This window comes from Mustelus asterias, chromosome 1 (assembly GCF_964213995.1).
Source record: "Mustelus asterias chromosome 1, sMusAst1.hap1.1, whole genome shotgun sequence".
Classification (NCBI taxonomy): Eukaryota; Metazoa; Chordata; class Chondrichthyes; order Carcharhiniformes; family Triakidae; genus Mustelus; species Mustelus asterias.
The window spans coordinates 110,691,482-111,101,128 of NC_135801.1; the positions used below are offsets into that span (position 1 = coordinate 110,691,482).

The 409,647-nt window shown below is 43.4% G+C and overlaps 1 protein-coding gene across 1 annotated transcript; it reads right to left on the minus strand.

Moving 5' to 3' along the window:
* Nucleotides 1-6,224: 6,224 nt before the first annotated feature.
* Nucleotides 6,225-280,618, minus strand: LOC144496025 (gamma-aminobutyric acid receptor subunit alpha-2-like). Its single transcript, XM_078216981.1, has 10 exons — nucleotides 280,527-280,618; nucleotides 279,877-279,964; nucleotides 179,953-180,068; nucleotides 137,691-137,758; nucleotides 79,321-79,541; nucleotides 75,441-75,523; nucleotides 59,058-59,201; nucleotides 53,041-53,193; nucleotides 11,005-11,207; nucleotides 6,225-6,703 (listed from the first exon to the last, which is right to left on the minus strand). The coding sequence occupies exons 2-10, from the start codon at nucleotides 279,954-279,956 to the stop codon at nucleotides 6,392-6,394; spliced, it is 1,380 nt and encodes a 459-aa protein (XP_078073107.1). The 5' UTR covers nucleotides 279,957-279,964; nucleotides 280,527-280,618; the 3' UTR covers nucleotides 6,225-6,391.
* Between the last annotated feature and the right edge of the window lie 129,029 nt (nucleotides 280,619-409,647).

The window sequence follows — 409,647 nt, forward strand, 5'->3', positions numbered from 1 at the left end:
GGGTAAACACAGTAAGAAGTCTCACAACACCAGGTTGTTGATGTATAAATGTGTATCAAACTGTCAACTGAGTGCTTCAAATTTCATATTTATAATAAACCTGCAATGACAATTTGACGGATAGGTATACCAATTATCAAAAGCAAAGCAGAATGAAAAGCCTGCAATCATGGCATTCAAAACATAATGAATTGAAAATGGGCAGCAGTCACAAACAAAATAGATGAACTAATCAAATCACTTTAGATCAATGTTTCAAAATCTTCTTGAGTAAAGTTTGTTTTTGCTTTAGCCAATCAACTCTCTCTTTTGAGAGAGTTGACAACCATGGACTTTTGTGTTGGCCCATGGCTCTGCTTGGCAAGATACCACAGTGATTTGCCACCTTCTGCAGATAGTTGATCAGGAAGCTCCCCCACTATTACCACGGGCATATCTGAAGATTTACGGGTTGATAATCAACTTGTTTAGCCACATTATGAACACATCTTCCATCACTTTCAAGTCCTGGGGTTGGACTTGAACCCACAGCTGGGAAGCTACCATTGCACCACAAGACAACCTAGCCAGTCAATTGCAAATTATTAAAGATAAAGGGGCCAAAGATCATTGCCCTTCTGGGAATCTCTTGTTATAACTTTGTCCAGAATATGCAATAACAGCCATATCGTATACTGGGACCCTGATTTACAGAATCCTTGCTGGAAGTTGGAATTTCCAATGATCATTGCATCAATCTGTTCTAAACAAGTCCATTGTTGCAGGTAGTACCTATATCCCAGACCTCACTTCCAGAATCCCTGCACAACTTTGGTAACCTATGTCGGGCTTTCAAATCTTGGCACCCGTGGGCCTTGTTTGAGAACCTTGGTGAGGACTCCCAGAGATTCAGGTGGAGTTTAGTTACTTATAGCAGCACTATTACAAAAGGGCTGAGGAGGCACAATCTTATTCTTATTGGGTGGAAGATTGTGGGTGGGGGGGAAATGGGGTGGTGGAGGTGGTGAGAAGGTGGTTTCTACAACAATGACAGCAGCCTCTGGGAACAGATGGCTGCCCACAATGTGTCCGAAAAGGCATGATCACCTGCCATTAGTGTAACTTGGGACTTAAGCCAGATTCTACAAACTTTAACAAAGTCAATGACATATAAATAGGCAATTGTTAGCCCTACGGTTTGTAATATTACAAGCACATTTCTGAATAACACTTACCTATGAACTTACCTTTTGAAGCATCAGTCTACTTACTATCCACACAGATTCTCCTACTCACCTGTCATTTTCCAGTATTTCCACATCTTCTGACAAAGTTACGGTTGGTGGAAATTCATCCTCTCCCATCTGCCAACCCCCCACTCATGGTTTACCTGAGTGCTGGCGGGCATCTGTCTGATCTTTGCCTGCCAGCAACTAACCAATTCCCACTTTGTACCCATTCCAACTGGGCAGCTGGGCCACTAAATGTTAATCAGAATTGGCTGTTAAAATCAAACAGTATCCCACAGCAGACAGCAAGTCTACAGCCATTCCCCAACTTTCTACTCAGAATTATAATCGCATTAAAGTTGCACTGGCTAAACTAAGTGACACCTCACCTAATTTTGAGTCTGAGCTACTGTATCCAGTGTTATAGTTTCTAAAAATGCTGTTAGTTACTCATATCAACATCTTAGTACCGGAATTACTGTGGTCAGGTTGAATTTTTAGAAATAATTTGCTGTTAAGTATAATTTATAAACAAAATCTGAAATACCAGGTAAAAAATTGGGGTAACTTTTCAACGGCTGAATTCCTGACCTTTCATCATAACCTCAGCGGAAACCCTGAAAAATGAGGGAAACAATATTCTTGCTGTTTGTCTGGGGTTTCCATCGATCACTTCTGTGACAACAGAAAATCAAAGAACTCTGCCACAGAAATTCTAACCGTGGATGACCTTGAAAACCCCAAGGCAAATTCACTCCCAAGTTTGGAAATTTTCAGACATCACCAGGATGGTTCGGCCGCATTTGGAATACTGCGTCCAGTTCTGGTCGCCACACTACCAGAAGGACGTGGAGGCTTTGGAGAGAGTACAGAGGAGGTTTACCAGGATGTTGCCTGGTATGGAGGGGCTTGGTTATGAGGAGAGATTGGGGAAGTGGGGTTGTTCTCCTTGGAAAGACGGAGGATGAGGGGAGACTTAATAGAGGTGTATAAAATTATGAAAGGCATAGATAGGGTGAACGGTGGGAAGCTTTTCCCCGGGTCGGTGGTGACGTTCACGAGGGGTCATAGGTTCAAGGTGAAGGGGGGGAGGTTTAACACAGATATCAGAAGGACATATTTCACACAAAGGGTCGTGGGGGCCTGGAATGTGTTGCCGGGCAAGGTGGTGGAGGCGGACACACTGGGAACGTTTAAGACTTATCTAGACAGCTATATGAACGGAGTGGGAATGGAGGTATACAAAAGAGTGGTCTAGTTTGGACCAGGGAGCGGCGCGGGCTAATTGTTCCTTGTTTCTCGTTTCAAGGCTTCATTCTATGATCATCTTGCTGGTGCCAGTACAGAGCGAGACTGCGGATAGTTGGGAACCTGTCTCAGGGGCAGGGAATTCATATGGTGTTCGTGGAAGTGGAAATGACTAGGGTTGGGAAGCATTTTCCGATCAGGGCCATTGTGATCTCCTGGACTCGTTTCGATCGCCTCAGGGGGTCAGAGAGGAATTTCCCAGATTTCTTTTCCCCATATTGGCCCTGGGGTTTTTCACTCTGGGTTTTCGCCTCTCCCTGGAGATCACATGGTCTGGAATGGGGGGGTGGGGGTGAGTTAATAGGTTGTGATGAACAAAGCATCGTAGCTGTGAGGGACAGCTCGGTGGATAGGATATTGGTATGTAGATAGGCTGGAAAATTGGGCGGGGATCCTGGATTCAGGATTCAATCCTGGACCGGGGAGCGGCGCGGGCTTGGAGGGCCGAAGGGCCTGTTCCTGTGCTGTATTGTTCTTTGTCCTTTTGTTCTTTGATTCCTGCCATTTTAATTTCATGTTGCACTAATCATTTTCACAAACTGAGGGACAAATGGTGTTTACTATATCAGTGTAAAAACATAATTAATCCCACTTGCTTACTTTTTAAAATACTGTAAGTTCATTTGAGCTATATAAAAGTATCAGCTTCACTGATCCTGAAAAGTGTTCAATTTATTTAACATTATGCATTTCTGGATCAGTCAGACTATTGAATTTCTATCAATTAGTCTTTACCAATTATAATTACTGAATAACATTATACTTCTCATTCATTACTGTTTAGCGAGTCAGCATACGATCTATATCGTTGTCAATTGGAGCAATGCACTCAATTCACATTCATTATTGGATAAGTGTGATTAAAGGTTCTTGTGGCATTGATAGTTCATGTAGGTAAAATCCGTGCTGTCTGAAAGGATTGGAATGAGGGTTTTCCAAAGCTGTAAACGAAGGAATTTGATTATATCAAGCCATATTGCCTGAATGAGAATTCATGTCTCACTATTGTGCAGTCCAACATTTGAAAAGAAGAACAAGATTGATGATAGGACACCACCATGTTAATATTTGAGATATGTTGATGATCTAGTTCCCATTGTGTATAGACATTGTTGCTTCTGAGCTTAATTAAAGATCATTTTATCAGTAACTGCATGCAGCTTAATTGAATGAATATTAGAAAAAAACATCATTTTCTCTTTCTTCTATTGATTTCTGTCCAAAATTTTAATTTGCATCACTTAATATAACAACATCATAGCATAAGAACACAGGAATATGATAAGGTCAATCAAACCAACCAGCTCCTCTACATTTTATGTGCTCTTTCACCACAGTGTTGCTTTGATAATAGGAGAATTCAACTCAATACCACACTGGTGTAAAATGGGTGTTAAATCTCCGAATCTCACTTTGCGATTTGCTGTGCCAGTCCTGCACCAAATGTGTACCCGATTAAATACTGGCCTGGGTGATTTTCAGTCTTTCTGGCTGCCTGTCTGAAAGATAAATACTTATAAACTCATATCGTCATCCTGTTGTCAGGCCCCAAGTGCAAAATTCTTGTATAAAAAAGTGTTCTTCTGTTGCTAATGCTCCACCCAGTTGAATCAGGCAGTGAGCAGCTTAACCAATGATTCTTAAACAGAATGCCTTGGTTGCTCAATAAAAAAGCCTCAGGAAATTTGCTAATTGATCCCCCTCCTCAAATGGCAAGCAGGAGTTTGGCACTTACTTTCAAATGAGACTCGATGTTGAATATGGGGCCTTTTGGGCACCAGCCTGAATTCATTGCATTTGATGAAATTTCCCACTTTAACCAAACGAAGGGAGAAGAAATTAAATTTTAACCTGCCTGTCTCTGAAGAGGTGGTGGGGTGGGTCTCGTGAAACAGTCCTGATGTGTTCCCACATCTCACAATATTTACGTGCCTGAATTCAGGCATCAGAAGACCTCTTGGTCCTTTACAAGTGTGGGATTGGTCCATTACAATTACATCACTGGGATGCACATATAGTTTATACCATGAAAAACTAAGGTCTGTACATTATCCAACTTGTCAGCTAACTCTGGCAGCAGTGAGTATTCTGCTCATAGGAGAACTAGGTCAGAAATTACGTCGTTGATTTTTAAAGATTCCTTGTGGGCCAAGAAGCTCTGATAATGATAATTTGGGCTTCTCCTGCCCTGCCCAATTGTCCATTTTGTAACCTACTTTGCTGGGAAAGGACTGCCTAGGTCCTTGGCAGAGTCTTACCCTCCAGCTGTTTTGACTTCTGTTTGCCTGAATCACTGCATTAAGATGGAAGTCAATCATGAAATGCAAATGAGATTAGGAAGTTAATATCTCCCAGACTTCTTTGGGAGGAAGGGGGTGGTGGGGTGGGGGGAGTAATGGTGCAGATGGTTTGAAACCTGCTTCTGCCCACTCATGCAAGATTTTAAGCTCGAGTTAAGATCGGCCCTTTATCATCTTAAATAAACACATCTTCAAGAAGAAATCCTGTGGAAGCCAAGAGCTACTTGCTGTTCTTGGCATTAATCCATTTGGTCAGTTACAGAAAAACACATTAAAATATTCACATTTCCAATTAAGAAGGTTATTATCTTTTAAAAGTTGCAGTCACCCGAGCGCATCTCAAATATCTCTAGAAGAAAATGACTTCATTCATTAAATTGCAATCTCGTTATTTTTATGGATTTGCTTTTCTACAAAGCTGTCAAAATATTGACTTTACAGAAGAAAATCTATCAAACACAGCTTTGAGTTCATTTTTCTTTATTGTATCCCTCAAGGTTCTGCATTGTTAAAGTTGGTTCAGAAGATAAAATGGATTTCAGAGATGTTAATGTGGTTACTGAGGCAGATTTTCTGTGCATTGTATGATGCCATTGTTGGATAAGTCACACAATGTGCTCTGTGACCTCAGCACCAGTATCACCATGCAAATCTCCAAATCACATGCGTCATATTTAACATTAAAACCAAAATGGCAGCACAAAACAAATGTGGAAGAAATACAATAAAGTTAACATTAAAGTTGTGTTATGAGATTTTTTTTGAGAAACCTAGTTCTTGTGTTTATTTAAACATTAACTATCTCTCGCAAGTATATAAGAAACAATTTTTTTTTACAAGTAAAAGTTTTGCACTGGAACCGATGTAAATTGTGTACTAGACTCAGGAAATTAAAAATCACTAAGTACTACTGTTAACCATCAACACTTTCATATAACATGTGGTCTTACAATAAAAAAATGACAGGATTGTAACCTAATTGTTTAATTCAACCAATAAGTGCTAACATATGAACTCTTTTGATATTAAAGTATCGGCAATGCAAAACCTTGTAAACAGTTGCTTGGCACAAACCATTTGAATGTATGAACCCAAGTTTTCATCATCACACTGTGAAATAAATTTCAATTTAGCCAGCTGGGTGGTAACCTGGCAGAGTGATTGCACAACAATTGCCAATCCTAATTGATTTGTATTCCATTCTTTTCCATGGAACTGAAGTCTAGCAAATTCTACGATAGATGAGCGCTCTGCTTCGCCAAGTTAATCCCAGAGGTGGCCAAATTGAAAATTACCCACCCAACACCACCACTCCACTCAGTGTCTCTTGTCGATACTAATCCTTCTAGTGTCCAATATCTTGTTCCAACTGTTCTTTCATTGATTCCGTAGCATGAATCATTTTATAAATCAACTTGCGGATGGTGTGGACTTTGCAATTCTTCTGTGTGTGAATCATGACAAAATAAAGGCTTATTTCTATAAACATACCAAAGTACATAGATTAGCAATTACAGGTTGTATTTGGCATCATCACCCTTTAGAAATTCCACATGCCTTAAAATGCATCAATGATTATTTTGAGGCATCATTGCTCATCCCTTTAACAACAAGTTCTCTGTTTAAATATGTAGCCCAGTACACTAAATTGAAAGTTCCAAATAAAACAGGGAACATTATCCTGGACATTCTGTCGATTTTGCTTACGCTGTTAAATGTTTTCTTGGCCTCCTGTGGCTTGGTCTCTGGTTTGGCTTCTTTTGGTTCTGCAGTTGCACTCTTTGCAATTGTTGGTAGTGCTGAGTCCTTGGTGATATTGGGTGCATAATTGGCAACTGCAACTGCATAAGCGTTATTTTTCTTCATGATAGAAGCCTTCTCTTTCTTCTGTGGGATGTAAATGAAAGCTATTCATTGATTTATTCATTATTTTTATTGCAGAATTAGTGAATGACACTGCACAAAAGGCTGCCATTCAATATGTTGCACCTATGCTGGCTCTTTGGAATGATTATCCAATTAGCCCCATTCCCCTGCTTTTTTCTTCAGAGCTGCAAACTGTCCCCCTCCAAGTATTTATCCAATTTTCTTTTCAAGGTTTTTTTTAAAAATCTGCTTCACCATCCTTTCCGATTGCAGATTATAACAACTTGCTGCATTAAAAACATATTCCTCATGTTGTCTATGATTCTTTTGCCAATTACCTTGTTTGATAAAATAAGCTTGATAAAGTAAAGGAAATGATGGGATTTCCGGCTACTTTACTGACAGAAAAACAAACTTTGAGTTAAATAAAAATACTAACAATATAAAAATGCATTTTCATCCAGAGATTTATTCACCTCACTAGGAGAAGAAAACACTGCTCAGGCAGGGGGAAACCTAGAGAGTGCTGCATGATGGGTGTGCTCATGAATGGATGCAGACAGCATGTTTAAAAAGAAGGCCCTGAACTATCAGGGTCATCAATGTGGAGGGGGAATGGAGGTATCATTTTCAGCCTTTGGGATCGTTGATACTGGCAATGTGCATCAGCCAAAGATTGCCCTCTCATTTCACAACCCCACCCCTGTAAAACTTGTGTCCCTCTACAAAAGTGACCTTTAATTGAGGTCTTAAAAGTTTTGTTTATATGCCCACCTAAGGCAAGTGGGTGCTTTCAGGAAACCTGGTCCCTCAGAAACTCACAAAAGGGCAGGACCATGATGGTGAGCTGCCACAAACGAGTTTCCTGCCAATTGCCAGCCCTTCCCCACGTACCTGTAAGAGGCCTGGAAAATTTCACCCTTGAGTTAATAATTTAAAGAAATTAAATTAAGAGGTAGCTGAGAAATCAATGTGAAAATAATTGTTACATTGTGCAAGATAGACATATAAATCACTATCTTTTCTATAAATATGATCTCAATAGTTATTTAAGCATTTCCATTTCACCTCTACTATGTTTCAAGAAATTATCATTGAAAGTACATAAGATATCAGATAAAATCACTGCCAGGGTGCGAGGGGTCAGTGCCTAGCTATGTCCCTGGCCACCCATTGGCTCCAATGGCCTCCAAGCCCCCCCGACATGGTCATCTCATCTGGCCTCCGTTTGTGGAGAGCAATGGTGATTCCCCCAGATTCACGTTGCACCAGTGGATGGGTGGATTCTAGGAGCTGGGTGAATCCAACTTAAAACAGATCCAGCGTATTTAAATTTTTATTTAAATATGCTAATCTGGTTCTCACCCAGCAAGGGCGTGAAGCAAATTACTTCACCGACCAGGGGTGGGGAGAATCACAAAATGAGTTCTACCCATTGCAAATCATGTTATAGCCCCTCTCACGAGCATAGCTGGCAATAACAGGAGTTATGCCTGCATGAGAGGGGCTGGAGAATCGTCCCCGCTGTCTGTCGTACCAAACATTTACTGAGGGTTCATTTCATTCTTTTGAAGGTGGGAGGATACAGTTTTGAGCAGAAGGTGGAGGCAAAATCTCAGTGTAACTGACATTCAGCTGTACCTCCTCCAAATATCCAATACTTTGTGTGCCTGATTAATGCCTTCTGCATGATAAGAGTAAAAACCCTGCAGTCCTACAGGAGTTTTTAATTGAGTGGAGCAACTGATAGAGGCATTTGGCCTCATCACGCCATGAATTTACTAGTTTTTAATGATAATTCCCAGTATTTTTATCCATCTATTGTTGTTTAAAATAGATTAAAAATAAGGAAGTTGAAATTGGTAATGGACAGTAGACAAAACAAGAAATAACAAATCAGCAGCCTGTTTTACAATCCACTCAACTTTCTTAATGGAAAGGAAGGACCGGGTGTAAAACTAGTGACCGATTTGCTACTGTGCATTTACTGCCCGAGACCTACATCTGCCTAAAGTTTCTGATAGTCCACTTTTGACTTGCCCAGGCTCAATTTACTCCTAAAACTGGAATGTCATTGTACTTGTACTTGTCATTGTAGGGGTGCAGATCCTTGGGCACCAGCAGTTCTCTGACACTTTAGTCAGTTAATGTTCTTGCATGTGAATCTGGACAATAAATGATACAGTAAGAAGTTTAATAACACCAGGTTAAAGTCCAACAGGTTTATTTGGTAGCAAAAGCCACACAAGCTTTCGGAGCTCCAAGCCCCTTCTTCAGGTGAGTGGGAATTCTGTTCACAAACAGGGCATATAAAGACACAGACTCAATTTACATGAATAATGGTTGGAATGTGAATACTTACAGCTAATCAAGTCTTTAAGAAACAAACAATGTGAGTGGAGAGAGCATCAAGACAGGCTAAAAATATGTGTATTGTCTCCAGACAAGACAGCCAGTGAAACTCTGCAGGTCCAGGCAAACTGTGGGGGTTACAAATAGTGTGACATGAACCCAATATCCCGATTGAGGCCGTCCTCGTGTGTGCGGAACTTGGCTATCAGTTTCTGCTCAGCGACTCTGCGCCATCATGTGTCGCGAACGCCGCCTTGGAGAACGCTTACCGGAATTTCAGAGGCCGAATGCCCGTGACCGCTGAAGTGCTCCCCAACAGGAAGAGAACAGTCTTGCCTGGTGATTGTCGAGCGGTGTTCATTCATCCATTGTCGCAGCGTCTGCATAGTTTCCCCAATGTACCATGCTCGGGACATCCTTTCCTGCAGCGTATCAGGTAGACAACGTTGGCCGAGTTGTAAGAGTATGTACTGTGTACCTGGTGGATGGTGTTCTCACGTGAGATGATGGCATCTGTGTCGATGATCCGGCACGTCTTGCAGAGGTTGCTGTGGCAGGGTTGTGTGGTGTCGTGGTCACTGTTCTCCTGAAGGCTGGGTAGTTTGCCGCGGACAATGGCCTGTTTGAGGTTGTGCGGTTGTTTGAAGGCAAGAAGTGGGGGTGTGGGGATGGCCTTGGCGAGATGTTCATCTTCAGCAATGACATGTTGAAGGCTCCGGAGGAGATGCCGTAGCTTCTCCGCTCCGGGGAAGTACTGGACGACGAAGGGTACTCTGTCCACTGTGTCCCGTGTTTGTCTTCTGAGGAGGTCGGTGCGGTTTTTCGCTTTGGCGCGTTGGAACTGTTGATCAATGAGTCAAGCGCCATATCCTCTTCTTATGAGGGGATCTTTCAGCGTCTGGAGGTGTCTGTTGCGATCCTCCTCATCCGAGCAGATCCTGTGTATACGGAGGGCTTGTCCGTAGGGGATGGCTTCTTTAACGTGTTTAGGGTGGAAGCTGGAGAAGTGGAGCATCGTGAGGTTATCTGTGGGCTTGCGGTACAGTGAGGTGCTGAGGTGACCGTCCTTAATGGAGATGCGTGTGTCCAAGAATGCAACCGATTCCGGAGAGTAGTCTATGGTGAGTCTGGTGGTGGGATGGAACTTGTTGATGTCATCATAGAGTTGTTTCAGTGATTGTTCACCATGAGTCCAAAGGAAGAAAATGTCATCGATGTATCTCGTGTATAGCATCGGTTGAAGGTCCCGTGCGGTGAAGAAGCCTTATTCGAACCTGTGCATGAAGATGTTGGCATATTGAGGTGCGAATCTGGTCCCCATGGCTGTTCCGTGTGTCTGGATGAAGAACTGGTTGTTGAAGGTGAAGACATTGTGGTCCAGGATGAAGAGGATGAGATGTAAAATTGCATCTGGAAACTGGCAGTTGTTGGCGCTGAGCACTGAGGCAGTTGCAGCAATGCCATCATCATGGGGGATGCCCTGTTTATGCCCTGTTTGTGAACAGAATTCCCACTCACCTGAAGAAGGGGCTTGGAGCTCCGAAAGCTTGTGTGGCTTTTGCTACCAAATAAACCTGTTGGACTTTAACCTGGTGTTGTTAAACTTCTTACTGTGTTTACCCCAGTCCAACGCCGGCATCTCCACACAATAAATGATAGTCAGTGTATGAGCCTCATTACTGAATCTGAACTGATGACCTCAATTATTCACTTCCCAATGCAATTCCAATGGAAAGTGATCCGGAATGGAAATCAGGCTATGTTTTTCCTCCCTAGCACTGGTATGTGTATGCTACTTATTACAGTTGTGTTCCACACTGGCTGAGGAAACTGAGAACACTGAAACAGGCATCTTCCTAACCTATATTCCTCTGAACAACTCTGTATGTTGCACCATGGAGGATGAGCATATTATGTCATCAGGGTTTACACATTAAGGTTGGATTCGAGCAGCTGAAGGAACCCCTTACCTTATCATTCACAACACTTTTGCCATCCCAAGCCCAGCCTCGTTTTGTAAAATAATTTACTGTGGCAAATTCTATTAGTGCAGAGAAGACAAAAGCGTAGCAGACAGCAATAAACCAGTCCATGGCAGTGGCATATGCAACTTTAGGAAGAGAGTTTCGGGCACTGATACTCAGAGTCGTCATTGTAAGCACTGTTGTAACTCCTAGAAAAAGATAAAAATCAGGAAAAGAAAACTCCATCACTTTATGCCGAAAAGCAACAAGGTCTGTAGAGTCTATAATATCTCTTGAAAACATCTAATATATGTGTTTTTTGGATGAAGCATGAACAATACCCAATTACTGCAAAAGAAAACATGAACATGGTTATTTCTTTGTGACACTGTAGAAGTGCTTCTCTACTGCATTTTGTTACCAAACACACTTTATTGTGATGCACATTTCAGATGACATTTTTTCCCAGTCCAGTGCACTGTTGACAAGAAGCCGGAGGTCGCATCCATCAGGTGCCCGAGGTGCTGAACCTGCCTTTTAAATAAATTTGAATTGCTATGACCTTTACAATGCCAAATACATTTTTCTGTCCAAGTGGGGTACCAATCACGTATTAGCACAAGATTATTTTTCTCTTACAAAAGAACTTTATTTACATATGTGTGTCCTGATCAGTCCCAAAGCACCTTAATGCTTTCATCATTACCATTAAAAATTAAACAACTCCTTTTCTATCTGTGAGGGAAAATGTTTGTATATTTTTTATCTCCTGTTCTTTGTTTCTGATTTCCATCTTGACGACTTATTGAAATTTCCGTGGATCAAGGCAAATGCTCACAAAAATATATTAAAATAATCTCATTAATATTTATTCAGGATCGAAAAAGGTTAATCCAACGATTGGCTGGATAACAATCCTGATATTAATCTGAAGGTGGCTTCCAAGTCAGGGAGAGGAGGCGAGGTAGCACTGTGAGGGTACAATCGAGAAATCAAGTCACTGGGCCAAATTTCTGTCTCTTCATGGAGAATCGGCTGACAAAATGTAGAATTTTGTGTTTTTATTGCTGGACAGAGTTTTTTTGCAGGAAAATTAATTTTAATGTGCTTTCCTGACCTTGTGCCATTTTAATTTCCCATTTTTGCAGGTTGGGAAGGCCTTGGGTACCACCTCTTTTTGCGAGCACGGCAATGTTATGACTTGGAAGCCACCTGCAGATTAATATCAGGGTTGTTATCCAGCCAATTGTTGGATTAACCTTTTTCCATCCTGAATAAATATGAATGAGATTACTTTAATATATGTTTGTGAGCATTTGCCTTGGTCCATGGGAATTTCAATAAGTCGTCAAGATGGAAATGGCCATCATCAATAGATCTCCCCATGAGCTTCGTGGAGTACGAGCTGCCTTATTGAGTGAGTGGAGGTTCACCCAATGGGAAGCAGCCAGCGGGGTTTTTTTTTAAGCCTGTAACTTTTATCTGGACCGGAGATGCAGGTCCCGAGCTGAAGACTACTTGACTGTAAGCTGCGGGAGCACAATAAAGGGTGTTGGTGTTGAGAAACTGGCATTTGGCTGAATTACTCCAGGCAGGCTGTTTAATTATTTGAAGATTTGTGAGTGGAACTGAACACTGAATCAGTGAACGTCCATATTGCTGAGCTTATGATTCAGGGAAAGTAATTGGCGAAGCATCGGCCGGCCATTATGGAAAAGCCATCGATTTAAATGGAAATGTATTAGGCAATTTCTTGGGGCAACAAATCCACAGCTTGAATGAGAATTTTTGTACTGGCTGCCCTAAGACAGTACAAGACCAAGCTAAAGTCCCAGGCTAGCCACACAGACTCCCGCTGACTATGGCAAGGTCTACAAGACATAACAGACTACAGGATGAAGGCATGAAAAATCGCCAGCACCAATGCACCCCTCCCTGATGAGCTCAATGCATTCTATGCCCTTTTTGAGCAAGAGGCCAGCAAGAACACGCCTTCCACCCCGGAAGCCTCGGCCAAACCCGTATCCGAGGTCACCATTGCAGACGTCAGATCAACCTTCTCAAAAGTCAATCCACGGAAAGCGACTGGCCCAGATGAGCACTCAAGTCCTGTGAAGAACAGCTGGTGGGGGTATTCGCTGATATCTTTAATCTCTCTTTACACCAGTCTGAGGTCCCTATCTGCTTCAAGAAGACGACTAGCATCCCAATACCAAAGAAAAGCCAAGCAGCGTGCCTTAATGACCATTGTCCGGTGGCTCTGACATCCATCATTATGAAGTGCCTCGAAAGGATAGTCCTGGCACGAATCAATTCCGGCTTCCCAGATTGCCTGGATCCACTATAATTCACCTACCACTGCAACACGTCCACAGCAGACGCCATCCCCCTGGCCCTACACTCAACCCTGGAACACATAGATACCAAAGACACCTGCGTCAGACTCCTACTTATTGACTACAGCTCAGCCTTAAACACCATTATTCCTATGAAACTCATCTCCAAACTCCATGGCCTGGGGCTCGGCTCCTCCCTATATGACTGGATCCTGAACTTTGTAACCCACAGACCGCAATCAGTAAGAATAGGCAACGACATCTCCTCCACGATCATCCTCAACACAGGTGCCCCACAAGGCCCTGTTGCACTAGATGACAGTGGAGTAGCGCTAGAGGAGGATAGTGTGGTCAACTGCATCAAAGGTCATAGTTAGGTTGAGAAGGGTGATGAGAGCAGATCTGAATTAGGAGGAACAATACCGGAGGTCAGGAATAAGTGTAATACTGATTCAGTTAGTTTACAGCGATATGTAATAAACATTCGAAAGCACATCCCAGGTCCCAGTCTCTCCATGAGCAATGCGATCATAGGACTATTCATCTGAATTGAAATACTGCAACACTTCCAAAATTCAAATATGTAGGATATGGAAATTTGGAGATCATCAAGAGTGAGGATTTCACATTTCCATCCATGGCAACAAGGTATCTTGCATCAATGCAGAATAAATCTTAATAACTTGATAGGGACTACTTAAGTGAGATTCTTAATTTTCTCTTATTATTCTGTATAGTCCTGGTTACTTACCGCCTCAGCAGTCACAACACTCCACCCCGCCCCACCCTCCCGCTCACTTCCTCCGACACACTTTTCTGCTTCTTCTGCTCCTAATGCAACACATTGCACTTGCTTGTTTTCTCACTATGACCTCCTCACACTCTTTATCATTAGCACACAAGCAACACTATTTGTTTCCGACATCCTTAAAATATCTCATCTGGGTAACTTTAGCGCAAATCCATCTTTTTTGCAGAAGAATCTGGCACCGAATATGTGGGAACAGGCAGCCATAGGAGGAGACCGAGCCTCAAAACACGCCCTCCCCTTCCAGAAGAGATAGTCATAGATTTTGGGGTGTGTGTGGATTCTGGAGAGGCTGTTGTTGGACATTCACCCTCTTTGCCTTCTCACTGAAATCACAACCTCACGCAGTGTGGTTGCTTTCAGCAGTGACTTATCTGACTGTGCTTACCCTTGAAACTCTTATAAGGTGCAGCGCATGTGAGTAGGAGGAAACAGCCCTCCAGAAAATGCAATGCCACGCAACCATACTCAACAAGTAGCGGTTGAGAGGCTGAGTAATTTAAAGGCTAGTGAAGTCTAGGAGAATCATCAAGTGGAAGAGCCCAGGAGCAAGGGCAAGTAGATAAGATGGCTCAGGGAACCTGTCATTGGAAGGCAATGTTATATTCTTGCCCTGCAACAGAAAAAAGCTGAGGGCCTCAAGGACCGAGCCTAAAGAAGAGAACTGTTCAATGTACCAGAAAATGTCTAATTGCAGAAGGCAGCCTGCCAGCTAATTTCTGTCCAGTGGCAGAGTGTTTCTTAAAATGATATTCATGGGATGTGAGCATCAATGGCAAGGGCAGCATTTGTTACCCATCCCTAATTGCCATTCAGAACGTGGTGGTGAGCTGCCTTCTTGAACTGCTACAATCCCTGAAGTGTAGGTACACCCATAGTGCTGTTAGGGAGTTCTAGGATTTTGACCCAGTGACAGTGAAGGAATGGTAACATAGTTCCAAGTCAGGATGGTGAGTGGTTTGGAGGGGAACATCTAGATAGTGGTCCCATGTATCTGTTGCTATTGTCCTTCTAGATGGTAGTGGTTGTGGGTTTGGAAAGTGCTGCCTAAGGAACCTTGATGAGTTCCTGCAGTGCAATTTGTACATGGTATACACAGCAACAACTGTTTGGCAGTGGAGGAGGGAGTGAATATTAGTAGAAGGAGTAGGAATCAAGTGGGCTGCTTTGTCCTGGATGGTGTCAAGCTTCTTAAGTATTGTTGGAGCTGCAATCATCCAGGCAAGTAGAGAGTATTCCATTACACTCCTGACTTGTGCCTTACAGATTGTGAAGCGGCGTTGGGGAGTCAAGAAGTGAATTACTCACCACAGAATTCCTAGCCTTTGACCTGCTCTGGTAGCCAAAGCATTTATGTGACTAGTCCTGTACAGTTTCTGGTCGATAGTAACCCACAGGATGTTGACTGTGGGGGAATCAGCAATGGTAATGCCATTAAATGTCAAGGGGTGATGGTTAGATCCTCTGTTGTTGGAGATGGTCATTGCCTTGCACTTGTGTCGTGTGAATGTTACTTGCCACTTGTCAGCCCAAGCCAGGATATTGTCCAGGTCTTGCTGCACTTGAACATGGACTGCTTCAGTATCTGAGGAGTTGTGAATGATACTGAATATTGTGCAGTCATCAGTGGACATCACTACTCCTGACCTGAAGATGGAAGAAAGGTCATGGATGAAACAAATGAAGATGGTTGGGGCCTAGGACACTACCCTGAGGAACTCCTGCAGTGATATCCTGCAGCTGAGATGATTGACCTCCAATTATCACAACCACTTTCCTTCATGCCAGGTATCCAACCAGTGGAGAGTTTTCCCCGATTCCCATTGACTCCAGTTTTGCTAGGGCTCCTTGATGCCACATTTGGTCAAATGCTGCCTTGATGTCAAGGGTACTCACTTTCACCTCATCTCTAGAGTTCAGTTCTTTTGTCCATGTTTGAACCAAAGCTGTAATGAAGTCAGGAGATGAGTTAAGGGCATTTAAATGGCCATTGGATAAACATATGGATGATATTGGAATAGTATAGGCTAGATGGGCTTTAGATTGGTTTCACAGGTCGGCGCAACATTGAGGGCCGAAGGGCCTGTACTGTGCTGCAGTGTTCTAATGCTGAGTGACCCTGGCAAAACCCAAATTGACCACCCGTGAGCAGATTATTGCTAAATGCCACTTGATAGCTCTGTTTCTTTTAATTTTTACTCCATTCTTAAAGTTACAAAGCCAACGCTCAGAGTAGACCAGGTAGACCCAAGTGTATTCCTTGCTCCAAAAACCAAATTTAAATTCCAATTGATAACCCCTTCCATCACTTTATTGATGATCAAGAGTAGACTGATGGGGCAGTAATTGGCCGGGTTGGATTTGTCCTATTTCTGGTGTACAGGATATACCTGGGCAATTTTCCACATTGTCAGGTGGATGCCAGTGTTGTAGCTTTCCTGGAACAGCTTGGCTGGGCACCCAACAAGTTCTGGAGCACCAGTCTTCAGCAATATTGTTGGAATATTGTCAGGGCCCAGTAATTGTCACTTTTGGTCCCCTTATTTAAGGAAAGATATTATTCATCAGAGTCAGTTCAGAGAAGGTTCACTAGGATGATCCCTGGTATGGAATTTAGAAGAATGACAGGTGATCTCATTGAAACATTTAGGATTCTTCAGGGGCTTGATAAGGTAAATGCTGAGAAAATGTTTCCCCTCATGGGAGAGTCTAGGACCAGAAGGTATAGTCTCAGAATAAAGGGGCAATGATGAGGAGGAATTTCTTCTCTCAGAGGTTGAGAGTCTTTGGAACTCCTTGCCATAGAGAGCGGTGGGGGCAGAGTCCTTCCTGGAACCACAGGAATTGGGTGAAATCCTTAATGAGTACTTTGTATCGGTATTCACCAAGGAGAAGGGCATGATGGATGTTGAGGTCAGGGATAGATGTGTGAATGCTCTTGAGAACGTCAATATATCAAAGGAGGAAGTGTTGAGTATCTGTAATAACTCCACGGAGACGAAAGTCCTGTCACCAAGTTACTTTATTTACACTATACATCAATACACAGCCAGCTCTCCAGTAACTCCCTGCTGAACGCCACCTGAGAGTCTGACTCATCTGCTTTAAAAAGGGAGCATGAGGCTCCCTGATTTAACCATCAATTAAGACTCATCAGGTACTTCTTTTCGGGTAAGACTCATCAGGTATTTCTTTTCAAATACCAACCAAATAAACTAACTCAAATTAACTTAGGGCTTGTTCATACTCTAGCCAGCCAACCTCATTAGCCTGGCTGAAGTCATCACAGTATCCTAAATTGCATTGAGGTAGACAGGTTCCCAGGGCCGGATGGGATCTATCCCAGGTTGCTGCAGGAGGCAAGGGGAGAAATAGCTAGGGCTTTAAGACATATCTTCACATCCTTTTTGACCACTGGAAAGGTTCCAGAGGACTGAAGAATAGCCAATGTTGTTCCCTTGTTTAAGAAAGGAAGCAGGGATAATCTAGCAACTTATAGCCTGGTAAGCCTGGTATCAGTGATGGGAAGCTTTTGGAGAAGATACTGAGGCACAGAATATATGCACATCTGTAGGAAAATGGACTAGTTAGTGACAGGCAGCATGGTTTTGTACGGAGGTCATGTCTCACCAACTTGATTGAGTTTTTTGAAGAGGTGACAAAGAAAATTGATGAGGGAAGCACCTTGGATGTAGTTTATATGGATATCAGCAAGGCGTTTGACAAGATCCCACGTGGCAGACTGGTCCAAAATCTAAAATCACATGGGATTCAGGGTGGGCTGGCTAGATGGATACAGAACTGGCTTGGTTATCGAAGATGGAGAGTAGTGATGGAGGGGTGTTTTTCAAAATGGAGAGCTGTGGCTAGTGGTGTTCTGCAGGGATCAGTGCTGGAACCTCTTGTTAAATGATCTGGATGAAAATGTGGGTGGTCCGATTAGCAAGTTTGCGGATGACACGAAGATTGGCAGAGTTGCTGATAGTGCCGAGGATTGTCAGAGGATACAACAGATATAGATAGATTGAAGACTTAGGCACAGAAATGGCAGATGGAGTTTAATCCAGACAAATGCGAGGTGATACATTTGGGAGGATCAAATTTAGATATGAATTATAGTGTGAATGGCAGAACCCTTAGGGACATTAACATAGAGGATTCTGGGCATGCAGGTCCACAGTTCCCTAAAAGTGGCAACACAGATGGCCAAGATGATTAAGAAAGCATATGGCATGCTTGCCTTCATCAGCCAGGGCATTGAGTACAGGAGTTGGGAAATCATGTTGCAGCTATATAAAACCTTGGTTATGGTGCATTTGGAGTATTGCGTGAAGTTCGGGACACCACATTATCAGAAGGACGTGGAAGCTTTGGACAGAGTGCAAAGAAGGTTCACCAAGATGTTGCCTGGTCTTGAGGGTATTGGCTATGAGGAGAGGTTGAATAAACTAGGATTATTTTCACTGGAAAGATGGAGACTGAGGGGAAACCTGATAGACGTCTACAAAATTATGAGAGGCATAGACAGGGTGGATAGTCAGCGGCTTTTTCCAAGAGTGAAGGTGTCAATTACAAGGGGGCACAGGTTCAAGGTGAGAGGGCTAAAGTTTAAGGGAGGTGTGTGGGTGAAGTATTTCATGCAAAGAGTGGTGGGTGCCTGGAATGCGCTGCCAGAGGATGTGGTGGAAGCAGGCACATTAGCAACATTTAAGAGGCATCTGGATGTGTACGAGTAGGGAGGAAATAGAGAGATACAGACCGAGTAAGGGCAGGAATTTTTTTAGTTATGGCATCATGATCAGCACATGCTTGGAGGGCCGAAGGGCCTGTTCCCATGCTGTACTTTTCTTTGTCTTTTTAGATTTAAGGCTGAGATAGACAGATTTTTGTTCAGTAAGGGAATCAAGATTTACAGGGAAAGGGCAGGAAAGTGGATGTGAGGAATGTCGGATCAGCCATGATCCTATTGAATTGCGGAGCAGGCTCCAGGGCCAGCAAGGGGAACAAACTGATCAGCTGCTCCGAAGAGTGGGAGAATCTCGCATTCCTTGCAATAAGAACAGAAGGCGAAGACCACATAGCACATCCAGCTGACCTTTCTATTGTAGAACACAATCCACCTTCGGGTTCTTAAATGCCTTGAGAATAATTCCACATTTTCTCACCACCACTATTGCACCCAGATGGTCATTAATCATTCTTTCCATGGAGAAGTGCTTCCTGACATCAATCCTGAACTTGTTCTGAGCTAACGCATTGCTGTCACATTCAATTTCATTTCAAGCTTCTTATTGAGTCATCTTCAAGCTGAAAAAGGAGGCACTCCGCTACACTTCATGTGGGAAAATAACATTTTGTCCAAGTGTGCTAAAATAATCCCTTTTAGATGTTCTTATTTGAAAGTAACATATTCCTTACAATCTGTCACTTTTTCCCTGGCTTTATTTCCATTCTTAAGGTATATTATTATATATTAACATACATGTCAAACCAACATGTAAGCATGTGAATAGCATTTCACAATTGTTATTAGAGCATAATAATTACTTGGAGCAGCTGTTCGTTTTGGTATGCACTTACAAAATCTTTAAGCTTAATCTCATTTGATTCAAACAAAATACAAATAATGAAAACTCCATGTGTTCCACAGTAATAGCCTTAAGAAGTATGTAAATGATGTTTTTAAACAGATGTGATTTTACCATTGAACTAAAACAAGAAATGCCTATTTTAATCTCAGAATATTAAAACCAATGCTGTGTGTTCCAAAAAGCAGCATTCCTGCACATCCCTGGCTGTTTCGGTGTATACTCAGAATCTAGGAATGCTTCAGATTGGACCAAAATATGTTGAAGAAACTAAATTCATATTTCTGATCACTTACTTAGATAACAAAACATACTTAATGGCAAAATCTAGCAAATGCAATCAGAAAACTTTGGAGACGTGTTAACTACCCTTTGCACAAAGAAGCTTCATGTATGAACAAGAGAGGGTAAACGACCAATGGGGCTGTGATTCATCAGAGCAGAGTACGCCTGATTTTCAATAGAAAATAAATCAGGTAAGGTTTGTACAATGGGTAGGTACAAAGAACAAAGAACAGTACAGCACAGGAAACAGGCCCTTCGGCTCTCCAAGCCTGTGCCGCTCATTGGTCCAACTAGACCATTCGTTTGTATCCCTCCATTCCCAGACTGCTCATGTGACTATCCAGGTAAGATGATCTTCAAGATTACCATCCATGTAGCAAAGACAGAGATTCCAAATCACTTTTCTATCCTCATCAGTCCTGTTCACAAAGTGACAGTCTATACAGTCATAAAGTGCAGGAAAGGCCCTTCGCCCCATTGAGCCTACATCGACAATGTGGAACAGTGATTGAATGTTATGGTATTTCAGATGCTCATCCAAATACTTTTTAAAGGTTGTAAGGTTTCTGGCCTCCACTACTTTCCCAGGTAGTGCACTGGAGATCCCCATAACCCTCTAAGTGAAAATAATTTTTCTCAAATCCCCTCTGAATCTCCTGCCCCTTACCCTAAAACTATGTCCCCTGTTATTGACCCCTCAAACAAGGCAACAGCTACTTCCTACTCACCCTGTTCATAACCCTCAATCATGTCCCCCCCTTCGGCCTACTCTGCTCTAAAGAAAACAATCCAAACTTATCCAGTCTCTCCTTATAGTTCAAATGCTCCATCGCAGGCAGCATCCTGGTGAATCGCCTCTGTACCCCCTCTAGTGCAATCACATCATTCCCATAATGAGGTGACCAGAACTATGTCCCACATTAAGCCCACAACTTTTGCGCAGTGAAAATAGCACAGAGGCATGACTCCAGAAGTCCCGCATCCAAACTCAGCCCCACCATTTGTGTGTGGGCAGGGAGAGGGAATGGATTGAAGCAGGTGAAATTTTGTACATGTTTGGGGTACCTGAAAGTTAACACTTTGATTGACAGCTCCAGCTGCTTATAACAGCTTTGAAGTGAGTTTATGAACACAATCGTTTGTTTTCCATAGAACCCAGAAGACAGAGGGTGGTAGCGGAGGGGTCTTTTTCCGGCTGGATGCCTGTGACTAGTGGTGTTTCGCAGGGCTCTGTATTGGGACCTCTGCTGTTTGTGATTTATATAAACGATCTGGAAGAAGGTGTAACTGGGGTGATCAGTAAGCTTGCAGATGACACGAAAATGGCTGGACTTGCAGATAGTGAGGAACATTGTCAGAGGCTACAGAAGGATATAGATAGGCTGGAAATTTGGGCAAAGAAATGGCAGATGGAGTTCAATCCTGAAGTGATGCATTTTGGTAGAACTAACGTAGGGGGGAGTTATACGGTAAATGGCAGAACCATAAAGGGTGTAGATACGCAGAGGGACCTGGGTGTGCAAGTCCACAGATCCTTGAAGGTGACGTCACAGGTGGAGAAGGTAGTGAATAAGGCATGTGGCATGCTTGCCTTTATAGGATGGGGCATAGAGTATAAAAGTTGGGGTCTGATGTTGCAGTTATATAGAACGTTGGTTTGGCCGCATCTGGAATACTGCACCCAGTTCTGGTCGCCACACTACCAGAAGGACGTGGAGGCTTTAGAGAGAGTGCAGAGGAGGTTTACCAGGATGCTGCCTGGTATGGAGGGGCTTAGTTACGAGGAGAGATTGGGTAAACTGGGTTATTCTCACTGGAAAAACGGAGGATGAGGGGTGACCTAATAGAGGTGTATAAAATTATGAAAGGCATAGATAGGGTGAACGGTGGGAAGCTTTTTCCCAGGTCGGTGGTTACGTTCACGAGGGGCCATAGGTTCAAGGTGAGGGGGGGAGGATTAACACGGATATCAGAAGGACGTATTTTACACAGAGGGTGGTGGGGGCCTGGAATGCGCTGCCGGGCAAGGTGGTGGAGGCGGACACACTGGGAACGTTTAAGACTTATCTAGATAGCCACAGGAACGGAGTGGGAATGGAGGGATACAAAAGAATGGTCGAGCTTGGACCAGGGAGCGGCGAGGGCTTGGAGGGCTGAAGGGCCTGTTCCTGTGCTGTATTGATCTTTGTTCTTTGTAACCCTAGAATCCCTTCAATTCAGAAGGAGGCCATTCAGCCCATCAAGTCTGCACAGCCTGTCAGATGCAAGCCTGCAACCCTCCTCCCCTTCTCCCTCACCCTATCCTCATAACTCCAGGCATTTACCATGGCCAATCCATCTAACCTGCACATCTTTGGACTGTGGGAGAAAACCAGAGCACCCGGAGGAGATCCACACAGACACAAGGAAAATGTACAAACTCCACACAGTCACCCAAGGTCAGAATCAAACCTGGGTCCTTGATAATGTGAGACGGCGTGCTAACCACTGTGCCACCTACCGCTGTGCCACCAATTAAAGGAAGTTAAATGTAGGGTTCTTGATCAACAAGAGTATATTTTTTTCTGAAATAGTGAATTAAACTGTAGCTGCCTCATTAGTTGGATGTCTAACCTGTGCATGTTAGACTTAGTAGGAAAACGTCTAAATTTATCAGAGTTCTTTGGAAAGATAGACTTCCCTTTTGGAGAGGTAACATGCCCTTTTGGACATGGTCCCTGGTCATCTTTGGGAGAGACCAGGTGGCCCTTGAGAATTTTAGAAGTAAATATGAATGCGCATAAAAATGGATAAACTCAGCTGGACTGTCCAGCCATTGGAACCATTAAGAGGGCTGTTAAGAGAACGGTCAAACTTTCAATGTATCTAAGTCTCCTGGCCTTTAAATAATTGAAAAATGTCTGCAGCGCTCAAAAATTCAGTGCTTGCTTTTTCACTTTGTTTTTGACACAAGCCTTGGAGTTTTCTTTATAGCATTAGTACTGCAAGACTGATTTCACAACATATCTTTATCACGGTGGGAGGATACCTGCCAACTCACAGTTCGATTGACAGCTCCAAATGCTTACAAAGTCTTTGAAGTGAGTCTATGAATACAAATACTTGTTTTTAAAGACGGAATTGAAGACAGTTAAATATAGTAAATAGTTTATAACAATGAGAGTATATCATTTTCTGAAATAGTGAATTCATCAATATACACTTAAGAAATGTATTTAATCTCAACATGGATCCTGAGGTTTGCCCATGGTGGTTATTGGGCGAGTTGGCATGGAGGATGTAAAGGAAAAGGTCGATGGGTAGTGGAAGCCACAGGTTGGCATGAGTTGGCACAGATGCTATACAGGGCCATGGGAGTGGGTAGAAGTACATTAGGTAGGTTTGGAAGGTATGGGGGATTTGTTTTAAAAATTCATTTGTGAGACCTGGCTGGCCAGCATTTATTGCCCATCCCTAGTTGCCCTTGGAGGGCAGTTGAGAGTCAACCACATTGCTGTGGCTCTGGAGTCACATGTAGGCCAGACCAAGTAAGGACGGCAGATTTCCTTCCCTAAAGGATATTAGTGAATCAGATGGGTTTTTCCGACAATCGACAATGGCTTCATGGTCATCAGTAGATTCTTAATTCCAGATATTTTTTTATTGAATTCAAATTCCACCACCTGCCGTGGCGGGACTTGAACCCGGGTCCCCAGAACATTAGCTGAGCTTCTGGATTAATAGTCTCACGATAATACCACTAGGCCATCGCTGGGGCATGAGAGGAGTATGAGGGGTGAGAGCTTTTTTTGTTTCATTCTTTTTTTCCATAATTTTGACAGGCCTTTTGCCTAGCTGACTTCTGCACCTAGCCAACAGACACCAAACTCTTTGAGGGCGGTGATCATGATTCTCATCTTGAACTGCACCCCTGCACACCACCATCCTCTCCCCCCGTCCCCTCATCCCCAACAAATTGAAAGTCTGAACTTGGGAGAGAAAATACAAACCTAAGACTCAATCTTTATCATCATTAATTATGCTGCAGCAAAATGTGACAATAAGCGACAACAGTTTTTGCAGACTATGCATTTATTTCTTCAGTGTTGGAAACAACATGCATTAATTAAGCATCTCCTCAATTCTCAGGACACCTTAAAGCAAGGCAAACCAATGGATTACTTTTGCAATGTGGTAACTGTTGGTTCTGGAGGCAGGCAATTCGCATACATCAATTTACACACAGCAATTCATACGCAGAAATTTACACGTGACAATTCGCATGCAACAATTTACAAACTACAATTTTTATGCAGCAATAAACACTCCATAATTTTCACAACAATTCATATACAGCAGTTTGCACACAATAATTCATGTGCAGAAATTTGCACGCAACAATTTATATGTAAATTTACATGCACCAATTCTTATGCAGCAATTGACACACAATTCATGTGTAGCAATTTTCACACAACAATTTGTACGCAGAAGTTTACATGGAACAATCTGTATGCAGCAATTTGTATGCAATTTACATGCGACGATTCTTGTGCAACAATAGATATGCAATTTACACATCATAATTCAGACATAGCAGCTTACATGTAACAGATCATATGCAGAAATTTAAACTCCGCAATCTAAGTAGAAATCTATACAAAACATGTGTACGTAGCAATCTGCACACAATATGTGAAGATATTTACTCGCAAGTTTGTACACAGCAACTTACACGCAACAGTTCATACACAGCAACTTACACGCAACAGTTCATACACAGCAACTTACACGCAACAGTTCATACACAGCAACTTACACGCGGCAATGTTCCATAAACAACAAATGGAAATTAATAGTACTGGTTGAGGGAAGAATCTTGACTAGAACAGCCAGCTCTCCTTCGAATAGTTCTATGAAGATCATTTTTATCAAATAGAGCAGACCGGTTTCGGATTTAAAATCTCACGTGAAAGAGAGCCCCATATAATAAAGTAGGATTTCTTCAGTCCAATATTGAAATGTTAGCTTACACTCTATGCTCAGGTTTGTAGTGAAATCTGAATCCACAGTTTTCTTGCTCAGGCAAATGCTACCAACTAAGCCAAATTCAAATTTGGTTTAGATGGAGGAACTGAAATAATATCCATGACATTGTATTACTAGCTTTCGTGTTTGTGGATTGTGAAAAAGGGCAATATGGTTGTTCAACACGTTGTTCCAACTGTGGCACAGATTAGTAGGCTGTGGGTTGATCCCAAAATAACCCAGAGTGTAAAGTGACAGTCTCCCATGCATTATTACCACATGGTGAGTCGCTGAGCGAAGTCTTTACATTATTCCACTTAGAGAGGAGTGTCATTTCAAGCCAATTTTTCCAATTCTTAGTTTCATGTGAAATTCTTTTTTTAAATGCCATTGATTTTAGTTTTTAAAATTGTGTGGGCCTCCTCATTAAGTATTTATGAACTGAGAGGAGGCCCTTTAAGCTTGAATAGGTGTATAATTTAAAGGTGTAATTAATTTGGAGTTAAGAAGCATTTTGCATACATTTGCGCTGGTTCTTTACTTGACGTTTAATGGAGCGAAGCGTTGGAAAAGGCATTTGTTGGCCCACTCCAATTTTCCGATTAGTGCACCATGTGTGTGTTCTATATCAAAGGCTGAATTTTCCCCTGCACAGATGGAGGTGGAGCAGTCATTAGTTTTGCTCTCATGGGGTCCAGAACCCAGGGGACAATTGTCTAGAAAATGTCACCAGAGCAGGAGTACAAAACCACATGTGTAGAATAAACTAAGTTGCATCTATATTGTGTCTTTCATGACCGTCATGATGTGGAGATGCCGGCGTTGGACGGGGGTAAACACAGAAGGAGTTTTAACAACACCAGGTTAAAGTCCAACAGGTTTATTTGGTAGCTAATTCCATTAGCTTTCGGAGCACTGCTCCTTCGTCAGATGGAGTGGATATCTGCTCTCAAACAGGGCACAGAGACACAAAATCAAGTTACAGAATACTGATTAGAATGCGAATCTCTACAGCCAACCAGGTCTTAAAGATATAGACAATGTGAGTGGAGGGAGCATTAAGCACAGGTTAAAGAGATGTGTATTGTCTCCAGACAGGACAGCCAGTGAGATTCTGCAAGTCCAGGAGGCAAGCTGTGGGGGTTACTGATAGTGTGACATAAACCCAAGATCCCGGTTTTGGCCGTCCTCATGTATGCAGAACTTGGCTATCAGTTTCTGCTCAGTGACTCTGCGCTGTCGTGCGTCATGAAGGCCGCCTTGGAGAACGCTTACCCAAAGATCAGAGGCCGAATGCCCATGATCGCTGAAGTGCTCCCCCACAGGAAGAGAACAGTCTTGCCTGGTGATTGTCGAGCGGTGTTCATTCATCCGTTGTCGTAGCGTCTGCATGGTTTCCCCAATGTACCATGCCTCGGGACATCTTTTCCTGCAGCGTATCAGGTAGACAACGTTGGCAGAGTTGCAACAGTAGGTACCGTGTACCTGGTAGATGGTGTTCTCACGTGAGATGATGACATCCGTGTCGATGATCCTGCACGTCTTGCAGAGGTTGCTGTGGCAGGGTTGTGTGGTGTCGTGGTCACTGTTCTCCCGAAGGCTGGGTAGTTTGCTGCGGACAATGGTCTGTTTGAGGTTGTGCAGTTGTTTGAAGGCAAGAAGTGGGGGTGTGGGGATGGCCTTGGCGAGATGTTTGTCTTCATCAATGACATGTTGAAGGCTCCGGAGGAGATGCCGTAGTTTCTCCGCTCCGGGGAAGTACTGGACGACGAAGGGTACTCTCTCCACCATGTCCCGTGTTGTCTTCTGAGGAGGTTGGTGCGGTTTTTTGCTGTGGCACGTCGGAACTGTCGATCGATGAGTCAAACGCCATATCCTGTTCTTATGAGGGAATCTTTCAGCGTCTGGAGGTGTCTGTTGCGATCCTCCTCATCCAAGCAGATCCTGTGTATATGGAGGGCTTGTCCGTAGGGGATGGCTTCCTTAACGTGTTTAGGGTGGAAGCTGGAGAAGTGGAGCATCGTGAGGTTATCCATCCGCTTGCGGTACAGTGCAGTGCTGAGGTGACCGTCCTTAATGGAGATGCGTGTGTCCAAGAATGCAACCGAATCTGATCTTCGGGTTAGCGTTCTCCAAGACGGCTTTCACGACACATGACAGCGCAGAGTCGCAGGGCAGAAACTGATAGCCAAGTTCCACACACATGAGGACGGCCTAAACCGGGATCTTGGGTTTATGTCATACTATCAGTAACCCCCACAGCTTGCTTCCTGGACTTGCAGAATCTCACTGGCTGTCCTGTCTGGAGACAATACACATCTCTTTAACCTGAGCTTAATGCTCCCTCCACTCACATTGTCTGTATCTTTAAGACCTGATTGGCTGTAGAGATTCGCATTCTAATCAGCATTCTGTAACTTGATTTTGTGTCTCTGTGCCCTTTTGAGAGCAGATATCCACTCCATCTGATGAAGGAGCAGCGTTCCGAAAGCTAATGGAATTTGCTACCAAATAAACCTGTTGGACTTTAACCTGGTGTTGTTAAAACTCTTACTGCCTTTCATGACCACCAGACATTCTAATATTCTTTATAGTCAATAAAGTATAGTCACACTTGTAATGTAGGAAATGCAGCTGATAATTTGCACACATCAAACTACATTGTGTGTGTTATAAAGGCACCAATCACTCGTCAGGGATTGTGCAAACATGTTTAGGGTTCACTTGAAGGTATGAAGCTATATTATTGGGTATGCAGCTTTTACAGGCAATGTGTAATTCAACCGCCATTGACACATTAGCCAATGCAGGCAGACCAAGAAAGCAATGCCACCAGTGCATCTTTACACATATACCCAGAAATTGCCCACCTTTTAAAATTCTATACAAGGCACCAGAGGACACTAGAAGCACCAAGCAGAAAGCAAAAGCTGGGCCAGGTGGTTCAACACCATTAGAAGGTGCAACCAAAGGTCAGACATGTACAGAATGACATGAACATCACCAAATCAAAATGCACAAAATGACTAGCCAAGTAGATCCATTGTCATCCCCAACTCTCAGCTAAACAGTTAAACTCCCTCCTCCACTGGGGTTAAAGTCCAGTCCCCTGGCCTGAAAACACACACGCACGCACAAAAAAAACGCGCGCGCGCGCACAAAAATGCGCGCACAAGCATTATAGTTAAACTGGTTAAATACAGCATACATCAACGTGTTATTAGAGTAATGTAGCTTTTAATTAGAAAAGTAACAGTTCAATTAAATGCAAGCAGGTAAATAAAAATTATGAGCATTTTAATAGTAATATGCATTTTATTCTTGATACCAATACATAATAAAATGTCACTTGATCACAAATCACAGCAGGAGTACAAGTCTGACTGAAGTGTAAAATGAGTTTTCAGACTAGTTTATTGCTGTGTTGACCTTCTTTAAGGGTTACATTTTATATTTTATTAAAAATGTGAGATGTACTTATACCAAATCTAAGGGCTGGGTCATTGGCATATGTGGTTCAGAAAATGTTATCAGCTCAACAACCAATTTTAACTTTCAGTATTGAGATGTGAATCATTTCTGATCTATTCAATTATTACTGCCCCTTCCCACACCTAGAATGACTTAATACGACAAGAACAAAGGACCCATCTCTCCCTCACTATTTTGGTAAATTGAGCATTTAAAAAATAATTCCCCTTCTAATTTTCAGCTTTCAGTTACCCAGGAACATACCGCCTGCACAGGCATAGCATCCTCAGGAAGAAGGGAAAGAGCAACATCAGCTCCCTGGTGAAGATGCATCGTCACTTAATCTAGCACTTGCAGCCACTAGCCCAGATAGTAGCACTATGTTACCTTCAGTGAACAATATAGAGTTGGGATCTGCACTTGTGAGACACCATTCATGTGTTAGCTGCAGCCAGGCCAGGGAGAAAGGACTTGACCACGATGCAGTGTCTGGTGGCTACTATCTCGACTTCAACTGCAGCACAGGCACAGGCCACTCATCATCTCAGTGCTGCAGTCAGGGTCATATGATTTACGTTTGTTATAATCTTGGCTGTGGTGTACAGTGTACAAGGGATGTGTGGACTCCCCCAGCAGTCTGTCTTCTCTACCAGCATTGTGGGTGTACAATGGACATGGATCACATGGACAGCAGCAGTTCAAGAAGGCAGTTTACCATCACCTTCTCAAGGACAATTAAGGATGGGTAATAAGAATTCTGATCTAGCCAGTGGCCTGCACCGCCCGAGTGATTAAAAAAAAAGATTTGCTATGGTGATAAAGGGACACAGTCACAAGGGAGCCAGAGTCTGAGTAGGTACTCCTGGATATCCCATCCGGTGCTAAGGAAACCTGGATACTTTTTCCCTGCCTCCTCCTCCTCTTCCCTGTGTGTAGGACTTCCCCTCCCTTTGGCCTCTGTTCCATGTCTCTGTCTTGTTGTATCGCTCTCATTAAGCAAAGCCAAACTGATGCTGCCATAATGTGATTTTAACTTCTGGCGACAGAGCAAACATGGGCGATATTCAATTGGCCACCCAGTTATGCACCTCTCTCAATGTTTGCTTCCATTGAAGTCAAATATTACAATTCCCCCCATAAGGCTGAATTATAGGGGTGTGAGATTTGCCGCGAGCCTGGCTAAAATGTTATGGAGGAACCCACGAGGAGTTAACAGTGGCAGCTAATTTGCCATTAATAGACTGAAGGAGGGTCTGCTGCCCATCTGGATTAGAAAGTCCTGCCTCAGAATTCTGCTGGCTAATCAGAGGCTGGCAGCTCTCTGGTATCGGCAGCATCATGGGGAGTGGTGGCCACCGCCAGTGCTTGAGGAAGCAAACTGCATTGGATTCAGCCCAGCAATTGAGTCAGGCCTCTCCTCACAAGTCATGCTGGCAGGGGGATGAGGGTCAAGGATTTGAGGGGTCCTGGGTGGAGCAGGAACATAGAACAGTACAGCACAGTACAGGCCCTTCGGCCCTCGATGTTGTGCCGAGCTTTGTCCGAAACCAAGATCAAGCTGTCCCACTCCCTATCATTCTGGTGTGCTCCATGTTACTATCCAATAACCGCGTGAAAGTTCCTAAAAAGTGTCCGACTCCACTATCACAGCAGGCAGACCATTCCACACCCCAACCACTCTCCGAGTAAAGAACCTACCTCGGACATCCCTCCGATATCTCCCTCCATGAACCTTACAGTTATGCCCCTTAGTAACAGCTATGTCCACCCGAGGAAATAGTCTCTGAACGTCCACTCTACCTATCCCCCTCATCATCTTATAAACCTCTATTAAGTCGCCTCTCATCCTCCTCCGCCCTAAAGAGAAAAGCCCTCGCTCCCTCAACCTTTCCTCATAAGACCTACCCTCCAAACCAGGCAGCATCCTGGTAAATCTCCTTTGCACTCTCTCCAATGCTTCCACATCCTTCTTATAGTGAAGTGACCAGAACTGCACACAATATTCCAAATGTGGTCTCACCAACCTCCTGTACAGTTGCAGCATAACCCCATGGCTCTTAAACTCAAACCCCCTGTTAATAAATGCTAACACACTATAGGCCTTCTTCACGGCTCTATCCACTTGAGTGGCAACCTTCAGAGATCTGTGGATATGAACCCCAAGATCTCTCTGGTCCTCCACATTCCTCAGAACCCTGCCGTTGACCCTGTAATCCACATTCAAATTTGTCCTACCAAAATGCATCACCTCACACTTATCAGGGTTAAACTCCATCTGCCATTTTTCGGCCCAGCTCTGCATCCTATCAATGTCTCTTTACAGCCTACAACAGCCCTCCACCTCATCCACTACTCCACCAATCTTGGTGTCATCAGCAAATTTACTGATCCACCCTTCAGCCCCCTCCTCTAAGTCACTGATAAAAATCACAAATAGCAGAGGACCCAGCACCGATCCCTGTGGTACACCGCTGGTAACTGGTCTCCAGTCTGAAAATTTTCCATCCACCACCACCCTCTGTCTTCTATGAGATAGTAAGAAGTCTCACAACACCAGGTTAAAGTCCAACAGGTTTATTTGGTAGCAAATACCATAAGCTTTCGGAGCACAGCTCCTTCGTCAGATGGAGTGGATATCTGTTCTCCAACAGTGCACAGACACAGAAAAAGAGCTGTGCTCCGAAAGCTTATGGTATTTGCTACCAAATAAACCTGTTAGACTTTAACCTGGTGTTGTGAGACTTCTTACTGTGCTTACCCCAGTCCAACGCCGGCATCTCCACATCATGACTTCTATGAGATAGCCAGTTACTTATTCAATCGGCCAAATTTCCCTCTATCCCACACCTCCTTACTTTCTTCATGAGCCGACCATGGGGAACCTTATCAAACGCCTTACTAAAATCCATGTATACGACATCAACTGCTCTACCTTCATCTACACACTTAGTTACCTCTTCAAAGAATTCAATCAAATTTGTGAGACAAGACTTACCCTTCACGAATCCATGTTGACTATCCCGGATTAAGCTGCATCTTTCTAAATGGTCATAAATCCTATCCCTCAGGACATTTTCCATTAACTTACCGACCAACAAAGTAAGACTAACCGGCCTATAATCACCAGGGTCATTCCTATTTCCTTTCTTGAACAAAGGACAACATTCGCCACTCTAGAGTCCTCTGGCACTATCCCCGTGGACAGTGAGGACCCAAAGATCAAAGCCAAAGGCTCTGCAATCTCATCCCTTGCCTCCCAAAGAATACTAGGATATATCTCATCTGGCCCAGGGGACTTATCGACCCTCAGATTTTTCAAAATTGCTAGAACATCTACCTCTTCGAGCCTATCAGCCTGTATCACACTCTCATCCTCAAAAACATGGCCCCTCTCCTTGGTGAACACTGAAGAAAAGTATTCATTCATCGCCTCTCCTATCTCTTTTGACTCCATGCACAAGTTCCCACTACTGTCCTTGACCGGCCCTAACCTCATCCTGGTCATTCTTTTATTTCTCACATAAGAGTAAAAAGCCTTGGGTTTTCCTTGATCCGACCCACCAAGGATATCTCATGCCCCCTCCTAGCTCTCCTAAGCCCTTTTTTTTTAGCTCATTCCTTGCTACCTTGTAACCCTCAAGCGACCCAACTGAACCTGGTTTTCTCATCCTTACATACGTTTCCTTTTTCCTCTTGACAAGACATTCAACCTCTTTTGTGAACCATGGTTCCCTTACTCGGCCATTTCCTCCCTGCCTGACAGGGTCATACCTATCAAGGACACGCAGTATTTGTTCCTTAAACAACCTCCACTTTTCATTTGTGCCTTTCCCTGACAGTTTCTGTTCCCATCGTATGCTCCCTAATTCTTGCCTAATTGCATCATAATTACCCCTCCCCCAATTATAAACCTTGCCCTGCCGTATGGCCCTATCCCTCTCTATTGCAATAATTAAAGACACCGAATTGTGGTCACTATCTCCGACGTGCTCTCCCACAAACAAATCTAACACTTGGCCCGGTTCATTACCCAGTACCAAGTCCAATGTGGCCCCACCTCTTGTCGGCCTATCCACATATTGTGTCAGGAAACCCTCCTGCACACACTGTACAAAAACTGCCCCATCCGAACTATTCGACCTATAAAAGGTTCCAATCAATATTTGGAAAGTTAAAGTCACCCATGACAACTACCCTGTGACCTCCACACCTATCCATAATCTGCTTTGCAATTTCTTCCTCCACATCTCTATTACTATTTGGGGGCCTACAGAAAACCCCCAACAACGTGACCGCTCCTTTCCTATTTCTAACTTCAGCCCATGTTACCTCAGGAGGCAGATTCCCCTCGAACTGCCTTTCTGCAACCGTTAAATTATCCTCGATTAACAATGCTACTCCTCCACCTCTTTTACCACCCTCCCTACTCCTACTGAAACATCTATACCCCGGGACTTGCAACAACCATTCCTGTCCCTGTTCTAACCATGTCTCCGTAATGGCCACAACATTGTAGTCCCAAGTACCAATCCACGCTCCAAGTTCACCTACCTTATTCCGGATGCTCCTTACATTGAAGTAGACACACTTCAACCCACCTTCCTGTCTACTGGTACACTCCTGCGACCTTGATACCCTCCTCAGTACCTCACTACACTCAACACTGGCTTCTGGACTACAGCTCATTTTCCCATCCCCGACAAGTTAGTTTAAACCCCCCCGAAGAGCCGTTGCAAATTTCCCTCCCAGGATATTGGTGCCCCTCTGGTTCTGGTGCAAACCATCCTGTTTGTACAGGTCCCACCTTCCCCAGAATGTGTTCCAATTATCCATGTAACTGAAACCCTCCCTCCTACACCATCCCTGCAGCCACGTGTTTATCTGCACTCTCTCCTTGTTCCTCAACTCGCTAGCACGTGACACCGGCAACAAACAAGAGATGACAACATGGTTGTCCTGGCTCTCAGCTTCCACCCTAGCTCCCTAAATTCCTGTTTTAAATCCCTGTCCCTTCTCTTACCTATGTCGTTGGTACCGATGTGTACCACGACTTGTGACTGTTCCCCCTCCCCCTGAAAGGATCTTGAAAACACAGTCCGAGACGTCACGGACCCTGGCACCCGGGAGGCAACATACCAAGCATGAGTCTCTTTCGCTGCCACAGAACCTCCTATCTGTCCCTCTAACTATCAAGTCCCCAATAACTATTGCTCTCCTGCTCTTCCCCCTTCCCTTCTGAGCCACAGGGATGGACTCAGTGCTGGAGATCCAGTCACCACAGCTTACCACTGGTAGGTCATCCCCCTCAACAGTATCCAAAGCGGTATTCTTGTTGCCGAGGGGAACGACCACAGGGGATCCCAGCACCGACTGCCTCCTCCCAGCCCCTCTCACCGTCACCCATCTATCTTCATTTTTCGGAGTACCTACATCCTGAAGCTTCTATCTATGACCACCTCTGCCTCCCGAATGATCCGAAGTTCATCCAGCTCCAGCTCCCTAAGGCGGTTTTTGAGGAGCTGGAGAAGGGTGCACTTCCCACAGGTGAAATCAGTAGGGACACTGAAGGCGTCCCTCACCTTGAACATTCTGCAGGAGGAACATTGCACTGCCTTCCCTTCCATCCCCTCTGGATAACTTGCGGATAAAACAAGAAAAAGAAAGAGCTTACCTGATATTCACTCACCCCCTTTAAGAAACGAAAGAGAAAATAGAAGCTTACCTGCTCTCACTCCGGGTCTTTTTTTTTAGGTTAGAGGAGGGGGGAGGGTGGGGGACATTACACATGTAGTAGAACCTGGAAGAGGCACCACCTTCCGAGAGTACACTTCGATGGACCATGGGGGCCTTTTAAGGAGGGACACTCCCCCATTCATCCACCAGCAACAGGAAACCTGGCTAGGCTGAGCCCTTTGCATAGTCATCTTAATTAATTTCCCATTTCAGGGCTCCCATTGGCCCACTGACCAACATAAGAACATAATAGCCAACTAACATCTGGCCCCTCAAGCCTGTTCCGCCATTCAATAAAATCATGGCTGATCTTTTCGTGGACTCAGCTCCACTTACCTGTCCGCTCACCATAACCCTTAATTCCTTTACTGTTCAAAATCTATCTATCCTTGCCTTAAAAACATTCAATGAGGCAGCCTCAAATGCTTCACTGGGCAGGGAATTCCACAGATTCACAACTGTGTGTGAAGAAGTTCCTCCTCAACTCAATCCTAAATCTGCTCCCCCTTATTTTGAGGCCATGCCCCCTAGTTCGAGTTTCACCTGCCAGTGGAAACAACTTCCCTGCTTCTATCTTGTCTATTCATCCATGGATATTTAAGGAAATAAGATCTCCCCTAATTCTTCTGAATTCTAATGAGTATAGCCCCAGTCTACTCAGTCTCTCCTCATAAGCCAACATGCTCAACTCCGGAATCAACCTAGTGAATCTCCTCTGCACTCCCTCCAGTGCCAGTATATCCTTTCTGAAGTAAGGAGACCAAAACTGTACACAGTACTCCAGGTGTGGCCTCACCAGCACCTTATACAGCTGCAACATAACCTCGCTGTTTTTAAACTCCATCCCTCCAGCAATGAAGGACAACCTTCTTAATTATCTGCTGCACCTGCAAACCAACTCCTTGTGATTTTTGCACAAGGACACCCAGGTCCCTCTGCACAGCAGCATGCTGCAATTTTTTTACCATTTAAATAATAGTCCATTTTGCTGCTTTTCCTACCAAAATGGATGATCTCACATTTACCAACATTGTACTCCATCTGCCACACCCTCGCTCAATCACTTAGACTATCTATATCCCTTTGTAGACTTTCAGCGTCCTCTGCACACTTTCTCTGCCACCCATCTTAGTGTCATCTGCTAATTTTGACACACTACACTTGGTCCCCAATTCCAAATCATCGATGTAAATCGTAAACAATTGCAATCCCAACACTGATCTCTGAGGCACACCACTAGTCACTGATTGCCAATCAGAAAAACACCCATTTACCCCCACTCTTTGCTTTCTGTTAGTTAACCAATCTCCATCCTCTATCCATGCTAATACATTACCCGTAACACCTTGCACCTTTATCTTATGTAGCAGTCTTTGATGTGGCACCTTGTCAAATGCCTTCTGGAAATCCAGATACACCACATCCTCAGGTTCTCCATTGTCCACTGTGCATATAATGTTCTCAAAGAATTCCACCAAATTAGTCAAACATGACCTGCTCTTTATGAACCCATGATGCGTCTTATCAATGGGACAATTTATATCCAGATGTCTCGCTATTTCTTCCTTGATGATAGATTCAAGCATTTTCCCCACTACAGAAGTTAAGCTAACCAGCCTATAGTTACCCATCTTTTGTCTACCTCCATTTTTAAACAGTGGTGTCACATTTGCTGTTTTCCAATCTGCGGAAACCACCCCAGAGTCCAGCGAATTTTGGTAAATTACCACTAGTGCATTTGCTATTTCCCCCGCCATCTCTTTTAGTACCCTGGGATACATTCCATCAGGACCAGGAGACTTGTCTACCTAGGGTGGCACGGTAGCACAGTGGTTAGCACTGCTGCTTCACAGCTCCAGGGTCCCGGGTTCGATTCCCGGCTCGGGTCACTGTCTGTGTGGAGTTTGCACATTCTCCTTGTGTCTGCGTGGGTTTCCTCCGGGTGCTCCGGTTTCCTCCCACAGTCTAAAGATGTGCGGGTTAGGTTGATTGGCCAGGTTAAAAATTGCCCCTGAGATGCGTAGGTTAGAGGGATTAGCGGGTAAATATGTGGGGGTAGGGCCTGGGTGGGATTGTGGTCGGTGCAGACTCGATGGGCCGAATGGCCTCCTTCTGCACTGTAGGGTTTCTATGAGAGAATTCTATGATTTAGCCCCATTAACTTGCCCAACACTACCTCTTTCGTGATAATGATAGTTTTTAGGTCCTCACCTCCCATAGCCTTCCTGTCATCAATTTTTGGCATGTTATTTGTGTCTTCCACTGTGAAGACCGACACAAAATACCTGTCCAATGCCTCAGCCATTTTCTCATTTCCAGTTATTACATCCCCTTTCTCATCCTCTAAAGGACCAATGTTTACTTTAGCCACTCTTTTTCATTTTATATATTTGTACAAACCTTTGCGATCTGTTTTTATATTCTGAGCTAGTTTACTCTCATAATCCATCTTACTTTTCTTTATAGCTTTTCTCGTGGCTTTCTGTTGACCTTTAAAAATTTCCCAATCCTCTAGTTTCCCACTAACCTTTGCCACTTTGTATGCATTTTCTTTCAATTTGATACCCTCCTTTATTTCCTTAAATATCCATGGCTGATTATCTCTTTTTCTACAATCCTTCCTTATCACGTATATACTTTTGCTGAGCACTGTGAAAGATTGCTTTGAAAGTCTTCCACTGTTCCTCAATTGTCCCACCATAAAGTTTTTGTTCCCAGTCTACCTTAGCCAACACCTCCCTCATCCCTTTGTAGTCTCCTTTGTTTAAGCACAAGACACTGGTATTGAATTTTACCTTCTCACACTCCATCTGTATTTTAAATTCAACCATACTGTGATCGCTTCTTCCGAGAGGATCCCTAACTGTAAGATCATTAATTATTCCTGTCTCATTACACAGGACTAGATCTGGGACAGCTTGCTCCCTCATAGATTCCATTACATACTGTTTGAGGAAGCTATCGCGGATACATTCTATGAACTCCTCCTCAAGGCTGCCTTGACCGATTTGGTTTGACCAATTGATATGTAGATTAAAATCCCCCATGATAATTGCTGTTCCATTTTTACATGCATCAGTTATTTCTTTGTTTATTTCTTGCCCCATCATGATGTTATTATTTGGTGGCCTATAGACTTCGCCTATCAGTGACTTTTTCTCCTTACTATTTCTAATTTCCACCCAAATAGATTCAACCTTTTTTCCATAGAACCGATATCATCTCTCACTACCGCCCTGATGTCATCCTTAAATATCAGAGCTACACCACCTCCCTTACCTTCCTGTCAATCCCTCCGAACAGTCTGATACCCCTGGATATTTAACTCCCAGTCGTGACCATCCTGCAACCATGTCTCTGTAATGGCCACCAAATCATACTCGTTCGCAATGATTTGTGCTGTCAACTCATTTACCTTGTTTCAAATGCTACGAGCATTCAGATAAAGTGCCCTTATGCTAGTTTTGTACCTTCTTTTTGAATTCTATCACTTCCATTAATAACATCTCCGGAGTTCTCCTTCCTTTTAACTATTTTCCTGATTTTTGATGTAGTTGGAACTTTCTCCCCACATTTTGTCCTTGCTCCCTCCTTCTCAGACTCCTTACATAGGTTCCCATCCTCCTGGCATATTAGTTTAAGCCCTCCCCAACTGCTCGAGCAAACACTCCCCCCTAGGACATCAGTCCCAGTCCTGCCCAGCTGTAACCCGTCCATTTTGTACAGGTCCCACCTCCCCCAGAACCGGTCACAATGCCCCAGGAATCTGAAACCCTCCCCCTGACACCAACTCTTCAGCCACATATTTATCCGATCTGTCCTGTCATTTCTACTCTGACTAGCACGTGGCACCGGTAATAATCCTGAGATCATTACCTTTGAGGTCTGATTTCTTAACTTTCTTCCTAGCTCCCTGTATTCTGCTTTTAGGACTTCATCTCTTTTATTACCAATGTTGTTTGTACCAACGTGTTGTACAATCACTGGCTGTTAGACCTGCCCCTTCAGAATGTCCTGCAGCCGCTCCGAGACATCCTTGACCCGAGCATCAGGGAGGCAATATACCATCCTGGAGTCTCATTTGCGACCACAGAAACACCTGTCTATTCCCCTTACAATTGAATCCCCTATGACTATTGCAATGGCACACCTTTTACCCCTCCCCTCTGCAGCAGAATCAACCATAGTGCAACAAGTAGGGAAAATGCTGGAATCCATTATTAAAGAGGAGATAGCAGGGCATCTGGATAGAAATGGTTCGATCAATCAGACGCAGCATGGATTCATGAGGGGAAAGTCGTGCTTGACGAACATGTTGGATTTTTATGAAGATGTGACTAGGGCGGTTGATGGAGGAGAACCGGTGGATGCGGTGTTTTTGGATTTCCAAAAGGCGTTTGATAAGGTGCCCCATAAAAGGCTGCTGAAGAAGATTAGGGCACATGGAGTTGGGGGTAGTGTGTTAAAGTGGATTGGGGACTGGCTATCTGACAGGAAGCAAAGAGTCGGAATAAATGGGTGTTTTTCCGGTTGGAGGAAGGTAACTAGTGGCGTGCCGCAGGGATCGGTACTCGGGCCGCAACTATTTACCATTTATATAGATGATCTGGAGGAGGGGACGGAGTGTAGGGTAACGAAGTTTGCAGACGACACAAAGATAAGTGGAAAAGTGAATCGTGTGGAGGACGGAGAAGATCTGCAGAGAGATTTGGACAGGCTGAGTGAGTGGGCGAGGATATGGCAAATGGAGTATAACGTTGATAAATGCGAGGTTATACATTTTGGAGGAAATAATAACAAATGGGATTACTATCTCAATGGAAACAAATTAAAACATGCTACCGTGCAAAGGGACCTGGGGGTCCTTGTGCATGAGACGCAAAAGCCCAGTCTGCAGGTACAACAGGTGATCAAGAAGGCAAATGGGATGTTGGCCTATATTGCGAGGGGGATAGAATATAAAAGCAGGGATGTCTTGATGCACCTGTACAGGGCATTGGTGAGGCCGCAGCTGGAATACTGTGTGCAGTATTGGTCCACTTATATGAGGAAGGAGATATTGGCATTGGAGGGAGTGCAGAGAAGGTTCACCAGGTTGATACCGAAGATGAGGGGTTTGGATTATGAGGAGAGGCTGAGGAGATTGGGTTTGTACTCGTTGGAGTTTAGAAGGATGAGGGGGGATCTTATGGAGACTTATAAGATAATTGGTAGGGTACGGGAACCGTGGTGCACGAAGGTTGTGATGAACCTGGTAAATAAGAAAAGAGAGGCGTACAGAAGGTTCAGAGAGCTAGGAGGTGTTAAGGATTTAGAGGAGTATACGCGATGTAGGAAGGAGCTTAAGAAGGAAATTAGGAGAGCGAGAAGGGGTCATGAGAAGACCTTGGCGGGTAAGATTAAGGAGAATCCCAAGGCTTTCTACAAATATGTCAAGAGTAAAAGGATGAGATGTGAAGGCATAGGACCCTTAAAAGGTGAAGGGGGAAAAGTTTGTGCGGAACCGTTAGAAATGGCGGAGGTGCTTAATGAATACTTTACCTCGGTATTCACGGTGGAAAGGGATCTGGGTGGTTGTACTGCTGGATTGCGGAGGACAGAAAGGATCGAGCATGTGGACATAAAGAAAGAGGATGTGTTGGAACTATTGAATGGCATCAAGGTTGGTAAGTCGCCGGGACCGGATGGGATGTACCCCAGGTTACTGTGGGAGGCGAGGGAGGAGATTGCGGAGCCTTTGGCGATGATCTTTGCATCGTCGATGGAGACGGGAGAGGTTCCGGAGGATTGGAGGATTGCGGATGTGGTCCCTATATTCAAGAAAGGGAACAGGGACAGCCCGGGAAATTACCGACCGGTGAGTCTAACCTCAGTGGTTGGTAAGTTGATGGAGAGGATCCTGAGAGACAGGATTTATGATCATCTAGAGAAGTTTAGTATGATCAAAAGTAGTCAGCACGGCTTTGTCAGGGGCAGGTCGTGCCTTACGAGCCTGGTTGAGTTCTTTGAAAATGTGACCAAGCACATTGACGAAGGAAGAGCGGTGGATGTGGTCTATATGGACTTCAGCAAAGCGTTCGATAAGGTCCCCCATGCAAGACTTCTTGAGAAAGTGAGAGGGCATGGGATCCAAGGGGCTGTTGCCTTGTGGATCCAGAACTGGCTTGCCTGCAGAAGGCAGAGAGTGGCTGTGGAGGGGTCTTTCTCTGCATGGAGGTCAGTGACCAGTGGAGTGCCCCAGGGATCTGTTCTGGGACCCTTGCTGTTTGTCATTTTCATAAATGACCTGGATGAGGAAGTGGAGGGATGGGTTGGTAAGTTTGCTGACGACACCAAGGTAGGTGGTGTTGTGGATAGTTTGGAGGGATGTCAGAAGTTGCAGCGAGACATAGATAGAATGCAAGACTGGGCGGAGAAGTGGCAGATGGACTTCAACCCGGATAAGTGTGTAGTGATCCATTTTGGCAGATCCAATGGGATGGAGCAGCAGTATAAAATGAAGGGTACCATTCTTAGCAGTGTAGAGGATCAGAAGGACCTTGGGGTCCGGGTCCATAGGACTCTTAAATCGGCCTCGCAGGTGGAGGATGCGGTCAAGAAGGCGTATGGCGTACTAGCCTTCATTAATCGAGGGATTGAGTTTAGGAGTCGGGAGATAATGCTGCAGCTTTATAGGACCCTGGTTAGACCCCACTTGGAGTACTGCGCGCAGTTCTGGTCACCTCATTACAGGAAAGATGTTGAAGCCATTGAAAGGGTGCAGAGGAGATTTACAAGGATGTTGCCTGGATTGGGGGGCATGCCTTATGAGGATAGGTTGAGGGAGCTTGGTCTCTTCTCCCTGGAGAGACGAAGGATGAGAGGTGACCTGATAGAGGTTTACAAGATGTTGAGGGGTCTGGATAGGGTGGACTCTCAGAGGCTATTTCCAAGGGCTGAAATGGTTGCTACGAGAGGACACAGGTTTAAGGTGCTGGGGGGTAGGTACAGGGGGGATGTCAGGGGTAAGTTTTTCACTCAGAGGGTGGTGGGTGAGTGGAATCGGCTGACGTCGGTGGTGGTGGAGGCAAACTCGTTGGGGTCTTTTAAGAGACTTCTGGATGAGTACATGGGATTTAATGGGATTGAGGGCTATAGATAGGCCTAGAGGTGGGGATGTGATCGGCGCAACTTGTGGGCCGAAGGGCCTGTTTGTGCTGTGACTTTCTATGTTCTATGTTCTATGTTCTATAATGCGGGGGCTGGATAGGGTGGAGGCGGAGAGATTCTTTCCACTTAGTAAGGAAGTTAAAACTAGAGGACACAGCCTCAAAATAAAGGGGGGTCGGTTTAAGACAGAGTTGAGGAGGAACTTCTTCTCCCAGAGGGTGGTGAATCTCTGGAATTCTCTGCCCACTGAGGTGGTGGAGGCTACCTCGCTGAATATGTTTAAAGCGCGGATGGATGGATTCCTGATCGGTAAGGGAATTAAGGGTTATGGGGATCAGGCGGGTAAGTGGTACTGATCCACGTCAGATCAGCCATGATCTTATTGAATGGCGGGGCAGGCTCGAGGGGCTAGATGGCCTACTCCTGCTCCTATTTCTTATGTTCTTAAGTTTGGCTGCTGCTGCTTTCCCTAGAGAGGTCACTCCCTTCAACAGTATCTCAAGTCGTATATCTGTTTTGCAGGGGAATGGCCACAGGAGATTCCTGCACTACCTGCCTACCTCTTTTGCTCTGTCTGGTGGTCACTCATTCCCTTCCTGCTTGCGGAGTCTGAGCCTACGGTGTGACCTCCTCTCTATATGTGCTATCCATGATACTCTGACTCGCTGATGCTCCAGTGTCTCCAGCCACCGCTCCAGCTCTGAAACTCGAGCTTCCAGGAGCTGTAGCTGGAGACACTTCCTGCACACACGCTGACCCAGGGGACTGGAACGGTCCCCCGCCTGCCACGTGGAGCAAGAGGCGCAAACCAAGACTTGGAGCTCTCCTGTCATGTCTTACCCCTTTAAATTAAACTTTTGAAAGATGTCTTGTTTCAGATTATATTCAATTTTCTAGGCCCTTCTTTCCTACCGAATATAACCTTTCCAAACTATAAACCACAGAAATTAACAGAAACACTATTGTAGTGTACAACAACAACAACAATGCCAAGAACAAAAAGAAAAAATAACACATACTTACCAATCAGCATTCTCCCTTGTAGCCTCTGCTGCCTGTTTCACCTAAGTCCCTGTTTTTTCCAACTCCAAAAAGCACTCCTCACAGTCTGGCAGCACTCACCGTGCAGTCAGAACAGCACTCTGAGGCCTCTGCTTTTATAGGCACGACTTACAAAGCCCTGGAACTGGTTTTAACTAGTTGTACAAACAACCAGCCAAGTTCAGTTGAGAGCTGACTCAGCCGATTCCTGTTGCAGGAATGCACTAAAGTGCAGCTTTTAACTTCCCAAACTAAGAACTAATTTAGCTCACCCTGAAAGCAAGTTTAATGACTACTTACCTCCTTATATCTTACCACTCCCTGTTTTCACCCAACTCCAAAAGCACTCCTCTCAGTCAGGCAGCACTCACCATGCAGTCAGAACAGCACCCCCATTGCTGGTAAAATTGCAGTGTGGACAGGGGCGGGTGGGTAGGCCCACTGGGGAGTGTTTAATTCAGCCCATAGAAGCACACCTTTTAGCTCAAGCAGCTCACAGCAGTGTTATTCTCCACACCAGCAATACTTCTAAACTATTTGTCTGCCTTGCTCCCATGATCCTTCATTCCCTTTTATTAAGTCACCAAACTAGTCTATTTTTAAATGTTGTTCTCTCCTTCAGTTATTAACTCTTGTAATGCAATCCACAGCCTCAACCTTCTGTGCCAGGTTTCTTCTGCTCTGTGTTCTACATCTCCTACTTTTAATCATATCTATTTCCCCTTGTTCCGAAGCTCTGAACCACTGCGAATAATCTGCTGTCCATGACCCTGTTATATATTTAACTGACTGCATGATTGCCTTAAGAGCCAGTCACATGATTTGATAGTGATGTCATTGAGGTGTTTTACAGGCTCCTGCCTGAGTTTAATTTTCTATTCTGTACAGTCAACAGTTCCTACAATAAATTTTAAATTTACTGTTGTTATTTTGAATCCATGTGTGTAAACCACATCTTTTTCTTTCAGTTTAAAACCCATAACACCTAACATAGAAACATAGAAAAACTACAGCACAAAACAGGCCCTTCGGCCCCACAAGTTGTGCCGAACACATCCCTACCTTTTAGGCCTACCTATAACCCTCTATCCTATTAAGTCCCATGTACTCATCCAGGAGTCTCTTAAAAGACCCTATTGAGTTTGTCTCCACCACCACTGATGGCAGCCGATTCCACTCGCCCACCACCCTCTGTGTGAAAAACTTCCCCCTAACATTTCCCCTGTACCTACCCCCCAGCACCTTAAACCTGTGTCCTCTCGTAGCAGACATTTCCACCCTGGGAAAAAGCCTCTGAGAGTCCACCCGATCTATGCCTCTCAACATCTTATATACCTCTATTAGGTCTCCTCTCATCCTTCGTCTCTCCAAGGAGAAAAGACTGAGCTCCCTCAGCCTATCCTCATAAGGCATGCCACTCAATCCAGGCAACATTCTTGTAAATCTCCTCTGCACCCTTTCAATCTTTTCCACATCCTTCCTGTAATGAGGCGACCAGAACTGAGCACAGAACTTCAAGTGGGGTCTGATGAGGGTCTTATATAGCTGCACCATTATCCCCGGACTCCTAAACTCAATCCCTCGATTGAGAAAGTCCAGCACACCATACGCCTTTTTAACCACCTCCTCCAACTGCGGGGCCGATTTTAGAGTCCTATGGACCCGGACCCCAAGGTCCTTCTGATCCTTCACAGTACTAAGAGTCTTTCCCTTAATATTGTACTCCTTCATCCCATTTGACCTGCCAAAATGGACCACTACGGATTTATCTGGTTTGAAGTCCATCTGCCACTTCTCCGCCCAGTCTTGCATCCTATCTATGTCCCTCTGTAACTTCTGACATCCCTCCAGACTATCCACAACCCCACCAATCTTCGTGTCGTCGGCAAACTTACCAACCCATCCCTCCACTTCCTCATCCAGGTCATTTATGAAAATGACAAACAGCAAGGGTCCCAGAACAGATCCCTGGGGCACACCACTGGTGACCGACCTCCATTTAGAAAAAGACCCATCGATACCCACTCTCTGCCTCCTTTGGGCAAGCCAGTTCTGGATCCACAGGGCAGCAGCCCCTTGGATCCCATGCCCTCTCACTTTTTCTAGAAGCCTTGCATGGGGGACCTTATCGAACGCCTTGCTAAAATCCATATAAACCACATCTACCCTTCGTCAATGTGTTTAGTCACATTTTTGAAGAACTCCACCAGGCTCGTAAGGCACGATCTGCCTTTGACAAAGCCATGCTGAGTATTCTTGAGCATACTAAACCTCTCTAAATGCTCATAAATCCAGTCCCTCAGGATCTTCTCCATCAGCTTACAAACCACTGAGGTTAGACTCACCGGTCGGTAATTTCCTGGGCTATCCCTATTCCCCTTCTTGAAAATAGGAACCACATCCGCAATCCTCCAATCCTCCGGCACCTCCCCCGGCTCCATCGACGACGCAAAGATCATCACCAGAGGCTCTGCAATCTCTTCCCTCGCCTCCCACAGTAACCTGGGGTACATCCCATCCGGACCCGGCGACTTATCTATCTTGATGCCATTCAAGGATTCCAGCACAACCTCTTTGTTAAATTCCACATACTCAATCTTTTCAGTCCACCGCAGGCCCGCAGTACATCCACCCAGGTCCTTTTCCTCTGTGAAAACCGAGGCAAAATACTCACCTCTGCCATTTCTACTGGTTTCGTACAGATTTTCCCATCTTCACCTTTTATGGGCCCTATTCCTTCACGTCTCATCCTTTTACTCTTCACATATTTATAGAACGCCTTAGGGTTTTCCTTAATCCTACCTGCCAAGGCCTTCTCGTGACCCCTCCTGGCTCTCCTAATTTCCTTCTTTGTCCCTTCCTACAAGCTGTATACTCATCTAGATCCCTATCTTTGCCAAGCTCTCTGAACCTTTTGTATGCTTTCCTTTTCTTCTCGGCTAGGTCCTGCACAGCTTTCGTGCACCATGGTTCCTTTAACCGACCAACTCCTCCCTGTCTGCTCGGAACGTTATCCTGTAGAACTCTGGACAGACATTCCTTGAAAAACTGCCACCTCTCTTCAGTACATTTCCCCAAGAATACCTCCTTCCAATTCACTCCTCTAATTTGCTGCCTTATGTCTTCATATTTCCCCTTACTCCATATAAACGCTTTCCTCGCTTGCCTGATCCTCTCTTTTTCCAATGCAAGCATAAAGGAGATAGAGTTATGATCGCTATCCCCAAGATGCTTTCCCACTGAGAGATCTGACACCTGTCCAGGTTCATTGGTCAGTATCAGATCAAGTACAGCCTCTCCTCTTGTAGGCTTGTCCCATGCTGTGTCAGGAAACCCTCCTGAACACACCTAACGAACTCCTCCCCATCCAATCCCCTTACCCTAGGGATATTCCAATCTATGTTTGGGAAATTAAAGTCTCCCATCACAACAACTCTGCTATTACTGCATCTCTCCAGGATCTGTTTCCCTATCTGCTCCTCCACCTCCCTGTTACTATTGGGCGGCCTGTAGAAAACTCCCAACAAAGTGATCGACCCCTTCCCACTCCGAACTTCCACCCACAGAGACTCTGTAGACAATCCCTCCACAGCATAAGAACATAAGAACATAAGAAATAGGAGGAGTAGTAGGCCATCTGGCCCTTCGAGCCTGTCCCGCCATTCAACAAGATCATGGCTGATCTGAAGCGAATCAGTTCCACTTACCCGCCTGCTCCCCATAACCCCTAATTCCCTTATTGATCAGAAAACTATCTACCCGTGATTTAAACATATTCAACGAGGAAGCCTCCACCACTTCAATGGGCAGAGAATTCCAGAGATTCACTACCCTCTGAGAGAAGAAGTTCCCCCTCAACTCTGTTCTGAACCGGCCCCCCCTTATTTTGAGGCTGTGCCCTCTAGTTCTGGTTTCCCTTCTAAGTGGAAAGAATCTCTCCACCTCTACCCTATCCAGCCCCTTCATTATCTTATATGTCTCTATAAGATCACCCCTCATCCTTCTAAACTCCAACGAGTACAGACCCAATCTGTTTAATCTCTCCTCATAAGCCACACCCCTCATCTCCGGTATCAACCTGGTGAACCTTTTCTGTACTCCCTCCAAGGCCAATATATCCTTTCGCAAATAAGGGAACCAAAACTGCACACCGTACTCCAGTTGCGGCCTCACCAGTGCCTTGTACAGTTGCAGCAAGACCTCCCTGCTCCATACACCTTCTCTACAGCTGTGACACTATCCCTGATCAGCAGTGCCACTCCACCTCCTCTCTTGCCTCCCTCCCTGTCCTTCCTGAAACATCTGAATCTCGGCACCTGGAGTATCCAGTCCTGTCCCTGAGACATTCAAGTCTCCGTAATGGCCACCACATCACACTTCCAGGCATCGATCCACGCTCTGAGCTCATCCCTTTTATTCATTATACTCCTGGCATTAAAGTAAACACATCTCAATCCTTTGGTCTGAGCTCTCCCCTTCTCTATCACCCGTCCATCCTCCCTCTTGCACTGTCTATAACCCTTCTCTGTTTCCTCGCTCCCAGTCACCTCGTCTCGATCCCCTCCCCCCAACCTATAGTTGGAACATTACAAAACGAAAATTGGCAACAAGTCGGGATTTTGTTTCATCGAAAACATCAAGGAAAGATCCTAAGTTAAAAAAAAAACATTGTGGGCCTTCCTCTTCGAATATAACAGGATTAAAGATCGAAGTGCAAGCGAAGGAAGACCAAATAAAAGGAAAAAGGAAAAACTAATCGCGCATCTTGCTGAGGGAAAAAAAAATCGGGTAGAATCCTCTAAGCTGCCGGTCCAGGCGTGTGTTGCAGTGTTTGGCAGCAGAGCGGGAGATTCAACAGACAGTTAAAAAAAGGTGGAAACTCTGTGTAGTCTTAAAAGAGGGAGGGGGAGTTTATGATCAATGAACGGTGAGGTTCCAGGCAGTATTTGGAATATTTTAAAAGGGATGCTTTGCTGTACGGTTGGGGGCCATTTGAAAAAAAATAATACATCAAGTCAACAGTCTCCAGGTCAAAAGGGGAGTACCGGGACGACAGTAAAAAAATATATACTGAGCAGTCCTGAGTCGCTAGCGCCTGCAAGTGAAATGGTGGGTCAATTCGGCACCATGGATCCCTTTCAATTAAGAAAATGAATCATAGATTTCCTATGCATAGCATTTTCAACAGCAAATAAAATTGAAAATGAGTTGCTCGTATCAGCTTTTCTCGGTACATTAGGAAGTAAAACCTTTGATTTGCTTCAAAGTTTGATTCATCAAACAAAGCAAGAAAGCAAAATTTACGATGACTTAAAGATCCTTGAAGATCATTACTCTCCAATGACATTGATCATCATGGAATGGTTCAGGTTTCACAGAAGAAATCAAGTGGAAGGCGAAAGCATTGCTCAGTTTATGGCAATGTTAAAAAGGCTGGCACAACATTGTGAGTTTGCCAAGTCATCAGAAGATTCTCTTTGAGATCACCTAGTTTGTGGTCTTCCAAATGAGTCTATCCAAAGAAGATTGCTTATTGAACATGCTTTGACTTTAAAGACAGCAGTCGAAATCACAGTATTGATGGAACTGACTGCTAAAGAGGCTTCACAATTTGGTGCAGGAATGAAGACCCACAAGTTGGGAACTGACTATAAGTCGTCAAAACAGCAACAAGCATGTCACACATGTGCCAAAATGGTCCATTCAGCGAGTGAATGCTGGAGCAAGGATATTCAATGCAAGAAGTGTAGCAAAATGGCTATCAAAGCTTGTTGAGCTAGACCAGCTTCACTGAGAAGCATATTCATAAGAAGAATATGGGTATCTTCAAATGAAGAACAAATTGCATTTGACAAAAATAATTTACAACATAGAAATCATAGAAACCCTACCGTGCAGAAGGAGGCCATTCGGCCCATCGAGGCTGCACTGACCACAATCCCACCCAGGCCCTATCCCCACATATTTACCTGCTAATCCCTCTGACCTACGCATCTCAGGATACTAAGGGGCAATTTTAGCATGGCCAATCAACCTAACCCGCACATCTTTGGACATGGAAAAAAAGAATTATGACTATGAAGAAGAGAACATCCAGAAATATGATGAAGAGCTACAAGTGAGTGTCTTATCCATACAGAATGAATCATATAGATTCTGGGTGATTCCGAAGATAAGTGGACAACCTATTAGGATGAAGGTTGATACTGATACTGCTGTATCTTGAGATGTTATTCCTTAGACTACATACCAACAAAAACTGAAGCATTTTAGGATATACACGGAAGTGATCATGCTGTTAAAACTGTTACATCATGGCCAGCGTAAAGCTGAGTGGACAAGCTCAATGACAATCTGAGTGATCATTCCTCCTATGATGTCTACGTGGAAGATTTCTTGAACAACTATGTGAAGGACATCCTGGGATAGTCTGGATGAAGGAATTAGCATGTAGTTATTTTTGGTGGCCAGGTTTGGATACTCAGATTGAAGAGAAAGTGGGACAGTATCAATCCTGTGCATGAAGAAGAAATACACCACAACTGCCTCCTGCACATCCTTGGCCTAAATGCTATGGCAACAATTTCTTGTAGATTTTGCTGGTCTGTTTGAGGGTTACATATTCTTAGTCATAATTGATGCACACTCAAAATGGCCAGAAGTTACCATGAGACCTACTGCATCTGAACAAACCATTGAAAAACTTAATGAAATTTTTGCAAGATCTGGTAAACCATAACAAGATTATTAGCAATAAATGTTCACAGTTTACTTCACAAGACTTTGAGGATTATCTCAAAGTAAATGGTATTCAACATATAAAATTTGCACCTTATCATCGATCAACCAATGGATTAGCTGAAAGGTTCATACAATCTTTAAAAGCTTCAAAAGAGCAATGTTCATTATCACGTGATGTGAATAGCTTTCTGACATCTTATAGAAACTCTCCTCATATGACTACACAAAGTACACCTGCATTACTAATCTTTAAGAGAAAGTTGAGAACTGTGTTGGATTTGTTATCATCATCGTGAAATTATTTCTCAGCATCATCTCCAGAAGTATCAACTTCTTTAGTCCCTAGTGTTGTGAATATTATTACGGAAGACTTCATTGAATCCGAATTGCCTGATGATTGTGTCTATGCTACTATATCTCGTGAGAATGATGCTAAATTAGTTCCAAGAGAAAAAGTACCGACTGAAGTTCCAAGTCATACTTAGTGTCAACGACAGCCAAATTCCAGAACATCTTGTACAACCAAAGAGGAATAGATGTCCTCCTTGTCAACTTTCTTATTGACTGATAATATAATGATTAATGGTGCAAAGTACGGTGTCTAGAGTATTATTGATCCTATGTATAACATTGGAGTAATCTGTTGTCATGACTACAGAAATAAAGAGGAAGGGATGTTATATATTTAAGTGGTTTCTTGATTGCTTTAAGAGCCAATCACATGATTTGATGGTGATGTCATTGGGATGTTTTACAGGCTCCTGCCCGAGTTTCATTTTCGACTCTGTACAATCAGTAGATCCTCCAATAAATTTGTTGTTACTTTTCAACTCCTAACATAGTTTGGACATTATGCTTTTCCATCTCTTCATAATTTTAAATCTTTTTATAAAAACCAGTAACAACCTCAATTTTTCAAGTACTTGCAGCCCCCACAAGCAATTTATTGTGTTGCAGTTAAACATTCAAGTTGGCCAGTATATTTATTCTTATATGGAACATTGGCAGCGGCAGCATTTATTGCCCATCCCCAATTACCCTTGAGGGGGAAGTTAAGAGTTAACCACATTGCTGTGGATCTGGAGTCACATGTAGGCCAGACCAGGTAAGGATGGCAGATTTCCTTTCCTAAAGGACATTCATGAATCAGATGATTTTTGTCTCACAAAAATCAACAATGATTTCATGGTCATCATTACACTTTTAATTCCAGATTTTTACTGAACTCAAATTTCACTAGCTGTAGGGTGGAATTTGAGCCATTCCCCTGGGTCTCTGGATTACTACTCTAGTGAAATAACACTAGGCCACTGCTTCCCCTAGTTGAATCTGGCTTTATGACGAGCTGAAACTTTGAATGATTTTAACATCCCACCCTAAACAAAACCGAGGTCTTCTTCCTGGTTAACATTTTCCTCTGTGCCCTTCCAGCTCTCATGGCCTCTCTTGCCTCCTATGCCAAGCTATAGCCCTCATTCTTCCATGCCCATTGGCTGAGAGCCCAGTCATCCCAATTAAAAAGCTGTGCCCCAGGGAAAACATTGCTTGCGTGACAGCTCTGGCTCTCTATTGTCTGCGGTAAATTTCACAATGTTTATTTACACAAAGTTGAGAGATTTCAATGGTTTGTGGTTTCTGTTATTGATACTTCAAAGGGTCTGGATGATTGGCACTTTTATTGTCTTGCAAAGAAATAACTTTTTGAAAAATGATATTGAAGAGCAATGAATTAATGACTTTTATGAAAAACACAACTTACTGTCCTTATTGGGCTTATTGGTCCTATACAGTGCAGTACATAGTAGGTGAATGGGCATGGAAATGCCATTGCTTGGTATAAAAAACTTTTGATTTCACCTTTTGAAAGGCCCTCCCATGCAGGCCAAGTTTCATGACTGCTCTGAGGGGTCATGAATCACGACTCTTTAAAACCCTGGCCTGACTTCAAGAATATTGTGATGGAGTAGGACATGCCAATCACTGCAATGGAGCCAGCCAACTTGGCAGTGCCAGATACAGGCTTTTGTCAGGAACTGGATTGCACTCTTTAAAGACATTCTCAAAAATTAGACAGCCCGGAAAAGAGGTAATGAATCATAGAATCAGGACCCACTTGCCATTTCTAAAGGATTCCTGGGTCATCCTGACCCGGTGGAAATTCAGCCCACTTTGTTTAAGGTATTTAAGAGGAGTCTGAAGATGCTAAACTTTGCCAGCATTTAACGGATACCATAGGTTGTGCAAATGGTCACTAAAGTGTCGGCCTTGGCTCACTCTCACTTCTGAGTCCGAAGGCTGAGGATTCAAAGCGCCGTCCAGAGATATTAGTATGTATCTAGGTTGAGTACAGAACTGTCAAAGTTGCCCTCTTTCAGTTATGACATTAATTTGAAGCCCCATCTATCCTCTCCACTGGATGTAGATGATTACATGGCATTCCAAGATGAGAAAAGGACTTCTTCTGGTGAGCTGTCCAATATTTATCCCTTAATCGACATCACAATAGCAGACAACCTGATCGCTGTACAACTGTATGACTTTGTAGAGTTAGCACTTTTCTCTGCTAGCTAAACACATTTCAATATGGAATACTGATATAGTCTCCATAACATTATTTGTGAAAAATTACTGGACTTAAAAAGAAAAAATCCATTAGTTCCTTGCTCAGTAATCTGTTTTATTTCAGGTTTGCATTAACTGTCTTCAAATAACCACAGCAGTTATCCATCTTGTGTTGCTACTTGAATTCTTATAACACGGAAGAATTGGGGCTTTCTCCATGCTCATGAAAACCATGATGCACAACAATCTTATACTCCACAGCTATATCACTAAACCTTCCATCTTTTATATCAGATAAGAAGCGCAAGACAGGAGATTCGGAAATGAGAGATTTGAGCCACATACTGTTTTAGACAGGATACCGATGATGGTGACCAGGTTTGTGCTCTTTTAGCTGCTTCAGAAGTATTAATAGTGTCGCGATGAGCAGATTTCATTCATTCTGTCTTACAAATTTGAATTAAATAGCATTGGGCTTAATAGTACTCATCTGCATTTCTATTGAGAGGGGTAACTAAAATCTACATGTAATAAGATCTAACACCTTCGCAAAAAAAAAGCCGCTTATAAAACTTAGTTCAAAGCTGAACTAACTCAATATATTTGGAACCTTTATGTCACCCAATTCTACTCAGGTAATGCATTTATCGGTTTGAAAAATGTGAAAAACTAACATTTTAAACTGACTCATAACAAGATCATATCAACTACTAAGACGTGGGATAAATGAAAATTCAGTTTTGGAATGAACAAACTTGCAGAATTCCTGCAGCTTGATGTTGTCCCATATTTTCCAATAAGTTTGGATAGTGTATATTCATCTACAGCACATTTATACCGAACTTATTTACGGTTGGTAATCTCCCAGATCAATACCTTGTATTTATCATCTTCAGTAATCCCTTACAATCGATTAAAAATCTGCCATTTGCAAAGACTAGCTTGTAATAATTTAACAATGTGGTTTGCCCGTTCACATGATCACAACGAGCAAGCATTACATTTCCTGATGGCTGTAAGTTGAATGTTATATTTTAGTGGTTATTTACTCATTTTCCTGTATCGTATATCTAAAAATTATAAATGTAATATAGAAAACAACCTTCATCAAGCACATACTAACATGAGCTTAATGGTGCAAAACCAATTTACCCGTTTGACCTTTCTACCTCAAGGCTTAAAAATAAAAGGTCATTAGTAACTATATTCTATTGAAAATATTAAGACATATTTATTTTAGTTCAATATTGTCACGGGAGTTGTCAAAGACATCTATATGTTAGCTTCTAAATATTCCACTGGCTGTGTTAAATTTACTTACCAAAGACGGTCCTTGCAGGGACTGACTCTCTGTTCAACCAAAATGACACTTGTGAAAGAATGACAGTCATGATACATGGCAGATACGTCTGGATCACAAAATATCCAATTTTCCTCTTCAAATGGAAATATGTTGTCATAACTTTGTATTCACCTGAAATTAAACACCAATAAAGAATGTTTCTGCAGTGAAAAAATAAACTAATTCTGTAAGATAAGGCATTAATTAAAGTTCTCAATAAACTTTATACACAAATTATAAACTTAATCTACTTACTTTAGTTAACTTAAACCAACTAAAGGGAGAAGATTAGCGTCAATGCTAATCCCTGTAGTTATTTGTTGTTCTGGTTTGATATGCTATAGAAATGTTAGAGATTCAAACTGCAAAAATGTATTAGATTCTGATAATAGATATCAAGCAGCACACAAGTGCTGTAAACACAAAATTATTTTAAGTGGACTTTGTTCACAGAAGTGAAATCAAAACGTTTTCAAAGTAATTCACTGAGCCAAATTGCAAAACTGTGAAATTGATTTTTTATTTTTGGGGCGGCACGATGACACAGTGGTTAGCACTGCTGCCTCACAGCACCAGGGTCGCGGGTTCAATTCCGGTCTCGGTTCACTGTCTATGTGGAGTTTGTACATTCTCCCCGTGTCTGCCTGGGTTTCCTCCGGGTGCTCCGGTTTTCTCCCACAGTCCAAAGATATACAGGTTAGGGGATTAGCCATGCTAACTTGCCCCTTAGTGTCAGGGGGACTAGCTAGGATAAATGCATGGGGTTATGGGGATAGGTCCTGGGTGAGATTGTGGTCGATGCAGACTCGATGGACCAAACGGCCTCCTATTATACGACTTCAAAGATCTTTCCAAATAATCTAAGAAAGGACACATGAAGTTTAGGCTTCAGCAGCAATTCTGATCATCTGTATGCATCTCACTATCTCTTAAATGAAAGCCGTATCTACACAACAGGTGTGACTCTTATTCACTAACATTTGGTAAATTGCAGTTACATAATAGGTACAACAGTGTTGATTATATAGAATATCATACGGCCTAGGGTGCAGTTTAAATGAAAACAATTTGTAGAGTAGTTTGGGAGCAACCAAATACTTATGAGCATTGTTTATAATAAGTTGGTTAAAGAATGGAATACACACAACGTGTGACTTTTTCAATTAATTATGCTCATTAGTTATGCATCCACAAGAAAACATTTCAAATCTCATGATGGGACAGGCAGGATGTTGCCCACCTTGCCGTCACCTCATAGGCTCCAAAGATCAAGCACCAAATTTAAATGACACCCAGACAGTCACCCACCATAGGCCAGGAACTTTGGATTCCACAAAAGAAAATGCTGAGGAGAAGGCAGCAATTTTTTGGCCTCATGGTTTAACAATGCCTCCCTGGATATTCTCATCCAGGTGGCTGAGGATAAGTTGGAATTTCTCTTTACAAGAGATGAGACCAGGCGGCCCTCCCGTTTGACTGGCCTGGGAGGAGGTCACCAGGGTAGGGAGTGCTCATGTGGTACAAAGAGGACTGTCCTGCAGTGTAGAAAAGGGATGAATAATCTATTGGCTTCACTAGGGTAAGTCAAACTTCTACTCACTGCAAACTCACACTGACATAAGGGCATCAGGCTGTCTAAGGATCAGAGTTAACAGTGATGTCACACACTGTCAGTGGATAAGACAACAGCACTGTTATTTCTATTGTTTACACAGTAAGAGTTTTAACAACTCCAGGTTAAAGTCCAACAGGTTTATTTGGTAGCAAATGCCAAATGCTACCAAATAAACCTGTTGGACTTTAACCTGGTGTTGTTAAAACTCTTACTGTGTTTACCCCAGCCCAACGCCAGCATCTCCACACCATTTCTATTGTTTCACAGGATGTGAATATCGATAGCTAGGCCAGCACTTCTGTTGTCGATTACTAGTTACCCTGGGGAAGCTGCCTTCTTGAACCGCTGTAGTCCATGTGGTGTAGGTACATTCACAGTGTTAGGAGGGAGTTCCAGAATTTTGACCCAAAAACAGTGAAAGAACAGTGATGCAGTTCACAGTGTGTGGCTTGGAGGGGAACTGCAGATGGTGGTGTTCCCAGGTATCTGCTCCCCTTGTCCTTCTAGATGGGTGGAGGTCCTAAGTTTAGAAAATGCTGTCGGAGGAGCCTTACTGAGTTGCCACAGTGTAAATTGTAAATGATACACAGTGCTGCTGTCACTGTGCATCAGTGTTCCCTGTGTGTCCACAATGGCACCTTAAGCAACATCGACAGCTGGCCAGGCTCCCGGGGTCGAGGACATGGGATTGGAGGAGGTTACATTGCATGGGAGGTGCAAAGCGAAAGAGGAGAGAAGCACCAGAGCTTATTGGAACTACGCTCAGAGGTTGGATCCCTCCAGATATGGAACCCATCATTGTCCCCTTGCCTTTGCAGGGAAATAAGATCCAGAACATGCATAAGGGCTGGTGGGAAGGTGCTGATTCTCGGCGTCGTGTTAAAGTTGGAGCAAGGCTTCTGGTTCTGGCCATTCGAGACGTGGTAGATCAGCTGAATGAGAAGATGCAGTTAGTTCTGGGAGGGTGGTAAGGATCTGAGGAACCACGTTTTGGCCCTGTGGGGGTGCAAGGGAGTACGTCTGGGACAAGGGATGGAATGGGCATGTGTATGTGGCACTGGCTGGAGATGACCACCTCTGTGACAAGTGCAAGTCATAGAACTCAGGTCATAAATGCTGCAATCACCTCCTCATCTCCATGCACGGTGCCCTCCATGCAGAGATTGGTAGCTATTGGGGAGCCAAAGCCAGCAGCACATTCTGGGGATTCTGAGTATTTGTGCAGACCTGCAAGCCATCGGTAAACAGGGAGGGCGAATTGGACATCACACTGGTGATGAATAACAGCTGACTGTATCGGAGAGCCCCTCACACGGCACTCTTGATTGTGATGTGGCTCCTGTGTTGCTCTGCCACTGACACTGGCACCTCATGCTGCCAGGGCAACAGAAGGGGCTCCTACCATGGAGGAAGACTCTCTCAAAATGCTGGGCATCCCCATGATTTGATGATGGCCTCCTGCTCACTCTCCTCCAGGCTGTAACTGAATGGCAGAACGTTCAGGAAGGAGAGTACATGCAGAAACAAAGACACACACACGTGTGCTCATTCAATACAGAATCCCTACAGTGCAGAAGGAGGCCATTTCGCCATTGAGTCTGTACCGATAACAATCCCACCCAGGCTCTATCTCTGTAACCCCGCGTATTTACCCTGATAATCCCCCTGACACCAAGAGGCAATTGAGCATGGCCAATCAACCTAACCCGCACATCTTTGGAATGTGGGAAGAGACCGGAACACCCAGAGGAAACTCATGCAGACTCCACACTGACAGTGACCAGAGGCCTAGATCCCTGGCACTATGAGGCAGCAATGCTAACCACTGTGCCACCGTACCGCCCATTGTTAGATTGAATGTTATATGATGATCCACTTCATTAAATGAATGTTTCCTGTGATAATGGTGGCATATTTCATAGAAATTATAGAAACCCTACAGTGCAGAAGGAGGCCATTCGGCCCATCGAGTCTGCACCGACCACAATCCCACCCAGGCCCCACCCCCACATATTTACCCGCTAATCCCTCTAACCTACGCATCTCAGGACTCTAAGGGGCAATTTTTAACCTGGCCAATCAACCTAACCCGCACATCTTTGGACAGTGGGAGGAAACCGGAGCACCCGGAGGAAACCCACGCAGACACGAGGAGAATGTGCAAACTCCACACAGACAGTGACCCGAGCCGGGAATCGAACCCGGGACCCTGGAGCTGTGAAGCAGCAGTGCTAACCACTGTGCTACCGTGCTGCCCCAATAGCTTTCGCACCTACATGACAGGGATGAGTGCAACAAGCCCATGGCTGCTTCCATTGGACCACCAGGACTCTCTCAATGAGAAACTTGGTGATACAGAGGGGTCACAAAGTGAAGGGTCATCAAGTGGGGCGACATGAAGAGGGTCACAAAGGAGAATCCAGATGCGGCAATCTTTGTTAGAGGATGGATAATTCCTTCAATGAGTGATATGGGGGGGGGGGGGGGGGGGAGAGGGAGTGCTCTCCAATTTTACCTTGATATTGGGGCGCCCTGATCTCTGTGAATCTGGGGTTACTGGCTGGCCCCACGCCTCTCAGAATTGGTGCGAAGCTCACCACTTTCCTAAAAAATGACTAAGTGTGGGAAAATTGTGATCTGATTCACATCAAACATGCCAGCGTGAATCACACCGGTTTTCTCAGCCAAAATGGTACTTAGTCATTTTTTTGGAGAATGGTGAACTTCTTTCTTTGAACCCTGAAGCTGGTCAGACGGTCGAATGCTGGGGTGGATCAGAGCAGGGAGCTGCCCATTTTCAGCCTGCAACCACCTGTCTTAATACTAATAAATGTAAAACCCTCAAAATAGAACCAGGCCTCCGGCTGAGATTATTAAACCATAAACTGGCACGCTCTGCTTGCTAGCTAATGTCCACTTGGGCAATCTATATTAATACCTGCATTTTTAAAATTTGTTTTCTTTTCCTGAGAAAACCCAAGCTTTCTTGAAACTGGCAGGGGAACTTGCGATCACAGTATTGAATACTTCCATTTGGAAGTATCCTTAAGATGCTTCATCAGAATATGAAAGAGCAAACATGCAAAGAAATTAGTATGTTTAAACACCAATTTATTTTCCCACTATAGTTACTGGTATAAACTGAGAACAAAATTTATTTAATTTCCCCATGAAAAATCCACTAAGATTCTACAATGGTCCTCTGCTTTCACACGGATTTGAAAGTACTCTATATTTGTAATTAATATATATAATTTCTGTTAAAATTAACCATCCCAGGCAGCTGGCCTTACAACCAGGATCAAAACAGCAATAAAATATCTTGGACTGGGCAGCTAGTTCGTAAGAATTAAAGATTACAAACAGCAGCCTGATTATTGCAGACAGCCTGCTCACTCACGAGAAGTGCAGCGAGTCACAATTTCTAGCTTCCCAATTCTGCTAGTTCTCACCCCATAAGTGTTGGAGGTAGTTTAAAGTTAAAGAAGTTTATTTATTAGTCACAAGTAAGGCTTACGTTAACATTGCAATGACGTTACTGTGAAATTCCCCTAGTCGCCACACTCCGGCACTTGTTTGGGTCAATGCACCTAACCAGCACATCTTTCAGACTGGGGGAGGAAACCAGAGCACCCGGAGGAAACCCACGCAGACACGGGGAGAACGTGCAAACTCCACACAGACAGTGACCCAAGTCGGAAATTAAACCCGGGTCCATGGTGCTGTAAGGCAGCAGTGCTAACCACTGTGCCTCCGTGTCTCCCTACCGTGCCATTCATTTGCTCAATAGTGGTAGAAGCTGAAGCCATTAATGGCACCATAGGAATAGCACCCGAATTTCAGAGCCATATCATCCCACTCTATTGCGAGAGCATGGCAAGTTCACCTAATATGACCTATGTGACCAGAGGTTTACATTTCAACTGAAATAATAACCTTCCCAACAGTATGTGGCATGATGGGGCCATCTTCAGGGTGGTTACAGCAAAGCTGGCCATTTTATTTTGGGAGGGGTGGAAAATGGGAGGGACTTTCCAGTATAATGTGATTCCTGTCTCTAAATGGGAAGGCGGGAGAGATCAAGGAAGTATACAGTAGAATTTATAGGAATATCCACAAAGGACCAAAAACCTTGCAGAAACCGTTTCTGTCTCAAATTCCTACAATTCCCCACCCCAACCCCTCCACTAACCACGTCGTACCCCCGCCCACTACCACCACTGCTCCCATGGTCAGAACGTAGTAATTCTGCAGCCAAAACAAATATAGGGCAAGGGTATTTTTTCCCAGGATGAGATCATTTTTGAGCAATCATTTTCGTGACATACTGAGCACCTAAATATTTTTTTAGTGTCAGCTTTATTTATTCTTCTTTACAAACCTGTACTGGACTGGACAAGTTCCTCCCCCACGGTTTGTCCGAGTAAATCATATTGATTCAGGCGAGAGCCATCTTCTGCGACTTCCACAGAGCGTTCTGGTCCGTTGGTCCAGTTGTAATTCACCTCTGCGCTTGTATATGCATCTGCAAGCACAATAAAGGAGAGCTTGATCATGCAGAACAAAGATCAGTGCCACTGGCTAAAATGCCAATCTGAGTCTCTGTGTCTTGTCCCTGGAGACCAATATTTAAATTCAACCAGAGATGAAGGCAGGAGGTAGATATTTCTGTTTCTTCAAAAAAAAAAATTGCTGGCAGTCCCCACCTGATTATCATTAGATGTGAGTCAACATCTCAAAGCCTTTATAACTAAATGGGACTTACTTTAGCAGGCTCAGGTTCTGAAAAGAGCAGGACAGAATCCAGCTGATAAAACAGCAACAGAGAGAAGCACCAACAGTCTTCGAGGTTTATAACTAAAATGCTTTCTTGCAGACTCAAATATAAGAAGAGAGATTGGTCTAGATTTTGCTGTACTAATAATGTCAAGGTTGTCACGCTCACCATTATTACAAGGTAAAACTGACAGCTTCTGGTGTCCATACATGGGCAGTAAAATGTAGAAATGCAGAAGTTTCTGTCAGAATCATCCTGCTCCTCAACAGGCTGCATTGTTTAGTGTTTGCCAGTGAAATTGCCAAGAACGCAATGATTATGGTGTGAATTTAAGTGATTTACTCACCACTCTCGAGACTGATGAAAAATTCAAATAATTGTTCAATCAAAATTAAAGACATAATTGATAGTATACACCGATGCATAATCTCTCTAGCTCTAAAAGTTTATAAAACTTTGTAACTGTGGAGTCTAATCTCTAGGCAGAAAATTTTAATAAAGAGTTATGTTTTTCTGTTTATTGTTTGCATTTTTCCTTAATCCCACAAATGTGTAACAAACTTTATTTTGTTTTCTATAAAATTATTTAATTCTAATTTAGCTTTCCTGTTTCATTTTCGGTTTGATGTGTGTGTGTATCTCAAATGAGGATTCTTCAATCTGCTGCGTTTGGTAACCCCCTGTGCTGTTCACAGACTCCACAGAGGCTCTTGCAGAGAACATCGAATTCAAACTAATGCTGGATGAGTGAAAGTCTCCACCGACAAGCCCACTAAAAATTTACGGACATTCCTCACATTCAAAGTGGGGAACATTGCGTTCTGCGGCAATACCAGTTCTCATTATAATTATGCTAATAGACAGTGGGTGGAATCTTATCATTTTTTGTTTTGTTGTCAACTCAGACAGGAAAAGCAGTGTGTAGGTGACTGGTTCTACTGCCAGCTTTTCCTGTCATCATTTTTAACACTGAGGGCCCCATTTTACCATTTTGATTCTAAGTGCTGGGCAGACTTGAAACTGGGAGTGTTTCAGATCCGACTTTTAGACCCATTCTGAGGCACCCCCCCCCCCCCCATATGCCCTCTGCCTGCACAAATATCAACAATTCCAATCACGCTGCACAAGCACGTGGGTGGGGCTTAATGTGCCCGAAACCCTGCAGCTCCGATTGGCACCACCAACTGCGCATGCGCAGATAAAAAAAATGGATAGAATGCGGCTCCCCTGCCACATCCCTCCCGGGCCGGATAGTACCTCCTCCTGGCCCCACAGATATTGCCCCACCCCCACAACTTTACTGACCCCCTTATCCCCCCACTCCCCCCCCCCCCCCCCCGCCATCCAGACCGATCGCGGGCCCCTCCTCCCCCACTGATCTCAGGCAGAGTGATCCACCCTCCCCCTTCCCCCCCCCAACCAATCTCAGGCAGAGTGGCAGCGGACCCCCCTTCTCCCCCCACTGATCTCAGGCAGAGTGGCAGCAGGTCGATCTCCACACCCCCCCCCTCTCCCCCACCAATCTCAAGCAGAGAGCCGGGGGATTCACGGCACTTACCACCTCACTAATTGGAGTGCCCAAATCGGAATTATATGGAGCATGTCTTTTTCACGTCAATTCTGGATGGGCAAACACGGGGTAAAGGGGGAAATGCCGTTAAAGTTGGGCATGCAGCCCATTAAGTCAAGTTAAATGCATACAAATGTATTTAAATGGCTGTCGCACCCGTTTCAAACACGCTTCCGATCGCGGCCATTTTTGGGCCTTGGTAAAGGGGGAACCAGTGCGGAGGTGGGTGCGGATCATGCTATTTGCCTCATGCCAGAGTTTACCAAGTTTTCACACCCGAAAACGGGCGCAACGCGATGGTAAAATCAGGCCCTTCGTCAAACAAAATCTTGGAGGTAGGTCCCACAACGTCATACTGGCAGGGTGGGCTCAATAGCAGCCCGATGTAAAAGAATATCTAACAAAGCATTGGCCCCAATGACACAGTCCCCCTCCCCCCCCGGGCCAAACATGCACAAGAACACTCCTCAGCCTCCATGAATCTCCCCAATGGAAGCATCCTCCCACCCCCTCTTCGGCACTGCCAGGATTAAGCGCACGCATGACCCTCTCCCCACCCTGGGGGCTGTACTTACCTGTGCGTTCCACGTGGGGACTGTTTTTCAGGTCCTTGTTTGTCAGATCTCTGCAGAGATAATGTCACATCAATTGAGTGGGGGGACTCCAACTTCATGTTGGGGGGGGGGAGGTCTGCAGGGCAGCCCGCTAATGATATTTAAATGTATGGTAATGGGGTTCCCAAACTTTCTTGGTGGGAACCCAATTACAGCATTGGCAGGGACAGCAGGAACAGGAAAGTCCCACCATGTACAAGCTGTTTGTGACTTCTTCCTGTTGGATTCTCCACCCCCACTGGCTTTCCCAATCCACCAAAACAGGAGCGAAGGAGAATCCTGGTCGGTAGATTGGCCAAGATGGTAGATTCCTATTATCGTGTCACATTTAGCTTACCAACCAAAATAACTGACACAACATTTCATTGCAGACTGCTTTCACAAATTATTTGTACTGCAACTTTATAACATTTTTCTGGAGCTGCCCATTTAGAAATAATGAATGCTGTGATGACATGTGGATGCAAAAGCATTTGGACAAAATAAGCCAACAGACAAGTGCTGGCAAATAAAAAGTGATTAGCCCCAAAATCCCATACGGTTTCCTTCTGGTCTCCTGTTATAGCTGCTGCACTTAAACCCCGTCAGCCATTTACCTGGAAGTTCCGCTGATCTCCTGTCAAGAGTTATGATAGGAGACTGGGAGAATGGAATTTTAAATCCAGTCATCTTTTCACTTTTGTTCTGTTGATAACATTTGCACATCATCAAGATAAGGACCATGGCGCTGCGGTGAAACTTCTATTTGCTTTTTGCCACTATTGTCAGCATTAAAATATAGTGCAGCACAGTTAAAAGCAAAATTCCTTTTGTATCTTCCAAATTTATATCTTAACAAAGTTCAGTTTTTTAAAGCTCTTACACCTCCCATTTTATGCACTCTAAATAAGTCAATTTATGTTAAACTGTCAGCAATTTTGTGGTGTGGGCATTATTCATCAAAGAACAATGGGTGAAATCTCAGATGGAAGTGTAGAACGGGCAACAAGAACAGAGGTAACCCATTTTATGCTCCATCTAATTTTCTTTTCCACAGTGCAAAATAGATTGTCCATTTTGCACTATTGTTCAAGATTTAGTTACCCTGTACCAATACTGTTCAAATATAAAATGTGTTTCAGTTGGGATAATAATCAGCTGTCTGAAACCAATATCTAACCTGAAGTTCTTTTTAAAAAAAAATTTCTCCATCCTTGCGAACATTTTGTCTTCTTCAAGAACTTGGTGCTTATTTTCCTTCCTGTTTCCACGTTGTCACAGTATCAGTGGGCATTGATTTCTCATCACCAAAAAAACTGTGCTCGCCCCCATCCAAACACAAACCCCAGGTAAATTCCTGGAGTTAGTTCTGTGAACTAGATCAGCTTAGGGAAGCCTGCTTCAAGGGAGGGACAGAAATGCATTCTATTAGCATTGGAAGCTTCCAGCAGCATTATATGGCTTGTGGTCTCTGGGATGTCCTACATTTAAAAAAAATTAAAACGTTTGAGACATTACTTTTAATGGAGGGAAGACAAGGGTCTGCACTCCCTGCATGCTCTAAGCTCTTACTTAATCAGCTTGTATCCACTGGAGTTCAGAAGAGCAAGAAGCGACTTGATTGAAACATAAGATCCTGAGGGGTCTTGATAGGGTGGATGTAGAGAGGATGTTTCCTCTTGTGGGAAAATCTAGAACTAGGGGTCACTGATTAAAAATAAAGAGTCACCCACTTAAAACAGATGAGGTGAATATTTTTCTCTGCGAGGATTGAGAGTCTTTAGAACTCTCTTCCTGACAAGGTGTGGGTAGATTTTTGGTAAGAAAGGGGGTGATAGGTTATTGGGGGCAGGTGAGATGCAGATTTGAAGTTACTATTAGATCCGCCATGATCTTTATTAACTGGAGGAGCAGGCTCGATGGGCTGAATTGTCTACTTCTTTCTGCTCCTTGTTCGGATAACAGCTAATGAATTTTCAAAATAGCAGTGACTGGCAGTGGCAACAAGTAATTGACAAAAAAAATAGACGCAATAATTTTAAAAATTCTCCATTTACAAAATGGTTCTGAGATATCCCTTTGAAAACCAGATGTGTATATTCCAGAAGGTGGAAAATAAATTATACTGTCAGAATTTTGTAAAGAAGGAGCTTGACGAAACGTGGAATGGTCCAGTAAAGTGGAAATATGTTAACACAACTTCTTTGAGAAGGTGACCAAAGAGGTGGATGAGGGTAAAGCGGTTGATGTGGTGTATATGGATTTCAGCAAAGCGTTTGATAAGGTTCCCCATGGTAAGCTTTTGCAGAAAATTCGGACACATGGGATTGAGGGTGATTTAGTGGTTTGGATCAGGAATTGGCTAGCTGGAAGAAAACAGAGGGTGGTGGTTGATGGGAAATATTCATCCTGGAGTTCAGTTACTAGTGGTGTACCGCAAGGATCTGTTTTAGGGCCACTGCTGTTTGTCATTTTTATTAATGACCTGGATGAGGGCATAGAAGGATGGGTTAGTAAATTTGCGGATGACACTAAAGTTGGTGGAGTTGTAGACAGTGCGGAGGGAAGTGGCAGGTTACAGAGGGACATAGATAAGCTGCAGAGCTGGGCTGAGAGGTGGCAAATGGAGTTTAATGCGGAAAAGTGCGAAGTGATTCACTTTGGAAGGAGTAACAGGAATACAGAGTACTGGGCTAATGGCAAGATACTTGGTAGTGTGGATGAACAGAGGGATCTGGGTGTCCATGTGCATAGATCCCTGAAAGTTGGCACCCAGGTTGATAGGGTTGTTAAGAAGGCGTACGGTGTGTTAGCTTTTATTGGTAGAGGGATTGAGTTTCGGAGCCAGGAGGTCATGTTGCAACTGTACAAAACTCTGGTGCGGCTGCACTTGGAGTATTGCGTACAGTTCTGGTCGCCGCATTATAGGAAAGATGTGGAAGCATTGGAAAGGGTGCAGAGGAGATTTACCAGGATGTTGCCTGGTGTGGTGGGAAGGTCTTATGGGGAAAGGCTGATGGACTTGAGGTTGTTTTCGTTAGAGAGGAGAAGGTTAAGAGGTGACTTAATAGAGGCATACAAGATGATCAGAGGATTAGATAGGGTGGATAGTGAGAGCCTTTTTCCTTGGATGGTGATGGCTAAAACGAGGGGACATAGCTTTAAATTGAGGGGTGATTGATATAGGACAAATGTTAGAGGTAGGTTCTTTACTCAGAGAGTAGTAAGGGCGTGGAATGCCCTGCCTGCAGCAGTGGTGGACTCGTCAACATTAAGAGCATTCAAATGGTTATTGGATAAACATATGGATGATATTGGAATAGTGTAGGTTAGATGGGCTCTAGATTGGTTTCACTGGTCGGCGCAACATCGAGGGCTGAAGGGCCTGTACTGCGCTGTAATGTTCCATCAAAAAGTAAAGCTAAATGACTACCTTTAGTGTTCTATTGAGCCAGAGAGTGATTTATTCCACATATGTTTCTTGTTGCTTCTTTCGTACATGAAACATGCCTCATAAATAACAAGCATTTTTGTGAACTGTAGTTTTATAATCAGATGGCTGCACACCACTTCAAGGAGCTGTATCGTTTAGAGTATTTATGAGTTTGTGAGTAATAGATCATCAGTAGCAACAGGAATTATAAAACTGCAAAATTCAAAAATCACTGCCATCACAAATCAACAAGCAACAGCCCTGGAGAAGACTTGGTTGGGGCGGGGGGCTAAAATTAAAAAACTCACTCAAAATGACAGCAACGGCATAAATTATATTACAGTGGTATGGTTTTGTGATTTTCAATACAGGTACAAGACATTATTCCCTATGAACATAGTAATGGAGATCAATCTTTATCTTTATTTCTACTTCAGATAACACTATTATATAGACAAAAAACTGTGTTACTAGTCTGTCTTTGTCGTGATTTGGAGGGAAGAATAAATTTTAAATATTGGATGTTTGATTCACCAAATGCCCTCAGATGTTTTCAAAATGCTTTCTCATACGGTGGATCAAAAAGCCTTGGGTGTTGGATAGGGTGCCTATCCCCTACACTGCTAATTTCTATGCTTGGCCTGATAGGAGTTTCCAAAGTCACAGTGGGATCACCAATTTAAATACTGCGAGCTGTGTAAGTATGGCCACCAATTTGGTGCTGTGAATGAACTGGGAGTAGACAACACAACATGGAAGGCTGCTTAGGGATGCAATCAGGCAGATAAGTGCTCAAAAGTTTCCGTCATTGTCCTACTTAAGAGAGTTAATGTAAAAAAGATAAATTTCCAAATCAAACGTTCATGGTATAAGCCAAGAGAGTCTAACGTTCTCTACTTCTGCCCATAAAGTTAGCAGGGGAGAGCAGTGGCGGGCAGTAACCATTTATCTCTTGGCAGATGGTTTTTGGAACATGGAATTGTTTTGTTATATGAAATGGCCAAGCAAAGACAATTGCATCTTTTAAAGGAAAATAGGATAAATATTTGATGCGGAGGAAATTACAGGGTTGTAAGAATACAGGGTATGGCATTCATTTAATTTTCTTCTGGCAAATTGCTGACACAGATTTAATAGGCTGAGTGACTACCTCCTGTGCTGTAAACCTCTATAGTTCTATGAGACTTTTGCCAATGACTGAAATCCAGGTATCATGGCCCCCAATCAGGCCCCATCCCTTCAGGACTGCCGCAGGCACACTGCAGTACCCAAATGGTCCAACCGGGCTGTCCGGTGGCCACTGCTGGGCACTGCCTGGCCATGCTCCTGACCACCCAGGGCTTCAGTGGCCTCAGAGTCCCCTGGCATGACTGTCGCGCCAGTGGTGATTCTCGCCGTTACCACACTGTGCCTGAAGGCTGGTGAATTCCGTACGCTGGGATTCAAATGGACCATGCATATTTAAATGCTACTTTAAATATGTTAAATCGGGCTTGCATCCTTTCTGGGCGCAAACCCAACTTTCATCATTAGAAAGAGGCTGGGAACTCACAACTTGTTTGGTGCTGGGTGTGAAACCTAGTTTTGGGCCCATGCGCTATTCTCAGGGATCGGTGCGATCTACTAATGGTGCAGCGAGGTTGGAGAAACATCCCCATTGTTTGCTCTTGGATGGAAAAACATTTGACACCGAGGAGATAGTAAGAGAAATCTCTCTGCGACACTAAGGGGAGATGATTGGACTGTCACTGCTCTTTAAGATTCTGACTGGAGTGCTAACAAGCATTTAAAGTATGTGAGTCATGTCTATCTGGAAACATGAGCTGCTACAGCTACATTTTAACATTCTTTTGTTCAGAAAATCTGAACAATGTGTCCTTATTCCTATTTCTGTTACTTTTGGAGCTCTCCCAGATTCATTACCACCGGGAATTTTGCTCTTTGCAATTTGCATTTAAAAGAAAATTAAGTACAGTTCTTGGGGAAATTGATCTAGGTATTTAAGCAATGTTGGCGAGACCATATTTATTGTTTATCATTTTATCTGTAATTTACTTAAGAAATTGTTATGTTTCTTTGCCTTGAAATACTGTAATCTTTCCCACAACATTGCTGCTCTTGTCCTTATTGGTGGTAGAAAGGTGCTATTGAAGTAACTTTGGTCAGTTACTGGAGTGCATCTTTGCATCAATCATTCTACAAGTACGGTGTCAGTGTTGAAGGAGGTCAATTCCACGTGGACATTGAGTCAAGCAGCAGGAGCCCTGATCAAGGGAACTGCTTTATCCTGGATAATCTCAAGCCTCTTGAGTATTGTTGCAAATATACTCATCCAGGTAAACTGTGAGTATTCCATCACACTCTGGACTTGATCCTTGGTGATGTTGATGGTGGTGCCATTGAAGGTCAAGAAGAAATGTTAGGCTGTCTTTTTTTTAAAAATGGTCATTACCTGGTGATTATGTGGTGCAAATGCTACCTGCTGCTCGTCAATTCAAGCCTGGATGTCATCCAGGTCTGCAGTATATTGACATGGGCTGTTTCATTATTGAAGATCTATGAACAGAGAACACTGTGCAATAGTCAGCGAGATGCCCACACCTGGGCTTACGGTGAAGTAAGGACACAGTGGAGCAGCTGATGATGCTCGAGTCAAGGATGCTTCCACGAACTTGTGATAACTGACTTCCTAAAATCACAATCACTGTCTTCTATGGAAAGGTTGACTATAGCCACCTGAGGGGTTTCCACTGCATCACCATTTGTTTTGATGGGGCTTCTTGCTGTCATATTCAGTTAAAGACTGCCTTGATGTTATTTACATTCTTCATACAACATCAGGTCTTTAACCAGCAGGTTTAGTTTGTGACAGTCATCGCTAGGTACACTCTCTGATATTAAAAAGCATGCTGATCTCAAGGATGTCTGACTACGATATTAATTGGAGACACCTGCAGTGCAAGGGTGGTCTGTCATCACATGGCCAAATTTTCACTCAGCCACTTTATTATGTCTTTACTCCTGGGTTTGGCATTGAATGTGTGGCAGCAGGCATGATGCAGCCCCACATGATACAATCTGAACTTCAGTAGTTAAAGACCTAATCCATTGCAGAGGGACTGCAGAACAGATTATCTTCAAAGCATGAAGTTCTAACATCCTTATACTGTCAGCACAAATTCATATTTTTTCTCTCCAAGTCCTTTATGAATTTAGCAACGCTTGCTAAAGTGGATGACAAATCCTCGAAGTCGCTCATTACTTCTATGTCTGCACCATCACTGGACTCATGCTTATCATGCACTGGCAAGGATACTTACTTGATTATTACTCTATGACTCTCAACTCTCAAACCATCAAGAGCAGACAGTGGTGGCAGGGATAGTTGCAGAGAGTCTGTGGAACAGGATAGATGCCTTCTCTAAGCTCTGCTCAGATGAACACAGATTGTATCCTGATGGCTGACAATGCAAAGCATAATCACTGAGGGACAACAGAAAATTTGTAATGTACTGTTGGGAATTCCACACACACAGAATGAAAGAGTTCACCTTAAGCATGACTGGCTTGATTGAGGGTGACAGCACGGTGAGAATATATTTCTCTATGAATATACAGGGCAATTCTGTGCAACATCAAAACAGCAATCAAATACATCCATGTAGGTAAATACAAAATACTGCTGGAATCTGAAACAAAGAAAATGCTGGAAAATCTCAGCAGGTTTGACAGCGTCTACATCCATGTAGACTTTGACCACCATGACACCTTAGCTTTGGCCTTACAGCAGAACCTCAGCACAGTGGTAAGGGTGAAGTATGATTGGTCCACGAGAGGGATGATAGAGAAAAAGAACATTGAAGTGGGGACTCCACCCAAAGGGCCCTCACTTTTCACTCATTGCTTCCCCCTTAGATAGTGCCCGATATGCTGTCTCCAAGTGCAGCTCCAGTCAGTGCAGTCTTTGAGGGAGCCCTCATAGTTTCCAAACCCAGAGATTATCAACAAAAAACCTCTTAGCATTCAGTGCAGGGATCTGAGTAGTCAGGTTCTACCTCTGCTGGGGTTGCATCAATACAGGAGCAATAGGAAAAAGATGATTTTGATTTGATTTATTATTGTCACATGTATTAATATACAGTGAAAAGTATTGTTTCTTGCGTGCTATACAGACAAAACATACCGTTCATAGAGAAGGAAACGAGAGAGTGCAGAATGTAGTGTTACAGTCATAGCTAGGGTGGAGAAAGATCAACTTAATGCAAGGTAAGCCCATTCAAAGTCTGACAGGAGCAGGGAAGAAGCTGTTCTCGAGTTGGTTGGTACGTGACCTCAGACTTTTGTATCTTTTTCCCCCGAAGGAAGAAGGTGGAAGAGAGAATCTCCAGGGTGCGTGGGGTCCTTAATTATGCTGGCTGCTTTGCCGAGACAGCAGGAAGTGTAGACAGAGTCAATGGATGGGAGGCTGGTTTGCGTGATGGATTGGGCTACATTTGCGACCTTTTGTAGTTCCTTGCAGTCTTGGGCAGAGCAGGAGCCATACCAAGCTGTGATACAACCAGAAAGAATACTTTCTATTGTGCATCTGTAAAAATTGGTGAGAGTCGTAGCTGACATGCCAAATTTCCTTAGTCTTCTGAGAAAGTAAAGGCATTGGTGGCTTTCTTAACTATAGTGTCGACATGGGGGGACCAGGACAGGTTGTTGGTGATCTGGACACCTAAAAACTTGAAGCTCTCGACACTTTATATTTCGTCCCCATTGATGTAGACAGGGGCATGTTCTCCTTTACGTTTCCTGAAGTCGATGACAATCTCCTTCATTTTGTTGACATTGAGGGAGAGATTATTGTTGCCGCACCAATTCACCAGATTCTCCATCTCATTCCTGTACTCTGTCGCGTCATTGTTTGAGATCCGACTCACTACGGTGGTGTTGTCAGCAAACTTGAAAATCGAATTGGAGGGGAATTTGGCCGCACAGTCATAGGTGTATAAGGAGTATCGTAGGGGGCTGAGAACACAGCCTTATGGGGCACCACAATTGTAGATGCATATGGATGTTTGACAAAATTGCTTGTTCATTGCCACATCTGGTAGTCGTATGGGCTATCATTATTATTTCACCTTTGGGCTTCATTAGTTGGGTTACTTATGGTTGTCACCAGCCTAGTTTGAAGGGGGTATCACTGGCCTCCTACGAGCCATCTTGAAGTCTGCTTGTCGGTCCAAAGACATCAGAAAGCTTGGAGAATTGCAGGATGAAATGGCAGCTTCCCCGGAGTCTGGCGCACACCTGCCCAAATCTTTCCTTGTGGTTTCACACCAGCTGCACATTGCTGTCCTTTACAAATAATCCTGGTTGTTTCAGAGCTGTGTGGATTAGCATGAATGTGAAGTCGATGATGCCCTGCACCTGTGGGAAGCCAGCCAGAGATGCAAACTTGTGCACCCGCTCATTTTAACCAACATCATTGCAATGAGGTTGATATATATGCCGACCTTAGTAAACAACCCATCAGAGACCTATTTTATACATCTGTATGTAGCCGACTCAGACATCTTGCATATATCTCTGGAAACACTTGGGGCGATTCTCCCATCACGACCTGCAACGTTTCTGATGGGTCGGGCTGGGAGATGCGCGGCATCAGCCTTGTTCCAGGATTTTCATGCATGTCTCCCAGAACCGGAGAACAGTCAGAGACCAGACACGCTGGAAACCTGCGGGAAGACAGGTAAGTGATTTGAATTTTTTTAAATGTAGCTCAAATATATTTTCAATGTCATTATCAGGAACTTTCAGGTCTCGGTCGAATCTCCCACACCGCCAGCAGTACTTCATTCCGGCGGGGTTTAGAGTAGCTCCCCATGTTCGGGGAACTAGCAGGAGACCCTGCTGGAATGAAGGGGGGGCAATTGGGACCCCCTGGGGGTCAATTGGGACCCCCTGGGGGGGTGTTGACCCCTGGGCATGGGCACTCTGGCAGTGCCAGCCTGTGCTCCCTGGCATTGCCCAAGGGGTAAACTGCCCATGCCAGGGGGTAACTTGGCACTGTCCATCAGGCATCGGGCAATGCCAAGGGGGCGGGGCCTAGGGACAACTGGTGGGGGTGGGGGGTCCCGCTGCCACTCTGCATGGGGATCGGTCTGGGATGGAGGGAGGCCAGCGATTGGGGCGGGCCTGCTGGGGTGAGGGGTATGGGGAGATCACCACTGTTGGGTGCAGGGGGCTGGACATCGGGGCACTCCGGGAATTGTTGTGTGGGCCGCGATCGGACCGTGGGGTGGGGAGGGGGGCTGGAGGGGCAGCACTGTGGGGGTCCTGGGTTGGCCAGCAAACGGGGAGACTGACAGATCAGAGCCGCTGCGCATGCGCAGAGTTCCAAACTCAGGCGCGAATAGGCCCCGCCCACCCTGGGTTTTTAATGAGATTCACGATTGGGACCTCTGCAGTGCACAGAGTGCGGAGATTCGAGTGTGAAGTTGAACTGAGAAAACAGTCGTGATCTAGCACAGCTTTTCCACCAATTCAGCACTTTTGGGAGAATCGTCCCCACTGTTCTTCAGGGAGGATAAGGAAGCTGGGCTGCAGCTTGTACATTATGTGGTGCAGACAGTGTTGCAATCTCTCTGCAGGGCTCACCAGAGCAGGCTCTTATTGCTCCTGATGTTTATCTTACTCCTCATCCAAGGTCCCATCTAAACTAGTGAGGCTGTCAGTCGTCTTTCTCTGAATCTCAATAACTCCAAGCGCAGAAAGCAATTTCTCACCACAAGTACTGTGAACAAGTCTGTGCCCAGTGATAGGTGTCTCCAATTCTGGCCTCGTGAACACCATCAAAAGCAATCTATGTTTATGCAGCACCTTTAATAGAATGAAACATCCCAAGTTAAGCCTCATCTGGAATATTGTGTCCAGTTCTGGACACCATACTTGAGGAAGGATGTGAAAACATTGGAGAGAGCAGAGAGGAGATTCACAAGAATAATTCTGGGGATAAAGAACTGTAGCTACGAGGACAGATTGGAGATAGCCAGAGACAGTTGGAGAAAAGAAGACCGAGAGGAGATGTGATAGAAGCATTCAAGATCCTGAAGAGTATGGATAGGGTAAGTAGTGGGAAACTGTTCCCATTCAAGAGTACATCAAGAACTAAAGGGCACAGATTTAAAATAATTGACAAAAGGAGTAAAAGTGCTATGAGGAAACGTTTTTCTTGGAATCGGGAATGAAATGGAGGCAGATTTAACTGAGGTATTCAAAAGGGAATTGAATTGCTCTCTGAAGAGAATGTACAAATTTACAGAGATAAGGCTGGGGAGTGGGACTAGGTAGAATGTTCTTTCAGAGAACCAGTGCAGACTCAAATGGGCCAAATGGCCTCCTTGTGCACTGTTCTGTGAAATATTCTGTGGTTTTATAAAGATGCTGTGAAGCACCTTCACAGAATAAGGAATGGCAACAAACCGCAGAGGCATCACTAATTTAATCACTCCACCACTGAAGACACTGCCTTCAACTGTCAAAAACTTAAATTCTGGAATATCCTCCCTAAAACACTCCACTTCTATTCCTTCAAGACACCCCTTAAAATCTACCTCTGACCAAGCTTTTAGAAATCTGCTCAAGTATCTCCTTAGGTGACTCACTGTCAAATTTTGTTTGATAATGCACCTATGGAAGCGCTGTATCAGCTGTGAGCAATGAATATTTATTACTGTTTTTGCCTAACCTTCAATGAGCCCTAGGAATTGCCATAAAACCTTACATTCAATAGAGGTTTTAGGAAACCCATGATTTAAATTAGATTGAAATAGCACTAGAATTCAGTGGTTGACATATTTAGTTTGATACCTCTTGAGAGATTTATGCAACAAATCAAACACACTCATATTAAATCTGGAAGTCAGCAAGTTTGAGCTGAGTTCTGGACATTAACACAATTTTGCCCATTTTTAAATCTGACCCAGTATATTCTGGGGTTTATAACAGTTTAACTGCTCAAATGCAAATTTGCAAAAACATAAAGAGGCTGTGAAATAAATTTTAGGTGCAATTTCAAACTCAATCTATTGTTCCACTAAATGGCAAAGAGAATGTCATATGAATCTACAAGTTTATCAACTGAAAGGTATTTATATCAAATATAAAAGACTCGATTTTTAAGTCATGTGTAAACAGGCAGACCTGGCAGGGTTGAGGCAAATTCCACACAGATGCCACTGACCTCAACAGGGTGAGGCCCCTGCAAACTCCCAGGCCTCATCTATGTGCTTTTGGTCATCGCCTGCCAAAGGTGACCCGGAAGAGACAGCTGACTGGCAGATAGGAGCAGAATGTTCAGTGTCAAAAGGCCACTGGCAAGGACTGAAGGAGCAGTCCTCAGCACAGGTTAGAAACACAAGAAGGTCCCAGGAAAATCTCAGGACTTGGAAAAGGTGGGGCCCAGGGGAACAATCATAATCCAGTTGTACTTACAAGGAATGTGAAACAAATCATTTACAAAAAGTAATTTTGTCTCTTCTGTTTGCAACACTTCTTTCCACGAGCTTCACCTGGTGTGAAAGCCACAAGCAGTTGTAATATCTTGTAAGTTCTGGTGACCAGCAAATGGATTAAGGAATAAATGGTTTATTATGGTAACTATTCACAGAGAGTGAGATAAAGGTTATCCATGCTCCACACTCCAGGCTCCTAACTGGCAGGACAAACCCATGTTCAGCCCCAGGATTCATGCACACTAGCCAGATTGGCTGAACAGTCAAATGACCCTCCAAGAGCTCGCCACAGCAGTCAAATCTCAATGTCGCCATCAAGACTAGGTGTCTTTCCTCCGAACTCAGGAGAGCAAACTTGGTAGTAAATCTAGTCAAATTTAATTGCTTGCCTTACTGGCTCAAAATAGGAAGACAATCACAGACAATCACTGATAATCGGCAAAGCTCATATGAAATTTGAAAGGGAGTGGAAATATTTTGCAGATCTGCAATAATTCCATATTATAAGATTTTCAACCTTTACGCTATGGCATGTAGAGACTAGATTTCATAGGAGTAAATGAAACCGGAACAGCTGTCTCATTGGGCTTCTTTTGGTGCCAGTAAAATTGGTGGAAGTCCAGAAACAAGTCAGAGACCTACAGGACTAAATTTTAACCCTTAAAAATTGGGTGGTTTGGTATCACAGGCAATTCAAAAAAATTTCAATCCCAACCCAATTCTGCCCACCTCCACATCTAATGAATGCAGGACAAGGGAGCAAGGCAAATTGACCATTTAAATATTTTAGTGAGGCTGGTGACCTCTTGTTTTAACCTGCTTTTTGGATTTATCTCTGGTCTTCCCAGGATTTAGGAAACCTAACAGCTTAAGGTACGTGGGGGCAAATTCTCTCGACACGCTAATCTCCCCACGCCATATACTGTTGGCCGTCAAAGTCCTCCACAAAATTCCCATCAGCAACAGTGGGTGACTTACCTGTGGCTACAGTGTGCTTCCTGCCTGACTGAAAATCAAAATGGTCAACCAGACTGTCCTCTGCGGTCAAAGCAGTACTTCACAGCAGGTAGTGAAACTAGAGTTCCTGGGTCTTCTGGCAGAAACTCCACATCCCACCTGCCTACACATCCCCATCCTGTCTATGTTCAATCAGACTCCCAGCCATAGAAGAATGATAGAGAGATAGAGATATGAAGATAGAGGGGGAAAGAGAAAGAGAGAGAGAGAAAGGGTGTGAAGCAAGGGACACAGTTCTCTGAAGTAGCAGCTTAATTCACTGTTAGGTCTATCAAACACCAACAAAATTTTCTGTAATCATTAATTTCACAACAACCTGTCCCATTACGTTTCTGAGAACTGAAATATATTTGGTTTGCAAGTTTGAGTAATTTTCAGCTGGCATCTGTTGCTGTAGAAACCAAATAGGTTGCAAGTGTCTAGCATCAGGAGCCCAGTAAGTATTCTGAGAATTAGTGCTGACAATTATAGAGGTGGAAGAGATAATCCTAAATGGAGAACACACAACAGGGTAGATGTTGAGTTTGTGTATAAAATGGATGATGAGCAAGCTGGCAGCTCATTTTATATCTCTCTCAATTCTTATTTCCATTGAATTTGAGAAAATTGTGATTTAATCATAAATTTTGCAGCATACAATAGGTTTGAAATGACATTTGATGAATATTAAGGTACAGCACTTACAGTATTCATGAGAAATATTGTATACTATTTTAACAGAGGTGTTAACTTAGTTTAAGTGGATTAACATCTCTGTTAATATCACACATTTAGCTCAAGGTCAATGAGCACAAATAGTAAATCATGTGGTTCAAAATCATGGAAGAAAATAGTATCAAACAAACCAGATCATGTACAAATTTAAATACTTACAGCTTCCAAATTTCAAGGGGCAAGCATGTGCATCCATTGGAAAATCCTCCAAGTGCATTGGGCACTCTGCCTGGACAGTAAGCCTGTGAGAACACACATTCAGTGACTAGCTAAAATAAACTGCTGCTGTTATACAGCATGACATGTCATGAGCATTTTTATTGCATGAGGGATGGACTATACAAGTGGGGAAGTCTTGCACCAACTGTAAAGAGCATTGGGGAGATTGCATTTAGAGTATTGCATATAGTTTTGGTCTCCTTGCTTAAGGAGTGATGTACTTGGATTGGAGGCAGTTCAGAGGAGATTCGCTAGGTTTACGCTGGGGATGCATGAGTTATGAGGAAAGGTTGAGCAAGTTGGGCCTATACTCATTGGAGTTTAGAAGAATGAGATGTGATATTGAGATAGAAGATTCTGAAGGGGCTTAACATGGTAGATGCTGAGAGGACGTCCCCCCTTGTAAGGGGATCGAAAACCAGGGGACACATTTTAAAAATAAGAGGTGGGGATGAAGAGGAATTTCTTCTCTCAGAGTTGTTAATCTTTGGAATTCTCTACTTCAGAAAACAGTGGAGGCTGAGTTTTTAAATATATTCAAGGCTAAGATAACAGATTGTTTGGACTGACAAGGGAGTCAAGTGTTATGAGTGGGCAGGCAGGACAGTGGAGTTGAGGAAACAATCAGCCATGATCTGACTGAATGGTGGAATAGGTTCAAGGGATCAAATAGCCTACTTCTGCTGCTATTTCTAATGTTCTCATTTTCAAATGCATTTTACGAAAATTACATTGTGCCATTTATACATCTTTTAGCCTGCAAAACCTATTGCAATTGACACCGTCAAAAGGAAAGTAAGGTTAATTAAACTAGCAGTTTTTTGCTGGTTTTAATATTAATAGATGTACTGGACAGTTGTCTTCTTCAAGGTCATATAACTTCAGTTGTACATAGTGATCTTACTATACTATATGAGAATGACGATTATTCCATTAGTCACAGCAACGTGACATCAATGAAATATAAAAATGCACACTGATTGTTTCAGATAATGCATACATCTGCAAATGCTGATTATTTGCTGTTTGTGTTTCTCATACAGTCATCTTCAAATAATTATTTTAAATTAATCTTCCAACTTTGATACAAAAGCATTTTGATGCTTATCCTGCAAATTAATCGTTTCACATAACTCAACTTCAAAATAAAATAATCACTTATTTTTCAGGTAGCCCAAAATTCAGAAATGCAGAAAGTAGTGAGAAGAATAGTAACAGGCTTCTGGAGGACATGGACAATTTGGGGAAATGGGAAGATGTATGACAGGTGAAATTTAACACAGAGTAGCATATTTGTTAAGCTATGGGGAAAGAACTAAGTGCATAGCTCTTTCAAAAAGCCAATCATGATGCGCCAAATGACTCCTTCTATGCTGTAGGATTCAAGGTTTACGCATTCTTTATAATTTATTCTACTGATGTTCTCAGAAATATCTCCAAGACTCATATTAAGGACAAAATAACAAACTGAGAACAAAGCCACAGAACTAGAAATTTGGCCATGCCATATTCCAAAGTGCAGAGTGGGTAAACTTCATTTCCTGCCATTGACCTTGACTGTCTTACAATGGAGTATAGCCTTTATAATGAGTCCAAACTGGAACGAGTACAAACTTCATGGCCGCCCTGAAATAAGTGGATCCATGGGTCGTATTTGGAATAAGGGTCAGGAATCTGGTGGATCAGGAGGAGATCAGAGTGTAGACCAATGGCAATGGCAAGGGGAGCAGTGATGATTGATTTCGTTAAGTACTCCTCGTGACACCATGTTTAGGTAAATTACTTCTTGGCTTGGCGTTAGAGAGGACCCTGATATAACTCCATGTGAAAAAGGGTTGCTGACTGTTTCAAGCATCGATAAACAATGCATTTTTTTCTTTACACAAAAAAGGTGGGTGGTACATTACTAACTGGAATTATGCACATGCTTCTTATCCACCATAGTGGGACCTTTGCAGTTAGAGTTTTCGAGTCAATTTCTAGGCTACAAATTTTAAAAGATGAATTAAAAAAATGAAAGGCCAAAGTGTGAAAGGTATTAGGTCAACTAGCACATCTTGGTACAGCAGAAATGCGAATTTTCCTTGCTGTAATATGGGTTAGGTCATGGGGGGTGGGGGGTTATGGGGCCGGAAAGAATGTGTTATGTGGCGGGGAGGGGTGATTTAATTGGGCGGGAGTTGAAATTTTGCTTTCCTGACAGTGATGGATCGGGTCTCTACTTGTAATACATTTGCACTCAATGAATATTCAAATTATATTAAAATATTCTGCAATTGCATGCTACCTTAATGATGTCAGCAACACCCAAGAATCGTGTGACACCCAGTCCATGTTCATTTAAAGGTGACATGTAACAGTCGGCTTTGTGAAGTTGTATTTTGGGGCTGTGGTTTCCATTGTTCCACTCTGTGCGCACAAGGGGAGCGAGAGAATGGCAGCTTGCATGGATGTTCAGGACCAGCAAGGTGAGAGGTGAGTCATTGGCTGGTGGTGGTGGGAGGCGTGTGGAGTCAGGGCATGGAGATGCAAAAGAGGGATACAAGGGAACGGAGGGTGGGTTCAGGAATTTGGAAAAGTGAAGTGGGAAGGTCCCCGGTGTGGCGGGGGGCACTGGGAACAGACAAGGTAAGAAAATAAGGGGCCTAAAGGGCAGTGTTGTCCATGTGTGTCCATCACAAGCTGGTGGCTGGTAGAGTCCTAAAAGGGCTTGGAGTTCATCTAAACATTTCATGGGAGTTTATTATCAGTCTCTCTATTTCTCACCATTCACAGCGAGAAGGCTGGCCGCCATCTATGTCACAAAATGCAACGTCCTGCACAGCACCTACATCTACCTGTTCGTTCATACTATAATGTCTTCCTGCAAGTGGCTCTCCCTGAAACTGATAGTGCTCTCAAACATTGTCCTTTACAATGCATAGACTGGAGGACCAGCTAGCTGAGCCTGCAAGTTCAGCCATGTCCTGCACATTGGTGAGTGCAACACTGGACACTAACATAAATATTCAATAAAGAATGAACGTATAAACATAGCATTGTTTTGTTCACAATTTTAAAAATGACCCTAACACCCCTGCAAGCATCAATGCTCTGATTAGTCTCAACAAATACCACTGATGCACACATGAATGAAGTGAAACCAGTGTAGTGTGAAATATTTACAGATAAAATTTGAAAAACATGCTTTTTCTTTTGTGCTACTTTTGAGTTCTCAATAAGCTATATGTTAGTGGCAATGACTAGGCAGGAAATTAGTGGCCGTGGTGAAGTACCTCGTTGCTTGTCCAGCAGGCTCCTACCCATACCTGCCACATTACCAGCAGCTTTCACCAGTGTATAACCTTGCCTTGCTGTGTGACTGCACATGTCTCTCATCAACATCCCGGGCATTCTAAATTTTAACTAATTGCATGGAACCAATGAAACGCAACAGATCAGAATGTCCTGATCCACCACTGGGAACAGTGCACCATGGTTGGAATTCTATACACACGCGTGCACACACACACGCTATTACAATGGTGAGCTTCAAACACAATTCCTACCATTTTCAGGACTGGGACAATGAACTTTGCTGCAGTTAAGCGAATTAAGAAACAATATAAAATTAGGATTTGTAATCTTTATCTACCATGTGACCACTACAAAAAGAGACAGCAAAATATTATACACGCTTTGTTTATTTGAAATCTGTTTCTCTACCTCGTGCATTTCTCTGCATTCACACTAGCTTCCTGGTAGGGATACATGACACCAGACTTCCAAATGGAAGAGTTGCAAAAATAGTTATTGGAGCTTTTAATGTTGAGCTTTTTACCTCATTGTATAAAGAAGCTTCCCATCATCTTGGATTCGTAGCAGCTTGTTAGGCATGGTCATGTTATGTGCGACTGACTTCTTGCCATTATAAAAGAATGTGTCTGGTGTCCATATCTTACTGGCCATCAGGTTGTTCAATCGAAGAATGTTCATTGGACCCTTAAACTTAAGCCTTTCATCACTCCAACTTTGCCGAAAGAACACATCAATTGTGTATTCCTGTTAACATCAATCAGTTTATATTCAGAACAGTAGATACATCTTAGTGGCAAAAAATGCATGAAGTTATCGTCGCAGCACATGATGGGAAACCAAGATCAATTCCATTGTTTTTCCCTTTATTTTCTCATAACACCTTAAGAGACCATTCTTCATACAGCATCAAGACAATTTGATTTAGATGGTAAGGAGCTGGGAGTGCAGCTCTCAGCTAAAAACCTAAGACTCAAAAACATCATACATCACTACTGTATAATTTAAAGACATTACTTACTTCATTTTTGAAGCTATAACATTGTTGAACAGTTCTGATAATCCTGCCAATAGCATAATGTCATTGTTAGAGTTATGGTGAGCTGGAAACTAACAGTTTTCCCGCAGTTTATTTATTCAGTAGTTGAATTGTTCTAGCAACTAGAAGCAAGCGTTGTAATACTTTGACCACACAAAACATTTCTGCTTCTTAATGTGCATATAATTTTAGTTCAGTTAGTGAGTAGATAATTATTATTTAAATGGTAAAAAATTGCAGCATGCTGCTGTGCAGAGATACCTGGGTGTCCTTGTGCATGAATCGCAAAAAGTTGGTTTGCAGATGCAGCAGGTAATTAAGAAGGCAAATGGAATTTTGTCCTTCATTGCCAGAGGGATGGAGTTTAAAAACAGGGAGGTTATGTTGCAGCTGTATCAGGTGCTGGTGAGGCCACACCTGGAGTACTATGTATAGCTTTGGTCTCCTTACTTGAGAAAGGATGTACTGGCACTGGAAGGGTTGCAGAGGAGATTCATTCCGAAATTGAAAGGGTTGGCTTATGAGGACAGACTGAGTAGCCTGGGATTATACGCATTGAAATTTAGAAGAATGAGGGGGGATCTTATAGAAACATGTACAATTCTGAAGGGAATAGACAAGATAGAAGCAGAGAGATTGTTTCCACTGGCGGGTGAAACTAGAATTGGGGGCATAGCCTCAAAATAAGGGGGATCAGATTTAGAACGGAGTTAAGGAGGAACTTCTTCACTCAAAGGGTTGAGAATCTGTGGAATTCCCTGCCCAGTGAAACAGTTTAGGCTAATCGCTGAATGTTTTTAAGGCAAGAATAGATAAATGTTTGAACAGTAAAGGAGTTAAGGGTTATGGTGAGCGGGCGGGTAAGTGGAGTGGAGTTCACAAAAAGATCAGCCATGATCTTATTAAATGGCGGAACAGGCTTGAGGGGCCAAATGGCCTACTCCTGCTCCTTACAAACATATGGGAGCTTGTTCCAAAATTGGGAAAGCTGTCCCATAGACTAGTCAAAGTAAGGGCCTGACATACACACGCTCACAGAATCATACCTTACAGCCAATGTTCCAAACAGCATCATTACCATGCCGGCGTGTGTCTTATTGGATAGGTCCATCAGAGTTATACAGTGGTATATGGTTAGAAGGAGTGGCCTAGTAGTCCTCAACATTGACTCTGGATCCCATGAAGCCTCATGGGGTCGGGTCAAACATGGGCAAGGAAACTCCTGCTGATTAGCACTGCCCTTCTTGGTGAACTTGCGCACACCAGTGGGAGAGACCGCTGCCGGAGTGAGATTCAGCCAGAGTGAGGGAATTGGAAATTTGGAGCGGAGTGGGAATTCAGTGCTGAGGGGAAAGAGGTGCTCATTTCTGGGAGTAGAGGAGAAGCGAACCTACGAAGGAGACTCGAGGGCAAGTGAGAGGTAGAAAGAAATTGAACCATGACATCACAGCCAGCAGGTAAGTGATTGGCTGGTGACTGTTAAGTAGTTTTTCTTTTCTTATTTCTCTTGGCAACGTCATTGTCGCTGCAAGTTAACTTAAGGGTCAAATCACGGCAGGAGATCCCAGGCCCGTGTCATGCTCCTCTTGTGCGGTGGGAATTCTAGTGTCCCTGGCTCCTTCACTTGCAAGAAGTGTGTTCAACTGCAGCTCCTGTTAGACCGCTTGACGGCTCTGAAGCTGCAGATGGATTCACTTTGGAGCATCCATGATGCTGACGAAGTCGTGGATAGCACGTTCAGTGAGTTGGTCACACCGCAGATAAAAATTACTGAGAGAGATAGGGGATGGGTGACCACCAGACAGAGGAAGAGTAGGAAGGCAGTGCAGGAGTCCCCTGTGATCATCTCCCTCCAAAACAGATATACCGTTTTGGATACAGTTGGGGGAGATGGCTTACTTTGAGAAGGTGGCAGCAGCCAGGTTTGTTGCACCGTGGCTGGCTCTGCTGCACAAGAGGGCAGAAAAAAAATGTGGCAGAGCTATAGTGGTAGGGGACTCAACTGTAAGGGGAATAGACAGGCCTTTCTGCGGACACAAATGAGACTCCAGGATAGTATGTTGCCTCCCTGGTGCAAGTATCAAGGATGTCTTGGAGCAGTTGCAGGGCATTCTGGAGGGGAAGGGTGAACAGTCAGCTGTCATGGTGCATATAGGCACTAACGATGTAGATTAAAAAAAAAGGATAAGGCACTATAGGCTGAAATGAGGAAGTTAGGAGTTTTGATTAAAAAGGACCTCAAAGGTAGTAATCTCAAGATTGCTACCAGTGCCATGCGCTAGTCAGAGCTGGAATATCAGGATAGCTAAGAGGAATATGTGGCTTCAGAGATGGTGCAAGGAGGAGGGATTCAAATTCCTGGGACATTGGAACCGGTTCTGGAGGAGGTGGGACCAATACAAATCTGACGGTCTGCACCTGGGCAGGACTGGAACCAATGTCCAAGGTGGAGTGCTGGCTACTGCAGCTGGGGAGGGTTCAAACTAACGTGGCAGGGGGATGGGAACCAATGCCGGAGGTCAGAGGGAAGTAAAGTGGAGACAGAAACAAAAGGCAGTAAGGGGAAAAGTGGAAGGCAGAGAAACCAAAGACAAAAATTAAAAAGGGCCACACTACAGAGTACAGAGACTGCGGAGAACTCAGTGAATGGGTCCAATAAGCCTAAGAGAAATAAAACACAGGGAGAGAGTACAAAACATGACAGGACAAATGGTCTGAGGATGTTTGCTTTAACGCAAGGAGCATGACAGGTAAGGCGGATGAACAAAGAAGTAAAGTACAGCACAGAAACAGGCCCTTCGGCCCTCTAAGCCTGCACTGATCATGATGCCTGCCTAAACTAAAACATTATGCACTTATGGAGTCCATATTCTTCTATTCCAATCCTATTCATATATTCATCTAGTTGCCCCTTAAATGCCGCTATCGTACCTGCTCCCACCACCTCCCCGGGCAGTGCGTTCCAGACATTCACCACCCTCGGTGTAAAAAACATGCCTCGCGCATCTCCTTTAAACTTTTCCCAATGCACCTTAAACCTATGTTCCCTCATTCTTGACTTTTCTACCCTAGGGAAGATAGGAAGGAGCATCTAACCATCCACTCTGTCCATGCCACTTGTAAAACTCGATCAGGTCACTCACCCCTCAGCCTCCGCCATTCCAGTGAAAACAAACTGAGTTCATCCAACCTCTCCTCATAGCTAATAGCCTCCAGACCAGACAACATCCTGGTAAACCTCTTCTGTACCCTCTCCAAAGCATCCACATCCTTCTGGTAATGTGGCAACCAGAATTATACACAATAATCTAAATGAGGCCTAACTAAGGTTCTGTACAGCTGCAGCATGGCTTGCGAATTTTTATACTCAATGCCCTGATCGATGAAGGCAAGCATGCCGTATGCCTTCTTGGCTACCTTATCCACCTGCGTTGCCACTTTCAGTGATCGGTGACATGTATGCCCAGATCACTCTGCTTGTCACCACTCCTGGGGGTTCTAACATTTACTGTACAATTCCTACATGCATTGGACCTTCCAAAATGCATTATCTCACACTTGTCTGGATTAAACTCCATCTGCCATTTCTCTGCCCAAGTCTCCAGCTGACCTATATAGAACAAAGAACAGTACAGCACAGGAAACAGGCCCTTCAGCCCTCCAAGCCTGTGCCGCTCCTTGGTCCAACTAGACCATTCGTTTGTACCTCTCCATTCCCAGACTGCTCATGTGACTATCCAGGTAAGTCTTAAACGATGCCAGTGTGTCTGCCTCCACCACCCTACTTGGCAACGCATTCCAGGCCCCCACCACTCTGTGTAAAAAACGTCCCTCTGATATCTGAGTTATACCTCGCCCCTCTCACCTTGAGCCCGTGACCCCTCATGATCGTCACCTCCGACCTGGGAAAAAGCTTCCCACTGTTCACCCTATCTATACCCTTCATAATTTTATACACCTCTATTAGGTCTCCCCTCATTCTCCGTCTTCCCGGGGAGAACAAGCCCAGTTTACCCAATCTCTCCTCATAGCTAAGACCCTCCATAACAGGCAACATCCTGGTAAACCTCCTCTGCACTCTCTCTAAAGCCTCCACGTCCTTCTGGTAGTGTGGCGACCAGAACTGGACGCAGTACTCCAAATGTGGCCTAACCAGCGTTCTATACAGCTGCAACATCAGACTCCAGCTTTTATACTCTATATCCCGTCCTATAAAGGCAAGCATACCATATGCCTTCTTCACCACCTTCTCCACCTGTGCTGCCACCTTCAAGGATTTGTGGACTTGCACAGCTAGGTCCCTCTGTGTTTCTATACTCTTGATGGCTCTGCCATTTATTGTATAACTCCCCCCTACATTAGTTCTTCCAAAGTGCATCACTTCGCATTTATCTGGATTAAATTCCATCTGCCATTTCTCCGCCCAATTTTCCAGCCTATCTATATCCTGCTGTATTGTCCGACAATGTTCATCGCTATCCGCAAGTCCAGCCATCTTCGTGTCATCCACAAACTTGCTGATAACACCAGTTACACCTTCTTCCAAATCATTTATATATATCACAAATAGCAGAGGTCCCAGTACAAAGCCCTGTGGAACACCACTGGTCACAGACCTCCAGCCGGAAAAAGACCCTTCGACTGTTACCTTCTGTCTCCTGTGGCCAAGCCAGTTTTCTACCCATCTAGCCACCTCTCCTTGTATCCCATGAGCCTTAACCTTCTTAACCAACCTGCCATGAGGGACTTTGTCAAATGCCTTACTGAAATCCATATGGACGACATCCACGGCCCTTCCTTCGTCAACCGTTTTTGTCACTTCCTCAAAAAACTCCACCAAATTTGTAAGGTATGACCTCCCTCTTACAAAACCATGCTGTCTGTCACTAATGAGATTGTTCCGTTCTAAATGCGCATACATCGTGTCTCTAAGAATCCTCTCCAACAACTTTCCTACCACGGACGTCAAGCTCACTGGCCTATAATTACCCGGGTTATCCCTGCTACCCTTCTTAATTGACCAGGGCAGAGCACTGGATGTTGTATACATGGATGTTAGTAAAGCCTTCGAAAGGTTCCTCATGGCAGGCTGATACAGAAGGTAAAGTCGTATGGGATCCAAGGTGATCTGGTAAGATGGATACAAAACTGGCTTGGGCATAGAAAGCACAGAGTAGCAATGGAAGGGTACTTTTCTAATTGGAGGTCTGTGACAAGCGGTGGTCCACAAGGATCAGTATTAGGGCTTCTGTTGTTTGTAATATAAATGATTTGGAGGAAAACGTAGGTAGTCTGATTAGTAAATTTGCAGATGACACAAAAATTGGGGGAGTAGTAGTAGTAGGATAGTGAGGATTGTCGGAGGATACAAAAGGGTATAAATTGGCTGGAGACCTAGGCCAAAATATGGCAGAAGGAATTTAACTCAGACAAATGTGAGGTGATGCGACTTGGAATGTCTACTGCAGAAGGAAAGTATACAGTAAATGGTAGGGCCCTTAGAAATATTAGCATACAGAGGGATCTAGGTGTGCAGATCCACAGTTCCCGGAGGGTGGCAATTCAGGTGGACAAGGTGGTCAAGGCAGTATGGCATGCTGGCCTTCATCAGTTGGGGTGTTGAGTATGAGACTTTGGTTAGGCTGCATTTGGAGCATTGTGCACAATTCTGGTTGCCACACTACCAGAAAGATGTTGATGCATTGGAAAGGGTGCAGAAGAGATTTACCAGGATGTTGCCTGGTTTGGAGGATACGGGCTATGAAGAAAGGTTGAATAAACTTGGATTGTTTTCATTGGAGCGTTGGAGGATGGGGGCGGGGTGGGGGTGCTGATAGAGGTTTACAAGACTATGACAGGCTTGCATAGAGTGGATAGTCAGACCCTTTTTCCCAGGGTCGAAGGGTCAATTACTCGGAGGCATAGGTTGAGAGTGAGTGAGGGGGGAAGTTTAAAAGAGATGCAAGGGGCAAGTTTTTCACAGAGGGCAGTGAATGCCTGGAATGCGCTGTTGGAGAAGGTAGTGGAAGCAGATTCTATAACGACGTTCAAGAGGCATCTGGATAGATACATGAATAGGCAGGGAATAGAGGGATATGGACCACATATAGGCAAGAAAATCTTAGATTAGAGAGGCATCTGTGTCGGCACCGACTTGGTGGGCCGAAGGGCCTGTTCCTGTGCTGTACTGTTCTTAGTTCTTCAGCTGATGAATCAGTACTTTTCATGTTGAACATAACTTGGAGGAAACACTAAGGATGGCAAGGGCACAGAGTATACTCTAGCTGGTAGATCTTAATATTCATCACCAAAAGTGGCTTGGTAGCACCACAACTGACTGAGGTCACAGAGTCCTGAAGGACCTGGCTGCTAGGCTGGGTCTGCGGCAGGTGATGAAGGAACCAACGAGGGGGAAAAACCTACTAGACCTTGTCCTCATTAGTTTACCTGTCGTGGCATCTGTCCATGACAGTATTGGTGGGAGTGACCATTGCACAGTCCTTGGGAAGATAGATCATTTAATGTGACACTTCCACCATGCTAATTGGGATAGATTCAGAACAGATCAAGCAACTCAAAACTGGGCCTCCATAGGGTGCTGTGGACTATCAGCAGCAGAATTGAATGTAACCATAACCCTGGCATATTCCTCACTTTACCGTTGCCGTTAAGCCAAGGGATCAATACTGGTTCATTGCAGAATGTCAGAACTCGGCATACTTAAAAATGAAATGTCAATCTGGTGAAGCTGTGACAGTCTCATTCCCCGAACCCTGTTTACCATCTACAGGACCTGGTTGCTTACTCTCCACTTGCCTCGATAAGTGTAGCTTCAGCAACACTCAAGAAGCTCAACACCATCCAGGACAAAACAGTCCACTTGATCGGCACCCCATCCACCAACTTAAACATTCACCCCCTCCACCACTGATGACCAGTGGCAGCATTGCATTTGATATACAAGATGCACTTCAGCAATTCATCAAGACTCCTTCGACAGAACCTTTCAAATCCATGACCTCCACCACTTAGAAGGCCAAGGGCAACAAGTGTATGGGATAACACAAACTGCAAGATTCTCTTCCTCCACCCCCCCCCCCGCCCCATCCAACTATATCACCATTCCTTCACTGTCACTGAATCAAAAGCCTGGTACTCGCTCTCTAACAGCACTGCGGGAGCAACTGCACCAGATTGACTGTGGTGGTTCAAGAAGGCAACTGACCATCACCTTCTCAAAGGTGGTTAGGAATGGGCAGTGATGCTCATGTCCCACGGAGGCATAAAATATAGTGAAAATAGCATGTGGGCAACAACAGTACGTTGTCAGTAACAAACATTACAAACATGCCCATCATTACTGTGCCATAATTCTTTTAAATTATATTTCTTAACATTAGTTATGTATTTTATGAGTTATTTGCTACAGTTACTGCAGCAAGATGCCAGTTTGATTTGCCATAATGAGTATCAATGACATTTGTTGACACATACATAGTAAAGAAAATTTCAGCTATCCTTGATGAGCAAAATTAGACTTTTGATCTTTTCTAATTAGATTCCAGAAAGAAAGACTATCTATATGTTAGATGCTTTTAGTGCTAAAAATAAATAAAGCAACCCAAATGGTAAATCACTTAAATCAAATGAAGTAATTAAGTAATCAAATATTTGTGTGTAATGCAGATATAAATCTTATTTAGAATATGAAAACCTCTGAGAACAACAGGCAGATTTAAATATTTAAAAATAAAATAGGATCATCCCCAAAAAACAGAAAAATAAAATGACATGCTCAAAATTTGAATAAAAATGGAAAATGCTAGTAACATACAATGCTAGTAACATAGTAACATACAAGTCTGACAGCATCTATGGAGAACAAAAGAGTTAAAGTTTCATGTTTTAGGGATTCTATGATATTGGCCATGCTAAATTGCCCTTAGTTGGATTAGCCATGGGTTACGGGGATAGGGCGGAGGGGAGAGCCTGGGTGGGATGCTCTTTTAACGAGTCGGTGCAGACTCGATGGCCGGTATTTTACGACCTCGCATGGGCGAGGCTCGTAAAATTCCACCCAAGGCCAACGGGGAATTCCGTTCAACGAGTCGCACCCGCCCCGATTCTGGCACACCAAGGCCCCCTTTTAAACTTAGAAGTTGTCGTTTGGTCAGTTTTAAGCTCGTTTTCTCTTTGTAGTATAAAAAGGAGCTGAACTCCTACTGATTTCCTTCAGGACCTTAGCAAACATCTGCAGAGAGCAAAGCAATGTTGGTAATACATTCATCTTAATCAGTCCTATCCTTGCCCAGCCACGATATAGCCAAAGAGGTCCAATGATGTGGATCACACTTTATAGATTGGAATAATGGGGTAAAGTTTGCCTTAGAGGGTAATAAAAGTACCTAAATAAGCAAAAGGAAAAATATTTCCTATATAAAATGCCAGTATTTTAGATAGTAATTTCAGATCTATGTTTAAAAGTGAGACTGGTCTACAGGAGGCACAATCTTCTGGACTTTTGTCTGTCTTCAAAATTAAAGAGCTATTTTATTTTCTAAGAGACTGAGGTAGCTGTCCTATTTCAAATGAATGGTTATACATACCAATCAAAGGTTCTATTTGCACATCTTTGAATTCCTTATAAAATTCACTTCCAAAGCCATCAGGTCCCAGAGCTTTACCAGATTGAAGATTTTTTGATGCAGATAATACTTTCTCTTTAGAAATGGGGGCATTTAAGGTCAACCTTTGATCTTCAGAAATTGCTGGGAATTCAAACAAAAAGGGAAATCGCTTCATATGATCTAGAGGGATTTTCCTCACTGAATGTGAGGCCTTGCTTGACTAAACAAACATACATTCCATATTAAGAAGCCTCTCTCTTCAAGAAAGAAAAAGAGAACAAGCTGCCATCTCTGTGATCTCACCTCGCCATATACATATACAGCCCTAGTATCATACAACTTGCAAAGTGCATTTCGTAGCCAGAAAAGAAATTCTGAAGAATATTATTCATTAAAGTTATGTACGAAGCTCAGCATTTCTAACATACAATAGTGCTCAGTTACTAGACCACACCTGTCAGAATGATAAGTACAAGTGCAAAATAAAATAATATAAATAAAAGGGATAAAGTCCAAACTTTGAAGTCAACTGCAACCTATTAATGTCATTCAGCTGAGGGACCTGAATTATTGCCTTCCACAGAGTTCATGAAAGCCATGGCTTTAGACAGGTTTTGAATGTTTTTGTAGAGTTGTTGAATGTCACCCTCAGTATAGCTGGATACATAGGGCATACAGTGCTCTGATGGCCTTCAGTCATCTTCTAGATTTGTCGAAACCCTTGCGTCTGTTGCGTCACCACTGAAAAACTTTAATAGAAAGAGACCTTTGATCCATCATAGAGTAAGGCTCCACTACATCTAGCTGCCTCAATCACTTTTTGGCGATCTTCGAAGTTGTGAAAATGTATGAGCTGGGTCATTGGTTATCCTTGTGCCTCAGTGCAAATAAGTGGTATGCCCTTTCCAGTTTATGCACCCGGCTTTTGTTTCCACGTTGAGAAAGCGTGGTAGCTAGATCTTGAAGAAATTAACTGAGAGTTTACTCTCAGCTCCTTCTGGTAAGCCGATAATCCAAACATGTTTCCTCCAGCCTTGGTTCTCAAAATTGTCTACGTCTTCCAGCATTGTGAGTGACTGTAAACAGGCCTCCACTGAGGAAGTTGCGTAAAAATTCTCTCAACAGCCAGATCAAGAGCTGACTCAGTCGCCAAGTTAAAGAACCGATTCCTCTCAAGTTGCCTCCAGCTGATCTTTCTTGTTGATGGTTTTCTTAGCATTTCTCGGCATTTGGTCAGTATCAAAAATCCTCTAGGGACATGATATACAGTTTTCATTCCTGAATTAATTGACTGTGAGCTGTATGAGCGCAATGAATGAAAGGATTTCTAGATGTTGAATTTTTATGTTTGCTTAATACAAACTTACCAATCTCTCCCAGGGCCGGTAAACTAAACATAGGTTTGGTTTATTTGAAGGTCTGGTACAGGATTGCTCAGCAAACAGATTTACCAAAAGATTCAACAGCTATAAGTATAGCAGCAGCTCCACACCCCATGCTGCAAGCTAAACTGAAAGCTCCTCAGCTTTCAACAACATCTGCTGGTCACATGGTCTACATCTTGGCTACTTAGTCATTACTTAAAGATGGGAGCATTGTGGTTAGCATTGCTGCTTCACAACGCCAGGGACCCGGGTTAGATTCCCGGCTTGGGTCACTGTCTGCGTGGAGTTTGCATGTTCTCCTCGTGTCTGCGTAGGCTTCCTCCCTCATTCTGAAAGACATTCTAGTTAGGTGCATTGACCTGAACAGGCGCCGGACTGTGGCAACTAGGGGAATTTCACAGTAACTTAATTGCAGTGTTAATGTAAGCCTTACTTGTGACTAATAAATAAACTTTTCCAACTTTTTTATTACAACGCCTACCCGTTCACTCATACATCCACTCACCTATTCACTTCAAAGATGTGTGGATTAGGTTGATTGGCCATGCTAAATTGCTTTAGTATCAGGGGGATTTGCAGGGTAAATCCATGGGGTTACAGAGATAGAGCCTGGGTGGGATTGCTGTTGGTGCTGGTTCGATGGGCTGAATGGCCTCCTTCAGCACTATATGGGTTCTATGAACTTACCATATGCAGCTAGTGCTGCAAAATAAAAGGGGGAGGGGGTGTCTTGTCTTCGCTGGATCCTACTCCACTTCAACAGAGTTCTCCAAGGGATGTGGTTTTCCGCAGTTCTGTTAAAGCTGGGCTCAGCAGACCCAGCAAGATATGCAGAGCAGCATCTCCAAGAGCTGTATTAGCCTTAGAGTTTCTTCCCCTTAATATAGAAAATGAAGGGTGATCTAGTTAAGGTGTTTAAGATGATGGATTAAGGGGAAATCCAGGCCACAGTTCTTCCATCGCGACCCGCAACTTTTCTGGCGGGTTGGGCTGGGAGATGTGCGTCGCCGGCCTTGCACCGGGAGTTGTGCATGTGCCAGGAACACATGCGTATCTCCCAGAGCCGGTGAACAGTCGCCGGTGAGACTGTGCTGGACAGCAATGGGAAGGCAGGTAAGGAGCTTGAATCTGTTTTAAATGTATTTTAAATATGTTTAGCAGTTCATTATTGGGAACTTTCAGGTCCCGATTGAATCTCCCACCCCGCCAGGAGTACTTCATTCCAGCGGGGTTTACACTAGCTCCACACATTCGGGGAACTAGTGGAAGACCCCACCGGAAAGAAGGGAGGGCAATCGAGGCCCCCCCAAGGGGGTCGGGCAATGGGGGGTGGTGCCCCCTGGGCATGGGCACCCTGGCAGTACCAGCCTGTGCCCCTTGGCACTGCACAAGGGGCAAAGTGCACATGCCCAGGGCCACCTTGGCACTGCCCACCGGGCATCAGGCAGCGCCAAAGGGTCAGGGCCTAGGGGTGATCAGTGGGGGTGGGGGGTCCCGCTGCCACTTTGCAGACAGGATCAGTCTGGGATGGAGGGAGGACAGTGATTGGGGTGAGTTGGGGTGGGCTGTACATCGGGGCGCTCCGGGAAGGGGTGAGAGAGGGTCAGGGCTGACCCGGGAATTGTTGTGGAGGCCGTGATCGGGCCTTGGGGCGGGGGGAGGGGGGGGGTCTGGAGGGGCAGCATTGCAGTGGTCCCGGGCTGGCCAGCGATCAAGCTGACCAGCAAACGGGGAGTCTGACAGGTCGGGGCCACTGCGCAGAGTTCCAGAACTGTCAGACTCCAGCAAGAATAGGCCCCGCCCTCCTGGGATTTTAATGATATTCATGATTGGGACCTCTGCAGTGCACAGAGTGGGGAGATTCGGGTGAGAAGCAGAACTGACAAAAGATTTAGAACAGTTTTCCCGCCAATTCAGCACTTTTGGGAGAATCACGGCCCTAATTCGGGTATTTTAAATAATGGATTAAGTTGATAGAGGAGATAGAGAGAAACTGGCCTGAATTCTCCAACCTCGCCCGTGGCTGGGATTCCCCAGTCCTGCTGCAGTAAATGGAGATTTGGCTGTGCATCAAATTCTCCTTTCTCGCTGGCAGCTTGGGGGTTGGGGTTGTGGGTAGAACAATTGAGAATTCCGGCCATTATTTCCTCTGGTGTGGAAGTCCAAACAAGGGGCATAACCTTAAAATTAGAGCTAGGCATTCAAGGATGATGTCAGTGAGCATATCCCAATACAAAAGATTGTGTAAGTTGTAAAACCAAAGATTCTTGAGACTGTATCAATTGAAAATTAGAGGGTTGGATGGAGAGAAATTTGTTGCATGTATTCAGGAGAAATTTCTCATTCAGTATGTGGATGGCTCGACTAGAGAGGCAGCAAAACTTGACCTCCTCTTGGGAAAAAGGAAGGGCAGGTGACAGATGTGCTAGTGAAGGATCACTTTGGGAACAGTGACCATAATTCTATTAGTTTTAAGATAGCTATGGAGAATGATAGGTCTGGCCTAAAAATTAAAATTCTAAATTGGGGCAAGGCCAATTTTGATGGTATCAGGCAGGAACTTTCAAAAATTAATTGGGGGAGTCTGTGGGAAGACAAAGGGATGTCTGGTAAGTGGCAGGCTTTCAAAAGTGTGTTAACCAGGGTTCAGAGTAAACACATTCCTCTTAGAGTGAAGGGCAAGGCTGGCAGAAGTAGGGAACTCTGGATGACTCGGGATATTGAGGCCCTGGTCAAGAAGAAGGAGACACATGACATGCATAGGCAGCTGGGATCAAGTGAATCCCTTGAAGAGTATAAGGGGTGTAGGAGTAGAGTTGAGAGAGAAATCAGGAGGGCAAAAAGGGGACATGAGATTGTTTTGGCAGATAAGGCAAAGGAGAATCCAAAGAGATTCTACAACTACATAAAGGGCAAAAGAGTAACAAGGGAGAGAGTAGGGCCTCTTAAGGATCAACAAGGTCATCTTGCCCACACAAGAGATGGGTAAGATCCTAAATGAACATTTCTCATCAGTATTTACTATTGAGAAAAGCATGGATGTTAGGGAACTTGGGGAAATAAATAGTGATGTCTTGAGGAGTGTACATATTACAGAGAAGGAGGTGCTGGAAGTCTTAAAGCGCATCAACGTAGATAAATCCCCGGGACCTGATGAAGTGTATCCCAGGACATTGTGGGAGGCTAGGGAGGAAATTGCGGGTCCCCTAGCTGAGATATTAGAATCATCGATAGTCACGGGTGAGGTGCCTGAAGATTGGAGAGTGGCAAATGTTGTGCCTTTGTTTAAAAAGGGCTGCAGGGAAAAGCCTGGGGACTACAGGCCAGTGAGCCTCATGCCTGTGGTGGGTAAGTTGTTGGAAGTTATTTTCAGAGATAGGATCTACAGGCATTTAGAGACGCAAGGACTGATTAGGGACAGTCAGCATGACTTTGTGGGTTGGAAAAACACGTCTCACAAATTTGATTTGAGTTTTTTGAAGGGGTAACCAAGAAGGTAGATGAGGGCAGTGCAGTTGATGTTGTCTACATGGACTTTAGCAAGGCCTTTGACAAGGTACCGCATGGTAGATTGTTGCAGTAGATTAAATCTCACGGGATCCAGGGTGAGGTATCTAAATGGATACAAAATTGGCTTCTTGACAGAAGCCGGAGGGTGGTTGTTTTTCAAACTGGAGGCCTGTGACCAGCGGTATGCCTCAGGGATCAGTGCTGGGTCCACTGTTATTTGTCATTTATATTAATGATTTGGATGAGAATATAGAAGGCATGGTTAGTAAGTTTGCAGATGACACCAAGATTGGTGGCATAGTGGACAGTGAAGAAAGTTATCTCCGATTGCAACGGGATCTTGATCAATTGGGCCAGTGGGCTGACGAATGACAGATGGAGTTTAATTTAGGCGAATGCGAGGTGAAACATTTTGGTAGATTGAACCAGGGCAGGACTTACTCAGTTAATGCTAGGCCGATGGGGAGAGTTACAGAACAAAAAGATCTAGGGGTACATGTTCATAGCTCCTTGAAAGTGGATTCACAGGTGGACAGAGTGATGAAGGAGGCAATCAGCATGCTTGGTTTCATTGGTCAGAACATTGAATACAGGAGTTGGGACGTCTTGTTGAAGTTGAACAAGACATTGGTAAGGCCACACTTGGAATGCTATGTGCAGTTCTGGTCACCCTATTATAGAAAGGATATCATTAAACTAGAAAGAGTGCAGAAAAGATTTACTAGGATGCTACCAGGACTTGATGGTTTGGGTTATAAGGAGAGGCTGGATAGACTGGGACTTTTTTTCTCTGGAGCGTAGGAGGCTGAGGGGTGATCTTATAGAGGTCTATAAAATAATGAGGGGCACAGATCAGCTGGATGGTCAATATCTTTTCCCAAAGGTAGGGGAGTCTAAAATAGAGAGCATAGTTTAAGGTGAGAGGGGAGAGATGCAAAAGTGTCCAGAGGGGCAATTTTTCACAGAGGGTGGTGAGTGTCTGGAACAAGCTGCCAGAAGGATATGGGCCAAACGTGGGCAATTGGGATTAGCTTAGGGGTTTAAAAAAAAGGGCAGCATGGACAAGTTGGGCCGAAGGGCCTGTATCCATGCTGTAAGCCTCTATGACTATGAAAATGTCAGAAAAGAGATCAAGTGAATTTTATTAAGCAAGGTTACAAAAGGTTATGGAACCAAAGCAGGTAGTTGAAATTAAACTACAGATCAGACATGATCTAACAAAACAGACTCGAGACGATTAATGGTCTACCCTTGTTCCTATATTTGTGTGTCCCTAAATATTGTAATTTTTTGAAAGTGTAAATGTGGGTTGATAAAACCATAACATCGGCCAATAACATCCTGGGTATTGTAACTTGGGCCATTTAAGTGTAAAAAGTATTGATAAATTGATACAAATCACTGGTTAGCTTACTGTGTACAATCTTGAGAAAATACATAGCCCTCCAGCCAGGCAATTTTCAGCACCTTCTGGCTGCTTTATAAGAACTCAAGAAATTGGACATGAAGTACGCCAATCGGTCCTTTGACACTGTTCTGCAATGCAATTCAATCATGGTTGATTTTCAACAGTAACTCCACCTTCCCATTATGATGGTTCTTGTATTTTGGGAAAAAGCCTGTATTTTTTTGTGAAGGTCATTTTAATTCCAAAGTGAAACTAAGAGAGAATTTTGGAAAAAGGGATAATTGAATCAGTGTTGAGAAGTTAAACTTTGATCTAACAGAACAAACTCGAGGCGATTAATGGTCTACCCTTCTTCCTATATTTGTGTCCCTAAATATTGTAATTTTTCAAAAGTGTAAATGTGGGTAGATAAAACCATAACATCGGCCAATAACATCCTGAGCATTGTAAGTTGGGCCATTTAAGTGTAAAAAGTAATGATAAATTGATACAAATCACTGGTTAGCTTACTGTGTGCGATTTTGAGGAAATACGTAGCCCCTCCAACCACGGAATGCTATGGAATGGAAGCAAAAGTAAACAAACATCTACTTTGTGTTTCGACTTACAGTTGATCTAAGCAGGACACAAAAACACTCACGCAGACACAAATCCCTTGATGAAGAAGAAAAGGAAACTTCTCCGAGAGTAGAACTGTGAGTGTAAGGCAGCTGAGATGGGAAGTCATGGCAACTAGCGGAGGAGATCAAAAGGATTAATTCTGGGAGCCAGGCAGTGAGTCTGGGAAGGATGTGCCATTGGGGGCCTGTAGAAATCAGGCAGGGCGAGACTGCCGTCTGAAGGGATTTCAGGCTTTCCTCATGTGTGTGTAAGGGAACTGTTTACCTACCTGGGAAATGCAGAGGGCCATGGGACCTGGTGGCTTAGTTTAAAGCTATATATGCTGTAGGGGGAAGAGATTGTGTCTTTGTTTGATGCATCTTTGTTGCATCAACTATTTAAGGTGAAATGTACTTCTCTGTATGAATGTTAATCAGTGTTTTAATTATGTTGATTTTGGTTTGTTACTATAAATGTTTTTTAAAAAATGAAATTTTATCTATTGTCTTTTTCCATTGACATCATGGGAATTATTTTCTTTTTAAAAGGTATTGGTCTCCACCTTAACATCGTACTATCCCCATATCCATTAATTTGCTTAATATCTAAAAATCTAATAAACTTTGTCTTATGCATCTGGAGCCTTTGGGGTAGAACATTCCAAAGATTCACAACCTTTTGGGAAGGACATTTCCCCTCATTTCATTCAATAATAAATCAAATCAAAGACAAGTCCTTCATCCCTGGAATCGATCTATTCAACCTTCTCTGAACCACCTCTAAAGTATTTACATCCTTCCTTGTGTGTGTGCAGTACTCCAAATGCAGTCTACCAATGCCCTATACAGTTGCAAAAGCATGTCCCTACCTTTATAGTCTATGTCATAAGCAATGAATGCCAAAATTCAATTCGTCTTCCTTATTACCAGCTGCACCTACATACTAACTTTCTGCAATTCATGCACGAGGACATCGAATCGTAGAATCCCATTCGGCCCATCGAGTCCGCACCAACCACAACCCCACCCAGGCCCTATTCCCATAACCCCACAGATTTACCCTGCTAATCCCTGACACTAGGGCCAATTTACCAAGGCCAATTGACCTATCCTGCACATCTTTGGACTGTGGGAGGAAACTGGAGCTCCTGGAGGAAGCACAAGCAGATGCAGGGAAATGTGCAAACTCAACACAGACAGTGACCCGAGACCGGAATTGAACCTGGGTCTGGCGCTGTGAGGTAGCAGTGCTAACCATTGTGCCACCCAACAGTGGCAGATATTTAAGGAGATACTCAATTCCTTCCAACTAAAATACATTCCAGAGAGGAAGAAAGATTACAAGAGGGGGAAAATGCATCCGTGGCTAAGGAAGGAGGTTAAAGGTAACATAAAGGCAAAATCTATGGCATATCACATTGCAGGGTTCAGTGGCAGGCTAGAGGATTGGGAAACCTTTCATGAACAACAGAGGGCTATTAAAAAAGTAAAAGTGAAAATGTAAATTAAAGAAATCTAGCGCAAAATATAAAATTAGATAGCAAAAGATTCTACAAACATATAAAAAGGAAGAGGGTAGCTAAAGTCAATGTTGGTCTCTTCGAGGACAAGATTGGGGGATTAATGATGGGGAACGCAGAAATGCCAGAGACACTAAATCAATATTTTGCCTTGGTTTTCATGGTGGACAGCACTAGAACTATACTGAAGGTAATAGGTAATGTAGAGTTGTTGAAAAGGAGGAACAATCGCCATCATAGAGAAAAAGTACCGAGCAAGCTATTGGGATTAAAGGTGGACAAGTCCCCAGGACCTAAAGCCTGATGACTTACATCCCAGGATCTGAAGTGGCAGCAGAGATAGTGTAGGCATTGATTATAATATTCCAAAATTCCCCTGATTTTGGAAATGTTCCAGTGGATTGGAAAAAGGCCAAAATAACACCCCTGTTCAAAAACGGAGAAAGGCATAAAAATAGGAAACTACAGACCAGATAGTTTAATGTCAGTGGTTGGGAAACTTTTAGAATCCATTATTAAAGAAGTGCTAATGGGATATTTGGAAAGTCAAAACACAATCCATCAGAGTCAGCATGGTTTTATGAAGGGTAAATTGTGTTTGACTATTTTGCTGGAGTTCTTTGAAGATGTAACAAGCAAATGGATAATGGGGGTTCTGTAGATGTTGTGTATCTGGACTTCCAAGTGGCATTTTATAAGGTGCCACACAAAAGATTAATGCACAAGATAAGATGCCACAGGGTGGGGGTAATATATTTGCCTGGATAGAGGATTGGTCAACCAACAAAAAGTGGAGAGTGACGATAAATGGGTCTTTTTGTGGTTGGCAAGCTATAACTAGTGGTGTGCCACAGTGGTCGTTCCTCGGGACCCAAATATTTACAATCTATATTAATGAATTGGATGCAGGGATGGAATGCACTATAGCCAAATTTGCAGACAACATTAAAATAGTTGGGAAAGCAAGTTGCAATGAGGAAATAAGCAATTTTCAAATAGATGTGGATAGAACATAGAACATAGAACATTACAGCGCAGAACAGGCCCTTCGGCCCACGATGTTGCACCGACCAGTTAAAAAAAAAAACTGTGACCCTCCAACCTAAACCAATTTCTTTTCGTCCATGAACCTATCTACGGATCTCTTAAACGCCCCCAAACTAGGCGCATTTACTACTGATGCTGGCAGGGCATTCCAATCCCTCACCACCCTCTGGGTAAAGAACCTACCCCTGACATCGGTTCTATAACTACCCCCCCTCAATTTAAAGCCATGCCCCCTCGTGCTGGATTTCTCCATCAGAGGAAAAAGGCTATCACTATCCACCCTATCTAAACCTCTAATCATCTTATATGTTTCAATAAGATCCCCTCTTAGCCGCCGCCTTTCCAGCGAAAACAATCCCAAATCCCTCAGCCTCTCCTCATAGGATCTCCCCTCCATACCAGGCAACATCCTGGTAAACCTCCTCTGCACCCTCTCCAAAGCCTCCACATCCTTCCTGTAATGTGGGGACCAGAACTGCACACAGTACTCCAAGTGCGGCCGCACCAGAGTTGTGTACAGTTGCAACATAACGCTACGACTCCTAAATTCAATCCCCCTACCAATAAACGCCAAGACACCATATGCCTTCTTAACAACCTTATCTACTTGATTCCCAACTTTCAGGGATCTATGCACACATACACCTAGATCCCTCTGCTCCTCCACACTATTCAAAGTCCTCCCGTTAGCCCTATACTCAACACATCTGTTATTCCTACCAAAGTGAATTACCTCACACTTCTCCGCATTAAACTCCATCCGCCACCTCTCGGCCCAACTTTGCAACCTGTCTAAGTCTTCCTGCAAACTACGACACCCTTCCTCACTGTCTACCACACCACCGACTTTGGTGTCATCAGCAAATTTGCTAATCCACCCAACTATACCCTCATCCAGATCATTAATAAATATTACAAACAGCAGTGGCCCCAAAACAGATCCCTGAGGTACACCACTTGTAACCGCACTCCATGATGAATATTTACTATCAACCACCACCCTCTGTTTCCTATCCGCTAGCCAATTCCTGATCCAATTTCCTAGATCACCCCCAATCCCATACATCTGCATTTTCTGCAGAAGCCTACCATGGTGAACCTTATCAAACGCCTTACTAAAATCCATATATACCACGTCCACTGCCTTGCCCCCATCCACCTCCTTGGTCACTTTCTCAAAAAACTCAATAAGGTTAGTAAGGCACGACCTACCTGCCACAAAACCATGCTGACTATCACCTATCAATTCATTACTCTCCAAATAACTATAAATCCTATCCCTTATAATTTTTTCCAACATCTTGCCGACAACAGAAGTGAGACTCACCGGTCTATAATTCCCGGGGAAGTCTCTGTTCCCCTTCTTAAACAATGGGACAACATTCGCTAACCTCCAATCTTCTGGTACTATACCAGAGGCCAACGACGACCTGAAGATCAGAGCCAGAGGCTCTGCAATCACTTCTCTTGCCTCCCAGAGAATCCTTGGATAAATCCCATCCGGACCAGGGGATTTATCTATTTTCAGACCCTCCAGAATATCCTGCACATCCTCCTTATCAACTGTAATACTGTCTATTCTACTCCCTTGCAACCCAGTGTCCTCCTCAGCTATATTCATGTCCCCTTGCGTGAACACCGAAGAGAAATATTGGTTCAATGCTTCACCAATCTCCTCCGGTTCCACACATAACTTCCCTCTGCCATCTATAACTGGCCCTAAACTTGCCCTAACCAACCTTCTGTTCTTGACATACCTATAGAACGCCTTAGGATTCTCTTTAACCCTATCCGCCAAAGTCTTCTCATGTCCCCTTTTAGCCCTTCTAAGCTCGCTCTTCAACTCCCTCTTAGCCAATCTAAAGCTTTCTAGTGCACTACCCGAGTGCTCACGTCTCATCCGAACATAAGCCTCCTTTTTCTTTTTAACCAACAAAGAAACTTTTTTGGTGCACCACGGTTCCCTAGCCCTACCAATTCCTCCTTGCCTGACAGGGACATACCTATCACAGACTCGCAGTAGCTGCTCCTTGAAAAAACTCCACATGTCGGACGTTCCCAGTCCCTGTAATCTCCTAGTCCAACCTATGTTTCCTAATTCTCTCCTAATAGCCTCATAATTACCCTTCCCCCAGCTAAAACCACTGGCCCGAGGTTCATGCCTATCCCTTTCCATCACTAAGGTGAACGTAACCGAATTGTGGTCACTATCACCAAAATGCACACCAACTTCCAAGTCTAGCACCTGGTCTGGCTCATTTCCCAGCACCAGATCCAATATAGCCTCACCTCTAGTTGGCCTGTCTACATACTGAGTCAAAAAACCTTCCTGCACGCTTTGAACAAAAACTGACCCCTCTAACGAGCTAGAGCTATAACAATTCCAGTCAATATTAGTCAAGTTAAAATCCCCCATAACAATTGCCCTATTACTTTCACTCCTAAGCAGGATTGACTCCGCAATCCTTTCCTCAACCTCTCTAGAACTTTTAGGAGGTCTATAAAAGACTCCCAACAGGGTGACCTCTCCTCTCCTATTTCTAATCTCCGCCCATACTACCTCAACAGATAAGTCCTCATCAAACCTCCTCTCTGACACTGTGATACAATCTCTGACCAATAATGCTACCCCTCCCCCTCTTCTACCTCCTTCCCTACTTCGACTAAAACATTTGAACCCCGGGACCTGCAGCATCCATTCCTGCCCCTGCTCTATCCATGTCTCTGAAATAGCCACAACATCGAAGTCCCAGGTACTGATCCACGCTGCAAGTTCACCCACTTTATTGCGAATACTCCTGGCATTGAAGTATACACATTTCAAACCCTGCTCCACCCCACCTCTGCAATGCCGTGCATTGCAGTCCCCATCCATGCATCCCTCACTTTCAGCCCCACTACTCAGGATCCCTCCCCCCCCCCGAATCAGTTTAAACCTCCCTGCATGGCCTTAGCAAATTTACCCCCCAGGATATTGGTCCCCTTCTGATTAAGGTGTAGACCATCCTTCTCATAGAGGTCACACCTTCCCCAGTACGAGCCCCAATTGCTTAAGTACCTGAACCCCTCCCTCCTGCACCATCCCCTCAGCCATGAATTCAAACCTTCCCTCTCCCTATTCCTCTCTAAACTATCCCGTGGTACAGGCAAGAGTCCAGAGATAACCACTCTGTCAGTCTTGGCCTTTAGTTTCCACCCCAACTCCATAAATCCCTGCCTAATATCCCCTTCCCCTATCCTCCCTATGTCGTGTGTCCCCACATGTACAATAACTTGTGGTTTATCTCCCTCCCCCCTAAGAGTCCTGAATACCCTGTCAGACACATCCCGGACCCCAGCCCCTGGTAGGCAACACACCAACCCTGAGTCCCTACCTTTAGTTCCGACCCTCCTATCTGTCCCCTTAATTGTGGAGTCCCCAATCACAAGGCCCAGTCTTTTACAGCCCCTAACCACCTGAGCTTTCTCACTCGGCTCACCCCCAGAGATCTGCTCTCTATGCTCAGTTGATTCCTCCTCAACTGTAGCCTCCAGCACCGAAAACCTATTATGGAGGGGAACCGCCCCAGGGGATTGTCTTCCCGATTGCTTCTTACCCCTCCTCCTGGCATTGACCCAAGCCTCATTTCTAGGAGTTACTATTTCTCTATAACTCCTATCAACTTCCACCTCCGCCTCCCGAATTATGCGGAGTTCCTCTACCTCCCCCTCCAGCTCCTTTACACGCTCCTCCAGAAGCTGCAATCTAATGCACTTCTTACAACTAAAATCTCCTGAAACACTACTGGATTTCCTCACCACATACATCCCACAGGAGATGCAGCATACTGCCTGAACTGCCATCCCTGAAGCCATTACCAGCAAGAAAAAAAGAAAACAAAAAACTTCCCCACACTTATAATTAGGTTAGAGGAGGATGGAAGGGTGGGATCCTCTACCAGTGTAGAGGATCGGGTATCTCCTCTGCACCAATTTATAGGGCTAGGGGCCCTAGGTTAGGTAAGTGGGCCAAAATCTGATAGATGGGATTTAAGATGGCTAAGATGAAATAAAAAGGCAATTTATTATCTGAATAGAGAGAAACTTCAAAATGCTCTGGGTGTTTTTAGGACTGAGTCGAGGAGCAACTTTTTCACCCAAGGGGTTGTGAATCTGAGGAATTCCGTGCCCAGTGAAGCAGTTGAGGCTACCTCATTGAACGTTTTTAAGGCAAGGACAAATACATTTTTGAACAGGAAAGGAATTAAAGGTTATGGTGAGCATGTGGGTAAGTGGAGCCGAGTCCATGAAAAGATCAGTCATGGTCTTATTGAATGGCAGAGCAGGTTTGAGGGACCAGATGGCCTACTCCTGCTCCTAGTTCTTATATGTTCTATTATGTTCATCAATTGTCTTACCTTTTAGTCTTTCTGCCTGATCCACTAGGGCCAAATATGTCCTCCTGCCTATATAGTACAGTAGTTCATCAGTTCACTAGTGTGGGACTCAAGTTTGTTGCCCTCGAACTGAATTTGAAATTCAAGCATGCAATGGTTACTCTTCCCGAGAGGATTCTTTACTAGGAGATCATTAATTAATCCCACCTCATTACTTAATACTAAATCCAAAATAGCCTGCTCCCTAGTTGGTTCGACAACATACTGTTCCAAAAAACAATCTCTAATAATACTCTATGAGTGCTCCCTCAAGGCTACCCTTGCCAATTTAATTAATCAATTCTATATTCATATTAAAATTACCTGTGATTATTGTCATACCTTGCTTATTTCCTAGCTTATGCTGTATCCTACGGTGGAACTGCTTTTAAGGGACCTATACATTGCTCCCTCAAGGGACTTCTTTCCCTTGCAATTTCCTGTTTCTACCCAGACTGATTCTACATCTTGAACTCCAGTGCCAATATAATTTCTCACTACAGCACTGATGCCTTCCTTTACTAACAAAGTTACACCGACTTCTTTTCCTTTCAGTTTATCTTTCCTAATCACTGAGTACCCTTGGTCTCCTTGTAACCATGTCTCGGTAATCACCACCAAATCCTATCCCATTGTCACTATTTGGGTGGTTCACTTATTAGTTTTATTCTGAATCCTATGTGCATTCAGATACAAAGCCTTTAAGTTTCTTCTATTATTGGTGTTCCCTAATCTTGTATGATCCCCTCGTGTAATATGGCATTCACATGCTCTGTTCATTTCATTATCCGGTAACAAATAGCCTCATCATTAACCTGTACTCCTACCTTCTCCTTACATTTTGATTTTTAAAATCTCCATGAAATTGAACTACTGCCCAACTAGTTTAAAGCCCCATCTACAGCTCTAGTTATTTGATTTGTTAAGATACTGGTTCCAGCATGATTCAGGTGAAGCCCATCCCAACGGAAAAGCTCCCTCTTTCACCAATACTGGTGCAAATGTTCTATGAACTCAAACCCATTTCCTCACACCAATCTGTGAGCCACGCATTTACCTGTTTAATCTTATTGACCCTATGCCAATTAGCTTGTAATCCAGAGATTATCACTTTTGTGGTTCCGCTTCTTAATTTAGCACTCAGCTGCTCATATTCCCTCTGCAAAACCTCTTTCCTCTATGCTACCTATGATCTTATTGAATGGAGTCGAAGGCTTGAGGAGCCAAATGGCCTACTTCTACTTTGTATGTCCGTACAAGAAAATTGGATTGCTATCTGAAAATAAGTAATGTACAAGGTTATGGGGATAAAACAAGGGGGTGGGACTCCGTAAAATGCTTTATCAGAGGGACAGTGCAGACGCGGTGGGCTGAATGGCCTCCTTCTACACTCTGAATATTCTGTGATTCGGTGCGGGCTGCTGGCCCTCATTTTACACTGATGCCCATGTTGAGGCGCATCGCTTCAAATTTTTAATCTCATAAATTTAAAAGTGCCTTCAGCAGCTGGACTACCAATGTGAAGGATGAATCCCATTCTGCTGCCGAGAGACTGCCATCAGACAGGTCCCCAGTGCTTTGGGAGCCCAGAGGCCTTTTGGAAAATTCCTATCAGGCTCTGACAATAGGTCTTAATTTGATAACTCTTGCTGGGGGTGGGAGGGTGATTCCCCCCACCCACCAGCAATACGTAGTTAATTAAGGGTGGGCTGGAATGTGTCCCCCCCCCCCCCCCCCCCCGCCGACCGCAACAACTTTTCCACCCCTTCCTCCTCTTGCACCTCCCACATTTGGGCAAATATATAATCACTAATACAAAATAATAAATTTACTATTTTGATGACAAGTTGCATTCTTGCAGATAGAAGATTTATAAATAGGCATAGGTGATTTTTGCTCATTGCGCAAATTCCAGCCATTCACAGAAAATGATACAAAGCTTCCATCATCTCTGAAACAGTACACCAATGGTGAGTCTAACCTTAATTGTATTATTTTGTCATTTATAACTCAAGTGTTTTAGAATGATTCGTCGTACATATGCTGACATTTGTTCACAATCGGGCTGTGGGCCACAATTTAATCCCCTAATAAGAACATAAGAACATAAGAAATAGGAGCAGGAGTAGGCCATCTAGCCCTTCGAGCCTGCCCCGCCATTCAATAAGATCATGGCTGATCTGACGTGGATCAGTACCACTTACCCGCCTGATCCCCATAACCCTTAATTCCCTTACCGATCAGGAATCCATCCATCCGCGCTTTAAACATATTCAGCGAGGTAGCCTCCACCACCTCAGTGGTGATTAATGATTAATGATTAATGATTAATCAAAATAAATTAATTGTCCTTTAAATTTAACAAAAGCATTCGGCTGTCATAAAATGTTTTAGTTTGTTATTAATTATTGAACTAAGATTCAGCAGGCAAAATTTTTCAGTGGGCCTTTTTTGCACATATATTACTGTCTTTACTCAATCGATTTGGCACATTTGAAAGACTGACAAAATGGTTTGAAACCATTAGGAAAGAAAAAAATGAATGGCAGAAACATTTCGAATGGATATCTTTGTTTCAAAACATCTAACTGCTATAACAGTTGAATCTGATTTGCCATGAAAGAAATATTTTATATATAACGCCCATGTCAGATAACAACAAAAATGTAAACAGGTTCTCCTGGTACAACCTGAAGAGATAACACTATTTCAACAAAAACATTATGAAGATTAGGTCTGAAGAATTGTTTCCTAAAAATACAAAGGTACCAACATCAAACAGCACAGAGTTACAAATTTCTGGTCAATGAAAGAGATATATAACATTCTATATAATATGCATGTTATAACTTTAATCAGTGGTCCACAAGTGCCTCATTTATCATTTGAAATTAAATAATTCACATCAGAAAAGTACTTCCAAATTAAAATTATCAGCTGAAAATTAAAAAGGTAGTTTAAAAAGTTAAAGATCGCCAATGCATCCGATGCCATCTTCACCGGTTGGCTGTAAAATTTAATTATTGGTTTTAATGTATAATGTATTTAATGGCCGGCTGTGATCCAAAGAAAGTTCCGAACATTTTCTGCATACATGTTCGTCAAATGTAAAACATTTTAAGGTTGGAATGGAACGGTTCTGAAAGGCCCAGCATGAGCTTCTACGAGTTGGTGGAGATTCAAGCATTCTGCACAGTTCTGAAAACCACCTATAATGTATCTGCTCTCGATTTGCAAAGCTGCTTCAGTGGCTCTCATTGTAGCTTCTGAGTGTAGACCAAGAACTCCTGATTGCATCCTCCTCATAACCTTGTTATGACAGCCCCGAGAGGGCAACAACCACCCCCACCAACAACCCCCCCCCCTCCCTCCCCCCCCCCCCCCCCCCCCCCTTCCATAGCTTGTTTGGGGACCAATCCATACATATTAAAATTCAGTTGTTTAATTCTCAAATGCTAATTATTTCCATTTTCCCACTTATTTCTATAAAGTTATTTTTTTAAACTAATTTTAACAGGTCTGGCACAGGAAACTGTAACTCAAAACATAAATATAGGTGGCACAAGGTTTGTCGTCCTGTGGTGTCACCAAGACTGACCAGTAACGGCAAAACTGAATCGGTAAAACAAACGTCAGGCACAAAAAGTAAAACATCTATTTAGAAACTCTGATCCAGGGAAAGTTATGTAATCAGAAAATATGTCAGTTTCCACAGCTTTGAATGAGGAATTAAATGCTCTCTTCTCTAGCCTATGTTAAATATCTATAGATAATGCTTTCCCAACAAAATGGAAAAAATAAATTATATTTATCCACAAGTTGGGAACAAAATGAGATTCATGCTAATTGTGCATACCAAAGCTAATGGAAATCAAATGAGACATTTAAGTCAGCTAGAATGTCACAAAGTCAATGACCTGCTGTTTAGCCATCAACTTGGCATCGGACCAGGTGAGTTGAATCTGAAACTTATTATCTTGAAGTGGATTGATTCTTTTGACAACCAGCACAAAGTTAGAGTAGCGGTTCTGATATTTCTTGAGCCTTTAATTAGAACATAGAACAGTACAGCACAGCACAGTACAGGCCCTTCGACCCTTGATGTTGTGCCGAGCTTTGTCCGAAACCAAGATCAAGCTATCCCACTCCCTATCATTCTGGTGTGCTCCATGTGCCTATCCAATAACCGCTTGAAAGTTCCTAAAGTGTCCCACTCCACTATCAAAGCAGGCAGTCCATTCCACTCTCTGAGTAAAGAACCTTCCTCGGACATCCTTCCTGTATCTCCCACCATGAACCTTATAGTTATGCCCCCTAGTAATAGCTACATCCACCCGAGGAAATAGTCTCTGAACGTCCACTCTATCTATCCCCCTCATCAACTTATAAACCTCTATTAAGTCACCTCTCATCCTCCTCCGCTCTAAAGAGAAAAACCCGAGCTCCCTCAACCTTTCCTCATAAGACCTACCCTCCAAACCAGGCAGCATCCTGGTAAATCTCCTTTGCACGCTTTCCAATGCTTCCACATCCTTCTTATAGTGAGGTGACCAGAACTGCACACAATATTTCAAATGTGGTCTCACCAAGGTCCTGTACAGTTGCAGCATAGCCCCACGGCTCTTAAACTCAACCCCCCTGTTAATAAATGCTAACACACTATAGGCCTTCTTCACGGCTCTATCCACTTGAGTGGCAACCTTCAGATATCTGTGGATATGAATCCCTAGATCTCTCTGTTCCTCCACATTCCTCAGAACCCTGCTGTTGACCCTGTAATCCGCATTCAAATTTGTCCTACCAAAATGCATCACCTCGCACTTATCAGGGTTAAACGCCATCTGCCATTTTTCGGCCCAGCTCTGCATCCTATCAATGTCTCTTTGCAGCCTACAACAGTCCTCCACCTCATCCACTACTCCACCAATCTTGGTGTCATCAGCAAATTTACTGACCCACCCTTCAGCCCCCTCCTCCAAGTCATTGATAAAGATCACAAATAGCAGAGGACCCAACACTGATCCCTGTGGTACATCACTGGTAACTGGTCTCCAGTTTGAAAATTTTCCATCACCACCACCACCCTCTGTCTTCTATGAGATATGATGTGGAGATGCCGGCGTTGGACTGGGGTGAACACAGTAAGAAGTCTCACAACACCAGGTTAAAGTCCAGCAGGTTTATTTGGTACCAAATACCATTTGATTATTTGCTACCAAATAAACCTGTTGGACTTTAACCTGGTGTTGTGAGACTTCTTTCTATGAGATAGCCAGTTACTTATCCAATCGGCCAAATTTCCCTCTTTCCCACATCTCCTTACTTTCTTCATGAGCCGACCATGGGGAACCTTATCAAACGCCTTACTAAAATCCATGTATACGACATCAACTGCTCTATCTTAATCTACACACCTAGTTACCTCCTCAAGAGAATTCAATCAAATTTGTGAGGCAAGACTTACCCTTCATGAATCCGTGTTGACTATCCCGGATTAAGCTGCATCTGTCCAAATGGTCATAAATCCTATCCCTCAGGATTTTTTCCATTAATTTACCCACCACCGAAGAAAGACTAACTGGCCTATAATTACCAGGGTCATTCCTATTTCCATTCTTGAACAGAGGAACAACATTCGCCACTCTCCAGTCCTCTGGCACTATCCCCGTGGACAGTGAGGACCCAAAGATCAAAGCCAAAGGCTCTGCAATCTCATCCCTTGCCCTCCCAAAGAATCCTAGGTTATATCCCATCTGGCCCAGGGGACCTATCAACCCTCAGATTTTTCAAAATTGCTAATACATCTTCCCTCAGAACATCTACCTCCTCCAGCCTATCAGCCTGTATCACACTCTCATCCTCAAAAACATGGCCCCTCTCCTTGGTGAACACTGAAGAAAAGTATTCATTCATCACCTCTCCTATCTCTTCTGACTCCATGCACAAGTTCCCACTACTGTCCTTGACCGGCCCTAACCTCACCCTGGTCATTCTTTTACTTCTCACATAAGAGTAAAAAACCTTGGGGTTTTCCTTGATCCGACCCGCCGAGGACTTCTCAGGCCCCCTCCTAGCTCTCCTAATCCCTTTTTTTAAAAGCTCAAAATGGTTGCCATAGGATAAGCCGTATTGTTTGTGTGGAGAATTTCTAACCTGTATATTTAATTTTCTCAAACAGAAATGTCAGGTCATGATAAATGGGGCATTAATCTTCTCATTGCAACAGCTATGCAGGAGCCCCTCAGGAGCGAAGTATGCTTGATGTTACTCGGTATCTTGTCTTGATAGAACCATAGAAAATTACAGCTCAGAAACAGGTCTTTTGGCCCTTCTTGTCTGTGCCGAACCATTTTTTGCCTAGTCACACTGACCTGCACTTGGACCATATCCCTCCACACCCCCCTCATCCATGAACCTGTCCAAGTTTTTCTTAAATGTTAAAAGTGACCCCGCATTTACCACTTTATCCGGCAGCTCATTCCACACTCCCACCACTCTCTGCGTGAAGAAGCCCCCCCTAATATTCCCTTTAAACTTTTCTCCTTTCACCCTTAACCCATGCCCTCTGGTTTTTTTCTCCCCTAGCCTCAGCGGAAAAAGCCTGCTTGCATTCACTCTATCTATACCCATCAAAATCTTATACACCTCTATCAAATCTCCCCTCAATCTTCTACGCTCCAGGGAATAAAGTCCCAACCTATTCAATCTCTCTGTAACTCAGCTTCTCAAGTCCCGGCAACATCCTTGTGAACCTTCTCTGCACTCTTTCAACCTTATTTACATCCGTCCTGTAACTAGGTGACCAAAACTGTACACAATACTCCAAATTCGGCCTCACCAATGCCTTATATAACCTTACCATAACATTCCAACTTTTATACTCGATACTCCGATTTATAAAGGCCAATATACCAAAGGCACTCTTTACGATCCTATCCACCTGTGACGTCACTTTTAGGGAATTCTGTACCTGTATTCCCAGATCCCTCTGTTCAACTGCACTCTGTTCAACTGCAGTCCAAAGATGTGCGGGTTAGGTTGATTGGCCAGGTTAAAAAATTGCCCCTTAGAGTCCTGAGATGCGTAGGTTAGAGGGATTAGCGGGTAAATATGTGGGGGTAGGGCCTGGGTGGGATTGTGGTCGGTGCAGACTCGATGGGCCGAATGGCCTCCTTCTGCGCTGTAGGATTCTATGATTCTTCAGAGTCCTACCATTTACCCTGTACGTTCTACTTTGCTTTGTCCTTCCAAAGTGCAATATCTCACACTTGTCTGCGTTAAATTCCATTTGCCATTTTTCAGCCCATTTTTCTAGTTGGTCCAAATCCCTCTGCAAGCTTTGAAAACCTTCCTCACTGTCCACTACACCTCCAATCTTTGTATCATCAGCAAACCTGCTGACCCAATTTACCACATTATCATCCAGATCATTGATATAGATGACAAACAACAATGGACCCAACACCGATCCCTGCGGCACACCACTAGTCACAGGCCTCCACTCAGAGAAGCAATCCTCCACAACCACTCTCTGGCTTCTTCCATTGAGCCAGTGTCTAATCCAATTTACTACCTCCCCATGTATACCTAGCGACTGAACCTTCCTAACTAACCTCCCATGAGGGACCTTGTCAAAGGCCTTGCTGAAATCCAGGTAGACAACATCCACCGCCTTCCCTTCATCCACTTTCCTGGTAACCTCCTCGAAAAACTCTAATAGATTGGTCAAACATGACCTACCACGCACAAAGCCATGTTGACTCTCCCTAATAAGTCCCTGTCTATCCAAATATTTGTAGATCCTATCCCTTATCACACCTTCCAATAACTTGTATTGAAATAACTTGCCCACCACCGACGTCAAACTTACTGGCCTATAATTTCACAGAAATAGACACACCTCAAAAGATTATTTCCACCACACTCAACTCTTCCATTTGTGATTTTGCTTGAACTAACCTGTCTTTTTACCCTTGCTCCACTATCTGCTCTGGCACTCTGGTTCCCATCCCCCCGCAAATCTAGTTTAATCGCTCCCCAATAACACTAGCAAATCTCCCTGCAAGTATATTGGTCCCCTTGTAGTTTAGGTGTAACCCGTCTCTCTTGTACAGGTCCCACCTGCCCCAGAAGAGGTCCCAATGATCCAAGAATTGGAAACCCTGCCCCCTGCACCAGTTCCTCAGCCACGTGCTTCACCCAAGCATCCTACTCCTGCCCTCACTGGCATGTGGCTCAGGTAGCAATCCTGAGATTACTACCCTCGGGGTCCTGCTTTTTAACTTCCTTCCAAGCTCTTTGTACTCACTCTTTAGGACCTCCTCACTCTTCCTTCCTACGTCATTTGTACCGATGTGTACCACGACATCTGGCTGATCACCTTCCCACTTTAGAATGCTGTGCACGCGACCTTAGCACCTGGGAGGCAACAAACCATGCGGGAGTCTCTGTCCCGACCACAGAACCTCCTGTCCGTACCTCTGACCATTGAGTCCCCTATCACTACTGCTCTCCTCTTCTTCATCCCACCCTTTTGCGCTGTAGATCCAGACTCAGTATCAGAGTTCCGGCTGTCGCAGCTTGTCCCAGGTAAAGCATCTCCCATAACAGTATCCAATTCAGTATACCTGTTGTGGAGGGGTATGGCCACAGGGGAACCCTGCTCTGCCTGTCCTTTCACTTTGCCATTTCCTCTCCTTACAGTAACTCAATTTCCTGTGCTCTGCTGCTTAGGTGTAACTATCTCCCTAAAGCTACTGTCTATATGCTTCTCATTCTCCCGAATCAAAGATCTGGTAGATGTCATCAAAAGTAATGCTCTCTTTGCTGATGACACCACCATCAAAGGTGGTTAATTTCCCAGCTGAAAGACAAGTGGCAACCAAATCACTGCAAGCAGATAGTGATACAATTTGGCAGTGGTGGAGTGAACAAATAATGTGTTATCTTGAATGCTGGGAAAAGCAGATTAAAAATTCTTTTGAGAAGAATGAGGCTTAGGCTATCCACTCCTGTTCTTTTAAGGTCTGCAAACTCCTTTCAATTAGAAATATTCATTTGTTTGATTTGGTTAATTATAAATGGCTAGGCACTGAGGCTAACAAGTATATCTGTAAATTCTGGGAGAAAAAAGTGGGAATCCTCAAGGAAGTTTCACCCAATGAAAATCTCCATCCATGCTCACAGCTGGAATTCTCCAGTGCAACGGAAACTGAATGGAATTTTGGTTGGAACGCCAAATTCTCCGTACTCACTTGCAGTGGGCTGATATGAACGAAATTGGATAATCTTGCCCACCATATCTGTTCTATAATTGTTCTATAAAGCTTCTATACAAATATGTACTGAAATACTGTAGCTCTGCTGTTCTGCAGAGAAATTAATTCCTTGCTCCTTGATTCTGTATACGTCAAATGAATATATACCAGAGAACATGTTAAGAATGCCAGAGTGTGGCATCTACAATAGTTAAAATATGGCATGGACAATGAGTCGAAGGCTGCAGTAAGGCAAAGCTCACAGATGGCATTGGTCAGGAAATCATTGACCAAAGTCTCTGATTTTTCATCTGGTCATTTAAACGGATAGAAAAATAGGCACGTGGACCTATAATTTACTGATCAGTAATCCATGCAAGGGGTGATCTTTGCAGGCAGTAGCTTATTTGGGAAATGAGTCCAAATATTTGCTTGCACTTAAGACAGGAATAAAAATGTTATGGCTCCATAACTTTATTCATTCAAAGTCTGTTTGGATATCACTGGAGGCAGTTAACACGTTACATTAACAGCCTGTGGAACCCTTTACCAGATGGTGCCATCTCCTGGAACTGTGACTTAGCTGAAGCTGAAATACTCAATTAAGATTGACAACTGCGTCACGTGCACAAGGCGTGAAAGAGGTCATAAACTGTTTAAATCAAGTTTTACTTTTATTTAAAAGTTGACTTTGCTGGGCCAAAACATGGCTGCTACAGGTCACATGAGTTGCAAGTTGGCTACAGCTCCAGAAACATCAAATGGTAATTACAGGATAGAGGTTAACTCTTATCCTTGTGGAATCTCACACCTATCATTAGATGGATCCATTAATATCAATGAAACAAGGGAACAGCAGATTGTTATAAATCCAGGGTGGGGAGACAAAAAAGAGAGAGAGCTATTGAAACTTGTCGCACCATGGATGTGTTAACAGCCATAAGAGAAAACGCTGGAAAATCTCAGCGGATCTGGCAACATCTGTAAGGAGAGAAAGGAGCTGACGTTTCGAGTCTAGATGACCCTTTGTCAAAGCTAAAAGGCATAGAATGTGGGAGATATTTATACTGCAGGGTGAGGGAATGAAAGAGGAGTCATAGCCACAGAAACCAGGTTTCAGATTGCAGCATCTGCAGTAATTTGCTTTTATCCTACGTTAATAGCCATCATCCATCACGTAACGTGAACAATGGATTTTGACCAGAAATGTAGAGCAGGCTTTTCCGGTCCCACTAGTAGCAGGTAAAATCATAGACGGGAAGGGAAAATTTGGGGACCGACTAATAGTCAATTGCCACTCTCCAAATTTTCCTATTCTGCCTGTGAAGAAGCCCCCTGCAACACCACATGGCCCAAGTTCCTCTGGTCTTTGGAAAGTTTTCATGTTACATTCCTGGACTCCTCGGACAGTCTGCTGTTAACATTCAGCCCATCAACACCAGAAGCAGGACTTCAGGCTGACAACCAAGCCTGCCTCAATCTAAACCTCCTCGAAGTCTGGCCCTCTGGAAGATTCCTGCCATTACCTGTAGGGCGGACCATGGCCAGAATTTTCTGGCCGTTCATGCTGGCAGGATTCTCTGGTCTCACTGCATTGAATGGAGATTTGATTGAGTGTCAAATTCTTCGTCCTCGCTTGCAGCGGCAGTGGGGCATAAAATGGCCGGAAAACTCCAGCCGAAGTCTCTGTATACCAACCTCATTTTGCTGCATTGTCACCAACTGGAAAGGAATTCTACAACTCCTGCTTTAATCCACCTGAATTTTAACTCCTATGTGAAGGAACCCTCACTGAACTCTGACATTCACTTGAATTCATAACCATACCTTTGGGTTTTTTTTGTTTCAAGTTGTTCCTAATTATAAAACTCTTTTCCCTATTTCTTTTATGTAGTGTGATGACCATTTCCCAAGTTTAAATGTATAAATAAATAATATTTTTGGTTTAATCCTAAGACAGTTTTCTCCAAGTCACTTTAAAATTGACTTCACAGAGAGTTTGGGGAAACACACCACAGTCTATTTCAAAAACTAAAACACCTCTGCTTACAGATGGACAACAGGAAAAATAAAGGCATTTGGTTGGCTTCTCTTCCCAGTCTACAACAGTTGGAATAATGGTTAAAATATAGAGAATCTATTCGCTATTGACACCCCATTGCACTGTAAACTCAGCATTCAACAGAGTTACTTTTGTGAGATAACTATGCTCTCTGCAACTTCCTGCATCCTACTGCGCTATCTACCGTAATATATATAAAGTTATAATTAACTTCAAACTCAAAATACAGACCAAATATATTGGAGATTTTTGTACATAACTCCAATTTGCACCTAGCCCTCATAATGTAGTCCCATTGTAGTTCAGATGCAAAGTCAGATGATAAAATTATTGTAAAGGATATTATATTAAGAGAAGTGATATTATGTTAAGAGAAGAAGAGAGGGCTCCCCCTACTAATTTTAAGCAGTGAGAGGAACACAGGAAGAGCAGCAGGCTATTCAGCCCCTTGAGCCTGTCCTATCATTCAACAAAGAATTTTGATTTGATTTATCACATAAAAGTTAAAGTTTACTTATTAGTCACAAGTAGGCTTACATTCACACTGAAATGAAGTTACTCTGAAAATCTCCTAATCGCCACACTCCAGCACCTGTTCGGGTACACTGAATTTAGCATGACCAATTCACCTAACCTGCATATCTTTGGACTGTGGGAGGAAATTTGAGCACCCGGAGGAAACCCACACAGACAAGCGGAGAATGTGCAAACTCCACACAGACAGTGACTCAAACTGGGAATTGAACCCAAGTCCCTGATGCTATGAGGCAGCAGTGCTAACCACTGTGCCACCATGCTACCCATGTACATGTATTAGTATACAGTGAAAAGTATTGTTTCTTGCCGCTATACAGACAAAGCAAACCGTACATAGGGAAGGAGAGAGTGCAGAATGTAGTGTTACAGTCATAGCTAGGGTGTAGAGAAAGATCAACTTAATGTGAGGTAGGTCCATTCAAAAGTTTGATGGCTGCAGGGAAGAAGCTGTTCTTGAGTCGGTTGGTACGTATCCTCAGACTTTTGTACCTTTTTCCCCCCCTCAAGGGAAGAGACTATGTCTGGGATGCGTGGGGTCCTTGATTATGCTGACTGCTTTTCTGAGGCAGCGGGAAGTGTAGACGGTGTCAATGGCTGGTTTGAGTGATGGACTGGGCTTCACTCACGACCCCTAGTAGTTTCTTGCGGTCTTGGACAGAGCAGGAGCCATACTAAGCTGTAATACAACCAGAAAGAATGCTTTCTATGGTGCATCTGCAAAAGTTGGTGAGAGTCGTAGCGGACATGCCAAATTTCCTTAGTGTTCTGAGAAAGTAGAGGTATTGGTGGGCTTTATTTAACTATAGTGTCGGCATGGGAGGACCAGGGCAAGTTGTTGGTGACCTGGACACCTAAAAACTTGAAGCTTTCGATCATTTCTACTTCGTCCCCATTGATGTAGGCACCCCACCACGCTTCCTGAAGTTGATGACTATCTCCTTTGTTTTGTTGACATTGAGGGAGAGATTATTATCGTCACACCAGTTCACCAGATTCTCTACCTCTTTCCGCATGCATTGACAGCTAGGGCCAAACATTCCCTGGGCTCAAGAGAACCTGACTATGCACCTCTGTGGCTTGCAATCTGCACGCCCAACCCATGTGTGACTTCACATGCCGTTTCTGCTTTTTCATATTAGGTCCAAGTTTGCAGAATAGTTTGAGAGTCGTGTTGGAGAGTAAGAGAAGTGTGGATGCAGGATGCAGGACGCATCTCCATTAAGGACGGTCACCTCAGCACCTCACTGTACCGCAAGCCCACGGATAACCTCATGATGCTCCACTTCTCCAGCTTCCACCCTAAACACGTTAAAGAAGCCATCCCCTACGGACAAGCCCTCCGTATACACAGGATCTGCTCGGATGAGGAGGATCGCAACAGACACCTCCAGACGCTGAAAGATGCCCTCATAAGAACAGGATATGGCGCTCGACTCATTGATCAACAGTTCCAACGCGCCACATCGAAAAACCGCACCGACCTCCTCAGAAGACAAACACGGGACACAGTGGACAGAGTACCCTTCGTTGTCCAGTACTTCCCCAGAGCGGAGAAGCTACGGCATCTCCTCCGGAGCCTTCAACATGTCATTGATGAAGACGAACATCTCGCCAAGGCCATCCTCAGACCCCCACTTCTTGCCTTCAAACAACCGCACAACCTCAAACAGACCATTGTCCGCAGCAAACTACCCAGCCTTCAGGAGAACAGTGACCATGACACCACACAACCCTGCCACAGCAACCTCTGCAAGACGTGCCGGATCATCGACACAGATGCCATCATCTCACGTGAGAACACCATCCACCAGGTACACGGTACATACTTTTGCAATTCGGCCAATGTTGTCTACCTGATACGCTGCAAGAAAGGATGTCCCGAGGCATGGTACATTGGGGAAACTATGCAGACGCTGCGACAACGGATGAATGAACACCGCTCGACAATCACCAGGCAAGACTGTTCTCTTCCTGTTGGGGAGCACTTCAGCGGTCATGGGCATTCGGCCTCTGATATTCGGGTAAGCGTTCTCCAAGGCGGCCTTCGCGACACACGACAGCGCAGAGTCGCTGAGCAGAAACTGATAGCCAAGTTCCGCACACACGAGGACGGCCTCAACCGGGATATTGGGTTCATGTCACACTACTTGTAACCCCCACAGTTGCCTAGACCTGCAGAGTTTCACTGGCTGTCTTGTCTGGAGACAATACACATCTTTTTAGCCTGTCTTGATGCTCTCTCCACTCACATTGTTTTGTTTCTTAAAGACTTGATTAGCTGTAAGTATTCGCATTCCAACCATTATTCATTTAAATTGAGTCTTTATATGCCCTGTTTGTGAACAGAATTCCCACTCACCTGAAGAAGGGGCTTGGAGCTCCAAAAGCTTGTGTGGTTTTTGCTACCAAATAAACCTGTTGGACTTTAACCTGGTGTTGTTAAACTTCTTACTGTGTTTACCCCAGTCCAGCGCCAGCATCTCCACATCATGCAGGAGTGGGCCAGTTAGAAGAACTGCCTCAGTTTTCCAACAGAGTATTTCAGCTCCCAACTGTGTTTAAACCTTACTCTTCACCTCTATCTAACCCCAACCAGGCCTCATGTCAGCCAATATCCCCTCAGATTGTCCATGCCACCCCGATGGCCACACTGCATTCTCCATACCTCCTTGGATCATCCATGACACCCCATGCTATCTCGATGCCATCCCATGTATCCTACATAACCACTCATCCAGTATGAACTATGTACAGTCCTCAGATTCCATGTGTAGGAAAGTTTAATTTTGATAATTTACAATTAATTTGTAGTTTAGCTATGGGCATTAGTGAAATAATCAAAGTATGTCAACCCAATATAGTTTAATGTTGAATTCTGGGACACTAGCTCATTACAGGGTGCCTGGAACTCGCTGCCGGAGGTGGTAGTGGAAGCAGATACGATAGTGACATTTAAGAGGCGTCTTGACAAATACATGAATAGGATGGGAATAGAGGGATACGGTCCTCGGAAGGGTAGGGGGTTATAGTTCAGTCGGGCAGCATGGTCGGTGCAGGCTTGGAAGGCCGAAGGGTCTGTTCCTGTGCTGTAATTTTTTTTATTCTTTGTACATGATTTGGTCTCAGCATCGCACTAAAAATTGAGAAGGGAAAAAAAAATGGCCCTTGAGTGAGTATTGCAAGGCACCGAGATTAAACAATTACTGATGTGAAATCTTGATGTGGAGATGCCGGCATTGGACTGGGGTGGGCACAGTAAGAAGTATCACAACACCAGGTTAAAGTCCAACAGGTTTATTTGGTATCACAAGCTTTCGGAGCGCTGCTCTAAATTCAAAGACCTATTGTGCAAGAAAAATGTTAAAACATTCTGCCTTGTGCATTAAATTGGTACAGTTTAACTTATGATGTTTAGGAAAAGTCACTTGTTTTGACAGTATGTAATCATCTTTGATTTTGTAAGTTTAAAATTAAGTTCCATAATTAGTTTCTGTAACCTTATAGTTCTTTAAAATTTTAACATGTTTTAGTTGGATGTGTTGTGTTATTTAGCACATCAATCAACTTTCAAGCATTGATTTGATATGTATTTAATACAGACTGTGTAATTGCTCCAAGTTGATTGGTAAGTTTTGCAAAGCTATTCAGTATTTTTAATTGACTTATACCAAGCACAGGCAGATACAACTAAAACGTACTATGGCAAAGCCATTCTCTCAACAAAAACACATTGATAAGTGCCTATTTTAATGAAGTTCTGCAGTACATACTGATATCTATAGATCAGTTAGACATTGGACTGATGAAACCATATTCCCAGACATCGCATGTTGTCCAATCTCAAACAAAAGCTAACATCAAAACCATTCTCACTTATATGTAGTCTACAGAACCAACTTTGTAATCTTCTTTATTAGTTTTAAGGTTATAAGCAACTTTGCCACTCTCTCCTTTAATTTGAAAATAAAGTAGTAACTCATTCAAAGTAACCACAGAGAGAAGTAACACCAACTTTCAAATGACCTGTAGAAAACAGTCACACTTGATAGGGGTCTAATTTAATACCAATTGAAAGTCTGAGGCAATGAGCTTATGATATTAATTATGAGGGCATGGCAGCATATTTCCTCTATCCTGAACAAATAGACAGGAAAGGTATCTTAAAACATAATTTTATCATTGCAAGAAGTACAGTAACAAACAAACTTTAATAAGTGAGATGGTCCCACAAGGAGTTGACACCTCAAGACAACCTGTTAGGGCACAATGTGAAATGACATCAATAGATGACTATCACCCTCAAGAAACTAATCAGAAGCTGATCACGCACCACGCAGACCAATCACAGATTGATCATGCACCCCTTAAGCCAATTAAGAAATAGCCTTGCCTCATTTAGGACGATCAGTATGTAATAACATAATTGATCGAACGGTGGGCTGTGGCTTGGAGAAACAACAAAAAAAGTTGCAGTGTAGGTTAAAAGCAAAATAGCGATCACAAAGAAAAGGACCGGCAGTTTTACAATTTAACAAGTACCGTCCTTGAGAATGGCAGCCATGTGACAGCAAATTTCAAACTGTTTATTTTGAATAAGTTGGGATTTCAGAAAAAAAAGTTAACAAGCAGCAGCTTTCACTGAACAAGTTGCGCAGCAAGAGCCTGCTGTCCACAGGGAAGTAGAAGATACGGGGAGAGAAAAGAGACCGAATGTCAATCTGCGCCTGAGGCTGAACCAGAAACCCAGAGAGTATGATGTTAGTGCAATTCCCACCTTGTCTTCGATAAGTATTGATCTACAACTTAAGATGTCCTGAGTTACTTCTCCAAACTGTTCCCTGTTGTTTAAAGTGTCAAATGAACAGTTAGAATTTAACTTCAAATAATACCTAGAACTTACACATACAATATTAATGGGAAATATTTTACATTCCTCAGGGAAAAAGGAACCTCTAGCTTTCTAATGAAAGCCTTCCATTATTCTGGGAAAAATAATTACATTCTGCCATGTGAAAATAATCTGCATCAACAAACCAGAAACCATATCAAAGGCACAATCTGTTATTACAACTTATTTGAGGGGATTTTCCGTCCCTATTTTTGGGTGATAGGAACAGTAGAGATGGTGGAGAATCAAGCGGGAGACCCAAACCTCCAGTGACATTTTCTCATTCAATTGTCTTCGCCTCCCAATGACATAATGGGAATCCCGACTTTAAAAGTCAGGACCCCATTTACATATACATATCTGGCATTTACACCAAATTGTTTTGATTTGTCACGTGTACTAGTATGGAATGAAAAGGATTGTTTCTTGTGTGCTATACAGACAAAGCATAACGTTCATAGAGAATGAAAGGAGAGAGTGCAGAATGTAGTGTTGCAGTCATAGCTGGTGTTGAGTAAGATCAACTTAATACGAGGTAAGTCCATTCAAAAGTCTGATGGCAGCAGGGAAGAAGCTGTTCTTGAGTCAGTTGGTATGTGACCTCAGACTTTTGTATCTTTTTCCTGACAGAAGGTGGTGGAACAGAGTACATCTGGGGTGCGTGGGGTCCGTAATTATGCTGGCTGCTTTTCCAAGGCAGCAGGAAGTGTAGACAGAGTCAATTGATGGGAGGCTGGTTTGAGTGATGGATTGGGCTACATTCACGACCTTTTGTAGTTTATTGCGGTCTTAGACAGAGCAGAAGCCATACCAAGCAGGAAGAATGCTTTTTATGGTCCATCTGTAAAAGTTAGTGAGTCATAGCAGACATGCCAAATTTCCTTTGATTGATTGTCCCAGGGTTGGACTGTCCATTCACATTGGCTTGATCATGACAGGTCCCTTATGATGTACACCTAGCGAACAGAACCCATCAGAGTCGCCCATGTGAGTACAGTCCCAGGGTGAGGGGGTCAGGCCCAGGCGGTATCCTAGTACTGCCTCTGTCACTGCCTGGGGGCAGTACCAGAGTGGGTGAGGGGAAAGAGTTCCTTGTGGGATATGCTGGAGTCCTGGGGGGGGGGGCTGGGTTTTGCGTGTCTGTGGGAGATTTCGCTAATCACCCAGAGCCATTTAAATCGCAACAGAAAAGATGAACACATAGGCCATTTTGTAACATTTTTTTACTGCATCACGGTGCTCTCATCATTAGAAAGCACTATAATACACTATGTAAGATTCAACTTACCTTTAAAGGCCAGATCCTGACAATGAATCACATCTAAATTCAACTAATAGTGGCATTTGAAGGTATGAAAATACATTAACTAACCTTCCACAATGTTCCAGACTCACGAGCAGGCTTTTAATTTTCTTTGCAAACTCTCAAGCCTAGTGTGTTGTTAATGGGCTTCCAAAATTTCTCACCACCAGATGAAAATGGTGGAAACACCACAACTTTCCCACTTTCAGCCCAATTATGCCCAGGTTGAGAATGCCCTCAAATGTCCATTTGAGGCCCATAAGTGGGCAATTAATGCATTGAGAAAGGGGGGGGGGGGCATTGAGAGGGATGTCCCTTTCCCCCACCTCCTCCACAAATCCAATGCAGCAAAAGCTCTGCCACTATCACTTAACTCTGGCCTGGGTTTCTCCACAGTCCCAGGCCTTTGGTGTCGATATTTTCTGTAGCAGCCACTGCCTGGTGTTGCTGAGCAAGAGCTGCTGGTATCTGATTGGTCAGCAGCTGTAGGTGGGCAGGACTTCCCTGGGTCCTGATCCAGTGGATGGCCCACTGATGGCCTGTTAATTACCTACATCGATTTGTAATTTGCCAGACCTGCCTCAATGGAAGGTCTCTTCCCAGCTCTCAAGCTAGTGACAGAGACTCCTGTTGTCTCCATAAGGTTCCCTTCTCAGCATTTCTGACCTGCAAACAGGCCAGAGGACAATATTGTGGGATCAAAAATAGAGGAAAATTGGATTTCTTCCAAATGAAACTAAGTGTGACCTGAATCTTGCCTCCGCATCCAGATGATAGCTCAGCCACAAGAGTGGTCTTGAGTTTTTCTGTTCTGGCATCCTCTATTCATGTAATGCTGAGTCGGAGCCCAAAGGCGAGGCCAGATTAATTTCCACCCCATAAATAAGTCTCCATGTGATGAAAAAGGATTGTCCACAGTACTATTAATAATTGATACTTGCTTGATGTTTTTTTAGGTAAGCTGCCAGGCCTCTATTGATTTTATACTCTTTGTATTGGTAAGAACCTACTAGTTGACATCATAAATTACTTTATTTCTATTTGCCTGAGGGAACAAAAGCAAATCAAACATTCAGCTTCTTCCAATTACTTATAACCTTACAGCTTTTTACAGGTTGATGCACTGATCGTGGTCAAATGACACAAACGTTAGGAATTTAATTGTTGCAGCAGTGGGCCATTCATTGGCTGGAGAGCTGGCGGCAATTTCACTATGACCATTTTTGGGAGACCCATCGGAATTAAATCTCCATCAGGCAGTGGAGTGGACCTGCTGCTGACAGAGTTGACTGCTCCTGAAGGGAGCTCCTGAAGGGGATTTCTCCTGCAGGGTATACGTCCTGCCTCCGAGATCTGCAGGCTAGTCAGAGGTGGAAACTCTCCAATATCAGCAGCACCACTTGGAACAGTGGCCACTGCCAATACTTGCAGCAGGCCCAAGAATGAGGGTCATTGCTGGACCTCTGGAACACATACAGGTGGGGAGAAATCATCGGGGCTAATATGGAAGGCCCTGGTGATGGTGGAGGCATGATGTAAAGGAGAGAGATAGAGGTGTTGTCAATGGTTACCTTCCTTGTCATCGGTGGGCTCCTCCAAGAATGAGTGACTCCTGCAGGTATAGCCACCGGGTTTACCTGGCAGTTTGTTCACTTGTCAAGCCTCCTCTGCCACCCACCCTCCCCACCACCGCTGGTTGAATACTAACATTGGCAGGATGCAGCTCTTATGTGGCAACTCGAGGGCCTCAATCAATTGGCCTCTGGGCGGGAAGGCTGTTCTTGACCTTTCCCACCCCAGCTTCAATTGGGGCAAGTTGGAAAGCAAATGGGCTTTCCAGCAATGAACATCAAGGTAGACCCAAGTATGGGTGCTGTCAGTCCTGGGCAGTAGCTGGACTATGAATTACCACCAGCTCTCGGGGTTTGATTGCCTGGGATGCCCCACACTGTCAGGTAAGCACCCAATTGTATGGTAATTGTGTCAGGCCTCCAAGGGCAAAACTGGTTGGTGACAGGCCGGTCACACACATTAAATTCCACACATAAGATCTATTATATCTCGCATGTAAAATCCATTCATTTTTTCTGTTTTTGAGACAACATGATGACTGGGACTATTTCTGTTCCACTTGCTGTAGCAGAATGTCATAATGCAATCTCAATTACGCAGCTCTAAAATGTCCAGTAGGAGTATTCGAAAGGAAGTTTGCAGGATCATCTGGAATATGGACTACTGCTGGCTCTCAGAACTATGAAGGTCACACATCTGTGACACAATATTGAGAGACAAAAGAAAAAATAAAGGGAGGTGTTTCCACCCCCATTTTCAGCAGGTAGGAATGGAGGAGAGGTGGAGAATCAAGTGGCAGGCCTAAAATGACTTTTAGGCTGGTGGGATTTCCCCTCTTGATTGTTCCCCGCGTCGCTATTGATGAAACAGGATTCCCATCATGCAATGACGGGTACCTCATTATAATATATTTAAATATAATTAGCGGGCCTCCCTATAGTGTCCCCTCCACCCCACATAGAAAAGTCTCATCGGTGATGTAACATCACGTCGGCATGGTTTACAACAGGTTTTAAAAATGGGGAATTGGCAAACAGAACCCACTGGTGCACACAGGCAAGTACAGCCCCTGGGGGTAGTAGGTTATGCCCAAACAGTACCCTGGCACTGCCCAGTCACTGCCTCCAAAGCTGCCCCAGCACCGACCAGGAATTGCCCCCTGAAGAATCACACCATTCAAAGCATTAACTCTATTTCTCTACCTCCTGAAACTGCCAGACCTGTTGAGCATTTCCAGCATTCTCTGTTTTTATTTCAGATTTCCATTTACAGTATTTTGCTTTTATTCCCGTATATTTAATATATCTGATACAGAAACAATTTAAAATGAGTCTAAAAGCCCAAGAGGTATTTTTATTTTATAAGGAGAAAGTTAATTACCATTCTACTGCCAAACATAATAATCACTCTTCAACTTAGTAGAGGATATGATCTTGTTGTGGCTGATGTAGTGAAAAGCATATTTGCTGTTGAAAATAGTGACTGATAAATATACAGCTATAATAATACTCCTTTCACATTTGCCATCAGGGCCATGTTCCAGAATAATGTTCTGACTACGTCATTCTCTTCATTATAAGTCTATAGACAGAGATGCACAAAAGCTATTGCTTTGTTGAAAATTTGAGACTACATACTCCTCCGAGAACTGGCAGATCTTCCTGAACTCGTTGAAGATCACCAAAGCCAGAGTCTTGATTCCCTCCACTGTAGTTTGCAGGAGAGATTAAAGCTCCAATTTAGACTTGAGACAAGAATAGAGCATGAAGCTAGTGGAGTGAGTGGCAGCCTCAGCCCGATTTGCCAGCATGGAGCCTGGATCACTATAATGCCCGTGTCCCATTACTATATCCCTGTTCGGAAAAGGCAAGGAAATCATGCAGCAGCCGATGAATGCTGGGGACCCAAGAAAACCATTCTCGGTGTTCAGTTAAATGAATCAGGATGTGATCCACTAGGGATCAGTCCTCCTGGCTGACAAAGAACTTAAAAACCAATTCAAATAACTTAATTATCAGCCCACTCTCGCATAGTCCCATTATTCCGCAATGAGGCCAGAGCATTTAAATCTGGTTGGGCTGCAATTTATGGCACCAACTTTGAATATTTATGAAACCTTCAACTCTCAGCAACAAGGGCCTCACATGCCTCCGAGACCAGGAAGCTCAAAGTACAGCCTTGATTTGATTTATTGTCACATGTATTGGGATACAGTGAAAAGTATTGTTTCTTACGTGCAATATAGACAAAGCATACTGTTAAGGAAAGGAGAGAGCGCAGAATGTAGTGTTACAGTCATAAGGTGTAGAGAAAGATCAACTTAATATAATGCAAGTCCATTCAAAAGTCTGATGGCAGCAGGGAAGAAGCTGTTTTTGAGTCGTTTGGTACGTGATCTCAGACTTTTGTATCTTTTTCCCAAAGGATGATGATGGGAGAGAGTACGTCTGGGGTGCATGGGATCCTTGATTATGCAGGCTGCTTTTCTGTGGCAGTGGGAAGTGTAGGCGGAGTCAACGGCTGGGAGGCTGGTTTGCATGATGGACTGGGCTACGTTCACAACCCCTTTGCAGTTTCTTGCAGTCTTGATCGGAGCAGGAGCCATACCAAGTTGTGATACATCCGGGTGGATTGCAACACCAAGCCAGTTGGCACAGCCTCGGTTTTAAGCTCTACTTGCTCCATTCTCACCAGGTATGGAGAAGGAATTAGCCTTTAAGAGAATGGGCAATAGTGCTTTGGTAGAAGATCCCGACAGCAAAGGAAGGTCACTTAATCATAGAAATCATGTTCTCATCCCATACAGAAACCTCTCAATTTTATTCACAACATCCATATTTAACATCAAAAGTTGGATTCTCATTTTGAATTCAGGTAGCATCCCTCAGGATACGGTCAAAAACCAGATGGAAAAGAAAGTCTAACATGGATATGTGCTGTATGAGTGTGTTCAAAGCTGTTACGGCTGTGACTCACTCAATCCCTCAAGAAACCCTGCAGCATTTTTCCAGATGTTTAATTTACTTGATTAAAATAATTAAAGATAATCTAAGTTCACGAATAATGCAAAAGTTCAGGTGCAAATCTTTCCAATATGTTTGGTATTGTTAAAAATACATTGTATGGTTTAAAATGTTTATAAATTCTGTCACATTTAGTACAATGACTCTTAGTGAATCATGACATTATTTTATCAATAATGTGACATGCCAATGCCATTAAATAATTTATATATTTTATTTCAAGTGTACAAAGTATTGAGCACAATAAACCTAAATTGTATGCTTAATAAATTGTTCTGTTAATTATAGTATTTGAAATTGAATCTTTAAATGTTGTGAGCTAAAGATTTGTCAAGCGCCCCCACTCTCTTCCCACCCAAGATGTAGGCCCCTTCTTTGTCCGGCCTCCCGACGTCTGGTAAATCCTCCCACAAGCCTAAAAATTGAGGCTGTGCAGAAACAGTCCTTAATACCCTACTGAAGGGCCTCAATTGGAGTGAGAGTAAGCTTCTCATCCGAGTCTTTGCCTGTCCCAGCGTAAAATTGTTGCATGGTCTTGGTGGGTGGGAACTCAGGAGGGAATCCTGTTCCCCCAATTCCTCTATCCTGCCTAAAAACCCACTGGCGGTGTGTGAAATTCTGGTCCATGTGCATAAACTTGGCCCAATCAGGGTCTGTGCACTGATATCACATGGTGTAGCCAGCCTACTCCTTTTAAAGTCTGTCTGTTTGTCGTTCAGAGGAGCTGCACTCAGTAGAACGTATATGTTGCTGGCTGCCTGTAGATCATAGGGCCATAAGATACAGGAACAGAATTAGGCCATTTGGCCCATCGAGTCTGCTCTGCCATTCAATGATGGCTGATAAATTTCTCAACCCCATTCTCCCGCCTTTTCCCTGTAAACTTTGATCCCCATTACCAATCAAGAACCTTTCTATTTCTGTCTTAAATATACTCAATGACCTGGTCGCCACAGCCTACTGTGGCAATAAAGTCCATAGATTCACCACTCTCTGGCTGAAGAAATTCCTCCTCATCTCGGTTCTAAAAGATCGTCCCTTTATTCTGATGCTGTGCCCTTGGATTCTAGTCTCACCTACTAATGAAAACATCTTCCCCATGTTCTTCTATCCAGGCCTTTCAGTCCTCTCTAAGTTTCCATAAGACCATAAAACATAGGAGCAGAATTAGGCCACTCGGCCCATCAAGTCTGCTCTGCCATTCAATCATGGCTGATATATTTCTCATCCCCATTCTCCTGCCTTTTCCCCATAACCCCTGACCCCCCCTTATTAATCAAGAACCTATCTATCTCTGTCGTAAAGACACTCAATGACCTGGCCTCCACAGCCTTCTGCGACAAAGAGTTCCACAGATTCACCATTCTCTAGCTGAAGAAATTCTTCCTCATGTCTGTTCTAAAGGATCGTCCCTTTAACTTGAGGTTGTGCCCTCTGGTTCTAGTTTTTCCTACTAGTGGAAACATCCTCTCCATGTCCACTCTATCCAGGCCTCGCAGTATCCTGTATGTTTCAATAAAATCCCCCCCCCCATCCTACTAAACACCAACGAATACAGACCCAGAGTCCTCAACCGTTCCTCATACGACAAGCTCTTCATTCCAGGGATCATTCTTGTAAACCTCCTCTGGACCCTTTCCAAGGTCAGTACATTCTTCCTTAGATACGGGGCCCAAAACTGCACACAATACTCCAAATGGGATCTGACCAGAGCCTTATACAGCCTCAGAAGTACATCCCTGCTCTTGTATTCTAGCCCTCTCGACATGAATGCTAACATTGCATTTGCCTTCCTAACTGCATGTTAACCTTGAGAGAATCTTGAACAAGGACTCCCAAGTCCCTTTGTGCTGCTGATTTCCTAAACATTTCCCCATTTAGAAAATAGTCTCTGCCTCCATTCCTCCTTCTAAAATGCATAACCTCACACTTTTCCACATTGTATTCCATCTGCCACTTCTTTGCCCACTCTCCTAACCTGTCCAAGTCCTTCTGCAGCCCCCCTGCTTCCTCAATACTACCTGTCCCTCTACATATCTTTGTATCATCTGCAAACTTAGCAACAGTGTCTTCAGTTCCTTCCTCCAAATCGTTAATGTAAATTGTGAAAAGTTGTGGTCCCAGCACTGACCCGAGGCAGACCACTAGTCACCGGCTGCCATTCTGAAAAAGATCCCTTTATCCCCACTCTCTGCCTTCTGCCAGTCAACCAATCCTCTATCCATGCCAGGATCCTACCCTTAACACCATGGGCACTTAACTTATTTAACAGTTTCCTATGCAGCACCTTGTCAAAGGCCTTCTGGAAATCTAAATAAATCATGTCCTGAAGCAAAGTAACTATTCAGTTCCTCTGCCATTTCTGTGTTTCCTATTACTACTTCTCCAACCTCAGTTTACAGTGCTCCAATGTCTATTTTTGCCTCTCTCTTACCTTTTGTATATTGAAAAAACCTCTTTCTACCTTATTTTATATTACTAGCTAGCTTACACTCATATTTCATCTTCTCCCCCCTTATTGCTTTTTCAGTTGTCCTCTGCTTGCTTTTAAAGGCTTCCCAATCCTCTGGCTTCCCACTAATCCTCACCACTTTGTATGCTTTTTCTTTTGCTTTTATGTTGTCCTTGACTTCCCTCGTCAGCCATGGATGCCTCATCCTCCCCTTAGCACGTTTCCTCCTCCTTGGGATGAATTTCTGTTGTGCCTCAATAACCCCCAAAAACTCCTGCCATTGCTGTTCCACTGTCTTCCCTGCTCGGCTCCCTATCCAATCAACTCTGGCCAGCTCCTCCCTCATGTCTTTGAAGTTACCTTTATTTAATTGTAATACCATTACACCTGATTCCAGTTTCTCCCTCTCAAACTGCAGGGTAAATTCTATCATATTGTGGTCCCTGCTCCCTAAGGGTTCCTTGACCTTAAGTTCCCTAATCAAGTCTGCCTCATTACACATTACCAAATCGAGAGTTGCCTGTTCCCTAGTAGGCTCTATCATAAGCTGCTCCAAAGAAAATCTCCAAGATGTTCCACAAATTCCTTTTCTTGGGATCCACTACCTATTTGATTTTCTCAGTCCACCTGCATTTTGAAGTCCCCCATGATTATTGTAGTATTGCCTTTTTTATATGCATTTTTTATCTCCTGATTTATTTTCTGCCCCACATCCTGACTACTGCTAGGAGGCCTGTACATAACTCCCATCAGGGTCTTTTTGCCTTTGCAAATTCTCAACTCTACCCACAGAGATTCTATGCCTTCTGATCCTATATCGTTTCTATTGATTTAACTTCATTCCTCACTAACAATGTAACTCTGCCCCCTTTGCCCATCTACCTGTCCTTTCGATAGGACACATATCCTTGGATATTTAGATCCCACACAGCCAGGCGGCACTTACAACTAGCCACTCATCGTGCAGACAGAACAGCACTTACTGGCCTCTGTTTTTATAATGTGGAGATGCCGGTGTTGGACTGGGGTAGGCACAGTAAGTAGACTCACAACACCAGGTTAAAGTCCACCAGGTTTATTTGGTCGCACGAGCTTTCAGAGCACTGCCCCTTCAACAGCTGAGTGCAGGATTTGTTTCAAACAGGGCATATGTCGACACAAACTCAATTACAAGATAATGGTTGGAAGACTCGCATTCCAACCATTATCTTGTAATTGAGTTTGTGTCTATATATGCCCTGTTTGTGAAACAAATCCTGTACTCACCTGATGAAGGGGCAGTGCTCCGAAAGCTTGTGCTACCATATAAACCGTCTGTTTTTATAGGTTTCTACCGACAATGCCCTGGAACTGGTTTGAACCAGTTGTACAATTAGGCAGACAGAGTTTCAGCTGAGAACTGACTCCTGTTTCAGGAATGCACTGACTAAAGTGCAGCTTTTAACTTCCCAATTAAAGAACTAATTTAGCTAACCCTGAAAGCAAGTTTAATGACTACTTACCTCCTTATAACTTACCACTTGAGCTCCTTGTTTCCACCCAACTCCAAAAGCACTCACACAGCCAGGCAGCACATTTTAATGATATCCCCCCCTCTTCCTTCTAAACTCCATCGAGTACAGACATAGAGTCCTCAAACACTGCTCATATGTCAAGATTTTCATTCCTGGGATCATTCTCGCAAACTTCCTCTGGACCCTCTCCAGGGCCAGCACATCCTTCCTTAGATATGGGAGACTTATAAATCTTAAATAGAAGTACATCCCTTATTTTGTATTCTAGTCCTCACGAAATGAACACTAATATTGCATTTGCCTTCCTAACTACCAACTCAACCTGAAAGTTAACCTTAAGAGAATCCTGAACTAGGACTCCCAAGTCCCTTTGCGCTTCCAATTTATGAATTCTCTGCCCATTAATGTACTGGCACTGGCTGTAAGTAGGAGCAATACCAGGGGTGAGAAATGGCTCCCAAGCTTACAGATGCACATTATAGGTCTTAAAAGTGGAAGTTGACAGGAGGAGAGTGATCATGTTTTTTTGAGGGCTAGGAATCCCTCAAGGTGAGCTCTCTGAGGAAACACAGAAACATAATGAAATAGGCCGTCTTGCCCTTCGAGCCTGCTCCATCATTCAGTATGATCATGGCTGATCATCCAACTCAATAGCCTGATCCGACCGACTTTCTTCGCCCCCCCGCCCCCTTCATATCCTTTGATCCCCTTTACCCCAAGAGGTATATTATCTCCTTCTTGAAAGCATACAATGTTTTGGCCTCAACTGCTTTCTGAGGCAGCGAATTCCACAAACTCACTCACTGTTTGTGTGAAGAGTGGTGGTTCAACTAACTCAAGGGAGGCAGCCATTTGAATGCTGAAAATGGGAATTTGAAGCTGAGGCTATGGCAAGTATGGCATCATATTTAAAACGGCTGCCTGCTCTGTTTTCACTGCTGCCTGACCACAGACTCAATCCACCCAAGCAGCTGGCCTGAAGCTACATTAAGAATGGCAGATGGAAAGCCCAGGTGGCCAGTAGGTTCAGTGATGCCTCCCTTGCAAGTTCTCCTCCAGGGTGCCAGGGCAAGTTAGGAGGTCCTTTTCCCCAGGAGGGAAGAGAAGAGGAGTGCACCTTAGTAAGCAATCCTGCATGGTGATTGCAGAGGAGGTCAGCAGCCATAGGGGCACCCAGAAAACGTGGATCAGTGCTACATTTCAATAATCTTATTTGGTCCACCATGGTGAGTACTGTAGAGTGAAGGGTTAACATTCGCAGCATTCAATACTTATGTAATTACTGATGTGACTATGGACTTGATTCAATTAAACAAATCAATAAAGCGTGAGATCCGCCCAACGGCAGTGAATTAATGTCTCGCCAAATTAGTAAAAAGCACTGCCATCACAAAACTTGATGCTAACAGCAGCTTTTGGCAGTTGCCTCTGGACTAAGAATCCAGATTGCGAACTACTTTTGTCACCCAATTTGGTCATTATTGTTTTAACAGATTACCATTCAGAATTGCTTCTGCACCTGAGACATTCCAAAGAAAAATGCCTCGGACCCTGGATGGGCATGGGATGAGTGTCATGCCAATGGCCCATTGTGGGAAGAACATGACCATCGGTACTCGAAGTTCTACTGAAGCAGGTTTTACATTAAATAGCAAATGTGAATTTGCAAAACATATGATAAAATTCTTAGGGCACATTATGCAAGCTTCAGGGATTACTGCTGATCCTCAGACAGAGAGCCATTACGACAGCTGCTGTGACAAAGTCAACAATGGTGCTGGAACGTGAACGAGCAAAAAGCTTTTGAAAAGATCAAAAATCTCCAATGTCACCAGAAATTTGAGCGGACTATGATTCAGAGTTGCCAATAATTCTTTGGCTTGAGCACAGCGCTGTTTCAAGTTCAACAAGATGGACAAAGAAAACTAGTTTATTATACCTCCAGATCACTAACAGATACAAAGAGGAGGAATGTAATCATTCAGAAAGAAGCATTAGCAGCCACATGGGTCTCTGGGATTAGGGTCTAAACCGACCACAAATCTTTGGTTACACCTCTTCGTCGAAAGGAAATTACAAAACCGCTGCCTAGAATTCAATGTTTTAGACCAAGACTCACGAAATATGATTCATTTACTCAGTACATACAAGGGAAGTGCCAGACCACAGCAGATGTATTGTCAAGAATACCAGTGGAAGAAGTCAAACTGGAAGATTTAAATTTAATTGAGGAAATGAAACCATATATCTCACTCATTATCAAATACTTATCAGCCACCAAGAAGAGATTAGAAAAAATTAAGCAAGCACAGCAGCAAGATGATAAGTGCATCAAAATAAAAGCCTGGTAGTTGAGGTGGCCTCTCTCTTATTCCAACGCCTTCTATCCAGAAAGCCTCCCCATTCCCCTAAAACATTCAGTCTCTTGTTTCTTTGGAGTAAGTGCCACTGCTCCTATATGAACCTGATAGCATGTCCTTTCAATGCTGGCAATTTCTCCCCCTTTTGCCATTGTGTGGCAAGGCCCACTGTGCATCCCACTACCAACCACTGCACGCTTGATCTATCAAAGCCTGCCTAAGAGAGCCAGCATTTAGCCTTTGCTTCTTTGCCATCTCATTTAACCAGGCAAGATTATGAAGCATTTTACTCTGTGTGCTTCATTGTTAAAATGTGAAATGTGCCTTATTATTGCAGTTAATTAGACTTTCAAATACATAACTGGTCTCTCGCTATGTTTGCATTGGTAAAATCCGGAAGCAATATAAAGAAGTCGAACTTCTAGTTAAACATGGTCCATTCCTATTTTATGGCCTCCCCACCTCCCAACTCTTGTAAGTGGTCCGTTAAAATTCTGGCCCTTTTCTCTTTGCTGATGCTACCTGACCTGCTGAATGTTTGTAGCAGGAGAAGATTATAGAAATAGGAGGAAATGAGAACTTGAAAATTACAATCTTAAAATCAAAGTCTTCCAGATCTGGGGAAGGTATGGCGCATTGTGCAGAACCAATCTCCATCCATTGTCAGCCTCTGTGAATGTGCTTGTTTTCATTGTGAGAAACTTCTATTTTAACTTCGTTAACTGCTCCATATAAAAGATGTCACCATGGAAACTATGACGTTCTCAGTTATGCCTGTCTTTCTGTAAGATATGTTAAAAACTCTATATACCAAACCTACTCAGGATCCTTCTTTGACTTCTTTCTCTATTATGTCGATAATCGTGTTTTGTGTTCTTTACTGCTCTTACTATAATCTACCATTAATATTATGAGAAAAATGTTCAATTTCATCCATCAGAGCAGATTATCGAAACCACCTGATTTTCCATTTGCTTCAAAGAGTGAGCGATTCACTCTGCTGGTTTACACTATCTAGGAGGCAAAGTTGAAGTTTACCACCCATCCCTTGCTTTTCCATGGTTCACCTCTGATTCCTTCCCAGGCTTGTATCTCTCTTTACCTTTGGTTTTCCACAGAAATCAATGGCAGGTCAAATCTTCAGCATCTACAGTATTTGTTTCTATAACAGGCCTACCTAGATTATACTATTTCTCACCTCCCATCTTGCAAAGGCTCCAGCCCTTTCTCCTGGTTTTGCCAGTTGTTTTTATGACTCCACTTTTCACACCAGAGCTTCTGCAGGTCCTTTTCCTTAAATCCCAAGTTGATGATTCCATATAGATTGACGGTGTCTGTTCCACTTTCAGGATCACACATCACTTTCCCCCTCTTCCAGTCTCATCAACAGGGTCCGTTAACATCACTTCCAGCTAATCAACATCTATGCTCATTAGGTCATCTTCTGCTTTTTCCACCACCTAAAATTCAACACCAACTATCTTCCTTGCTTCACTGTTTTCCAGAGGAATCCTTTTTAGTTCCAAGATAGCTTTCTACAGTCTTCCACAAATTCTACTTCCAGCTGTCTTTTCTCTCATAACTTTCCAGGCAACAACAGATGCTGCAACATCAACCAAGCTACTTTCTTCCACACTACTATACGAGTGCCAAATTTTCTTTCAATTTACACATACTTTCACCATTTACTGCTCATGCTGCACTCTTCCATACAGTGGGCAAATCAAACACAGATTAAATTGATACTCTATCAGCAATTGTGAAGCTGGCCTCCCTGAGGCTAGCCACTTTTCAATTCCTCTGCCTATTCTCTCACTGAGTTCTGCATCTTTGCATTCTTGCACTAATCAACAAGGTTCAGCACAAACTTTATCACTGATATAGAAAATCAGTTCGTAGTTTATAGTTTCAGCACACATTTTTTTTAAAAACTGACCATTGACATTTAGTCCACTCACAAATTATTGGACTTCAGCATGCTTTTTTCCATAAAAAAAAGAACATTTATATAGCACCCTTCACATCTTCATTACATCCATCATTGTTATTTTGGCAAACACAGTAGCTAGTTTTGGTACAGCAAGGTCCCACAATTAAATGAAAAATGAGATTATCTATTTTAGTTGTTGGCCAAGGAATTCCTCAGAAATTGCAACAAATCTTCTACATTCACCTGAACATCCATTTCATTAGTGCCTAAAGATTGAACAGTATTATGATGATACTTTGATTTCTTATGAATAACTATACTGCACAAAAACCTTAAATCTACAAATTAATTTGTAAAGGATATAGGTATCCTATAATATTTTCTTTGCTTGGCAATGACTTATTTCATCTATCTCTATTATATTAGCCAAGATTTTGCAGCAGTAATGACGACAAAACAGTCGATGTTGGCTGTCATTATTCCACTGAAACATTCAGCAACTTCAGGTGTCCACGAACACGGAACAATGTAGAAATCAGAAGTTTCTATCAGGATAACACAATAGTTATAATGGGGGGCTTTAAATGTCCTAATATAGACTGGGATGATAATAGTGAGAGGGGAAGAGAAGGGCAAGAGTTTCAACAGTGTGTTCAGGAGATTTTTCTCCATCAGTATGTTTCCAGTCCATCAAGGAAAGAGGCATTGCTGGAAATAGTTCTGGGGAATGAGGGACACAAGTGTCAGTAATATAACATTTAGAAACAGTGATCACAGTATCATAGCTTGCTTATGGAAAAGGTCAAGGAGCAATGCAGAGTAAAATTAATTAATTCAGGGCAGGCCAACTTGAAAGTGAATAGATCTGGTCCAGGTAAACTGGAACAGCATAATAAAAGCAAAATACTGTGGATGCTGGAAGTTTAAAATAAGAACAGAAAATGCTGAATAAACTCAGCAGGTCTGGCAGCATCTGTGGAGAGAAACAGAGTTAACGTTTTGAGTCCATATGACCCCCTCTAAAGAACTGCGGGATAGAAATACTATCCCTCTTCAGTTCTTTAGCAGGGACAAAACATTGTTTCTCTCTCCACTGACGCTGTCAGACCTGCTGAGTTTATCTCAATCTTCTGTTTAAATTAGAACAGCAGACTGGCAGGTAAAATTGCCCCAGAACAATGGGCTGCCTTTAAAGAGTAGATGAGTAGTTCAGGAAGAGTCAAGGGACATTGCAAGAGGGGAAAAAAGGCATGGCAAAAAAATTCAGAGCCCCCTGCATAATGAAAGAAAGGAAGTCTGGCAGAGCGAGGATACATGCGACAAATGTCTGATGGAAAACACAATTGAGAACTAGAGTGAAAATCGAAGGTTTGGGGGAAATTGATAAAACAAGTAAGAGAAGCTAAGCGAGGGTGTGAAAATGAGCTGGCAGCTAACATCAAAGAGGATTCAGAAGTCCTCTATAGGCAAATAAATTGTAAAAGGGTGGTAAAATGAGGAATGGGACCGATTATGGACCAAAAAGAGAGTAATTTTGCATGGAAGCATAGTGCATGGTTGAGGCATTAAATGAATAATTTGCACCAGCCTTTACCAAGGAAGTGGATGTTTCCCGAGTCTTAGTGAAAAAAAACAGGTAGTTGAGACACTGGAGTTTTAAATCTTTGGGATATACTTAGAATCATCACAACGTAGGAGACGACAATTTGGTTCATCCTTTCTGCAAGTTCAAATCACCTAGTCCCCTTCACCTCCCTTACCCCTTGGTCTTGCAAATCTCTTTTGAAAGCCACAATTGAATCTGTTTCCACACACTCTAAGGCAGTGCATTCCGGACCGAACACTCAATGTAAAAAGGATTTTCTTCATGTGCTGTTGCTTCTTATGCCAATTACCAACTTCAGGTCACCAATTTAAGGTAAGTTATCAGGACTGGTTGAGATACATCCAAGGATATCGAGGAAAGTGAGGGTGGAAACCTGCAGACCCCAATTTGTTTTCCTTTAGATACAAAGATGGTGCCTGAGAACAGGAGAACTGCAAATGTTCAGAAAGAATTAAGACAAGCTCAGCAACAGCAGGTCAGTCAGTTTAACCTCAGCAGTGGAGAAGCTTTTGGAAACAATGGCTGGAATTTTATGCACCCGAGGATGGAACGGCAGATGGGGAGAGGGTCCATGAACTTAAGCGCTATACCAGTGGAGCTATGTCTAGAAGCTATGTGACTTCACCAGGCCCCTCTTCAATTTTAGCAGCAATGGGGTGGGGGTTGCCTATGGCCAATTGAGGCTATTTAAGAGCCTCCTCCTGCCGCTACTGGGATTGTACCTGGTGGGGAAGACTGCCACCAAATGTCCAGCTCGTCAGATGAAATCTGGCAGACCAGTGGCTGGGCAAAGGGGGCTCTTTTTCAAGACAACTATGTCTATCAGAAGTATTCCCCCTGCTCGTATTTTCCTCCCTTCTACCCTAACCACTCCGGCCCTCACCCAAAGGTTGGCTGACCTCGGCAAGACTTAACTTTGTCCAGGCTCCGTCGCAGTTTGCTTTTGTCAGGGACTCTCAGCAGTTCTAGCAGTGGCTGCCTTGCCCATGAATTCTGAAGAGGATAGTGTTCAACTTCAAAAGAACATAGATAGCTGGTGAAATGGGTGGGCAAATAGCACCTTAAATTAATGCAGTGTGAAATGCTTCATCTTCAGAGGAAGAATGATGCGAGGTAATATAAAATAAAGGGTACAATTCTAAAGGGGTTCACAAACAGAGACACCCAAGTTAAAAGTGCACAGATCATTGATGGTGGAAGGACAGATATTATCAAGCATACAAGGTCCTGAGCTTTATAAATAGAGGCATTGGATACAAAAGCAAGGAAGTTTTGATAGACCTGTCTAAAACATTGGTTCAGCCTCAACTGGAGCATGGTGACAAGCTCTAGTTTTTGCACTTCAGGAAAGACTTGAAAGTATTAGAGATATGTGGATAGGTTGCAGAAGCTGGGGTTATTCTCCTTGGGAAAAGAGAAGATTAAGAAGACTCTGTACAGAGCAGACAGGGAGAAAATTATCCTTTTGGTAGCTGAATCCAGAACCAGAGGGCATGGATTTGAGGTGCAAAAGAAGCAATGGTGACGCAAAGGAAAACCTTTGAATGCTGCAAGTGGTTAGAAGCTGGAAAGCATTACCCGAGAGTAAGCTGGAGTCAGATTAAATTGAGAGCTTCAAGAGAGCATTGTGTAAGTATTCGAAGAGAAAAGATCTGTCAGGCTATGGAGAAAATGTTTGGGAAGTGAACGAGGTAAATTCTGCTTGCAGAGAGGCAGCACAGACATATTGGGCGGAATATTCCTGTCCTGCCCACCATGGGAATTGTAGTGGAAGGGAGACAGACCATGCAAAGGTCTGTTGACCTCAGGCGGGATTTTCCGATCTTGGAGCGAGCACGGCCAGATAATCCTACCCAACAGGTTGAATGGCAACTTTCTCTGCTGCAACCACTCAGTGCTTTGATAATTCAGTAATGCTACACTCCTAAAGAGGGTACCGCGTTGATGTTGCCAGCAAACCTAAGCTGGTCAGTGAATTGATGAAAACTTGTGCTTTTGTTCAGTTAGTCTCACTCTTGAGAAACTTAGACCTTGCTGAATGAGGTGTGATTGTGTTTTTAACAGTTGATAAGTCATAATTACTGTTAATGATCAACATTAGCTTTGAAAAGCTCACTTTATATTTGTAGAATGTTACATTTCTCCATTATTTAAAAAAAACAGATTTAGCAATTTATCTTGTGTGTCAATCTAAGTATAATCACTTACTTAGCTATATGAAAATTTGAAGTGAAGAATAATCAGTACTGGTTTTCTTCTATGAGAATACTTCAGTGGGATTGGCTGCTTTTCTTGCTTCTTGTCATCACTGTTTATTGGATGCATTGCAATCCCCTTGTCTTAGCACCAGACGTAAACTGCCATCAGGAAAGGGGAAATCCAAGTCGCGGAGATCATTAGATCTTTGTGGGCAGCTTTCAAGATCAATAGTGAGTTCATTGCTTTGCCGCTGAATTCAAAATCCCACCAATAATTACATCCTGCTGGCACAGTGCTCACAGCACCAGGGACCCGGGTTCGATTCCCGGCTTGGGTGACTGTGTGGAGTCTGCACGTTCTCCCAGTGTCTGCGTAGGTTTCATCCGGGTGCTCCGGTTTCCTCCCACAGTGCATGCTGGTTAGGTGCATTAGCCATGCTAAATTCTCCCTCAGTGTACCTGAACAGGCGCCGGAGTGTGGCGATTCAGGGATTTTCACAGTAACTTCATTGCAGTGCCAATGTAAGCCTACTTATGACAATAATAAACTAAACTTTTTATCCATTATTATTATTTCTGTTGTATGCATTGGAAAAAACGGAATGGTTCACATGCTTGTATTTTAAAAACATATTGGTACTTACCATGTCAGTGTCTGAAACAGGTCCAAAGCTTGTAACATAGATGTCTGTCTTGACTTCAGTTATTCTTTCTGGTAAAATAAGAAAATATAAAAGACTGGTAGTGAGTATAATCTTTTCAGTTTATGACGCTATTCCTATCACAAGTAACAGGCTCCATATTTTATAACACTATTCTAAATTTGCCATATAACATGCTAAATGCTTAGCTTGAAAGAATTATGATTTGATTAAAATTCTATATTATGAATGAAATATGCCATAAATATTGATCTTTAGAAAATATGGAGCAGGTTCTTTGCACAGACATTAGAAATACTTATATTTGACATTTTATGGAGCATACTGAATTGAGAGGAGCTACTCATTTTTCCAAGGAATGGCAGTGAATGCAACGAGACGATGACAACAACATCTGAATATCTAGTCATGGGTTTCAGTCCATATCTGTAGCAATGATTGAATACAAATGCCCAGAAAGATTGAAATCAAAATTCATAGATACGTTTCTGACCACCTATCTACCCCATCAAGATTGTCCCATACTTCTATCTCAGTAAGGAAGATGGTTGTGGTTATTGGAAGTCAATCATCATAGGTGCAGGACACTTCTTCAGGAGTTCTCCAGTGTAGTGACATGGCCCAACCATCTTCAGCTCTTTAGTCAATGATCTTTAATCCATTATAAAGGCCAGAAAGGGGGGTGTCTGTTGATGATTGAACAATGTTCAGCACCACTCGTGACTCCTCAGATACTGAACCAGTTGGTGTCCATACGCAGCAAGACCTGAACAACATTCAGGCTTGGACTGATAAGTGGCTGTTAGTATTCATGTCACACAAGGACTAGGCAATGACCCTCTCTAACAACAGATTATCAAGGGTGTGATGGAATACTCTGCACTTGACTGGATGAGTGCAGCTCCAACAACACAAGAAGCTCAATACCAGCCAGGCCAAAGCAGCCCACTTGATTGGCAAACCCTGCAGCATCTTAAACATTTACTCTCTCCTCTGACAGCACCTTCCAAACCTGTGACTTGTACCACCTAGAAGGACCAGAGCAATAGATGCATGAGTACATCACCATCTGTAGATTCTCCTCAACGTCACCCACCATACTAACTTGGAACAATATCTTTGTTCCTTCACTGCCGTGAGTTCATAATCCTAGAAAGCCCATCCTAAAAGCACTGCAGGTAAAACTGCTCCACATGAATTGCAGCTTTTAAGACGACAGCTCACCACCACATTCAAGGGAAAATAGGGATGGGAAACAAACGCTGGCCTAGCCATCCAATGATTTTTTTTTAAACTGACCATCTATGCTCCTGCCTCAGCTCAGTTGCTGCTAAAATACTCATTCATGCCTTGTTCCCTTCCAAGCTTTTCTATTAAAATGATGGCTAGACTTCCATCTTCCACAGACTTGAGCTTATTCAAACCTCTACTTTCCATATTCTAATTTGTACCAAGTCCATTAGTTTTGACTTACATTGGCTCCCAGTCTGGAAACAACAATTTGAACATCCTCATCCTGGTTTTCAAATCTCTTTTTGCCCTCTAGTTCCGTGATTTTGATTTGATTTGATTTATTATTGTCACATGTATTAACAGACAGTGAAAAGTATTGTTTCTTGCGCGCTATACAGACAAAACATACCGTTCATAGAGAAGGAAACGAGAGTGCGCAGAACGTAGCTAGGTTACAGTCATAGCTAGGGTGCAGAGAAAGATCAACTTAATGCAAAGCAAGTCCATTCAAAAGTCTGACAGCAGCAGGGAAGAAGCTGTTCTTGAGTCGGTTGGTACGTGACCTCAGACTTTTGTATCTTTTTCCCGAAGGAAGAAAGTGGAAGAGAGAATGTCCAGGATGCGTGGGGTCCTTAATTATGATCTCCCCCACCCCCAGCCCTCACCCACTAACTTCTGAGATCTCAGTGTTTAGCCAATTGCAGCCTTACCAATTTCAATTACTGCACCAATGGCAGCAGTGTTTTTAAACTGCCTGTGTCCTATACTCCACAATTCCCTCCCTAAATCTCTTCACTTCTTTTGTTTCACTCCTCTTTGAAGGTGCTCTTTAAAACCTACTTCCTTGACCAAGCTTTTAGTCACCTGTCGACTGAGTTCTTAAGTGGATCAGCCAATTTTCTTTTAATAATGTTCCTCTGAAGCACTTGGTAATATCTTGCCATTGTAAATGTACAATATAAATGCAAGTTAATGCATTTGTTGTTGATAGAGAATAGAATAGAGCTCATCCCCCGAGTTGTTACTGGAAAAAAAATAATCTAAAAAGAAATGAGATACAGACAACATAGCTGATGGGGAGGCCACACAACAGGAATTTGTTCAGAAGTTCAGGGTATTGGATACTATCTATTGCACTGGGACATCTGAGGCAGTGACAGATGAATCAGTTTTCAAGAGCTGATTCCCAGAAGTACATAACTGGTAATCACTTCTAACTGGAACATTGTACATTCTGTCACATGGAAGCAATGTACGGATATATTTCATAAATATTCCCATTCTATGTTCCATGGTTAATATCTATGGAGGATTCACAACGTAGCTAGGATACAGATTGTAATTTCTTTGGTAATATTTTATTTAGTCAAAATAAAGAAACTATTTTCTGTAAATAGAACATGGCAGGTAGGTGAAAGAGTTGATACCAATAATCTAGCCTAGGATGTTGTTACAATAGTTGTATGAATAACAGACATCTTCACAATGTACATGACATATAAAAAAAAGATATATATCTACCATTTGAAGTGTGATTCCAAATCTCTCCATAGCCTCGCCATTCCCTATCTTTGTAACTTCTTCCAGCCCTACATGCCTCCAAAATCTGTGTGCTCCTTCAATTCTAGCCACTTTGCCTCTCTCTCCTCTGCTTTAGGACACTCCTAATAAGCTATCTCTTCAATCAAACCTTTGGTCACTTGTACTAATCGCTCCTTATAGAGTCATAAAATCATTATAGTTCAGGTGGCCACCATTTGGCCCATCGACTCCATGTCAGTTCTCTGTACAGCTATCCAATTAGTTCCATTTCATTTGTATCTCATTACCAACTTGTGTTTTGTACATTCCTATGAAACATTTTGGGACCTTTCACTTTGTTGAATACGTTATATAACGCAAGTTGTTGCTGTCTGACATATTCACAATTAAAAAGTAACTACTGGTTTTGCATGTAAACCTTATAATTTGGGGCTTGGCAGAATCAGGGAACACATAATTTATGAAAACCATCTAATTTCCAATTTTCCCATCATGTTTATTTAGAGTAATCAATCACTTTTACTCGGCTCAGGGCTATCCAAACTGGTCTTGTATTCATTTCAAGTAGGATTATTGAAAATGAGGTAAATTTAGAAAAAATTAAGAGTGAAAGATCATGCATTCCATAATCGCATCCCCCTATATTTGTTCTTCCATCATGGCATTTAATTATGTTTTAAATGCTACAAACATTTTCGTCATTATTACTTCATTTGGCAGAGTTCCAAATGTGTGTCACTCTCAGAAAAAGATGATTTTTCTTAGTTTCGCTCTTCACTAGATTTCCAATTTGAAATAACAACCTGGTATGATTTGATTCGATTTATTATTGTCACATGTATTATCATACAGTGAAAAGTATTGTTTCCTGCGCGCTATACAGACAAAACATACCGTTCGTAGAGAAGGAAGCGAGAGAGTGTAGAATGTAGTGTTAGAGTCATAGCTAGGGTGTAGAGAAAGATCAACTTAAATGCAAGGTAAATCCATTCAAAAGTCTGACAGCAGCAGGGAAGAAGCTGTTCTTGAGTCAGTTGGTATGTGACCTCAGATTTTTGTATCTTTTTCCCGAAGGAAGAAGGTGGAAGAGAGAATGTCCAGGGTGCGTGGGGTCCTTAATTATGCTGGCTGGTTTGCCGAGGCAGTGGGAAGTGTAGACAGAGACAATGGATGGGAGGCTGGTTCAAGTGATGGATTGGGCTACATTCATGATGTTTTGTAGTTCCTTGCAGTTTTGGGCAGAGCAGGAGCCATACCCAGCTGTGATACAACCAGAAAGAATGCTTTCTATGGTGCATCTGTAAAAATTGGTGAGAGTCATAACTGACATGCCAAATTTTCTTAGTCTTCTGAGAAAGTAGAGGCGTTGTTGGATTTTCTTAACCATAGTGTTGGCATGGGGGGGGATCCAGGACAGGTTTGTGTGTGATCTGCACACCTAAAAAAGTTGAAGCTCTCAACCCTTTCTACTTCGTCCCCATTGATGTAGACAGGGGCATGTGCTCCTTTACGCTTCCTGAAGTCGATGACAATCTCCTTCTTTTTGTTGACATTGAGGGAGAGATTATTGTTGCTGCACCAGTTCACCAGATTCTCTATCTCATTCCTGTACTCTGTCTCGTCATTGTTTGAGATCCGACCCACTACGGTGGTGTCGTCAGCAAACTTGAAAATTGTATTGGAGGGGAATTTGGCCACACAGTCATAGGAGGATAAGGAGTATCGTAGGGGGCTGAGAACACAGCCTTGTGGGGCACCAGTGTTGAGATTGATCGTGAGGAGGTGTTGTTGTCTATCCTTACTGATTACGGTCTGCGAGTTAGGAAGTTCAGGATCCAGTCGCAGAGGGAGGTGCCGAGGCCCAGGCCATGGAGTTGGAGATCTATGTCATTTAATATTTTATATACTCTCATGAGGTTACCCTCAAGTTCCTTTTTGCTGGGCCACAATACCTTCATAAGCTTTTGCACTTGGCAACAGTCACACCCTTCGTGGCACAGTGGTTAGCACTGCTGCCTCACAGCGCCAGGACCCAGGTTCGAATCCCAACTTGGGTCACTGTCGGTGCGGAGTATGCATGTTCTCCCCATGTCTGCATGGGTTTCCTCTGGGTCCTCAGGGTTCCTCCCACAGTCCGAAAGACATGCTGGTCAGGTGCATTGGCTATGCTAAATTCTCCCTCAGTGTACCCGAATAGGCGCCAGAGTGTGGTAACTAGGGGATTTTCACAGCAACTTCATTGCAGTGTCAAAGTAAGTCTACTTTGATACTAATAAATAAACTTTAAACCTTCTTAACTTGAGCAAATCATTTTTGAACCAAGTATTAGTCTATGTATGATCTGATCAGTGCAATGTGAAATCGGTGGTCTCATTGGCTATTGTAAAAACCTCCGTGGATTTATGTTGCAGGGCAGCACAGTGGTTAGCACTGCTGCCTCACAGCGCCATGGACCTAGGTTCGATTCCCAGCTCGGGTTACTGTCTGTGTGGAGTTTGCACGTTCTCCCCGTGTCTGCGTGGGTTTCCTCCGGGTGCTCCTGTTTCCTCCCACATTCTGAAAGACGTGCTGGTTAAGTGCATTGACCCGAACAGGCGCTGGACTGTGGCGACTGGGGGAATTTCACAGTAACTTCATTGCAGTGTTAATGTAAGCCTTACTTGTGACTAATAAATAAAACTTTACTTTTCCATGTTTCTGACTGTAGGAATCCTTTTAATTAACTTTTATAATTGCATTGTCACATTTTTGTTTTTTTCCTAAAATTTCAAAGTCGATTTTGATCAACTATTACCGCAGAATACCCTTCCAAGTCTCCCTCTGCTAATCTAATTCCATTTGTTGTATACTTTATTGCACTATTTTTCACAATCCAGAGCAATACTTCACATTTATCAGTATTAAGTGTGTATGATCAGTTAGCCTGACAGCCAGACTGAAGAGCTTTTGTCCAAGAAGTGTGATCAGTGAAGCTGGATGTGTCTTGATGTGACACACCAGACGGGTTTGTATACTCTATGCTTAGGGACCCATTTTGAACTCTATGCTTTATTCAACCTTTCCACAAAGTTAAATGAAATCAATATAGGATTATAATTCAGTTCACTTAGAATTTTCCTTTTGTTTCAACGTTGCCTAGTGAATAGTAAAAACAACAGGTCTTTTGAATCAAATAATGATTTATTGTCCTATTTAGTCACAGTGTCTTTATCATGAAGCCCGTTGATAATGTGACAGTTTGTAGATTTGCAATGCAGATAGTCATTTTTACATTGGGCAGAAATGGTCGGTTGTTATTTTGTAAATTAAAGCCTAGTGGTATTTTAGCTACAGGTGTTTTGGGTTTCTTTGAAATTCCTGAAGATATAATTTGGCACTGCATGTCACTAACAGTGGTCAATACTGGATTTCTGTTCATGAAGCAGGTTTCTTTCTCACAAGACCCCACTGATCGATTATGAATAAAACTGCAGAGATCAATTCCCTTGTTTTTGTGCCTTCCAGGGACATATAATTACCAAATAACCTATTTTAAGCATTTGCAATACAAAGTAACTGATATTCATGGAATTAAAATAATTCTATTTTGTTATTTAATTACTGTAGCATTGTCTTTCATGCTGTTTTATTTAAATGTATAATCTTTACAATGTGGGATCAGTGGAGGCCCAGAACCATGTTTGCAAGGATTGTATGGAACCAAAGACTTATTTAGAATTCTTGTCATCCTGGTTGAGGTTATTTACCAACACAGCAACTTGAGAAGATGGATGATAAGGAAGAAAATATGTTAATCCATCGCAGAAACTTTTATGAGGCTGGGAGGAGGAAAGATTTGGTGCCAGAACTTGGCATGTCACCTGAGAGAAGTTCCAAGAGTCAAAAGGCACGCAAATCATAAGCACACATAAACCAAAGCTATGATGCACCAACTATACCTAAAGATTATCTTCCCATTTCCTTGCTCACAGCAATGCCTGTGAGATCAAGAGATCCCACATTTGACAGGTATCCCTGGGCACAGACCCAGGTGTGCAAGAAACTCTTGTTCAGAGCCAAAAACCACAGTTCCTTCGCTACAGAACGGTCACAAATTAGACTTGTAGCAAGATCGATCAGGACCAGATTCATATTGGAATTACACATAAATGCTACCATAAATCCCAAAGTGACCAATAGCATAGGAAGAAACAGAAACTCCTAATATCAAGCATTTCAGTAGCTAGATCAGAGGCCAGTTGAAAGTGCTTTGCAACTGAAGGGCTACTTGTAATTATGGTCACTCTTGTATTGTAGGAAAAGCAGCTGTCAGTTTGCACACAGTCGGATCGAACACATAGCAAAATGATAACATCCAATTAAACTGTTTTTGTGATATTAGCAGAGGGAGAATGTTTGACCAGGAAACTGTGGAGGATTCGCCTGATCTTTTTTGAATGGTGCTGCGAATTTTTACATCCATCTGAGCAGGGCAGGCAAACAGGGTTTGATGCATCATCCATAAGACCTCCTCAGTGTTGAACTGGAGTCTCAGCCTTGAGCTTAGCTTTCAGTGCATTGGGTGGATCTGAAAAGTGGAATTGGAGTGTGGAATGTCAAAGGAATCAAACGCTTTCAGAAAATATTAACTTTTTTAAAAAAGCCTCCTTTAGCAGACGAGTGGCCCAGATGTGCCAGAGTGCAGATGTGGGAATCTCCTCCTGATCCCAGAAGGTCCTTCAGGTTCAGCGACAAAGGTTCCGAAAGCTTTTCAGCACCAAAGGTTGTACACAAAGAATAACAATAATAGTTAGAGGGGTTCCTAATATGACAAACATTCCAGAATGCTGCTTCTCTTTTTACAAGGCAAACTTTGTTGAATCACAGTTCATTCAGGGACAGACCTAACAAGTTAATTGTAAGATAGATCCATTAAAAATGAATACTGCAGATATGGGTATGCTTTTACTGATGTTTCTTCCATTTACAATTTTCAATTCTTGATGGGCATTTGTCTCAAAATAATAATACATTCAAACCTGAGGCATTGCTGAGTAACTCAAGCAAATCATACTTTTATGGGACTAACCCAACAGCAACATTCTTTGACCAGCAAAAGAGCAGCGTTCTAAATTAATAGGAGGCAACAAGAAAAGCCTTTGAAAGAAATACAGTATGTGCTGTGAAAAGAAGGCTTATTTCATGGAGGTTGCAGAATACAAGACACCCTGAATAACTGTATTCAGAGCAGAAATACTCTACCATTGTACAAATGCATTTAGTGTGCTCAGCTGCACTTTTACAGGAAGGTAACCGGGTGGTCCAAATACAACATATTTATTCATATCATGAAAAACAAGACCACCAAAACATGACTGCAGTCCTCAGAGGATAGGGTTGTAAGGAATTAGTTGCTTCATTTGTCTGGAAAGCATAATAGCAGCTGATGTCACAATCCAAAAAGCTGCTAGTGCTTTTCAGCTGCTAAGGAGACTTAATAGGATCACAGGAGATCCAGAGGAACTCATTCCTATCTGCCTTCTCTATGGCACTCAAAGCCAATTAAACAAGATACAATGTAGACATTGCTTAGAAAGAATGAAGGATACAAGATGGCAATGCCAGGTACGGATATCATTGTACAGCACTAGTTGAAGAACAAGCTGAGCAGCGACATTAACATGGACACATCATGAAGAAACTCACTGAATAGCATAAGAACATCAGAAACAGGAGCATGAGTAGACCATACAGCACATTGAGCCTTCTTTGCCATTCAATATGATCACGTCCGAAATTCAGCTTCAACTTCACTTTGCCAATTGCTCCCCATATTCCTTGATTTTCGGAGAGGCCAAAAATCCATCTATCACAACCTGCACTGCTGGAGCATCCATAACCCACCAGGGTAGAGAACTGTAAAGATTCTCAACTCAGAGAAGAAATATATTCTCTAATAAGTCCTAAATGATCAGCCCTTATTGGGAGACTGTGTCCATTCACCAGCATTTTAACTTTCTTGCGGCCCCGCTGCCTCTTGCTCCTCAGGCCCTTGTTCCTTCTGGCTCTGTCCACCTGCGATGGATCCTGCTTCTTGTCATCTGGATAAAAGCCATTTCCAATGCAGGGTTTCATGCAGCATGCTTCATAGAGGCCTCAGTGGATGTGTGAATGAATTGAATTGGGTTTCCTTGGGTGCTCCAGTTACCTCCCACGGTCCAAAGGTGTGCAGATTAGGCTGATTGGCCATGCTAAGTTTCCCCTTAGTGTCGGCAATATTAGTAGGGTAAATACATGGTGTTACAGGTTAGGGCCCGGATGGGATTGTTGTCAGAGTAGCCTCGATGGACCGAGTGGCCTCCTTCTGCACTGTAGGGATTCTATGGCACATTAAGAGAGAATATTCTTCACGGGTTTCTCTCCATCTCAAAACCAGCATGCAAGTGCTAAGCCTTTTACCTGGCCTCCTTGTAGACATGGCTTCACAGTCACACCCTTTCCAGGTAAAGACACCATGGAGAACCAGAGATGGGTGTTTCTCCTGTTCATACATGACTGCACATGGAGAGCTTGCCCTTTGATCAAAGCTCTGTGAACCATGTGAAAGAAGCCTCCCCGACACTATTTCACTTGCCTCCACAATCCTCAAATTTTGAGAGAGAGAAACCATGGTCTTTCTATGCTGCCAAGGCCAAATTGTGCGCCCTTGTCAGCCGTGACCATTCACCTGGCAGAATGGAGGTGTGAAGTTGCAAGTTCACAACCATCTACCACCATATCCCTTGGAGGCATCCATCTCTCATCATCCCTGCCTCTGACTTCAGCAGATGACAAATGGCAGAGAATGAACGGTAGCTCCACACCTTGCTGGGATCTCAATGTTATGATCCATGAGTCAGGAACAAACCTAGAACATAACAGCGCAGTACAGGCCCTTCGGCCCTCGATGTTGCGCCGACCAGTGAAACCAATCTAAAGCCCATCTAACCTACACTATTCCAATATCATCCATATGTTTATCCAATGAACATTTAAATGCCCTTAATGTTGGCGAGTCCACTACTACTGCAGGCAGGGCATTCCACGCCCTTACTACTCTCTGAGTGAAGAATCTACCTCTGACATCTGTCCTATATCTATCACCCCTCAATTTAAAGCTAAGTTCCCTCGTGCTAGCTATCACCATCCGAGGAAAAAGGCTCTCACTATCCACCCTATCTAATCCTCTGATCATCTTGTATGCCTCTATTAAGTCACCTCTTAACCTTCTTCTCTCTAACGAAAACAACCTCAAGTCCCTCAGCCTTTCCTCATAAGACCTTCCCACCATACCAGGCAATATCCTAGTAAATCTCCTCTGCACCCTTTCCAATGCTTCCACATCCTTCCTATAATGCAGTGACCAGAACTGTACACAATACTCCAGGTGCGGCCGCACCAGAGTTTTGTACAGCTGCAACATGACCTCCTGGCTCCGAAACTCAATCCCTCTACCAATAAAAGCTAACACTCTGTACGCCTTCTTAACAACCCTATCAACCTGGGTGCCAACTTTCAGGGATCTATGCACATGGACACCGAGATCTCTCTGTTCATCCACACTACCAAGTATCTTACCATTAGCCCAGTACTCTGTAATCCTGTTACTCCTTCCAAAAGTGAATCACCTCACACTTTTCCACATTGAACTCCATTTGCCACCTCTCAGCCCAGCACTGCAGCTTATCGATGTCCCTCTGTAACCTGCAACAACCTTCCACACTGTCCTCAACTCCACCGACTTTAGTGTCATCCGCAAATTTACTAACCCATCCTTCTATGCCCTCATCCAGGTCATTTATAAAAATGACAAACAGCAGTGGCCCCAAAACAGATCCTTGCGGTACACCACTAGTAACTGAACTCCAGGATGAACATTTCCCATCAACCACCACCCTCTGTCTTCTTACAGCTAGCCAATTCCTGATCCAAACCGCGAAATCACCCTCAATCCCATGCCTCCATATCTTCTGCAATAGCTTACCATGGGGAACCTTATCAAATGCTTTACTGAAATCCATATACACCACATCAACTGCTTTAACCTCATCCACCTCTTTGGTCACCTTCTCAAAGAACTCAATAAGGTTTCTGAGTGGTCATGCAATGAGTGGCTGCAATGTGATCTTCATCATAGAGAGAGAGAAGAACACAACTGAGCATCTTTGACACTCAGTTGTCTCGTAATTATTAGAGTGTCCTTTTAGTCGGCTGGTTATGCTGACCGTGAACTCCACCCACACAAAAATACCCTCCTCCCACCTCGAGGAATCTCACTGACTGACCAACAGTGTGGTCAAGGTCACATTTGAAAAATGGTGTGCGTACCATTTCTGATTCACTCCACCATCTTCTGTCCTCCCCGTCACCCACCAACTTCCCCCTACCATTGTGGAACATCCAATATCACCATTCATCTCCCCTCTGTCTCCCCTCTTGAACCTCCTCGAGTTACTCTCGACCCAATCACCTTCAAATGGATTTCCTCCTCTCAGAGTCAACACTTGTACGTCCCCATGTTGACCCTGCCCCCTCCTGTTATCCAAGTCATCTGTCTAGTTACCTTCTGTGATATACCAAATGGGACCTACCCGACTCTCACTCTGGACTTGCCACCCTGCTGCATCTCCCTCCACCACCGTCCTCTCACTTCCACTTCCTCGGGCACTCTCTTGCCCTCCCAGTTAATCGAAACCTAATCTTAGCACATCACACGTACATCCATGCATTTATTTCTCCAGCTTGCTTAATCCTATGCCAATTGGTGCATGATTTAGGTATTAATCCAGAGATTACCACCTTTGATGTTGTGGGTTTGGACCCTAACTACTCAAACTCAAATATTCTCAGCAGGACATCATTCCTCATTCTACTGATGCCATTCATCCCTACATGGACAAAACCATGGATCCTTCTACTACCACTCCAAAGTTGGCTCTTGGTAGGAGGGGATGTCCTTAACCCTAGCACTAGGCAGGCAATACAAATTTTATGGCTGATGATCCTGCTCCCCCACATCACTACCAGATTGCTTTATGCTACTCCTCCCTTCCATTGAATGGAATCTTTCCCCCATCGTGCGTACAGGACTGGGATGTGGGCAACAGTAGATGGAGGGAAGGGAACTTCCTACATTGGAGAAGTGAGACTGATAGAGATGTGGAGCTAATAATCACAGGCTGGAATGAGGTTTTGAAGATAAAGAAGGTGAATGCATGTCTGGAAAGATGGGCTCCAAGCTCTGCAATAAACTTAGTGCTGGTTTGGCGACAGACTCCCCCATCCTCCATAACAATGACAACAAGCAATTTGGCAAGTCTGCCAATGCAGCAAGCATTTTGGTCTGCATGTCCATCGGCCTTTGTTTGTACCTCGCCTCATCAAAGTCCCCACTGAGTTATGATGTGACAGGATTAATTAATGACCTCAGAGTGAAGGCACCCTAGGTAGCAGCGACCACAATATGATTGAATTTTACATCCAGTTTGAAAGGGTGAAGAGTGAATCTAGGACTGGTGTTTTAAATTTAAATAAGAGGAACTATGTGGGCATGAAAGCTGAGCCAACTAAAGTGAACTGGGATACTAGGCTAGAGGATTGGTAATAGAGAAGCAGTGACAGACATTGAAGGGGATATTTCACAATATTCAGTACAAGTATATTCCCACTATGAAGTAACAATTTAAGGAGAGGACCTATCATCATGGTCAACTAAAGAAGTTAAAGAAAACATCAAATGCAAGGGAAAAGCATATCACTGTGCAAAGATGAGTGGCAGGACAGATGATTCATCAGAATATAAAAGGACATCAGAGAACGATTAAAAGGTAAAATAAATTAGGGTAGGAGTGGAAGTTAGCTGGAAACCAGATAGCAAGAGTTTCGACAGGTAATTAAAAAGGAAAGCAGTAAAGCGAGTGTTGGCCATCTAGAGTGTGACAATGGAGAGCTAATAGTAGATAATAAGGAAATGGCGGATGAAATGAACAAATATTTTGCTCCTGTCTTCACCAAAAAGGATACAAAACACATTCCAGTAAAAGCTACAAATCAGGAAGTGGAGGGGAAAGCAGAACTTGGTGAAATTGCAATCACCAGGGAAGCTGTACTGAAGAAACTGGTGGAGTTGCAGGCTGACAGGTTTCTGGGTCCTGATGGACTCCATCTTTCGGGTGTAAAAAGGTGGCGAATGTGGTAGTAGATGTGATGTTAATTTTCCAAAATTTGTTAGATTCTAGAAAGGTTCCATTGAACTGGAAAGTAGCAAATATAATCCTTCTATTCAGGAAGAGAGGGAAGCAGAAAACAGGAAAGTACAGGCCAGTTAGCTTGATGTCTATCAAGGGGCATGTCTCTGGGGCGGTCATCAAGAAGGTTATAGCTGGACTCTTAGAAAAACTCAAGGTACTTGTGAAGAGTCAGTATGGTTTTGTGAATTTTACATTCAGTTTGAGGGAGAGAAGAGTGTGTATCCAAGACTTGTATTTCAAACTACAAAAGGTCGTGAATGTAGCCCAATCCATCACTCAAACCAGCTTCCCATCCATTGTCTTTGCTTACACTTCCCCCTGCCTTGGCAAAGCAGCCAGCATAATTAAGGATCCCATGCACCCAGACATTCTCCCTTCCACCTTCTTCCATCAGGAAAAAGATACAAAAGTCTGAGGTCACATACCAACCGACTCAAGAACAGCTTCTTCCCTGCTGCCATCAGACTTTTGAATGGACCAACCTTGCATTATGTTGATCTTTCTCTACCCTAGCTATGACTGTAACACTACATTCTGCACTCTCTCGTTTCCTTCTCTATGAACGGTATGCTTTGTCTATATAGCGTGCAAGAAACAATACTTTTCACTGTATGCTAATAAATGTGACAATAATAAATGAAACCAAACCAAAAAATTCCAAGGGAAGGGCCCATCATTCATGGTTAACTAAAAAAGTTAAAGACACTACTAAGCATAACAAAAAAGCATTTATTTGCTCAAAGACTGCTGGCAGATCAGAAGATTGGAAAGAACATGAGGAATATCAAAGACTGACAAAAAGATTGTTTAGGAGGGAAAACCTGCGTATGAGAGAAAGTAACAAACATAAATTGTAAGAGTTTCTATAGATATTTTAAAAAGAAAAAATTAAAGTGAACATTGGTCCTTTAGAAAGTGCATCTGAGGAATTACTAATGGAAAGTTGGACTATAGCAGATGAATTGAACAGGTATTTTGCATCTGTTTTTATTATAGAGGACACAAGTAACACCTCAGAATAGCAATCAGGAAAATTAAAATCACGAGGGAAGTAAATGGTATTGAGTAAATGGTTGGGTCTGTGCTGACAAGTCTCTGAGGCCAGACAGACTTCACTCTTAGATCTTGAAAGAAATGGCTAATGAGATAGTTGATGCATTGGTTTTATTTTTCCAAAATTCCCTAGATTCAGAGATGGGTTATTAGATTGGAAGATAGCAAATGCAACTCATTTCTTCAAAAAGGGAGACAGAAGCCAGGAAACTACAGGCCAGTTAGCATAGGAAAAACGTTAGAAGCCATTATTAAAGATTCAAACACTTGCAAATATTCAAGGCAATCAAGCAGAATCAACATGGTTTTGTGAAAAGGAAATCATCTTTAATTTATTAGAGTTCTTTGAAGAAGTCAAAGGCACATGCTGTGGATAAAGGGGAACCAGTGGATGTACTGTACTTAGATGACCAATTATCATCACAACGACAGGCAGAGGGACAAGCTGGTGGGCTAAACAAAATGGAGAATGGAAGGCAATGGCAAGACCAAGGGGTGGAAGGTGGACCCCAACAAATTTGCATGAAAATCTCCCACACAAGAGGTGGAGGGGGGGGGGGGGGTCAAAGGGGATAAAACATCACATACAGTTGCTGTGCATAATTAATGAGGTTTCAAGCGCAGAATCTGACACACGATCCCACTATTCCAGCCAATGGGAATGGTGCCACCAGAGCCACCCGCCACAGCACTTAGTCTCAGAAACTGAGAATTCTACCTTTAAAGTATCAAAAACAGAAACCACAAGAATTTGACACCTCTTCATCACAAAACAGATCCAGGAAAAAAAGCTGTCAATCAAGCATCATTTTGCCTTGTGAGCAGCTGTTTCAACAAACTACTGGAAGTCTGAATTCTCAACAAATTAGATGAGGTCAGTGATAGTCATGAAGAAAATGGATTGATGTATGGTGGTGATGTCACGGTCCATGGGAAGGTAGGAGGAAGTGTCGGAGAATTGGCATTCAGCATCTGCAAAGTGGAGGTCAGATAACAAAAGCACAACCTTGTAAGCATGTTTCATAACAATATTAGTGTTGAGTCTGAAAGCACAGAGTTTAGAGAGAGGTGGGTTTAAGAGAAAGGTGTGAGGAGACCAAGAGCTCACAACATATAGAAGGCATCTGATAAATTGCCACATCAAAGGTTATCATGGAAAATAAAAGCTCATGTTATAGGGCTAACATAGAACATAGAACATAGAACAGTACAGCACAGAACAGGCCCTTCGGCCCACGATGTTGTGCCGAGCTTTATCTGAAACCAAGATCAAGCTATCCCACTCCCTATCATCCTGGTGTGCTCCATGTGCCTATCCAATAACCGCTTAAATGTTTCTAAAGTGTCCGACTCCACTATCACTGCAGGCAGTCCATTCCACACCCCAACCACTCTCTGCGTAAAGAACCTACCTCTGATATCCGTCCTGTATCTCCCACCACGAACCCTATAGTTATGCCCCCTTGTAATAGCTCCATCCACCCGAGGAAATAGTCTTTGAACGTCCACTCTATCTATCCCCTTCATCATTTTATACACCTCTATTAAGTCTCCCCTCAGCCTCCTCCGCTCCAGAGAGAACAGCCCGAGCTCCCTCAACCTTTCCTCATATGACCTACCCTCCAAACCAGGCAGCATCCTGGTAAATCTCCTCTGCACTCTTTCCAGCGCTTCCACATCCTTCTTATAGTGAGGTGACCAGAACTGCACACAATATTCCAAATGTGGTCTCACCAAGGTCCTGTACAGTTGCAGCATAACCCCACGGCTCTTAAACTCCAACCCCTTGTTAATAAAAGCTAACACACTTCTTCACAGCTCTATCCACTTGAGTGGCAACCTTTAGAGATCTGTGGATATGGACCCCAAGATCTCTCTGTTCCTCCACAGTCTTCAGAACCCTACCTTTGACCCTGTAATCCACATTTAAATTTGTCCTACCAAAATGAATCACCTCACATTTATCAGGGTTAAACTCCATTTGCCATTTTTCAGCCCAGCTTTGCATCCTATCTATGTCTCTTTGCAGCCTACAACACCCCTCCACCTCATCCACTACTCCACCAATCTTGGTGTCATCAGCAAATTTACTGATCCACCCTTCAGCCCCCTCCTCTAAGTCATTAATAAAAATCACAAAGAGCAGAGGACCAAGCACTGATCCCTGCGGCACACCGCTAGCAACCTGCCTCCAATCCGAAAATTTTCCATCGACCACCACCCTCTGTCTTCGGTCAGACAGCCAGTTACCTATCCAATCGGCCAACTTTCCCTCTATCCCACACCTCCTCACTTTCATCATAAGCCGACCATGGGGGACCTTATCAAACGCCTTACTAAAATCCATGTATATGACATCAACTGCCCTACCTTCATCAACACACTTAGTTACCTCCTCAAAAAATTCTATCAAATTTGTGAGGCACGACTTGCCCTTCACGAATCCGTGCTGACTATCTCGGATTAATCCGCATCTTTCTAAATGGTCGTAAATCCCATCCCTAAGGACCCTTTCCATCAATTTACCAACCACCGAAGTAAGACTAACCGGTCTATAATTACCATATTGGCGTAGATCGAAGATTGGCTGGCTAACAGACAACCAAGCATACATAAATGGATGTTTTTCAGGTTGACAAGATGCAATGAGTGGTGTGTCACAGGGATAAGTGCTGGGACCTCAAATGTTCACAATTTATTTTAATCACTTGAACAAACAGATTGAAGGGATGTTTGCCAAGTTTGCTGATGACACAGATCGGTAGAAACACAAGTTCTGAAGAGGACATAAGGAGGCTACAAAAAGATATGGCTAAGTGAGTGGACAAAGATTGACAAATGGGCCAGAATTTTACTGCCTCGCTCACCCTGGAATCAGGGCAAGTGAGGCTCACAGAATGGAATTCTTCATTGGCCTCAGGCGGGATTTTACAATCCTCATCCGAACGAGATCCCGCCTATGGAGTCTAATGTGGGAAATGTGAAGTTGTCCATTTTGGCTGGAAAATTAAAAAGCATATTATCTAAATGGTAAGAGATTGCAGTTCTGAGGTGCAGAGGGATCAGGGTGTCCTAGTGCATAAAATCACAAAAGGCTAGTATACAGGTACAGCAAATAATTGGGAAAGCTCATAGAATATTATCCTTTATTGCAAGGAGAATGGAATACAAAAATATTCAGGTTATGTTTCAGTTGTATAGGGCACTAGTGAGGGCACATTTGGAGCACTTGTACAGTATTGGTCTCCTTTTTATGTGTAAATGCATTGGAAACAGTTCAGAGAAAGTTTACCAAACTAATACTTGGAATGGGTGTGTTCTACTTATGAGGAAAGATTGGACTCCAAAGGCTACACTTGCATCCGCTCAAGATTTAAAAAGAGGCAACTTGATTGAAACATAAAAGATCCTGGACATGGTGGATGTGGAGAGGATGCTTTTCCTTCTGGGAGAATCTAGAATTAAGGGGGTCATTGTTTAAAAATAAGTGGTCACCCATTTAAAATGGAGATGAGATGAACTCTTTTCACAAAAGGTTGAGTGTCTTTGGAACTCTCTTCCTGAAAAGGTGTTGGGAGCAGGTTTTGAATATTTTAAAGGCGGAGATGGGTAGAGTTTTGATAAGCAGTTATCGGGGGTAGGTGGGATCAAGATTCGAGATAACTAGCACATCAGCAATTATGTCATTAAATGGCAGAGTAGGCTCGAGGGGCTGAATGGCCTACTCCTGCTTTGTTTGTATGCTCGTTCATATGTTTAAAAATACATATAGATATCCTCACGTCTATTTCTAAAATTTTAAAAACTATACAAAGACATTTTCAAGGGTCCAAAATCTAACAGATGGAGTATAATGTGGGAAAATGTGAACTTCACTACTTTGACAGGAAGAATTAAAAAACAGAATATTATTTAAATAGAGAGAGCCTGTATAACTCTATGGTACAGCAGAATCTGGGAACCACAAGTTCATAAGCAGGTACAACAAGGCGGCAAATGTTTATTGCTAGGGGAACCGAGTATAAAAGCAGGGAACTGTTCCTACAACTGTACAGGGCCTTAGTGATATTGGTCCTGGAGTACAGTTGTGGCCTCCTTACTTAAGAAAGAATGTAACTGTATTAGAAGCAGTTCACAGAAGCTTCACTTCATGGATTCTTGAGATTATCTTATTAGGAATGGGTGAACAGGTTGGGCCAATACCCATTGTAATTTTGAAGAATGAGAGGTGCTCTTATTGAAACTCATGAAACCCTGAGGGGACTTGACAGGGTGGATGCTGAGTGGTTCTTCCCCCTGTGGGGGAGTCTAGAACTAGGGAAACAGTTTAAACATCAGGGGTTCCCATTTATTACTGAGATAAGGAAAGATTATTTGTCTCAGAAGGTAGTTAGTCTGTGGAATTCTCTTCCCTAGACAGCAGTGGAGGCTGGATCACTGAATATATTCAAGGCTGAGTTTGATTTTTGATCGACAAGGGAATCAAGCAGGGGCAGACAAGAAAGTGGAATTCAGGGCGCAATCAGATCAGCCATTTTATTGAATGGTGAAACAGGCTCATGGGGCTAAATGACCTACTCCTGCTCATAATTGGCACTCTGGCACAATGGTTAGCACAGCTGTCTCACAGCTCCAGGGACCTGGGTTCGATTCCTGGCTTGGGTCAGTGTGTGGAATCTGCACATTCTCCTGTGTCTGCGTGGGTTTCCTCCAGATGCTCCGGTTTCCTCCCACAGTCTGAAAGATATGCTGGTTAGGTGCATTGGCCATGCTAAATTCTCCCTCAGTGTACCGGAACGGGCACTGGAGTGTGGCGACTAGAGGATTTTCATGGTAACTTCATTGCAGTGTTAATGCAAGTCTACTTGTGATACTAATAAATAAACTTTGTGTTCTCATGTCATGCACAGTAAATTTCCTGAACAATTTTCAAAATAGTCAAAAGCCACACAATGAGGTACAATGGATAATTTTTCCATAAGAAAGCAGATCTCAGGACTCAAAAAAAAAACATGACAATATTCTTCAAAAATTGTATAGATTAGTCTCCAATTGTGAATCACACAAAACAACTTGTCTTATTTGAGGTTATGTTTTATGGTAATACAGAAATCAAAAGTATTGAAGATATGATATTGTTCCCAATTATGGTACATGTGCTTCTTCCATTTAAAGAGGATGAGCTTGTATGGTAAAATCAGGAACATAACACACAGAATGCAGTTACAATATATCCTGTCAAAGTAACAGAAAAACAATGCACAATTAAAAAGTAAAACTATTATTGGAACAGTAACGTGAATAATTGCAGTACAATTGATAAACGGTATTGTAGATATGTTAGAAATTAAAGGACTGTTAAAGACTCAATAAGGCCATTGAAAATTCTCTGAGATAGATACGAATATACTCCAAGGGTATGACAGAGACATTAATCATTACTCATGAAGACAATGATCAATAGTAAGCTGCACCATTAGCAAAAGAAAAACAGATTAGGACACCAACAGAGTAAAGAATCTTGAGCTTGTTCAGGCTTCCAGCCCTGATCACATTCCTCCAAGGGTACTCAAGACAGCATCCTATTTCGAAAGTGTTTTTGAATTTTCAAGTAGTGTTTGATAAGATGCTGCACAGAAGGCTACTTAATAAATAAAAGCCCATGGTGTGGATGTATGCGCATTTAGAAAGGAATAAACTCATTAACGATAGTCAGCATGGTTTTGTGAGAGGGAGGTCATGCCTCACTAACCTGGTGGAGTTTTTTGAAGAAGTGACCAAAATGGTTGACGAGGAAGGGCCGTGGATGTCGTCTATATGGACTTTAGTAAAGCGTTTGACAAAGTCCCTCATGGTAGGCTGGTGAAAAAGGTTGGATCTCATGGGATAAAGGGGGAGGTGGCTAGATGGGTGGAGAACTGGCTTGGTCACAGAAGACAGAGGGTGGTAGTGGAAGGGTCTTTTTCCGGCTGGAGGCCTGTGACTAGTGGTGTTCCGCAGGGCTCTGTATTGGGACCTCTGCTGTTTGTGATTTATATAAATGATCTGGAAGAAGGTGTAACTGGGGTGATCAGTAAGTTTGCGGACGACACAAAATTGGCAGGACTTGCAGATAGTGAGGAGCATTGTCAGAAGCTACAGAAGGATATAGATAGGCTGGAAATTTGGGCAAAGAAATGGCAGATGGAGTTCAATCCTGATAAATGCAAAGTGATGCATTTTGGTAGAAATAATGTAGGAGGAGCTGTATGATAAATGGCAGAACCATAAAGGGTGTAGATACGCAGAGGGACCTGGGTGTGCAAGTCCACAGATCCTTGAAAGTGACGTCACAGGTGGAGAAGGTGGTGAAGAAGGCATATGGCATGCTTGCCTTTATAGGACGGGGCATAGAATATAAAAGTTGGGGTCTGATGTTGCAGATGTATAGAACGTTGGTTCGACCGCATCTGGAATACTGCGTCCAGTTCTGGTCGCCACACTACCAGAAGGACGTGGAGGCTTTGGAGAGAGTACAGAGGAGGTTTACCAGGATGTTACCTGGTACGGAGGGGCTTAGTTATGAGGTGAGATTTGGTAAACTGGGGTTGTTCTCCCTGGAAAGACGGAGGATGAGGGGAGACTTAATAGAGGTGTATAAAATTATGAAAGGCATAGATAGGGTGAACGGTGGGAAGCTTTTCCCCAGGTCGGTGGTGACGTTCACGAGGAGTCATAGGTTCAAGGTGAAGGGGGGGAGGTTTAACACAGATATCAGACGGACATATTTTACACAGAGGGTGGTGGGGGCCTGGAATGCGCTGCCAGGCAAGGTGGTGGAGGCGGACACACTGGGAACGTTTAAGACTTATCTAGACAGCCATATGAACGGAGTGGGAATGGAGGGATACAAAAGAATGGTCTAGTTTAGACCAGGGAGCGGCACGGGCTTGGAGGGCCGAAGGGCCTGTTCCTGTGCTGTATTGTTCTTTGTTCTTTGTATATTAGCATAGATAGAAGATTGGCTAAGTGATAGATAGAGTTGGGATAAGAGATGTATTTTCAGGATGGCAACCTGTAATTAGTGGAGTGCCACAGGGATCAGTGCTGGGACCACAATTACAATATATATTAAATGACATAAAATCTTACAGTGCAGAAGGCGACCATTCGGCTCATCGAGTCTGCACCAACCACAATCCCACAGAGGCCCTATCCCCATAACCCCATGCATTTACCCTAGCTAGTCCTCCTGACACTTAGGGGCAATTTAGCATGGCCAATCCACCTAACCAGCACATCTTTGGACTGTGGGAGGAAACCGGAGCACCCGGAGGAAACCCACGCAGACACAAGGAGAATGTGCAAACTCTACACAGACAGTGACTCAAGCTGGGAATCGAACCTGCGTCCCTGGCACTGTGACGCAGCAGTGCTGCCCAACTTGGACGAGGGAACCGAATGTACTATTGCCAAATTTGCAGATGACACAAAAATAGGTGGGATACAGACAGGTTAGGTGAGTGGCCAAAAATTTGGCAGATGCAATGTGTCAGAAAATGTGAAGTTATGCACTTTGGTAGGAAGAATAAAAGAACTGAATATTACTTAAATGGAGAAAGATTGCAGAAAATTGCAGCACAGAGTGATTTGGGGGTCCTCGTACACAGTTCACAGAAAACTAGCATGCAAATTCAGGAGGAAATTGGGAAGGCAAATAGAATGTTGTCCTTTATTTCAAAAGAAATGGGCAGAGCGAATTGGTAAAATCGTGCAAGAACCAAGAAACCAGGATCATCCCGATTTCTTGGCTCTTGCGATTTTACACGGGCTGAAGTTGGGCGAGAGGTTGAATAATTTATTCAAATTTATTTAAATGCTGATTTACAGGTGTGTAGGGAGCCTGGCGCTGAATCGTCCTGGCTCATTTGCCTTTATAGCCTCGCCGGGAGAGGTTCTGCCAGCTTGCACCTGGGCAATGTCCACTGGGCACCTTCGCACTGCCTGGTGGGCCCGCTGCCAATCTGCAATGCTATTTGATTGGATGGGGTAGGAGGCACGATCTAGGGCCAAGGCTGCATCTCGGGTAGTGTGGGCTTGCGATTGGCCACGGCCCCCACAACTGTGGGGAGGGGGGGGGGGCAGGGGTGGCGAGAGTTTGTAAGGCAGCAGCAGGGGCCTGACAGCTCTCCCTCTGTCAGACCCCTGCTGTTGAAATTGTGCATGTGCGGCATCAGAGGTCTGCACATGCACAATGTCTCCCTCTGCAGGCTGGCTGGCGAATTAAGCCCAGCCCACTGCCTGTGGCAGCTAGAAATGGCCTAGCCCATATTGGCAATGAATTGGTGCATAAGATTGGGCGTGAAAACTCACCCGAAAATGGATGAGGAACTCTCCCATTTTCATGCTGGCGAGACACTTAGAATCAATCTTGTAAAATTCCACCCAACATGACAGTGAACAATTTTGGACCCATTATCTAAGCAAAGATACTAGCATTGGAAGCAGTCCAGAAAAGGTTTACTAGATTGATCCCGGGTATGGAGGGATTTTCTTACGAGGAGAGATTGAGTAGGTTGGGCCAGTATTCATTGGAGTTTAAAAGAATGAGAGATGATCTTATTGAGATGTATGGGATTCTCAGGGGGTTTGACAGGATAGATGCTGAGAGGATGTTCTTCTTGTTGGAGAGTCTAGGGCCAGAGGGCATAATTTCAGAGCAAGAGGTTGCCCATTTAATACAGAGATGAGGAAGAATTTCTTCTCTCAGAGATTAATCTCTGGCATTCTTTACTGCAGAGATCTGTGGTGGCTGGGTCCTGAAGTAATTTCAAGGCTGAGATGGACAGATTTTTAAAATCAGTAAGGCAATCAAGGATTATGGGGATAAGGCAGGAAAGTGGAACTGAGGATATCGGATTAGCCATTATCTCGTTGAATGTTGGAGTAGACTTGATGGGCCGAGTGGCCTACTTCAGCTATCACATCTTTTGGAAAGCTCCTTGTTTGTACTTTGGTTTTCAGTGAGCTGCACATTCTGTTGGATTAGAAAAATCTTAATGTAAATCTAAACTTTAAAAAGGACAACCAGGTAGAACCAGGGGACTATTACCTTTAACTCTATCAGAGCCAAGATAGTTAAAGAAATAATGAAATGCTACCTATGGTCACCTAAACAGAGATGGAGTCATTAGGAACACTCAATATGACTTCAGCAAAGGAATATTTTATTAAAGGAAGTAACTAAGCCTAATTGATGAGGATTGCACAGTCTACATTGTCTATCTGGACTTTCAGAAAGCTTTTGATAAGATGAGAAGGCAAGAGTACCAAAAAGATTCAAGCATATGGTTCCAGGGATGAGGAACTTAAGTTGCGCAGACAGATTGGACAGGTTGAAACAGTTTCCCTTGATGAAGGGAAGGTTGAAAGATATCGGATAGAGGTATTCAAAATCAAGACGGGCTTGGACAGAGTAGATGGGGAAAAAGTTCCCATTGGTTGAAGGAACAACAAGAAGAGGGAACAGATTTAATATAATTGGCAAAATTGGAGAAATTAGGTAAACATTTTTATGCAGAATGTGATTGGGATCTGGAATGCACAACCTGAGAGTGTGGTGGAGACAGGTTCAACTGAGACATTTAAGAGGGAATTGTATAGTTATTGGAAAAATAATGTGCAGGACTATCGGAGGCCAGGGAGTGGCACCAAGTAAATTGCTCCTTCAGAAAGCCAATGCAGACGCAACAGGCTGAATGGCCTTCTGTGCTGTAACCATTTTGTTATTCATTGACATTCGATTGAGTTCTTTGAAGCAATAGCGAGAGTTCATAAGTAGGGCTGCTGTTTTGTATATGGCATTTTATAAAGTACCATGTAATAGTACTTTTTGTTCGTTCAATTGTTAGCAAAATTGAAGTCCATAAGATTAAAAGGAGTAGTGGCAGTTTAGATACAAAAATAGCAAAAGAATAAAAAGAAAAGCATTGTGGTGAACCATTGTGTACTTCCCTCGTGTGAAAAGCAATGTTGTTCTACAGAGGTCAGTATTAGGACCACTATACTTTTTTGATACATGACTAATGACCAGGAATTGGATAGAAGGGTTTGCAGAGACACAATGGATGGAGTTTTCAACCAGTGGGATCTTCCAATCCCACCAACAACGAATCCCCGCTGCAGGTTTCCCGGCGGTGGTGGGTATACAACCAGGAAATCCCATTGACAGCGACAGGACCAGAAGGTCCCACCACCAGCCAATGGCAGACTGCCTCTGCCACCACAAAACACACCATGGGGGGGGGGGGTGCAGAAAATCTCGCTCAACATTTGGAAATATGGAAAATTGGAAGCGGGATGGTAAAGGATTTCCTAAGGCTGACAATTGAAATGGGCAAAATTTGGCACAAAAAAGATAAGTTAGAGGACCATAAAATGATACACGTCATAGGAAGAATGAAGCAAGGTAACATAAAATATAAATGGCACAATTTAAATGGGGTGCAGGAACAGAGAAACCAGGAGATTCACATAGGTCAAGTGTAGAAGGCAGGACTAGTTGACAAGATTGTTAAAAATCACATGATCCTTTTGTTAAACTTTTATTGCACATTGGTTCAATCTTTGCTGGAGTAGTGTGTTTAATTCTGATCACCACACTTTAGGAAGGATGTCAATGTATTAGAGAGGATGCAGCAGAAGTTTAGTAAAATGATACCAAGGCTGAGGGGCTTCAGTTATCTGCAGAGACTTGAGAAACTGGATTTAAAAGAGCTTTTCAAAATGAGTGCAGGAGATTATGCCAGGAGCAACAAAACAGCATACCTAAAAATGAGACACCACCCGGTTTAGCTACAACACAGGACTGAATGCATGCTGGACGGCAGGAACAAATTACTCCAACAGAGTAAAGCAACATCACAACCAGCAGACCGAAACCAATCACCGTGGTCCTGTCATATCCAGTCCTGAATGGCGATGGGCAAGTGAACAACAAACTACAGGTCGAAGCTCCACAAACCCCCTCAACCTTAACGATGGTAGTGCCCAGCACTTCAGTGTAAAAGACAAGGCTGAAGCATTTGCAATCAGATTCAGCCGGAAGTATCAAATAGCTGATCCATCTCAGCCTCCTCCTGAGGTCTCCAACGTCACAGTTAACAGTATTCAGCCAAATCAATTCATTCCATGTAAACAGCTGAAGCCACTGGATATTGCAAAGGCTATGGGCCCTAACAACGTCCTGCCTGTAGTACTGAAGATTTGTGTTCCAGAACTAGTTGCTCCCCTAGCCAAGCTGTCCTAGCACAACTAGAACACTTGTTAGGATCCTGGATCAGACCCCTAGGTTCTTGATATGATTTGGTTAGGGACCAGTAACTTTTTGTTTAAAGTAGACAAAGTTTGAGTTTCAAGACACATGCTAAGGGAATAAAGTCACTGAACACTGAGCTGACACAGGCCCTGGATTTCTCTGAACTCCAGTCTCCCAACTATATCCGGCTCTTAGGGCTTCTACTCAGCCCCAACCCCTTTCAGCACAGTGCCAGTCATCTTTTCAGCTCTTTCACACTTTGTAGATCTCAACTACCTGGAGTCTTTACCAGCAGCACCTTTTCTGCCTGGAGACGACTTCTTCTGTTTTCCTTCCTCCTTAACTGGAACCTATCCTTGTCCCCTAGCCTTTTGGAACATCTCTCTGCCCCTTTCTTGGGACACTTCTCTGAAATGGCGCTCTGCCCCCAGGTCACATGCTCAGAGTTTTTGTGCCTTTTTCTGTGCAGGTGCACTGAGCCGGTCCTCAGCTCGAAGAATGACAAAAACGCCAGGTTGCACATGGGCCGCCAGTGCCCAGTTCATGCATACATTGAAATTCCTGAGGCAGGCTGGGAGTTGTAGTTTCCAGACCCTGCTCCACGTAAAAGGAAAATATGGATCTCGCAACACACTGTTCTGTCCATAAAAGCAGGACCAATTATCGTCCTGACGGTCTACTCTTAATCATCAACAAGGTGATGGAAGGTATCATTGACTGTGCCGTGAAGTTGCACTTACTCAGCAATAATCTGCTCATTGACATGGGTGACAGAGTTGAATTCCAGGTGTAATGAGAGTGACTGACCTTGACATCAAGAAAGCATTTGACCAAGAGTGGTGTAAGGAGCTTTAGTAAAATTGAAGTCAATGGAAGATGGGGAAAAGCTCTCCACGGTTGAAGTCATATCCAGCAATAAGGAAGGTGGCTCTGGTTGTTGGAGAGCAATCATCACCATTCCAGGACATCACTGTAGGTGTTCCTAAGGCTAATGTCCAGACCCAGCCATCTTCAGCTGCTTCATTGATGACTTTCCCTCCAATATAAGCACCCAAATTTTTTTTCCTGAGTCAGGTACCAGCAGTTGGGAAATTTCCCAGCTTTCCACACTTCCCTTGGAAAAAAGTGCAACAAATGGTGACATATTCTTTCCGAGAAGTGGGTGCAAATTTTGGGATAGAGTCAGACCAGCCTTCCAGAATACAGAGCGAAGGTGGTCACAAACATGGTCAAATGCTGAGACGGGCTGTTTAAGAGACTTGCCTAGGTTCCATGTGTTCCTGTTGTTTTCTTAAACATTAGGATCTCTACTCCTAACCCCTCACACTCCCTTCGGTCCACCCACTCCCCATGTCTATGCATGCCAACTTTACAAGCTTACAAGCAAAAACTGAAGCGGGAGAATCCATCAAAGAGAGTCGTGCAATGTTCGTCTGAGGAATTGGATGATCTCCAACGGGGCTGCTTGGAGTAAGTGGACAGGTCAGTATTTAAAAACTGTGTGACCAGCCCGAATGAGTATGCCATTACAGTAACTGACTTCGTTAGTAAGTGTGTAAAGACTGTGTGCCAAAGAAACAAATTCTTGTGTTTCCCAACCAGAAACCATGGATGAACAGGGATATCCACTGCTTGCTGAAGTCCAGGTCTGAGGCGTTCAAGTCAAGTGACACAGACTTATACAAGAAAGCCAGATACGATCTAAGGAGATCCATCAAATATGCCAAAAGACAATACCGGACCAAGCTAGAATCCCAGGCTAGCCACACTGACCCCCGACGACTATGGCAAGGTCTGCAAGACATAACAGGCTACAAGATGAAGGCATTGTAAAATCGCCGGCTCCAACTCACCCCTGCCTGATGAGCTCAATGTATTCTACGTCTATTTTGAGTGAGAGGTCAGCGAAAGCATGCCAGGAAGCCCTGGATGAACCTGTATAGGGGGTCACCATTGTAGATGTCAGAGCAGCTTTCTTGAAGGTCAACCCACGGAAAGTGACTGGCCCGGATGGGGTATCCGGACGAGTACTCAGATCCTGCGTGGATAAGCTGGTGGGGGTATTCACAGACATCTTCAACCTCTGTTTGCAACAATCTGAAGTCCCTATCTGCTTCAAGAAGATGACTATCATCCTGATACCAAACAAAATCAAGCAGCGTGCTTTAATGACTATCGGCTGGTGGCTCTGACATCCAACATTATGAAGTGCTTCGAAAGACTAGTCATGGCACAAATCAATTCCAGCCTCCCAGACTACCTGGATCCACTACAGTTTGCCTACCGCCGCAACAGGTCCACAGCAGACACCATCTCCCTGGCCCTGCACTTAACCCTGGAACACCTTGATAACAAAGACACCTATGTCAGACTCCTATTTATTCACTACAGCTCAGCTTTCAACACTATTATTCCCACGAAACTCATCTCCAAACTCCGTGGCCTGGGCCTTGGCACCTCCCTCTGCGACTGGATCCTGAACTTCCTAACTCACAGACCACAATCAGTAAGGATAGGCAACAACACCTCCTCCACGATCATCCTCAACACTGGTGCCCCACAAGGCTGTGTTCTCAGACCCCTACTATACTCCTTATGCACCTATGACTGTGTGGCCAAATTCCCCTCCAATTCGATTTTCAAGTTTGCTGACGACTCCACCGTAGTGGGTCGGATCTCAAACAAACACGAGACAGAGTACAGGAATGAGATACAGAATCTGGTGAACTGGATGCGGCAACAATAATCTCTCCCTCAATGTCAACAAAAAGGATATTGTCATCGACTTCAGGAAGCGTAAAGGAGAACATGCCCCTGTCTACATCAATGGGGACGAAGTAGAAAGAGAGCTTCAACTTTTTAGGTGTTGATGCGCGATTAAATCACTCGGGAGGCTGGATCGTACCCGGGAAATAAAGGCTTTTATTAGTAACAAGAATGGAGCATACTGCATAACAATACAATCCCAGACTAAAGGGTCACCAGGCAGTGCAGTGACCTTTATACTCCTACAAGTAGGCGGAGCCAACCGGAGTGTACCACAGAACAATACCAGCAGGTAGAACACCCCAACCCTAACCCCAACAGTGACAACAGTAACATATGTACAAGTACCCACAGTGCTAACCATCTATGGTTCAGTACCCATAGTGGTAACCATCTATGGTTCACATTCACCCCTCCTTTAAAACAAAGGCCGGTGGGGCAAAAAGAACAGTACGAACTGTCCATATATTCACAAGTTCAGTTGTATAGGAGGGCCGCACCGTCTCTGCGACCTCCTCAACACTGGCGGTAGCGCCGGTTCTGGTGACCGTGATGACCCTCTCTCCAAGGCGGTGTCCAGTGACTCCTCCAGTTCCTCACGGACGGGTGGACCACGAGGTGGCGACAAGCTCCTGGACTCAGGAACGCCCCGAGGTGGCGACAATCTCCTGGACTCAGGCAAGCTGTACACGGGAGTAAGAGGATTAAGTGGTGGTCCCGATACTGCCCGCGCCGTGTCAGGAGGGGAGATAAAGGGCAAGGGGTCCCTAACCAGGGGTGCGGGAGCGACAGGGGTTTCCAGGTCCCCTGCAGGCACCAGATCTCGAATAGAGACCGTGTCCTCTCGCCCGTCAGGGTATGCTACATAGGCATATTGAGGGTTGGCGTGGAGGAGATGGACCTGTTCAACCAAAGGGTCAGACTTGCGGGTCCTAACATGCCGCCGCAGGAGGACAGGTCCTGAGTACGTCAACCAAGACGGCAGTGAGGTCCCAGAGGAAGACTTCCAAGGGAAGGTAAACATCCGCTCATGTGGGGTAGCGTTGGTTGCCGTACACAGGAGGGACCGGATTGAATGGAGTGCATCAGAAAGTACCTCTTGCCAACGGGAGACTGGAAGACCCTTAGACCTCAACACCAGTAAGACAGCCTTCCAGACTGTAGCGTTTTCTCTTTCGACCTGCCCGTTACCCCTGGGGTTGTAACTCGTAGTTCTACTGGAGGCAATCCCTTTTGAGAGCAGGTATTGCCTCAAGTCGTCACTCATAAACGACGAACCCCCATCACTGTGGATATAACTGGGGTAACCAAACAGGGTGAAAAGATCCCGCAATGCTTTGATAACCGTGGCAGCGGTCATGTCTGAACAGGGAATGGCAAAAGGGAATCGGGAGTACTCGTCAACCACGTTGAGGAAGTACACATTCCGATCTGTCGAAGGAATCAACACTTGAAATCAACACTCAATCTTTCAAAAGGGCGAGTGGCTTTAATGAGGTGTGCCCTGTCAGGTCGGTAGAAGTGCGGCTTGCATTCAGCACATACCTGGCAGCTTCGAGTTATCGACCTGACATCCTCTACGGAGTAGGGTAGATTCCAGGCCTTTACAAAATGGATGAGCCGAGTGATCCCCGGATGGCAGAGATCATTGTGGAGGGCCTGTAGCCGGTCCTCCTGCACACTGGCACATGTTCCACGCAACAGGGCATCTGAGGGCTCATTGAACTTCCCCGGACGGTACATGATATCATAGTTGTAGGTGGATAGTTCGATTCTCCACCTCAAGATTTTATCACTTTTGATCTTACCCCTTAACGTGTTGTTGAACATGAACGCCACGGACCGCTGGTCCATGAGCAGGGTGAATCGTTTTCCAGCCAAGTAATGGCGCCAATGCCGGACGGCCTCCACAATGGCCTGAGCCTCTTTTTCCACAGCGGAGTGCCAAATTTCAGGGCCTTGGAGGGTGCGAGAGAAAAAGGCAACGGGCCTGCCCGCCTGGTTAAGTGTGGCGGCCAGGGCAAAATCAGATGCATCACTCTCCACCTGGAAGGGGATGGACTCATCGACAGCGTGCATCGTGGCTTTCATGATGTCAGCTTTTATCCCTTCAAAGGCTAAGCGAGCCTCTGCTGCCAGGGGAAAAGAGGTAGACTTTATGAGCGGACGGGCTTTGTCCGCATAATTGGGAACCCACTGTGCGTAATACGAAAAGAAGCCAAAGCATCTTCTCAGTGCTTTGATGCTAGTGAGTAGGGGAAGTTCAAGGAGAGGACGCATACGGTCTGGATCGGGGCCGATGACCCCGTTTTCCACCACGTATCCGAGAATTGCTAGGCGGCGCTTGCTGAATACACACTTCTCCCTGTTGTAGGTCAGATTCAGGCGAGACGCAGTGCGTAAAAACTTTAGGAGGTTGGCATCGTGGTCCTGCTGGTCATGGCCGCAGATAGTGATGTTGTCCAGGTACGGGAAGGTAGCCCGTAGCCCGTTTTGGTCCACCATTCGGTCCATTGCACGCTGGAAGACCGAGACCCCATTCGTGACGCCAAAGGGGACCCTTAAGAAGTGGTAGAGACGACCATCCGCCTCAAAGGCCGTATATTTTCGGTCTTCTGGGCGAATGGGGAGCTGGTGATAGGCTGACTTCAAGTCGATGGTGGAGAACACCCGGTACTGCGCAATCTGGTTGACCATGTCAGATATGCGCGGGAGAGGGTACGCGTCCAGCTGCGTGTACCTATTAATGGTCTGACTATAGTCTATGACCATCCGGGGCTTGTCTCCAGTTTTAACCACCACGACTTGTGCTCTCCATGGGCTAGTGCTAGGTTGAATGATCCCTTCCCTGAGGAGCCGCTGAACCTCAGATCGAATAAAGATCCGATCCTCAGCGCTGTAACGCCTGCTCTTAGTTGCGATGGGCTTGCAGCCTGGCACGAGATTCTCAAATAAAGATGGCGGGGTGATTCCGAGTGTCGAGAGACTGCACGTGGAGCGCGCTGGGCAATTTGGAGGCTGCTGTTCTCCCACAAAGTGGAGGGAATGGCCCATCGTACTGCAGGGTCACACTCCTCAGGTGGACCATAAAGTCTAGTCCCAGGAGTATCGGAGCGCAAAGGTGCGGTAACACGAGGAGCCTGAAGTTCTCATAAACCGTGCCTCGCACCGTTAGGTTTACCACGCAGCTCCCAAGAACGGTAACAGATCGGGACCTCGACGCTATAGAAATTGTCTGTCTGACAGTCTGTACTCACGGTGTCAGGATGAATGAAACTCTCCGTGCTCCCGCTGTCAAACAGACAATGTATCAGGCGTCCGTTTACCTCTATGTCCATCATGGACTTGTCGAGTCTGTGAGGCTTGGCCTGATCCAGGATGATTGACGCCACCGTTGAATGTTGAGTGCAACTGCAGGCAGCTGAGATGGTTGATGATGATGACCCCTGCTGGTCGTCTGCGGTCGGTGTCGACCAAAATGGCTGCGCCCATGGATCGCACGTGGTCGATGGCGTTGAAAGTGGCGGCACTCGCAGGTCGCACGTGTCTTGCGTCGTCGTCCTCAGGAATGGCGGCGCTCGTGAATCGCACGTGGTGGAAGACCTCGACGAAGCCAGAGACGAGGAGACAGATCCTGGAGAGTCACACGCCACACTGCTGGGCTTCGAAGGTGGTTTAGCTCGGCACACTTTAGCATAGTGCCCTTTCTTCCCACACGTGGAGCAAAATACCGTTCTGGCCGGACATCGCTGACGAGGGTGCTTTGCCAATCCACAGAAATAGCACCGCGGGCCTCCTGGAGCCGCCGCCGCCGTCAGGTCCGAGGTTGAAAGCACGATCGCGCAGTTCCTAGGAGCCGCTGGGTAGAGTTGAGTCGGTGGCTGTACTTGCCACGCTGTTACCACGTGGTCGGTGGGATAAGTTTCAAGACTTCTGGAGGCCGTTTCCATCGCATCAGCCAATTCCACCGTCTTAGCTAGGTCTAAGTTACCTTGCTCTGGCAGCCGCAGGCGAATATACGATGAGCCGATTCCAGCCACGAACGCATCTCGGATCAAATCGTTAGTATACTGGGTCGCCGACACTGGCTTGCAATTGCAGGCTCTGGCTCGCTGCTGAAGTTCGCGCAGGTACTGTCCCGTCGTTTCACCGGGCTGCCGCCGTCGAGTGGCTAGTAGGTGTCGAGCATGAATCTCGTTTGGCGGTTTGTTGTACAGTTTCTTAAGTAGTTCGATGGCCCCTTTGTAGTCTTGGGCATCGCGGATTGATGAGTATACGGTGTGTCGCTTACCCTTGCGTGGAGGACTCGCAGTCTATCGGCATCGTTTTGAATGGCTGTTGAGGCGTCGACATAATCTTGGAAACACTTCAACCAATGGTCGAAAGTGTTCGACGCTCCAGCTGCACGTGGATCTAAGGTAAGCCGATCGGGTTTTAACATTTGCTCCATGGTTTTTTTTTTCAACCAAAAATTGTTACTAATAAAATTGATGCGCGGTTAAATCACTCGGGAGGCTGGACCGTATCCGGGAAATAAAGGCTTTTATTAGTAACAAGAATGGAGCATACTGCATAACAATACAATCCCAGGCTAAAGGATCACCAGGCAGTGCAGTGACCTTTATACTCCTACAAGTAGGCGGAGCCAACCGGAGTGTACCACAGAACAATACCAACAGGTAGAACACCCCAACCCCAACAGTGACAACAGTAACCTATGTACAAGTACCCATAGTGCTAATCATCTATGGTTCAGTACCCATAGTGGTAACCATCTACGGTTCACCACAGGTGTGCAGATCACAAATAACCTGTCCTGGTCCCCCCATGCCGACACTATAGTTAAGAAAGCCCACCAACGGCTCTACTTTCTCAGAAGACTAAGGAAATTTGGCATGTCAGCTACGACTCTCACCAACTTTTACAGATGCACCACAGAAAACATTCTTTCTGATTGTATCACAGCTTGGTATGGCTCCTGCTTTGCCCAAGATTGCAAGGAACTACAAAAGGTCGTGAATATTGCCCAATCCATCACGCAAACCAACCTCCCATCCATTGACTCTGTCTACACTTCCCACTGCCTCGGCAAAGCAGCCAGCATAATTAAGGACCCCACGCACCACCTTCTTCGGTCGGGAAAAAGATACAAAAGTCTGAGGTCATGTACCCAATCGACTCAAGTACAGCTTCTTCCCCGCTGCTGTCAGACTTTTGAATGGACTTACCTTGCATTGAGTTGATCTTTCTCGACACCCTAGCTGTGACTGTAACACTACATTCTGCACTCTCTCGTTTCCTTCTCTATGAATGGTATGCTTTGTCTGTATAGCGCACAAGAAACAATACTTTTCACTGTATGTTAATACATGTGACAATAATAAATCAAATCAACTTACTACCAACACACACCCCCAGCCATCCACTATGGCCCCTCATCCTTTTATGCCAACCCATGCCCTCCACCTATTCCCTTGGCTCCATATATAGCCCTAATGTCAACTTAGTGCAACCTCATGCCAATACCTGATCTCTCACCCATTGCCCTTACATCATCCATGCCAACTCACTCACTATTTACCATGGGCAGATCTCAGAGGCCATCCTTAGATTAAACAAAATAAAGCATTAACACAGATCAGTGTATATTATTTTTAAAATCCTGCTGGTATTTTATTTTTCTTTAAAAGTTTTTCGAATTGAGTCAAAGGAAAGACCATTTCTTATGGTTGGGAAGTGAGTAATTTTAAAACTGCCAGTGGAGAGAGAACAGGGGAATTTTCTAACATGGAGAACTGTCAGAGCATGGAACATTTTATCACAAGGTATATTTGAAGCAGAGATAATTAATTCTATGAAGAAATAGAATTAAATATTGCCTTAAATAAGACAAATATTAGAGGGTATCTGGAGAGCAAGCAGGAGAATGGGACTGGACTATACGAGTCTGTGGAGTAAAACATAATCTACAAATGTATAAACCTAATTAAATATCAGTCCTAAATTTTCTGAAGCTCTAATCCTAATTGTTGGGGAATAAGGAGGGGATACTTATTTGACATGAGACCACCTTCTCTGGTATCTCTGTCATGCCAAAGCACAAAATTTGCTGAGGGTTCACAAATAGAACCATAGAGCAATTCACATTCGGCACAACTCTCTCCATAAACTGACAACTGTTTATGTATGCAATAAAACTCTTCAAAGGCTTTACTGAGAAAGAACTGAAGCAGTAGTTTTAACAACTACTGCTCTATTAAAAATCTTTATCTTAATTAATAAATGCCTTAGTTAACGCTTTGTGCATTTTTAATATAGAGATGCAACTTATTAAACAGATGAATGCTTGGATCTTAACCAAGTTCAACTTTTGTTGCCTGTCATTTAGAATTGTTTACCTTATTTGGGTGAGTCTTAAATAAATTAATTGTATTTTATTCTCTACTTTAGGTCCCTACCTACTATGCACCATATCCTGACTGCAAAATCAGATGGTTAAAATACTATTTTTCCACTGCCAATGTTAAAAATAAAGCATTAAAATTCCTTATGTTTAGTAGAGCATATCTCATGCAACATACCCAGGAACAGAAGTTATGCTTGGGGCCCAGTTCAATGTCACCTGTGCACCTTTCTTTGCTTAATCCAGTTTTTCACTGGAAGGGATGGGATTTGCATGATGATGTCCACAATCCAAAGTCTTGGAAGCGCCAGGTAGAAAACAGGTGACAGTGAATTGGCTGTTCTGTTTACATCTCACTGAATTTTGTTTCATCAGGAAGTTATATAAAATGAGCTATAATCCATTGTTGCATGGTTTCTGACTTTTACAAGTGGAAATTCACTCCTGTATATCTGCTCGGGCACATAATGTGCTAGAATTAGATCACGAGATCAGAAATAAGAAACAGGAATAGAAGACTACCATATGGCCAACTAATCCTGATTCGCCATTCAATATGATCATGGCTGATCTTGGCCTTCAACTCCACTTTTACACCCATTCCCCATATTCCTTGCTAAATTTGCTAACCTCCAATCAGGACCATTCCAGAATCTAGGAAATTTTGGAAGATCAAGAACATAAGAATTAGGAGCAGGAGTGGGACATCTGGCCCCTTGAGTTGGGCCAGCAATTGCTGAGATTGTTGCTTAGTTGATTAATAATCTAACCCTACCTTAAATATATTCAATGATTCACTCTCTACTGCTCTTTGATAAAGAAAATTACACAGACTACCAGCCCTCTCGGAGAAACAAAATTGTCCTAATTTCCGTCTTAAATGGAAGACCCCTTATTTTTAAATTATGTCCCCTAGATTTACACTCTCCCACAAAGGGAAAATATCCCCTCAACATTTATTGTCCACTTGGGATTTTATATGTTTCAATAAGATCACCTCTCATTCTTCTGAACTCCAGTGGGAACAGGCTCCACCTACTTAGCCCTTCCTTGTAAAATAACCCCTTCATCCCAGGAATCAGTCAAGTGAACTTTCTCTCAACTGCTTCTAATGCAATTATATCCTTTCTTAAGTAAGGAGACCACAACTGTAAATATTCTAACATTGCCCTGCATAACTGTAGCGATGCTTTTAAATTTTCACTGGAAGGGGTGGGACTTGCATGATGATATCAGCCATCCTGCTTTTATACCCAATTCACCTTTCAATAAATGCCAACTTTCCATTTGCCTCCTATGGCGCCTGGTCCCATAAAGAGGGTGATCTTCTGAAAGGGTCACATGAGTCAGGTTGACCAATCGGGAACTAAGTTGGGGCTTCACTACAACATGTCTGGGCTTGTCCCAGCAGTTAGATCCTAGAGTCATGTCTGGAAGCATTGAATCTGCATCACCTTATAATTTTTTTTTCATGGGATATGGGTGTCACTGGCTGGCCAGCATTTATTGCCCATCCCTAGTTGCCTGAGGGCAGTTGAGAGTCAACCACATTGCTGTGGCTCTGGAGTCACATGTAGGCCAGACCAGGTAAGGACGGCAGATTTCCTTCCCTCAAGGACATTAGTAAACCAGATGGGTTTTTACGACAATAAACAATGGTTTCATGGTCATCAATAGATTCTCAATTCCAGATATTTTTTATTGAATTCAAATTCCACTATCTGGTGTGGTGGGTTTCTGGATTAATTGTCTAGCGATAATACCACTAGCCCATCACTTCCCCATATTTGTTGTTTGTTAATAAACATCTATTGGAGCCAAGTTACTACACCTTCCTAATAACTTTCTGTACCTGCATACTAACCTTTGTGCTTCATGTACCAGGAAACCCAGATTCCTCCATACCATAGAGTTCTGCAGTCTCTTTCCAATCAGATAATATACTGCTTTTCTATTCTTCCTGATAATGTGGACAAGTTCATAGTTTCTCATGATAATTACCTATGCAGTTGCCATGATTGTGAAGGACGGTTCCCCACTGACTCTTTGGGTGAAATGGGATGAGAAACCCCACCATCTGAAACATCTTGTCCCATGTTTCTGTAATGGTGATTTAAACCATTTATCTCTGTTTGTGCCACAAGCTCATCCATCCTAGTCTGGATGCTCCATGCATTTCAAATAAAGTGACTTTAATTTTATTTTTCTTTAGTACTATTCTATGCATTGACCTTACTCTCTGATGCACTATTGCCATTAAACTCTCTCTCTCTCCCAACCTGTCCCACTTAGCTTTTCTTTACCCACATAGATACATGTTTCTACTAGTCTATCTTGGTCTTGAATTTCTGAATCTCACTTCACCTGAACCCTCCTCCCACTCTGTTAGTTTACAGCAGTTAGTTTTCCTTACTGACCATATTTGCTGATGCACTCTTATGTTTGTTCTGTCTATTGCCGCCACACTCTCTTTACCACTACCTGTATCACTCTCTTTACCACTACCTGTATCACTGGTTGTTTCACTATATCACTATATCACTTTCTCTTCAAATTTCCAAATATCCTAAGGATATCTCACCCCACCCTCCCTCCCTCTGCCCATTTTGTTTTAAAGTCCTTTAGAACCAATAACCTGGTCATATGACTCACTGGGATGTTTGTCCCAGTGCAGTTCAGGTGAAGACCATCCCACTAGTACAGCTACCTCTTTCCCCAGTACTGATGCCAGTGTCTCATGTATTGAAACCCATTTCTCCTACATCAATCTTTGAGCCATGCATTCAACTATCTGGTCCTAGTTACCCTTTGCCAATTTGCTTGTGGTTCAGGTAGTAATCCAGAGATGATCAACTTTGTGGTTCCACTTTTTAATTTAGCCCAGAGTTGCTCATGCTCCCTCAGCAGAATCACTTTCTTAATCCAATTTATGTCATTGATGTCCACATGAACCACAACCTTCTCCTTCTCCTCTCCCACCTGAGGAAACATCTTTAAGCTTGTCAACGGCCAGGCAACACCCCTTTTGGGACTATCAGTGCCTATCCCCCTAACTACATTCTTTTTTTAACACTTCGATTTTAATGGATCCCTGCACCTCAGTGCAGAGATCAGTTTGCTCATTTGTTTTGAAGTCTCTGCTCTCAGTCACACCAGCTGCAAGATCACCAGATGTGTTGAACAATTGCAGGGGCTGAGGCTCATCCATTGACATCTTCTCAGTTGCCATACCTGCCTCACTCACAGTCACACAGTCCTGTTCCTGACAGCAGACAGTCCTAATGCAAGAGTGTTGACTAGCTTAACTGTCCCTAGATCAAAACAGCAAAGGGTTACAGCAAAATCTCTCTTCCCCTTGTTGGAACAAGCATGCTGAAATTGTGCAGACATCTGTTCAAGTTGGAGAGATTAATCATATAGGGAATTTCTTATGGAGTCAGCAACATGATCAATTAGTGGGCAAAAGTCCTGCCTGGCTTTCGGTCCAGCTTCACAATGACCCATCAGAAATTTTAGCACTCATCTTTCCAGACTGCATTCTTTTCCAATTCTTTCCCCAAATGTCAAAGCAATGGAACTCCTTACTTCCTTCAGACTTTTCTTCCACTTATTTTTCAGGATGCACTCAGCAATTCAGACAAGGTCTAGTTTAATCCCTGATTTGAACCATTGCAATTTAAACTGAGAAGGAGTTGAAGTGGGCCACAACAGACCAAGACACCTGTGGACTCAGGGGAAGAAATTTGATCCCTGTTGTGTCAATTATTCAGCCGTGAAGCAAGGGCAATGAAATGTAACTTCAGGTGGCACCCAAAAATAGGCACTTTCACATAGGTGAAGGTGGCCTCTTGGGTGTCTGTAGCACATGCCTAAAACAAGTGTCCAGAAGTTTGCATATGTAAATACTACAGTGCAGAAGCAGCTGAAAGGGATCCTTAGAGGCCATTACCAAAAGGTAAGTTTTAAGCTATACTTAGCTTTGTGTGGACTGGAGATGAGCAAAAGAACAGTTCAAAGAATTTTAACCCCATGAAGTTTATGCAGAATCTTTACCATTTCAATCCAGTGATAACTATTAAATAATACATGTTATTGTTTGATGAGGACAGGATGGCACTTGGCTATGATGCTTCCCATAGTTCAATAGCTTGCCAACTTCACTGTTTTGGTGCCGACATTTAAACGGCTACCGAGACAACTGGTGCTCATGCCATCCCAGATCTTTCAGGAAAGGGGAGAATACCACTCGCATGTTTGAAATTGAAGTTAAATTCTTTAGTTCAGTATACTTAACATATTCTACTTTGTTAATCGAACTGTAGAACTAAGTGGGAAATAAATTTTAAAGGTATATATAAGGACAAACTTGATGCCAAATATCTCCTAGATCATATTTATATAGAAATTAGACCAAAGTTTACCGTAAATTCCCACCCAAAATCAACAATTCCCATCATGGACGGAACTGAAAAATCCCAGCCACAGTCTCTATACCATATTTGCCGACGGAAATTTAGGCCAAATTTTCTGAAAATTGTATTAAGCCAAAATGTAAATATCAGCACATAACATGTGGAAATTAGCAAACACAATTGGTGCCTGATGGAATCCCACATCATCTTTCTTCTTTAAGTCCTCCTTTATCTTATTGATATGATGACAGGCCATTTTGTTTTGTCATCAAGCCATCATCTCTTATATTAATCACATCATGTAAATGGAAGTTTTCTCAATTCTGATGCCATAAAGAGTTCAAAGATATAGAAAATACAATGCAGGTCTTAAAAAAACAATTAAAAACTACGAGAAATGTGCCTTCGGCTTCTGTTACACCAGCAGAGACTCACATTTTCTGGTCTTTTGCATGGGGTAAAACTATATTAATGATCCAAATGGAGATGTGTCAGAAATAGTGGTACAAGTTATTAAGGAAGTTTGCATGTAGCAATGCTTGAGTGTAAAACTGACATATATCAGTTATACATGAGTTTTCACCTCAGGAAGAAAAAAAAAGGAGCAACTCCACTCTTAGCTATGTCAAAATCTTCCAGTAAATTCCAGGTCAATGTATTCTCAAAGCTGAGAAGAAATATTTTCGTTCTGAGTATTTGAAATCTACCTTCTTTAATTCAGGTAAAATCATTGTCACAAAATATGCTATTTTAACCAATGTGAGTAAGACTATCAAATTCCGATTCCTCCATAATTCTGCGTGTCTGTACGTTGCTGTGTGTGGTACAATTTTGGTATCCTCCTTATAAACCAGAACACAAAATGCATGTGCAACATTTAAATAAGCATTTATTTACTGAAAGTTAGTTTACAAATACTAATGATTAAACATTTTGATACTATTTTTGTTTTGCAAAGTTGTTCAGAATTACTGTTATCTCTTGTGTCTGTGTAATTTGTAAATTATTTCTCATTTTAGATGGGTCTACAACTTGGTTTCAACCCAGTTTCATTGCAGTGGTAAATACTAATTGTGCAAGATTATGCAAATATTCTCGGAAAGTGAGCAGGGCAATTAGTGGGATTTGTAGATGCCAATTTGTCATCAACTTTTCAGTTTTTGATTCTATTTACTGGCCACCTGCTGCTTTAGGAGACATTCACCATATGCAGTTTCTCTCCTGAAATGTTTGCCTGTACAATAATTGCAAATATTCACAGTTGACTAGAGTCTTGTGTTGATAAAACAAAAGGGCTTCCTTCAGTTCTTCTGCTCATGGCTTCTGGTCCAATGTTGCTTTGGCATTGTTGGCACTGTTCAGACATTTTGAACGCCCTAGGACAATATCCAAGCTCATTGGCTTGCCAATCTTTATTTCAGATGTCTTTTGTACAACAGCAGACAGAACTGCCAATGTCGCTGAAGAAATGTCCTCTTTCACACAATTAATTTTTTGCCTTCCTACTCTCCTGCCACAATTATGGGTCTTCCTTGAATAAACTCAGCTATCCTTTGCAACTCTCTTGCCATTCTCCAAAGGGCTCGTTGAAGGACTTACTGCCACCTCCTTCGAAGCAATCAGGTTTACTGTTTCATCTAGGTTTTCACCAAATTAAATACTCAGCACACTCACGAGCAGCTAACCTCTGAACCTCCTAGCTGTCCTGCTCACTTCAACCAGCATTGCCACCCGAATTCTTCAAGCAGATCTAAAATCAATGTTCCTCCTCTTTTCATTTCCTCCCAAAATGTTTGCTCACTCACAAAAACGTTGCTGACACCTGCAACCTTATTGTAAATGACTGCATTAATATTCTGGCTTTGACTGGAAATTGGCTCTCGGGTAATAATACCTGGCCCCTTAGTCGCCCTATCCAGCTTTCTAATACTTGCGCCACCCAAAGTGCTGGAGGTGATGTTGCCCCAATCACATCATGGTGTCCTTTCTTGCCGACTGCTCGCCAGCTCTCGCCAATATATCACTGAGGTAATCCCTGTCCTTTCAGCCCTCAACCTTTGCACTGAGCGATTCTTTTTCCTTGATGATTTCAAACTTCATTCAGCTCCATTTGTCCTTTTTTTAAAAACCGATTTTCTTTCTTCGCACATAGCATATCCAAAGTTATTCACGAGAGCCATATCCTGCTATGCTTAATACCAATAAAATTCTCACCATTTATCCTCCCTTCCTGGTCTCCGAGATTGTCAACAGTTCCATCTCATCTCTTTCAAAACTGCCATCATCAACCCTTTTTCCAAAGGTCCACACAGAATTTCTCCATCCTTGAAAATTTTCATCCCACCTCTAAGCTTCCCTTTCTCTCGATAGTCCTTAAACAAGTTGTTGCCTCCCAAACTGGCGCTCACCCTTGCCACAACTCCATCTTCAAATCTTTGCCAACAGGCAAACCAAATATCCGGCAACCATGTCACTAAAACAGCCCTGGTCAATGTTACAAATGAAAACAGTCACAATGCAAAATTGATTCAAACTGTATCCAAATTCTCCGTTGTTTTTGACTTTTTGTCAATCACATCATTCCCCTCAAACAGTTCTTTTCCATTGTCCAGTTCGGTGGACTGCCTCCACTTTTACCTGTCCAATTGTAGCCCCCACTCCCCTGACCTCTACTCCACAATCTGGAATTCTTTCCCTAAACCCCTCAATCTTTCCCTCTCCAGCTCTTTTTCTAACTTCATTTGAAAAACTTTTCTTCATCCTTCCTAATGCTTCCTTCTTACCCAGTGTGTTCAAATTATCCCTCTGCTTTGGTACTTGTTTCCAGATTAAGGGTGCTATATAAATGCAAGTAGTTATTGTTGATTTCTTTCTTCAGTCCTGATGTAGCCTCTATATGAATTGTTCCACTTCAGATATCTTGAATTTTGGTGTGATTTATCAGTTTATAAAGTAAATCAGCACTTACCAAAACTGGTCTATCCCAGACCGGAGTGCTGGAATCAGTGTATGAGGTTTCCAGGTAACCGAGTGGCTAATGTACTGCTCTGACCTGTTCCCTAATCCATGAGGATTACGGATAAGAAAATTCCGGATTAAACTAGGTAGGCTGTAGTGCTTCATTATTTTACTGCAACACCATACCGTGATTATTGGAGCTTTAAATTTGTATTTTTCTTTTTCAGGAAGGCACAATTATTTAGAAAAGTTATCTTACACTGAATAAAAAAGAGAAGAAAAGTGAAATTCCAAATACTTTTCAATTGCTGACCTCCTAATCCTGGTCTCAAACGATTGTCGTAGCCATCCAGTAGTCGGTCAAGAATTCTGGTAAAGATGGTGATGTTGTCCCTTGCTTCGTCTTCCACTGAGCCAGGCTCCCCTCTTCTGAATACAAGATTGTACACATTAACATTTGTGATATGGCCAGTAATCCCGGCAATCATATTACAGCAATCAGGCAGAAAAAGCTGTTACATGTTTAACTAATGACATGTATGCAAAATATATTCCCGATGTAATATAAAGCTCAGCCTGTGACAAAATAAATATCTCTATACTCAAAATATTCACCAAGGAGAGGGATGTGTTGACTGGGAGTGTCTCGGAGGGGAGTGTTGAACCGTTGGAGAAAATCTCCATTACAAGGGAGGAAGTGTTAGGTTTGTTAGAGAATATAAAGACTGACAAATCCCCAGGGCCTGATGGAATCTATCCAAGGCTGCTCAGGGAGACGAGAGATGAAATCGCTGGGCCTCTGACGCAAATCTTTGTCTCGTCACTGGACGCAGGTGAGGTCCCAGAGGATTGGACGATAGCTAATGTGGTCCCGTTATTTAAGAAGGGTAGGAAGGATAACCCGGGTAATTATAGGCCAGTGAGCTTGACGTCCGTGGTGGGGAAGTTGTTGGAGAAGATCCTTAGAGATAGGATGTATGCGCATTTAGAAAGGAATAAACTCATTAGCGATAGTCAGCATGGTTTTGTGAGAGGGAAGTCATGCCTCACTAACCTGGTGGAGTTTTTTGAAGAAGTGACCAGAATGGTTGATGAGGGAAGGGCCGTGGATGTCATCTATATGGACTTTAGTAAAGCGTTTGACAAAGTCCCTCATGGTAGGCTGGTGAAAAAGGTTGGATCTCATGGGATAAAGGGGGAGGTGGCTAGATGGGTGGAGAACTGGCTTGGTCACAGAAGACAGAGGGTGGTAGTGGAAGGGTCTTTTTCCGGCTGGAGGCCTGTGACTAGTGGTGTTCCGCAGGGCTCTGTATTGGGACCTCTGCTGTTTGTGATTTATATAAATGATCTGGAAGAAGGTGTAACTGGGGTGATCAGTAAGTTTGCGGACGACACAAAATTGGCAGGACTTGCAGATAGTGAGGAGCATTGTCAGAAGCTACAGAAGGATATAGATAGGCTGGAAATTTGGGCAAAGAAATGGCAGATGAAGTTCAATCCTGATAAATGCAAAGTGATGCATTTTGGTAGAAATAATGTAGGGAGGAGCTATACGATAAATGGCAGAACCATAAACGGTGTAGATACGCAGAGGGACCTGGGTGTGCAAGTCCACAGATCCTTGAAGGTGACGTCACAGGTGGAGAAGGTGGTGAAGAAGGCACATGGCATGCTTGCCTTTATAAGACGGGGCATAGAGTACAAAAGTTGGGGTCTGATGTTGCAGATGTATAGAACGTTGGTTCGGCCGCATGTGGAATACTGCGTCCAGTTCTGGTCGCCACACTACCGGAAGGACGTGGAGGCTTTGGAGAGAGTACAGAGGAGGTTTACCAGGATGTTGCCTGGTATGGAGGGGCTTAGTTATGAGGAAAGATTGTGTAAACTGGGGTTGTTCTCACTGGAAAGACGGAGGATGAGGGGAGACTTAATAGAGGTGTATAAAATTATGAAAGGCATAGATAGGGTGAACAGTGGGAAGCTTTTCCCCAGGTCGGTGGTGACGTTCACGAGGGGTCATAGGTTCAAGGTGAAGGGGGGGAGGTTTAACACAGATATCAGAAGGACATATTTTACACAGAGGGTGGTGGGGGCCTGGAATGCGCTGCCAGGCAAGGTGGTGGAGGCGGACACACTGGGAACGTTTAAGACTTATCTAGATAGCCATATGAACGGAGTGGGAATGGAGGGATACAAAAGAATGGTCTAGTTTGGACCAGGGAGCGGCACGGGCTTGGAGGGCCGAAGGGTCTGTTCCTGTGCTGTATTGTTCAAAACAAGTATATTATGTAATAAAAATTAAAATATGAGAACATTTCTTCTGTTCACTGTTTATAATGAAATCATAGACATGCACATTTGCAAATTTGCTTCTGAATTTTCGGCAAATACTACAGAGAGAAAATATTTCCCCATGAATATTCCTCTTGGCCGCACCACCACAAAACAAATCAATGAGATAAAGTCACAGCTTCAGAACATGAGTAAAACAAACCAAAAGAGAAAATGCTGGAAAATCTCAGCAGGTCTGGCACCATCTGTAAGGACAGAAAAGAGCTGACATCGAGTCCAGATGACCCTTTCTCAAAGCTTTGACAAAGGGTCATCTGGACTCAAAACGTCAGCTCTTTTCTCTCCTTACAGATGCTGCCAGACCTGCTGAGATTTTCCAGCATTTTCTCTTTTGGTTTTGGATTCCACAATCTGCAGTAATTTGCTTTTATGAGTAAAACAAGTTGTGCCAAGTGCTTTAATCAACTTCAGAGACTTTGGGCTGGGTTTTGACGTGCCCCTGCCGGTGTGTTTTCAGCGAGGGAGGCAGGAAGTGGTATGGCATTCAAAATAAATGCTCAGTCCACCATGTGTCCACTCATCCCCCAGCTCACCACTATAACACAGTAGAGGGCTGGCACCAAAATGAGCAGCTTGCTGCCATATGTAAATAAATAACTAAAGGTCAATTGAGCATGCTAACAAACTAGTTGAACCTAATAAGGGCTGTCAATGACCTCATCTCCTCCAGAGATCTTCCCTTCACAGCCTCCAACCTCAGTCTCCCAACCCCAGACAGCTCACTTCTACCTTCTTCCTAAAATCTACAAACAGGACTGCCCCGATAGGTCCATCGTGTCAGCCTGTTCCTGTCCTACTGAACTCATTTCTTCCCATCTTGACTCCATTCTCTCTCCTCTCGTCCAGTCCCTTCCCACCTACATCCGCAATTCCACCGAAGCCCTACGCCATATCAACAATTTCCAGCCCAAACCACCTCCTCCTCACCACAGATGTCCAATCCCTCCACACCTCCATTCCCCACCAGGATGTCCTCAAAGCTCTTTGCTTCTTCCTCGAACAGAGGTCTGAACAATCCCCATCCATCATCCTGAAATGGTTCTCTCACTCAACAATTTCTCCTTTAACTCGTCTCACTTCCTCCAAATAAAAGGTGTGGCCATGGCCACCCGCATGGGTCCTCTTTATGGGTTACGTGGAGCATTTCCTGTTCCAGTGCTACCCTGACCCCTCCCACAACTCCTTTAATTGGTACATCGATGACTATTTTGGTGCCGCTTCATGCTGTCATCTGAACCTGGAAAAATTTATAAATTTTGCTTCTAATTTCCACCCCTCTATCACTTTCACGTGGTCCATCTCTGACACGTTTCTTCCCTTTCTTGATCTCTCTGTCTCCATTTCTGGTGATAAACTGTCTGCTAGTATCCATTACAAGTCCACATACTCCCACAACTATCTTGACTACAGTTCTTCACACCCCACATCCTGCAGGGACTCCATCCCATTTTCTCAGTTCCTTTGCCTCCGCCGCATCTGTTCTGACAATGCCACTTTCCAAAATAGTACTGCCGATATGTCTTCCTTCTTCCTCAATCATGGTTTTCCACCCACTGTGGTTGACAGGGCTCTCCAATCTTCGCAGTCGCTGGGTCAAAATCCTGGAATTCCCTCCCTAACATCATTGTGGGTTAACCCACAGCACATGGACTGCAGCAATTCAAGAAGGTAGTTCACCACCATCTTCTCAAGGGGAACTAGGGATGGGCAATAAATGCTGGCCAGCCAACGACGTCCATGTCCCACTAATGAATTTTTAAAAACCCATCCCCCGGGCCACCACTCTCACCCCCTCCCTCATAGAACCAGGATAGGATCCCCCTTGTTCTCACTTTTCACCTCACCGGTCTCCGCAATCAAAGGATCATCCTCTGCCATTTTCGCCAACTCCAGCATGATGCCACTTCTGAACACATCTTCCTCTCACTCACCCGTCAGCATTCTGCAGGGACTGATCTCTCCGGGACACCCTGGTCCACTCCTCCATCACACCCAACACCTCACTCCCTGCCCACAGCACCTTCCCATGCAATCGTAGAAAGAGCAACACCTGCCCCTTTACCTACTCCCTGCTCACCGACCCAGGTCCTAAAACACCCCTTTCAGGTGAAGCAGTGCTTCAAATGCACCTCCTTCAATTAGTCTATTGCATTCACTGCTCCCAATGCGGTCTACTCTACATCGGTGAGACCAAATGTAGACTGGGTGATCACTTCGCTGAACACCTCCAGTCCGTCCGCAAGCAGGATCCAGGCCTTCCTGTCGCTTGCCACTTCAACACACCACCTTGCTCTCCTGTCACATGTCTGTCCTTGGCCTTTTGCAATGTTCTAGCAAACCCCAGTGCAAGCTGGAGGAACAGCACCTCATCTTTCATTTGGGCAGTTTACAGCCTTCTGGACTGAACATCGAGTTCAACAACTTCAGAGCATGAACTCTCATTTCCATTTCCATTTATTTTATTTCATTTCATTCATTTTTTTCATCCTTCTTTCTCACTTTCATTTTTCTACTTCTCCATTCCAGCTCTCCTTCTTGCCCCCACACTCCCCCCACACCCCATTTTCAGGGCAACTGCCATAATCCCCAGGCAGTCCCTTAACCAACCGTACCTCTGTTCTGACATTCACATGTTCTGATCACTTAATGGACACTTTTACCACCTTTTGTATCCTCATTTACATTCCCTTTGTCCCATTCCTGCTCCCCCCATCCCCCATAGTATAAATCTCTGCTGATTCTCTTTGCTTTTAGCTCTGACGAAGGGTCATATAGACTTGAAATGTTGGCTCTATTCTCTCCCCAGAGATGCTATAAGACTTGCTGAGGTTTTTCAGCATTTTCTGTTTTTGTTGACCCTAATATTATGCTGTCCATGCTATAATATGGGTGGCATGGGCGAGCAGGCCATTTTTTTAAAAAAGTGTTAAAAGAGAAGAGGGGAATTATCTTTTGGAAGTGCCATTTGCTCATCGGTTGCAGCCTCCAAGCTAATGCTTCCCGTTCCTTCCGACCCTCCTGCTCTCCAAAACTATGCCTTCCCGTCCCCTGCTTAAGCTGGTCCAACCCTCCTCCCACCCGAAACGATGGCCAGGATCCATTAGGCCTTCTTCCTGGGACTGGTTGCAGTCCCAGCAGTACCCACTACCTTTTTTTAAAATTCATTCATTCATGGGATGTGGCTGTTGCTGGCTGGGCCAGCATTTGTTACCCACCCCCAATTGCCTTTGAAGTGAGTGCCTTCCTAGGCCAGTTGAGAGTCAACCACATTGCTGTGAATCTGGAGTTACATGTAGGCCTGACCAATGTTATGACAATGAAGAAAAAACCCTGGAATTATACAACGAAACATTGGACTTTAGAAGAACACCTGAGGTGTAAATTTTAAAAATGTACATAGTGGTTGACAATGTACAACTAGCCACTGATAGGAATGGCTGCAGAGGGTTTCTCTGAAGAACAATGGAATCCCTCCTGTGCTTCCAGACAAGGTACTTGTAAAACCATCCAAAGACTGATTACCATCTCCAGGAAGGGCAAAGAGACATAATGGCCCTCTTATCTCCAAGACCCTGGGTTTAATGGGCTCGGCAGGATAGTACATTCGGTCTTCTTGGAATACACATATCTGGGATTAAAAGCCTTGCTACCAGCCAGTACACTAGACTGGAATGTCCCTCAGCATAATGCATCTCCTAGACTGCTCTAACTGACATATCACAAGCTCTGCATTTCTGCACATATCTATCACTTCTCCGAGTGTAGGTTTCTCCTCTTTCAGTATACTTTATCTCACTGCGGGGTCTGGTATGCCTAAGACTATTTGATTTTTAATCAGATTTTTTTTTAAGCTGTCTTAATTCTCTTGATTCTGAAAGCTGTGTCACAACAGTCACATACAGGTCAATGCATCCTTTTCATCTTGAGCTCCAGTGTTGAATATATAGAGTTAATAAGTTATGTTAACTCAGGATTCAAAACATTCGTTCAAGACTTTCAAAATATCTGCCATCTGTTTTTTTTGTTCATTGGTTATATTTAGAGTGCTATGCACTATGTAGCAGCCCCGACCCAACACTGTTAGAAGTATGGCTACTCTCATCAGTTCTGGCTTATTACGTGACTCAGTTGCTAGCTCTAAGTTTTGCAATTGCAAGTGGGAAAACTGACAATTCTGCCACATATCGTCTTTCATTTCTACTGGAGCTAAGACTAGAAAGTTTACAGAGTCTGTTATGTTTTGCTCACCCAGTATTTACTTGCAGCCTTCGGTATTTTTTTGTATTTATGGCATTTTTTGTGATGCCTTCCCAGCAGCTCATGCAGCTGAACAGGGACATTTTAAGAGAATACGTGCATGATACCATTGGGTGACATCATCAGTCGCTTGTGTGGGGAACTGTGCAGTGTAGGAGCATAGCATGTAGTGTTGAAATCTCCCGAATAAAGCTTTTAGTTTTGTTGAACCTCCATGGCCTCCTAAAGTCAATTCTGTGAATACCACACAAAAACTGATTATGAGGGAGTCGAACAATGCTTGTAGCCAGCCAGGGGAAAAAAAGCATCGAAAATTTCATAGAAAATAACTTTGTCTGCCTGAAACAAACTCGGTACCCATAAGAAGCAAGTACTGTGCAACAAATTTAGAGCTGAGGTGTTTTAAAACAAAAAGAAATAGGCTAATGTTTGGGTTGTGTTTTGGGAGAAATGAAGCAAGGTAGTGCTGAAAATCCATGGCACATCATGCTCATGATGTGGAGATGCCGGCGTTGGACTGGGGTGAACACAGTAAGAGTTTTAACAACACCAGGTTAAAGTTTAACAGGTTTATTTGATAGCAAACACCATTAGCTTTCGGAGCGCTGCTCCTTCGTCAGATGGAGTGGAAATGAGTGGAAATTCCACTCCATCTGACAAAGGAGCAGCGCTCCGAAAGCTAATGGTATCTGCTACCAAATAAACCTGTTGGACTTTAACCTGGTGTTGTTAAAACTCTTACATTGTGCTCACGCAGGTCCTTCCATGGAGAGAAAATGGCAGAGTTTTTGGCACCTTGGGGCTGTTTGATGGGAATACAGTGCGCTGGACTTTGTACATAGCACAGTTTGACTATTTTGTACGGACTAACAAAATAGCAGAAGGCACAAGGGTTCCCATGTTCCTGAGCATGATGGAGGTGAACACTATGGCAGCAGTCTCGCTGGCGCCAGAGACTGTTTATAAAAAGACTCCGACATATCCAGTGCAAGTTTTTAACAATATCTTCAAGCATTTCAGAAAGATAAGTGGTTCCGTTGAGGGGCCATAGTGCTGTAACAGTATGGTTGAATAGGTAGATGGCGGATTTGTCCTTGCACATAGTCAAAGAAAATTATCTGGCACTAATGGGAATAATTTGGCTGGAAAAGTTCAAATTAAATTTGGCCGAAGTAAATCTATCGACAGATTCCAAATCAGACCTCACCAAAATCCTGAAGAAACACACCACAGTTTTCAATGGTGAAATGGGAAGTATAAAGGATATCTCAGTAAAGTTGAAGATCAAAGAAGAGAGTCAGATGAAATGCTTAAAAGGCTAGGTCAGTGCCCAACGCATTCAGACCTGAAGTAGATGTGGAATTAGAATGACTGGTTAAGACGGGAGTCCTACAACCTGTTAATGAGAGTGAATGGGCTACACTAATCGTACTAGTAATGAAAAAAGACGGAACCGTACAGATTTGTGGTGATTTCAAAGTAACTATTAACCCAGTACTTTGTGCGGAACAATGCCCTCTACACCTGATTGATGACCTGTTCACAGGGTTAGCTGGAGGCTAACACTTCAGTGAGATGGACCTCAATCAAATGAACATGGCTCAGGATTCACAACAGCTCCTGACAATTGTGACACACAAAATGTTATTTTGATACAAAAGATTACCATTTGACATCACTTCAGCTCTGGCATTATTCCAATGAGCAATGGACCAAATCTTAAGCAAATTAAACAGAGTCCAGTGTTACCTGGATGAAATCCTGGTTACTGGGAAGAAAGAAAGAACAACTCCACAACCTAGATGCCACACTTCAAAGATTATGGATTAAGAGTCTGAAGGACAAATGCAAATTTTTCCAATTTTCAATCGAATATCTGGGACATGTTAATCGGTGCCAATAAGTTGACTGCAAAGGTCAAAGCTATTACCAAGGCACCTGTACCTCAGAATGTTAACCAACTTCAAACTTCAATTAAGAAAGCCCACCAACGCCTCTACTTTCTCAGAAGACTAAGGAAATTTGGCATGTCAGCTACGACTCTCACCAGCTTTTACAGATGCACTATAGAAAGCATTCTTTCTGGTTGTATCACAGCTTAGTATGGCTCCTGCCCTGCCCAAAACCACAAGGAACTATAAAAGGTCGTGAATGTAGCCCAATCCATCATGCAAACCAGCCTCCCATCCATTGACTCTGTCTACACTTCCCAATGCCTCGGCAAAGCAGCCAGCATAATTAAGGGTCCCACGCACCCCGACATTCTCTCTTCCACCTTCTTCCTTCGGGAAAAAGATACAAAAGTCTGAGGTCACGTACCAACCGACTCAAGAACAGCTTCTTCCCTGCTGCTGTCAGACTTTTGAGTGGACTTACCTTGCATTAAGTTGATCTTTCTCTACACCCTAGCTATAACTGTAACACTACATTCTGCACTCTCTCATTTCCTTCTCTATGAACAGTATGCTTTGTCTGTATAGCATGCAAGAAACAATACTGCTCACTGTATGTTAATACATGTGACAATAATAAATCAAATCATCTTTCTTAGGCTTACTAAATTGCTAAGGAAGGTTTGTCCACTATTTAGTGACTATCCTAAGGCCCTTGCATAATCTACTGTGTGGATGGAATGATGTGAGAAAGCGTTTGTGCAAGCCAAGGAGGCGCTGATTAAGTCAGAAGTCCGGACACATTTTGATCCAAACCTACCCCTGCAGTTGACATGTGATGCATCACCCTATGATATTGGGGTGGTGGTTTCCCACATTATGCCTACAGGTGAAGAGAAACCCATTACCATTGCATCCAGAACATTGAGTAAAGCTGATAGTATTTATACACAGAGAAAGAAGCCTTAGGAATTATCATTGGGATAAATCAGTTCCATCAATTCCTGTATGGGAGAAAATTCACCTAATTGAAGGACCATCATCCATTAAGGACAATTTTTGGACCACATACCAGGATTCCATCACTGACAGCAAGCAGAATGAAGAGATATGCATTGCTGTTGTCAACACACACATATACCATCAAATACTATCAGTCAAGCCTTCATGGTAATGCAGATGGACTTTCCCGACTACCCTTATCAAATAGTTTGTCGATAAGTTTTGCGAGTGGAAACATTTTCTACTTCAAGCAAGTTGATAATACTCCTATCACTGCAGGACTAGTGAAAAAACATACCTGAAATGATCCAATATTTTCTGAGGTAATGGACATGGTGCTTTGAGGCAAGACCTCAGGAGCAAACCCTAATTTGAAGCTGTATTCCACCTGAAGATTGAGTTATCTGTACAGGCAGGGTGTCTCCTCTGGGGAATGAGAGTCATCATTCCACCACCATTAAGAAAGCATGTGTACATGAGGCCATTGTCATATTGTGAAAATGAAGGATGTAGTGAAGAGCTTTTTCTGGCAGCCTAGATTAGATGTCAAAATAGAGGAGAAGGCGGGAATGTGTTTATCTTATACGAAAGATAACCTGCCGCAATTAGCACCGCTGTATCCGTGGGAATGGCCAGACCAGGCCTTTCACTGGGTGCAGATTGATTATGGAGGACAGTTTGAAGGGTACACATTTCTCATTCTAGTCAATGTTCATTCAAGGTGACCAAAAGTTGCCATCATGAATTCAACGTCATCGGAGAAGACAATTCAGAGATTGGGAGAAATCTTCAGCAGATTTGGTTTCCCTGAACAACTGGTGAGTGATAATGGACCACAATACAACATAGGTCTGCACCATACCATCCTGCTGCAAATGGACTGGCAAAATATTTTGTGCAAATAATGAAGCACACGTTAAAGGCAACCAAGGCACAAATTGACCAAGTACTTGAATCAATCCCTGCTCATGTACAGGAATACTGCTCACTCAACAATCAATGTTTCTCTGGCATTGCTAATGATTAAATGACAACTACGTACAGCCTTCAACCTATTATAACCACCAAAGACAAAAGAAATCTTTCAGAAAAAGCAATAGGATCAGGTCATACGATGGAAAAACAAGGCAAAACATCATGTTTTCTGCCAGGGACAAGAAGTTCTAGCAAGAACCTGTACTACTGATGAAAAATGGATTCCTGCCACGATAATAGCACAGAGCAGACTGGTCTCCTACACCACCCAAACTCGAGATATCATCTGGAAGAGACATGCGGATCAACTGTTGGCAACAAGAACCAATCCGCCAAAAACAGAACCTGCAGAGTTCAAATCCAACTGAGCCAAGACAGGACCTGGGTCTTCCTGAAAACTTGACATTAACAGAACCAACTTGGGAAAATAGCACTTCAATTGCAAATCAAGCAACAAGTCAACCTCAGATCATAACATCGACTCCTGTTAAAGCAACCACTGATGATGTTCACATCAACGCAAAGACACCAAGAGGTTACAGCAAAGACTAAGAAGCAGACACCTGAGATTCACTGATAACCAGAGATCTCAGACCTCCAAATCGTCTGACAAATTGACTGTTGCTGCTAATAGATTGTTTATGTTATACTGTTTAATGTGTTGGGGATGTTTGATTTCAAGGGGGAGGAATTGTTTTGTATTTATAGCATTTTTAGCGATTCTTTACCAGCAGCATTACAGCTCTACCTCAGAGATGACATCAGAGACCGTTTGCCTAGGCACCTGTGCAGTGCAAGATCGTAGCCTGTAGAGACAGCATCTCCTGAGTAAAGCTCTTAGTTGTGTGAACCTCCTCGGTCTCCTAAAATCAATCCTGCGAACACTACCTGTACGTGTTTGCTTTTCTTAGTTCTTCTTCAATAGTATTTTTGCAGGTTTAAACATTGTGTGTGCCTTTCAGCTGTATTTTCTCTTCAATATTTCCAGCATTCAATACATTTTATCTCCACTTCCTGGTACCTTGTTTCATGTTTAAAAACTGCACAGCTTCAGTGTCTTCTCAGCGAGAGATCTTGATTGAACTGCGTGGCACTGTGGCACAGTGATTAGCACTGTTGCCTCACAGCGCCAGAGACCCAAGTTCGATTCCCAGTTTGGGTGTCTGTGTGCAGTTTGCATGTTCTCCCCATGTCTGCATGGGTTTCCTGCCATCATCCGAAAGACGTGCTGGTTAAATGCATTGACCATGTTGAATTCTCCCTCAGTGTACCCGAATAGGTGCCTGAATGTGGCGACGAGGGGATTTTCACAGTAACTTCATTGCAATGTTAATGGAAGTCTACTTGTGGCAATAAGAAATAAACTTTAAAACTTTAGAAAATTTTAGAACCAATCTCAAGAGGGCAGCCTTCAGATAGACGGCCTAATGGCATAGAAACATGATTACGGAAAACCAGATTTTACATGTAGAAATGATTGCAGTTCAAACCCAAACACAGGCAGCTGGAGCTGTGGGCAATCGGATTGGCTGGGAGCACCCAGAGAGGGGCAGAAGTCCCAGTATTACACAATTTAACCCACCCACAGATGTTATACCTGTGGAGTAGGCTTGCACAGAGCGAGTTGACTTCCAGCCACATTCGTTCCGGGGACTAGGAAAGATGCAACCAACAAAATCCATACATCCATACCATCACACCCCACCACCACACCAACCACCCCTCACCCTTGCTGTAAAATGCAGCTGATTAATCTTTGAAAAGCAGCACATTTTTCTAGAATATTCAATTGAGACATGCAGGTCAATAATGTCTTCAGAGTTGATCCCATTCCATCTGAAGAACAGTTGAAATCCCAGGTAGTTGCTCTGGAAAATTGGGAGCTACTTCCAAACACTGTTTAAGAAGATTAATGGGAGGTTATGCAGTAGGTAACCCAAAAGGGATTTTGCCTTTTGGGTCAGGTCCCCGGTGGCAGTGTCATATCACCACACTGGGAGTGATCCCCCTGGTATTGATCAATCCAAACCAAAGATGTGCAGGTTAGGTTGATTGGCCATGCTAAAATTGCCCCAAGTGTCAGGGGGATTAGCAGGGTAAATGTATGGGGTTACGGGAATAGGGCCTGGGTGGAATTGTGGTCAGTACAGACTCAATGGACCAATTGGCCTCCTTCTGTACTGTAGAGATTCTATGATCAATTAGTGCATATAGGGCATGAGTAATTAAGGATGCAAACAGGCTTTCAAAGCTGGAGGGACAGTTAAAAGACATGGAACTATCAGCAGCCTGCAGTTTAGGCAGGGGAAAGTGAGGGTAGCCCATTTTAAGATGCTTTCCTTGATAAATTTTAAAGGAAGTTTCCTGTACATGGTAGTCTACTGTAGCAGCTATCGTTAGGCAGGAGAACTTCCTCAAAACCTGCTGAGGGTGCTGCCCCTGCACCACACCAACTCCCTCATATCTGCTGGTCGGAGGCCACCTAATCTCCAATGCTTCAGTCCATCTCGGAGAATAGGCCATTATCTTTACTTAATTGGCTATCCATCACATGCGATCGTGTAGCCTTTCAACAGTTAAAATGCAAGGGAGTGGGACAGTATTAGCAAACAGGCCCTTAGCCAGATTTTTGCAACTGACCACTTTTGTACTGTCCCCATTTGTGGGTGAAAATCCTGTCCCCATATTTAGAACCTAATAAAGATAATCTTAATTTTGGAGGTAGTTTAAGTTAGTAAGAATTAAAATTCCCTTCCCATGCATCCCCAGCAATATGAAGTCAAAAAATATTCCCAATTCAAATCTTTCCAGTAGCAAAAAATGCTTCATGTTCTTTGCTTTACATATTTGCAAATTATTAGCTAATAATGTTTTAAAATCTTCTGAGAAGGTTCTACACCCAATTACTCTACCACAATTGAGCCATTGAAGCATTTGGTGCTTCTTTGGTATCTGCAGAAGTAATTTTGCATTGGCAGTACCCATTTAGACCAAGTTAACATCAGGAGAGTTGGACTAGCCTTTGGCCAGAGAACTCAAGTTGATGATGTAATGCCTGGGCCTGGGTGCAATGGGTGCAATGGAGTCAGCCAGTTCAGGGAGCAGGCTGCACCCTTATCCTGCACCAGTGAAAATTTTTGGCATCGGGAACTGGGGTGGGAGTCTCGGGATCGGGACCGTAAAGAGTTTCAAATGGGTCTGGAGTCAGTCTGACTCCATGAAAATTCAGTCCACTTTAAACCCACTACCTTTACAGGCATCTTTCATATAGTGTTACTCTATACACTTAACTTAAAAAAAAAACACATTGCATACCGGTAAATATATTGATTTGACAATATGAGTGGATAGCTTGTTGATGCTAGTAAATCTGTCCCATTAAATAAAGTGGAGATGCTGGCGTTGGACTGGGGTAAACACAGTAAGAATTTTAACAGCACCAGGTTAAAGTCCAACAGGTTAACCTGTTGGACTTTAACCTGGTGTTGTTAAAACTCTTAGCATTAAATAAAGGGCATAGTTTTCTTATTTCTCTTTCCATTATAGTTTTCAGTCCATTTCATTGTTTTGAAGGCTTGCTTCTCACTTCTCTGAATAGAATTACAGTCATAGAGGTTTACAGCATGGAAACAGGCCCTTTGGCCCAACTTGTCCATGCCATCCCTTTTTTTTTTAAACCCCTAAGCTAGTCCCAATTGCCCACATTTGGCCCACATCCCTCTATACCGATCTTATCCATGTAACTATCTAAATGCTTTTTAAAAACAAAATTGTACTACCTCTGGTAGCTTGTTCCAGACACTCACCACCTTTTGGGTGAAACAATTGCCCCTCTGGACCCTTTTGTATCTCTCCCCTCTCACCTTAAACCTATGCCCTCTAGTTTTAGACTCCCCTACCTTTGGGAAAATATATTGACTATCTAGCTGATCTATGCCCCTCATTATTTTATGGACTTCTATAAGATCACCCCTCAGCCTCCTACGCTCCAGAGAAAAAAAGTCCCAGTCTATCCAGCCTTTCCTTATAACTCAAGCCATCAAGTCCCGGTAGCATCCTAGTAAATCTTCTCTGCACTCTTTCTAGTTTACCAATATCCTTTCTATAATCGGGTGACCAGAATTGCACACAGTATTCCAAGTGTGGCCTTACCAATGTCTTGTACAACTTCAACAAGACATTCCAACTCTTGTATTCAGTGTTCTGACCAATGAAACCAAGCATGCCGAATGCTTTCTTCACCACTCTGTCCACCTGTGACTACACTTTCAAGGAGTTATAAACTTGTACCCCTAGATCTTTTTGTTCTGTAACTCTGCCCAACACCCTACCATTAACTGAGTAAGTCCAGCCCTGGTTCGATCTACCCAAATGCATCACCTCATATTTATCTAAATTAAACTCCATCTGCCATTCGTCAGCCCACTGGCCCAATTGATCAGCTACAACTGAAATTTCCTTGTGAAAATAAAATCTGTTCGGAGCACTAAGGAGGTTACAGCCAGGATTCTCCAATCCATTTTGCCCCGCCAACACTGCCAGTGAGAACAGAGAATTTGGTGCTCAGCCAAAACTGCATTCACTGCAATGGTACTGGAGAATCCCAGCCAAGGGCGAGGCGAGAGAATTCCAGACTACACCTTTTTAAAATTCAGAATGTGCAATACAAGTAAAGTGGACCTCTAACCTCTACCCCAATATTTGGCTAAAGGGCACTTTTGGAGCACCAGCTTATAAGAAATTTACCTCTTATATCAGAATACCAAACTGATGACACAGCCCCAAGTTTCTTTTATACCTGAACTCTCAATAGCCAATTGATAAATCGATGTTTAAAAACTACTTTGTTAACTTTAGCACAGAATTCTTGTTCCCTCAGCAAAGAGAATCCATTGATATATTTAGTAATTATTTGCAACATGATCAAGTTTAACATGGTCAACTTTTTTTTAAATTAACTATGGATGATGGGCCCTCCCCTTGGAATTTTTATTTCAAGCCAGAATGTGTCTGTTCTGTGTATTGTGAGATACCCCTTTAAATGTCTGTCACTGAGCCACGAGTGATCTATCCCTTAAGCACATTTGCCAGCTCATTTTAGTTAGCTCTGCTTTTGAGCCTTCATAATTGCTCTCAACTTTAAAATACTAGTCTTGTGCGCACTCTTTTCTCCCTTAAACTGAATGTAAAATGCAATCATACCATGATCACTGCTTATTCAAGCTGCCTATTCAAGTGAATGAGTGAAACTTGGATCAGATATGAATTTGGACTGAACCAGAATGTTTTACTAAAGGTAAGCTGCAGCAGGTGCTAAGTAAAATTGGTGCATTTTCAATTTACATCAGAATACATGAACCAGCGCCATTACCACTCAAAAAAGTGACCACTAGCTCTGCATACCCTACCCCTCTATTATTTCCAAAGTCTCCTGCTGAGAATAACAGAAAACATCATATTGAATATGGGTGGAAATATTCAAAAAGTTACACGCATGCTAAATGATGTGCATCAGGCCACGATATGGCTCTGCACCAGGACTTTTTTTTAAATCATATTAAATGCTGCACGAAGCTTGGGGAAAGGATTTAAATGTTAACGAGCTGTCTTGCCTGGTGCAATTCCCAAAATAGCTAACTGCGTTGGTGAAGATGGAATTTACTTGCAGCCAGCAAATATCCGAAGCACGTCAGAGCCAGTATCTTCACACCCACCCTCCAAAATGGCAGGCTTCCCAGTTGAGGTGAATGTTTTAACAGCTCCAGAGCTGCAGCCATCGTGCAGACACAAAAGCACTCCTCTACATTGATGTTGGGATTCCAGTAACAATATTAAAACAAGAAGGTTTGGTGAGCACAACTACTACTGTTCACATGCTTGGAAAAGAAGAAAAGTAAGAATTCCTTTGGTTTATAATGTTTAAAGTAATTATAAAATGCACCCATCATGATGGAATGGTCAGTTCATTTGCTAATTGTGGACAAAAGTCACATTACATTTTTTCCTTAAAAATGTAGTATAATTTGTATTTATTATAATTTGCATTATGGGCAGGCGATGGCCTAGTGGTATTATTGCTAGTCTCTTAATTTAGAAACTTAGCTAGTGTTCTGAGGACCTGGGTTCGAATCCCGCTATGGCAGATGGTGGAATTTGATTTCAATAAAAACAAAATACAGAATTAAGAATCTACAGATGACCATGAAACCATTGTTGATTCTTGGAAAATACCATCTGATTCACTAATGATCTTTAGGGAAGGAAATCTGCCGTCCTTACTTGGTCTGGCCTACATATGACTCCAGAACCACAGCAATGTGGCTGACTTTCAACTGCCCTCTGAAATGGCCCAGCAAGCCACTCAGTTCAAGGAAAACTTGGGTTGCACAATAAATGCTGGCCAGCCAGTGACACCCATGTTCCACGAATGAATAAAAAGGAAAATTCAATTCAATATTTTGTACCTTCAGCTCTACGGTATTGTAGAAAATTTAATATCTATGATGTTCCAGTTCTCAAGAAAAATAATATTTTCCAACAGTGAAGCTAAACATTCATATCAAGGGAGTGGGATAGCTCGATCTTGGTTTCGGACAAAGCTCAGCACAACATCGAGGGCCGAAGGGCCTGTACTGTGCTGTACTGTTCTATGTTCTATCAAGACATCGCATCAATTGTTCCCACCTGGAATTTGCCAAATTTGTTTTTCTTACAGAGAGCACAGGCCATAGATGCGGCATACCATAAATTCAAATGCACACTGCATGGTTTTCAGCTATTCATTTAAATACACTAGTTGAAAAATCACTCAGTAAAACGGCTAGATTTCCAATATATGCTATTGCTGGGCCAGGCTCTTTGATGACAGTTAGCAATATTATGCTTCAAGTTCCTTCCCGGATTAAAATTTTTAACGGTCAAAATGGCTTCCATCATATTGATCCAGTTGTTGTACAAGGCGCCTAATCAACTACCTTCCCGATTGTCTGTTTCATGTTTGTTGAGGAAAAATATCTTAATTTCATAGAATCATAGAATCTGTACCGTTCAGGTGAGGCCATTCAGCTCATCGAGTCTGCACCGACTCTCTGACAGAATATCTTACACAGGCCCTCTACCCTGCCCTATCCCACAAGTCCACACATTTACCATGGCTAATCCTTAGAACCTGCACATCTTTGGACTGAGAGGGGAAACTGGAGCACACGGAAGAAACACCTGCAGATACGGAAAGAACGTACAAACTCCACACAGTCACCCAAGGCCAGAATTGAACCAGGGTCCCTGGCGGTGTGAGGCAGCAGTGCAAACCACTCTGCCATCGTGCCGCCCTTAAATTTGTTTTCAAGTTGTGCCCAAGACACAAACAATTTATTCCCCCTCCCAAGAAGATGGTGGCTGGCCTGTTTTTTGAACCACTGCAATCTTTGTGGTGAGGTTGCTCATATGATGGTATCAAGTAGGGATTTTCAGGATACTGACTCAGTAACATGTGAAGGGATGACAATATCTGCCCAAGTCAAGCTGTGATGTGATTTGGAGAGAAATGTGGTGCTGATAATGTTTCCATGATATGGCTGCTTCTAGTCTATTTATTGGTAAAAATCATGAGGTTGGGTGGTGCTGTCAAAAAGTGAGCTTGACAATTTACTGATTGATATTTACTGCCTACATCATGCACAGAGAGTCATACAGTACTGATTAAGGGGTGAAACAATGGAGCACAAATAAGCAGACTGCTCTGTCCTGGAAGGTGTCCATCTTGTTAAATGCAATTGAAACTATACCCATGCAGTTGGAAAGCTAATGAATATTCAATCACAGTCCTGGGATGAATCTTGCGTTCCCATTTTACGATGGGATAGTGAGGTTTCAGTCGACAGGCCCATCCTTTCCCCAACTGAGGCCTTTATGTGGCCAATTAATAACTACTTGAGACATTTCTCACCCAGACTCAGGCTGGTGGGAGAAGCCTGGAAAATAATCTTGCCCAAGACTCTGGTGGAAGAGGAGGGCTAGAAGTACCTCCACGAACAGCCACTTTTTAACAATCGACTGCCCCTCCCCAAAGGTCTGGGCCCCAAAAGGTAATTCCACCCACCCTAGCCTCTCCACTAAGACTCCCATCCATTGCCTTTGACTATTCTCCCAGTCCTCACCTCTGTACCCTCTGACCTGCACAGTTACATGCTCCTGGACTTTGACTCTCAAGACTATTTGTAGTCCCAATCCTACTCCCTACAGCTTCTGGTATTGCTGGACTAGGCAGCTCTCTGCGCCAAAAATCCCATCTCTGGTGAATTAACACTTATGGGGCATTAACTAGCTGAGGGAAAGCCAGTATGGGCAGGGATAGGTTTTCTGCCAACTCTTCAGAAGGTGGGATGGGAATCCCTGCAATCCTAAATATGCTGGTTCACTGAGTTTTTTGTCTTGTTGGTGGTATTGAGACTCTGAAGAGTCAGTCGCTAAGTCAATTATCATAGAGAACCCAGCCATGTCTAGCTTTTGTAGATACTTGTCTGGCTGGTCTAGTAAAATTTCAGGTCAATGGTAACCTTTAAGATTTTTAATAGAGGAAAATTCATTGAAGATTAAGAAGTGGTAATTAGGCCTTTTTTGGCAGAGACAGGTTATTACCTGGAACATATGTGGCACTAATGTTAACCCCACTTTGCAGCCCAATCCTGGGTATTGTTCAATTCCCTTTATTGGCTGGCATGGACTTCATTCATTACCAGTGGCATTGTTAATGGAGCTCAATACTATTGAATCATCAACATATAACTAAGGAAAGATGGAAAATGGAAACATAGGAATAGACCATTTAATCCCTTGAGCTTGTTCCACTATTCAAAGAGAATGCATGTATCCCAACTCCGTATCTTTGTCCTGTATCTTTCAATAGCTCTGGTTAACAAAAATCTATCAAATTTAACAGTTGATCTAACATCAATTTTGATTATCTGACTGTGTAGGAGTATACAGTAGAATCCCCATGCACTGGATCATTGCTTTGTTAATTATATATAAATTACTTGGACTTGGTATTTGGAGTACAACTTGTAAGTTTTTTGATGATACAAATGTACACAATGTAGTAAATAGCAAGCAAATTCATAGAAGATATCAAGAGGGCATAAACATACCAGCAAAAAGGCAAGTGTGAACAGATACACTTTGGGGTAAAGAGCATAGAGAAGCAGCAGAATCTAAATGGTACATGTTTAGGGTGTGCAATAGCAGAGGGCCCTGGAACACACATTCACGATTCTTTGAAGATTGCAAGGCAAGTTGCAAAGGTCGTGAAGAAAGTATACGGGACACTTGGCTTCATAAATGAGGGTACCGGACACAAAAACAGGAGAGTCATGCTAAATCTTTTCAAATTACTGGTTGGGCCTCAGCTAAAACATTGCATACAACTCCAGGCACCAAACTTTAGTTGTGATGTCAATGCCTTGGAAAGGGTGTGGTGAACCACTGTAGTTGTCTGTTTATGTGATAGTGATGTGATAGTGATGTGATATGCCTGGACACGCCCCTGCAGCCTCAATCCAGGACTCCGCCCTCCTCGGGGTATAAAGGTGGCTGCTCTCTGCCCCTTTTGCCTCAGTTCAGATTAGCTATCGGTTTGGGAGTGCTTCAGTTCTTTGTTAATAAAAGCCTGTTGTTTCGCAACATCTAGTCTTTGCGTAATCAATGGTGCATCAAAGGGTATGCTGGAGGTTTACCAGGATGGTACAAGGGATGACAGACTTCCGTTATGTGGGGAATCTGGGATTGTTCTCCTTAAAAGTATTAGAAATTATATGGAGTTTTGGAACAGCAAATAGGAAGAGACTGTTAAGTAGTTTGATAAGCAGATATCACACATTAAACTATTTGGCAAAAGAAATCTAGAAGGAAATATGGAGGATGTTTCTCGCAAAGTGTTGCTAAGATTTGGAACAAAGCTATCTGAAAGGACGATGGAAGCAGATTCAGTAGGGATTATTAAAGTTCAGCACAAGTGCAAAAATCAAGGCTCAAGTGGATGACCTATCTTGACCTCTTCCTGAGATTGAGCAGATGCCAGTCTTGAACCAAATCAATTCACCATGTTATGGCAAAAAAAAAACAGCAAAATCTTCGCCGTATACAACATGCTATGAGCCTCAACAAATTCCTGTCCACAAAATGTAGTAAGAGTTTTAACAACACCAGGTGAAAGTCCAACAGGTTTATTTGGTAGCATTCGGAGCCCTGCTCCTTTGTCAGATGGAGTGGATATCTGCTCTCAAACAGGGCATACAGAGACACAAAATCAAGTTACAGAATACTGATTAGAATGCCAATCTTTACAGCTAATCAAGTCTTAAAGATACAGACAATGTGAGTGGAGGGAGCAACAGGCACAGGTTAAAGAAATGTGTATTGTCTCCAGACAGGACAGCCAGTGAGATTCTGCAAGTCCAGGAGGCAAGCTGTGGGGGTTACTGATAGTGTGACATAAACCCAAGATCCCAATTTAGGCCATCCTCATGTGTGCGGAACTTGGCTATCAGTTTCTGCTCAGCGACTCTGCGCTGTCGTGTGTCGTGAAGGCCGCCTTGGAGAATGCTTACCCGAAGATCAGAGGCCTAAACCGGGATCTTGGGTTCATGTCACACTATCAGTAACCCCCACAGCTTGCCTCCTGGACTTGCAGAATCTCACTGGCTGTCCTGTCTGGAGACAATACACATGTAGAAATCATAGATCATAGAAACCCTACAGTGCAGAAGGAGGCCATTCGGCCCATCGAGTCTGCACCGACCACAATCCCACTTTAACCTGTGCCTAATGCTCCCTCCACTCACATTGTCAGTATCTTTAAGACTTGATAAGCTGTAAAGATTTGCATTCTAATCAGTATTCTGTAACTTGATTTTGTGTCTCTGTGTGCCTTGTTTGGGAGCAGATATCCACTCCATCTGACAAAGGAGCAGCGCTCCGAAAGCTAATGGCATTTGCTACCAAATAAACCTGTTGGACTTTAACCTGGTGTTGTTAAAACTCTTACTGTGTTTACCCCAGTCCAACGCCGGCATCTCCACATCACAAAATGTAGGGCATATCAAATTTGACAAATTTCTATTCTATCAGTCTATTCTCAAACATCAGCAAAGTGATGAAAGGTTTTGTCCACAGTGCTATTAAGTAGTACTTCTACACCAATAACCTGCTCACTGTCGCTCACTTTGCTTCTGCCAGGACCACGCAGCTCCAGACCTCATTACAGCTCTATTCCAAATATGAAAAAAGGAGGTGAATGTCAGAGGAAAGATGAGGGTGGCTGCCCATAACATCAAGGCAGCTTTTGACCAAATATGCCAACAAGGAGCCCTAGTAAAATTGAAGCCAATGAGAAACAAAGGGAAAACTTTCCATTGGTTGGAGTCATACCGAGCAAAATGGGAACCGATTATGATTGTTGGAGACCAATCATCTCAGGACGTCATCACTGCACTTCCAGCAATCTTCAGCTCTTCATCAATGACCTTCCTTTCATCATAGGATCAAAAGTCAGAATATTTGCTAATGATTGCCTAGTGTTCAGTTCCATCCACAATTCCATCAATAGTGAAACAGTCAAAATATGCATGCAGCACAACCCAGACAACATTCAGACTCGGACTGAAAAATGGCAAGAAAGACAAATGACATGTAATGACTAACTCCATCATGAGAGAATCTAAAATTGTCCCCCACTCTTAATAGCTGCTGGAGATAGCCAGCACCAAGTTCCCACTTGTTTGCCACATCCTTTACCAAATGAGACTCTGACGCTCTGTTTTTCCTGTGCACCATTCGTAAAACTGAAAAACACCACATTTTTTCCAGTTGGCTATTTAAGTGCCTTAATTAACATACTACCATGGCAAAGAACAAAGCCTGCCCTCCATGTTGGCTGCTGTCAGTAAAATACAGAAACCAAGCAAAAGATGTCAGATTTCCCATTCCGATGTCTTCATTTATACACCCCCACACCCGTCTCAAATCCTGTTCCAAAAAGCCCCATAAAATCTCAGTCCACATTCATCTTGGACATTAAGCAGAATATCAACTTATTTAAGTTCAGTTGATCTGAATAACCATAGTACACTTAATCTGCCTTTGTAACCCCATATATTAATTCCATCAGTTTCTAATGTCTATCTATATTATTCAATGAATCAAGGCACAGGACACAAAATGTGGTTTCCTGTTACTGTAACACCCTGTAGTGGGTCATGTTCATTTTGTTGTGATGTTATTGGGTCTCTTTTTAAAAAAAACTATTTTTAAAAGCTAAAATAAAGGACTGAAATTCAGAATGGTTTCTGAAAACCACCAAATGCTTTTGTGGATTACAAAACATTATCTTTCTCCAGAATGAGAGAAAAAAAGAGGACTCTTTCTGATACTGACTCAATGTTTGTCAATCCAGAAAATATACAAAACCACAGCAACACCTTAATTATAAAAATGTGAATTTGTCTTTTCAAGCACAAATGACTACTGAAACCACAGGTGGGAGAAGAATCCAATTGCTTAATGGGATTACCACAGGACCTTATTTGGACAATGACTCAACATCGGTGTGAGATCTCATGATAAAGTGGCCATCTTTGCTCCCTGCTAACAGAAGTTCAAACTGACTATTGAGAGACGCATCTTTAGAGACTTCAAGAGCAACTTCCCTCTGAGAGGGTCATGCACCTTCTGCAATCAGCTAAGCAGCCTCAGTATATACCTGTAATACCTTGCCAGAAGATCAATAACTCGTTCCACTAACCGGTTCCCCACCACATTCACCAGAGTTCTCAAACTCTACCAGATTTACTACAAGAGTGTTTGTAGCCATGGAGAAATCCCTGCTTTTCAAGATCTTTGTTTCCAGCCAAAATATCAACTCAACCAAAACACATCAGGCTCACAATAAGATAGAGATGAAGTTAAGTTCCATTTTTAATTATGATTTTACCTTCAACTGTATCTAATTTTTGTGTGGTAGTGTGGCTGGGTCATGTGAGCGAGACATCAAGTTTTCACTTAATCTTCAGGACGAGTATATGTGAGAAATCATTTTTAAAAATACAAAAGCTTTCTACTGGGTTATTTAAATTGATTCAATCATTCAAAGAGTAAGAAAATACATACATTCACATACAAATATACTTGAACACCGGCAATAAAAGCTAACACCTTAAAACTGTCCATGACAAATGCATGCCCCCTCAGGAAGCATCTACACAACTTTGAAAAATTGGAATTTAATTCATTGCAAAATGGACAGCATAATCAATTTATCATTACTGTCATCTTTGTCCCCTCCATCCCATTTATTATCTTCCAGTCTTCTTTTACCACTAATCTACTATTGGTATCTGATTGATTTGGGGTTTCAGAGTATGATAATTTCAGGTTCCATTGTATTTGTGGAATCTCTCACTCTCTCATTTTCTGAGGCAGAGAGCACGAAGAGTATTGACAATTATCTTTGGGCATTAGAAATGCTATCAAATATTAGCAAAGATGCAGCAATTAAATATGAATAGGCTGTTGCATAAACAGAAAAGTATAGAAATAACAGTGAAAAGACATGATATGGTAGGTGCAGAAAAAGAGTGAAAACAATAGAAAAATAATCCAGAAGAAATTTTGATAGAGAAAAAAAAAACAATGATAAGCACATAAATACTCAGGTTAACAGGTAAAGAATAAAATGTCCACTCAAATAGGGTAGAATTTAAGGTGAAATTATCTACCTTGTCAGATCGTCTTTTGTTCTTTAAATGATAACATCCTTTGTACACCCCAAGAATATGGCCAACTTTAGATAAATTCTATGCTGAGCATGCCCGTAAAACAAAATGCACCTTGCTATTGCACTGGCTGTTCACAATGTGAGCTACTCATGACCTCTATAATTCCCAGGATCCATATCATAAAAATCAGTTCATATAATACCATATAGAGATGTCTACCAATATCGCCCTATAAAACGTAACCAGCCCCGAAAGAAATCCAGAGGGGATGGTCAGGAGAAGTGGGTGTTTGTAAATAATTCTTCAAAGTATACTGAAGATTCAGCAAAGTCAGTGAACCTATTTTGTTCTTTATTTGCATCCTTCACATACCGTTGCTACCATCTGATAGTAGTAGAAATTTGGGAGGAATAGAGGGTATATAGACAGGACAATCATAATCCCTGCTGCCAAAAGAGATCTAATGAAAATGCTGTTTTGGTTGCAGGCCAAATTTAAACAGCAATGTCTGGTTAAATGAATGAGGGGGTGCTTTAACAACCTGCAAACAATGTCAATTGAAACCAGGATGCAGTAGTAGGATAAATAGAGTAGACCTTAACTGGACCTCTGGGACTTTTTTTGTGGCTAAATGGCAACAACAAAGAATTGACTATTACACTGTGTGCTGCTTACTCTTAAACTATTTACCACGAGATAAATATGTTTGAGGGCTTACTAACCTCCAGAGCTCAGTGAACAGAAAAACAAGGCACTTTCTGTGCAGATACTCATGAAATCAACAATTCCCATCCAATTGATAGAGAGTTGGATAAAAAAAAGAGAATGCGACATTCTCCTGATCAAAAAGGTTTGAATGATGGATGTATTAACTTATTCAGGAACCAGGTTTTCTGATTGAGAGAGTTGGGAATCTTGCTGATCAGGAATTTATATCACAAATTAATGTGTGCGCAGTGCATAATTTTCTAACCGTTTATGCCTATTCTTGGCTTAGATCACTGTCTGTGCAGAATCTGCACGTTCTCCCCGTTTTGGGTTTCCCCCGGGTGCTCCGGTTTCTTCCCCAGTCATTGAGGTTTACAGCATGGAAACAGGCCCTTTGGCCCAACTTGTCTATGCCGCCCTTTTTTTTTAAAACCCCGAAGCTAGTCCTAATTGCCCGCATTTGGCTTATATCCCTCTATACCTATCTTACTCATGCAACTGTCTAAACGCTTTTTAAAAGACAAAATTTTACCCACCGCTGGCAGCTTGTTCCAGACACTCACCACCCTCTGTGAAAAAATTGCCCCTCTGGACACTTTTGTATCTCTCCCCTCTCACCTTAAACCTATGCCCTCTAGTTTTAGACTCCCCTACCTTTGGGAAAAGATATTGACTATCTAGCTGATCTGTGCCCCTCATTATTTTACAGACCTCTATAAGATCGCCCCTCAGCCTCCTATGCTCTAGAGAAAAAAGTTCCAGTCTATCCAGCCTCTCCTTATAACTCAATCTATCAAGTCCCGGTAGCATCCTAGTAAATCTTTTCTGCACTCTTTCTAGTTTAATAATATCCTTTCTATAATAAGATGATCAGTACACAGTCCGAAAGATGTGCTAGTTAGGTGCAGTGGCCATGCTAAATTCTCCCTCAGGGTACCCGAACAAGCGCAGGTGTGTGGCAACTAGAGGATTTTCACAGTAACTTCATTGCAGTGTTAATGTAAGCTTACTGCTGACGTCAATAAATAAACAAACTCAATAGAATATGTAAAGCATGCATCAGAAATTTCATATGTTTCCAAATGAGGCTTCCTGACAGCAGGGCAAAGCTGAAAAATGTGCTGTGACAACTCAGTTATGAGCAAAAGACAGCTTATTTGAGTGCAACTTCAGTTTGTTTCAAATAAAGAACAATTTGAAGGTATGAGAAGAGACTGACCTTCAAATGAATGGTTGGTGAAGGGTGGCGGTCACAAGTATTTGAACAGGACTGGACATTAAACATAGCTCAAAATAAAACTGCAGCTCTTCAAGAATGTAATGAACCTTGCAAATAATAAGAATAGAACTGGCCACCCACCATAACATAACTTTTGACATTTGATTTTATAAGCCTGGTTGAAGATGATTTTCTGATACTCAGCAAGGTCTCAAATATCAATAAATAAAAACCTCAGGCTCAAAGTTGACAGTTTAATAATCATATTATCAGCAAATGTAAACCAGTTCAGGAAGCAAAATCTGGCCCTAACCTCAAAAAACTCCACTATGACTGGATGTACAGTAAGAAACTGGCACTGCTCATTCCTAAAATTATTCAGAAAAGACTACGGTGGATTAGTCCTCAGTCAGGTGAATGGCAAAAATGAGTGCAGAATATTTCATGCACAGTAAAAGTTAAAGGTCTGGTAACCTAGTAACAGGTGCAGTGATTTGACAAGGGGGACTGTAATGATTCCAGAAATGCAAAACAATCCATCAGTCCCTTTCTGCAGATATTACATTTTGCTATGTGGGCAGTGAGGTGGCAGTAAGGGCGGTACGGTGGCACAGTGTTTAGCATTGCTGTCTCACAGCGCCAGGAACCTGGATTCGATTCCCGGCTTTGGTCACCGTCTGTGTGGAGTTTGCACTTTCTCCCCATGTCTGCATGGGTTTCCTCAGGGTGCTCCGGTTTCCTCCCACAATCTGAAAAATGTGCTGGTTAGGTGCATTGACTGTGCTAAATTCTCCCTCGGTGTACCTGAACAGGCGCTGGAGTGTGGTGACGAGGGGATTTTCGCAGTAACTTCATTGCAGTGTTAATGTAAGCCTACTTGTGACTAATAAATTAAGAAACTTTAAAAACTGAGGGCACCCAATGTTTCCAATGTGTAATGTTTCCCAACGATATCTTGAATGAGAGGACCATCCCATGGTTAGACACCTATATGTTAGACAGACTGTTCGTTGATTGAATGCATAAAAAGGGTTTTTCCTTTGCTCATGGAGCAGGTCACATAAAATTTTCTATTTGAATGCACATTGTCATGCCTTCAGGTATGAATTCAAAATGCTGCAGCATCTGTCTTACTAGATCCAAATTGCCAATTTACCATATGGTCTGTGCCACTGGACCTTTCCTTTTGCCCAATTCTACTCAAAATGTGCCCCACAGTCTAATAGGAATCTAACTGTCACTGCCACAGGCTGTTGGGTGGTGACTGGGAGGAATTCTAAAACACAACAAACTGGATGGAATCACAATAAAAGATCCTCAAAATGTCAGTAAAAAATTCAGAAGTTTCATCAAAAACAGAATATAAATGATTAATTCACTGTTAAACAGTGGCTATGTCATAAACTATTTCCTTGATCTATCCTTAGGGGATCCTGTAATAGTTCATCATCCATTTAAATAGACAGGACAACGAAAACCCTGGGAGGTAACCACTGTCTGAGCAGATTAAACTGAAAGGCTGTTAAGAATAGACAAGCAGTTGAGGCTATGAAAAATTGGGACTGCTCCCTCCTTTAGGAAATTTCTGAAAGCTAAACCAATCCTTAATGAAAACAATTCAAAAGGACATTCATTTGGATTCCTGTGGATTAGAAAGAACCATATAGCTAAGAGTCTCTGTCTATGAATTATCAAATGCACATGCTGTCAACTTTGAGATTATGGGCAGGATTTTATGGCCCCACTCCGACCAGAGAATCCCACCCGAGGTCAATGGACATTTCCATTGTCTGCTCCTCGCCCGCTTCGATTCCATGGCAGGCAGGGCGGTAGAATTCCAACGATTAGGTGGGATTTTACAGCCTCGCTCATCTCGAAACCATAAAATCCCATCCAAGGTCAACAGACCTTTCCATGGTCTGCCCTCACCCACTCTGATTCCCGTGCTGGGCAGGACAGTAAAATTCTGGCCATTTTGTTTTGTTTGCTTCGGTAAATTAGTATTCAGTGCTCCTCCTCAGGATTGGATCATGTCACGCAGTTTTGGAGGATGGGGACTGAGTATTCTAGCATCCAAAATCAAAAGGCAGTTGAGATAAAACTGCATTGGAGTTGTGTCATACTATTATGCATGAAGTGTAAGAGGCCCAACCACCTTCAGCTGATTAATCTATAACCGGTCATCCAACGCAGGTCAGATGGGATCCTTCACTGATGGTTGCACAAACCTCCTTAGGTGCTGAAGCTGCCTGTGCCCAAATACAGCAAGACCTACACAATGTTCAGGGTGATGAATGGCAAGTAACATTCACGCTACACAGGTGCCATGCAATGACCATCTCCAAGAAGAGGCAATCTAACCATGTCCCCTTGACACTTAAGGGTAGTGACATCATTACATCCCCTGCCATAAATATTCTGAGGGTGAACTTTGATCAGAAACTTAACTGGACCAGCCATACTGTGGATACAAGAGCAGGTCAGAGACTGGAATTCTGCGATTGACTTCCTGACTTCTCCAAGCCAATCCATCATCTGCAAGGCACAAGTCAAGAGTATGATGGAATACTCCTGACTTACCTGGATAAGTGCAGTTCCAACAAATGAAGTTCAAGCCCTTCCAAGACAATGACATCTGCTCGAATGCCACACCATCTTAAATATATACTCCCTATACCACCAGTGCACAGTAGCAGTTGTGTATACCATTTACAAGATGCACTGCAGCAACTTGCCAAGGCTCCTTTGACAGCACCTGCCACACCTGCAATCTCTACCACCTAGAAAGAAAACAAAATGTTGTAAACGCTGGAGAGCACTACCACCAGCAAGTTCCCCTCCAAGTCATACCATCCTGGCTTGTAAGTACATCACCACTCCTACACTGTCACTGGATCCTTGAATATCCTTCCTTACAGACACCGGCAGGGTCTAAGGAGGGGGAAAGGATGCCCTTTCTATTTTTAGATTTTATGCAAAAAGTGCAGCAAAGGAAGTTACCATCCTTGCGTATGAGTGGCATAGTCCTCTGAAGTCTAATTTCTCCAGAAAGAGGTGATCAAGGTAAACATAACAGACAATTAGCATTGGTGAGAAAACCTTAAATGTATTGAGGAACTTCACCTCAAATAAAACTGCTTCATGTGTGATAGTGTGCCATAACTCAATGTACAGTTTTATCTGAACTACTGCATCAAGTCCTTTTGGAATCCGGAGTTAAGGCCACAAATCAGATCAGCCATGTGATAACCCCCACAAGGTCCTTGGGGGAAAATCACTGATTGATCTCCCTGTGGGGCTCGTTGAGTAGGAGTTCCCCTGGTAACAGGCAGTGGAACTCATTACCAGAGACTTTTATAAAGCAGGCCCAGGATTGGGCCCGCTGAACTGTAATCCCAGGCAGAGACTAGTGTGTGTACACTACGGTAGTGGTATTACTTGGCATTCTGTAATAAACTATGTTCCTTTCCAGTCACCTTCCTGAATCATTATAAGCCATAACCCTGCTTAATAACATAGCAGGCTCGATGAGTTGAATCTTACTCCTATTTCTTATGATTTCATACTCATGCATGGCACATTATCCAGCTCCCATGCAAATCTCCGAATGCCGTGCTTCAGTTATCAGAAAACAAGTTAGAAACTCAGGTTCACTGTTTTTTTTGGAGATAAAATGGCCACTTCTATGACAACATCAGTGTTCTCCAAATATGCAGAACTTCACAATCACTTTACACCTACAGGAAATAAAAGGGGTATTCCACGGGAGAGAGAGCTGTGCAACAAAGGCATGTTTTGGGATGGATGTCAACTTTTGCTGACAAAATTCCAGATTTCTACTATTTGTGCAAAAAGGTATATTGTGTAAATTTCTAAAAGGCCCAACTTTAATTTTAAGACTGTAACCCTTGTTCTGGATTCTCACACCAGAAGAAATATTCGATCCTTATTTCTCCTAATGAATTCTTTTCTCATTTTAAAGCCCTTGATAAACTCATGTCTCAGCTTTCTAAATTCAAAAGGAATACAAAACAAGTTTACGCAACATGTTCCCATAATTTAGCCCTCTAAGCCCTCGCATTATGGGGAACTGACTTTTTCCATCATGTCAATATGAGTGCCTCTGCCCATCACTATTCCCACCTCTGCCGAGAGTAGAAAAATTCCATTTCCTGCCCCAGGACATGTCAACAGTGTGTTCCCATCTCACCAGGGGAAGCCAGGAATCATTTCCATTCCACTAGCAGAGACTGGGAATCTATTCAATAGCAGAGGCTAGTGGCGCATGACATCTCACCAGGACAAGTTATAATATTTCATTGCCCCACCCAGGCAGACTGGACCATAGATATGGAAAGCAGGAGCAGTCCATTCAATCCCTTACGATTGACCAACCATTTAAAATTGAGATATGGCCGGCAGCACTATTCAAACGGTTTCCTAATATGAAAACCACTCTAAAATACAAGCATGTTATTGGAAAGAGCTTTAAACAAGGCATTCACCGTAGTGGCAAAACGGATGCTGAAGATTTTTTTAAAATGATTATACATTAAACATGATTCATTGATTGGCAGGCTTATGGCTCAGTGGGTAGTGAGCTGGAACTCTGGGTTTGAGTCCCACTCCAGGACTTGATGGTCAAGGAAGACAAATTCATAATGCAGCCAAACAGGCATCAGCTTGTAAATCCTTCCAACATATGGCAATCCCAGTGGTAAAGCTGGGATAAATTCCTGGTCAGCCATGTGATGGAATGAAATTGGAGCCTCCACCATCACAACCTATAGCTCCAGCTGCAAGATACTTGTATATTGTCACAGTAACCCAGACCCCTTGAGGGAGGTGGTTGACTCAGTTGACTGGATAGCCGGTATGAATCAGATTAGCGTCAACAGCATGGGTTTCGATTTCCCCACTGCAGTTGGGTGGAGGCCATGGAACTCTGGGTCGGACCTGCCTTCCAGCAGGAAACTCAGGAGGAAGAAGAAGAAATGATTAGAACTGGATTTTAATTTGTGCATAGAGTTTATTTGTATTGGCTACATTACTGTAGCAGATAAACAATAATGCAGTGCATGCTGACTTATGCTCTCTCCACAGATGAAAAATGGATAACAGCTCCCCGACTTCCACTCATTCCTAATTTTACCCACCCTACAGTCACCCCCAACCCCACCCTTGCAATCCCCTCACCCAATCTTGTTCAGTAGCTTGGCTCTTCCTGACATTCAAGCCCGAGGACTGTGCAGTCACTGTTGGCTTTTGGTTTGATATATTCTACATTCAATATAGGTGTCAGCTATGGTTCAGTGGGTAGCACTCGCGCCAGAGTCTGAAGGTCATGGATGATTAACAGAAATTAAACAGAAGATAATGGTGCATGTGGGGTTTGATGAAACATATATGAAGTATTGCTTCTGCTGAGGTGACTTTGAATTTTAACTGAAATGGTTGTTCATTAAATATTGCAAGATGTGTCTTCCTGGCTGAGGCTATAGTAAAACTGGAAACTAGTTTGACCTTATACTTATTATCAGCATCCTCTTCAAGACCTACCTAACTATTCTCTTCCATCAGATGGTTTGAAGAATATAATTATGCAGCGTTTTATTTGGGATACTTTTTCAGGGCTGTACAGCAAGTCACCCCAATTTAGCTTGAACAATGCAAGTGTTGCTTCAGCATGCCTACTTAATACTCCAACTGCATCCTGTTAGAAACATGAGGCTCATATATATTCTTTAAACAGTGATTCATGGATTTCATCCTGGCATCATGACGCATAGCTCAAATGCATATTCCTTGTACCCTAGGATCCATTGATCAACTGCTGATATTCTGATTCAGTAATAATGACAGCATCAATTGCCAGAGTATAAACACACTGTGGTAGGTTTTAAGGTTGCCTGAAATGCAACTGCATGATGGTTCCAAACAAGCTGTAAGTGAATAGATTGGAACCCATTCCTACTAATTAATACCACAGCCTTATTAAAAGGAAGCAGAGTTCTCTGAATGAAGTCCATGACTCTATACTCTGCATCCAAAAAAATGTCGGCAGCCTTCCATTATGAAAGTGATTAAAGCCATTGGCCCAACATCAGCAGTAAACTGCTTTCGGCAGTGATTTGAAGGATATAACCTGAGGCAATCTAAAAATGCACTGTGAAATTTCAGGTAGACATTCCATTAACTGCCATAAACAGAACCATCCTTAATTGTAGGCCCTACCAGTGTTCATAGAATAATCATAGAAACCCTACAGCACAGAAAGAGGCCATTCGGCCCATCGAGTCTGCACCGACCACAATCCCACCCAAGCCCTACCCCCATATCCCTACATATTTACCCACTAATCCCTCCAACGTACACTTCTCAGGACACTAAGGGCAATTTTAGCATGGCCAATCAACCTAACCCGCACATCTTTGGACTGGGAGGAAACCGGAGCACCCGGGGGAAACCCACGCAGACACGAGGAGAACGTGCAAACTCCACACAGACAGTGACCCAAGCCAGGAATCGAACCCGGGTCCCTGGAGCTGTGAAGCAGCAGTGCTAACCACTGTGCTACCGTGCCGCCCCAGTTGGGTTTTTGCATCGAGAATCAAGTCCTTTCCAGTAGCAAAAAATGAATGAATAAATTAAAGCAATGCAATAGAGCAAAAAAAGAAAATAGCTAAAAATCATACACCAAAAAAAACCATAAACCCCAAGAAAGTATAACATAGTCCCACACTCACTCTTAAAATAGCTGAAAACAGCTTCAAGAAACTCAATGATGCCAACAAATAAGTTTCTAATGCAGTGACATCACATTTCAGAGGCAGAGACCAAAAAAGACGGTGTGAAAGTTGTTCACTAATTAGTATAATATTTGCAATCTCAATGAGGTATAAGGACGCCAGCAGATAAAGCTCTATAGCTAATCAAACATACCCTGGATAGGAAAAAAATATGCATTAATGCAACCCTGGCTCAAAAGGGCAAATTTTAACCCTGAACACACAGAGCACATAGGAAATGCAGGTGTCTAAAATAGATTTCAGAGCATAACATTACGTTGCAGATACATTATCACCTTTCAATGTTTTAAAAGCTAGACACAGTAAGCTCAGGAAGGATGTTTCCCCTGACTGAAGAGTCTAGAACTAAGGATCATGGTTTCCAAATAAAGGGATCACCCATTTGACCCAGGAGTCTGACTCTTTGGAATCCTGCAGCCCAAATGGCAGTGGATGTTCAGTCATTGACGTTCAAGGGATTGGTAGATTTTTGAACACTACGCAAATCAAGTGATATGGGAATAATGTGGAAAAATGGAGCTGAGATTGTAGGTCAGTCATGATTCCATTGAATGGTAAAGCAGGTTCAAAGAGCCTAATGGTCCACTCCTGCTTATGTTTTTAATTATAGGGTTTCTGTCACCACTGGGACTGTCCAACATAGATGAGTGATATTTAAATATTTAAAGCAGAGTCCAGTGATGATTTTCTGCCCTCAGTATTCAAACAATTATCAAAACCCTTTCCCTTAAACTGTCATAGCTGCTTTCAAGATAGAGGTGGTAATATAGCAGCAGCTATTGTTTATGCTTCAGTCTGAGCAAATCCGCAATGAATGCACTGAATAAATTCTTTGCTTGATCTAACAATTATTGTCTGAAATTACGTAGCCCTGAGAAAAATAAAACTCAACCCATGTACTTAAACAAAACTCTATGAACCAGTTTTGTTCTCTATGAACCGGAACAGAGCTTTATGTAAATTCAATGCATGGTGATTGTAGTGACTGGCCCCTTTTGAGGATGTACACTGGGAGGGTCATGTGGCCCAATCATCCAATGTGGAATGAGCACAGGGATCTTGATGCAGAGTGCCAGCTTCTGCAACCAGAGTAGACCCTAGAGCTGGAAGTGTTATCATGAAAGCATTCTGCATACTTAACTGCTTGCAAATAAGTTTGTTATTCTAATTGGTGATTGCCAATCCTTGCAATTACTACAGTGGTCTATCTACCCCATCAACAACAACTTATATTTATTAGAACTTTTAGTGCAAGGAAATGCCCAAGTCATTTTTCAGAAACATTTTTTTTTAAATGACATCGAGCCACACAAAGAGATATTAGGCTAATTGATCAAAGTTTTGGTCAAAGAAGTTGGATGGGATACTCCAGTCACATCCATGGTGGGATCTATTGCAAGAGAGAATGGAAAATTTAGCATTCCAGCCAAAGCTCCACTAACTCTCAGTGGCGTCGGAAAATCCCAGCCACGAATGAGGACAGAAGATTTTGGCTGTCGGTTTTAAGGAGCATCTTAAAGCAAGAAAGTGAAGTAGAGAGGTGGAGAGGTGTAGGGAGGGTATTCCTGAGGCACAGTCAACTCAAAGGATAACATTCAACATGAGAGCAATTAAAATCAAGGATTCAAAGAGGCTGGGATTAGAGGAGCACTGATGGAGGGTTGTGCAGCTGGAGGAGATAACAGGGATTAGGTGAGGTATGGTTATGGAGGGATTTGAAAACAAGGGCCACTTTTCACATTAGGGCATCTCCCACTACATGTTGCCTCCTCCATCTGGGGGTCATTATCAAAACCTCCATCCCCCTTTCCCCACCATTCCCAAGCCTCCCTTTCATCCCCAACACAAGACACCAGACCTATCTGGTTTTAAGACACTTCAAGTGGTGGGACTGCTTGTAGAAGTGGCAGGGCAGGAAACCCTTTCCATTATCTCAAAGAACCACATCAAGATGGTCAAATATCATTTTATTCCATCAAATCTGTTTTGTTCTTTAGAACATAGTATTCTAAGTGCTAACTAATTTTGTTCTGGAATTTAACCTCCAAAACATTTCCCCAATTCTGCCATCGAACTGACTGGCCTGAAGTTGCAGGGTCTATAAAAACATAAGAGCATAAGAAACAGGAGCAGGAGGCCATAATGATCTTTCAAGTCTGCTCACCATTTAATAAATCAAAGCTGATTCATTACTTCAACCCCATGCTCCCCATATTCCTCGAGTCCAAAAATCTATTAAGCTCAATCTTGAATGTATTGCATCTACAGCCCTCTTTGATACAGAATTCCAGGGGTTGACAACTTTTTGAAGGAAGAAATTTCTCCTCATTGGAGTTCAAAATGGCTGACCCCTTATCATGACACACTGTCCCTTAATTCTAGACACTCCAGTGCGCAGCAGCTATCCTATCATATCAAGCACACTCTGAATCCTGCACTTCAATAGATCCTGTCATCCTTTTAAACAATAGAATATGGACCTATTCTACTCAATCTCTACTCATTGGACAAGCCTCTGATCTCAGGGCTTGATGTAGTAAACCTTGGCTGCATTCCCTGCAAAACAAATACATTCTTCCTCAGGTACGGAGTCTAAAACTACACACAGTACTCCAGGGGGTGGTTTCACCAAAGCGCTGAACAATTGCAGCTTACTCTTCTCCTGTGATTCTTTTACAATAAAAAGTAAACATGCCACTTGTCTTCCTAATTGCTTGCTATATTCTGCATGTACAAAGATACCCAATATTTAATATATTTTCACTTTTTTTTCTATTCTTCCTACCAAAGTGAACAACTTCACATCCCCCCATGATACTCCATCTACCACTTTCTTATCCACTCATTTACCCTATCTATATCACATTGAAAACTCTGAGCTCAGTGTTCAGTTCCTCCACACCATCAAGTCATAGATCATAGAAACCCTACAGTGCAGAAGGAGGCCATTCGGCCTATCGAGTCTGCACCGACCACAATCCCACCCAGGCCCTATCCCCACATATTTACCCGCTAATCCCTCTAACCTACGCATCCCAGGACTCTAAGGGGCAATTTTTAACCTGGCCAATCAACCTAACCCGCACATCTTTGGACTGGTCAGGTCCTACTGAAGCCAATTAAAGTATTTTTTAAAAACTTGCTAAAGCTGGCTGTTCATTTTTTATTTATGATTTCCAGCACCAGCAGCACTTGACTTATGTTTTTGTCACAGCTTTCTCATTTTTTGAACACTATTTATGAATGAACCCCTGGATTCTGTGTACTTTATTAGTCACTATTTCAAGCTGCCCTTCTACCTTCAATGCTTTGTGTACATATACCCCCAAGCCCCTCTGCTGCTGCACCTTATTTAGAATCATACCTTTTATTTTATATTATCTCTCCTTATTCTACATACTAAAATGAATCACTTCATACTTCTCCACATTAAATTTCATTTGTCAGCCCATTCTACCAGCATGTTCATGTTCTTGGGAAAATTATCACTATCATGGTTCACAATACAAGTTTTGACACTGTGCCCTTTACACCTACGTCTCGGTCATTAATATATATCAAGAGGAGCAGTGGTTCTTACACCGACTACTGCAGAGCCTCACTACACCGTCTTGCAGTCCAAAAGAATCCTTCTATCAATCTATTAGTTGGAAGAGAAGAAAATCCTTGGAACTTGAAAACATAGAAAATTGATGGCACAGGAGGTCGTCATCTGGTTCATTTTGCCTGTGCCAGCTAAAAAGAGCTATCCAGCCTAATGTAACTTTCCAACTCTTGATCCAGTCTGTAAGTTACAACACTTCAAGTACATATCCAAGTGTGCTCCAAATGTTCTGAGGGCTCCTGCATCTACCATTCATTCAGGCAGCAAGTTTCATAAGAACATAAGAACATAAGAACATAAGAACATAAGAAATAGGAGCAGGAGTAGGCCATCTAGCCCCTCGAGCCTGCCCTGCCATTCAATAAGATCATGGCTGATCTGACGTGGATCAGTACCACTTACCCGCCTGATCCCCATAACCCTTAATTCCCTTACCGATCAGGAATCCATCCATCCGCGCTTTAAACATATTCAGCGAGGTAGCCTCCACTACCTCAGTGGGCAGAGAATTCAAGAGATTCACCACCCTCTGGGAGAAGAAGTTCCTCCTCAAATCTGTCTTAAACCGACCCCCCTTTATTTTGAGGCTGTGTCCTCTAGTTTTAACTTCCTTACTAAGTGGAAAGAATCTCTCCGCCTCCACCCTATCCAGCCCCCGCATTATCTTATAAGTCTCCATAAGATCCCCCCTCATCCTTCTAAACTCCAACGAGTACAAACCCAATCTCCTCAGCCTCTCCTCATAATCCAAACCCCTCATCTCCGGTATCAACCTGGTGAACCTTCTCTGCACTCCCTCCAATGCCAATATATCCTTCCTCATATAAGGGGACCAATACTGCACACAGTATTCCAGCTGCGGCCTCACCAATGCCCTGTACAGGTGCATCAAGACATCCCTGCTTTTATATTCTATCCCCCTCGCAATATAGGCCAACATCCCATTTGCCTTCTTGATCACCTGTTGTACCTGCAGACTGGGCTTTTGCGTCTCATGCACAAGGACCCCCAGCTCCCTTTGCACGGTAGCATGTTTTAATTTGTTTCCATTGAGATAGTAATCCCATTTGTTATTATTTCCTCCAAAGTGTATAACCTCGCATTTCTCAACGTTATACTCCATTTGCCATATCCTCGCCCACTCACTCAGCCTGTCCAAATCTCTCTGCAGATCTTCTCCGTCCTCCACACGATTCACTTTTCCACTTATCTTTGTGTCGTCTGCAAACTTCGTTACCCTACACTCCGTCCCCTCCTCCAGATCATCTATATAAATGGTAAACAGTTGTGGCCCGAGTACCGATCCCTGCGGCACACCACTAGTTACCTTCCTCCAACCGGAAAAACACCCATTTATTCCGACTCTTTGCTTCCTGTCGGATAGCCAGTCCCCAATTCACTTTAACACACTACCCCCAACTCCGTGTGCCCTAATCTTCTTCAGCAGCCTTTTATGGGGCACCTTATCAAACGCCTTTTGGAAATCCAAAAACACCGCATCCACCGGTTCTCCTCCATCAACCGCCCTAGTCACATCTTCATAAAAATCCAACATGTTCGTCAAGCACGACTTTCCCCTCATGAATCCATGCTGCGTCTGATTGATCGAACCATTTCTATCCAGATGCCCTGCTATCTCCTCTTTAATAATGGATTCCAGCATTTTCCCTACTACAGACGTTAAGCTGACCGGCCTATAGTTACCCGCCTTTTGTCTTCTTCCTTTTTTAAACAGCGGCGTAACATTAGCCGTTTTCCAATCAACCGGCACTACCCCAGAATGCAACGAGTTTTGATAAATAATCACTAACGCATCCACTATTACCTCTGACATTTCTTTCAATACCCTGGGATGCATTCCATCCGGACCCGGGGACTTGTCCACCTTCAGTCCCATTAGTCTACCCAGCACTGCCTCTCTGGTAACATTAATTGTATTAAGTATTTCTCCTGCTGCCAACCCTCTATCGTTAATATTTGGCAAACTATTTGTGTCCTCCACCGTGAAGACCGACACAAAAAACTTATTTAAAGACTCAGCCATATCCTCATTTCCCACTATTAACTCCCCCCTCTCGTCCTCCAAGGGTCCAACATTCACTCTAGCCACTCTATTCCTTTTTAAATATTTATAAAAACTTTTACTATCATTTTTTATATTAATTGCTAGCCTAGCTTCATAGTCTATCCTTCCTTTCTTTATCGCTTTCTTAGTCTCTTTCTCTTAGTCTCTTTCTTAGTTAACGTTTCAGAACCTCATCAGTTCCTTCAGCTCTCCTCTAACTTTCTAACCCTCAAATTCATGTCCCTCTTTGCGATTATTGTCCTCTCTGCCAAGGTGATTCTTGTATACAAGGTGACCTAACTCCTTATGCAGCTGAATCAATAAGGAAAATGTTGGATTTCAATAATACAATGCTTAAAAACATGTCGAGGCAAAGGCCTGGAAAACTACAAGCCAATGAGTTCATTCTGTTGTGGGAAAACTATTGGAGGGGGTCAAAGAGGGAATAAAGACATCCTCAAGACAGATATGGTATAATGAGCAAGATTCATTGTGAATTCATGGGAGGAAGCACCTGCTTAATAGCTTAACATTTCCAAGAAATTACCACAAATTTGGCTGAGAATACAAATTTGCAGAAGTGATGGCTTTTGATACCATGCCACGTAGCAATTTGTTGCTAAATGGTGGAAGACATGGAATAAGAAGTAAGGCTTTGAAAATTAGTTAAGCAGAAAAAGCAAAGAATAGTTGTGACTGGAGCTGCATTGACATGACAAGGGTCATTAGCAGGATGATGCTGAGGGTAATGAAGTTCACAGCATAGATTAATGATTTGCTGCCGGGGTCAGGAAAAAAACTATGTTTGTGAATTACATCAATTTATAGGGAGGAACAGTCCAAATTAAAGAGACGAGCAAAGCAAATACAAGATGATCTAGATAGGTTCGGAAGGTTAGCGGATAAGGAGAAAATGGTATTCACTGTAGACAAATGCAAAGTAATGAGACTAAGAGAAATAAAGAATCTGAATGTAAACTAAATGGTTCTGGGCTATAGGAGGCATCCCAGAAGACGAGATGGAATTCAGGGCTCAAAACTGGAGGAATACAGCAATCTATAATGTGTGCATGGATGGGTGGAATGCACCCTTGTGTTTTTAATTTGCAGTCTCAGGGCAGGGGAAAAAGCAGAGAAAAAAATGTAACTTCAGTAAAGGGAGTCAGAACGATATGTAATTACAATATGTAGTTATATAAATCTAGAAAATAAAAGCAGAAAGATGGATTGAAATATGACTAATTCACTAAATGCTCACTTCCACAGCAATGCTTGACACTCAGAACTTTGACAAGCACAAATGGTTCAACTGACTATTTTTCTCAGGGATGAGTTTTATCATGTTCATTTGTACAACAATGTGCATTTACATAAACATTTCTTATGTAACAGAAGTTTTATGAAATCTCAGGCATACTGAACTCGTCACTAGATATGCTGACCATGCTCTTAGTTTTGAAATTTTTCTGACTCAATCAGATTTCATAAGGTTGGTTGCAGGTTGTTCAAAAAAATGTTTGGCATAGTTCACTGAAATAAAACTTGTCGATGACCTTTCACTCCCATGTATGTAACTGAGCACACTGATCTGGTGGAAATAAAATGTTCTTCAGTTATAACTTGTATGAATCCTGTGAAGAGGTCCAAGCTAGTAATGGACTATGGACAATTATCTTGACGCTCCTTTTCAAGTACAACAATTTCCCAATAAGCAATTTCAATTAACTTGAAAATTTTCTTTTATATTAAGAAAAGCTTCTTTAGAAAAGGAGGAGAGAACAGCCAAAGCATGAAACATTGGTCCACTGAATTTTGTGTGCGTTTCCAGAACACTCATCTTCAAAAGGTGTAAATCAGAAAATATTCCGAATCAATTTTTTTCAATAACTAAGGTCCTGAGAAGTTAACTTACCATGAATAGTATATCACCATTTGACCATGTGAGCTAGGCTAAAGATATGCACAATATGTGAATCTCAGAGTAACTACAAGTCTGAAAACATACTGGTGAAAGTGATAATGAACAATCTGGTGCTCACCTTACAGGGGTCAATGTTCCCAAAGAAGGACCCTTTTGAAGCTGTGCACATAGTGGAAATCAATGCCTGTGGAATGGTAAAGAAACAGATAAAAAATGTCTTGCAATGTGGCAGAGAAAAATCTGAAGGGAAGCCAAGAGTGCCACTCTGTATCAAACTGCATGAAATCTAAACGATTACTACAACACACTTTGGGGAGATTAAACAGCAAGTTTGATCAGTAAACTACAACTGGACTTGCGTACTTGATTACAGCAAGCATATGTGTGCCATGCACGGGAATGATCAACTTAGAATGATCACTACTTAGGACAAAATGTGACGAAAGTACAGGTGTTTTTTTAAAAATCACTGATGCGATCGCAAACAGGTACGCAGTATACAATATAGACCCAAAGAGACACTTTACCAACTTCCTTTTAAAATTTAGAAACTAAACTGAACAGCCAAAAGCAGAAAACCACCAAGATCGAAAAGTACCAAAAAATGTAATAGGGAGTCAACTGAATTCAAGCATAGGATTTAAAAGCCTGTAAATTGAAAGAGGGAGGCAGGATCTGTGGTCCTTCAAAAGAATGGGTTAAAAAGAGAAAGCTGTCTGATGAGTTTTGATTTTAATACAGTGGTAACTGGAAGGAGCAAGGATGTGTAGGATAACATATTTGGAGCTTAAAAGGAATATGAGGAATGTTTAGAGAAGCATTGATCGGTAGGATCATGAAAACAAAATCTTGCAACAGATAATTGAAGGTTAGAGATGAGAGAGGGAGCAGCTAGCAGATGACAAGTTTTTCCTTCTATTCTGTTCAGGAGTTCAAAAGGTTCTGAAAGAGCATCCAAATATGGAAGCAATAATCAAACCTAGACAGGTTTGGTTCATCTGAAATTGGTGGAAGAGATTGTGATTTGTAGCCAATATATTTGTATCCCACAGTATCCTCACAAAGATGTACAGAAGGAATCAACAAGTCATCAGGGTTCAGTAATACAGATTCCTAAGAAATGTGGGGAAAAAAATCCAACTTAATACCATTTTGTCCACTGGTTTGTGGCCCTTTGTATACCAGGAGCTCTGCAATTTGCTTAATCCAGGAAATATCAACAAAACCTCCAAGTAATCCATCAAACCATGCATATATTGAAGAACATTTGCAGAATACCTCCATTGATGTATGAAAACAATGTCATGCTGTTATTAGTTTTGTTTTCTTTTTAATAGTACATTGGAATTTCACATAAAAGCATATCACCTGGTTTCCCAAAGTATGTGTCTTCATTGACTTTATGCTGGAGGTGTACCTCGCATACCACAGATACTTCAAAGACAAAAACTCATCTTAAAAATTCATGTGCATCTACAGGGAACATATATTCCAAAGATAGGATCACATTCCCCATGATTTTCCATCTGTCTACATTTTAATGAGTAGGTAACTGTGAGGAGCACACCCCCAGATTCCTAATATGCAATGTCAATGGCAAAATTCCACATTAAGGCCCAGATTTTCATGGAGTCATACAGACTCTGGGGACCTTCCAAAATGGCAGGCGGAACCCAGAAACAGAAGTCCTGTCCCCATTTTTGCAAGGAAGGGGGACATGGCATGATTCATACAGGAGGGAAACTTAAACGCAGCAGGGTCATCTGAACTCAGTGCTGAGCTTAAAAAGACCAAACTGAAAAAGGCCTTAAACCGTAGTGTGAAAGTTATGAATTTTTAGAATGTAAATAAAGATCTGTAGAATTGTCACATATTCCTCTGCCTTTTAAAAATTGAAACGGTTTTCCTGATTCAGTGAGAGATTAAAAACTCTATTTAACCAGTAACAATAGTTGTTTGTTGATAATATCCTAAAGATTATCACTCTGCTACTATTAATGCTTGGCTGCTTTCCATAATTATTGCAAAGGGTTTTGGGCGGGGTGGGGGCTCAAAGTTCAGCTTTATTGACAACTCAAAGAGATTATTAAAGGATTAGCTATGTTGATGTGCGGTTACGAATAGGAACTTGTTTTTTTAAAAATCAGGGATGCAACTTGATAAGATGTAAAAGTATTGAATTGGCTTTCATGAGTGGGATCATTTTATTATAATGAAAACTTTAATAGCTCTTTAGACCGATATGATTGATACTGGAGGAATTGGAATGGAGAGTGTAAGAGCTAAAGATGGTGGGTGAGTTGGCATTAAGTTGGGCTGGAGGGCCTGAGGGATAGAGAGACTAAAACATCAACAAATAACGGTGGTGATATTCCAGTGAACCGAGACAGGTCTCTTAAACAGCCTGCCTCAGCACATGGCAACCTCTTCACCACCTCTGATCGACAGCAAGCCTGACTCCATCCTGCACACATACTTGCCCCTCTGGAACAAAGGTCCCAGCTTGTTGGGGGGAAAAAAAAGAGGGGGCACTCTTCCGAGGCAGATGCAGCAAGCTGAGAAATTTCCCGACTTGTACTATTTGCCTTAGAATGATATTCCAGGCCTAAAAATGTGATTTTATAAAAGGACCTATATTGTCTTAATAGAGACTTTTACAAGACTTCCTAGACTTGCAGTGACCGATGTAAGTTGTTATTAAACCTTTACAGAAATCAAGCATTCCAGGAGTGTGAAAAATTGCAGATGCAGAAAATCTGAGATCAATGACAAGTAACTTTTCATTTGAAAATAATGCTATAAACTTTGCAAAAGAAATGCCAACAAAAATATTGAATACATACCTTATCTTACAGCTACAAGCTGCTACAAGCTGTAAAACCTTCCTGTTTTGTATACTTAATTCCTCAAACACAGTTTTAGGTAGTTTAGAACCATAGAACATTACAGCACAGAAACAGGCCCTTTGGCCCTTCTTGGCTGTGCCGAACCATTTTTCTGCCTGGTCCCACTGATCTGCACCTGGACCATATCCCTCCATACCCCTCTCATCCATGTACCTGTCCAAGTTTTTCTTAAATGTTAAAAGTGAACCCGCATTCACCACTTCATCTGGCAGCTCATCCCACACTCCCACCACTCTCTGTGTGAAGAAGCCCCCCCCTAATATTCCCTTTAAACTTTTCCCCTTTCACCCTTAACCCATGTCCTCTAGTTTTTTTCACCCCTAGCCTCAGTGGAAAAAGCCTGCTTGCATTCACTCTATCTATACCCATCATGATTTTATACACCTCTATCAAATCTCCCCTCATTCTTCTACGCTCCAGGGAATAAAGTCCTAACCTATTCAACCTTTCTCTGTAACTCAGTTTCTCAAGTCCCGGCAACATCCTTGTAAACCTTCTCTGCACTCTTTCCACCTTATTAATATCCTTCCTGTAATTAGGTGACCAAAACTGCACACAATACTCTAACTGTCTTATACAACCTCACCATAACATTCCAACTCTTATACTCAATACTTTGATTTATCAAGGCCAATGGACCAAAAGCACTCTTTACGACCCTATCTACCTGTGACGCCACTTTTAGTGAATTATGTATCTGTATTCCCAGATCCCTCTGTTCTACTGCACTCTTCAGTGTCCTACCATTTACCTTGTATGTTCTACCTTGGTTTGTCCTTTCAAAGTGCAATACCTCACACTTGTCTGCATTAAACTCCATCTGCCATTTTTCAGCCCATTTTTCCAGCTGGTCCAAATCCCTCTGCAACCTTTGAAAACCTTCCTCACTGTCCACTACACCTCCAATCTTTGTATCATCAGCAAATTTGCTGATCCAATTTACCACATTATCATCCAGATCATTGATATCGATGACAAACAACAATGGACCCAGCACTGATCTCTGTAGCACACCACTAGTCACAGGCCTCCACTCAGAGAAGCAATCCTCCACTACCACTCTCTGACTTCTTCCAGTGAGCCAATGTCTAATCCAATTTACTACCTCTCCATGTATACCTAGCGACTGAACCTTCCGAACTAACCTCCCATGCAGGACCTTGTCAAAGGCCTTACTGAAGTCCATGTAGACAACATCCACTGCCTTCCCTTCATCCACTTTCCTGGTAACCTCCTCGAAAAACCCTAATAGATTGGTTAAACATGACCTACCATGCACAAAGCCATGTTGGCTCTCCCTAACAAGTCCCTGTCTATCCAAATATTTGTAGATCCTATCTCTCAGTACTCCTTCCAATAATTTATCTACTGCTGACATCAAACGTACCGGCCTATAATTTCCTGCATTACTTTTTGAGCCTTTTTTAAACAACGGAACAACATGAGCTATCCTCCAATCATCCAGCACCTCACCCGTGGATAACGACATTTTAAATATATCTGCCAGGGCCCCTGCAATTTCAACACTAGTCTCCTTCAAGGTCCAAGGGAATACCCTGTCCAGTCCTGGGGATTTATCTACTCTGATTTGCCTCAAGACAGCAAGCACCTCCTCCCCTTTAATCTGTATAGGTTCCATGACCTCCCTACTTGTTTGCCTTATTTCCATAGACTCCATGCCAGTTTCCTTAGTAAATACGGATGCAAAAAACCCATTTAATATCTCCCCCATTTCTTTTGGTTCCATACATAGCCGACCACTCTGATCTTCAAGAGGACCAATTTTATCCCTTACTATCCTTTTGCTCTTAATATACCTGTAGAAGCTCTTAGGATTATCCTTCACCTTGTCTGCCAAAGCAACCTCATGTCTTCTTTTAGCCCTCCTGATTTCTTTCTTAAGTAGTTTCTTGCACTTTTTATACTCCTCAAGCATCTTATTTGCTCCCTGTTGCCTATACATGTCATACATCTCTCCTCTTCTTCTTTATCAGAGTTCCAATATCCCTCGAGAATCAAGGTTCCTTATTCTTATTCACTTTGCCTTTAATCCTGACAGGAACATACAAACTCTGCACTCTCAAAATTTCTCCTTTGAAGGCCTCCCACTTACCAATCACATCTTTGCCAGAGAACAGCCTATCCCAATCCACGCGTTTTAGATCCTTTCTCATTTCTTCAAGTTTTGCCTTTTTCCAGTTTAGAACCTCAATCCGAGGACCAGATCTATCTTTATCCAAAGAGTTCCCCTACACACACTTCCATCACTTGTCCTAACTCGTTTCCTAATAGGAGATCTAATATTGCATCCTCTCTAGTTGGTACCTCTATATATTAGAACATAGAAAGCCACAGCACAAACAGGCCCTTCGGCCCACAGGTTGCGCCGATCACATCCCCACCTCTAGGCCTATCTATAGCCCTCAATCCCATTAAATCCCATGTACTCATCCAGAAGTCTCTTAAACGACCCCAACGAGTTTGCCTCCACCACCACCGACGTCAGCCGATTCCACTCACCCACCACCCTCTGAGTGAAAAACTACCCCCCAGCACCTTAAACCTGTGTCCTCTCGTAGCAACCATTTCAGCCCTTGGAAATAGCCTCTGAGAGTCTACCCTATCCAGACCTCTCAACATCTTGTAAACCTCTATCAGGTCACCTCTCATCCTTCGTCTCTCCAGGGAGAAGAGACCAAGCTCCCTCAACCTATCCTCATAAGGCATGCCCCCCAATCCAGGCAACATCCTTGTAAATCTCCTCTGCACCCTTTCAATGGCTTCAACATCTTTCCTGTAATGAGGTGACCAGAACTGCGCGCAGTACTCCAAGTGGGGTCTAACCAGGGTCCTATAAAGCTGCAGCATTATCTCCCGACTCCTAAACTCAATCCCTCGATTAATGAAGGCCAGTACGCCGTACGCCTTCTTGACCGCATCCTCCACCTGCGAGGCCGATTTAAGAGTCCGATGGACCCGGACCCCAAGGTCCTTCTGATCCTCTACACTGCTAAGAATGGTACCCTTCATATTATACTGCTGCTTCATCCCATTGGATCTGCCAAAATGGATCACCACACACTTATCCTGGTTGAAGTTCATCTGCCACTTCTCCGCCCAGTCTTGCATTCTATCTATGTCTCGCTGCAACTTCTGACATCCCTCCAAACTATCCACAACACCACCTACCTTGGTGTCGTCAGCAAACTTACCAACCCATCCCTCCACTTCCTCATCCAGGTCATTTATGAAAATGACAAACAGCAAGGGTCCCAGAACAGATCCCTGGGGCACTCCACTGGTCACTGACCGCCATGCAGAGAAAGACCCCTCCACAGCCACTCTCTGCCTTCTGCAGGCAAGCCAGTTCTGGATCCACAAGGCAACAGCCCCTTGGATCCCATGCCCTCTCACTTTCTCAAGAAGTCTTGCATGGGGGACCTTATCGAACGCCTTGCTGAAGTCCATATAGACCACATCCACCGCTCTTCCTTCGTCAATGTGTTTGGTCACATTTTCAAAGAACTCAACCAGGCTCGTAAGGCACGACCTGCCCTTGACAAAGCCGTGCTGACTACTTTTGATCATACTAAACTTCTCTAGATGATCATAAATCCTGTCTCTCAGGATCCTCTCCATCAACTTACCAACCACTGAGGTTAGACTCACCGGTCGGTAATTTCCCGGGCTGTCCCTGTTCCCTTTCTTGAATATAGGGACCACATCTGCAATCCTCCAATCCTCCGGAACCTCTCCCGTCTCCATCGACGATGCAAAGATCATCGCCAAAGGCTCCGCAATCTCCTCCCTCGCCTCCCACAGTAACCTGGGGTACATCCCATCCGGTCCCGGCGACTTACCAACCTTGATGCCATTCAATAGTTCCAACACATCCTCTTTCTTTATGTCCACATGCTCGATCCTTTCTGTCCACCGCAAACCAGCAGTACAACCACCCAGATCCCTTTCCACCGTGAATACCGAGGTAAAGTATTCATTAAGCAGCTCCGCCATTTCTAATGGTTCCGCACAAACTTTTCCCCCTTCACCTTTTAAGGGTCCTATGCCTTCACATCTCATCCTTTTACTCTTGACATATTTGTAGAAAGCCTTGGGGTTCTCCTTAATCTTACCCGCCAAGGCCTTCTCATGACCCCTTCTCGCTCTCCTAATTTCCTTCTTAAGCTCCTTCCTACATCCCGTATACTCCTCTAAATCCTTAACACCTCCTAGCTCTCTGAACCTTCTGTACGCCTCTCTTTTCTTATTCACCAGGTTCATCACAACCTTCGTGCACCACGGTTCCCGTACCCTACCAACACCCCCCTGTCTCATCGGAACGTTGTCATGCAGAGCTCCAGACAAACATTCCTTGAAAATCCTCCACTTTCCTTCGGTACTTTTCCCCAAGAATGCCTCCTTCCAATTTACCCGTCTAATTTCCTCCCTGATGACACTGTATTTCCCTTTACTCCAGAGAAACACTTTCCTAGCCTGCCTGATCCTATCTCTTTCCAATGCTATCGGGAAGGAGATAGAATTATGATCGCTATCCCCAAGATGCTCACCCACCGAGAGATCCTCCACCTGTCCAGGTTCATTAGCCAGCACCAGATCAAGTACAGCCTCTCCTCTAGTAGGCTTATCCACATACTGTGTCAGGAAACTCTCCTGGACTATTGATTTAGAAAATTTTCCTGAACACATTTTACAAACTCTAACCCGTCTAGATCTTTAACAGTATGGGAGACCCGATCTATATGTGGAAAATTAAAATCCCCTACTATCACAACTTTATGTTTCCTGCAGTTGTCAGCCATCTCTGCAGATTTGCTCCTCCAATTCTCGCTGACTATTGGGTGGTCTATAATACACCCCCATTAATGTGGTCATACCTTTCCTGTTTCTCAGCTCCACCCATATGGCCTCGGTAGACAAGCCCTCTAATCTGTCCTGCCTGAGCACTGCTGTAACATTTTCCCTGACTAGCAATGCCACCCCCCCCACCCTTCATCCCTCTGCCTCTATCACATCTGAAACATCGGAACCCTGGAACATTGAGCTGCCAGTCCTGCCCCTCCTGTAACCAAGTTTCACTAATGGCTATAATGTCATAATTCCATGTGTCAATCCACGCCCTCAGCTCGTCTGCCTTCCCCACAATACTCCTGGCATTGAAATAGACACACCTCAGAAGATTATTACCACCACACACAACCCTTCTATTTGTGATTTTGCATGAACTATTAACATTTATTTTCACCCCCGCTCCACTATCTGCTCTGGCACTCTGGTTCCCATTCCCCTGTAAATCTAGTTTAAACCCTCCCCAATAACACTAGCAAACCTCCCTGCAAGTATATTGGTCCCCTTGTAGTTCAGGTGTAACCCGTCTCTCTTGTACAGGTCTAACCTGCCCCAGAAGAGGTCCCAATGATCAAGAAATCTGAAACCCTGCACCCTACACCAGTTCCTCAGCCACGTGTTCATCCGCCCGAGCATCCTACTCTTACCCTCACTGGCACGTGGCACAGGTAGCAATCCTGAGATTACTACCCTCGGGGTTCTGCTTTTTAACTTCCTACCGAGCTCTCTATACTCCCTCTTCAGGATCTCCTCACTCTTCCATCCTACGTCATTGGTACCGATGTGTACCATGACATCTGGCTGATCACCCTCCCACTTCAGAATGCCGTGCACGCGATCAGAGACATCCCTGACCCTGGCACCCGGGAGGCAACAAACCATCCGGCAGTCTCTGTCACGACCACAGAACCTCCTGTCTGTACCTCTGACTATCAAATCCCCTATCACTACTGCTCTCCTCTTCTTCTACCCTCCCTTCTGCGCTGCAGAACCAGACTCAGTGCCAGAGATCCGACTGCCACAGTTTGCCCCAGGTAAAGCATCCCCCACAACAAATTGGTATACCAGTTGTGGAGAGGAATGGCCACAGGGGAACCCTGCTCTGCCTGTCCTTTCCCTCGCTTGACGGTAACCCAATTGCCTGTGCTCTGTGCCTTTGACGTAACTGCCTCCCTGAAGCTACTATCTATAAACTCCTCATTCTCCCGAATGATCCGGAGGTCATCCAGCTCCTGCTCCAGTTCCCCAACGCGGTTTGTTAGGAGCTGCAGCTGGATGCACCTCCTGCAGGTGTCGTTGTCTTTGACTGTCACAGACACGATGGGCCAAAAAAACCTCTTTCTGTGCTGTATACCTCTATGACTCTACTTTTCGAATATTTTCCACACTCACATTTTTTTTTTTAAAGTAATGTTTATTTAGTTTTAGTTACATTAACACTGCAATGAAGTTACTATGAAAATCCCCGAGTTGCCACACTCCGGCACCTGTTCGGGTACTCTGAAGGGGAATTTAGCATGACCAATACACCTAACCATCATGTCTTTGGACTGTGGAAGGAAACCGGAGCACCCGGAGGAAACCCACGCAGACACGGGGCGAATGTGCAAACTCCACACAGACAGTAACCCAAGCCAGGAATCGAACCCGGGTCCCTGGCACTGTGAGGCAGAAGTGCTAACCACTCTGCCACCGTGCCGCCCCACAATATGCTATCTGTAAGGTTGTTTCTGACACATAGGGTCAGATTTTGATTCCCAAGGTGGATAGCGTAGTCAGGAGAAACTCTCCCAAATAGTGGGATTTTTGTTCTGGGATGGGTGTTGGTGCAGGATTGAGTCAAAGTCGCCATTTTCGGATGCGGAACGGATGTGACCACAGGGACAGCCATGTGTGAAGAAGGTTATTTAAAAGGCCCATCTCCAGATTTTTACTCATATTTCAGGCCTTGTGGCCCATCCCTCACACCCAGCACCACCACCCCCACCCCTCCCCCCAATCCACTCTCCATTCTATATCCATGCTAACTCGTGCCCCCTCATCGTTCCCATGGGCTCTCGTACCCTACATGCCACAACCAATACCTCCACCCACCACGACCCTTATAGCCCGCAATGTCAACCCACCCACCACCTTTAGTCCTTACACCCTCCATGGCAGTTCCCTCAGTATGGGTAGACCTTAGGAACCATGTTGAGATTAAATAACATTCAAAATATCTATTTCACCACTGCATTAAGAAGTCTCCCATTCATGAAAGCACGTGAAATTTTTTAAAAATACCTTAAACCCCTCACAAAATGATATAAATGATAGTCCTTTCAACAAACAGTTTTTTCAATCACTACCATATTTCTTTACATCTCCCAGGCCTGAGCAAGTTTTGTTTTTATTTTTAAAGGGCTGGGAATTTAAATAATTTGCAGATAGACAGTTCTGCCCTTGAAAAGTTTTAACGTCCTTCCTGAGCAATTGCTACTCCCACACTACGAATGAAAACTCTGAATCCTGCATATTTTGTCTCCCAGGTAGGGGACATTGCTACATACTTATCTAAGCCTAACTACTACTGCCTTCTGCTTAGGTGGCACTGTGGCTCCTGGCTGTTGGAACCTTCAGGTGATCCTTATTTTAACTTGTATTTGACCTTTTAAAAAAGGAAATAAATATTATGCACAGTGCTGACCTTGTATATGACCTTTGCATGTATTACAGAAACTTTCACAGGAGATGGTTAATCAGACTCTCAGCAATTGCCAGCTCTTTGAAGCAGCTCTCCAATTAGTCCCACTTGCCTGCTCCTTTACAAATAAATATCCAATTTTCTTTTGAAAATTACAATCAAATCTGTTCTGACCACCTTTTCAAGCAGTGAATACCAGATCACAAATCGCAGTACATAAAACATTTTTATTTATCTGCCCCTTGGTTATTTTGTCAATTAAGTTAAATTTGTGTCCTCTGGTTACTGACCCTCCTCCCAGTGGAAATAGTATCCATTTATCAGCCGAAATCTTCTGTCTTCATTTGCGGGTTGGGATTTTCAGGGGCCACTGAGTGTGAATGGAGTTTTGGTTGGAGCATCAAATTTTCTGTTCTCGCTTGCAACGGGTCCTGCCACAGACGAGACAAGAGAATCCCGCCCATTGACTCTTCCAAAACCTTCCATAATTTTAAGCACCCCTATGAAATATCTCGTTAACCTTCTGTGCTCTTAGGAGAAAAAATTCCACCCTCTCTCCATGGGGGTGGGGGGGGATTTTCCACTTCTGTTTTTCAGAGGCGGGAACAGTGAAGGGGGCTGAGAATCAATTGGGAATACCAAAACAGCTTTTATGACAGCGGGATTTCTCTGATCAATTGTCCCAACCACCTCCGCCCCCCCCCCCCCCCCCCCCCAACCCCACCAATGACATAACGGGAATTTCCAGTTGCATCTATTTAAATTTGCATATCAGGACTTTACATCTGATGCACAGGTAAATACAGTCCCTAGGGTGGCAAAGGGTCATAGCAGGGTACTGCCCAATGTCTTTGGGGGGGGGGGGGATTCCCATTTTTTAATATAAATCAGAGCACCCTTTAAACATAGTTGCTGGAGGGGTGGGCTCTGCTTCTTTGCGACAAGGTGTTTAAAAGATACGGCAGGAGAACCCGGCAGCACAACCAGTGGGCCAACCTCGGCTTTTCCCACCCAAGATGATTGCACCCATGTGGCTAATGTGTCATTATCCTTGTTCTAGCTTTAATAAGCCTCTTTTGCCCAGCCTCCAGGATATTCATTCACATTGACATAAGACTTCAACTGAGATTGAATCAGAACAAGCATCGAGTGCAGCAAGAGCACAAAACACACACTGAACGAAGGACTTAAATGTCCATCACTTAGCTCGACTCAGTCTCATTACTACTGAACAAGCCTTGAAGAATGTGCAGCAGGCGATGAACCAACAAGGAGGGACAATACTTATTGGAGCACATTCTCACCAATCTACCTATTGCATTGCATCTGTCAACAACAGAATGGTAGCAGTGACCTGGCATGGCTTTTGCAGAGATAAAGTCCCATCTCCACACTGAGCACACCTTCCATTGTGTTTCGCATGTGTGTTGCCCAGAGGGCACAAAAAGAAAAAAAACAGCATCAATTTGCACATGTATACTGATAGTCCCCAGTTCTACTTCAGTATCAGCTGATTGGGAGACACAGTGGTTAGCATGGCTGCCTCACAATGCCAAAGACCAGGGTTTAATTCCAGTTTTGGGTGACTGCAAACTCCACACAGTCATTCTCCCCGAGACTGCCTGGGTTTCTTCCCAGTAATCCGGTTTCCTTCCACAGTCCAAAGATGTGCAAGTTAGGTTGATTGGCCATGCTAAATTGCCCCTTAGTGTCAGGGAGCTTAGCAGGGTAAATATGTGGGATTACAGGTATATGGCCTGGGTGGGATTGTTGTAGGTGCAGGCTCGATGGGCCGAATGGCCTCCTTCTGCACTGTAGGGATTCTAAGATTCTATTCTTTCTCACACTTCCATCATCAATAACTTAAATTATCAGAATGCTTTTCCAACATCAACAACTGGTTGAGCAGATTTTTTTTTTGCAATTAAATATTTAAAATACTCTTAAGCAGGGAGTGGTATCCTTGGTTGAGAAAGAAGGCAGACATGACCCAAGTGCTATTTTCAAAGGTGGCATCATTGGAATAAATGCGGTGGAGACAGAGAAACTGGGAGGATCATTTGTGACTCCTCAGATACTGAAGCAAACCATGTCCAAATGCAGCAAGACCTGGACAATATCCAGGTAGCAAGTAACATCCGTACCTTACAAGTGCCAGGTAATGACCATCTCCAACAAGAGAATCTAACCACCTCCCCTTGATATTCAATGGCATCACCATCGCCAAATCCTCCACTATCAACATAGTGGTTACCACTGACCAGAAACTGAACTGGACTAGCCATATAGCTAACATCAGATGCTAGGGATCCTGTGATAAGTAACTCACCTTCTATATCCTCAGAGTCTGTCCACTATCTACAAGGCATAAGTCAGGAGTGTGATGGAATACTCTCCACTTGCCTGGATGACTGCAGCTCCTACAAGAAGGTTGACATCTTCCAGGATAAAGCAGCCAGCTTAATATCCCTTCCACAAACATTCACTCCTTCTACCAGAGACATACAGTAGCAGTAGTGTGTACTGCCAGAAATGGAACCAGGAGTACCAGAAAATGTGGTGCCTACCTAGTAAAGCTACAAGATATGATTAAACGCATTCTAAACATCAAAACAGCAAGATAGAGACTAAGTAATCACACAACTAATCGATCAGAACCCAAGCTCTGCAGTCTTGCCACATCCAACCATGAATGGTGATGGTCAACTAAACAGCTAACAGAGGAGGGGGCACCACCATTTGCAATTATGCTGCAGTCCAATGCGAGTGCAAAAGGCAAGGCTGAAGCATTTACAATAATAACAAAATAAAAACAGGTTTGTGAAATTTCATCTGAAATAAGAAAGGTCATGAACCCGAAATGCTAAAATTGTGTGGCCGCGATTGCTGGATGAGCCGGTAAAATCGCACGAGAGCTGAGAAATCAGGATTGCACCTGATTTCTTGGCTTTCGCAATTGTACCGGCACCGGATTTCCGGTGCGGTCAGCCTCTCGCCCATTTCCACCGAGAGGCTGAATATATTATTTAAATGTATTTAAATAGTGTTTTGCACGTGTTTAGTGAGCCCAGCACTCAATCGTTCAGGCCTCACTTGCTTTGGTGGCCTCATGGAAGAGGTTCTCTCCGGCAAGGAAAGCCCCTGCTCCCCATGAATGGGAACAGTTGTGTTGCCCTCGCCGATGGAACCAGAAGCCATTGAGGTCCCTCCGGGGAGGTCAAGGGCACCAGTCTGGCACTTTGGCAGTGCCTATGGGGGAGCAGCCCGCTGCCACTCTGTCTGTGATCGGTTGGGGGGGGGGGGGGAGAACATAATCAATCTGTGCGGCGGGGATTTATTTTGGGGCAGTGTGGGGATCGCGATCAGCCATAGAGCCCTGCAATTACAGAAAGGGGAGGAGCTATGTTGAGGCTGGCTGCAACAGCAGAGGCCTGACAGCTCGCTCTCTCTGTCAGGCCTCTGCTGTTGGAATTGTGCATATGCAGCCACAGAGGTCTGCATACATGCAATAGCTCCCTCTGCTGCCTGATCAGGCTGGCTGGTGAGTTTAGTCCCGCCCACTGCCTCTAGTTGCTAGAGGCAATCTAGCCCATTTTTTCAAGCACTATGTGCATACGATTGGGAGTAAAAACTCGTCCCAAAACAGATCTTCAATTCTTCTATTTTCACACTAGCTGGACACAATTGTTTTCATAAAATTCTGCCCTTTATCTCTCCGTAGATGCTGACTGATCTGTTGAGTATTTCCAAACTCATGCAGTTTTTATTTCAGATCTCAAAATTTTGCTTTTGCACATGCATCAGTGTGGTCAGAAAAGCCAAGTAAATGATCCATCTCAGCCGCCCCGAGGTCATCACCAAGAAAGTTGGCTCCTGCCAGTTCAAATGATATTAAGATGGTCCAAAGAACATAGTACACAATAAAGGCTAGGGACCTTGACAATATCTCAACTTGGGCTCTGAGGCATCCTGTGTATGCGTAGCCCTGTCTGCTTCAGTCTATACAAAGACTTCATTTTAAGATATTTCTGCCAATGTACAATTACATTTAAACGCTAGACTGTAGGGTTCAACTAACCCTGCTAAACTGAACAATTGTAGCTAACTTGACTAAATGTAGAATCAGAAGACATGATGGGTTAGCTAAAAATTGACTGCATTCCTGAAGGGCAAACAACAGTTTCCCACAAGAGCAGCTGGGAGGATTGTTTTTCTAGACAGAAACAGCATGCGAAAAACACTTCCAATAACAAGTGTTAAAATATATTTTGATTTTAGAGTGTGTGTTCAGTTCAGTTCTTAAATTCCGCTCATTTCAGTACATTTTTTTGTAGAGGGCCTGACCAAGAAGCCAGTCTCCAAATTCACTTTTTTGCCTCTGTCATGTTAATTCTTTAAGTTCTTTTCAATAAAAGAAAACCATTTTAAAATTCATACCAGTGCTGTCCCCTCATCTCTTCAAATGAATGAATGGACCCAACAGGCTCCAAAGCAGCACCTCTAACCAAGCTGTTCCAGTAAAACTAGAAGATTTGCATCAACCCAACGTCAGAAATTGCCCAGAACGTCTTGCCTTCAAACAGCAGAAGTAATCCAATCCAGCCAATTACAGTTTTATTAATGTACTCTGAATCATCTGCAAAGAACAAGGTCTCAGTAACAGGGCTAACAAGCAGCACATACTAATAATTTATACACAGAAGCAGAGTTTGGCTTCTGCTAAGGCCACTCAACTCCAAACCTCATTACAGCCTTGATTCAAGAATGGATGAAGGAGCTGAATTCCAGAGGGGGTTGAGAGTGGCTGCTGTTCAGTTTAAGGCAGCATTTAGCCAAATGCACCACTAAGGAGCCCCAGCAAAAAATTGCTCTAATGGGAATCAAGTGAAAATTTATCACCGACTGAAGTCATGTCCAGCAAAAAAAGATGATGGTATTGGTGTTGGAGATTAATCATTTCACTCCTGGACATAAAACTTCAGAAGTTCCTCAGGGTTCCTTCAGCCCAACCATTTTTAGCTGCTTTACCTTCCTTCTATCATAAGGTCAGAAGTGGGAATGTTTGCACAGTGTTCAATTAATTCGCAATTCCTCTAATAACAAAACAGTCTGTAACTGCAAGCAGTCTGACCTCATAGAAATCATAGATACCCCACAGTACAGAAAGAGGCCATTCGGCCCATCGAGTCTGCACCGACCACAATCCCACCCAGGCCCTACCCCCATATCCCGACATATTTTACCCGCTAATCCCTCTAATCTACGCATCCCAGGACACTAAGGGGCAATTTTAGCATGGCCAATCAACCTAACCCGCACATCTTTGGACTGTGGGAGGAAACCGGAGCACCCGGAGGAAACCCACGCAGACACGAGGAGAATGTGCAAACTCCACACAGACAGTGACCCAAGCCGGGAATCGAACCCAGGACCCTGGAGCTGTGAAGCAGCAGTGCTAACCACTGTGCTACCGTGCCCCCTGGACAGCATTGAAGCTTGGATGATGCATAGAGTGAGTGCTGCTTCCATGCAAGTGCCAGGCAATTATTACCTCCAACAAGAGGGGGTCTGATTACCTCTCTGACATTCAACAAGATAACAAATATTCTTGCCTCAACATCTTGTGGGGGGGTCACCATTGGTCAAAATCTGAACTGGACAAGCCACATAAATAACTATATTTCAAGAACAGGTCACAAGCTGGACCTTCTGTAGTGAGGAACTCACATCCCGATTCCCCAAAGCCGATCTGCTGTCTACCAGGCACATGTCAGGAGTGTGATGGAAGACTTTTCACTTGCCTGGATGAGAGCAATTTCAAAAACATTCAAGAATTTCAACAGCATCCCAGGCAAATAGGTCACTTGATTAACATCCCATCCAACACATTTAAACATTTACCTCCATCAGTGACTCACAGTAGCAACAGAGTGCACATCACCTACAAGATGCACGGCAGTAACTTATCAAGGTTTCTTTAATAGCATCTTCCAAATCCATTACCTTGAATGCTTGGAAGAACAAGGGCAGCAGGTGCGTGGGCACATCACCACCAGCAATTCCAAACCACACAACAACCTGACTTAGAAATACATCATTCCTTCATCATCACTGACTCAAAATCCTGGAACTCCCTCCCTACCAACACTGTCAACTTCATCATTTTCAAGAGCAATTAGGATGCTACATCTCATGAAGGAATGGAAAAAGGTTAAAGGCATTTATTCACATTAATGGCAAGTGATAACCACACGAATTGTTGTTGGCAACTCTGTTGTCAATGATTTACATGAATAATTTGGACTTATGAATACAATTTCAAAATGCGCAGATTAAATCAAATTGGGTGATACAGTTAAAAAAGAAGAGACTGCCCCAAAATGAACTTGAATCGCATGCAATTGGCAAATGAACTTCCATATTAATAAGTCCAAAGCAGGACAGTTACATGAGTAAGATGGCTCTTGAGGGATATGGGCCAAACGCGGGCAATTGGGACTAGCTTACTCGTTTAAAAAAAAAAGGAGGCATGGACAAGTTGGGCCGAAGGGCCTGTTTCCATGCTGTAAACCTCTATGACTCTATGACCCTAGTACATTTGAGTCATCAGAATAACAGCACCCTATACTCCTTGGAGCAAATGGGAACAGAGAGATCTGCCGATACATGTTATAGATCAGTAAGTGTAATGACGCGGCTAAGTAAAGCCATTAAAAAGCAAGCAAAACACAAGTTAATTTCTGCAGGGTTAGAAATGAAAGGCAGAGGAGTTATGTTAAACCTGTTTTAGACAATATTTGGAATATGCGAACAGTTCTGGTCAACAAGTTATATGTAGGATATAAAAGCACTGAAGTAGGTGAAAAAGTGATTCACAGTAATGATTCTGCAATTGAGAGGTTCAACCAGCTGTGGTTCTATTGAGAGCTGACCTGATAGCGATCGTTAAGATTATGAAAAGCTTTGGAAGAGGTGGAGAAGACATTTCCATTTGCAGGTGAAATGGAAACGAGGGGCTATATATATAAGGCAGTCACTAATAAATCAATAAAAAGTTGCTCATGAATCCCCCAAAGCACAGTTAAAACATTGTTTGTGTAAATCTCTACCATAAGTTGAAGTGAATCTAGATAAACACACGAGGGGAAAAAGAGTTCGATTGACAGGAATAGGAGAAGACTTGTGTGAAGCATAAATATTGACATCAGGCCTGTTTGTGCTACAAATATGTTGTCATTTTAGGTGGATGTGAAAGAGCCTATGATATTGCTCCAATAATATCAGAAGAGTTCCTCCAGTATCCGAGTCATTTTTTATCCCTCAACCAATATCACTAAATCAAATTATAAAATTATTCATCTCCTTCCTGCTGACAAGACCCGTGCTGCATGCAAATTGGCTGTTGCGCTTCCTACATGACATTACAAAATTACATGTGAAACACAGTAGAATGTCCTGAGCTTGAGTGACATTAAATAATTGTAAGTTCTTTATTCATAAGAAGTGAACAATCATTTTCAGTAATTTAGTCACTTTTAAAATTGACTTAAATAAACATCTTTTGTTGTTTTGATATTTTGTGAAGGAAAATTAGGTGCATTAAACCTGGGCGCTCTGTGCTTGGAGAGCACAGTAACGCCAAAGGAAGGAAAAAATAGCGGCAGCAACAAAACCAGAAGCCAGAGACCAGCCTAAGGATCAAAGAATCATAGAATCGTTACAGCACTGAAGGGGGGAAATTCAGTCCATCACTTTGATGCTGGCTCTCCGAAGGAGCATGTACTGCCACTCCCCTGCCTACCCCTACACCCTGCCTTTTCGGTTTTTTGAAAACATAGAAACAGTTACGACACAGGCAGTGGCTATTCCATCCATCAGGTTTATGTAGTCGAAAATTGAGTCACCCAGTCTAATCCAGCTCTGAAGACTCACAAAGTCAATGTTAACTCTGGTTTCCCTTTCAACAGATATTGCCAGACCTACTAAGTTTTTCCAACATTTCTTGTTTTTATTCCACCCAGCCTAATTCCATTTTCCAGCACTTGGTCTTAGTCCTGGAGGTTATAAGATGTCAGGTGCATATCCAGACACATTTAAAATAAGTTAGGTTTTCTGTCTATACAGCCCCCTCAAGCAGTGAGTTTCAGACCCCTACAATCCTCTGGGTGAAAAATATTTTCCTCATCTCCTCTCTGATTGGCCAATCACTTTAAATTTATGTCCTCTAATCAGTGGTCTATCTTGCTAAGGGGAATACATCCTCCTATCAACTCTATCCAGGTCCCTCACAATTCAGTGCACCTCAATTAAATCTCCCTTCAGCCTACTTTACTCCCAGGATCACAAGTCCTCACTCGCCTGATGAAGGAGTGAGACTCCAAAAGCCTGTGCTGCCAAATAAACCTGTTGGACTTTAACCTGATGTTGTGAGACTTCTTACTGTGTTTACCCCAGTCCAACGCTGGCATCTCCACACCAGAGGACAACCCCAGTTTATCCAATATTTCCTCATAGCTGCAATTTTCTAGCCCGGTTAATATGCTCGTAATTCTCTTCTGTAGTCTGATGCAATTACATCACATGACAGAGACCAGGTTTAAGTTTTGAACCTGCTGTTTTTGAACTCTGTTGTGTTTTGGGGAATAAGCAAAGGAAGACTGCCCTATATTACTTTCTCCCTGCCTTGCCTGAAATTCCATGTGTGGTTATTAACCTACTCTCTGAGAATGCTCATAATTTGTCTGCATTTGGAAATCTGAGAAGTAGAGATAAGAATTGATCTAGCTGTACATTCTTCTCTATGTCAAAGTTCCGTTGGGAGAACTTCCAGATGGCTACTGGGTCCAGTAATTGTCATCAAATGAGGGAGTTCCAGATCTGCAGTGTTGAAACCCTGTGAACTTTATCCTTTATTTTATAAACCCATCTTCCGAAGACCCTATCTATCCGTTTGTCATTTGTATGGGTGTGTGTGTGCTTGTGTATTTTTAAAAAGGGATATGTAGCTATACTTGCAGAGTACAATTCTGTGTATACTAGTTCTGCAAGTTGTTTTACAAAAATAAGCTGTTTTAAAAGTCAACCATTCTGAGTTTATTGAAATAAGCCTTGTTAAAATCTCTTTTATTCTGGGTTTTAACAGTAGTAAAGGCAAGTAATGGACAATTTTGGCAAATTAATTAAACTTTTAAACTGCACACTCCATCCCTGCTGGTCGTAACAGTATTGAATAAACTGAACAAAGAGTGATAAAGCCCCTTGTCCTGTGGATTGTATCGAAACATTGAGAGTTTAGGGAAGAGATAGCAGAGGCATTACTGCACACATTTAATAATTCATTCAATAAAGGTGCAGGACCAGTGAACTCGGGAATAGCTAACATAATTCCTACATTTAAGTAATGGGACAGAACACGGCCAGGGAATGATCGACTCGTCAACTTAACATCAGTGGTAGGAAAAATAATGGAATCCTGACTAAAAGAACAGCTGGAAAAGAATATAATAATGAATGGTTAGCATACACCGCAAAAAGGAAAATCTTGCTTGACCAACCTTACTGATTTTTTAAGTAACAGTGAGAGTAAATAACGGTGACGCAATTGATCTGGATTTCTAAAATTCCTTCAAAAAGGAGTCTCATAATAAACTAATCAATAAGGTCAGCAAATGCAGATTATGGGACGAGTGGCAGAATAGATTGCTTAACAGACAGTGGGAGTGAAATGTAATGATTTAGACTGGTAGAAGGTGGGAAGTGTGTTTATTTTCCGCAGGGGTCACGGATTTGGATTTTGGAATCCAAATCACAATTTGTGGAAGACACCAAATTGGAGAGGACAGTTAATACTGAGGGGGATTGCAATAAATTTCAGGAAAAAGGTCAATAATAAACTTGCAGAATGGGAAAAGAATTGACAAATGAAGTTCAGAGATAACTGTGAGGTAGCACATTTTACTGTCAGTTTTGGTCAGCATATTATATAAATGATAGTGAGACACTGCAGAGAAGATTTACAAGGACAATACAGAAATGCGTGGGTATACAGGTTCAGTCTCTTGATTAAAAAATAGGGTTGACCTAACAGACATTCAAAATTATGAAAGGTTTAGATTGAGTGGATGCAGAGACAATGGCCAGAATTTTCCAGCCATTCATGCCGTCACCGCTGCAGGGACTACTTGGGAAAATGGGCAATTTCTGCACAGTATAAACAGTGTAATCCTGTGTTATGGTCAACTGGTTTCTGGCAGGGACTCATTTTTCAGAATGAGGGGACAGCAATGTTAACCACTGGGTTTCATGAGCATGCCACCAGTGGCAAAAACTTCCCTTCCTCAGTTTCTAAAGAAAAGTTTAAAAGCTGCTTTGAATTGCGTCATGTGCTTCTGATTCCCTTCTTTCCAGAAATCACCTAATGAGCAAGCTAGTGCACTTCTCTCTCAAATTGGAGTTAACATAGGAATAAGCAACCAATTTGCATGTTTGCAGAAAGACCCAGCCATTGTCAGTCAGGTGCTGTTGCCATCTGCTCAACAAGCAAGTTAATTGCAGGATCCAAGCAAAATGTCAGCATGAGAGACCAGAATGGTTTAACAGTCTGATTTCTACTGGCCAGAATAGATGAAAATGAATCAGACAATCAATCCCCTCAGTGAGAGAGGATCTCATAGAAACTTAGAAAATTCTAACAGGGTTCGACAGGGTAGATTCAGGAAGAATATTCCCAATGGTGGGGAGTTCAGAACTAAGGGGCATAGTTTGAGGATAAACCTTTTAGAATTGAGGTGAGGAGAAATTTCTTCACCCAGAAGGTGGTGAATGTGTGGAATTCACTACCACAGGAAGTAGTTGAGGCCAAAACATTGTGTGATTTCAAGAAGAAATAAGATATAGCTCTAGGGGCTAAAGGGATCAAGGGATATGAGAGGAAAGGGGGGTTGGGGAAATCAGGATATTGAATTTGATGATCAGCCGTGAGCAAAATGAACGGCGGAGCAGGCTCGAAGGGCCGAATGGCCTACTCCTGCTTCCAGTTTCTATGTTTCCCTGTGTGTTGGCTGACCAATAAATTTTAACATAGAACCTTTTTCACCCTCAAACATTAACTCTGTTTGTCTCTCCATAGATGTTGCCAAACCTGCTGAATGTTTTCAGCATTTTGCTTTTTTTGCCCGAATATGACAGCTACATATACTCTGGGTTCGAATCCCGCCACAGCAGATGGTGGAATTTGAATTCAATATATATTTTTAAAATGTAATTAAGAATCTACTGATGACCATGAAACCATTGTCGATTGTCGGAAAAAAAAACATCTGGCTCACTAATGTCCTTTAGGGAAGGAAATCTGCCGTACTTACCTGATCTGGCCTACAAGTGACTCCAGAGCCACAGCAATGTGGTTGACTCTCAACTGCCCTCAGGCAACTAGAAATGGGCAATAAATGCTGACCAGTCAGCGACGCTCATGTCCTACAAATGAATGTTAAAAAATACACAATTGTTTTCACTACAGAAGCTGGCATGTGTGGGATCTTCTTTGTCTCAGGCAATAAAGAGGCTTAAAGATCTACCTCCTAATCTTCAGATCTCACTATCTTGCTTTTTTTCTTCCAAACAAATGATTTTATGCTGTACCCAACTCCTGCGACCAATAACCACATACAACCCTATGATCAAACAAACTCTGCCTACTCCTTCTGTGCAGACAGTCATTAACAGGCATGCTGCAATTGGGATCACGGAGATCTGGCTCCAAGGTGACCAGGGATGGGAACTCAAAATCCAGGGGTTTTCAATATTCAGGAAAGATAGACGGAAAGAAAGGGGGGTGGGGTAGCGTTGCTGGTTAAAGTGGAGATTAATGCAAAGTAAGGGAGGACATTAGCCTGGACGATGTGGAATCTGTATGGGTGGAACTGCAGAACACCAAAGGATAAAAACCATGAGTAGGAGTTGTGTACAGACCACCAAAACAGTAGTAGTGATGTTGGGGGTGGAATCATGAAATTAGAGATGCGTGCAGTAAGAGTACAGCAGTTATCATGGGTGACTTCAGTCTGCATATTGATTGGGCTCACCAAACTGTTAGCAATGCAAAGGAGGAGGATTTCTCGGAATGTATCAGGGATGGTTTTCCCTCGACCAATATGTTGAGGAACCAACTAGATAGAGAGCAGGCCACCCTAAACTGCGTATTGTGTAATGAGAGAAGATTAATTAGCAACCTTGTGGTGCGAGACCCTTTGGGGAAGAATGACCATAATATGGTAGAATTCTTCATTAAGATGAAGAGAGACACTGAACTGAACTTGAGGAAAGGTAACTTTGATGGAATGAGAGGTGCATTGACTAGAATAAGCTGGCAAAGGATATTTAAGGGGCTGACAGTGGATAGGCAATGGCAAACATTTAAATAACACATGGATGAACTGATGAGCCCAAACAACTGTACATCCCTGTCTGGCATAAGAGCAAAATGGGAAGGTGGCTCATCCATGGCTAACAAGGGAAATCAGGGATAGTGTTAAAGTCAAAGAGGAAGCATACAAATTGGCCCGAAAAAGCAGCAAATCCGAGGACTGGGAGAAATTTTAAATCCAGCAGAGGACGACAAAGGGTTTAATTCGGAAGGTGAAAATAGAATACGAGTGAAGGCTTGCGGAAAATATAAAAATTGACTGTGAAATCTTCTATAGATGTGTGAAGAGAAAAATATTGGTGAAGACAAATGTAGGTCCCTTACAGTTAGAATCATAATGGGCAACAAAGAGATGGCAGATCAGCTTAACAAGTACTTCGGAACTGTCTGCACTAAGGAGGACACAAATAGCCTTCCAGAAATACCAGGTGACAGAGGGTCTAGCATGAAAAAGGATCTGAAGGCAATCCTTACTGGTCAGGGAATTGTATTGGGGAAATTGCTGGGATTAAATTCCAGAGTGCTCAAGGAAGTGGCTCTAGAAATAGTGGACGTGATCATTTTCCAGCATTCTATAGACTCTGGCAGAGTTCCAGTGGATTGGAGGGTAGCTAATGTAACCCCATTTTTAAAAATAGGGAGAGGAAACGGGGAATTATAAACCAGTTATCCTGACATCAGTTATGGGGAGAATGCTGGAATCAATTATTAAAAATGTAATAATTTAGAAAGCGGTAACAGGATCAGTCCAAGTCAGCATGGACTCACTAAAGAGAAATCGTGCTTGTCAAATCTTCTGGAATTTTTTGAAAATGTGACCAGTAGAGTGGACAAGGGTGAACCAGTGAATGTTGTATATCTGGACTTTCAAAAGGCTTTTGACAAGGTTCCACACAAAAGAGTTTAGTGAGCAAAATCAAAGCTCATGGTATTGACGTGGGTAGAGAACTGGTTGGCAGACAAGAAGCAGAGTGTGGGAATAAACAGGTCCTTTAGTGGCAGGCAGTGACTAGTGGGGTACCGCAAGGTTCAATGCGGAGACCCCAGCTATTCATAATATACATTAATGATTTGGACAAAAGAATTGAATGCAATATCTCCAAATTTGCAGATGACACTAAGCTGGGTGGCAGTGTGCGCTGTGAGGAGGATGCTAAGAGGTTGCAGGGTGACTTGGACAGGCTGACTGGGTGGACAAATACAATATAATGTGTATATATGTGAGTGTGAGGTTATCCACTTTGGTGACAAAAATAGGAAGGAAGGTTATCTGAAAGGTGGCAGTTTAGGAAAAGGGGAAGCACAACGTGACCTGGGTATCATGGTGGAACAGTTACTGAAGGTTGGAATGCAGGTACAGCAGTTGATGAGGAAAGCTAATGGTATGCTGGCCTTCATAGCAAGAGGATTTGAGTATAGGAGTAAGGATGTCTTGCTGCAGCTATACAGGACTTTGGTGAGCCCACACCTTGAGTTGTGTGCGCAGTTTTGGTCTCCGAGTGTCAGGAAGGACATTCTTGCTATTGAGGGAGTCCAGCGAAGGTTCACCAGACTGATTCCTGGAATGGCAGGACTGACATATGAAGAGAGTGTGGGTTGACTGGGCTTGTACTCACTGGAATTTAGAAGAATGAGAGGGGATCGCACAGAAACATACAAAATCCTGATGGGACTGGACAAGCTAGATGAGGGAAGAATGTTCCTGACGTTGGGGGAAGTGCAGAACTAGGGGTAAGCCATTCAGGATTGAGATGAGGAAGAACTTCTCCACTCAGGAAGTTGTGAACCTGTGGAATTCTCTGCCACAGAAAGTTGTTGGGGCCAGTTTGTTAGTAAATGGGTACATTTGAACACATCTATGTTGCTTGATAAGTAAAAGTGGAAGAATAGCATAAATGTCAGTTCCCTGCACTGCATACACCGTTTTATTCTAATGTAAACTTGTGTTTACTTTGTAATGCATAAGCACCAATTATATCATTTTAGGATGTTAATGACACCAAATTGGATTTGCTGTGCCAGTATTATCACATTCATGAAGAACCATAAGAGAATAAAACCTGTTCTGTTAACAAGAGAATCTAACTGAACTCCTTCTTCTGCAATAACTGAAGATCAGGGTGATATATGGGGCGGCACGGTGGCGCAGTGGTTAGCACTGCTGCCCCACAGCTCCAGGGATCTGGGTTCGATTCCCGGCTTGGGTCACTGACTGTGTGGAGTTTGCACATGCTCCGTGTCTGCGCAGGTCTCCTCCGGGTGATCCGATTTCCTCCCACAGTCCAAAGATGTGCAAGTTAGGTTGATTGACCATGCTAAATTGCCTCCCAGTGTCTCAGGATGCATAGGTTAGAGGGACTAGCAGGGTAAATGTGAGGGGTTGTCACACTACCAAATACTTCCTTGATGTCAAGGGTAATTATTCTCATCTCACCTCTGGAATTCAGTTCTTTTGTCCATGTTTGGATCAAAGCTGTAATGAAGTCTGGCATTCAGTGCCTCTGACAGTACCCAAACTGAGTATCAGTGACAAGTGATTGCTGTGCAAGTGCCTCTTAACAGCACTGTCAATGGCAAGTTCCATCAATTTGCTGATGATGGAGAGCAAACAGATGGTGTTAATTGGCTAGATTTGTCCTGCAATTTGTAGACAGGATGGGAAGCCCTTATCCCCAGCAACCATCCCTGCATACTTACTGGCCCCTCGAAGAACCCAGGCACCTGGTTATGACTGAGGATGTAGGGGAACATGGCAACCACCAGGGAACAGTGAACACATGTTCAGTACTTCTTTTTGATGGTCACAAACCAAATGTACATTGACAGAATGGAAGCCAATGCAGTTTATGAATATCAACTGCCAGGGAGCCCGTATAGCCTACTGGGTGCAATGTATTGCTTCCTGTAATCTTGGGAACCCAGAGATGGCTGTGAAGCCCGCAGAACTCTCGGGTTTGGCTATCCCCGAATTTGGCTATCCTCATCCAGAGCAAAGTTTATGTAATGATGGACCCTCCCCTAAAGGGCATTGGTCAGCTCCCGTATATACCAATGTGTTGCTGACTGAAAAGTGCCACACAGGGCCCCAGTTGTTCCCTTGAAAGGCACAGAGACAAAGAAATCAAGTTCTGCCGTCACCTTCTTGGCCACTGGCAGGGAGACCTCCAAATACACATGATGTCAGGTCTTCTTGGAGAATGTGGAATGTGTGTGGACCAGATCTCTGCAGCCCCTCATTCATTTGTAGAAAGGACACTGGTGGATGATAGACCCTTGCCGTAGCCAGTCGTCTCCACTGTCTAGATCTCCGCTGCACAGCCCCCTGTTAATGCTCACGCTCCCCTGGCCTTGTCCCCCATGCAATGTCTTCTGCTGGAGTTATGTGCAGATGCCTCTCCCTCCTTCGCCCCCTGCCTCGAATAAGGATACATATGAAAGCCTGCTCGGCCTTTCAATAGGATCACGGCTGATCCAACATTTCTCATGTCCACTTTCTTGCCCTTTCCCCCATAACCCTCGATTCCCTGACTGAGCAAAAATCTATCTCAGCCTTAAATATACACAAGGACTCTGCCCCCACAGCTGTCTGTGGCAAGGAACTCCAAAGACTTACAACCCCCTTGGTGATTTTCACAGTAATTCCATTGCAGTGTTAATGTAAGCCTACTAATGACGCTAAAATAAATTTTAAAACTTTAAACTCAGAAGAAATTCCTCCTCCTCTCAGTCTTAAATTGGCCCCTCTTTATTCTAAGACTATGCCCTCTGGTCCTAGACTATCCCATGAGGGAAAACATTCTCTCAGTATTTATCCTGTCACGCCCTCGAGTCCTATATGTTTTAATGGGATCACTTCTCATTCTTCTAAATTCCAATGAGTAGAGTCCCAACCTGTTTAACTTTTCCTCACAAGACAATCCTTCCAGAGCAGGGAACGTCCTAGTGAACCTTCTCTGGACTGCCTCCAATGAAATATCTTTCCTTAAATAAGGAGACCATAATCTGCAGTCTGTGTTCATACCCTTCCAGTAATACATGTGTTTTCCCTGTTACCTCGTTTATCTGCATGTCCTTCAGCCTTGTCAGAGTTGAACTTTCCTCCCCGCAGTCTTAGCTCTTTGTTCATCTACTTCATCCACTCTTGGACCCACTGCCTGCCGTCATGAATTCTTGCCCCTCCCCTCTTTATACAGTCCTCCCTCCACACTGCCCCCCCTCTAAATGTTTTCCCTTTCCTCCCCAACACCTCCTTAAACATCCCTCCTTTCGCACTGTCCCATCTTGTTTTCATCAGCCCTACCCCGCACCTCTCCCCCCACCCACCACAGCTTGCACCCCACCCCTAGTCAAATGGTGGACCTTTGTTGCAGTGGTAACATGAGTCCCACAGCACAATGCTGTACTCCCCAACACCAGGCACAGTACTGATTGGATTCAGTGAGGAGTCTCACAACACCAGGTTAAAGTCCAACAGGTTTATTTGGTAGCACAAGCCACAAGCCTTCGGAGCACTGTCCCTTCATCAGGTAAATGGGAGTTCTGTTAACAAACAGGGCATATAAAGACACAAACTCAATTTACAAAATAATGGTTGGAATGCGAGTCTTTACAGGTAATCAAGTCTTCAAGGTACAGACAATGAGTGGAGGGAGGGTTATGCACAGGTTAAAGAGATGTGTATTGTCTCCAGCCAGGACAGTTAGTGAGATTTTGCAAGCCCAAGCAAGTTGTGGGGGTTACAGATAGTGTGACATGAACCCAAGATCCCAGTTGAGGTCGCCCTCATGTGTGCGGAACTTGGCTATCAGTCTCTGCTCAGCGACTCTGCATTGTCATGTGTCGTGAAGGCCTCCTTGGAGAATGCCCACCCTAAGATCAGAGGCCGAATGCCCGTGACTGCTGAAGTGTTCCCCAACAGGAAGAGAACATTCTTGCCTGATAATCTTCTCCAGAGCTACAACAACGGATGAATGAACACCGCTCGACAATCACCAGGCAAGAGTGTTCTCTTCCTGTTGGGGAACACTTCAGCGGTCTCGGGCATTCAGCCTCTGATCTTAGGGTGAGTGTTCTCCAAGGCGGCCTTCACGACACACGACAACGCAGAATCGCTGAGCAGAGACTGATAGCCAAGTTCCACACGAGGATGGCCTCAACCAGAATCTTGGGTTCATGTCACACTATCTGTAACCCCCACGACTTGCCTGGGCTTGCAAAATCTCACTAACTATCCTGGCTGGAGACAATACACATCGCTTTAACCTGTGCTTATCCCTCCCCCCACTCACATCGTCTGTACCTTTAAGACTTGATTACCTGTATAGTCTCGCATTCCAACCATTATTTTGTAAATTGAGTTTGTGTCTTTATATGCCGTTTGTTAACAGAACTCCCCCTTATCTGACGAAAGGGCAGCACTCTGAAAGCTAGTGGCTTGTGCTACCAAATAAACCCGTTGGACTTTAACCTGGTGTTGTGAGACTTCTTACTGTGTTTACCCTAGTCCAACGCCGCCATCTCCACATCGTGGATTCAGTGACACAGGAAGGTTCATGCATCCAGCAGCATGGCACTGCCCATGAAGGCCAGTTCGGCTTGGAGATGGAGGGCAGAAACCAGTCTGCCACAGCAGAGTGGTGGACAGCACAGCACTATAACAGAAAGTTGTTGCACTCACCTCAAAGTCTCTGGTTAACTGAGGACTGCCTTCTGCACATCATTCTTTATCAATCGGGTTTCAGAATGATGTAATTTCCTGCTTAACACAGGCTTGGGTGGCCTGATGGGATTCTGGTGGGTAGCTGCTTTAATGAGTATTCATGAGATGCAAATAGAATTCATGCTACCTGCCAGTGAAAGACCAACCCACCATTGGGAGAATTGCAACATGATTTCACACTGATGGGTTTCTGACATTTTGGTTCTGGCTACATTCTTCACTCCCATTTACCATCAAACCCACCATGGGCAGGATGGAAGAATTCCACCTTGTGTCTTGTAAGCTCAAGCTGGTTGGGTACAGTCTGTACCCTTACATGTTGAGAACATATGGTGCCAAGGCTCCTTGATGCCACACTCTGCCAAAAACTCCATTGATGTCAAGGGCAAGCATTTTCACCCCACCTCTGGGATTCAGTCGCCCATTGCGAACATGTATTTTAAGTTAACCAAAAAACTACTTATTTTATCTAATACAAACTCAGTAATTTCTGTACATTTACAAAGGGGAGAAAAAAACATCCATTGTTTTCAATCAATTTCCCTAATAGTGTGTGCATTAATTTAAGAACTTAACTGTCAAAATAAGCTCAGGCCCTGATTAGAACAAATTAAAAGAAAGCACATTGTTCCCTTCAGACAGTGTAACCTCCCAGTTTGTTCCTTGAGGTGCATCCTCAAGTACTTTTAAATATCAGGGCAAGACATACTGGCAGCATCCCTCAAGTAGGTCCTGGAAACAAGAGTAAGGCTGGTGGCTGGGAGTATAGGGGAAGGTAAAGACAGAGAGGGTGGAAGCAATCGGGACAATGGTAACAACGAGGTGAAGAAAGTGCCCAGGAAAGGGGAAATGTCTGAGAGGGGCCCAGTAACAGCACGGCAGTGAATCCAGGAGAAGTATAGTTCAACCTCCAAGATCCACATTTTTGAAAAAGAAATGTGCAGACTTTTGTGGTGCTTTGAAAACTGACGAAAAAAACCGCTTTCCTTCTTGCAGCAGTTCAGATAGCCCACATTTCCACAGGAGGGCTTCTAGTAGCTCTTTTTGCATAAGAGGCACATGCCTGTTTTAGGAGAGTATTTTTCCCTTCACTGATAGGAGGGCAGTACACCTTTGGCCAATATTGTGCACACTTCCAACTCACTGTACGATATGCTTGCAAGATATATTTATAACATAAAAATCTTCCACCCTATCTTAATCCATACTCTTATTGTTCACAAAGGAGATTCACAAAGGATTATTCACAAAGGAGAGGGACGTGTTGACTGGGAGTGTCTCAGAGGGGGGAGGTGTTGACCCGTTAGAGAGAATCTCCATTACAAGGGAGGAAGTGTTAGGTTTTTTAGGTAACATTAAAACTGACAAATCCCCAGGGCCTGATGGCATCTATCCTAGACTGCTCAGGGAGACAAGAGATGTAATTACTGGGCCTCTGATGGAAATCTTTGTCTCTTCATTGGACACAGGTGAGGTCCCTGAGGATTGGAGGATAGCGAATGTGGTACCGTTATTTAAGAAGGGTAACAGGGATAAACCGAGTAATTATAGGCCAGTGAGCTTGACGTCCGTGGTAGGGAAGTTGTTGGAGAGGATTCTTAGAGACAGGATGTATGCACATTTAGAACGGAACAATCTCATTAGTGACAGACAGCATGGTTTTGTAAGAGGGAGGTCGTGCCTTACAAATTTGGTAGAGTTTTTTGAGGAAGTGACAAAACCGGTTGACGAAGGAAGGGCCGTGGATGTCGTCTTTATGGATTTCAGTAAGGCATTTGACAAAGTCCCTCATGGCAGATTGGTTAAGAAGGTTAAGGCTCATGGGATACAAGGAGAGGTGGCTAGATGGGTAGAAAACTGGCTTGGCCACAGGAGACAGAGGGTAGCAGTTGAAGGGTCTTTTTCCGGCTGGAGGTCTGTGACCAGTGGTGTTCCGCAGGCTCTGTACTGGGACCTCTGCTATTTGTGATATATATAAATGATTTGGAAGAAGGTGTAACTGGTGTTATCAGCAAGTTTGTGGATGACACGAAGATGGCTGGACTTGTAGATAGCGATGAACATTGTCGGACAATACAGCAGGATATAGATAGGCTGGAAAATTGGGCGGAGAAATGGCAGATGGAATTTAATCCAGATAAATGCGAAGTGATGCATTTTGGAAGAACTAATGTAGGGGGGAGTTATACAATAAATGGCAGAGCCATCAAGAGTATAGAAACACAGAGGGACCTAGGTGTGCAAGTCCACAAATCCTTGAAGGTGGCAGCACAGGTGGAGAAGGTGGTGAAGAAGGCATATGGTATGCTTGCCTTTATAGGACAGGGTATAGAGTATAAAAGCTGGAGTCTGATGTTGTAGTTGTATAGAACGCTGGTTAGGCCACATTTGGAGTACTGCGTCCAGTTCTGGTCGCCGCACTACCAGAAGGACGTGGAGGCGTTAGAGAGAAGGTTTACCAGAATGTTGCCTGGTATGGAGGGTCTTAGCTATGAGGAGAGATTGGGTAAACTGGGCGTGTTCTCCCTGGAAAGACAGAGAATGAAAGGAGACCCAATAGAGGTGTACAAAATTATGAAGGGTATAGATAGGGTGAACAGTGGGAAGCTTTTTCCCAGGTCGGAGGTGACGATCACGAGGGGTCACGGGCTCAAGGTGAGAGGGGCAAGGTATAACTCAAATATTAGAGGGACTTTTTTTTTTTACACAGAGAGTGGTGGGGGCCTGGAATGCACTGCCAAGTAAGGTGGTGGAGGCAGACATGCTGGCATCGTTTAAGACTTACCTGGATAGTCACATGAGCAGTCTGGGAATGGAGGGATACAAACGAATGGTCTAGTTGGACCAAGGAGCGGCACAGGCTTGGAGGGCCGAAGGGCCCGTTTTCTGTGCTGTACTGTTCTTTGTTCTTTGTTCAATGCAAAAGTAAAACATAATCTGAGAAAAGGAACTGCAACATGTAGAGAAGTTGTTTGGAAGAAATCATTAACTGCATTAATCAATTAATTTGGCCAATTGCCTGGATGGTTTTCAAAGGCATTAATTAGGTTCATTGAGTTTGGAGAGACATGTAAGTAGATGTCTAAAGTGTGCAAGTCATATCCTATGATGTGCTATTATATATATTATATATACACACACATACACACACACAATGTTGAAACAAAATGATTGTGTAAAATGCTTAGAAGTTTGCACAATAACAATAAAATGCACAAATTGATAACATAGAACATAGAACAGTACAGCACAGAACAGGCCCTTCGGCCCACGATGTTGTGCCGAGCTTTATCTGAAACCAAGATCAAGCTATCCCACTCCCTATCATCCTGGTGTGCTCCATGTGCCTATCCAATAACCGCTTAAATGTTTCTAAAGTGTCTGACTCCACTATCACTGCAGGCAGTCCATTCCACACGCCAACCACTCTCTGCGTAAAGAACCTACCTCTGATATCCGTCCTGTATCTCCCACCACGAACCCTATAGTTATGCCCCCTTGTAATAGCTCCATCCACCCGAGGAAATAGTCTTTGAACGTTCACTCTATCTATCCCCTTCATCATTTTATACACCTCTATTAAGTCTCCCCTCAGCCTCCTCCGCTCCAGAGAGAACAGCCCTAGCTCCCTCAACGTTTCCTCATATGACCTACCCTCCAAACCAGGCAGCATCCTGGTAAATCTCCTCTGCACTCTTTCCAGCGCTTCCACATCCTTCTTATAGTGAGGTGACCAGAACTGCACACAATATTCCAAATGTGGTCTCACCAAGGTCCTGTACAGTTGCAGCATAACCCCACGGCTCTTAAACTCCAACCCCCTGTTAATAAAAGCTAACACACTATAGGCCTTCTTCACAGCTCTATCCACTTGACTGGCAACCTTTAGAGATCTGTGGATATGGACCCCAAGATCTCTCTGTTCCTCCACAGTCTTCAGAACCCTACCTTTGACCCTGTAATCCACATTTAAATTTGTCCTACCAAAATGAATCACCTCACATTTATCAGGGTTAAACTCCATTTGCCATTTTTCAGCCCAGCTTTGCATCCTATCTATGTCTCTTTGCAGCCTACAACAGCCCTCCACCTCATCCACTACTTCACCAATCTTGGTGTCATCAGCAAATTTACTGATCCACCCTTCAGCCCCCTCCTCTAAGTCATTAATAAAAATCACAAAGAGCAGAGGACCAAGCACTGATCCCTGCGGCACACCGCTAGCAACCTGCCTCCAATCCGAAAATTTTCCATCGACCACCACCCTCTGTCTTCGGTCAGACAGCCAGTTACCTATCCAATCGGCCAACTTTCCCTCTATCCCACACCTCCTCACTTTCATCATAAGCCGACCATGGGGGACCTTATCAAACGCCTTACTAAAATCCATGTATATGACATCAACTGCCCTACCTTCATCAACACACTTAGTTACCTCCTCAAAAAATTCTATCAAATTTGTGAGGCACGACTTGCCCTTCACGAATCCGTGCTGACTATCTCGGATTAATCCGCATCTTTCTAAATGGTCGTAAATCCCATCCCTAAGGACCCTTTCCATCAATTTACCAACCACCGAAGTAAGACTAACCGGTCTATAATTACCAGGGTCATTTCTATTCCCTTTCTTAAACAGAGGAACAACATTCGCCATTCTCCAGTCCTCTGGCACCATCCCCGTGGACAGCGAGGACCCAAAGATCAACGCCAAAGGCTCTGCAATCTCATCCCTTGCTTCCCACAGAATCCTAGGATACATTTCATCAGGCCCAGGGGACTTATCGACCTTCAGTTTATTCAAAACTGCCAAGACATCCTCCCTCCGAACATCTATTTCCTCCAGCCTATTAGCCTGTAACACCTTCTCTTCCTCAAAAACATGGCCCCTCTCCTTGGTGAACACTGAAGAAAAGTATTCATTCATCACCTCGCCTATCTCTACTGACTCCATACACAAGTTCCCACTACTGTCCTTGACCGGCCCTAACCTCACCCTAGATAAGTATGAGATGTGTTGGTACAGGATGCATTTTTGTTTGGCGATGGGTGGGACTTGTTTCTACAGCTATCGCCAAAGTTAGAAATGCACAACTAAGAAATCTCCTGCAGAAATTCACCCCACAATATCTCTACTGCTCTTCCCAAAGGGAATCAAGAAGTCTGTGACCACCAATAAAAGAAGTCAAAACAGCAACATGTTTCAGGACTATTCCCTACTCCAGCTTGTTTGCTTAGTAACACTTTCCTGGAACTGTCACAACCTGCATTAACTGCATATTCATTGCAATCTCAAAAATATTCATGTTACATGCTGTTATGCCCTTCCACAGTTGAGGTAACTTTACTTTGGGCGATACTGCCCGTTTTACACTATTGACCAAGGTAAAATCTACCTCGAGTATCTTGGAAACATAATGCCAATTCTGCATGGTGGTTTAAGATTCACTTTGTCTTTATCTACATTCCCATCCCATACCTCTGCCCTCCACTATACAATTCTGCATATTTTTTTTAGGATAAGCCTCTAACAAAGCCTTCATATCTGCAATTGTTGATATTATTCTGTTAATTTCCCTCCATCTATTTTCATGCAAGACTTAAAATCCGTTATTTTCTACTCAATTTGTTCACATCTATTTCTTATTTAACCAGTAAAACACCCTTCTTATAACTTCTACAGAAATGCGTTTGACAGCAAAGGCTCCAACAGTCCACAAACAAGTTCAAGAATTGGTGAAAAAGACAAATTTACACATGCAATGCTTGTTAAATGCTAATCATTAAAAGATGGTTAATTCATTGTTTCAAGTCAATGAGGAAAAATATGCAAATTTAGGCAAGGAGAAAATTTTCACTCAGCCAGGTCTATGCCAAACGGAAAAATGTCTAGGTTTCCACTAACACAGACTATGGTAAAATAGCAGTTGTGGCCACATCCCCCTAACATAGGAAAAGGAGTAAGCCATTCAGCCCATCAAGCCTGCTCTGCCATTTAATACAATCATGGTTGGTCAGACCTTTTACACACTCTATTCCAATAACCCTTTATGTTATTGCTAATCAGTACCCTATCAATCTCTGCTTTAAACATATACAATGACTGAACTTCCACAGCCCTCTGGAGTAGAGAATTCCAAAGATTCAGAACCGCAAGAAACAACAAAGCATTGTGAACGTAGCCCAGTCCATGACGCAAACTAGCCTCCCATCCATTGACTCCATCTGCACTTCCCACTGCTTCGGAAAAGCAGCCAACATAATCAAGGACTCCACGCACCCGGGCATACTCTCTTCCACCTTCTTCCATCAGGAAAAAGAAAGAAAAGTCTGAGATCACGTACCAACTGATTCAAGAACAGCTTCTTCCCTGCTGCCATCAGACTTCTGAACGGACCTACCATCTATTAAGCTGATCTTTCTCTGCACCCTAGCTATGACTATAACATTAGATTCTGCACCTTCTCCTTTCCTTCTCTATGTACTCTATCAATGGTATGTTTTGTCTGTATAGCGCGCAAGAAACAATACTTTTCACTGTATTTCAATATATGTGACAATAAATCAAATCAAAAACAATTTCTCCTCATCTCGGCCCTAAGTTACCTCTTCCTTATTTTGAAATTGTGCCGCCTGGTTCTGGAGTTCCCAACCAAGAGAAACATCTTGCCTGCATCTATCCTGTTTATCCTTGTAAGTATTTTATAGGCTTCAGTGAGATCACCTCTCATTCTTCAAATCCGCAGAGAATATAAGACCAGTTTACCCAATCTCTTGTCATAAAACAGTCCTGCCACCTCCCAAAACAAATCTGGTGAATATTTGTTGCACTCCCCCAATGGCAATAATATCCTACGGTAAGAGGACCAAAACTGCCTACAGTACTCCAGGTGCTGTCTAGCCAAGCTCCTATGCAATTGAAACAAGATCTCACTACTCCCGTACTCGGATCCTCTTGCAATAAAGGCTAACATTCCATGAGCCTTCCTAATAGTTTGCTGTATGCTAGCCTTCAGTGACTTACAGGCAAGGGCACCCAGGTCCCTTTCTACATCTACACTTTCCAATTTCTTACCTTTACAAAGTACTCTGCACATCTGTTCCTTCTACCAAAATGGATTGCCTCACATTTTATTCCATCTGCCACATTCTTACCCACTCACTAAGTCAGTCCAAATCCTCGTGTAGCTGCTTTACATCTTGTAAGAAGTCTGACAACACCAGGTTAATGTCCAACAGGTATATTTGGTATCATGAGCTTTCGGAGCACTGCTCCTTCATCAGGTGAGTGGAGAGTTGGGTTCACTAACACTACATATATAGTCAGAGACTCAATTGCAATATAATGGTTGGAATGTGAGTCTTAACAGGTAATCAAGTCTTTACAGGTACAGACAGACAATGTGAGTGGAGAGAGGAATGATCAAAGGTTACACGGGTGGCACAGTGGCAGTGGTTAGTATTGCTGCCTCACAGCTCCAGGGACCTGGGTTCGATTCCCGGCTTGGTCAATGTGTGTGTGGAGTTTGCACGTTCTCCCCGTGCCTGCGTGGTTTTCCTCCAGGTGCTCCAGTTTCCTCCCACAGTCCAAAGATGTGCAGGTTACATACATTGGCCATCTTAAGTTGCCCCTTAGGTGTCCTGGGATGTGCAGGTTAGAGGGATTAGCGGGGTACATGTGGGGTTACAGGGATAAGGTCTAGCTGGGATTGTTGTCGGTGCAGACTCAATGAGCTGAATGGCCTGGGATTTCTATGATTCTATCTCCCTCACAACACACATTCACACCTAGCTTTGTTTTATCCGTGAATTCGGAAATATTACAAGCTGACTTCAGCTGCAAGTCAACTTAAACCAGGCCATGATCTAATTCCAATCGTCTACGCTAATGTAACATCCATTTGTGGCCATCATACAACTTCTAGTGGCAATCAAGACCTGACTCCAGACAACTTTCCACCCCTCCAATGAGGAAAGAAATGCTTGTACCTTCAGCCTCTCAACTCATCCTAGTTTAGTTATGTTATGAGTGTCACAAGTGGGCTTACATTAATACTACAATGAAGTTACTGTGAAAATCCCCTAGTTTCCACACTCCGGCACCTGTTGGGTACATGGAGAGAGAATTTGGCATGGCCAATGCACCTAACCAGCACATCTTTCTGGCGCACTCAGGAGGAAACCCACACAGACAAGGGGAGAACATGCAGACTCCGCACAGTGACCCAAGCCAGGAATCGAACCCGGGTCCCTGGCGCTCTAAGTGCTAAAATTGTCGTCACATTGAAGTGAATATTATAGCACACCAAGAGTGCTCTAATCTTTGCCAATTAGCTTACAGTGCAGTAAGAAATTAAGGACTTTGCAAGTGTGCACTCCAGTATGCCTGACATTGTTACTCGCTGAACCCAGGTGACCCAATTAACCTTTGATAAAGGGTCATCTGGACTCAAAATGTTAGCTCTTTTCTCTCCTTAAAGATGCTGCCAGACCTGCTTTTCCAGCATTTTCTCTTTTGGACCCAATTAACCAGGTGCCAATCAAGGAAACTCATCCCTTGCATGATAAGTCTGATTGACTTTTGGAAGAATAACACTTTCTTCGCAATAAAGGACTGATGCAGAGATATTCAAGGTAACAAATGTATTTATTGCACAAGTGAATGAGGTGTGAGTCTTTAACAAGCCGAGATATTTTAAATGACCACTTAAGACTCTTGCAGTTCTAAGTATGGATTGTACATGTGCGCCACTCCTCGGCTTTCCCTCGGAGGATTAGCTACTGGTCTAACTGATCAAGCTAGCTGGAACTCAGAAGATATGCCACTTGAAATCTTTGAATGTGCCACAGTTCCAAGTTTCCTGCACTGTAGTTAAGGGCATTTGCTGCTTTTTGATGTGGCATCCAGTCACTTACATAGGGTTATATGGAGTCAGAATCACTGGTGATGTTATTGTTTACTTGATTTTTCCTGTGCTTCACCACCCATTAGTTTCTTCATAATTCCCTTGTTCCGTTTGAACATACGACAGTGGGCTTCTACAAAAGGTCCTTGAATACCAATTTGATGGTCATCTATGATATAAGCATTGTCCAAGTAAGCTGAAACTGACCTTGACCATTTCTTGGATCTTAGAGTCCAAAGAACATCCATAGTAGCTATGAAGAATTCATACAAGATATTCCTGCTATTTTACCCATGATTTCATTAAAAATAGCTGCCATTACAATTGGTACTTGCGTTGTTCTGTGTTCAGCTTCAGCCTCGAGTATAGACAATCATTTATTCAAATCTTACACCCCTTCAGTCATGGAAAAAGTACCTGGCTAATACTGTCCATGCGTGCTACCATCTTTTGTTGGGAAGCAAGCTCCTTAAATTCTGCATCCCCAAGGATATTGATGAGGGCCATAGGACATACTGCCTAAACCTACTGCCCATTATTAGCCACCAGTCAACTTTAGATGCTAATTTGTACTTCACCCTGTGCTATTTAATTAAATATGTTAAAATATCTGCATCTAAGCTGCTGACTGATGCAAGTGTTGGTGATAGTTTGTGAATGTTCCTCCTGATGGCCACTGGATTCTCCATGCTCTGTGAAGAGAGGAGATGAACTATCATTAGTGACAAAGCACATTACCCATTTGAGAGTTGTTTTCCTTACATGACCTATGAAGGACTTGCGTACAGTTCACACACAGACAATTTAATGAAATATATGGAACATATGACAGGATATATGATTATATATACATACCAGGTAGTCTGTGCTCATCTGAAACCTTCTGAGGAACCTTCCTAAAAATTTTTACTTGGCCTGATCATGTGTTATCAGGGACCTTTCAAAATGAGGTCTGCCTGCGAATTATGCCATTGTCTTCCTGTGCACAGCAAGTTTTTGTTTAAATATTAGTGTTAATTGATACCAGCCTATTTATCACTCAGCATTGCACTCATCTGAACGTGATCATGTTTTATTTACCTCTTTTTTTTTGTAAAAGTGTCAGTTATAATCTAATTCCCCATAATTGTTCATTCAGCAATCAGCTAGAAATCCATTACTTTTAATATGTTGGTATTTTATTTACTTGAATCATTCAAAGATATGAAAAAGGCAGGCAGGAAAGGATTATCTGGTACATCAAGCCTTCCGCTAAAAGTTTAGATATGTGAAGTATCATAATTAGACACTGATTACCCAACAGCAATGTAATCTCCTTGGTGAGAGATTTTAAAAATATATAAAAATCAAAAATTGTTTAGGAGGACAAAAAATCAGGAAAATTTCTCTTGGACCTCTTCAAGCAATTGAAAATCAGAGCAGGAGAGCACCTTGGCAATGGTTTTATTGCCTCATATTATACTACTGAGATCTCTGCTCCAGCCAGGTACTGATTCAGCTTTCTACTGAAGGGTTATGGAGAGTTAGCTCACCAGAGAGGGCTGACAACATGTTCCAGAGGCCGACTGTGCTCTGGGAAAACCTACCTCTACCCTTGCATTACTTAATTGTATGACTTGTGTTCTTATGGATAGATCACAGAAGACCAAAGTCCATGAACTATTTATTTTATTTCAATTCTTTGCTAAATCTTCACATCTCTAAAGAGTGAATAGACAGGCTTTGCTGAAAAACTAAGATCTAAGCTGCGATTTATACTTGTGGGCTTCCTATGAACTTATGCCAAAGCAGCTATGTCACACACTATGGCAGGCCCAAAATTGGACCCAGTATTGTCTAGACAAGCCCTTGTACAAGGGGAAGATGGTGTGCTTGTATTAATAGGGCTATTCAATACATAACCTGAAACACTACTTGCTTTGGGCTGACTTCAGTATTATAAACCTTGAATGAATTATGGATGATAACATCAAAGGGCATTTCTTGCACATTTCAAATTTGTTCCACATAATGTGGAAATATAGTTGGTGTTGCTCTTACCCAAATGCACAACGCTGCATTTATCGAAAATGAATAGAATTTGACTCATTTTCTTAGTACATCAAAATCTGCTCAGTCCTTCACAGTTCTAATAATCACAATTTTTGCATCAGCAGATCATTCTCTCAATTTATCTGATTATTTATAAAAAGCAATAAACCCTCAAGCATATCTAGTAACAGACTCCAAACAGATCCGCTGCCTGTGGTAATTTAGCCGATTCTTAATCTATTGCAGCAGTATTCCAACTATTTGACAAGATTCTGTCACATGTGCGATATCAAAGACCTGCTAAAAATCCAAGTAAACAAAGTCTATTGGGTTATCCTCATCCAAGTAACTACAAAGTATTACAGCAAATTAGTAAAATGAATTTGTATTTTAAAAAGCCACTTAATTCTATTTGCAAGCATTTTCTTTCCTTCCACATTAAGAATGGTTGAACTTACTATTCACTCTGTTAACTTTCTTCCAGATCTTCTTAGTCACAGGCACGAGTTGACAGATAATTTGCTGACAATCTCTTTGCATCCTGTAACCATCAATTGATTTCCCAACTTGGTTTAGTGCATTTTTGACCATGCTAGGAGCAGAAACACTGGGCGGAATTCTCCCATCTAACCCATGGTGAGTTTGATGGCAGCAGGAGTGGAGAACCGAGCAGGAGCCAAAAAGTCAGAAATCCACCGGCATAAAATCAGTTTGCAATTCTCCCAATGGCAGGTCAGCCTTCCTGCTGGCTGGTAGCAGGAATGCCATTTGCATTCAATTTTCACCTCATGAACACTAATTAAAACAGCTGGCCACCATATCCTGTGAGGCTCTCTGATCTTGCATCACGGCCAGCGTGAAATTACATTTGGTCTAAAAACTGATTGCTAAAAAGAGTGACGTGCACAAGAAAGTTTGCAAGAAACCTCAAGGTGAGTGCAACAAGTCTTTCTGCCATAATGCTGCACTGCTCCCGATTTGCTGTACACCACTCTGCCGGGGCAGACCAGTTCCTACCTCCAACTCCATGTCAAGCTGGACTTCATGGATAGCAACCTGCTGCTGAACCCATGGACCATCCTGTGTCACTGTCTCAGATCAGTACTGTGCCTGGGGTTGGATAATACAGGGTTCTCCTTCCACCTGGTACCACACATCAGTGTCAATCTGGACAGCACTGTGCTGTGCGATTCATGCTGTCACTGCAACAAAGTTCCAAAACACAACTGGGGGTGGTGGCCTGACGAAAACAAGGGGGGGCAATTTGAAAGGAGGGCTGTGGGGAGAGGGAAAGGGCAAGGGCTCGCAATAGCAGACAGAGAAGAAAGGAGGTGGAAGAATAACAATGGAAGGGAAGGCCAAGGGGAGGAAAGCTGGACCCCAACGAGGCTGCATTAAAAAAACCTGAAAATCAAGGGGGTCAAAAGGGATACCACGTTGTTTACTGGAAGGGGATCCACAAAGACTCCAGTTGCATGTAGAGGGGTCCAAGTAGAGCATGGGCGAGTTGAGAAACAGACTTCTTGGGGGTACTAGCCTTTTCCCTCTGGGTGGCTGACATCCTGCATGGTGTGGTGAAGACAGGTTGGCTGGAGAGAGAATGAGTGATCGGAGCGTGGTGGACTAATAGCCGATGGCAGACTCATGGGTGCATTGCCGAACTGCCAGGAAATTTGGAGGGAACTTGCCTGTGCACGTTCCCTCCAAGCACAGAATCTGCTGTGGGATCCTATCATTCTGGCCAGTGGGAAAGGTGCTGCTGGAGCTGCCCACCACCACGTCTCAGAAAGGGAGAATTCCACCCACTGAGTCAGGAGAAACACTCGCTACAGAGTCAGAAGTCAAGCCCATTATCTAGTATTTGAGTACAATATAAGGACTGGAGTGAAGTGCCACCTTTTAGAGATGTCGTCAACTAAGTCCCCAGTCTGTTCTCGCAGTGGAATGCAAGAGATCCTGCAGCACTATTTGAAGCACAAATTGCACTTCTTGTTGTCTCACACAACATTTATCGTAACTAACACTAAAATGTGGTCGTTAATCATTGCTGTTTTTGGAACATTGATGTGTACAAATTGGCTGTCATGTTTCCTACATGACAACAACAACTATATTTCAAAAGTACTTAAATGACTGCATAAAGCATTTCAGAAATACCAGTTCTTTCATTCTTCCTTATCTCCAAGTCCAGGTCCCTAAAATAAAGCTTTATAGAATACATTTTATTGTACAGACGTTAGCTACCTAGATTAAAATAAACTTGTTTTAAATGACGAATATTATGTGCAAATTTGAGGATGTGAAGTGCAAAAGCAGCATTACAACAACCATACCCTGGTAATAATGCATCAGAGTGCACAAAAACTCTACATCTGTGAATGGTCCATGTGGCATCTTGATTTTGGTCTGTTAAATTTCATAAGTTAAGGGCTATTGACAGAGTAAAAGGTGGACAATATATTTTTATAGGCCGATGGGGGCTATATTTGGTAGCCCACATAAATGGATGGGGTGATATTCATACATGATGGGCAATAACTGTAATATGTTCCAGGTTTTAGGGGTCTGCACATGGAAAATGAGGATTGGAGATGTTCCAAAAGGAAATGAATGAATGCTACCAGCAGCTCAAATGACCATGCGCAAGCGGTCAAGGTTAATAAATGTGTTCTCAATTGCCATATCCTATCATTTGCACCAGTTAATCTTTTCTCTAGCTATGACTGTAACACTACATTCTGCACTCTCTCCTTTCCTTTTCTATGAACAGTATGCTTTGTCTGTATAGCGGGCAAGAAACAATACTTTTCACTGTATACCGATACATGTGACAATAATAAATCAAATCAGCCTTGGACAATGCTTATTTCACCAAACCCCCTTTGATCGACACTGGCAGGTGAGCAATCAGTACTCAAACCTAACATCTAGATGTCCCACCACACCCCCTCACATTTAGCACTGCCTCAGACCGCACCTCAGTTGAAAAGCATTTTGTTTTTATTCACAGGTGACGTTGGCATTAGTAGCAAGGTTAGCATTAATTGGCCATTTGAATTGCTCGAGGTGATAGTCAGCTGCCTTGCTGAACTGTTGCATTCCATACAATGTTAAGTAGGGAGTTCCAAGATTTTGACCCAGCGACAATGAATGAACAACAATATTGTTCCAAGTAGGATGGTGAGTGACTTGGAGGGGATTATGTTCCCATGCACCTGCTGTCTTCATCATTCGAGGGGTAGAGGCAGCTTTGGTGTTGTAGATTGCAGTTGAATATATTTATGCTGCTGCTGACAGTCCACAGCACCTCATGGATGCTTGTTGAGAGTTGTGCTGAGTCTCTCTCACTTAGTGTGGGTGCAGTGCTGCAGAACATGGAGGAAGGTCTTCAGTGTGAAGGTGAATTCCTGTTTCCACAAGGGCTGCGTGATGGTCAGCTTACCAATAACTTAATAGACAGATGCATTTGCAACAGGTAGATTGACAAGGATGAAGTCAAGAATGTTCGTTGTATCGCTTCTTGTCGGAGGCCCACTCTGGCAGATATGGACTTGGCCAGTTCAGGCATTAGTGTTGCTACCACCCACTCTTGACAATGGGCATTGAAGACCCCCAGAGTATATACACCCTTTGCCATTGCTACCCTCGATACTTTTTCCAAGTTGTGTTCAATATAGAGGATTGCTGATTTGTCATTTAAAAGGTCTTTATGTGGTAATGCGCAAAAGGCTTCCTTGACCATGGCTAACTAGATACGATGAGACTCTGAGATCAGGCATCGATTCTGAGGACACCCAAGATAATTCCCTCCTGCCTATGTCAATATGCTGCCAGTTATGGTGGGTCCCCAAAACTGCTAACAGTCTAATTGGCCTATAATTTCCTAGCTTCTCTTTTATCCTTCTTAAATAATGGATTGGCAATACAATTTTCCAATTGAAGAGATCACTCCTGAAATGAGAGTGTTTTAGGAGATTGTGATTGAATGCTTCAACAATTTCTTCACCTACTATTTTTAGTAGGAATTACTTATAGCTCTTGGGGCTAAAGGGATTTGGAAGGGGGTGGGGTGGTTAGGCAGGATTAGGGTATTGAATATGATCAGCCATGCTCATAATGAGTGGTGGAGCAGGATCGAAGGGCCAAATGGCCTACTCTTGCTTCTATTTTCTATGTATATTTCTATGTAATACCTTGGGGTGAAAACATCTGGTACCAGGGATTTGTCTATCCTTAATCTCATTAGTTTTCCGTCACCATGTTTTAAATGAATATTAAGTAGCTATTTAGTAAACCAGCTATTTCTTACTTTTCTGATAAGGAAAGTGAAACACTATTCGATATGTTACATAGAAAGTTGGAAGACTACTCTGCATTATTAAAGCCAAGCTCAGGCAACAGTAAAAAAACAATTACAAAACAGCCAGACTTGACAAAACGTTCCAAAGTCTTCCATCTGTGGCGATTTTGAGCTTTTATTCCCATGTGACATCTTGAAAATAGATGCAAGCCCACAGAAAAGGATGTGTGTTCCATTTTTTAAACCATAGATATGTGGGATGGGAGCAACCTGAAATGGTTTATTGCCCCAATTCTGAGTGCTTCAGGTATCTCAGTCTTCAAAGCCCAAAAGTAACAAGTTCAAGCGGTAGGTCCTTTAAATATGCAAATTAGGATTCTACCACATCCACACAAGCTCTGTAAAGTTTCAGGTTGGCAGTACAGCCAATAAGCTTCCCAAAGATACATTGTCATATATTTTTGTGGGACTAGGAGTAGATATTCTAGTGATATAAAAATAACCACTGTGGCACCGGGTATTCCCCTCCCTGCAAGAATGGGTTCCTCCCAAACTACCTTTTTTTGCACCAGGTCATCCTTCAGGCTGCATGATAGCCAACCCGAAGCCAGTGGACTGCAATAGGATACCTGTGGGTTATGAGGGGTTTGGTCTTTTAAAAAAATGGAACACGGCCCGAATGTTTCTTAAGAGTCTTAATAAAGGCAAGAGTGGGCTTCCCATCTGAAGCCCACCCCACCATAAAATTGTGTCCAGTTCAGGGCAGGCAGGATCCCAGAGGGAATCTCGTCCATGCAATTTCTCACCATCCCCATCCCTTCGGATCCCATCTGGTAGGAGCGTAAAATTCATGTGATGCCACTATGGGCACGATGAGGTGGCTGTCCAGCATACTGGGTAGGGCCTGGGTGGGATTGTGGTCGGTGCAGACTCGATGGGCCGAATGGCCTCCTTCTGCACTGTAGGGTTTCTATGATACTCTACCTGCCAGCTGTCCCAGCATGGTTTCTTGAAAAGGTTTTACAGCCTCTGAGCATCATGCTGACTGGCTCAACAGAATCACTCTTCTGCATATCTGAGATACAACTACAATGACTAAACCTCGTTTACTTGTGCTGTAAAATTCAAACGGCATATGAAAAGTGAAAGTCATATATGTTTACATGGGTTCACTGTCTGTAAAAGGTTACTTGGCAGTAAATCTAAATAATGTGCTATTTAATATGCAGCATAGTATTTTGTGCATCACCAGCTGTCCCTCAATTCCAGGATGATGTCAACTCAAGGTTGAGAATTTCTGCCATAGATCTTCACATGATTGAACAGGCCGATTCTCAACCCGAAATACTTTGGGTACATAAGCAGATTGGAGGTAGTGGAATCTGGAGTGCAAGATTTACTTCCTTTTCTTCATAATTCAGATGTTGGGGTTTGGAGTCAGCATGATGCAGCCCAATGGACAAGTTGTCATCATTTTGAACGATTGGTACCACAATCATAAATGTCAAAGCTTCCACACTTTAAGGAAAGCATCAGCATGTTTTTGTAACATTCCCTTTATCTTCCCCAGAAGCACTGGCCATTTGAAGTGGAGAAAACGTGGTCTGGCAGGGGAGGCAATTTTCAGGCATCTGGGCACACTGTGCAGTCCAAAGTCGATTTTGCAGGAATCCTGACTGAATCCTTGTAGAGTTGGCTTCAAGAGCATAGGAATTAGGAGCAGAAGTCAGCAAATTCAGCCCATCAAGCCTGCTCCGCCATTCAATCAGACCATGGCTAATCTCTCCCTGGTCTCAAATCTACCTCCCCACCTGTTCCTCATATCCCTCTTTTTAAAATTAGAAATATGTCTATTTCCCTCTTGAAACCATTCAGCGATTCAGACTTCACCGCGCTATGGGGCATCGAGTTCGAAAAATCCACAAAGGAGGACACTAGTGGGTGTGTGTTGAACAGTCCCCCCATTGAATCTGGAGTATGAGGTAGAGGCATTGCTGGTGGAATTTCTCTAGCATTTATGTGTCACCAATACACAATCCAGGTCTCACTGCAGTGGAGTGTGGTGATAACAACTGCTCTGTACAAGGATTTTATAAGACAAAGTTTTTATATCTCATTACATTGTTAAAAGGAAAATACTTCTGAAAGCCAATTATATACATGAAAGACTGTTGATATTTACATTACACATCTCCCTATATCCTCATGAAAAACCTGATCCAACTGTCGAAACATGAACTAACAAAAAGCAATTATTCAGCTACAACCCATACATGGTGTGGTGCACAGACAAAAAATATACTTTTTCTTCAAATGCATGATATTAAATCATGAAGATTCAAATGAGCAGAGACAGTGGGCTCACGCATTGCCGATCATCTCTGAAAATGTGTTAATCTATTTATGAATGGTGACTAAATAAACCAATTAATATTGTGTGAATCCTGAACTTTGTTTCACTCATTGATGGGATGTAGATGTTGCTAACTGCCCATGAACTGAGTGGTTTGTTAAGTTTCCTTCATTAAAGATATTAGTGAACCAGATGGGTTTTTACAACAATTAACAATGGTTTCAGGCTCAAGAAACTTTTAATTCCGGATTTTTATTGAATTCAAATTTCACCATCGGCTGTGGTGGGGTTCAAACCTGGGTCCCCAGAGTATTACCCAAGGTCTCTGGATTACCATCCAATTACAATACCACTACGCCACCACCTCTCCAATCAGATCAGTCATAAGGACCCGATAGATCCTGTTTTATTTTCAGTCAACTTAATAGATACATTATTACACAGGTCCTTAACTACTAACCAGATATGGAAAGGTCTCTGCCTTTCTGCTATTCCAAGCAATTGTCCTGTCCCATCCCAACATGCCTGTGATTCAAGCTTGATTAGAAACCTTAAGATGAATGTTGTAACATTGAAAGGCTGATCCACAAAAGACACTTCATCTATGATTAATTGTACTATTTTAAGGCATTGCAGTTCCCTGAAATAAATCACTAATTATTGATAAAATGTGCATGCAGCTTATTTCAATTCTGTATGCGTTATTCAAAAAACCTCAGAAGCTGGTCTATTGACAACAATACACACACAGCTACAAAATATTATACTAATAATGCCTGTGGAAATGATAAAGAAGCTGTGCTGTTAAATTTTGAACGTGATGAGGCAGGATAAAATGGGCAGAATATCATGCCTATATCCACATTTAGGCTCTCCAGAGGTCATCCTGAAACATTAGCGTTTGCTCCTGAACCAAAATGGACAAGTAAATTTGCTGCCAAAACATCCCAGATTTACACAACTCACTAAAAATCTAAATGCCTCACTTCAACTAATTATCTTTCAATAAACACTCCAAGACTACAGAAAGTAGCAGCAAAATATTGGTAATAGGCCAAAGTTTATACATACTCAAATATATTTCTTCATTCCAAAGATGTCAGCTCACTTTTTCCAGCACTTTTTTTCAAAAATAGAGAAATTTATAAAATATCACTTGGAGATGACAATTCATTTGGTCACTTGTCATTTTCCAATTTTCATTTTCTAATATACCGCTGGCTTCTCAGAAGTATGTTACAATTTTCAAGTAATAATTTATTTAAAAAGCACTTAGGAAAAAAATTCTTAAGCTGGTGTTAGAACTGATATGTAGTCATGTTGTACTCATTTCTCAATCATAAAATGTTAACCAATTATTTAAGTAAATGTCCTTTGAATCTGGATGCAATTTAAAGCACTAACCAATTTCAAGGCTTGTTTTTGCAAATCAATTTCGATCACTTCAATCACTAAGTATTCACCAGTGGCAAAAAAATTGTTGTTCTATTTGGTTTTGCCAGTTGAAATGAATGACAATGATAAGTGTCAAGTATACCCAAAAGTATTTCAAAATAGATAGTTTGAGACAGGATTGCAACCGAACAATGTAAATGCAGGGACTGTTTAGTCTATTTCCAGAATTACATTCCTTACTTATAAGAAAGCAGCAAATCTGGATAAAAGCATAAATGAAGCTTGCTAACATTCAAAAGAGCATTCGGGAAAGTGAATCTAACAGAAAAAGTAACCAGGTGATATACCATTGTTTTGGAAGGTATTTTCTATGGATGTGTCATCCTTCATTTGATTTAACAAGTGGATGCAATAATCACTCACGGTGAAAACATTTGGAAAGACAAAATTGTTGGATAAATATATTTCTGCTCAGAGGAAAAAAAGACATGCCCTATATATTTAGCACAAATATCGAAACAAACAGAATGTTGGATAAAAATTAAATAAAACTTAATTACATGAACAAGTAAATTGAAGGGAAGTGGTGCCTGGACAAATGAAACAAAATTACAATAAAACATAGACACGCACACAAAATGTATAGGATGATTTTCATCGCACCAGAGTTTAAGGTCAGTGGCAGAGGATGATGGTACTCAATGCTGACCTCAAAGAAAGCAGTTTCCTATGTTGCCAACAGCAGTTTAAATCTGGTGCAATGTTAAGGGGTTAGCCTAGGAGTGCAGGAGGTATGTTGTCAGCAAACAGGAAAAAGCCAATCACACTGAAGCATTCACGCACAGCAAAGCAGGAAGTTAAACACACTTGGCATCCTTAGGGCTTTAAACTATTAAATGGGGGGGGGGGGGGGGGGGGGTGCAGGGGTATGGGGAATTACAAAATCGAAGGTAAAGGAGTATAAGTGCAGGTTAATGTTGAGGACATTCAACTAGTTAAAGGAGTAGAGGGCTCGGGAGATGTTAGTAGCGTTTCAAAGGCTAAAGGCTGGCACAAAGACACTTTGCCTGAATGCACGAAGCATTCAAAACAAAGTAAATGAGTTGATGGCACAAATCCATACAAATGAGTATGATCTAGTGGCCATCACAGAAAGGTGGTTGCACGGTGACCGGGACTGGGAACTGAATGTCCAGGGGTATCAGACATTTAGGAAGGAGAGACAGGTAGAAAAAGGAGGTGGGGTAGCTCTGTTAATAAAGGATAATGTCAGGACGGTAGTGAGAGACGACATAGGCTCTAAGGAGCAAAACGTGGAATCGTTGTGGGTGGAGATAAGGAATAGTAGGGGGAAAAAGACACTGGTAGGCGTGGTCTATAGGCCCCCAAATAATAACTTAGAGGTGGGGAGGGCTATAAACAAGCAAATAATGGATGCGTGCAAAAACGGAACGGCAATAATCATGGGGGATTTTAACCTGCATATTGATTGGTCGACTCAAATTGGACGTGGAGGGCTTGAGGAAGAGTTCTTAGAATGCGGTCGCGATAGTTTCATTGAACAGTATGTTACAGAACCTACGAAAGAGCGAGTTATCTTAGATCTGGTACTGTGTAATGAGACAGGTAGAATTAAGGATCTCCTTGTGAGGGATCCTCTTGGGTTGAGTGATCATAATATGGTTGAATTTCTGATACAGATGGAGGGTGAGAAAGTAGGGTCCCAAACCAGTGTCCTCTGCTTGAATAGAGGGGAGTACGATAGGATGAGGGCGGAATTGGCTAATGTAGACTGGGCGAGCAGAGGTAGGTAGAACAGCTGAGGAACAGTGGATGATTTTTAAGGAGATTTTTTTTAAAGTACTCAGCAAAAATATATTCCGGTGATAAAGGAGGACTGTAAGAAAAGGGATAACCAGACGTGGATAATGAAGGAAATAAAGGAGAATATTAAAATAAAAACAGATGCGTACAGAGTGGCCAAAAATAGTGGAGAATTAGTGGATTGGGAAAGCTTTAAAAAACAACAAAGAACAACTAAGAAAGCGATTCAGAAAGGAAAGGTAGATTATGAAACTAAACTAGCTCAAAATATATAAAATGATAGTAAAAGTTTTTACAAATATATAAAAAGGAATAGTGTGGCTAGAGTGAATGTTGGACCCTTGGAGGACGAGAGGGGGGATTTAATAGTGGAAAACGAGGAAATGGCTGAGACTTTAAATAAGTTCTTGGTGTCGGTCTTCACAGTGGGAGACACAAATAGTTTACCCAATATTAGAGATCGAGAGTTGGTGGGAGGTGAGGTCCTCAATACAATTACTGTTACTAAAGAGGTAGTGCTTGGTAGACTAATGGGACTGAAGGTAGACAAGTCCCCGGGCCCGGATGAAATGCATCCCAGGGTACTGAAAGAAATGGCTGAGGTAATAGCAGATGCATTAGTAGTTATTTATCAAAATTCGCTGGAATCTGGGGTAGTGCCGGCTGATTGGAAAAAAAGTACTGTTACGCCGCTGTTTAACAAAGGAAGTAGACAAAAGGCAGGTAACTACAGGCCGGTTAGCTTAAAGTCCGTAGTTGGGAAGATGCTGGAGTCCATCATTAAAGAGGAAATAGCAGAGCACCTGGATAAGAATGGTTCGATCAAGCAGACGCAGCATGGATTCATGAAGGGAAAGTCGTGTTTGACGAATTTACTGGATTTTTATGAAGATGTGACTAGTGCGGTTGACAGAGGGGAACCGGTGGATGTGGTGTTTTTAGATTTCCAGAAGGCATTCGATAAGGTGCCTCACAAAACGTTGGTGCAGAAGATTGGGGTACACGGAGTTGGAGTAAGGTGTTGGCGTGGATTGGCTATCTAACAGGAAGCAGAGAGTTGGAATAAATGGGTGCTTTTCTGGTTGGCAGTTGGTGACCAGTGGCGTGCCGCAGGGATCGATGCTGGGGCCTCAACTGTTTACCATTTACACAGATGATCTGGAGGAGGGGACTGAGTGTAGGGTATCAAAGTTTGCTGATGACACGAAGATGAGTGGGAAAGCAAATTGCATGGAGGACGCGGAAATTCTGCAGAGAGATTTGGATAGGCTGAGCAAGTGGGCGAGGATCTGGCAGATGGAATATAACATTGGCAAATGTGAGGTTATCCACTTCAGAAGAAATAATAGTAAATTCGAATATTATTTAAATGGAGAAAAATTACATCATGCTACTGTGCAGAGGGACCTGGGGGTCCTTGTGCACGAATCGCAAAAACTCAGTCTGCAGGTGCAGCAGGTGATCAAGAAGGCGAATGGAATGTTGGCCTTTATCGCGAGGGGGATAGAATATAAAAGCAGGAAGGTCTTGCTGCAACTATACAAGGCACTGGTGAGGCCGCAACTGGAGTACGGTGTGCAGTTTTGGTCCCCTTACTTGCGAAAGGATATATTGGCCTTGGAGGGAGTGCAGAGAAGGTTCACCAGGTTGATACCAGAGATGAGGGGTGTAGCTTATGAAGAGAGATTGAACAGATTGGGTCTGTACTCGTTGGAGTTTAGAAGGCCGAGGGATGATCTTATAGAGACATATAAGATAATGAAGGGGCTGGATAGGGTAGAGGTAGAGAGATTCTTTCCACTTAGAAGGGAAACCAGAACTAGAGGGCACAGCCTCAAAATAAGTGGGGGCCGGTTCAGAACAGAGTTGAGGGGGAACTTCTTCTCTCAGAGGATGGTGAATCTCTGGAATTCTCTGCCCATTGAAGTGTTGGAGGCTACCTCATTGAATATGTTTAAATCACAGGTAGATAGATTTCTGATCGATAAGGGAATTAAGGGATATGGGGAGCAGGCGGGTAAGTGGAACTGATTCGCTTCAGATCAGCTATGATCTTGATGAATGGCGGGGCAGGCTTGAGGGGCTAGATGGCCGACTCCTGCTCCTATTTCTTATGTTCTTAACCTTTAAATACAATTTTTCGGATAACAGAATAAATGACTAGGATTGGAATAAAGTAGAAGCTGAAATAAAGATGAACAAACTTTCAAAAAATATGTTTTTATTAGTGTCACAAGGCTTACATTAACACTGCAATGAAGTTATTGTGAAAATCCCCTCGTGAATTATTATGGTGGTTTGACGATCCACAAATATTAAATTAGTTTCTTGAATGAGGTATAATTACATCCCTTCCAACAGATTTTAAAAAATTTTCAGGGGTTTTTACAGCTAAACTAACAGCACAGGAGTGGAGTACTCATCAATTCAATTAACAACCCATTGCTTTCAGTTTAGGAATGACTCACCAGCACACCCTTTGGGGAACCATTGAATTACTGACAGCAACTTCTGGGTATCCATGTTATTCTGTGCATTCATGATTGCAGAAGTTGCTGTCTGTTTCGGTGAATTAATGACCGAGAATATTATTAACACCACAATATCCTGGCCATTAACTGTGGTTGATATCAGCTGCAGTTCAGTATTAATAAATATGATTTGCCCCAATTATCATTCAAAGTACCCATTGGATTTCAAAAGGAATGCAAATCAGATGGACTCTACATACAGACAGGCAATCCATCTATGCTTTGTTGTTAAAAGACTTTGGGACATCTTAAGATTGCAAAAGATAATATATAAATGGGAGTCATTTAATTAAAGGCAAAAATATATCCCATACTTTCTGAAATCCCAAGGAGTGCTTAAAAATGGAGAGAGCAGATGATTTTCTGTAACCACAAATGCAACAGGAAACCATTTTTATTACCCTCTGGTGTCCATCAAGAAAGAAAGAATAATCCGAAACAAATGCCAAGTGGAAGTAAAACCTGTAGACCAAGGATGGAGCAACACAATGGGGTATAAAGGACGTCCTCTTCAGTAGTCATGTATGTCTTTTTTTCCCTGTACGAAATGTGTCCTGTTCATGGAGTAAAATGGATAAGCTGTGGATTGTGCTGTACATTAGAAAAGCTGGCAATGCAGAATTTAAAAACAGACCAAAAATGGTGCAATTGTTTGATTAATTTAAGACAGCAGAAGATTAATGATATTTCTCATTTAACCAACTTCTGTTTCATACTAATGACATACTTAGATTATCCATGTACAATGTGTAACCCAAGCAACATTCATTATATAACAAAACCATTGTACTTGTGAATTGGAATTAGCCTAGTAGGAAATCTGAAATTGTGCACAAAGATAAACAATTAACAGAGAAAAAAGCAGCAATAAATTCTCTTTTCTACATCAGATAAATCACTGTTACACAAAAGGTAAGCCTTTTATGAATTAGTCATATATAGTGTTACAGCTCATTTTATATTGTTGGATGTTTGAGAGTGCGCCATAGTCAATATAGAAACACACAACAAAATTAGTGGACAATGCAATCCAACGATTTCATAGGGATATCTTGTTATTTATGATGAAAATGCATAGTTTGAAAAATAAATTCTGCAACATTTCAACACGATAATCCTACCAACACTACAAAACATGCCCAAATAAAAGTGTCCACTTCATTGCATGTACGCCTAATATATATCTAAAAGACCCACTGTAAAATATCAAAAACTACAAAATTATGCACCAGTCAATAGCCTATGACAAATGCAAACAACCACGAGTACAAGTTTTCATACCAAAGTTAAAGTAAAAATCATTTTTATTTGACAACATTTCCCCTTATGGACAGACCTGTCTTACATTACTCTGGGCCCCACTGTAGCGTCAGGCAATCCTGGTTCAATCACATCTTCAGAAGGAAATTTTCAATTATTTGCTGAGTCCACACACAATTATCCTCATCAAATGACGGCTCATAAACTTTGGAGGTACACGCAAGCAACAAAGCCTCAGCATCGTAACTGGACTCAAAATGATACTGCTTTTCATCAAGAATTCCAGTTCTTTCACAAATACGTCATACAATCTCTCTTGTTTACAACAGGACCATAACACTTGATCTGATGCTTGCATCAACATAAGAACACAAGAACATAAGAAATAGGAGCAGGAGTAGGATATCTAGCCTGCCCCGCCATTCATCAAGATCATGGCTGATCTGAAGCGAATCAGTTCCACTTACCCGCTTGCTCCCCCTATCCCTTATCGATCAGAAATCTATCTACCCGTGATTTAAACATATTCAACGAGGTAGCCTCCACCACTTCAATGGGCAGAGAATTCCAGAGATTCACTACCCTCAGAGAAGAAGTTCCCCCTCAACTCTGTTCTGAACCGGCCCCCACTTATTTTGAGGCTGTGCCCTCTAGTTCTGGTTTCCCTTCTAAGTGGAAAGAATCGCTCTACTTCTACCCTATCCAGCCCCTTCATTATCTTATATGTATCTATAAGATCACCCCTCAGCCTTTTAAACTCCAACAAGTACAGACCTAATCTGTTCAATCTCTCCTCATAAGCTACACCCCTCATTTGGTTAACAGTTGGTTTAAAAGTTCTGCTTTATTGCATTCATTGATTCCGTGCGTAATTTCTTTACAAGAATCATAAACGTTCGCTATTTTTATGTAATTGGATAATCAGCTTATATTTGAAGGTTTACTTTTATTGTTCTGAACACCTGAGCTCAGCATTGTCAGAGCTTTGACTGTAGGAAGTGTCTAGCACAGACTATGTGGAATGAAAAATCGGCCCAGATCTTTCAGTCTCTAGGTTGTTGGAAACAGAATGTACCCCACAAGATATACTTTGGCACCCCTCAGAATTCTTGGCACAATGACCCCATGGAAACTGTCTGGGGAGTTTGAACTTGTGATGGACAATTCTCCTGCTCCTCAGTCCCTCCAAAAAAGGTCTCTGACTCTGAGTTAGAGTCGAAGTCTTCAGACAGTTCCAACTTAATTAGCTGGACAGTTACCTAGGAAGATTTAGGCAGAAAAATCCTAGTCTAACTCCTGTAACACCCGACTCCAACCCCCACCACCCAACTCCACTAACCCCTGATGTGACAACGCCTCCCAACCCAACTACCTACCTCACTCATCTATCCAATTTTCATCACTACCATGCACCCATACACTGCTGTTTAAATATCGCATAGCTTTTCAGTATGTTTGTGAACACTTAACAGAACATGGTAGCTGAAGCTGACTGGATTGGGAGACTGGTCAGAAATGCAGAGCTCTGTCGTAATGCAGAAAAGTAGAAGTGGAATGACAATCTGATAGCGATTGCCGCACCTTGAAAGATTTGAGCCCATTACCTCAGTTACTCTGCATGCATTCTTTGGTTCTTCTTGAAATTGCTGAACAGGCAAATGCAACGTTTAAATACATGGTTCAACTAGTTGGACCAACAGTGCGTGGATTTTCAGTTAAATTAAAAAAATACTGTGGATGTTGGAAATCTGAAATAAAAACAGAAAATGCTGGAAAACTCAGCAGGTCCGGCAGCATTTGTGGAGAGAGAAACAAAGTCAACATTTTCAGTCTTGCTTTGAAGAGTCATATCGGACTCGAAACATTAACTTGTTTTTTATCTCCACAGATGCTGCTCGAACTGATGAGTTCTTCCAGCATTTTCTGTTTTTATATCATGGATTTTCAGTGTTTTGTAGATGTATTGTACAATTTGGGCACCCATGTTATTTTTGGACACACCCATTGAATAGATTCAGTTGAGAATACAAAATATTTGATCGTGAATTAGGAGCATACAATGGTTATGACATGGATGCAAGCCCAGCACAGGAGGCCAATTGCCTCATGTGTCTGGACTGGCTGTCTTTGATGTGGAGATGCCGGCGTTGGACTGGGGTGAACACAGTAAGAAGTCTCACAAACTTATGGTATTTGCTACCAAATAAACCTGTTGGACTTTAACCTGGTGTTGTGAGACTTCTTACTGGCTGTCTTTAACAGAAGATCAGCGAGTGCCACCACTCGACCATCCCCCTAGCCCTGCAATTGTTTCTCTTCAGATGCTGATGAGACGGTATACTAATCAAGTAGTTTAAATGTCATAAACTGTAAAAGTAAAACTTAAGTGGTTTGCCTTCATCACAAGTCACTATAATTTACAGGCTAGTAAACTTTTGATACTTCTTTTTAACAACTGTATTATCACTATATGACCACTTTATTTGACGTTGTAAGTTTGATTTAATTAGTACAAAGTGAGCAACATTGCAAAAGCTACAATGTAAGAATTTCTAAGCATTTGACATATTTGATAGGAATTGCAAAAAAAGGCCTGCCAAATTCAGTCTTGAATTATATCCAGGGCTACATGTTTTTTTTAAGTAAATAAGTCAAATTCTATTTCTATTGAACAGAAATTTGGAATTCTTGAATCAGTATTTCAGAAACGACATTCAGTGCTTCTCACAAATTATAATTAGGCTTACATTTTTATTACAATTAACATATAAAATTCCATTTTTGGACAAAACATTGCACTATCTTCTGGAAGTTTTGGAATCATACTCCCAAAATCTCAGAAAATGAAATGTGATAACATCACAATTCCAGACTTCTTTAAAAAAAATTAAAATTACTAATCAATGGGCTTGATTATATCCCCATGGCCCCCAATAGCTCACATTTATTACCTTTATGCTACTGTGATAGCAGGCAGCTGAACACACTGAAGATTTACGTGCATTTTCTTTTTGTAATTTTGACCCAATATTTTCAAACCTCAAATTTTGATATAACATGAAAAAAAAATCAACATGTAATCCTCTAGCAAGATTTGCTATATAATTGCAAATTGTTTTTGTTTGATATCAATTGAATCTGTAACGCACACTTCCAAGTTGCATTTGATATACGAATGCAACTAAAATGATCGACATCTATTTTTTTGAAGGATTCAAAATAATCTAATTAGATAAATAGTCACCAATGAATGCAATGATTTTGACAAATGAGAAGTTGTTTTGACTTTCGATACTTGTGGTTCACCACCTATCAATCCACCAAAAGGAAATGATTTCTTTCAAAGCCAGATTGAAAGAAGGGCACCAGATGTCATATAAACTTAATAGCATTAGTCTTTTCTCATTGCTCAGTGACATTCAGTAGTGGGCGCATGACTTCCAGAAAATACCATCAACCAACTGTGTCAATAATTCTTTTTGACACATGGTTACTAGCTGTACCATACCACGTAAGATTTAACTTCAAAAGTTACACAGTAAAATAATTGCAAAGTTATCATTTAACTGACAACTGCAAGATTTATTTAATTCTTATTATTAAGCTGATTTTTCCACACTATAGAAACGGATACTATTATGTACTTCAGATCTTAACTCTAGACTGCTGCTGATGGATCTTCTTCATCAAAGAAAATAATGAAGTCATGACAATGCTGAATGCTTCTGGAATATTTATAACACACTGTTTGCATTGATCATGTTGAATACATTTTTTAATCTGTATGCAAAAAAAAGCTCTAAAAGGAAAAATAATGGAGAGTGCTGTTTGTCATAGCACCAGTATGTGCCAAAACACAGGCTTGCTTCGCCCACAGGTTCGGTGGGTGGATGCCGTATGTCAGGCATGAACGACTGCAGCAGAGTTCACAAGACAATGATTTTGACTTTTGCGTTAACATATCTTGATTTTTTTTTTCATTTATTAGCCTTATATTGCATCTACCATTATGGTAAATATTATAACCATGCATTTATTATATTCCATATAATTGGAAACATTAAAAACTTAATGCTGCTCATCATAGCAAAGAAAGAGTAGAATTACTTTTCTTTAAACATACATTCAACATAACTGAAGTCCGAACGCAGGCCTATTTTATATTTTTTTAAAATACGATAGTAATTGCGAGTGAAAACCTCACAGCACCAACTAGCCCTGATGCACATTTAACAGACTTAAATGTCACCAATAATTCGGACTGCTAATTGTGATATGTGAGTATATCAAAAACCCTGCCACTGTGAGAAATATAGCACGATTCCTCTGCATCAGTTCTGACACAGCATCCCAACCAAAGAATTAACCTGTCGTTCACATTCAGGTGTGGATTGACCTGCTATGCATTAAAAGCATTTTCTATTTTTATTTCACAATCCCACAGCTGGTGTGTGAATTATTTATATATACTATATAGAGAAAATATATCTACGATTATGATACACAGCTATCTGACATTCTGAATGGATATTCCTACTGAAGGAGTTGTATTTGAAAAACTAATAACCAAATATGCTGTCAATTAGCAATGAAAATGATAAACATGATGCTTATTATACAAGACTGGTTTTATTAAACATATAGCAAGTAGTTAGCAGTTGTATTTTGTTTGCTGCAATGTTCAGGATTAGATACATACCATGGAGGCTCACAACCCCCATGTGTAGTTTCAATCAACATTTACCAAATTTGATAAATTTCTCAAGCTCCATCTACTAACTTATTTTGGTTCTCTGATTTAGGATTTATCCATCAGCGAGGCAACAGCAGCAAGTGCAGCTCTTCAATTTCCAAGCCCACAAAAGTAAAATGGGACATACAGAGGATAATAAAAACAAGAGTCACCCACATTGCCGGGGCCTGTGGACCCCACGTGGGTCATAATTGGGATATCCCTACCTTACCACCCATCGTGAAAATGGTCAGCCATGCCATACAAGGTAGTTGAGAAATCACAAAAATCATACTGCTCAAATCAAATCAAAAGGAGAAAAGATAATTTTAGAGAGTTTATTTGAGCGGACGATTTACTCTTTACCTTTTATTCTTATAGAAATAATTCGGATTATGCTAGAAACACCAGAGGAAATCTTTTCATAACAATCCCTAACACACAAAACACAAGAATATTTCCCTCCGTTTTAAAAAAAAGTGATCTTGAGATTGTTCCATTTATATCTGGTGCACAAGGCAAGTTTAGAAACATCATATTTAAACACAGATTTTTTAATCAACTTTTAATGATTTGACCTACAGTTTTATATGATTTTTAAAAACTCACCTTAATAGCTGACTAACTTTGTTTATTTATCCAAACTGATCTTGCTCAATCTATGCTAAAACATCAACACTAACTGGTAGCATCATGATCCCTGAAAAAGTTTTATAAATACTATAATACAAATGCACTATTCTGCTGATATGTTCAAATAGTTTTCCCTTAAGCATACATTATTTTAAATACCTACAACCAAGCAGTCAGTTTTCACAGTTTTATCCAATAAGGCCCTTGCTCATTGAGGCAGCAACAATGGTTCTTTTTGCTGAAGCTGTGCGCTAACTCCACCTAGAGGTTTTAAATGAGTAGCAGCTATTTGTTTCTCAGAGTGAACGAAGGTGAAAACCACCTGATTATTTCTATAAACCATAGTTATTAACATCTGAATAATTTTCCAAATTTCACTGGATTAAAATGCACTTTTCTCTATTTTCTTCAAATAACCACAAGCTTTATTCATACCAGCCATTTTGAAATTTCAACATGGCAGCTATTTAACAGAGCCTTTTGCCTCAAAGCTGCCAATATTTTCTAGTTTTCCTGAAACAAGCAACTGAGTCTACTGTCATTTACACATTAATACAGGACATTACAATTAACAAGTTCGACTGTAAGTCTGTGTGTGAACTAGGTGGACTCTTGCTTCACAAATGCATGCCACATTATTGGCCATTCCCTCTGTAACAGAGAAACACACCTCAGTAATTCAGAGAACTAGACCCATCTCCCTACTTTTCAGATTTCAGTGTCGCTTTTGGTCAACTCTATCAATTGCTTTTATTTAAAGCATGTTATGCCTCATGAAGATATACAAAATAAATGGCATTTTAGTGGCCATTCGCCTAGGTACACTGACATTTTTCACTCCAGGTTCAACACTGGATTGAGAAAAGCACACAAGTGCAGTGAACAGAGAATGCATTTAAAACAATAATTTATCGCAGCTTCTGACTGAAGTGGCCAAGGTGGAAACACCACAGATGTATTTTTTATAGATCTAAGATTGGAAATTGCTTATATCTGAAGCTGGGCACGTTCCCTCTTGCTTGACACAACTGAAGTTTATAAAAAGGTTAGGTAGGAAGCCATAGGTGAAAAATGTTTAATATTCATCACTCCTCTACTCACCCGGCTAGCCAGGAGATCACCAACGCCAGACTAATCAGGGCTGACGGCAGAAATTTGTTCATGGTCAGGTTTCTCTTCATGGCTGCTTCTTTAAAAAAAAGTTAAAAACAACAGAGCTATAGAATAAGGAAAGCAGCAAGACTACATAAACCTCTACAAGTGTCGGAATCATGCTCGTTAGCTTACACTGACTTCAGTACCGAACGTTAAATTGATGTGACAAAGCCTATCTTACCACAGGTCAGTTGTATGATCCACAAAGTACTAGAGCATTTTTTTTCCAAGTGATGCATTCAGAATTAGAAAGCGAGCGTTTTAAATCAGATGCATTTTTAACATATAGGTTAACATATGCAGGGGATGATTTTTGAAGCACTATTTTGGAGGTTTGCTGTTATAAAGCCACTGCAATATTAAAGAGACTTTAGGACAATTGCACATCTGTCTAATTGCAGCCAAACAGCCCGGCTTTTACAAATCTTACACCGGGCGCGATGCTAAAGCTCCGAATGATTGCAGCCAGCAGATTATTTTTCCTCAGAACACCAAGTGTACAACTGGGCGAGCGCAAGGCGGAGGGTGAGATAGTTTCCCCCCTTACTGAGTGAGTGCTGTTGCCAGCTGAGGACCGGGGCGCTCGCGACTCTTACCTGGGTGCCCGAGGGAGGTGGCGGTGGGGGGGGAGGGAGGAGGAGCTCCGAGCCTCCCGCTGAAGCTGGGGCGGCTGCAGTCCGCCGGCACGCCAGGGAAAGCCCTGAGCCGGGAAAGTTGGCTTGCTCCGAGTGCGATGCTGCAGCGGGCGACAGCCAAGTGCGCGCGCCACGCCGCCGCCTCGGGGCCGCGCGCTCATCCGGGAGCGCGCCTCTCCCTCGCGCGCGCCTCGCTCTATGCTGACACAACCCCCGGCGACGCTAATTTATGCTGATCCATAGTGGCACCCGAGTGATGAGCGTCCACTATCCATAACCTGCATCGAATTGCTGGAGGAGCGGCTCTCACACACTGTCCCGGGCCATTCCAGACACACACCGTATCCACAGCACGCCGCGAGGTCTTAGTGCCTGCCCATTGTAACCAGCAGCGCCCACCCACACAGCAAACACAATCACACCCACCAAACACACCCAGTCCAACCAAACACACTCACACCAATGCACCCACCAAACACAACCACACCTACTCCCACCAAACACACCCAGTCCAACCAAACACACACACCATCCCACCCACCAAACACAACCACACCCACCAAACACACCCAGTCCAACCAAACACATACACCAACCCACCCACCAAACACAACCACTCACACCAAACCCACCCAGTCCAACCAAACACACTCACACCAACCCACCCACACCCACTTCAACCAAACACACCCACTCACACCAAACAACTACACCCACCCACTCACACCAAACCCACCCAGTCCAACCACACACACCAACCTATCCACTCACACCAAACACAACCACACCCACTTACCCACACACCAAACCCATCTAGTCCAACCAAACACACTCACACCAGACACATCCAGTCCAACCAAACACACCCACCGAACTGAAACATACACCCACCCTTATAAACAATTAAACTAAATACTTGCACCCACATAAACCACCTACCACATAAGCCATCCATTTCAACTCAACACATAAACCACCTATTCACAAACACCCACTCCAACTAAACGCACCACCCACATAAACTGCTTACCACAGTGCCTGAACCATATGCACCACCCACTCCATTTAAACGTACCCACACACATCAGCCATACACCCCAACTAAGCTCTTCCTCCCACATAAACCAACTCAAATAAATGCACCTCCTCAAATAAATCTCCTACCACATAGGTCACCCACTCCAACTAAAGACACCCACCCCAGCTAAGCATATAACCGCCCACATAAAGCGCCCACCCCAACGCCGCCCCCCAACACTCCCACCCACATAAACCACTCACATAAACAGCCCACTCCAGCTTACCACAGTGTCTGAACCATTTAAACCACCCACATCAACAAAGCATTCCCACCCACGTAAAGCACCCACCCCAATTTAGCCCAGTGTCCGGACCAACAGCCCCCTCCCCCCTCGCCCCGCTAAACACCCCCACCCACATAAACCTCACAACTCAATTAAAGGCATCCAGCCAAATAAACCACCTACCACATAAGCCACCAATTTCAACTAAACACTCCCACCCACATAGCTCACCCACACCAACTCAACCCACCTACCCAGCGCGAGAAATCACATAAAAGACCCGCTTCTCAAACACAGCTTCCCAATCACATAAACACAAACACGCTACCGAAACATACCACCACCCCCCCCCCCCCCCCACATAAACCAGCCACGCCAGTAAAACACACCTTCTCCTCCACCCATGGGAACTGAACTAATATTTAATCGCCTCACTGCCACTTCCACTGTTAAAATAGGATAAGTAGGAATATTTCTTCAATTATCTGTTGGCACAATTGTTGCCGTTGTGTAGCGATATGCTGGGTTTGGCGTTGCTGTGCTATCGTCAGTCCATTGTGTGTATTTTTAAATGTAAATACAATGTGTGCTCCTTTCTTGAAAGATGCTGATGTGCTTCTGGCGTCTGCTCCGTACACCCAACAAACACACGACAGAAAGCAGGATGTCACTCCAGTCGCTTTAGTATTCATTTCAATCGCTGTCACTCTGCTCCCTATTCTCAGCGATTCCTTTCTGGTTTTCCAAAGAATCATCCAGGGACCTTTGATCGTTTCCGTTGCAACTGTCACTTCGTTTACTTATACCTTGGATTTTTCTTCCATCACATGTAAAAATACTTTAATAGGCAAATTATTTGTTTTAATTTGTAGATTGTTTGTAATTGTTTACTGTAACTAATGTGCGCTTGTTTGATATTTATGAGTATATTTTATGTCAGATTTTATTTGTCCGTATTTATGTCTGTCTTTGTCCGAACACTTTCATCTGCTTGATTTTGTCTTGTGCAGAAGGCAAGAAATAGCTGGGTACTTACAATCATTAAAACGAGTGACCTGATATGCAAAAAGGTCCTAATCAATAAAGTGATTCGCTGCTTTTTTAACCTACTTTCTAATCTGATTCACAGCACTTAACGCCAGTATAAAGTACTTCAAGTTATACAGATCAGTCATTTAAATTCTGCCTATGTACACTTCCCATGAATAATTAAATGCCTGTATTTTCACAGCCTCCCTTGACAAGGAAGATAGAGAAACTGCAGACGAGCAGAGCAAAGATTGTGAACGCGCATTAACTGTTATTACTACACTAACATGCTCCGCGCCTTTTTTTTAATTTCTGGGCTAGTTTCCATTGCTGCATGAATATTAGATAAATGCAGTGCATTATATTATTTCAACTCATTGTTTGCAGTGCCTTTTGTCCTTATGAGTTAAATATCTGTTTATAATTGCATTTTGTCCAATTTGCAGATAACGTGCATTTTATGAAACCAAATTAATAGAATAATAAATGTATAACTTTAAAAATATATATAGTTAAATAACGTTTGTCAGTTTGACACATTCTTAAAGATCCTGACTTAATGTGACATTCAACAAAAACCAAACACTCCTAATATTTCAATGTGAATTGCTCTTTTATAATTTTCTGACACATATTAAACTTAAAGATGTCAGTAATAAACTTTCTGTAGTGCAATCTGCTACATTTTGGTGAGAAGACAAACATATTGGAGTTGCCTAGGCAACTGTGGAAAATGGGAGCTTTAAACATGACAGACATTGTGGTCAATAGGCAAATGTGTGTTCTGTATACCAAATTTATACATCTAGAATTATTAACTACAATGCAACAAATGCACATGGATAAACGGGTGTGCGTTCCCATTCTATATCAGTCAACAAAGCCTCTCAGAATGATATGCCCCTTTGCAATGGATTTTTCAGTGTTTGCAGATTCAAGTTTCTCTGTAAACAATCACACAATTATTTGTTTTTTTAATCGTGATTTGGTTGAAGCAAGACTTAATCATTTTGAATGAGTTTTCAGAGTTGTTTAGTCGTGCTAGCTCCGCACTGTTTTTTCACCCAGGTGTTCATTCTTATCATGTAAGTTTGCGCAACCATTCAGCTATTGATCATGAGAGGCATTTGGAGACAAACCCAAACCTATTCCCATCTGGAATCAATACCTACACATTTTCAAGAGAAGATCACTGGTTAGTGGCCAACAATAAGTACCCTATGTTATGATGTTTTCCTGGGAAAGGGTGGACTGGTTCCTAAGACAATCCAAAGTTGCAGCTGTTCTTACGGTGGGGCAGTTTGAACTTTCCTGTCTTGTAATATAGCCAGAAATGCCTTGGAAGAAGGAAGAGCAGAGCATTTAACAATTTTATAAATCAGTAACTAATATTTTTATAATTGTACAAAGGTATTGGGGAAATATTCGGAACAAAACTGTTCCCCCCAGCCCCCACCTCATCTCCCCACAACCCTTAGAATTTCCTTTCCCTTTAAGTAGAATTTTTAAAGTGTTTTTTGTCAAATTTGTTTCAAATAAATCCACAGAAAGTAATGATCAGTAATTATTTTACTTGCATGTGGAAAAGTTAAAGCAGAAAGAGCTATGTTAGGAATTTTGATCTGATATGGACAAAAAAGCTGCACTGATTTCTTGGTGATTTAGAACATCCCTGTTCCTTTGTGATAACAAGGATTGAATCAGTTCATTCGAAGCAGGAGCACGCAAAATTTGTCATACAATCGAATTTGTTTTCAGCTTATAGACTCAAAACTATAAATAAAACTAGGTAGTTTGGTGTTTTAAAGATAGGTGCACATCAGTATTTGAGGCCAAATGATCACACACACCAACACTTAAAGCACAAATGCAACAAGATTAAAAAACAATAAAGTTCAATTTAAGGCATGGTGTCATGATAAACTGCAATAATTTGTGTCAAGCCTCAATTTCAATCTAAACTAAAATGGTAGGTTAAAAGTTTATCTCTATGGTGCAAGTTAGCATCATAAAAATGCCCATATTTCACATGAAAATTGGTAAATCTCAAAGCAAAAGAGCTGGAACAGCATATGCTGTGGAAAATGAATACATCAATTGATTCTACAAGTGCTTCCTGAGGAACTATAGAGAAGCTTTGCCTTGCACTTGGCCTATATTATGCCTATCCTGAAATGACTTGAACTCAGCACCAGATACCAAAAGTGACTGTTGTTTTATTCCACAGAACTGTTTTTTTGGAGGAAGGAAAACTCACTTTATTTTCATGGCTTTTGTCTCCACTATCTCCTTTGATTTTCTCTGGCTTTGCATTTCCTGCAGCCTGGAGATAGTGTAGTGAATCTGCACAGATAACTAATTGACCTAGAATTTGCAATGAGGATGCCAATGAGGCTCTCAGTGCACACTGAAATCCAACAGAAATCTCTGGAGTATGCACGTCCACATTAAAAAGTGGATATCCATAAGTAGCTGTCAAAGGTAAGCCCACTCATGCACATGGTGCACCATACAGTCCTTACCAATCAACTTGGTATTGGAATGACTGCAACAATGTGAACTTGGGGGACTTGGCTGTTAGGCGTGCACTAGTTAGGGCTGATGCATTTAGGAGTCGGTGTTATTAACAGCACAATAAGTAATAATTTCTGATGGACAATCTCTCTGGTCTTGAAAATATAATTTTACGGTGTGGAGTCTCATTCCTTGAGAAGAAAATTAAGACGGGATATTTATTTTTTCTATCTCTTATCCCATCATTATTTTGCAATCTTTAAAACACTTTTTGAACAACTTTAAATCTAATTTGTGAAGATCCTTCAGTCTGATTTGTTGAAGAGCCTCACTGTGTTTTGCCTGTTCACATGGAAGTGATCCCTTGGAGAGGGTGCTGTATGAATCAGGTGCCAGGAATGGGACTTTCCCTGAAACAACTGGCCTGTTAACGTGGATAGGAGCAGTCGGTTTGTGTGATTTTCCCCTGAGTGACAAATTAATGGTCAGATGCTGGGCTTGGTATCCAATTAAGGCTGGTGGGTAAGCTCTCAAGGATGGAGGGCTTTCCAGGTCAAAAGCAGTGGCAGGTAAGTAAGGGAGAGGACACTTCAAATTGAAGGTACTCTTTCGCCAATCTTAGCTAAATTTTCAGCTAAGCTGTTACTTTGAGGGTGGGAGAAATCATGGAGCCCATCTACAAATCAGCATGTGGCTGCTCCTGCAATATGCAAGTGGAAAAGGCCTTTAAGTCAGCCTGCAATGCCAGTCTCTCCAATCTGCCATGGGCAGCTAAACTGTCCCCCGCTGTGTCCAGGAGCCTGGAGGATGATTGAAACATTCTTGCCAATCTACTTCAAATTAACCTTAATCTTACCTGCTATGTGTGGGCAGATAGCCCTGCCACCACTACCCTCCTCCCATTCAGACTCTAGGAAAATTGCCCAAGGACAGGATGCAGCTGGAGAACTTTCATACTGACCAGCAGTGCTACATTTAGCACCCATCAGGCTCTGTTACAGGCCCTAATGAGAGCTAAAATTCCAATCCCAGATTACTGGAAGTCTTATATAATAAAAATAAAATGCTGCAGATGCCAGAGATCTGAAATAAAGTGCTGGAAAAAACTACAGGTCTGGTAGCATCTGAGGAGAGAGAAACAGAGTCAACAGGTTGAGTTCAATATGACTTCTCCTAAAAAGGAGACATAGTGGACTTGAAAGGTAAACTCAGATGCTGCAGGGAAAATTCTGTTCCTGGTGTCTGATTCAGCACAACACCGTCTACAAGGGATCTGTTGCAAATGTGAGCAGGCAAGAAATCGTGAGACTATTCAACAAATCACAAAGATATATAACTAGTGGAATAAAGGTTGAGAAATACAGATGGATTACAGGAAAGAGTAAAGAGACAAAAGTACTACCAAAAAATCCAGTATTCATTTTTTTTTCAAGGAATGACACTCAGCACTGTAAAATTACATTTTCGAGGCCAGAGGTTGTTCAAAAATAATTATTGCTTATTGTGCCATTACTAACACTCACTCCTAAATGCATTATCCCTAACTTTTAGCTGCTATTTTTAGATCTCTCCACAGATGCTGCCAGACCTGTTGAGTTTTTCCAACACTTTCTGTTTTTATTGATAGAAATCTCCACAGACCAGCCCACATTGACTCAAAAAGCAACTTCCAGGTGGGTGAATGTTAAAAACTGTTCCATCACCGCTGAGAGCAAAATTGAGGTCAATGCTAACCAGAACAATTGGTCAAAATGTGTACATAAACCATGGTGAATAATTGTGGTTTCAGACTTCACTCCTTGCCTGGAAGTATCTTGTACTTGGGATTTCCTGACAATATCACAACTGAATGAAAGAACTTGCAGAAACAGCTGGAAAACATAATAAAATATCCCAAGGTACTTCACAGAAGTGTAATCAAACAACATTTGCCACTGAACCACATAATGAGACATTAGAACTGAGTCAAAAAGGTAGCTATTAAGGAGCACTTTAAAAGATGAGAGAAAGGTACAGAAGCAGGGATGTTTAGTCAAGAAATTCCAAAGTAAAGAGCTTAGGCATCTAAAGTGCAGCTGCCAATGATAGAGCAATAGTCAACTTACCATTCCTTTTGTAATGTTTTGTGCCATTTAGTAAACTTTACAATCAATAAATGTTCTTTATTTGTCACATTTAAGTGATTATAACATAGAAATATAGGGCTGAATTTTAGGGGGGAGGCATATTGCTAACTCCCCTCCACTTAGAAGTGTCGCAAGCCGATCAACTTTAAAATAGCTTGCCCCCCCCTTAATGAGTTAATAGCCACTCCTCAAGGGAAGGAAGTTCTGCCCATGACAGCTGCCAGCCAATCCAATTAACTGGCAATTGTGTAGTCCCAGTTACGCCAGTACTCAATAATGCCCAGCGTTGTAAATACCAACAATCACAAAGAGATGATCCATGCCCAGTGGATTTACAAGTAAGTCTGGAGTTCTGGATTGGGAATGGATCAGAGACCCTAGGGAGTGACTGAAGGAGGGTGGGGGGACTGGTCGGGATTTGGACACAGAGGAGGAGTTCACCAAGGAAAAGGCAACAATCTTCAGGTGGCACCGGGAACCACCCAAAGGAGGAAACCCCTCCACTTCCTTCCAATCTTTTCACCTGAGATTGGGAAATACTCAACTGGCCTTACTGGTTAGTGCCTCTCTAGTTGCACACATTAGTGCAGCAATGTGGGGGAAACAAGCTCTTAACTGGCCATTAATTGGTTAGTTAAGGATCTCAATAGGCCTAACGGCTGGTGCGCTGGCTGATACCTGACTCACCTACTGTATTGTGGGAGACAGATCAGGATCGGTCGGAAGACAGTGGGCTCACCACCTGTCATAATTTACATGCCACTGCCACTTGCCAATATAGTAAGAAGTTTAACAACACCAGGTTAAAGTCCAACAGGTTTATTTGGTAGCAAAAGCCACACAAGCTTTCGGAGCTCTAAGCCCCTTCTTCAGGTGAGTGGGAATTCTGTTCACAAACAGAGCATATAAAGACACAAACTCAATTTACATGAATAATGGTTGGAATGTGAATACTTACAACTAATCAAGTCTTTAAGACTTGATTAGTTGTAAGTATTCGCATTTCAACCATTATTCATGTAAATTGAGTTTGTGTCTTTATATGCTCTGTTTGTGAACAGAATTCCCACTCACCTGAAGAAGGGGCTTAGAGCTCCGAAAGCTTGTGTGGCTTTTGCTACCAAATAAACCTGTTGGACTTTAACCTGGTGTTGTTAAACTTCTTACTGTGTTTACCCCAGTCCAACGCCGGCATCTCCACATCACTTGCCAATATGCCAGCCAGGATCTGTAAAATTCCCCCATAAAAACAGAAGTAGTCCATTCAGTCCCTTGAATTTATTCTGCATTCAGTTAGATCATGGTAATCTGTACCTTAATGGATGGCTTGTGCTGCAATGGATGACATTCCTGCTTCTAAGCCAGAAGCTGTGAGTTTGAGTCCCACTCCAGGACTTGATGGCCTTGGAGGATGTGTTCTTAATGTGGCAAAACAGGTTGAATAGCAACCTGTAAATCCTTCCAATATGCATATGGCAGGTGGCAAGTGTTGGAGAGCCCCCTGGTCAGTCATGCTTAATGCAGAGTGATGCCCCTCAAGCTATGGCCTCTGGTGATTGGCTGATGACCTGTTCCAGGGGAAAAAACAGCAATGGAAATAGACATAAGCATAGGCTTTGTCTGTCATTTATGCCACTAAGCATGGTTGAGAACCAAGGAAGGAAACTGTATCTTTCCTCCATACATCAGCGTTGGCTAAAGATTCCTTAATATTTCTGTACAGCAAAAGTCTGCCAGTCAAATTATGAATTGAGTTAGCATTGACTGCTGCTTGTGGGAGAGAATTCCACACCTCAACCACCTCTTCTGTGAATAAGAGTTTCCTAGCTTCTCTCCTGAATAGTCTGGCTCTGATTTTAAGGTTCACCAAGAGCAAACATTTCTCTCTCTCTCTCGCACTCTAACCTATCAATTCATTTCACAATTCTAAATGTTTCAATCAAATCACTTAACTTTCTAGTTTCCAGATAATGGTTTATATTATCTCCCCTCATAGTGTAACGCTCAAAGCTCTGGTGAATCTGCACTGCACTCCTTTCAAGGCCAAATGCCTTATCTAAGTTGTGGTGCTCAGAATTGTAGACAGTAATCCAGATGTGCTCCAACCAGTGTTTGTACAGCTACAGCAAAGCTTCCTTCACTTTCATATTATCGCCCTCTAGATGTAAAGGCAAACATTCCATGAGCCTACTTAATTATGTTTTGTACATGTCCACTATATTTAACATGAGTCCCTAAATTGCTTTATAATTCCACTGTTCCTAACTTTTAACATTTAAAAAATATTCAGATTGTTCTACCTTAGATGCAAAAATAGATAGCTTCTTACTTCTCTGATTGAAATTTAATTGTTGAATTTTGCCCACTCACTTAACTTATTGACCTCTCTTTGTAATATTCTACTTATTATGCCACCTATTTTTGTGTCATTAGCAACTTGGATATATGGCTCGTTATTACCTGAGCCATTCATAAATATAGTGAATAATTGAGGATACATCACAGGTTGTTGTGGAATACTACTTCTTTCAAATTCAAGTATATTCCCATCATCTATCTCCTTTGCAACTCAACTAATCTCCTAACCAAGTCAGTAATTCACTATTGATTACATAAGCTTTAACTTAGGCCAATAGTCTCTTCTGTACGATCTTATCAAATATCTTCTGGAAGTCCACATAAACTGCATCCATGAACATTCCCTTTTCTATTCCTTTGGTCACTTTCTAAAAAAATTGTCTAAGTTGATTAGGTATTTCTTTTGATACCAACCAAGTAAACGAACTCAAACTAACTTGGGGACAAAGTAAAAGGGGCAGCTCCCCAAAAGGAAGGGGGAACAGCCTGAACCAAAAACAAAGTCGAAAGGAAACTTAAAACATCAAACCAAAAGGTGATTATCAGGGTCGATAATACACCCCGGTCGCGGAAGGCGTCAACCGCGCCCGTGGACACCGCATGCTCCCTCTCCAGAGACACCTGGCCGCGAATGTAGCCGCGGTAGAGGGGCAGACAGTCGGGATGGACGGCCCCCTCGATCGCCCGCTGCCTGGACCTATTGATGGCGCGTCTCGCCAGGCCCAGGAGCAGGTTTAAGTTAATTAGGTAGCTCTTTCGGCACCAATCAAGTAAACGAACTCAAATTAACTTAGGGACAAAGTAAAAGGGGCGGCTCCCCAAAAGGAAGGGGGGAACAGCCCGAACCAAAATCAAAGTCGAAAGGAAACTTAAAACGTCAAACCAAAAGGTGATTATCGGGGTCGATAATACACCCCAGCCCCTGCGGCGCCCAGCGGTCGCGGAAGGCGTCAACCGCGCCCGTGGACACCGCATGCTCCCTCTCCAGAGACACCTGGCCGCGAATGTAGCCGCGGTAGAGGGGCAGACTGTCGGGATGGACGGCCCCGTCGATCGCCCGCTGCCTGGACCTATTGATGGCGCGTCTCGCCAGGCCCAGGAGCAGGTTTAAGTTAATTTGGTATGACCTACCCTTTACAACTTCATGTTGGCTGTAATTAGCTCAAATTTCTAAGTACTCAGTCACTTTGTGCTTAATTGGTGCATGAAGGTGACTCATCACTACCATTTCTCATGTTTATTCATGGTTGTAGCATCACTGGCAGTGTTTTGCCCAACCCTAATTGTCCTTGAGAAGGTGTGAATGAATCATGTCTTAAACCATTATAGTTCATTTAGTATGGGTTCACCCATAACTTCTCTCCTGAATAGTCTGGCTCTGATTTTAAGTTCCACACTCCTCCACCAAGAACAAATGTTTCTCTCTCTCACACACACACTCTAACCTATCAATTCATTTCACAATTCTAAACGTTTCAATCAAATCACTTAACTTTCTAATTTCCAGATAATGGTTTATATTATCTCCCCTCATAGTGTAACGCTCAAAGCTCTGGCGAATCTGCACTGCACTCTTTCTGCGGCCAAATGCCTTATCTAAAGGTGTGGTGCTCAGAATTGTAGACAGTAATCCAGATGTGCTCCAACCAGTGATGGTACAGCTACAGCAAAGCTTCCTTCCCTTTCATATTATGGCTTATTACGGGAAATTAGGGATGGCAATAACAGTTAGTGATGTCCGTATCCCATGAACTAAATAAACAGAATTGAGGAGAAGAGATGAGATGAGCAAAGAGAGAGTATGAACAGAAGTTAGCGATTAACGTAAAAGGGAATTGATCGTTAAAAAGAATGGTGAGGCTGATTAGGAACAGAAAATAAATTCTTCTCATGGAGGCTAAGTTACTCAAGAGTACTATGTAACTGTTCATAAAAGAAGGGGAAGAAGTTCATTTTACAGCAGTGGAAGAGTAGAGATATTGGGCAGAATAAAAATAAATAGGAAGATATTGTTATAAAATAGCCATTGCTCAAAATTAACAAGTCATATGTTGCAGACAGGCAGAATCCTAGGCAGCTGTGGGAAGCTGTTGCAGAGATAGCAAAGTTCAGACCATAGTCTTTCAATCCACCTTGGATATTTAGAGTGGTTCCAGAGGATTGTAGGATTCAAAATGTTATACACCTTTTCAAAAAAGAGGGAGAGAGATAAACCTGATAACTACAGGTCGGTCAGTCTAGTATCAATGGTAGGAAAATCACTAAAAGCAATTACCATGGACAAAATAATTTCTCACTTGAAAAAATAGGTTTAACAAGAAATAGCCAACAAGAATTTGTTAACAGCAAATTGTATCTGATGAAACTAATTGAGCTGTTTGATGAACCAGCAGAAGAATTTGATAAGATAGTGTAGTATTGATATGCATATATTCAATGAAGTAATAGGTATTAAGTCATAGACAGAGAGTAATGGAGAAAAGTTGGAGAGAATTTTGCACTGGGTGGAGAGCGTATAATTTTGAAGTTTGCAGATCATACAAAACTTGGCATTGCAGTAGTAAACAGTGCAAATGATAGTTCAGAATGATGTGCAGACTATTTAAGTGCCAGACATATGGCAGATGCAACTTAACATAGATAAGCCTCACAGTGCCAGGGACCTGTGTTCGATTCCGGCCTTGGGTGGCTATGTGGAATTTGCATGTTCTCCCTGTGTCTGCATGGATTTCCTCCGGATGTTCCAATTTCCTCCCACAGTCCAAAGTTGTGCAGGTTAGGGGGATTGGCCATGATAAATTGCCCCTTAGTGTCCCAAGATGTGTATGTTAGGGGGATTAGCAAGATAATACATGGGGTTCCAGGGATAGTTTTAGTTTAATTTATTTATTAGTGTCACAAGTAAGCTTACATTAACACTGCAACTACAAAGAAGTTACTGTGAAAATCCCCCTAGTCGTCACACTCTGGTGCCTGTTCGGGTACACTGAGGGAGAATTTAGCATGGCCAATGCACCTAGCCTAACCTGGGTCAGGTATCTGTCGAAGACTCGGTTCAGACTCGAAAGGCCAAATGGATTCCTTCTGCACTATAGGGATTCTATGATTCAATGGTGTGCTGCACTTTGGGAAAAACCTGGTGGAGAGTTAAAAGTTAAAAGGTACAAGTTGGAGTGACATGCAAGACTACGTGCCTTGGGAATGGATATTCACAAGTCTTTGAAAGTGGCAGGGCAATGTGAAAAGGTGGGAAAGAAAGTTTATGGGATATTTGACTTTGTGAATAGGGCATTGAATACAAAAATTCAAGGAAATCATGCTAAACCTTTACAAATTACTGATTGGGTCTCATTTGGAGTGATGTGTAGAAATTGGGCACCACAATCTAGAAAAATTGTCAAGGCCTTGAAGTGGATACTGAGGAGGTTTACCAGGATGACATCAGGGATAAGGGACTTCTGAGAGGTTGGAGAAAATGAGATCGTTCTCTGTAAAGCCGAGAAGACTGAGAGATGACAAGATAGAGGTATTTGAAATTATGTAACAAGTAGGGAGAAACCATTTCCCCTGCCAATTGTGTTGGTAACCAAAGGTTATAGCTTTAAAAATAATTGACAAAAGGACTAAATGGAAAATCACAGCACCATTGAACTATAGTTGGTGCTGGAAGAGGCCATTCAGCCCATTGTGTCTGTGCTGGCCAAAAAAGAGATGAAAGAAACTAGGAGTTCATTTTGATCCCACTCTCCAGCACCTGGTCCGTAGCCCTGCAGGTTACAGCACTTCAGATGCAAATCCAGGTGAAGAGATACAATATCGCCACACACAGGGTGTTAGATATGTGCACAATTTTATGTATTCTGTGGGCAGGTTTTCAGGTAGGATGATCCATAAAATGCCATGCTAGCAAGTAATATTGCTCTGGCTTTAGTAGGAGAGGGGAGGATGGGGGGTTGCATTGCCTTGACAGGACCTCTGTTTTGATTGAAGCACTGCCCTCCCCAAAGGTTTAGACATCCTCATGTTTTCTCTCTCCCTGACCCTGCCAACCCTATCTCCCGATCTCCCTTGTCCCCCTCACACTGTCCTGCTCGCCTGGTTGGAGGCCAATCATCTCAGCTCCAGGACATCATCTCAGCTCCAGGACATCAGCGCAGCAGCTACTCAGGGTAGTGTCCTAGGACCACCCAATATCAGCTGTTTCATCAGCAACTTTCCTTCCATCATTAGGCCAGAAGTGGGGATGTTTGCAGATATCTGCACAATGTTCAACAACATTCACAACTCCTCAGATACTGAAGCAGTCCATGTCCAAATGCAACAAGACCTGGACAATATCCAGGCTTGGGCTGATAAGTGGCAAGTAACATTCACGCCACATAAATGCCAGGCAATGACCATCTCCAACAAGAGAGGATGTAACCATTAGCCCTTGACATTTAATGGCATTACCATCGCTAAATTCTCCACTATCAACATCCTGGTTGTTACCATTGACCAGAAACTGAACTTAAATGACTCACCATTTAAATACTGTGGCTACCAGAGCAGGTCAAAGCGGTCTCCTGACTGCATCCCCCCACCGTCTCCCCCCTGCCTCCCTCCCACTCTCAAACACCAAAAGTCTGTCCATCACCTACAAGGCATAAATCAGGAATGTAACGGAATACTCTCCACTTGCCTGGATGTGTGCGGCTCCAAAAACACTCAACAAGATCAACACCATCCAGGACAAAGCAGCCCACTTGATTCCTACTCCTTCCAAAAATATTCAATCTGTCCACTACTGACGAACGGTGGCAGACATGTGAGCATTAGTGAGCAGGTTATTGCTAAGTAGGTGGCACTTAATAGCACTGTTGATGCCATGTTCCACCGCTTTGTTTGATTTAATTTATTATTGTCACATGTATTGGCATACAGTGAAAATTATTATTTCTTGTGCGCTATACAGACAAAGCATATCGTTCATAGAGAAGGAAAGGATAGAGTGCAGAATGTAGTGTTACAGTCATAGCTCGGGTGCAGAGACAGATCAACTTAATGCGAGGTAAGTTCATTCAAAAGTCTGACAGCAGCAAGGAAGAAGCTGTTCTTGAGTCAGTTGAGAAGTGTCCTCAGACTTTTGTATCATTTTCCTGACGGAAGAAGGTGGAAGAGAGAATGTCCGGGGTGCGTGGGGTCCTTGATTACGCTGGTTGCTTTTCTGAGGCAGCAGGAAGTGTAGACAGTGTCAATGCATGGGAGACGGATTTGAATGAAGGACTGGGCTTCATTCACGACCTTTTGTAATTATGGTCTTGGGCAGAGCAGGAGCCATACCAAGCTGTGAAACAACCAGAAAGAATGCTTTCTATGGTGCAATTTCAGAAGTTGGTAAGAGTTGTAGCTGACATGCCAAATTTCCTTAGTCTTCTGAGAAAGTAGAGGCATTGATGGGCTTTCTTAACTATAGTGTCGGCATGGGGGGACCAGGACACCTGTTGGTGATCTGGACACCTAAAATCTTGAAGCTCTCGACCCTTTCTACTTCGTCCTCATTGATGTAGATAGGGGCATGTCCTACGCTACGCTTCCTGAAATCAATGACTTTCTCTTTCATTTTGTTGACATTGAGGAAGAGATTATTATTGCCGCATCAGTTCACCAGATTCTCTGTCTCTTTCCTGTACTCTGTCTCGTCATTGTATGGGATCCGACTCACTACGGTGATGTCATCAGTAAACTTGAAAATCGAGTTGGAGGGGAATTTGGCCACACAGTCATAGGTGTATAAGGAGTATAGTAAGGGGCTGAGAACACAGCCTTGTGGGGCACCAGTATTGAGGATGATCGTGGAGGAGGTGTTTTTGCCTATCCTTACTGATTGTGGTCTCTGAGTTAGGAAGTTCAGAATCCAGTCGCAGAGGGAGGAGCTGAGGCCCAGGCTATGGAGTTTGGAGATGAGTTTCGTAAGAATAATGGTGTTGAAGGCTGAGCTGTAGTGGATAAATAGGAGTCTGACATAGGTGTCTTTGTTATCTAGGTGTTCCAGGGTTGAGTGCAGGGCCAGGGAGATGGCGTCTGCTGTAGACCTGTTTCAGCGGTAGGCAAACTGTAGTGGATCCAGGCAATCTGAGAGGCCGGAATTGATTCGTGCCATGACTAACCTTTTGAAGCATTTCATAATGATGGATGTCAGAACCACCGGATGATAGCCATTAAGATACGCTGCCTGGCTTTTCTTTGGTACCGGGATGATGGTTGTCTTCTTGAAACAGATAGGGACCTTGGATCGGTGTAAAGAGAGGTTGAAGATGTCTGTGAATACCCCCGCCAGCTGATCCGCGCAGAATCTGAGTGTTTGTCTGGATACACTCCATGGGTTGACCTTCGAGAAAGCTGCTCCGACGTCTGCAATGGTGACCTTGGATACAGGTTTGACTGAGGCTTCCGGGGTGGAGGGTGTACTCTCGCTCTTGTTGATGATTGAGAGTAGACTAATGTTGTGGTAATTGACCAGATTGGATTGGTACTGCTTTTTGTGGACAGGAACTGGGCAAATTTCCTTATGGAACCTCTGAGGAGTCATTTGGAGTGAGTGGGGCCATGGGTTGGCATGAGTTGGAATGGCGAGTGAGTCGGGGGGAGGAATGCTGCAGGGATGTGACATGTGAGGTTAGAGGGCCTAATGATAAACCGTACAACTGAGATCAAGTCTCAGTGCACAGAGGTGTGCCTTTTAACCAGTTTGCCTTTGCATACAGCACTCCCTGTGGCTGCATCTGAACTGTTTCTGGGGATGATGGACTTGAATGTAGCATGCACCTGCCCCTCCACTGATCCCGGAATGAAGATACTGTTATTCAGGGCAGTTTATCCCGAGCCCAGTGTCGTGAGCCAGGAAATTTCCGAACTCTAAGCACCTGCAACGGGAGTGAGAATCCAGGCAAAGGATATAGGTAGGTTAAGTGAGTCAGCAAAAACGTTGCACCTGTAGTACAATGTGGAAAAATGTGAGGTTGTCCACTTCACAAGAAGTATAGGGAAGCAGATGATTTAAATGGAGTGAGACTGCACAATGCTGCAATACAGAGGGATCTAGGTGCCCTAGGATATGAACACAAAAGGTCAGCATGCAGGTGCAGCAAGTAATTGGGAAGACAAATAGAATGGTGGCCTTTACTGAAAGGGGGATGGAGTATAAAAGTAGAGAAGTCTTGTTCCAACTGTACAGAGCCTTGGTAAAACCACATGTGGAGTACGGTGTACAGTTTTAATAACCTTATTTAAGGAGGGACATACTTTCATTGGAAGTGGTTCAGAGAAGTTTATTCAGCTGATTTCTGAGATGAGGGCTTCACCTCATGAGGGAAGATTGAGCAGTTGGATCTGTACCCATTGTAATTTGGAAGAACGAGAGGTGATCTTACTGAAACATACAGGGGGTGCTTCTCCCAGCAGCGCAGAGGGCCGGGAGACATAAACGGAGGCCGAGTAGCGGGTTTCTCCCTGGGCACCATGGACCTCCGCTTTTCTCCAGCCACCGGATTTCCAGTGTCATCAGCTCCGCACCAGAAAGCAGCGCAGAACTGCTTTAAATATTTAAATTCTAATTTCAATGTGATTAGCAGGCCTGAAACTGCAGTCTCCGGGCCTTCTAGCCTCTCCCCGCCCAGCAGGTGGGGTTTATAACAGCACCCACTAATGGGGAGTTGGCAGCCTGACCCTGCTGGAGTCAAGGGGGGCCATGGAGGCCCCCCAGGAGGTCGGGGGTAAGGAGGTGCCCCCTGGGCATCGTCAGCCTGGAAGTGCAAACCTGGCCTCCCCAGCACTGCCAAAGGAGCAAAGTGGCAATGCCCAAGGGACACCTTGGCACTGTCCACTTGGCATCGGGCAGTGTCAAGGGGGCAGGACCAATTGGGGTGGGGCATCAGGGGGGGTGGGGGGGTCCCACTGCCACTCGGCATTTGGGATCAGTGACAGAGGGCTGATTGGGGCTGGCCATTGGGGCGATGGGGCAGGGTGGCCTGCCGGGGGCAGGGTTGGAACTGCAGTGGGGTGGGGGGGTGGAAGACCGAGGTGGGCCGGTGTTGCTGGGGTGGGGTGGTGTTGGGGCTGGCCCAGAGACATCCAGAAGGCCAGTGATCAGGGTGTGAGAGGGTCGGAGGGACATCGTTATGGGGTCACGGGGCTGGCCAGTGATCGGGAGGCTGGCAGTGCGCGGCTACTGCACATGCGCTGATCTCAGCACTGACGGATCAGTACATGCGCAGTGGCCCACTCAGGGCTATGCTGCCGGCCACTCGGGTGGGAAGAGGCCCCGCCCCCAAATTTCTAACGAGATTGTGCACTGCAGAGTGCACTAGCGTGAGAGTGTGGGAGATTCATTTTGAAAATCCCGCTGAAAAGAAAAACAGCGGGATTTATTCCAGCTTTTATGTGAATTCGGCACTTAGAATCTTTTTGGGAGAAAATTCCCCATAAGATTCAGAGAGAGCTGGAGAGGGTAAATGCTGAGAGGATGCTTTGCCTCGTTGGGGAGAATCTAGATTTCGGGGGCACAGGCATGGTGACACAGTGGTTAGCACTGCTGCCTCACAGCGCCAGATTCCCGACTTGGAGCACTGTTTGTGCGGAGTCTGCATGTTCTCCCTGTGTCTGCGTTGGTTTCCTATGGGTGCTCTGGTTTCCTCCCACAGTCCGAAAGACATGCTGGTTAGGTGCATTGACCATGTTAAATTCTCCCTCAGGTGTACCTGTACAGGCGCTGGAGTGTGGCGAGTAGGGGATTTTCACAGTAACTTAATTGCAATGTGACTAATAAATTAACTTTAACAATTTAAAAATAAGGGGTCTCCCATTTAAGATGGAGATGAGGAGGATCTCAGTGGATCGTTAGTCTTTGGAATTCTGGAGGATGGATCATTGAATATATTCATGGGTGAGTTAGACAGATTTTTGATTGACTAGGGAGTCAAGGGTAATGAAGGGGAGGGGAACAGGCAGAAAAGTTGAGTTACAGCCACAATCAGAGCAGCCGAGATTTTACTGAATGGCGGAAGAAGCTTGAGGAGCCGAATTACTAACTCCTGCTCTTGTATTCTCCTAATGTTATTGTAAATAGATAACTAAGTCCAACCATCATTTCACAGAATAAGGGTGAGAAAATTGCAGTAAAATTAACGATTTAAGACAATTTGGTTTGTTTAATTTAAGTTTTACTGCTGGTATTAACTGGTTTTTTAAAAAAACAGTTTCACAGTAGTATTCATGTACATAGAACATAGAACATAGAACAGTACAGCACAGAACAGGCCCTTCGGCCCACGATGTTGTGCCGACCTTCATCTGAAACCAAGATCAAGCTATCCCACTCCCTACCATCCTGGTGTGCTCCATGTGCCTATCCAATAACCGCTTAAATGTTCCTAAAGTGTCTGACTCCACTATCACTGCAGGCAGTCCATTCCACCCCCCAACCACTCTCTGCGTGAAGAACCTACCTCTGATATCCTTCCTATATCTCCCACCATGAACCCTATAGTTATGCCCCCTTGTAATAGCTCCATCCACCCGAGGAAATAGTCTTTGAACGTTCACTTGATCTATCCCCTTCATCATTTTATAAACCTCTATTAAGTCTCCCCTCAATCTCCTCCGCTCCAGAGAGAACAGCCCCAGCTCCCTCAACCTTTCCTCATAAGACCGACACTCCAAACCAGGCAGCATCCTGGTAAATCTCCTCTGCACTCTCTCCAGCGCTTCCACATCCTTCTTATAGTGAGGTGACCAGAACTGCACGCAATATTCCAAATGCGGTCTCACCAAGGTCCTGTACAGTTGCAGCATAACCCCACGGCTCTTAAACTCCAACCCCCTGTTAATAAAAGCTAACACACTATATGCCTTCTTCACAGCTCTATCCACTTGACTGGCAACCTTTAGAGATCTGTGGATATGGACCCCAAGATCTCTCTGTTCCTCCACAGTCTTCAGAACCCTACCTTTGACCCTGTAATCCACATTTAAATTTGTCCTACCAAAATGAATCACCTCACATTTATCAGGGTTAAACTCCATTTGCCATTTTTCAGCCCAGCTTTGCATCCTATCTATGTCTCTTTGCAGCCTACAACACCCCTCCACCTCATCCACTACTCCACCAATCTTGGTGTCATCAGCAAATTTACTGATCCACCCTTCAGCCCCCTCCTCTAAGTCATTAATAAAAATCACAAAGAGCAGAGGACCAAGCACCGATCCCTGCGGCACTCCGCTAGCAACCTGCCTCCAGTCCGAAAATTTTCCATCCACCACCACCCTCTGTCTTCGATCAGATAGCCAGTTACCTATCCAATCGGCCAACTTTCCCTCTATCCCACACCTCCTTACTTTCATCATAAGCCGACCATGGGGGACCTTATCAAAGGCCTTACTAAAATCCATGTATATGACATCAACCGCCCTACCTTCATCAACACACCTAGTTACCTCCTCAAAAAATTCTATCAAATTTGTGAGGCACGATTTGCCCTTCACAAATCCGTGCTGACTATCCCGGATTAATCCGCATCTTTCTAAATGTTCGTAAATCCCATCCCTAAGGACCTTGCGTTAAAATGGCCACATTAATAGACAATGAACATGGGAAGCTTCTAAATATAAATAAATATCTCAACGAATGTGTTAGAATAGTGGTGCTTAGTTTCAGATCAGCAAAGGTTTACCACTTCACGGAGATCAGCAACAGTTTACAACCTAACACCTCTGAAATCGTTTTGGCAGGAGAGATTTCAGAAGTGCTGTTCCTTTAAACTGGAAGAGTTCTCCGCAACTTTAGTTCATGCATTACAGAGACCAAGTTTTGTGGATTGATCATCCAGAAGCACCAGCAAAAACGTGAAAATATGGATATTGCGAGAAGATATAGATGTATCCTTTGAAAAATTAATCCATGTGCAAGATAGCAGAAGATGCTACTGGAGGCAATTGTAGCCCGGCTCCATGGCCCCAGTGATAGCTGAAAGTGAAAAGAATGCCCAGATAATAGGTGCTACACTTTTAGCTAGTTACAAGTTGATCAACTGTCAAATTATCAGCTAATGGTTATTCTTTTTGGATGGGCCTCAAACAAGTTTTCTTTTAAATTTTGATTAAGTTGACATGCCTTGTGATGAGAGAATGAAATCAAATCAATCCTCTGTGGCTTGATAATTGGCTATTTGAGCTAACAGATTGAGTGCTCTCCACTAACAATGATTGACCAACCTGAAGTCTCAAACAATAGACTGGAAGTTGTGAACACTCTGAGTGCTCAACAAGGTGGAATGGTGGGCACGAGTTGGAAAGAAGTGGGAAGGTCATCAAGCGCACAAGCAAATAAAATATTTTTTAAAGAAGTATTTGGAGCCAGACAGAAAGGTGATAAATGCTGCTGCTGGCAATTACCTGAAAGATAAGCCTCTAATACTGGAGTAGCTATTTAGTGTTAGAAGAATGGAGAATTCAGAAAGGGAAGTGCAGATTGAAAAGATTGCACATTTAGAATGGTGGAAAGCTGTGGAAGAAACAAAAATGGGGATGAAGGACCTGAACTGAATTTGCACATAGAAATCATAGAAACCCTACAGTGCAGGAGGAGGCCATTCGGCCCATCGAGTCTGCACCGACCACAATCGCACCCACACCCTACCCCCATATCCCTACATATTTACCCGCTAATCCCTCAAACCTACACATCTCAGGACTCTAAAGGGCAATTTTTTAGCATGACCAATCAACCTAACCCGCACATCTTTGGACTGTGGGAGGAAACTGGAGCACCCGGAGGAAACCCACGCAGACACGAGGAGAATGTGCAAACTCCACACAGACAGTGACCCAAGCTGGGAATCGAACCCAGGTCCCTGGAGCTGTGAAGCAGCAGTGTTAACCACTGTGCTACCGTGCCGCCCATGGTACCGGCAAAGCAGCAAAGGCTGTGGAGTGTGATTTGGAGTGAAAGTGCAAGAGCCATTAGATAGAGTATTGGCAAGGGCAATTAGGGACATGCTATAAATGCTGAGCTTCCAACGGCACTCAGATCAAATGAAAGAATAAATAATACTTTATTATTTAAAAGTATAAATAATAAAGTGTCACTAACCAGGTCAACATTTGTTGCTCTTCCCTAATTACCCTTGAGAAGGTGGTAGTGAGCCATCTTCTTGAACCGTGGCAATGTGGCATAGACAAAGAAATAGAAGCAAAGAATCTTGGCAACAGACTTCAAGTCGAGTTAAATCTCAGCTTGAAATTGAACAGGATGCTGAAGTTGTTTACCTCTATTTTATCCTGACAGGGATACCAGGAGGCTGATGAACTCAAGTGCTGACAGGAGACAAAATAGATAGTTTTCGTTTTGTCAATGTTGAAGCCGAAGGAAATTTTGATGCCTTTAGAACTCAATATCAGACAGGCAATCAGAAAGTAAAGCAATAGCCTTGACATGAATGATGGAGACAGAAAGACAGGGCTGTAGAGGTTGAAAGTGTGCGTACAGATCAAGTTGTAAATTCCGAAAAAAAAACTATTAGAGCAGACGTAGCTGCCTGTGCACAAATGAACTTAACTTGCCCGATAATTTAAGACATACTCTGTTGCATAATTTTCTGGCCCTTTGACACATGACATTCTGGGAGTTCAAAGGTCGGTCAGTTATAGCTGCTGGTTTTCCATTGTCGCCAGCCAATTCTATTGTATGGACGAACAGGCAACAGCTGTGGAACTGGGATCATGGCGTTATCCGGCTTTTAATTTAAATACCTTGCAAGCATTCCATTTAATGAGACAAACAAGGACAGTAATTAATTCTTTAATTCATTCAACTATACTTCTTTATTTAATACTTCTGGTACCAACTCAAACATAAACAGTTGCAACTCATTAATTCTTTTACTGAACTTTAACACTTAACTGAACATCAATTCTCAACGGAACTTTAACACTTAACTGCATATTAACTTTGTTATGGTTCAGGTTAGAAACTCCAAAGTGTTTTATGAAGCTCGCCTGAATCATAAGTTTTACATTTTGAATTTGGCTAGGATAAGCATGATATCTTCCACTTCAGGTGTGATTCAAAAGACTCACCAGGGAGCTTTTATCAAACAAAATTTATTTAAGAATATAGTTAATATGTATAGCAAGCACTTTTATTACAAACAAGAAACAAAACAACCACTATAATGTATAACATTTAACAAAGCTACCTAATGTGTTCCAATCAAACCAAAACTCTTGCCATAGACAAGATCCTTAAAACAGGTTCAATACAACAAAGTCCACTGCTCACGTGATGAGGGAATTTGAGTCCTTTGGTTGAATTCTGCAGTCAAATGTTCTTGAGAGTCAGAACAGTTTGAAGACAAGACAGCTTCCCAAAACACCAGAGACTCTGGTCCAGCCCCCAACAACAGCAGATTTTCACCCTTCAGAAAACAACAGAATTTCCAAAGAAAAAGAGAGAGAGACTTCTCTTTCAGTGATGCTGCTAACACTCCAATTCCCAAAACTGAAACTGAAAATGAACTCCTGTCACCTGACCTGCCCACAGTTTTTTCATCCTCCCAACAATGACATCACCTAATGCTATGAGCATTAAAAAAATTTTAAACTCTTAAAGCTGCATTAACATTACCACTTTAACTGAACATCAACTTTAATTATTTAACTGAAAATAGATACTACCGAGTTTCAGAAAAACCTTGGCTAAGAAATATCCTCGTTATAGAATCAATTTTCTTCTTCTCTGAAGCATTCTTCAGGATACATGGCGTGCAATGGTTAGTCCCTATTGAGTTGGACTGCACATGTCTTTTATCCACAAATCATCTCATACTTGGCATATACTAAGGCGTGAATTTTCCTGCAGAGAGGGACTCTCTGGTCCATAACTTCTTCAGCGTGGCAATCTCCAGTAGACACCCACTCTTGCTGAACTTGCCCACATTAAAGTTCCAAAGCTCTTCTCTTGCCCAACCCTCCTCACTCAGGCTGGGTGAGGCAGGTGCAGTGAAACATGCCCTCGGCTGCATCAGCGAGGAGTAACTGGGGTCCAGGTAAGAAAGGAATGCTCCATTTTTATGGCACTAGCTTCCGTAAAGGAGATGTTTGTAGGGACAATTCAAAGGGAGAAGGTAAGTTTCAAACAGAAATGGTTCGGACAATTGGGGGAAAGAAGAAGGAAGGGGGTTATCAGATGAGAAATGGTGGGGTTGGACCGGGAGAGAGTGGGGGATGCTGGTGTGAAGGATCCACTGGGGTGCTAAGGGGGTTGTGTTTGTGTGAGGCTTGGTCTGGACTTTTTAAGTAGTTATTCTGGAGTTAAAAGTGATTTTCTTTCCTTCTGATGCTTTCACAGTAATTATTAGAGTAAAACAGGCAGAACCATCCAAAATTAACAATTTAATTCACTTCTGTTGGATAGTTCCCAGCCTAACTCAATCATCCAGGGGAGGATAGCACTTCTGGACAATTGCTGGGTAAATCCTTGTGTGGGAACTTCTTAAAGGGATACCCCAGCACATCATTGGTGTTCCCCCACAAAGTGCAACATTGGGGAACCAGGAAGTTATAGGCCTCTGTCTTTGTGAAATTGGTGCTGATAGCACCAAAAGTCCTGCTTTTGAACCCAACCCCTGCAATTTATGGGGAATGGAAATGGGGCAGGTCAAACTTTGTACATCTGTGGCTCATGAAGGCTGCTGCACATGCTAAAATACAGTGGCCTTGAATCGGATCTGATTTTTGGAAGGAGGAAGTGGGAAATACAATTTGAGCATATTGGATCTGCTAGGAGAGGGTCAAAGTTTACTGAAGTTCTTCAGAGAGGCTAGGGTGCCCTTTTAGGGAGGTAAGGTACATTTATCAATATAATCCCAGGAAACCTTTGGCGAAGGTCAGGTTCCCACTGGAGGGATAAAGTATCATTTGGAACAGGTAAAGTGGCATTTGGGATTGTTAAAAAGTAGACAGGGATGTGCATTAAAAAGTGGATATACACATTGGAACTGACAAGTTCACTCGAGCTGTCAAGAGAATGTCAAAGGGACCATGTTATGGGAGTTGTCAAAGGGAGCTTTCAATCTGTCAAGACATTTAAATCTACCTTTCAAAGATTTGAGAAGAATGTCTTCAGTGTTGAAGGAAACAATACTTGTTATTTCATTCTGTCTGTTGATAGGGTTACCATTACAGGATTAGTGCTACATGACTGATTTCACAACTTATCATTATCACAGTGGGGTGCCTGTCAGTTAACAGTTTGATTGACAAGTGCTTATAAAATCTTTGAAGTGGGACTAAGAATGCAAATGCTTGTTCTGCCCATAGATTAAAGGAAGTTAAATGCAATGAACGGGTTTATATCAAAAAGAGTGTTTAAGAAATACTAACGAATCCATCAATATACAGTTAAGAACTTTATTTAATCTCAGCATGGTTCTTGAGGTCTGCCATAATCTTCTGATTGTGCATGATCTCTTTCAAAAACTGTATTCTTACTTCGATGGGAAGACAGAAAATACACATCAACGGAAACAGTCCTTGTGATCCAAGAAGGATTATCTTGATCAAAGATCACTCCTAAGCAATGTACAGGCATCTCAGATTGACAACCTGAGAGATAATTGTATGCTTAATTGAAGCTCTTCTGTTTAAAATTCTCAACAAAGCTGTTGGCTTTATTGTGAGATAGTTCTTAAGAAAGAAGTACAGCAGTTTGAAAGTCCAGAGGAATAAATATTGGGGTGATGATGGTGGTTTTGAAAGGGGAGGAGAGGGACAGTGCATGAGGAGAGAGAAAACCATTCATAAAGTCAGGTAGCATGGTGTGATGGGGTGCAGGACGGGAATTTGGGCAGTGGAGTTAAATGATAACAGGGTTTGGAGCAGGAAGTGGCTGCCATGAACATGCCGTGGTCAGCATAGGAATGGGAAAAGTAAGAGAGAAACTTGAGATTGACAGGATTAGTTAGATTCGAGGTGTCTGCAGTGGGGTAAGTGGAACGGGGGAAATTGGCAGAGACAGCTGGTGAATGGTCTCGAAGAATAATCACTGGAATATGGTCTTGATTAGCTCTTCACAAATGTAAAAATGTCAGCAATAATAAAGCAGGGAACAAAGCATTGTCCTACAGTTTACATTAGAAACTATTCTAAATGATATAAGGGGAAGCTGTAGGACCTTTAGTCAGGGGAGAAACATCTCTTGGATTTTGCTGATAGAATTTGATAGTTTGCATGACAATCTGATATTTGCACATATATATATGTATAAATCAATGCAGTCTGACACACAGATCCTCTTTCATTCAATTCAGAATCAGGAGTAAGTTGTTCTAACCACCCTGCCCTTTCTACTTCCCTGATATACAACGTATATACTGTTACCAGATGGACAACTCAGTGGAAAATAGATTACCTGCTGGCTGAATGTGTCATTTTGTGAATGATTTTCATTGATTCATTAGATTTATATCCTAAATGACTACCTACAAAATGCAAAGCTGCTGGGCTGCATATTTTAATGGTATTGATTCCAACTGCAAGGATTACTACATGTCTTTGTTTCAACGTACAGTTCTTATTTTATTGACACATGTGACAATCCATCCAAAACCAAGAATAAAAAAGGAGCATATGTCTATGAGGCTGCGATTAAATATGAAACAGTAGCGCTTGCATTCAGTTTTGGACTTGTACTTTATTACTATAACCATTAACTGCAGTCATTCTCTTACTGAAAGCTGTAATCAGTGTCTGTTTTATTAAATCCTGATCTGACATTTACTTTTAGCTTTAAGTTTATTTGTTGTCATTGCCAGCAGTTAAACTGAAGCCTAGAAAACTCTAAGAAGAAAGTGTTGATGGTCTTGGCCCTAGGCAGAAGTAGCAAATTACAGCAGAGGAACCGCAAAGCTTCAGAGAGAATCGCAGGAGAAATACCGAAGACAGATGCTGACCTGGGAATTCCCCATGTGATGGAGAACCTCTGTTAGCCCATTCAGCATAATGAGCTCCCTGGCCATATACAGCCACTAAGTGTCTAATTTATAATGGTAGCTTGATGACTAGACATTATGCTTATTGGATATTGGCACAATTTCAACTGTCACAAAGTAAACTGTAGCTGTCTCTGAATAAACAATCACAGATGCAGTGGCAAATAAACATTTTAAACATGAATCGTTTCATCTTTAGCTTTGCAACATCAATTGATGACACATTTCTATTCTTGTTGCCTCATAAGGTCATACACTGAATTACCAGTTTAAATGATTGAAAATTATTTTTATACATGTACACCAACTCTTTGGCTAACCTCAGCTGACCTTTGCAAGTTTGACTTCAAGACTTCGATCCACCTCAGTTCGAGACAGTCAGTTTTTGGATTGTCTCCAATGCTTTTGTGAATTTATCCAGTAGGCAATTGAGCCATAAAATCCAGGAAGGCCTTATATACTGTGTGCAGTATTGGTCCCCTTATATGAGGAAGGATATATTGGCATTGGAGGGAGTGCAGAGAAGGTTCACTAGGTTGATACCGGAGATGAGGGGTTTGGATTATGAGGAGAGGCTGAGGAGATTGGGTTTGTACTCGTTGGAGTTTAGAAGGATGGGGGGGGATCTTATGGAGACTTATAAGATAATGCGGGGGCTGGATAGGGTGGAGGCGGAGAGATTCTTTCCACTTAGTAAGGAAGTTAAAACTAGAGGACACAGCCTCAAAATAAAGGGGGGTCGGTTTAAGACAGAGTTGAGGAGGAACTTCTTCTCCCAGAGGGTGGTGAATCTCTGGAATTCTCTGCCCACTGAGGTGGTGGAGGCTACCTCGCTGAATATGTTTAAAGCGCGGATGGATGGATTCCTGATCGGTAAGGGAATTAAGGGTTATGGGGATCAGGCGGGTAAGTGGTACTGATCCACGTCAGATCAGCCATGATCTTATTGAATGGCGGGGCAGGCTCGAGGGGCTAGATGGCCTACTCCTGCTCCTATTTCTTATGTTCTTATGTTCTTATTCCACATCTATGGAAGTCAGTTTGTCTCAGCTGGCCACAATTTGTAAAATGTGCACCTTTTTTTTTATTAAAGATATATTAATGATGACAGCAAATTTTGCAGGTTGGATCTTTAAATTAGCTTCATCCTGTTCTCCATGTTTGCTCAAGTGAAGATGAACATACGGGCATGAGGATTAGGAGCAAGAGTAGGTCAATCAGCCCCTCGAGCCTGCTCTGCCATGCAACAAGGCCATGGCTGATCTGACTGTAGCCTCAATTCCACATTCCCGCCTACTCCCTGATAACCTTTCATCCCTTTGCTCATCAAAACTCGATCTAGCTGGGCCTTAAAAATATTCAGTCTCTGCTTCCACAACCAAAGTTCTGAAGGCTCACAAGCGTCTGAGAGAAAATAATTCGCCTCATCTCTGTCTTAAATGGGTGACTCCTTATTTTTAAACAGAGACTCCTAAGTCTAGATCCACCCACAAGAGGAAACATCCTTCCCACATTTACCCTGTCAAGACCCCTCAGGGTCTTCTATTTCAATCAAGTCACTACTTTTTTTTCTAGACTCCAGCAGGTACAAGCCTCGTATAAGAAGATCATAGAATCATAGAAATCATAGAAACCCTACAGTGCAGAAGGAGGCCATTCGGCCCATCGAGTCTGCACCGACCACAATCCCACCCAGGCCCTACCCCCACATATTTTACCCGCTAATCCCTCTAACCTACACATCCCAGGACTCTAAGGGGCAATTTTTTAAACCTGGCCAATCAACCTAACCCGCACATCTTTGGACTGTGGGAGGAAACCGGAGCACCCGGAGGAAACCCACGCAGACACGAGGAGAATGTGCAAACTCCACACAGACAGTGACCCGAGCCGGGAATCGAACCCGGGACCCTGGAGCTGTGAAGCAGCAGTGCTAACCACTGTGCTACCGTGCCGCCCTTATAACCCGCTTATTCCAGGTATTAGTTCAGTATACCTTCTATGAACTGCTTCCAATGAACTTGCATCCTTCCTTAAATAAATTTGACTCCAGATGTGGTCTCGCCAATGCCCTGTGTAACTGAAGCTTTCCTACTATTGTATTCAATTGCCTTTGAAATAAATGATAACATTCTGTTATCACTCCTAATTACTTTCTGTACCTGCATACTAGCCTTTTGCAATTCATACACTAGGACACTTATATCTCTCTGCATCTCAGAGTTCTGCAATCGCTAATATGTTTTCTAATTTAAAATGGACAAAATGGACAGTTTCACATATTCCCACATGATACTCCATTTGCCAGTGATGCGCGATTAATTCACTCGGGAGGCTAGGACGTACCCGGGAATAAAGGCTTTTATTCACAACAAGAATAGAGCATACTGCTTAACAATACTATCCCAGACTAAGGGCCACTAGGAAGTAGCAGTGACCTTTATACTCCTGTAAGAAGGCGGAGCCAAACGGAGTGTACCACAGAACAATGCTAACAGGTGGAACACCCCAACCCTAACCCCAACAGTAACAAGAGTAACATTTGTACAAGTACCCATAGTGGTAACCATCTATGGTTCACCACATTCACCCCTCCTTTAAAAACAAAGGCCGGTGGGGTAAGGAGACAATACGAACTGTCCATATGTTCACAAGTTCAGCCGTATCGGAGGGCCGCACCGTCTCTGCGACCTCCGCAGCACTGGCTCCAGTGCCAGTTCTGGTGACCGTGGTGGCGACCCTCTCTCCGAGGTGGTGTCCAGTGACTCCTCCAGTTCCTCACACGCCTGTGGACCTCGAGGTGGTGACAATCTCCTGGACTCAGGCAAGCTGTACACGGGAGTAAGAGGATTAAGTTGAGGTCCCGATGCTGCCCGCGCCGTGTCAGGAGGGGAGAGAATGGGCAAAGGAATCCTAACCAGGGGTGCCGGAGTGACGGGGGTTTCCAGGTCCCCTGCAGGCGCCAGATCTCTGTTAGAGACCATGTCCTCTCGCCCGTCAGGATATGCCACATAGGCATATTGAGGGTTGGCGTGGAGGAGATGGACCTGTTCAACCAAAGGGTCGGACTTGCGGGCCCTAACATGCCGCCGCAAGAGGACAGGTCCTGAGTACATCAACCAAGACGGCAGTGAGGTCCCAGAGGAAGACTTCCTAGGGAAGGTAAACATCTGCTCATGTGGGGTAGCGTTGGTTGCCGTACACAGGAGGGACCTGATTGAATGGAGCGCATCAGAAAGTACCTCTTGCCAACGGGAGACTGGAAGACCCCTAGACCTTAACACCAGTAAAGCAGCCTTCCAGACTGTAGCGTTTTCTCTCTCGACCTGTCCGTTACCCCTGGGGTTGTAACTTGTAGTCTTACTTGAGGCAATTCCTTTAGAGTGCAGGTATTGCCTCAAGTCGTCGCTCATAAACGACGAACCCCTATCACTGTGGATATAACTGGGGTAGCCGAACAGGGTAAAAAGACTCCGCAGGGCTTTGATGACCGTGGCAGAGGACATATCAGAACAAGGGATGGCAAAGGGAAATCGGGAGTATTCGTCAACCACGTTGAGGAAATACACATTCCGATCTGTCGAAGGGAGGGGGCCCTTGAAGTCGACACTCAGTCGTTCAAAAGGGCGAGTGGCCTTAATGAGATGTGCCCTGTCAGGCCGGTAGAAGTGCGGCTTGCACTCTGCACATACCTGACAGCTTCGAGTTATCGACCTGACATCCTCTATGGAGTAGGGCAGATTCCGGGCCTTTACAAAATGGAAGAGCCAAGTGATCCCCGGATGGCAGAGATCATTGTGGAGGGCCTGTAGCTGATCCTCCTGCACACTGGCACATGTTCCACGCGACAGGGCATCTGAGGGCTCATTGAGCTTCCCCGGATGGTACATGATATCATAGTTGTAGGTGGAGAGTTTGATTCTCCACCTCAAGATTTTATCATTCTTAATTTTTCCCCTTAACGTGTTGTTGAACATGAAGGCCATGGACCGCTGGTCCGTGAGCAGGGTAAACCGTTTGCCAGCCAAATAATGGCGCCAATGCCGTACGGCCTCCACAATGGCCTGAGCCTCTTTTTCCACAGAGGAGTGCCGAATTTCAGGGCCTTGGAGGGTGCGAGAGAAAAAGGCGACGGGCCTGCCCGCCTGGTTAAGTGTGGCGAAATCAGATGCATCACTCTCCACCTGAAAGGGGATGGACTCATCGACAGCGTGCATCGTGGCTTTCGCGATGTCGGCTTTTATCCCTTCAAAGGCTAGGTGTGCCTCTGCTGTCAGGGGAAAAGAGGTAGATTTTATGAGCGGACGGGCTTTGTCCGCGTAATTGGGGACCCACTGTGCATAGTACGAGAAGAAGCCTAGGCATCTTCTCAGTGCTTTGATGCTAGTGGGTAGGGGAAGTTCAAGGAGGGGACGCATACGGTCTGGATCGGGGCCGATGACCCCGTTTTCCACCACGTATCCGAGGATTGCTCGGTGGTGCTTGCTGAATACGCACTTCTCCTTGTTATAGGTCAGGTTCAGGAGAGACGCAGTGCGTAAAAACTTCTGGAGGTTTGCGTCATGGTCCTGCTGGTCATGGCCACAGATAGTGACATTGTCCAGGTACGGGAAGGTAGCCCGTAGCCCGTTTTGTTCCACCATTCGGTCCATCTCACGCTGGAAGACCGAGACCCCATTAGTGACGCCGAAAGGGACTCTTAAAAAGTGGTAGAGACGGCCATCCGCCTCAAAGGCCATGTATTTGCGGTCCTCTGGGCGAATGGGGAGCTGGTGGTAGGCTGACTTCAAGTCGATGGTGGAGAACATCCGGTACTGCGAAATCTGGTTGACCATGTCAGATATGCGCGGGAGAGGGTACGCGTCCAGCTGCGTGTACCTATTAATGGTCTGACTATAGTCTATGACCATCCGGGGCTTGTCTCCAGTCTTGACCACCACGACTTGTGCTCTCCATGGGCTAGTGCTAGGTTGAATGACCCCTTCCCTGAGGAGCCGCTGAACCTCAGATCGAATAAAGATCCGAACCTCAGCGCTGTAACGCCTGCTCTTAGTCGGGATGGGCTTGCAGCCTGGCACGAGATTTTCGAATAGGGAAGGCGGGGTAATTTTGAGTGTCGAGAAACTGCATGTGGAGCGCGCTGGACAATTTGGAGGCTGCTGTTCTCCCATTCTCCCACTGAAAGTGGAGGGAGTGGCCCATCGTACTGCAGGGTCACACTCTTCAGGTGGACCGTAAAGTCTAGCCCCAGGAGTACCGGAGCGCAAAGGTGCGGTAACACGAGGAGCCTGAAGTTCTCGTAAACTGTGCCCCGCACCATTAAGGTTACCACACAGCTCCCAAAAACGATAACGGATCGGGACCTCAACGCCATGGAGATTGTCTGCCTGACAGTTTGCACACGGAGAGCGCACCGTTTCACTGTATCCGGATGGATGAAACTCTCCGTGCTCCCGCTGTCAAACAGGCAATGTGTCAGGCGCCCGTTTACCTCTATGTCCATCATGGACTTGTCGAGTTTGTGAGGCTTGGCCTGGTCCAGGATGATTGACGCCACTGTTGGATCCCGAGTGTAACTGCAGGCAGCTGACATAGCCGACGACGAGGACCCCTGCTGGTCTTCTGCGGCCGGTGTCGACCAAAATGGCTGCGCCCACGAATCGCACGTGGTTGATGATGTTGAAAGCGGTGGCACCCACAGGTCGCACGTGGCTTGCATCGTCGTCATAGGAAATGGCGGCGCCCGTGAATCGCACGTGGCTGAAGACATCGACGAGGCCGGAGACGAGGAGATGGATCCTGGGGAGTCACATGCAGCACTGCTGGGCTTGGAAGGGGTCTTTGCTTGGCACACTTTTGCATAGTGCCCTTTCTTCCCACAGGCGGAGGAAAACACCGTCCTGGCCGGACATCTCTGACGAGGGTGCTTCGCCAATCCGCAGAAATAGCACCGTGGGCCTCCAGGAGCTGCCGCAGCCGTCAGGTCTGAAGTTGAGAGCATTATCGCGCAGTTCTGAGGAGCCGCTGGGTACAGTTGAGGCGGTGGCTGTACTTGCCACGATGTTCCCACGTGGTCAGTGGGGTAGGTTTCAAGACTTCTGGAGGCCGTTTCCATTGCATTGGCCAATTCTACTGTCTTAGCCAGGTCCAAGTTACCCTGCTCTAGCAGCCGCAGGCGAATATAGGATGAGCCGATTCCCGCCACGAACGCATCTCGGATCAGATCGTTGGTGTATTGAGTAGCCGACACCTCCTTGCAATTGCAGGCTCTGGCTAGCTGTTGAAGTTCGCGCAGGTACTGTCCCGTAGTTTCGCCGGGCTGCCGCTGTCGAGTGGAAGTAGCAGTGACCTTTATACTCCTGTAAGAAGGCGGAGCCAAACGGAGTGTACCACAGAACAATGCTAACAGGTGGAACACCCCAACCCTAACCCCAACAGTAACAAGAGTAACATATGTACAAGTACCCATAGTGGTAACCATCTATGGTTCACCACAGCCAGATCCTTGCCCATTTATTTAACCTATCTATATCCCTTTGTAGCCTCCTGTGCCCTCTGCATACCTTACTTTCCTACCTATCTTTGTGTCATCAGTAAATTTAGCAACCATATCTCTGGACCCTTTATCCAGGTTGTTTAAACAAGCATGCTATTTGTAAAAGATTTTATGGATTTGTTCAAATAACTGAATAGACAAAATTTTAGCCACAGTAGTTACACTATAACCAGTATGTATTGGAGATCTATCTGATGTTGCAGCTTTGTTGTTTCCGATGTTTGCTGCAGCCATGTTGCAAACAAAGAATAGGATATTCTGCTTAAAACAGATGTACTGAATCAATGTATTACATGGTCAATGCAAGGTAAACTATATTTGAGATTGAAAGATAGCAGCCTCAGATATATTTGCAATTTACAAAACTTGCTTCTACACTTCCTATATGGGCTCCTAGTGCATAAAGTTATGCCCAAGGAATGTAAATTTGAAATATTTCCCCTTGCTTCTCAGTTTTTATATGATGCATGTATATTTGCTACACTCCACATGGCAGATTTGCATTTCTTCAGTTGTAAGTAAATGCCAAAGTGGCCCTAGCCAGAGTCACAGGTAACATATTAGGTTACTGTTTTGAAAAATCTCTCCCATCCTTTCCAGTGCATTTGATAGATGTGACCATGCAATTCACTATCCTCTTCCTGTACCTTTACTTCATTGTCCAGCTCACGGACAGTTGCTTTCCATTGCTTAATATCGATCTATCCAAAACCAGTCAGGGCATTTCCGGCAATAGCTTCCCCAGCATTCACCTGGAGGGTTCCTAAGGATTCTACCTTTGATCTTGACTTCTTCCTCATTTACATGCTATCCCATGCTAATATCATCTTTCGTCAATGATAAATGCTTTTGGGGAAGTTGCACATGTAACGGTTGGTAAGTGGGATGTTATCAAGCAATATGGGCATTTTTCCGTGCTAAATTCAAGATGTTCAATTGTATAACTAGCTTACAAATTTATATTCATTTTTCTTATTCTGTCTAGGATAATCAGTGAAAACAGAGTTTAAATTTGCTTTGAGATATCATTGGTAATAGCCAATTTTAATTATTGACTATGTCAAAACACAATTTCTTAAACATCACAACAGTATAATCTCCCTGTGATACTCCAAGTAACATGGATAGACTTTTTCCCTCTCTACACATTCATATAAGTTCCTGCCTGTGTTATTTTAACTCAATGGTAAATCTGTTTATTTTAAAATAGCAAAAAGGTGAATTTATGTAAATCCATTTACCAGTACACTAAAAATAGCACAGAGAACTTACATCCAGCCTTGATTTTTAAAAGAAATTATGACTGTCGGCTAACAGATGCCACCAGTGTAAAGTTAGACCGAGGCGGATGAGCGTGATGTGTTCTCATGACAATCTTCTTTTCTTTATTTTAAGAGGCACTGTGCTATTTAAAGTAATAAGTAGAGGAATGTAGATATTCAACCAGGAGAAAATTTTACTATATAATGATAATTTATATTGTTTGGAAACATTAATATTTTCTTTTGTTATCATTTTAAATGAATTGTTTGGATAGATATGAGATTTTTTTTTTTAATCACCACTGCTGAGAAATTGCATTTTATATTTGATGAACTCAATCATTGTTGAAGAATCAAACATAACAACTAGGTAGGAATCAGAAGCACCATCTGTTGATTGCAAAAGTCTTAAATACTTTCTAGATGTAGTTCTAACAGCAGATAAGAATGCAAGAACCAGGACAGGAGTGGCCTTAGACTATGCCGATCAGTGACTTTTTCTCCTTAGTATTTCTAATTTCCACCCAAATGGATTCAACCTTTTTCTCCATAGAACCTATATCATCTCTCACTACTGCCCTGGTGTCATTCTTAAATAACAGAGCTACACCACCTCCCTTACCTTCCTGTCTGTCCTTCCGAACAGTCTGATACCCCTGGATATTTAACTCCCAGTCATGACCACCCTGCAACCAAGTCTCGTAATGGCCACTAAATCATACTCATTCACAATGATTTGTGTCGTCAGCTCATTTACCTTGTTCAAATGCTACAAGCATTTGATTAAAGTGCCCGAATGCTAGTTTTTATACCTGTTTTACTATATTTTTTAATCCTTTCATAGTATATGAGTGACACTGGCTAGGCCAGCATTTGCTGCTCATTCCTAATTGCCCTTGGAAAGATGGTGGTGAGCTGCCTTCTTGAATCACTGGCGTCCATGTAGTGTAGGGAAGGAGTGCCAGGGTTTCTGATCCAGTGAAGGTGAAAGAATGGCGATATGTTTCCAAATCAGGATGGAGCATGACTGGAAGGGTAACATGTAAGTGGTAGTGTCCCAATGTGTCTGCTGCCCTTGTCATGGAAAGACAGCATGCTGGGCGGCCCATGTATTTTCAGCTTCCACCCACCTGCATTTACAGCCCTTGGTGTGGACTAAAAATCCAGCCTAAAGCGATATATTTAGATTACGTGAGTGGGCAAACATTTGACAGATGGAGTATGGTGTGGGAACAAATGAGAATATCCATTTTGGTAGGAAGAGTAAAAGTAAAATATTACTTAAATGGATCGAGACTGCAGAATGCAGCAGCAGAATTTCACTGTTTTGCTAAATTGTGGCCCTGGTGGTTGATTGGCTCTCGTTGTAGCAGTGCTGAACATCCTGATTCCTCACTGGGCTCACGAGCCATCTCCTCAGCAGATATCTCATTGTCCAGAATCCATCCATTAATTTGTGGTACAAGGGGTACCTGGGAGGATGTAGGAGTCATGACAACTCTCAGGCTACAGTGCGCAAAACTGCATTATTCTTTGGCGGTCACGTACAATTTGAACATTTCAGGAATGGAACCCTTTGTGGTTCATATGGCCCTAGCTGGCTGCTGGGCTACTTAATGGCCACATGTGCAGTCAATGCCTCCCTGGGCCCTGAGAAAAGCTCCCACGCAGTTGAAATGTTTTTAACCCTGCCATCATCTTGCACAGAGGCATCACTGGAGACGGAAATGAGAAGGAATTTCTTCTGAAAAGGCTCATAATTCCCTGCTGCAGACAGCTATGGACACTGGGTCATTGAATATATTCAAGGCTGAGTTAGACTGATTAATGAACTTAAGGGGAGTCATGGGTAAGGGGACAGGCAGGAAAAGAATTGAAGCCAAAATCAGGTCAGATCAGCCATGCACATATTGAATGATGGAGTCGGGCCATTTTGCCTGGTCCTGCTCCTACTTCTTATGTTCTTCAATCCTAGAGGTTAGTTTTTTGAAGACCCCTTGAAACGTTGTGTCCCCCTAGGGATCCACAGAACACAGTTCAGAAACTCTGCAATAAATGGTTCTTGGCAAAGCTCTTCACTTTTAACAAAATTACATATGCATGATTGGTTGTTCTTTAAGAATCGTGGTGTGCTTTGTAAATTTTACTTGCATTATTATTTTGCTAACTAAATCAATAAAATCAACCTCAAAAATTCACCATAATACATGTAAGTTACAGGAGAGTTTGACATAGGGGCAGCATGATGACACAGTGGCTGGCACTTCTGCCTCACAGCGCCGGGGATCCGGGTTTGATACCCAGCTTGGGTCACTGTCTGTGCGGAGTCTGCACGTTCTTCTCCTGCCTGCGTGAGTTTCCTCCGGGTGCTCCGGTTTCCTCCCACAGTCCGAAAGGCATGCTGGTTAGGTGGATTGGCCATGCTAAATTCTCCCGCAGTGTACCCAAACAGGCGCCGGAGTGTGGTGACTAGGGGATGTTCACAGTAACTCATTGCAGTGTTAATGTAAGCCTACTTGTGACACTAATAAATTTAATTAATTAATTAAAAAATACACAATTACAAGGGAATTAACACAACTGCTAATGCTGTGCCATCACTTCCTGCAGTGATGATGTAATGATATTTACACATTCTATTAAAGCAATATCACAACACTATTCAGGCTTGCTTGCTTTGGCAGCGAGGTTTCCTTTTCCCATCCTGTAGCATGAGAAAACATTTTGCTGCTCACAGCCTAAAGGAGGATGTACAGGGAGTTATCATCAAAACGTGGGGATATCTGGCTTCTGGACTCTTCTATAGCTCGTAGGTGTCATCAATGTGTGAATGAGTCAAAATGAACCAATGCGGGGTGGTGGGGGGTGGCAGGAGGGGGGGGGGGGGGGTGTTGAGTGTTGGTGCCTGGAAGAACTGTTATCTTTTCCTCCTGTATTCTGTGGTGATGGCAGGAATGCAGCTGCCACTGGAGTTGTTATGCTGATGACTGATGTTCTGCCTATCGACCTCATGAAGGGATTTGAACTTCTTGCAGCACTGCATCCAGAGTGCCAAGGTTAGACTCTAGCAATTGACTGCCATGGTTATCTGCTCCAATTGTCTTCACAGAATTGGCTTGGAGGCCTCCTGTGGATGCAAGACACCTCTCCCTCTCTCCAGCTCCTGCACCAAAGCTTCCAGTGCAGCTTTGGAACATATTGGAGCTTGTTCCCTGACCTACTGAATCATTCTTAGATCTTTCCCAGTTCAAACTCACTTAGCAATGACTCACAGCATCTGTTCCAGCTTTAAGTAATGCAGGCTAGCTGGAACTCATGCCTACCTCACACAATTTTGTACCCCTGCTGAGGTGTACATCCACTTCGCAGCACACTTTAGTGCTGGCGACACACACACGGGCACCGGTTAATCATACATTACAATCTCTACATTTGTTTTCGGAGTTATCCAATTTCACAGCCTTGATATCTTAGTAACCAGACTATGGAGGACACAAACATAACAGCATAGCTTTCAATGAAAGAAAATGCAAATTGCCATTTGCTTAAGTAATGGTTCTGACGTTTGGACTCCTCTGGTGTTTTTGAATGAGCCACAGCAAGCTAAGCCACAGGAGAAGGATGGGGAGGACAGTGATGGCTATTAATAAAGCTGTATAAATGTAGCAGGCTTTGATTGAAGAGCACTTTATCTGCAGCCATTGCAGCGGGAGGCAGGATAAATTGAAGGTAGTTGAAAACTTTCATCCTTTATTTTTATGAGTAATTCATGTGGTGGACTCTTGGCTTCCCCCTGAAATGGTCCAGCAAACCATTCAGTTCAAGGGCCATTAGAGATGGGCAACAGATGCTGCCAGTTAGGCACACATCCCCAGAAAAAAATACATTTAAACAATTAAAAATGTTGGTTCCAGCAATCACCACAACTTATATTTTCTATATGCCTTTAAAATGGCAAAGCATGCCAACTGGATGCTGAACAACATTAGCAGAAGAGTTATGGGATGTGACAGAAGGCTTCATCAAACAGTTAGGGTGCGATCTGACCAAATAAATTCTAAGTGCTAAATGAGTGCGAAAACAAAAGAAATTTGTGCCTTTTTTTGGGCCAGTTAAAAATCAAATCTTACTTGACTCTGTCAAAAAAAGGCCAAACTTGTTTCCCGCCAACAGGGAAAGTGGGTGGGCCCAGCTTGGCCAAAAGTCAGCTGATGGCAGCAGAGAGGGCAATTGTGCATGCTATGATCTGTGTTCTCTAAACACAGCAATCTGATGGTCACTGTCTCCCCAGCTACTGCAGGCCCATGTGTTTGAAATCCCCACTCCCCTGCTACTGCAAAGTTCCACGGCTGATCCCCCTCCCTGCTCGGATTGAACCCCACCCCACACGGAATGTTCGATCCCCCGATCCCCTTCGGACCGATTGCGGCTGAACTTCCCCCTATGCACAGATCAACCAATCACCAGTTGGAGAGTGGAGGTGCCTCCCGATCGCTGTTGCAGAGTGACAGCGCTGTTCCTCCAATTGGCCCGCTCCCCTCAGGCCCTGCGCCTTCCCATATGGCCCTGTCCCAAAAGGCCTTGCCCCTTGGGCCCCACCCCCTTGGCACTGCCAGGTGCCTGGTGGGCACTGCCAGTGTGCCAGGCATTGCCAGTGTGCAAGGCTGGCAGTGCCAGGGTGCCTGACAGGCAGTGCCAGGGTGCTAGGCTGGCACTGCCAGGCTGGCACTGTCCAAGGGGCACCCCCCTCTGTCCCTGACTTCCTGGGGGGCCTCAATGGCCTCCAATCCTACTGGCAAGGCCACCACATCTGGTCCCTGTTGATGGGGACCAAACATGATCCTCATTGGAGATAACCTTCACTGGCGAGGCCTCAGAGACAAGTGAGCCCGGACCATTGCATCCCGGGCTCACTTGTAATGTTTAAATAGATTTAAATATTACAAATCAGCCTCGCGTCCTTTTCAGGCACGGGGCTAATATCGCTGGATATCCAGTGCCGGTATGATCGCAGAGGCGAGAAATTGGATGCAAAACTGATTTCTCGGCTTTCACGATCTTACCGGCTTACCCCACCCATCAACCAGTGGGATGAGAAGGTAAGATGGTAAGATGCCACTCCCCCCCTTAGGCTTTAATGGAGCTTCTGAAGGTGGAGAGAGGACAGTGAGGCACTGATGTTTAGAGAAAGATCCAAGTTGACTGAAGACCCTGCTCTGATTAGGAAGTGGAGGAAGGATACAAAAGGGACTTGTTTCAGAAGAGTAAAGGAGACTGACAGACTAGACTGGAAATGATTCTGAATTCAATATTAAAGGGTGTCCACAAATTCATTGCAAAGGGAATTTGATAATTTCTTTAATAAAATAATATTAAAAGGGTATAGGAATCAAGCAACAGAAAACAGCTATGCTGCAATGTTCTATGATTCAATGTGACAGATTTTCATCTTTGTAGTTTTCAATTATTTGGCATTTGATTATGTGTAGCTGGTATCTGTTCTCTGTGTGTGTCTAATTGAGCTGGACAGCAGATATTTTAAAGCATTGAATAGAACTCCTGTGCACGCAGATAACCTGAAGTGTTGGTCTGGCCAAGATGGCCTTCAATAGGTCCAGGCTGTTGAAGTGATTATGTTAAAATGTCAAGGTTGGATAATTTGATAGTTTTTGTTATTGTCACACGTCCCTTTAAGATAACCACTGTGCCCCCATGCCACTGAGTTTTATCTCTGATGTCCTTATGCAAAAAATTTTCTCTGAGACTTCTGCCTTGATGAGTGGCCTTCTCCATGCATATAGGGCATTCATGTGTGCAGAAAAGATATAACTTATTGGAGTCCCTTCTAAGGCTGGGAGACAATCACATTGCACAGAAGGTATTTTAGGATTCCTCCCATAGACCCAGATACGGATTTATATGCTGGAATTTTACTACCTCGCCCGCCTGAGGCTTGTAAGAACCCGCCTGAGGCCAATGGAGAATGCTATTCTGCGAGTCTCGCCCGCCCCAATTCTGGGGTGGACGAGGCAGTAAAATTCCAGCCATAGACACCAATGATTTAAAGCAACCACTTTGCACGGACTGCCCATGCAAGGGAAGATGCACTTCAGTTGGTCAGCTACGACCTTTTCCAGCATCTCACCAATTGAAAGGACTTTCAGTTCCGCTGTTCATTATGACAATGTTCCTATTCTTGCACATGTATCTAAACTGGCCATTGGCAAACTGAGGAATTTAGCTGATGCTCCCAGTTCAATGCCTATCCATTTTGTTTTGACAATTACTCTTTTGTCTTTACCATGTTTTACTGTAGAAAGACTGAATCTTGTTGCCATGTCAATAAAACGCAAGATGAAAATGTTTCTATTGTTATCTCCCACCTTTAAATCCACAGCTATTTCTTCAATAAAGTCACATACTAATGGGAGGCTTACATTGGCTGTGGTGGTGTCCTCAAATACATCTTGCAAATGTCACATTTCCCTTTAATGAGCTTTATTTTTAATGTTCATTCAAGGGATGCGGACTAGACGAGCTTTCATTGCCCATTCCCAATTGCCCTTGAGAAGGTGGTGGTAGCTTCCTTCTTGAACTGCTGCAGTCTATATGGTGTTGGTATACCTACAGTGCTGTTAGGAAGGGAGTTGCAGAATTTTGACCCAGCGACAGTAAAGAAACAGCGATATATTTCCAAGTCAGGATGATGTGTGACTTGGAAGGAACCTCCAGATGGTAGGGTTCCCAGGTATCTGCTGCCCTTATCCTTCTGGATAGTAGTGGTCATGGGTTTGGAAGGTGCTGCCCAAGAAGCCTTCATGAGTTTCTGTAGTGCATTTTGTAGATGATACCCACTGCTTACCACTGTTCATCGGTAGTGGGGGGGAGGGGGGGGGGCTGTTTTTTCCTGCAAGGGGTCAAGCTTCTTGAGTGTTGGGAACTGCACTCATCCAGGCAAGGGGAGGGTATTCCATCACACTCTTGACTTGTGCCTTGTTGTTTGCAGACAGGCTTTGGGGAATCAGGAGATGAGTTACTCAATTGCAAAGTTCTTAGTCTCTGACCTGCTCTTGTAGCCACAGTATTTATATGACTAGTCCAGTTCAGATTCTGGTCAATGGTAACCCCCAGGATGTTGATAGTGGGGCATTTAGTAATGTCAAGGGGCAATGGTTTACTCATTATTAACCAACCCTTTTGGGAGGAATTTTTAATCTGTATCAAGAAGGATAAACAAATTGTCAATGTAACCTTAAGAATGTGATTTTTTTCTTGAACACCTATCAATTGATGCCATTAACACATCTTGAACATTATGATTAAAGATGCTGGGGGTTGTTAAATTTTTTTTTATCCCTTCGTGGGACATGGGAGTCACTGGTTGGCCAGCATTTATTGTCCATCCCAAGTTGCCCGAGGACACTTGAGAGTCAACCACATTGCTGTGGCTCTGGAGTCATACGTAGGACAGACCAGGTAAGGATGGCAGATTTCCTTCCCTAAAGGACATAAGTGAACCAGATGGGTTTTTCCTGACAATTGACAATGGTTTCATGGTCATCAGTAGATTCTTAATTCCAGATATTTTTTTACTGAATTCAAATTCCACCATCTGCCAAGGCGGGATTCGAACCTAGGTCCTCAGAACATTAGCTGAGTTTCTGGATTAATAGTCTAGCGATAATGCCACGAGGCCATCACCTCCCCTATGATGCATTCGTATCGTGATTGGGTAAGTTGTAAATCTATTGATTTTTCAAAGATAATTGCTTTATCATGTTTCTTGTCCAGTTTCATTTATGCCTTTCTGGCTTGCTCAGCAACAACAATATCTCAGTATTAGTAAATCCATTCTTGTATGGTGACTTAGTCCAGCTATTCTGCATGGAATATCCAGTCTTTTCAATTATCTCAATGTGTTATCATACCCAAACCTGAAACAAGTAGAATTTTCATATTCTCTGACCTTACTTTGATCCTCTCTATTGAGCGCACATAAGAACATTTTAAACAATCCTTTCCACATATTGCTGATGTGCAACCATTGTTCAACATGGCACAATTAAATAAATCCACTCATTACCAGACTGAAAGTTCTTGTGACCAGTACAACTCCATCAGATCAATCAGTATCATAAGTCTGGTGGAGGCTGGTTCAGTCATGACATTCAAGAGGGCATTAGATGATTATTTTAATAGAAACAATGTGTAGGGGTTCAGGGAAAAGGCAGTTGAATGGCACTAAATCATGATATTAATTTGGAGAACTGGTGCAGACACGAAGGGCCAAATAGCCATTATCTGCACCATAACAATTCTGTGATTCTGTGTGAAAGGTCTTTCATTGCCTGCCAATGCATTTAATTCATTATCCAATTCTTTTTCTCTACAACATTCATCCAGTTTTCCTATTTTAAATTTGTATCACAAGCACAATACATTCATATCATAATAGGCATTTTTAAATTGTGCATTTTGTTTTATTCACACTGCTGTAGATTTTTGCATAACTGACATGGAGCTTCATTAGAATTTGTCTTTTGTTACATGGCAATTACTATTAACAAATATTGTCAGAAAAGATATCAACTCCCATTGGTTGTATTTGCCTTTAGTACACTGCCTTCTCCAACATATCCAAAGGATGCAGCCACTGGCAAGTCTCCACTTCCCATATATTTTGATGTAGAACATTTAATGTTTTCCACACTTTTGTGACTAGTTGTGGATAATTGGATCAGGGTATAGTTATGTGACCTGTTTATACATTTTTAAAAAGTGGTTTAAATAGTGTGATGAACATTCATTAGTTTTCAATTCACATTCCAGTCTGATGTAATTTTTATTAGATTTGTTATGTTGATAGTATGCTGTTGTCACCAATATATTAACAATGCATTAGAAGTCGTGCAGATTACTACTTCCCTCATTTAAAGTTCCTTCATGAAACAAGGAAATGATTGTTAATATATTGTGAGGTACCTTGACTCTACAGATGCTGAATTATAATGAGAGCACAGCTAATAATAGAAAACAGAGCACATTTAAAAATAATGGCTTTGCAACTTTATAAACATATGTCCTGCTGATGCAACCTTAAAACAATGACAGTGTAACCTGATGAGATGTAAAATTAATTTAATTGGTAAAAACATATCATAATTTACATTAATTTTGTGCAGTTCATCACTCACTCCTATGTTGGCTATTAGACCCAATGTTAGAAAGCCAAATTAGTGTAAAATATAAAAAACATTTTAATATACAGGGTGGAGAATTTTCCTTGGCATCAGGGTAAATCTCAATATGCTTCAGAAGTATGAAAGTATTGAGATGATGGTAAATGAAAATTATTGTTTCTGCTAAATAGAAGAATCATAGAATAGAATCCCTACAGTGCAAAAGGACGCCATTCGGCACATTGAGCCTGCACTGACAACAATCCCACCCAGCCCCTATCGCTGTAACCCCACATATTTACCCTGCTAATCCCCCAACACTAAAGGACAATTTAGCATGGCCAATTAATCTAACCCGCACAATTTTTTTATTCATTTGTGGGCCATGGGTGTTGCTGGCTGGCCAGCCTTTATATTGCCCATCCCTAGTTGCTCTTGAGAAGGTGGTGGTGAACTGCCTTCTTGAATCGCAGCAGTCCATGTGATGTGGGTTGACCCACAATGCTATTAGGGAGGGAATTCCAGGATTTTGACCCAGCAACTGCAAAGAAACGGCGATATATTTCCAAGTCAGGGTGGTGAGTGGCTTGGAAGGGAACTTGCAGGTGGTGGTGTTCCCATGTATCTGCTCCCCTTGTCCTTCTAGATGGAAGTGGTCGTGGGTTTGGAAGGATTTAAGGATCTTTGGTGAATTGCTGCACTGCATCTTGTAGATAGCACACACTGCTGCTACTGAGCGTCAGTAGTGGAGGGAGTGGATGTTTGTAGATGTGGTGTCGATTAAGCGGGCTGCTTTGTCCTGGATGGTGTCAAGCTTCTCGAGTGTTGATGGAACTGCACCTATCCAGGCAAGTGGGGAGTATCCCATCACACACCTGACTTGTGCCTTGTAGATGGTGGACATTGTATTTTTCAGATTACCAATACACCCACATTGCTGTGGTTCTGGAGTCACATGTAGGCCAGACCAGGTAAGGACAGCAGATTTCCTTCCCTAAAGGACATTAGTTAACCAGATGGATTTTTCTGACAATGGTTTCATAGTCATCAGTAGATTCTTAATTCCAGATTTCTTTTTTATTGAATTCAAATTCCACCACCTGCCATGGCAGGATTCGAACCTGGGTCACCAGAACATTATCAGAGTTTCTGGATTAATAGTCTAGTGATAATACCACTAGGCCATCACCTCTCCAACATGTAACTGTGTAAACAATAAGTAAGACAAGGACCTGCCTCAAGATTCTTAATCACAACGTGGTAATCCATTACCCCATTTTATTAACATGTTTACAGATATCATGGAATCGAAAACGTTGGAAACAACCATCAAATCAGACAGCATCTGTGAAGTGGGAAATAAAGTTGGTCAGGATTCTCTGATGTCGTACCACTGCCAGCAAGAATGGAGAATTTGGTGCTCAGCCAAATACTGGTTACAGTATTCAATGTCTCTTTACAGCTACCTGAGCTGCTGAGTGTTCTCTGCAGCTTCTGTTATTATTCCAGATGCCCAGCATCTGCAGTGCTTTGCTTTAGTTGATATGCATAATTTTGTTCTGCATGAGAGACAGAATGGAAAAAATTGTCACAATATATCCACCGTTGTGTTCACTTCATAGCATTTTCTTTCATTTACACTTTGATTACATCAAAATATTTTCTGTTGTAGCATCAGATAAATCAAAAAGAATTACTTGTGAAAGCTTCAAAGAATGATGTGGATCTGCAATAACTGAATATAATCTCTGAAAGCTATAGGAACTATTTTAATCCCAAAAAGTTTCACCCCTACCAGCGACTGTGACCAGCCCTGGAGTCTATAGAAACTTTCAATCAAAGCTTAAGCAATCCCTATTTAATCACAGAGGTGGTATAACTTCTCATTTTGAGGCAGATTGTATTCAGTGCTGTGAGTGACAAGAGGCATTGACCTAGGGGCAGGTAGAAAGCCTGACAATTCAACAACACCACTTTTATATTGTCTTGTCTGCCTTCCTGACAGCTGTGTAGAAACAGGAATTGAAGTGAAAATAGTAGAATCGATGGGTGGAATTTAATCATGGCAGCACGCGTTCTGCAGGTGGACCCAGAAGAGGATGGCATTGCTGTACGGGTAGAAATGGTTTTGGAATGTCGCTCCTTCTTCACTCACCTGAAGAGGGAGCGACACTCTGAAAGCACGTGCTACCAAATAAACCTGTTGGGCTTTAACCTGGTGCTGTGAGACTTCTTACTGTGCGCACCCCAGTAACCCCATATCATGCGTAAAAATGGCCAGCCGAACGCGAATAGGCAGCACCCAGTCAATTACCGAGCAGAAGGCATCAGGCCTGTCCAATCACATGGTGAGGAGGTAATCTTGGTGGCAGCTGATTTTGTGCAGGTGCGGACACCATTTCAAAAATTTAAAATTTTTAAGTTTATTCATTGGAGCCACAAGTAGGCTTACATTAACTCTGCAATGAAGTTACTGTGAAAATCCTCTAGTCACTGCACTCTGGGACCTGTTCAAGTACACTGAAGGAGAATTTAGAATGGCCAATGTACCTAACCAGCACGTCTTTCAGACTGCGGGAGGAAACTGGAGCACCTGGAGGAAACCCATACAGACACGGGGAGAATGTGCAGACTCCACACAGACAGCGACTCAAGCCAGGAATCGAACTCGGGTCCCTGGCACTGTGAGGCAGCAGTGCTAACCACTGTGCCACCATGCCAATCAGCCCTGCACAGTTTCAATACTCTTTCACTGCTTCTCTGATAGCAGTATAGTGAAGGAGAAGAGAATTTAACACCACACCCTCAATGCTGAGAAGGACCTGGATCTGAACTCTGCATGTTCAAAAACCGTGATGATCGTCAAGCAGGCTACAAAGGGATATGGATAGGCAAAGGCAAAGTACTTGACAAGTAGAGTGTAATGTGGCAAAGTGTGAAATTGTCTATTTTGGTAGAAAAAATAAAAAAGAAGCACTATCTAAATGGTAAGATTGTAGGTCTTTGAGATGCAAGGGATCTCAGTGCCTTCGTGTGTGAATTGCAAAAGGCTAGTATACAGGTATAGCAAGTAATTAGGAAATCCAATAGAATGTTATAATTTATTGCAATGAGAATTGAATACAAAAGAAGGGAGGCTATGCTTCGGTTATGCAGAGCACTGGTGAGACCATAGCTGGAGTACTGTGTACAGCATTGGTCTCCTTATTTAAGGAAGGATGTGAATGCATTGGAAGTAATTCAGAAAAACTTTTTAAAACTAATGCCTGGATTGTGCAGGTTATCTTATGATGAAAGGTTGCATCAGCCAGGCTGGAGTTTGGAAGAATGAGTTAACTTGATTGAAATGTGTAAGATCCTGAGGGGTCTTGACAGGACCAATGTGCAAGGGATGTTTCCTCTTGTGGGAGAATCTGGTACTTGTGACCATTGTTTAAAAATACAGGATCACCCATTTTAGGACAGAGATTAGGAGAATTTTTCCCCCCTCAGAGGGCAGTGAGTCTTTGGAATTCTCTTCCTCAAAAGGCAGTGAAAGCAGAGTCTCTGAATATTTTTAAGGCAGAGCTAGATAGAGTTTTGATAAGCAAAGGGCTGAAAGGTTATCAGGGGGTAAGCGGGAATTTGGCACTGAGGTTACAATCAGCTCAGCCATGATCGTACTGAATAGCAGAGGGCTGAGTGGGCTACCACTCTCAATTTGTATGTTCATATTGCTCCCATTGTAGCCCCTCACATCCTCAAAGCAAAGCTTCCCCTTAAGTCTCTTCCCTTCAGTTCCTCAGAGCTGACCTTTCATTGACTCAAACCATTGCTTCTCTTTCTCCTTAGTCCTAGAGTGCCCGCAATGGAAAGCAGATCAGATTTTCCACAGGAAATCAAGTTTCATGTGAAAACTTCCAGCTTTCTGATATAATTTTAACTTAGCACCCTTGCAATGAGCTTATCTCACAGCACCAGGGACCCGGGTTCAATTCCGGCTTCAGGTGACGGTGTGGAGTTTGCACATTCTCCCTGTGTTTGCATGGGTTTCCTCCAGGTGCTCTGATTTCCTCCCACACTTCTGACTGGGGGCACTCTCCCCTTAAGGAGCAGTGAACTCCACCCTTTGAAAAATTGAGGTCATAAAATATTAGAAATAACTTTTTTTGTTACCCTGTGTCCTAGCTTTTCTCTCTCATTTAATGAAATCATTCTTCCCCTCTCTTTACTTTCTGTATATGATTTGACATTGAATTCGCTAGGTTCCGACTATATGCTGCTTATTAATAAATCTTCATTGTGATTGGCTAAGGAGATACACAGATGCTGCCCCATTCACACAGTCTCCATATTCCCTATAGAGGACATTATGTTGTTTTTCTTTAAATCACTGCCCGTTCCTCTGTAAAATCCCATAAAGCACTGTGGGCAACTGCAAATGTAATAAGCAGCTGCTGCCATCCACTTGTCACTAAGACCAAAACATTGTTTCCATCAGCAGATTGTACAAGGACTAGTTAAGGTTTTGGACAAAAGATGCAGGAGGGTTGTAAGAAAGTACTTTGTTATGCAGCAAATGGTAGTGACCTGGAACTAACTACCGATGAGGGTGGTGGAGGTGGAGCTGATAAATTTTAGAAGGAAACTGGATAGGCACTGGCAGGTCTAGGACAATAGATTGGAGGAGTGAGATTGACTGGATTGTTCCACTGTATAGGCACAATGGGCTGAATGGCCTCCTTCTGTGCCAAATCGATTCTACGAGCACCCCACTTTATTTGAAAGAAAGTTGAATTTTTCCTTTCTCCTCCCTCATCCTGAGCTTAAACCCAACAGCACTGAGAACCTACTGGATTATTCAGTCATGAGAATCATCACATCAAAAGGCCCAATCTATCCATGAATCCAAGTCTTCTGCCTAGTTGCCAAAGATATATTGTTCCAAGTTAGATAATATTCAGTCTTCTCCTGAATAACTTTGTTGTGTTCCTTGGTAACTACAAAAGAAAGTGCACCAGCAGTGGGAGGCCAGCAGTGAACACTTCGTGAATGACTTTGAACTTACATGCCTGAAGCTTTTGTCTTACCAACTTGATAACAGCCCAGCAGTCAGCAAAAATGTGGTTTCCACTTGCATTGATCTGAAGTTGCCACTAATACCACAACCTTCAGTGCAGTTTAAATAACACCATAATATATTCTATTTTTTCTGTTCTCATCTTTTCTCTGCATTCATCTTCCTCTTTACTTTGGCTTCACTATTATTTTATCTTCTATTCTACTGATGATGGTAGGAGCTCAGCCACTTTGTTAGTCACTCTGAAGGGAATTACACATCCTCTTTCTTACCTCCATTTAAGTTGCCATTGATATCCAGTCAAGTTAGTAATTCTACTGAAAAACTTATTAAATAATACATGCACGGTATTGGGAATATTCGTTTGGTCCAAGGGCTATCCTACACTATGATAGGAAAGATTTTCATTGCATCCATGCTCTCAGTTGTTGGGAAGTGTGAACATGAGCAAAAAAACCTTCCGACCAGAGCCTTCAGTTGGCATGCAATAGCACTGTGTATGCAGAGCACTCACAGAATCTGGGCCAATATTTCTGAAAGCATGAATCTTTGATGTGATTTTTGTTCCGATTGCCAAGTCTGGCACATTTTGTGCTATGGGCTCTTAACAATTGGAAACTATGACAGACCTCCTTCTTCATGCAAGGTCTTTTTAGACAGTGAGGGAAAAAAAATGATTCATCTTTGAGCTGGATTTGAACCAGGTCCTGAAATTGAAAATAAAATCTGCTGAGCCACTCTACCATTGATAATCTTATTATTTGAATCAAAAGATTACTTCAAATAAAGAAACAAAGAAAGAACATATTTTGGCAATTAGTGCTCCCAGCATTTCAACCATTTCTCAACAAAAATCATCCAAAGTTGAAGAGCCATCATTGTTGAGGGTGAACCAGCCAGCTATAGGCAGGGAGGAAAGGCCTCAAAACCTGCCTGGAGCACAGGCCACTCGGTCTGTCATATGGAGATCATTTTCAGGTAGCTGACTTGTTCCCATGCAACAGAAAGTTCCAGTCAGCCTCTAATGATTGGCTTTAATTGACCTTTTATTTGATTTAAGCTACTTACACATCACTTGCTGGCAAATATCCCTTCTGTTCCCAATCCCACCTTTGGGAAATGGCTCAAGGGTGGGATGATGCCGACAAGCTGTAATGACAGCTGCTGGTGCAAAATTACATGCCTGCTGCCTTATTAGGATGAAAAGTCTGCTCAGCACCAACATCGAAGAATAGGTTAGTGGGTTTGAAGGAAATAGTCACTCTAGTTATGGGCAATGCAGTCACTTAAGATCCTTGTTCATCCTTCGAAGTGAAGATCACAATGTTCATCATCTGAAGTGTTTGATTGGGTTACAGTGGGCACATAGGTGACTCTTAAGGCCAATCTGCATCTGGAAGATTGTGCTGCAAATTGAACAGGATCCCTCAGTTTTGGAAGAGTTGCTCAGCTCAGGATTTCCTCTCTTCCTCTGATAATGCATTTGCTTTTGAAGGAGGCTGCACCATTTTTTATTTGGTTGCTCCAAGTGCAATGATGCTGAGCTAGCTTTTCGCAGGACTTATAGTCGATATCAAAACTCCTCAGTGATGAGTTCAGGGTGTTCTTGTAGCGTTTCCTTTGACTGTGATGAGAGTGCACCCCAGACTCAAACTCTCCATAGAAGATTCACTTTGGTAAGTGAGTCAGGCATTCTGACGAATGACCAGCCCAACTCAGAGGCAATTGTCTCAATATGGCGAGGATGCTTGGCATGCCAGCCTGAGTGAGCAACTCAGGGTCTGGTACTTTGTTCTACCATCTGATCTTCAGGTAGCTCAAGTGAAACTGGTTGAGCTTCTTGACATGGCACTGGTACACAGTCCAAGTCCTGCATGCCTACAGCAGGGTGAGTAAGACTATTGCTCGATAGAGTGACTTTCAGTTTGGTGGGCAGATTTACTCCTCTTCATTCCTGGACTGATTTTCAAAATCTGACATGGGCTACAGCTGCATCATCAATACCCACATTCAGACAAAACTCCTACTGTGTGTCCAGATGGCTGAAAAACATCTCCTCCACCAGGTCCCATTTTCTTAACTCTCAAATGGCTAGCATTCTAGGAAAGGACAAAGAAAATGCTACAAAGACACTGTGAAGCTCCCCTTGAGCAACACTGACGTTAATGGCTGAGAAGGGCTTCCAATCCATCGTTCAAAATGCATCAATTGTCCATCAAACTGCTTCAAGCTTCAAGTCCAAATGCCTTGATGAGGCAGAGTAGTAGCAGGAAAGGAAAGAAAAAGCAGCAAATCCTACACTCCAGATTGTATCAGTTTGTGGGATGTCCTGCTCCCAGGGGCCAGAAGGTCTGTAGGTTGAGAATTGGCCCGTTCAGGCAAATGAAAACCTGTGGCAGAAACTTGTGCCCCTGAATGGATAGCATCCTCACATCGAGGGACAGCCTATGATGACATTATCAATAGAGACAGCATGAGAGGGCGTGCTGCCGAGAGAAGTGAACTTATCCACTGCTGACAGATTCTGGTCATGGATTGAAACTTGGGGCTTGAGAAATGAATTTCCTGGAGCCAGCTGATACTTTACTTCAATTTTCTACCTACTGATTGTGAGGCTGAAGTTGTCACATGGGTTGTTTCTCCTCCAATAGTTTCTCAATTACTTCACTGTTTTTAATTGAACCATTCTTGATGCTTCAAAAAGGGGTAGTGCCAAGGGGTTGTTGAGCAGTGGAGTATGCCATATCACTGAAGGTTGCCCATTCATCCTCAATGCAGTAATTATCCATTTTCACTGTACACCCTCAACTTTCGAGTTTCTCAGGGAGAGATTCCTTCATGACTGACTGTTTGAGCATTGAAACATTGGGATACTTTTGGACCGTCACACCCTGGGGTGTCCAGGGGGATAGATCTGGATACTTAATTTTGAAATGATACGACGCTGATCAGTCCAGCAGCCAGTGTTCCCCATGTCTTCTGTTACATTTGCATCCTGCCTATCCCTCTGCCATCTAATTGGAGATGTAATCCCAGACAATATGTAGAACGGGGTGCATCCAAGATGTCTTGTTGCAATTCGGGAGGCAGCAAACTGTGATGATGATTAAGAGCTTGTGCTCAGCACACATCATCAGCAAAAGGAGACCACTGATGTTACACCTGCTATCACCGATTTTTCTGATGATCCCTTCCCACTCACGGTGATCTGCACCAACTCTCACACTGAACACCAAGAATGAGTAGTTTATCTCACTTTGGAGCAATAGCAATCAAGGAGTCATGGTTATCATAGAAGTTATCCTTGATGTTATCAAGGTTTGTCATAGTTAGGCCATACACACTGATGAGCTTTGCTTGCCTGTCGCTGTATGGGGGAGTTTCAACACCATCAGATGATTAATACCCTTGGGGAGGAAAGTCAACATACTGATGAGTTGGTTCATGACAGCAAAACCTGCACTGGCTCTGCACCATTCTTCTTTTTCATAGACACTCCAAAAGAATGTGTAAGCTGCAGCAATATCCTTGAGCTAACCTCCATCAGGTACCTGATTCTTTCTGAAGGTGGTGATCTGGGTGTTGTACCCAGCCCGTTCTCTACTGACAAGAGCAGTTCTTCTTCTAGATCCTGTGGTGTTATCCATGAGGGTGAACACGTTCCATGAATCAATGGTGACAGATGTCACTTTTACTTTATTAGTTGAGACTGATTTAAGCCCGCATTGATGAGATCCTTGCCAGCTGCGGCCTGCTTGTTTGGGAGGTACAACAGTCAATGTTTAGGTCACCCTTTCTAGCGCTTCCTTCATACTAGGGAGATGAGCAGTGTTGTCCTGAAAAGGGCTGCTCAGTCACTCAGTGGACTGCCCGGTTCCACTTCTGCTTTGTTCTAGTAAATAATGACCCTCTGACCTGAGCCGTCTGTGTGCAGGTTCATAGCTACAGTCCCTTGTAAATCCATATCTGCTGCCATGTCACTCATCCAGTGCCTGGTAATAAGTAGATCACGAATATGGCTTGGGTGTGAATTGGATTATAGTGAGGTAGTGTTGCGTATTGTCAGTTGCAGTCTCTCACCCTGACCTAGCTTGGTTCAGTGGCAAGAGGAGTCTCAACAGCTGAAGATAGGTCTGGATGCAGTGAGAAACTAGGCCATCTTCAGCGTCTGTGTCTTGTCAAGTTCTTTGCGTGTCACATTATGGTGCTGATTTCTCTTCCAAGAACATTGGACCAGTCTGCTGGAATCAGTTTTAAATGCAAGGATTGACAAATCTCTAAATCACCGAGAGCAGGAGAGCCAATGACTACCCTCACCTGGTTTGGTCAAAGTGTTTTACTGGGGTATCGTCCCTGTCGCATCCAAACAACAACTTGAACCTACAGGTGAGAGCTGGGTGAATTTGAGGAGCAGTACGGAATGAGCCACTCCAAAGAGCGCAGCAAGCCCCACCTTTAACAGTGTGACCCCTCCCTTACACACCTTCTATCTGTTACACTTAAGAGTAGTGAGGAGCATAAACACCAACATGAATGGTTGGACCAAATGGATGTTACCTTCTTCTAATTTATTTGGGATAAATTTTTATTTTCACCAAATTGCTGGTAACCTGGCCAAGTGGATCACATTGTAATCCCACTGAAATCAGTGGAATGCAGATCAGTTGTATAATGGGCGAACAATCCATTTCTCTAGGCAGGAGAGCTTTCAAACCTGCCTAAAGGCCTTCCTCCCACTACCCCGATGTAATTCGATACATTCTGGCCATGTGCTTTGTTTTGTTGGACAGCTTGCTTAACTATGCATTCCAAATCATTGCAAATTTTCTAAAAATTAGAAACGGGGGGGGGGGGGGGGGGGGGTTGCGCGGGGGAGGTGGTGATTCTCTGACCACGCTGCACCTGGTGCGGATCACACCAATCCCGGAGGATAGCGTGCAGGCCTATTTTGATTTCACCAGCAAATCAGCACCGGTAACATCGCAAGAGGCAAGAAACTGGGCATGACCCTTTTTGCCTCTCACCCAATCATACCGGCTCACCACACCGATCGACTGGCAGGACCAGCTGGTAAAATTGCTCCCTTAGTCGTTTTTTGGGAGAATTCCACCCATGGAAATTTTAATTTAATGGTACATAATTTCTGAAGTGTGATGGGCCTCTGAATTAAGACGGGGGCAATCTTTCATATTGCATGCAGATGCATCGATTCCCAGCTTGGGTCACCATCTGTGTGGAGTTTGCACATTCTCCCCGTGTCTGCGTGGGTTTCCTCCCAAAGTCTAAAGATGCGCAGGTTAGGTGGATTGGCCATGCTAAATTGCCCCTTAGTGTCCCGTAGGTTAGAGGGGTAAATATGTGGGGTTATGGGAATAGGGCCGAGGTGGGATTGTTGTTGGTGCAGACTCGATGGGCTGAATGGCCTCCTTCTGCACTGTAGAGACTATGATTCTATTCTATGATTTGAAATTGTATTGTCTGGGAAATAGTGTATCAGTAGCCCTTTTTATCCTTCCGCTAAAAATCGAGGTATATGTAAAACAGGCTGTTAAGTCACTCTGATCTGTTGTTCGCTCTGCATGAAAAGTTAAAATTATTCCCCGATGGTTAATAAAAGACATTTCTTCATGGAGTACAAATTAAAGTCGGAACAGTTTAATTACCTCAATAAAGCATAAAACATGGCTACTTTCATTATATGTCCAATTGCATTTTATCTTCATGTTCTCTCTGTGCCTCATGTGCAAGAGGATTGCAAATGCAAACACGGGCCTGCCTTCTTCTCTCTTACTTTTAATCCAGCTGCAGTTCCATCACACTTGATTAATTTATCAACGCACAGCTCATGGCCTGTTTAGAATTCTCAATGTTTCGCAGAATAGAAACGGCCTTCTGCATAAAGTGTCAGGCTGGTAACGTACAGCCTCTTCAAAACTGCATTGAATTCATCCTTTAGAAAAAGGTTGCAAGCAAATATGAAATGGATGAGATTTAAGTGTATCCAAGACTGATATTACTTTCAAGTGTGATTGTGCAAATACATGTCAGTTTTTTTTTTCTGTGGGATAGTTGCACAGAGCCGCAGTGCCACGTTTATTTATGGCATTCAGTGCTGTCATTATTAAGCTTTACCCTGTGAGGTGAGCCTAGAATTCTGAGTACATGTTAAGCTCTTATACTGCTTCAGTTAATCTTTTGTTGGTGTTCTCTTGCTTGTTCAGCACTGCAAATTGGGAGAAAAAAAAATCAAATTCTGAATCAGAGAGGCTCGAAAGGCACAACATTATTTTGGATGGTCAGGGTATTAAGATAGCGATTGTTGTTTTTTTCTTTATTTCTTCATGGGATGTGCGCATCCCTGGCAGGACCAGCATTTGTTGCCCATCCCTCATTACCCTTGGACTGCGTGGCTTGCTCGATCATTTCAGAAGGAAATTAAGAGGGCGATTCTCCCATCACGACCAGCAAATTTTCTGGCGGACCCGGTCCGTAGAATTGCGTGTCGGTCATTTCGTGGGATTCGCGCATGCGTTCCTGATGCATGCACGTCTCCCAGAGCCAGGGAACAGTCACAGTCAGGATCGTGCTGGAAACCGGCGAGGAGAGGGGTCAGTGATTTTAATCTTTTTTAAAAAATGTAGTTTACACGTGATTATCGGGTCCAGCATGGAACTTGCCGGGCCCGGTAGCATCTCCCACCCCGCCAGGAGTACTTGATTCTGGCGGGGTTTACACTAGCTCCCCACGTTCGGGGAACGAGCGGGAGACCTCGCCGGAGTGAAGGGGGAGGCAATCGGGGCTTCCCCAGGGGGTTGGGCAGCGGGGGGGGGTGGTGTCACCTGGCAGTGCCAGCCTGTGCCCCTGGCACTACCCAAGGGGCAAAGTGCCCATGCCCAGGGGCACCTTGGCACTGCCCACTGGGCATCAGGCAGTGCCAAGGGGGCGGGGCTGGAGGGCAATTCATGTCAGTGGGGGAGTCCTGCTGCCACTCTGCATAGGAATCGGTTTGGGCTGGAGGGAGCCCAGTGATCGGGGCGGGCACCTGTTGGGGGGGTGGGGTCTGCCTCCCGGTGGGGGGGAGAGGGGTCTGCCGGGGTGGGCTCGGGCCTGACTCAGGAATTGTCATGGGGGCCGTGAAGCAGGCTGGAGGAGCAGCAGTGCGGGGGTCCCGGGCTGGCCAGCAATTGAGCTGGCCAGCAAATGGGGAGACTGGCAGATTGGAGCCACTGCGCATGCACAGAGTTCCAGAACTCTCATACTCCTGCGTGAATAGGCCCCGCCCCCTGGGTTTTTAATGATATTCATGATTGGGACCTCTGCAGGGCACAGAGTGCGGAGATTCGGGTTGGATGTTGCATTGAAAATACAGTCATGATATAAAACAGTTTTCCCACCAATTCAGCACTTTTGGGAGAGTTGCCCCCTGAGAGTCAGCCTAAGAGTACAGAAAGGTGGTTCTGTAGTCATGTGAGGCCAAACCAGGCAAGGAAGAAGATTTCCTTCCCTCGCCGACGTGAGTGAACTACGTGGATTTTTATAACAATCAATGATAGTTTCACAGTCACCATTACGGAGACCAGATTTATATTCCAGATTTTGTTTTTCTTTTAATTGAATTAATTCTACCAATTGCCCATGGTGGGATTTGAACTCACGTCCCCAGACCATTAACTTGGGCGTCTAGACTACTAGTCCATTGACAATACCACCATGCCTGTCCTACTTATTTGCACCCACTGCTGTTTTGATTACCAGTTTCTGTCAGTGTTCAGTTCACTGCTGCAGGCTGGCAATGGCCTCGTGAGCATTTAAATATCTTAACTATTGATCACTGTGAAGATGTTCAGTATCTGGATCCCCGTAAAACCAAATGGCAGGCAGAATAGTATTCAGAAAAGGTTCAGGTCAGGATAAATGTTTTATTTCCTGAAGCACCCTTGGGCCTCTCAAGACCTGGGCATCCCATCTCCAGCTGCCATTACCCCAGAGACCCTCCTTAAATGCTTTACTTATGCCAGGGGCTGAGGTTCTATTCCCACAGGTCCCTTGGTATAGCAGTCTCTTCCCACCTGCTGACTAGATAGCAACTGCCATGTTCAGGCAGCAGTCTGATTTAATTGTGTCCCAGATTTCTCCTGGTCTAGGGAGCATTTAGATGTCTCACTTATGCTCTTCAGTTAAAACTGGGACTGAGGTACCTCACCTAGTCACAACAGCCTCTTAAAACTGATGCAGTTCCTGGAAACTAATCAAGTGACATTTTTTCTCTGTAGGGTTAACTGCTAAATTGGAGAGATTTATTTTGGTGGTTTAACAGAAAAAAAAACCTTCTTTAGCTTTCAAAACAGGAAGTTATATAACCCAAGGTTTGTTCAATTTGTTGAGAAACCTAAAAGCAAATATCCCCCCATTCAACTGGTTTGAAATTTCATAGAATCCTACAGTGCAGGAGGAGGCTATTCGCCCTTTTGAGGCTGTACTGACCACAATCCCACCCAGGCCCTATCGCCACAACCCCATGCATTTACCCTAGCTAGACCCCCTGACACTAAGGGCAATTTAGCATGGCCGATGCACCTAACCTGCACATCTTTGGATTGTGGGAGGAAACCGGAGCACCCAGTGGAAAACCACGCAGATACGAGGAGAATGTGCAGACTCCACACAGACAGTGACCCAAGCCAGGAATTGAACCCGGGTCCCAGGCGCTGTAAGACAGCAGTGCGAACCACTGTGCCACCATGCTGCCCTGGAAAGAAATTTCAGATTTTATAATGAACCAAAGCTGAATCATCAATATCGTTGATTTTTTAAAATGGACAAAAATTGCAAAAACATATAAAGACATTTTACAACAAAATAACTTTGGAGCAAGTTCAGATGTGACCTGTTAATTTATTTAAGTTCTTTTCACTTCACCTTTGTTGGGGCATTGATATTTGGACTGAGTTTAAACAGAGAATTTGCTGAAATGAGAAAAAAAAACTTAATAAAATATTGCTAATTTCATTCTTATATGAAGTTAAGAGTCAGGAATATATTTTTGTAAAGGATCACAAACCCAGGTATTTCTTTTGTACTTTCATTTATGTCTCACTGGTCTTTACTTTCTCTCTCCCCCTCCTCTCCTGAAAGTACGGAAATGCAGATCGACAGGGAGCTGGCAATCATCCTGCATTTATAATTGTTTACTTTCTGGGCTAGAGAGATTGATTGACAGTAATTAACAATTATTGCATTGTTAAAAAGGTTTTTAAATTATTAATTAAAAGACTTGGCAATCTGTGGCAAGTTTCATGAGCAATTGATGTGCAAATGCAGCAACCTGGTAAAAATCATGAGGAGATTGAGCTCAAATGCCATTTCCATGAAGCAAATGGTGGAACAGTGTAAATTGCCTGCCAAACGATCATTGCTGGCTGACTTGTGCATCAGTGACAGTCCGCATCATTCTGGTACCCTTTTTTTCAGCAACATGTGGCTTATCATTTCTACATGTGCCCAATTTAAAGATTCACCCAGATGTAAACCTGTCGTGGGGATCCCCCTCCCCGGGTGTAAATGTGCGTATAGCCCCTGGGAGAGAGGTCCATATTAATATCTCCTAGGATACCTTATGCTTTATTAACTATTCTCTCAACCTGTCCTGCCATCTTCAATGACTCATGCATATATACACAGTTTAAAATGCCTCCAGGCATTTGTCTCATCATTATCCATGGCCTGGGTAGCATCTTCTTCCTTGGTAAAGACATATGCAAAGTGTTCATTTAATACCTCCGATATTCCCATGTCCTCGCATGTAATTCCCTTTTTGGTCTCGATTCCTCTTTTTGCCATTGGTTTACTATCTGTTTGCCTACAGAAGACTTTGGGTTTCCCTATTCTGCTGGCTGCCAGTCTCTTTTACATATGCTCTCTCTGGTTCTCTTATTTGCTTTTAACCTCCCCTTTTATATTCAGCCGGGTTCTCCACTGTATTTACCACCAGACATCTGTCATATGCACACTTTTCCTGCTTCAGCCTAATCTCTCCCTTTTGTCATCAAGGGTGCTCTGGCTTTGTTGACCCTACCATTCCGTTTCAAAGGAATGTGCCCTAGTTGAAATTTCCTGGCCCTTCCCACCAGAGGGATCTTCCAGTCCCACTGGTAGCTATCCCTCATGTACTTTCCCTGGCAGTGTAGCGTGTGGGTCATGCAAATCCCTGGACACATTGGCTGGTGGTGGGATCTTCTGGTCCCACCAATGGCGAGTCACCTCCACGGCAGGAAAATATGCTGCGGGGGGAGAGGGGTGGGAACCTGATCAGGGCCAGCAAGGGCGTGTGAATCCCAAGAGCCCTCATGCCCATCGGGAATGCCTATTTTTGGCTGACGCCCCATTCACCAGGACATCAGGATTCTAGCTGGCCATCTGAGGAGCTCAGAGAATCACCCCCGATATCTTTTGGAAAACCTTAAGCTTTTCTCCTGTTGATCCTAATGTGTTCAGCCTGTGTAGACCATAATTCCCAATTGCTGGAAGAATTTTATTGGCTTGCTTGTCCAATTCAGAAACACCCGAATAAAGAAACCATAGCTCTGTATGCTGTTTAAACATTTTGAATTCAGATAATAAGTCAGCTACATCTCAATTCAAACTGAGGAATTTTATGGACATTCTGACCTTATCCCTTTGACCTTTTTTCCTCTGTAGCACCTGGGGCAAGGGTCACTGCAGCTACTTATACATGTGTTTCTGAAGCTCCACCTGCAAAGACGAGTCGTGGTGGGAATGCATCACGGAACAATGCCGTCTTTGCTTTTTATTCAATTTATTGTTCAGCAATTCCCAAAGACATTCATTGTAATTGCAATCTTCTCCAGCTTGACTTTTATGATGGTTTTTTTTTTGTTTGACTCTCTCTTGCTTGCTATTGATTTAGCCCACATCCTGGTTACTCACCTCTCCTGACTGATCTAACCAAGTGCTGGTTCTCTCGAGATGCAGACCCACTCATGGATCTAACAGGCAATGCACTATAGTCTCATCTCATGGGATCTGTCTGCTTACCAGCTTTTTACACGAGCCTTAGCTCATCATTGTGTCTATAAAGCTTTTTTTTGCTGTGTTTTCACCACTTGCTGACTGCATGCAGTCTATCCAAAACATCAAGGGTCGTCTCATACCATATCGCACAATTTAAGGCTGCTTTCCATGTATTTAATCTTGCTGCCGCCTGACTTATCACTGCTGATTACCAGATCATGTTGTTATATAACAAATGGGCTTATGTAATGTACAAAACACAACGCACAAATCACTCAAGGGATTGGGTAAAAACTTTGTGGTTTCATCTATTAAGATTCAGCACTCAAGAACAGTTACACATAGACAGAAAGCTTGATGATAGAACTGTTTGTATTTGCTCTGCTCAAAGCAAAACTGAAACTAAAACTGGATCACATGACACACTTCCCTTCTAGTGATGCCATGCTGATATTCCTTAAATTCATGTTACAACATCGACCCTTTAACCTGCTACTTCCTGAGTCTACATTTGGATAATTAATGTCACTCACTATAACTTAGCCTGGGACTCTAGCTTGGTCCAGTGTTGTCTTTGGCATTTTTGATGAATCTCCTTAGATCGTATCTGGCTTTCTTGTATAGGTCAGTGTCGCCTGACTTGAACGCCTCAGACCTGGACTTCAGCAAGCAGTGGATATCCCTGTTCACTGCTTGCCAAAAGACAATACTGGACCAAGCTAGAGTCCCAGGCTAGCCACACCAACCCCCATCGACTATGTCAAGGTCTGCAAGATATAACAGGCAACAAGATGAAGGTATGTAAAATCGCTGGCTCCAACGCACCCCTCCCTGATGAGCTCAATGTATTCTATGCTTTGAGCAAGAGGTCAGTGAGAGCATGCCCTCCTCCCTAGATGAACCTGTATCTGGGGTCACCATTACAGATGTCAGAGTAGTGTTCTTGAAGGTCAACCCACAGAAAATGACTGGCCCGAATGGGGTACCTGCACGTGCACTCAGATCCTGAGTGGATCAGTTGGCGGGGGTATTCACAGACATCTTCAACCTCTCTTTACAACAATCTGAGGTCCCTATCTGCTTTAAGAAGATGACCATCATCCCGGTACCCAAGAAAAACCAAACAGCGTGCCTTAATGATTGTCGGCCGGTGGCTCTGACATCTATCATTATGAAATGCTTCGAAAGGTTAGTCATGGCACAAATCAATTCCAGCCTCCCAGACTACCTGGATCCACTACAGTTTGCCAACCGCCGCAACAGGTCCATAGCAGACGCCATCTCCCCGGCCCTGCATTCAACCCTGGAACACCTAGATAACAAAGACACCTATGTCAGACTCCTATTTATTCACTACAGCTCAGCCTTCAACATAATTATTCCCACGAAATTCATCTCCAAACTCCGTGGCCTGGGCCTCGGCACCTCCCTCTGCGACTGGACCCTGAACTTCCAAACTCACAGACCACAATCAGTAAGGATAGGCAACAACACCTCCTCCACGATCATCCTCAACACTGGTGCCCCACAAGGCTGTGTTCTCAGGCCCCTACTATACTCCTTATGCACCTATGACCGTGTGGCCAAATTCCCCTCCAATTCGATTTTCAAGTTCGCTGACGACACCACCGTAGTGGGTCGGATCTCAAACAATGACGAGACAGAGTACAGGAATGAGATAGGGAATCTTGTGAACTGGTGCAGCAATAATAATCTCTCCCTCAATGTCAACAAAACAAAGGAGATTGTCATTGCCTTCAGGAAGCATAAAGGAGAACATACCCCTGTCTACATCAATAGGGATGAAGTAGAAAGGGTCGAGAGCTTCAAGTTTTTAGATGTCCAGATCACCAACAACCTCCCCCCCCCCCCCCCCCGCCATGCCGACACTATAGTTAAGAAAGCCCAACAATGCCTCTACTTTCTCAGAAGACTAAAGGAAATTTGGCATGTCAGCTACGACTTTCACCAACTTTTACAGATGCACCATAGAAAGCATTCTTTCTGGTTGTATCACAGCTTGGTAGAAACTACAAAAGGTCGTGAATGTAGCCCAATCCATCACGCAAACCAGCCTCCCATCCATTGTCTCTGTCTACACTTCCCGCTGCCTCGGCAAAGCAGCCAGCATAATTAAGGGCCCCATGCACCCCGGACATTCTCTCTTCCACCTTCTTCCTTCGGGAAAAAGATACAAAAGTCTGAGGTCATGTACCAACTGACTCAAGAACAGTGCTGTCAGACTTTTGAGTGGACTTACCTTGCATTAAGTTGATCGTTCTTTACACCGAGCTGTGACTGTAACACTACATCCTGCACTCTCTCATTTCCTTCTCTATGAACGGTATGTTTTGTCTGTATGCGCGCAAGAAACAATACTTTTCAATGTATGTTAATACACGTGACAATAATAAATCAAATAACTTCCCAATAATTCTTGCACCTGTCTGTAATTTCTTTACAGATTTGTTCCTTTACATCCTTCCCATTAGTCGGTATCCTATACACTACAACAAGCAACGTATTGCACCTTTTATGTTCTTTATCAAAGCCAATAATGTCACATTTTCTATTCTTAGCCTACATTCAAATTAAATAAAACATGGGGAAAGTTTTCCTCTGCCTGCTACAAGTTAATAAATGCACATAAAAACTTTCTATGATTCTATGAACAAGAAAATAACCATGGGCTGCTGATAGAAGAAGATAGTCGGATTAGAAAAAATAAATTTGGGAGAAATAACATATGAAAGGCATTTTAAAAAATCTATCAAGGACTGACCATTAAAGTGATGTCCATGGTATAACATATCGAGGCCTATCTCCACTATAAGGTGTTTGACTGAATTTTTATGCTGTATGATTTTACAAGGTGTGGTTGTCTGTTAAATATTTATTCTGTCTCCGTTTCTGAGATCAAATGGCAACAGAGGTCAGGAGTAAATGATTACCATCTGTCAACAATTATTTTACTTAAGTATCATTTGCATTTTAAACTTAGATACTCCAAATTATACATGCAAATTCTGAAAATAACTAAAACCACCTGCAAATAGAAAAGCATAAACAGGTGCACATTAAGCAATATCCTTCAGCTGTTGGCAGTTGACAAAGGTCATTTGCTGACATGTTTCTATTCTGTAAGTTATTGAATTTAGTTGAAATGCAGGCCTATTTAATGTTCATACCTCTCAACAAATGGCTATTGTTATCATAACTAGTGATAATTAGTGATTTAGAAAGACATAATTACAGCACAACATTCCAAACTATACAAACCAAGGTTCATAATTTTATTTTAATGATTTTTAAACCAAGGTGAGAGATAAATGTGTTTAAAATTTCTGTACTTTATAAGCCTGGAGTTAGGTTTAGTTTGTTAGCATAAAGCATCTTCGATTCTGCTCCAACAAAATGCCTTAACTCCAACCAAATTGAGGGGACGTAGGCTCAAGGTGAGGGGCAGGAGATTTAGGGGGGATGTGAGGAAAAACTTTTTTACCCAGAGTCTGGAATGTGCTATCTGGGAGAGTGGTAGAGGCAAGTTGCCTCACATCTTTTGAGAAGTCCCTGGATGAGCACTTGGCACATCATAACGTTCAGGGCTATGAGCCAAGTGTCGGATAAGATGAGTCCTCAATTTCCCCTCCCTTTCATATCACGTGCTGTCACCTGCCAACAATCTTTTCAGATCAAGAAACTTGCCTCCCACAGCAGCCTAGGGCACAGTTCATCTGGACCTAGAGATTTATCCATTTTTAAGGCTGCCAGCACCTCAAATACTTTGTCCTTCCCTATATCAATTTGCTCAAGAACCTCACAGTCTCTCTCCCTGAATTCCATACCATTATCCTCATTTCTTGGGTAAAGACGGATGTGAAGTATTCATTCAACTCTCTAACAATGTCCTCTGGCTTCACCCACAGATTGGCCCCTTGGTCCCCACTCTTTTCCTGGTTATCCTCTTCCCATTGATATACTTATACAATATCTTGGGATTTTCCCTACTTTTATCAGCCAGAGCGTTCTCATATTCCCTCTTTGTATTCCCAATTGCTTTCTTAAGCTCCACCCTGCACTTTCTATACCTCACTAAAACCTCCACTGATTTGCTCCCCTTGTACTTTTTAAAAGCCTTTCTTTTCCTTCTCATTGTATTCTGAATATTTCTGGTCATCCATGCTTCTCTGGGCTTGTTATTCATACCTATCACTCTAGGGGGAACATGTTGGACTTGCACCCTCCCCATTTCCTTTTTGAATGTCCCCAACTGCTTTTTGTGTATCTTTGTGTTTATCCTCCACATTAAAAAAATACTTTCAATAACCAAATCAATAATTATTTGCTCTCATAGTAAAATTAAATAAAAAGCATAGGGCTCATTTTCCTTTCTGTGGCTCCCAAAAATTGAGTGCAATGCAGTGGATTACAGAAGACTATTCACTTGTTCCTCAATAACATTGCACCTGAAGTTCTGAAATGTTTATTTGGTGCGGTGCCCGACTGCACCAGAAGAAGATGCAGAAGTGTAAATTACATGATAATGAATATCAGTAGATTTAACTCAAATTTCCTCTTAAACCACCAGATGCACCCATAAAAACCTGGCAGTACTGCTTAATGGACTAATGTTCAGCTGCTATCAGTCTTAAGGCATAGGATTTTGTCAAAAACCAGGGCCTGAATCTTGGGCTCATTGGGTGTGCGCAATCGGTGGGCTTGGAAGCAGATACGATATGTGCTTCCGGCCACGATCAGCCCCCGACCAGGATTTCACACTGGCCATTTCACTAGCAGCTAGTGTGAACTGCTTTCCGAGAAAGGTTCAATGCTGCTGATAGGGGAAGGGTGATTTATGGGATAAGATGTGCGGGTTAGGTTGATTGGCCATGGTGAATTGCCCCATAGTGTCAGAGGATTAGCAGGGTAAATAAATGGGACAGGGCCTGGGTGAATCGTGATTGGTGTAGACTAGATGGGCCGAATGGCCTCCTTCTGCACTGTCGGGCTTCTATGGAAGGGTAGGCACTCCCTGAAGGCTGACAGCTGCTTTAGAGCTGCCTCAGGGAGCTGCACCGGTGTAAAAATGAAATTAGTTCAAAGGAATGCTGCAAACTCTGTCATAGAACATAGAACATAGAAAGCCACAGCACAAACAGGCCCTTCGGCCCACAAGTTGCGCCGATCATATCCCCACCTCTAGGCCTATCTATAGCCCTCAATCCCATTAAATCCCATGTACTCATCCAGAAGTCTCTTAAAAGACCCCAACGAGTTTGCCTCCACCACCACCGACGTCAGCCGATTCCACTCACCCACCACCCTCTGAGTGAAAAACTTACCCCTGACATCTCCTCTGTACCTACCTCCCAGCACCTTAAACCTGTGTCCTCTCGTAGCAACCATTTCAGCCCTTGGAAATAGCCTCTGAGAGTCTACCCTATCCAGACCTCTCAACATCTTGTAAACCTCTATCAGGTCACCTCTCATCCTTCGTCTCTCCAGGGAGAAGAGACCAAGCTCCCTCAACCTATCCTCATAAGGCATGCCCCCCAATCCAGGCAACATCCTTGTAAATCTCCTCTGCACCCTTTCAATGGCTTCAACATCCTTCCTGTAATGAGGTGACCAGAACTGCGCGCAGTACTCCAAGTGGGGTCTAACCAGGGTCCTATAAAGCTGCAGCATTATCTCCCGACTCCTAAACTCAATCCCTCGATTAATGAAGGCCAGTACGCCGTACGCCTTCTTGACCGCATCCTCTACCTGCGAGGCCGATTTAAGAGTCCGATGGACCCGGACCCCAAGGTCCTTCTGATCCTCTACACTGCTAAGAATGGTACCCTTCATATTATACTGCTGCTTCATCCCATTGGATCTGCCAAAATGGATCACCACACACTTATCCGGGTTGAAGTCCATCTGCCACTTCTCCGACCAGTCTTGCATTCTATCTATGTCTCGCTGCAACTTCTGACATCCCTCCAAACTATCCACAACACCACCTACCTTGGTGTCGTCAGCAAACTTACCAACCCATCCCTCCACTTCCTCATCCAGGTCATTTATGAAAATGACAAACAGCAAGGGTCCCAGAACAGATCCCTGGGGCACTCCACTGGTCACTGACCTCCATGCAGAGAAAGACCCCTCCACAGCCACTCTCTGCCTTCTGCAGGCAAGCCAGTTCTGGATCCACAAGGCAACAGCCCCTTGGATCCAATGCCCTCTCACTTTCTCAAGAAGTCTTGCATGGGGGACCTTATCGAACGCCTTGCTGAAGTCCATATAGACCACATCCATTCAGCTGTCAGTCCTGAAAATTCAAGCACCTGACAGCTGACCTCCTAGGACGTCATCCCCAAGCATCTTATTTTATTTTCTTGAACCTTGGTCATTTTTTCCGACCCTGGATAGAATTTGTGGCGGAAATGTGAAGGCCGCCTGGCCAATTAGCCCATCTGCCAACAGTCGAAGTGGACAGGCCACATAAAATCACGGACAATTGCCTCCTTAATGGGTCGTCCGCTTAACGTTCCCGGCTTCTGAGTGCACACGCCGACCAGAATGTTGCGCGCAAGTGCAATGAAGTCGGGATGCGTGTCCACATCTTCTTATGTGATTTCTCGCAATTCCAGGTTTGACGCATTCCCTCAGGTTCAAAGTAAAATTCTGGTCCAGATGTTCTGAATAAAATGACCTTGCTGCTTCAGGGTTTGCAGCAGAATGTTGTTATTCCTTTGCAAATGGCAAGATTTTGTCTTTTAGGCCATGACCCCAACATCAGGGTCAAATGGAGGCTAAATTTCTCTGGTTTCCGGTGTGGTGGGGTAGGCAGAATGGGAAGTGTGCACTGTGCTCAGCCTCGGCCCCTCCAGCTCAGCAGGGCGGATCAAACATCAACTGGTCAATTAACGGGCTCCCAGTGAGAAGGAGGAAGGGGGACTCCATGTCCAACTGGAGGTTGGACAAGGTGGGAGTGGGGTTTGGCCATGAACCATAAGTCTATCACAGCCACCCTCTGGCATCATGTTGATAGCAACTTCGTGAGAAATCCACGTCTGGCGACTGCATTCTTTCAATAAGGCATCATCTAGAGCAGACACTGAAGGAGTACAGCAGCAACAGCTGAGAGCATATTATTCCATCCTGGGGACTACTGTACAGCAGCATCTCATTCAGGACCCTTGTCAAAGAGAAAATAACATCTGGCCACATATCCCATTCTCCATCTGAATAAGAAGTGTTCAGAAAATGAGTCATGTTGAAACCTTTTACTCTGTTTACCTCTCCATGGAGGCTGAAAGACACCTGACTATTTCCAGCACTTTCTGGTTCATATTTTCACCACCTCTTGCAGTTGCTGAGCCCAGGGATGACACTCAGGATAACCCCATGGCTGAACAATGACTTTCTACCTGTCCTCAATGAGTTCTGAACTTGTTGTCAGAGGATGTGACGCGCTCCATCAATCAAATCAATTCCAGCCTCCCAGACTGCCTGGATCCACTACAGTTTGTCTATCGCCACAACAGGTCCACAGCAGTTGCCATCTCCATAGCCCTACACTCAACTGCGGAACACCTGGATAACAAAGACACCTATGTCAGACTCCTATTTATTGAGTACAGCTCAGCCTTCAACACCATTATTCCCACTCATCTCCAAACTTTGTGGCCTGGGGCTCGGCTCCTCCCTCTGCAACTGGATCCTAGACTTCCTAACCCACAGACCACAGTCAGTAAGGATAGGCAACAACACCTCCTCCATGATCATCCTCAACACCAGTGCTCCGCAAGTCTGTGTCCTCAGCCCTCTTACTATACTCTTTATACACCTCTGATAAAGAGAAGGACTTGGTGGATGATGAGTCTGGGGAAGGTTGTGTAGATAGTTTGAGTCTTGTTGAGATCAAAAAGGAGGAGGTGTTGGGGGTCTTGAGAAACATTAAGGTAGACAGGTCCCCAGGGCCTGATGGGATATACCCCAGAATACTGAGAGAGGCAAGGGAGGAAATTGCTGGGGCCTTGAGAGAAATCTTTGTATCCTTACTGGCTACAGGGGAGGTTCCAGAGGAGAATAGCCAATGTTGTTCCTTTGTTTGAGAAGGGTAGCAAGGATAATCCAGATAATTACAGGCCGGTCAGCCTTACATCAGTGGCAGAGAAATTATTGGAGAGGATTCTTCGAGACAGGGTTTACTCTCACTTGGAAATAAGTGGACGTATTAGCGAGAAGCAACATGATCTTGTGAAGGGGAGGTTGTGTCTCACTGACTTGATTGAGTTTTTTGAGGAAGTGATGAAGGTGATTAAATGAGGGTAGGGCAGTGGATGTTGTCTACATGGACTTCAGTAAGACCTTTGACAAGGTCCCTCATGGCAGACTGGTGCAGAAGGTGAAGTCGCATGGGATCAGAGGTGAGCTAGCAAACTGGATACAAAACTGGCATGATCAAAGAAGACAGAGGGTAGCAGTGGAAGGGTGCGTTTCTGAATGGAGAGCTGTGACAAGTGGCATCCTTCCAGGATCAGTGCTGGGACCTTTGCTGTTTATAATAAATGTAAATGATTTGGAGGAAAATGTAACTGGTTTGATTGCGGACGACACAAAGGTTGGTGGATTTGCGGATAGTGATGAGGACTGTCAGAGGATACAGCAGGATATAGATCAGTTGGAGACTTGGGCGAAGAGATGGCAGATGGAGTTTAATCCAGACAAATGTGAAGTAATGCATCTTGGAAGGTCTAATATAGATAGAAAATATACAGTAAATGACAGAACCCTTAAGAGGGTTAAGATAGGCAGAGGGATCTTGGTGTACAGGTACACAGGTCACTGAAAGTGGCAACACGGTGGAGAAGGTAGTCAAGAAGGCATACGGCATGTTTGCCTTCATCGGTCGGGGCAGTGAGTTTAAAAATTGGCAAGTCATGTTGCAGCTTTATAGAACCTTAGTTAGGCCACACTTGGAATATAGTGTTCAATTCTGGTCGTCACACTGCCAGAAGGATGTGGAGGCTTTGGAGAGGGTACAGAAAAGATTTACCAGGATGTTGCCTCGTATGGAGGACATTAGCTATGAGGGGAGGTTGGAGAAACTTGGTTTGTTCTCACTGGAATGACGGAGGTTGAGGGGTGACCTGATGGAATCTACAAGATTATGAGGGCCATAGACAGAGTGGATGAACTTGCAGCGTGGATCGCAATAAAGTGGGTGAACTTGCAGCGTGGATCAGTACCTGGGACTTCGATGTTGTGGCTATTTCAGAGACATGGATAGAGCAGGGGCAGGAATGGATGCTGCAGGTCCCGGGGTTCAAATGTTTTAGTCGAAGTAGGGAAGGAGGTAGAAGAGGGGGAGGGGTAGCATTATTGGTCAGAGATTGTATCACAGTGTCAGAGAGGAGGTTTGATGAGGACTTATCTGTTGAGGTAGTATGGGCGGAGATTAGAAATAGGAGAGGAGAGGTCACCCTGTTGGGAGTCTTTTATAGACCTCCTAAAAGTTCTAGAGAGGTTGAGGAAAGGATTGCGGAGTCAATCCTGCTTAGGAGTGAAAGTAATAGGGCAATTGTTATGGGGGATTTTAACTTGACTAATATTGACTGGAATTGTTATAGCTCTAGCTCGTTAGAGGGGTCAGTTTTTGTTCAAAGCGTGCAGGAAGGTTTTTTGACTCAGTATGTAGACAGGCCAACTAGAGGTGAGGCTATATTGGATCTGGTGCTGGGAAATGAGCCAGACCAGGTGCTAGACTTGGAAGTTGGTGTGCATTTTGGTGATAGTGACCACAATTCGGTTACGTTCACCTTAGTGATGGAAAGGGATAGGCATGAACCTCGGGCCAGTGGTTTTAGCTGGGGGAAGGGTAATTATGAGGCTATTAGGAGAGAATTAGGAAACATAGGTTGGACTAGGAGATTACAGGGACTGGGAACGTCCGACATGTGGAGTTTTTTCAAGGAGCAGCTACTGCGAGTCTGTGATAGGTATGTCCCTGTCAGGCAAGGAGGAATTGGTAGGGCTAGGGAACCGTGGTGCACCAAAAAAGTTTCTTTGTTGGTTAAAAAGAAAAAGGAGGCTTATGTTCGGATGAGACGTGAGCACTCGGGTAGTGCACTAGAAAGCTTTAGATTGGCTAAGAGGGAGTTGAAGAGCGAGCTTAGAAGGGCTAAAAGGGGACATGAGAAGACTTTGGCGGATAGGGTTAAAGAGAATCCTAAGGCGTTCTATAGGTATGTCAAGAACAGAAGGTTGGTTAGGGCAAGTTTAGGGCCAGTTATAGATGGCAGAGGGAAGTTATGTGTGGAACCGGAGGAGATTGGTGAAGCATTGAACCAATATTTCTCTTCGGTGTTCACGCAAGGGGACATGAATATAGCTGAGGAGGACACTGGGTTGCAGGGGAGTAGAATAGACAGTATTACAGTTGATAAGGAGGATGTGCAGGATATTCTGGAGGGTCTGAAAATAGATAAATCCCCTGGTCCGGATGGGATTTATCCAAGGATTCTCTGGGAGGCAAGAGAAGTGATTGCAGAGCCTCTGGCTCTGATCTTCAGGTCGTCGTTGGCCTCTGGTATAGTACCAGAAGATTGGAGGTTAGCGAATGTTGTCCCATTGTTTAAGAAGGGGAACAGAGACTTCCCCGGGAATTATAGACCGGTGAGTCTCACTTCTGTTGTCGGCAAGATGTTGGAAAAAATTATAAGGGATAGGATTTATAGTTATTTGGAGAGTAATGAATTGATAGGTGATAGTCAGCATGGTTTTGTGGCAGGTAGGTCGTGCCTTACTAACCTTATTGAGTTTTTTGAGAAAGTGACCAAGGAGGTGGATGGGGGCAAGGCAGTGGACGTGGTATATATGGATTTTAGTAAGGCGTTTGATAAGGTTCACCATGGTAGGCTTCTGCAGAAAATGCAGATGTATGGGATTGGGGGTGATCTAGGAAATTGGATCAGGAATTGGCTAGCGGATAGGAAACAGAGGGTGGTGGTTGATAGTAAATATTCATCATGGAGTGCGGTTACAAGTGGTGTACCTCAGGGATCTGTTTTGGGGCCACTGCTGTTTGTAATATTTATTAATGATCTGGATGAGGGTATAGTTGGGTGGATTAGCAAATTTGCTGATGACACCAAAGTCGGTGGTGTGGTAGACAGTGAGGAAGGGTGTCGTAGTTTGCAGGAAGACTTAGACAGGTTGCAAAGTTGGGCCGAGAGGTGGCGGATGGAGTTTAATGCGGAGAAGTGTGAGGTAATTCACTTTGGTAGGAATAACAGATGTGTTGAGTATAGGGCTAACGGGAGGACTTTGAATAGTGTGGAGGAGCAGAGGGATCTAGGTGTATGTGTGCATAGATCCCTGAAAGTTGGGAATCAAGTAGATAAGGTTGTTAAGAAGGCATATGGTGTCTTGGCGCTTATTGGTAGGGGGATTGAATTTAGGAGTCGTAGCGTTATGTTGCAACTGTACACAACTCTGGTGCGGCCGCACTTGGAGTACTGTGTGCAGTTCTGGTCCCCACATTACAGGAAGGATGTGGAGGCTTTGGAGAGGGTGCAGAGGAGGTTTACCAGGATGTTGCCTGGTATGGAGGGGAGATCCTATGAGGAGAGGCTGAGGGATTTGGGATTGTTTTCGCTGGAAAGGCGGCGGCTAAGAGGGGATCTTATTGAAACATATAAGATGATTAGAGGTTTAGATAGGGTGGATAGTGATAGCCTTTTTCCTCTGATGGAGAAATCCAGCACGAGGGGGCATGGCTTTAAATTGAGGGGGGGTAGTTATAGAACCGATGTCAGGGGTAGGTTCTTTACCCAGAGGGTGGTGAGGGATTGGAATGCCCTGCCAGCATCAGTTGTAAATGCGCCTAGTTTGGGGGCGTTTAAGAGATCCGTAGATAGGTTCATGGACGAAAAGAAATTGGTTTAGGTTGGAGGGTCACAGTTTTTTTTTTTAACTGGTCGGTGCAACATCGTGGGCCGAAGGGCCTGTTCTGCGCTGTAATGTTCTATGTTCTATATGTTCTATGATAGTCAGAAGCTTTTTCCCAGGATGGAAGAGTCAATTACTAGGGGACATAAGTTTAAGGTGCGAGGGGCAAGGTTTAAAGGAGACGTACGAGGCAAGTTTTTTACACAGAGGGTAGTGGGTGCCTGGAACTTGTCAGGGGAGGTAGTGGAAGCAGATACAATCGTGATTTTTAAGGAGAGTCTGGACAAATATATGAATAGGGTGGGAATAGAGGGTTAAGGTCCCCGGAAGGGTAAGGGGTTTTAGTTAAGTCGGGCAGCATGGTCGGTGCAGGCTTGGAGGGCTGAAGGGTCTGTTCCTCTGCTGTAATTTTCTTTGATCTTTGTTCTTTGTGTGGCCAAATTCCTCTCCAACTCGATTTTCAAGTTTGCTGATGACATCACCGTTGTGAGTCGGATGTCAAACAATGACGAGACAGAGTACAGGAATGAGATAGAGAATCTGGTGAACTGGTGTGGCAACAATAATCTCTCCCTCAATGTCAACAAAATGAAGGAGATTGTCATTGATTTCAGGAGGCGTAGAGAAGAACATGCCCCTGCCTACATCAATGGGGATGAAGTAGAAAGGGTCGACAGCTTCAAGGTTTTAGGTGTCCAGATCACCAACAACCTGTCCTGGTCCCTCCATGCACATGCTATGGTTAAGAAAGCCCACCAACACCTCTCTCAAGAGACTAAGGAAATTTGGCATGTCCGCCACAACTCTCACCAACTTCTACAGATGCACCATAAAAAGCATTCTTTCTGGTTGTATCACAGCTTGGTATGGTTCCTGCTCTGTCCAAGAGCACAATAAACTACAAAGGATCATAAACAAAGCCCAGTCCATTACTCAAACCAGCCTCCCATCCATTGACACTACACTTCCCGCTGCCTAGAAAAGCAGCCAGCATAATCAAGGACCCCATGCACCCCAGACATACACTCTTCCCCTTTCTTCCATCGGGAAAAAGATTCAAATGTCTGAGGAGATTTACCAACTGATGCGCGATATTACTCACGAGGCTTGAGATGCTCAAGGAAATAAAGGCTTTTATTTACTATTACAACGAAGCTACCATATATAGTACACGATCCCAGACTGAGGGGTCCCAGACAGAGCAGTGACCTTTATACCTCTCCCAGGAGGCGGCGCCCGACTGGGATGTACCATAATAACTATAATACAGGTAGAACAGCCCAACCCTAACCCCAACAGTAACATGTAGAACAACCCAACCCTAACCCCACTCGTAGTACTGGCCAGACCCTGGCTCAGTACTACCTAGTGGGAACCAACGATAGTTCACCACATTCACCCCTCCTTTGAAGACAAAGGCCGGCGGCGTACAAACAAAACACAGAATAATTTGTCATCAGTTTATAAGTTCAGACGGTCAGGGGACCGCACCGTTATTGTGACCTCCTCAACACCGGTGATGACACCGGAGTAGGCACTCGTGGTGGCGTTCTCCCCAAGGCGATGTCCAACGGTTCCTCCACAGTCTCACGGGCCAGTTGACCCCGAGGTGATGATAATCCGTTGAGTTCCGACACGCCTTGAAGTGGCGACCATCTCCTGGACTCAGGCAAGCTGTACACGGGAGTAAAAGGATTAAGTGATGGTCCCGATGCTGCCCGCGCCGTGTCAGGAGGGGAAACAATAGTTGGGGGATCTCTAACAGGAGGTATGGGAGCGACAGGGGTCTCTAAGTCCCCTGCTGGCGCCAGGTCTCGAATCGAGACCGTGTCCTCTCGCCCGCCAGGGTATGCCACATAGGCATACTGAGAGTTGGCGTGGAGGAGATGGACCTGTTCAACCAAAGGGTCAGACTTGCGGGCCCTAACATGTCGCCGCAGAAGGACAGGTCCTGAGTACGTCAACCAAGACGGTAATGAGGTCCCAGAGGAAGACTTCCGAGGGAATGAAAACAGCCTCTCATGGGGAGTAGCGTTGGTTGCCGTACACAGGAGTGAGTGTATGGAGTGGAGCGCATCAGGGAGCACCTCTTGCCAACGGGAGACTGGAAGGCTTTTTGACTTCAACGCCAGTAAGACAGCCTTCCAGACTGTAGCATTCTCACGTTCCACCTGTCCGTTACCCCTAGGGTTGTAGCTCGTGGTTCTACTAGAGGCAATCCCGTATGAGAGCAGGTATTGCCTCAAGTCATCGCTCATGAACAATGAGCCCCTATCGCTGTGAATGTAGCAGGGGTACCCGAACAGGGTGAAAAGATCACAAAATGCCTTGATAACCGTGGCAGTGGATGTATTGGAGCAGGGAATAACAAAAGGGAATCTCGAGTACTCATCAATGATGTTGAGGAAGTACACATTCTGATCTGTCGAGGGAAGGGGGCCCTTAAAGTCCACACTCAGCCTTTCGAAGAGACGAGTGGCCTTGACGAGTTGTGCCCTGTCAGGTCGGTAAAAGTGCGGTTTGCATTCCACGCATACCCGACAGCTTCTCGTTATGGACCTGACATCCTCCACCGAGTAGGGTAGATTGCGGGCTTTTACGAAGTGGTAGAGCCGAGTGACCCCTGGATGGCAGAGGTCATTGTGGAGAGCCTGCAAACGGTCCTCCTGTATACTGGCGCATGTTCCACGCGACAGGGCATCTGAGGGCTCGTTGAGTTTCCCTGGACGATACATGATGTCGTAATTATAGGTGGAGAGTTCGATTCTCCACCTCAAGATCTTGTCGTTCTTGATCTTGCCCCGTAACGTGTTATTGAACATGAACGCCACGGACTGCTGGTCCGTGATCAGGGTGAACCGTTTTCCCGCCAAGTAATGGCGCCAATACCTGACGGCCTCCACAATGGCCTGGGCCTCCTTTTCCACCGCTGAATGTCGAATTTCGGTGCCTTGGAGGGTGCGAGAAAAAAAGGCAACGGGCCTGCCCGCCTGGTTAAGTGTGGCGGCCAGGGCGAAATCAGATGCATCGCTCTCCACCTGGAAGGGGATGGACTCATCAACAGCGTGCATCGTGGCTTTCGCGATGTCGGCTTTTAGTTTATCAAAGGCCATTCGAGCCTCTGGTGCTAGGGGAAAAGAGGTAGACTTAATGAGCGGACGGGCTTTGTCCGCGTAATTGGGAACCCACTGTGCATAGTAAGAGAAGAAGCCTAAGCATCTTCTCAGTGCTTTTGCGCTAGTGGGCAGGGGAAGTTCAAGGAGGGGACGCATACAGTCTGGATCAGGGTCAATGACCCCGTTTTCCACCACGTATCCGAGTATGGCTAAGCGGCGCGTACGAAATACACACTTCTCCCTGTTGTAGGTCAGATTCAGGCGAGATGCAGTGCGTAGGAACTTAAGGAGATTGGTATCGTGGTCCTGCTGGTCATGGCCGCAGATGGTGACGTTATCCAGGTACGGGAAGGTAGCCCGCAGTCCGTTATTGTCCACCATTCGGTCCATAGCACGCTGGAAGACCGAGACCCCATTGGTGACACCAAAAGGTACCCTAAGAAAGTGATACAAGCGACCATCCGCCTCAAAAGCCATGTATTGTCGGTCCTCTGGGCGAATGGGGAGTTGGTGGTATGCAGACTTTAGGTCGATGGTGGAGAACACCCGGTACTGCGCAATCTGGTTGACCATGTCAGATATGCGCGGGAGGGGATACGCATCCAGCTGCATGTATCTATTAATGGTCTGACTATAGTCAATGACCATCCGGGGTTTGTGCCCACTCTTGACCACCACGACCTGCGCTCTCCATGGACTAGCGCTAGATTGTATGATCCCTTCCTTGAGGAGCCGCTGAACTTCAGATCGAATGAAGATCCGATCCTCAGCGCTGTAACGCCTACTCTTAGTCGCGATGGGCTTGCAGCCTGGCACAAGATTCTGGAACAGGGAGGGTGTGGTAATCTTCAGCTTCGAGAGGCTACAGGCGGGGCGCGTTGGGCAATTTGGAAGCTGCTGTTCTCCCACTGAAAGCGGAGGGAGTGGCCCACCGCACTGTAGGGTTACACTCTTCAAGAGGACCATGAACATTAGTCCGAAGAGTATTGGCGCGCAAAGGTGCGGTAACACCAGGAGCTTGAAGCTCTCGTAAACCGTGCCCTGCACCGTTAAATTTACCACGCAACTCCCTAGCACGGTGACAGACCTTGATGCCATCGAAATTGTCTGCTTGACAGGTTGGATCTGGAGGCCACACCGCTTCACAGCATCTGGGTGAATAAAACTCTCAGTGCTCCCGCTGTCAAACAGACAATAAATCAAGCGTTTGTTTACCTGAATGTCCATCATAGACTTGTCGAGTCTGTGAGGCTTGGCCTGGTCCAGGATGATTGATGCCACCGTTGGTTCGTGAGCGCCACTGCAAGCAGCTGAGATAGATGAAGATGACCCCTGCTGGTCGTTCGCGGTCGGTGCCGACCAACATGGCTGCTCCCATAGGTCGCACGTGGGTGATGGCGCCAAAATCAGCGACCCCTGGTGGCCGCGCGTCTCTTGCGACTCTGTCGTCTGTAATGGCGGCGTCCTGGCCTCGCACGTAGATGAAACCCTCGACGATGCCGACGACGAAGAAACGGGCTCCGGGGAGTCGCAGGCCGCACTGTTGTTCCTGGAAGTAAGTTTGGATCGGCATACCTTCGAATAGTGCCCCTTTTTACCGCAGGCGGAGCACAACACCGCTTTAGCGGGACATCGCTGCCGAGTGTGCTTCACTCCCCCACAGAAGTAACACCGCAGGCCGCCTGGAGCTGCTGCCGTCGTCAGGCCCGAGTGTGGGCACGCCATCACGCAGCTTTTCGGACCCGAGGGACGAGGAGGGATCAGCGACTGCTCCTGCCACGCTGTCTCCACGTGGTCTTCGGGATACAATGCTAGGCTTTTGGAGGCCGTCTCCAACGTATCCGCTAGTTCTATCGACTTAGTGAGATCAAGATTACCTTGCTCCAACAGTCTGAGTCGGATATAAGATGATCTGATTCCCGCCACAAACGCATCTCGAGCGAGGTCATTCATGTTCTGGTCTGCCGACACTGCTTTGCAGTTACAGCCCCTGGCTAGCTGTAGGAGCTCGCACGCGTACTGTTCCGTCGTTTCGCCGGGCTGCCGTCGTCGAGTGGCTAAGAGGTATCGAGCATGCATCTCGTTTGGCGGTTTAATGTAGCGCTTCTTAAGAAGCTCGAGGGCCCCTTTGTAGTCAGTGGCCGCACGGATCGCGAGATATACGGCGTCGCTTACCCTCGCGTGGAGGACCCGGAGTCTGTCGTCGTCTGTGGTGACCGCTGCGGAGGCTGCAAGGTAGTCCTGAAAACATTTCAACCAGTGGTCGAAGGTGTTAGAGGCGCCCGCCGCACGTGGGTCCAGTGTAAGACGTTCGGGTTTTAACATTTGCTCCATACTCTCTGTATCGTTTGCCTTTTTTTTTAACGACGAGAGTTTAATTAATAGTAAATAAAATTGATGCGCAATATTACTCACGAGGCTTGAGATGCTCAAGGAAATGAAGGCTTTTATTTACTATTACAACGAAGCTACCATATATAGTACACGATGCCAGACTGAGGGGTCCCAGACAGAGCAGTGACCTTTATACCTCTCCCAGGAGGCGGAGCCCGACTGGGATGTACCATAATAACTATAATACAGGTAGAACAGCCCAACCCTAACCCCAACAGTAACAAGTAGAACAACCCAACCCTAACCCCAACAGCAACATATATACAGACTCGTAGTACTGGCCAGACCCTGGCTCAGTACTACCGAGTGGGAACCAACGATGGTTCACCACACCAACCGACTCAAAAACACCTTCTTCTCTGCTGCCATCAGGCTTTTTAATGGATCTATCTTGCATTAAGTTGATCTTTCTCTCCACCCTAGCTATGACTGTAACACTACATTCTGCACTCTCTCCTTTCCTTCCCTATGTACGGTATGCTTTGTCTGTTTAGCTTGCAAGAAACAATACTTTTCACTGTATACCAATACATGTGACAATAATAAGTCAAATCAAATCAAAAATCACAGACCTTTATAGAGTGCAAAGTTTCAACTCGGTACTTATTGTACACCCTTCCATAGCATAGCCATAAATAATACAACATTATAATTGGGAATTACACAAAAGATGATCTGTAAAGATGTGTGATGTGGGGGCAAAGCAATGATACAGCGACGCAGCAAAGGATGCTCTTCTGAAGATGGGAGTAATTCACAGTGTAGTGCAAGCTTTTCCTTTGTATATGAAGCAATAAGCCTGGTCAGGAGGTGCTTGATGCTGGAACTAAGTGCATGAGGTGGAAAATCCTCTGTTCTGCAGCATTGCGATGTTTCACTTTGATGTGATTAATTTAGCCACTGGTCAGGGAGCTGATTTTTTAAAAAATGAAAACCACACTCAACCTCTAAGCTTTTCCAACCAAGCAGGTTTGGTGAAGATTTCTGTAGGATTGTAGGAGTTTCATTTTCAACATGACCTGGTAAAATTGCAGTACTGGTGATCTATTCTCTGCAGTAGATAATACATTATTGTTATAAGTAATTGTTTATACATCTATTATAGATCATTTGGGTTTGCAGCAGCGTCAAATTCATAGCTCAAAAATGTTAAGAGATTTTACTCTGTACTCCTTAGTTAAGATTTATGTAATGAAACAGAAACACTGTCCATCTGCACACAATAGATCTATCAAATTTAATAACGGTTGCCTCTTTTTGGAGATTGCAGAAATTTAATCTGGCCAGTTTTGCAGCTCCCAACATTTACAGAAACTTCTGCTCTACAACATTACAACATTAATTTATTTGGAAAAGTTAAAATAACACATTCTGCATCAGCAAAAAGAACGTTGCTGTGTTACTAATTGTATTCATTGGAAAGCACCAATGCTTTTAATTGCTGTATTTTAATCCTTTTCGCTTTTCTGACAAGCCATTTCTAACAGTATCGAGCAAAGGATAAACTCGTTTTGTATAACTTTGGATCTTAGAAAACTCATACAAACTGACTACAGAGGTGTGAGGAGTTGTTTCTATGGTGCAGTGGTTATCATGTTCGTTCTGGGGTAGCATGGTGGCACAGTGGTTAGCACTGCTGCCTCACAGCACTGGGTTCAATTCCAGCCTCGGGTGACTATCTGTGTGGAGTTGCACGTTCTCCCCGTGTCTGCATGGGTTTCCTCCGGGTGTTCCAGTTTTCTCCCACATTCCAATGATGTGCAGGTTAGGTGGATTGGCCATGCTAAAATTTCCCCCTCGTGTCAGGGGGACTATCAGAGTAAATACATGGGGTTACAGGGATGGGGCCTGGGTGGGAATGTTGTTGGTGCAGGCTTGAAAGGCTAAATGGCCTCCTTCTGCACTATATGGATCCTATGACTGCTATTTCAGCTTTTCAAATGCTCAGATTCTGAAAGTATGGCCTACTCTGAGCCATATATCTTATGTTTTTATGTTCTACTGGCTGGCCACACACTTTCAACCTCTGAAAACCTGAACTCATCAAAAATCTGCTGTCAATGTCCTAACTTGCACCGAGTCCCCTTCACTCCTCACCACTGTGCTGGTTGACTTACATTGGCTCCCAATGCAGCAACCTCTAGCTTTTCAAATTCCCAACATTGTGTTCAAATCTTTTCCTGGCCTTGCCTACTTCTATCTCTATAAATTCCTCCAGCCATATAACACCTCCCCCAAGACCTCTATGTTCTTCCAAGTCTTGCCTAATTCACATTGCATTTTGTGCTTCATCATTGCTGTCTATGCCTTCAGCTCTCTAGAACAAGAGCTCTGGAGTTCCTGTTCTTGGCATCTCCTCTCTCTTCTCCTTTAAGTCGTTCCTGAAACCTTAGTCTTTCACCAAGCTTTTGGTCACCCGATCAAATATCATTTTGTATGTATTGTGGTGTCAAATTCTGTTTGATAATGTTCCTATGAAGCACCTTGGGATGTTGTTAACTATGTTGAAGGCATTATATAAATACACACTGTTGCTTCTGTTGTTATCTGGGGAGCTGATTGTCACAGACATGGCACAGTGCCATGAACATTTTCACTAGATTCAGCACACTTAAATTAATGTGAAAGTCAATGACAAGTAATTAACAGCTTTTGGTTGCCTTACACTTTTCAACATTCATCAATAACCGTTTCAAAAAAAAAATCTTTGCTCTATAACCCCCCAAATCTACATAAGTCAATTTCAGAGGTTCACACTGTGCTTGTCTTCTCAAGGGTGCAGACACAATGTAATCCTTTCAAAGGAAGAACAATTTTTGTTCATTTTTATTTATATGGGAGCACAGTACACAATAAGCACAAACACAAATGAACAATTCTAGTGATCTACAGAGGAATTTTATTTTTTAAAGTGGTGAAATTCAATGTTGGTTGGGAGAAAATCATAGGTTTTAAATGCCGCTGCCAACTGTGTTTTTGGCTGAGGGGTTGAGGTGGGCACATAAAATGGTTAGCCCACCACCTTGCTGCCCAACACTGAGCTGACCTCCGTCATACCTTGGATGGGCAAGCCGCTCACGATATGTAAATTTAAAAAAAGTCAATTAGATTGCTAGCAAGCCTAATTGATATGGATAATATGTTGCCCATAGAGGAGGTGATGGCCTAGTGGTATTATCGCTAGACTATTAATCCAGAAACTCAACTAATGTTCTGGGAATCTGGGTTTGAACCCCACCACGGCAGAGAGTGGATTTTGAATTCAATAAAAAAAATCTGGAATTAAGAATCGACTGATGACCATGAAACCATTGTCGATTGTTGGAAAAACCCATCTGGTTCACTAATGTCCTTTGGAGAAGGAAATTTGCCATCCTTACCTGGTCTGGCCTACATGTAACTCCAGACCAGGTAAGGCAATGTGGTTGACTCTCAGCTACCCTCTGAACAAGGGCAACTCGGGATGGGCAATAAATGCTGGCCAGCCAGTGTTGCCCATGTCCCATGAATGAATTTTTATATTTTAAATGTGGCTGGTACAGGCATATGAGGGAGAGTGCGCGGGCTGTTTTTTTATGGCCTAGATAATGAAAAGACAGGAAGGGGAGAACTTCATTTGGGGGTGCAACCAGTGCATGGAGAGCACCCATTCAAAATGTCACTCCCCTTTCCTTCCACGCCACCTGCCCTCCAAAACCTCTAGCCCCCACCTCCTCCCCAAATCCTCTCTTTCCTCACTTTGTTCCACGATCCCTACACACTTTAAAACCCCGGGACTTACCTTTCCAGGCCAGCCATGATCTTTTTCCCAGCAGCATCCATCAGATGCTCCAGGTATTAGGCCAGTAGCTCCCAAAGGCGGGTTTTCCTCTCAATGAGGTCATAGGCACACTCCCAAACACTTTAGCCCATCACCAGCATGTTGCGACTTGTTACAGTCCTATTAGCTTCTGGCCGCCTTTCTATCCAGGGGTGAGGACGGGTGGCCCCTTAAAGTAGAAACCCAAGTAGTAGCAAATCAGCCATCCATGGTGCACGCTTACCCCCACACCCTTCCCCCCGCACCCTTCCCCCCGCACCCTTCCCCATTGACCTCAGTGGAAAGGAACCTCGAGTGGGTGGGGAGGTGGAGTATAGCACGGATCTACTCCCATCAGTTTTACTGAAGTTAAATTTCACCTCCAAAGTGTCCAAAATGAGACCTGCATGTCAGACCAGTAGGTTAATAATTCATCAAGCTTTCATTTCACGTCATAAACACCGGTCGTTGATTGATCTGACAGCAAAACCGTGAGATTTCCTGCTGACTTCCGGGAGCACCAATGGTGCCCCACCCAGCCCACTGCATGCCTGCTGGGTACCTGGTTTATCTTAATGTGGCCCCAGGGGAAGTTAATGAATGTGCTTCAATGGACTCCCTGTGTGCCCGCAGAATAAAATCAGTCCTCAGGTTTTCATAGAAATCATAGAAACCCTACAGTGCAGAAGGAGGCCATTCGGCCCATCAGGTCTGCACCGACCACAATCCCACCCAGGCCCTACCCCCACATATTTTACCCACTAATCCCTCTAACCTACGCATCCCAGGGCTCTAAGGGGCAATTTTTTTTAACCTAGCCAATCAACCTAACCCGCACATCTTTGGACTGTGGGAGGAAACCGGAGCACCCGGAGGAAACCCACGCAGACACGAGGAGAATGTGCAAACTCCACACAGACAGTGACCCAAGCCGGGAATTGAACCCAGGACCCTGGAGCTGTGAAGCAGCAGTGCTAACCACTGTGCTACCGTGCCGCCCTGTAATGTTGGTTTTTAAATAATTCTGTATGAAGAATTTCTAACATGTTTCAGTATTTTAATTTTGCACTTACATATTAAATGAAATATTTTCACCAGAAAATAAAATTGGAGATAATCTACATCTGGAATCTGAAGAGCAGGCCTTTTACTGTAATTGGAGAACCTATCTCCCTTATTTATGATTCAATGGTCAGACTCTATTACTCTCTCCAGCTGCTGTCAGGTGGTGATACTCTATGCTTTATTACTAGGTCTCTCATTATTATTGTGTAGTCAGTGTTTATGTATTGTTGTCTCATTTTCGCTCTCATCAGATAGTCGGGTAAACCTTGAGATTCTCTTGCTAACTTTTTTTGATGTGTTCTTAGAATGCAAGTAAACTGAGAAGAGTTCATCACATATTTTAGGACTGGAATCACCATTGGCAGATTCATTTTCCTGAATAAAATTTATGATCATCCAACAGTTTTCACACTCAGCTTCCAGTGTTGGTCTACAAATTCGCACATTTATTGAGTTCAATTTCACAAATTGTCATAGTGGGATATGGAAATGTGAACTCTTACTCATAAAAGTAAGTTTTTATTGATCACTTTAATAAGTAACTGATAGGTTATTGTACCCTAGTTTGTTAACTCATATTTGGTTGTAATTATACTTGTTTAACCTTATTCAATGTAACAGGAAGGAGATTTCTTTTCATAGCCTTATGATTGCTAACTTTACATTGGCATGGATTTTGTGGTCAGCAATGTCACTTGTTGCTGACCTCAAAGAAAGCTGACCACAAGGAATTAATGAGCTCTATGGATTTCACCTTTCCTGTTGTTAAGTTCATTCATAGCACCAATTATAAGGGATCTCTGGTGCCCAGCAATTGTGACATAATCAAGCAGGATATGCAGCCACTCATAGTGAGGAATTCTCATAGGCAACAAGCCAGGAAGTAACAAGTAGGTTTACCATTCACTTCTTGTAATTTTACAGGAAATGAGTTAAAGACTGGAATATACACGTGGAATAATTAGGAGTTAAAGTATCATAAACAAGCTTAAATTTTTTTCTTGGAATTGAGAACTTTGACATCTCAGAGATATAAAATATAGGTTTTTGTGACTCGAAAGGTTGTTCAGCTGTAATTATGATATGGTACATTCTTAAAAAAAACAGTTACACCTTATTGCACCCGTGTGCAATTCTGGTCACCCTATTATAGAAAGGATATTATTAAACTAGAAAGAGTGCAGAAAAGATTTACTAGGATGCTACCAGGACTTGATGGATTAAGTTATAAGGAGAGGCTGGATAGACTGGGACTTTTTTCTCTGGAGCGTAGGAGGCTGAAGGGTGATCTTATAGAGGTCTATAAAATAATGAGGGGCACAGATCAGCTAGATAATCAATATCTTTTCTCAAAGGTAGGGGAGTCTCAAACTAGAGGGCATCGGTTTAAGGTGAGAGGGGAGAGATACAAAAGTGTCCAGAGGGGCAATTATTTCACACAGAGGGTGGTGAGTGTCTGGAACAAGCTGCCAGAGATAATAGTAGAGGCGGGTACAATTTTGTCTTTTAAAAAGCATTTAGATAGATACATGGGTAAGATGGGTATAGACGAATATGGGCCAAATGCGGGCAATTAGGATTAGCTGAGGGGTTTTTTAAAAAAAAGGGCGGCATGGACAAGTTGGGCCGAAGGGCCTGTTTCCATGCTGTAAACCTCTATGACTCTATTCAGGAAGACTTAACGTTTTTGAGAGTTATTACACTAAGGGAATATATAAAGTGGAAATTTCTAATTGATTTCCACCTGCGGGGAGTTCATCAGTGCACCCCAAAAAAGAACAGGAATCATTGAGGGCAGTTTATTTATCTTTGCATTTAACTGAACATGTGTGGATGCCAGAAGTTGCTTTCAGTTTACTGCAGTAATGACTGTCATTGCAGTTTCAAAATCCAGGCCATTGTATGAGCAATATGATTGTAGGTAGTGTCGAGTAAAAGAGTACAAAGATATTAATTTAATATTAATTAGTTAGCACTGCTGCCTCACAGTGCCAGGGACCCGGGTTCGATTCCTGACTTGGGTCACTGTCTGGGCGGAGTCTGCAAGTTCTCCCCGTGTCTGCGTGGGTTTCCTTCGGGTGCTCCAGTTTCCTCCCACAATCTGAAAGACGTGCTGGTTAGATGTATTGGCCATGCTAAATTCTCCCTCAGTGTACCCGAACAGATGCCCGAGTGTGGTGACTAGGGGATTTTCACAGTAACTTCATTGCAGTGTTAATGCAAGCTGACATGTGACGCTAATAAATAAATAAACTAAAGTAAGACGTTCAGAGCATCATCACCTCAGGAAGGATATATTATCATTGGAGAAAGTCTCGTTTGAATTTCCCTGAATGTAATCTAGAACCCAAGGATTAAATTATGTGGAGAGATTACACATAGCAGGGAATTTAGATGGTAAAGGGGTGATTTGATCTAAATTCTCAAGATGTTAATGGGAGCAGCTAGGGTAGATAGAGGGACATAGGGTGGGATTTTCTGGCCGTGCTTGCCCACTATGATTCCTGTGGTGGACAGGACAGGAAAATTCTGCACATAATTTCTGCTAGGTGGGGAGCCTAGAATGAGAGGGTACAGTCTGAAAAATTAGAGCCAGACCTTTCAGGAGTGAAAATAGCAAGCACTTCTACACACAAATTGTGCTAGAAGTTTGAAATGCTTGTCTGCAATGGCAGTTGATGCTGGATCATATTTTACTTTTAAATCTGGAGGTGATAAATTCTTGACAGCCGAAGGCATTCAGGGATGTGTCCAAACACCCATGGAGATAGGTGAAGTTCATCCATAATCTCAATGAAAAATGGAGTGGACTCGAGGGACTAAATGGCCTTCTCATGTTCCTGTGGGCAGAGTTTAACGTGGACAGCAGTTGGAAGGGAGGTTCCCAACTTGCACAATGAAAACTGGTGGCACCCTTGTTGACTCAATCTCTAGGAGCCCCAATGAAAAAAACCATGCCTAATTGACAATGGAAGCCCTACTACTAGGACTCCTCACTCCACCGGGGCATTAAATTGTGTAACCTTCCAGTGCTCCCAAGAGCTGCCTCTACAGAGAATTGCAGATGGATCCTCTGTAGTCAGGTGAGTGGAATGGAATAGGGTCCGAAGGAGGGAGGGTGCCAGATTGGGATGGTGCAGGGTGTCAACATCAAGGGCAAGGGAGTGGCTTCCTGCCAGAATTCCCTTCCTGTGTTCCTCAGGCTGGTCTCACCTTGCCCCCATGTCAACCCACACATTCCCTTGAAATTGACACCATTCTCACATTTTAGACATTCTCCAAGTTGCTGCAAAGCTGATGAGGGGTTCCACTGCTGTTAGCAAAGCAGGACCTGCAGAATTTCAGGCTCATCAGTTGTTAGTCCCTGTTAGTCCCCTGACACTAAAGCACAATTTAGCATGGCCAATCAACATTAGGGTCGCTGTGTGTGCAGAGTCTGTGCGTCCTCCTCGGACCTGCTTGGGTTTCCTCCGGGAAACCCCCAGTTTCCTCCCGCGGTCTGGGGGAGATGCTAGTTGGGTACATTGGCCATGCTAAATTCTCCCTTAGTGTACCCGAACAGGTGCCAGAGTGTGGCGACTGGGGAGTTTTCACAGTGGCTTCATTGCAGTGTTAATGTAGGCCTACTTGTGACACTAATAAATAAACTTTCAAGTCTTATTGTGCAGGATTTATAATCCAGACACAATTGATAATTACAAAAGATAAGCGCAAAAAACTGTGGATGCTGGAATCTGAAACAAAAACAGAAAAATGCTGGAAAATCCACAGATGCTGTCAGACATGCTGAGATTTTCCAGCATTGTTCTGAGATAATTACAAAACCCTATCCTATGCATAAATGTTCCCTGTTATGGATTTGTTCTGAGACTCAGCATGTGAGACAGCTTTGGTCTTGCCAATGCTGTTCGGGGAACATAAGAGTTTATAAGCACTCCAGCATTTCAAATGCTTTGGCAAAGAGAATGTTCTTGCTTTTGCTCCGATGCAACTGTTGAATGAACAGATCAATTGACGACATTATTTGGGCAGGGTAGCACAGTGGTTAGCACTGCTGCCTCACAGCGCCAGGGACCCAGGTTTGATTTCTGGCTTGGGTCACTGTCTGTGTGGAGTTTGCACGTTCTCCTCGTGTCTGCGTGGGTTTCCTCCGGATGCTCAGGTTTCCTCCCACAGTCTGAAAGATGTGCTGGTTAGGTGCATTGACCTGAACAGGCACCGGAATGTAGCGACTAGGGAAATTTCACAGTAACTTCATTGCAGTGTTAATGTAAGCCTTACTTGTGACACTAATAAATAAACTTTAAACGTTTTAAACTTTAAACTTTGAAAGCATAGGTTTTGTGCCATGTTCTTGTGGTCTATTAACTGTGGTAAGTATTAATAATTAACATTTTATTGCTGCATTTTATTTATCTTAATCATTGACTGACAATTTCTTCAAGTGAGTCAGCTTATGTAGAATGTATTCCCTCACTCAACAGCATGTATAAAATCCAAGAGTTAAACATTAATGCAGTTCTTCCTATTAAATCTTCAATTTGGTTTTTCCTGGAATATTTCCACCAAATTTATTTCAGTATGGCTGCTATCAGTTGGTGAGGCTATGTGATACCAGTTCTGTCTCTGGTTATTATCAGAAATTAGGAATAAATACAGCTCCAAGATTTGCTGCCTGACAGTTAACAGAGAGTTATGGTATGTGTATGAGTTACTAAATTCTCTCTCTTGTTATTTGGTAGTAAAGGTGTTTGCAATATTTAAAGCAAAAAGCTTGCATTTATATAACACCTTTATGTGTTCTTAGCACATCCTAAAAGGTTTCAATTCAATTACTTTGGAAGTGTAATTATTGTTAAGTAATTAAATTTTGCAGCTAATTTGTATGCATCAAATTCTCACAATAAAATGAGATAATTGACAAGCTAATTCTGTTTTTAGTGGTGTTGTTTGAGAGATGATGTTGACCAGGACATCAAGAGTATTACCAAAAGATTTTTAATGTCCATTGCAATGCATAGAAGGCCCATAGCTCAAATGACTGGCAGCACCACATTAAGGTGACATCCTAGATTATCTGGCCAAGACTTTGTGTGGAGCACAAACCCATAGGCTTCTGATTCATAGTCAATAACTGAGCTAACCTGAGAGAAACATCATGGATCAATATCTTGGCAGTGGTGAAAAATTGGGATCATATATAAGTTATGTTTTCAAACTTGAATGAATATGGTCTTGACATACTGAGCATTGAACAAATAGATCAGGTCAGAATCGAACATGACACCAAGGTTGAACACCATCAAAGTCAGCCTTAGAGAGCCATACAGACAATTAAGCAAATAAAATTAGGTGAAAGAATGTCGTCAGTATGATCGTTGTTGTGGTTAAGGAAATACTAATGGATTCAAGAGTGTAGGACAAACAGTTAGCCAGAAAGTATAGTAACACCCTCAAAGTTGGTTGGCAGAGAAAGACAGAGCTGAGGTCAAACCCATTGTTTGGGTGCAGGCAAGTTCCAGATCCATAGTGCCAAAGCATTGGAAGTTCACCACAGAATGCATTGGAAATGCCGTTTAAGCAGCATTGAAAGATGGAATAAATACATTTATAAGAATGTAGCAGTATAATGGTGGAAAGGTGTAATACTCTTGTCCCTTGTTTAATGTCTGCCAACATAAAAATGGCATAGAATAGGGTGGTAAGTAGAATTGTTCTCATAGCTACTCCAGGGCAGCTTTCCTCAGGATAACATTGCAATATCATTCTATCACTGGCAGCAGTTAGCACATGTGACTTTTGACATATTATACCATGAGTCATGGAGGTTTTTGGAAGGAGGCAGAGGAAAAAGTCACAACAACACGGTTACTTGTTGCCACTGGGAGTACTAGGCATATGGTATACATAACTGCAGTGTATTTACAGCGGGTTTAATGCCCTGCTGATTGGGAACCCGTCTAGCCCATTCCATAAGGTCAGAACCTTGTAAATAGTTTTCAAAATTTGAGTGCGATGTTTTGGTTTCAATGTATCGAATGAGATGTGAAAAATCATTCACCTGGATAACTGTGGCCCGCAGAAATGAATAGTGACAAGGTGCCAATAATCTGATTGGGGGTAGCGGGGGGGGAGTGGGGTGGGGGGGAGGGGTGTGCACTGCTGCCACAGCAATTCCTGGTTTGGGTCACTGTCTGTGCGGAGTCTGCACGTTCCCTGTGTCTGCGTGGGTTTCCTCCCACAGTCCGAAAGACATGTTGGTTAGGTGCATTGGCCATGCTAAATTCTCCCTCAATGTATCCGAACAGGTGCCTGAATGTGGCAACCGGGGGATTTTCACAGTAACTTCATTGTGCTGTTAATGTAAGCCTACTTGTGATGATAATAAATAAACTTTATAAAATAGAGCAGAAGATCTGTGGCAAGATCCCTCTTTTTTACAAAGCTGCAGGGAATTTCCATTCACCCAACCCCAGTCAGGACTTTGTCTGATCGTCCTGCTGCATTTAAGTGATGGTAGGGATGGGGGTAGGAAACCGGCTGCTTTTCACAGTACAATCAATCGCTGGTAAGAATAAAAGAGTTGGATGGCACCAACTCTGGCAGCAGAATGGGCCAGCACTGCTGAAGGAGGGAGAAAATGTGGCAGCTCACCCCCTCTTATTTCCTGCACATGCTAAGATCTAATATCATTCTAAACCATTCTGTTAAACCTTTCTGTAAGTCTTTCGGGGACTGCTTTTTTGAACACTGTAGATTTAATTTTATTAAAATAATCACAAAAGATCTGGGGCATTATTCTCTGGATTTCAAACCTTTCCTCAATGTACCAAATTGCAGAAATACAGTTGAGAGCACTTGTTTCAAGTTTCCCTTCTGGGATTTGAACAACTCAGCATTTACCATCAGCCGTGTCCTTAACAAAATTCAATCGAACTTGGCCTTCTCATGTTGTGTTGCCATCTGGTGCTGCAGCTTTCCTCCAGCTGCCCTCTGGATGTGCTGACCCCGTTGGCTGCCTTTTAAAAAAAAGTTATTTCAGTTTTTTAACTGTATTTTGCTCACCATTGTTCTGATTTGCAGATCCTTGGACTCTGCCTTCACTCAGGTCTGTCTCATCATCTACACAGTGATTTCTTTGTGACATGCATTTTCCCCTGTTTTTATAAAAAAAATTGCTTCATAATCAGGCCAAATCCCTTGAATTTGCCTTTTTAAATGCATGGATCAATGAATTGGCAATGGATCTCCATTTGCCCTCATGGTTGTCCTTCAGTTTCCATGTCCGCAATGGAGCTTTCTACGTAGGCAATCTCCAACTGTTCTTTCAATTTTTCTTCTGAGGTAATCTCCAACTCTGAGTGGAATTCCTCATCTGGGACTATGTCCCCATAGTGGGGGCAGGGAGGTGGGGTGCTTCCCACTGCAGAGGCCAATAGGAAATCACACCCTGAACTCTCACCCTGAATGGCCCTGAACTCATTAATTATGCACCTGGGTGCTTTGTGCCATACTCTGGGCTTGATAGCACAGGTCCTGCCATCATATCGGGATGCCATATTGAAAAGCCATCCAACATTGCTGACCCACCTTCGATGAAAAAAGATGGACCTCCTGAAAAAGAAGATGGATCTCCAGGGACATGCTGAAGCTGGGATCTGAATTTCTTTGATGAAACCAAACCAGGAAGATCCACCTGTAGATACTAACCCCCCACCCCCATCCCACTGCTGTGGTGTTCCGGCATCCAGGGTTGCTGGGGGCTGCCATTCTGAACTCCAGAGGCAGCCTCAGGCATTGCTGAGGTGAGTCCCCGACTTCTGCACTCTATATTGTTCCAGATGTGTTCTAGACTGGGGTGCGTTTTCCAGCTGGCATAACAAAGTATCAGGACGGGAGGCAGCTCCCAGTGGGGCCTTCATCTGCATCCTATTAACGGGTTGCAAATCGGTTTCATGCCAGGCTCCAGCGGGCTTCCAGATCTGCCAGGGTGGGCAGCAGCGGAAGATCCCAAGGGAAAATCACGCTGGCGTGAAAACAAGTTTTGAACTTCAGCTGAATTCTCCATCCCCATCCACAATTGAACATACCAGCGGGGTGTGGAGAATTCCACCCAGTTGTCTCCAATGTAGGCACACTTAACTCAGGACAGTCCTTGGTTTCTTTAGGTTTGTGTACCTTGGGATTCCAAAGTCTTTCTCCAGCTACTTAGAGGCTCTGGGTTTGTTCAGTTAGCTGCCCCCATGTAGTAAAAGTTAATTTGGTGTCTCACTAAGAGGTCTTGAGGATTGTATGTTTAAGCATAAACCATTTCTTGTTAAGTTATAACCATGTACATATCCCAGGTTTTGCCACACCTGGATGCTGTCTCCATGCTGGTTCCTTCCAGACTCTACTATCATGTGACTCTCTGCTTCATACTGTGGGCAATATTGTTCTCTATTCCCACAATAACCCTTGCTGTGTTGAACATGTTTACACTGTAATGGCATGCTGCTTTCACTTAAGGGCAAATACAATAGTCAAAACCATAGATATCCAGGAGTCAGAAATTAGTTTACTTCTTCTAAATTGTGCTGAGTAACAATTCCTACAAGACAATCAGAACGATCAGAAACTTCTGATTTAAATCAGAGTTTTGAATGATTTCCAGTGCAGGGCAATCGTCCAGTGGAAGTTTGAACTTCCCAATAAATTGCAGTATCATTCTTATGTTTGGACTTCTGTGGGGGTAACCCAGTGAATCTTTGGGCTACCCACCACCATCCACCCCCCCCCCCCCCCTCCCTCCCACCAGATATGGCATCTCAGAGATCAGGAGTTATGGGCCAATATGTCTCAGCACAATAATCCAGTCAATTCATAGTTCTCTTCTGTTTAAACTACATAAGGAACATTAAAAACTTGTTTTATTTCCCCAACTGTCTAAAAGCGTAATCATTACTGTAATAATGGTTCAATAAACTGCTTAATTAACACTGCTGGAGAGCATTAAACTCACTTTCAAAATACTAGAATCATGAAGCTTTTGCTTTTTACCTCGATGCTGCAGGTTTTGTCAAGTAACACAGACGAGTTAATTTTTCGTTGAATTGTTCACCGGCAACATGTGATTCTCTCTTCCTGAAACTGTTTTCTCTTGATACCGGGTCTCTGAATTTCCTTATAGATTCTGATAGACTCTTGCTGTAACTCCAGCAAGAGTTTTTCAGAACCCATAGGGAAATGAGAAGAAGCCAGTTGCGTCAGGGCTTGCCTGTTTCTGGGACTTTTTTCAGGCATTCTTGAAGGGCATCGAAATTCAGTTTCTGTTTCCTTTGTTCAGTTAGATTTGGGTACAGGATGAGAGGCTGATCATGCTGAGTGAACTGAAGTGAACCGACCCCTATGTTAGGGTGTGGAGGTTAAAGCCAAGAAAGCAGTTTGGATGCTCAAAATTGAGCAATTATTTTTTATTGGGATTATCTTGCTTGATGCCTTACCCATTCAATGGGTAGTGCAGCTGCACCCAGGTGCTTGCAAATACTTAACGCAGGAGTTTCCGGCTGCAGTCACCCCATAACTGAAAAATTCCGCCCGAGGTCAATGGACCTTTGCATGGTGCACCCTTACCCCCCAGCCCCCACCACCACCCGCCACGATTCCCACGGCAGGAGGGATGGGAACATTCCGGTCTTATGCTGGGATTTTCCGGCCCCGCTATGGCAGAATCTGCCGTGGGAGATTTGACAGGTCAGTCAAAAGTCTATTGAATTTCTGTGGGATTGGATGATCCTGGCCATGGGTGGGAGAAGAAAATCTCACCCTTGGACCTTGCGTTATGGCTACTGGTTTGCATAAGTTAGAAACAATCACTCTTTAGACTCAAAATGCTAGAACGTCATTGAGTGTATTTCTTTCAGCTCTTCATGTGGCTGGTGGACTGATAGACTGATACATTATTACTCAACACATGATTGAAATGCAACAGTAAAATGTGACACCCCGGATATATATTCTTCTATTCACTCCAGTGGGGTTTACAACTGCTCCCCACTAACGGGGAACAGGCAGCCCGTCCCGCTGGAGAGAAGAGAGGCTCCCCCAGGAGGTTGAGGAGTAAGGGGGTGTCCCCTGGGCAGTGGAAGCCTGGCCCCCTGGCATTGTTCAAGGAGCAAACTGGCAATGCCCAAGGGGCACATTGACACTGCCCACCGGGCATTGGACAGTGCCAAGGGGCGGGGCCTATGGGAGGACAAGTGGTGAGGGAGGGACCCTCTGCCACTCTGCCAGAGGATCACGGAAAGAGGCGATCGGGACTGGCCATCTGGGTGGGGTGGCGTGGGGGGGGGGGGGGGGAATTGGGAGATTGAGACTGGTCGGGTGGAGGGTTGGGGAGATTGGGGCGGGCCAGGGACATCGGGACTGACCCAGGGAGGTCTGCAATTGGGGGTGGGGGCTCTGCAAGGCCTGCGATGGGGCACTGCGGGGCTGGCTAGCAATTGGGCTGGCCAGTGATCAGGAGGCTGGTGATGCGGCAATCCTGATCAGCGCTGACAGATCGGCGCATGCGCAGTGGCCTGCTCAAAGCTTTGCTGCCAGCTTCTCGGATGGGAATAGTCCCCCCTCCCATTTTCAGAGGTAATCATCCTGCTATCGTACTCTGCAGTGTTCAGAGTGTGAGAGATTCAACCTGAAAATCCCACTAAAAAAACAGCGGGAGTTACTCTCGTTTTCACACGAATTGGGAACTTAGAATTCTTTTGGGAGAATCCTGACCATTATTCACGGTTTCGATTAAGTGCTGGCATTTTGTGCCTCCACCTTGTCAATTTTGCATTCCTCACTCTTTGCGGTGAGTTGGCTCGCTGCTCAGAGGATGTTGTGCGTGTTGCTGCTGGTGTTGTGATGTGAAATTTCAGGGCATGTATGCATGAGAAAAGTGAAGTATTGTACGAAACGGAATTTGAATATCAGTGTTTCAATGGAAAAAAATCATCATTAAGTATTGGAATATTTATAAGTCTTGATTGTTGGCTTATTCGCATGGAGTATGGTGGCACAGTGGTTAGCATTGCTGCCTCACAGCGCCAGGGTCCCAGGTTCAATTCTGGCCTCAGGTCACTGCCTGTGTGGAGTTTGCACGTTCTCCCTGTGTCTGTGTGGGTTTCCTTCGGGTGCTCTGATATCCTCCCACAACCAAAGATGTGCAGGTTAAGTTGATTGATCATGCTAAACTGACCCTAGTGTCAGGAGGGTTAGCAGGGTAAATGCGTGAGGTTACAGGAGTAGGGCCTGGGTGGGATTGTGTTCGGTACAGACTCGATGGACTGAATGGCCTCTTTCTGTACTGTAGGGATTCTATGATTCTATGAATAGAGTCAAAAATTCAAATTGATCCAATACATTTTTAATTGCACATTGACAAGTAAAATAGGAGAATTGAATCCAGAAATTCACAGTAACTTCTGCATGCAATTAGAACATAGAACATAGAACAGTACAGCACAGTACAGGCCCTTCAGCCCACGATGTTGTGCCGAGCTTTATCTGAAACCAAGATCAAATTATCCCACTCCCTATCATCCTGATGTGCTCCATGTGCCTATCCAATAACCGCTTAAATGTTCTTAAATTTTCTTAAATGTTCATTCTGTACAGGCTATATCATTGCATAAAACTAACAAGTGGAGGATTATACAGCTTATTACATAATATTTACAGCACAGAATCGGCATTTGCGATACATTGAAAGGTGTCGCTAATTATCACCTGAGCTTTTTGGTGTCACCCGCTGCGACAGCATTCAGAAAGGGCAGTTGTGATGTTCAGTAATTACTCCCTTAATGAGATACATTCATGGACAGCTAATTGGGCCGGTCCTGTGGGAAGCAATCACTCTTTGAAAGGAACAAGATAGTGATAAACTTTTATCGCAGTATGATGATACAAGCTCTGGTATTATAGACAAAATCCCTTTTTAGCTTCACAAATAAACCCTCTGAATTGCAGGAAATAACAAAGGTTTCTACAAACAATAAAATGAAAAAAATGACATTTTAATACAAGTCTGTGTAAATTCAATTTGGCTTTTCGTTTGTTTAGTTTTCCCTCTGAGTAGTTGTAAAATTGATATCAATTTCACTTTGAGTTTAAAATACAGTTTAGAAATGAAATAAATGATTTTTCTGTCCAGCGGCTGAATATGTTCTAGATATGAGGACCATCTCACAGTTCTATGTGAATCACAACAAATGAATGAATGCTACAAAGTCTATAAAAGATAACACTGGAAAAAGGAGATGGTCACCAATATGGATGCTGCTGTGTGACAAAGGATGGACAATTAAACAACTCACTGCAGGAGGAGGCTCCACAAATATCCCCATCTTCAATGATGGAGGAGCCCAGCACATCAGTGCAAAAGGTAAGGCTGAAACATTTGCAACAGTCTTCAGCCAGAAGTGTTGCATGGATGATCCATCTTGGCCTCCTCCCCAGCATCACAACTGACAGTCCCCAGCCAATTCAATTCACACCACGTGATATCAAAAAACAGCTGAAGGCACTGGATACTGCAAAGGCAATGTTCTCTGACAATATTCTGGCAATTGTAATGAAGACTTGTGCTCCAGAACTTGCCATGCTCCTAGCCAAGCTGTTCCAGTACAGCAATAACACTGGCATCTACCTGGCAATGTGGAAAATTACACAGATATGTCCTGTACACAAAAATAGGACAAATCCAACATGACCAATCAGTTTACTCTTGATCATCTGCAAATTGGTGAAAGGGGTCATCAACAGAGCTATCAAGCGGCACTTACTCAGCAATAACCTGCTCATGGAGGCTCAGTTTGGGTTCCGCCAGGGTCACTCAGGTCCTGACCCTGAGGAAACATGCTATGGGGAGGATGAGGTATCCATGGCTGACGAGGGAAGTCAAGGACAGCATAAGAGCAAAAGAAAAAGCATACAAGTTGGTGAGGATTAGTGGGAAGCTAAAAGATTGGGAAGCCTTTAAAAGCGAGCAGAGGACAACAAAAAAACAATAAGGGGGAGAAGATGAAATATGAGTGTAAGCTAGCTAGTAATATAAAAAAAGATAGGAAGAGCTTTTTTTCAATATATAAAAGGTAAGAGAGCGGCAAAAATAGCCATTGGACCACTGTAAAATAAGGCTGGAGAATAATAATAGGAAACAGAGCCAAGGCAGAGGAACTGAATAGTTACTTTGCATCAGTCTTCATGGTAGAAGACACCAGTGGGTTGCCAGAGCTTCAGGAGAATCAGGGGGCACAGGTGAGTGTAGTGGCCATCACTAAGGAGAAGGTTCTGGGGAAACTGAAAGGTCTGAAGGTGGATAATTCACCTGGACTGGATGGACTACACTCCAGAGTTCTAAAAGAGATAGCTGAGGAAATTGTGGAGGCATTGGTGGTGATCTTTCAGGAATCACTGGAGGCAGGGAGGGTACCAGAGGACTGGAAAGTAGCTAATGTAACACCGCTGTTTAAGAAGGGAGGGAGAAAGCAGACGGGAAATTATAGGCCGGTTAGCCTGACTTCAGTCATTGGCAAGATTTTAGAGTCCATTATTAAAGATGAGATCGCAGAGTGCTTGGAAGTGCATGATAAAGTAGGACTGAGTCAGCACGGCTTTGTCAAGGGGAGGTCATGTCTGACAAATCTGTTACAGTTCTTTGAGGAGGTATCAAGGAAGTTAGATAAAGGAGAACCAGTGGATGTGATTTATTTAGATTTCCAGAAGGCCTTTGACAAGGTGCCGCGTAGGAGACTGTTAAATAAGTTAAGTGCCCATGGTGTTAAGGGTAAGATCCTGGCATGGATAGAGGATTGGCTGACTGGCAAAAGGCAGAGAGTGGGATAAAGGGTCTTTTTCAGGATGGCAGCCGGTGACCTCAGCTGGGACCACAACTTTTCACAATATACATTAACGATTTGGAGGAAGGAACTGTTGCTAAGTTTGTAGATGATACAAAGATATGTAGAGAGACAGGTAGTATTGAGGAAGCAGGGGGGCTGCAGAAGGACTTGGACAGGTTAGGAGAGTGGTCAAAGAAGTGGCAGGTGGAATACAATGTGGAAAAGTGTGAGATATGCACTTTGGAAGGAAGAATGGAGGCATAGACTATTTTCTAAATGGGAAAATGCTTAGGAAATCAGCGGCACAAAAGGACTTGGGAGTCATTGTTCAAGATTCTCTTAAGGTTAATGTGCAGGTTCAGTCGGCAGTTGGGAAGGCAAATGCAATGTTAGCATTCATGTCAAGAGGGCTAGAATACAAGAGCAGGGATGTACTTCTGAGAGTGTATAAGGTTCTGGTCAGACCCCATTTGGAATATTGTGAGCAGTTTTGAGCTCCATATCTAAGGAAGGATGTGCTGGCCTTGGAAAAGGTCCAGGGAAGGTTCACAAGAATGATCCCTGGAATAACGAGCTTGTCGTATGAGGAATGGTTGAGGACTCTGGGTCTGTATTCGTTGGTGTTTAGTAGGATGGGGGGGGATCTCATTGAAATTTGCAGGATACTGCGAGGCCTGGATAGAGTGGACATGGAGAGGATGTTTCCACTAGTAGGAAAAACTAGAACCAGAGGGCACAACTTCAGGCCAAAGGGACGATCCTTTAAAACAGAGATGGGGAGGAATTTCCTCAGCCAGGGAGTGGTGAATATGTGGAACTCTTTGCCGCAGAAGGGTGTGGAGGCCAGGTCATTGAGTGTCTTTAAGACAAACATAAATAGGTTCTTGATTAATAAGAGGATCAGGGGTTATGGGCAAAAGACAGGAGAATGGGGATGAGAAAAATATCAGTCATGATTGAATGGATGAGCAGACTCGATGGGCCGAGTGGCCTAGTTCTGCTCCCATGTCTTATGGTCTTATGATTTGATTTGATTTATTATTGTGACATGTATTAACATACAGCAAAAAGTATTGTTTCTTGCACGCTATACAGACAAAACATACTGTTCATAGAGAAGGAAATGAGAGAGTGCAGAATGTTGTGTTACAGTCATAGCCAGGGTGTAGAGAAAGATCAACTTAATGCAAGGTAAGTCCATTCAAAAGTCTGACAACAGCAGGGAAGAAGCTGTTCCTGAGTTGGTTGGTATGTGACCTCAGACTTTTGTATCTTTTTCCCGACAAAAGAAGGTGGAAGAGAGAATGTCTGGGGTGCATGGGGTCCTTAATTATGCTGGCTGCTTTGCCGAGTCTTGGTCTTATGGACCTCATTACAACCTTGGTACAAACATGGATAAAAATGCTGAATTCTAGAGGGGAGGTGAGAGTGACTGCCCTTGACATCAAGGCAGCATTTGATCAATTATGGCATCAAGGAGCCCTCGGAAAACTGGAGTCAATGGGAATCAGGGGAAAACCCTCCACTGGTTGAATTCATACTTGGCACAAAGAAAGATGGTTGTGGCTGTTAGAAGTCAATCATCTCTATCCCAGTACATCACTTCAGGAATTCCTCAGGGTAGTGTCCGAGACCCAACAACCTTCAGCTGCTTCACCAATGACCTTCCTTCCTTGTGATCGTAGGACTGTCACATTAGAAGCAATTAAGTCGGTTAAGACGATATTCATTGGAGCTTAGAAGAGTGAGAGGGGATCTCATAGAAACTTACAGAAATCTAACAGGATGAGAAAGATTTGATTCAGAAAGAATGTTCTGGATTTCAGGAGTGGGGGTGTAATGGGTGGAAAGAGTTCAGAACTAGGGGTCATAGTTTGAGGATAAGTGGTATATACCTTTTAGGACTGAGGTGAGGAGAAACTTCTTCACCCAGAGAGTGGTGAATCTGAAAACGTACTACCACAGTAAGTGGTTGAGGCCAAAATGTTGTATGATTTCAAGGCATGATCAGGGTATTGAATTTGGTGATCAGCCATGATCATAATGAATGGCGGAGCAGGCTCAAGGGGCTGAATGGCCTACCTCTGCTACTATTTTCTTTGTATGTTTCTTTGTATGTTTCTAAATGCCTGGGACGTTTGATTATATAAAAGGCACTAAACAAATATGAGTTGTTATTTCTCAATATCACATGTATTAGGAGAATTTAAGAGAAATAATAATTAGAGAGCCAAATGGAATGTTATTTATTATAAGGAGAATGGATTTTAGAAGTGGGGATGTTTTGTTACAATTGCATAGGGCATTAGTGAGACCACATTTGGAGTCGTGTACAACTTTGGTCTCCTTATTTAAGAAAGGATATCACTGCATAAGAAGCAATTGGGAGAAAGTTCACTCATTTAATTCCTGGGGTAATGGGGTTATTCCATGAGGAAAGCTTGGGTGGGTTCAATCTGTATCACTGTTCTTCTTGGGAAATCCCTTGGAGTCGAAGATGACTTGCTTCCACTCTATAACTGGGTTCACAGGTTACTGAGGAGTCCAATGCACAGCCTACATTCACAGTCACAGGTGGGTCAGACACAGTGGTTGGTGTAGTGGGTGGGTGGAGTACCCAGGTTGCCTCACACTCCTTTCACTGGTGATGTTTGCCTTCAGCACACTCTCAGTAATGAAACTCGAGATGTTCAGCTTTTTCCCAGATACTTTTCCTCCACTTCAGGCAGTCTAGGGACTGGGGATTAGTGATTCCCAGGTGTTAGTGGGAATGTTGCATGTTTCCAAAGAGGCTTTGAGAGCGTCCTTGAAGCATTTCCTCAGCCCTCCTGGAGCTCACTTGTCGTGTGGAAGCTCTGAGTACAGTGTTTGTTTACAGAGTCTCATGTCAGACACGTGGACATTGGAATTTAGAAGAATGAGAGGTGATCTTAGTGAAACATATAAAATCCTGAGGGAATTAACAGGGTGGATGCTGTGAGGATTCCTCCTCTTGTAGGAGAGACGAGGACACGGGCACACAGTTTAAAAATAAACGGTCTCCTATTTAAGTTGAACATGAGGAGAAATTGTTTCTCTCAGATGTTCATTGGTCTGTGGAATTCTCTTCCCCAGAGAGCAGTGGTGGCAGGGTCATTGAATATTTTTAAGGTTGATAGATTCTTGATTTGCAAGGGAGCCAAAGGGTTTAGGGAGTAGACAGGAAAGTAGATTCGAGGCCACAATCATATCAGCCATGATGGCATCAAATGACGGAGCAGGCGCGAGTGGACGAATGGCTGACTCGCACTCCTAATCACATGTTCAAACTTGCTAATAATAAATGTTCTTTCTTCAAGGTCTTAGTTCCATATAAGCTAATAGGTCAGTTGTTTAAATAGCAGCACTCCTGAGGAGTGGTTGATAATTTCTGCCATTTTACAATCCAACCCATAATGTCTGATCCCCATGTCCCTGCCTTCAGTTATCAACTTTAAACACTTGTCAACTTTCTCTCTTCTCATCCCAACTCCCTCACCCCATCTGCATCTCAAGCATTCTCTGTTGCTTTTGTTTTACAACCTACGGCTCGTCAATTCTTCCCTCAATCTCAATCTAACAATAAAATCTAAACTTTCATCTTCCACTGTTAATAGAGCAATGGTTCAGAAAAAGACTGGACCTAATGCCTGATGAATATTTGCATACCTAGGCAAATACTTATTTAATCGAGCTTCAAACCAGACATTTATCCATTTCCATTTACAATAAATAAACGTATCGATTAACTCTGATCAAAAGCATTTCATACATCAAACATTTAAATTTCTAGTCTCACTTGAAGCCTGCCAATAAGCATTCTCATCTTCTATTAATACAGTCAAAGATTATGCTAAATAACTTGCCTATATCCACATTATTCATGTCTTGCAGCATGCTAAATACCCGGATTATTTCCACGTTCCACTTATTGTTATCCACTAAGAACCTTTCATTCCCTTATCTCATCCTCCTGTGCTATTTTGAGTCCTAGGTGATAATTTTAACTTTAAGTGACTGTGTAAAATTAGTGATCACAGACCTGATGCTTATTAGAAACAGAAATATTTATATTTATGTCGCATCTTTCATGACCGCAGGACATCCCACAGCACCTGACACACCATCAAGTATTTTTGAGGTGTAATCACGGTTGTAATATATGAAACACAGCAGTTAAGAAAGTGTCTGCAATCAGCAACATGATAATGACTGATAACCTATTTCAGTCATGTTGATTGAGGGATAAACATTGGTGAAGACATGGGGCAGAATTCTCCCAGAAAAGTGTCATAATGGCGAGAAGAATGGAATGGTCTACGCCGGTCTCTCAAGCGTCTCCCACACTCACTCACTTTTTTGGAGAGTTTGGAGTTTTGCACCAGTATTGGGGTGGGGGGGGGGGGGGGGGGGCGGTGCAGGGGAGGGTGGGGAGGAGAGAGATGAGCCTTAACACACCGGTGAACCCGGCTTCAGATCACTTCGCCGCCATTTCGCAAGTGTGCCCCGATCTCAGCAGGCTATGGGAGACTCCCTCCCTCAACCTACCATCAGCAGCATACTCCCCCACTCCCTCCCCTACATAGATCGATGGCATCAGAGCCCACCCGATGGCACCCCCAACATGCTTCCCCGATATGCCCCCTACCACGACAACTGACATGCCCTCCCTATCATGACCATCAAGATGCCCCCCCTTCATTACCACTGCATGACCCCCCCCCCCCCCCCTGCATAAACCCCCAGCACAAACTGGGGCATAGCCCACTCTCATCGTAGCCCCCACTCAAGCCCCACCCTTTCTGCACTGCCTGGCACACCGGCAATGCTCAACTGCCACCGCTGAGATGTCTGGTGGGCCCCGCCGGGTGACTTGTGGACCTTGCCAGGTGGGCACTGTCCAATGGGCACCACCTGACCATGCCCCCAATAACCCGGGGCTTCACAAGCCTCAGATTTCCCCAGTGTGATCATCGCGCCAGGTCTCCATTGGTGGAGCCCAGAGTGATTCTTGCCGTCCTCGTGCCCGAAGGCGTGAGAATTCCATGTTCTGAGATTTGAATGGGCTCTGCTTATTTAAATGCTACTTTAAGTATGCTAACTGGCCTCACACCCTTTCTGAGCTTCATCCGGTTGGTGCCATTAGAAAGGGGCCAGGAGACTGGCAAACTGTTTGGCACCAGGCACAAAACCAATTTTTAGGCCCTGACGCTATTTTTTGGTGTCAGGGCGATCTGCGCCAGGCGTGGTGAGGTTGGAGAATCACGCCCCTGAGAGAGTAATCCCCTTCTCTTCCCCAGAGTAGTGATGAGATTTTTTACATCTCCCTGAGAGGGTAGATGAGATCTCAGTTTAACATTACATCCACAACATGGCACCTCCAACAGTGCAGCACTGCCTCAGTACTGCACTGAAATGTCAGCCTTGATCTTTGGGCTGGAATGGGACTTGAGCTCACAATTGTCTGACTCAAAGGCAAGAGCGCTACCAACTGAGCCACAGCGGACACTTCTGTACCCTTCCCGATTTCTGTCTGTTGAATTGAATGGAAAAGATAATGGCTGATAACTTGCTGATTCCCCGACGCCAGATTTGGGGGGGCACACCAATGATGTGCTGGGGAATCCCTCTCGGAAGTTCACATGTAAGGGTTTATCCAGCAATTGTTCAGAATTGTTAACTTCCCCTGGACAATTTCATTGGGCTGCGAACCATCCAACAGAAGTGATGTAAATTGCTAATTTGGGACGGTTATGCCAGCTTTACCCTGATAGTTACCCTGAAAGAGTTGGAAGGAAAAAAAGACTTCTAACTCCAGAGCAATTACTTAAGCAACAAAACTGAGCCCCGCACAGGCCATCCCGCACACACACGGCCCCCACACATCCCGCCCAGGCAGATCCCCCATCCCTAGGCCAGGCCTAACCCACCCTCCATCCCACTCCCAGCCCGACCCTGACTGACTGCTATATTGCTGTACAGTTTTTATTAATATATATCTTATGTTTCTAATGAAGTCTATGAACATGCACGATTGCACTAAGGAAGGCCAATTAGGGCAGCTGATTCTTTATTATCTGTTGTATTCCATCGGCAGAAGTTTCCACCCGCCCTGCCCCACTCCCCACTCCCTCCCCCCCAAAATCTGGAATTTTATATGCTGCGCCATGTTATTTTATTCTTTTTTTTACATCTGTTGAAATGAGGGGAACATTAATTACAGACATGTCAGGTGACCTGTGACAGCTCTCTTAAATTAACGTCTTTGCTTGCTTTAAAAAGTCCTTTTAAAAAAGTTCAACATATATTTGACTAGCTGGTGAAATTAAAGATTCATATTGCACCTGCACATGTTGTATCAAGGTGACAGTATACAAAATGTTAAAAGTTAAAGGAACTAATGGCAAATTATAGTTGCAATTTAAAATTCAGAGGCTGAAAATTCTTAGACTCTTTTAGATGGATGGAAGATGTCATGGTGAGACTTTTGTTTGCTGCTTTGGCCTGCTGTTAATCTTGTCACCCATCATTTGATTTGAATATTTAATGCTGATACCCACACCTGTCATGTTGCAAGAGTAATTTCAAAACCACCAGGAAGAAAGAAGTTAAAGTTTTATTACGTATTCATGTGATGCAGGTATCACTGGCAAGATCAACATTTATTGCACATCCCTAATTGCCTTCGAGAAAATGGTGGTGAGCCATCTTCTTCAACCGCTGAGGGACTTGTGGTGTAACTACATGCAATGTACTATGAGGGAGTTCTAAGATTTTGACCCAGTGGCAGTGAAGGAACTGTATATTTCAAGTTTAGGTTGATTTGTGACTTGGAAGGAAACTTACAGATGGTAGTGCACTCCAGCTTTTACCACATTTGTCTTTCCAGGTGTAGAGATTGTGGGTTTGGCAGGTGCCGTCAAAGGAGTCTCAGCAAGTTGCTGCTGTGCTGCCCTTATTGTTCTATGATGTTGCAAGTTTGGAAGGTGCTGCCAAAGGGGCCCTGGTGAATTACTGCATCATATCTTGTAGAAGGTACACACTGTTGCCAAAATGCAGTTCAGTAGAGAGTGATAGTTTAAGGTGATGAATGGAGTGCCAATCAAACAGGCTGCAATATTCTGGATGCTGCTGAGCATCTTGATGTTGTTGGAGCTGCATTCATCCAGGCAAGTGGACAGTATTCCAACACACTCCTGACCTGTGCCTTGTAGATGGTAGACAGGCATCAGAGAGTCAGGAAGCAATTTCACCCTTTGATCTGCACTTATAGGTCTAGTATATTTGTGGTTGATCCAGTCAAGTTTCTGGTCAATGGTAATCCATGGAATGCTGATGGTGGGAGAATGTGTAATGGTGATGCCATTGAATGTCAAGGTGAGATGGTCAAATTTACCCTTGTTGGAGATGGTCTTTGCCTGGCACTTGTGCGGCATGAATACTATTTGCCACCCAAAGCCTGAATAAAAGCAAAATGTTGCCGATACTGGAAATCTAAAACAAAAACAGAAAATGCTGGAAAAGCTCAGCAGGTCTGGCAGATCTGTGCAGAAAGAAACAGAGTTAATGTTTTGAGTCCATGTGACTCTTCTTCAGAGTGTGAATGTTGTTCATGTATTGCTGAAACCAGGCATGGACTGCTTCATTATGAGGAGTTAGAAATGGTACTGAACAACGTGTAATCATCAGCGAACATCCCCACTTCTGACCTCCAACAACCACAGCCATCTTCTTTTGTGCTTATGACTCGGCGGCACGGTAGCACAGTGGTTAGCACTGCTGCTTCACAGCTCCAGGGTCCCGGGTTCGATTCCCAGCTCGGGTCACTGTCTGTGTGGAGTTTGCACATTCTCCTCGTGTCTGCGTGGGTTTCCTCCGGGTGCTCCGGTTTCCTCCCACAGTCCAAAGATGTGCGGGTTAGGTTGATTGGCCAGGTTAAAAATTGCCCCTTAGAGTACTGTGATGCGTGGGTTAGTGGGATTAGCGGGTAAATATGTGGGGGTGGGGCCTGGGTGGGATTGTGGTCGGTGCAGACTCGATGGGCCGAATGGCCTCCTTCTGCACTGTAGGGTTTCTATGATTCTATGACTCCACTCATTGGAGAGCCTTAGTCATGATGTCCATTGACTTAAATTTTATTCCACACTATCCAGGACAAAGCAGTTCACTTGATTGTCACCCCTTTCACTGGACTCACTGTCCCCGATCACTGATACACTGTGCCTGTAGTATTATCTACAGGCTGCACTATAGCAACCTCCAACACTAAGAAAGACGAAAGAAGCAACATTGTAGCTGATTCAATATCCTGAATTTGTTCCCCAACACCTTTGTGGGAACATTATCGCCACAGCAATGTTTGACTAGCCGATGAAATTCAAGGAGAAGGTACAAGAGCAAATGTTTCAAGGCAATTGTGAATGGGTAATAAATATGACCTTGCTAGCAGTGCCTACATCCCCAGAACACATTCAAAAAGTAAAATTAGGAGGTTTATTTTCTGAATGTCACATACCACCCACTATTGAGGAAACAGTTAATGGAGTACAGCAACAGTATCTCCACCTACGTAGCATCAACCACACAAAACATAAAATGTTACTGTCAAATTAACTTTTCTTTTTGCATTGTTGAAGACATGATTTAACTTGGCAGAGCTCTAGAACTGTGCATCTGTCACTTCCTGAAACGGAGGTGGGCACGGTGCCCTGATTAATACCAGCAAAATCACCTCCCTAACTAAGCCCCCGGCCAAAAGAAACTAATGACTTCCATGAAGTGTACACCCGGAGCAGAGCAGAGCTGGTGGGTGGAAAGGTTCTGAAATTTTTTTTTAACACTACTGAGTTACTCTCCAAATGAGGAAGTGTTATTTGGTATAAGGAAAGAGCTCAAACTCTGTTCTGTTTCTTTCAGATGCCAGAGAAATTAAACCAAAGAGAAAGATTTAGATCCTTGCTTCAATTTTCCACAGTAAGTTTATCTCCAGCTCCAATTCTCCCCTTCACTTTATCCCTGGTTTCAAATCTACCCTGTACTCATTACCCTTCTTGCTATTCTACTGAAACTCAACTGGCGTCACAGTTCTTGTTCAATTTTCCTGTCAATTGCTGGCGCTATAAGGTAGTGGTTAGTTAGTAAGGTGAGGGAGATAGTCAAGGAGAATAATGTCAAGTCAAAGGAAACAGATAGGGTCTGACTAATGAATAAAATAGACAGTAATAACAGGGCGATTCCCCCCCCCCGCCAAAATTTCTATGTGTCGAATTCACATAAAAACTGGAGTAAATCCCACTGTTTTTTTCAGGGGGAGTTTCAAAATGAATCTCCCACACTCTGTGCACTGCAGAGTGCACGAGCGTGATCCACATGAAAAATCCATGTGCGGGGCCTATTCCCACTGGAGAGGCCGGTAGCATAGCGCTGAGTGGTCCACTGCACATATGCCGATCTGTCAGCACCAAGACCAGCACACGCGCAGTAGTCTGCACTACCAGCCTCCCGATCGCTGGCCAGCCCTGCAACCCCTGCATTGCTGCCCCTCAGACGGCCCCATGGCCCGATCGCTGTCCCCACAGATGTGTCAGGGTCAGCCTCAACCACCGCCCCTCCCGCCTGCCTTGATCTACTCCCCCCCCCACCTCACCCAGCAGCACCGACTGCCCAAGACCCTGCAGCCCCAGCCCCCCCCTCTCTGCAGCCCCAACCAATCGCACCCCCCCAACCGCCACCCCCCCTCCCCCGATGGCTGGCTCCGAACACTAGCCTCCCTCTCTCTGTTACCCAGCCAACTGCAGAGGGGCAACAGGACACCCCCAGTCCCCCTGATCACCCCCAGGGACCCTGCCCCATTAGGGCCTGCCCCCTTGGCACTACCCAATGGGCAATGCCAAGGTGCCCTCAGGTATTGCCACTTTGCCCTTTTGGCAGTGCCAGGGGTCCAGGCTGACACTGCCAAGCTGGCAATGCCCAGAGAGCACCCCCCTTACTCCAGACCCTCTGTACGCCTCGATTGCCCCCCTTCACTCCAGTGCCAGCTCCCCGCAAGTGGGGAGCTGTTGTAAACCCTGCTGGAGTGAAACACTCTTGGCTGGGGAGGAGATGCTAGCGGGCCTGGAGACTTCAGTCCCGGGCCCGCTAATGATATTCAAATTGTATGAAAATGCGCATTTGAATAAATTATACAGTTACGCACCAATTTCTTGAGCAGAGCTGATGGCATCGGAAATCCGGTGCCTGGAGACATGTGGAGGCCATGGCGCCCGGTAGGAAGCCCACTAAACAACCTCCGCTTGCGTTTCCTGACTCGCTGCACTGCAAAAGCAAAAGCTGGGAGAATCGTCCCCAGCATGTTGGGAGAATAAAGCAATAACATAGATACATTGTAAGTGTGCACATTAGAAAATGAGAAGTTAGATTTCTATCATTCTCTGACCATTTCAATGTGCTTTGCAATAAAATACAGAACTATTTCAAACTAAACTAAATATTATCCACATCCCAAGGTTGTATCTTGAGTGCTAGCTCCATGTCTGGGCAACAAGAAATAAAGGGAACAGCTAAACATTGGAATTGTTACCGCAAGGGTCAGACATCTGATCTCCTGCAATTGATGGGTGAAATATAGATTCGAGAAATTGGGGTTCTTCAGCCTCAAGAAAATACAATTGTGGGGACCAAATAGAAGCACATAAAATAGAGGATTTTGGCCTCACATAATGAGAACTCCTCACAGAGTTCTTCCTAACTCCTAACAGCTGCTAGAGGGGCTACAGCTGGAAGGGTCTTGCGCATGTCCTGGACATATCTCCATGTTCAATCATTACTAGTCCAGTAGAATCTAAAATAAATACAGCACACTTTCTGCTGGTCCTACCGACAGGAGATAGACAAGTGAAAGAGGGTATAACTCCACAGTAGTGGAATGTGGCCCTCTGAATGAAAAACATAGGGCAAAAAAACACCTGTGGGTCAAAGCCTAGTCAAGATGATTCATCCTTAGCCTAAGCCTAGAATGAGAAATGCTAAGCATCTGGGACCCATTTGTGAAGGACTTAGTTAGTGTAATTTCCCATTCCATCTCCTAAAACATTTTACAACTGTGTTGTTTGTTTTTATTCCTTAACCAGTAATGCTCACATCCCGTGATGTCAATATTTGTTGTCCAATTGAATTGTTCTGAAGAAGGTGGTGGTGAGCTGCCTTTAAACTACTGCAGTTCCTCTGGGCAGGCACACCCACAATGTTGTCAGGAAAGACGTTCCAGGATCTTGGCCCTGACAGTGAAGGATTGGAGATTTGGTTACAAGTCAGGAAGGTGTGTGACTTGGAGGGGACCTTGCACATGGTGGGTTTCCCATGGATCTACATCCCTTGTCTTTCTAAATGGTAGAGATTTTGGGTTTAAATGGTGCTGCCTAAGGAGTCTTGGAAAGTTGCTGCAGTGCATCTTGTATATGGTACACACTAACCAGTGATGCAGGGAGTGAATGTTTAGGTTGGTGGATAGGCTGCCGATCAAGCAGCCTGCTTTGTCCCAGAAAGTGTTGAACATCTTTGGTTGTTGGAGCTGCACTCGTCCAAATAAGTGGAGAGCATTCCATCAAACTCTTGACTTGTGCAAAGATGGTAGACAGGCTTTAGGGAATCAGGAGGTGAGTTACTCACCACAGAATTCCCCAGCCTCTGACCTGCTCTAGTAGTCACAGTATTTATGTGATTGGTCCAGTTCAGATTATGGTCAATGTTGATGGTGGGGTTTCAGCAATTGTAATGCCATTGGATGGTAAGGATGATGGTTAAATTTTCTCTTGCAGGAGATGAAGGGAAGGCGGTGGATGTTGTCTACCTGGATTTCAGCAAGGCCTTTGACAAGGTCCTTCATGGGAGGTTAGTTAGGAAGGTTCAGTCGCTAGGTATACATGGGGAGGTAGTAAATTGGATTAGACACTGGCTCAATGGAAGAAGCCAGAGAGTGGTTGTGGAGGATTGCTTCTCTGAGTGGAGGCCTGTGACTAGTGGTGTGCCGCAGGGATCGGTGTTGGGTCCATTGTTGTTTGTCATCTATATCAATAATCTGGATGATAATGTGGTAAATTGGATCAGCAAGTTTGCTGATGATACAAAGATTGGAGGTGTAGTGGACAGTGAGGAAGGTTTTCAAAGCTTGCAGAGGGATTTGGACCAACTAGAAAAATGGGCTGAAAAATGGCAGACAAGTGTGAGATATTGCACTTTGGAAGGACAAACCAAAGAAGAACGTACAGGCTAAATGGTAGGACTCTGAAGAGTGCAGTTGAACAGAGGGATCTGGGACTACAGGTATAGAATTCCCTAAAAGTGATGTCACAGGTGGATAGGGTTGTAAAGAGTGCCTTTGGTACATTGGCCTTTATAAATCGGAGTATCGAGTATAAAAGTTGGAGTGTTATGGTAAGGTTATATAAGGCATTGGTGGGGCCGAATTTAGAGTATTGTGTACAGTTTTGGTCACCTAGTTACAGGAAGGATGTAAATAAGGTTGAAAGAGTGCAGAGAAGGTTCACAAGCATGTTGCTGGGACTTGAGAAGCTGAGTTACAGAGAGAGATTGAATAGGTTGAGACTTTATTCCCTGGAGCGTAGACGATTGAGGGGAGATTTGATAGAGGTGTATAAGATTTTGATGGGTATAGATAGAGTGAATGCAAGCAGGCTTTTACCGCTGAGGCTAGGGGAGAAAAAAACTAGAGGGCATGGGTTAAGGGTGAAAGGAGAAAAGTTTGAAGGGAATATTAGGGGGGGCTTCTTCACGCAGAGAGTGGTGGGAGTGTGGAATGAGCTACTGGATAAAGTGGTAAATGTGGGGTCACTTTTAACATTTAAGAAAAACTTGGATGGGTTCATGGATGAGAGGGGTGTGGAGGGATATGGTCCAAGTGCAGGTCAGTGGGACTAGGCAAAAAATGGTTCAGCCCAGACAAGAAAGGCCAAAAGGCCTGTTTCTGAGCTGTAATTTTCTATGGTTCTATGGTTTTATGGTCATTGGCTGGCACTTGGTGGCATGAATTTTATTAGCATTTGTAGGAGAATGCAAGGCCCAGTGGCCCAATCAGAGACAAGCAATAGTGTGATATTTGTCTTGGGAGGTTTGCATAAAATGTGTGGTCATGCAATGGCTGCCTGTTTTACACTCTGCCTAATTTACGCTCGCCTGAAGTACATTCTGCTGATTTACACTCGGTCCAATCCTCTTTCCCAATTACTTCAACAGGAAAGAAAATCAGGCAGAATGTAAATGAGCCACTGATTCTCTTTGACTGGCTGCAGTGCCGACCAAGATAAATTCCACACTCGAGTACTCCAATCAACTCGAGTTCCCCACCACGTCCTGACCCAACAACACCCCAGAGAGCAGAACTTCCATTAAATTCACATTAGACCCAACAAAGACACACCAAGAATCTAATGTAGCAACTTTCTCATCTTATAACACTCTATTAAGTTCAATCCTCTTAATGCAGTCTAATTTAAATTATCTGATAATTCACTTACTGAGTTGTGTTACCGAATTCAAATTATTCCATTATTCAGATTTAAAATTTCAAAATACGGCCTGAATTATTAGGGGTAAATTGTAATTAAAATATTCTGCAGATTCATTAACTCTTTGTGTGAATATAAACTATTGAAACATCAGTAGAAGAATAAAGTAATTTGAATGCACAGAGAGAATATAAGGCAAAACATTACAACAACAGGACATAAATGGAAACTGCAAGATGGTGAAAGCAAACTACACAAAAAGAAATAAATCCTTGCAATGGAATTCTAGAAACAGTCATGGAGAGGAATCTACAAGATCAGTTTTGTCCAAGGTACAGGCTGAGTGCCAGATGTGGTTCTCAAAGCCCCTCTACACAGACCCTGGAGCCAGTTTTCAAAATGCCGGTCAAACAGCTAAGTTTGAATGAAAGATTCTTCATGGAGCTGTTCCTCCAATCACAGGCCATTTCTTTCTCATGTTTGCTGCTGATAGGCTGCAATTATCAGCAGAAAATGTGGTAGAGGAACAAGCTGTGATGGGGGGAGCAGCGAACACCAGTGACGGTGAGTTCAGGGCCTGGGGGGCTGAGGTCCAGGAACCAAGGAGCAGGGCTCGGGGAGTCGAGGCCTAGGGAGCTATAGTTAATGGACAAGGCCAGGGAGTGGAGATATCGAGGCACAGCACCTAGGGGTGGAGGTGCCAGGCAGCACAGAGGCCAGGAAGTATAACCCAGGTACCCAGAGCAGTGATCAGACGTGCCAGAGTGGAGCACAAGGTAGCAGAAGCAGGGTCCACTGGCATCTAAGTGAGCAAATGACTGGAGACAGTGTGGGAGAGAGATTCTGAGGGGGGGAGAGAGTGTGTGAGGGAGGGGGGGTGTACAGAGTGTGAGGGGGGGGTACAGAGTGTGGGGGGGGTACAGAGTGTGAGGGGGGGTACAGAGTGTGAGGGGGGTACAGAGTGTGAGGGGGGTACAGAGTGTGAGGGGGGTATAGAGTGTGAGGGGGGTACAGAGTGTGAGGGGGGTATAGAGTGTGAGGGGGGTACAGAGTGCGAGGGGAGGTACAGAGTGCGATGGGGGTAGAGAGTGCGAGGGGGGTACAGAGTGTGAGGGGGGTACAGAGTGTGAGGGGGGTACAGAGTGTGAGGGGGGTACAGAGTGTGAGGGGGGTACAGAGTGCGAGGGGGTAGAGAGTGCGAGGGGAGGTACAGAGTGTGAGGGGGTAGAGAGTGCGAGGGGGTAGAGAGTGCAAGGAGGGTAGAGAGTGCGAGGGGGGTAGAGAGTGCGAGGGGGGTAGAGAGTGCGAGGGGGGTAGAGAGTGCGAGGGGGGGTAGAGAGTGCGAGGGGGGGTAGAGAGTGCGAGGGGGGGTAGAGAGTGCGAGAGGGGTAGAGAGTGCGAGGGGGGTAGAGAGTGCGAGGGGGGTAGAGTGTGAGGGTGGGGGTAGAGTGTTTGAGAGGGGGGTAGAGTGTGTGGGAGGGGTGGAGTGTTCGAGAGGGGGGGTAGAGTGTTCGAGAAGGTTGCAGAGTGTGTGAGGGGGAGTAGAGTGTGAGGGCGGGGGTAGAGTGTGTGAGAGGGGGGTGGAGTGTTCGAGAGGGGGTTGAATGTTCGAGAGGGGGTAGAGTGTTCGAGAGAGGGGGGTAGAGAGTTCGAGAGGGGGGTAGAGAGTTCGAGAGGGGGGTAGAGTGTGTGAGAGGGGGCAGCGGGTGCAGGAGGGAGCAGCGGCTGCAGGCGGGGGCAGCGGCTGCAGGAGGGGGTAGCAAGTGAGGATGAAGAAGGATGTGAGGGAGAGAGCATGAGGGGGAGAGAGTGTGAGGGAAATGAGAGTTTGAGGAGGAGGGTGTCAGGGGTAGATCATGTGAGGGCAGAGTGAGTATGAGGTAGGAGGGAATGTAAGCGAAAGAGAGTGAAGGGGGGAGGGAGAAAAGGTGCGCAGAGGGGAGAGTGTATGAGTGGGGAGAAAGGGAGTGTGTGTAAGGGGAGTATGTGTGCAGGAGGCAGAATGTGTCCCGAAGACTGGCTCACTCCCAGTGTCAATGTTCTCACTCTCTCTCACCCATCATGCACTCTCACAGTGGGTGTCAGTGAGTGATTGAGCACCCTGAGACTGGCAATGAGCCAGAGACACACACTCACCCAGTTACAGTCAAACACTCATCTTTATTTATTACTCATTGTTTTTTTGAACGGCAGGTTGCTTCTTTTTATACCTCAGTTTTGTTGAAATTCAAGTCTAACGTGCCAGACTTTATCTTTCTGAAATTTGCTCATCGGCCCTTCGAGTGAGAAAAGTTTTGAAATGTGATTTCCCCCCAAAGCGAAAAGGCTGAAGTAGCCTGTACTGGATGGTGCGATTTGGTTACTGATGTTTCTTTTGGAGAGTTGAGCTAATGTGCATGTTTCATCTGTACTCACTTTATGATTAAAAGCTGGTTCCAGGAAGTCTCAATGGCTCAGTTTGTAAATGTACCTCTAGCATGGTACTGAGAGTCAGATGACTTGAAATAGGCAAAGGGACAGTGCTGTAGATTTTGTTTCACTGGAAACAAAGAGCTGGCAAAGGAATCTATGGACACATTAAGCCAAGTGAGAGAGTGAGTGTTTGAAACTTAAAAGAAACAGCATATTACAAAGCTGTGTTCGGCTTTTCATTTAACTTTGTTTAATTAAGATCCTTGCTCAAGTTTGAGAGTTCACGAGCATGTGAAATAGAATAAAATTCACTTTAGTGAATAACACATTGGTTCAACAGCCAGATAAGGAATAACAATGGTTAACAGTGAAGTTGAGTGTCTTGGGTTACAGGAAGATATAGATGAGATGGTCAGATGGGCAGATAAGTAGCAGATGGAATTTAACCCAAAAAAGTGTGAGGTGATACACTTTGGAAGGAGTAATTTGACAAGGAAGTATACTATGAAAGGTCTAACACTGGGAAGTTCCAAAGAACAGAGGAACCTTGGTGTGTTTGTCCATAGATCTCTAAAGGCGGAAAGGCAGGTTAATAGGGTGGTGAAAAAGGCATATGGCACACTCTCCTTTATCAATCAGGATATAGATTGCAAAAGCAGAGAAGCCATGATGGAGTTGTATAGAACTTTGGTGAGGCCACAGCTGGAATACTGTGTGCAGTTCTGGTCACCACATTATAGGAAGGACATGAACACACTGGAAGGGATGCAGAGGAGATTTACCAGGATGTTGCCTGGGATCGAACATTTAAGTTATAAAGAGAGGTTAGAAAGGCTTGGGTTGTTTTCAGACTTGATTAGCTGTATTAGCATTGATTAGCTTGATTAGCATTCCAATCATTATTCTGTAAATTGAGTTTGTGTCTCTGTATGCCCTGTTTGTGAGCACATCTCCCACTCCACCTGACGAAGGGGCAGAGCTCCGAAAGCGAGTGGCATTTGCTACCAAATAAACCTGTTGGACTTTAACCTGGTGTTGTTAGACTTCTTACTGTTGTTTTCTCTAGAACAGAGAAGACTGAAGGGTGACCTGATTGAGGTGTTCAAGATTATGAGGGGCATGGACAGGGAGCAGCTGTTCCCCTTAGCTGGAGGGTCAGTTACGAGGCGACACAAGTTAAAAGTGAGGGGTGGGAGATTTAGAGGGGGATTTGAGGAAAAACCTATTTACCCTGAAGGTGGTGATGGTCTGGAATGCACTGCCTGGGAGGGTGGTGGAGGCGGGATGCCTCATATCCTTTAAAAAGTACCTGGATGAGTACTTGGCACGCCATAATATTCAAGACAATGGGCCAAGTGCTGGCAAGTGGGATTAGGTGGGCAGGTCAGGGCCGATGGGGCCTCTTCTGCACTGTAGCATTCTGTGATTCTGTGAACAGGTAATTTATGAACAAATTGTTAACGGGTCTTATGAACAGATTTAGACATAAATAACTGATAATAGGACAGATACAAACGTGAAACATCTGAGAGTTAGTGTGATGCTGGAGATAAAATGTTATTGGGAGGAGAAAACTGGTTAGGCAGAACGTTTTGAGATATTATGAGGAAGAGATGAGATCAGAGTGGTTGATCAAGATCAGTAGGCACATACAGAGGCTCAAGAAGCTAATGGCATTAAAGGCAGGCTTTTCAACCTATGGTTTAGACAAAGAGTTAATTTCAAAATAAAATAACTCAATAGGACCTGAAGGCCTTATCAATAATCCCTCCATGCATCCACCCTGAAAAAGGATATCATTGAGAAAGGTTGGGAGAGTTCAGTGCTGTAGTGCTGGAAAAGAACTCTGAAGGAAGACTCTGGTCAAACACCCCTGAGTGGTTTGAGAAGTTGAGACGACTTGGGACACCAAAAAGAGAGAAATGGAAGAAGAAAGAAAGCTATTTATGTATGCCAGCTGTCTTGGCCCAAGCTGAACCACTACTCACTCTTATGTTCGTATGTTTTTTGCTATATAATATGATTTGTGTTTTACATACCATCTTAAACTCTGATTAAACTCAACATCCCACCATATTGGTTGTTGATGGTTGATAAGGTACTGATGACTCTCAAATATTTTTCAAAGATTAAGAATAATACACACAACTGACCAGTGTCTCTCATCTCAGAGTGGAAAACACGATCCAAAAACTCCTACCACAAAGTACATGGGTAATGAGCAAAATGGAACCAGTCTTGATTAGGATGCCATCGGACTTGGATAATATGCAGATATAATAGACCAGATGAATACACAAACTATGTTCAGCAAGATGACCATTGCTACTCACTACGTGAGAGCGGGGAGAGCCCATACCTCTCAAAAGGGTCATATTGAGATGCTATATTCTTTTGCTATCAACACTGATTCCATTATGTTCGCTACCCATGTAACTTTCTTGGTATTCAATAGAGATTCTTTCATTCTTAGCTGAGGGACATTGGTCAGTTGTGAGCATTCACTCCACTCTCTTTACTGAGTTCTGCTAATTCACTAACAGTTCACTGTTAGTTGGAATAAACTTTCCGAATTATTCTTTGGTCAGAGTTTGCAACGAGTAGCTGCTTACAAGTTCCTCACGCCAACTGCCTGACCCTCCCACAAAGCCACATTCTCACTCACACACCACCCGCTTTAACATGAGAATGATGTTTTAATGATGAAGAATGAAAGTGCCAGCAGGGTGGAGTCTCTCACTTTCATGGCAACTGATCAAAAGAAAAGGACTGCTAAGCTCCATATGCCGCCGATGCATTCTCCCAACTCAACTGCTAATTAACTTAAGAGCGTGGGGAAAATGACATAAACAAACAAAGTCCAAACCCAGCAAAATGGGGAAAAACATCTTATTTCACTGAGCAATTTTTCCAGTCTCGATGAGCTGGTGAAATTCATGCAGCATGCAACCCTAAAACATTGTCAAAATGAAGGAAACACAAATTGGGAAGGGGTCTTTGCCGTTCTTTTAATATTGAAAACATTTTGCATCGAGTGAGAAAGAATCATAGCTTATAATAACTCAAGAAGCCGACTGGAAAGGAACAATGTTTATTATCAATCATAAAGTTAAATCACAACTCTGTGGTATACATACATGAGAGACAATTGTTCTCCAGACCCGTCCTGGAGTCTGCCTTATCAAGGGCTTGGGCGACGAGTTCCACCTGGGTAGATAACTTGCCTGTTACCATGGGAACTCGTACTCCATGAGCCCCACAGGGAGATCAATTAAGCATTCCCCATGGAAGTCCTGGGGGTTATCACACAGGCAAAAAGAATAAACAAGATGAAGCTGAGGCACACAACTGGATTTAATGGTTGCAGTGGTTGTCCGTCCACTGACTGGAGAGTTAGTGGTAAACCTCCCGTAGCCATTCCCAGGATAGCTAATCGGGCACCGGTCAGTGTTAGGACTTCTGGGTCCTAACTCCAGAGAGTTGCTGCCCAGTTGAAGGCTGGCAGCCTTTCAGCAATAGCAGCACCACTGGGAGTGTGGCCACTGCTGGTCGTGGCAGGCCACAGCAAGGGTGGGGAGAGGGGGGTTGGGTTAAATACTAGGGGGTATTTTCAGATAGGGGCAACCCTTTTCAATAATAGGTTTCTTTGTTGGGCACAGGGTGTAAGAGCAGGAGAGATTCACATCCCAGGGCACAGGCTGGCCTAGTAGGCTATTGATGGCCTGCCCACAGGGCATGACCCCAATGCCTCACCACTGGTAGAATACCAGAAGTGGCAGGCTGAGGCCCTTAATCAACCACTTCAGGGACTCAATTGACCAAGCAGCCTTGACCCTTCCCATCCCAGCTCTCTCATCCATGGAGGAGCTGGGAAGGCCACACACTCTTCACTGTCTCCACCTCATAGCCTGTTCCTGAGAATGACAGGGAACCAAAAGTTTACTGAAAAGCTGGATATTGGGTTACTAAAGAAGAGAAAAATGGAAAGGTGGTGGCAGGCTTTTGATCAGGAGTTCCCGAATGAGTATTCAAAACTTTAACGTGTAGGGTCACCTTCAAAAAAACACTATGAAAAATCTTGTGCCCATTGTATGCATAATTTCAGCAACTGACTCTGAACAACTGTGAACTTCAAATAGAAGCACATCATGTTTGAAATACTCATCAGATCAGGCAGCATCTGTGAAGGGGAAATGTTGCGTTAACCAGTGGGAATGAGGGCTTTTCCCCTTCAGACTTTCAGCTGAGTATTTTGCTTTTTGTTAGACTGTGAATTTTATATCAACGCAGCCCCAATTCCTTTCCTAAAAATTCCAGATAAAATAACTGAATTTAAAATCTTCTTTCTTGACCATCAAATTTGACTCATATTTGCAGAAGATGAGCAGAAATTGACTTGCACAAATTTCCACAGGTATGAGGAAACTATTTATTGCGCAGATCAATGGTTCTTTATTCAGTGCAAAACCATAAGCTGTAGGAGCAGTGGTAGGCCATTCAGCCCATCAAGTAAGCCCTGTCATTGAGATCATGACTGATCTGAAATGATAATCCTCAACTCCACTTTCCCACCTTATCCCCATAACCCTTGATTCTGTTACTGATTAAAAATCTATCTACCTTAGTCTTGAACAAACTTAATGACTCAACCCCACAGCTCTCTGTGGTAAAGAATTCCACAGATTCACTAAGTTTTTTTTCAAACTTTATTTATTAGTGCCTCAAGTAGGTTTACATTAACACTGCAATGAAGTTACCTTGAAAGTCCCCTACCCTCAGAGAAGAAATTCCTCCTCATCTCTGTCTTAAATGGGTAATCTCTTACTCAGATTATGACCTCTGGTACTCGACTCTTCCAAAAAGTAAGACAACCTCTCAGCATCTATCCTGTTGAGCCCCCTGAGCATTCTAAGGGTGGGATTTTCCAGCCACATCCACCCCAAAACTGGAAAACCCCACCCAAAGTCAACAGACCTTTGCATGGTCCTCCACCACCACCACCCACCCCCGCCCATACTACAATTCACATGGCAGACAGGACAGGAAATTTTCCTTCTATATTTATTAATAAGGTCACCTCGCATTCTTCTAAACTCCAATGAGTGCAGTGCAGTCCCACTTACTCAACCTCTCCTCATAAGCATGTATGGATTCCTTCTAAAACAAAACTCAAAATTCATCTGTCCAAAATCATTGCTGCAACACGAGTATAATTTTGTGTAGGTGCAAGGGGTGCTAATTCATGGAGAAATAATTCATGTGGAGAAGTAATACAACAGCTTGTCTTTTACCATCAGCCAGTTTCATTTTCACACATCTCAATGGCATTACAAACTCACTATGGTTCCCACCCCCAGCTGTTCCAACTGTGTCCATTTATAGTCTTTTGGAGATTGAGCCAATGATCATCCGTCTTTAACAATGCAATTGGCTTAACAACCCAATTACGAAAGGATGCAATTGCTGATGCACTGACACGGAGATCTTACGGAGAAGGTATTGCATTGCATCACTGTGCAAAGAACAAGCATGTTGATAATCATTTGATTTTTGTGTTAATATCATGGGTCGTGATAAGGTGTAATGTTGGCTTTTTGCCTGTAACACAGATGAAGCTTCTGCTTTTAATGTTGAGGGACATAAAGACACTGAATGAATAAAGGTGATAGAGAGGCCTATGTGATCAGTATGAAGCAGGCAGAGTGAAAAGATATTCAGAGTGGTAAGGATCATTATTGTGCAGCTGACAGACTAGAAATGTGAATTTTCTGCAATAGCCTGTGCCACCCAATGCTGTGCAATTTGAAATGATTCCAAGAATGTTAAGAAATAAGAATTTATATCACGTACTTCTCAGAGTAGTAAAAAATCTAACTTTATTTATTGGAGTGATTACTACAACAAAAACGTATAGAACGCTAGTGCCCACCCATATAATATTATTCATACTGAAACTATGATATAAATATGTAAAGGTTGAATCAGGTTGGCTTCATCAATTTAGGAGGGGAGAGGAAGATGAACATTGAGTTACTATGACCTGTTCCCAGGGTTCCCCAGGGAAATTCGGGGCAGAGCTGAATGAACTAAAACAATTTATTGTATAAGTATTTAGACTATACACTACAACAGGCTTGAATCCATGGTTCTCTAACTCAGAGATTAGAGGAAACCATAAACCATTCTCAAGGTCCCACATGGCAGACTGATACAAAAACTAAAATCACGTGGGATTCGGGGTGGGTTGGCTAGATGGATACAGAACTGGCGTGGTCATAGAGACAGAGAGTACAGGTGGAAGGCTGTTTTTCAGAATGGAGATCTGTAGCTAGTGGTGTTCTGCAGGGATCAATGTTGGGATCTCTGTTGTTTGTAACATATATAAATAATCTGGAGGAAAATGTGGGGGGTTTGATTAGTAAAATGGGGAATAAGTATTACTCATAGACTTTCCTTCTCACTTAAACAATGGTATTCCTTTAAGTTGTGAATGAAAACAAGAAAAATTCCTTGAAGATAAAAATAGTAGACAACGTATTCTATATAACTATATATAGTTTGCTAAATTTACATCCCAAAAACCTATAAGATTTGGGTGGTGTTATAGAGATGTCTACAGACTGCATGAGTCATACGGATAAGGAACACTATTCAATCCATCTCCATTCATTAAAAACAATCCTACCATCTTCCATTGCTGCCTCTAATTAGTCCTTAAATGACTCGAGGCTTTTGCCTCAGTCAGCTCTTCATTTCTCCACATGGGTTTTATGATTGTATAAGAGTCAGTTTTTGAACTCTTCCAACAAAATTATTTCACTAAATCCCTTTTGCACAGTCAATTTTGAATGTTTGTACCCACTGGTCAAATGTGAGCAGTTTAATTTTTTTCAAATGTGAGGAGGCCTGAGTGGACTTCTTGTGAAAATTCCTAAATCTCTGGTGGTATGCTTCCGGCACTCATACATAAGCACTCAAGATCAGACTTTTCACCTATTCATAGCTTGCAGAGCTGTATGCAGGCAGCAAGGAATAAATCTCATTACATTAGGTGAGTCCAAGCTTCGGATGGCCACTTTAGCTGATCTGTCAGCTTCACAAAGGCTGTTGACAATGTTTCCACATCCTCTTCTTCAAACTTGGGTACTAGTCAGGAATACTTTAAGAAATCAGAGCTTGTTTCTGAGCTAGGGAGTAGTTGAATTGCCAACAACATCCGCAATTGGTAAAAATAAGCTCTCTCAAGCTGCTTCAAGCTATCTTTTTGTGTTTTTATTTTTATCTTTGGCTGGAATTTTCTTTCTCTTACTTTCTCCCTTGCCTGAAATTTTATCTCTAGCCTTCACTCTTCTAGGTGACTTTTGACTAAGATAACCTGGTCTGTTTCAAAAATAAAAACGGCAAGTTCTGGAAAATCTTAGCAGGTCTGTCAGCAACTATGTAGAGAGAATCGGAGCTCATTTGGATTTCAAATCCAAAATGACTCATCTTCAGAACCCTGGGCTATTTCAGGATCTACATCTTCTGCCTGTTCCAAGTTTGGGATGAAGCTAAGAGTCTCAGCGAGCATCCTTAATACCCCGGGCTTTGTCATGTTATTATTATGATATAACACTTATTAACTTTACAAGGCACAAAGTGTGAAATTTTCCTGCCCCACCCTCCACAGGAATCATAGCGGGCGAAGCAGGACCATGCAACGATCTGTTGACCTCTGGCAGGATTTTCCGGTCTTGGGGTGAGCATGGCCAGAACATCACGTCCAAAGCATCAATTGTAGAAAGTAGAAGCAGAGGTAGGCCATTTGGCCATTTGAGCCTGCTCCGCCATTCATTTTGATTATGGCTAATCATCGAATTCAATATCCTGATCCCCCCTTTCCCATTGAATAGAGATTGAATAGGTTGGGACTTTATTCCCTGGAGCGTAGAAGATTGAGGGGAGATTTGATAGAGGTGTATAAGATTTTGATGGGTATAGATAGAGTGAATGCAAGCAGGCTTTTTCCGCTGAGGCTAGGGGAGAAAAAAACCAGAGGGCATGGGTTAAGGGTGAAAGGAGAAAAGTTTAAAGGGAATATTAGGGGGGGGCTTCTTCACGCAGAGAGTGGTGGGAGTGTGGAATGAGCTGCCAGATAAAGTGGTAAATGCGGGGTCACTTTTAACATTTAAGAAAAACTTGGACGGGTTCATGGATGAGAGGGGTGTGGAGGGATATGGTCCAAGTGCAGGTCAGTGGGACTAGGCAAAAAATGGTTCGGCACAGACAAGAAGGGCCAAAAGGCCTGTTTCTGAGCTGTAATTTTCTATGGTTCTATGGTTCTATTATCCCTTGATCCCTTTAGCCCCAAGAGCTATATCCAATTTCTTCTTGAAATCAGATAATGTTTTGGCCTCAACTACATTCTGTGGTAGTGAATTCCACGCATTAACCACCCTTTGGGTGAAGAAATTTCTCCTCACCTCTGTTCTAAAGGTTTACCTCTTATCGTCAAATTATGACCCCTAGTTCTGGACTCCACCACCACTGGGGGCTTTCTTTGTGAATCTACCCTGTCTAATCCTGTTATTATTTCATAAGTTTCTATGAGATCCCCTCTCACTCTTCTAAACTCCAATATTGAAACATAGAAACTAGAAGCAGGGTTAGGCCATTTGGCCCCAATCACTAATAAAGGATTTGATGAACATGTTGTGGATTCATTTATTAAGACTAGGCACAGGAGAACAATTATACATACGGTATAAAACTTGACGACATCACGACTGTGTGCGTGTGTGATCTGTTCAAAATAAGTGAAACTAAAACTGGATGACATGACACATTTCCCTTCTAGTGACATCATGCTGATATCCTTTAAAGCCATATTATAACATCACCCTTTCTTTTTAAAGATACTTCCCCCCCCTTCCAAAAAAGTTATTTAGTTACTAGGACACAAGTGTGTAGTACTGATAGATCTGCGAGTCTCTAAAGTGTAAAGGTGTTCTGCTGCTATGCCCAGTTGTTGTAATAAGGGTGTCTTTAATTGCTCACCATGATCCATGAGTTTGTCATTCTTGAATAGTGTTCCTGGTTGCATTTAAGATCTTGTCCTGGATGTAATAGGACTGTATGGTAGTTGAGGAGTTTGAAGAGATCTGATTTGTTCTTGTTTATGCCTTACTATTGCACCTTTGTGTGTGATGACTTCATTGGATCTTGGTTCTGAACAAGTCCTTGTCACCTCAGCTGGTGCTATGTACCTTCTGTGGGATCTGGATGTGAACTTGTTATCCCAACTGTAACCTTGATAACTCTGTGTCTACATTTTTATTGTGCAGGCTGGTCATCTTCTTGCTTTGTTCTTCCCACAGCGGTGATATCTTCCACGATAAAGATGCATCCTGGTTCAGTGTATGAAATGCAGTCATTGTGAGCTTGAAAGAGGTCCTGGCTAACTAATAGTCGAAAAGGAAGTCACTGAAAACTGCATCATCCGAATGGGGCATGGAATGTAGTCAGCTCCTGGGACTTTTTTGTGAGATGTACTGATCAATAACCATACTTGGCATCACTTTTCAAGAACAATTTGCAACTGCAAATCTTGGATTCAATTCTTCTAGTGTGGATATTTTGTAAGGACAACATTTAAATGTTGTGGATCAAGGCATACTCTCAATGATCCATCCCTCTTTATGACATGTGATTGAACTGCACCAATCTGTGTGTTCTTGTACACTTCTAATGACTCCATGTTTCTCCATTTTGTCTACTTCTATCTACAGTTTGTTTTGTATGTGAATGCTGCACTTACGTGTTAGATCAATTGACACATTTTCATTCTCCTGAAGTGTAATGTTGCAACTCCTTTGAAACTACCAATTTTATTAAAGTATACCGCATATTTCAATATCAGGTTGTGAACAGTGATAATAGGATGAAGTTCTGATGTTTATCTGCATTGTAATGTCTGACTGATTACAGGGATTGTTCCCAGTGTAAGATCACAACATTCCAGTAGACCAGCAATCGTTGCCCTTTCGTTTCCATGATGTAAAGAGAAGGACTGATTGTATTTGCATTCCAGGACTATGGACCCCGCCAATGGAATAAATGAACCAGTAACAGCCATGACTTTCTATATCTGTGGATTCATGTCTTTTAGAATAGAGGTAGTATGTTGGCACTTGTCCCAGTATCAATCTTGGCCAATAATGAATAGCTACCAACTTCCATGGTGCAAATAATTTGAATCTTGACAAAGACTTCGGATTGTGTGATGGCACCAATGTTTTCCACGAGATTGACAGTGTGAAACATGTGTTCACTGCTCTTCATCTCGTTGTGCACATCATCTGCATTTTTTGAATTCTCAATCACCTCATGTACATGTTTCTGACGGGATACCGGATGGTCATTCTTATTGCTTGAAGGTACTTGTTATGTGTGGTCTGTTTGGATCAGTGTATGGCTCTTTGTAGCTGCATCAGCCTTTGCTCTAGTGCACTGCTACTGACTATGGTCCTTTCTACATCTCTTACAGAGTTGATGGAAAGCTGGGCATTTCCTTGGTGCATGTATAAAGCCACATCCTCCACATGTCCTGCTAAGTTTGGGTGTTCCAGTGAATGGATCAACAATTGGGATTGTAATTAGGACCTGTAAACTTTGTCAACCTGCAGGAATTTATTGGTAATTACATCCATCCTTGAGTCACTCTTAAATGCTATATGTTTCGGGTTTGTCTAGCAGATAGTTCTGAAATGCTTCCATATGGGAGGAGGCGGTCACCAACTTGACAATTCTATCTGCTAATTCTGTGTTTGAAAAGTCACAGTAGGTCCCCTTTTCTCTGTACCTGCTGGTGAAGTGATCAATGGATTCTGTAGGTTGTTGTCAAAATGATATGAATGCTGGTTGATGAATACAGAGGTTTAAGCTGATTCGGAACTGGTCTCCAATGTAATCCATATCTTTTGTGGATTTTTTAGCTCTTCGTCTGTTAATCCTGATTTGTTCAGCCTGTGTAAACTTTCATTCCCATGACAGGGCAAATTCTTTTGGCTTCCTTGTCTGGTTCCGGCACACCTGAATCAAGAAACCACGGCCGGAATATCTGGCCCCACAGTGGCAGCTTCACCCACGGCAGATGCAGCGAGCCATTCAAATATCTGTTAACTTTGGTGGGACTGAAAGATCTTGCCGGCGGGAGTGGGCAAGAAATTCCAGTCCATAGCTCTGTACGGTGTTTAAATATTCTGAATTCGGATAGTAGGTCAGCTGTATCCCAATTTAAACTGGGGAATTTTGTGGACATTCTGCTCTACCCCTTTGACCTTCCTTCTTTTATAGTACCTGCAATGAATGTCACTAGAGTCACATTAGCACTCTTTGCAACATTCTGCCCATGAAGACAAGTTGTGGTGGGAATGCACTGCACAGCAATGGTGTCTTTACTTTCGATTCAAATGATTGTTGAACAACCTCTGAGGCCACAAGTTATAATCCTAATCTTCTTTGGTCGGATCTTTGTGAGTTAATTTGCGTTTTTTTCTCCCTTGCTCACTATCGTTCTGGTCCACACACCTTTTGCCTTTCCTGACTAAGCTAACCCGTTGCTGATCCTCTCGAGATGCTATACCAGTTACGGAATGGACAGGCAGTGCACTGCAATCTAACCACGAGGGATCTGTCTGCTTACCAGGTCTTTATTTGAGCACTAGCTCATCATTGTGTCTCCAAAGTATTCTTTTGCTGTCACCATGCTGTGTTAGCAACACTCTCCAATATTATGCTGTGACATTGTTGTGTTCTGACCAAAAGGTCATCCCATGCCATGTAGCATGATCTAATTCTGGTCACCATGTCATATCTCTACTTAATCTTACTGCCCACTATCTTATCAACGCTGATCACCATGAGCTGTTTTTATAATGATATAACTTGAGCTTATACTGTATAAGACACAAGGCACAAATTGCCCAAAGGGAATTACATTAACATTTTGTAGGTTCATTATTAAGACTAGACACTTAATAACAGTTCATTGAATCATAGAATCATACAGCGCAGAAGAGGCCCTTCAGCCCATTGAGTCTGCACCGACACATTCGAAACACCTGAACTCCCATGTAATCGCATCTGCCAGCATTGGCCCATAGCCCTGAATGTTATGATGTGCCAAGTGCTCATCCAGATATTTTTTAAACCCACCTCTATCACCCTCCCCGGCAGCGCATTCCAGACTGTCACCACATTCCAGACTGTCACCATCCTCTGGGTAAAAGAGATTTTCCTCACATCCCCCCAAAACTCCTGCTCCTCACCTTGAATCTATATCCCCTCGTGACTGACCCTTCAACTAAGGAGAACAGTTGCTCCTTATCCACTCTGTCTATGTCTCTCATAATCTTGTACACCTCGATCAGGTCATCCCTCAGTCTTCTCTGCTCCAACGAAAACAACCCAAGCCGACCCAACCTCTCCGGCCATTTTTTATTAATGCAAAAGTCGTAAAAGTTAAACTTAGGTAGAAAGCTTGAAGAGATAAGAGCTGTGTTTTGTGCTCTGCTCAAAGCAAAAGTGAAACTAAGACTGGGTCAGATGACACATTTACCTTCCAGTGATGCCATGCTGATATCCCTTGAAGGCATATTACAACAACCTCCCGTGCCTTATGATATATATGAAGTTCTATCTGCTTCGCTATGGCTTTTAGCAGTTCTGTGGTTAGGGACACTAATTTAGACTAAGTTAAGTCTTCCTGTTGCATGAATGCTATTACGTCAAAGTCAGCCATCTTACTTTCTTTTGTTAGTATTCACAAATCTTACTGCTTTTGGATTTTATTTCAACAATTCTGGCAATGTCATTTTTCCCTTTTACTTCCAATTTTACTTTAAAGTCATATTTGACCCATTTGTTCCAGTGGTTTTAAATCCTAGATGCAACACTCTAATTCTGTGATGAACAGACTGTATTTGTTCCCTTATTGTCCATAATTGGTAAATGTTGTATGGAAAGAGTTATGTTTTTTCTTCCTCTTGTGTGTACCCTAATTAACTAATTCAACAGCAGGCTTTTGTGAGTTTAAAATAAAGAAAGTTATTTATTCTCACACAGTTACCCCCAAATTAATGTATATCACACACTCGGTCTCATTTATGCATGCACTCACACACAGAAAGATTTGATACAGATAAAGAAAATGTACTTTTATAGATTATAGTCAATAAGGACATAAAAACATAAGAACTAGGAGCAGGAGTAGGCCATCTGGCCCCTCAAACCTGCTCCGCCATTCAATAAGATCATGGCTGATCTTTTCGTGGATTCAGCTCCACTTACCCGCCCACTCACCATAATCCTTAATTCCTTTACTGTTCAAAAATGTATCTATCCTCACCTCAAAAACATTCAATGAGGTAGCCTCAACCGCTTCACTGGGCAGGAAATTCCACAGATTCACAACCCTTTGTGTGAAGAAGTTCCTCCTCAACTCAGTCCTAAATCTGCTTCCCCTTATTTTGAGGTCATACCCTCTAGTTCTAGTTTCACCTGCCAGTGGAAACAACTTCCCTGCTTCTATCTTATCTGTTCCCTTCATAATCTTATATGTTTCTACAAGATCTCCCCTCATTCTTCTGAATTCCAATGAGTATAGCCCCAGTCTACTCAGTCTCTCCTCATAAGCCAACACTCTCAACTCCAGAATCAACCTAGTGAATCTCATCTGCACCCCTCCAGTGCCAGTATATCCTTTCTCAAGTAAGGAGACCAAAACTGTACACAGTACTCCAGGTGTGGCCTCACCAGCACCTTATACAGCTGCAGCATAACCTCGCTGTTTTTAAACTCCATCCCTCTAGCAATGAAGGACAAAATTCAATTTGCCTTCTTAATTACCTGCTGCACCTGCAAACCAACTCCTTGTGATTCTTGCACAAGGACACCCAGGTCCCTCTGCACAGCAGCATGCTGCAATTTTTTACCATTTAAATAATAGTCCAATTTGCTTTTATTCCTAGCAAAATGGATGACCTCACATTTACCAACATTGTACACCATCTGCCAGACCCTCGCCCACTCACTTAGATTATCTACATCCCTTTGCAGACTTTCAACGTCCTCTGCACACTTTGCTCTGCCACCCATCTCAGTGTCACCTGCAAATTTTGACACACTACACTCGGTCCCCAACTCCAAATCATCTATGTAAATCGTAAACAATTGTGGTCCCAACACTGATCCCTGAGGCATACCACTAGTCACTGATCGCCAACCAGAAAAACACCCATTTACCCCCACTCTTTGCTTTCTGTTAGTTAACCAATCCTCTATCCATGCTAATACATTACCTGCAACACCTTTATCTTATGTAGCAGCATTTGGTGCGGGACCTTGTCAAATGCCTTCTGGAAATCCAAATACACCACATCCACAGGTTCCCCATTGTCCATTTAATGTTCTCAAAGAATTCCACCAAATTAGTCAAACATGACCTGCCCTTTATGAAACCATGCTGCGTCTTACCAATGGGACAATTTATATCCAGATGTCTCACTATTTCTTCCTTGATGATAGATTCAAGCATTTTCCGTACTACAGAAGCTAACCGGCCTATAGTTACCCGCCTTTTGTCTACCTCCTTTTTTAAACAGTGGCATCACAGTTGCTGTTTTCCAATTTGTGGGAACTACCTCAGAGTCCAGCGAATTTTGGTAAGTTACCACTAGTGCATTTGCTATTTCCCCCACCATCTCTTTTAGTACCCAGGGATGCATTCCATCAGGGCCAGGAGACTTGTCTACCTTTAGCCCCATTAGCTTGCCCAAAACTACCTTTTTTGTGATAATGATAGTTTCTAGGTCCTCACCTGCCATAGCCTTCCTGTCATCAATTTTTGGCATGTTAATTGTGTCTTCCACTGCGAAGACCGACACAAAATACCTGTTCAATGCCTCAGCCATTTTCTCATTTCCAGTTATTACATCCCCCTTCTCATCCTCTAAAGGACCAATATTTACTTTAACTACTCTTTTTCGTTTTATATATTTGTAGAAACTTTTGCTATCTGTTTTTATATTCTGAGTTATTTACTCTCATAATCCATCTTACTTTTCTTTATAGTTTTTTTCGTGGCTTTCTGTTGACCTTTAAAGGTTTCCTAATCCTCTAGTTTCCCACTAATCTTTGCCACTTTGTCTGCATTTTCTTTCAATTTGATACCCTCCTTTATTTCCTTAGATACCCATGGCTGATTATCTCTTTTTCTACAGTCCTTCCTTATTACTGGTGTATTCTTTTGCTGAGCACTGTGAAAGATCGCTTTGAAAGTCCTCCACTGTTCCTCAATTGTCCCACCACAAAGTTTTTGCTCCGAGTCTATCTTAGCCAACTCCTCCCTCATCCCATTGTAGTCTCCTTTGTTTAAGCACAAGACACAGGTATTGGATTTTACCTTCTCACTCTCCATCTGTATTTTAAATTCAACCATACTGTGATCACTTCTTCCGAGAAGATCCCTAACTGTAAGGTCATTAATTATTCCTGTCTCACTACACAGGACCAGATCTAGTATAGCTTTCTCCCTCGTAGGTTCCCTCGTAGTTACATACTGTTCAAGGAAGCTATCGCAGATACATTCTATGAACTCCTCCTCAAGGTCTCCTTGACTGACTTGGTTTGACCAATTTACATGTAGATTTAAATCCCCCATGATAATTGCTGTACCATTTTTACATGCATCAGTTATTTCTTTGTTTATTTCTTGCCCCACCATGATGTTATTATTTGGTGGCCTATAGACTATGCCTATCAGTGACTTTTTCTCCTTAGTATTTCTAATTTCCACCCAAATGGATTCAACCTTTTTTTCCATAGAACCTATATCATCTCTCACTACCACCCTGATGTCATCCTTAAATATCAGAGCTACACCACCTCCCTTACCTTCCTGTCAGTCCCTCCGAACAGTTTGATACCCCTGGATATTTAACTCCCAGTCGTGACCATCCTGCAACCATGTCTCCGTAATAGCCACCAAATCATATTCATTCGCAATGATTTGTGCCGTCAACTCATTTACCTTGTTTCGAATGCTGCGAACATTCAGATAAAGTGCCCTTATGCTAGTTTTCGTACCTTCTTTTTGAATTCTAACACTTCCATTAATAACACCTCCTGAGTTCTCCTTTCTTTTAACTTTTTTCCTGATTTTTAATGTAGTTGGAATCTTCTCCCCACATTTTGTCCTTGCTCCCTCCTTCTCGGACTCCTTACATAGGTTCCCATCCCCCTGGCATATTAGTTTAGACCCTCCCCAAAATAATTTTAATTCTACTTTACAATTTCCAGTCTCTCACATGCCAAGCCAATTTCTTAAATGGCTTCAATAATTTGAAGTTGAAGTGAGGGTCTTAAAAGAGAAGAGTTCCCAGCAGGTTGCAAGCTTTCTTGTCATCAGATTTCTAGGATGTTAGTTCTTGGATGAACTTTGAAACTGAAACAGGTTAAGTACTTCAGCTGCTTGATGACTTGCAGCTAGTTTGAGACTCCGATTCTGAGACTAATGGATGACTGATGATTCTGATGGATCTATTGGGTCCTGGGGTAATAAAGATCTTGTCCCAGAAACCAGTTTCGATCACATGACTGCTGAGTTGACACTTCTGAGGTCCACCCAGTCTAGTTTGTAAATGTGTTTCGAACTATTTAATCCTGAAAGACTGGATTGCCTGGTCACAGTGAATACAAGAATCTCAGTTAGGTGGAGGCAGTGGCGTAGAGGTATTATGATTGGACTAGTAATCCAGAGACCCAGGGTAATGTTCTGGGGACCCAGGTTTGAATCCCACCACAGCAGATGGTAAAATTTGAATTCAATAAAAATCTGCAATTAACAGTCTAATGATGACCATGAAACCACTGTCAATTGTCATTCACTAATGTCCTTTAGGGAAGGAAATCTGACATCTCACCTGGTCTGGTCTACATGTGACTCCAGATCCCCTAATTTGCACATCTAGGGACACTAAGAGGTAATTTAGCATGGTCAATCCACCTAACCTGCACATCTTTGGACTGTGGGAGGAAACCAGAGCACCCAAAGGAAACCCACGCAGACACGGGGAGAAAGTGCAAACTCCACACAGGCAGTGGCCCAAGGCCAGGATTGAACCTGGGTCCCTGGTGCTGTGAGGCAGCAATGCTAACCACTGTGCCACCGTGCTGTCCACAAGATAGTGTTTATTTAAAAGATTGTGAATGATAATACAGAGCCAGCAGATCAGATTGCAAATTATCTACCTTTCACTCTATTTAATTATGTGTTCAGTGCAATTCAGAACCAGTCAGCATCTTCAATTATTTATGCAGAACAAACTTTAAAACATTGTTTCTTTTTCATGGATTCAATCGATTTGTCAGAAAGCACAATGTTTCAACTTGAAGTTGAACAATGATGACCATGTATTTTTGAGGTTTGTATTTTAAGTTATCAGGTTCCAATCATTTGCTCACTTT

What these genes read in the sequence shown, in the direction of transcription:
- LOC144496025 (XM_078216981.1), bottom strand. Translation starts at nt 279,956, where the DNA reads ATGAAGAGAAACCTGACCATGAACAAATTTCTGCCGTCAGCCCTGATT. An exon ending in CTGTTTCAGACACTGACATG is followed by an intron (nt 79,542 to 137,690) that starts GTAAGTACCAAT and finishes TGATGTTAACAG; the next exon opens with GAATACACAATTGATGTGTT. An exon ending in CCCCTTGAAATTTGGAAGCT is followed by an intron (nt 59,202 to 75,440) that starts GTAAGTATTTAA and finishes TTGTGCTTGCAG; the next exon opens with ATGCATATACAAGCGCAGAG.